The sequence below is a fragment of the Eublepharis macularius genome, chromosome 9 (genome assembly GCF_028583425.1).
Source record: "Eublepharis macularius isolate TG4126 chromosome 9, MPM_Emac_v1.0, whole genome shotgun sequence".
NCBI lineage: Eukaryota > Metazoa > Chordata > Lepidosauria > Squamata > Eublepharidae > Eublepharis > Eublepharis macularius.
This window is the reverse complement of record NC_072798.1, coordinates 19,069,099-19,606,447: the sequence shown is the minus strand read 5'-3', so window position 1 is coordinate 19,606,447 and position 537,349 is coordinate 19,069,099. Positions and strand designations below refer to the sequence as shown.

At 44.2% G+C, this 537,349-nt stretch overlaps 7 protein-coding genes across 21 annotated transcripts; 4 read left to right on the top strand and 3 right to left on the bottom strand.

Moving 5' to 3' along the window:
- Nucleotides 1-3,990: 3,990 nt before the first annotated feature.
- On the top strand, nucleotides 3,991-18,522 carry LOC129335708 (aldo-keto reductase family 1 member B1-like). Its single transcript, XM_054988499.1, has 10 exons — nucleotides 3,991-4,076; nucleotides 6,339-6,506; nucleotides 7,438-7,554; nucleotides 9,427-9,504; nucleotides 10,422-10,544; nucleotides 11,783-11,889; nucleotides 13,569-13,650; nucleotides 14,849-14,932; nucleotides 17,252-17,334; nucleotides 18,368-18,522. The coding sequence occupies exons 1-10, from the start codon at nucleotides 4,011-4,013 to the stop codon at nucleotides 18,408-18,410; spliced, it is 951 nt and encodes a 316-aa protein (XP_054844474.1). The 5' UTR covers nucleotides 3,991-4,010; the 3' UTR covers nucleotides 18,411-18,522.
- Nucleotides 18,523-25,886: 7,364 nt separating this feature from the next.
- Nucleotides 25,887-52,337, bottom strand: LOC129335706 (aldo-keto reductase family 1 member B1-like). Its single transcript, XM_054988494.1, has 10 exons — nucleotides 52,185-52,337; nucleotides 45,352-45,519; nucleotides 40,960-41,076; nucleotides 38,770-38,847; nucleotides 37,309-37,431; nucleotides 30,255-30,361; nucleotides 29,256-29,337; nucleotides 28,227-28,310; nucleotides 27,748-27,830; nucleotides 25,887-26,614 (listed from the first exon to the last, which is right to left on the bottom strand). Exons 1-10 carry the CDS (start codon nucleotides 52,248-52,250, stop codon nucleotides 26,572-26,574), a joined length of 951 nt encoding a protein of 316 aa, XP_054844469.1. The 5' UTR covers nucleotides 52,251-52,337; the 3' UTR covers nucleotides 25,887-26,571.
- A 9,959-nt stretch (nucleotides 52,338-62,296) lies between these two features.
- Nucleotides 62,297-84,481, top strand: BPGM (bisphosphoglycerate mutase). 4 transcript variants are annotated; one of them, XM_054988497.1, is made up of 4 exons: nucleotides 62,297-62,360; nucleotides 73,862-73,918; nucleotides 75,422-76,078; nucleotides 83,916-84,481. In XM_054988497.1, exons 3-4 carry the CDS (start codon nucleotides 75,478-75,480, stop codon nucleotides 84,092-84,094), a joined length of 780 nt encoding a protein of 259 aa, XP_054844472.1. In that variant the 5' UTR covers nucleotides 62,297-62,360; nucleotides 73,862-73,918; nucleotides 75,422-75,477; the 3' UTR covers nucleotides 84,095-84,481. The 4 variants fall into 4 exon arrangements, with proteins under 4 accessions (XP_054844472.1, XP_054844471.1, XP_054844470.1 ...); XM_054988496.1 differs by lacking the exon at nucleotides 62,297-62,360 and adding an exon at nucleotides 64,182-64,247; XM_054988495.1 differs by lacking the exons at nucleotides 62,297-62,360; nucleotides 73,862-73,918 and adding an exon at nucleotides 64,197-64,247.
- A 77,858-nt stretch (nucleotides 84,482-162,339) lies between these two features.
- CALD1 (caldesmon 1) lies at nucleotides 162,340-393,780 on the top strand. 12 transcript variants are annotated; one of them, XM_054988476.1, is made up of 15 exons: nucleotides 162,340-162,491; nucleotides 293,904-294,015; nucleotides 359,737-359,877; nucleotides 362,382-363,627; nucleotides 364,295-364,366; nucleotides 373,502-373,662; nucleotides 374,724-374,985; nucleotides 376,530-376,670; nucleotides 383,907-383,950; nucleotides 384,042-384,120; nucleotides 385,471-385,608; nucleotides 386,809-386,904; nucleotides 389,550-389,630; nucleotides 390,159-390,192; nucleotides 391,296-393,780. In XM_054988476.1, the coding sequence occupies exons 2-15, from the start codon at nucleotides 293,945-293,947 to the stop codon at nucleotides 391,325-391,327; spliced, it is 2,598 nt and encodes an 865-aa protein (XP_054844451.1). In that variant the 5' UTR covers nucleotides 162,340-162,491; nucleotides 293,904-293,944; the 3' UTR covers nucleotides 391,328-393,780. The 12 variants fall into 12 exon arrangements, with proteins under 12 accessions (XP_054844451.1, XP_054844452.1, XP_054844461.1 ...); XM_054988477.1 differs by lacking the exon at nucleotides 162,340-162,491 and adding an exon at nucleotides 252,545-252,593; XM_054988486.1 differs by lacking the exon at nucleotides 162,340-162,491 and adding an exon at nucleotides 292,947-293,127 and having other exon boundaries at nucleotides 373,505-373,662; nucleotides 391,299-393,780.
- A 2-nt stretch (nucleotides 393,781-393,782) lies between these two features.
- On the bottom strand, nucleotides 393,783-442,056 carry LOC129335809 (uncharacterized). The gene is made up of 20 exons (XM_054988608.1): nucleotides 441,918-442,056; nucleotides 437,476-437,643; nucleotides 435,505-435,621; nucleotides 433,745-433,822; nucleotides 431,550-431,672; nucleotides 429,361-429,467; nucleotides 428,560-428,650; nucleotides 427,336-427,419; nucleotides 424,704-424,786; nucleotides 423,808-423,838; nucleotides 417,955-418,215; nucleotides 411,925-412,092; nucleotides 410,688-410,804; nucleotides 408,535-408,612; nucleotides 407,421-407,543; nucleotides 405,399-405,496; nucleotides 404,103-404,184; nucleotides 402,084-402,167; nucleotides 396,226-396,308; nucleotides 393,783-395,355 (listed from the first exon to the last, which is right to left on the bottom strand). Exons 1-20 carry the CDS (start codon nucleotides 441,981-441,983, stop codon nucleotides 395,313-395,315), a joined length of 2,085 nt encoding a protein of 694 aa, XP_054844583.1. The 5' UTR covers nucleotides 441,984-442,056; the 3' UTR covers nucleotides 393,783-395,312.
- Nucleotides 442,057-459,775: 17,719 nt separating this feature from the next.
- Nucleotides 459,776-471,358, bottom strand: LOC129335808 (perilipin-3-like). Its single transcript, XM_054988607.1, has 7 exons — nucleotides 471,304-471,358; nucleotides 471,121-471,203; nucleotides 468,947-469,142; nucleotides 464,963-465,045; nucleotides 462,129-462,393; nucleotides 461,714-461,910; nucleotides 459,776-460,090 (listed from the first exon to the last, which is right to left on the bottom strand). Exons 1-7 carry the CDS (start codon nucleotides 471,356-471,358, stop codon nucleotides 459,776-459,778), a joined length of 1,194 nt encoding a protein of 397 aa, XP_054844582.1.
- A 25,616-nt stretch (nucleotides 471,359-496,974) lies between these two features.
- LOC129335807 (perilipin-3-like) lies at nucleotides 496,975-507,298 on the top strand. The gene is made up of 7 exons (XM_054988605.1): nucleotides 496,975-497,040; nucleotides 498,948-499,143; nucleotides 500,682-500,764; nucleotides 502,113-502,311; nucleotides 505,238-505,425; nucleotides 506,742-506,795; nucleotides 506,897-507,298. Exons 1-7 carry the CDS (start codon nucleotides 496,975-496,977, stop codon nucleotides 507,296-507,298), a joined length of 1,188 nt encoding a protein of 395 aa, XP_054844580.1.
- Nucleotides 507,299-537,349: the final 30,051 nt, after the last annotated feature.

Below are 537,349 nucleotides of genomic sequence, written 5' to 3'. Positions count from 1 at the left end.
GTGAGGACTCCTCAGGAGAAGAGGAGCCTTGTATAACCAGCCAAGCCAGCCCTGATGCAGCTGAAGCCGGCAATTAGGAGGAACAGCTGCTGGCAGATCAGAGTCCACGGCCAGCAGCTGAGCCAGAAGCCCCAACACCACTGGTGAAGCCCAGCCAGCAGTTACCCAAAGCCCTCAGTCAGCAGCTGAGGCAGCGGCACCAATGCCTTCCAGTTCCAACACCGCTGGTGAAACACTGTCAAGGACGCCCAAACCTCCAGCTACACCCAGAGAGTGCTGTAGACAAAAGCAATGGGTGGAGCTGCAGGAGAGGCGGCAAAGTGCACGCCTCCTGGCTAGACGTCAGCTGCTTGTTGAGAGCGATGAGGAAGTAAGCACAGGATAGCTCCCAAGCAGCTGGCTGACAGCCCAGCCTATTTATAAAACCCTGCCACAAATAACCAGGGAGCATGGAAGCAACATGTTGGAATCCTGTTCCTGCTGCGACCACGCCACTGAACCTTGCCTTATCCTTGTGACATTTGGTCCATTCCTTGACTCTGTCTTTGCCTAGCCCTCACAACTTGCTGGTAATGGTAACTGATCTTTAGACTGCCTGACCTCACTATCTGGACTCTGACCACGGTACTGGACCAGCCCACAACAAATATATTGGAAGCATACTGGATTGCTGACTTAACATTGTTTTCACATGGTGAATGACAGATTAAAGATGCAAATATGGTTTAACTGATTTTTTAAAACTACCTTAGTAAAGCAATGCAGATACTTGTCTGATCAAGAAACGTTGCCTAAGCAAAGCCCTTAGTGGACTAAGATTTAATATACTGGAAGCAAAACAGACTGTGCATTGATGTGGTTTGGAAACTTGTATGCACCCAAATGGCAGGTTCACACATTGCAGAGTACCTCTATGTGGATTTGTATTAAAATATTCTGGCCTGGAACTTAATTGCTGATTCAAATCAGAACTGCAGCACTCAGGAAGCAAAGGTTTCAACCTTCTCCCCATGCCCTTTTCACCACCTGAAATGTTTCAAGTGAGCCACTCTTGCCCACTGAGGAAAATTACGTGTACTGATGGCTACATGAAGTTTCCCAGCAGAGCAAACTGCGACTCTCTGTGGTAATTTCAGATTCAAGAAATGGCATAGGGAGAGAAGGCCAAAGTCCCTTCTTGAGAATTGAATTCACAGCGCTTAAAAGTCTATTTTATTGTGTAGGGTTTTTGGCATTTGCAAAAATTTGAGGATTATAAGATACTGCTTCAGATATAAATATCCCAAATTGATTCACTGGCCTAAGTTTGCCCAGGAAAGCTGAATATTCTAAATGCAAGTAGAGAAAATGAGTATGAGCAGAGATGATAAGAATTAGGTTCTCGTGTTTCAAGGGACTATTTAATTCTTTTCCCAAGTGCCTTGGGATCTACCAGCTTTATCTTTTAAAAGCTTATACCCTGAATGACAGGAATTGAGTCCAGTGGCACCTTAGAGATCAACAAGATTTTCAGAATGTAAGCTTTCGAGAGTCAGAGCTCCCTTCTTGGTGTTTGGTACCTGAAGAAGGGAGCTCTGACTCTTGAAAGCTGACATAGCAAATCTTGTTGGTCTCTAAGGTGCCACTGGACTCAAATCCTGCCATTCTACTACAGACCAACATGGCTACCCACTTAAACAGTCACAAAATGGTGACTTGGTGGGTTGAGTCAGTCACAAAATGGCAGCTTGTACAAAATTTACAAACAACCGGAGCCTCCCAGTTCAACAAGAACTACCGTAAGCAACCAACTGGGCGGAAACTACATACACAAATTCAAACTGTATTTTTCGTGCAAAGTGCTTTGTGCAATAAATAGCAATACAGTAGAAAAATTCATACAACAATAATTAATACAAGCTTCGTGATCTGTATCAATACTAATACATATACAAAAACCTTCACACTCAAATGAGTTTATGATAAATACATTAAACAGCAGGATAGCGCGGCAGTTAAAAATTTAGAAAGACCACCAGTCCAATCCCATATAGGGAGTAGTAAAGCCAATTAGCATAATTGCTGACAGGATGCTGTGAAGCAACTTTCTCCAATACCCGTTTCGTGTGTCTTCCTCTTGGGCAATCGTCTGGTGAACTAAAGGAGTACATACATCAATATTCACCTTACACACACTCATCATCATATGGCTCTGAATTATACAATAATGTAAATACTCATACTAGAAAACGCCTGCGCTTACACAGCCATGCAGTCAATGAATGAAGATCAAGATACAGATACTGACCAGCCAATAACTACCCTTTATAACCCTACCCTTTTTATACAGACGAAAACAGCGAAAAGTGCCAAGTTGTCTAGTTACTGTTGTTATAGTAAAACCTGCTGAAAAGAATAAATGTTGTAGCTCTTAAGTATATGCACCTCCCAGCTCTAGGACTGGATCCCTTAACAGACGAGAACAGAAAGGAATGATGTCACACATACCATCTAAATAAACGTGCCTGTTTTTTTCTATAAGACTCCTGTGTTATATTCAACCCAGAGTTCCCACTTTGCTCACTGTATGATCTGAGAAGGCATCTTGAAGTTACAGTCAATGTGAATTGTGATACAAGATTAATTAATCTTGTGTAAATGTCAACACAGACACACTAAATAAAAACAAATCCACTGTGAACCTAGTATTAATGAATCCAGGAAAGGTGTAGGTGGTGGGTGGTGTGCAACTCTCTCCAGCCTGAGTGATAGGCTAGTGGGGAAAAACAGGTATAAAATACCATAACAAGAGAAGAGCCTGGATCAGGAGTTTTGACAGGGCCAGTGAGAGAAAAGTGGGGCTGGAGGAGGCAGAAATGATGTTGCGTGATGCGCCAATTTCATTTCTAGATGAAATCCTGGAAGTGATATTAGCATGTCAGGCAACGCTCTAGAATTCACACAAAACTCTATGGTAATACTGTTTCTGTCCTTTGCATTGGCTCCAAAGCTTCATGTGATGATAGGCAATAGCCTGGAAACCCTAGGGGCATGTGTAGAGGAGGAGGAGGAGAGGTGAATGGGAAAGAGTGCTGGTGCTATCATTCTTCCACCTTTGCACAAAAAACAAAATGGAGAGAAATCACTGCAGCAGGACATTGTCTCCTGCCCATTAGGAAGCAATATCTTTAAAGTACAGCTACACACCATTTACATTTTTCTTTCTGTAAATAGAAATAAACATAACACAACCTTAAAATTCTACTGATTTTTCCCATTGCAGAAAAATTCCACCCCCAGTTGCATTTCTCTGGCAGAATGCACAGCAGTGGCAACTTTTTACAACTTTGCCCTTTCAGGGCCCATACCTCAGTTATTTACTTAATTTACTGTCCCCTTTTCTTGCTGAGACTCGGGAAAGATTTAAAAATGAATAACATTGCCTTGAAAATAGTATAATACGGACAACAAACCGTGCAATAAACTGGATGATAAAATTAGAAAACAATGCAATAAAAACAAAATCAAACGTACAATGAAGAGCGCAATAAATTTACCTAAAATTTTTCAGACTTTAGTAAACAACATTGTCCCCAAAGTATAGCCAATTAACACTTACAGGTTTCCTTCTGTATACAAAAAAGTTCCTGAGACAGAAGACAAGCCCGTTCTCATTAAAATAATATGCAGTAAAATGATATCATTAATGATTTCATGGTATCATTTTAATATCATTAATGATACCATTAAAATGATTTCATTGATGATACGCATTTCACAGAGTTGCTGTAGGTTTTTAAAAATTCTGTAGAGATTATAAATGTACCTGCTGTCCATGAAAGAAAACCTGAAGAGGGAAAGGAGGGACAAAGAGAAGCTGTGACTTTCAAGCACTTCCCCTTCTTAGCTTTTTTGTCACTGGCAGCCAATCATCAGATAGTTTGGATGGGAGGCTATTTAATACAAGTCACATGGGTGGGGACCGCTTTCAGTCTTGGTTTTCTCTGCAAAGCGTATACATCAGATGCAACATGCAGACTTACCTGAAGCTAATCAACAAGGCAAAGATGCCTATCCTAGGATTAGGCACATGGCAGGTAACTGGCAGGGTTTCTGGCATTGCACATGAACTTGTATTGGAGTGGAATGTTCACTGGATAGAACATTGCGGGAAGAACAGTTTAGCTCAATGCGGTTTCTCTTCCTTTTTATGCAACTTCCAGATGTTACAGAGGGGGTACCACCTAGATATTGCTCCTTTTAATTTCTTGACAGAGCTTTGCAACAGTTGACAAGTTAAAGTTTGGTTTAGGGTGTGGGGAAAAGTTTCTGGTCTTGGTAAAACCCCTGTATTTGCTTCTTCTGCTAGTTTCATTCTGTTTCTTACTCTGGTGCAGTAATTTGAGACACACACACCATAGATGTGGGGAAAGACAGGAACTTCTGGTATTATGGCAGAAAACTAGCGCCCATTGCAAAGAAGGGGAAAACTGTTGTGTGACCCACTGAGATCTATAATGAGACGTTTAAGCACATAGTGCAATTCTATGCAGAATTATTGCAGACTAAACTATGAGTTCAACTGCATAGGATTGCACTATTCGGTACCTATGTATAATTCTTGTATTTGCGTTGCGGTGCTGGTATTTTATGACTGTATGCTTAGGGATTATTCAGTTAAAGTTATAGCCATAAGAATACTTCCTTTACCTGCCTGGCATATATGCATGACAAAAGGAGTTTTCATCACCTGGTTCTCAACAATTTGGAACACTTGAGTAGAGAATAAGGTGTAATTCAATGCCAAGGATTATTTCTTTTTGAGCCAATGTTGCGTAATAACTGTTCACTGCAGTCCCCTCCCATATAGCCTTCTCTCAACAGCAGTGCAAAGAAACCTTTCCACATGAATGGAAAGAAGTGCAAAGAAACGTAGTCCACATGAGTTCTACAGTAAAACAGTCATCATTAGAAAAGTCTTTTCCTCGCCTCTGTTTTAGGAACAGAACAGATAAGAGATGCACTTAGACTGCAGAGTCTTTGAAAGATTTTGTCAGAGGAGCTAAATAGACATGGATATTATGATCGGGCAGAATCAGGAATCAGAAGCTGTGGGGAAGGAGCAAGCCAGGTGCAGGGGCTGGGTAAGACCTGTTCAGATGGAATCAAGAATCAAGAAAAACAAGGGAAAGTCAAACAGAGCAAGGCAAGGAACAGCAGACAGCACTGCTAGGGAGTCTAACCGGAGCTATTGACTAAGAGCCTTGCTACAAGTGACATTTTACACGTGAAGGATAAAGAATCATTTTCGCAAGTCTTTCTGGGAACTGAAGTTCCTCTCCCCTACCTCTTTTCCTTCTGTTCCTTCCCCTCGCTGCCTGAAGAGACAGAGAAAGCCTGCGGCAACAGCAACTTTTGCAAATCGTTCCTCCAGTCACAAGCCTGCTCTCAATGATCTTTGGGGCAGGCAGCTACAACTTTCTCAGCTTTCTCCGGAGCATTCCCCCCCCACCCCAGCAAGACGATTTGCAAACGCTGATGTTGACGTAGGCTCTCTCTGTCTCTTCAGGCAGCGAGGGGAAGGAACAAAAGGAAAAGGGGTCGGGGAGAGGAACTTCAGTTCCCAGAAAGACTTGCGAAAATGATCCTTTATCCTTCACGTGTAAAATGTCACTTGTAGCAAGGCTCTAACTGGCCAGAAGCATCTTCCTGCTTTCTTGTATAAGGAATTCAACTGTCTCTCCTCTTTCTACACGATTTAGTATAAAGTTGCCAAGCAGCTTTCTGTTTTGTGGCTGTTGGTAATCCCTCCAAGAATGTAAAGAGGAACCATAATTATAGCCACCAGGAGCTTGGCTGAGAAAAGAAGTGTCAATAGGACTCTGGTTGATATGGTACCCTCCTCTCTGGCAGCTTTTTAGGAGCCCTGCTCAAGAAAAACAAGAATTTCAAGTGTTGGCAAACCACGTGGTTCATGTAAACAAATGAACCTGCCTTATGCGAAGACCTTTGATTTGCTGAGATCAAATATGTCTACTCTGAATTGCAGGGTCTCTCACATCACCTACTGCCTATTCTTATAACTGGAGATGTCAGGGATTCAATCAGGGACCTTCACAGCCCCACCCAGCTTATTCCTAGCTCATTTCTGTGGGCCACATTTGACATCACAGAGGCAGCCAGATGGTGGGGGTTTTCTTTTTGTGAAAAAAGGGCAAATCAGTAGAACTCTCTTAAGACATATTTGGTTTAGGGACTGTACAACCTTGTGGAACGGTCATGCTTCTTCTTTTGTCCAGTATTAGTGGAAAATTGAAAAGATGTTTGAAATCCTGGCATTAATTTATCTTTCCTCTCAGTCTCCTTTAGGGAAAGTGAGAGATGCAATCAAGCTTGCAATTGACATTGGGTACCGGCATTTTGACTGTGCCTATGTGTACCAGAATGAAGGGGAGATTGGAGATGCGATCCAAGAGAAGATAAAAGAACAGGCGGTGACCCGAGAGGATCTGTTTGTTGTCAGTAAGGTAGAGCTACATCAAAGTACATTACTGAGCAAATTGAAATGGGATGAGGAAAAGCTTTAAGCATTGCGCTCTGAATACTATTCTCCAATGCGTGTTTGGAGTTCCCCTTTCACCAGGGCCGTTTCCAGACGGCTTACCTGCCTCCGGAATGTTTTGCCATCTTGCAGGGAAAATGCAACATCGTGCAAAACTCATGCGAGAAAACGCGATATTTCGCGTTTTCCCCGCAAGATGGCGCAACGTTCTGGAGGCAGGTAAGCCATCTGGAAACGGCCCAGGTATGCTCCGTAATTTCAGCAGGAAACACTTGTCTGTGCAAATTCTTTTGCACGTGAAGACCTGCTGCCTCTATGCAAAATGATTGGCTGTAATTCTGAGCATGCCTCAGAGAATGTGTTTGCCTGTGACTGCCTGCGCATTTTTTTAAGATAGAAAAGTTCTTTTAAAAAGTGGAAGTGGAAAGTAAAAACAGACACGATGCAGGAGGTCTGTCACTAGATCTCTTGATGCCTGTGCATCAAACTGAATCAGGGTAGTGACTCTGGGGAAGGAGTACTTTACAATTTACCACTGTGTTTTTTCTCCCGTTAAAATCGCCTCTTAAAATTACTGCTTTGCCTAAGCGGGAAAATATAATTATCTTTTTCCTCAGTGCGGCAAATAGTTTTGGGGAGGAGACATTGGAAGAAAGCTCTAATTGTCTCTTCCCACAACATCATTTCCACTTCCATTTACTTTGAAGTAAAGCAGAAGATAATCCAGTCATGGATTTTCTGCATTGCATCTGTTTAGGCCCTAAATTTCTCAAGAATAGTCAGAACCAGGCAGCTGGTGTTATGCAAAATTCCACACATGTGGAGTTTGATAGGATGACCCCCACCCCAAGTCGTTCTGAGGCACTTATTGGAGCGATATGCTGGTCATTTTGCAGCTGTGGAATACGTTTCATGAGAAATCCACGGTGAAGGAAGCATGTGAAAAAACGCTTGCTTCTCTAAAACTGGATTATGTGGACCTCTACCTCATGCACTGGCCCATGGGATTCAAGGTACTTCACTTTCTTTTCATTGTATGGCCTGGATTCTTCCTCTTAAAGTTCTATCGCCTTTCCTGATCCCCAGAACATGAGTGAAAACTTCAGCCACTTAGAGCCAAACTACAAGTGACGTCTTACACAGGTTGGACACTAGTCGGCTTCCCTCAAGTTTTGAGGGGAAATGTAGGCGCCCAGGTTTTACAGCTTGGCTCTCCATTACAGCTGCAAGACCAGGATGCCTACATTTCCCATCAAAACTTGAGGGAAGCCGACTAGTGTCCAACCTGTGTAAGACGTCACTTGTAGTTTGGCTCTTAGAGGCTCTGCTCAGCTTGTTGTGGGCTTCTATAGACAAGTAGATTCTGGAGACAAGTAGACTTCTTTTTCTTTGCTTTTGAAGTCAACGAGTTCGGTAATATCATTTGTGGTTGTTCTTAACAGCATTACTTCAGAAACGCTATAACAGATGTTCTATGGGACCAAATTCTTTGGTTCCATAAGGCCCTGGCCCATGAGTGGCCGTTGGCAGCATGCCTGTAATCATAATTAGGTTTTATGTGACTCTGTGGAATTTTATTGATGGTGCTAGGAGGACGTGGGCCCATATGGGAGGTTATGACACAATTTGCAATTCAGGATTAGCCATGCTGTAGCATAATGGTTAAGTGGTAGGGTTGTGAATGAGCACTCTGCTGGTTCAAATCCCACTATTGCCATGGGTTTAGCGGATGGCCTTTGGTACACCACTCCTCTCATGTCCAACTCCCCAGCTGTATTATGGGGATAATAACAACATGGACTTTGTTCACCACTCTGAGCAGGGGGAACTAAACTCTCTAGAAGAGCTTTATATAAGTGCAGTTATTGTTTATAATCTGGAAGTGACGCCATCTTGAACTAGAAGTGAGTGTGAGGTACAGCAACAGCAGAGAACTGTAGAAGCAGCATGTGCTGAATAGAGCTGGCCACGTGGAATAGTTCTGGGGAATAAAAGATATGAGGGAGATTCTGGAGAGGAAGAGTGCTGTTTTGCACTGACAATGAGAGGCATGCCCTCTGCATCCAGGTGGGGAAGTGGCCATCAATGGAGTTCAAGTGTGTGATCTACCAGCTGCCATTGCAGTCCTTGTTGTAGGGTATAAACAGGAGGAAGGACCAAAATACCTTGACCAGAATGTTGTCAATATTGACTGCAATATGGGAGCAATCCTAAATAGGTTTACTCAAAAGTAAGTCCAATGTTATTCGGTAGGGTTCAACGTTAGGGTTAGGCCAGGTACCTAATGAGGGCAAGGGAACTTCCATCGCTGTCCTCTATTGCATGCCCTCCTTCATTCTGGTGAGCAATGGGAGGAAAATTGGGGTGGAGGAGACAATGTTGCAGCTGATGTTGGCTCTTCTAGATATCCTTGGAACATCTGCAGTGCTTTCCCCTCCTAGGCCCCCCCAATCTCCCTTGGAACATGGGTGTGGCCCTAGCATCAATAGCTTACTCAAAGAAAAAGAAAAAAACACAATCAAGAGTTCAAATACTAAAGCAGCAGTCAGCAAAAAAGCACCAGGTGCCCTAGTTACGAAAAGCCTGGATCAATAAACGGGTCTTTAAGCCCTCTGAAGTCAAGACCCTGCTTTTAACAAATCACAGCAGGGAATAGTTTCTAAAAATTGGGGCTGGTGCCGAAAATTCCAAAAGATCCATTCCTGCAGTGGCCGCTGGGCATTAAGAAGGAGGGCCAGTTGTGGTTTCTTGCTTACATGTTGCTGTGAAAAAAGAGAAAACTGCCCTGGGGAAACTTTTTGAGAAACAGCAGTCCCTTTCCCAAAATGTCTGGGAAGTGGTAGGTTAAAGGATGCATTGTTAACCTCTCTTGCTTCTCATGACAGGCTGGAGGAGAATTATTTCCTACAGATAAAAATGGTATGATATTGCCTAGTGATACAGATTTTCTGGACACATGGGAGGTAAGTCTGGGGATTCCCTTCAGCTTCCCTGCTTTACTTTGTCATTTGTGATTATAGTCTGGAAATTTACATTAATCTTGATAGCAAATACTCTGAGGAACTTCCAAATGCTTGGAAGCCAGCATAGAGATGAGCTTTAAAAAAGAGTAGATACAAGGGTGGTTTGGGGTGGAAGGAGGGTTTGTTTTGGAGGGGGGAGGTTGATGGTTGTTGCTGTGAGGTAAATTCTGCTCCAATAAATATAAAACCTCTGGATCCAATACCTCTCCCATCCTTCAACTATACTGTGTCCTGCTTTCCCCCCCTCCTAAGCACCATGCAAGTTTATTTGCTTAATGTTTACTGGAGTCAGCCATTAAAAAAAAAATTTACCCTTTTAAAAACCATCCTGGGAAATGGGGTGATTAGCTTTGTAACTGACACAAATTCTGGCGAGTGAGCACTGTGCAAATCCAGCATGCACTGAAAGCTAGAGCAGCAGGCTTCCACTAAGCTTGATCAGCAGAAAATGGTATGCATGCCCAAAATACGATGTGTGCATATCCAGAGAGCAGGCACATTGCTAATATTATGTATCTCTGTTGTATGCACCCTCAGTTTGGATGGCACATTCAGTGAGGAACATCTCTTTGCACTGCCTTAAAATTTTAGGAATTTGTGCAAGAACATAATTTATTATATATATATATATATATATATATATATATATATATATATATATATATATATATATATATTGCATTTCTTTCAGTGAGTTGTATTCAGGAGGACACACTCCAGCAGATTGTGCCAGACAATTGTCGTGCCCCTTATTTTGCAGAATGGAAACGAAATTGTTGCAAGTTTGATGTATTTGTTTTGCATTCTGCTCTAAATGTTTGCCTGCCCTGGTTTGTCTATGCCTCTTGTCCCCATAGGCTATGGAGGATGTGATGGATGCGGGTTTGGTGAAATCCATTGGAATTTCTAACTTCAACTGTGAACAGATACAGAGGCTGTTGAACAAACCGGGGTTAAAATACAAGCCAGTAAATAACCAGGTAGGCTACTTAGCCATAATACCACTGTCCAAAGACCTTGTTTTACTGAGTATCTGCATTGGCAGGGGGTGTTTTGATAGCAGTATATTGACTATCCCTGCTTCAAATATACTTTAACTCCACTCTTCCTGAAAACAGAGCCAGTGTTAGAGAGTATTAAGGATTTCTTGGAATGGTTTGTGTGAACCTGGCCAAAAAGTGTGGAGGGAACATACATTTCTGTTTGTTCCAGTGGATATTATCAGGCTAAAGAACACATAGCCCCTTCCCACTCTACAAAGCTACATAGAAAAGAACTCTAAGAAAGTAGGGGCTTCACTCCTCTACATAAAATGCCAGATGTAGAGCTAGAGGTTCACAAAACAAAGAAACAAAGATACAAACAAAATACTGCACACAGTTGGTATTGCATAAGAAAAACATGTAAGGATACAGATGTCAATTTGCATCTGTATTGAGAGACAGTTTTGACCTGTGTTAAACTGTCCATGGCCACATTACACAGATTACATACGCATTATAATACTCAAATAGTTATGGTCCTACAGATATGCTTCCTTATTCATACAAGGCTGGCTTTGTTCCCTATGAAGCAGCAGCAGCCAGTATATGACACTGGGTATGTCTTTGTTTACCCTGCAGTGGGCTCCGTGATAGTGTTTTTAATGACAAAGTATAAAAACTATGCGCACACAGAGTAAACGGAACCTTCTTTTTCTCAGGAACAGGCGATTGGTTGTGACACTTTTGCAAAGTTTTTTTTCTGATAAAATCTCTCATGTATATGTTGATTTGGATGCTAGTTATAACCTAATTCAGACCGAAGAAAAGTGCTATTCACCACCTGGTCCATTTATGGATCATTTTGACCTAGTCACTGTGAGATGGTGACAGGATCTTGGGATCTGTGAAGGCCACCATTTGTGTTCTAGATCCTGTTCCATCTTGGTTGCTGAAATCATGTAAGGACCACATTATTAAGTCCTTGATATCTGTCATGTACCCAGGATGCCTTTCCTCAGCTACTCAAAGAGGCAGGTATCAAGATGGTTGTTGTAAGCAAAGACAACCATCGTTCTCCGGCCGTGAAAGCCTTCGACAATACAGGTATCAAGATGTTATTCAACAAAGCTGGTTCCATTCAAATACTGGATACTGTTGCAGTTGTTGGGAATGGGTGTTTTACAACATTGCCCCCCCCCCATATATTCTTGCGAACAGGGCCTTTGTGTTTGTAGATTGAGAGTCACCCATACCTGCCTCAGGAAGAACTGGTGAATTTCTGCAAATCCAAAGAGATTTCTGTCACTGCATACTGTCCTCTTGGAGCTCCCAACTGGATATGGTAAGGTATGGTTAGGGGACGAATTGTGGCTCAGTCAAAAAGCCTCTGCTTTGCATGCAGAAAGTCCCAGGTTCAATCCCCAGCATCAGTTAAAAGGACCAGGCAGTAGGCGATGTGAAAGACCTCTGCCTAACATCCTGGAGAGTTGCTGGCAGTCAGAGCAGGCAGTACTGACCTTGATGGGCCAGTGGTCTACTTAGGAGAAGACAACTTCGTATGTGTGGATGCTTTGTAAATAAATATTATTTTAAAGTAGTGTTTCTATTTATTACGGATGCACATTTGGAACAAATGGGAAAAAGGAACTTGGGAAATTTTGGTCACTCCTAACAGTCTACAGTCTGGTTTAGAGGTCAAGGAGTGGAAGTCAGAAGAGAATCTTCAAGAGATTCTGAGATAATGGAATCTATATGCTTTGCAGCTAGGTATCTTGTACTCTGAAACCAAAAGCCAGAAAACAAATGCCTGTAACAATATATATAGCAACAATAAACGAGACCCTAGTTGTATGTGTACGGGGAATGGCTACTGCCAGGGATCAGGGAAAATGTATCGACAGCTGCAGCAGCAAATAGGACACTACACTAACCAGTCCCCATGTGGAAAACACCTCAGAATGTACAAGTTACAAGACTAGGTTTACCAATTCCAGCTTGGAAAATTCCCAGAGATTTCAGGAGTAGGTGCCTGGGGAGGGTGGATTATGGAGATGGAAGGTAGCTTAGTAGGGAAGAGATGCCATAGAGACAACCTTCCAAAGCCGTAATTTCCTCCATGGGAGCTAATCTCTGATGTTTGGAGATCAGTTCAAATACCCAGGGAAAACAGGGTTTTACATAACTGTAGGTATTGTTCACCGAGTTCTTCTCTGCAGGCACATAGTGGGGGACTGTCATTCAGAAGATTCTTTACAGCTTCTTAAAGCTGTATTTGAGGTCGTGTCTCCAGAGTCACATAGAAACTCATTTTCCCATCTAAATGGGCACATGACTATACAAGAGGAGCAACCCCCCCCCCGTTCCCTCAGTTCTCATTGCCCCCAATGGGGGACTGCACAGAAGAACAATGATGGACTGCAGGCCCCACCCGGAGGCTGGTAACCCTACTCTTGTTTTTTCTTTCTTGAAGATGAGTAGATCGAAGCTGTTGCACTGGATATTCAAGAGCTCTTGGTGTGTTCGTTATATTGATCACATGAATAGGTGACGAATAGGGGTGGTAAAAAAAAGCTAACCCAACAGTAATACTTGTATAAACCCATAGTCGCCCGTTTTAATCTAATAAACGTCAAGTATACAAAAGAAGAAACTCCTGTGGGGGAGAGGGGAGACAAATAGGAGAACTAGTCAGAGAGGGTGCTGCATTTATTTATGCTCTGCTAAATGTTGTCACCTTGTTTGCCCTCAGAATGCAACACTCAGACTCACTTCCATCCACTGACTCTTTGCTTTCTGTCAGTCATGTAGCCAGAAACTTAAACCTCTTTATCTAATGATGTATCCTCCAAAATAAATTGTTCTTTTTAACTGGCCACATTTTCCAGTGTGGTTCTTACAGAACAAAAACTCAAAATAAGCAAGAAATAGACTTCGTAAGTATTTCAAAGTGACCCCCCCCCCCACACACACAGGAGAATTAAACAGCAGCTAAAAATGAAAATCCGTATTCTGCTTTTGTAGGGATAAGCCGAAGGGTCCTCCCCTCCTGGAAGATCTGAAGGTCAAAGAAATTGGAGCCAAATACAATAAAACCTCTGCTCAGGTAGCTTCTTTTAATGTGATTTTTAAAATTGATAGGCATTTCCTTGTACCAGCATTGTAAGATGCCTTTTGTCTACACGGTATCATGGTTAAGAGAATGTCAGTGACTGGAGCTTTGAATATGTAATTTAAGCCAATTTTCTTGGCTGCCTTTGATCTTAAAATTATGCATTTACAGAATCTCAATATGATGTGTACTTTGGCTTTCTTGATAAAAAAATTGCTTGAATCAGAGCAAAATTCTTGATCTTCCCCTTACACAAGATTTGCAAGTGAGGAGATATCAACTGTGCCTATCCTGTCTAGGATTGCCAGTGTGTTTGTGTGAGACCGGCATAGTGCTAAACAGTCGGAATGATAGTGTCTTCCTGGCACATTTTATGACGTCATCACGCCACGATGCCGTTCTCATGGCGCGATGACGTCAGAAAAAGCGCCAGGAAGACGCTAACATTCTGACTGTTTAGCGCTATGCTGGTACATGTGGATTCAGCCAGCATTACTCAGTGATGTGCTAGGATTTCCCCTAATCTCTGTGGCAAAAACCATAGAGACACAGGGCAATTCCTAGAGCGTCACTAAGGAGGCCATGTTTCTATCATTCTTGGGGGGCCCATTCTTCAATTTATTGAAGTCAGGGGATTGAGGATGAGAGTTGGGATTTACTGTCTTCTGTCAAGAAAAGGGCAAGCCTAATTCCACCTTCCAGAGCACAAGACCTCCATTGTGGGCATAAGACTTCAATAGGGTGTTCACATGTAAAATTCCAACAGATGTAGGTCCAAACCGCTTGCTCAGTTCTGAGACTATATCTGAGGTAGATTGATTCCTTTTTCAGGCCCACATTATTTCCTCACTGTCTTGTATTTAATTACAAATATATTCTAACTAGAGTCGACAATAGAGCCATATATAAAGATCAGTGAAAGGGGGTACCTTTGCCTCTCAATGTATCCTTTAATCTGGATTGGTTCAAGTTATTTTTGTTACCCCAGGCAGTAGTTCATAGGCTCACCTCAGAACTGCCTGGGAGATGTTAATAGGCATACAAAGCTATGCCTGTCACTGCCATCCATGCTAGTGGTGCAGATCAAACAGACCTGGTGCTGCATCAGCATATTCTTCATTGTGCTTCCCCAAGCAGCCATTTGGGTGAAGAACTAGTTCTACCTTTAACCGTAGTGATCGGTTTCCCTCAGGTTTTGCTCCGCTTCCAGATTCAAAGGAACTTGGCCGTAATTCCCAAGTCAATTACTCCACATCGCCTTAAAGAGAATTTTGAGGTAAGAGTGCTAATAAAACACCATCTTTGGTCACTTTGGGTGGAAATTATTTTAGCTTATAAATACTACAAGTGCATTTAGAGTGCCTCTCCCCTATTAGCTTTATATTTAATCCTTGTTGGGTTTTAAAAGACTTTTGGATGCAAGCCTCCTTTTTATTTAAAAAAAAATTATGCTATCACTCCAGAATTCTACTTGAGGTGCCAAGGCACCTGACAAAATGAACTATTTATATTTCAAGTAAGTAAAATAATATTTCTTGTACTGAAGTTATTCCAACATATAATCTTTTACTTATTACATTGCAACAGTACCTTAATGTTAGAGTTTCGTATAATTCAGCTTTAACTGCAGAAGGGGGTATTCACAAGACACATTTACTGAAACCATTGATTTCTTCAATTTTTTCAACCAGTAACCTTGAAGTCCAAAGATATTCTAAATTTTCTCTTTGGATACTACCAACCATCAGGGCTTTTTTCTGGGAAAAGAGGTGGTGGAACTCAGTGGGTTGCCCTCTCAGAAAATGGTCACATGGCTGGTGGCCCCGCCCCCTGATCTCCAGACAGAGGGGAGTTTAGATTGCCCTCCGTGCCACTGGGCAATCTAAACTCCCCTCTGGCTGGAGATCAGGGGGCAGAGCCTCCAGCCATGTGACCATTTTCAAGAGGTTCCGGAACTCTGTTCCCCCACATTCCTGCTGAAAAAAAGCCCTGCCAACCATATTTTTTTCTAGTTGAACGAATCCACTTTTTAAAGCCTTCAGTTATTCTTATGCTTTTTAATCATCAGAAGTAACATTGCTGTAATCTTACTGTGAGAAACTGAAATAAACCCTTTCAGCTGGGGCGGATTACCCATTAAGGCCACCATGAAGACTCCTCATGGGCCAAGGCATGTGGGGTTGTCCTCCCACTTGGGCCACCCACCCACACTAGAACTATCCCAGACTCAAAGAGACAGATAGGCAGAAGCTGGAGGCGCAGAGAAGGAGAGCTCACTGAGGTGAGGGACATGCCCTCCTGGCACAGTCTCACTGCAACAAGCAACGGGATGCAACCACGCTGGCCTCACCTTAACTAGCAAGAGAGGGACCAGCTAGCCACCCAGCTTGGCCTGGCACACTCTGCTTAGGGCTGGATGAGAGCAGGACTCCAATCCATTCCTGCCCTTGAGTCAAACAATACTTGCCTCTTCGGTTCAGACCGTATTATTGAAACAGTCAATTATGATTTTAAATATTACTTGATTTTACACTACAGGACATAATTACCATAGTTAGCAAAAGTTAGTGAAAACATTTCAGAGCACCGCACTGTTTGGAAGAAGGGTCCTTTTTACATGGGTGATTTTTGCCACTTTTGGCCCCATACCTCTTCAGGTTTTCTCTCTAATTCCAGACGATTGACTTCCCCTTCAGATTTCAATGCGATGTTTCAAGGGTTCTCTTCCAAGTTTTCTGCCTGTGTTAAAATGACGCATTGAAATCTGAAGGGGGGGTTAATTATCCAGAACTCGGAAGAAAATCTGAAGAGGTATGGGGCCAAAAGTGGCAAAAATCACCTGTGCAAAAAAGGCCTAGCCAGATTGACATACTTACTAAAGCTATCCCTCCAAGATTGGATAGTACTTTGTGGAATGCAGTGGAACAGAGTTCCGGAACCTCTTGAAAATGGTCACATGGCTAGTGGCCCCGCCCCCTGATCTCCAGACAGAGGGGAGTTTAGATTGCCCTCCGCACCACTGAGCGGTGCAGGGGGTGGGGCCACCAGCCATGTGACCATTTTCTCCGAGGGCAACCCACTGAGTTCCACCACCTCTTTTCCCAGAAAAAAAGCCCTGTAAAAAGTCATAAGGGATCCACCACACATCCCAATCATGACCAGGCAAACTTTATAGTAAAGTGCTCAAGTTGACTCTGGAGCAACAGCAGAAACCTTATTAACCCAGTATTAACCCAATATTAACCCAGTAACTATGAGCAAATCACAGTCTGTTCCTCCGTCATCATTTGATTTTGGCCAAATGAGTGTCTTATTGAAATTATCCCATTGTTAAAAACAATTTGAAAATAAACTTTATACTGGAACTTAGAAGTAAGTAATTACCTTTCACTGGGACATTTTCCCCTTGCCCCAAGCTGTTATTTACTTCTATGACTCCAGTTACATTCTTGAAAGAGTTGCTTGCATTCTTCCTTTAATTCAAAAACAGGAATGTATTCCAGGATAGAACAATACCTAACTGACAATCTGAGTGGAGACACACTTGCCGTTACCGCTTCGCTGTGGGCCACATCTTTCTCCTTGAACTTTTCAGGTATTTGACTTTGAACTAAGCCAAAAAGAAATGGAAACTCTACTCAGCTTCAACAGGAGAAACAGGATCTGTGCACTAAATGAGTAAGTGCCTCCTTGGCTATCTAGGCACTTCCAAAAAAAATCGAGAATCTGTTGTAAAATCAAATCAGGTTGGAATATTTTTTGAATGATTGCTGTTACGACCTCTTTTCTGTCATGTAGTTAGATTTTCCCTTAAACTCTCTTACACCCTCTGGGTAGATTGCTGCCACTAGGAATTATATTCCAAACTAGTTAATTTCAATTTCCTCTTGAATTACATGCCCAAGTGTCAGGTTTCTTTGTGGGACTACGTGGCCCTGAGGATAGGAATGGGATATAGGAATAACATATACTCTGGGATGAACAAAAAAAAACCCTTTTATTTTTACAAGAAGCATATTGGTTTCATACTATTACTTAACTGATCAATTACTTATTGATGGTTTCAAAGATAGTTATCAATTCTTAGAGTTTCCTTACATAGGCTCAGTTCCACAGATATATATATCTTTCTCTCTAAGCCGCATACACCTGCTTCAGATAGATCAATCTCTCACTCAAATATTACATAGACTTTCTCTATCAGGAGAAGTTTGCCAGCTTTAGATAGAATGTTTTCTCTCAGAGCTAAACTACAAGAGACAAATTACATGAGGCGTGTGAAGGGAGTCGCAGTGTTAGCCGGGAAACTAAGTTTTAAAAGACAGATCTGAAGGCTTTGTCAATTTCCCCTCTCTACAGAGCCAGAAAAGTTGGCTCCTCAGAGTGTTTGCTAATTTCCTCTTTGCCTCTGGAAGGTTCTGTCAGGTTCACTTCCCCTTCTAGGAGGTGAAGAGGAAATAAACAAATCCTCTGAGAAGGATCTTTGCTGGCTCTGTAGAGAGGGGAAATTGACAAAGCCTTCCGATCTGTCTTTTAAAACTCAGCTTCCTGGCTAACATTATGACTCCCTTCACATGCGTGTCCTTGTGTAATTCGTCTCTTGTACTTAAGCTCTCAGACACACAGGCTTCCACACAGGTTGCATTTCTCTCTGTCTTGACTACTTAGCACAAATATAAATGGATAAAGCCAAGTTCTTCTTTTCTTGCAGGTGCCGAAATCATAAAGATTATCCTTTCAAGGAAGGTTACTGAAAGGGACACTTGGCCCAGGAAGATGATCTATTGTGGCTGCTCATCTCTGCAATCATTCCTGCCATTACATAATTACTACCAGGGCTTTTTTTCTGGGGAAAGAGGTAGTGGAACTCAGTGGGTTGCCCTCAGAGAAAATGGTCACATGGCTGGTGGCCCCGCCCCCTGATCTTCAGACAGAGGGGAGTTTAGATTGCCCTCCGCACTGCTGGAGCGGCGCGGAGGGCAATCTAAACTCCCCTCTGTCTGGAGATCAGGGGGCGGGGCCACCAGCCATGTGACCATTTTCAAGAGGTTCCGGAACTCTGTTCCCCTGTGTTCCCCCTGAAAAAAAGCCCTGGCTACTACCCATATACTTGCCACCAGCACACTCAACAGTTAGTCCTGGCCAGACATGTGCTCAGCAGTACAAATGGATAGCTCCGCTGCAGCTGGTAGCAGCTAAAAACTCTGCCTATTTGTAGTTACACTAAGAACTTTGATGGAGGTCTTCCCCAAGACTTTTTGAGCCCAATAATGGCTGCTTGTATTAGTATAATAGTAATAATACATAGCATATTAGTATAATATGCATTTACATATGTAAGTATTAAGTTTAGCACTAATGAAAAATACAGAAATGCAATCTGATATAATGGTTATTGTGTCCAAGTTAAATTTCTTAATACTCTTCATAAATCCCTATAAAATAGGGTTAGAGTGGATGATCTTTACATAACTGTATTACAATAAGAGGATGTTAAGTGGGACAGATGAAAGAAAAAATTTTTCCCAGGAGTAAAGTTAACAGTTAAGAACCCCCTTACTATGTAAGAATCCCATGGTGGTGAATTCACACTGGCACGGTCCCTGCCCTTTGGGGATGTTATGCTGGATGCTGGGAGAATGACCTTGTAAGGAACTGCTAGCCAGAGCGAGGGTTTTGGTAAAAATGGCTGGACTTAGGTATAGAATTATACGTGTGCACACTACAGAGAGTCCGAAGTCATTCTCTGAACCGGTCAATATGAACAGGTGATTCCAGGAGGTTGAAATCCAGTGGAAACTCTGACCGTGGGCAATCTTTTGGTTGTGACAGGCACAGACATAACTTGTTTCCCATGCTCACATGCTCTCTCCTTCCTCCTGTATGTGAAGTGCGATCGGAAACTTCCTGGTTTGGGAAGGCTAGACTCAGGCATCGTTTTGCTGTTCATGCAGGTACCTGGGCAAACTAGAGTTTGTTTTCTACCCACCAACCAGGTTTTTAAACCACAATTTCATCCCAGTTTCAAATTTTGATTCCCGGAGGGGAAGAAACAAGTGCCTACACGACTCAAGGCTTCCCAAACCAGGAAGTTCTCAGTCAAGCACCACCTGCAAGGGGAGGAGGGAGGAAGACAACACTCTGTATTTGTGCCTGTCATGCTCAAGACGGGTTTGCTGTCATGTCTGAATGCATCCTGTCCCGCATCATTCACAGGTCACTGCATTTGTCTGTAGAACTCAACTCCACCCCACAGGAAATGAGGACCTGCAACTCTTTATATGTTCATATTTTTTGGATGCCAGATGAATCACAAGTAACTGCTGACCTTGCCGGTAGGTTTTTTTTTTTTAAAGAGTCTCTGGAATACAGCATAGTCCACTGAGGTAAATCATGCTATTTTGTAGGCATCTGTCTACAATATTATTTACAACAATGATATTATTTACCCTGAATGGATGGATGTACATCTTGTCCGGAATGTATTTTTATCCCCTTTGTGATATTGTGACATACTGTTAGTGTTGGGCCCAGCATTTATAGGTTTCATATATTTATTTCACATTTTCCACTTTGCCAATGTCAGACTTCTTCCCTGGGTCAAAGTCTGGGGCTGGGGTGCCTTCCAGCATCCCCTTAGTTCGGCTGTGGATGTACCTCAGAATCTGGAAAGGAAGAGGATTCTTGCATCATGCAAGCACCCACCCTGTCCTAAAGATTCTTGGGAATAGTCTGGCCCTTCTTACTTGACCCTCCCTGAGCTTGCCTATTAAAGGATTGTTGGAGGTGGGTGGACTGGCCCTGGAGGTCTCCAATGCCCTCTCTTCCGGGGCAGGCCCAAGGTGAGTGAAGGGAACCTGGGCCAATGACCTCCTTGGTTAGGCCCTCCCTTCTCCTGCTCCGCCCTCAAGAGGTTTTAAGAGGCTGTTCCACCTGCCTGCCCGCCTGGGCCTCAGGAGCCCCCAGGTGCTGCTTGCCTAATCCTCTGGCCTGTTCCCATCTGCAGCCTGAGCCCTGTCTCCCTTCAGAGGTGTGTGCTGGGCCCCCAAGGCTTTGAAGCTGCTGCTGCTGCACCTGTGGGCATAGCCTACCCCCTTCTCTCCCCACAGCCCCTGGTGGAGTTGCCTGCCCTCTGTGGGCTTGGGCCAGGCTTAGGGTTGCCAGCCTCCAGGTGTTAAGGATATGAGAGTATCACGAGTGTGGTTCTATTATATGAAATATTAAATGGCATTAGCACTTTAGCATGTCATATGAATGGTATACGTGACCTTAAGGTTACCTTAAGCTCATGTATAATTAGATGGTTATGCAGTGAAATGGAGGGTGGACTCTACGGCATTATATCCTGCTGAGGTCCGTCTCCTCCCCAAACCCTGCCCTCTCCAGATTCCTCTCCCCAAATCTCCAGGAATTTCCCTACCTGGAGCTGGCAACCATAGCTAGGCTGCTCCCTTCCAAAGCCTCCTCTAAAGTAGGTGAGCACAAACGTGGAGGCACCAGCCCTGGATAGTTAGTGTGGGTTGACTGCTCTCCCTTTTAGGGCTTCCAATGGTTATTTGTCATAGGATGGCCACTTTCAAATGTATTGAGCTGCATTCCCATGGCAAAGATTCTCAATTTTCCTCCATCAATAGCCATTTCCTTGAATTTTTCTCAGCTGGAGAGCTGGAGTATAATTAGAAGGTTTTTAAAAAATTAAGGAATTGCTACAGCCCTACAGCAATTACCAATTTTTTTAAAAAGCCCCCTGGTAGGACGACAGGGAAAACAGTGGTTGTTGGGTTGATGGAAAGAAAATGGTGCAATGTGGATGGGACCTCCAAAAAATACACACTTCGCATCCACATGGCATATGAATTTGGACAGAATTGTTTCAGAAAAGATAGTCGTAACCCAGGTTTGAAAAATAGCATGCTGAGGATGGGGAAAACCTGGAAAATTAACATTTAGGAAACAATGTCATGTGGTTGATCCACTGCCCTAACAATCACTCCACTTTGGAAGCAAAGGCAGAAGAAAACATCTGTAAGCAGCAGCAGCCCAAGGCATGTATTACCTCATTGTAAGATGAGGTACCTTCACATACTCCTGAAACGGAGAAAACATGGAAGATATAGTATTCATTTTATCATAAGTCATGGAGGCGAAGAGGTTATGGAAGATGATCGTCATGTAATAAGAGCTGCTGTGTGATAGATTTTAAAGCTGTCATAGAATTGTCCTTGTATTAACAATGGAGAGTAAATGTAGTGCGTTCAGGTCCCCCTATTGTTGATTTTGAGAATTGCGTCTCATAAATTAGAATATTCTCCACAATTTTAGCCCTTTTCAGACATTAAAGTGAGAGAATGCCTGTGTGTGTGTGTGTGTGTGTGTGTGTGTGTGAGAGAGAGAGAGAGAGAGAGAGAGAGAGAGAGAGAGAAACAGGATTGCAAAGTTCTTGACTCCATGAGAAGAACCATACATATGGTCTATTTTTCATGTGTAGGTTCATAGGTTCCAATGAATACACATTAACAAGTGTGTGCTGTGATAAACATTCTTCAACCTACGAAAGTCTATAAATGGTTTTTATTTGCAAGGTACCCATGTCTTTCACACACCCAGGCTGAGTGGAGAACTCCTCTAGAAATGGACAGTACGCCTCTCTGTGTGGCATGGAAAGTTTCAGTTGCAGCCAGCAAGCTTTCAGAAAGCCAAGGGCAAACAAAGACAGTTGCTATATACAGAGCTTCATACTGCTTTGGAGCAATAGTGCTCTAACTGGCTTTGGAGGAAAACATCGTGTAACAATGCAATGCTTCTTAATAGGTAAGCGCTGAAAGGCTGTTTTTCATTGGTGACTACGCAGATCTTGCAGTTAGCACTAATCTTACACACACAGCATTGCCGGTTTAAACACAGGTCGTCTTTATTTTACAGTAACGTTATAACCTAGATCAGCCAATAAATCATAGTTTAAACTGAGTAAGGGTAAAAGGCCAAAATCTCCAGGGCTACTTCTACATGGATGTTTTCCCTTGGTCTTTGGTTCCATCCAAACTGCAGCACTTTTTTGGACTGTCATTAAGAAATTGCTCAGAAAGATGTCTTGCTAGGGATGGGGACTAAACACTATGCTATTGGGTACTGTCTGCTGATGTACATGCAAGCCTACTCGCAAGTTACCATGCTGCTAAACATGCCAGAGAAATTGGTTATGATGGTTGTTGTGGGTTTTCCGGGCTGTATTGCCGTGGTCTTGGCATTGTAGTTCCTGACGTTTCGCCAGCAGCTGTGGCTGGCATCTTCAGAGGTGTAGCACCAAAAGACAGAGATCTCTCAGTGTCACAGTCAAATTGGTTATGCTTCGTTTCAGATAGATTTCATCTTTGTGTTTGGCTTTATTCTTGTTTAAAATTTATCTGCTACCATTCCCTATTGTATCCGTTTCCCTGAATGTCTTAACTGTTGTTCTTTATTGAACTTTGCTCAGCGAATGTCCTAGCTGTCGATTATAGTTTTCACTTGCACTGTTATAATCCACCTTGGATCTGAGTGGAAAAGACAGACTATAAATAAATAAAAAATAACAGATGGATTTGTTTGGAATAGTTGCTGCTTTCCTGTGCCCCATCTCATTAAAAACAAGGACTTGGGCTAGGGAAGATATATGTTATTGTTCACTATATGGTTTTATGCAGTCAGCTCACAGGTGACATTGCTTAGATCTAGTGGTGAGGTCAGCAGAGGTGAAGGATTGGAGGAAACAGATATCAAGACTGGAGGGGTAGGCTATATCTCGCCTGGATAACCCAGTCTCATCAGATCTTGGAAGATAAGCAGGGTCAGCCCTAGGTAGTACTTGGATGTGAGACCACCAACGAAGTATAGGGCAGAGGCAGGCAATGGCAAGCCCACAGGGTTGCCATAAATTAGCTGTGACTTGATGGGGAAAACTCCCTGCCCTGTCTGCTGGTCAAGCACAGATGAGAACGATCTTTGGAAGAGACAGCATGGAAGACTACCATGAAGAATGGCTGCCATGCTAGGACTATTCTCTTGTGATTTTATCTTTTTGTGTGTTTTGTCATTGTAACATGTTCTGAACAATAAAACTGTTATTCTTCTTGGTGGTGCCAACTTTGTTATAGAGCTTACCATTCCCTGAGGAAGACACACAGGACTAGAGCCTGGCACATTGGCAGAAAAGAAATACCTCCCCCCGCCCCAGCCACCAAGAATGCTGAAGTCGCCCATTGCTAGGACAGATTAACATCAACTGTTTAAAAACTGTATGTTGACATTTAAAGTTAGATAATAAAAGACCATGCACGTCTCTTCTTTAAAACAACCTGATGAAATTTAAACCTGAATATTAGAGAGTTAAACTGAACCAATGGCCCTCTTTCAGACACAGGGAGTTAAAGGCTGCATGGATGTCAGTAACAATAAATTTGGACCTATGAGAAATCAGTTGCGGGGGGGGGGGGTTCCATCCCCCCCAAACTCCCTATACAGAATTCTGTAAGAGGGGAAGATTTAAACCCTCCCATTTGGGTTTGTCCACCATCTGCTTCAAATTAGATAATATTAACTGCTACCATCTGTTGCTGGTTATACTGTACGAAATGCTGAACGTTCCCTGAATTTTAAACATTTTATTGATTTTATGGAACGTGATATTTATAATAATATGATTTATATACCACCCTTCAGGACAACTTAATGCCCACTCAGAGTGGTTTACAAGGTATGTTATTATTACCCCACAACAATCACCTTGTGAGGTAGGTGGGGCTGAGAGAGCTCCAGAAAGCTGTGACTCGCCCAAGGTCACCCAGCTGGCTTCAAGTGGAGGAGTGGGAAATCAAACCCGGCTCTCCAGATTAGAGTCCCACACTCTTAACCACTACACCAAACTGGCTCTCATTATGGTTTTAAATGTTGTGATCTGACCTGAGCCTGCTCCCAGGGAGGGCAGAATAAAAGTCCTAAATAAATAAATAAATAAATAAATAAATAAAATAAGCTTCCCCTCCTCCTCCCTTTTTCGGAAGTTTTCCACTGTTCTCACCATTCCATGCCTCTTGAGCACAGCCAATGCTCAGCAGGGCATTTTGGGGGTTTTCCCCCTTAGATGGATTTGCAAAGTCATATTTTGCTGTATAAATTGGAATCCCCTTGGCACATAAAAAACCCCTGTAGTTTTGCTGCCTTCATGATTGCAAGAGGAAGTATCCAGTTTACTATTAGAACGAAAGTCAGGACATGAATCATATTCTTAGTATGGACCTGATAGTGGCAGCCAGAGACCGGTAAGTCATCACCACATCACGATCCACACCTAGATAGCTGCAGGAGCTGCCTTCTGATGTATCACTTGGAAGGACGTCGACTGTGGTGCCAAGGGGAATACCTAGTTTTAATGCTCTTTATTTACCCTGAGTTCTATCATTTGCTTAGCTCCAAAATTATGAAAATATTTACTTACTAAGGGGGACATTCTGGCTTGGATCCAGCAATGCACAAGCAGAAATGTAAACAGACTCTGCACAGCTCTGCTTATATAAAATACTGTGCAACATCTACTGCTATCCTCCCTATATATTATAGCACCCAGAAATTGGTTGCACAAGATCTTGCAGAAACATGTGCCCGGGGGGAGGGGGGGGGAGAATACACTAAGCTTGACTTATTGCTAGCAGCCCCCAGTCTCTCTCTTGCATTTTTGTTTGCGACACAGCCTTAGTGCAAATGGAAATTTTGTGCTGGATCCAATCCTCTATTTTCTTCAAGTGATCCACTCAGAAACTATAGGTTGTTCTGAAATGCATAATAAATAACACCCACTATTAAATAAACAGTGTAACATATAACAGTCTCTAAGTAAAGTAACATGTTTCAGTACTTAAACAAGCACCAAACATACTGTTTTGAAAATACCTGATTTAAATTGGCCTCTCGTTCTCTCTCTGTAGTGATTTGAATAGCCTAGGTTTAAATCTAGTCATCCCTGATTTACAGGAAAAATGACTGTCTTAGTACTTGGCATCCAAGAACCTTGGCTTGATAAACGATTGAGTGAGCGCAAGTTCTACATTAACCCTGTCTAGAGAGAGGCTGTGAGCAAAGTAAGCTTTCTGAATTTGAATATACACCGGAAATTGAATTTTTGGCTAGATAGAGATTTATGGAATAACATAGAGCTACAGCGCCTTTCATTAGCAGGAAAACAAACAAACAACTGCTAACTAGAGAGATTTTATTAGAAGCAATACTGTCATACATTTCAAAATCCTTGGGGAGAGCAAACCATGAGCCAATTGAGCACAAAATAACACAACTACAAAAATTCCCAATCTGAACACAGAGGAGAGTCTAGAAACACCGAGTTATATCCTGCAACCACTCTGCTGACGGATGAGGAACTTTTCCATCATTCTTCCTGTGATGTATAAAAATACACATCCTCCCCGGGGGAGGATGTTTATGAACAAAAAGCTTTCTGGGTTGGATAGCAGCAGCGAGGAAGAGAACTGGAGAAGATCATCCCTCTTCTATTAGCAGAAAAGCGGTAGCATGCCATCCAGTAATTTTAACGCAAAAGCACTGAACTTTGATTTCTACGAGACATGAAGCATGCCTCTTTTTTTAGAAACGAGCCTCTTTTTTAGGCTGAATCAAAAGTAGTGATGACAAAAAGCTTAAAAAGTTACTGTTCACCTCTGTAGCAGTCCAGCTGTGAATTCTGGGAAAGATGTTTGTGTTTAATGAGGAGGACAATACAATTCACACTCCCCCATTGTTACTCAAAACATACTGAACCTATGCTGGAAAAGCAGAGGTTTCCAGATGCGGTGAAAAGAGAACAGACGAACAATACAAGAGGGTTCAGGTGGACATCCCGTTGTCTGTGACTTGCAGAATGGGGCTTTAATATTCAGCTTTGAAAGGATATTCTTTGAGATTGATACACCTAAGGAAAGAGTCAAGCAGAAGCTTGAATCAAAAACTTTACAGTTGCTAAAATATTATGCTTATACATACAGTAGTTTACTAGTGCTAAAGCTTTACAAACTTTACTTATTCTTTATGCCAAAGAAAAAAAGAACGAATTGCACAGCAGTATCTTAAAACAGCCTTGCAAATCTGGGGCCCCATCAAACCCAACGCAGCTTTCTAGATGTGAGTGCCAGATTATAAGGGGCACGACGAACTTCTGGCTTTTGTTGCCTTCCTTCTCAGCAAAGACGGGGCTTCTCATGCCCCTGGTAAAAGACAGCTTGGCAGGCCACAAGTTGTGCGGGTCCGATTAAACATAACGTGGACTTTCAGGACACAGCATGAAAGTATTTAGCATTTTGATGAAGGTATTCACTATACAGTACAAATCTCCAGAGTAGTTTTCTGATTGTATTGAAGGGTCTGATCTTGACATTTATTCATAAGTATAAAACCTAAAACCCATCATTAGGTTTACCTAATCTAGATATTGGATTATGTTTTTCAAAGGCTTTCACAGTTAATGGAATCCAGAATTATGTTGTAGTGATACAAAATATTTACCTTTGTTAAAACTACAGCTTTGCAAATACTATTAATTAAAATATTTTTATTAGGGTTGTCCCTCAGTTAAAGAAAGGCAATTTTACTAAAGTCTTACTAGGAAGAAAACCAACATGGGGTTGGTATTACTTCTATTCAAACTCTACTATCTTGGTATCTAGAATGTAGCTTAATTAAAATCTGGATATGTTAAAACTACTTCCAAAGTGTGTGTGTGTGTAGGGGGGGGGGAACACAATTTGTTTCTAGAGGATACACGGGTCCACGCAGGAAGGGTAGGGAAATTTTTTAAAACTAAAATAAACTGTCCCAGGAAAGACATTCCTATCTGAGGGTGGAGGGAAAATTCCTCTTCAGGTGTGCTTTTATCAGTAAAGCATTAAAGAATGTTATCCAACTTAATCGATCAAAAAGGGTTTTTTGAGATTAATCTCACCAATTAATTGACTAGTTATTGTGGCCCATTTCTCCGTCAATCCAGATCTCAGAATCTGAGAGCTGAAGTGTTGCCCTGCTAAACATTTTTCAAGCACAGCTACTTACGAGCTCAGGGCACATGCTCTCCAGTTCCTGTTAAAGCCAAGAATGGTTTCCATCTCCTGCTTGGACAACTCAAAGTCAAACACCTGCCAAGAAGAATATCTAATTTATTCCAAATACTCCATAACAATCATGGAAAACAAATTTGTTTACAGCATTTCTCTCTTATGCTCTCTTTAAACTTAGCACAGGTTCCAAAGTATGTTTTAAAGAGCAGTGCTTGTGTGTGTGGGTGTGGGTTTTAATATTAGGAAAAATTCAATTGACGGGACTATTACTTTTCCTTCCCTCTGTTTTCACAAAACTGGCAAAGCGAGCCAGGAGAATGTGCACAAACAGTCTTGAAGATGTAACAGACGTTAACAGTTCTGCTCACTAAATACTAGACTAGGATGACAAACACAATCTTCTATTTCTCCATGGAGAAGACAACAAACATATATGCACGTCTCAACTGATCCAGTCAGGGCTTCCATTCTTACCTTAAAGTTTTCTTCAATACGCCCTGGGGTGACAGATTTCGGAATCACAATTACGTTTCTTTGAATATGAAATCTGATCAGGACCTATTAAGCAGAAACAGAACATGCCTTCCTGTTTGAGCTACAAAAAGTACAAATAGGCAAGGAAAAATACACAAGACGACCGATTAACAAAACAGTAGCCCTTCTACACAGTCTGGTGTGCAGGGGTCATTTCGTAGAAAAAGAGCTGGAGGAACTCATTAGCATAACTCATTAGCATATGCCACACCTCTTGCCATTGCCAGAAGTGTGGCATTAGTATAACTGATTTGCATATGCCACACCCCCTGACATCACCTATTCTGGCTGTTTTGGACCCAATCCTGGCCATTCAGGGCCGAAATTGGGCCCAAAATGGCAAAAGGGGCTGAAAATGGCTGAAAAGGGGCCCAAAATGGTCAGGATCGGGCTACTGATGAGTGGAAGAGTGATCCGCCACCTGTCAGAGGCCCGATTCAGGCCGTTTCTGCCCCAATCCAGGCTGAAACGGGCCCAAAATGGCCGAGTCAGGTGGGCGGGGCCACCTGACATGTGACCTCTTTGGGGAACTGCCGGAACTGCGTTCCTGTGCGTTCCCCCTCGAAATGAGCCCTGCTGGTGTGATCTCTTATTTTTTAATGTCCCAGCTGCCACCTCCTGACCAGAGATTGTTTCCTGGGTCCCATAGTAGATCCTCCATTTTCCTGCTAAGCATCTGCAGTTACATAAACAAGGTTGCACCTCTGAAATCCATTTTTTCTAATCCAAAATACTACCACCACCACCTACTACACTGGCCCTGAATTCCCCTCTCCTCCCAGTCTGAAATGGCACTGCATTTGGTGGTCTGTATTATCATGAGACAAAGCCATCTGGGATAAAGAAAGCCCCTCGCCCACAAGGACTACAGACCTTTTCCTCCCACCTGTCTTCAGCCCTCCCTCCCCACGTGAAACCATCTTCCATCTTCCTTGCTTGTGTACACAGGCACACTCCAAAGAAACACACCTGAGCTGCAGTTTTATTGTGCTTAGCAGCAATCTCTTTGATTTTGGGATCATCCAGGAGGTTTGGGTCCTCTGGCTTGGCCCTAAAAAAAAAATAAAGTCAGCAGCTAATTAAAAGTAAGAAATTTGGTGGGGGAAGGGCGGCCTTATTTTTATTAGGAATGGAATACCTAACAGGGAACAGAGAGAAGAGCAAGATTAGAGGCACCTTAGAGGCCAGCTAGATTTCTGGGGTATGTGCTTCTGAGAGTCAAAGCTCCCTTCGTCAGTACTGGAGCAAGACAGTCATCCCCGACATGGTGTCAGTAAGTACTACAATGCCCGCTGATGTGCTTTCCTGCAGCCCGCTTCCTTCCTCCCAGAAGCATCCCTTCCCTAAAGCTGAGAGCCAACCAAGGCTTTCTGCCATGTCCCTGGAGCAGCAATTGCCTCAAGAGTCCAGTAGGTGTCACTGCCTGTGTGGAAACAGTGGCCTCCAGAATAAGAGGACGCTCAGGGGGAAAAGCCTGCGACGTTTTGTGACTAGCCCCAGCTCCCACAACAGCTATTTTATGGCTGGTCCCAAACCCACCCACTCATAATTAGTAGTCAATTTATGGTGGCACCCATTCCCTGTTCTCAACATCCAAAAACACCTATAGGCTTAACAAGGTGGGGGAATATATAAATCACTGCAGTGATATGACTCCCCTCCTTCTGGTGTGGGAAAAGCTGCCCTTGCTGAAATTCCTTCTTGTATCTAGTTATTCAAAGTACAGACACCCTGTCCTATTGTGCATCAATTCACCCAACTGAGACCAGCTTAACTCTCTCCTGTCATCACAACTTACAGAGACAACCTTGCCTTTACTTATGCAGGTAAGTGACCCCTTCACTTGTTTTTGTTGTCCGTTTATCTACTTTGCAGCGATGGGTAAGGATCAGCAAATCAAAACAAGGGAGTCCCAACCTCAAGGTAGGTTTTGCCAAATGTTCAAAGAAGCCTTCTAAACATTCTCACCACGGCCTGTCAGGAGAGCCGAGGGGGCTGTACGCTGTGACGGAAATCCCTTTGGACTGGCAGTAATTGATCAGCTTTTCTTGGGTGAGATAAGGGTGGCACTCAATCTGCAAGCACAAAGAAGAAGATGGGATTCAGGTGAACAACGTGCCATGCCTCCAACAGCAAGTTCTAATAAAAGCAAGACAGCACGTCATCCAAGAGACAAGCCACTTTCTAGACCAAGTATGGCTTTGCCTCTTCATGAGTATAAATGACTATACGGGAAAAATTCCCCCGAATCCTCCGGCTGCTCATAGTTCTCCCCTTCGGCACAGGTGTCCATGGTGGCTAGAACAGCATTTTTCCATCTTTGCCAAGTCCAAGAACTTTCCCCGTATCTCTTGCATCCAACCTTGCCACACTGATACATGTGATGGTCACCTCTTGTTTAGACTACTGCAACTTGCTCTACATAGGGCTATCCTTGAAGACACTCTGGAGACTTCAGGTGGTGCAGAATGCAGTCACTAAGTTGCTGACCAAATCAACACGGTCAGCTCCTATAACACCGATCCTGAAGCAGCTGCACTGGTTACCAATTAGCCTCCAGATACAAATCAAGTGTTGGTCCTCACCTTTAAAGCCCTTCATGGTCTGGGACGTTCATATCTTTGGGTCCGTCTCTCCCATTATGATCCCCCCCGCCCCACCTGCTTCATTTAACTTTTCAGGGCTTGCTGGTGGTTCCTGCCTCCAGGGTAGCTTGACTTTCTTCCAGCAAGAAGAGGCCCTTACAACTGTGGCACCCTCCCCTTGGAATGCACTGTCGGAACGCACGTGTGCTCAGCAGGACCTGTTGATGTTTCGGAAACTCTGTAAGGCAGAACTATTCTGGTGTGCCTTTGCTATCTAATATTCTTTTGTGAGGCAAAGCAAATTGTGTGCATTTTTATCTACCTCCAATTTTTACGTTATTTGCAGGGTTTTATAGGCTGGGGTTGAGCCTAAAGTAGGCTGTTTTATTGTGATTTTATTGAATATTATATTTTTGTATTGTTTTAACCATTATAATTGTGAATCACTTCAAGATCTTAACTGAAGAGAAGCAGTATAAAACTTGAATAAATAAAATTAAGAACCAGTGTTGCGTAGCAGTTAGTGTCAGACTAGGCTGTGCAAGACCTAGGTGTGAATCCTTGTTCTGCCATGGAAGCTTGCTGGGTGACCTTGGGCAAATCATACACTCTCAGCCTAACCTACCTCAAAGGGTTGTAATGAAGATAAAATGGAGGAGAGGAGAATATAGCCACTTTGGGTTCCCTTTGGGGAGAAAGGTGGGGTATAAATGAATAAATAAATTAAGCTTTGCTAGCTCACAGCCAGCATCTAAACAAGATTTTCAGACTGTAATCTGCTCTTGTTCAATAAAGACCATCATCCAATTGTTTCTTTATTAATGATAATTCATCTGGCAGTACAAATGTAACCTTTTCACCACCCCCTGAGGCTTCTATCCGGCCCACGGTCACCCACAGCTTCATTTTTAGCAGGTTTCAAATGTGCAGCTTTCACATCCCATCCCTAACATAGTATCCAGAGTTCTTAAGCACTTGTTCCAGCTGTTGGGCTTAGTCCTCTGGGACCAACCTGGCAAATGTTCTCTGGGCATTTTTACACATTGAGAAGCACCTCCTGGTGTGCTAGTGTAGAAACGTGAATGTGGGACAGAAACCTGAAGAGAGCTATTTTAAAATTCAACATACATTCCCAGCTAACTTGGTTTTATAACATCCACAGAGACGTATAAATGAATACTGCCAGTTAGGTGCTGGGGTCACACCCAGAGGCTGGTGCCGGAAACAGATGCCAGCTGGTACTTTGAGCACATATAAACCCTAACAACAACAACAACAACATTCGATTTATATACCGCCCTTCAGGACAACTTAATGCCCACTCAGAGCAGTTTACAAAGTAAAGTATGCCCTATTCATCATACGTTGGAATCCATCTCTTTGTGTAACAGACTTTATCTGCAGCCTAAGAGAAGGGCTATTATTCTGAGAGTTTAGCATTACACTGGGTTCCCAGACCAAGCAGCTGCCATTTGTTCTTGTAATCGGAGTAGCCTCATAAAAAATTCAAACTTTCCTGCAGCCATTTTGGTATGGAACAGACCATCAGACATGAATTGTCTGCCCATGACAGCGTATTCACTGTTCCTAATCTTAACACTTCAAATAAATTCTGTTTTTAAAAATGATCCCCAATGTGGCACTTGTTATGGCTATGGCGCCTTTTGCCCAAGTGTTCCCTGAAGCCCACTTCCTAAACCCTTCCTTGTCACATTCCCCTTTTCTCTTTGTCCTTCCCGCTGTTCTTACTCTGTCCTTTCCTACTCCTTCATCCCGCGCCTTCCTTCCCTTGCCTGCCCCTCCCCTGTGGCACTTCTCCAGCCATCTCTGAGAAGTGCTAAAGGCGGGAAAATGGAGAGGTTGTGGCAGTGCTGACAGGATCAGCAGTGGAGGGGTGATCTGCGCTCCAGCTGTCTCCTACAATGTTGGGGTTACAGCTGTAGTTGAAAGGGTAACAGGTACCTGAGTGTATAGTTCAGCTCCTGTAGTTTTCTTTGAGGGGGTGTGCTTGCTTGTGGATACTTTGCCACAATAACAGCTCCACCACCAGCAAAAAGGAAGACGGGGTGAGCAGAGGAACCCTCATTAAAAAAAAGTGAATGAAAATATAAGAGCCAGAAAAAGATGAGGAAAGAGGTAAAGGAGGAGAACGGAGAATAGACTTTCTGCCAGTTGATGCCTACCCCACCCTTCCATCACCAGACTACCTTCTTGTTCACACCCCAAATGAAATCCACTGGACACAGATTTATGAACACCAAAGAACTCGATTCCCCTACCAGAGTCCCTGATCCCGCAGAGACTTCTAGATGGCAAACCAAGGCCACCCTCTATAATTTACTCATGACATCATTACTTGAAAATGTTCTTGATTACATTTGGAAATGGAAATCTTCCATTTTCCCTCCCCCGAATGTTTCAAACTTAAAAAAAAATATTCAGGGGGAGCCTGGGTGAAAACCAACACCCACTCTCCCCCACTGAGAGTCAGTTTGGTGTAATGGCTAAGAGCAGCAGGACTCAGTTCTGGAGAACTGGGTTTGATTCCCCGCTCCTCTGCTTGAAGCCAGCTGGGCGGCCTTGGGTCAGTAACAGATCTTCCAGAGCTCTCTCACCCCACCTACCTCACAGGGTGATTGTTGTGAGGATAATAACAACACACTTTGTAAACCGCTCTGAGTGTGGTATTAAGTTGTCCTGAAGGGTGGTATGTAAATGGAATGTTGTTATTATTATTATTATATCTGTGCTCAAATATACTTTAAAATATTTCACCTACCCCAAGAGAAACTAAAAGTCTTAACTGCCCCCCATCCCAGCAGTTATTTTGAGATAGCATTTACTACTAGCCTTTCTCGTAATTCCAAAACTGCCCACAGGCTCACCAAGGTTGGGGACTCCTGTGGCTAAGGGCTTAAGGACAGAAAGAAACAGTGTCTGAGGTTGCATCCGTACATGCGCTGTGAGGCACTGCTTTTCTACAATCAGCTGGAAGAGGAATTAAAATTCTAGACAGCACTTAAAATAGGCCCACATTCCCTACTAAAAAAACTGTAATGCCCACACCCACAGGTTCTACATCTCCTCAGGAGTAAGCATTGTACATTTCATTATAGTCTCCCTTATGGCTGACAGAGAAACGGCCTGTCTCAATGGTGGCCCAAAATATACCATGAAAGGAATCTGGGGATTCTTACACTGAAGATCATAGACTCTGACCGACACACAAACATTTTGCCTCACTGCCACCTCTTGCAGTGGCATCCTCATACTTAGAAGGATGTGCAAATTCCAGGGGCAATAATACCCTTTTTGTTCTTCCGTCAATACTCTGGAAAAAACTAGCACCATTCTCTGGCTTTACTCAGCTTCTATCTGGTCTGGCTAACGAGCAAGCAAGGAGGCCGAACTGTACTGGATAGAGTTACACAGTTGCTGGAGTTTATTTCTAGGCCTCAGTGTGGGGCTCACTGAGAGGGCTTTATGGCTGCTTCCCAGAACTCCCACATACACATTTTGAAAATTAAGTCACCAGTTCATGGCCAGGCATGACTGAACTAATTCAGTAGGATACTTTGCTTCAGCAGCACTGAGAAAGTCAGTTTCTTGGGCAAAAAACCCAAATAAACTGGGTTAGGTAGAGCGGCATCCGTACACAGATGTGAATCTTGGTCTCACAAGCTATATTTAGGTTGTAACATTATTCTTGGAACATCCTCAGTGTCTCTCTCACTTCATACTTTAATTTCAGTATGAGGCACAGAAGGGATTGCTTAAAGCATGTTACCTTCCCATTCATACATTTCAACCACCCCTGTTGATCACATATTTAGACTGATTTCAGGCGCCAGGTTTTACACATTACTGTTATTTTTATAGCCCCTTTATCATTCAAAGCTCATGAAATTACACTGCCTGAAAGGATCCCATTTGTGTTTAAGGGTGAAGGCAGAGATAATATTTTTACTACAGTGGATCCAGTTTCAAAGTGGAGCCAACAACACGTTCCAAAGCAATTCCTTAGTGCTTTGTGGCTTACAGACTCTTGGAAAGTAGAAACCACAATGCTCAGATAATATGGGTTGATGTGAGAAACAGCACCCTGCACTGGACATAGGAAGGCTCAAAAATTTTGATCATGGGCTACACAGAAAATCTCTTAAGCCTAGTTGCGTATATGAGGAAATGAAATTTCTATGCACAGGTATATGTGTAAACAAACCTTTGCCAGGTAAATGTTTAATTTGCTTTGAGATCAACAGAAAGCCACCTTCTCAAGAAAAAAAAAAGGTCACAAATCAAGGTTGTTTTTTTTTTACCATAGCCTTTGGTCTGCTAGGCTAACAGGAAGCCAATTCATATGTTAATATGGGGTAGCCAACAGAACAAAAGAACTTTTAATGTGGCACTAGGACTCATAGGTAATTATGTCAGTCTCAAGGAACTGCCTAGGCCCTAGAGCCTAGTAATTTTCCATCAAATAGGATGGGAAGGAGTCTGATGGAATTTAATAGAAGTTCTCAGTGTTTTGTTTGGAAGAACCTGGAGTTGATAGTGGCTGAACAAGTGCTTTTGGAATGGGAAAGCTTCATAAACAAAGGAGACTGGAGGAATGGTTGGAAAAGAGAGATAGGGCCCAAACTGGAAATTTGTTCATTTAAAGATTATTCTGTCTGCCTGATCACACAGCCTGAAGACTCAGGGAAAGGACTATGCTTACTGCTTGTTTTGTTTTCCTTTGCTTGGTAATTGTTACATTCTTTTGTGCGCCGCTATTTTTTTCGTCCTTTTTGTAAAGAATGACTGCAAAAACAAGTAATGTTTTCCTTTTATGAGACTGGTGTAATGGTGGTCTGTGGGCCTAATGTGGCCCACACTTTCCGAAGTATAAAGGGAAGACGTGGAGATTCCTGCCTGGATCTGAATTACTCTAACAAGCAACATTTCCAAGGCTTCTCCCTATGTCCAGGACAATTTGGAGTGGGAGGATAAGAAAAGTCTGGGGTTCTTAATATGAAGATGAATCCTTTAAGAAACAGAGAAACAAAAAAGAGTCAAGACTCTATAAACTATGCAGGTAATTCCTTAATTCCTATTCTGGCGGTAGCAGCAATAAAAGGAACCATAGATGTGTGTAATAAAGCTGGAGAGATTAACTCCTCATTAAGGTCTAGTGAATTGAGAAGTGGGCTATCTGGTTATATTTTATGACTCCCATCGAAGAACACTGTTTTGCCTCAGTACAAATCTTTCCACCGGTATTTGTCTATGATAAATTAGAAAAGACATTATAGTTTGTAGAAGCAGTGGACACAGATCCACCTGCTGATGCAACTAAGCACTCTCTTCTCCATCGACTCAGCATCGCTAGCCACAGAAAGACTACCTGGATTTGCTAGCTGCAACTAGCAACGTGCTTTTCCATGGGAATTGCAAATCTCAGAGTCTCTCTACACAAGGTATCTGACACATGAAGAACACATGGTGGGATATGCAATGTTAGCTAGGAAGAGTAGTTTAAAAAGACAGAGCTGGCAGCAGGGCAAAGGCTTTGCTATACACTGAAGCTGTGTGAAGGAGCTGTGAAATGCCAGAAAAGCAACTTCAGCCTGTTATAATGTCTCCAGGTCTGAGCCTGGCTTTGGAAGGAAGCTCCAGCCCAGTTCCATTCCTCGCTGCCCTCTAGTTGCGATCCTACACAGTTTTAGACTGGAGAGGTGAAATTGTCAGAGCTTCAGGGGGGCAAAGCTGAAATTGACAAACCCGCTGAGGAGTGATCTCCACCGGCTGTCTTCTTAAACTACGCTTCCCAGTTAACACTGCGTCTCTCTACACTTGATGAACACGTGCTGAGGCGTCTCATGTAGAGAGACTCTCAGTTCAGCTATGAAAAGTCACCAAGCAGTGACTTTTATAGGGAGAGGCCATGGCTCAGCAGTAGAGCATCTGCTTTGGGTGCAGAAAGTCCCAGTTCAACCTCTGGCATCTCCAGTTGAAAGGATCAGGTGATGTGAAAGGTCTCAACCTGAGACCCTGAAGAGCTGCTGACCATCCAAGTAGACAATATTGATGGCCTGATTCAATATAAGGCAGCTTCACAAGTTCATGTGCTCTTGTGTAAGTCAGTCTAGACAACTTCACAGAGTGCTGAGTATAAGAAATGTAAAGCCCTTTCTATGCTGAAAACTATTATAGAAACGATGAAGAACGGTTCTAAATAAGCACTGTAGGCGTGCATCTTCAGATCTTCCCTACGGGCATTGGTATCCATCCAATTAACAGGAAATTTAAGTTTGATCTATCCTTTATGATGCTCAAAGTATACCTGAAGTGTAACATTAACAATGCATTTCAAAGCAGAGTTACACCCTTCTAAGTCTTGTATTGACTTCATTGAATACACCTAAGTATTTAGGTCTGCGCTGTATCCCCCTTACCTGGTTATTTGCTGGTTTGTACTTTAATCCAGGCTTGTTCAAGATTCTCTCAATCTGTTCATGATTGAAATTGGAAACGCCGATGGCTTTCACTAACCCAGCGTCCACCAGCTCCTCCATGGCCTAAGGGCACACCAAAGATCAAATATTACATACAGAAGATGCACAGCTAAAATCAGCATGCTATCTGCATTTGCGTCCACTCTGGCTGGCCTAGGCAAGTCTTGGCACTTTAAAAGTCACCTGTGCTCTCTACTAACAAGATGCATCCCAGAGAAAAGCTACGTGCTCAAACATATCATGCAGTACAGCCTTTTGGGGACTGTAAGATTTCTGAAGCAGGGAAACATACGCTTGAAAATTCTCCACCAGACACACACACAAAAACTAGCTCGTTGGGGAGAAGGCTAGTCTACAACTTCTGTGACATGCTAGATTTCTAACTGCAGGAAGGGTGTTCTTTTAATGCAGAATCATGGGAGCGCTGCATAATCTTTAACACCTGGTGAGATCGCAGCTCCTGTCCTTCCAACTCACTCCACACTTCAATATGACTACTGGACTAATAATACAGACTATTATTGATGCTGGACTAGATGGACCACCGGTCTGATAGAGCAGGGCTCTTCTTGAGTTTTTTTCCATAAGGGACATAGAGCGTATAGGTCTATGCACCTCAACGGCTCATGCACACACAAAATAGGCCTGGGGGAGGAAAATAGGGAAAAGAAACAGAATTTTATTACAGAAAACAAGCTCTTTCACAAACAGAGAATGATTACTTTCTCTGAACATACGACGAAGAAATAGGAAAAGCGGAAACACTTAACTGTTCCAGGAGCATGCGATGATGCAGGCATGAAAGGGCATCTTCAGCTGCCTCCTTGGTTGTTTCCACACTGACTTTTAGCCCCACATCCCTTCCTGTCCCCAACTGCAGCAAGGATTTTTTTTTTGCACTTCCACACAAATTCCTTGTGCAACCGAGGATGGATTTCCTCCATCTTCAGTGTGATCCCCCCAAAAAAACTTTCTTTCCCAATCTTTCCAGAAAAACTGTCCTCAGTCATTATGATGGTGGAAGGAATGGGTATAAGGGGATACTACGAAGAACTCACCTGCACGGCGCCAGTGACAGCACAATGGGGAACCATCCCCATGTGGAAGTGATTCATCTCACAGGGTAGCTAGCCGTTCATGGCCAGTGTGCAGAATGAATATGAATAAGAGAATTTCTTTCCATATATGTAGTTCTAGATACGCCAGAGAGGATACTCTGCTCCCCAGCTTAATTCTTAAGTTTGACTTACTGGGAAGCGAAAAACTTCAGGGTTGGCTGGTTGCTAAAGCAGAGTACATAGCACAACTGTATTATTTGCAATGAACCGTTGCAAGCTACACCAAAAACTGGCATGCAAACAGTGACACAAAGAAGAAACTTTTGATTGAAGGTGAACATACCTCCCAGGTGTCTAGAATGTTGGTGTTGCTGGGTATAGTCATGCCTTTTTCATCAGCAGGAAACAGATTGTCACCAGCCTGTCAGTGCAAAGCAAAAACGGAAGTGTATTTTTACCATTAAAACAGGACTCTGTCCTTGTGCCTGCTTTGCAAGGTCCATCGACCAAAGATGCAACGGACTAATCCTGCACGCTTATGCTATGGCCCTTACAGAGGGAGACAGATCTGCCTGACATCTTCCAGACACAGAAAAAGAACTAGTGACCACTCGTCAACCAACCAGCCATTTTAACCTTTTGGCTGAAAATCCAGAAGGCAACTGATATGGGCACCAGACTACCAATCTTCAGTGGTAAGCATTCATGAATGTGAGCTAGACAACAACAGTAATACTTTGCACAAGCCATGAAGTTTAATGCTAAACTGTCAGCCATGTGGTAGCCCTAACAGCAATTGGAAGTTGTGTCAAGTGGTTGGACTGTGAATCAGCACTCTGCTGGTTCTTATCCCACTACTGCCATGAGCACAGCAGGTGGCCTTGGACAAGCCCCAGCTGTATCATGGGGATAATAACAACAGTGACTTTGTTCACTTCTCTGAGTGGGCACTAATCTATCTATAAGAGTGGTATATAAGCACAATGTTATTGCTATTGTTATTATTGGCCAACAGAAGAGTCGACCAGATGCCCTCATTTTTACCACTTGAGCAGAAAGAATTACCCAGTGGTTTTCCAGCCTTTCCCTGATAGAAAAAAATCTAGCCTCCGACTCCACTGAGTCTCCATCATGTTGAGGAATAAGCCCTATTGCTTGATGTGTGGTTTAAATACAACTGGGAATTTTTTGAAATTAAAAGGATCCTTCCCTTTCAGACTGTTTAGCAGATGGAATGCTCTCTTAACTCATTTCTTGATGCTCTTCTCCATCGCGGAGATTTTTACAGATATGGCAGTAGGCAGACTCGTTATAACCTAAGGGGGTAAACTGGCTCCTCAAATACATACAACTTCGTTGCTGGATCAGAACAAATCTGGCGCTCTGGTTCAGAGAGTGGTCAGCCACATCCCCCCAGGTCATCTTTTGTTATCAGTTTCCATTATCTGATAATCAGCCATAATGCTTGCGAACATGGAAGCTCCATTTTTAGCTTTGACTTCCAGTGGCGATTTATAGGTTTATCCTCCATTAATCCTGTTCAGACAAGTAAGGCCTTGTAGAGCGTTCATGCCATTATCCAATTTATAGATGTGCTCCACAAGGCCACCAAACTACAGGCTTGACACTTAAATACACTATTCCAAGAGGTGAACTTTATGGGATCCTTACATAGCCCTTTTCAAATGTTACAGTCTATGCACATTGCAAGGATGACAAGAGTAAGGATCCTCCTGATATGTGCAGTTGCCACATTGCTCAGAAGGGAAAATATGTGGATTTTTGGCTTTGGTACACAAAAACGTGAACTCTGAAAGATCAGGGGGTTTTGTGGCATGTACAGAAACGTTAATGAGCAAAATCCACACATTTGTGGGTAGTGTGCACTCTCGATACACACAACTGTATTGTTTGAAAAGAGCTAGCATGATCTATGAGATCTCTCCTATCTGAATAACCAATGTGAGCTCTTTGGAGGAAAGCCAGGTTAAAATACTAGACAGGTAGATAGATTGTGGCAATACATGGCTTTTGTTCTCCGCTTTGGATCAACGCAGATGCTGGCAACCTCAGTCTGTTTTCTCCCTCTCAGCATTACAGTAATGTTATCAGTGCCCAGTGGGGTCCAGGAAAACTGTGGTCCACAAAGCTCTCCTTAGGGCAACTCCACCTGCCAACTATGGGCTTGGGCAAATCCTAGAATTGGGGGAAGAGACCTGTGAGATGAAAAGGGTGGGCATCGCTCAGCTCCAGAGAAGCTTACAGTATAGACAAGACTCTGCCTGAGTCTAGGGAGACCCAGTGCCCCTAGCCAGTCCAAACTGCGGGTGCCATCAGGGCCCACTGAAATCTGTGCTCTGCAGCTTCCCGGGCTAAAAGTAAACTCAGTCATCAACTTTGGGGTACTGATGGAAGGAGTCCCAGGAGAAAAGGCAAGGAATGTTCCAATGCAGCCTCCCCTGGAGTGATGGTCAGCCTGCCAGCTGCTATGAGGGACAAGGGCTATGTGGGGAAGGGAAGCCATTCACTCTACCTTGAATCCCACAGGCCAGTGAATAAGGTAAAGGTCCAGGTAATCCAATTTCAGGGCTGTCAGGGTTGCCTTGCATGCACCCTTCACCAGGTGTTTCTCATGGAATGTGCACCAAAGCTGCAGAGGAAGAAGAGACATCACCATTCACGCCAAAGATAACAAGTCTATTTCACAGTATTTTCCTGAGTGAAAGGTCTAGCATATGAACAGGTTACTGGAGTGCATTGCCTTATTCACACAACACTTCTGCCTATGGCTTAGGACCTTATGAGCCAGTTTGGTATAGCGGTTAAGAGCGGCAGGATTCTAATCTGGAGAGCCAGGTTTGATTCCCCACTCCTCCACTTGAAGCCAGCTGGGTGACCTTGGGTCAGCTGCAGCTCTCTCAGAGCTCTCTCAGCCCTACCTACCTCACAGGGAGTCTGTTTGTGGTGATAATTACATCGACTTTGTAAGCCACTCTGAGTGTGCTTGGATTAAGTTGTCCAGAAGAGCACAAGGTTGTTGTTGTTGTTGTCATGAGAATTACAAAGCCTCGGTTGCTGGGAGGCAAGCCCCTACACGGCTTCTTTCTTCTGGAAAGGCCTGCTGCTAGTGTGCGTATGGCAAGACCAAGGGCACCATAACCTCTGCCTCTTTCTGCATGCACACCAAGAAAAGCAGTACACAGCAAGGCAAGTTCACCTGACAGTGGAGAAGATTCCTTTTTAGCACAGGCAGCTTCAGAGACTCTGGCTCCTCTTCTTCCTGTCACATGACTGTGATGTCATGCAAGTTCCTGATGTGTGCTAGCAATTCAGTGGACCCCATGCTGCCATTTGAGATTAAAGGTGGGTCCCAGGTCTAGAAAGGTTGACGACCTTCTCCAGAGCGTAACAAGAAGGTCTGATAGCTGATTCATAATGGACAACTCAGAGAAACCTTCAGAAAAGTCACAGGTATAGCAAATGCCCCAGTTTGTGAAGCAGCAATGACCACATACTAGCCTTGCTAACAGTCACAATATATTTACTAATACAATACATAAACTCAATACACAGTAAAATGCATGTACAATGAACAATTATCAATACAATTAACAATGCAATTAATTCTACCCTTCACATGTGGAAAACCATTCATACAATTGCTAAAATACAGGTACCTCAAGATAATAAAGTGCTGGTGCTACCAATTGCTACATAAATTCATTGCTATCCAGGACCTGTGGAATAGAAATATGCTGGGTTGTTACTAGGCACTTGCACTTTAATAGTTATATGTGCAATGAATTTATGTAGCAATTGGTAGCACCAGCACTTTATTATCTTGAGGTACCTGATTGTATGAATGGTTTTCCACATGTGAAGTGTAGAATTAATTGTATTGTTAATTGTATTGATAATTGTTCATTGTACATGCATTTTACTGTGTACTGAGTTTATGTATTGTATTAGTAAATACATTGTGACTGTTAGCAAGGCTAGTATGTGGTCATTGCTGCTATACCTACTTTGTCAAGACCACTCTTTGCTCTCTCTCTTTTTTGCCCATTTGTGAAGCAGCTGCCCTTTTCAGTGATCTTTCAGGCGAGTGTCAACCTGGATTTTATTTTATTGACTTTCTTTATACCCCCCATTTCTCCCCAATGGGGACTCAAAGTAGCTTACCATCCTCCTCTCCTCCATTTTATCCTCACAACACACCTGTGAAGTAGACTAGGCTGAGAATGTGTGACTGGCCTAAGGTCACCCAGCATGCTTGCAGAGCAGAGAGGGGAGTCAAACTTGGGTCTAACTACTACACCACGCTGGCTCTCACATTTTATTTTCTGTAGTAGACACTTGCAATGAGCCAAATATTTGCTTCCCCTTTGCTTTGTTGTAGGAATTAATTCTCTTCTTTGACAGCAACAGACACCTTAAAGGGATCCCTCCCATGCACTCCCTAATTTTAGGGTTAAAGTGAAGCACCATACTGCTGCAATGAAAAGGACAGTCCTTACATTACAAACCAGGGCCTGATAACGTTTATCACAGCTGCTTTCCTTCCTCCAGAGCTACACTTTAGAGAAACCCTGGACATCCATGTGCCCATGCACACATACCCACCCAAAAGCAGCAACATCACTGGTTGTCATTCCTAGGAGGGCTTTCCTCTTTTTTCAGCAACAAGATTGATCAGGTCTGCTTTGGACATTTTTAGATGTCTAAGTAGAAGTTCACTTTCCCACCACACCTTCTGTTGTCTTCAAGTTTGTTGATTTTAAAAACGCTGCTGCTGTTTCCAAACACATCGACTTTTAAGCATTGTATATTATTGCAAGTCACTTTGAGTTTGTTCCAGAGAAGATTTTGTGTCTGACATCCTTTCTGCTGCAAGGGCTTTTCCTGTTTAGGTATTTTGCTCATTTGGCTATGATACAGACAGTTTTTATCTTTACTGATTTTTAAAATTTTATTATGATAGTTTTTATCTTGCATTGTGCTTTTTGACCTTTGTGAGCTGCCCTGAAGATCTTGTTTTTGAAAGATGGGATAAATGCATTTAACGGTGCAATCCAAACCAGAGTCACATCCTTCATATCATTCTATGTTTGAGGGACTTGGTGGTGCTGGAAAGTGCTGTCAAGTCATAGCTAACGTATGGCAATCCCTGCTGGGGTTTTCAAGGCAAAAGGCTAACAGAGGTGGTTTGCCATTGCCTGCCTCTGCATAGTGACCTTGGGCTTCTTTAGAGATGGAAAGAATCCCATCTCTATCCAGGTCAGGGCAATGCAGGGAACAATACACACAAATGTATCACCAAATCATGAGATAAAGAAAAATATGCTCATCCATGTCCCAAGAACACAGCGCCCAAAGACTCCCCACCCAAACACTCATAGCGGCTCTGAAATGCCTCTGTGCATACAGATGCCACACCTGCTTTCAACACCATTGGTGCTCACTTCTGGATGCCAAAGTTTTTCTCTCCAAGACAGCAGAAGCAGACAGACACCAACCACACACACTTCATGTTTCAGTACCTACACTGCTTTCCAAAAGCACTTTTAGATCAGAATCTGCAAAATGGTTTACTGAGCACATATAACATGCTGTATGACAAACACAAGCATTGTGGATGTAAACATGTTAGAAAGCTCTGGTAGGCTGCAGCTGCCTAGTGAACACATCCTCAGTGCACACATGCTCCCCACACAGTACATTCACACCGTGAAACTCAAACACCTTTGCAAAGATGACTTATCTTGAGCTGACTCATTCTTTGCATTAGAACAAGCACACACAGATATGCTGTACAAAGATATGCTACACATAAACATACACACATCCCTGTATGCAAACACTGGTGCACACACAAATAACAATCCTGCGCTCCTAAGCATACCAGAGAGGGTGCTGCTAGCTTCACATGAATACATGAAGTTGCCTTATACTGGACCAGAGCATTGTCTTACCAAGTCAGTATTGTCCACTCAGTCTGGCAGCACCTCTCCAGGGTCTCAGGGAAGGGTCCTTCACATCACCTATTAACTAATCCAGTTTGGTGTAGTGGTTAAGAGCGGCGGGACTTGAATCTGGAGAGCCGGGTTTGATTTCCGACTCCTCTGCTTGAAGCCAGCTGAGTGACTTTGGGTCAGTCACGGCTCTTTCAGAGCTCTCTCAGCCCCACCCACCTCACAGAGTGATTGTCGTGAGGGTAATAACAACACGCTTTGTAAACCACTCTGAGTGGGCGTTAAGTTGTTCAGAAGGGTGGTATATAAATCAAATGTTATTATAATGTTAATGTCATTAATTGTTTTAACTGGAAATATCTAGGATTGAACCTGGGATCTTCTGCATGCAAGGAGATGATCTACCACTGAACCAGTCCTATTTGCACACCCACACACTTCCAGAGTGTTCTCCATTTTATCAGACCATCACCCAGATCCACAACTCACATCCAAATGTAGCAAACCATACATATCATGCATATCGACACAGAACCTGCACCTTGTGCACACCAACATGTGAATAGAGACACATGAGCACCCACAGGGACTTGGCAATGCCCACAGGCTCCAACACAGACCACGAGTGGGTGCACATGTGGCAGAGGATGTACATGTGGCAGGGGTGGGTGGGGCCAGGTATAGGGTCAGGGTGCCCGTGTCCCCATTTCCTACCTCTGTAGGGGAGATGTGGGAGTGGGAGGTGTACCCCTGGACACTCTCAATGTGGGACAAGTTCTTCTCCGCCATGTGGATTAGATCTTTACCTGGTTGGGGAGGTAAGTGGGACTGTAGATCAGCGAGGGCTGTCTTCATCGCGGTAATGATATTTCTGCATAACTCTGATTAGGACTGCACTGTAAGTAAACTAGAATAGTGAAGGGGCACAGATTCAAATAATATCAAATAAATACCTTGCTGACAACAAACAAGTCCTCACGCTTCACTACTCCTGCCTTGATTTTCTCTTGGATTCCATTGCCAACCTCGTCTTCATTCTGGTACACGTAGGCGCAGTCAAAGTGGCGATATCCCACATCGATGCCCTTCTTCACTGCGTCCGCTACTTTCCCTGGTGGAGACTGAACAATCGAAAGAAAATGCAGTTCAAACATCTCATTTGGTTATCTTGTCAAACATCTTTCTTTCCCTCCAAATCTTTTATAACGGTCCTGGCCCAGGCATAGTACCTTGAAGGGGCCAGGGTTTAGAGGCAGAGCATCTGCTTTGCGTGCCGAAGTTCCCAGGTTCAATCCCAGCAAGGCTCAGGTAACAGGTGATGTGAAAGCCTTCCACCTGAGACCCTGGATAACACTAACTCTGATAGACCAATTGTCGGACTCCCTATATGGCAGCTTTATGAAAGTGTAGTAAAGTCAAAACCAATTTTGTTAACTATTTGCATTACATATACAAGAAGAAACTTGGGCAGATGTCTGTAACTCCTGTACAGAAGCCGTCTTTTTAAAAGAATGTCTTTATCGTGCCTTGGTGTACATCTTTCTTCCTGTATAACCTTGAAACAATCTGGGCATCGAATCACAGGTTTCTGAAGTAAATAGAGAAATGGTCCTAAAAATATGGGGCCAAGAATAGTGAATTACAATAAAGAATGTGTAACTTGGGCCAAATGAGACGTGACAGAAGCCACAAGTCCGACCTGTAGACACCGCTGCCATTTTAAAGTGATTTTAAAATGGTGTGAGGGCATGGGGGGGGGGGAGGTGCTCACCTCCCCGTACAAATGCCAAACTAGCACTTTTAAGCATTGTATACAGTTCAAGTCACTTTGAGTTTATTCCAGAGAGGATTGGGCGGGGGGGATAAAAACTCACAGCATTTTGAAATCACTTTAAAATGGTGTCTACATATTGCTGTTACATCCAGTTTGGCCTTTACTCAAGATTTAGCATGAGAAAACCTGGTGTCAACATTGGAGGCTGAACTAAAAAAGAAATGAAAATCTTCATACTAAAACACTTGATCAACGAACGGCTTTCCACACACAGTACTCATATTTGCAGAATTCAGAAGATGCAACAAAATCTCTTCAGTATTTCCATCAGGCAGTGTTGCAGGTTCCACTGGTATCTTGGAGACGAAGTGAAGGCATTTGTTTGGAAGAAAATGTCCACTGAGTTCCTCTAGCCACCCAAAATCTGCTGGGCCCTCATAGGAACAGCTTAAAGGCATTGCAAATCAATGTGACCTCAGCTGTCTTTGCTTTGGCATTCCTGAGCCTCAGAAAACAAATTCACTGAAGAACCAGACATTTCTTTAACCTTTCTGGTTCTTAATTCAATTCTCTCCCTTTCTTTGTCCTTTTTTAGAAAACAAATTCACACCAATTCTCAGCAAGCAGCCTCTCCAGTATGGTATAGGAACAAATCTCAGGTTCATGCACTGTCCCACTCCAAATGTATCATTACTGTTGTTTATAAAGCATCGTCAATCCATATGGCATTTTGTAACAGTACAAAAAGGTAGGCCCCTGCCCTGAAGAGGTTACAATTTAAAATCTGTCTGTGACCCAACGACGAGAGGAAACGAGAAGGGTGAAGGCTAGGATAAACATGCTGGAAATTACCCCTATCGATTCTAGTGGCCTGTTCTTAAGCTCAGCTTTAGGAGGGGAGAGGGGCTAAGCAGAATGTGCCAAAGACGTCAAGGAAAAAGGTGTATTTAAGGAGAGATTTAAAAGAAGCGGGTGTGGTAGCATCTGAAAGGGCATTCCAATGTATGGAAAATAAAAATGTGTAGCCCAGGGAACAGGTCGTAAACCTGCCTCAAGGCTGGAATGATGATGAATATCACCTTTTCATTTTCTATCCAAGGACTCAGAAAAAGCTGCGGTTATTTCTTCTAAGTAAGCTCAAGACGTAGAGTGCTTGCTGGAACCTGGCTAAGCAACAAAATGCAATTACTTTGCAGGTTCATCCAACAAAGGATATCTAGCCCCAACTTTAAAAGGTGAAGGCTGCAGTGTTTTCATATGACAGAGGAACCAGAAGCAGACGCTGACTGGGACAGATGGTCCCTACAGCCAGAGACCCGGTATAGCCAATTCGATTAGCTAGCTGTCACTGATAATCACTGACAGTTATTTGCCTCAAAGGTTGATTTGTGACTCTAATGTATTGAAAGGAACAAATGACAAAGATTACAGGTTGCTGGAGGGAATAATTTTCAGGCTGAAACACAGGCCACTTGTCCACTGTGCAGCTTGCATGGAAACCAGTTTGCCTATCAGGAAGGAAATGATAAGAAAGGATCCAGGAACAGATTTGTTCTATATGCTGTTTTCAAACCATGCTTGTAACTTTCCAGGGAAACCCAGAGCTTTTAAGCAGAGGTTCTTTAGAAAGTCAGACAGGTTTCTCTGACGGTTTGTGCACCTTCATAAATCTTCCTTGTGGAAAGCCATTCAGTTCATTCAGGGAAAAGGCCTTTAGGCCAAACCTATTTATGGCTCTTAGCAGTGACTGCCCTTTCCATCCAGCAGCCAATACAAATAGTCCCTTCCTTCTTCCTCATATTTGGCTCTTTTCTTCCATGATCTCACTCTTCTGTCCATTCTTCAGTCTCCATTGGTTCAATTATTATATCTCGGGGTTGAATCCAGTCAGCTTTTTCACTACATTTTTTATTTGTTTTACTTCATTTATACCTCCTCCTTTCTTCCCAATGGGGACCAAAGCGGCTTACATTATTCTCCACTCCTTCATTTTTTCCTCACAACAAATTCTGTCAAGTAGGTCACACTGAGAGGCTGTGACTGGCTCAAGGTCACCCAATGAGCTTCCATCGCAGAGTGAGGAATCAAACCTGGGTCGCACAGATCCTAATCCATCACTCTAGCCACTACACAACACCGCTTCACCCCCAGTTCCCCTCCTTATCACAGCCACCATCCCCCATTACTATTCTGGACCAACAATCCCTTCAAGGGGGTGGTCAAAGGGAAGCCCCTCCTGCCTTTTATCTCCTGTAGAAAAGCTGGCTGGATCTCTTATGTATTTATTTAGAACATTTATGTTTCACTTTTTTCTGTCAGATGACTTCCCAAAACAGCATACATCAATAAAGAGCTAGGCAGACTATTTAAAAAAGGCAAGACATACAAGGAAAGGAAAGTGAAAGAAGAAAGGAAGAGGAACGGAGGTCAGACAGACATTTAGAATTTATATTCAACTGAGCCAGGCTGCCCATGGCTGGATGGAAGCGGCGTGTCTATCCTGCAACTAGTGACAGAGGTCGACCTCTCTTTTCCCCTTTTTTCTCCAGCTCCAGGGCAAACGACAGGTGAAGCAGGGATCCTTCCAGCAGTGAACGGGAAGCGAGCTTCCAGCCTGCTGCTTCTGTAGTTGAAAGCTGGGCCAGGCCTGTCTTCTCTTTGCTGTGATGCTCTTAGAGGAAGTGCCAGAGTAAAACCTCCAGGGTCCTGTTTCTCTGGCCGGTGACAGAGGCCAAGACAGTATCTTGGAAGCCACCTGTGGCTACTCTGCGCACTCTTCCCCACTGTGTTGCCTGTTCCATGCTCTAAGAAAGTAGGGCTTGTAGCTGGCAAGTGGTTCCACCTTGAAACAATGGAGGATGGGCTAGTTGCAAGCCTCCCTGAGTTGCAGGTTCTTGCGTCAGGGATGGAGTAAAGAGCTCCTCCCCTCCAACATCCCCCCTCCCCGTCTCTGCACCCTCCACACTCCCATCTCAGCACCTGGAAACTGGCCAGAGGAGAGAAAGTTGGCCACAGAGAAGAGAGGGTAAAACCATCACCTCTGCAGCCACCCAGAAAAAGAGCAAGCTATCCACGGTGTAGTGATTATGATTTTACCCCCCCCCCCCTTTCTCCACAGCCAGCTTGCTCTCCTCTTGGTGCCTCGACCATCTTTCTCTCTTGCCTGAACTGCTGTGCCTCATCTTGAGAAAAGAGCGGAACGGGGGAGAGAGGCTGGCTAATGTTCAACAGCAGTGGGGAGACAACTTGATACGCTCAAAAGTAATCTGGTAATTTAAAAGGCTCTTGTTATATATTTAATATTAATAGCTATATAGTAAATTATTGCATGTGTGTTTTGTGAGGTGGTGCACATAGACTTACCAGGTCTTCTGCTGGTGGCAGGAGACCTCCTGCCCTCTACCTCCTTCGTTGAAACTTGGCAGGGTGATGGTGGAAAAAGGGGAGCAGGAGGTGTTATTGCACCATCCTATCCAGACCAAACCCAGAAATGTCATTGTAATGCTCTAGCATCACTCACAAAATCTATGGTAAAATGGCACACAGATGTAGTGATGTCACTTCCAATTTGCACCAGAAGTGATGGCACACCGATGCTGTAGTATCATTCCCTCTGTCCCTTCCCTCTCTTGCCAATGGCTGGCAACCTTAGGTGCACATGGCATACAGTAATCATGTGGCTGTTTGGATTAATGATGAATGTGACTCTCTGTGAACCTTGAAGTACCACTGGGCCAAAGGGTCCCCTCCCTTCTCTTCTCCAGGCCTCTCTACACATTTGGCAAAGCCATAACAGTTGTTGCCACAATAAATTCCTGTTTTTATGGTGCTACTTCTGGGCAGTTTATACCCTCTGACACAGTTTCACCAGCATGTTATTTTAGTATGATCTCTTCCTTCATAAAACTTCTCAAAACCTACTGTTCTCTTTGGCTTCCACACTCTAACAGAACCTTTTATACTGGCCATCAGTAAGATCTTTTCTATTTATATTTACAATGCTTTATTTTTTATTATTTCTTTCCTTTTCCTATTCCCTATCTGCATCATGTCTTACAGTGTTAGATTATAACCCATTTGCAAAAGCTTAGTTTTCTTTGGAAGTTGTATGACTGCACTACCTTTTTCATAATCAAAATTCAAATGTGGTTTAAAATAGTTATTATCCAATGCTGGTGTGTGTGTTTTTTTACCAGTATGGTGGGAATACGCCAGCATCAGACTTCTGGGGATAAAATTATAAACACCACTGCACACATAATGCAGTTTTGCCTCTAAATCTGAAAATAGCTCTTCTAGAATTTCTGCAAGAGTTTATACCAAACTAATTTCATGGAATGGTTTCAGATTTGCTAACTGCAGTCAAAATATTAATAACAAAAAAATTGGCAGCAGTCATCCACCAATCCAGAAAGACTGGTTTGGAAAGATTTGCCTAAGTGTGAAAGTTATCCAAGTATTTCTGGATAAAAGAACAGACTCAAGAGAATGCAAGTGAAAAAAACAGAGATTTTTAAAAAATATTAAGATTTGTTAGTAAAAATATAGTAGGCGTTTTTTCATCCCCCACCCTTTTTTTGAAGCTCTCCTATCACATTTGGCCAGATGAGGCCTGCACAAAAAGCGGATGTGTGCACATGACCTTCAATTGGAATAAGATGAAAGGCATCCCAAGAATATTAATGTAAACACAATGAACTTTCTAGATATTTTATCTCGTTACTCTTGCTGCTCCTTGAGCACATACAAATCCCAAGTGTTCCACATTTAATTATTTAAAAAAGAGTATTTGTAATATCGCTATCGAATGAGAAACAGGAACAAGAGCTACCTTAAAACCAACGCAGACTCTAGAAATGACATTAGCAATACTTCAAGGATAAAGTCTCTTCGTTTTCTTCTTGAATGCAGCACAACCAAGTCAAATGCAAACTGAACTGTTAATATATTTTTCTTTCAAATAAATGTGCATAGAATCAGGCTGCACACAGTTACCAAATTTTCCTCCGAGCAGGGCTCCTGGGCCATTATTCACTTGCTGAATTTCTGATACTGCACAGTGGCCAACCAAGAAAAAAGACTGGCTACTATGAAACCCAATCCTACATTGCTTCTGAGTTAATTTGGGATTACTGTCAAATGAAATATGTGCAGCAGTGATGCCTACAAGTGCAACTACACCAAAACTAGGTTTTTTACAAAGATTTTATAACTATACCTATGCATGTTTATTTAGATGGAATTTTCACCAAGTTCGGCGGGGAATTGCCCCTCAAGGAGTCAAGTTGAAAGCATCTTTCTAAATAGGTTTTAAAAAAACACCTTCGAGAGTACCGATCTGAACCAAGATTTCAAATTCTATTATGTCCTGTCCTACAAAAGCGCACAAGACCAGATGAAGCAATACACGAAATATCGTTTCTGCAACTGCCTACTTCCATCCACCGTGTAGTGAGTGTCAAGCCAGAAATCCTATGCAGAGTTCGCCAGTCTAAGCCGCATTGATTTGAATGGGCTTAGGCTGGAGCAACTCTACAAAGGATTGCACAGACAAATGATGAAAAGCAGGATTCGGCTGTTGAAGCAAGTATACCGTGACAGAGTATTTCTAAAATTCCTCCCAGATCATCTCTGCCGCCCCTTTATAACTTGAAAACACGGAAATCACCCCCCCTTTTTACATAAACGCACACAGCAAACGGCAAATAGTACCCCCCCCGCGAAAGCAAAAGTGCCAATCGCATGCAAAACGAACTCACACCAGCCTCGTAACGGCTCGCCTTGCTTTCGTAAGCAGAAAGCCACATGGCACGAAGAAAGCGACGCAGCTGCTATTTGGGCTTTTTTTGTTGTCGATCCCGTCGAAAGCTTTGTGTCGGGGAAACGGAGCAAGGGGCCAGCAAATGCAATCGGGAGGGAGGAGGAAAGATGCAAAAAAGATCCCCCCAAAAGATGAAACGGCAGCTGCAATGCAAGGCACGCGTCCTGCCGGCCCTGCTTGCGCACACCCACCTTCCAGGTGCCCAGTCCCAGGATGGGCATCTTGGCCTTGGTGCACAACTCCACGTACTTGGCCATGGCGCCCCACGTCCGATGGGCAGCACCGCTAGACCGCGCAATCCCGCACCAGTCGGAGCGGCCGCCAACGAACCCCCCTCCCCCGGCCTATTTTATTCCATCTGGCCCCGCCCCGGGAGGCGCTAGGCTGGAGCGGGGGGAGGAGAAAGAAGGCGCCTCTGCGCAGCTAACTGGCAGTGCAGTCCTAAACAGAGTTAGGCCAGTCCACGCCCGTTGAAATCAGTGTTGTTAGACTGGAGTAACGCTGCCTAGGATTGCACTGTAGACGCTGGACTTTCAGGCTCATTTGGGACGGTCCCTTCGTGCTGAAAAGCCCCTGGAGCTTGCGGGATGTTTGGGGCGCTCTTATGCGTGCTTACTCGGGCGCTAACCACCCAGGGCTTCAGGACCAAGTTAATTTGCAAAGTGTGTAATGGCCTCGTTGGTTTCTTTTCCCCACTCACTTCAATTTTTTTCTTAGTTTTGTTTGTTTGAATATCCTTCACTCAAAATAACATTTTGTTGGACGGAATGCATGATGTCTCTTGGGTGAGGCTTGAATATAATAACACTTTTTTGCATTAGTGAGTCAGACTTCCAGTTCTGGAGATTTTCTTCAAATGTCATGGAATTTTACTCTGCACAGCGCAACAGAGCATGAATATGCACACGCCAGGGAAAAGCACAGGTGCTTCGCAGAAGCCAAGAATGATCAGACTTCAGAAGAAGCAGGAATGAGGAGGGGATTTCCATAACAGTCCTGACCCCCCCCACTCCCCAAATGCCAAATAATCGCCACCTTCACCCCTCTGTCCTCATCTACTTCTTTTTATAACTGCAGTTGGCAATTTGCTTTTAAAAGGGGGAGGAGGGGACTTGGACACCAAAGAAAAAAGTGGAGATAGGAATACAGAAACATACAATAGCGATCCAGAAAAAGAAATTCCCCTTCCCTACTTCGACGCAGGTGGCAACTAGAGGTTCTTTCAGGGGATGCTCACCTGCAGAACATCCTCCCCCCTCAGGCTTGCCTGATGCCTACCATACTGTCCTTTAGATGCCAGGCCAAAACGTTTCTTTTGACCCAAGTTTTCAACTGCAGAGCCAGTTTGGTGTCGTGGTTAAGAGCGCTGGACTCTGGTTTGATTTCCCCACTCCTCTGCTTGAAGTAGGATTGCCAGCCTCCAGGGAGTGGCTGGAGATCTCCTGGAATTACAACTGGACTCCAGGCCACAGAGATCAGTTCACCTGGAGAAAATGGCTACTTTGGGGGGTAGACTCTATGGAATTATGCCATGCCAAGGTCCTTTCCCTCCCCAAACCCCATTTTCTCCAGGTTTCTCCAGGTTTCACCCCCCAGATATCCAGGAATTTTCCAACTTGGAGTTGGCAACCCTAGCTTGAAGCTAGCTGGGTGACCTTGGGTCAGTCACAGCTCTCTCAGAGCTCTCTCGGCACCACCCACCTCACAGGGAATAATAGTAACATACTTTGTAAACAGTTCTGAGTGGATGTTAAGTTTCCCTGAAGAGCAGTATATAAATTGAATGTTGTTGTTGTTGTTAATATAGAATTACATCTTGTTAAGCTGTCTTTATGGTCTGCTTCTAGCCTAAGGACTGTTTTATGGATAACATTTTAGGATACTGAATACTGCTTTTATGCCCCTGGCTAGTTTTTATGGTTTTTAATGGCTTGTGTCAATTTCTTATGCTATGGCTTTAAGAATTAAATCGTATTTTTTTTACTTTGTGAGGCACCTCAAGCAGGTTTCTGGAGGCACAGCATATACATTTGCTAACCCATAAATAAATAAAACATGCAAGCTCATGTAATATACTCTTCTCCCCTTTTTCATTCCTGCCTTCAGTTCCCTCCCCTACTTTTGTTGTCTCCCTTAAAGTCAAATTTTAGATTGTAAGTCTCTGTAGAGCACCATGTGCCATGATGGTCCTATACAAGTAAATAAATATCGCTGAGGATTCCCAGAGGTCAAAAAGCAGCAGTGCAAGTGAATGCCCAGTTACTTGCCCAGTTTATTCTTTGCTGTGTGGGTCCTTTGTATTTTGCTGGTTGCAAATACTGGCATTCCAGAGATAGGCATGTGATACAAGAAGTAATAATAATAGCATATTAGATGGCACTGTCTGATGTATACATTATCCTATCAATCCATACAAGAACCCTGTAAGGTAGATCAGTTTTACTACTCAAAGATTGTAGATGGGGCTGAGGGATAGTGCATTCACTTAAGGCCAATTAGTGAGGTGAGATTTGAACTGGGGAGTTGTGGCTCACACATATTTACTCAGAAGTAAATCTCAGCAAGTGGGGTGATGAAAGATGAAAATGTCACACAGAAGGGATGATCTGGCTAGGATAAAAATGAAGAGGGTTGGGGAATACGAGACAGGAACAATGAAGGCAGAGGCAGGAAGAGCCAGGCAAGAAATTCTCTCCACGTGTCAATGTGGCTCCATCCATAGAGAGCCCTCTATATGGTACCTTGTGCTCAGGACAGCCGTTTATGGACAGCAGACAGCTCTGTTGTTCCATCGCTGTATTTTAGGCCAACATGTGATGATTCTTCAGAAGCATAGTTTTCTTTCAGGTTATAAAAATCAGCCACAACCAATATTCTTAAAATACATAGCTTTTTTTTGCAGGCTAGCATAAACATGGAGAATACCCTATGAGATGCTCCGTTGCCTCTATGAATGCCTCTGACTTCCTCATCCTCTCTATGGAAAAGTGAAATAGTATTTTTTTTAAAATAAAAGGGTATTATATCAGTGCCCTGACCTGGATAGCCCAGATGAGCCTGATATTGTCAGATCTCAGAAGCTAAGCCAGATCTGGCCTTGGTTAGTAATTAGATAGGAGACCTCCAACGAAGACCAGGGTTGCAGAGGCAGGCAATGGCAAACCACCTCTGTTAATATCTTGCCATGAAAGCCCCAGCAGGGGTCAGTCAGTTATGACTTGAGGGCCCTCTCCATTTCACTATATCAGTAAATACACCCAGAATCTCTATTCTAAAACCCGTATAGATTTGACATTTAAAATGTGGATAAAGTATTATTAATGCTCATTTGCTTTGGAATGTAGCTTCCTGAGCTAGCTTTCTTCCCCTTGCACAATAAACAGAATAATCACAGGGAATAATGATGGCCATTCACATCTGCAGGCCGTGCGTGCATAGTTTTACTCACAACTGAGATTTGTATTTCAAGAGATTGTTAAATTATTAGCAACCACAAAAGCCCTTCTAATCTACCACATAATGCAGCCATTGAGTGCAGAGGGTGTTTTGGGAATTGTGAAATAAGATGTGAAAAACATAATTTTTGTTTTCTTTAATGCAATAACCCTTTTCAGGTCAATAACATAGCATTAAATTGCAGAAACTCTCATATTTTTATGCTGTTCCAATTCTATAGGCATTTATCCCCACACTTCCTCCAAGGAACTCAAGGCTATATACATGGCTCTCCTTTACTTTATCCTTCCAGTTTATTTACATAGTTTATATCCCACTTTTCTCCCCCAAGTGGTTTACGGCATTTCCCCCTTCTTCATTTTATCCTCACAACAACACTATGACCTAGGTTAGGCTAAGAATATGTGACAGGGATGACAGAGTTCATCCATGGCAGACTGGGGATTCAAACCCGGGTCTGCCGTATCCTAGTTCAACAGTGTTACCACTACAACACACTAGTTCCATAAACCCTTAGTCCAAGGTCGCTCAGTGAGCTTCAGCAGATGAGCAGTGATTAGGGTTGCCAGGTCCAGGTTGGGAATTTCCTAGAGATTTTGGGGGCGGAGCCTGAAGAGGGTAGGATTTGGGAAGGGGAGGAGCCTCAGTGGGATATAATTCCATAGAGTTCACCTTTCAAAGCAGCCATTTTCTCCAGGGGAACTGATCTCTATTACCTGGAAATAGTTGTAATTCTGGGAGATCTCCAGCTATCCCCTGGAGGCTGGCAAGCCTAGCAGTGATTGAACCTTTTTTCCTCAGGCCTAGCCCAACACAGCCAGTATTTACTACTGTTTATTTTTATTTGGGATGGGTGCGCTTAATTTTTCTCACTTGTAGCCACTTTAATTATATTAAGAGTTAAAATAAAGTACTTACAATCTATTCAAGTTGGAATCTTTAACCATCCCTATAGAGGCTGCCCCTTATTGCATATGCAGCTTCCCCATTGGTCAGATCCCACTTTTGGTCTAGAAATACCACCAGTCTGGTGGACATACATATTAGCCAAAGTAACCAGTGGGCTATAATAGTGACTAAGTCCTTTATTGATACATTTTGAGGTTAAACTCAAGGAACATGAATGCTTAAAACATACACCAAGGCATCCTGGAATCTGTTTGGGCCTAACACTCAAACAAGACTAGACTCTCATCTTTGAGCAGGGATTAAAAATGAAGTACACAAAACATGTTTATCTCACAAGGAGGTCCCTCACACTCAGACCTTTGAGGCACCATTCCCAGGGAAACTATGGCTTTGACACAGGCCGTTTTCATACTCTTCAACATTGCACGAAACTCACAGAACAAGGGCAACTTCATGGCATGATTTCTGATGTCACCCTGTCATGATTCTGTTTTTGCGGAGCGATGACGTCAGAAATCTTGCCATGAAGACGCCCTTGTTCCGTGTGTTTTACACAATATTAAAGAGCGTGAAAACAGCCATAGTCCTTTGGCTTTGGCATAAGGGCAACAAGGGTTGCAATGTTAGAGGCATGACAGTATTTCTTGCCTTCTGTGCAATTGTCCAGCTTCAGCAACAAGCTAGGCATAGGCAATATGGTGATTCTTTCTTTTAACAGAAGAGATCCCCTTTAATATCATCCTGGGCATACCAGACAAACTACAGTGAGGGTGTTTACTTCCCTTAAGAACGATAGACTTCTCTGTGGCTTGCTTCAGGCTGCATCTCTGGCTCATGTGCTGGTTGGAGGGGTGTTTTCTAGAGACTTTTTCTTGCAGATCCTAACCATGTACCCTTGCTTCAGGGTGAGACTCTGAGGCAGCTACCCTTCCACTCTCTCTGCTGGAGCTTAAGTGGTTCTCTCTTCCCCCTCCTGTCCTAGTCTGGCCCACCAAGCCATGTACAAAGCGTTCAGGGCTTATTTATAACTGGGCTCTTCAAAATGGCAGCCTTGAACATGTTAAGTGGCCTGATAGTGAATTCCTTTCCATGTGTACACTTACAGGAAGTGCTTCCTGTTATCACCATTATAACGGAGGTTCCTGCTTCTCCAAGTACAGCAAGAAAACCTTTACTTTGGTGGGAAGAAAAAAAGGAGTTGTGAAAGAAGTGAGGAGACCTGTCTGTCTGTTTCTCTGGCAACAGTCCCCTCCCAATTGTCTTGCCTTGCCTTGTATTATACCCTACCCTATGAGATGGCCATAAGGGTGGGGGGGGGGGTAGCAGTCTCCACACTGTCTTTCTTTCCTTCATCCTGGAGTTTTTTGTGTGTGTTCTAGTTAACTTCTGTACCCCAATTTATTGTACGTTGAATTTTATGCTGCTGTTTTATTGATTTAGGATAATATATATCTGTTGGTAGCCTGTTTTGTTGGGTTTCCGCCTGTTATCTCTGTTCTTATTCTTTGTGTTTTATATTTTGTAGTTATGATTTTCAATTTGAAATTGAGAAATGGGATATAGTTTTTTTTTTTTAAATAAAGCTTATGGGTGAAGATTGGCATAACATTCCAAGAGTTTAATCTTAAACAGGCTTGCATGCTTCTAAACCAATGGGTTTAGATGGGGGTAGGGGTAGCCCCATGGCGCAGAGTGGTAAGCTGCAGTACTGCAGCCCAAGCTCTGCTCACGACCTGAGTTCGATCCTGTCGGAAGCTGGGTTCAGGTGGCCAGCTCAAGGTTGACTCAGCCTTCCATCCTTCCGAGGTCAGTAAAATGAGTACCTAGTTTCCTGGAGGTAAAGTGTAGATGACTGGGGAAGGCAATGGCAAACCACCCTCTAAAAAGTCTGCCAAGAAAATGTCGTGATGCGACATCCCCCCCATGGGTCAGTAATGACTCAGTGCTTGCACAGAATACCTTTACCTTTTTAACTCAGTTTAGGATTGCACTGTAAATGGGGTGAAATTGAACACACAATTTGCTACCCTGAAATGAAATGCCCAGGAATTAAGCTAACGTACAAAGTAATTTTTTTCTTCACTTTTTCATAAACTGCTGTTTTTCAGTTCTAGCTTCCCTATTATAAGCTTGCTCTATCTTTTTAGAATGCCTTTGTAACTAAGGTCTGTGGAAACTTTGTTCTTCTGTAGCTTTTTGTACTATGGAAATGATCTTCTTTTCCCATTCCCTCGGCGTCCTGTCAGCAAACCGTCTCCTAGCAAGGTTAACTGATAGGGTTTATTGTGTAAGCAACTGTGCCTTGGAAAAAGGAAGACAAATTGATGTTTTTATTCAGCAAGTCAAAATATTTCAGATATGAGTAGGCTAAGAAAACAATTACAATTAAAGTGACTATCATCACTCCCTGTATAGTGAAGTGAGTGTCCGGCAAACAGACACCAATGTTGTCATCGTTGGCCGCAGAGAATGCACCCCACAGCGCCCTCCCTCCTTCAAAGGACCACAAGCTTGGGCAAAAAAATGGCCTTGGAGAAAGCACATCCTCCGATGTAAAAATCTTCCTCTCCAACCATGACTTTTTTTTCCTCTACAGGCCCTAGCTTGTTCATGAATAATGTCAAGGTTCTTCTGCATTTTAGGCAAGGCAGTTAAAGAACAGTAACCTCAGAGTTGCTGATCGCAATTAATTTTACCTCGTGGGGAAATTCTGCCCTGCCAAATAGCTTCCCAGAGGACTTGGATGTATTTTATTATGTAGCAGAAACTCAGTGCTAAAACTATACACTAATAAGTATTCCTGGTATTTGGTAGTTGCTAGGCCATGGGAATTGTATCAGGATTTATAGATCATTCACAACTATCGTCCCATTCTCACTGCAATCAGAAAATGGAAAAAGAGCAGAAGTCTTACTTGGCAGGCATCTGCAGGTGGAATTGCTGCTGTTGAACAAGTGAATGTTTTCGTGTATTCATTCCACCTATCTGAGCAGTACTTTTCTTGATTAAAGCCTGTGTTACACTTACTTACTTCCCTCATTCTTTCTAGAACAGCCTCTGATTTCTGGTCAAGGCTACATCTCCTAATTACAGCCACAATCCAGTCTCTACCTTGTATACTGTAGTTTCCTATAATTATACATTGGTGGCACCTTCATTTTGGAGTATAGTATGCTCAGATAAGTTCATGACTTTCAGATCTGCCACAGTTTCCCCCAAATTAGCTTGACCCATGCACAGTGATACATGACCTTGAAAATGACCTCAAAGTTACTTTTGAGAGGCATCCAATCACATCTTCTCATTACCCTATGTATAGTTGATCTGGCATGGGTGCCTCCTTCTAATCACTAGTATATGATTAAAAAACGTATGGCTAACCTGCTACAAAGCATGGTTCATTGTAGATTGAAAGGCTTGCAGGTTCCAGAACAAGCTTTGCCTCCAATTTACCTGCAAAACAAAAGCATCCCCGCCAACATTTCACAGATGAAAATTGGGATATCCTTGTTATTCCGAGGACATTCCTTTTCTCTACCAAGGATCTTAGCCTGAGTACATATTGACAAATGTTATTTTCTTTCTACTTCAACAGTTCTCAGACTTTTTTTTTAAATGAGACCCACTTCTAAATATACTGTACATTTTGGAACATACTTGCAAAGCAACTCCTTGCTCCTTTGCAGAAATCTCACGATTTTATTTTTTCATCTTTAATATTTCTAAGTATATAGCTACGTTGCATGGCCTTTCTGCACGATGCAAAAGCAAGACACAAATTCGCCACTGAGACAGCTGGAGTCTCCACTCCCACTAAACAAATTCCTCCTCCTTTCTCGTCTCATAAACCATTTTTAGATTCTAATCCAGTGTTTTAGACCACTGGCCTACTGTATACTGTATGTTCATTGATGCAGTAGAAGCCATCATACACTGCTTTAAAAACCAAGGAAAGCTGTTTTGATTAAAGATGTAACAGGAAATCATAATTACACTGTAACTATGTGAGTTAATTGAACACCACCTGCTGTGCACAAATTGGCAGGCTCCGATGTATGCTTTCTGGTGTCATAGCATTCATGCATATGTGTTTATATAACACAATGTGCTAGAATCAAAGGGACAGCTTCCCCCACCCCCATGTAACTGCTAGAAACGTTTGGAAAGACAACATCCAGAGCAGGAACTCAAGTGGACAGGTGTATTAATAATATTTTTAAAGGGTAGTGGATTGTGCTACAGTGCCCAAACTAACAAGCTATATTAATAAAAGACCCAAAGTTTCAAGAAAGAGGGAAAAGTATGCAAATTTTATTAAGATAAGCTGCAGAAGAAATTTAGAATACAGTAAATGTTGTATAACTTAATGTAAGTGGAGCAATAATGAGACTTTAATTAATTGAAATTTTTGTTTAGTGTCAGTTTCAGTTTATTACATTTTTATCCCATTCTCCATTGCAAGCAGGCTCAAGGTGGTTCACAACGGACATTAAATACAAAAGTTAAAACATACAATTAAAACATATAAAATCAGACAGTATTTATTTACTAGCTTGAGACCTGTGCTTCGCTATGGTATTTAACTACTTTAAATCCAGTTATAATACTTACAGAAATGTAACATTTTTTGGTTTTTGTTTTTACTTTAGTTGGTTTTGTAGTATAATAGCATAGTACCCAAGCTTCACAAAGGTTTTTGAATAAAGCGAAGTGTGTTGATGCCAAAACCAATGAAGTGAATTTTGAAATGGAATGTAATGTAGGGCTGTTCCACGTGGGTGAGGTGGTAAGCCACATCATAGTTGACCATGTCAAACGCTGCCGCAAGTTCCAACAATATCAGCAGTGCCTACCTGCCCCAATCCAGGTGCTAACACAAGGGTATCTTCATGGCACGATTTCTGATGTCACCCCATCATGATTCCGTTTTCGCAGCGCGATGTCAGAAATCTCGCCATCATCTGTGAGGGCAACCATCACTGGACTGAAATGGATCCAAGACAGGAGATCTAAAGTATTGATTGAATTTTGAGAGCTATAGAATTAGGATTGTGAAATATCTCTTTCTAGTTTTTTTAGCTGTATATTTTTCTTTTATCTGTTTATATTTTTTGTAATTTGCAATATATGCTTTTTTGTTATATTTTATATTGTTTCAATAATAAAATTATTCTACAAGAAAAAAATATTTTTAAAGGGCATTAGTAAATCTTCCCCAAAGGGAAAATATGAGACAGGACTGGACCATGATTTACAAGAGGCAGAGAACAAAAAATAAGGACTTGTACCTGAAGACAGGAGACAATTGGCGTATATAGGGGCAGTTATCTTGTCAGGATTTAACAAAATATTTTCTGCTAGTAAACACTGACCTCTACTGGTAACATGGTATTATATGATGGCTGGCTTGTTCAACACTCTGAGCCACTAAGCCCAACATGCCAATTCTTTCCATGGTCATCAGCTGTGACCCAGAAAATCTGCCCCCCAAGCCCACCCCAGACTTCATGAGGTTCTATTCCCTGACCAGTCAAAAACTTCCATGGCTCTGCGTACTGACCCAGGTATCTTTAAAGTTGCAGGTTGTTAAATATTTGTTGTTGCTAATTTATACCTGGAGGTAAATATTTGGGAAAGTGAATTATTTCACTGCTTTTGGTACCCCACTCCACAAAATACAGTAGGTTTGACTGAACAACCTTTTTTCTGGATGTTCCCAATATAAAAATATTTTGATATAATAGCACAGAAGCACCAACTTGGACTTTTAAAAAACCACTGATCTATATGAATTTCTGCTCTGATGAAGTCCTTGGGCCCGGAAGCAGGAGCCATGTTCTGTTGCCATAGCAACTGGCCGGTTCTAAGTAAAGCCTGCGGTCAAACAGTGCGGTGGAAGCTGCTTGCGTCAGAAATGCCTGGCGCTTGGAAAGGCCCTGCATGATATGGCAGTGGCTTCCCTAATCAAAATTTCCAATTCTGAATGAAAGAATACATGGCAGGTAAGTAAAGAAAAAAACGAACCCTGAAATTGTGAGGAACAGGCACCATTTATGCTCTGCATTTAATGAGGTTAGGGGATTGGAAACAGAGCTAGGCATGTGCACAAGTTAATTGAACAACAGTTTATGGCCTCAGATTATGAGGGCTCTCTAAATTATTATAATTATTTTTAATTATATTTTTTTAAACTAAAAGTGACTAAATTATCATGTTGAGGGTAATGCTCTTGGGATGCTTAATCCTGACATAGTTTAGAACCTCATTACCGTCTAATATGGCCCTGCTTAAAACTGCTACAGACACAAGATCACACTCTTTTCCTAGATAAATGTATCTGGAATGGTGGTTTGAACAGTCTGTACCAGTATGGATTCTAATAATCCCAGTGTTTGCAATGCATAAATTCAACATTTATTCAAGGCTTCGACCAGCAGAAATATGCAGGGTTTGCGTTCCCCATGTACCTCATAAAACTGACGCAGAACAAATATATTTATTCAAAATACTAACATCTAACTTGATCTACATAAATATATACAAGGTAGCTTGCAAATAAGGAAAACAATAAAAGAAAAAGCAACCAGGCCAGCAGACTGTGTGGATTCTCAAGGTGAACATGAAAAAAAAATCCTGCAGAAAAGAGTGGACAATGAGTTCAAGGGGGACACAGCAATGCCTGCGTTCCAGGAAACAAGTTGAACTGTTCTGCAACTTCTGTAAGGCTCATAAGCCTTACCAGAGAAAAATGTTGGTAATACTACCAGAAAATCGTGTATTATCTTTAAATTGCCATATGCACATAACGCTAGTTATTTTTGTTCCACTGCGAGAGGAAGCCTACATTAAAAAACTTTCTTAAAAAGCACCCAAGGGCAGGTTTTGCTTTCCACAAATTTTAACAGACCCAGATGTTAAAAAAGAAGATAGGTAAAAAGCATGAATCCTGCCCAAGTGAAGTACAGCTGATTTTCAATAAAACCTGAAATTCTTCTAAAGCCCGTGGTGGGGACATCCATTCCATGCATGCTGATCAGGATCAATATGGCTTACTCCTAATGTTGTCAGCTCCAGGTTGGAGAATTCCGGGAGATTTTGGGGGTGGAGACTGGAGAGGAAGGGGTTTGAGGAGGCGGGATGGACCACAGTGGGTTATAATGCCGTCCACCTTCCAAAGCAGCCATTTTCTCCAGGGGAACTGAACTCGGTTGGTTGGAGATCAGTTGTAATTCAAGGAAGTCTCCAGCCACCACTTGGAGGCTGGCAACAGAAGTCATTTCTCCTGGAGAAAATTACTTCTTTGGGGGGTGGAGTTTATGACATTATACCCCTCTGAGGTCTATCCCCAGGCTGCACCCCCAAATTCCCAGGAATTTCCTACCTGGATTCGGCAACCCTAGCAACTCCTGAGTAAGCGTGCGCAGGATCTGATAAAGATCTTCAGCTGCAGGTGGAGAACATCCAGTCCCCCCCCCCCCTTCTTTGTGGCCGCAACCTTTAACTCGCTTCTACTTCCGAGTACACATGCACGTGGGAAAGCACGAGCAAAAATGGAGGAAAGAACTCCTCAGCAGCTCCGCGCAACAGCCCCGGCCCTGCATCACGCTGATCTCCATTTAGCCCATGCAACCCCGCCTTCCTCCGAGAAGCCTCACAGGAGGCTGGTGCAAAGGGATACTTATTAGGTCATCTAGTCCATCCCCCTGGGCCCTGGCAGGATTTTTCCTGATAGGAAGCAGAGCTGCTGCTTGCAAGTGAGTGGCAGGCCAACACTCCAATCACAGGGCGTACCCTCTAGCAGCCTCCAATTGCCTCTCCACCATTAGCAGTCAGCACTAAGCTGTTTCAACTGTGAATGCTGCTGGGTCAGGCAGCTCGGCAGTTTCGAGGTAAGCGGTCGTGTTTGGGTTTGCATTTATTCGGATGCGGGTTTCAGTTAGCCGAAGGCTTAGAATGGAAGAGTTAGTTAAGCAGGAATTAATTCTTGGATTCAGTTTAAAAGTATTTTTAGGGGGAGGAGGTGGTTCGCCTTTTCTGGCTTTCTCTTTCTTGTGCTAGGCTATTCTAGAATGCTGAAAAAGCAATGTTGATGTGTGCTAGACTCAGGCTGACGAGATAACCAGCCTTTTATAGCAGGATTGGAGTCCAGTGGCACTTGGAAGACCAACAAGATTTTTAAGGGTACTTGCCTACCTGAAACTATCAGCCTTTTATGGGGGGTGGGGGGTGCTAGTGGAGTAATCTCATAGGTCGCTTTTCCTTGTGACTTGAGTCAGGATTTGATCTCAAGTACCTAGAGATCGATTAGCTACACATGCCATGCCATTTTTGGTGAGCCCTAAAGGTTAATTGATAAAAATATTCTGGGTAAAATTGTAAGAATGATTTTTGCAAAGTAGCATATTCATAGTAGTTTCCCCTTGTGGATGGATGTTCAAAGCGCTTACGGCTTTCTGAATTTGAGTTTTCTATTTTTTTTACCAGTCTCTGCTCCTGATCTTTTAACAAGATCTGATGCCCCATAATGAATTAACGAGGCTTTTTAAATGAAGGGATATCCATGTTATGGTATACTGAGATATAACTGGTAATTTGAGAGCTTGTTGTTTGGAAAACAGTATTTAGTATTGATTCACACAATTTCTGAATGGTGGATGAATGATTTTGCAAACCAACATATTAATAATAGTTTTCATTTGTGAGTATTCGAAGTGCTTACAACTCTGTGATATATTTAACTGGTCTCTGCTCCTGTTCTTTTAACAGGACCAAATGCCACATGAGAGAGATGGCTGCATGGTGTAGCCCAATCTCGTCAGATCTCAGAAGCTAAGCAGGGTCAGTACTTGGATGGTTGACCACCAAAGACTCTGCAGAGGAAGGCACTGGCAAACCACCTCTGCTTCTCACTTGCCTTGACAGCCCCTTGCTGGGCTTGCCATGTCAGTTGCGATTTGACTGCACATATACAATGTGATGCCACATAATGAATTAATGAGGTTTTGTTATGAAGAGATATCCATGCTATGGTATACCAAGATGTAACAGAGTCCACTAGCGCCTTAAAGACCTAGATTTCCAAAGTATGAGCTTTCAAGAGAGTCAAAGCTCCCTCAAAAGTTCATACCTTGGAAATCTAGTTGGTCTTTAAGATGCTGTTGGACCCAGATCTTGCTCTTCAACTGCAGACCAACACGGCTACCCTCCTGAGGTGTAACTTGTAATCTGAGGGCCTGTTGTTTGGAAAACAGAAGTTAGCATTGATTCACACAAGTTCAGCAAAAAGCAATACAAAACAGGAGTTTGGTGACACTTTATAGACTAACAGAATTTATTCCAGCAGACTTTTTGTGTGTGTGTCAGAGCTCACTTCAACAGATGCATGGAGATGCTAATTTGATCCGAGCGCTTGATAAAGCGAGCTTTGGCTTGCTAAAGTTTATGCTGAAATAGGCTTTACGGTGTCACTGGACTCCTGTTTTGTTTTTCTGCCACAGACAAAACAGGGCTACCCATCTGGAATTAGCAGGAAAGCAAATATTTCCTCAGTGATAAGAAAAACACATAGTACTGAACTTGGGCTTTCATTAAAATAAACGTATGCTGGGAGGATTGTTGACTAGTACATATGCATTACATGTGTTCACATGTTTATGGCATTAAGGGGTAAGTGGTAGTTTAGCCTTAAAATCTCATAAATGGTCCAGCAGTCTTCACTGTGCTTCTCATGTAATAAGCAGGCTGCAGAAAGCGTATTCTTGAGGTAGCTGGATATGTCCCAAATTGGGACATTTTAAAAAAATGTACCAAGGTGGCCTTCATGTGTTTCTCTAAAGGTGCACCTTTCTGAGACCTTTCCATGGTACTGCTGCAGTTCATTAGTTCAGAAGAGCACACCTACATATCTGTTGCCTGTGATTCAAGTTTGGTGGGGTAGTTTACAGCTGGAAACGCAACATTAAATGTATTACATTATTTATGTATGTATGTACATTAAAGTTTTAAATTCTGTGAATGTGTAGCTAGGAAGTAGGATATAAATCTTAAAGCATAATTGTTAGTAGAGGAGGACTTAACACTGACCCTTTCCTCAGGTTTCAGTGGGGGAGAAACCAGAGAGTTAGAAAGATAGGGAGGTCACAGGGCATCTATTTACTTCTTGCTGACCAGAAATATCTTTTGATGTGTAGATTGCTAATTTCAGGGCTTCCTCCTCTTCCTGGCTTTGTCATACTTTTTTTCTTTTCTCTCCTTGCATCATGGATACAGGACTTGTCCTGCCATCCATGTCCATCCTTAGACTAGATATGGTATCTATCTCTCCTCCTTTCCTGTCAGAGTATGGAGTTTCTATAACAATGAATTCTTACTACTTTTCTAAACGTAAGTCAAGTGTAAGTTTGTTGTTTTCACTCTCATGCTCACACCAGCCAGCACACAAGCTCCAACCACCCATCATGTTTTCTTTGCAATCAATATTACTCTGCTAAGGCCCAGCTATGGATTCCTTTTAATAGGTTTCTGGAGTCAGTTTATGCTCCTTTAATAAAAATAAAGGGCATTTTCCAGTTTACGTTTGCCTGGCTATTTTAGATGGTAACCTTCTGTGCAGACTTTCTAATTCTGGTATTGAGTGACTTGGGGGAAACTCTATCGTGATTTCTGCCTTTCACACAGCTGTTTTTTTTTTAAAGACCTGCCAGAAAACAGGGTGACTACTTCTAGTACTTTTTGAAAACTGAACCCACACAATAAGATGGTTATCTATTAATGTATTTGGTTTCTTTGCCTTTGCCATTCTTTTCACAAAGCTAGGAAAAGCTTTACCTATTGAGACTTACAGCTACTGCTTAGAAAAACTTTTTTTTGATGTCTCAAAGCATAGGAGCAGGGTTGGTCTTAAACAAGTGACAACCAAAATGTGACATTTCCGGGATTTGCATTTGTAATTTATATACTGGAAACTTTTATCTGAAAGGGCCTGCATAGTCCACCTTGATTTGAAACTGATAGGAAATGCTGACACTTCAGATTTTGAAAATGGAAACTTTAGAAACTTGGTGTGCTAAATACTAATTTGACAAATATAGCTTGAACTAATTTCACTCTGAGGTAATATTTCCATTATTTCTTGGTCAGCTGTGGAAATATGGGTCAAATCCACATTCACCCATTACCCACATGTTTATCGGATATCTTCCGTTTGCCTCCAATCCGTGATTTTTCCTCTTTGTTCACATTCCTGCTTCCAATCCGTCTTTCTTGCACGTCCCTCCGGTCACACGGCCGCTCGAAAACCGCTTTTTTGGGCGGGACCTTTTTTTCCCGGCCATTTTTTAAAAATTTTTTGAGCGCACTTTTCGTTATTTCGATCTTGCCTTATAAAGAAACATCATTGAAGATAATGATGCCTCTCTTTCCCCCACTGACAGCACTGATGGCTCTCTCCCATTTCTTTTTTGGAAATTTGGAAGCATGTGGGAAGCTTTCGTGGGCATTTCCTATGCAGGACAGTTCAGTGCCTGAATTTTACTGAAGTTTCACTTCCTTGGAGTGTCATTATTTCGATATTTCGTAATTTCGATATTACAGTAATATAAAATAAAAAAAATAAAAAGTTAAAAAGGAAGTTTCGCGAGTCCGTTCTGAGGATGGATTCACCCCAAAATGATTTTTCAAACTACCAGATTTGATTCAGAAACAGCATAATCAATAAATCCAATGCTATGAAGTCAAAAACAGTCTTTGCAGACTACGGAGCACTTGCAAGTTGAATCAGCCAATAGGAACTCTTGGAACGGCCAGAGAGACAGGAAGGGGGATGGTTTTTAAAAAAACCGCGTAAATTGCGCATTGGCCCGTTCACGGCCACCGTGAAACTCCCGTTGAAAACCTGTGACCACATATTCGGGAGAAGTGTGAATGAAATGCGTCTGTTTAATGAGGTAATGTGACCGGCACTCGGGATTGCATGGGGAATGCAGGGAACATGCGACTTAGAATGAGTAATGTGGATTTGCCCATGGCCTCCCCCTTGGAATTGTGGCCAGAGATCTTTGTTGTCCTGACTTGTTAGAATTTTGCTTCTCTACTGATTTTTAGCTTCACTGTTACTAGTTTTGATGCTCAGATAAGTGGGCATTGCACTAATTATCTAATTCTAATGCTAATTCTGGACCCACTGTTATAAGCAGTATTTGTTCAAGAAAATAACTCCATACAGAGGATAGAGGGACAGGAGACCAAGGAGGTACAGAATGGATAGAGACTGATTCTTTTTTAAAAATCTGCATGTAATATGGAGTAAAATTTTCTTTTACCTTTTTGATGATACAGATGTCTGAGCTATTGGGTGGTGTAATAACTTGGCTGTCTGCATTGGCTCCAAGTCTGGAGAGGAAGTACAGATCAATATTGGGAAGAATACCATCTGGGTGTTATCATTTGATTCCTTGGCGCAGTGCTGCTGTCCCACATGAAATGGGATCAACTCTAGATTGCTGCATGTAACTTGTGTTGCAATCCCAAGCAGAGTTACCCACTTCTGAGCCAACTGACTTCAGTAGGCTTTGAAAGGTGCAACTCTGTTTAGGATTACAACTCTGTTTTAGGATTTAGAGACATCTCCTGTATGTGTATCATGCAGTGCATTCCCATAGGCATTCCTTTGGCTGTCCACTCTTCCCTGGATGGTAGTCAAGCTCAAAAACAAGCTGATGCTTGCACCAGATTTATAAACAACGCATCTGTAGAAATGCCTGACAATATGTTCACCAGTCCTTTTAAAATTGACCTACAGAGTTCACAATCTGGAATACTGTGGTGTTTAAACTGGGAAGGAATGGAATGAATCCTTGAAGGCTCTTCTATAATACACAAGGGATGTTATCTCTAAGGATAGCTGCTTTCCTTTAATGCAACTGTAATGGTCTGTCCTAACATAATTATTCTTGGACAGTGAAGAGGGTTGATTGTTCCAGGGCCTGGGGGAATTCTGGGATCCAATAGCTTGATTCCCTTTAGAAAATGGAATAATTTTTGCAGACAACTGATCTAGGATTGGCCTGGGAGGGAGAACGAATTTGTAAGCACTGTATGATTTCCCCAGTACGACAAGTGGAACTAGAACAGTAAACCAAATTAGGCTTTAAGCGATTTTTATGGACCCCAGAGCTCAACTTGCGCACACAGATTTCCTTTTATATGGTGCCAAATAGCACAGCTATTCACTCTTCCCCTTCCTCTTCTTTGTAGGCAGCAGCACTGATTGTACTGGACTTGAGGTTTAAAGCCTCCTCTGAATCTCTGTGGGTGCAATGATATCCTTGATTGGGCTGTTTTGTTAAAAGGCAGTGCTTTCTGCTAATGCAGTAGCTGGTGGGAGAGTCTCTTGCATCATTGAAAGTCTGCATGCCCTGAGGGAAGAAAATTACTGTTAGCCAAACAGGCCTTATGAGATCCATACTAATGTTGTTGTGGGGGAGTTGTGGGGAATGACTTCTAGAGCTTGCGGGTGGTGATTTGGGTATCACTGTATATTAGTAGTTGACCTTCGCTTGTTTTTCACATCTAATAAGGTAGGTGGGATGTTTTGTGCCAATGTACCATTGAATATGGGTGACTGATGTTCTAAAGCATAAAGTCTGCCCGTTACTGTTTCTGGGGAGACAGTAACCAGCTCTGGACTGATGGATGCTTCCACGCAGATTTCTTCTATCTTTTCTGCAACAATGGTATTGTAAAACAACTAAATAATATCCAGGTTTGAGGTAAACGTGGATCCAAAACCAAACTACTTTTGATGACTCAAAAGTACCATCATGTCTTGGTCACCTGCTAGATATTAGTCATAGGTCTCTGGAGAAGATTTTGTTTGTTTCTGCTCGCCCGTGCCAGTTCTTTCCCACAGCCCACCTGTCTGCTTTCGTTCCTCCTTTTTCTCCCACAGCTGTTTTCCTGGTGACTTTTAGATTCCTCCCCTCCATACTTCTTGCTCACCCTCCCATTCAGCAAACTTTCAGCAATAGATTGTTACGTAAGCCCCTTGGCCTACTGGCAGGTCTTCTGACACAGGGGTTGCTTTCACATAGGGATCCCCTCTCCCCCGAATGCAGGAAACCTCCCAAATTCAATGGGAGCTTCCATAGGACATGGCTTCCTGGGGCTTTCCCCTTTGAACTGGATCAAAGGAAGGTGTCCTTGAATCTGACTCATAGAAGGAACTGAAGGGTGGCTGGTGGTAGAAGTGGAATGTATGTAGTAGAAGTGGAGCATGTAGATGCTCCAACGCAGCTGCTGCGGGGATGGGTGTGGGGCTAAGTATTGCACTCTCCCCAAGCTTGGCCTTTTAAAGACCATTTTTCCTCTAGCTGAGCCCACTGTTACTCTCCGAGTTGTCCGGCATGCTTGTGGGATTTAAGGGAGAAGCAGGCTTAGCCTCTCACTTAGGGCAGGGCTTTAGACTGAGGTAGAAACAATGTGAACTTCTCTCATTGCCTCTCTTTCTCTTGCCTTGCCCTCAGGTATTGGGGAGTTTGGAAGCAGCAAGGGCCTCTCTTGTTTCTGGATTTCTCAAAAACTTGGTGCAGACAGAGAGGCAAGATTTTGCTCTTTCTATGGCAAAAGACTTTGATTTGGGGTGGGGGGTTCTTAATGGCTGGTGAAGATAATGATCCTAGCTGAAATGTGTGCTTCTCTTCTCTGAGACAAGGCGGGTGAAAATATGTGGCCCCCTGCCACTGGGGTTCTGCAGATACATGGTAGTGTGTGGGGTAGGTTGTGTGCTCAGTGTCCTTTTGGGTTCAGGTTGACGGTGGAGCCCATTGGCATGAAGGTCATCCTTTATCAAGGAACTGCTGTGCAAATCAAGATTGCTGTGGGTGTTGCATTCTAGTACAGCAGATGCACTCGGCTTACATAATCAGCTGACCTACTTTCCCCCCTTGCCTACAACAGCGAATATGTATATGATTGACATGTTGCTTCTAGATCCCTCCCCATTTTTTAGAATGTTTTAGGGAGCAAGAGATCACTAACGCAGGAGGATCCTGCCCCCCCTGCAGGATAATAGAAAGCCTGCCCTGCTTCCTCCACTGACGTATCTGACTCGCTTGCTGCTTCCAATGTGATACTCTGACCAAGGGCAGCTTTTCTGTGTGTTGCGGTTGCCACAAGTCCCTGCTAGGCGTCTAATTGGGATGCTCATGATTGCTTCAGACATTATTACATGGAAGAGAAATCGTTTACTTGTTCCTCTCCTGTAATGTCTGAAGGCTTGACTGGTGTCTCTCCCACCCACCCAAAATAAGGGTGTTCTGCACTCATTTGGATCTTGTGCTCAGTGCAAGAATGATGTGCAAATTCCTGTCATGTGTTTCAGTGAAACTGTAGAAAATCCACGTGCAAATGTTTTGCTCTGAGGATTCTCATTTTTTTCCCCTGTAGTGTCTGAAGCAGCCTTTCTGACTCCCTGCTGCTTGAGTTGTTAGCACGGCTCCAGATGGGCTACTGCTCTGTCATTGCCAAGGCCAGTGGGTGCATGTGAGGGAGAAGGAATAGGAGGGGAAACTCCGATGAAATTCACTGCCAGCGCAAGATGCACTAATTTGAGAGAGTTTTTTTACAAATTCATGGCATTTCGGTCTATTAATGGCTGTGGCACCTAAATGGAACCTCCATGCCATGTCTGCATCCATGTCATTGTCTTAAGTGTTGCACCCTTGCTAATACTGTGCCTTTATTTCAGGTTACAAATGTTTTAATCATCACTTTCATTTCTCTCCCTGGACCACCATCCCAGGAGAGAGAAATGAAAGTGATGATTAAAAAACATTGTAACCTGAAATAAAAGGCACAGTATTAGCAATGGTGCAACACTTAAGACAATGACATGGATACAGACCCAGGGCTTTTTTTCAGCTGGAACGTGGTGGAACGGAGTTCTGGAACCTCTTGAAAATGGTCACATGGCTGGTGGCCTTGCCTCCTGATCTCCAGACAGAGGGGAGTTTAGATTGCCATCTGGCTCGGATGGCAATCTAAACTCCCCTCTGTCTGGAGATCAGGGGGTGGGGCCACCAGCCATGTGACCATTTTCTCTGAAGGCCTCCACCACCTCTTTTCGCAGAAAAAGCCCTGTGCAGAACTGTATTTAGAACTGTATTTTCCTCAAGTCTCTATTCCTATCAAGGAAGCATGGACTGCTTGGATGCTTCTTTCCTCTGAGTAAATCTATGGGCATATACACGGAAAGAACTGGATTTCTGAATAAAACCATTTAACCAAGAACCTGTGTCTTGCTGCAATGGTCCAGGGATCTGTCTACCGTATCCTGTCACCCATAGCCTGACACTCCATATACAGAGGCAGTATATCTCTGAATATACTTTCTGAATTAGTTTATGAACGAGTCAAAGGCTGTACTTCTCATCTCTCTGTGCTTCCAGAAATATATCTGTTCAGAAAAGTTTTCCCCAGTCTTTCTCCAGCAACCTTAGGGTGGTATAAATGGGTTTTACTTCCCCCCCATTTTATTCTCTTAACATCAGGCAGACTAGGCTGAGATACTGTGTGTGGCTGATTAAGGGCCAGTGTAAGGATCTGCCAGGCAACTCTCAAAAGACTTCACTGTATTGATATGCTACCAGTTTCAGGATCTTATGCCATCCTTGCCAGGAATGGTGTTTCTCTACAAGCACAGGCCATATATAGGATTCTAAGCATGGGTGAATTCCCAAATCCCCACTCTCTTAAAGTAACGGTTAATTAAGTTCAAGAGGAAGCCTCTAGGCGGGAAAAGCAGAGCTGATGTAGAAAAAGTCTCTGGGTCGTGAGTGTCCGTGCAAGCACATCTTCCCAAGCTAAGGAGAGAGGAGTATAGGAGAACATACAGACAACAGCAGAGACAGCCCCTCCCTTGCATACTTTCGCATCGCAGTCAAGAAATAGCTTCAGCCTTTAGTTACACCCATAACATCAGAGTACAAACATTACACAGGGTCTTGTTGGACAGGTGATGCCAACACCTGACAGCCAGTGAAGTTCATGGTAAAACAGGGCTATAAATTTGGATCTCCAAGATCTTAGTTCATCCCTCTGTTCAGTATAGCACACTGGTTGTATAGAGCTAACATGCAAAGCTTCTGAGGAAGAAGGGCTGGCAACACAGGTGTAGATCAGATTCAGGTATACCACCAAGTTTGGGCTGTACCACCTAACACTACAGGCGGGGGCTCATATTCAGAAAATATCTCCCGTCCGTCAACAGTGTTGGGGAGAAGACTGCGCTGGAACCGTTTCCCCACCAACATCTAATTTTCTACGTTCAGGGAGTTTTCTGGAGGAGGGACCATACAATCCTGTGAATCCCTGCTTGTAGTCTGAAGCGCTACAGTCCAGACCTCAACTTTCCTCCTTGGTGAAAAAATTAGCCTTAGAGAAATGGTCAGATTCTGTACAAATCTAATTGCTGTAGGTTTCACTGCCTTTTCTTACTTCCTTTTAGGTAGGCTGCACAATTGCCTGAAACTTGCATAGGATGAATACGTTTGCAATGGTTACGGTGCGTACAACAGATGTTACGTGATGTTTTTGAAGTGACACATTGCCTGAAGTGTTGAATACATAAGGGATCCTTTGACTAGTTTGCCGACTGTCTTTTTTCCCACTGTGCCCAGATTTCCACCTCCCTTCTGCTTTCAGTGCTGACTGTGATGCAGAGTTACATCTGCACCAACACTGGCACTAGAAACAGGTAGCTCAGACCATCAGTCGCCTGCCCACTTCTTATCAAGTGGTTTGGAAAGAAGACCCGTTCACTTCATTGGAGCTTATGTACAAGTAAACACGCTTAAAGAGTGCATCCTTTGACACTGAACGGTTGTCTCATTATCAGAAGTAACTGATCCCATTACCAGAAGCTACTGATTGCATCTACTCCCCTCTCCCTTCTCCACCTATATATCTGACCATTTTCTTCTTACCCTCCATGCATCTGAAGAAGAGAACTGTGATTCACGAAAGTTTATGCTACAGTAAAGTTGGTTATTCTTAAAGGTGCTACTGGACTCTTTTCTATTTTTGCTACTACAGAGTAACACGGCTAACTCCTCTGCATCCTTTGACATTTGTTCTCTGTCGAGTGGGAGAGAGGGATTTGGTAAATTCAGAAGCCCGTGAATGTGGAAGCAAAATTACTGGGATTGTTTGATTACTGTTATGGGGGAAAGAGAGGGTTAAATGAGATGCATAGGGGCGGGGCGGGACGTGGGAACTGGAGGTCTGATAACCACCTGCTTGATAAGTTCTTAATATGCAGGTCATCAAGATCAGAGCTGAGTAGCAATTACAGGGAGGGAGGGGAAATTGATTAGTAAGGAGATAAGGTGGTCGGTTTCTGTTGGGAAATAGGAAGGGGGAACTCTGAAAGATTAAATATGTAAGATGCAGATGGCCTGTTTCAGTGCATAGCTCTCTGCCCATGCCAACCGGAGGTGTGTGGTGGGCCCACAAGAAATTGTGCTTGCATCATCAGGGGTCCAACAGTAAATAAGTGAGGAAGCAATTCTAATAGATTCTTTACCGTACTTTCTGGTGTACAAATCGTGCTTGGATTCTCACACTCTGAGCACCATTGGCCTTGGCCTCTGAAGTACTAATGCTGTACATTCTCCATTTGGTGACATCTTTTTCTTTTCGTGGTCCATATCATCATCATTTGTTTTACCTTCAGGGAAACCATTGCTTCTTGTCTGGCGAGGAACCCATGCAGGTCTGCCACGGAACACTAGCATGTTGGCAGAGGATTCTGGGGCCATGTTCTAGTTCATGGATTGCAAGAGCTGATTGTATCTGGGCTTGCCTTGCCCCATTTGAATGGAGAATGTGACCCAGAGCACACCTGCATTTGGCAACAGCAGCATGTTGCCAGGAAAGGTTGATAGTGGTAGGCCAGCTATCTTTCAGGAAAGCTCACCTGCCATTTCTGTCTCATCAGGGCTGCCCAAGACACAACTTGAAAACCACCAGCCCAAAGCATTTGATCTATCTGTTTGTTTCTGTACAGATGGCTTATCATTAGACACTACACTCATCCCCCTTCCTGAGAGGGTCCTACTTGAAATGGCCAAGTACAAGCTAGTCCTGCTGAGGCACGGTGAAGGGGCCTGGAACAAAGAGAACCGCTTCTGCAGCTGGGTGGACCAGAAACTGAGCAGCGATGGGGTGAAGGAGGCCCAGTCCTGTGGGAGGCATCTCAAAAACCTGGGTTTTGAGTTTGACCTCGTGTTCACGTCTCTCCTCAGCCGCTCTATTCAGACTGCGTGGTTTGTGCTTGAGGAGATGGGGCAGGAATGGGTTCCCACCGAAGCTTCCTGGAGGCTGAATGAGAGGCACTACGGCGCGCTGATCGGCCTCAACCGGGCAGAAATGGCTCTGAACCATGGGGAAGAGCAGGTGAAAAGGTGGCGGAGGAGCTACGACGTCACCCCGCCTCCCATCACAGAGTCCCATCCTTATTATCACGAAATCTACAGCGATCGCAGGTATAAGCATTGCGATGTACCCTTGGAAAAACTCCCAAAGGCTGAGAGTTTAAAGGAAGTCCTTGACAGACTCCTTCCTTACTGGAATGAGAGGATAGCGCCAGAGGTAAAGAGGGGCAAAACCATTCTGATTTCTGCTCATGGGAACAGCACGCGGGCTCTGCTGAAACATTTGGAAGGTAATTTGTTTCCATTTAAAGCATAGTAAATACAGTGTAGATCTTAATGGTGATGATATGTTTCCTTTTGGCTGGATGGGTGTGTGTGTTATCTTTTAGGTTATATCGACTGTGGGGGTTATATTTGTGGGGGCTGTGGGCAGCATAAGTGACAAGTTTTGTAGCCTGTGTGGATGTGAACCGTAGGCTCTTTAAACCTAACTATGGCATAAAGTCATACCCTACCTTCTTGCCTACCTCTCTGGCACTGTGTTATTGCCGACTTCTCTACAGCAGAGGGGAGGCTGGAATGGTAGCATTATCATTATTGTAGTGTATAAACTAGAAGTGCACTGTCTCATACATGGGCTTTGTCTTCTGGCCTTCTTGCCCCAAAAGAGTTGATTGCCTGCCATTGTGTGTATGCGAGAGAGAGAATGCTGTGTTCCGTTTTGGGTAGAACTCTTATTGTCCTGAGTAGTTGATCCATAGCTCATAGCAGACTGTGTCACCCTGAACTTAGAAATTGCTTATTAACTTGCACCCGTGTTGCTGCAATATTTCCCAGTAGCAGACCTACCTGTCAGTCACCCTGCAAATCAGCTGCGCTCAGGCCCTGCTTGGGATAGCCAGTTTCCCTGCAGGATGAAGGTGACCTTAATAACCCTTTTAATCCATTGCCAAATTTGAGGCAGACTTTAAAAAAAAAAATACAGAGCAGACTTAAAGTCTAAAGCATCTATAAATTAGCTTGGCGTGTCTCTGGTTATTACCTCACTTCTTGCCCAAGAAAGAAGATCTAACAACTTGTTCTCTTGTTCGACAGAAGTGTGGAAACAAGGGTGTGGGTTTGTAAAGTAGCAATTTAAGTTAACTTTGGTTTGTTCTGCTTTTTTGTTTGGTTACCTAAGAGAAGTTTATATTGGGGCAATTGGGTGGCAGTCGGGAAGGAGAGGCCAAATGGCATAAAACCATCCCTGGGGATCTTGATTTGTTTCAAATGCTGGCAACCTGGATGTTGTTCTGTTCTTGCCCTGAAAATGCTTTGCCAGATCGGGCCGCTTGTCCAGCAGATGTTTCCTGAAATCTCACAATCCGGGTGTAAAAATAGAGGTTTCCCCCCAGTCATGGCAGCCTGTATTTAGCATTCATCCACTCAGCCATCTGGCCTGACTATGAATAAACCACTGTTCCGTAGATGTGTCTAATTCTTTTTTGAAAAGACACCCATTTATTATTTAGAAGTTTAAACTCTGTCGCCCCCCTCCCCTGGGAGGACTCAAAGCAGTTTACTACGTTCTTCTTCCTACCTTTGTTTTATTGTGGCAACAACGTTCCTGTGAGGTAGATTCAGCTGAGAGCCGGACCACACGTTACTAAATACACGAGACCGAGCGAGTGTCCATTTTCGTGCCTCACCCCAAGTTCCCGTGCCTAGATGAGTACGTGTCCTTGTCCGGCCATGCGTTCAGATAGTGGCGAGTGTACGCTGTCTTGATCATCAAGTCGGCAATGTAGAGTTTCCGTCTCCATTTTCTTCCGCTTCCCACCCTCGGCACAGTCACCCGTTCTCTCAATATCGCAGATAGATGGCGCTCACGTCAATGTGAGGGAACGTCAAGAATTTATTTTGGATGTCAGTCGCGCAACTAATTTTTTTGCCTGCCATTGCCCATTTCTACCCGAACTACTCTCTCATCACAGTAGGGTTTTTTCCCACCATTTGACTGCTGCTTATATTCCCCCCCCCCAAGCAATACCAAAGGAGAGACTGGCTGCTCTAACGGCATGCTTCATTTCAAACCCACTTTGAAGCCTTGGTGCAGTTTTGGGCTTTCGGGGCCATGCAATTCACATCACACTTTTAAAAAAAAAATTGAGCATGCATAGTAACGTTGCAGTGTTGGAACCCTTCCCCCCTTTTTGCTGATTGGGCTGTCCCCTGCCCACTGGAGAGGCAATTGGTGGCAGAGTTCTGGGGGGAAACATGTACCACTCTCATTTTTTTTAATCAAGCCAGGAAAGGGTTAAAATGCTGCTGATTCATCCCCTCCCAGGAAGCAGAGGCTTGTTTCTGAATGGCTGTGCAAAATGCTTGGGTTTCTTCCCCCCCCCCTCTTTGGCAAAGTCTGAAACATGCCTGGGAGGGAGGGAAAAGCAGTCATTTAATCCTTTCCTGGCTTTTAATGCTAGGGAAAAAGTGCAGTAACATTACAACGTTGCAACCCATTTTTGTCTTTAAAAAAAACAAAAACGTGTGTACATACCCTAAGGGAGGAAGGAGAAAGCAGCTATTTAACACTTTCCTTGCTTTTAAAGCTAGCCGGGAATTAGCAGCAAGCTTAGGAATCATTCCTGGCTTTTGAAAAAAAAAATTACAGCTGACCACAAAGCAATTAATAAGCAAACATAATGACAAACATAAAATTCATCATTACTCCCCCTGTTGACCACTTGAGGAACAATTCCTAACACTGATTCAATTTATGAGGAAATGGAACAGATGCATGATGGGATACTGTTCGCCTGTCTCGGAGGAATGCCAAGAGAACCCGTGCAAAGGCAGACACGAGTTTGATTACGGTGCTGAAAGACTGGCGAGTGTACAGGGGAGACCCGTGAAAGTTGGTTTGCGTGTCATTCGCGTGTATTTAGTAACATGTGGTCCGGCTGTGAGAGAGAACTACTGGCCCAGCTTAATCTTGTGGGCTTTGTGGCAGAGTAGGAATCTGAACCCGGGTTTCTCCAGTTGTAGTCCAACACTCTTCCTGCTATTCCACACTGGCACTTTCATATGAGGGGCCATATTTGTTCCTGCTCTCAGCTTCAGCAGATGGGTAGCTTGTAAATTTTCTGTCTTTTTTCTGTGCTGACCTGTCTGCTGAGTAACTCGTACATTTGCAGAGGACCCTGGGGCATATTTCACAGTCGACATCTGGTTCATGCAGGGTGCAACCTGTTTGGCCTCAGTTTTATTGATTTATTTAAGAGGTTTCTATGGTGCCTCATCAGTTTGTTAAGGTTACTTAACAATTAAAATAAATGAACAACATCATTACAACAAGCCCAGAGACACAGACAGCATAAAACAGACCTTGGACCAGAAGCAAACCATAAAACGGTTAAAAAGGCTGGTTGAAAATAAATGTTTTTGGCTTGAAGCTTAAAGGATGTTGTGGTAGAAGCCAGCCGTATCTCAAGGGGGAAGGAAATCCAAAGGCACAAAAATGCCCTATCTCTAGTTGCCACCTGCCTTATCTCTGAAGGTGGGTGCACAGAAAACAGGGCCTGGGAGGCAGATCAACTGTCAGGCTGGACAATATGGGTATGGAAGTTTAATCATATTTTAATTGAACATGCATGCTAGAACATACCATAGTTCCCCTGTGATTGCGTAAGTTTGGTCATACAAGCAAGCTGTCTTTCAGTGAAGGTGGTCCACCCCTACCAGCGTTCTAATTGAAAACCTTTGTAAGCTTCTGAGAGGCCCCTCACATTTCTCTGGAACATATTTTGAAACTCAGTAATGTTGGTCCATCTGTAGGGATACTGGCCTTTGGGGGACCTTGCTTAAGATCAGTGGAGGTGTCAGCTGAAAGATGGGTTAAAATATGTTTTAAATAAATACGTAAAAGGTCTGGACAGTTTCCTGACATAGGTCTCCTGGAACGGTTGGAGACAAACCAGTTGTGTGGCAGACCGCACAAAATACTAGATTGCCGTGTGCTTGTGGCCATACATGAATGTTTTCATGGTAATTGCACATACCAGTGTAACCATCTCTGCCGCGAGTCTCCAATTTGCTTTATTGACAGAGCTGGAATCTCCCTGGATCCAAGATGAGATCGATGGGACGCATGTTAGAGCCAATCAAAATAATTTCTCAAGCTGAATCTGTACTCATTAGCTCACAAAGCAGGAACGTACGGGGACTGCCTCAGCCATCTATGAACAGTGCACGGTCCTTACCATGCATGAAATCTGCAGGTTCTTGGTGTTACAGATTCTAGGTGCCTCCCCTAAAAATGCTGCAAATCTGTGACTGCTTTTGATTCTTGACAATTGTTTTGAAGTTAAACTATCTGAGCATGATTAAATCAGAGTGGTTTGGGATCTAATTAGGTACTTGATTACTAGATTTCACTTCCTTGCATTTGGATATTTAAAAAAAAGTTATTCTCAGACTAAAGAATTTGGTCCATTCTCTTATCTGACTCATCCAAAATGCTGGCTCTTCTAACAGAAGGCTAAAAAGTCCTTCTACGTTCTCATTTATTGGGGGGAAAAGAGATGGCGGTTTTCTGCCCACATAAAAGCGTTCCTTAAACAGCAGGCTAAAAGGCCGGACAAGGATTTCATTGTGCTAGTTAAGCAGCAGGGATGACGTGAGCAGGATATGTTAAAATGCCTAGATCAGTGGTACTTGCCGCCATGTCTGGAGAGCCACATGTGGCTCCCACCTGCCACCACTGACTCTTCTTCTAATTTCAGTTTCTGGAGCTTTATTCCAGAAACCACCAATGACGTGCTTAGAAGTAAAATGCACGTAACAAATAAGGTACTGGGATTTTAGTTTTGTTGCACTGAAAATTAATTTGTAGTTCTATAGAAACGGAAAGTGAAAGGCAGTAGGAAAAGAGGGAAGACCCCCGCATGAGATGGATTGACGCAGTAATGGAAGCAGCAGCTTTTGCAGTGTCTGATAGGACATTTTGGAGGTTTCTTCATTCATAGGATTGACATAAATCAGAGGTGACTTGACAGCACATATTTCACACACATCGTTATATGATATTGTATTATTGTATGTGTGTGTTTGTTGGGGTGGCAGAGCATACAGTAGTCATGTAGTTTTTTTGGTTGCAAATGTGGCTGTTGTCATAGATAATTGTCCTGTGATTTCCAGGTTGGAGAGTGGGGTGCCGTCAATCTTAGCAGTTCGGTTGAAAGTATATTTATTTTCTGTTCTCTGAATCTTGTCATTGAAATTTTGACAATTTTGTAAATGGCCCTGCAGGGAGTGAATCTCTACCAAATTATCTTTGAATTATTCTGCAGATTTATTTATTTGTTTACTTACTTTATTTATACCTCGCCTTTTCCCCAATGGGGATGCAAAGTGGCTTACATCATTCTCCTCTTCTCCACATTATCCTTACAACAGCCCTGTGAGGTAGATCAGGCTGAGAGAGAAGCTTCCATGGCAGAGGGGATTCGAACCCGGGTCCCCTAGATCCTAGTTCAGCACTCTAACTGCTACCTTGTGCTGGCAGATGTCAAGCCTCTAGGAAAGAATTGCACCCAACTGCATCTCAGCTGGCAATTTACTCTAACTACAAGTGTGATCTCATCTTTCTAAGCTGACTTCCCTGAAAGTAAAGATTAGCAGTGTGTTTTATTTTATCTGGAGCGTTCATAAAAAGACATAAAAGAGGAACAGAGGGGGGAGAGAGCTTACAGCGGTTGGCTGGGAGTGAAGTGTGTGATTCATCTTCCCGCCACAAGTTACTGGGTCTGCAATCCTGGGCAGCCATTGTATGGCCAATGATGACGCATGCAGATAACCAGAAAAGCCAATTTTAAATGGGAAGGTGGCCTGCCCGTCCCTCTGGGTGACCAGCTGTAGTCAAAACTTTCAAAATGCATCTGGCCATGTGCATGTTTCTCCCCTGCTAGAGGTATGGCTGTCTAGGATTATGGGTGCATGTAGCTGGGTGGACAACTGTGAGTGCAGTTGGAGGCACTGAACCCCTGAAAGTCTTGGGGCCAAATTAGACGGGGTGAAGATGCTGGAGGAAACCTAACCCTAACCCCATAGAAGGTAGCTATGTTTATTGGTTTGCTCCTTTTGCTGGTCATATGAATGACTCTCCTTTTGAAATTGGGAGTGCAAAATATTCCTTCACTCTCTAACAAATGGGGATTATCGATAGGGAAATTATGGTGGTTAAACAGGGTTTAGCTTAGGTACTTAGGTGTTGTAAGGAATTGAAAGTAGCTTAGTTTGATGAACTGAGTCTACGGCGCAACCAGATACAGATGCAGAAATGCGAAGAAAGGTCAAGCGGTTTGTGTTACGAAACCTCTGAAGTAACCAGACACTAGCCTTAGATGACATTCACACTGTGTGCCAACATTTCATCAGTTTGTAGAAGTTGACTCCCCGTTGGCTTAATTTGAGGAGATGAGAGAGGTTGGGAAGAGTCCTAGGTCATCCCTGGAATTTTTTTCTTTTGTCGAGATTTCCCCAATGTCTTAAAGCGGATCTGATTCTTGTTATCTCAGCTTGAGAAATCCCAGGAGCTGTACCATTTATTCAGTACTGTATTTTCAATGAGGGGTGATGGTTTTGATTGGTAGGGACATGTGTATTTAATAGGCTTCTCTGTTCCGTGTTCTGAATATAGGAACTAAACTGACTCAGCAAAAGTCATTATAAAAGTATCCTTTAAAAAAAAAAAACACTGTCTTGATTTTCATTGAACAGCCCTAGCGGACCCCTTTGCATGGATGCTTGATCCTATTAGGGGGATGAATGGACCCTGATTTTTTTTTTAAAAAAATTCTTAAGCAGTTCTTGGCCTTTAAGGAATAATGGAAAGGGATTGGTTACTTCGCCCATTGATCTATTAACATATCACAGATTTGGCTAGCGTAGGTGTATGTGGGCAGGTGAGCTAGTAAAATGTGTGTGGATTTGTTTGCAAAGCTTTTAAAAAGTGTTATCTGAAAGATTTGCAGTCAGTAGAGAGCTTTAAGCTAGGGTGGAGGGTGTGTATGAAAGCGCCTGCCAGCATGAGTTAAAGCCGTGCAATCAATAAAGAGCTCTAAATAGTTATATTACAAGCCATCAGTGCGAAAGAAAGTCATTATTTTTTGCTCCTGTCCGATGCCTGCTAATTCAGAACCAAGTCCTGCTGCTTTCAGTGGGCCAAGCGTGAAGAGGCTTTCAGTTTTACTGAAGTCTTGAGCTTCTTCCCCCACTTTTACCCCTTTTCCCGGTGTGAACTGGGTGACGGGTGCACCCCTTTTGCTCTGAGAAGGACGTGTCTTTGCTCAGCTGCCAGCATGTTTCAGTGGGTAGATGGAAAGCTGTTTCAAAACTTATTGTGGTCTTTCTGTTATCAGTAGTAAAGGACTGTTGATAACATTCTGGACCAGTTCTATCACATTCAGCTGGAGGTGATGATGCATGGGTTTTTTTTTTTTTGTGATGGATGTAGCTCTTCCTTTCACCTCCTCCCTCCTCCCTTTCTTCCTTTGACTAATACACTACTGCCGTTGTTTATGTCGACTCATTGAAAGGCTGTCCTCAGGCGCTCGAACAAATATCAGCCTGTTCTCCATGAAGCCAAATGAGGCAAAATGTGAAGAAAGGGAAGTTCATGCAGGGTAACTGATATGCATCACTTGGGAGGTGGGGAAGGTATTCCGGAAAGCGTACCACATACCTTGATGGCCACAAGTGGGGTTGGGTGGGGAGGGATTTTCGCTTCCTTCGCGATCCTCAGCTTGTGTGTGTGTGTGTGTATAATCTTTTTGAGCATAAGAGAAATCTGTGCTCAATTTTGATCCGCTCACAGACAAAGGCTGATTCTGCTCACGTTGGATAATGCACTTTCAATGCACTTTATCAATCGTTTGAAGTGGATTTTTTGTTCCGCACACAAATAAATCCGTTCCAAATGATCTATAAAGAGGATTGGAAGTGCATTATCCAACGTGTGCAGAATCACTCAAAATGTGTGTCACAGGTACTGAAAAGTCTGGAAAACATCCTTGTTGGGAGATGTGTCACGGCAGCTTTATCCCAGCCACCTACCCAGATCTGAGCGTAATTTTTTATTCTTCCCTTCAGGCATTTCTGACGAGGCCATTGTCAATGTCACCCTTCCCACCGGCATTCCGGTTCTTCTAGAGCTCGATGAGGATTTACGTCCGCTTGGCCAGCACCGGTTTCTGGGTGACCAAGAAGTAATCCAAGCTGCCATCAAGAAAGTGGAGGATCAAGGGAAAGCCAAGCCTGGGGAGAAATAAAGACCACTTTTTCCAATGGGCTTGCTCATCTGTTATCATATGCGGAGAAAGATAATGCTTGGTGATTGCACTGTACCCACTTTGTTTAATTTTAAATATTCAGTAATTGGTAGATAATGGTGGCTAAGTGTTAGCTCTTCACCTTTGGAGCCTTGAGGTAAAATCCTAGTCCAATAGAAAGTAAATTCACTAGATCTCAGCTCGAGCAACTGAAGACTGTTGCATAATCTTCCCGAATCCTACGTGCATTGGTGGGATTAAATGTTGTGTGCAATTCCACGGTGTTCTTGTTTACTGTTTGAATTGTGAAGCTGGCTTTGTGTGGTGGGAAAGAGCTTCTTCACTATTTCATGCTTTTTGGTTAATAAACTCTTCCCCACGCACGCACCTTTTGTCCTAATACCTTTTCCTTTGTAGAGTAAAAAGCAGACGGGGGATGGACATTTTCAGTGGACAAAATCAATTTCCATATTGGCTGCCACTTCATAGAAAGAAAAACATCCCACAGCAATCTCAAAGAAATGCCCAAAGCGAATAGAGAGATATGATGCTTCAGGTTCAAATGGTAACAACCATGGTCTGGAAAGAAAACGTTTTCTATTTAACACTGGTGTCAAGGGAGGATTACAGATTCTTGGTACACAGTGCTAAACCTAAAACCGCAGTCCATAAAGGACTAACTTAAGTGGTTTGTGAGATATCCACGACTGGATTCCCTAATGCTTTCTTTTTGAAGAAATGCAGTTGGCAGGGGTTGCCCTTTGATCAGAGCATGGCGCTAGCAGGGAGTTACCCTTTGACCATTCCCCCCAGTCAAAATCCCTCACCCACTGCTGTTTGTTTTGTGGGGGAGAGTGTTCAGTTGCTTCCCTCCCCTCCCTAGGGGTGGGGCAAATAGTCACTGAGAGATCTCTGTCTTGTGGTGCTACACCTCTGAAGATGCCAGCCACAGCTGCTGGCGAAACGTCAGGAACTACAATGCCAAGACCACGGCAATACAGCCCGGAAAACCCACAACAACCATCATTCTCCGGCCGTGAAAGCCTTCGACAATACATCAGGGATGGATTTTGATTGGGAAAACAGCATGGTGGGAAGAGTTAAATGTGTTCTCCTCCCCTAATTCTCAGGTGAACGCCCCCCCCCAAAGCTGCCCTTCCTTTAACAAAAGAAACATGGTGAGATCCAGTCTTTGTTCTCCCAGATGCTGCGTAGTTTCAGTACTTCGACTTGACCCTTCCTCAAGATTGAAGAAAGTGAATGTTGATGATATTGCTTCAACTCGCCAGCACCAAATCTAAAACATTTGTATAATTACACACTTTGAATTGCTTGTACAGCTCTTAGGAACACAGGATATAAACTTTGCTTTAGAGTAGTGCAGACAGCAGCGGAGGCTTTTCTTTCCATTGGCAAATCAGGGGCTCCCCTGCACTACATCCTGCTCTAGGTACTTCCATGTTCCCCGGTCCTTCGCAGCACAGTAAGCGCTTGAACACGCACCTGATAGTATGCAACCCCTCTGCTCCTCCCCCATGTCCTCTTTGCATGCAGGGCGTTAAGTTATATCTTTTGCCGATGCAGTGCTTTGTAACTGATGGGGAGGTCAGCTTGGACATCTGTGGCTTTCCCTCCTCCCTCTTCCCGTATGAGAGTGGGTGGAAAACCCAAACTAGACATGGCTCACCATTGAAAAAAATGATGCATACAAGCGCAGGTTCCAATCCAGGATGGTGTGCATGGGTGAATAAAGGGAAAAAGCTAACCAATTATTTTCTCAATTATTGAGAAAAAAACCAACCAATCAGCAGTTTAGTGGGAGGGGCCCTAACCTGCCGCATCACTCCTCCTCCTCCGGAACAACCAATTGGTGTGATTTCAAGATTTTAAAAATGTTTACATAGAAACCTACTTCCATGTGTGCTCAGCCCCTAGCTTGAGCCATGCAAAGGAGTTTTCCCAGTGCTGTCCTTGTGACGGCACAAACATGATGCCTTTTTATTTTTTTTAAAAAGGGCTTTTGGAACAAAGGATCACATTTTAGTTGCTGCCTATTACTTCCCTGTGAAAGAGGTAAAGATACTCTGCAGCTTGTAGGGAACTTATTCCATGTGTATTCCTTTTGCATTTACTCTCTGTGCCTGTCTTTCCCTCAGCACACACTGGACAGGCCAGGGTTAGGGGCTTTCCACACATCTGGAACTGCCTTGAGATTGCCAAGAAGTCATCTACCCCTGACACACCAGTCTGGATCTTTGGCAGTTCTCTGGCATGAGGTCACCACTTGAGTGGCCAAAGCCTTGAAAACCTTGTGAACTTTTCTGTCTGAAATCGGCTCACCAACATCTCTGTGTTAAAGTCTCTTGTGTTCCCTTCTGTCCTCTTGAGGCCAGGTTTGCAGATTCCATTTTTATGATGAAGCCCGAGGATGGACTTTGCAACCATTTTTTCTGTCCCTGTCCCCCTTCAGTTGAGACTGGAGGTCTACTTCCATCAGCAACAATGATTTAAAACTGAAGTTATATCCAAGAGGATTTCACCATGTGAGGGTGTTGCTCATTGAAGAAAAATGACAATACAAAGCTATTCTTTGATTTCTGACATGAAAAGTGAACGGGCAAATCTGGGTCGAATGTTTGCATGACGTTTTTTCTAAGGGCAGTCGCTTAGATCCAATATGATGGACCTCTTTCTTTATATCCTTGCCTTCCTGCCTGGAGTTCCAAGGGCGTCTCAGGTTTTTGACACTGAACGTGCTGTCCATTCGCGCTCCCTTTGCTGCTGAAATACACACTCAGTGTAACGTTGTGTTCTGATGAAGTGTTTTTGATTTGGGCTTATTGTGCTGGTGAAGCACGGCTTGACCTCTTGATGAGGAACTCTTGTTTTTAAATGTGTGAATAGCACTGGGGGACTTTTTGAAAAGACTGCTTTTGGCCTATTCTGATTTGGGTGAGTTTCATTCACTGTGGAGTTCAGGGAAAGGGGGGGTGGGATCCATTCAATTAAAAATGAAAACAAGAATAATTTGATTTTAGTATGCATTGTTATAAATAATACTTATAAATATACTTATAAATGATTGCACACTGACAATGCAAATCCTGTGCAGAGTTACTCTAGTCCAAGATCTTGGGCTTAGACTGGAGTAACTTTGCACGGGATTGCATTCTGAGTGCAAACCTCTATGCAATTGCCCTGTCCTTGGGATACTGCTAGGTAGCCTTACAAGGCCATGGTTGTCTTTTACATGATGTCTTATACACGATGTCATTGTACATGTTGTCTCAGTTGTAGATGATCTTCCCTGTAGTATCATCTGGTATAGTTTAATTCAGTGAATGTTCACTTCCTGCTGTCGGAGGGAGGAATTGCATCAGACCTGCACAACTAGTGACATATCAGGCTAAAGGCATCCCAGCAGCCATGCACAGGAATCCCAATAGAACTGTTTTCTGTTCCTGCCTGCCACTGTTAAATGCATATAAGATTGGCATGTTGTTTACAGCTGGGGGGGGCGTGCCAGTTTTGCAGGCCTGAATTATATTATGAAAGTGATTCCATCGGCTGAGGTCTTGATCAGGTTGGCAATTAGCATTCTCAACAGGGCTCCAAAAGAGCCAGTCCAACGATGAGGCTTATGGAAGTGCAACGGATGAGTATGAATTTTGTAACTGCCACAAATGCTACATTCTCCCTACAGCACCGATACGTAGCAGATTGGGAAAGGTCGAAGGAGGAAAGAATGCTTCAACTTCTAAATCTCACAAGAGACTTTACAAAATTACAAGGGGTTCCACCATTCAATGGGGAGATATTTCTGGATACAGATAAATTCTTTTCAGACATTTTGAAGACATCACAGTAAGTTGTATCTGGGGAGGGAAAAAATGGAAATTGTGGGGAAAGTTTGAAATGCGTGCACTACTTTGCTTTCCTGAACTAAACTGCTTCTGCATCTGTACCAAGTGACAAATATAATTCAGTTTGCACATGCAAAATTCTGTGTTGGTATCTTTATGAAATGAGGGGAAACATTCTTTGACTGAAATGGTAATGACGCATTAGATTTTTATGCTGCTTTTTTGGCTTGCAAAGCAGTCCACTGGAAGGCAATGGAGCTGGAGGTGCATGGTAAGGAATGTCTGGGGCCTTTTATGTGAGGAAGCAGCTCCCCAAATGTCCCACCTATATCCTTCGGACGGCTATAAGGAAAAGACTCGGTACAATGTTAAGGGCAACGTGACAGCAGTAGCCAGTAAACTTTTTGCGCTCTTCCCTGTTTTCATGCTTGAAAACAAGAGTTCCCAACAGCAAGTCTGGCTTTTCTCCAGAATTTGATCTTTACTTACCATTTGGCATCTTTCTCATACACAATGCCTGAGTCAGGGATTTCCAGCAACCTGTGGTGGCCCTATAGAGTAAGGGAGGGGGTGGTGAAAGGTAGAATTTAATTTGTTGTTGGAACCAAAAAAGAATGCCATGTAAGCATCTCTGATCCTGCTGTGGGGAGATGCTGTGATGCCTTTTATTCGAACTACAAACAGGATCCAAAATACTGCAGTGGGGAAAGTCAGCATCGTTCTTGTGGGGCTTGGGACAAATCTGGTTTGGGCGGGGAGATGTTGTGTTCGCTGGAAAGAAAAACATTGTAAAATACCCGGAGCCTTTGTTCCAAAACCATCCCTCTCTGCTGAGATTCGCTACTGAATTCTGAATATATGAATGAACAGCAGGGGGAGCCAGAGTGTTAAAAAGAATACCAAACTCCTAATTTCTCCTTTGCGGGTAGGAAAGGGCGGTGGAAGGAAGGAAGATAAACCCTTGTTTATGTCCCTAGTTTTATATTCTACATTTTGGGAACATCAGGGCAGTAAGTACCATTGAATAAAGTAGGCCTGGGTTCTGAGTAAAGCAAAAGATGACACTGTAGGTGGCCTTTTCCTCTGCCTTGATTTCACCCTTCTGTAGTACAGGGTCAATACTGAGCCCACCTTAGATGGCATTTATGAGGATTGATAGGTTACTATGTGCTTGCAGCCTGGCATGCCTCTCTTTGGCAGGAATGAGGGGGTCAAAGGACCTCAAAGGCCTTAGAGCCATTGCTATGATCAAATACATTAGGTAGTTTTTATAAGTTGCATAGACACAGAGCTGCTCCAGTGCTCACGGACTCCTCCCCTCTGCTTGTGCTAGGGTTACCAGCCTCCAGGTGGCAGCTGGAGATCTCCCGGAATTGCAACTGATCTCCAGGCCATAGAGATCAATTCCCCTGGAGAAAAATGGCTGTTTTGGAAGAAGGTGGACTCTGGCATTATAGCTTGCTGAGGTCCCTCCACTCCCCAAACCTCTCCCTCTCCAGGCTACACCCCCAAATCTCCCAGAATTTCCCAACCTGGAGCTTGTGCTTCCTTTCCTACCTGGCTGTATGTACTCCTGGCCAGTCCTCTCCTGCCTGTAAGCTCAGATGGTGCGGTGAAGTGTACGTAGCTAGAAGCGTTGCCCCTGTGGCTGCCAGAAGTGCTCCCACACTGCATGCCGCTTGCATGTCCTTCCCTGGTGGATCTAGGCAGCATGTTCAGCAGGGAACATAGGTGACGCTGGCAGCGTGCTTCTGAGGGGAAGGGTGGGTGGGTGGCAGGGGAGGAACGTGGTTGGGGGTCAGTGGTTACGAGACCTGCCAAACATCCTGGGTCCCAGCAACTGCCCCACCTCAGGCTGTGCTCACGCCAGCCCTAGCATGGAGGTTCCAGAGCTCCCTTCAGGGCACAGGCCACGCTGAATCCTGCTGTACAGTAATAGCGTCAGGTATGTGTAATTTACTCTCAGGACTTTTGAGGAGCTGTTTGAATGTGCGAGGCTGGAAATTAACGCTTAAAAAAAAAACATTCTAAAGGCAAAATTGATATATAATCTAAACAAATAATACTTGATTTCAGGATGATTTTCAAAGATTGGCTCTTTAAGATTTCCACAAGGCTAGCAGTGCCATTCCAAGCAGAGTTCCGCCATTTGAAAGAGAGCATGGCGCAACAGTCATGTGCGATCCTAAAAACGCTTTCCTTGGTTTAAGGCCCATTGAATAGACCTGAGTAGAATTCTTGGACAACTGGCTTAGGGCTGCTCAGTTTGTCTGCTTCAACACCCCCCTCAAGAATCCAAGCATTAAGGGCTGTTCTTTTGCTTTGGGGTTCTCTTTCATTGGAGGCCGGTCGGGAGCACTTTCTGATGGCAAAGTGTTATTTATTCAAGCAAAACTTTCCCAGTCAGGATGTGGGGAATTTGCAAGTGCTTTCATTCCAATCATGAAAGAGTTAAACTGTTTGTGTTACCTGCTGAATTAGTAAAGTTACTTTGCATGTAACCATTAGGACTTTGAGTAAAGATTCCCGCTGTAGAAGGGGGAGTCTCTAAGCATAATGAAGTAGAATTAGGATTTTCTATTAGGCAACTTGTTTATTGGGGGGGGGGCAATTAAGTCACGCTATATACTGAAGTTTTATTGCTCTTTGTTCAGTCTTCTATCAGTTAACCTGTTCAGTCTTCTCTATCTACCTAAACTAACAAGATGTAGCCTATTAGCAATTTATTATTTTCTTCCAAAGTAACCCTATTTTTATCCTCTTAGTAAAGTAATTTTACAGAGCTACACTGGAGTCTGTGTCAATTCCCATTACTTCCAGTGTGCAGTCACTGCAGTTACTCTGCTAATTTCTCACACAGGAACAGAGGATTTCCCCAGCAGCACACTCAGTTGGCCAAATTTATATTCTAAAATCTGGGACGTCTCCCTGACCCTAAGCGATAAAGTGGTCAACAGATTAGATTTAATTATACATATCTGTGTATATAAAAAAAATAAACTCAGTGGTGTGTGGATGTTATATTTGGACAATTCCCAAGCTCCTACATGGTTGAGGGTTCTATGGAAAGCAGGGAATGAGCAATTTTACTGAAAAATAATAATTAGGGGCGGGGAGGAAATAGCTTTTAAATGTGGAAAAACGCAACAGTACATGGCTGTTCCCAGTGGCCTAGTGTGGCTCACGCACACTGGAAGGGTTTTCCTGCATTCTTGATTCCTGCACGCAAAAACTTCATGGGGGGCCTGAAGCTAGCAGGGATCTTTATTTCTGGGCACCTCCTCCCTTTATGGGGAGGAAAACGTGTGAGATGGAAGAGCTCTAGAGGTTCTCTAATATTTCGCAGTACAAATCCAGGTAATTCCACGGCCAGATCAGTGCCCCTGAAAGCTCTGCCTTAAGCCAATACTATCCCAATACAATCTTTTAGGCTTTGGAGAAGGGCACCAGTGCTCCCCTTCTGACCTAGCAGTCTTCAGCGGATAGGCAAGTACAGAAGCAAGCAGTGAGCTCTCCTTACTGCTTGGAAGGGACACCCGGGAGGGTAGACCAGGCGGCCCCTCTGTTTTCTTCCTACATAGAAACCCTTCTGAGGACCAGACTAGAGGTGGCATTTTTAAATGTGCCAGGTCCAGCTCCTTGGACCCCACTTGCTTTTGCCACAGCCACACAGAAGTTGCGGGGAACTCATTTTGAAAGAACCTGATTTGGATTGGGACCATGGGGGGAAGGGCTTCTGCCCAGCCCTACCATTTCTCCAAGCTGAAACAGCCCTGGGAGCATTTGCTATCCCATTTTAGAACTCTCTGTGCGGTATTCTGTAATGGAACCCGGACCCAACTTGTTTAAAGGCGTCACATCTCGTTTGGCCCTGAATCAAACCAGCTTCCCTTTCTCACAGGGGACAACCAGATGCTCTGGAAAGCCCACAAGCAAAGGCTCAGTGGCCAAAGCCCCCCCCCATTTTCCCAGCAACTGGCATTCACTGCTGTATTGCCTCCTGAAGTTCTGTTCAGCTTTCATGACTGCTATTGATGGGCCCATCCTCCATTAATTTGTCCAATTCCTTTCTAAAGCCCTCTGAGATACCAATTGTCTTTACATCTTGAGGCAGTGAATCCCATAGACATGTCTTGTGTGAAGCAATTCTTTTGTATGTTCTGAAACGATTGCCCATAAACTTCATTGGGTGCCTCCAAGCTGTGATAGTACGGAGAGAATGTTCAGTATCCACTTTTTCCATATCCAGAACTTTAACAACTTCCACAAGAACCTCCTTAATTAACCTTTTCACTAAACTTAGCCTTTCCTTATAGGGAACTTGTTGTAACCTCTTGATTATTTTGGCACCTTTGGCACCTTTCCCAGATCTGTGGTATCTCTCTTGAGGTACAGGGACCAGACCAATACACAGTATCCCAAATGGGGCCACACCGTAGCTCTACATAAGGACATGTTGGCCCTTTTATTTCCAATCCCTTTTCTAGTAATCACCAACATGGAGTTCTTCATCACTGCCGTACACTGAATCAACAGTCTCGTCTAGCTGTCTGTTAGGACCCCAGATCTTTTCCCATCTCAGTCTCAGCCACTTGAGATCCCATCAATGGCTGGTTTTAACATGAAACCAGGCCCGACCCTTACCGTTTCCCTGAATGCACCCCTTTATTTCAAATAAATGTAGTCTGTTCAGGAGGAAAGTAATGCATTGTTCTTGCAGATGTTGATGTGAGAGTCCCACCTTTGGCACTGGATGGCCAGCCCTCATTGGCACTGTGCAGGTGATGTGCACCCATGCTCAGACTATGCTGTGGGACACTGGGAGCTTTGCAGCATACGAGCACTTCTTCACATACATCCCGCCCATCATAATGAGATTTCTGCTAGTTTTGTATTATTTTTATGGGCACACTGACAACCCCTGTGGTATAGTGGTCAGAGTGTCAGATTAGGATCTGAGAGATCTAGGTTTAAATCCCCTCTCTGCCATGGAAGCTTGCGAGAGGACCATGGGCCAGTCACACATACTCTGCCTAGCCTACCTCATAGGGTGGTTGCTGTGAGGATAAAATGGAGGGGAGGGGAACGATGTAAGCTGCTTTGGGTCTATTGGTGAGAAAGGCGGGGTATAAATGGAGTAACCAAATAAAATCAAAGGTCCATAGCTATAGGGTTGCTTATAGAGGCCCACCCCACCCAAGCATTCCTTGGGCCACCCCAATAAATCTTGTCATCTCTCCCCCCCCCACTATGATGACCCCTTCAAATTGTTCTCAGGAACCCCCAGCTCAAACTATCTAGGTATGGAATAGACCTAGGGTTGACAGGTCCCCTTACCCTCCCGGGGGGAGGGGGGACCTGGCACTTACCTTTTCACCACTCCCATTATGCTTTTTGCACGTGTGCCCCTGTGTGATGACATAACTTCCAGGAAGTGACGTCAACCTGCTACCAAGTGCTCTCAAGGAAGTGCGATGACATCACTCCTGGGAAGTGATGTTATTGCACTGCCCTGGGAATGCGCCTGGGAGGCCCATTCCTGCATCTTTCCTCTCTGCCAGCCAGGTAAGTGATGGTGGAGGGCAGAGGATGAAAGTGGGGAATCTCCTGCCCCCACTGGGGGAATCGGATCCCTAAATGGATCTGATATTTTTGACAGAAATTGCCTGCAGAGTAGCTGGTCGGGATGTAGCTTTTGGAGAGAGGGACACCCCATTAGCCTGCTGTGACCTGGATCAGATCTACAGTCCCATTTGAGATTTGTATTTATGGTCCTCTGGCATTGATTGCCCATGTTGTATGATTTGCAGGGAATTTCCATATGTCTTGGCTAAGATACAGGAAAGTAGCCATGGGTGTGTTCGTGGTTGATGTACTTCATGGGAAATTATAGTAAAGATGGATCAGCCTGGTAATATAGACACCCATTCACTTACCATAACAATGTTCTCCAGCTGCTCCCATTCAATGCAATGGAGTTTCTGGAGGAACATCTCCCAGTAGGCCTTTATATTATCCAGAACCTCTGTAAGACATTGTTATTACTGCTGATTTTAAATTGCCAGCGTTGAGAAGGAATGAGGTATTTTTTTCACTCAGGGATTGTATTTTAATAGCTCTTTCACTGGCTTTAGTACTTTTTTTGTTTTGATTGGTTTTACTGGATTGTACCTGATATGTTTTGTTCGGCCTCCCCCCCACCCCCGCCCGAAGCATCTATGGAAAGAATTAAAATAAAAGTAAAATGTCCTATGTCTGTTAGTTATAAGCAGGGCTTTTTTTTCTGGGAAAAGAGGTGGTGGAACTCAGGACCGCACAATGATGTCACTTTGGGCCAGCTGGAACAAGGGAGGAGTTTTTTAAAGTTTAAATCGCCCTCAGAGAAAATGGTCACATGGCTGGTGGCCCCGCCCCCTGATCTCCAGACAGAGGGGAGTTTAGATTGCCCTCCGCACCGCTCCATGGCCACCAGCCATGTGACCATTTTCAAGAGGTGCCGGAACTCCGTTCCACCGTGTTCCAGCTGAAAAAAGCCCTGGTTATAGGGGAATGGCAAGGAAGGAGCCAGAGACCAAAAATAACCCATCAGAGTTTATGTTCACACTTGACCATAAAATAAATCACATTTACCCACTGTATCTTCTGCCTTCCACAGTTCAGCCCCAGGGCATTCCAGAATAGCAGCAGACAGAAATGCAGGGGAGGGGCTCTTTAGGGAACCTTTGCTAAAAAAAAACAAACCCAGGTTAGGGAAAGACTTTATTGGGATTCTCTGCCAATGTAGACAAAACTGCATTGTATCACTTCAGACTGCCGCAAGGAATGGTATACTCGAGTGCTCCCCCACATTAAAAACCACATAGAGAAAGTAGCACTTCAGGAAGAAATATAGCCTAGGTCCCTTTCTCATGCTGCTTTTTCTGCATGCAAAGGGAGGTAAGGGCTGCTAACAATTTAAACCAGTCTCTGTTCCTGTATTTTTGGAAGCATCTTGATCTCCAGACGTGGTAACATTGTTTATCTGTACTTTGTAAAAAGGTTTGCTTGCTGATTTCTTCAGTTCAAATGTCTGTTATCACACAGACTAGGCCAATTTTTTGGTCAGCTGTCAATCCTACGGTGGTGTTGGCCTTTTTCGGCACCAGGAAAAGGCTGTACCACATCAGTCTCACTCTTCCCTTGCCTAGCTCTACAGTTGAGGCAAGATGACCTTCCTTGCCACTTTCTCTGCTGGTTTCTCAAACTTTTACCACCTTCCTCCCTTTGTAGTAGGGTTACCAGCCTCCAGGGGATCTCCTGGAATTACAACCGATCTCTTGGGGTTTCCCTCCCCAAATCCTGTCTTCTCCAGGCTTCACCCTCCAAAATCCCCAGGAATTTCCCAACTTGGAGGCGGCAACCCTACTTTGTAGAGTTGCCAGCTTTTAAACTGGTCCCCCTCGCTATTCCTTTAATATCAGTTTGGTCTGCTTGGCAGCAGTTATCAGATGGTGTTATGTAGCTCCATGGCATGAGAAGCAGCATTTTCCTCCGCCCTCAAAGAGCTAGAACATTTCTTTTCCTGGCCAGTTAGCAACCTTATTCCCTTACTGCTCCTCTTTAGCAGCAGTTGCTTTCCCTTGAGCTAATGAGTGGGTTCTTTTTTATCTGACAATGGCAAGTATGTGGGAGGGGGAAGGAAAGAAACATCTCACAAGGAACTGGGAAGAGGAGTCCACCCATATGCTCAGGGGAAAGCAGCTGTGAAAGAGAAGGGAATGAAGCCCATGTGCTGTGACTAAGCATCAGTCCTCACAGCTGCAAAGCTCTCACAGCCAAGACTGTTGGGCTTATTGGCCTACAGCAAGAAATGGTGTGGCCAGGGACCTTAAGGGCACACCAGAGCAAGGGAATGTAGGCCGACAGCAGAACTAAATACTGGTAACTTAATATAGTTACAGATTAATTAATAAAATGTTATTTGATAAGTAACTGACTGGTGCTTGCCAGTTATCCCAGTACCTTTTGCATCCATTAGCTAGGACAGGGGTCTCCAACATGGTGGCAGACAAGCTAGCAAGCCAGCCTGCCTGCCTGCCATACATGAAGTTATCTAGCTATTGGGGGTTGGGGTTGGGGGTGGGGAATCGAAGTAGAGTAGAATAGCTGCTTCACTATTTCCTTCTCTGAGTGTCTGCTACTATCTTAGCTGAACTGTGTTATCAGCGCAGGTGGGAGTGAGCATCTGGGAACCGGCCGTGGGAACTCCACTCTCCATCTCCTAGCATCTACGCTCTGACTTCAACTGGCTTTCATTCAACTTCGGGGGGAGGAGACTGGGGGTATAACTTTTCTGAAAGTGTTTCACTTCGGCATTCTAGGCAATTACTCTGTACAGTGTTCTACTAGTGGAAATCTTAAAGACCTTTAACTAGGATTGCCAGGTGCCTCTATACTCCTGGTGGGAGGATTGGGACCTAGCACTTACCTTTCCCCTGCTCCATGGTGACCTTCTGCATGCGCGCCCCCCGCACGCGCTCCCAGAGCTGGCATGATGGCGTCACTTCTGGAAGTGACATCATCATGCTGGCTGCACAGCGCTGTTACTTCTGGAAGTGGCAGCGACCACGGCAGTTGCACAGGTAAAAACCCCGCGCTCCCTAGGGGTTATATTGCCCGCTGCGGGGCCTGATTCTACTCGAAATGGGCCCTCTGCGGGGCATGATTTGGGGCATGGGGGCCGCCCAGGGGTGCGCTGCGCTGCCCAGGGAGAACACCCCCCCACCAGTCAAGTAAGTGGGCGTGGGGGGAAATGTGGGAGCTGGGGCTCCCCCACGCTGGGCGGGGGAATGGTACCCCTACCTTTAACTCATGTAGCTGTGTCTGATGAAGTGGAGCGTCTGAGAGAGTCCTCTAGCCAGGCCTAACACATGGTGCCTATGGGGTACCACCAAGTGTTTTTGGTAAGTGGGCAGGGCTGGATGGTGCTTTTGCCCAGGAGGGCTTCTGACTGGCCATTGGAGAGATGATTAGCTAAGGAAATTTTTTTTTTAAATGCTGCTTTTACTGTAGATGCCAGCACAGCACAGCACAAGCATCTTCACTGAGTGGCTGAAGGTAAAGCTGTGTGTATATAGGCATGAAAATATTTTAAAACAATGTGTTTATTTAAAAAGGCATCCTGCTAAACAAAGTTGCTGCCTGAAATGTTGAAGAGTTACTATTAGAGTCATATATGACCTCACTCCCTGACATTTTGTGGCTGGCTCTGCCTCTTGTGGTGGCCATTTTGTGATTGGCTCTGCCTCTTGCGGTGGCCATTTTGTGATTGGCTCTTCCTTTGGTGGTGGCCATTTTGTGATTGGCTCTGCCTCTTGCGGTGGCCATTTTGTGGTTGGTGCTGCCTCTTGCGGTGGCCATTTTTCGGCTGCATCCACTGCCCTGTGTCAGAATTCTAAAGGTGCCTGCAGGCTCAGAAAGATTGTGGGCCTCTGGGTGAGAAGATGAAAACAGAATTTCTTCTTACTCTGTAGTGGGGTAGTAGAATACCACATGCGTAGTTTTCTTTCCATTTCCACAGACAAAAGGACTGGACTCATACTTCACTTTCAAACAAAGAACTAGAAATCCAGGAAAGGGAGCTGGAAAACCTGGTCAAGGGGACCAGGCTACCTTGGCTATGGTTAAGTCAGAAAAGAGGCAGAAATTGATTAACCATATTTTACAGCGCTGTTGCCCAACATATAGGGTGCTAGAGAAGGAATCTTGCTTCCTTAATTGTAAGCCTCTCAACCCAGACTCTAAAGAGGCATAGAAATCTCCTAAATAAAAATAAATAGACTAATGCGGATAGCTGGGAAGGAGTAAACAAATATGGTATTTTTCAATACTATGGGCTACATAGTACAATAGGACAACCCAATACAATAGTATGGGTTATATCTTTTTGCCTACCTTTGTACCAAAGTTGCCAACTGTGTGGAGAAAAATGTCCTGCCCCTTTAATAGAGATTTAATGGAATGTTATTTACCTCCATGGCATGAAAAGCTTCAGCTGATCCTTTGTTTTTTTTAATATTTTATTTTATTTATAACTTATAACACAAAGTATCACGCAACATAAGACTACGTAACATTATCAGATTTTAACCAATTCTTAATACAGAGTTACTATCGTCTGTACAAATAGTTGTTAACTTAAATTTTGATCATTTAAACAGGTAGCACATATTTGTAACAATAACAATTTCAATATAAATTTCTATTAAAGATGTTCACCATAGTCCCCATGTTTCCATATCCATAACTTTTGTATATGGTGGTTTTGTTAATAAAAGGTCATTTTTAGATAGAACGTCTAGAAAGGGTTCCCATTTGGCATAAAAGTTTGTGGTACTTGCAGGATTATCTTGAAGGTATAATTTTTCAGTAATTTTCTCCATCAATAGGAAATCCCAAACCTTGTTAAACCATGTATTGATAGTAGGTACAGCTGATCCTTTGTTAAAGGGAGAAGAAGCTCGGTGCCCCTGGATCCACTCTTGTCTTATTTCTACGTTTTCGATCCAGCCCTACCCTGCATTCCATCCAGTCAAGACTTACCTTCGGCACCTGATCCTGCAACTGTTTCCAACTTAGCCTAAATTTTTGAATAAGACTAGCGTACTTCCTTCCAGTCACCTACCAGTCTGTTCCTATGCTTATAAAAAGCCACACCGAGTTACACAGGACTTACTTCCAAAGAAGTGTGCGTAAGATTTGCAGCCTAAGCCTGACAGCTGGCTCAACTCTTTCTTTTATATCTTTTAAATAATCTGTTACATGTGTTTTAATTGTGTACAGGCAGACAGGGGCCTCTAGGCACTTGGCAGGTACGTTTTGTTAGAAGTCTTAATAATAATATGGTAATAATTTCAGACTGTGGTCTGCCCTACGGAAACATTTGGGACAATTGCGTATTCAAATGTACAATAAAAACATTTGTTTTTCAGGAAATTAAAACCAAGTGGTTAGATCTATGACTGATATCCATGAAGAATCCTTTAGACCAGTGTCTAGATTTCAACTGCATCATCCCAGCTCCAAATAACCACCAAAACCGTCTGTTCTTCTTCCTCTTTTATGCTTATATATCCTAAACACAAAGTAATTTTAAGTTAGTAAAACAGGGAGTGGAAGAAATGGATCCTCTCATAGCTTTTATTTGTTTAAATATTTTTCTCCCAGTGGGGAGCCAGAACAGCTTACAACAGCATCCTCCCAATCTCCATTTTATCTTTACAACCGCCACCCTGTGAGGTATCTGACAAAGGAAGTTTTGACTCTCAAAAGCTCATACCCTGGAAATCTAGTTGGTTTTTAAGATGCTGCTGGACCCAAATCTTGCTCATGTGAAGTAGGTTAGGGTGAGAGGGTGTGACTGGGCCAAGATCAGCCAGCAAGCTTCGATGGCAGCAGGGCCAGTGCCACCATTGAGGCGGTGAGGTGGGTGCTGCAGGTGCTGAGGCGCCGGAGGGGGCACCAGGGGCGGAGGTGCATGCCATGGAGCTGGCGTGCCTGGCCTGCAGCTGCTGCAGCGGGCCAGCCCCGTGCCGCTACCGCCACCCCCTCCAGCTGGGCGCAGCAGCCACGCGCCAGGCACGGCAGGTGTCCGGGGCGGCATGCGGAACCTCCCCAGCCACCTGCCACGCCCGACTGGGAGTGCAGGCAGCCTCCATGCGCCGTCTTAGCCACCCGCTGGCCAATGGGGCCAGCTTGCTGATGATGTCATCATGCAGTGACATCATCATGCAGTGACATCATCACGCAGTCTGGGGCGCACGTGTGCGCACTATGTGCGCACACACGTAGGGACAGCTGTGGGCACCAAAAACCCTGGCGCTGCCCCTGAATGGCAGAGTGGAGATTCAAGTTCAAACCTCAGTCCTGCAGATCCTAGTCTGACTCTCTAACTAACAAAAGCAGAGAAAATCCCGTGTTGACTTACTAATAAGAATTAATATATCAATCAAGGTACAAATATATATTTAATTGTAATCCACAACAATTTAAGTCCACATTGGAGCTTCTTAATACACAACAATAACCTTATAAGAACTCAGACCCACAGTTGGAGTAATAATTCATAAAGTGCTAGCACTTTATATTTATATTTTAAGGTATGTAATAGTGTAGCAGTTTATATTTATATTTTAAGGTCTGTAATAGTGTAGCACTCGTATGAATTATTACTCCAACTGTGGGTCTGAGTTTTTATAAGGTTATTGTTGTGTATTAAGACGCTCTGCTGTGGACTTAAGTTGTTGTGGATTATGATTAAATATCATATATTTGTACCTTGATTGATATATTAATTCTTATTAGTAAGTCAACACGGGATTTTCTCTGCTTTTGTAAGTTTTTTACCGTGTTACTCTCTGTATTGTGATATGACTCTCTAACTAAGCTGGCTCTTAGTTTGTCATTAAGTATGCACTTATTTTAGCCATTTCTATCTTGCTATCCTGTTAAACAGATAAAAAGAGAAGCCCTGTTTCAAGACAACCACACATTTCTTTTCCCTTTGAAATCAAGCTCATTAAGTACAGCTGATAAAACTCCAGCAAAGGACTACGCAGTGTTTGTAGGGTTGCCCACAAGCCTATCGAACAATGCCCTGTTCCTATGATCATAGAATCATAGAGTTGGAAGGGGCCATACAGACCATCTAGTCCAACCCCCTGCCCAGTGCAGGATCAGTGCAGGATGATAGAGGCTTAAGGTGTAGAAATGGACAGCTGAAATGTTTCATGGTATAGAGGTAAATAACATCCCTTTAACCCTCTGTTAAAAGGACAGGACACTTCTCTCTAGGCCTGTTAGCAACCTCAAGTGTTTGCAAGAGTGGCCCATAACAAAGTGCCCACTGTCCCTCGCTCACTTGATGAGCAAGATACAGCTGCGGTGGCTGCTGAATAAGCTCCAGCGGGCAGGCAGCGAGCACGGCGGCTCCGCACACAGATTTGCCACGATGTCCAACCTGAACTGGTGCAAGGAAGGTAAGGAGGCAACTTGTTCCTTTAATTTAATCTCAATGTAGAGTTAGACAAACCGGTAGCAGTAATTAGGGATGCCACCTTTCTTCCTGAGTGTGCTCCTATGCCTTTAATTGGTGCCTAATAGGTAGATGTTCAACAGATATACCTTTCTACCATCAATGCATCTCCATTTCATGCTGAATTTCTGGTTCTGAAGGCACAGGACATCTGCCAGAGAAGGAGACAGCCACTCTGAAAAAATGGCTCCCCCTAGGATGGCCTGTTTCAAGCCATGTGATCTACACATAAATCCCATGGCGGGAAGGAAGGATCTACAGATGCTAGATGGGGGTCCTCTGGCAAACCATTGGCCAGTATCTACTGGACCACATGAGGCATGAAGGGGGTTCAGGGGACCCTGGGAGCCAGGCAAGGTGAAACCAAAGTGCACTTATAAATTTAGTGCCTCCTACATTGATGGCAAGAGAAAGGGAAGGCATGCTTTTGAAAAGTCACTTTCTCACTTCCTCTGCCTAGCCTACTTTGCAGGGCTGTTGAGAGGATACAACTGGCAGGGGACATACACATTGTCCTGAGCTCCTTGGAAGAAGAGTGTGATATAAATGCAACATGTAGAGTGGGCCCTTTTTTACAGTGCAATCCTAAGCAGAGTTACTCCAGTCTAAGCCCATTGGAATCAGTGGGCTTAGACTGGAGTAACTCTGCTTAGGATTGCACTATTAGTCTAGCCATGCTAATGACAAGTGATGTGATTTGCTTTAATTAGATATTAGATTTGGGTCCTGGGAGAGTGGATCCAAAGCAAGTCTTGATCTAGGGCCTCAAGGTGGCTCTCAATAGACCTGGATGCTTGGCTTGCTGAGAAGCGTATTAGACTAGGTAGAGCTTAGTCCCTGCAAGATGCTTCATGGGGTTTTAAAAAAATGCATATTAGGGATCACTTAATACAGATTTGTTAACTGTTCACAATGGCTAAATATGCATGCATACCGTGGAAATTCTGGTAAAAACAACGATTGCGCAAGATGTGGACAGAGCTCTTGGAAATGTATTGTTTCAAACTGCAGGACAGTCTCAAGTTCCCCCTTCAAAATCTCCCAGCGTATATAAATCTAGCATGCCAGGGAGAGAGCTATGATTGAATCCTCTCCCTGGAATAATAGTTTTGCTTGAGCAGTGAGATTTTGTTATGGGGGATAGGTGGGCACAGGCAAAACTATGATTCTTCCTCCAGCAATTTATGCCCTTTGATGAGATGCTAGATAAGAGACAATTAACCAACTGTAGAATTTGTCGAAGCCAACGGGTTGCCAACTGGCAAGGCAAAAAATGTCCTGCTCCTTGAATAGAAGCTTACAGTATGGAAATGGACAGGTAAAACTTTTCATGATGTGGAGGACACTAACATGGTCAGGTATTTGCTGCAGATCAAACTGATATTAAAGAGGCATCTAGAGGGATCGGCTTAAAATTTAATGAGCTCCTTTGAGTTGCCAGCTGAAAAACATGGGACACACAGCTGGATTTCTTCGGTGTTATAAGCATTATTCAATTAATTTATTTTATAACAAGACAGTCAGTGGTCTGGAAGTCTTTCAGGCTTCTCCTTAGTCACCAACCACAAGGAAGTTCTCTTAATGAGCTCCATTCAAACGTATGGGAGTTCTCCCATTCATTTCAGTAGGGCTTAAATGCGAGAATTTCTCACAGGACTAGAGACTTTGTCTCCAGCTTTGTTTAGCTATTGCACCATTTTAAAAATCTATAATTTCTAGACTAAACTCCAGAAATGGGAACGGATAGGATCTCTATTTTTTTTAAATAAATCCACAAAGTTGGAAGCTTATCCTCCGTTCTGAGAATTATTTAATACTTTTGTTGACACATCATCCCCCCCGCCCTTTTTTTCTTGGAGAGAGAATCCCGATTCCCCATCCGGTGCTCCTAAGTAAATCATTGCTCATCTTGACGAAGTCTTGGCCTTACAGCAGCAGTAGATTTATGAAGCTGACTGGGAATTGCCCCAAATGTTTAATGGATTTCCAAAGCAAGACAGACTCCCTAACAGAGGGCTGCGCATGGGGCACTGAGTGAAAGATTCAGGGGTTCGGGTTTAAGTCCCTCTACAGTCCGTTAATAATTTTGTTCATATTTTTGAAACTCTCTCTGTAGCTTGTAGAAAACTTTAGGTGATGGTTGTCTGTATTTTTAATAAAGGCCAAATGGTTTGCGCAATGAAACCTCAATCAGCGCTGCCTTGGGTTTCAAAATATATGTTGGGGCGGGTGGTGGACACCACGAAGAAGCCAAGAGCAACAGCAATAGCTTTTCTTAATTTTTTTTTTAAACTAATGTGTTGTTTTGTAAAAATATGCATAACAGGGTTATTTAGTTTGTCTTCTCCACCATGGAGACTGAAATTGCTAAGAGGGAGGCTATAATTACAAATATTTATTTACTTAACGGCAGTGCATGCTTCAGAAGGGGCCAGGATTAGGGCCCTAGTCCCCAACCTCTTGCAATGGGTTACTATAGCATCTGGTGTAGAAAACTCCCTGATTTGGTCCTTGCCTGCACCTCCATTTAAAGGCACCCCCTGGTACCTTGCCTGGATCTGTCCACCCTGTCATCCTATACTGGCCAGATCCAGGTTTTGGGGAAGCCCTGGGGCAGAGAGTATTCAGGACCCCCCTATACCTATTACTATGCTCCCCTTCTTGCCCTCCCACCCACATGCCCCCCAGTGGCCTGTGTGTTCTTCCATTGCCCAATCACAAGCTCTCCGATCACCTGAAGTCACAGCTGCCCTCACTACCTGATGGTGCTTTTCCCTGATGGCGCTGGGTGGTGGGTGCAGCTAGGAGTGCCACAGCCATGGCCACCTGGAATTCCAACACTTTGCGCATGTTCTCCAGCAGCACTGGGCAGCTTATGCGGCCGGGAGCAGAAGTGACAAAGCACTTAGAGGCAGACAGTGGAAGGGTGTGAGCACAGGCGTCAGAGGGGATGCAAGAGCTGGAAGTCAGCAGCAGTGGCCCCTGGCAGCTGCCCCACTTCAACATGTGCTGACACATGCCCTGGTAGGGCTACCAGTCCCCTGGTGGGGTAGGGGATCCCCTGTTCCCAGCCTCTGCCCCCTGCCCCCTCTGAACGTCTCTTGCCTTGAAAGCCTTATGGAGTTGCCATAAGTTTTCTGTCATTTGACAGCACTTTACACACAGAGATAATCAGGGCTTTTTTTCAGCAGGAACGCGGGGGAACGGAGTTCTGGAACCTCTTGAAAATGGTCACATGGCTGGTGGCCCCGCCCCCTGATTTCCAGACAGAGGGGAGCTTAGATTGCCCTCCGCGCCGCTGTGTGGAGGGCAATCTAAGAGCCAAAACACACGAGAAGAAATACCCAGGTTCAGCACGTGTTCTCTTACCTCAAGGTTTGCTGGGATCTGTAGGCGTCCTGGAAGCTTAAAGTTTAGCATTTACAGAGCAGCAGGAAGGGAAATACAGGTGCCTGTATTTCCCTTCCCCTTCCTGCTGCTCTGTAAATGCTAAACTTGTTCTCTTACCTCAAGGTTTATTGGGAAGTGTAGGTGTCTTGGCAGCTTAAAGTTCAGAAAGATCTTAGCCCCCTGAAGAGAATCCAGAAATAAAAAAGAAACTTAAAAAAATTATTTGCAGCCTAAGTTTCCCTCTGGATCTTTCAGTTTATAAATAAATAATTCTTAGGTACAGAAAATTATTTTTCTCGTGTTTTTCTCACAATGCTACAGGGAAAAGTGGAGTGTAAAATTGTCCTGAGGTAGAAATGACTAGTTACAGCACCTCTGGACACTAGAGTTCGACAGGAAAAAAATGAACTCTAGGTTGACTGGACAACAATGGCTCACTCCTACCGCCTCCAAGTCACATTATAGGTGTGAGGAGTCAGGTTCTTGCGAGCCCAGAGAGATCATATTGGGTTTTAGTTAAGCCATGTTACCTAAGCAAACTACACGCAGAAAACTCTTATCCAAGTAAGAGAACCAATAACTCTTTGTTTATCTAAAGAAATATATTTACGTAAGTTTAGTGGAGAGATAGAACAAGTAACTGATCTAACTAGCTAGGATGGCTTTAGATTGTAAGTAGGCCCTCTCTCTCAGGAGGAGACACCATGCTACCTCTCCTGATGCATGCAGGGGAGAAGAGTGAGGGAAGAGAAGGAAGGAGACTGTTAGCAGCCTATCTGTCTTACTGACTCTATGGTTGTTGCCTTCCTTTGACTCGGCTTGCAGTCCTGAAGGTCCGAGCAAGATACATCATCAGGCCTTTCTTCCAACAGATCGCTGGTAACTTGTACCCAGGTAGTAAGTTCCAGGCTCAGCAGAGCATTTGCTCTTGATGTCAGGGCTTAGTGTGGGAATATATGAGGTAAGAATAGAGGACAGTGCCCCTAACAAGTGTTGAGTATTTATCTCCCATTGAGTGCCTAGAGAATCTTTATAGATGAGGGATTCTGGGTAAAGAATTTTACATCTGAGAACATGGTTGCTGGAGTTCCTCTTTGAGAAACAAAACAGTTGTTTCCCTGCTCTTCTTTCAGCCCCAATGCCTCTCCCTCCCTGAAGTTGGATTTCAATTTGCATTCAGGCTGACAGCATCTCGGCTTCTGGGAAGCGCTTCCTTTCGCGTACTGATTCTCCAGGCTTGGCTTTCTAGTGCCTGCCTCCTGCCCAGCAGCTGCAGCCATACATGAAGAGTTTTGGTGAAGCACAGCAGAGCTGTTCACGCCGTCTGGGTATGCATGTGGTTTATGGCAGAGTGACAAGGTGGTGAGCATATTTAAGCCAGATGTGATGGCTATGAAATGTGAGAGCAACAGTGTCCCTTTTTTGAGGAGGGGTGAGAATGGGGGTGGAAGGCCCAATTCCTCATTTCATTTGGGAGCACCAGTTATTCCTTCTGAGGACAGAAAGGCTCATTTTCAGTGCGCTCGCCTCTTTCTACATTTGGGGAAAGGTTCTTTCAGCCCAGCAAATGTGTGAATGACTGACACTTTTATTTTGCAACAAAGTTGTCGCACTCAAATGGGTTGAGGGCCAAACTCCTCACCTGGACAGCAGGGGCAAAAATATTTACTGCCACTCAGGGGCAGAGGGGTTGTGTCTAATAAGCAGTTAACTTCTAAAGACAATCTCTCACCAGACAAACGGAAGTGCCTCAGATCTGTACCTTTATCCCACCACTGTACCCAGTTGATAGAAACCATCAGGGCCCAGTTCCCCATTATGTACAGGCTCTTACTTGCCCTTTTAAATCTGGCAAGTTTTGCCCATCTCTGATCCAGGGGCATGTCCAAATTCACTGGGCTGGACGAAAGTGGCAATTTCTACCTACTCCTCCTTTCTATGCAGACCCCCCCCCCCATGACGTTTCGGAGGGTCCCATATCCTCCAAGAGCAGCATTTTGTGGAGATCTGCAGCCTTGCAGGAGGCAGAAAAGTTCTATTCTGCTGATGGAAAATTTAGTCTGGATTCAACCTTTGTTTTCCCCTCTAGTTGAAATCCAATGGGCTCTTTCCCACTGAGTTCTTATAGGAGAGATAAATAGGGTTGCCAACTCCCACCTTGGGAAATTCCTGGAGATTTGGGAGTGGTGCCTGGGTGGGGAAGGTGGAGTTTGGAAAGGGGAGGGAGCTCAGATGTGATTTTATTGTGTGCTTTTAATTTGTTAACTACTTTGGTAGCCTGTATGAAGGCATACATTTTGTAAAATAAATAAAATGCCATAGAGTCTACCCTCTGAAGCTGCTGTTTTCTCCAGGGGGATTGATCTTTGTAGTCTGGAGATCAGGTGTAATTCTGGGAGAACACCAGGGCAGACTCCACCTCAAGGTCCAGATACTCCTCTTGAGCCTATTTATCACAGCCCACTGTGGCCTTAAGCAGCCCACAAGCATTACCTGTTTAATTTCCTCTCAGGTGCTGAGGGAAACCAGACGTGACATCACACCCATAGGAAACCATAGAGTTTCCAGCAATTCCTAGATTGAAATGACATCACTTCCAGAGTTTCCTCTGAACTGATGTCATGCTGTGCACAACACCAGCATTTTTTTAAAAAAATATTCTTTCCTGCTGCTATTTCAATTGGTGGAAGACAGCAATGGTTGTTGGTGGGAGATCTTCCACCATAGCTGGAGGTCTGGCAACCTTACCCTGGGAAGAGGGGACCCCAAGGAACATCCTGAGAGCAGAATTAGGGGAAGAAGCAGCCAACATTGTCCTCTTCCCTTCCTGTGAAATTCTTCTGTGGGCTCTAAGCCTATAGGCCTTAACAACATTGCCTGAAACATCTTCCTTCCACACCTCTTTTTTTTTAAAAGCATGCAGCCTGATTAAGAGTTCTGGAGAACTTGAAAGCTTGCACACCATTTTGTGATATTTTGGTTGGTCCTAAGAAAAGATATTACATTATTCTTTCTGGATTTTTCTCTAGACCAGGCTAGCATCTCAGCCCTGAGAGCCAGTTTGGTGTAGTGGTTAAGAGCGTTAAGACTCTAATCTGGAGAGCCGGGTTTGATTCCCCACTCCTCCACTTGAAGCCAGCTGGGTGACCTTGGGCTAGTCACGGCTCTCTGGAGCTCTCTCAGCCCCACCCACCTCACAGGGTGTTTTGTTGTGGGGATAATAATAACATACTTTGTAAACCGCTCTGAGTGGGCATTAAGTTGTCCTGAAGGGCAGTATATAAATCGAATGTTGTTGTTATTGTAATTATAATTATTATTATACAGGTTTACTACCTCAGTGAGAAGTTGGCCCAAGAGTGAGTGGTGGTGTGTATGACAGAACCATGAGCAGAACCAATGAGGTGGTGCTCAGATTATATTTTTGACACAAAGAAAAGAGGTGGGGTGGATGAATGGTTGCAATGTGGTAGAAAATGAAGCTGAACAGTAGACAAAACGCCCTGTTACTTGAGTCTGCTGTATAATCTAGAGGGTTGGTGGGAACTCATATGAACAATGGATTCATTATTTATGGCTGTTTTCGTGTGGTTAGAGTTTTAATCCTTGCTTTGGGGCACAGACAGGGGTCATAGATGCCATAATTTTATTAAATGAAATAGGAGGAGGGGAGGAGGGGGAACAATAGGTCTGGAGGAGCAAGTTACTTCTGAATGACTGAAAACCATCCCAAAAACATTTGGCATGGAGTCCATCCATTTGCCTAGTAAAGATAACCAGACATTTCCTGCTTAGAACACAACCAGTCCAGAACCTTTCAGAAATGCTTGGGAAAGTCTGGGTCAGCTGAAGAAACTCAACAAACTTATGGTCAGGAGTAAGAAGATAATTTCCAAGGAAGGGATGAAGGAAAGCAATTGAGACTTACAAGGCAAATGCAAAGTGATTTCCAAAAATGTAAGCTACTCAAGGATATGGGATTTTTTAACAAAAAGGTGGACTAGTAATTATCCTGTCATTTTAAAATGTGCAATAATTTAGTGAGTTTAAATGGACTGCGTGTTCAGTGCTTTTTCAAAAAAAAGATCATGATTAATTACCCCTTAGAGTACATTTATGTCTCCTACTCTTCCTTATGAGGTTTCCTAGTGAGATAGCTGTCATTCCTGTTGAAAACCCTAACAGTTTCACTGCAAAAGTTTGGAAGAACAGAAAGTTTTATTACCAATTACACCCTGCCCTTCCTGTAAGGAACTCAAAAGTAAAACACAACAAGAGTTATTCTGCTTGATCCTCACAATGATACTGGAAGGAAGGCTTGGCTGAAAGAAAGTACGGTTCATGGCTGAGGGGGGATTGGATCCCAGATTCAAATCCAAATACTGTATCCTCTGTCGCTAAGGATGACCAGTTTAATAAATCTTGGGTTAGGTGTGCCTTAGAAGAGCCCCGTGGTGCAGAGTGGCAAGCTGCAGTACTGCAGCCCAAGCTCTGCACATGACCTGAGTTCAATCCTGGCGGAAGCCGGGTTCAGGTAGCCGGCTCAAGGTTGACTCAGCCTTCTATTCTTCTGAGTTCGGTAAAATGAGTACCCAGTTTCCTGGGGGTAAAGTGTAGATGACTGGGGAAGGCAATGGCAAACCACCCCATAACAAAAAGTTTGCCAAGAAAACGTCGTGATGCAACGTCCTCCCATGGGTCAGTAATGACTCGGTGCTTGCACAGGGGACTACCTTTGCCTTTTTAGGTGTGCCTTAGCACCTGGCTGTGGGAGGCAGTCGGTTTGCAAGTTTTGCAAGGCCGTATTGCAAGACTCAAGAGCGCGGAGATCACTTACTGTGCCTCCTAAAATAAATCACCAGATTTTCTTAATACAAGGATGAGCAGGGAACTTTGCATTCGGATTAAAGCCAGATGCCGAACTGACTAACTGCTGATTTTTCTGTTTTCAAAGGGAGAGTGGCCATCCTCTAATTTTCTCCTGAGTCTTCGTCCTTGTACCAAGCACAGCCTAACCTAGTTAAGTCCCTGTAACACTTCCAGCATTGTTCTGTCTCGGAAAGATTACAACCTGCAGGATTGTGCTTTTTGGTATAGGATCCCCTCTTCCTTCTGTAGTTTTTGCTCATGAACTCGAAAGCAGGCTCACTGGTCTGTGATTGTTTAGCAGGTCCTAATAAAGATATTGCTCAACTGCCACTTTCAGAATTCTTTGAATGAATCAAAGGTTTCATTTGTGCATCACTGTATAAGCGGCTAATATCATTCTGCTCCCCTCCACTTTATCCTCCTAACACCCCTGTGAGGCAGGTTAAGCTGAGAGTGGGTGACTTGCCCAAGGTCACCCAGTGAGATTCCATGGCAGGATGGGGCATTGAACGTGGGTCTCCCAAATTGAAATCCAAGGGAAATTACAAAATTAAAAATAATTCAGTCAGGCAACAAAAGACATCCAATGAACGGGACTAGGATGGCAAAATTGGAAAACAATGAAAACGCAATCATATGACATGCCATAAACAATGTAGAAAGTGGACTGTGAAAGTAGAAAAGAGAAAGATTATATTATTCAAAACTGGATTTTCCTGTGTGGACAAGACAATACTGTTGCTGTAGCATAACAATAGTGCAATATCCAGTCATATGTGGATGCCACTAAAAACCATCAGCTACCTGCAATTTTTGTTGAACGATAATATATGTGCAATGCACAAGAGTTCCCAGCAGGTGGCAGTAGCTCCTGTCCTTTTTATCTTGATGGGACGCAGATAACCATTCTCAATTCTCTAAAGCTTATGCTACAATAAAGTTGGTTAGTCTTAAAGGTGCTACTGGACTCTTTTTGATTTTGCTACTACAGACTAACACGGCTAACTCCTCTGCAGATAGCCATTCTATCTTCAACTGCTCATGAAAGCTCTGTTAGTTGGGCTATTCATTGTCAGAGAATATATCCTTGGATTGGTTTCACCTTCCGGTCTCTGAAATCTTATCCCTTCTACTCAGCCGTGCCTTGGATTTCAACTGTTTCTAGCCTAGGAAAAGGAGAGGCCTGCTTGCTATTTCCTTTGCAAATACTGGATTTAGGAATTCATAAAAACAGAGCTGAAAAACTCTCCTTATGGACAAGGCTGCTGGGTGGTGCAAAACAGGTGTCATATTTGGGGTAATGAATATTTCTCTTAAATATCTATTTCTTTGGTGAGAATGAAATTAATACAAATGAATTTGCAGCCATGCTTGGAGAGTTTATATTATTAGAGCCAAATAAAATTTTAAAACGGGGTTGTCTTTTTGGTCATTTGCCATTCCAGTTCCTCTGATGTTTTCCTCATCCATTTCCCCCCATTGTGGCTTGGTTTAAACGTCATGCAAAACCATTGTTTAAACCAGGGATTTTTTTCTGGGAAAAGAGGTAGTGGAACTCAGTGGGTTGCCCTCAGAGAAAATGGTCACATGGCTGGTGGCCCCGCCCCCTGATCTCCAGACAGAGGGGAGTTTAGATTGCCCTCTGCCACTGCCGAGTAGTGCGGAGGGCAATCTAAACTCCCCTCTGTCTGGAGATCAGGGGGCGGGGCCACCAGCCATGTGACCATTTTCAAGAGGTTCCGGAACTCCATTCCACCGCGTTCCAAAGCCCTGGTTTAAACTAACTCAATACTCCTGAGATTGTACCACTACAAGAAGCAAATAAAGGATTGCATTATTGAATGCTCTTCCATGTAAAGACCAGTAAGTCCCAAACATGACAAATATCTGAGATAAAATCCAGAAATCAACTATGCAATATGACCCTATGTACATTCAATTTTATGGGCATACACTGTGTTAAAATGTTAGCCTTACCTGGGGAGGTCTGATTGTTTCAGACTCATGTCAGGCGTGTTGGGAGATTGAGGAGAGAAAGTGCAATTTATTCCTTTTAAACATTTATCTCCTGCCTCTCAAGGTGGGTAACAAGGCCAAGAACACCAAATTATGAGTTAATCAACAAGATAAAAAACACACACACAAGGTAAAAACAAAATTTTAAACTCACCATAAATTATGAAAAACAACTGCACAGATTAAAAATAACCATGCAGATTAAAATCAAAGCCAAATCTGCCTAAGCAGTTTAGCCTCCACCAAATGCCCTCTGAAATAAAACCATCTTACAGCCTTCCCCTGGCAACTAATGTAGATTCCTTCTATCCACACTCTGGTAGGCTATTCCAGAGGACAGGGCCAACCACAGAGAAAGCCTATAATCTAGTCACTGCTGAACAGATAATCCTAAAAGAGGGCACCACAAAGTGTAGGATATCTGAAGAGCGTAACTGGCACAAGGGAGTATACCAGGAGATGTGGTTCGATAGGTATTCTCACTCTCCTAGAGGCTAAAATGATGACACTGAAGTTATTGTACTTTGGTCACATCATGAGAAGACAGACTCACTGGAAAAGACAATAATGCTAGGAAAAAGTTGTAGGTAGTAGGAAAAGAAGACCCAGCATGAGTTGGATTGACTCAGTAAAGGAAGCTACGGCCTTCAGTTTGCAAGACCTGAGCAAGACTGTCAATGGCAGGATGTCTTGGAGGTCATTAATTCATAAGGTCGCCGTAAGATGGAAGTGGCTTGATGGCATATAACATGCACACACACCTGCATATAGGTAAGAAACTGGAGAACAGTATTATCCAAAGCATGCCAGTGTGTCAGATGAATTAGAGGAAGTTTTTTTGTATAAATGTGATACCAGGTATGAGTTTGTTAATTTAGAAACATCAAAAGCATAGTAGCAGTAAAGGTAGTCCCCTGTGCAAGCACCAAGTCATTACTGACCCATGGGGGGATGTCGTATCACGACGTTTTCTTGGCAGACTTTTTACGGGGTGGTTTGCCATTGCCTTCCCCAGTCATCTACACTTTACCCCAAGGAAACTGGGTATTCATTTTGCCGAGCTTGGAAGGCTGGAAGGCTGAGTCAACCTTGAGTCGGCTACCTGAACCCGGCTTCTGCCAGGATCAAACTCAGGTCATGAGCAGAGCTTGGGCTGCAGTACTGCAGCTTACCACTCTGCACCACAGGGCTTAATTTAAAAATTAATGTATCTAAAAAAAAAAAGGATCAAGAAAGATTCCACTGCATGAAAAAGAATATGAAGGACCATGCTCTCAGAGGATGTATAAAGAGGGTTAGAGTAACTGAGGAAGCAATTAGATTTTATAAACTATGCACAAATAGAAAAGTTGTTGACATTTTTGAAGCAAAGGTTATTTGAGAAAGACAATAAACCAGACAGATTGTTACCATATATGTTAAATAAGAAGCAAACATCTCAACTAACTACTTCAGTTAAAGAAAACAATGATTTTGTCAGAACACTGAGTGTCAAAACACAGGATTTTATTTGTAGAATAATATTATTCGGAAAGACCCAGAAGCTCCATTTAACAGGTTGATGAATGGAGGGGGCGGAGCAACGCTTGGAAATGGTGGCTGCTCCTTTCTAGAGCTCTGGGCCCGGCCTGCTTCCAGCCTCAAAACAAAGCCATAAAAGCATCCTGATATGATGGGAAAGACAGGGGCAGGTAAGCCAAAGCCTCCCCACGCGCAGTCAGCCACAGTTAAAGCTTTTTTTGCCCCTGAAGAAGCCAAAAACTGCAATAAATCTTCAGCAGAAAACGGAGCTAAAATGGCCGACGGGGAAAGCAGTGTGGTGGGGTTAACAAAACAAGAGTTCTCAAAAGCTATCCAAATATTGGAAAGCAATATTATTGCCACCATTTCTGAAAAAATAGATGAAAAGATAAACAGCAGCCTAGAGCCCATTACAAAGCAACTCAAGGACATTAGTGAAACTATAGCTGCTGTTACTCAAACAGCTGAAAAAGCCCTTGAACTAGGGATTAATCTGCAAAAAGATTTAAATCAAACCCAGCAAATAGAAGAAGCACTATCAGTGAAAATAATCGACTTGGAGATGAAAATTAAAGCTAGAAATCTGAAGATGAGGGGTCTCCCTGAAAATGAGGAAGAACATACAGAGCTTCCCATTTTTATAATGTCCTGGCTTGCAGAAGTACTCCAACTGGAAGAAGGGGTTGCTCCCAACATTGAAGCTGCTTTTAGATTGGGATCTAGGGCAGCAAATAAATCACGCCTGCCAAGAGATATTTTGGTAATCTTTGGAGACCTACGATCAAAAGAAAAGATTCTAAGAGAGGCGCGCAGACGTGGATATTTGCTCTACAAGAACAAAGAAATTCAAGTGTTCCCTGATCTGCCATCAGAAATATTAAAAATGCGCAGAGACCTAAAGCCAATTACCAATGCACTTGCAAAAGCTAACTTGAAATACAGGTGGATTGGATCGACTTCCAAGCTCTCAGTGCTTCATGATGGAAATCTGATTGTTGCTAAGGATTTGGAAGAAGGACATGCTCTATTAAATACTTTGAACCTCACTGCTGAGCATAACCCACCTTTGAAAGATCTACAGGAAGAATCCAAGATACCAAGAAAGACTGAGAGTTGGAAGAGAGTCAGCTCTGCTTTGCAAGACAAACGTTGAAAACTAATCGCATGCAGTCAGCAGACCCAGGGTGCCTTTGTTACAAGACAAACTTTATGATCACAAAGAGGTTGGAGTGGAGGCCGGGATTCAGAGTCTAGGCAGTCTCCCCCCTATTTTCCTTTTTTGTCTCCTGGTTTAGGGCTGTAAAGCTCTTTTGTTTTCACCTTGTTGTAAGGTGGAAATCAGGGTGGCATATGTTATTTCAGTCAGCCGTTGCTGACTTTTCTTTTTTCTTTTGTCTTATCTTTTTCATTTTCAATCTAGTAAAAATTGTTGCTGTAAAGGATAGAAAAGGGGAGAGAGGGGGGGAATTAACAGAGGGAGGGAATGGAATTAGGGAGGGGGTGGAAGGAATTGGAAAATTGTCCTGGGGATTTGAGGTTTTGACTTGGTTGGGATGTATTGGTGTGTTAATGGATTTGATTTATGAAATCATAGTTCAAAACTGGCCACTGAACATACAAGTGGTGTTCTCTTTGTTTAGACTAACAAAAGCACAGGGAGATCTGATGGCAGATTTAGCTACATTTTTTGCTATGCACTATAAGATGATGGGGCCAAAATTAAGAGGGTCTAAAAGAACTTTGTTATATTTTCACCCTAGCCAAAATAATATTGATCTATCGCTAGACTTCTTACATAGATAATGGGTGACCAGAAATATAAAATTATTTCGGTAAATTGTAGGGGTCTAAACAATAAAATCAAACTTAAAAGAATATCAACTGCCCTTACAAGACAGAAACCTTCAATATTATTTCTTCAAGAAACACATCTGAAAACCTCTAACCTGCCAGTTTTTAAGACTTGCTGGTTTAACCAGCAGTTTCAATCCCCTGGGTCATCAAAATCCAGAGGGGTGGCTATACTATTCTCAAAAGAAACTAATTTTTCTTTAAAGGAATCAAAAATAGATCCACAAGGCAGATTTTTATTTTTAAAGGGCAGTTTAGATCATATGCTGCTAACATTGGCTGTAATTTATGCACCAAATCAAGACCAAATAAGCTTTATAGACAACACCCTAACACTTTTAAACTCTTTTGCAGAAGGAGAAATAGTTCTTGCTGGGGACTTCAACTTTATTATGAATTATGATTTGGACAAAACCCGAAAACACCACTGCCATCAAGTTAGGAGGACAGGTATCTCTGAACTATCAGGTATAATAAATAAGGCAGGCTTACAAGACATTTGGCGTATCCAACACCCAAGCACAAGGGATTATACTTACTACTCATCTGTTCATAACGTATATACACGAATAGATTATATTTTTTTGACACCTAAACTCTGTGATCTAGTTTGTTCAACTGATATAGGTGAGAAACTATGGTCTGATCATGCTTGGACGGAATGTGTTTTCAGTTTAGGGTGTAAAATGCAAAGGAAAACAAATTGGAAATTAAATACTTCACTTTTATTCAACAAACAAATCTATTCAAAAATATCCTCAGATATAAAGCAATATTTTGAACTAAATGCAGCTTGCGGTGTCTCCCAAGAACTGGTGTGGGACGCTATGAAAGCTGTTCTTCGGGGGCAAATTATATCAGCAGCCTCCTATCACAAAAAACAAAGAGAGAAAACTAGAAACGAGATAGTTGCCAAAATTAAAAGCTTGGAGCAGGAACATAAGAAATCTTGTAGCAAACTGATTTATAAACAGTTAACCTTAGAAAGGAAAGCCCTAGAAAGCTTAGAAACTGCTCAGATTCGGAAAAAATTACTTTATGTTAAGCAAAAATATTGGGTCAGGTCACCTAAATCCACTAAACTCCTTATTAAAAAAGTTAAAGAGAAAACCATGACATACGCCATAAAGGCTATCAAAGATAAAGCAGGACAAATGCATTCAAAATCTGAAGAAATAGTAAATATTTTTGCAGATTTTTATCAGACTTTATATACCTCAGACTCGCCAGAGCCTGCTAGGTTAATAGATTATATATCTAATAGAAACCTAGTTAGTAGCATTTCAGATGAACACAAATCAATCATGGAACAACCAATATCAGAATCAGAAGTTAAATTGGCAATTAAATCGCTCAAAAATAACAAAGCCCCTGGAAGGGACGGTTACCCTCCAGAATTCTACAAAAAATATATAGATCTGATTCTAACCCCATTGACAGATACTTGCAACTTTGTACTGAAGTCAGGCAAGATCCCCCCATCCTGGAAGGAGGCAGAAATTACTGTGATACCTAAAAAAGGCAAGGACACTACTGACCCCAAATCATATAGGCCAATTTCCCTTTTAAACCAAGACCAAAAAATTTTCACTTCTATACTAGCAAAAAGACTAACCTCCTTTATCACTAATTATATACATCTGGATCAGGCCGGCTTTATGCCCACGAGAAATCTCTTTGACAATATAAGAAAAACCATAGATTTAATTAACCATTGCACCCTAAAAAAGCTACCAGCTTTTCTACTATCGTTGGACGTGGAGAAAGCGTTTGATAGGGTGGAGGTCCCTTACTTATTAGGCTTACTTGAGCACATGGGATTTGGCAGATATTTTTTACAAGCTATCAGAGCACTTTACGACTCTCCTAAAGCCATAGTAAGAGCCAATGGTACTTATTCACCAGAATTTCAAATTAGAAGAGGTACCAGACAAGGTTGCCCCCTTTCCCCTATTTTATTTGCCTTAGCCATAGAACCCTTAGCAACATCAATAAGATTACACCCCAACATAAAAGGAATCACGATTGGAAAACAAACCTATAAGACTAGCCTCTTTGCAGACGATCTAGTGTTGTATTTAACAGACCCTAGTAGCTCATTACCAGCTGTGGAAAAATGCTTAACAGACTTCAAATTGGTCTCCGGTTTGGCCATTAATCACCTAAAGTCTGAACTATACCCCATGAATTTACAGCAAGACACTACCCAGTTCATTAAAACAAACTACAAATATAAGTGGATTAAATCCAATTGGTCCTATCTTGGTGTAAAAATACCATTAAATTTGAATGAAATATGGGACTTGAATTTCAATGAGCTCTATATTTCTTTATCTAGAACATTAAGTAGCTGGAAAAGGCTACAACTAACTTGGCTAGAAAAAATCAACTTAATAAAAACTTTAATACTCCCACAGATACTATTTTATTTTCGAGCACTACCCATCTTTATTAAACCACACACCTTAGAAAGATGGCAGAAACTGCTGAATAAATTTATTTGGGCAGGAAAAAAGCCTAGGATTAGTTTTGTTACCCTGAGAAGTCACACCAAACAGGGTGGGTTAGGAATGCCTGATATTAGACTGTATTATGAGGCTACCCAACTTACTTACCTGGTCCTTATGTTGCAGTCTGACTTTAAGGCTGACTGGAAAGCTATTGAACAGCACTACACACTACCCAAAACAATGCAGGAAACTATTTGGAACTCAGCACCTGAACGTCCCAAGGCAATTAAAAACCACTTACTTTTAGCTCCGGCACTAGGGATTTGGGACAAAAATAGGGCTTCAGTAGCACCGTCCTTTTCTCCTTTTTCATGTTTTACAGGACAAAAGTGGTTTATACCTGCCCTCAGTAAAGACTCCTTTGCAGAATGGAAATCTAAACAGCTTACAACGTTTGTCGATATAACCTCAAGAGGGCAGCTCTTATCTAAACAACTGATTGAAGCACGGTTGCAAGCCAAGATTTCTTGGCTCCAATACCTGCAGGTTCAACACCTTATAGCTGCTCCTGAGATACAAAGCTCCCTAAAGCGTGAGATAACTGAATTTGAAGAAATACTGAAATCAGGTGGCAGTGGAAGTAAGGGTCTTCTATCAAAGATTTACAAAATAATGTTGAAAGCCCAAAAAAGCAAGCCTTATTCATACCAACTGGCTTGGGAAACATACTGCGGTATTAAATTTTCTGAGGCACAGTGGTCAAGCATTTGGAACTCCCCAATATTTAAGACTAATTTAATTTCTGTAAAGTCACAATCTCAAAAACTTTTGACACGTTGGTATATCACTCCTCAGAAGCTTAACTATGCCAATAAAATAATATCGCCCAAATGTTGGAAAGGATGTGGTGAGGTGGGGTCCTTTATTCACTGTTGGTGGACATGTCCTTTGATAAGCAAATTTTGGTCCGATGTAACAACTGTTATCAAACAAATGTTGGGTATTATAGTTCCTTTTAAACCTGAAACAATTTTACTTAACTTATGGTCAAGCTATGATATACCCACTATTATAAGGAAAAGGGTGGCTATGCTTTTAGCTGCAGCTAAAACAGCCATCGCTTTGAGGTGGAAGGACCCTAGACCCCCTACACTACCCCTGTGGTTTAACAAAGTTTGGGACCAGTATTACATGGAGAAGGTAACATATCAAATCTGTTGTTCTGAATCGCCAATGATACAATCAGACTTTTGGGAAGACTGGCTTCCAGTACTAGATCATTTGATTACAGAAGACATTGGTCCCAGCAAAAAATATCCAATAGACCCTTTCTTATTGTAACCTTAATAGTGTGAAACTTTTGGCTCTCCAAATATGTACGTTTTATTGTAGGCTACATGTAGGCACTTCAAATCTCTCTCTCTCTCTCTCTCTCTGTTTTTGTTTTACCAATTTACCTGTACTGTTAAAACTTGTTTACTTTTGTTTACTGTTGATAAATTTGTTAAATCAAAAAATTGTTGAAAAATAAAAAATGTTGTAACAGGTTGATGAATAAACTTCGTATACCATAGTGTAATAAAAAAGATAATAATTACTAACAAACTTACTAACAACAGAGAAGGCAAAAAAGGATAGTTCTGAGGTTGAAAAATAATAAATTACTCAGAGTAGACACCTCTTTGATTAACTTTTTGAATGCATTTATGTAATGGTATAAATTACCTGAAACTTGGAAAAAGCCCCCCCCCCACATAAACTAAATAAACAAGGTAAAGTTGCTTAAGCTGATAGCAATATTAAATAAGAATTTCAAGGCATGAAGCAGTATGGTACTAAAAATTGAACTATGTGATTTGTAAATATATTGATGAACACATGAGTTGCATCAAAGGCAGTAAATTATCAGTGCTTACATGCAGATTAATACATATAATACATTCATTTCAGGTCTGAAAGGTACCATGAAGTGGTTATTTTTATTGGCCAAGAAGGAATTTAACTGGATTGAGAGGGGATGTCTTGGTTTATTACAGGCACAACAGATACCGTGTTTTCTGAGTTGCTGCACAGACTGAAACTAGTTAGACCCTCAAGTCTGGCTGGTGTCTTGTTCCAGGCCACCTTTAAGAAAATAAAGATCCTACTCATTTTCTTCCTGAATATACAGTGCAATCCTAAGGAGAGTTACTCCAGACTAAGCCCATTGAAATAATTGGGCTTGAACAGCAGTAACTCTGTTTAGGACTGCAATAATAGTCTTCAAAGTATAAGACTGGGAAGTAGCAAGGAAGTGTCAGGCTCAGACTGAGAGACTGTATTTCTTTGTCTCCAGGGTTACTGGTCAAGGTAGAGTTGCCAGGTCTCTATAACCTCCCAGTGGGAGGGAGGGACCTGGCACTTACCATGTGCTTCCCAGAGGCTTCTTTTCACACACATGCACACACTTATGCACGTGCACTCCCAGCACTTGTGCAATGACCTCACATCCGGGAAGTGATGTCATCATGTTGGCCACAGGTATACTCCTGCGCTTCGCTGGGGTCAATTCTGACCCCCAATGGGCTGAATTTGCCCTGCTCGAAGCGTGGGAGCATGCCTGTGGCTGGCGTGATGATGTCACTTCAGGAAGTGATGTTGTCACGCCTCTCTGGGAGAGTTCCTGGTGCACACTTTCCTGGATTGCCTGCCAGTGGCGGGTGATCACCTGGGGTGTTTTTTTGCCACCTCCCACCGTTTGCCAGCAATTGGCGGGCAACAGGGTAAACCCCTGGGAGATTGCCTGCCTTTGGCAGGCAACTACAAAGCCCAAGTTAAGGGCAGAGAGTGGGACTTCAGGCCATTCTAACGGGGACCACACACAGTAGCCCAGGATCCTCATGTTTGGGGAATCAGCCGAGACCAGAGCGCCAGTCCAGTGCTAGCGGCTGATATAACACTCCCAGATCTGTTGATATTTTGAATATCAGAGTCCAAGACTGTCACATGGACAGAGGAAGGGGCGAGGAAAGAGAAGTGGCAATCAGAAAGAACCAGTTTGTTCTAGTTTGTTAGAAGAAATGTTCCGTTTCTTCTTCTGCCCAGAAAGAGCCCTCCCTCCAAAGAGTGAATGATACTTGTTACTGTTTTCTTGTTGCTGAAGTATAAGAGAACATGTATTCCTTAACTCTGAGCTCTTCACGTGACAGTTTTGTAGGGGGCAGGTGCTGTTTGTGGAAACACCACAGCTGTGTTAATGAACTTTTAATTTCTTTGGCACTATCCATTGTTATTATTTTACTTTGCCGCAGCACTTCCTTGGTTTGTGTTGCCTGATGAACAATCCCAGCTGCCTACTTGTTCAATATGCTTGACCAGGCAGGCAGGCAGGCAGGCAAGCTTGATCGATCGATCTTGGAGTCATTATTTTTATGGCTAGTTCTATGGATCCGCCCAGAGCCCCTGGGATGGGCGGTATATAAATTGAATAAATAATAATAATAATAATAAGTCGGTAGAATTTCTATTTCTAGAAATATGGTTCCTCTATGAGTGCATGTTTTGTTAAGTGCATATCTTTCCTGTATTCTTTTTCCTTCCTACATTCAAGTAATATTTTATTTTTTAAGGTTTCATTTTACAGGTGGCATCTTAATTGGTGACCTATCCACCTATCCATTTTTCTAGTTCTACATGACCTCCTGTCTTAAGCATGAGGATTCTCTCGCATCAAAAGAAGAGGTCATTTTGGACCTAACTACCATCCCTGAAGAATATCTTTCTTATACGCCCCATAATGCAAAAATGTTGCACTTAGCAGCAGCTAGGGCAGTCTGTTATTTGAAGTGCATCCGTGAGTGATGCACATTACCCCCCCAAAAAACCCTAAAAAAAAGTACTGGCAACAAAGAACCAGCTTATCATTTGCAACTCTTAAGAAGCAGCCTGCAGCTATACAAATCTGGAAATAATATAAACGCAAGCCGCAGGACTGTTGCTTTGGTTTTGGAGACGCTTACTTTAAAGCTGGTATGTAGGCTTGCTGAGAGACTGAGAGGTTGGCAAAGATGTGAGCGATTTATGGAATGTGTCTTTGGAGAGGATTAAAAGCAAAACATGCATGCGCATATATATATATAGAGAGAGAGAGAGAGAGAGAGAGAGAGAGAGAGGAATATCGCTTAAAAGGATGAATGGGAGCATTTAGTATATAAAGATTTTAAGGCTTAAAAACTTTTCAAAGTTTCTTCTCCTGCCACCACCATCAACACTTGTATTCCATAGGATTAAACAGTCCCAGCTAGACAGATTACAAAAAGCAATTCTCATGTGAAGTCCAGGAAAAACAATCCAGCAGTTAAAGAACATCGGCTACTTGTAAACTAGTTGCGAGCTAGTTACGAATATGTGCAGGCCCTTTTTGTGATTCACCCAAGATAATTTCAGATCTGAAAGGTCTCCAAAGGGACTGAATGTTCCCATGTTATTTTTCTTAAATCCTTGAACATTTTAGCTGGATCCCACAAGCCATAATTGGAAGATGCTGACAGTCATGGATCTATTCATCGTTACCTTCCACCCCAGCAAAGTTAACTCCCAGGCCGTCGTCACACGGGCATCTCTTCCGTTAAATTTACAGCATAAAGCGTCCTACCTGTTATCGGCACAGTAACATTTCTTTGGGTCACCTAACGGCTCTTCGCGCCACCTGCTGTCCACACCGAAGCACTCTGTTCTGTTCTCTCTAACCGCGCAGAAGCAGCTCCTCCCTCCTTTTTTAAAAATTATTCTGGCGTTTAATTCTGCTATAACGGAATAACAGCATATAAACATTCCGTTAGAGCAAAACATTACGACCCTTTTGTTTTTTCCAACTTTGAAATTATATAAATAGCCCTTTGCCCGCAGAAAACTCCCTGTCTGACGTGATCCCCATTGCTGAAGACTCTGCCATGGCGATTGAGTCATTTTTACTTCAGCAGAAAGTTTGCATTGTGTTATGTCGTTATGTCGTTATAAGGACATCATAAAATAAAAAAGGGGCGTCGCAGGAAGAAATGGATTCTGGGATTGAAGGGAGGGCATAGGACGTTGCAAGGCGAAATACATCGATGTGAGGCATTCACACTGAGGCACAAAATAGCGCGACTATCAAGCACAAAGCAGAAGAGAGATAATCGCTACAGTGTTGGAATAAGGTGGGTGTTTGCCGGAAAATAGCGCCATTTTAGCGCTAAATAAAAGCCCGTGTGACGACGGCCCCAGTGTTGCAGGAGAATTGGTCAGAGGGCTGTAAAGTGGGCAAGGTTGGGAATAAAACCACCTGCCTCTTTAGTTCAGGACACTGATGGAAGAGGCAAGAACAGCAATTTCGTCCTCTTCCACCTCCGTGCAAGCCCAGGCTATTCTGGGCTATTCTGGCTATTCATCTGGCTATTCATCAATTAACATCTAGAAACCCCAGAAATCAACTTTCCCAAGACCGTAAAGGACTACAAGAAAGAGGGAAATGTGGGAAAGATCCATAAACCTTGCACCCATGAATTGTTGGATCCAACCCTTTCTTTCCTCAACTGTAGGCTGTGATCAGGATGAACGGAAACAGGGAACAGCTGTTCATAACCTTCTTGGGAATTCCAGTTCCAATAGTTATCCTTTTCATTAGGACAGATCAAAACATCGCACAATAGTTCTGGGTAACCTTTCAGGTTACTTAGAACTATTTAGCAGGCTCGATGTCTGGTGACCCCGTATGATGGTTTGCATCGTGCCTCTGGTTTGCAGTGGATAGAGATTTAAAATGGAACACAGGATTGCACTGGGACTTAATTGCATTTGGTGGTTCGTGCAAAACAGGTTTCAAGATGCAGCAAAGGTTGCAGCAAAACTCGCGCGATGCAGCAAAACTCGCGCGAGAAAACGTGATATTTCGCGTTTTCTGCGCAACGACGCGCGACGACGCGCGACGTTTCGCGAGGCGGGGGGCCGTCTGGAAACGGCCCTGGACAATGACTGTTCTCCCTTTGGGAATATACTGTATAAAAGTTAATAAGATGCCTCCCAGCACTGATCAGAAAATGGGTCTCTTCTAAGGCAGAAAGCAGGAGGCAGGAGCAGACTGGGGAGTGAAAAGGGCCCTGGAGGAAGTTAAGCCACGCTGCCTCTGCTGTGTGACAAGCCAGCACTGCAGAGCCACTCAGTCCAGTAGGGCTGGCAATAGCATTAGCTCGCCCAGCGCATCAGTGATATTAAAGGTATTACTGACCAGGGTTTCCACCCTGTTACTTCGTTCTAGTTCTGCTCTGGAAGGGAATCTTCTCAGCAGTTCAGTCTAGATGTTCTCTCAGGAGGTCCCAGAGTGACGGCAGCTGGTTTCCAAGGTGCTGTCCAGGGAACCCGTGGTCTAAGAGAAGCTTCTCTGCAGGGAAAGCCACCTTCCCCCTCTTTCTACCCCAACAACAGGGATGCGGCATCATTCCCCAAACTGGAAGCTGTGCAGGAGGAGACACCAACTGCCATTGTTGAGGAGCAGCCCCTCAGAGTCGCTGTGGATTAGCTGGGCTTGCTCCTGGCCACCAGTAGCCCACCCGGAAATTTCCCTGTAAGTTACAATGGCCTGTCTGCTGCATTGGTACATGCAGAAGACTATTGTGGACTCGAGGAGTCAGGTTTGGAGTGCCCCAGTTCCTCTCTCTTGTGCTTAGAGCACTTTGCAGACCAGGCCTGACCATTCTGTTTTGGCAATGTAAGATTTTTCTCTCTCTCTCAAACACACGTTTTCCATCTTATCTGATCTCAATGTCCTGTCATTGCATTGGGGAGTGGAATGTTTATGAGTTAGCCCAGGCACTTGGTACGAGGGTCTTTTGGGGAGAATAGTAAGCACTCTTCAGATTGGACACTCCCCCCCCCCCCCCCGCCATTGCTTATCTGTTGGCCTTGAATACATCACTGCTCTCTAAGGCCAAATAAGGGGAAATAAGTTCATAGGTGCAGCTGTATAAATTTTATATAGGTCTCAAAGAACCCCTCCACAGCAAAAGCTCAGATCAGGCTAGGGTTGCCAGTTCCCCACTGGGGGCAGGGGAAGGGGATCCCCTGCTCCCACATGCCACCCCCCATCTCCACTTCCTGGCTGGCAGGGGAAAAGGCAGGGGAACATGCCTCCCAGGGAGCACTCCTGGGTCCCGGCTAGCACAGCACACTCCCGTGCACCACAGTGGGCCAATTTGGGCCCCAAACGGGCTGGATTGGGCCTGTTTGGGGCCTAAATTGACCTGCTGTAAAGCACAGGAGCTCCACAAGCAGCACTCCCATGCTCCACAGTGGGCTGGATTGGGCCCATTTGGGGCCAAAATTGGCCTGCTGCAAAGCACAGGAGCACTCCAGGGCCCATCATGCTGCTCCAGCAGCACTCCCATGCTCTGCAGTGGGCCGATTTTGGCCCCAAACAGGCCCAATTTGGCCCCAAACAGGCCAAAATTGGCTTGCTGTGGAGTGCAGGAGTACTTTCAGGGGCAGCATGTGGCCTACACGGTGACATCACTTCCTGTAAGTGATATCATCATGTGGTTCAGGAGTGCACACGTGCCTCTAAAACGGTGAGTGCCAGGTCTCCTGCCTCCTGCCCGAAAGGTAAGGGGACCTGGCAACCGTAGGCTGAAGTGCAGCAGCAGTGCCATGACGGTGACCAGAACCAAGGGTCTACCCGTTGTTGTTTCTTGGAGTTTCCAGTTGCAGTATAGGGGCATATACATATTCTCTGTTCTCTGCTTGTTCCTTTCTGTAACTTGTCAGAGGGATTTAATAAATCTCTTTTCCTTCAACACTTGTGTATTTATTGTCATCAGATCCAAAAGAACCATTGCTCTTTGGCAATACATCCATCTCTGGCAGGAAGAAAAGGTGAGAGAACTGTTATTGTTGGAATCTGTGGGCCAACGTGGCTACCTACAATCCTTGCCTATTTTGGAGATATTAGGCGTTTGCCCATTTGTTGAGAAAGAGAGAGACAGAGACAGAGAGAGCGTGTGCACGTCTACACTTCCACAGTGACTTCATAGCTTAGTCAGACTGTTATCTCAGCATCAGAAATGCTTACTATCCAGCTTTCTAATTTCCGAGCCTGCAAGATAATTAATTTAATTGACTACAGAGTTTTTTAAAATGTTGGTTTGGCTTTTTGTTGAGTCTATCTTTTAGGACTGACAATTGATTAAAGGCTTTTCCAGTGCCACTCCACATTTGATTAGTTAGATAGAACTGATTCGGTTATCTAATGTTCATCTTTCTTTTTAAAAAATGTGAACCCTAAGTAATCCCATTATACCATAAGGGGAGATCCATCTACCTTATAGTTTTAAAGAAAAGTTTTATTGCCTCTTGTTAGAGAGGTATATTACTTTGGAAAGAATGAAGCCACCTTATTCAGAATTTAAGAACATTTCTCCCCCCCCCTTTTTGTGTTTAAACCCTTCTTTATTTGCTTTCAGGTTGAATTTTTTTAATAATACTTTTATTAACAAACAACAAAACAACATATCAATGAAAGTACAGGCCGTTTGGAACTAATTGGTTACAATAACAATACTCATCACCAGAAATGTACATAGTAAACAACACGATACTCCAACTAGGTTTTGAGCATTTCAAGACAATCTAAAATAATGATTATATGGTGAAACAACCGGAGTAGAATTTAAGAACATTTCTGAAACGTGCAAGAATCACAACAGCTTTGCAATTTTCAATTTCCTACCTAAATCTTCCCTTAGTGGCCTAATCGACGTGGTACTGCTATCTCATGCATGAGTAATACCTATGAGGAGCAAGTCCTTTTTAATTGTGGGCCCCTGGTTGTAGAATTCCCATTTAAGGAGATCTATTTGGACTGTGACTTCTGTGGTGTGGAGACTTAACAAGCAGCCTTGGTCTGCAGTAGAAGCGCAAGATTAGAGTCCAGTAGCACCTTAAACGCCAATCAGATCGCCGGGGTATAAGCTTTTGAAGAAGAGTATAAGCTTCTCTGGTGAAGGGAGCTTGACTCTGGAAAGCTTATTCTCTGGAAATCTTGTTGTCATTAAGGTGCTACTGGACTCAAATCTTTTCCTAATCATATTACTGATTTTCGACTCAAAAAACCATTGTTGCTTTTCTCTCATACAAATTGAACCGGTTTCAGTTTCTTTGTGCCAATTTTTTTTCCTCTTAAAGTATGCTTTGGTTATTTTTATGTCTATTTTGTGTAAATGGAGTGTGAAATATAAATGGTCTAAAAATGTTAAAAATGCTGTAAAAGGAGGAAATGAATCACTGGCAAATGAAAATGTGTAAAATTAAAAGGCAACATCAGAAAACAAAGAGAAGTGAAAAAGGACCAGTTTGCAGTACCACTTTTTGGCTTGTTTTTTTTTTTGGGCTTATGGGAGCCTTTAATTGTTTAATTGATTTTTCTTGGTCCACTAGCAGTTGTCTCATGGCAGCCACCCTTTGGGAAATGATTGCTGTATTATTGAGATAATCCATGTAATGTGAAAGAGTTCTTATACAGGACTGGAGGATCTTTATCTCTGATCATCTCTCATGAATGGTGAAAGCATCTGTCAAGTATTACAAATGAAGGTTAAAAAAAAATCTTCCACACAGGAAATGTTGGGTGGGTTGGGAGGAAAAGAGAGGTTGAAGGGTTGAGCCAGGTGGGGCAATTATCCTGAGGAAATGGAGTGCCCGTCCATGGTGAGGCATACATAGCCTGGGTGGAGAGACAGGAAAGAGACGTTTTCAGTTCAGGACAGATGTGTTTTTGGGGTGGTAGTGACCTTGATGAGCAGAATTGACACAGCTGTGGCTGTTGGCTGAGGTAAATGTTTTAAAAACTGAGAGAGGCCCTCAGAATAGCTGTGCCTTTTTTTGTGGTAACATGTCTCCTATAGGGCGGGGAAATCCATAATAACTAGGGAGACAATATGGGACGGCATCCCATTTCCTGAACAGGCTGAACAATTTGATATCAAAGAAAGACCAGTTAACCTGCTCCAAAGGGCAAGAGGTGTTGAGGGTGAACAGTGTTTGGCTGTGTTATGATGACCTTAATCAACACGCCCTCTAAGAAAACAGAATGGACATCATGGACAAAAATAGCATTGGAGTTCTCGTACCGGCCAATGTCTTTGGATTTGCTGCTGTTGGATGGATCTGGAATTTAGCAAAGATTGAGGGTTTTTTATTAGCCCGATGACCATTCAAAAGAATGTGCTGCAACCTCAAGAAACAACGTTAGCTTATGATCAGTGTAAGCTTCTGGGTGCCACAATACTCTTCTGCACACAAAGAGGTCTCATCTAGAATATTTTCTATTGAAAAGTCTTCTGGAGATGTGATTCCTTCCCCCCTCAAATCTTCATACGACAATTGGCCACAATGAGATTGTAAGCCTGCCTTTGGCCTGGTCCACTTACTATTGGTCTTTGGTGTTTGGGCTATGTTTCTTTAGGCGCCTTACTGTATTTATCTGAGCACTTTTTACCCCACTTGTCTCCCCAATGGGTGCCCAATGCAGCTTAGAAAGAAATACAATATAAACAGGAAAAAGTATAACAAACTGAAATTGAGAGTACAAAAAAGATAATACAAACTACAATGACAAAAAAGGATCCTGGGCTGATCCTGGATCCACAGGGCTGGCTCAGTCAGGTCCACAGGCTGTGAGCCATGGGCTAACAGCTAAGGGCCACCATGAGTCCTTTGGCTCTTGCCTTTCAGCTTGTGCCAAACGGCTCGTGCCAAAAGGGTTACGTTACACGCAGAGCAAACAGACAAGGAAAGTAGAAGCTCAGCCCCGATTTTGCAGTCATGCCTTAAACAGTATTTTGTTTGCAGTGTTTTCTAATTATGTAATTCTAGTCCTATTGCATTATTTATGCTGTGTGATTGCATTTTTTAAAAAAATAATAAATTTATGATTCCCCTTGAATCTCAGTGAGAAAGGTGGGCTATAAAGGAAGGAAATAAATCTTACTAGTTTGCAGAGATGCTCTCCAAAATCCCCCTCCTTTTGCTCAAAAAGTCTCTTTCTGTGCTTGGTCCTAGTTCAGCCAATCAGCATACAAAGGTCTTTTATACTGAGTCAGGCTGCTGCGCCATCCAGCTCAATATTGTCCAAGGTCAGAGGCAGAAAGAAGTAAATGCTCATACTTGCAGTCTGGGATCTCATAAGATTGCAGTTGCTAGGGATGAAACATGGGTCCTTCCGCATGCAACACATATGAGATGTGGCCTCCAAACTGTGTATCATGAGAGACCAGCTAGTGGATGGGGAGAAATCACTGAGTAGTGTGATGAACAAAGTTCGACCACAATAGCACCTTAAAGACCAACAAGATTTCCAGGTATAAGCGTTTGAGAGTCAAGTTCTCTTCATCAGATACAAGTGGGAATAGAGATCTTGGAGCTCTTATATCCCAATCAGAAGGTGGGAGGGGAGTGCACCAAGTCAGATGTAAAGGTAGGGTTGCTGTTCCCCTGGTGGGAATGAGGGAGCCCCTGCTCCCACCCTCTGCCCCCTGCCACCACTCACCTGGCTGGCAGGGAGCGGGAAGGTGGGAGAAAAGCCTCCAGGGCCACACAACAACATCAGTCCTGGGAGTGATGCCATCATGCTGCACCGGGAGTGCTCCTGCACTTCAAATGGGGCTGCGTGCTTGCAAAGTATGCATGCAAATATGAAGATTAAGGTGAGTGCTGGGTCCCGCCCCTCCTGCTGAGAGGGTAAGGGGACCTGGCATGCCCATGTAAAAGTACAATGCAAAATGTAATAAGCTTGATTAGAGCAGGGGAGAAATGCTTAGGGTGTAGTAGGAAATGCAAAAAATTAGCATCTGTAGTATGAAAAGAATCCTATAACGGGCTGTTTCCACACTGCTTACTGGAGATGGAACATCGCACCAAGCTCCCAGAACGACAGCGTCTTCCTGGCATGATTCCGTGCAAGAGGTCTCGGCGAAATCGCGCCAAGAAGACGCTGTCATTCCGGGAGCTTGGCGCGATGTTCCATGCCCAGTAAGCAGTGCGAAAACGGCCATGTTCAGCCCTGAGGGTCCTTTGTTCAGAAGCTCAGTTATGTGATGAAAATCTCCCGTGAGGGTTGCTGTGCGGATAAAATGGAGGACAGGAGAATGATTTAAGCTGCTTTGGGTATAAATGAAGTAAACCAACAAACAAACAAATTGGTGCTTGTCTAAAATACTGTGGGCCTAGGCCTGAAGAAAAAAAAATGTAAGTCTACCTCAAATTCGCTCTTTCTGACTTGAAATGACCTTGAAAAGTCATTGAGGGACATTTTATACACTCAGCTATGTGCTTAGTTTTATTCCAAGGGCGCAATTTGCATTTTTTGGTCACAGAAAGTTTTAACGCTAAGTGCAGAAGTCTAGAACTTCAGTCGTAGGCTGGAGACAATCTGCATTCAAATAAAACTCTGAGAGGCCATGTAATTTATCAAGGCTGGGCTTCAGCTGTCTTACTTTACTATTTGTTGGCTTCTTCCTATGACCTTCAGTGAACTGCATAAAAAAAGACTGAAGTTAAAACGATCAGTTCAGAGATATCCGTTAAATAGGAAATTGAATTGCTCTAAAAGCTTCGCTCTGTATTCTCATAACAAAGATTTGGCGCCAGCCACAAAAGAGCAGCTCTTTTTTTGTTCAACTGAATTGTGTTCATGAGAAACAATGGCTTTGGGATAATTCTGAATCTATTTAAATAAAGAGGTGTTCAGATTCAGAGAAGACCATGGTCGTGTTGAAACCTAAGAGATAAGCTTCCCACCAGCAGTGGAAAAGATCTCTGCACATGGAGGCCGAGGCCTGTACAGAGAAGAGGGTGCCAATTCTGGGTTGAGAAATTCCAGCCATTGGGCTGTTAAGTGCTCGTATGTGTGTGCGCTGCGCATTAGGCTCTTACTAGATGTTAAATGGAACCGAGAGGCTTGTCAACAGAAAAGGTTGCTATTTCAAGCAACAGTCACGTGCTCACCAAAAGTGCTTTGTTTGATATGTGATTTGCAAAAATATGTAAGTCAACATTAGCCATGTGAAACAAGTTGCTGTGCCAGAGTGTCCCAAACTTGTTCAGCCAATGGGCACTTTAGGGTTGCCAACTGCTTGGGAGAACAAAAATGTCCTGTTCCTTTCATAGAAATGTAATGGAAAGTTATTTAATAGGTGATGGTCTTTACCTCCATGCCATGAAGAGCATCAGCTCAGCTGCCCATTTCCACGCATTGCTCCTATTAAAAGGATGGAGCGTCCCCACCCCACCCCAGGTCTACTTGAAACCCTAGAATTTTGAAAAAGGGAAGTGCATGCCAATGACAGATGCAAGGGCTTGGGACAATCATAAAATGTTCCCAGCAAAGCATCCTCCTTTGATGGAGGGAGGGGGGGACCTGTTTCCAAATGGGTGCTCCCTGCAGACACAATTATTTGTTCTGGACTTTTCTGAAGCCCCTCCTTCTCCAATGAAGTCGGGGGAAAGCCAGGACTCTTTGTGGTCCGGAAGAAGCAAGTGGGTGCCAGGAGACAAATCAGCAAGGGACTTTGGCATCCCTGGCTGCCACAATGGAGACCATGGTGATAGGAACAAAGCGTTTTCTCATACTCTGTCCTATGTTTTAAATTGTGCCAGCATTCTAATGTGAACACATCACTTATCTTGCTGGTGTGTAGTATTTAAACTGGGGATGAAAGTACAGGGCCAGTATGAAGTGCCATTCATGAATATTGAAATATCCATGTGGTAAAGAGGAAATCGGAATGGAACTGTGTTTGTGGGAATGAGGATACCATGTCACTGGAATGAGGGAAATGTTCTCTTTATGTAGGACGGATTGATTCATTTTGGCAGGGGAGGAGGTGCCAAAGATGACTGCCACAGCTCAGAACAGCTTCTCTATGACATAAAAGAAAATGCCTGGATTGCGGAGGGTGACAATAGAGGCACTCACCCCAAGCTGCTGTGCAGATGTATCTTTAGTGTCCAGCGTTTTAATGGGCTAAGCAATGCTGTATTAATCAGCTGTCTTTCCCTTGTATAGCCCAGGAAAGGAACGATTGCTGCAAAACAGAGCATTAAATCAACGTTTTAAAATACTCCTTTAGGACCTCTGGGCACGTGTACATCTTCAAAAGGAGGTTTGGTGACAACATCCGTTCACCTACTTTCAATTAAGCCTACAAGAAAACTTGACTAAAAATGAACAGCCTCCAGTTGTTATCTGATGGGACTCTCTCGTTTGTTATCCTTAATGACATCAATATGTTGTCAGCATTTCAGAGACTTTTTAGGACCACTGAAGTGGTTACTGCACAGATGTTGGAGCAAGAGGTTTTGGGGAGGAAATGGAGCTCCGAGAATCCGATGGTTTTGCTGAGAATGATTTGGGAGGCAGAAAACTGGGATTAAAGGCCACAGTTCTCCCAGAGGGAACTGCAAGTGGTCACCAGGGAAGGCCCAAACTCAGCCCTGACTAAATTCCTGCTAGGGGAAGATCTTTGTTGGCAACAGGGGTCATTTTGTAGAAAAAGAGCTGGAGGAATCATTAGCATAACTCATTAGCATATGCCACACCCCTTGCCATTACCAGAAGTGTGTCATTAGCATAACTGATTTGCATATGCCACGTCCTCTGACATCACCTATCCTGGCTGTTTTGGACCCAATCCTGGCCATTCAGGGCCGAAATTGGGCCCAAAATGGCAAAAAGGGGCTAAAAATGGCTGAAAGGGGGCCCCAAATGGTCAGGATTGGGCCGCTGCTGAGTGGGAGAGTGATCCACCACCTGTCAGAGGCCCGATCTTGGCCGTTTTGGCCCCAATCCAGGCTGAAACGGGCCCAAAATGGCTGAGAATCAGGTGGGCGGGGCCACCTGACATGTGACCTCTGGGGAACTGCCAGAACTGTGTTCCTGTGCGTTCCCCCTTGAAATGAGCCCTGGTTGGCAAAGAAAATAGCCTCTGTGTTTACCTCTAACCAGCCTGTGCCAGATTGCTGAGTGATAGGTAGAACTGAGACAATCTGTGAGAGAATCACTATCGTAATGAGCAGAATTAATAACAGATCTGTTTGGCAGAGACTGAGTTAATGGCATAGCTGAAGACATAGTACTACAAGCAGAAAGAAATAAAATATATTGGAACTGGAATTTTTAGATGTACAAAGTTTGAGGGGATAGCATTCTTGTCCCCCCCCTTCTTCTAGTAGCTACTTGTGACCCCCATATAATCTAAAAAGGCAAAGGAATCGTACAGACAAAACACCTGCAGTACAGAGTGGGTATATTGAGCAAATTCACTCCCTCTTTCTCTTTCTGCCAGTTGAGGGATTTTGTTTCTTGAAACAGAAGATTTGTACAAGCCATGTGGAGATGAATGAGAGAAATGCAAGAGCACTGCAGTTCACTCCCTCACCTCCCCCCCCCACCCAAGATGTTTATGCAGATAAAATAGCACTAGGAATGCCAACTCTGGTTTTGGGAATTCTTGAAGATTTGTAGGTAGAGCCTGGGGAAGGCTTCCTTCCAAGTGGCTGTTTTCTCCAGCCTCCACCTGGAGGTTAGCAATAGCAACCCAAATCTACATACTCTTGGGATGTTCTTGATAGGCATGGATGTTACATCTGAAAAGGTTTTGTGTCAGTTCAGGAAAGCAATGAAGAGTAAGGGTCAACCCCATCTGCCGTCCAAATCGGACCCAGCATGGCTGCTATTTACAAAGTACAAATGCTTGGGAGCTTTGAACGCAGAAGCATTTCACCAAGCATTTGGCCTTCTTTCAGCTGACTGGTCCTTTGCCAAATATCAGTCTTCTCTCAAGCTTTCTGGGAGAAACTCAACTTTCACGAGAAATCAAAAGAAAATAAATAAAGCTCTTTATATGGAAGAAATACCTGGCGTCTGGCAGGTATCCTTGAGGAAATGATGGGAGTTAAATGAGAAAAAGAGAAAACAAACACAAAAAGAGAAATGGCACTCCTACAGCTGTTCCCACCTCGTAAACTGCCATTACTGAAGGTTTTCAGGGATCTGCCTCGCATAATGATGGCGATTACAGTAGCTGCAGAAGAATGTGCTGTACTTTTAATCAGCGCTCTTGGAGCTTTAGTATAAATAATTCTAATTTTTGAATGACAGTAAAGAGTTTGCAAAGACGCGTGAAAGAAGTCTTTATGCAAATCCATAAATCACTGAGCATGAAACTCAACCGGCTTGTGTCATTATATCCTTTAATGTGGAACCACTAAATCATATTTTGGTTTTAATTGCATGGAACACCCCTGTTGATCCTAATTAAGACACTTTTGAGCAAGAGGTTACCTCATGCCTACAGAAAACACAAAACACCCAGACTAGAGTCAAGGTGCTGTCTTCATCTTGCTGCTTGACCTGAAGTGCCCACGTTACCTGCAGTTGTGCAAACAATGCATGTGACTCTGCCCTGCCACACAGTGAGCAAGCATCTGCACCTCTCTGTCTGCTTGTGCCATGCACCCTATTGCAGAATATCATGCGCCAGGCAATTGCTCTGATACCAGCGTGCATCTTACAAATCCGTCTGGACTGGCCACTGGCATGGAGATCAACACTGTTCTCATGAAGACTACAGTTTTCCAGGTCATTCAGAAAAACACATTGGAGAGAATGCCTCCTACATTGACCCCAGGAGCTTAGGCTGAGTAATGAGACCCTGTGTAGGTACAACTCTCAAGAGAGGCAAAAGAAAAGGGGTCTGGACAAATTCACAGAGTAACTGGCCTATCAATGGGTATTAGCCACAGAAGCTAATTAAACTGCTGTGCAAAGAGTCTGGCACTGAAACCAGTTGCTGGGATAGGGGAGGCACCTGCATTCCACCAAGGCCTTTGCGTGAAACAGGATAATGGAGCTGGGAGCCATTGGTCTGATCCAGTGGGGCTTTGCTTATGTTCTTACATAAATTTGTCATTTACAAGAAGTAAAGCTTTCTCTGTGAAGTTTTGCATCTTAGGGAGTTCCCTCCCACGGGAGACCTGCCGGATCTGCATTCTTTGTCTCTGAAGATTTAAAAAAAATGTTCAGACCTTCAGATGATTGTGGTCCCTTTCAAACCCTCTCTTCTATTGCTTTTTACACTGTTGATTTTATTATTGGATAGCTGGGTGGGCAGGCTTTTTTATTGTGTTAGTTTAACGTAAGCCGCTTGGGAACTGAATAGTCAACATGCAGCATGTGGAAATAAAAAATAAACATGTCATTTGGAAAAGTGTTCTTACACACACCCAACTGTGCTGGCAGTTTGCTTAGATTATGAAAAAAAAGGTGGTATGCATATGAATGGGGTTGTCAAAACACCCGGAATGCCACAATATGTGTTATAAGCTATGTTGACTGTGATGAGACAGACTGAATTCATACCTAAAAGCGTTTTTGAGTCTCTCTCCTATTTTTTAAAAGGTTGATTCACACATGCAGGGGAAGGAGGTGGTAGCATGCAGAGGGCTGCCACTTCAGACTGCAGGCAGGGATCATGAAGGATCACATTTTGTAATATTCCCCTATATTAATAAAACCTCCCAGCAGCTAGAAAACCAGCACAGCAAGCAACAAGGGTGGCTCGAATTTTTCTCCTCATTGATGTGAGAATGTCCATGCGAGAATTCACCACCAACAATATGAAATGGTGCAGTCTTATCTACCACTTCATGGCTCTGCTACCTTGTTCACTTTCACATGGGCACTGCTGAGAATATTACTTAATACAGAGTAGCACAGTCAGGAAAGCGTGGAATCTCATGCGGTAAAACACTCTCCTAGCCAGTATATTGCAACAGATAACACTTCCTTTTATTACAGCTGATTCACATTCACTTGCATTCTTGTAATGGCAGAAGAAAAAATAGAAAGCTAATCAAAATAACACTATTCCCTATAACAAGTAGCAAGTGGATCTGGCTGCAGATGAGAGGGTGTGTGTGAGAATGTCAGCTTGCACAGGAGAGCTCTGCAGAACCATCTTCTTGCAAGACCAGCAGGAGAGAGAGAACAAAGGCACAGAAAGAGAAGGAGTCATATAGAAGCTTCTAGCACAGAGAGGCATCAGACATATAGAATCTGAATCTAGAGAAAAAGAAAAATTAGCTTCCCCCTCCCCACAAGAGTCCAGGCATGCTGAGTCACCTCACCTGTACTCCAACATGTACCAGCCCTTAGTGTGCAGTGAGCTGAAAGATAGGAATGTCATTTTAAACATGTTTGTTTCTGGCTTCTGAATTGATGGATGACCATATAGAAAGGTGGATTTACAATCACATTTCAGCTTCCCTGCCTTTTATGTGTCACTTGTGAATGGGAGTTTCTATCTGATGTCCATCTGCTATTTTTTCCCATGCTTGATGCAGACTTTCAAACAAGTAATTTTTTCTTAATCAAAGAACCAGTATCTAGGGTAAGTAAATCGGGAAGTGTCTAGGGCCAGTATCTAGGGCCAGTATCTAGGGTAAGTAAATTGGGAAGTGTCTTTACCCACATTAGGTCAGGAGGGGAAGTTTTGTCTCTTGTGAATGATGCTAATGCATGCTATCATCAAAGTACTTTTGCCAGGTGCTGATTGAGATCTTGAGAAGCTTTACAATACATTTGTGGATTGTGGCCATCAGTTGTACTGCCCACTCTACCAATTAAAACTGGTATTTTAAAAATTTTATTTACATTGTTTACAGTCCACCTTTCTCACTGCGACTCAAGGTGGATTACTAGGGTTACCAGCGAATTCCTGGAGATTTGGGGGGAAGATGGAGGTTGGAGAGGGTGGAGTTTGGGGAGGGAAAGGACCTCAGAGGGGTACAGTATCATAGAGACCCACCTCCAAAGCAGCCATTTTCTCCAGAGGAACTGATCTCTATGGCCTGGAAATCAGCTGTAATTCTGGGAGATATCCGGCCACTACTTGGAGGTTGACAGCCCTGTGAATTATACACAGTAAGTCAATACAGACAGCAAGATGGGGCATTCAGAGTTAATTGCAATAGAATTTGAACTTTGGACTCATTGATAGAGGTGGAGAGAGAGGAAAAGGAGGGACTGACAACCGTTCTGATTTTCAGCGCAATATGGCAGAACACAATTTGCTGCTCTCTCATTAAAGAAGATGATTTTAAGAGCCTCAATTGCGGATTAAGGAGGAAATGGAGGTTTTGCATTGCTTGCATCAGATATGTGGGCTTCCATGGGTACCCCTCCCAATAAAATAAACACAGGAGTGTTCAGCTTGTTGGGGGGAAATGCTGAGAACAAGAGTTTGCATTATGGAAGGCTATGATGATAAATGTCTCCAGTGGCATAATTTCTAACTCTTACCATCTGTGATTCCCCTATCTCCATAGCAACTTAAAGCAAATATTTTAAAAAATAGTCTAAAACCAGGAAAAGCGCAGCTGGGAATATCTGTACTGAAAGAAAACAAGCCCTCTATGGGACCAACCCACAGTAAAAGGCTGATACATTTTGGAGACTCCGTTTAATCACAGTGGATCAATATGGCATCCATTCACATGCCAACGACACACTTAATATATGTAAATGTTTTAAAGGGGATAACATTGCTTAGAAGTCTGAATGTTTATTCTTGATTTATGGTCAGATTTGTGTCAATAGATGTCACCGCAGAGTCAAATAAAAGCCACGGAGTTTGTAAAGGGTTACAAAATAGTTACATGGATATCATTTATTAGTCCAGTTTAGGCTGTCATAGGAATATGCAGACTTTGTGTTTGCAGAATCTCCTTCCTTGCTAGCGACTATAGCTGGCCAAAAATGTTTCCAGGGCTCACAGTGAACTGGATGCAGCGCTCACAATATTTGCATTGCGTTAATTATGAGTGACTTTAAGTTAGTTGCAAGACTGAAAATGCATGCATTTCATTGCAACAATTGGTTTTAGAAAATGAGCAGTTACTTCTGCTGAGTAGGTCAAGGCAGGATGGGAGACCTCTTGAGAATCCTGCATGCACGGCCTACATGTGCTTCCATGACAGAAGAAAAGCAGGATATCATTCTAATCAGTAAGCTAACAATCTTCTACCAAATGAGTTAGGGCTACAACGTGGAACCATTCATTTTCATATAATATGGAGTTCCTGAAGGACTGGTTCACACAATTATGGAGAACTCCAGTTAGGTCCAGGGTCCTTTGTAAAAGTGGCACATGAGTTGTGGGTTTTTCTCAGTTGTTCTACAGTGGGTGATTCCGATTGTAGCGTACATGGACAAAGGACTTTAGCCTCCCATCCCTTCTGCACCACTTTCCAGAATTAAAATGGTTCTAGGGTCTACTCTAGGCTATGGTCTACTGGGGAAAGCCACTGTCCACTTGTGTCTGAGCAGGCTAAATTGCACACCACTGCAGGAAAATGTGGTGGGGGGAGGGGGGCTGGTATCCCTTCTCCACAGGCACTACAAAATTGGATACTGCATAGCGAGGAGGTTCTGACAAGGCACAAAGTGGAGACTCTGGACCCAGCCTGTGTTCTTTATAATGTATCAATCAACTGTATCATGCAACTTCCCTGTATATGTGCACAATTTAATCCTACTGTTTTGCAATGAAGGGAGCCTCTTTGTGCTTGTGCTGGGCTTCTTATGATGCCCAGTTCATAAGAGCCTGATGGCATCTATGCGAACTTCAAGGGTGACATTTCGGTTGTTCACATCATATATCTGATTTGCAAGTGGTCCCTGCATGCGGATGCTTAAATCCGTGGATCAGGACCACTCACATGGGAGAAAGGGTTTTTTTGAGCAAACTTGGGCCATGTCCCAGTTTTGCAGAAAAATCAAAAACCTTTGAAAAGCTATACGTGTAAGATTCCCCAGACCCAGCTCAGGTTCCCTGCAGCCACACAGGAGCTGTGGGGAAAGGCTGTTAAAAAATAAAGGAGAGCCCAAATGGCCTCAGAATGCCTTCGTGGGGGGGGACTCCCCCTCCCCTCTCAAGCTGTTTCCCTGTGTCAAAATAGGGAGGAGGGAGGTTTCCTCCCCTGTTTTTTCTGTTCCATATGGAATATTCTGTGCACACGGAACAGTAGAAACAGCGGGAAACCCCTGTGCCATTTTGACACAGGGAACAGCTTGAGGGAGGAGGGAGGGACCCCTCCTCCCCCCATGGTGGCATTCTGAGGCCATTTGGGCTCACCTTTTTTTTTAAATAGCCATTCCCCACAGCTCCTGTGTGGCTGCAGGAATCCTAAGTTGGGTCTGGTCAGACCCAACTCTTAAAAAACCTATAGCTTGACTCTCAGGCCTAGGGCTTCACACATACCGCCCCAAGCCACCAGACACTACTAAACTTGCACGCTCTAATTATTGCACTCCTGTGCTTGAGCCAGTCACTTTGAAACAGCCTGATTTATTTATTCATTTAGTACAATTTTTCCTACCTTTCCTCTAAGGAGACTGTGGTGTCGTATTCTGTCATATTACTTTGATGTCACCTCTGATATCATATGTTTGCAACTCAATGGGTCTCTGCCATCACCTGAGAGTTAATGGTTGAAGACCACGTTAGACAACACATTAAACATACAGCTGCCACCACAACAATGCGTTTGGCTCTCCCTCCCTCTTCATAATGTCAAGTAGAACTTACATCATATTGGTGTGACTTCATAATGTTCTGTATTTTCTTTTGTCTGCTCCACATAATTGGTTGCTACTAGCAGGGATAGGAGACGACGTGGAATGTTGTGGCATCATGGCCCTGGTAAATTCTACTAGAGGTTTCAGAGGATGAGGGAGCAGCTAAACACGTGGCTGCCATTTTCAATGGCAGCCGCACATTAAGTGTAACCAGTAGATTGGCTCTGGTATCGACTTCCTTCCCTTTCAGCCTTCTGTGTTATTCCTTTGAGCAGCATTTGCTTGGTAATTCTTGACTACGGGGAATAATATTTGTCTTTCAGTGTAAGAAATATTGGTTTTTAGAATAAAAGATTGAGGCTTAACATTTCCAAAAGTGATTTATAGGGTGTTAATATGCTCTTAAGTGAATGTGTTACTTTTTGGATGCGAGCAACACATAGTACTAATATTTAGGTTAAGCATTTACACAAAGTTCCATAAAAAGTTTCCATCTTTTCTTTTTCTTTTTTTAAAGAAACCCACACCTGAATATAAATGTTGCTATTACCATGCTGGATATTAATAGTTATCAAAGAATAACCATGAAAAATTATGTAGCTTAAATAATTTAAAAATAAATAAATCTTAAAAGCAACCAAAGCAAGGTTACGCAAATGTCTAACATTTGTAAGTATCTAAGAACCTGACTATATATGAACAGGGTGATAAATGTTTCCTTGTCAGAGGGCCTAGTCATACAGTATGCTATAATACAGAAAAAACACACATTGAAGGAATGAGATTCTATAATGTGGGCAGGTTTTTCCTCCATGGAAAACTTGACAAAATATTAAGGATTTGCAGTACCATTAAAATCAGAAATCACCTGGTTTTCCATCCACAAATATATTTACCATCCAGTCAAACTGAAGCATTGAACTTTGAGCACAGAAGAAAGACCAGGATAGAACCACACTACAGACTGACCTATCTGTTTTTTGCCACTTTAACTGTCATGGCTCCCCCTGCAGAGTCCTGGGAATTGTAGTTTGAAAAGAATGCTGAGAATTCTCTATTAGAAATCCCTGGGGAGAAGAAAACCAAGAGTTTAGTGTACTGTGTAGTTCTGTGGAAAAATTCTGAAAGCAAAAGTGATGTTATATATAAACAGAGAGTAAGTTTTCTAGTTCCCCAGAATTCTCCATCAGGCTGGAGGTTCAATAGAAACAAAATGGTGTGGGGGTAAGGTTGCCAACTTAGGGTTGGGAAATTCCTGGAGAGTTAGGTATGAAGCCTAGAGAGGGTGGGGTTAGGGGAGGGACCTCAGCAGGGTATAATGACATAGGCTCCACCCTCCAAAGTAGCCATTTTCTCCAGGGGACCTGATCTCTATAGTCTAGAAATCAGTTGTAATTCAGGGTGCTCTCCAGAGTCCACCTGGAGGCTGGCACCCCTAGCTGATCAGGAAGATCTTACCTGTGCAGTATTGCACAAGTCTAACATTTCATAAACCAGGAGGTGTTACCTGAACAAGTACTATTATTATGCTGCTGGTCTACGAATATTGCACACTTAAGGAGCAATCCTAAGCAGGTCTACTCAGAAGTAAGCCCCATGTTATTCAGCAGAGCTTAGTTCTAGGAAAATGCCCTCAGGGTTGCAGCCAAAATGTCTGAGAGCCTGGCTGATGCATAGGATTGCCAGCTCCAGGTTGGCAAATTCCTGGAGATTTTGGGAGTGGAGCCTGCAGAAGGCGGAGTTTAGAGAGGGGAGGGAGCTCAGGGGGGTATAATACCATAGAGTCCACTCTCCAAAGCATCCATTTTCTCCAGGGTTGTATTGTCGAAGGCTTTCACGGCCGGAGAACGATGGTTGTTGTGGGTTTTCCGGGCTGTATTGCCGTGGTCTTGGCCAAGACCACGGCAATACAGCCCGGAAAACCCACAACAACCATCGTTCTCCAGGGTTGTTAGTCTCTGTTGCCTGTAGATCAATTGTTATTCTGGGAGATATCCAGCCACCACCTGGAGGTTGGCAACTCTAGGGGATGCAGGATATGTGCAAATTGCACCAAACTCTTTCTTGCTGTATGCTTAAAGAGGACATTAGTAAGAAACTATGGCATGTGGGCCTCCTATTCAAAGGCTACCACTTTAAAACATTTCTCATTGCAAGAGCCCCTAGTGAGTTCTGATGATTGGAAATTATATATTAGAAAGTACACCATACTACTCAATAAATGCATTTATATATTTGTGTAATATATTACTGATTCCATGAAGAAGACTATTTGGTGAAATACATAGGGAATTGTTTAACTGACTAATATTTTTTTCCTTTTCTTAATCTGTTGTAACAGCAGCCTTTTCCAATTATTATGTCTGGGTGCTCACCTCATACACCAAGAGATTCTACCCACTCCTGTGTTGCCATTGTGGGTGAATGGGGAAAAGCGCAAAGTGAACACAAAGCAGAAGTGCCCCAATCGAAAAGAGCTGGCATCCAGGGGCAACTTGTATGTTGAGAAATCAAGCAGCAGAGGCTGGAATTTCACATCACCTCATGCTTCCCTCAGGGAATTATCCCTCTGGGGGCTGAATGTTCCAGGGTCATTTTAACAGCCCAGTTCACTTAGAGCCAAGCTACAAGTGATGCCTGACACGGGTTGGACACTTGTCAGCATCCCTCAAGTTTTGATGGGAAATGTAGGCATCCTGGTCTTGCAGCTGTAATGGAGAGCCAAGCTATAAAACCAGGATGCCTACATTTCCCATCAAAACTTGAGGTAAGCTGACAAGCGTCCAACCTGTGTCAGGCGTCACTTGTAGCTTGGCTCTCACACTCCGGCCATCCACTTTTCCCACCTAACATGATTTTTGCCTTTACCTTCCTTAAATTATCCTTTAATTATCAATGTGGTATAGCCACCCATGATACCAGGTTGATACTTCCATTGTGATCCAACCTAGCTCTTGTTAGGTACACAAGCTTGCGGGGAGAGTGGGCTATAAATTAAATAAATAAATAAAAATAAAATAAATAAAAGCAGCCTTATTTCTTGTGCTCCTGACAACAGAAAAGACAGCTACCTCCAGACGCTCCCTAACATTGTTCTTTGAGAGACAGATCCTGAGGGAACGCAGGCACCCCCAGCTTGGTGTTTTTGCATGGCTGAGATTGTGCAGTAAGCGGCACGTGGACACAAACTGATAAAACACACGTTAAATACACACACAACCCAAACCCACAGCCCCATCTTATTTTCTGAGGAATTCAGGGCAATAAATGTATAAAGCAGTTTTCATTAGATCATTCTGAACCATCTATTGCAGGCAGCGTTCTGTGGTTACAAAGAAAAACATTCTCTCCATTCCCCTGCTGTATATATTCCTGGAAGAAATGTATTGATTTAATACATTTACAGGCACACTCCACCATCATGTCAAAGAACATGGCCGTCAGGGAAGTCATACCTTTAAAAGGAAAGAGGGAGAGGGGAGAGGGATGGTTTGTGATTTCCGGGTTTGAAGTTTACGAGTGAAGGCCTGGTTCGAAGCAGAGCAACTCTTAACCATGTCATTTTAGTTAAAACAGATCGATCATATTTTTGTACTTTTGAAATCAACCAACCCAAATCTATGGGATTGAAACAAAAAAATTGTGCCTCAAAATTCTGCAGTCTGAATTGATTACACGAATACAGCATATTTACATAATTTCTGTATCTTGCCAGGCCCCTTTACCCTCCTGGTGGGAGGAGGGGGGCACTCACCTTGTCTTCACTCTTTGTGCCTGATCCCGTGGCTGTGCGATGACGTCACTTCAGTCACGCTTCACAGCAGGCTGATTTGGGTCCCAAATAGGCCCAATTCCTGGGTCCTGATTCTATTTGGGGCCCAAATCAGCCTGCTGCACTGCCTTAGGTGTGTGCCTGGGAGGCCCATTCCCGCACCTGGGAGGCCTATTCTCATGCATTTTCCCCCTGCTGGGTAGGTGAGTAGTGGTGGGGGGCGGAGGGTGGGAGCAGGGGATCTCCTGCCCTCACCAGGGGACTTGGCATCCCTATTCTTGGCTCCTGTTTCTTTGCTTTGGAGCAGCTGACCAGGACAGTCTTGCCCACCCTGACCACTGGAAATCTGACTTTGCACGCAAGCCCTGTTCAGATCTCACCAGACATTGCCTGCACACTCGCAAGCGTATCTTTGCAAACGTGGCAACTAGAAACCTGCTTTTTAAAAATGGAGATTAGCATTTACGATTGTGGCTAATTTTTATTGCTGCGTTTGTGCTGTATTTGCAAGTAGTAGGCCTACTGTACTGCCCAAGTGTCTCCGTATGAATATGGTGGTTTTTAATGTTCTCCAAATGAATAATTCCCATACAGTGAAATGTCCCTTTCTCATAGCCCTTTCAACAGCCACGTAGGGTTGCCAACCTCCAGGTGGGGGCAAGGAGTTCTGAAATTACAAATAATCTTCAGACTAGCTAGAGGAAATGGCATCTCTAGGAATGCCCCTCTTCTACAAACACCACTTCCACAGGCTCTGCCCCCAAATCTCCAGAAATTCCCTAAGCTGGAGTTGGCAACATCACCCACACTAGGATTCCATGAAAGCCCTTTTCTAAGTAATTGAAACAGCAAGGCACTCTTCAAAGCCTGGATGATAGTTTAAAGATTTTGAGATCCTCCTTGAGGCTGGTATGGACCAAACGGTGGGATACAAATAAATTAAATACATGCTTCCTTGAGTAAATAATTCCTGAGCTGAAATCTAAATATAGGCCTGCAGCCAATTTCTTCATCCATTGGGCTATTGAAGTTGCCAACTACCCCCCCCCCCTCAAAATCTGGCCTAGCCTGCCTCTGTGCCTTTGATGTGCAGAAATCATCAGGTCAAGATGTTTATGGCAATGGAGCTCATGATTGTCACTGGCAGGGCTTTTTTTCAGCTGGAACGCGGTGGAACGGAGTTCCGGAACCTCTTGAAAATGGTCACATGGCTGGTGGCCCCGCCCCCTGATCTCCAGACAGAGGGGAGTTGAGATTGCCCTCCGCGCCGCTGAGTGGCGCCGAGGCCGATCTAAGCTCCCCTCTGTCGGGAGATCAGGGGGCGGGGCCACCAGCCATGTGACCATTTTCTCCGAGGGCAGCCCACTGAGTTCCACCACCTCTTTTCCTAGAAAAAAAGCCCTGCTTGCTGGTAATGTCTGCCAATCAAACTGAGATTAAGGGCACAGGACAGGAGTAGGAGTTGATAAAAAAGCTGCAATCTTATGGGCCATACCAACACATTGCAGTTTCTGGGCAACTTAGAAGGTTGCTTGCTACGCCTAGAAATTCCACTGTTGATGTTTTCAACTTTCCTGAAGTAGGTTCTGATTGCCAATAATAATACCCATCTCCCGTGCCAAGTAATACATTTTGTATGTCGTTTTCTTAGTCATGGTTCCCCTTCTGCCTTTTCCTTCCTTGTGAAGATCTCAGACTCACACTTATGGCAAAGGTTACCTCACTGCTTCAGGAAGCCATATCGCCAAAAAAGTAGGGAGGTAAAAGGTAGTGGGGCGGGGGGAAGCCTCTAGTAGCTTATAAAACATATTGCTGGGAATTTGACATACTGTCTGGAAAATATGTCTGGAAAACCCTGGGTTTCCTATTTAATTCTGCCTTCGTATGCATTCGAATGGATATGCTTTTGTGCATTGCCAGCAAGTAATTTAAACCATTTGTAGAAGATACTCCTGATTCCCCCACCCATTAAGCCAGCTTTTCTCTCTGTTATAATATTTACTGTCAGTGGCAATTTAATTTTTAATGTGATAAAATTTGCTCTCCAGAAAATATTCGCCTCTGGTACTTCAGACTTTATTAGAAGAACACTTCACCAATAGACTTCTAATTGTTTCTGCTTTGCGATGTGATCAGCTGTTAATACCTATGGTAGTGAAGGGCTGGCAGGGATAACCGAGGGTTTTTATTATACTTCTGGGACAAACTAAGGGAAGCTGTAGTTTTCCCATAGCCAAGTCCTTCATTTCCAGGGGCAACCTTCAGCGAATGATCTACAGAGCACACATTCAGTACATGGGATTTCATCATCAATTGCTTTGTCATGGCGTCCACCAAAGCATCTTGGGAACTGTGGTTTGGTGAAGATGCTGAAAATTCTCTGTAAAAGGTTAATTCTCAACACAGGACTAAAGTTCTTTATTCCCCTTCTTTCACTTTGAAATATGTGAATGAGGATTCTGAAGTATCTAGGCCATTGGCATAACATAGCCCTAGAGAGCGATCCTGTCCAGGTCTACGCAGATTTCTACCCAAGTGAACTCCCAGAAAATATTTTTTAGGATTGCATTGTAAATTACCTTGTAAAATTAGTCTTATGCTTTGTTTATTATTAAGGCTACAGTTATATTAATACACAGTATGTCAAATTTCATGTTCTCTTTTTTTCTTATGTGTGCTTTGTTTTTCTTATTTTTTCCCTGTCCTTTTAGGGGGGAAAAACCTTTGAAAAGAAAGAAGGGCCAGCCCCAATCAGGGACCCCCCTGCAGAATGAATTCCTGAAGACTGGCTACTTCAGTCACAAATTACTCAAACCTATCTCTTGCTTTTAATACTTACCAGTGGTTTGTTCAGTAACTGGCTTTGGCCAGTTCTTAACCAGAACTTAGCAAACCTTCTCAACCTGTAGATGTGAGATGCCACAATCAAGCAAGAACGTGCTGAGGGTCATTTAAAATAAAAGAAGCGAGATCATAAGTCTTGCTCCTTCTCTTTTGGTCATCATGAGGCTGCAATGTCACACGATACCCTGTTGCATCCTTCCATCTTAGGATTGTACATGGATTCCACGTCTGGAAAGTCTGAAGGTGTGGGATGCATCCAACACTACGGAATAAGCACATTTACTAGGGAAAATCAGCATGTATAGAAGGGGTAGGGCTGTCAGCTGCCCACGGGGGGTGGGAGACTTTCTGCGCCTAACTGCATCTGCCTGTTGCCACTCAGCTGGGCAGCAGGAGGAAGATGGCAGGAATAAGGTTTGCCTAACACAATGACACCATTTCCAGCGTGACAGAGAAGTGACACCATCATGTCAGTTGATACTGTAGCATTCATCCAGAATTTATGGTTAAACCATATGGTTTAGGTCAAATGCTAGGGAGACACCACTGCTGTGATGACATCATTTCCATGTTGCACTGGAAGTGATGCCATCACATCGGGGGATGCTGATTATGCCAACTCTCAGCACTGTAAGTCTCTGCCTCTCCCATCTCCCACCAGTTGACAAGTTGTGCCTGGCAACCCTAAGAAGGGGACAAGATACTTCTGGGACAGTTTAGCCACTGTTACTAATTCTCATTGATAAGTTCTCAAGAAACCCCAGGATTTCCCAAGGGCATAGTTTTTGTTTTATTAAAATATTTATATACCTCTTTTCCTTGTGGCTCAAGAGCTAAAAAGGAGATTTAAAAACCAGAAGACATGGTAGAACTTTGAATTAAGGCTTTCTTAACCCAGTGCTCTGCATCCTAAAGTTGATTCTGTGCCATGGCTAAATTCATATTTAAGCACTGCTCATATTTAAGCACTGCTCAATATTTTCTATGCCAGAGGTTCACCTCACAAGGTTCCTGAGCATTATGCAGTATTTTTTTTAATATGTGTGAGCAGGGCTTTTTTTCTGGGGAAAGAGGTGGTGGAACTCAGTGGGTTGCCCTCGGAGAAAATGGTCACATGGCTGGTGGCCCCACCCCCTGATCTCCAGACAGAGGGGAGTTGAGATTGGCCTCCGCGCCGCTCAGGGGGCGGGGTCACCAGCCATGTGACCATTTTCAAGTGGTTCTGGAACTCTGTTCTACCGCGTTCCCGCTGAAAAAAAGCCCTGTGTGTGAGCATTCAAAGGTTTAATCCTCAATAATCTTGTTTGATTATCATTAAATAAAAAGGAATGGGGGAACTTCTGTTATGATTTCATGCCACATTACTGTCACATAGAAGGGGGGGAAGCATTCTGATATTTGATGGATGCTCAATACTGTTTGACAAGACAGAAACACCTCCTGGCTTTTGTATAAGCAGCAGAAAGCATGAGTAATAGTTGTAAGTCAGAAACAAAGAAAGAATGTCTGATCAGCTGCACAGCTAAGTACCAAAACACCAACATTTGGCAAACCTCTTTGGCACATCTGGTTTGTATTTTATATGAGCTACAGATTTTTAAAAAGCTTAAAGGCTTTGATGTTCTGCAGTTCATCTGAAATCCAAAATGAATCTATAAGAAATAGGTTCTCTCGTCTAAGTTCTTATGATTACATGCTTTTGTGCTGTCTCTCTACTTCTGTGGATTATGCACAAGACGATGGAATGTGTGAAGCTGAAAAGATTCAGAAGTGTTCAGCTAGAATCTATAAATGGGTCTATAGGTATCGAGGGGATTGTAATGGGATTCAGGAGAGAGAAGCATTCAGAACTGAGCAGCAAAAACATGTGCACTCATTCGGTGCAAATTCCTGATTTTTGGAGAAGTGGGGGAAAGCACCCACAGTGCTCAATAACACGGACTTCTTTTCACATTGCAAAGTTCTTGGGTGTATTAGGTGAGAACACAAGGACTTTGAAGCAAACGTTTGGTGGGAGTTTTGTGCCTTCCAGACTTATGTGTCCTAGTCTGCTGATCATGAGCAGAACTTGTCGGGAGAAGCAACTTCAGCCTTCCCCTCTCCACTGTTTTCTTTTCCTTAAGCCACCCAGTGGATCGACTATATTGGCTCTGTTGCAAAACTCACAGGCAGATGTGTAAGTAGGGTTGCCAGCGCCAGGTCAGGAAATTCTTGGAGATTTGGGGAATGAAGCCTAGAGAGGGCTGGGCTTGAGGAGGGAAGGGGGCTCAGCCACCCTCCAAAGCAGCCATTTTCTCCAGGGGAACTGATCTCTGTGGCCTGGAGATCAGATGTAATTTCAGGTAGGATTGCCAGGTCCCATTACCCTCCGGGTGGGAGGCAAGAAACCTGGCACTCACCTTTCTTGATATCTTTGTGCGCACTCCTGGGCTGCACAATGACATCTCTTCTGGGAAGTGATGTCATCACACAGGCCTCGTGCTGCCCCTGAGAGCGCTCCCGTGGGCTGATTTTGACTCATTTGCAGCCAAAATTGGCCCGCTGGGAGCATAGGAGTACTGCCAGGGCAGCACGACAGGCCCTGGAATGCTCCTGTGCTTTGCAGCAGGCCAATTTTGCCCCCAAACGGGCCCAATTCAGCCCACTGCGGAGTGCAGGAGTGCTGCTGGGAGGGCCCCGGTGAGCTCCTGCACTTCACAGTGCTCCAATTTAGGCCCCAAATGGACCGGATTCGGCCCATTTGGGGCCCAAATAGACCACTGCGGAGCACGAGAGCATGCCTGTTGGGAGGCATGTTCCCCTGCTGGTCAGGTAAGTGGGGGCAGGGAATGGAGGGTGAGGGTGGAGGATCCCCTGCCCCCAGCACAGGACTGGCAACCCTAATTCCAGGAGATCTCCAGCCACCTCCTGGAGGATGGCAACCCTGCATGTAAGTAATGCGACTTCACAAATGGAGCCAATAGCAGCTCCACAGAGCCCCATTCTTAGCCCAAAAAATGTGGACCTAGCCCTGTCCTTTACTCCCTTTTCTCTCTTGCCTGTTGTCAGTTGTATCCCCCTTTTTGTTCAGCCTCTTCAAAACATCCTTTAAAAGGTCCTCTGAAACAAAATACAGCTCTTTGACCACTCTTTTTCTCTTGACATTCATTGCCTTTCAGACAGCCTCTCTGGACCAGCTGACATCTATGGAGCCTATCTGGAGGGTCGGGGCTGAATCTAGCAAAAGCAAAAGGTAGGATAGTCCTCAGAAAACCCCATCAATAGCTTAATGCAGCTGGAGCTGCAGCTGGATGATATACCTGGAAAGCGCTTTGCTCAGCTGTGGAGAGCCGCAAGGGGGAGGAGGGGCTTCCGTTTTCCCTCCCATCCCGTTTTTGCCAGCAGAAAATAAATCCTGTCCAGCTCAGTAGAATTTGCTTCCAAGGTAACAGGATCCGGATCAGGCTGGAATCCATTCCATAGATTACAGCCAACATGTGTGTGGACCACACACCACAGGGGTGCAATTGCCAACAAACATAGATATGGACAATGAACAGAGCTCTACAGTAAATTTACCCCCTCTTCTGTGGGTAATGCAGGCCTTTGCATTGTGAGATCTTCTTTCCTAGGATATGAACTTCTGCCCTACATGTTCTCATCCTTTACTAGCTGTATAAAAAAGGATATTTGGGCAGGCCCGGCTGTGTCATGGAGGGGATAGATAAATTGAAATTCTACTACCTCATTACAAAAGGCACAGGAATTCTTGTCTTCTTATTTATTCGCTCTGCCCTATAATAGCATCATATTTATTTTAAGTTGGCCAATTATATTATGCTCTGGATACAAGGAAAGCAGCTGATTGGCTAATAAAAGAAAAACTCAAATCTTTATCCGAACCCATATACATCCTAACTTGGGGTGGAGAATAACCATTTCTTATGATCTATTCTCCAGTGTTGACATCCCATAATTCCTTAACCACAGTTCTCTTAGACATACTTTGGCTTCTAAAACTTTTTACCATTAAGAGAACCTGCAGTCTTTGCATTTATCTTTAACACATTTTTTGTATCTCCACCCCATTCCGCAGACGGTTCACTCTGTTCTTTTGCTATGCTGGAGAATTGCCTGCTCAGGCCTGTTGTCCTCCAGTTGGCATTTACATCACCATTGGCTGTGGCACAGCCTTGCAACGTTTGCCACTATCCAGTAGCTGGTTTGCAAGTTTAACAGCTCTTCCTTTCCAGCATTTAATTTTTTTCCCCTTTCCCAGGAGACAGCGATCTGTTCCAAAATATCAAATATTTACCAAAAAAAATTCTTCATTTCTTGGATAACTAACCTGGAATCTTAAATTAGAAGTTTCAACCAAAACCAAGAATGCTGGAAGAGAATCTGCATGCAAGAGAGCTAACACGGAACCCTTTGCTCAGTTTTCCTGGATCTTGTTACACTGCCGCTTCCCCTACCAACTCTGCAAAAGCACTTGAAACGACAGCACCCAAACTTCTTTAAAGAGCTGTATTTATTATGATATTGGGTGCCAGGTGGTTTCCAGTGGTCTTTGATCTGGAAAGTGAAGTTGGCTGCTGGAGCAGAGGTAGCTGGATGCCTTCCAAGGCCTACAGGCCAACCAAGGGCCCACCCCAACCTGAGATGCTGGGTTGATCTCCAAATGAGAAAGCGCCTAACAGCAATAGAGGAATCACAGAACCACGTGCGCCATTGAATTCTCCAAGCATGGGCTATAGGAGATCACCTCTGAGTCCCCTTACAGTTTTTCAAGGGCATCTAGGGCACTCTCATTTCCTTCTGGGAGAAGTATTGGGGGGAATTTTGATCTGACTTTCATTTTTTAAAGACTTTCTAGCGCAGATAGAGTTGCCAGCTGTCCTGTTTTCACCCAGACCATCCAGTATTTTGGGGGTCCAGGGAAAACATTCCTCAAATACCGGACATCTGGCTCCTCCCTTCCCCTCCCCTGTTCCATCACGCAGCTTGGCTGCCCAGCCTCCTGTGGCTGCATGGTACCGCTACCGGGCTGGGGAAGTGGTCAGTCAGCCTGGGCACCCAGCTGGCCTCCTGTGGCTGATTAGCACCAGTGGTAGTGGCTTGCCAGCCTGGCAGCTAGAAATGGGTTGGTGGAGGATGTCACTTCTGGTAGAGAAGTCATCGTGCCAAATGGAAATGCACACACAGTGCATGCACAGATATATATTTTTAAAAGGTTGGTTTCACTTGAAACGACAGCACCCAAACAACAGCACCCAAATGACAGCACTTGAAATGACAGCACCCAAACTTCTTCAAAAAACTGTATTTATTATGATATTGGGTGCCAGGTGGTTTCCAGTGGTCTTTGATCCGGAAAGCGAAGTTGGCTGCTGGGGCAGAGGTAGCTGGATGCCCCCTCCTCGTGATCTGGTATAATTCCGCACCCCATCTGGCATCCCTAAGCACAGATATGCTAAAAGGATTATACTAACAATGCTCTGCTTTAACATAACTGCCGCATTGGGGAGAAGAGAGCTATAATTATTACCCTTTCACAGCACTAAGTATCTGTTGGATGGGTGGAAATCCCAGTTTCTGACATGGATCCTCCCTGCCTCAAAGTGTGCTTATATACCGTTCTTCTAGACAGATTAGTGCCCCACTCAGAGCAGTGAACAAAGTCAGTGTTATTATTATCCCTACAATACAGCTGAGGAGCTGGGGCTGAGAGGAGCAGCTTATCTAAGGCCACCTGCTGAGCTCATGGAAACGATGGGATTTGAACCAGCAGAGTGCTGATTCGTAGCTGAACCATTTAACCACTGTGCTACAGCAGTTGTCTTTTCTACTGACCATGCTAATAACTTTTGGTAGAATTACTTACCTTTGTGTTTGTTTGGGTGTGTGGATGCGTGTGAATTGCATAAAATTGGCATGTGTAATAATATTTCCTGGGCTGAGCTAGAACTTGAGATGAGACTCTTTAGAAAATGACCAAGATGAGTTGGGGACCATTCTGAGTGAAGATCTGGAGGTTCAGGGGACACTCAACACCACAGGACCCCCTTCAGATGCAGAGCCCCCTCCAGACCTGGATCTCATGGCCCCAATGGCAGGAGCTGCCCCAAAGGCTCGCCTCCAGGAGAAGATGTCGTTGGGCCAAACTCCAGTGTTAGCAGTCAGACCCCTTCACTACATTGTAAGGGCAGTTTATGAATATGGATATCACAAACCCGTTCCTCCTTATGCCATAAGGAAAAAGAATTCTGCCTGGATACACAGACGGATGCCAGCCTCCTGCCTGGAGACTGGAAAGGTTACCAGAATGGGAGTCACAAATGGGCTGATTGACTGACTACCCCTACACCCTGGAGCACAGGAGATAGCAGGGCTTCCTGAGACACTTCCCTGCCTAATCCCATCAACACCTCCCTCTACCATTTACCTAATCTAGAGCTATCCAGCATATCTAGTAACTTCCTGCCCAACACTCACCAAGTCATCAAGTAATATTTTTACCTTTAGTTCAGTCCAGATAATCATATCAGACTTCCCCAGTATATTGTTTCACCTCTGGAGACAGCCATTAAGCCATTGTTTTGGGACAGAGATGTCAGTTTCGCCCCAGGATACATTTTGCAGTATAATTGAGCTTTCAGCCATGTGCTCATTGTGTGCCCTTCAGATCCACATGTGCACATCCTCAGACTGCATGTCTGAGCCCCCCCCTCTTCTATCCTTGAAGTGCTGGATGCTGAGGCTGTTCCCCTTCTGGACTGGTAACTATGAGTGGAACCACAAGTGACAAAAGGCACAGGTTGGACACTTGTCAGCTTCCCTCAAGTTTTGATGGGAAATGTAGGCAGCTTGGCGGATTGTTGGACAAGTGACAGGTGAAAAGTCCATTGGACAGCAGACAGAGAGCCAAGCTGCAAGACAAGGATGCCTACATTTCCCATCAAAACTTGAGGGAAGCTGACAAGTGTCCAATCTGTGCCTTTTGTCACTTGTAGTTCCGCTATAACCCCCCAAACCCTGAAACTCTACCAACCTCTTCCCTGCTTTTCCTAGGAAACTCTGTATGTGTGTATATATATGTTCTTGTATGAGTGCTTTTGATACACGTTTAATAAAAATCATTCTTTAAACACCCACTCGGTCATTTCGAGAGTCCTCTGAGGGAAGGGAACTGGTAAAAATTGGTGGAGGATCTCGCAGTTACCCGCTCTCACTGCCTTTCCTCGTGTGGTAATTCCCCCAACTTGCAAGGAGGACCACCATTTAGGGTAACACCGGGGCAGCCATACCCCTGCCTTGTAGGGCTGGATCCTGGACCACCATTCCCCGGTCTCTCCCCACACCTGGCGGGAGCAGCAGAAATGGCAGTCCTGTGAGGAAACTGCTCAGCCACAATACGTGCCAGCAAAAGGGGGCATATCTAGATATCCCTAACATACACAACAAACAGCATACTATGAAGGGCCCAGAAAAGGATTTGTGGCAATTACAAGGACAGAGTCTACTCAAGCGGATTTAACACACTGCCCTCAGTTCACACTCTGCATCCAAAGCTGCTTCCTGATGTCTTTCCTGTTTACAGCCAATATGCAGGACTTGGAGTGCTTGCTAGCCAGCCCTGCATTTCCACGTCCATTTCAGTGACTTCCATTTGATTTAGTATGAAGTCAGGGAATTTCCAGAGATCACTACATAAAACTTTTTCATTTCTTTAAGGGGAGCAGATCCATTTCAGTTCTCGTTACATTTAACGATGTTTTTGTCACTAATTTAAATGGAGTCAGGATTAGGCACCAGACTGTACATGTCTCACTGGAGGAGCACGCATAGAAAATATGGAATAAATTGGACGTGACCCCTTCAGGCAAAGCTGCAGGGCTCTTAACTTTCACGTTTCCTGTCTTTGAACCAAATAAGACTTAACCACACAAACATGAACAGTGCATTCATGTTGATTTGTGTTTTTTTTACAAGAGATTCTTTCCCTCCCCCCCCCCTTCTGTTTCGTTTGAAAAACAAAGGGGTTCTGCTCAGGATTTGGCAGAAGTAAAAAGGCTCTCTGGATTCTCAGCACATACTGTAATCTAGCCCCAGGTATTTGGTTAGCTACTGGCTGAACGCACAGCATGGATCCTACATCGCATAGGCCATGGTTGTTAGAAAGCAGTTTGCAGACTGGTTTTTGGGGGTTAAATAAATACACATGAGCCCTATTCTTGTGCATAGGTAAAGCCTGGGCAAAACTCTTGCCTCTCAGGAGCTAACTGGCTCTGGCAAATCTAACCATCTGAATGGATGAACATATGAAGATGTCATATGTATTTGTCTATCAAAATCTGTACTGTCAACTCTGATCCACTCTGAGCTTGCATTGCTGGGAAAGGAGACAATGAATGAATGAATGAACGAACGAACGAACGAACGAACGAATGAATGAACGAATGAATGAATGAACATGCAAACAAACAAACTCTGCCTGGCAGCAACTCAGCCATTCACACCACCAGGTATCTGATTCTTTTAACTGGAGATACCGGGGCTTGAACTTGAGACCTTCTGCAAGCCGATGCTCTCCCACTGAGCTACAGCTACCCATCATTGTGCCATTGTCTGTGACACAATGCTACGCTTGCTTGTTCTGTTGACTGATATTACTATCAGTCAAATCCAGCTATGGGCAGCAGCGACACCAGGGTTTTCGGTGCCTGCGGCCGGCTGGTGGGCCGGGTACCTGCGTGCACGTGCACGCACGCACCGGCCTGCATGATGACATCACATGTGACTTTATCATGGGCGTGCGTGCGTCCGCTGCCAGCCCAATTGCTGTGGTGGGTGGCTGGGATGGTGCGCGAGTGGCCTCCAAGCTCTCCCGCTTGGTTTTTCTGTGCCGCCGCAGACGCCTACCCATGGCTGCTGAGCCTGGCCAGGTGTGTGTGCTGGTGGCGGTGGCGGTGTGGGGCGGGAGGGCTAGGAGGCTGCAGCTCCATGGCGCGTGCTCCCACCCCCCCGTGCCTCCTCCGGCACCCCCCTTCCGGCACCCCCGTGCCCTGAGGCTACTACCTACCTGGCCTCAATGGGCACGCTGGCCCTGGCTACGGGGCAAAGGCAGTCAATTGCAGGAAAAAGGGAGTAGGAATGTCCCTAGATCATTCAGACCCACGTGAAAGCCTGACTTGAGCCCCGTACATAAGAATAAGCACATACAAGACACAACAAATAGTAAAAAGGAATGATGGAGTGCACTGGCTCCTCTCTCTGCCTGTGCACATAGGCACTGTAGATGTGCAGACTCTGTTTGTGCCTACATTGTAGGTGAGGGACAAGTCCAATATACTTAGAGTAAGGCCAGCATTAGACTTACCATATGCCCACCTGTGGTGGGAAAACTTCCACCACTGCTCCCTTCTTCAATTGCCCATGCTAATTCAATTGATCAGTGGGAGAAAATGGGAGGGGGCATCACAAACACTGTGACATCAACCCAGAAGCGACATCACAGCATCCATGATGATCTAGGAATTTTACTCTCCATGGTCTTTATCATAAAGATTGAGGAGATTCCTAGAGTGTTGCAGGAACTAGCATATGCCTTTAAAGCTGTCCAGGTGGATACAGAAGAAGGAGAAAAGGACTGAGAGCTGGGAGAATGGCAGTGGCTTTGTAACTAGCCTTCCCTAAATTGTAATAAAGTTCTTAGAAACAGCCACCATTTTGTGCCTATTTGTACAACCAAGAACCAGTATGGACAGGTGTCGTCTGTTGCCCATCTTGCTCACCGTGGCGCTCCGCAATGATATCCGCTTCGATTACCACAATGCTCCAACCCACTGGGACTTCACCTTTGCAGCTGTTTTTAAGATATTTCTCTGTGTTGTAAAGTTAAGGGCAAGCTTATACTTGTCAAATCCAGTCATCTGTGGCAGCCCTGCATCAGGTGTCTCTGCCATCTGAGGCTACACCATAGGGTTGCCAGCTGCAGGTTGGGAAATTCCTGGAGATTTTGTGGGTTGTGCCTGGAGAGGGCAGGGTTTGAGGAGGGGAGGGATTGCAGCAGGATATAATGCCATACAGTCTGCCCTCCAAAGCAGCCATTTTCTCCAGAGGAACTGATCTCTATGGCCTGTAGATCAGTTATAATTCCAGGCGATCTCCAGCCACCACCTGGAGGATGGCAACCCTGGGCTAGAGAGGTAACACAACTTGAGAAAAGGCCTTCTCAATTGTGGTGCTGAAACTTTGGTAGTCCCTCCTCAGTAATATTTGTCCATCTCCCTCCATTGTGGTCTTCCATCATCAGATGAAGATTTTTTTTGCTTTGGTTTGGTGTTCCCCCGCTAACTGTAATTGGCCTCCCTCCCTGATTGTGTTGTTATTTGTGTGTTTGTGTGTTTATATATTTTATCGAATTTAGAAATATATTTTATATACACTTTCTTTTAAATACGGTTTTAATGTCCTAATGTTTTAATGTTGAAGTGTTTTGATGTTCGTTGCCTTGGGAACTCTATTTGAGTGGAAAGGTGGCATAGAAATGTTTAAAATAAATAAATGGGGCAACTTAATATTCTTTCTTTAAGGCGGACAGTCCTTCTGAAACATAAGGGGAAGGATATGACAGAAGGGGGGGCTACATGAGTGTTTGGTATGAACGCACGCAAGGCAAGCTCTGAAGCTGGATTCAGGCCTCATGTGAAGAACCTGCTGTGACTAGGATGTGCAGAGGGGCTGGGGCGCGAGTGCTAGCCCGCTGTAGTTTTTTTATAAAAGGGTTTAGATGAAAGTTTTATGTACTTTGAGGGGGTTAGCCGTGATGACAGCAGGAATGACGGCAAGTAATAAAATGTCATACTAAAATTATTTATGTGTGCGGATTAACTTCATGTTTATCAAGGGAAGGCTGGGGGCTGAAAAAACGTAGTTATGCTTCTCAAGGGTTTTTTTTTAAAAAATTGCACTTACACACATAATGTACACACACACATACTGTATTTGTTAGTGTGATGGCAAATCCCACTGGCAAATTTCATAGCTAGGCTCACTTTACTCATACCTCAGTTTGCATGATTTATTCCTATATGTCATTTCATTGGTCTTTGTGTATGGATGAGAAGTAGGCCAATAGCTTGGGGAGGTAGAAGCGCCCACTAGTTGAGGGAGAGGGGCCACCCTCTCTGTAAAAATCTTTGGCTTTAGAAAGGCAGTCAGTGTGGTACAGCGATTAGAGAGTGTATTTATTTGTGTCCTTCATTTATCTCCTGCCTTCCCCCCACCAGTGGGAACTCAAGTGACATAGTTGTCTCCTATAGTTTATCTTCACGTCGACAACCATATGAAGTTGGTTGGACTGAGAGCAAGTGACTGGCCCAAGGTCACCCAGCAAGCTTCCATGGCAGAGTGAGGATTTGAATCTGTGCCTCCCAGATCCTAGTCCATCACTCTAGCCCCCCAAAGCCTCACTGGCTGTCAGTATCAATTTAGGAGTGGAGAGATGCGGGCACTAAGCTGTAATGCTCGGTGAATGACCTTAGGCCATCATTCTTTCTCACAGCCTAATCTACTTTACAGGGTTGTTGTGAAGATAAAGCAGTGGACGGGAGAAGCGTGTGTGCTTCCCTGAACTCCTGAGAAGAAAGGTTGGATGAAGATTGTGTGTGTGAAGTGCCATCAAGTCACAGCCAACTTATGGTGACCCCCCTCCCAATACGGTTTTCAGGGTAAGAGATGCACAGAGGTTATTTGCCATTGCCTGCCTCTGCGGACAACCCTGGACTTCCTTGGTGGTCTCCCATCCAGATACTAACCAGGGCTAACCTTGCTTAGTTTCCAAGATCTGATGCGATCTTGCCCCTAACAACCAGCGTATAAGGCCCTTCTATGACTTATCTGTGATGTTAATTCTTTTTCTGCCCCAACGACCTTTCAGTTTCTCTGAGAACACACCTGTAGAAGAGCTTGTTCACCTATATCTGCACTGGTTCCAAGTTAAACAAAATTATGTGTCAAGTGCGCGTGTGTGCTTTAAACAACTAAAGATGAAGGAACTAGCCATGCTGTTAACACTCAGGTACCGCAGTATAATGCTGGCAAGTGTCTGTGAACAGAGTCTGTTCCAACATTATGGTCACCTCTCTGAAAAGCTTTTAACCACAATGAAATTTTTACTTGAGTGACTCAGGAGTGGCAAGCTCTGGGAAGGGTCACAACTGTGTGATGCCAGCCTTTCATTTAATCAATGAACACAACAGATACGACACCCCAAGGCCTTTGGATATTATGGCACTCACGAACCACTCAGTCCTGCTTGTGACGTAGCAGACTGGCTGGGATATTGCATGGCAAATGTGCCAAGAGAGCCTGGCATCTTTTTTTTACTCTAAAAGTTCAGTCCTCATATATTGTAGAAAGAAACTGTGCCAATGCCACCTTAAGAAGAATTGTATCTTTGTCCACTGAAATCAATGGGTTTAGACAGGCATAACTCTGCTTAGGGTGGTGATACAGTATGGTGGAATCTCAATGGTTAGGACCTCTCAGCATTCAAAATTGTTTATGACCGGGTCTCTCTCTCTCTCTACTTGGGCTTTGTTGCTACTATGATGAATTTCAAACTTCTAGTCCACAGAAGGGTTGCCAACTCTGGGTTGGAAAATTCTCAAAGATTTAGGTGAGGATGGTGAGGATGGAATTTGAAGATGGGAGTGGCATCTGAGGGGGGGGGCATAATGCCATAGAATCCACCCTCCAAACCAGCCATTTTCTCCAGGAGATCAATTGGGATTCTGGAAAACCTCCAGCCTGGAGGCTGGCAACCATAGTCCGCAGTTAAAGCTCTTTATCTTGCTTACATTTCCTCCATCCCTTCTCTTACGTGCTTCTCAGCTCTTCCTTTTGACTTAGCCACATTTGCTCTGGGATCCAGTGGTTTCCTTCTTCCACTCCTGCTGTCTTTCACTGCCGGCTTTTAGTTCTGTTTTCCTGTAGCTGCCCTATTCGTTGGGCCAATTCCCTCTTATCATCCAAGGCCTGCTTCTTTAGGCAAAGTATTTCTTGAACAAAAATTTTAAAAAATAAAAACACCGCCTAGCTTCATACCATATTTGGGTGGAAAGGAAGTGCTGCAGAATCATGTCTGATTAAGAGTGGCCTGAGTGGGAACGGATCACTGGTAGATACTGTGGCTTTTGAAATTGGAGGAGGCTTGTGGTTTAGATGCTAATTCTTTGCATTGCTAGAGTTGCAGGTTAGAGGATGGAAATTCAGGCAATTAAGGGACTTGGGGAAGTGTAACTCCATTCAGGATTATAGTGTTAACCTGGGACACTAGCACAACTACCCAAAATTCTCCTGGACCTGGAAATCAGGTGATCTGAGAGAGCCAATCGCATGTCACTACAGGGTTGCCATCCCCCTCCCGGGGCGGGGGATCCCCCGATCCCACCCTTTCCCCCTCACGCCCACTTACCTGGCTGGTAGGGGGCACACTCCCTGGGGCACCCCCTCCCCGGGCGGCATGGCGCACCCCCGTGCCACATGAGTGGGTGGCGGCAGCGGCGGCAGCGGCAGAGAGAGAGCAGGTGGCGGTGGCAAGAGCAGGCCGCTCTCACCATCACCACTGTGGCCTGCTCTCTCGCCGCCGCTGCCGCCGCCCCTGTGCAGCCTGCGCCGGCAGGGACAAGGGTTGCGGTGGTGGCGGCAGCAGCGGCAGCAAGTGAGTGAGTTGCAGTGGCCATGGCCCGCTCTCTTGCTGCTCTCTCGCTGCAGCCGCCGCTGCCCCTGTGTAGCCCGTGCCGGCAGTGACAAGGGGCATGGTGGCCACGGTGAGAGAGAGCTGCCCGCGCTCTCTGCCCCTTCCCGGCATGCGTGACATCATCACGCGGGGCTCCCTTTGACCTTGCGTGATGACATCACTCCCAGAAGTGACATCATCACGCACTCCAGGAGCGAGCGCAAGCATTGTGTGCGCGCAGTCAAAACATCAAGAGCGGCGACAGGGTAAGAGCTAGCGTCCCAGTCTTCTGCTGGGAGACTTGAGGGACCTGGCAACCCGATGTCACTACCAGCTATAAAACTCCAGGATCTGCTCTAATATCTCTGTGGGCAATGCTGCTAATTGAGATTATCTCTTTTGTTTCATAAATCCATTCCAGGAGCTTTTCAGCCGTTGGATCCGGATATCTGATAGTTGGCTTCTCCTCTGGCACCATGATGAGTCATATCAAGTTATGAATTCTGTAATACGCCTTTGCACCGCACTCTCTCTCTGGGCTGAGGAGCCATGTCTCAGAGATAATGCAGACCCCTTGCACACAGATGGTCTCAGATCTCATACCTGGCACCTCTAGGCCCTAAGCAGCAAAGGGAAGTTGAGGGGATCCCTTTGACAGCTGCATACCATCTAGCAGAGTTCGTGTTTCCTTCCTGTCTGCAGTTATAAAAGCCGGGGGCGGGTGGGAGTGGGGCACGGGGACAAGCCTTTTGGCATGGACTGAAGAGTAAGAGCCGAAGGGATTGGGGCCCTTGGTCCATGGATCTCAGCCTGTGGCCATTGTGTGAACTGCTCTATGGGATTCATGACCTGCTCAGGATGTGGCCTTGCTGTTTTCGTTGTCTTCCTTTGTGCAAACTGTATTTTGTCTGTTTAAAAGTTTGTTTATTTAAATTGTAGTTGCCGGCTTTTTGTTTCTTTGAGTCCCTGTTGGAAAGAAAAGTGGAGCAGAAAATAAATAAATAAATAAATAAATAAATAAATAAATAAATAAATAAATAAAAGAGCAGAAATGAAACCCGAATAGGGATTTTGGGGTTGAAAACGGCAACCATAAGACTTTTGAAGCAATCCTTAGCTAACAATATAGGTATCTCCCAAGGACAGACGTCATAGAAAAACTGCACTGTACATAGTAGAATATTTAAACATTCTAATGCACATGTTCCTGACGTTCTGCTAGAGATGCTCCCATTTCACTAGTTTCATAACTATGAGCAATGCTACGTGTGAATGCAGCTTTTTCTAGGAAGGAATCAGAATTCTCATGGGGTGGGGGAGAGAACTGTTAATCTGATGCCTGTCCCATGCAAGGTGAAGTTGACTCTAGGAGGTGAAGGAAAGGCATGGATCCCTGCGTGTATGCTTTCTACGTGAGTACAGGCTGGGCCACCCACTAGCATAGACCGTTGGCAGATTTCCCTTTGCTACAGTGCTCCCTCAAATGCAACACAGGTCCCATGGGATCGTTAGAAAGCAGATGGTATAGTACGAAACAGATGAAACACAGCAGGTCTGTAATTCTTCAGTGTATTGATCAGAGACCTCCTATAGGACTCCTCTGAGTTCCATGATGAAAGGTGCAATAGTAAATTAATAAATAAATGTGGTAGGAATGAATAGCCATTCACTTGTAGAGGAGAAAGCAAAGTTCAATTTATCAGGGATACCAGAGCAGTGGGCAGGGCCGGTGTGCCCATTGAGGCCAGGTAGGTGGTTGCTGGGCATGGGGTGCCGGAGGAGGTGCTGGGGGAGGGAGCACATGCCACGGAGCTGCAGCCTCCCAGCCCTCCCAGCCCATGCTGCCGCAACCGCCATCACATGCTCCCGGCCGGGCACAGCAGCTGCGGGCAGGCGTCTGGGGCAGTGCAGGGCAACCGAACGGGAGAGCTGGGAGGCCACCCATGTGCTGCCCCAGCCGCCTGCTGCAGCAATCAGGCCGGCTCGTGCGCATGCCCGTGGTGATGTCACACGTGACGTCATCACACAGGTTGGTGTGTGCGCACGTGTGTGTGTGTGTGTGCCCGGCCGGCCGGCCAGTTGACCATGGGCGCCAGAAACCCTGGCACCACTCCTGGCAGTGGGGACCATGGGTGTCTTGGGGGGGGGGGTTAAAACAGCCTAGCCAGGCAAGCAGCATCTTTTGCCTTGTCCGAGTGGCTGAAGTCCAAATCAAAAACATGTGGCTCTTGTTCCTGGCCACCAATGGCCTTCCAGGGCAGAACCTCACTAGGAACTTCTCATCTGCCCCTGATTGGGATTAAAGATGTCCTCAGCCTCTAGTGATCCTGGCCATTAGGAATCAAGTCTGCTCCTATCTGCATAGTCCCTCCCCCTCATCTGCATAGCCCCATTCCAGAGTCTTGTTTTTTGGTCATCCTCTTGCGTGATGGAATGTGGGGGCGGGATTTTTTTTCTAGAGCTGGAGGGAAGTCCTAGCCAGATCTTCAGGAAGACGAACGAACCTGTTTTCAAAGCACTCTCAGTACCTTTGAGAAGCAACCGAGAGTTTTAGTTATGTTTTGTTTTACAGAAAACCTCGAAAAGTTTGCACGTATGCAAATGAAAGCACCGATTTCCTGCAGGAGCATAGGAAATCCCACGCTTTCAAACTCTGCTAACTCATCTTTTCTGCTCCGCCGTCCGCTTTCCTTTCCCAGTAGATTCAAAATGATAAAGGAAATAGTTGTAAAACATCTGGTATCCATTCCCCCAATACAGTGTTGCTGTATTTTGTTTGCAGCAAATGCCTTGCAATGAATCCCCTCCTCTGCCCCTTCCCTCCAACAAATGTGGACTAGTTCTTCCCCCAACTCCAGTTTTCCAGTATATTTCCATTTTTTAAAAAGTGTTCAGCAAGAGAGCCTCTTTCTCCAAGATTAACATTTCTTATGATTGTTCCTGACAGAGGATTTACTTTCAGAGGCCCTGCTAAGGATAGCCAAAAAAGGGCATGGAGCAGGACACTTTTGGCAGCTTGCACGAATTTTCGGAGGCTTTTCGGTCTTGGTTTTCTTACGAGTGGCTTCCTGAGCGTGCCTAGAGAATGACAGGCATCCCTTCAGGCTGGCTGACCCCACCTTTGGCTGCAGCCTCACCATTGGCTGCTTATTAGAATAAATTGAGGACAATGCATACCAGTGGCTGCCAATTTTAAACATAAGGGATATGTATCCACTTAGCTTTAACTTTTGGGAGGGGCCAAGGGAAGTCTGAACTAGTTCTGTGGACTAGGCTGGTGGGTTTAGACTGCCGGGGAGGGAGACACTTCTTCTGCGCTCCCGCTTAAAACAGCCAGCGCCTTCTCGTTACCTACCTGCTTGAAAACTCTTTCAGCTGCTGAGGTAAGGGCTTAATAAACAGCAATGAATGATTTCTCTTAAAAGCAGGGCAGTGATGTGGCTTTTGCATTTGCACAATACATAGTTTGCACAGGGCTTTTTTAACAGGTGAAGAGTGCTGGCCACCACCTAGGGCAGGCATTCTTCACCTGTTCAAAGGCACTCTTTGCCTTTTTCCTATTTTGAACGGACAGGAAAGGTCTTAGGAATCTAGCTGTTGTTCCCTGAAGATGAGGTCTGATTGCACGTGCCTCTGTACAGTGTATATACTGGGACAGAAGGAAGCTCGCATGGGCAGGGTACGCTATCTGCCTGACTCTGTCCACCCACCCATCTTCCTATAAGGCCTGGCAGTTGTTGGACTTCCATTGGCACATAGAGTCTTTTCTATGGAACAGTTAATCTGTTTATATTTTATTTGTTATGGGGGCATTCTGCAATTTTTTTTAAAGTGTTCTCCCCCCTCCCCTTTCTCTTTTTTGCAATCTAAGACCTGGTCTGCAAAAACTTAGCACAGTAATGAAAAGGCACCTCAGACAGATTTGGCAAAGTTCTGGTGAATGTTATGGATTTGATACATTGCTGAAACAGATGTCCTTTCTTGGCTCTCTTTCATAAAAAATGGAAACAAAAAAAAACAAGCTTTGTTGACAGCGAACGCCATCCGTTTCGAGTTTTTAGCTTTCTGCATATGATACTGCCTATTGCCGGGATGTTTCTTATTGAGGGAGCCTTTCCGGTTAATAGGAAAAAGAAATGTTCATGGGTGGGACTGGCGGATAATAAAGTTTGTATGTGGAAGACGGATTGCCGTTCCAGAAAGAGAGGAAGCAAACTTTTTTTTTTGCCCCTGCGGCACTTCTGACATGCACAGATGGCTTTGTAAGAGTCACCCAGTAAGCTTCCATGGCAGAGTGAAGATTCGAACTTGGGTCTCCCAGATCAGTCTAACACTCTAACCACTGCACTATATTCAGGGAGCCAAAAGAAAGACTAGAAGCAGCAAAGCTTAAAGTGGAAGAGGGGAGAGAAAAGAGAAGATTTCATACTCAGATCCAAGGACCAATGCAGGAAAAATAGTTTTAGAAGCAATGCCATCCGATCCCCGGGACATTCTCTTGCACGTGCTCCATTTGAGATGCAGGGACTGGATTTCACACCAAGTATTTTCATCTTGGGGGCCAGTTCACATATGGCATTTTTTGGTGTGCTCCTTGAAGTCAGTGATGTATAAACAAGATAAATATATCCATGGTCAGGTCCACACATCTGAAAAAGGGAACTTTACTCTAGAAAACTTACATCCTGGAAATCATAAGGTGCTACTGGGCTCAAATCTAGCACTGCCATAGAAAGTTTTAGTATATTTTTAGAGTGTCTTTGAATCCAGAGGCCCTGAAAACTGTACACCCATCAGGGAGCTAGGATAGATTGTTGCTCCCTCTCAGGTGTACGGTTGGAAAGACCTTTGGATTTCATTTATTTTGCATGAATACAACAAGCATATGAATCATTGCAGGTACACTTGTTGGGAGACTTATGACTGGCTAGAGTTCGCTGGAGATTATACACTCAGTGGTATGCCAGAGTTTTCCTCTGCATAATATGCATAAATGTTCCTATTAGGAAAGATGTAACAGATGCAATCCTGAGATCAGAAAAATGTTTTTTTAAATAGATATTTCAGGTAGAATCCCAGTAATATAATCTGTCATAGGATCCATTAAATGTTGCTTCTCTCAAAAGTGCCATTTATTTCAATACGGTTTATAAGAGGGCTGTGCTTAGTAAATGTCGCCCATTTATACCAAAGGGCCTTTTAGTCTAAAAACCCGGTCTTCGTCAGGATGCTTCACAGGATGCTTATTTTCCTACCTCCAGCTCAAATCTGCCACTGGGTGATCCTGCCCAGTCATCCATTCCGAATGTCTGGCAGTCAGGTGGACTGGAACACATTAACTGGGGTTTTGTCCGTGCATGCCTAAGTGATCCTGTGCATGCCGAGCTGTATAAAGGATGCAGAAGTAAACAAGGGATTTTGGAACTTGAAGCAGCATACTTTGATATCCTTCACTATTTTGCACTGATAAAGTTTGCAAGGGAAGGTGAATATCAGTTTGGTGCAGCATCAATATAACTGAAAAGAAAAAAAAACCCGACGAGTTAGACTTCTCTTCTTATTGTTGTGATTTCAAAAATCGGGCAATGGGATGGGAGTGAATGCGAGATTTGCTGGCACTTTGGCAGCAGAAATGGTGTATCAGGGAGGTCTCGATGCCATTGGTGTTGCAGTCTCCACAAACCCTGTTGGTACAAATGTACCAGTCCCTGCAGCTTCTAGTCCCCCATCTTGTTTGCGTAACTGCAGGTTTGGGCTTTGCTGTCTTATTCTCATTCTGGTGTTCTCCCCACCCACCACCTGAAGTCCAAGATACACATAAAACATATTTTTAAAGAAATGATTCTTTGAGGCTTTGACAGCATCCTTTTTTTTATTTCTAGAACTGAACTGAAACGGAAGTCACTTTGCCTGGACTATGTGTGTATTTTGTAAATTTATTACCAGTGTAAAGAATATTATCAGAGCTTTAGGAATTCATATATTTTGCTATATCTGAGGTCTGATTGAGATATAGCAAGGGGAGGGGCTTTGGCTCCGTGGAAGAGCCTTTGCTTGGTATGCAGAAGGCTACAGGTTCAATCCCTGGCATCTCCAATTAAAAAGATCGGGCAGTGGGTGATGTGAAAGACCTGTGCCCCAGATCCTGGAGAGCTGCTGCCAGTCTAAGTCAATAATACTAACCTTGGTGGACCAGTGGTTTGACACAGTATAAGGCAGCTAAATGTGCTCAGGTGCTGGCTGAGGCAAAAGAACTCACCTGTAGGACTTTTACACTCACAAAGCATCTAGTTTAAACTGGGCTGTACAAAGCAATGGTGTGTTTAAATGAATTTGAATGAGCCTCTGCATGAGTACAAAGTCCTACATGTGAGTACTTTCAGGGGCATCTCCTCCCACTCAAAGAGCAACAACAACCAAAGGGAAGATAGCACAAATAAATACTATACTATTCAATGACAAGCAACGTCCTCTATATTGTTATTAATTTAAGGTGCAAAGTGCATGACTTACAGTCATAAATACAGCAATCATAAGTACATCATACAGATACATCGAATAATATCATTGGACCATATAAATTCCAAGCAATAAGTATCAAGCACAAATAATCTAACTGGTACAGTCTTCAATACACAAGTTGTTATTTTCATGCGTAGACCATCCTCCAAGTAGAAGGGAACTGCATATAGTCATTCAAAGGCAGCCTACGGGTCTACACCAGCAAAATGTCCATCCTCGTTTCACGAGCAACGCTTCTTCACGGGCATATATCTGAGGCTTGGTTTCCCTTCTACTTGGAGGATGGTCTACACATGAAAATAACAACTTGTGTATTGACTGTACCAGTTGGATTATTTGTGCTTGATATTTATCGCTTGGAATTTATATGGTCCAATGATATTATTCGATGTATCTGTATGATGTACTTATGACTGCTGTATTTATGACTGTAAATCATGCACTTTGCACCTTAAATTAATAACAATATAGAGGAAGTTGCTTGTCATTGAATTGTATAGTATTTATTTGTGCTATCTTCCCTTTGGTTGTTGTTGCTCTGTGAGTACTTTCAAGTGTCACATTTAAAGCAGACCTCATGTGTTCAAGGAAATCTGAATGCGACTGGGAGAAGCTGGAGGAGAGGGGGTAGTGATGTGAATGGTAATGGATATATCTGCGGTTTGTGCTTCAGCTGCATTCTGCAGTTATTTCTGTCCTCAGAGTCATCCCCAGAGAGAATATGCGCATTTTGCACATTCCACTTTTAAAAAAAAAAAACTCAACTATCTGTGGGGGGCGGGGAGAGAGAAATAATGTGTTTGGTATTTTTGTTTGCCCAATATAACCCTGCAACAAGGTTGGAGTTCAGGATCAGGTTGTTAATCTGAAAGAAATGATACAAGCCATTTTTTAAAAAGCACTTTTACTAGATATTGATTCCCTCCTTTGCTTGAAATACTTCAGGACTTCGCAGTTCAATAGTCAATGATGTGGCCTCTGCGACCCCAGAGTTCCAGCCGGAAAGGTCATATCTAATCTGATCTCCAAAGGCCTTCTTTGAGTCAAATTTCAGCATTGGCTGTGGCAAACCGCTTTCTTTGAGGCATGTGATGACTACAGTCTCTCTCAAGAACTCCTCTGGTTTGGCTTGAGGGCGTATTGACCAAAATTGTTCTCAAAGCATTCTGAAGCTATGCAAAAACAGAGCTCTCCTCTCTCCTGCAAGTCCAGGAGAACGAAGGGTCGACAACTCTGTACAATCTCTAGTTCTTATAGGAAGAGGTGACGATGGATCTGAAACCCTCAGAGGTTCTTTGTTTGATTCTTTTGAGGTAAATGCCGAAAGAGAAAGTGACTGACCCAGAGTCACCCAGTGAGCTTCATGCCTTGAGGTGGTATTTGAACCTCGGCCCCTCCAGTCCACTCACTGCACCACACTCTCCTTTTTTGTGTTTAACACGCTTCATTTTTTGTCAGCCCCCTCAACCCACTGTTCTCTGGTCTGGTTCAGTGCCCCAGCCACGAGGGATAGAAACTTGGCTATGACTAAAACAATAAAAGTGGAGATTCTTGGCTATGACTAAAACAATAAAAGTGAATTCTGTATCCAGTAACAAATCCTACCCTTGTGTGGAATGCATGCAGCCATCATGAAGCCCATTAGTTTCAATATGACTTAAAAGCAAATCTAACTTTGTCTAGACTGTGTTGTATCCCATCTCAGCCCACCCTCAGTATGGGGAGCGGGGGGAGGGAGGGTTTACTCTAGGCCTAGAGAGAGGCTGCAGTAGGATTGGTGCATCTACCCCAGCAGTGAGAGGCTATTGAGAAAGCGGCCTTTCCCAAGATGTAAGGTTGCACCCACACGTGCACCATGCTAGCACGGGCCCTTACTAGAGGAGAGAGAGGTTGAAAAACTGACATGGTTGTATCAGAACTTCAGAAGCCAAGAGTACAGTCAGTCCATTATTCCCAAGGATTCTGTCCTGAGTGTATAATTTCAATACAGGTTCATATTTATGTGTGTATCAGTTAAGACAATAACACGAATATACAATGCTTGAGACAGAAATATTGCAACAGCAATGCTGTGGTTACAACAACTGACGGTGCTGGTAATGAATGAGTTCCATACATCCAAAGCTTATACATTAAGTCCCCAAACATAAACATAACGAGTTTTCTGGATTTTTTTTTTCTCGTTTCATATATCTTCGTCAGATAGGACTTTTCATGATAAACCACAACAGGAGAGATGGTGCCAGTACTGTGATGAATCAGAAGACCGCAGTCTGTTATACAGTTGTTGAACTGGGGGTTCCTTTCAGTTAATATATTTATAGTACTTCTGTTCCTGTTGTGGTTTATCATGAAAAGTCCTATCTGATGAAGATACACAAAACGAGAAAAAAAACATCCGGAAAACTCGTTATGTTTATGTTTTGGGACTCGGTGTATAAGCTTTGGATGTATGGAACTCATTAATTACTGGCACCATTGGTAGTTGTAATCACAGCGGTGTTGCAACAGTATTTTTGTCCTGAGCCTTGTAACAATATTTTTGTCTTGAGCATTGTACATTAGTATTATTGTCCTAATTGATACACACATAAATATGAACCTGTATTGAAATTATACACAGTGGTACTATAGTGTCTGCATTGTTAAAGGTTTATTACTGTGTTCCTATAGTCTAGTATTGTTCTGATACAAAGGAGAGCTTGGGCAGAAGGAAGCAAAGGGAACTGCATGATTAAGTTTTCACTGGTCCGAATCGGGCTTGGCAATATAGGGATAAGTTTGCTAAGAAACTACAGCTATCCGTCAATGTTGACCACCTACATAGATGATTTTTTTAAAAGAAGAAGCAAGCATACTCACATACACCAACTCTAGCAGTGGCCTCCAGTTTGGAAAATGGATCATGCTTTGGAAAAGAAATTGCAGAACCTTTTCTCACCCTTGGGGTGAAGGTATCGACAAGTGTATTTGTGACCGTGGGAGCTGGAGATAAGACAGACCGCAATGGGAAAGTACCCTACTTGGAGAGGATTGTGCTTAGTGGAAACTTTTAAAAACATATTTCTGTGCTCTGCTCATACAGCTAATAAATAAAGGGTCCTCAGAGAGATGTGGCAGAGGGTGTGAAAACAATGAGAAACTTGCCCATTCACACATTGACTGGTTGGATGTCCTTAAATAGGAAAAAAAAAGTCCTATTGGAAATTAGCTTGTACTAACTGGGGAACTTCATTCTCTAGCCATAAACACTTTTTTGCTTGGATCTATCTAGAGAAGGGGAAAATACTTTGGTTTAGCTTTTGTTTTTTTAAAAAAAGGTTGGCAAATCACAACAAAAATCCCCAAACAATGCTGGGAATATTGTCTTGATGCATTTAACAATCTCATAACTCAAACATGTCAAGAACTTAGATTTTTTAAAAAATACACTAAAAACCATGAAGAAAGAAACAACAGATTTATGATGCAAAACTTTTTAGCAAGAACTAATCTGCGGAGAGAAATGAGAGCACCGCCATAAAAGGTGTAGTAAACAGCAATGCCGCCTTTTCCCCTGGGTGGTGGAGGGGGCTTGAAAAGACACCCTCTCTCTTGGTTCATTTCCATGTGCTCCAGCATTTTATTTCCAAGGGTGGTCGTTTCTGGCTGCTGTGGAGAAATAGTACAAGAGCACAGAGTAGAGCATGAAATACAAGAGTTCAGGAAAAAGTCAGCCTTTGAAGGAGGCTTTTGATGGACCAGAATCAACACCACAGAATACCTTTTCGAGATATTCAGATGGGCATCTTCCGCACAACCTTAATGTTCCAGTTTTGGTTCCCTTCGTTACTTTTTTAAAAAAAACTTACCTCATAGCTTTGTTGCGTAGCCCTTGCTGGCTTTTCTCCATTTCCCCCTCTGCTCTTTCTGAAACTTGTTTTCTTCTAATCTTTTCTTCAGAAACACCTTGATTGAGGATTTTCCCATCAGTAATGCCTGTCTTGTTTCATATTGCTGTGACCACCTAGCCATTTTGTTTTGGTGCATGCTAGGAATATATTGAAACAGGGATATGCCGTGCCTCTGCTAAACAAACCAGCAATGGCCAATTAGAATGTCAAAAACAAACATCCAATCCTCTTCTTGCTGCCTCCGGGAACATTCCTTCTAAGAGCACACCTGAGCATCATGCCTTGGTGCCATTTTGAAACTTTGTGTGCAGTGTGTTAGGTTCCATTCCAAGTAGAAAGGCAAATCTGTGGGGGTACGTGACAGGGTTGCCAGCCACTTTGGAGCATGGACTCCATGGCATTAAACCCCACTGAGTTCCCTCCCCAAGCTCCATGCCAAAATTGCCAGGAATTTCCCAACATGCAGTTGGCAACTCTGGTATGTGGGGCTCCTGGAGAGAAAGGGAAACCACTGACTTGTTATGGATCTGAGGTGAGGAGAAGGTTCAGGGTTCTTCTCATCACCCAAGCCCCCTGTCCTGCCTCCAGAAGAATGCCCAACATGCCCTCTACAGCAACCGCAGAAACCATTGAAAGGAACAGCTGCCAGCAACAACCCAGCACAGTAACCGATCTATTCAGAAGTCCACGATTAGCGATTTACAAATCAGAATGCAGCTACAAAAGCATTTCTTGGCACGAATGAGTATGCACTGGTGGTCAGGTGATTCCAAAGCAGAATTTGCCTAAATATTAATCATTTCCCCCTGAAACACACTGTAATGATTTTAAGTAAATGCATGTATGTGTCTTTAAATGCTTGGTGTGGTATAGATGAAGAGTAGGGGTGAAAGAGAGGGATGAGTGAGTGATATGATTGGTTGATGACTGAGAGGGTGGGCGGAGTGAAGGCAGTTTTAGACTCAGGGCCAAGCTACACGTGACGAATGACACTTGAATGGCAAGTGTATTTCTCCCTGTTCACTTGCCCTCCACTCAATCCACTTGCCATTCAAGTGTCATTCGTCATGTGTAGCTTGGCCCTGAGAGTGGAGAGAAAAGATTCAGGCAGGGCAAGAGAGGCAAGCTGTGCGTAGCTTGAGTATTTTTAAAGCAGTTCTGAGAGAAATATAACCTATGTGGAAACCTGAACTGTGTGTTTGTGAAAGAACATTCAGTCAGGGAAAAGCAGGCAAACTGTGTGTGTGCCTGAGAAAAAGTCTTGTAATTGAGAGAGAAATTAATATCAAAAGCAGGCAAGCTGTGTGTGAAACCTGAGAGAAGATCTGTGTGACTGGGTTTAAGTAAAGTAACTTTAAGAATTGAGAACCACTCTTTTGAAACGATCAAGTTTTAGAAATAACATGAAACTGATACGCTTCTTATAAAAATAAAAGTTTACTTTGTTTTTTTTTTAATCCCAGAGTTATTCCTATATCCCATTCCTATCCTCAGGGCCACATAGTACCACGAAAAAGCCTGACTCTTGGGCACATTATTAAAGGGGAAATTTAAATAAAATATCTTGGAATATAATATTCCTGGTGGCAGCAAACTACCCAGAGAGTGTAAGAGAAAGATTAAGGGCAAAATCTACCCAAGAGAAAGAAAGGGTCGTAACACACACATTCACACATTTTCTGTAAAAAAAAATTGTGCACCATAATAATAAATTGGATCTTAATGTAAGGAGTACAAACATAAGGATAACAATTCTTCAATGATGAGACAACAAAACAGTGCAAGGGTGGTTTGAAGAATCTCAACAATAACCTTCCAAAGCAACATCGCCTTAGTCCTGTGGTCTGGCATGATCATAGCTATGCTGAATTCTTTAGCTTAAAAAAGGGAAGGAAGGACAGCACAGCCAATGAAAACAACCAGTCCAATGCAGGAAAGCAGCTAACCAATGAAAGTCCAGACACATATGCAAGGTACGACTCGCCAGTGGGCTTTGAGGTTACTGAACTAATTAAGCAATACAGTGCATGTGCATATAGGTTGTATTTGATACAGTGTATCATCACGTCATTGCAACAGTGCATGTGCACACACAAAAAAAGCCATAGACTGAATAGTTTGTAAAAGAAGGTAGGAACCACACACGGGGAAGATAAAAATCTGCAAGGTGGAACAACTGCCCCAGAGGCTAGGAAAACGCTGACTGACGCTGGTGTCTGGAAGATACCATGGTTGAGCATCTCACAGTTGCACCAGTTGCCCCTGCTTTTAGCCTCCATACATTCAGCTCAAGTTCTCTGCATATAGTCTGAAACCTTCACACAGGCATAGTAGTTACAGTGTAGGACTGTGATGATTTGGTTTGAAATCGCTGGTCAGCCCTGAAGCTTACTGGGTGACTGTGGGCCACCTGTTCTTTCTCAACCTAAACTACCTCACATGGGATGAAGATAAAACGCAGGAAGCAGAGCTACTTAGGCCATCCTAAACGTTTTTGAGGAAACCGAGGATAAAAATGAAACAGATCAATCTGAATTCCTCCCAGTATGTGTTTATCTGGATGTTTGAATAGCCTAATAATCATGGGGGAGGAATTGCAGCATAGGAGACAGGAAGGAGGATTATACCAGATTCATTTAAAAGAGAAAGAGACTGGAGGATCAAAAGTCATAGGTAGGGTTGCGATAGGAAAGAAGGGCACAGATAAAATGAAGAGGAAGGCTGTAGAATAAACAGACTAAGAGTTTGGCCATGATTGGGGGAGGAAGCCAATGCAGGGATGTGAGGACGGATTCCACTTGGTGTAATCAATGAAAGGCCTGGTTGGATGTGTTTCTTTTCAATGGAACAACCTCTCAGGTAATGTATATTGAAAATATTAACCTGACTTGCAGGGCTTTTTTTCTGGGAAAAGAGGTGGTGGAACTCAGTGGGTTGCCCTCGGAGAAAATGGTCACATGGCTGGTGGCCCCGCCCCCTGATCTCCAGACAGAGGGGAGTTTAGATTGCCCTCCGCACCGCTGAGCGGTGCGGAGGGCAATCTAAACTCCCCTCTGTCTGGAGATCAGGGGGCGGGGCCACCAGCCATGTGACCATTTTCAAGAGGTTCCGGAACTCCGTTCCCCCGCGTTCCCCCTGAAAAAAAGCCCTGCTGACTTGGACTTTTTATTTCTTTGTTGCATATTTTCTTGGAAAATGCTTACCGTTCACTGGTGAAGCTCAATACCCCCAGGTGATTTACAGCTTTCTCTGTGTTGTTGAGTAGTACACCTGTTTTGGAACGGAGCCCCCCACCCCCCAATATGAACCAGCTGCCAGTTTCATCTGGCCTACCAGGCACAAGATGCTAACATTGAGCTATTCATAATCTGTCCTGGCAGGACTCCAGTCAACCTGCAGGTGCTTTCATATTCGATTGCTGGAATATTCTTTGAGATAATAGTTGGCATTGCTTGTGGTTTTAGTTTAAGAGAAGAAACAGTAAAACTGTTTTTGGTTAGTTCATGTCACCAGCTGCCTCCTGAAGGTTCAATTAACAAGAAGTTCCTGAATCTCTCCCAAAGAACACATTCAGAAATATCATGTGGTACAGCCCTCCCAGACTGTACTGCTCTAATACAACTGATAGATTCTATGTTTGAATATTCTCCTGCACTGGGATAGAAAGTCTCTCTGCACATAGAAAACCAGGTCTTTCTGCGAAAAGTTTAAGACGGAACTCCGCCGCCCCGTCCTTCCGAAATACATTCTTTCTGTTTGTAGGCAAAGTTTAATCCTGAGTTTGATATGTGTATGATGAGTTTGATATGAGAAAGCATTCAAATATGAATACAGCATTATAATCCTAGGACTGTACCATATATTCTGTATCCTTATATTATATTCTGTATCCTGAAGCATTATAGTCCTAGGACTGTACCATATGATATTTCTCAAAGCATAATTTGACTCTATGTGCACAACAGTTTGTTTTTTAAATTCAGGATTATTAAAACAAACATATAATCCACCACATACATAAAACACACACAGTTATTTTCACATCCTTAAAAGGGCCTTAGCTCAATAGAACAAACCCTGCTTTGTATGGAAAAGTCTCAGGTTCAATCCTCCGGCAGCCAGGCTGGGGAAACACTGAGGGAGAAATTCTAAGGGTCTATACAGAAGTAAGTCTCATGTTATTCAATGGGGCTTACTCACAAGAGAGAGCTCTTAGGATTGCCACTAGAGCTGCTCCAGGATACCTGGAGTTTCCCTCTATCCCAGCAACCCTGCCTCTCTGGTGATGATGGAAACAGCATGCTAAACTGTTTGCAATAACTAAGCCCATCGCTAAGGGCCAAGCTAGAAGTGACAAATTACACTTGAATGGCAAGTAGAGATGGGCACGAACCGAAATACGAACCAAAATTAAGCATGAACCAAGCCGGTTTGCGGTTCACGAACCAGCGGTTCATCAGATTCCATTTCTGACAAACCGCCATGAACTTTAGGCTGGTTCATTTGGTTCGTTTTTAGTTCGTCACTGCAAACAGCCTGGTGCCAATCAGTTTCCTAGGCAACAGGGGATGGACTTCCTGCAGATCTTCTGCTGACCCGGAAGTGACCTTCTGCTGGCCCAGAAGTGACCTTCTGCTGGCCCGGAAGTGATGATTTTCTGACCTGGATGTGACGTTTTCACAAACCAAATGAACCGGTTTACGAACCAGGGGCAGGTTCGTGAAAGTTTGTGGTTCATGGTTTGTGAATTCTTTTTTTTTAATGGTTTGTGAAATTTGACGAACCACGAACCACATGGTTAATTTTTTTTTCTGGTTCATGCCCATCTCTAATGGCAAGCAAACAGACTCACATGTATTCCTCCCTGTTCACTTACAGGGAGGGGTGTGGAATTAATCCTAACAAGTGATGGATAATCAGAATTTGTGGAATCGATTTACGAGCAGGGGGAATTGTGGAACAACCTCTAAGAGCTGGCCTGTGCAATCACCAGCAATGCATTGTGGTCTGCCAGGACCTCTGGTATTTGCAGTCTGAGGAAAGCAACAAAACCAAGTTTACTGGACTGGGCCATCATTTCATATGTTTGGCTTGGTAGATTATAAGGTTAATCCACACTCAGAGGCCCAAAGTAATTTCCCCCCTAATTCCACACACCCCTTTGGTTGTCAGGTTTAGTGGCCCTATATAAATTACTTTTTTATAAGAATGCCTAAACTGGCAGGCCTGGTCAATAACTTATTAGCTGCTTTGGGCCACTGTGGCGTAATAGTTATAGTGTTAGAACCGCCATTCTGCCCTGGAAGCTCACTGAGTGACTTTGAGCCTGTTACTCTTTCTCAGCCTCACCTACCTCGCAAGATTGTTGTGAGGATAAATGGAAGAGAGGAGAATGATGTTGTGAACCATTCTGGATCTGCATGAGGGAGAAAAGCCGGATATAAATATCTAAAGAAATAAAGTGAAAGTTCAGGGCAAGATTGCTTTGCAAAACTGTCAGAAACCCATGGGGCTCCATTCTCAACAGCTCTCCAGGCATGAATCTTGTAAATGTCATAGAGTATCATAGAGTATGCAGAACATTTTTTTTAAGTCCAAAGTGTATTATTAAAATAGACACACTACACATGCAAACAAAACACACAAAAATATTTCCAAACTGAAATTCCTAAAGTCATCAACATTCATCCTAATCCATGTAGGACTACCGCTGCAAGATTCCCCGATTCAAAATGTTTTCTTGTCAGTTCAACAAAATTCCAAAAGTTTCATCCAATTATGAAAAGTGTTCAATGTCCGTCACTATTTCTATTACTCTTGTCCTACTGAAGAAAACACAATCTAACGATTTCTAGTACCTCTAACTTTTTCCCAATTCTCGATATCCTATGTTTAAAATAGGAGTTTAAACCTCCCTATTTATTGTACAGTTCTTGCTTTCCAATAATATAAGTAACAGAATATTTTTTCCCTTCCAAAATTGATGCTGAATAAGAGGGCCTCACCCTTTTATCCAGTATGAAACAAACAAACAAACAAACAAACAAACAAACAAACAAACAAACAAACAAACAAACAAACAAACAAACAAACAAACAAACAAACAAACAAACAGTGGAAAAATAGTTTTATTTCAATATTCTGCCCCTATACAATATTCTGCCCAGAGAAACTGTTGCTGTAGAAAGCAGAGAGTACCCTCAAGTCATAATTTACTTATGGCAACCCCTGGCAGGGTTTTAATGGCAAAATACTAACAGAGGTGGTTTGCCATTGCCTGCCTCTGCAACTCTGGTATTCTTTTAGGTCTCCCATCCAATTACTAATCAAGGCCAGCCCTGCTTAGCTTCTGAGATCTGATGGCTCACCTAGGCTATCCAGGTCAGGCACCTGAAATTATAATGCAGACACACACACACACACACACATGCCGAAGAAGAACCAATGAAACACGTAGGGGCAGTATATTGGAATAAAAATACTTGTTCCCACTGCACCTTATTGTTTTGTTTCTTGCTTTCAGAATTGAGCAATTATTTGCACAGCTATTTGCAAGAGAAATATTAGTTTTTTGTCAAACGTATAGAAATGGTCCTACCCAGCACAAGTGCTTTAGTATCAACTGCAGTAAAGCAATTCTTGATATTTCTGCTAGTTTGCCTAATAGTTGATATAAGGCCAGTTCTACCAAGCATGTATCAAATCAGGTCTTGAGGTGTTACATTGCTAACAATTAAACAGAACATTCCTATAATTTTTTTTAAATCTTCAGGGTGTCATTACCATCTAAAAATGTTCTTATAGTAATTTTTGATTAAATTGACATATGGGGAAATTTTTATTGCCAGTCCTTTTATGTATCTCCTTGTATAATCCTGTTTTTCTTGTTCAAGAGCCCTGTCCCATATTTGGCAATATCTGTTAAAATTAGGACTCTGTGTTTTAATTAAAATTTTATACTGTTTTGACAACTTCACCTTTCCTGTACTGCTAATTATTTCTTCAAATTTCTCATGAAAGCATTTGCCTTTGTCGAGAATAAGGAAACATGGTCTTCAGCTATTTCTTCTTTGCACTGGTTCTCATCTCATGAAAACATCCTGCTAAATTCTCAACTCTCATGAGAACAAAAGAACAGTCTCGTGGCATCTTAAAGACAGGGTTGCCAACAGTCCTGGAGAAAAATGTTCTTAATTGAAGCTTAATGTGTGGAAATGGGCAAATGAAGCTTTTTATGGCATGGAGGTAAATAACACCATATGGTAAATAACATCCTATTAAGGGACAGGGCTAGGGGTCCCATTCCTCTGTTGGGGGCAGGGGACCCCCCACTCCCAGCCTCCACCCTCCCACCACCTCTCACCTGGCCCTCAGGGGGAAGAAGAGGCACTGGGAATGGTCCCAGGAGCCCTGCAGTGCACTCACATGTGCTCCGGAGCACTTCCTTGTCGTGCTGGAAATGAAGTCATTCCTGGAACGACAAGGAAGTGAAGGCCCCTATGCAGGTCTGATTTGATAAAAATCAGCCCCCAACACTAGATTGGGAGTCTTCTCTTCCTTGTCATGCTGGGAACGACATCATTCCCTGCAAGGATGCCATGCATATGCACAAGGTAAGTTCTCCCAATGCACGCCCCCCCCCCCCACAATTCCCCATCCCCTGGTTTGGGCTCCAGGGACCTGGCAACCCTAGACAGGGCATTTCTTCTTCAGGCAGCTGGTGACTGGGGGCATGGAGAAACAGCAGAGCAATGTTAGAAAAATGCTACAGCAAAGTGTGTTCTCTTCCTTGGCAATTTGCACAAAGTGCAACCTGGGTCTCCCAGATCCTAGTCCGAGACTCTAGCCTGATGTGATGGGTCAATAAGATCTAACGTTTGCTGGGTATTTGGCTTTTTTTAATATCAAAGTTTAGCATTTGACCACATGCCTGACATTTGCTCATTATATTTATGTAGAGTTGTCTGCTCTAGGTTGAGAAATTCCTAAAAATTTCAGGGTAGAGCCTGGGGAGGGTGGGATTTGGGGAGGGGAGGGACCTCAGCCTGGAGAACAGTTGTGATTCTGGTAGATCTCCTGTTCCGATCTGGAGGTTGGCAAAAAAGGATTGCCAGGTCCCTCCGAAGTCCAAACCAGGGGCCTGGGGGTTGCGGGTGGAACAGGTACTTGTCTGTACACTGAGCATGTGTCCCCAGCGAGGATGTCATTTCTGATGTGACCTGGAAGGGACAGGTTGAGCCAGCATGATCCATCAGTTCTGGGCCACACCAGTAATGATGTCATCACCAGGGACTCAGTCAGGGATGCATGAATGCTTTGCCTTTGTGCCTGCTAGCTTGCTTCCCTCCCTTTCTGGATGCCTTTCCCCGCACAGACCAAGTGAGCAGTAGCAGGAGGGGTGACTGCTGGTGGGAGCTGGGTGATCTGCTGCTATTAGGGTTGCCAGATCCAGGCTTGGAAATTCCTGGAGATTTGGGGGGTAGGGTCTGGAGAGGGCAGGGTTTGAGGCAGGTAGGGGCCTCAGAATGGAATAATGCCATAGAGTCCACCTCCAAAGCAGCCATTTTTCTAGGTGAACTGATCTCTGTCACCTGGAGATCAGTTGTAATTCCAGGAGATCTCCAGCCACCACCTAGAGGCTGGCAACCCTAGCTGCTATAATGGGGGGGCCTGAGAGTCCTGTTGGCAACCCTATATTCACCACTTCATTTGTTACCCCTATTAAGTGCTGTCTCATCTTCATGAACTTTATGAAATCGAGTGGTTAAGCTATTTCTGACTTCTTTAGTATTTTGTCCGTGACCTTTCTAATTTCTTAAGTATCTTCTTGGTATCTGTCCTCCTCACTGACTTCTATAAAGTGGATTTAATTAGTAATATTTCTAATTTGCTTTTTTTAAAAAAGATTTACTTCAAGAATATAATTCTGCAAGCTTTTGTTCCAATTTAAATCCTTTTGTTTGGATAGGTGGAATCCATGTTTTCCCTTAGGTTGTTTTATTCACTGTGCCAAGAACTTCCTAAGTTTGTTTCCAGATTTAAAATACTTATTTTCTTTTTCTCAGAAGCCAAAGGATTACATAGTTTAAAAATCTCCAATAAATTCAGCTGCACTGTGTCTATATATTAAAAAAATATAAAGATGTACTCCCCACCCCTTATATTTTGTGAAAGGTTTCATCTTTTGATATATGACATTTTAAAATTCATTTTTCTTTCCATTCTTGCAAGCGACAATATATATGAAGAACACTCTCAAAAGCTTTAATGCTTCCCATATCACAAAATTAGACGTCACATTAACTTGCAAATGCTTGATTTCTTCCCTCACTTCCTTTTCTTAACAATTTCCTAATCTGATAATAATAAATTATTCACTCTTGAAATCCTAATCTCTTTACTAAGCCCTATAAATTTCACAGTATGCAGTCATTAGAAGAATCTAACTGGGATGAATGATTATGAAAGTGTATTTGAATTGGGGTGTCCACACAGAATTCCAGAACACTTTAATTCTGTCTAGATAGTACATTTTTATTCAGCATTCCACCAAGAAATTCAGAGCAGCATACTTCCTTTCTGCCATTATGTCTTCCCAACAACCTTGTGAGGTATACTAGGCTGAGAGACAGTGACTTGTGAAGGTCCCCCAACGAGTATCATGGCTTTAGGGGAGTTGAACTCGGGTTTTTCCACCTTGACACTCAACCGCACTCAAGACACCACACTGGGTCTATTTTAAATATGATTTTAATATATGGCTATTGTTTATATTATAACAACAACAACATCCAATTTATATACCACCTTTCAGGAGAATTTAATGTCACACTCAGAGCAGTTTACAAAGTATGTTATTATTATCCTCACAACATTCACCTTGTGAGGTGGGTGGGGCTGAGAGAGCTCTGAAAAAGCTGTGACTGACCCAAGTTTACCCAGCTGGCTTCAAGCAGAAGAGTGGGGAATCAAACCTGGCTCTCCAGATTAGAGTCCTGCTGCTCTTAAGCACTACACCTGCACTACTCTTAAGCAAACTGGCTCTCCTACACCAAACTCGTGTACATTTTAATTGTATATAAGAAGTGCCTCTAGCAGGGCCGTATTATTCATAAGTCTGACTAGGCTGACGCCTAGGGGCTCTGCGGGGACTAGGAGCCTGCCAATTTTTTTTGCTGAGGCACACCCTTACATAAATTACAATTAATTGATTCTCTTATATAACCTCTATTAATAAAATAATTAACTGCTTCCTTATTGAAGAGAAACAAAGTGTCTCTTATATTAAAACAATTATCCATACAGTATATATTTTTTGTAAATAATTAAAAAACTATTCATTTCAAAATATTACAGTATTGAACAATTATACCCCCAAAATGTGCTTTCCTGAAGAGTTCTACTTGCACAGTAAAAATATTTTTAAAATTGTGAATAGAATTCTTCAGGAAACCCTCAAAATAGATATAGGGCTATGTACTGCGGTCTAGTACCTACTGTAACAGGGTCAGGCTGTCAGCTGTAGTGGGGCGAAAGATTGAAGTGCCAGAGGGGCCCCCAAAAACCTGAAAGCCTAGGGGCCCGGCCATGGGTTAATACGGCCCTGGCCTCTGGGACAGAATTATTACAAATCAATTTAAAAATAAATTGCATCTTGGAGGTGTGGTTTCTGGTCCAGTAACCCTATTTTTGGTAGGGTTCCAACTCTGGTTGAGGAAATTCCTGGAATTATTGGGTATCCAGGGTTTTGGTAGGGTTGGGCCCTCAATGGGATAAAATGCCATAGATTCCATCTTCCAAAGCAGCCATTTTATCCAGGGGAACTGATCTCCAGAGTGTGGGAGAACAGTTATAATTCTGGGACATCTCCAAGGCCCAACTGCCAGTTGGCAATCCTAAAATTCAGCTGGTCTGCCTTCTTCCAATGTAACCTTGAATTGATCTGACCTCCTGTTTTTTCTACTTTCTATAGAATCTGGACTTTAATTTAATTTAATTTAATTTAATTTAATTTATTATATTTATATTCCGCCCTCCCTGCTTTCGCAGGCTTTGAAAGGAATGCTTGGACAATCTGACTACAGGAAGAAATCAGGGCTGAGTGAAATATAAAGAAGGATGAAGGTTACATGTTTAGCTTAGTGATAGGGTGGTGGGCCACCACTGGTGGGTCACTTTTATGACCTTTCCTGATTTATTGTCCACATTGCAATAAGTCAGTCGGTGTGTGTGGGGGGGGGAACCCTGGTTGGGAGATCTTTCCAGAACTAAATTGCCACTTGCCTTCTCTTTCAAATCATTCCAAAAGTAGGTGCTGAGACCAGGCCCGGCTTCTGGGTGTCTGTAATTGAATCCAGACTTGCAGTGTTTCCTCCAGGTCTTTGAGGTCGAGTTACAGGAGCTGAAACTGGAGAGCTTGAACCAGAGCTGGGGTTTGTGCTGAGATCTGGGCCAAGGCTGTAGCCTTGAACCTGAAGGCAGAAATCCTGTTCTGTGTACAGGCTGCATACTTCCGAGGGCTGATGTTGAATACCAACATTTCCTATATCTTAGCTAGCCTGATCACATACAGTCCCTGTTAGCTCACTGCACTGGGCCCTGAAGTCATTAAGGTTTGTGGGGTAAGGCTGCAACCTCATTGACACATTGACACTTGGGAAACATTTGGAAACAAACTCATGGCCAGTTTGACATGTAATGGTCATAATTCCCATGAGAAAGGGCTGCGAATTGGCCCTGAGAGGGCACTGGGAAGGATTAAGCCCCCCTTAAGGGGGTAACCAGCACTTCCTTGCAAACAGGAAGTGCCCACTTTCTGTAAAAGAAGATGTTGACATGCCAGTTGCCATCAAACATGAGAAGCAACTGTGAGGGGCTGTCTTTTTCGGAGAATCTCATCAGAACTGGTCTCAACGAATGATTTATTTAGTTACTTCATTTATACTTCACCTTTGTCCCCAGTGACATTCCCAGTGGCTTACATCCTTTTCCTCTCCTCCATTTTATCCTCACAACAACCCTGTGAAGAAGGTTAGGCTGAGAGCGTGTGCTGATCCAAGGTCACCCAGCAAGCTTCCATGGCAGTGTGGGGATTCAAACCTGGGTCTTCTAGATCCTCACCTGATACTCTAACCACTACTCTACTCTGCTGGGAGGAGAAGAAAAACATTGATCAATCAGGGACTCTCTCAGATGGGAAAATTTAGCCACAAGAAAAACAACATTCGATTTATATACCACCCTTGAGGACAACGTAACGGCCCACTCAGAGTGGTTAACAACATGTATTATTGTTTCCCCCCAAGTCAGAAGGAGGCAGCAATTTTCTTTTAAAAAGAGGGGAAACCTGGAGAGTGGAATGCACATAGGTGTGTGTCTCACAATGGACAGCAGCAAGAAGAGAGAAGCTTCTGTGAGGGCGAAAAAAATCTCCTCCTCCAGCTTTCCACCGGCCTCTGAGAAGAATGGTTATGGAAGGTAACTTCCGCGATAACTCAGTGGCTGAGTATAATAGGTGCTGGATAGGTACCCTCTGAATATGCCCAAAGAAAACCGAAATGTTTTCGAGCTGTGGTCCTACATTCACTTGCTTAAAGAGTCAATCTTGTTGAAGTCACAACATGTATCTTACTACATAATTCAGTATGCGTATTTGAGACGACTCACCAGGATTCCACTGCGCAGGTGTGGTCTCGCGCCCCTAGCGGGGGATAAGAGGTGAGTCAAGGCCACAGCAGGAGCGTGCTGGGCTGCTTTCTCCCCTCCCCACCCCACCCCCACTACAACCCTGAACCCCGCAGGCAGCTGACAGGCATGGGCCCTGCTGCTTTTTCCCGCCCACCCCAGCCACAACCCTGTGCCCCGTTGCTTTCTCCCTGCCTTCTCCCCACTCCCACTACAACCTCATGCCCCATGCCTGTCAGCTGCACTATTTAGCATGAACAGCCACATGCCAGCCTACCTCCTCCTCTTCCTTGGTTGGTCCAGTAGACCTGGCCTCTGCACCCAGGAGCCCTACTATGGGTCTGCTGAGTGGGTAAACCTGGCTTCCATACTCCTGGAGGCCAGGTCTACTGCACATAGCCTTGCCAGGCTGGTAGACCTGGCCTTTGGACCCACAGAAGCCAGGTCTACCAACTATTTTTTTTGTTGGGCCAGTACACCTGGCCTCCATATTCTTGGAGGCCAGATCTACCTCCCAATCCTTTTCTGGCCAGGTAGACTTGGCTTTTGTATTCCTGGACACCAGGTCTACTTCTCATTCCTTTACAGGGCGGTAGACCTGGCCTCCAGAACAGGCCACAGCGGGGCTCAGGAGCTCAGTAAGATACCTGATGCCACCCCTGCCAAAGTAATGCTCCCTGCCTGCAGTGGCCCAGGCAGCAGCCTGTTCTGACCCCAACAGGACCGGAACAGGCCACTGTCGGGAGCAGGAGCCCACCAGGTTGCCCACTGCTGCCCCCCTGGTGGCACTCCTCGCCTGCAGCGGCCTGATCTGGTGCCAATGGGGCCAGGACAGGTCACTGTTGGGCACAGGTGCCCCACTAGGGCACATGCTTCTGCCCCCCCCCAGCAGCGCTCCCCATCTGCAGCGGCCTGGGCAGCAGGCCATTCTGACCCCAACGATGCCAGAATGGGCTGCTGGGGCCAGAACGGGCTGCTGCTGGAAGCAGGAACCTGCCAGGATGCCTGGCACCACCTGCGGCACTTCTTGCCTGCAGCAGCCCGATCCAGCACCAACAGGGCCAGAATGGACTGCTGCTGGGCACAGGAGCCCTCTAGGACAACTGTTGCTGCCTCCCCGGTGGCACTCCCTGCCTGCAGTAGCCCAGTCCATCCCCAGTGGCATTGGGACAGGCCGCTGCTGGATGCAGGTGCCTGCCTCGATGCCTGCCCCCCATCATGGCACTGGGGAGGAGGCAATGCCGGGCCCGGCCACCTTGCCCTCCCCTCGACCAAATCGGGGTGTGGCAGAGGTGGCAATGCCTGGCCCGCCTACCCTGCCCTTTCTAGAGCCCATTGTATCCCCCCCACACACACAATGGGCTTTGTTACTAGTAGAAAATAAAAGGCATGAGGACAAGCTAAGAAACTGGGTCACTTAGACTGAAAGAAAGAGGGAAATATTTTGAGAGTTTTCAGATATGACCAAAAAGAGAAAGTATCGTCCATTTATCTGTGAGGTACAGAACAAGTAATTCTTTAAAATGTGAGTGTGTGTGGGGAGCATCTTCAGGTTAAGTCTTTGGAAGGCCACTGTAGCTATAAAATCAGCTGCGGAACGGCATATGAAGCCACCTAAGAAAATTATGGAATCCCTCCCCACTTCCTTGAAGGCCTGTTAGGAAATCGTTACATACTTCATGTATCGCATTGGCCTTGCCAAAGGCAGGTGGCTGAGGCAAAACGCACATCATTGTACAGTAAGGCTGCAGAAAGGCGTATTCCCTGTGAGGCATAAAGAGTCCCTCTCTCGAGCATGCAATTTATGTGCCAGATGTGACTATGCTATTCTGCAGGTGTGACCGGCTTGAGCTGAAGGGCCGTTCTGGAAAGAGACAGATTACCTCATTATGCAATCAATGTAAATTATTGCTTGACTTTTTACATGTGTATAGTATAAAGCCAACACGCACCGCTTGCACAAGCCATTTCCGACTGTGCACGAAAGAGAACCTGCGCTCGTCAGGCTTCCAGGAAAAGCATATGGCCATAATGCACCAATTCAGCATTCATGAAAATATATGAGACCTCTGCTAAAGATGAGGTCCAGGAGGTAATTCAGAATTCCACAAAGATGAAGTCACAGATTATTGCAGAGAGAAAATTACGTTAATGTGCTTGTTCGCCTTTGTTATTGTGAATATTAATTAAAGGAATGGCATTACTTGCATTTTGCATGCCATGATTTTAGCATGCTCTGGCAGTGCTACGCTATAGTCCTGTGCCATAAGAAAAGGCCTGCCAAAATATGACTGTGTAAATCTAGGCTGTTTTCACACTGCTTACCAGCCACGGAATTTTGCACCAAGCTCCCAGAACGACAGCGTCTTCGTGACACGATTTCATGCGAGAACTGCAGTTCTCATGCGAAATCACACCACGAAGATGCTGTCATTCTGGGAGCTTGGCACGATGTTCCGTGGCCGGTAAGAAGTGTGAAAATGGCCCTAAACTATGCTAAACAGAAGTTTCTAAGGCAACTACAGTGGCCTGCCAATTTGGTGTGAACCTCCTTAGAAGGCAAGGGCTTTTTTTTTAAAAGGAGCTATAAAAATCTAGCACCTCATTCCATCTACGGCCTTCATGTACAACAGCCACCTGCCTGAATAATACTACTTTCTCTCCACACAGGCTTACTGTAGTCTTTAAGAGAAATTAGAATGGTTTTAGGAGGGATATCACTTTGCATATATTTATTTTATTCCCCCTTTGCCTCTGGCCAAACAGGCGTTGCAGGTTTTTGAAATTAAAACAAAGCCCTGCAAAATCTGTTTGACTGAAGACAAAAGTGGGATGAGTAGACAACCATGAGTATTGACCTCTTTTCCTAATTGGCTTCAGTTGTTTAAAACAAAGTCTGTCTCCAACTTCAGAATGACCCTTAGGCACATGGTCTGTCCAGATATACCCAGACATCAAGAGTTTATTTGAACTCTGGAAATAACATTGTGCTCTGGATTTAATGTGTAACCCACGCACACACGCTCTCTTTTGGTATGACTTCTGGAGTGTGCTTGGATTTTCTTCACTCTCAGAATGCTTGAAAGTATGTTGTGAAAAACTGATATGGCTACACTGATCCTTTGTACGGATTTGGTATTTATAGTGTGCCTGTAGATTACTAGGTGCTTTACATAGATTAAAACCAAATAAGTCCCTGACCATACACTTAAAATTTAAGCATCTAATATTGTGCGCATAGTTATTTGTCACGCAGTGAAATCCTAAACATATTTTCTCAAAAGTCTCACTGAAGCCCTTTTAAAGTGAAGGATTTTTTCACTCCTGCCTTGCATACCCGCAAAGAGTGCTATGCATGAGTCTTTTGATATGCGCACACACCATTTTTGTATGCACACATATTTTCCAAGCTTCAGTAAGCACAAATGCATACTCTCAATAAAATGTTGGTTTCCTAGTGCAGGTAACAAAGCTGGAAAATATGTTTGTATTAAAATACTAAATGGCAACAGTGCATATCAAGCTGCACAAGGTAGGGATGCCAAACTCACTGAAAAGGGCTTGAATTAATTGTTTATAATCTCAGGCATAGTTGTAATGCTAGGAAAAGTGGAAGACAGTAGGAAAAGGGGAAGACCTAAAACGAGATGGGTTGACTCAATAAAAGAAGCCACATCCTTCAGTTTGCAAGATCTGAGCAAGTCTGTTAATGATGGGACGTTTCGGAGATTCATAGAGTCGCCATAGGTCAGAGGCGACTTGATGTCACATGACACACCTATGTGCATATGATTGCAGCTCTAATTTTCCTCTGTCCTTCCTCGTGTCCTCTTCTCCCTCTGTTTCTGCTGAGATGCTAACCCGTGACCACGCTCTCTGGGAGCAGGTGGGAAGTTGACAGTTGCGTGCGGGTGCATCCATGAGTAGAACGTGGTGGTCAATATCACCAGGTGGTACTGGGCTGCTTATGGCTGCCTGTGTGCTCCACTCCCATGCATTTGTATTGAAAATTATGTGGAGTAAAATGATCGAAAGCAGACAGGAGGAATTTGGTGGAAATCAAATGTTCTTTAAACACGAATGTATTTTGCCACAGGCTTGGATTAGTGTAATGGTGAAAAGATAGGGAGGGGTTGAGTGGTTCACAGATGCATTTCCATAAGGAGCAACCCACTTAAAAGTTCTTTTTGCAATATCCTGGCTGTGTGGATGGAACATGAGTTTGTTAGAGAACGGTTCTGTAACATCTAGGTTCTTTAATGTATGTGTTAGGATCTGGGGATTTGTGGAGAGAGAGACAGCAGCTGATTCCGCACACGTTGTATAATGCACTTCTAATCCTCTTTAGAGATAATTTGGAACTGAATTTTTCGTGTGTGAAACAAAAAATCCACTTCCAAACGATTGCTAAAGTGCATTGAAAGTGCATTATCCAACGTGTGCGGAATCAGCCAGCATATCTGCAGGGGTTTCACAAATGCCAAGACTCAGCAAGTGACCCATTTCATCTGTCTGGGCCTATCAGGTATTGACCTACTACCATGTAAAATAGTCAGGGTGACCTGGTGAAAGAAAAGAAGGCGGAGAGCATCCCCTCTCAAAAGAGCCTTGATATTTATGCTGATCCATAGGTTCTTATGCTCCGCAGTTGGGGGCATACAGTTGCAGCAGAGAATCTCCATCCCTTTACCCCATGAGTCCCAGAGGGTCTGGGGAATGCAGACTGCATTTAAAGAAAGATAAATTTGAGAAACATTGCTTAACTGCCCCAATGGGAGCTGCTGTGGCAAAACCATATTGCGTTTGTTTGTTTGGAAAATAGCTAATCTGCCTTTCCAATCAAAGAACGTTAAAGGCAGCCAACAGAGTAAAAACAAAATTGTTAACACAATTAAAAACAGTGTCAGCCTAGTCAGATCAGAAGCAGTGAAATCAGGGAAGTTCTAACGTGGCGAACCCTGAAAGGGCAGATTCTCTGGCTTGAACTACAGTTATGTGGGAACTTTGTGGTTAGACTTTGTCACCTATTCTTTACCTCAAAAAACAGCCAAGGGAGACCACTTTGAATTGGAGCAATGGTGAAAGGGTGGGTAACCCCTTCTCCTTATTTAATTATTTACTTTATTTATATCCTGCCTTTCTCTCCACACAAAGTGGCTCCCACCATTCTCATCTCCATTTTATCCTCACAACAACCTGTGAAGTAGGTTAGGCTGAGAGCGGGACCACAAGTGACGCCTGACACAGGTTGGACACTAGTCAGCTTCCCTCAGGTTTTGAAGGGAAATGTAGGCGTCCTGGTCTTGCAGCTTCGCTCTCTGACTGCTGTCCAATGGACTTTTCAACTGTCACTTGTCCAACATTCCGCCAACATTTCCCATCAAAACTTGAGGGAAGCTGGCAAGTGTCCAACCTGTGTCAGGCATCACTTGTGGTCCCGCTCTGAGTGTGTGTCGCTCACCCAGGTCACCCAGTGAGCTTCCGTGGCAAAGGGGGGATTCGAACCTGGAGTCTCACAGGTCCTAGTGCAGCACTCTTAACAGCTATGCTACGCTTACACTCTTTCTCCATAAAAATCACTCCCTTCAACTGTTGTTAACCCCACTAGGGAAAAAAGTGAGACATCAGTATTACTCCCACTGTAGCTATAAAAGGTTCGTGGGGGACTGAGCACACTGTCCTAATCTAATCGCTCCTCTCTATAGTTGCTTTTTAATGTTAAAAATATATGTTGTGAGACACAATCATATATTTCCCCCCTCCCCGAGCCATGCCTCTATCATTCTCAGGCAATTATTGATTAACTACATTTTTTTAAACTACATGTTTTTTAATGTTTAAACTACATGTTTTTTAATGTTTTTAATCTTTATGTAAAAATCGTATGTTGTTACACTGCCCTGAGCCTGTCTGACGGGGAGGGTGGTCTAGAAGTGTAATTAATTAAATAAATAAATAAATAGTTTTTTAAAATCTGACCCTTCCACCTGCTATTTATCCTCACAACATCTCTGAAGGTTTGGCTCATGTTCACTCAATGAATTTCATCACTCGGACACCGAGGCTCTTAAAAAGCTCTCAGGTGAAGTTGCCTAAAATCCCCCTTAAAAATCTGGATACATGAATTTCATCGAGGGGAAAAAAATCAGAAAAAAACAAATCACACACCTGGTTCAAATCATCATTCACGGACCAGCCTTTTGTTTTTGTATTTTTAAAATCAATATTTTTCATCAACATCCAGCATTAAACTGTTCCTAATCCTGAGACTCCAAAGATGTACGTGCCTACTCCAACTGTGGAGTTTGCCAATTCTAGTGAGAAGAACCACTTTATAGACTTTCTGCCTACAGAGCGCCTCGGTAGTGTTGATATGTCTTTGGAAAGCCCCCAGAATTCTCTCGCGCTGAAGAAAATATATGATCTTTATCTAGGGTGTTTCTGCTTTGCTCCATTCTGTCTGCTGTGCAGTCCACATTCCTTTTAGTAAGAGTGCTGAAAAGCAAAGACATTAAAGAGTTTTATGCAAGTGCCTTTATGAAAATCATAGCACATATAAGGTTAGAAACCAGTAGTATAACTATGGTGGGATAAGAGGCGTGCGTGACCTGAGCACAACCTGCAAAGGAGAGCCAAATGGGGAAAGTTCATAGAATATATTAATCGCTCTTAATTTCACATTGCTGTAATGTTTTCTTTTCTGCAGGGTATAATTAAGTATGTTTTCAAGATGGTAAATGAAAAACATGGTACCAGTTTCCAGAGAGGGCAGCAGGCCAAGTAAAGCGTGGGTTCTTTTGCTGTGAAGAGAACTCTTGCTTCTCAGTGCTCCTTGCTCACTTCTCTGCCACCACACATACCTGGTTCATCATCCAAGCACCCCTCCCCGGACTTTCTTTCTATGCCTTAGCAGACATTTGACTTTTAGAGCTTTTTAAATGTCACCTAATATGTTTAAATGTTTGCTTAGTGCCTTTTAGACACACTGGTTTTTAAAACTGGCAGTGCAGTCCTAAGAAGAGTTAGTATTAATTACTCTGAGCAAGCAGGGGGTGCGGCTTGTACTATTCAGCACCACCAACCTCTGTAAACAGGAAGTATGAGTTTGATTTAGACTCGAATTTTTGTATGTGTCTTCATTAAGCACAGCAGCCCAAATAGCTAGCTTAGCCTGAGCACAGGATGGTTTGGGAGCTAAGCAGGGTTGGCCAGCGGCCATGGTCAATACTTGGATGGGAGATCAAGGGAGCTTTGACTCTTGAATGTTTATACCCTGAAAATCTTTTTGGTCTTTGAGGTGCTACTGGACTCAAATTTAGCTTTTTTTACCGTGTGTTATTTCTGAACCACACAAAACCCCAATTTTGGCACATTCTTAGGCTCCAAGAGAAGACAAAAAGGAAGTCCTTGATAAAGTATAAGAAGAAAAAGAATTTTTGAGGGGCAGGAAAGAAGAAAGGGAGTCTGGTGAGTGGATGGAGCTCTGGCATTGGACCAGGGAGATGTGGCTTTAAATCCCACCCTGCAATTACCCTTGGGCCAGTTGTCATCTCTGAGCCTAAAATTCACAGGAATGATCACGCAAGGAAAAAATATGTATGTCACCTAGTGCTTCTTGGAGGATGAGCTGATAAGAAATGCAATGCATTTTTCTTGCCAAAAAAGAACCCTCCACACAAACTTTGTTCCAATGGATCAGGAACAGAAATGTTGGAATATATCCTTGTAAACCTACAGCTCAGGATATGCAGATGACGAGACTTCTTTGCACCATTCTTCTCTTTTAAAACCACTTACTGAAATTATTGGTGCAAAGCAGTCAGTTTCAATAACTTCCTGATTGTTTAAAAAAAATTGTTTTCATATTTCTTCTCCTGGCAAATACTTCTATGAATAATTCTTGCTCTCCAGAGCTGTGTGTCTCGTCTTTCACCCCTACCTGCACTGATATGTGCCTTCTCAAAGTACAGTTTATAGCAAGGGTGAAGCATGGACAAAGGCAGGAAAAACAGGGAGCTGAAATGTAATCAGAAAAATATTTTTGTTTTGTTTTGAGGCCCACCTCCCACCCTGTCCTGTGGCTAGTGCCAGCTCCCCTGAGGATTCTCAGACATTGGCACTGATACATGGCCACACCTCAAGGATACGGCACTGATATTCATCGGAGGGAAAAAGGAGATACTGGGCTTTTGTAAAAGGAGGTCAACTGGGTTTTTAAATTCGGAGCTGTGCCAAAGTCATGCAGGAAGACAGAATAGTGGACTTTTTGCTGCAGGATTATAAAAATATAGATGTGGTTATAGGGATACTAAATTGCTGTTGGGTTGGATGGAGGATTGCTTTCCTTGATAATGGGTTTTAAGCACTGGGTGTTGTCTTCTCTTAGAACTGAGTGGTGCACTGCGCTGGCAGAAATGGAAGCCTCAGAACTCTGGGACACGAGCAAAGCCAAACCTAAACTAATGTAGTCTACTGAACCAAATGTAACAGTTTAACAAACATCTGCCAGCTGTTTAGGCTTCATGCTACCATACCTGTTACAAGGACCTAATTAATGGAAGAAGACTTGCTTGGCAAAAACGGTAGCATACAGATGCTTTTAAATATTTAGAGTAGATTACTGCTCAGTGCAAATACTAGGATTGTGGCAAGGGATATAACCTACCTTGGTGTTACTTTTCTACGAATGCATTTTGATTTAGAAAAGTAAATTAATGATCACCACATTTAAAAACTGAATGAGCCCTCATTGATAGGTACTATGTAAAGTCAGTACTCCAGTACTCTATGTAAAGTCAGTACTCCAGTACTTCATATCTTCAACCAGGAATCTTAGAGCTTGATGTTGAGGCTTGGGGCCAAGCTAGACATGCAGGTTTTTAAAGGGCTGGGTTAGGGTTCCCGCAACCCAGTTCAAGTTCCCTGCAGCTACATAGCAGCTTTGAGGAATAGCTGTGAAAAAATAACCTTGGAATGCCTCTTTGGGGGGAGGAGGGGCTCCTCCTTCTCCCCTCAAGACATTTCCCCTGTCAAAATAGCCGGAGAGGGAGGTTTCCCCCGTTTTTTCTGCTCCATGTGGAGTATTCTGTACACATGGGGCAGTAAAAACAGAGGGGGGGGGAACCCTTGTGCTATTTTGACATGGAGAAATGGCTTGAGGGGAAGGGAGGAGCCCCTCCCCCGCCACAGAGCTATTCTGAGGCTGTTATTTTTAAACATCCATTTACTTTTTCACTGCTGTATGGCTGTAGAAACCCGAGTTAGGTCTGGGGAATCCAGACCCAACTCTTTATAAACCTGCACATCTAGTTTGGCCCGTGCCTCATGAATCGCCATAGTTTGCGTGATCTCAAAGCCCTTCCCAGCCACATGTGATCAACTGGAGTGCAAGTGGAACACAAGTGAACAGGGAGGAATACATGTGAGTCTGTTCACTTGCCGTTCAAGTGCCATTTGTCACTTGTGCAGCTTGGCCCATAGTGCTAGACACATCACATCATATGGAATTTTTTTTATTATTTACGTCATTTATATTCTGCCTTTCTTACTGAGACTCAAGGCGAATTACATAGTGTGAGTCAGTACAATCAATGTCACAACATTTCAGTATAGAGGACATGGGTATACATGCAATCTGCAAGATTTAAAGAGAAAGAGTTAAAATAAAGATTTAACGATTCAGACCTAATGACAAAACAGATTGTAGTTATGGGAATGAGCCTTGGAAGTCCTTGAGCTTCTGCTCTCCTCCCTTCTTTCTTCCCATACAGCTGGGATATTGAAGACTTCTTGATTTCTGACAAACCACAGTTTAATCATGAGCCCTGAGCCAAGGCAAAAAGATACACTGGTGTCTATTCTCTTGCCAAAGTGTGATTACATTGTGGTTTGGAATCCTAGTTTCTAGGGCAAGAGGATAAACAAATTTGTTGTTTGATTTGATTCAAGAATCATGAAGAAACTGTGGTTTGTCGGAACCGTGGAAATCTTCAGTCTCCGAGCTGCATACAAAGGGAAGTGGAAGGGCATGCAGCGAACCAGAAATTTTCCAAAAAGCTTCCATAACGACAAACCACAGCTTGACATCATGTCTGAATGCAGTCTCTGTCTCTACCCTTGCTTTCTGTGATGCAGGGACAACCTCAGACCACAAGGTTCCTGGATCTTTTGATCCCGTCAAGGATATGGACTTGGTTATCTGTGGCATTTAGTTTTGTACCACAGAGGCCAATTGTACATGGGATGTGCCTTGATGTACAGGGGGATGCAACTGTCTCTTCACATACAAGGAAGAAAATACAATAGATCATTGTTGAAAAGATCAGAGAAAAGAAATGGTGCCCCCACCGAAAAGGACACCATGACTCTTCTTTTGACAGATGAATTTGTTCTCTGGAGATTTTTTTGGCTGAGTCAGGGGTGGTGAAAGGATTCTGAGAATATAAAAGCTGTTGTAGCCTCCACCTATGGTTTCACCCCCGCACTCAGAATCTGGCAGTAAAACCCAGACTACAACCCCCACTTTTTATTTTTAATATGCTGGATAAACATTGTTCTGTGGTGACCGTGGCGTCAGTCCAGCAGACCTTATTAAGTCAAAACTCCCCTTGGAGTTTTTAGGGGGTATAGAACTCCAAGGCTCTGACAGAACAGCATCTTTTTTAAAATGGAAAAAAAACACCTTTATATTCACAACCGAGACCTGATTTAAATGTGACACTGATTGAGACTGAGGCTGTGGTCCAAAGAACATTTTCCTGGGAGTAAGACTTCTGAGTAGACCTGAGCTGCTTCCACACCAGAGTAATATTTTGTGGTAGCCTGGTTGCTGATGCAACTCTGCGAAATCGCCCTTGCAGTGGAGATTCCAGACAGCCCAGGGTAATCTGTTTTCTCTTCACTATTAGTTGCAGTTTCCCTTTCACATCTGATGTGCATGAAGGCCTACCCGTTCTGTGTTTTCATGTGACCCTCAGGATTCTTTGCCTACCCTGTTTTAATTTTTTTTTAAATGTTGAGGAACATGGGTAATGCAACACCTTCATTTTTTTTAAAAGAAAAATCTCCATGTATTTGCAGACACCTCTAATAATCCCCTGCCCTCCAAAGGCAGGCTGAGCTGTGGGTGACTCTCTTCTTTAAAAAAAAAACGAGCAGGAATAACACTAGATAGACTGCTTGTGCCCATAGCATCTTGCCCAGGAAACATCGGATTTTTAAGAGGTTTAAAATAAAGCAGGTTTTTGTGTGTGGAAGGAACAGGTTGTTAATGGTCTGTGGACAAATGGAGGATGATGTCATGAGGAAACATGAAAAAATGCACCAGTTGGGTGGTCGAAATATGAGAAATCCTTGGTGTGGAAGTAGCTCTGCTTAGGATTGCTCTGTAAAAGTCCCTTTTACTTTTGGTATCAAGTTTCAGCTGAACAGTGCTGTGTCGCCATTTTACATGGGCATTAGCTTGGTTTGAGCAAGATGCCCTGTGAATACACACACACAAAAAACCCCACAGGCAAGTCACAGAGAGCATCAAATTTAAACCAAGCTTGAGAGCTATGGTAGAGGTGCAGAACTGCGCAAAGAACGTTGAAATAATGGCTTCTCAGTCAGTCTGCAGGAAATATTTAGAAGTTCAAACTCCTTCAAAATATGTAAAGTAATTTTGGCTGCCTTGCCTCAGTAGAGTGTAAGCTGATAAAATACTCAGCAGAGATTGTATGTTGTCCACACATATATTTTATCTTGACAGGTTATAGGCTATGGAGAGCCATAACAGAGTCTGGAAGCCAAGTTGGAAGAAAATTGTGTTTTTTTTACAAGATGGTGTTAGAGGAGGACTCTGGGGTTCTCTGTGAGAATGCCCAGATCTGGGATCTTCTTTTCTTCTGGCCCAGGCTTTCTAGTGACGTCAGTTGTCATAGCATTACAGCCGTCAGTGGAATGAACTTCAATACAGCCTCATCGAAAACAAATTCTTATAGAAAGAATGTTTGTGGAGTAGTAAGTTTTGATCTTCTGCTGATTCCCTTTCCCGCTCCTCTCAGTTCTTTCTGGGAATGTTGTGTTATGTGGATTTATCAAAGGTGAAGTCTGGATTGCAGAACTGTTTAGGTTCCAGTTACTCTGCTTTTTCTCCGTAGTTCAAAAAACATACATTCTATGCCTGCAGTGGGGAACAGAATTGCACCCACTAGCCCTGGTCCAAATATCTGTACCTGTCAGATATCTGCCTCAAGTCCTATGCATACTATGGAATGCTACCAAAAGCAGAGTTCTCCGATGGTGCAAACAAAAACCTACATGTATACAGTTGTACATGCACAGGGCTCAGCGCAGGCATTTGAAATGTGGCTCGGTGGCTTGTGCAGGAGATGCTTTCTTCCTGATGCTGTCTGTGCTGCTGCTTGACAGGGGAGACTATTCCAGCAAAGGCTGAGTATGGCCATTTCCATACGTCCTTAAAGGGGTGGCCCACTCACCAAACACTGGCAGCTTTCCCCCTTGACTCCAGTCTCCGTTTCCAAAACGGTTGCAGGCTGTTTGGCTTCCATTTTTTCGGTGCCTTTTCAGGAGGTGCTGAAAAAACAGAAGCCAAACAGCCTGCAACCGTTTTGAAAAAGGACATGTCTGGAGTAAAGGAGAAAAGCTGCCAGCGTTCGATGAGTGGACTGTCCTTTTAAGGACGTGTGGAAATGGCCTTTGTTCACTTGTTCAGACTCACTTCCAGGCTGCTTTTCTTGTTTTATTCTTGTATTGTCATTTTTTAATTGTTGCTCTTTGGGGGGGGGTCTTACTTTGGAGGAGGAATGCAGGATATATTTACATAAATAAATTTGTCTATACGTGCAGATGTTCAGAGGGGTGCTAATTGGATCAATCCCACTCCCCTCTATATGCTTTTGAATGACCAAACAGAGCGGTAGTAACAAAGTCTTCTGCTATTCTGCTATTGCTCACAGTACAAGTACCACGTTCTCTTAAAAACCTGTAATTGCCTCAGGGTGGAAATACATGTTACGAAGTACCTTGGGATGCTCAAGTGAACCTCACTTCATGTCTTCCCCCTCCAACTTCCCATGCACTTGCTCGCACAGTCACACTTCAATTTGCTCCACATGAATACATTCACACGTTTGATAGCAGTTCCTCCTCAGCTGCTAAAAGTATCCCAGGCTCTTTACAACTGCCGAATTCCCAGTTTTCCTCACCTCCCACATCCACTCATTGAAATGCAGATCTTGATGCTTTCTGAAGAAAATGATATCTGAAGAAGTGAGTGAAAGCTACCACAAATTTTATTTGTCTTATATGCGCTACTGGACTCTTGCTCTTTTCTACTAACACTTTCTCACACCTTAAAGAAATGCAAATTGGCAAATCAGAGGAGCCTAAAGTACTTGCTCTGCAGTGTCCATCCCTGAGAGTTCTCACTGCGAAAACAGAGCTGAATTGGAGCTCTGACCTCCTGAGTTAGCGGTACTCACTAGAGATGGGCACGAACTGAAATACGAACCAAAGTTCATCACAAACCAGGCTGGTTCATGGTTCGTGAACCAGCGGTTCATCAGAGCCCATTTGTGATGAACCGCCATGAACTTTAGGGCAGTGTGTTTGGTTCATTTTTGGTTCGTTACTTCAGACAGCCTGATGCCAATCAATCAGTTTCCTAGGCAATGGGGGTTGGGCTTTCTGTAGAACTTATGCTGACCCAGAAGTGACCTTCTGCTGACCCGGAAGTGGTGATTTGCTGGCCCAGAAGTGATGTTTTCATGAACCAAAATGAACTGGTTCGTAAACCGGGGCAGGTTTGTGAAAGTTCATGGTTCGTGAAACGTGACGAACCACGAACTGCATCGTTCATTTTTTTATGGTTCATGCCCATCTCTAGTACTCACGTGCAAATGCAATCACACAAAGGGGATTCCCTGAAAGTGGCGTACACATATGCCAAGCAAGAGACAGCTTGCACGTGAATTGAGGACCGCACACAAATCCTGCACTTGAACATCCCCAGGTAATTCGCAGAGTGTATGTCCACTCTCAGAGGAGAAAGAAGAGCTTAATTTCTTTTGCTCCTGTGATGGGAAGAATTTGAAGTTTATTGTATTGGTTAAAGAAAACCTTAGGTACTGCTGTCCCACCTCCCTCTTCCTGGTTGGGGCAAATGCTCTGTGCTGTGATTTGCGGAGAGGAATATTCCGTCATGGTAGAAAGAAGTGCCTGTAAGTGACTCACAGTGGGACATGTTTTCTTGTTTGTGGGGAAGTGAGATCATTTTGACCTCCCCTATTTTCCTAGAGAAGTAGTGGGTCTATACACTATAAACTATTTAAACTATAGTTTATAGTTTTAAACTATAGTTTATATAGTTTATATAGTTTTAAACTATAGTTTATAGTTTAAATAAAGAAAAATTTTAAAACCAAGAAGTAGTGGGTCTGTACCATGAATAGAGACCTTCCCTATTCTGTCCTTTCCAAGTGGAGAATTAGAGTTAGCTAATTATCCATTATTGCGGTAGGTGAGAAGGTGGCAGAAGTGAAAAGAAGTCAACCACTCTTTTGTGTGGGGAAGGCTCAGTGTGATCTTAGCACAGAGACACATCATACCCTCCGTGGGGGTCTTCCTGGTAGAGGCTAACTCTTTATTTCTGCAACTGGGGAGGGACTTGACCCAGTGTAATGGTAACCTTGAGTATGACACTTTAATTTTCCCTCAAGAAGTGAATGACAGAAGGTGACTTATATGCAAGAAAGTTAAGATGGTGCTCAGGCATAACTAGGTTTGCTAGCTTTTAAACGGGTCCCTCTAGCTGTCCTTTAATATCCATGGGATCTGCAAAAATTATCATGTGATTTCATTTAACTTCATGCTATGAAAACCTTCAGCTGCTCAGTTCTGCTCTATTAAAGAGATAAGACATTTTTTTTCCTGCCCAGTTGGTGACCTTACGTGAAATTACATGTTATCAATATGAATTATTGAGGAAAAGAAAACTTTCAGCCTTTTGGAGGTGAGGGTTCAGCTGGACTTAACAAGCCTCTCTGACATAACAAGCCATGCAGAATTTTCCTTGTAAATCTTAGCCCTTGTGGCTGCATTGTATAAAGTTTAAAAAATGTCTCTCAGATGTGGTTGAACTGAAGTTTATTCTATTGTCCGCTTTTACACAGTGGCCGTTTACATCATCAGAAAGTTTACGTCAGAAGAACAGATGATTTCAGAACTTGGTATTCTCAAGGAGACTCTCCCACCCACCCCATAGTCCCCCTCAAACACATGACTGTAAGAAAAACATGCATTTGACCCTCAGGTGTTCAATTGGATTGGAAGCGAATGCTGTCTCTGTCCTTGTTTTGCGGAGATGGGAAGGGGAGCAAGCAAGCTTTCTATTTCCTCTTCCAATCCTTTGATCATCCCTAGCTATTCTGCTCATTTACAGACTGTCTCATGGACTCAGTGGCATTTGGTAACCGTGAAGTAGGCAAAGTTGTTCAACTACATCAGCCCACGTGACACCCAAAACCAAGAACGAAATCCACGTAATACTTTTTATGAGGACTGGCCAAACGGACATAAAACATGGTGCAAGTTTTCAACCTCACCAAAACTTCATAAGGCTGGAAGTTACATGGGGATGCTCTTCAACAAGATTTCAGTCTTGTTTTTGGATTTGGTAACCATATCCATTTCTATGTGCATAGCTCCACCCAGGGTTCTGGTCACTCTAGAATGTGACTGACAGAATGTTGCTAATTACTATATACATATATATATATACCATACTATATATATATAGTAATTAGCAACATTCTGTCAGTCACTTTCTAGAATATATATATATATATATATATATATATATATATATATATATATATATATATATATATATATATATATATATATATAATAGAAAATATAGGACACAGTATCCTATTTATTATTCTTGGATACCTATAATATTGTGCTTTGCAGAAGGAGCGTCTACTGTTGTCAGCAAAAATAGCATTTTTTTGTGTGTGATGGGAAAAATCTGTCTACCAAAGTGATTTTGTGTTTGAGCTGTCAGTATCAATACAGGCTGGATCTGATATTCTGTTATCATCTCCAACAGAACTGGCTCTAATTTATAAAAGGTTCAATAAAAACAACTTTGAAATCTACTTTAAAAAAAAAGATTCTGTTTTCAAATATCTCAACACTGGATTCCTCCAGCCCCTCTTCTGACAGATGAGGAAGAATGCCAGAAAAAGTAGATCTGTTTCTAACTGTTAAAAAATATACCTTGGAATAGGATGTATGCACAAATACCCAGTCAGCAAACAGGCAACACATTTATACATTTAAGAAATTCCATTAGGAGTTTCCAGTCAGCACTGGGAATATTCCCATTTTCTTAGGTTTGCAGTTTCAGTCCTGTGAGTTGAAACACTTTAGGGAAAAATATAATCAAAATATTTGTATTTATTCCCCCCTTTTGGTTCAAATTCTTTAAAGGAGTATTTCATCAAGGTTCTTTTGCTTGTAGCAGTTGCCAAGATTGTGTAGCCTCTTACTCTGAGGTATCATTTCCTATTTTTTATTTGCTAAATTTGGTTTTCCAAGAGAATTTACTAGTAGGAGTCCATCTGCACTACAAATTTATATCTGGTTTCCAAGCATGTTAAATCTCATCTGGGAAGTGGGATTTTGTGAGGGCTCTGAATTTTTTAGTTCGAACTACAGTCCCCAGAATTCCTTGTATGGGGCTCACAGTTCAAATTTAAAACTAGTCCAGAATTGTAGTGAGGAAGTTCCTGGCGGGCACCTGGGAACTCTACCCTACTGGTGTGGGGGGGCGGGGGCGGGAGCTGGCACTTATGCTGTGCCTTCCGTGTGTGTGTCTCCTGGCACTTGTGTGATGATGTCACTTCTATAAGTGACCTTGATTTTTTTGAGAATCGGCTTGTTTGAGGGCAAAACCAGTGCCAAATGAAACGTGAGAGCACTCCTGTGGCTGGCACGACGATGTCACTTCTGGAAGTGATGTCGTTGCACCCCACTGGGAGCCTGTGTACTGTGCATGTTCCTGGGATGCCTGCCAGTGGTGGGCAATCTCCAGGCAGACCAAAACCACAAGGAGGCAAACTGGTGGGCACTTGGAATCCCTACACTAACCACTACATCGCATTGTCTGTTATTTCCCAGTGTAGCATTGATTTTTGATGGGAACTGGGTAAACACAAACGACTGATGCTGCATTCTTATCCCAACTTGCTCCAGAAGGCTTTTGCAATAAGAATACAGGGAAAATTATAACTAAGATTGTCAATTCCATCTTGGGATAGATCTAGGAGCAATGCCAAGGGAAGGAGCTCAGTGGGAATCTGATGACATGCCCTATGATGTCCTGTCCAGGTCAAAGGTCAGCTCCTCTGAGTCCTTCCTGTGAGGTCACTTCATCCCACCAAAATCAAATTTTAAATTTCCCACTTGATATCATTGCCCCCTGCATTTCCCCCCTACCTTAAATAACTTGTAGGCTTCTGTGTTCATGTGTTCTGTATGTGATACTAAACTTTTGATCCTAAATATTTGTGCTGGTATAACTGAGGGCTACAGTTTCGTCTGGTCTCTTTAGTATATCATAGAGTCTGTCATTTCCTCCGAAGCTGCCATTTCCTCCAGGGGAACTGATGTTTGTAATCTGGAGATCAGTTCATTCTGGGAGATCTCCAGGCCCCACCTACAGGCTGGTTACCCTAACTGGCCTTCTGTATTATACTGTTTTGAGCACACCTCCTTTGCCTCTAAATCACAGCCCCCCTACCTTTTTGAGCCTGCAGACGCATTTGGAATTCTGACACAGTGTGGTGGGCACAGCAAAGGGACTGCATTTCTCGGTGGGGGCGGGGAATCCTCTGCTTTCACCCTCCACCCTCCTCACACACCACTCACCTGGCTGGCAGGGGAGAAGGGCATGGGAACGAGTCTCCCAGGTGTGCTCCCGGGGGTGGCGTGTGCTTTGCAGCAGGCCGATTTGGACCCCAAACGGGCCAAATTGGGCCCATTTGAGGCCCAAATTGGCCCATTGCACAGTGTGCGCATGCTCCAGCACCTAAGTGATGATGTCACCCGGAAGTGGAAGGCTGATTCCACACTACCTAGTTTTAGCGCTAGTTTTTCGCTGCCGCCACGCTACACATTCCTCTGTTCACACGTTTTTTTAAAAAAGAAATCGTAATGGTACCACTACGGCGTCGCAGCAGACCACCGTGATTTCATCGCGCTATTAGCTCATTAAATCGTCCATCCCCTAAAGCATCACCCAATCAATCCGCACCCCTCATCTCCGCGGCCCCGCCCCCGCACTTAAAGGAAAAAAAGGAAGGGCAATTCATCGGTATGCCGACACCGCTACTCAGTCAACCACCATGTACCTACCCAGAATAAGAACGGACCGCATCGTAACATTTTTCTGTGCCAGCTGTCATCTCAGCTTTCGACTCGACTGCTCCGTCATGTTGCAAGAGTGGATCTCCAGATGAAAGCTGGGGAGAATGATGCATAGGACGTACTAGGATGTTGATTGCCCATCGCGGAACCCGTGTCATGTAGTGGGGCAACAGGGGTCCGCAGTGGGTGACGCCTCCCTGATCACAGGTGATCACCCTCCTTAATCAAATGGTTTCACAAGGAGCCATGATGAGCAATCCAAAAATCCACCTACTACCAACAGAGATAAAAACTCCACGGACCCAGCATTAAAAAACATTTCAAAATTGCCCGCCCAAACAGGGGGCCAATCACTGCAGACTATCGATGGTGGTAGTAATAAGAGCCAATCAGCACCAATTAACAGGGTGTGGTTTCGACAGGACAGGATAGTATCGTGTCGGTATACCGACCGCTTGATTTTAAAAAAAAAGGCACAAGACTTTTCACAGCAAAACCACGCCCCCCGCACGTTCATTGCGGGTTTTATTGAGGGGATGTGATCGTGGCGTCGCGCAAGAAAGACGGAAGTAGGAAGGTGATGTGAACACGCGGGTGATTATTGCGCCCTCGCACATGACGCAATAATATCGGAAAAAATGCGGGAGGTAAGGTGGTGTGGAATCAGCCGAAGTGAAGTCATTGAGTGGGTATGGGGCTGCACATGGAGCATGCTGCGGCTGCAACAAAGGTAAGCCCCAGGTCACCAGCATCCTGCTGGGACACTAAGGGGTCCTGGCAACTCTATTGCAGCAACAAAATGTCTGCCACAAAATGGCAGCTGTAGGAGATGGAGCCAGCCACAAAATGGCTGCTACAGCTTACTTTCAGTTATACAGTGAAGATCCTTGTTCTGTGGAAGCAGTTTCTGCCAAAGTAATGTTTTTAAAAATCTGCCCAGCCAATGAATACTCCAGTGGACAATCAGAAGCCACGCTTTGCATAAAGCCCCTCATGGACTCACTCACTTTTTAAAAACACTTGGTGGGCAACAGGAGAGGTGTTGGCGGTTGGTATGGTGCCCATGGGCACCATGTTGGGGACCCCTGCTCTATATCTTTTCCAACTTTACTTAGAACTGGGTGCCTTTTTGGAGCAACACTTCACAAGGTATCCTGAGAGGAAAATGAAATCCATATAAATCCTAGGCCTAAAGTTGTCAGGTTCAGCTTGGGAAATTCCTGGAGATCTGGGGAAGGGAGGGACTTCAGCTGGGTATAATGCCATAGAGTCCACCTCTGTGGAAATGCCTCCCGTGTCTGTGTCTGTGATGCTTCAGACTAGTTGGAGGCTCACATGATTGCAGGTTCCTCCATAAAAAAACAAAATGTACAAACCCTAAATGAGGAAAATGAAATGTCAGGGAGAAGGGCTCTAGCCTAACTTGCTGGGATATGCTGGTTTTCTAAGTGTGGGGATTCTTTTGTGTATGGAGGAGCATCCAATTATATGAGCTTCTTGCTACAGCTGCCAGGTATTAGCTGGAGATCACCCGAAATTACAATTGATCTCCAGGCGACAGAGCTCAGTTTCCCCTGGAGAAAATGGCTGCTTTGGTGGGCGGACTCTATGGCATTATACCGTGCTGACCTCTAGCCCCTCCCAAACTCTGCCTTCTCCAGGCTTCATTCCCAAACTCTCCAGGAATTTCCGAACACAGAACTGGCAACCCTACTTCCCACTGATCTGAAGTGGTACAGTCCGGGCACAGGTTTTGCCCCTTTATTGTTGGCTGTAGGGATCCCAGATCCTCCTGTGGGGGATCCCCCGCTCCCACTCTCGACCTCTCGCCACCACTCACCTGGCTGGCAGGGAGGGGAAAGGCAGGGGAATAGGCCTCCTGGGCACACTCCCGGGTCAGCATGATGACATCACTCCTGGGAGTGATGTCATCGCACTGCCCCAGGATGGATTTGGGGTAGTTGGATTTGGAGCCCTGTGCGATGATGTCAGTTCCTGGAAGTGACATCATTGCACCACCCCAGGAGTGTATCATGTGCAAAGACCAGGGCTCATTTCGAGGGGGAATGCACAGGAACACAGTTCTGGCAGTTCCCCAAAGAAGTCACATGTCAGGTGGCCCCACCCACCTGACGGCCATTTCGGGCCCTTTTCGGCCTGGATTGGAGCTGAAACAGCCCAGATCAGGCCTCTGACGGGTGGTGGATCACTCTCCCACTCAGCAGTGGCCTGATCCTGACCATTTTGGGCCCCCTTTCAACATTTTCAGCCCCTTTTTGCCATTTTGGGCCCCATTTTGACCCTGAATGGCCAGGATTGGATCCAAAACAGCCAGAATAGGTGATGTCAGGGGGTGTGGCATAAGCAAATCAGTTACACTAATGACACACTCCCAGTGATGGCAAGAGGCATGGCATATGCTAATGAGCTATGCTAATGAGCTATGCTAATGAGTTCCTCTAGCTCATTTTCTACGAAATGACCCCTGGCAAAGGCACCCCAAAAAGGTGATTCCTCCTGAGTCCCGTCCCTCCCACCAGCAGGACAAGGGAACTTGGTAACCCTAACTGGCTGCCTGTGAGCACTAGGCCAATGGCAAACAAGAGCAGGATATGAACCACATGGTCTCTCCTTGCTCTCAGAGATCTTACTGGGTTGGTTCTGTAGTGCTTAAAGAGGCTAAGTCAAGGCTCAGTGTTGGAGCATGTGCTTTGGGCACAGAAGGCCACTCCCAGTTTCAATCCCTGCAATCGCCAATTAGAAGGGTTTCCAGTAACAGGTACTGGAAAAAACCTTTCTCATTGCAGACCCTGGAGATCTGCTGCCAGTCAGTGTGGACTATACTAAGCTAGTTGGGTTAACAATCTGCCTTGGTATGAAGCAGCTTCATATGAGTCTTATTTATGCTATGGAAACTGTTATTAGTACTAACCTGTATGCACAACTTCTTAACTCTAACCCCAGACTGGCCTCCCAATATTACAGTTTGGTGCATCATTTAAATCCCAGATTCAATTTGTAGTGTGAGAACTTTAAAAAAAGTTTCCTTTAGAGTTCAATTAGTTTAATTTGCAGCTTTATCTCTGTGTTAGTTGAAAGTTTGAAACTGGCCTATAAATTGGTTAGTCTTTTGCACTTGTTAACGGGAAAATAGTAGAATTGAGGCATCCATGATGGATTCTAGCCAGATCATTCTCACACCATTCCACTTTAGAAAAGTTGGTACTTGATTATTCTTTAACAGATGCCAAGAATCAGGTTCAAACCATTATCTAGTTTAGGGCTTTTTTTCTGGGAAAAGAGGTGGTGGAACTCAGTGGGTTGCCTTTGGAGAAAATGGTCACATGGCTGGTGGCCCCGCCCCCTGATCTCACGTGTGGAGGGCAATCTAAACTCCCCTCTGTCTGGAGATCAGGGGGCGGGGCCACCAGCCATGTGACCACTTTCAAGAGGTTCCGGAACTCTGTTCCACTGCGTTCCAGCTGAAAAAAAGCCCTGATCTAGTTTAATGTTTTGGGTTTTTTTTTTTAAACGTCTTGATGCTAGGGGTTGATAACCCGAAAGAAAAATTCCTGCCAAATACCTGATTTTCCACAGAATGATTTTTAGTTGAAGAAAGACCTTTTACTTGCATTCTGCAAAGTTCATGGACCTCTGCAGTTTATTTTAAGAGATCGGTATTTGTTTGGCCTAGTTTTATGTCAATTATCTAATCAGAAGCAGCCTTGCAGCATCTTGGGCTGTGAAAGATACAGAGGAATGTATGACGGACTTCAAAGGAGCAAGAGCGTTCCATATCCATCTTAACCACAAGACTACATAAAATCCTCCACCCCCCCTTCGTCACGTAATTAGGTTTTGATATCTATTCAGCAACTATATTTCTTTTTCACCGACTGATTTAGAGTTGAATTTCAGCACTGTAATCTTCTCTTAAAGGAGCAGAAATGACAGGATCGTATTCACTTGCGCGGGTTCTTGATGGAAGATTGGCTATGAAAAGACCTGTGAGATACGTTAGGCTGAGAAGCAGTGACTGAGGGCCAAACTACAAGTGACGAATGACACCGGTTGGACACTTGTTTGCTTCCCTCAAGTTTTGATGGGAAATGTAGGCAGCTTGGCGGAATGTTGGACAAGTGAGAGTTGAAAAGTCCATTGGACAGCAGTCGGAGAGCCAAGCTGCAAGACCAGGATGCCTACATTTCCCATCAAAACTTGAGGGAAGCTGACAAGTGTCCAACCTGTGTCATTCGTCACTTGTAGCTTGGCCCATAGTCAACATCCTTAAAAGTTTTTAGAAGGTGCTGTAAGACTGTTTTATTTGCTAGGGCTTTTAATTGAGTTTGAACTGCAGGAGGGTTGGGGGGAGTTAATGGGATTTTATTGTATTATGTATGGTTTAAATTCAGAATTGTAAGCTGCCTTATGCCATAGAGGAAACATGGGGTATAAATATTTAACAGGGTCGCCATGCAGAGGCAGGCAATGTCAAACCACCTCTGTTAGTCTCTTGCCTTGAAAATTCCAGCAGGGGTTGCCATAAGTCAGCAATGACTTGATGGCATTCTCCACTACCAAAAGCATGCTCATAGTTACCTATCCAAGGATCCAGGAAGGTTGAAGAGACAAGACTCATGCAGGCTTGTGGCCTCTCAACAATTAGGCTCCTTAGAACTAGGAGGAAGGGAGAGCAAGGCCAGGTTAGGTGTTTGGAGGTCTCAAGGCATTCAGATCCTAAAAAGAAGATCACTGCCTTCAGCCCGCCTGCCTCCTGGACTTTTTATACATTTCTCTTGGTCAGGGGGAGTACCATAGTGGCACTCCTTGGAGGTGGGGAAAGAAGTGTGGGCTTAATTTTTCCCTCATTCATTGTTTGCTATTGTTATAAAAATCTGTTTGGACAAGCTGCCCCTGTAAAGAAATTTTTTATTTTGATATTAAAGTATACCTTCCAAGTGTTTACAGCTACTTGCTGGGAGATGTTCCGCATGGAATGTGAAGCAGTGATCCAATGCTGAATCACTGCAGTCTCAGCAAAACAGTTTCAGAAGGTGAGCTACACAGAGCCATTGTCTGAAATCCGTTTTGTTCAAAGAGGGAGGGTTTAACTGGGCCAGTCAAGGTCCAAAAGATATAATGGACTAATAATTGCAAGGTAAATTTCATTGGAAGAGCTTGAGATATTCTCTTGGAACAAGAGAGTTTTCCTTCCTCAGTGGCAGAAGAAGCATTTGTGATCTTGGACTGCATTTCTTTCTTTCGGAGGGTGATCTCAAAAAGCAGCAGGATGGGATTGCAGTAGCGTTACAAAAGAAGGAAAATCAGACAAGTTGTCATGGCACCTTGGAAGATGGAAAATTCCAAGCATAGTTTGGCTTCCCTGTTGATGAAGAGGGTTGCTTTTGGCCAGAAAATGAGTCTCAATAAACCAAGGAATTGTCCACGTCTCCCCTTTCAAGACACAGAGTAGACTGCAATTGTCTTTTTTTTTTATTGGACCAAATGGTGAGTAAGAATTCAGTTAGATTTCTGATAAAACCCAGTATTTCAGGCTAATGTGAGACAGATTTTTTTTCTACTCCATTTCCAGGCCACCTTTCATTATAGAATGAACCCAGAGAAGATTTCACAACCCACAAAAAAGAAAAATAGTGAAGGGAGGGGAGAGAGGAAGGAAGCTCCGTTGTGCTAGGTGTGGAATTCATTAGCATTTCACAGAAAACCCCACAGAAGAGATATTCCTTTCAGGAAAAGTTTAGGGCCAATGTAAGTAGAAACAGTGGTCAATACTAGAGAGTGGAGCTGTCTACTGCAGTTAATAGGCCCCAAGTGTACCTTTGGTCTGAATCCCTGTTCCCAAAATAATTTCAAATGTCTGTGTTTCTGGCCAGTAGCTCAGTGGTACAGCCGGTACTTTGCAAATCAAAGGACCAAGGTTCAGTCCCCACCATCTCTAGCTGAAGACACTTAGGGACAAATTACCCGGTGTGTTCCCACATTGGTGTCCTGATGGCTCCATTTCTCAGAGCAGTGCAATTTTGTGAGGAGGTGATTTCAAATATAGAAATAGCAGAGGACAGTTCGTAAGTTCGTAACCCGTTTCCATCCTGCTGATTATCTGCAAGAACTCCCTTCTCCTCCCCCCCAGTACATCACTTTTCCCTTTGAGGACTGGCAGGTGCATGCTGAAGAAGGGGAAATGTTAGGATTGCTGGTTCCCTGGTGGGGGAAAGGGCGTGGGAACCTCTTGGGGGTGTGCTTCTGACACAGCACAGCAAAGTCACTCCTAGGAGTAGATCCAGAGAAGTTAGCTGTGTTAGTCTGTAGTAGCAAAATAGTGAAGAGTCCAGTAGCACTTTTAAGACTAACCAACTTTATTGTAGCATAAGCTTTCGAGAGCCACGACTCTCTTCATCAGATGCACCTCTGATGAAGAGAGCTGTGACTCTCGAAAGCTTATGCTACAATGAAGTTGGTTACTCTTAAAGGTGCTACTGGACTCTTTACTATAGTCCTAGGAGTGATGTCATTGCACTGCGCTGGGACGGTGTGCACAAAGGACGTGGCAACCTTAGGAAATGTGGATCTCCAGCCCTTTTGGATGAAAAGTGCTTGAGGAGAATATTGGGGGGAAAGTGGTGGGTGGTAGAAGGATTGAATACACGCACATTTCTCTGCTAGAAATCACTCTTTCCCCCAAATATGCTGTACTCCAATACAGAAGTGGCTATTGCTGTTTAAATATACATGTTTGTATGTTTCCACCAGGAGGGGCTGAGGCCTATTTCACACATGCTGGAGATTGAGGTGGTAGGGTGCCGAAAAGGCAGAAATGCAACACTTCAGTTCCAGCTTTGTGTGTTCTTCCTTTTAAAAATCTCTCTGCAAATACAGAAAACTGGAACAGCAGAGAGAAAGGTTCTACGCCAACTCTTTATTTGCTATACTGGTTTTCCTTTTGCAGGATTTTTTTAAATATAGAAGAGTATTCCTCAACGTGATCCAATGTGCCCTGTTTGGGGCTGCCAGCTCCAAGTTGGGAAATTCTTGGAGTTTTGGAGGCTGTAGCCTGGAGGAGGCGAGATTTGGGGAGGGGAGGGACCTCAGTATAATGCCATAGCATCCACTTTCCAAAGCAGCCATTTTCTGCAGGGGAGTGCATACCTGTCGTCTGAAAATCAATAATAATTCCAGGAGATCTCTAGCCACAACTTGAATGCTGGCAATCGTAGCCCTGTTGCCTGAAGCGCTGCAGTCTCTTCCAGCCACCTTAGCATCCTATCTCCTCTTTCATTTGCATATATGAACCATGCCTGAGAAAGGCCTCTGCTTAGGGCTGCCAGATGGGGTCTGGAAGAATACCGGACACTGGGGAGCGGGGGTGGGCATGGGACTTACTTTATTAATGAAATCTCGGCACACGCTCCCAGCCTGGCACAATGATGTCACCCCTGGAAGTGATGTCGTTACGCCTCCCCACGTTCACATGGGCGGGCTGGCCACTCCCATGTGCCATGCAGAAAACCAGCAGGCTGGCTGGCTTCTCTCCCCAGGTGGTGCCACACTGGAGGCAGGGTGGGCTGGCTGGCTACTCTCCCCAGGTGGTGCCACGCAGGAGTCGATGCGGCTGGGCAGGTTGACAAGTACAGAGGTGCCTAGAAGCAGGGGTGGGGGAGGGGCCATGTGTTGTGTATTTGAGGAACATTTCCCCTAGACAGTCTCCCAAAACACCAGACTGTCCAGGTGAATACCAGACACCTGGCAACGTTACATCTGCTTGTCTCATTGGCCTCTTTACACATTACACAAATTTGAGTTGGGTTGAGGGGAAACTCCAACCCACTTTGTGTTTAATGTGTGACTGGAAGCTTACCTTTAAAACAGTGTGTGGGGGCTGCAGATTGTCTCCCATACACTTGCTGAGGGAGGAAGAGGGTCTTCATTCCCTCCTTTCCATCCTGCTGCACTTTAACTAGCAGAGAAAGACTGTGAGGGGAGGGCTATTTGCCTTACTTCTGTTCCGTGCATCTTCCCAGGCATGACGAGATGACACAGGAAGATAAGGGCCGTTTCCGCATGTCCTTATAGGGACGGCCCACTCATGGAATCCTGACATCTCTGTTTGCAAAATGATTGCTGGCTGTTTGGCTTCCGTTTTTTGGTGCCTTTTTGGGGACTGTGGAAAGTGCTTTCCCCCAGAAAAGGTGCTGAAAGTCAGTGTTGTTATTATCCCCCACAATCCAGCTGGGGAGCTGGGGTTGAGAGGAGTGGCTTACCCAAGGCCACCTGCTGAGTTCATGGCAGTAGTAGGAGTTGAACATGCAGAAGGATTTTTGCAATGATGAAGACAGCATGTTCAATACTTCTTTCTGTCACCACTGGCTTCCCCAATAAGTTTGCCAGCTCCGACTTGTGAAATTCTTGCAGATTTTGAGGGTGGAGCCTGGGAAGGGCGGGGTTTGGGGGCCAGATGAACCTTAGTATAGTATAATGCCATAGAGTCCACCCTCCAAAGCAGCCATTTTCTCCAGGGGAACTGATCTCTGTTGTTTGGAGATCAGTTATGATTCTGGGAGGTCTCCAGCCACCACCTGGAAGCTGGCAAGTCTGTTCCCCAAACTGGCTTCCATCTTTCAGAATGGGGAGAGAGGGGGTTTTCCCTTCCAGATGATATGATATTCAGGCAAACTTAACCCTCTGACCTGTCCTATTTTAGAATACAGATATGCCATACCAGCGCGACAAATAATTGCCTGTTGCTGATTTATTCAACTTTCTCATCTACCAGAATCGCACCTCAGTGGAGCATAACTGTTTCTTGGCTTGAGGTTTATAAATTTCATTTCATTCTCTGTGCCAAAACTTTAAAAATCTCATATTCTAAAGTGGAACAAACTCTTATTTTTTTTTATGAAGTGCAAGCACATATTTTACATTTATTTTCATAACTTCCACTTTAAAACAATCCTTTGGGGGGCTGTAGCTGGGTTAATAAAGCTGCACACTTAAGAGTGGGGAAAGAGCCTTCGAGCCGTGTGCTGGACACCCAGACAAAGCTGGCTGCATGACAGAAATTTAAGATACAAGGACACGGTTTGGCAACGTTTCTTCAAAGCAAGTTCTACTCCACGGGCTTCATCCCAAACGCACAGAAGTTGGAGAAATGACTCCTGTAGAGTTTTCTTAGCTGTTTCCTTAACCTTAGCACAGTTTTTTTTTTAACCCACACCATCAAGGGTGGCAAAAAATTAAGAATTTCTCAAACTTTTCCAGAGTGTTTCGTGTGCTGGAATAATGTATGTGACCCAGGCTATACATTATAGTAAATGAATATATGCTAGAAAATGGCAACTATGCTTTCAGTTCTCTCTGCACTCAGTAGTTAAGGAAAATGCATGGATTCTCAGGATGTGTCCCATTCAGGCATTGACCTGACTCAGACCTGCTTAGCTTCAGCAAGATTTATTTACTTAATTCAAAGATGGTGTGTTTTCAAACCATGGTCGTTTCCATATGTCCTGGCATAGCGCCAAACTCACACAACAAGGGCATCTTCTTGGTGCAATGACATCAGACATCTCACCAGGAATCATTGTGTGAGTTTAGCGCCATGTCGGGACGTGGGGAAATGACCCATATCCCAGGGTCCAGTGATGTCATAATATTATGTGTTTCTCCCCCTCAAGTACAGCAGTGGCTGATAATAGAGTGGAGTAACATTGAAACTGAAAGCATGGGGATATAAAAAAAAATCAACAAGTATATTATTAACCAGAAGCTATGGCAAGACAAGGAAGAACTAAGGTGTAAGGCTGCCATTTCAGCAGTTAAAGTAATGTCTAGCCTGCTCTACAGCACTAATAGACCGACTATTCTTGGTAGTTTCATTTTTATTTTTGCTTGTGGCCTTGTGAGATCCAAGTACATTTGCAAAGCAAGAGTGCCTGTCTCTTATCAGGCAGGCATAACTAAGCTCTGCTAAGTGATCATGAGCATATACTTACTTTAAAAAGTAAGATATGCCTTGGTAGATTGCAACAAGGTCTGTCTAGTTGAGCGTTCTTTGTAAGTAGGCTTACAAATCGCCCTCCAGGGGCAGGCAATCTCCCGGGTTGGCCTGGTTGACTGCAAATCGTTGGCAATCGGCAGGAGGTGGCAAACCCCCTGGCAATTGCCTGCCACCAGCAGACAACTTGGGAGAGCGCACATTGGGCACGCTCCTGGCAGGATGCAACAATGTCACTTCCTAAAGTAGTAGAAAAGAGCAAGAGTCCAGTAGCACCTCTAAGACTAACAACATTTGTGGTAAAGTATGAGCTTTCATGAGGCACAGCTCACTTCTTCAGATACAACTAGAATGTGAGTCCATCTGTCCTTATATCTTGGAGAGTGGCGTGATTACAGATGCCAAATGACAATAGCAGGCGTGATTGGATAGGGTGGGGTATGTAGAGGGGCAGTGGGTGTGGAGAAATCAGCCCTGGTAATGAGCCAGGAAGCCTAGGTCTCTATTCAGTCCAGGTGGATGCATAGTCTTGAGCTTCGTTATCAGTTGCAATTCAGCAGTTTCTCTTTTTAGAAAGGGGTGGAATTTGCACAGTGATTGCATTATTTATCTCTACATCATCTTTTGTACGTGAAACCCGTTGCACTTCTTACTTGTTTCCTCACAGGTGTCTTGTGAAAGAGGTCTATGACTGCTGCATAAAACAAGCAGAAGACGCACACTCCTTGAGCTGAAATATACTGGCAATTTTAAAAGTGAAATTAGAGATGAATATGGAGGTTGTTGGGCAAAACTTCTGAGGAGTTTTGAGGACAAGCAAAGGTTCTTGGTGTGGGGTTGCAAATTCCTGCGCGGCATTCCCTCCGCTATTGAACTGAGTGGGCAAAGGACCAGCCTGGGATAATGAAGTTCCCATAACACATATCTAAGCTGGAGTGGTTGTCTTTTTGTGCATCAGTAACATAAATTTCGCTCCCACATGTTCTACCCTGGGGCATCAAGCAATTACTAGCATGTGAGAATTGTACATTGCAGATCAAATACAGATAGCAGAAATCTAATTTTCACATCACTTCAAACACAATACAGGACTTTTCAATTAAGGGAGTCCACATGTTTAGCTATGATTTATCAAGAGGTAGATCATCAAATGGCGTAGAGGGTCTTTCAGCACGAACTGTGCAAATCTGGCTCTCCCTTAAGCTCAATTCAGGCAAGAAGATTGTGTGTGCATCTAATCACTGCTTGAAGCTGTGTATGTCTGGATGCAGCTTCCCCCCCCCCCCCCGAAAGAACTCAAATGTGAACTTGTGGATCTCCTGACAAAGATATGTAACCTTTCATTAACATCTGCCTCCATTCCCGAGGACTGGAAGGTAGCTAATGTCACCCCCGTCTTTAAAAAGGGTTCCAGAGGAGATCTGGGAAATTACAGGCCAGTCAGTCTAATGTCAATACCGGGTAAGTTGGTGGAAAACGTTATTAAAGAAAGAATTAGTAGGCACATTGATGAACTAAAGCTATTGAGGAAGACTCAGCATGGGTTCTGTAATGGAAGTTCTTGTCTCACGAACCTTTTAGAGTTCTTTGAGGGAGTGAACAAACATGTGGACAAGGGGGAACCAATAGATGTTGTCTACCTGGACTTCCAGAAAGCTTTTGATAAAGTCCCTCATCAAAGGCTGATAAGTAAGCTCAATAGTCATGGGGTAAAAGGACAAGTCCTCTCTTGGATCAAAACTGGTAATGAATAGGAAACAGAGAGTGAGTATAAATGGGCAATATTCACAGTGGAGGGTGGTAAGCAGTGGGGTACCGCAGGGCTCAGTATTGGGTCCAGTGCTTTTTAACTTGTTCATTAATGATTTGGAGTTGGGAGTAAGCTGTGAAGTGGCTAAATTTGCTGATGACACTAAATTGTTCAAGGTGGTGAGAACCAGGGAGGACTGTGAGGCACTCCAAAGGGATCTGTCGAGGCTGGGCAAGTGGGCGTCAATGTGGCAAATGAGGTTCAGCGTGGCCAAGTGCAAAGTAATGCACATTGGGGCCCAAAATCCCAAATATAAATACACAATGATGGGGTCCAAACTGGCGGAGACTGACCAAGAGAGAGATCTTGATCGTGGTGGATAACTCACTGAAAATGTCAATACAGTGTGTGACGGCAATAAAAAAAGGCTAACGCTATGCTTGGGATTATTAGGAAGGAAATTGAAAACAAATCAGCTGGTATCATAATGCCCCTGTATAAATCAATGGTATGGCCTCATTTGGAATACTGAGTACAATTCTGGTCACCACATCTCAAAAAAGATATTATAGCACTGGGAAAAGTGCAGAAAAGGGCAACTAGAATGATTAAAGGGAGGGAACACTTCCCCTATGAAGAAAGGTTAAAGCGCTTGGGGCTCTTTAGCTTGGAGAAAGTACGACTGAGGGGTGACATGATAGAGGTTTACAAGATTATGCATGGGATAAAGAAGGTAGAGAAAGAAGTATTTTTCTCCCTTTCTCACAATATAAGAACTTGTGGGCACTCAATGAAATTGCTGAGCAGTCAGGTTAGAATGGATAAAAGGAAGTACTTCTTCACCCAAAGGGTGATTAACACATGGAATTCACTGCCTCAGGAGGTGGTGGCAGCTTCAAGCATTGACAGCTTCAAGAGGGGATTGGATAAACATATGGAGCAGAGGTCCATCAGTGGCTATTAGCCATAAGGTATAGATAGAACTCTCTGTCTAGGGCAGTGATACTCTGTATTCTTGGTGTTTGGGGGGGGCAATCAGTGGGAGGGCTTCTAGTGTCCCTTCCCCACTGGCAGACCTCCTGAGGACACCTGGTTTTTGGCCAGTGTGTGACACAGAGTGTTAGACTGGATAGGCCATTGGCCTGATCCAACATGGCTTCTCTTATGTTCTTATGTTTAGGAGTGAGCAGTAGATATAGAGACATTATTAGAGTAGAGGCTTAACTTGTACATTGTGAGCCCTTGTGCAGTATGTGGGGGAGGTGGGGAAAGCAGGTTAGCCTCCCCACAGTTAAAGTTAAGGATTAAAGCATCTCCCATATAACTCAGTAGAAGCCACTGGATACTAAACCAGCTCCTACCAGCATAGTTCCATCCTGTGTTATTTTCTTGGTTATTGTCTTGATTATGGGACAAATGATAACCTTTTTATAATATCTGTCTTCTAGCGTCCCTTACCTTGGGTCCTTTATCATTCATTCCTCCCTCCCCAGCTTTTCCCTCCCTCTTGTTTTTAACTAAGTGGAATTTCATTATGAGCCATTAGTGATGTAGTAACAACAGCAACAACAACACTTTTATGGAACATCAGGGATGTTTTTGGAAAAGCAGCAGAACAAAGCAGCATTTTATCAAACCAGCGAGACACAACAATGTGGCTATTCCGTCCCCCTATATGATTCATTTTGTATTCCCCCCAATGTTTTGGTTGGTAAATCTCAAAACAAACATGGCAAGATTGCCAGCCTTTGATGGCTTGGCTTCTAATTACTGTCATTCCCCCACCTCATGACCTGAAATTCTTATTTAAATCCTTTCCAACTTTCTGTTGATTCATACACCAGCTGTATGATTCACACACATCAGCTGGCATAAATCTGTTAAATAATGGAGCCAGACTTACTTGGAATAGGTCATATGAACAAAGGAAGCCATGATATATGGATATCGGTCAGTCTAGGCCCAGGGCTTTTTTTCATCTGGAACGTGGTGGAACGGAGTTCCAGAACCTCTTGAAAATGCACACACGGCTGGTGGCCCCACCTCCTGATCTCCAGACAGAGGGGAGTTTAGATTGCCCTCCACGCCACTCCAGCGGCATAGAGGGCAATCTAAACTCCCCTCTATCTGGAGATCAGGGGGTGGGGCAACCATGTCCATTTTCACCAAGCATGATTTAAACTTTTAAAAACTCCCCCCTTGTTCCAGCTGACTCAAAGTGACATCATTGGTCCTGGGAGCATGCACGCACTTTGCGCACGCACATGGGGTACCAGGGGCACCACCTCCCGTCAAGAGTTGCCCTTTGTGCTGGCAACCCACTGAGTTCCACCACCTCTTTTCCCAGAAAAAAAGCCCTGTCTAGGCCAGTATTGTCAACTTGGACTAGCGTCACCTCTCCTGGATCAGCTGCTTGAGTTCCTTTTACTGGAGATGCTGAGGGTCGAACCCGAGGTATGTGAAGCATATGTGCTTAACAGTGAACAATGGCTCTTTGCCCAATATAGTGTGTATCTAATTGTGATGACTGTTGACTTTGCTCTACAGTCAACATCTTTAAAATGAGATATTGGCAAGTGACAAATTCTTTTAGGCAAAGGTGGGTGTCTTGGAAAGGAACGGCAAAGAGACAATGGAGTTATGTAGTGGGATTTAGTCCAATGGCGTCTTAGAGACCAACAGATTTTCAGAGTGAAAGATTTTGACAGTCAGAACTCCCTTCTTCAGATGGAGTGGGGTAGAGTAGAGATGGGCACGGACAGCAGTAAGAACAAAAAGAAAGCCACGAACAGCCCAATCTGCTGTTCGCGAACAAGCTGTTCGTGAGGCCCCATTCTAAATGAACAGGTGGTTGTTGCAAGCCTCGTTCATTGCTGTTTGTCAAGCCAGACAGTCTGGAACCTGCCATCAATTCCCTTGGCAACTTAGGCAGGGATTGTCTGAACTCTGTCTGAACTCCTGCTGTTGCCCTGGAAACCCCAATCTAAGCCCAATTTAGCTTGATAGGCAGGTCTTCCTTTCAAGTGTGGAGTTCTAAATTTGTTACAACAAGGGAGCAAAGACCAGGGGGGAGGGGGGCTCCCAGCTCCGACTTTGCAGACAGTGGAGAGACAGTTGCTGTTTTGATAGAGAGAGTGCATTGGAGCTTGAATTTTCTTTGTGTGTGGTGGGATAGGGATCTACCCTTTCAGGTTTCAGGGCTACTGCCAGGCTCTGGGGCCAAGCTATTATTTATTATTGGTACCTTTCCTGCTGCCTGCTCAGGTAAGGTTTCTGGGAGTGGTGCAGTAGGGATCTACCCCTTCAAGTTCCAGGGCTGCTGCCAGGCTCTGGGGCCAAGCTATTATTTATTATTGGTACCTTTCCTGGTGCCTGCTCAAGTCAGGTTTCTGAGAGTGGTGCAGAAGGGATCTTGACTTGGATGATGGCTGGAGGAGAGCCTGCTGGCCCCCACGAACAGCCAACCACGAACATGTTCGCAAACAGGGCCATGTTTGTGAGTCCCTGTTCATGGATGGCAACGAACAACGAACATCATGTTTGTTTGTTTTTCTGTTCGTGCCCATCTCTAGTGTAGAGTCAGCTACTGTTGATCCTGCCATTGCAGCTGTGCAAACCCCAAAATGTGTATAGATTACAGCACACTGTACATAGATTGTAGTTTACATCCTTGACTTGAAGCTGTAGCTTGCTGTAGATCCAATAATGCAAACGCCATGATTTTAAACACATAGTTGGGTGTGCATGTTTGTGAGAGGGGATATTAAATCCAAGAGAAGAGCTTTGTGATTGTGAGGGCAACTGCTCAGGGAAATACCCTTCTTTGGCGACATACAAGGAAAGATTGGACAGACATCTCTCAAAGATGTTTCTGGTATGGGGTCTGCAGCACTTGGACAAGGTACAGGGACAAATGATCTCTAGCCAACGTTGAAGAAGTAACATTAATCAGGACACGATAAGTCAGAAGTAGGCAGTAGAATTACACACTCCTTTCTCTACCTTCCCCTTCTTCTACATGCAGTTCCTCTATACTTCTCTTCCTGTGTTCACTATTGTATATGATAGTTGCTACCAATACATCCACACTGGGTTTGCAATTCTTTTTTTTTTTTTAATTAATGCATCACATATTATTACATTTCAATACAGTCACAGTTCTCCTATGATACATCTTTTACCCCTTTTGCAACCCTCCCCCCCCCTGCAAGGTGGCCATCCTATAACTACAAATTAAATTTTTAGCCACGAGCACATTTTTTTCAATTTTTCAACTATAGTAGTATTGGCTTCTCCATTATATACCCATTGAAAATATACAGACCATTTCTCTTTTATCTCCTCCATTTTTCCATCCCATGCCTTATCTTTTTTTAAACATTCCAACATATCCGATTGAATATATTCATACAAGTAATCATTCCATCTTTCTAAGGTCCATTTTAACTTCTCCTTCCAACCGTATGCAATCACTGCATGTGCAGCTAGTAACATTGCTTTGAAAATATCCGGATTTTGTTTCTCAATTCTAGTGTTTCCCAATACACCCATGAATAATAGATCTACATCTATATTAAGGTTGACCTTATATACCAATGCTATTTTTCCCTGTACCTTTTCCCAAAAATCTATGACCTTTGGACACTCCCACCATAAGTGGGAGTACCACCCTTCTTTTGCATTGCAATGCCAGCAGTTAGGTTTCATCCCTTTAAACATGTATGCCAATTGGCCAGGAGTTCTATACAACTTCATGATTATCTTTCTTTCAAGTTCTCTATACTTTTCTAGCTTAATTGCCTTCAAATTCACCATTAACTTATTAACCTCCTCAGAAGTTATTTGTTTTTCTTTATTCCATTTATTTTTTAGAGTTCTAAACATAAACTCCTTATCCCTCACCAATTCAAGGTAGATTTTCCCTGCCAGCCCTTTCTTTATTTCATCCACATATAATGCGTGTTCTATATTATTGTCTTCCCTTTTAATAGCTTCTTTATATTTATCTTGTTTAATTAAATGGTGTAACCCCATTAAATTTAACCAATATCTTTCCCACAATTTTTGATTCAATTCCTGAAGTGGTAACAAATCCCCTTGACCATTATACATATCCTTCACTCTAGTTATACCTTCCGCCTTAAGATCTTCCCAAAATTTCGGGTTCATCTCCTTCTCCCAGATATACTTAAGTGGAGTCCATTTTGAGTTCTATGGCATCATAGCCGTTTTCCACCTCTTTCAAGCAATCAAGGCTATTTTTCTTGGGCCCTTTGCTTGTCTTATCTCCTTTTGCACATCTCTAGTATAAATTCCATAACTACCTGCTCCCTTATTGATTGCAGATTCAAATCTTACCCACTTATCCCCTTTCCTCCATTCTAGCTCCATCAATGCTTTCAACTGAAATGCATCATAATAAGCTTGCAAATGGGGGAGTCCCTATCCTAAATCATCTTGGGGCATATATATCAATTTTTTTGAGATTCTTGCTTTTTTCCGGCCTGGGTTTGCAATTCTAATTGGCGTGTGTGTGGGTTTTGCTGCTGAATTTTGAGAAAAGTCCTTCCTTTTGTTTAATCTTACTTGTTTATGCTTATCAAAATCAGTGGGATCACACATGTAATTTTTTACGATTGGTGCTTCTTTAGTCTTTGCAAATTATGCCAACTGGTTTCAGATTTACTTCGGTCTCAGCTGATGACCTTTCACACTTGGTTCAAATCTGTGGCTGGCTTGTCTTTCCCAATCTCTTCATGGATGTCCAATTCGCACTTATGAAAACACCAAGCTTTGATCTCTCTAAGCCCCAGCTGTCCCAGCACTATCTCTGTAGAAATATACACCATCTTCTCTTTAATTTTGCTTTTACCTATTAAAAAAAAATTGTGTGAACCTTTCATGAACCTGGACTGAAGTTTAAGATTGCTATGCAACTTGGACCCAGGAGATTTTCACAGTTTGGATTTTATTCTGAATGTTTTTGAGCTGTTTCTGGGCTGTCAGTCTCCAAAGCGTTAAACGAAGAAAACCCAACACCGATTAAGAACTAGTATTTTCAACTATAATATTTTAACAGGCAGCTGAAAGGCAGAGCTAATCCTGCTGGGACTTGTAGGTATGCGTAGAAGAGGAGTTATTCAAACTAGAGTGCCCCAGAAATTGCTGTGCCATGGAGATTAAACAGATGATGTGTAGGGGGAAAGAGCGAGCTCTTACACTTTACTAGCTGGTGGGGTTGGGGGTGGTGATGGCACCACACCAGTAAGCTCTGGAACTGCTGCATTGTCAACACATCTTCCATGCTGGGAATGGCCAAAGGTCCAGGCCCTTCCATGCCTTTTTAGGCCTCAGATATGGAGTTGGCAGGGGTGGGATGAAGCTATCTGGGGACTCCTCTTCATGCTGGGATGCTCCCTGACCTCTCTATTCCCTCTGAGGCGGTCTGGCAGAGAGAAGTCCCAACCACCTCCTCCTTGGCCAGGAGTTTCTAGGGCTTCTATAGCCCAGGCCAGTCTTCTTTGGCTCCACCCCCCCCCCAGTTCTCTCGAGGATTCCAGACTTCACGGGTCCTTCCCTGGGATTGGGGCCAGAGCTCCCTTGTGGCCTGAAGAGCTACTGCCTTTGGAAGGCCTGGGGAGACTGCCCAATGGCTAGTGTATCGCGGCTCTCCAGTCAGCTGATCAGCACAGCCAATCTCTTTGGTCCTGGTCTTGCCCCTGGTTTTTCCAGGGTCAGCTCACCATGGGGGAGGGACTGGTTGGTTGGCTGGCCCCTTGTTGGTGTGCATCCACAGGGTGGGGCACCCTCTGAAGGGTGAGAGTTGTGGGTGACCTGGAGGCTGGAGATGGGGCAGGGTGACAGTCCTGGCTTAGAGACATTGCGCTTCTTTCTTAGCACAAGATGTAGGAACTTCTGCATCCCTCAAGCAAAACATGAACATTCTGAAGTGTAAGAAAGGGTAGTCGGAGAGAGAGGGTAGCTGGGGAAGTAACGGCGGGCATAGAGAAAACTAGGTGAGCAGGAAAAGACCAGAGAAAGGTGTAGGCTCCCTGGTAGCATGTCTGCTTTGTATATACAAGCCCCCCCGGTTCAGTCGCTGACATCTCGAGTTAAAGAAGTCCCATAGTAAGTGATGGGTAAGACCAAGAGAGCTACTGCCAGTCAGAGTAGATAGTACTGTTCTTGATAGACCAATGGACTGATTCAGGATAAGGCTGCTTCACGTGTTCGGTGGAAGAGCTCCCCTTTTAGATCAGAGAGTTCTAGGATCAATCCATGGCACCTCCAGTTAATGGGTCTCATCAGTAAATGCTGAGAAAGCTTTTTTTCTGCCAGTCAGGGTAGACAACCCCGAGCGAGATGGATCCATGGTCCAACCTCACATAAGGTGGCTTTATGTTTTCATTCACTCCATAAACCATTTCCAAGGCTTGTCTGATTCATGCTCTGAAACTCAGTGCAAGTCGGCTTTGTAGGTTCATGACTGAAGCCCGTCCTAGCTGTAGCAGGAGGGGAGAAGGAAGTCCATGGAAGGCTTCTAGTCTCTGGAGCCAGTGGATGAAACAAGATTTGCCAGCTGTAATATCTGAAACTTCCCGGAAGGCATCAGCTTCATTTGGACATTGGAGGAGAAAATATCAAGCAGCAGCAGACCATTCTCATTTTGCTTCCCTCCCCGTCTTCGCTTCTGCCTCACCCAGGAATCCATTGCTTACTTCACCATTTTTCATCTTTTTTCCTCTATGAACAGCATGTCTTGCAGGGCTTTTTTCCTGGGAGCTCTGTGGTGGAACTCAAGACTGCACAATGACATCACTTTGGGTCAGCTGGAACAAGGGGGGAGTTTTTTAAAGTTTAAATTGCCCTCTGCGAAAATGGTCACATGGCCGGTGGCCCCGCCCCCTGATCTCCAGACAGAGGAGAGTTTAGATTGTCCTCTGCACTGCTTGGTGGTGCTGAGGGCAATCTATACCCTCCTCTGTCTGGAGATCAGGGGGCGGGGCCACCGGCCATGTGACCATTTTTAAGAGGTGCCGGAACTCTGTTCCACTGCGTTCCCGCTGGAAAAAAGCCCTGATGTCTTGTATAACTTAAATGAACATAGAAGAATTGGACGGAGGTCCTGGGCAAAGGACATTCTAAGCGGAGTGTTATTTTCAGCAAATGTACGGACGTATTTGTCAGGAAGGGTCTTGCAGATTCCTGAATCAATTCTGTCACCAAATTCTTTTGTTCTCAAAGCTATACATTGACTGCTGATGTTGGCTCGTGGTCTAGATTTTTTCCTCAGGCTGTCGTCCCACAAAAATGTACAGAACTAAGCCAACCAACCAAAAAAAAAAAGTAAAAATACTCCTAATGTTTTAAATAGCTCCTAAAGAGTTTTCCCCTTAAAACATTCCAGGTTTTGATGTCATTCCAATTAAGGTTGAAGTCCTGTATGCAAGTACTTGGAAGTAAGTGCCATGCAATTCAGTGGTATTTACTTTCCAATAACTATTCATAGGATTAAGTTGTTGAGAAAGACAGAATGGATCATGCCTAGTTTGAGAAGTCCAAATTCAAATTCAGCTCTTTGTGAAAGTGTTTGTAACATTCTGGGATAAAATCTCTCCCATTTAGGACAAACAAAAGCCGTCAGACCTTGCAGGATAAGATGCCCAGGAACCAGCTTTGATACTGAGGTAAAGATAGTAAAAGAGGAGGAAGGAGAGAGATTGTAAGGGAATAAAAGGATAAAATGAGGAGTGAGTGTATCAGGTGGGTAGCTGTGCTGGTCTCCTGAAGAACATCAGGATTCGAGTCCTGTAGTACCTTGAAGACTAACAAGCTTTTCAAGGTCTAAGCTTTTGAGAGTCAAAACTCCCTTAGTCAGATACCAGATACTAATGTGGAGTGAGGTTGCCTATCTATGATTCTCCATGTTCTTGGCAGTTAGCTTTCGATCCCTGGGGGCACATTCTTTCTTGCCCCAAAAAGAGAGGTTTCACTATATATTTAAATATTTATGTCCCATCTTTCAGCTTTATAAGCACCCATACCAGTCAATCATTATAAGCCATGTAGAGAAAGTAGTTTTATTTTGGAGGTTTGGACTGTTCCAGAATCTTCAAACCTGTAGTTTTAAAAAGGATTTTCTTCCTCTTAGCTGACAGGAAGTAGGGGGGGGGACCAAATGCTTTCCAAACCGCATCCTGCCTAAGGCTTTAAACATGTAGATGCCTTGCCTGGTGGCAGACAAAGGAATGGCTCCTTCATGCTTCAGAACACCCCGGCGTCATACATGATTCCCAGTGCTATGGTGTTCAGCAGTGCACATGTATGCACATGACAGGTGAATTCCTCCTTGGCATAACTCCTCCCGTGACCCACCCGTTGCCCACTTTCACCCCCAGGGGACCTGACAACCCTAGGTTAAAACCAGCACTGTGAACTGGCTTCAGAAACAAACCGGTAGACAACACAAATCTTATAAGATGGGATGCCGTCCTATCAGCAGGTCCCAGTTAAAAACTTTGCACAACTGTCCTGAAAAGTTTTAATTTCTGGATAGCTTTTAAAGGCAGCTCCCCAAAAAGAGTGTTAGTGTAAGGCAGCTTGGATCTCACAAAACTTGAGATGCTGCTGCTAGGTCATAGGAAATACACTCTAAAGTGGCCACAATGTGCACATCCAGATGAAGTGGGAACCAAAGTTGGCCCAAGCTGTGAATGTAAGGCCATTTCCACACGGCTTACCTTGTTCCGGAAAACAGCAAAATCTCCTGTGAAATCTCATGTGAAGACGCTGTTATCGCACGAGAAGACATGATAACAGCGTCTTCTCGCAAGATTTCACACGAGATTTTGCCATTTTCCAGAACAAGGTAAGCTGTGTGGAAACAGCCTAAGTCTTAAGGGAGAGTGTAACATGCTGTACAGTTGTCCCTGAACCAGACATACTCCCAGACAACAGCACTTCTATCCTCCTCTAATTAAAGTACACTTCATTAACCTTCATCTAGTCCATCGCAGACCTCCGGCACTAGTGCCTCCCTTCCATGTGTATTGTCAAAGCCCTACCACTCCATAATCCTCTGGGTTGGAATGGCCTTGAAGCTGCTGAAACTGAAGATGAGCCAGTGCAACACCCAAGTTAGCAATATGAAACTCCACAAACCTACAAGGATAGTCTGAGTGTGCCCTCCAAGTGAAGACAGTTTGGCTGCTTTCTTAGGCATCCTGGTCTTGCAGCTGTAATGGAGAGCTGCAAGCTGTAAAACCAGGACGCCTACATTTCCCATCAAAACTTGAGGTAAGCTGACAAATGTCCAACCAGTGTAAGGCGTCACTTGTAGCTTGGCTCTTAGAGTCTCTATAGACAAGACATCTTACACGAGGATGCTTGCGTGAAGAGAGATGCAATGTTAGCCGGGGAACGTAGGAGACAGAGCAGAAGGCTTCATCACTTTCACCGTTCTACAAAGAGCTGGGAGATCTGCTCCTCAGAGGGTTTGTTTATTTTTTCTTTGCCTCTCCCAACTGGGAGGTGAAATTAACGTAACCTTCAGGGAGGAGGAAGGGGAAGGGGAAATTAACAAACCCTCTGAGGAGCGATCTCTGGGCTCTTTGTAGAAAGGTGAAAGTGATGAAGCCTTCTGCTCTGTCTCCTACGTTCCCCGGCTAACATTGTGTCTCTCTTCACTCGTGCATCCTTGTGGAAGACGTCTCATCTATGGAGACTCTTAGTGAAGCAAATCTCGCTCCTTACTTCTGAACTTGCTACCACCAAGGAAGAGGTCCTTATGGGCTTGGAAGCTGACTGTTTGTTTATTTAAGATACTCGTCTCCTGCTTTCTTAATAAAATATTATTGAGGCAGTTTATAACGTTCGGATAAAACTATTAAAAGAGTTTTTAAAAAATTCAAGCAGCATTAAAATGCACTAGAGTAAGAGTAAAAAAACCAATAAAATTAATTGATCGAGTGGATAAAAACCTCCTGAAATAGGGTTGCCAGGTCCCCGTACCCTCCTGGTGGGAGGGGGAGAAGCTGGCACTCACCTTATTGATTCACTCACGTGTGCACAAAGCATGCGCACACTTCTGGTGTGGCACGATGATGTCGCTTCCAGGAGTGATGTCATGATGCAGGCCCCAAGAGCACTCCCGCGCTTCACACCAGGCTGCAAACGGGAGTGACATCGTTGCTCTGCACTGGGAGCATTCCCTGGGGGGGGGGCTGTTCCATCACCTGTGCCCCCACCTGTCAGGTGAGCGGTGGCTGGGGTGGAGGGTGGGAGCAGGAGATTCCTTGCCCCCACCAAGGGACCTGGCAGCCCTAGCCTAAAATCATAAAAAGCAACAGCACCCAGTTTAGAACCATCAGCAAACACTAAAATAGCAAACTAGCAGATATAGAAGGCTGAGTGGAAACAATTATCCAAAGGCCCAGGAGAAATTGGCCCCAAACATAGGATTTTTGCTATGTTTGAGGCTGACTTGGCCCCCTGAGACCCCATTGCTTCCGGTTTTGAACTGGAAATGACATTCTTAGGGCCTCTGGAGCACAGACGTGCCAATTTCCTGCGTGGCTCCTGGCCAGCCTCCTCCTCCTTTCCCCCAGCTAGGCCTGCATCCTTAGGAGGAGGTGATCCTTCAGGTATACCCCAGTCCCAGATTCTCTATTCACTGATTCCCTATCTGGTCCCAGAAGAACTTTTTATTTGCCACTGGTGAGAGGCTCCTAGGGAAGCATGGACTTTGGAGCAATGTACACAGTGTGCTTTTACTTAAACGTGCTAAAAAAAAAACTTCACTGAATTTTTATATGAAAAAATTAAACTAATTCCTCAGGATCTACAAAGCGTAATGCACTCAGGAGACAGTTTGGTGAATAGTGATGGAATGAGAAAGCTTTATTAACTGTGCAAATGCTCAGTGTAGACAGACGACCTGCAGTAGATGAAGTAATCTGTTTGCACGGAAGAGTTTATGTGGCATAGCAGTTTATTGCGCGTTTGCAGCAAGCGTTGGCCTCCACTGGGACTGGTCCACAAGCTGGATTCGATTCTTTTTCATGCACATGAGCATCGTCTTGGCTTTTCTAACCGGAGGAGGCTTGCAAAAGAGAAATGACCATTGTATCTAGTAAGAAGGAAGTTATTTTGTTGTTCCTTGGAGACAGTTTATGGTAAGATTTGTATCCTGTCTTGTGTTCGTTGGTGGCCAGCCTGTGATAGCAGTCCCACAAGGGGCACAGGCAGTGGGAATTTGCAGCGCGCCGGAACAGAATGATCAGGGCTCACAGATACGACTGTGGCATAAAGCCAAGCCTCTGCTCCTGTTCGCCTTCCCTGTGCTGCACTGCTGCCTCCTGCTTGGCTTAAAAGGCTACAGGCAAAACTGCACCAAGACATGCACCCTACAGCGTGGCGGGATTGCATGCGTTGGATCAGGATTTGTGGCATGGTTGCCACTGGAAGGCAATACACCCATTCATGTGCTTCGTATGCAGAAATCCTCAGATTTAAGCGACGGTGTGTCTAGTCAGAGGATCTCAGATGTCAGCGGTCAGGAGACGCTTTTCTCCACCTGAGACCCTGGACAGCCTCTGCCGGTCTGAGTAGGTAACAGTGATCTAGATGAACCAGGGGTCTGAGATTCACGGTTTGCGAGTTGCTGGGATAAGCAGGAAGAATGGCACAATGCATTATGTCCTCTTGCCACCTTGCTCCATGGGCTGCTGGCTGCTGCTGGCATAACGGCATACCCAGGAGCAAAACAAAGACATTCCATCATTTGTACATGGAAAAAAACATGTCCTTGGATCAATTAAACTGGAAATTAACCAAGCTGCAGACAGACAGCTGTGTTTCCAAGGCCACTCAGACGGGATCAAACGTTTTTTAAAAGGTTCAAAAGGAACCCTCCGCCCCTTTCTTTGTTTTCAGCCTGCACAATAAGAAGCAAAATGATCACTTTCAGAAAAACGATCAAGCCATAATGCATTAGAATGACATTTTTGAGACATTCCTTGCCTTTAATGGGACTTGACCGCTATGGCATGCATGCTGAGCGCTGTGGCTTATTCTGGCACGCAACGGAAAGCTTTGTTTTAAAAGGGGTGTGGCCATTGTCTCTCATCTGTGTTGTTTCTTGGCATCAGAAAGAATATGGCTGAAAAGTTAAAACAATGTTTTCTGTGACTGCAAAATTGGGCAAACTTGAAATACTTGGAGCTAATTGTGCATTTGTGGAAATCCTCTTCCCTGGAAGCTTTAGGGGAGTTGGAGAAGCACTATAAATGAATGTTTACATAGGTCTAATTCAGAGATGAGTAAGATTACAGACTCTAGGCTGCATGCAGCCTGTAGAAGTTCTTTTATGTGGCCCTGCAAGCTCAGAGTTAGACTCCTGAGAATTCTTGCTCTCGTTTTCTTTTTAATTGAACTAAAACATCGGCCTGCCCTCCCTCTCTTGAAGAGATCTGCTCTGTTGTCGAAGTGGCCTTGGGCAGGCAATGGAGTCAGCTGCCACTGGTTTACCTGCTCTGATGCCCCACAAGGACCGGGCATCCTTTATTCATGAAGCCGAATGCCAAGAGAACACTACAGAGGTTGGGTTGGGTGGGTACCGGTTTCAAATAGAGGAAAGGATTCCGCTCCCCATAGCAATGGCCTTGTTTTGATAGATACTGCATATTTGTTTACCAGAATTTTTAAAAAAATGTCTATCTGTCTGGAAGATTCGAGGCAAAATGACAAACTCGTGTCACAAAACGAAACACTCGCTGTATTCCTGCTACCCTGGTCTTTGGCCTTTACATGGAAAACACCAGCGTTATTTCAAAAAGCAGAGTGTGACTTGTATCTGACCCACAAAAGCCGTTCTAGCAACCTTTCCCTCAAATGAGGTAAGGGGGAAAGTTGTAGGGTTTACTGTGTGCCTTCGGGGATGTGGGACAGGAGCCCCTTAAAGGATGCCATTATTATTAAATACTTCATATATGCTCTTCCTTTCTCCCCAATGAGGACCCAAAGTGGCTTACATACAGGGCTTTTTTTCAGCTGGAATGCGGTGGAATGGAGTTCTGGAACCTCTTGAAAATGGTCACATGGTTGGTGGCCCCGCCCCCTGATCTCCAGACAGAGGGGAGTTGAGATTGCCCGTGGCACGAAGGGCAATCTAAACTCCCCTCGGTCTGGAGATCAGGGGGCGGGGCTACCAACCATGTGACCATTTTTGCCGAGGGCGATTTAAACTTTTAAAAACTCCCCCCTTGTTCCAACTGATCCAAAGTGATGTCATTGGCCCAGAAGCATGCATGCACTTTGCGCGCACACATGTGGTACCAGGGGCACCACCTCCCGCCAAGAGTTGCCCCCTGTGCTGGCAACCCACTGAGTTCCACCACCTCTTTTCCCAGAAAAAAAAACCTTGCTTACATCATTCTCCTCTTTTCCATTTTATCCACACAACACCCCTGTAATGTAGGCGAAGATGAACGTGTGGCTGGCCCAAGCTCACCCAGCTAACTTCCATGGGAGAGCAGGGATTCAAACCGGGGTCTCTCAGATCCTAGTCCAACATTCTAATCACTACACTAAGCTGGACTAGAACCTCTTGAAGGATGCCGTATCTTTTACCCATAGATCTTGTGGAAGGAGGAAAAGGATGTGGTACACCTCCCTGGAGAGCTAAGAAGGCTTAGTAAGGAAGAACCTGAACCATAGACACTCTTGACAGCTCAGGACTCGTAGCCAGGGTGGCTCTACTCATACAATATGGGATGTGCAGAGAGAGGAGGTTAAATTCTTCTGCCTTCCATCCATTGTCCTGACTGCGACTAGGGCCGAATCCACATTACCTCCGCGCATCCCGGTGTTGCACTAAATGTCCGCGAAACACCCGGAAGTATAGCGTCTTTCAAGCGCGATTTCTGAATCGCGCTTGAAAGACGCTATACTTCCGGGTGTTTCGCGGACATTTCGTGCAACACCGGGACGCGCGGAGGTAATGTGGATTCGGCCTAGGTTTGGAATGCGTTAGTCTGGGATCCTGCAGATCTGTCAACAATGTAAAATTAAATATAGTTGGCCCTTTTATCATCCCATCCAACACTCTTGGCTTTCCTTATTCCATGTCCACTTGCAAACTGCACTGTAATCTGCCATAAAACCTGTTGCTGAAAACTGCAGATTAGCACAGCATCTCTGTTCAGACACTGCAAGGAAACCATGGGTTAATTAAACTAGCTATGGCTAGCATGACTGTCTGAATGCAGGCCAGTCACTCTATGTGGCTAGCTCAATTTCATAGAGCCTGGCTCTGAATGTGGTTTTATTAGTTTAAACTTGTGGTCATCCATCATGTCTGAATGCAGCCTTCCAGGTCTGATTGTTCACTCATGATTCCCTCCCGGGCTACAGGGAGGAGAATGAAACCAGGATGTGAATGACTTTTTGTGAGCTGAACCCTGGTGTCACATGGTTTCACGTATGTCTAGGCTGAGCCAATAGGTATGCGCTGTCCATGTTTAACACTGTCATTGCATATGTATGAGCCACATCTGAAAAATGAGTATCTCCCTTTAGGCTTAGCACCTTTTTGTTTACTTAACTGGATATGCTCTGGTTCCTTAAACTGTAGCCTGAAACACGGGAAGCTAGTTGGAGCGGGAGAGACAAAACTCTTTGTGTTACTTCACCTCCATGCCAGAAAAAAGAGTACCCGTTAAAAGCCTCCGTTTATAGGCACAGGAGCCAGGCCAGTTAAAATGGGGCAACCCTCTCCCCTTCCTGAGATATTTCTCTTTCTTTGGCTCTGGTCCTTATGTGCTTTGGCTGCAATTCTTCTTCCTTGCCCCCCCCCTCCAGCCCCTTTTTGACCTCCTCTAGTTACACACAGGCAAGCGAGCACGGAGGCAGTAATTATAGCTCAATAGCCACCATTGTTTCTCAGTGGAAAGTTATGACTAGGAAAGTTGTTGCCACAGACCATTATAATAATGATATTGTTGGGCATGTTGCGAAGCCAGCAATTCTCAGCTTTCTAGGCCCTCCGGCAAGCCTGAGTTGGCTGTGGAGACGGGAATGGATCCTTTCCAAAGTGGCTCTCCGCTGCCAGGTGGAAGAGGTTGCTACAGCAGGGGAGTCTTCCAGCACGTAGGTTGGAGTGTCAGCAGTCCATGCAAATCTTTCTTGCACTCTGAAATCGCTACTAGGGTTTCCCCCTCACCGCCTTTCCATTTCATAATTGCCCTTTGGCAGCAGTCTTTTAGGATTAGGGAAGGCCATAATTATGCATACCTGCTTGGGAGACAGGTTGCAGGTCGGATTTGCATTGCTGCAGCTGTTCAGGAAGGGGGCCAGCAAGAATGCACCCAGGGCTGCTGCTCCACGACAAGGTAGGAGGCATTTGTCCTGCAGGACAGATACCGGGGGTCAGGGGTCTGCACTTCACTTCCAGGGAACTATCTGTTTCTCTGGACTAGGGAGAGTGAAAGTATGCTGTGCTCCCATCTGTTTTGAAGTCAACCCCAAACTGTCTGAGGAACCTATATTGTGGCTGTCATCAAGTGCTTCCTTCTTTATTCCTTCAGTCCTGGAACATGCAATACAGACAATAGCTTCTGGGTGCGTGTAGAATAGCAGGAGTTAAGCCCAGTGGCACCTTAGAGACCAACAAGATTTTCAAGGTATAAGCTTTCGAGAGTCAGGGCTCCCTTCTTCATATGCAGGAAGGAGTGGAGATCCCTGAGCCTTTATAATAATAATAATAATCAGGGCTTTTTTTCAGGGGGAACGCGGCAACAGTGCTTGAAAATATTATTTCAAAGAAATCCGTGTGTTTCTTCCTCTTTTCCCTCTTGAGAGTTCCGCCACCTCTTTTCCCAGAAAAAAAAACCCTGATAATAATAATAACATTTGATTTATATACTGCCCTTAACCACTACACCAAACTGGCTCTCCCACACCAAACTGGCTCTCAGTCAGGAATTGGATGGGGTGATACAAAGCAGGACAACTTAATGCCCACTCAGAGTGGTTTATAAAGTATGTTATTATTATCCGCACAACAATCACCCTGTGAGGTGGGTGGGGCTGAGAGAGCTCCGAGAAGCTGTGACTGACCCAAGGTCACCCAGTTGGCTTCAAGTGGAGGAGTGGGGAATCAAACCCAGTTCTCCTGATTAGAATCCCGTGCTGTTAACCACTATACCAAGCTGGCTCTCCCACACCAAACTGGCTCTTGGTCAGGAGGTGGGTGGGGTGATGCAAAGTAGATTAGAGCAGCTAGATTGGGGCAAAAATTAGCATCTGTAGAGAGATAAGACTCCTATGTCTCTTTCAGCCCCAGGTGTTTCCATTGTTCTGAACTCAAATTCAGCAATCTCATGTCAAAATCTGCCCTCAAAGCTTCTTTGTTCAAGGACAGCCACTTTTAGGTCAGCAATGGAATGTCCTGGAAGACTGAAATGTTCTCCCACTGGTTTTAGAGTGTCGTGATTTCTAATGTCAGATTTATCTCCATTTATTCTTTTGTGTAGGGACTGACCTGTGTGCCCAGGGTAGAGATTGGAAGGACATTGCTGACACTTGATAGCATGTATAACTTTGGAAGATTGTTCTGCTGCAGACCAACATGGCAGCCCACCTGAAACTTATCTTCCTGGGTACATGTAGAATCTCTTTCTCTCTGTGCCCACGAAGTAATCCACCCTTCAGACATTAGGAACTAGGGGTCAAATGTTCAAAACAGAAGGCATGGTTTCCAGCTAGTCTGATGCTGCTGTACTCCTCACAATTGCTAGGCATGCGGGAGAGGACACATTAATATGCATGAAGGTGCCTTATACTGAGTCAGGCAGGTCAGTGCCTGGAAGCAGCTTACCTGTAAGTGAAGTGCAGACCCCTGCCCAGAGGTCTTTCGCATCAGCTACTGCCCGTTCCTTTTCACTGGGGATGCTGGGATTGAACCTTGGCCTTTTGCATACAAAGCAGACATTCTATCACTGAGCCACGGCCCCACACCCAAGGAAAGGATGCAGACCCAGAATCCAGTTGAAGACTTTCCAGGGCTGAGCAGATGACTCAGCTGAGAATGTAGCACTTTGAAAATAAAGCAAGAGTTTTCAACCCGAAATTCCACATGAAAGCCTCAAATTTACCATCACTGTTTGGATTACGCTGTGCAGAGAAATTTTTTAAGTGGCTTTTCTGTTTATAGCACTCCATACTGTGGGCTTAAAGCAAAGCACGGCAAACAGTTGTTTGTGAACAACGGCAAAGGTTGCCGGGGCGCAGTCCACTGGAAGTTCTTTTGTGTGAAAGAGGGTGTGCGGTAGCAATCTCAGACATCTTCCATACATTTCAGTGGGGCTTGCACAAGCAAACTTTGCCATTGGTCTATTTTTTAATATATATATATATAAAGATTGGTGTGTGCGCGCTTCTTTTGAGGGTGCAAAAAGGAAATGGTGACATGCATTTCCCCCCTTTTGGGCTGGCATAACCTGAACTTGTAGAACGTCCTGAGCTAAAAGCTTTTAAGAAACAACTTGGAAATCATGGCAACAAAAACAACCTCTGTGCTAGGCCAGAGAGAGTTTTTTTTAAAGACACTTTAAATTCCCAGGGACCAGAGAGCATTCCAGCTGTTTTAGAATGTCATTTCTTAAGCTTGTTAATGTAAAGCAGTGGGCAGCTGACCAAAGGTCTTCCCATGGAGCAGATAAGAAGAGAAATATTCTAAATGTCAAAGCCATTGCAGGGTCTGCAATTTTCCTGGGACTGTCAAGATAGCTAGTGATTTCCTCCAGTGTAATGTATGAAGGGAAATTCCCAGCCTTAAAATCTCAGATACTTTGTGGCATATTTGATAGTACTATTTATGGTGTAAGCAATGTAATAGGTAAGCAATGTAATAGGATTAAAATTGAGGTGGAACAAAGTTGAGACAAACCATAAGCATAATACATGACATATTAAATGATGCAGAAATTACATAATAGAATAATATATACAGTAACAGATAGTATGTACAGTACAGAGTAGTATAGTACACAGTCCATTTCTTTTTATTAAAGCATCTTTCTGAACCACTCCATTATAGTAAAGCCATATTATCTTTGTAAACATACCCTTCTGAATGATAGTTTTTCATAGTTTGCAGAACGCCAGGAGAGTTGGAGTCTGCCTGACCTCATCAGGCAGGCCATTTCAAAAGGTGGAGGCCACAAGAAAGAATGTAGGCGAATCGGTAGATGGCCTGAATCGGGCTGCTGCAGAGGGCAAGAGTGCTCCTGTGCTTTGCAGTGGCGTGATCCAAGCTGAATCGGTCCAAATCCATCCCGATTCAGGCCTGATACGGCCCGATGCAGGCTGAATTGGGTGCAATTCTCCCCCCCCGCAAGTGTGGGAGTGTTCTTGGGGTGGCCGTGGCCCACACGATGACATCACTTCCCAGAAGTGACATCATCACATGGACCTGGGAGCATGCATGCATAAAGTGCGCACAAGAAACAGAAGGTAAGGTAGGTGCTGGGTCCCCACCTCCCGCTGGAGGACAGGGGGACCTGGCAACCCTACTATGTAAACTTTTACTATGTAAAGTGTGTTACAGTAGTCTAGTCTGGATGTTACTGCGGCATGGATCCAAGTGGCCAGATCAGCTGTGTCAAGTTAGGAGGCAGGGCTGGATTGACGTGGGGCAGGGGGGGTAGTCTGCGACAGGGGGCAGGGGGGGGTAGTCTGCCCCCGGTGCCGCCAAAGAGGGGGTGCCAGGCGCAGCTGCCAGCCTCTGGGAGCGCGTGGGCAGCAGCATGGGGGGCTGGGAGGCTGCCTGCACCATTCTCCTGCCCTGCAGGACAGAGGGGGGCCGGCTTGCCGTGCGCACGCTGTCCTGCGGGGCAGGCGAATAGCACGGGCTGCTTCCCAGCCACCAGTGCTGCCTCCGCCAACTCCGTGGCACACCAGGGCAGCCGGTAAGCCACATGGGCGGCACGCTCCTCCTTGCATGATGACATCATGGAAGTGATGTCATCACGTAGCACCAGGAGTGCGCACACGCTGCGTGCATGCACACAAGGAGTCAGACTTGGGTTGCCCTGGGCGCCAGCAACCCAAGATCTGGCCTTGATAGGAGGCCATCTTCTGGGCTAAACTAAGTTGGTAGAAAGTATTTTTTTAACTTGCTTCTCCTGCATTTATGTTGGTTCCAGTATAACCCCTAAGATCTTGCGTTTAGGTTGATAATATCTATGCTGATCTGCCATAGAACAGCAGGATCTGAGTCCAGTGGCACCTTAGAGACCAACCAGATTTTCAGGCTGTAAGCTTTTGACAGTCAGAGCTCCCTTCTTCAGACACGTAGGAATGGAGATCCCTGAACCTTTGTATCTCAGGCAAAAGATGGGAGGGTGTTACAAGGGAGGGCCTCAGGATGTAAAGGTACAATGCAGCTTGATTAGATGAGGAGTGTATCAAAGAAAGATGTCAGGAGGATGTAAAGGTATAATGGTATAATACAGCTTGATTAGAGCAGATATTAGTATCTGTAGTGAGATAAGAATCCTAAGTCTCTATTTAGCCCCGGAGTGGGGTGGGGTGGGGGGTGTCCACTGTTCTAAATTTGTGAATGAAGTAACTCCATTTCAGCAATCTCCCCTTGAAATTTCTGTTTGAAGACAGTCTCATGAAATGTCCTGGAAGACCAGTGCGAGAACATTTTAATCTTCCAGGATTTAATCTTCCCTCACAGCAACCTTCTGGGGTAGGTTAGGAGTAATTTAGTACAAGGCAAACTTCACGAGTGACCAGGGATTGCGGGGTGGGGGGTGGGAATCCAGTGCTCTAACCATTACACAATATTTATTCTGTGTTGTCTGCTTTGTGGGCCAAAAATGTATTAACTCCACAAATTAGACCTCACATGGAGGGGGAGGGTTCTAGAATCAAGTCGGCACGATGCCGTCCAGCTGGGTGAGTTGCAGAGACCACGTGTGCTCAGGCATTGCATGCAAGTTGTAAAGACAGCCATAACTTTAACATGTGGAGTGCCTCTTGCAGCTTTTTCATGAGCAATACAGGGGGCAAAACCTTTGACTGCACTTTGATTAATGTGGGTTGAACAGGGGCAAGAGGAGACTCTCTTGCGGAGCCAGAAGTGGCCCACGGAACAGCTGATCTTGGATATATCCAAGATCTCTGTGTGTGTATCTCTTATTCCTCTCCTCCCCCCGCCCTTTCTCTTTCAGCCTTTGCCTCCATATTCCTTGTATGGTAACTGATGATTAAATTATTAGTCTTCAATGACAGCACAGAGAGAATCAAGCTCTCTGCTTATTAACAGCGTAGAACTGTAGCTGTGTTATCTGCTCTGAATTATAATTTCCCTGAGCCTAAACAGAGGGCTGTGTGGCATTCTACTTAGTTGTACGCTTGGTTTCAGCCTAACATTTTGCTAACCATATTAGGCAACATGGAAACCAGCCAACGAGCAAAAGAGCTTGTTGATTTACTTCTTGTTTGTAGATACATTTTACATAGCTGCTGCTCGCTCTGTTTCCTTAATCACGTCCAGGAGTTTCTGCATAACAAGAGGAAGACCTCCTTTATTCTGATTTACTGTTACACTCAACAATTTAGAAGGAAAAAAAGAAGGTATAAACAGTAGCTAATTTTTCAGATGACTGGCCGTCGCTAACTTGGAAACCTTCTGCTTCTAATCCCAGATGTTTGGATTCCGGTTACAATCGTTTAGTAGTAAGGGGAGGAAAGCATTTTGCACATGTTCAGAGGCAAGTTGATGTTACTTCATGTATTTCTTGGAGGCTGAAAGAGATTCTAGGGCATCCCTGACTGACATTAAGCCTAGAAGTTCACTTCAGCAATATTCAAAAATCTGGTTTTCTTTACTTTGGGAGTTGTCTCATTAAGCAAGCATTCCTTAATCAGTACCATTCACTGGTTATTGCCTGTCAACCTTCATCTTGGAGTACTAATATACATTGCAAAACTGACCCCCCTATCAATCTGGGTAGAGATCCTCAGGAACAAATTTTGTAGCTTATGGCTTTGGTGGATGAGATGGTCAGATCACGACAAGCAGGGCTTTTTTTCTGGGAAAAGAGGTGGTGGAACTCAGTGGGTTGCTCTCAGAGAAAATGGTCACATGGCTGGTGGCCCCGCCCCCTGATCTCCAGACAGAGGGGAGTTTAGAGCGCCGTGGCACGGAGGGCAATCTAAACTCCCCTCTGTCTGGAGATCAGGGGGCGGGGGCACCAGCCATGTGACCATTTTCAAGAGGTTCCGGAACTCCGTTCCACCGTGTTCCAGCTGAAAAAAAAGACAAGTTACATTCCTCCAGATGTTTGCAGAACGGACATCCATTTCTGCCACTTGCTCATTTTCTTCAACAAGTTCCTTGTTTCAGTACTAGGAATTTTCCATAGGTTAGTAAGACTTCAGGTGCTTCTCACATGCATTGTGAATCTTTTCTCAGTTCTTACCCTGGCAGTGGTATACTAAGCAGCAGGCTTAAAAGGGTGTGTCTTTGCTTAGATGGCACTGTCTATCTTGGTGTTGGCTACCATTTTAAGACAAAGGTACTGCTCCCATCGTGTGCTTCAGTTCATATTTTTATTATCAATAACATTGGCTCTTCCCATTAGTCCCCCCCCCCAAAGATATATATTATGAATATGAGTTTTAAAAAATTCATCAGACTTTGCTAACTTTGGATCAGAGAGTGGTCCGTTGTTGAACACTGCCCGAAGAATAAATATCTCCTACATTCTGAGCCGTAGAGAAGTGGGAAGAAGTTTGCCGGTGCAGGCTGAGGAAACTTCAGTCAATTAAACCACTGCAAAAACTGAAGTTTGGCTGGGGACATAGGCCGTTTCCAGACGGCTTACCTGGCTCCGGAACGTTGCGCCATCTTGCGGGGAAAACGCGAAATATCGCGTTATCTCGCGCGAGTTTTGCGCGACGTCATGTGATGTCGCGCAAAACTCACGTGAGAAAACGCGATATTTCGCGTTTTCCCCGCAAGATGGCGCAACGTTCCGGAGCCAGGTAAGCTGTCTGGAAACGGCCATACTCTATAGAGTACAAGCCAGGGGTGAAGCCAACCCTAAAAAAATGCAAACAAATACATGGAAACTAGGCTTAATTTTCTTTTGTACAAACAGTTTAGAATTGTTTTAGCTTTTCTGTGCATGACCTGTGTGTAAATACCACGTTATTTCTGGAATGCAAAACACTTTTTAACATTGCACTTAAGCGAATGCATTCAAATCCTGAAAAGCGCTGCAAGTTAATCAATCAAGAGAGGCTTACTAGAAGTTCTTAAGGTAGCTTACAATGAAATGACCTAAAAAAAAACCCCTTGGGGGCCACCGTACCAAGCTCAGACCTAGAAATGGTAGCAAATTGTCAATTATTTAGATTGTTCCTTTGCCTTTACTCTTCAAGATGGGGATTTGAACATGCTGCAATATATTTGGGGCCATCCTTTGGCAAAAACATTATGCTCGGGCAAGAACTCATCTTGGTGTAGATGGATTTCCACATCTCAAAATCCATGCATCTGGGAATGCGCCTGTGATTTATGTGTTTTTCTCTCAAACAAAATTCTCCTTGGGAGTGAGTGGTTACAGCTTCTCAAAGATAAGTTTGACTGAAGAAAGGAATTTTCCTATAGGATGCTTTGCAAGTTTGCTGTGTGCTGTCATTGGTATGGTGTTCCTGAGAGATTATATGGGCATCAGGAGCGGGAGGGGATTTGGGGGTGGATGGGAGTTAACATGAAGCTGGTGCTCAAGATGGAGGGATTTGTGTTGAGTGATGAATGTGTGATGGGAAGAATGCCGAGAAGCAGGCAAATGGGTCAAGAGGGATGAAGGAGATCACATACAGTCCTCGACACTTTCCAGAAACAAGCCGTGGCTTTAGTCAAACTATCCACGCACCCATGTGACTCAAGGTGGCCATTTTCCACCTTTCCCCCACACGTTGGTCCATCTTGGCCAGTGTTTTCTATGCAAATTGGCAGCAGCTGTCCTTGATTTGATTCAGGATTGTTTCCACTAAGCTTCTAAGACCCTTCGAATTGGATTGAATCAGGTGATCTTTTTCATGTCATCCCTGCCATTAAACTATGGCCCAGCACAGTAAACAGGTCAACTGATGGGCTTGCCGTTTTCACAATACGGGAGAAGAGGGCTGCACCAAAGAAGGAGCCAAAGAACAAAAAGAACAATGGTGTAGTGAGAAACAAAAATTATTCCATTATCTGCTGCACCTAGGGTTGCCAGCTCCAAGTTGGGAAATTCCTGGAGATCTGGAGGGTGATACCTGGAGAAAGTGGGGTTTGGGGAAGACCTTGGCATGGCTTAATTCCATAGAGTCCACCCCCCAAAGTAGCCATTTTCTCCAGGGAAACTGATCTCTGTGGCCTGGAGACCCGTAATAATCCCGGGAGATCTCCAGCCACTACCCGGAGGCTGGCAACCCTAGCTGCACTATTGCCTTTCCCCACTGTATCGTTTTTGAGGTCATTTTCACACCCACCTTGTACCCTGTAGTCAATGGAGCTGGGAAAACTGAGGAGCTGCAGAGGAGGGTAATTTCTTGTCTGGTTGTTTACTTAGGAAGGGCATTGGATGTGCGGAACCAACGTTCTCATACAAAAGTCTGTTCGGTGTAACGGGGCTACAGCTCGGCTCGTTGGCCTTTCCAGGGTTATCAGTCTTCATCCCAGCGCTTCCTTTTATACTGGTACACTCTTCCTATTCCTCCGCTATCAGCCACAGTCAGTGCAGGCCTTCTACCACTGTTTCCTCCTCTGTAACCTTTTCCAGCGCACCCCTTTGCCCTACATGCTGTTGGGACCTCTCTCCCTCGTCTGTAGAAACACACACTTCGTTTTTTGTACTTTCTCCCCACTTCACACTCCCGTGTACTTTTTGTACACAGCCAGCTTTGAGGAAGACTGTATGGTGTTATACAAAAGGGAAAGTTCCTAGTTGTGACAGGTAGGCAGGAGCTTTTGCCACCACGTGAAAAAATCAGACACCACAACAAGAGCAATTGTATGCCCTGGCTCATAGTGAAGCAGGGGAACATCAGACTTCTCTGGCCTGAATTCTTACTTTCTTCCTCATATTCTCAGTTACTACTTAAGACTTATAGGTCAGAAGAGGAAAGAAAGAAAGAAAGAAAGAAAGAAAGAAAGAAAGAAAGAAAGAAAGAAAGAAAGAAAGAAAGAAAGAAAGAAAGAAAGAAAGAAAGAAAGAAAGAAAGAAAACCATTCAGATCCGCAGGCTAAAGGGTACACTGTAACCATTCCAATGTGCAGGATAAAAATAGCATCAGAACTATTTGGATTTTCACGATAAAAGTTGCCTCAAAACACTTCAGTGCACTTCTCTGTCAAAACAATTCCTATGTTCTTTCCCTAATGTCAAAAGTAAAAATGTCACGTTGTGCCAGTTACCATTTTAAAAAAGATCTGGCCAGTTTATATCTTCAGAGCATCTTGATGTACCATGTAAATCGCTCTGCTGTCCAAAGTCACTACCCGACTCACCCATGGTGGAGAGCAAAATGTATTCTTTGAACTGTTGTGTTTAATACCGTTCCAGCCTCTTAAGCAAATCAAATTCTTGGCAAAGGCACTTAGATAATGTGGGCACAGTGGAAGATTTGATTTTACCGTTATTAATGGAGTGTGTAGCTACTTGTGGGAAGATAATGATGATCAAATATCATGCTCTAAAGAACAGGCAGGTTTTCTATGACTTACAGAGTCTTTCAAATAACCCATCTTTTGGATTGTGTTTGTGAGATGAAGACAAAACTGTTGGAAGAGGGGGATTTAACGCTGTCCCTTTCCTCAGGTTTCAGAGGGGGACAAACCAAAGAGTTAGAAAGATAGAGAGGTCAGGGCACTCGCTTTACTGTTTACCGCTCTGACTGCCCTTTGATACGTAGATTGCTATTCTCAGGATTTCCTCCTCCTGACTTCCTCCCTCTCATTTCTTCTCTTCCTGGCTTTGTTCCAGGCAACACCTCTCTCCTTCTCCTCCCTCCGTCCTGGCAGCCTTGCCCTGCCATCCTGTCCATCCTTAGACTAGATAGGTAGTTAGGATCTGTCTCTCCTCCTTTCCTATCAGAATATGGAGTTCCTACAATAAACTACTCTCATTTCTTTTCTAAATATAAACCAAGTGTATGCTTTTATTGTTTTCTCTCCTGCACACACATGAGCCAGCAGAACAAACTCACAACCACCTATAATCACACTTCCTATGCCACATGATTGACTCTGCTAATGGCCCAAACATGGAATCCTTTAATTATGTTTTTATGAGCTACATAACAATTTATTTATCAAAAACTGCAGCAAAAACCTAGGCAGTGATATGTTTTAATTGGTATGTGGTTTAATTGCAGGGTTGCAGGGTATGCATGGATAAAATTCTTGGGGTCCTGGTCACCCTTGGAGGCTGTAGAGCTAGGAAAGCCATGTATTATACTTTCAAATATTGTTTGAGTTGGATCCGAGTGGAGTAGAAGGGGTCCACCCTGACCTGGATAGGCCAGGTGAGTCTGATCTTGTCAGATCTCAGAAGCTAAGCAGGGTTAGTCTGGGTTAGTAATTGGATAGCAGACCTGGGTTGCAGAGGAAGGCAATGGCAAACCACCTCTCTTAGTCTGTTGCCATGAAAGCCCCACTAGGAGTTGCCATAAGTCAGCTATGACTTGAGGTCACTCTCTACCACCAAGGAAGGGTCCAGGCCGAATCTTATTCTGATATCCATGGTGACTCTCAGCTGCTGTGGGTGATTTTTTAATGGAGAGTATGGGATATAAATACTTTGTGCATAAAGTTTTAACACAGCTAGCTTATGGTGACCCCATATGGTGTTCAAGGATAAAGATGTTCAGAGTTGGTTTACCATTGCTTGCCTCTGCGTAGCAACCTTGGACTGCCTTGCTGATCTCCCATCCACGTACTAACCAGGTCCAACCCTCCTTAGCATCTGAGATCAGACAAGATTGGGGTAGCCTAAGCCGTCCAGGTCAGTAGGTAGTGTCGCCAGGTCCCCATACCCTCCCAGTGAGCTCCCAGTGAACACAATGATTTCACTTCTGGATCTCACTTTGCATGGGGATGCTCCCTTGCTTCGTGTGCTGCTGATTCTTTCAGAATCAGCCAGTTGGGGGCCAAAATCACCCCTGCGAAGCACGAGAGCACTCCCACAGCTGGGGCAATGACATCACTTCAGGAAGTGACATCATTGCATGCTGCCAGAACTGCATCCGCTGCACACTGGGCAGTTTTCCTCCTTCCACCAATCACCAGGGATCAGCAGGCAATAGGACAAACAACTGGGAGTTTGCCCGCCACTGACGGGCAACTGGGAACCCTATTAGTAAGGCATGCATAAATTTTTAGACAGATGATTATGGAGAGTCAAACTTGTCCAAGCTTCATCCTTACAGGTTAAATCTAGTGCAGGAGTTCCCAACTTTGGGGTCTTTTAAAACTGAATTAAAATGTATTGTATTTTATATATTAAATATAACAATGTTTAGTAACATTTTAAGTCTTTTGAGCTCTTAGCCCTCCTAATCTTTTGATGGCTCAGATGTTGTCTCTTTCAAAGCCACTGTTTGCTATAGACCATCCTAATCTACGATAGGATCAGCTGAAATCTAACCATTAAAAATCCTGCAGAACTTTACGATGCTGGAAGCCTTGGGAAATCCTTTTAAAGGGAACTTTCTGTACCTCTTCTGGTAGACCATTTCACATGGTGAGGGGCCCCAGCAGAGAAGGAACTGTCCCTATTACTTGCTTTATGGACCAGACAATTGGAAACATTCGCTGCTGTTATGTCTATGGGGAAGCTATGAATATTGTGTGCACACAGAGACCAAGTCACGAATCTTCATTTTGTATACTAACAAATATTTAATGACTCGGGAATACAAATCTTAGAAGTACTCCATATCCAAAATTACAGGGAACTTTCATCTTGGAAAACCAAATGGAAAAATCTGGTACATCTCTCATCTCTTACATACACAAAGACAAAATAAAATAACCAGAGACCTTCTACATCCATTCTTTCTATGGCCACATTTTCCACCTGTGCTTTCATTTTGCTCATGATTTTGAAAATGTCTTCAGATTTATAGCTGAAGTACATGGCTTGTAGAAGGTACTACAAATGTTCAGTAGTTAATTGCGAGGAAAGGCCTTGCCCAACTAGGCTCGGAGTTTCTAAATATAAAACGATAAACTTCCATATGTGGTGGACTCTGCTGGGTAAGCTTGAATCATTCCGAAGTTATGTCCCAATGAGGCAATCCTTTGGCTGTTTTCTTGGGCACTGTTGAAGTCCGTAGCGACATGGAACCATTTTTGTGGACTGGCTCATAAGCCAGGTAATTCTCAAGAGAGAGACATGGGTTGGACTGCGTAGCAAGTTTCATAGGACAAAATAGCAGTATGTCCCTTGTTATTTATGGGTACGGAATAAAGTGTAGGTTACCACTAATTGCAGATTATAAAAAAATTAATACTTGCAAAAAAGAGACACCTGTGATTTATGCAGAAATGTTTTATGGTGTTTCCACATGTCTGCTGCTCATTATTTTCTAATGGTTGTCACAAGCAATTAATACGTTTGGCTTGTTGCAAAGTAAGCTCTGGGTTTTGCTTTTTTTTTTTAAAAGCAGAGCTTAAGTGATGTGCTAAACTTGAGGTCTTAATATGATCATAGCTTAGCACTTTTCCTTCAAAGTCAGTCCCTGCGTCCAAGGAGAGAAGCAGGATAAACCAGGACATGGAGTGGGGAATGGGACAAAAGACTCCAACTAATTAATTTAGCAATTTTGTTGCTTGCGAGCTTTGGTGAACACAATGTTCCCCCGCTCATAAGCTTTTCCCCATTCATGTCAATGGAGAATAAGCACCACCATTTTGCATAGTCCTTTACATAGGCGGAGCTTCCCTCTCTTGTAAGTAAAGCCTCACTTGTGTAGGAGTTCCATGTGTGTACAAAGCACAATTAGGCTTATGGATCTGAGTAGATGAGTAGTGACATATTCCAGAAGCCTAAGGGCCAAAACTGGAATATACAGAGGTAGATTCTGGCAAGAATCAGCTCAACGGGAAATGAGCTGATAGCCTTTGGATGGCTGAAGGCACCAAAACAGGTGATATTAGAAATCCATGATCATTTTTCTGACATTTGGGGGTGGGACTGCTAATTTGAATGGAGAACCTGTGAGGGAGGAAGGCGTGTTTAACTCTGTTCTGCCCGACTGTTTCCCTGATCTAAATACAGGTACTATATAGATAAACTTATATATTTTCCCCAAGGACGGCTATTAGCAGGTTCACTGGGAGCAATTTAGATTTTCAAAATCTTCAAAGAAATCAGTGCTGAATAGTTAGTGTTTAGTTATCGATGTTTGAAATTCTGTATTTGATCACTGGATTCTGCTCTTTTTGACAGACTAAACGATAGGCAAAAGTGTACCGGCTTTCAATCAACCTCTCTAATTCTTCTAGTATATGCAGAATTTGGGCAATTCAAAGATATGGCATGGGGTATACCTACTCTTCCTAATCCTGATTGCTCACGATTGATTAACGATAGGGATTTTGCCTGCTCTGAAAGTAACCCAAGTAAATATGATGGATAAAGCTTCTTTATAATGGACAGCAAACTTATAGGCAGGGCTTTTTTTCAGCAGGGATGCAGTGGAACGGAGTTCCAGCTCCCCTGGAAAATGGTCGCATGGCCGGTGGCCCCGCCCCCTAATCTCCAGACAGAGGGGAGTTTAGATTGCCCTCTGTGCTACTGGACTCTTTTTGATTTCGCTACTACAGACTAACACGGCTAACTCCTCTGGATCTAATCCTCTTTAGAGATAATTTGGAACTGAATTTTTCGAGTGTGAAACAAAAAATCCACTTCCAAATGATAGCTAAAGTGCATTGAAAGTGCATTATCCAACGTGTGCAGAATCAGCCATAGGCTGATAAAAAATAATCTGTCTTGATAGCCTGTTCCTATGTCATCCTGAGATGCAAGTAGAACTTTGCTTTTAAGAATGCCTATATTGACTACAAATCTTGAACCCCCGGCATCTTGGGGTAATTCAGCAAGGCAGTGTGCTATTTTCTGTTTCTTTTACATTCCTCAATATATGTTCTATTTTCCCAAATAAATCTTTTTTTTTTAATCTCACTTTGTTTTGCCATGGGAAATCAGAAAGTTTTGCATAAAGCATAAACAGATTCTCTTGATTTAATGAAGTTGGCGCTAGCCTGTCATCTGGCTAGGCTGGTCTTATTGGCACATGTCCAAATTCAACCCAAAAAGGTTTCTGAAAGTGACATCATTTTGGTCTCTTAATATGGCCTCGGGAAGGTCCCAAAATATAGTCCCCCTCCCCCCACAAACAGTGATTTTCTTTAATCCTGTGTCGCCTGCTTTCTCAGTAGGATCAAGGGTTACTATGAGGAGTAAGAAGCTGTAGCTGTTGTTTGCATCTTTCCCATTTAGTGTTTGTCCTTGGAATGCATTTGTTATTTTTGGCATATTGAGTGGTATTACTGGGAATTTGCTAAGCCTCTTCAAGGTCTCCTTGGTTCTTTGGCCCTTTTCTTGTTCTATGTTCCATTTTCTGCACTGATATGTTTTGTAACAACAACAAAAATTGTTTGTGAGGGCTTCAATCTTGATAAATTGTAAGAACTGTTGACATGTGTGTCTACTTGGGACCAATTTCCATGGTAACCAAGCGGATGGGGACGGGTTGCAGATTGCTATGGAGAGAGCCTCAAGGGAAGACTCCACCATGGGCCAGTTACTGCAAAACTTCCAAAACTAACAGTGAACCCTAAGCAATGTTACTCCAGTCTAACCTCATCGAGTAACTCTGCAACAGCAAACCCAACGAATGGACCACCTTTCTGGTATGGTGCTGCCTCAAGGTAACCCAGAAGACTTTGTTAGCTGCGTCCCTCCAACCCTAACATCTGTATAAAGAGCCAGCAACATCATGATTTTGGGTGTTCTGTGGAATGGATTCCTAGAAGAGATTTTAAACCTCACCTTAGGAGTTACCTTTGAAAGATGTTCAATGATTTGCAGTGCAATCCTAAATCCGTTGACTTCAGCGAACACATGAAGCTGCCGTATACTGAATCAGACCATTGATCCATCTAGGTCAGTATTTTCTACTTATCCTGTTAGCAACCCTTCAAGCTTTGAAGCAGAGGTCTTTCACTTCACCGACTACCTGATGTTTTAACCGAAGATGTTGGGGATTGAACCTAGGACCTTCTGCGTGCCAAGCAGATGCTCTGCTACGAAGGGTGAAACTCTTTAGGTCTGCTGGTGTTGCAACTTGTATATATAGGTAGTTTTGGTATGAAGGATTATTGAACTGTGATACTCCCATTTCGTATCTAAAATGCTGCAGTCCAGGAACAGAAATGAGTAGGCCCCAGGCAGTCCAAAGGCGAGGCGTCACCACTAAAAAAGCCCTGTCTTTAGTTAATGCCTGTCCAACCTCTGCAGACAAAGTTACAGAGAGGAGGCCTTAAGAGGCAGAACTTAACTGGTAACTTGGACAATATGGAAGGAGTAGCAAAATTTTCATTTTGAAGCAGCAGTATTGAGATTGTTAGATGCTTCCAGCTGGTTTTCGAGTTGGAGGAAAAAGTAAAACAGTGAAGGCATCAGGGTGGTCTGAGAAGCCCCACGTGAGTTAATATTGGCCATCATTACAGATATTCCTGTATAGTTTATGCCTTGGTACTCTCAACAATAATCCTTGACACAGTTTCATATTTCCCGATTGCATTTGGACTTGTCAAATATGTCTCGTTGTTGTTTTTAAACTCCGGCTTAATTGGGATCTATTTGACCCCAATATCAGATTGCGAAAGAACTTTTTACAAGTATTATGAGCAAGAGAGAGGTATGAGATTGAAACACTGCTAAATGTAGCCTGGGAAATGAGATGAGGAAGCTGGTGGTCCCGGTGTGATTAATGCATCTGTACCCCGCTGCCTCCAAAAGAATTGCGCCGTTATGAAAGAGATGCACTCTCTGATTTATTTTGCTTGTAGTTTCAAGTTGTATTGCTGTAAAAATGATGAATGAATCTCCTTTCAAGGTTCATGGCTATGACCTGTGTCAGATGTGCAAGACTCTCAGGCTTCCCTAATGGCAGTAGAAAGTTTTTTAGATTTGCTCATCCAAAAATGGAACAAACGCAGTGTGCCAAAAAAGCAAAGATACTGGAAAAGCTCCAGCCAAAATAGCTTTGTTCCAGTGAAAACAGGAATCAGATGTACAGTCCCTATGATAGACTAATAGCATGGTGGTATTTGCCATATGTTAATTGCAGCGACATCAGACCCACATTTTCTGATGTGAAATTGCCTTAATTGTTACCATCAGCAACCTACCCTGTCAGGCAGGAATACGACGTCACTTCGAGAATGGCTATTGCAGAAGACATTTTAGTTTGGTCTGGGTATTCCTGAAGGTTATGTTTGCATCTGTAAAGTCAAATGTAGCTCTGATATTTTATGTAATTTTATAGTGACTTGCTTGCTGTCTTAGATCTTTGTATGCCATTAAAGGTATTTGAATTGAATTTGTCAAATGTACCTTCTTCTGTGCCTCTACAATGATGTTGTATAAAATTGTATAAAAGCTCTCATGTGTGCGTGCACGTGTGCATGTGTGTGTATTGGGGGGAGGCATTTGCTCCGGATGCATAAAGAAAGGTCTTTCCTTTTAAAATGTTTGCTTGGCACATACCCCTCTGTGGGTATGTATCCACGCTAGAGTCTTAATTTGTTTTAGCGATGATTTACTTTCCCTTGGGAACCCTGGGAGTTGTAGTACTGCAAGAGGAGCATAGAGATTTCTCAGGACCCGCACCAAACTATGATTCCCAGAATTCACTAGGGGAAAGCCATGACTGTTTGATGGGTATGTGTGTGGAATGTGGCTAAATCCTGTGACTTAGGACTAAAGGGAAGACTCCTCAGTGATATGAAAGAATTTTTGGAAGTCTAATCCAAGTTCTTTTAAGCTTCCGAAGGCTTGCCTGCCAAAGGACTCTCAAAATGAAAGTGAAATTGAATAGGAAGCCTACAGGGAGATGGAAGTGGACCAGTCAAGCAGGCGATGTGTCCCAGCATTCACGGGCACCAGTGCATTGGAAGGACAAGCCACGCAGTGCTTAGGAGGGATATGAGAAGAGGGCCAGTCAGGTCATCAGGATCAATGCAGGGTGAGGGGAGAGGCCGAGTTGGAAGGGAAGACTTGGAAACATTTGTGCTAAGTTTAAAAGGCATCTGGCCCAGTGAGGGCAAGAGGTCAGTTGCCTTCCAAGGACTGGCTACAAGGCAGAACCACAGATATCAGACACCCATCCCTCCCCTCCCCAAATAATTTCCCCCTTCATCCCAAACTCTGCTTTCCCCTCTGCCCTCAGAAAGAACTGGGACCAGACAGGGAAGTTACAATGAAATTGATGATTAAAAAAGACAAAAGATTGAAAGTGAAACCAGGAGGGGAAGGAAGAGAAGGAGTGGCATGCCTGTGATGAACAGCCGGTCATCAGAAAGCAGGGTGGAGGTGGGCAGGACAAACAAAACCGAAAGAAACAGTCTGCAGAAGGAACAAATCAGAATGGGCTTTTAAAAAAGATCAGGGTAAAAGTGATCTCAAAAGAACTGGTTAAAAAACAGGAAGGGCAGGACCCAAAGTGAAAACTAAAGGCAAAAAAATGTGTGCAGAAATCAGGGAATAAATCGAAGTTTTATAGGGCCAGAACCAATAAGAAAAACCTGTGCGGAAAAGCCGAATTGTTGGATTAGAAAGTTGCAGTACCTCTTTCTGGCCACAGCTGCATCTGTGGCACCCAAGAGCAGCTCCCTCTTCTAGCAAAGCAGTGTCAGAATTCCTGACTGTTAAGAGTCCCTCGAAATGAATCGCACATGGTCAGATTGCATCTTTATATTTATTTCTGAGCTTAGCCCCGGAGCTTAGATCAAAAATTATTTCATTATTTGATTTGATTTATAATCCGCTCTCCCTGAAAGGAGGCTCAGAGCACAAGGGACCAGGACTGATGGGTGGAAGATATTTCCAGAAAATCTGTACAATGGGGGCAGGGAATAGGTTGCTTTAAAAGATGCACACATCCCAAACTGGAGAACATGCTGGCCAGGAGCTTGCAAGATCACAGTTGGAGTGGTGTGGTTGCCTAGCAGCTGAGTCATTGAGGCAAATGACACCTGATCGTCACCTGAGCAGAGAAAAAAGTGGTGGCAGACACTGGGGCAGTGAAGCAAGTGTCAGTGGGTAGAAAACGAGTGATGTTAAGCATGCGATGGCATTTACATCCCCCCAGAGTGTTTACCAGGTGCAGTGCATCATCTCAGATTTCTGCTCCTGAATTACCATCTTAAATAGACGGGGAATTGAAGTGGGGATGAGCCGTAGCTTGGTGATAAAGCATCTGGTTTGTAAAGAAAAGGCCCCGGGTCTAATTGCCAGTATCTCCAGTTCAGTAATCAGGTAGGAGCTGTAGAAAAGGCTCTCTGCCCAAGAGCCTGGAAAGTTACTGCCCAAATAGACAGTGTTGTGCTGGTGAGGCCAACAGTCTGTCCCAGGACAGGTCAACTTCATGGCATTAGCCACTCTTCCCATTGCCTGTTTGCGTGACTGAAAGGCCACCTGATTCCAAACAAGTCACTTTTGTGCAATGAGTACGTGAGTATATTCATTATTGCTGTTTTCAGTAAATGAAAACTTGTCTGAAGTTGCCAATTAAGCACCAGCCTTCATTTCAAGCCTCAGAAACATGTAATTGGAGATCCAGTTGTGGTTAAGGCACAGTTAATAGCGAGAAAAAGAAGCAAAGAATTTCCTTTTGTCTTCACTGTCTCCTCCGCCAGGCGAGTGGATGTGACACATTGTCACATACAGACATCATTTCTGTAGTTCACAGTAAGAATGTCAAGCATTTTGCCCCGCTATTGAAGTGGATGGGAAAAAAAAAACTTGAGGGAGAGGGAGAAACTGTTTGGAAACTTTCAGTCAGGCATTCCAAATTCTTGCGAAGGCATCCCAGAGCGATCGTTATTCTGAAGAAACTTCTGCTGAGCAGCGCTTGCGAGGCAGAAAGGGAGAAATATGAGAGAGCGGACAGCGGAGCTTGATTGTTTGCAGGAAAATCAGTTGGGAATTTTCATTCAGTGGGAAGTGGGAGAGGAGTGTGTGCGCGCGCATGAAATACATGCTGCACAGGGCCGGGCCTCTGAATCCCAGCTATTGGGGCTGCCTCTTCTTGCAAGTTTTAAAATGACAGAAGTTCCTCTACAATTCATTGCCACAAGTTTCAAATACAGGGTCAGGGATGCTGGAGACAAGCAGAATTCGCGGGGATAGGGGCTAAGCGTGCGCTAAGGAGGTACAGTGTGTTTGAGTCTGTGCATCAATGCAGAACTGCAGAAAACCTGCATATGTGTCAACTGATCTGTTTAAGATGATAGCATATATTTTATAATCTCAACAATATAACCTTGCATGTTGTTAAATTTTTAAAATAATAAACAGCCCAAGCGCTGTTTATCATTGACTAAAGATTAAAGACAGAAAAAGGTCATTTTCTTACTGAGCATTTAGACCGGCATGATTCGAATCTGGTAACACCTTAAAGATGAACAAGATTTTCTTGGGTATAAGCTTTCAAATGTCATGCTCCCTTCATCAGATTCAACTAGGAATAGAGTTCCTTGAGCCCTTATATCCCATTCAGGAGGTGGAAGGGATGTTGCAAAGAAGGGAGTCAGGATATAAAGGTACAATACAAAATAATCAGCTTGAATAGACCTACATGTTTCCCCTTATATTACCATAAGGACAAGAGATGCATTTGTTTTTAAAATGACTGGCATATCCCTGAAGAGGGGAGGACCCTGCAATTCCACTCCCCACTCCAGCTCATGATTATAATCATTTCTAATCCTGGTTTGGCAAGAATACTCCTGTGATACAGGGGAACTTCTCTGAGCAGCTCCATCTAAAACTGAATTATCTGTGGAGACAGATCAAGATGGGTAGCCATGTTAGTCTATCTGTAGCAGTGGAAAAGAGCAAGAGTCCAGTAGCACCTATAAGACTAACAAAATTAGTGGTAGGGTATGAGCTTTCGTGAGCCACAGCTCACTTCTTCAGCCACAGCTCACTCCTTCAGAAGTAAGCTGTGGAACAAAATAGATGGGTTAAGCAACAACCTAAAAATATATTAGAAAATATTTATTATAAATGTGCACAAATGTAGATTAAAAACAAGTTTAAAACATAAGGCCTGAATGGCAGGCTACATGTATATGCTAAAACTTGCTAAAACATCTCAAGGTACAGATGATGGTACAGAGCAATGACCAACACAAATAAAGCAAGGTACAGTAAAAAAACAGACGCGTTTCGGCCCTAAGGCCTTCCTCAGTGGTCAATTGTGAACAATTTATGATCAAACACACCAATCGTGAAATGTTCCCGGTATTTTATCTAGAGCTGTAACAAAAGAAGAAGGGGGGAGGAGAAAATGTCTTAATATAATATAGTCTATTATTAAGTGCTAGAATGATTTTAGGTAAAATACTGAATCAAAATTTACCTCTAGTCTTGTGTGATAAAATACAGTTATTGCAGTAGACCCAGGACTGCATCCACACAATGCTCTTCATTTATTGTTGTACTCTATAGAAAAAAATGTACCAAATTAGATAATTATTCCATAACAAGATCTTAAGCTGTGGCTCACAAAAGCTCATACCCTACCACTAATTTTGTTAGTCTTATAGGTGCTACTGGACTCTTGCTCTTTTCCACTGAACTATCTAAACTTTCCACATTACCTTGTAGACCAAGGGGCCCCTTTGTGCCTGCCAAGCAGCTCCTATGTGTTGCATCCTGCTCTGGGAGTAGTAAAAGTGCACAGTCATTTCACATGGAACGCTAACTAACTAGCCTGGCTGAGTGTCACTGTCACAACATGCATTCTAGAACACCCCCCTGTGGTGGCACAGTGCAGGGGGAAGTGACTAGGGTTGGGCAAGTGGTGTGTTCATCGAGGGACTTCAGAGATCTTTGAGAAACAGTCTGAAAAATGATGGTCATAGTCAGTGGCTGTAGATGACCATCAACATGCGTATCCTGCTCTGTAGACTTATCACAGTGCAGAGACAGCTACCTGATGCTGCCCTGCACAGAGTCAGACCGTTGGTCTATCATGGCCAGTGTTATCTGCTCCGGCTAGTGGAAGGTCTCTGTGGCCTCTGGTGGAGGTCCTTTTCCGTCACCTCATCCTTTTAACTGGAGATGCCAGGGATTGAACCCGAGACCTTGTGCCTGCAAAGCGGATGCTGTGCTATTCCTCTCCTCCCTGGCTTGCTTTCTGTGGCATGTGTATGTGTGTGTCTGGGGGCAGGGGAGGGAGGGTCTCGTGACCCATCCTGCTGTCCCACGGGCAGAGCCTCAAGCTTCCATACACAACTTTAAGCTTGAAGTTTCCCATGGAGCCACATGTTTATGACAATAGCTCCAAAATTATGCCTTGGAATTTAAGAGCGAGATTTCTTTGCCAGATAAGTCTTGTTGCCTTACAAGATCAGGGCAAAGGTCCATCTAGACCGGCACTGTGCCTCTGACATTGGCCAAGATGTCCCCTGGAGTTTCCAAGCTGAGCATTCTGGAGAAAGCAACTCCCTGTTGCACATCTCCAACAGGCGGAGGAGGTCTACTTCCTCTCAAGAGGAATGTGCTGTCCTTAGATACTCAAGCTAACATTCAGTCAGTCTCTTCATTAATTAAACACTTTTTGGGCAGTGCATACCATCCTTTCCTCCTCCATTTTATCACAGTAATCCTGTGAGAGAGGCTAGGCTGAGGGTGTGTGGCCCAAGGTTACTCAGCCAGCTTCATGGCGGAGTGGGCACTTGAACCTGGGCCTCCCAGACCATAGTCTTAGATCCAGAGGAATTAGCCGTGTTGGTCTATAGTCGCAAAATGGTAAAGAGTCTAGTAGCACCTTTAAGACTAACCAACTTTATTGTAGCATAAGCTTTCGAGAACCACAGTTCTCTTTGTCAGATGCATGGAGGGTGTGAAGAAACTGGCCAGAGATATATAGGTGGTGAGGAGAGGGGGAGCAGATCTGTTGCAAAAGTCATGAAAGAGGTGGAGTGCACAATTCAGGCTGGGTGTGACCCCTCCCCTCCATAGATGAATCTGAATGGAATGCCTGAACGGCAGTTACTTCTGATAATGAGAGAACCATCCAGAGTCTCTATTCAATCCAAGTCTGACTGAGTCAAATTTACATATGCATTCCAATTCAGCCGCTGCCTATTAGATTTTGCTTTTGAAGTGTTTCTGTTGAAGTATAGCGACTTTTAAGTCCTAGATAGAGTGTCCTGGTAGATTGAAGTGTTCTCCTACTGGTTTCTGGATATTGTCATTTTTGATGTCAGATTTGTGTCCATTTATTCTTTTGCACAGAGGTTGACTGGTTTGTCCTATGTACAGAGCAGAGGGGCATTGTTGGCATATAAGGGCATATATCACATTGGAGGATAAGCAGCTGTAAAATCCAGAGATTGTGTAGTTGACAACATTGGGTCCTGTAATTGTATTTTCTGGATAGATATGTGGGCAGAGTTGGCATCTGGGTCTGTTGCAGGGTCTGATCTTACATTCTAACCACCATCTGGTTCTAATAATATCACTTACTGGAGAAATCTGTCTCATCTTTTCGAAACTTGGTCATCTATGCTAGTAGCTATCCCATATCTTCTGGGAATGAATTCTATAAGATGCTTATACATGGCATACAGTTTGATGTGGAAGAACTGAAAGAATATGATGCCGTTTCTGAAGGAATCCAGGTGATACAGAGACTAGGTTAATTTCCTTGATTTGTTCAGAGTTCAGCAACAGCAATGTAACAAAATACACTATCCACAGGTAAAGGTAAAGGTAGTCCCCTGTGCAAACACCGAGTCATTACTGACCCATGGGGGGATGTGGCATCACGATGTTTTCTTGGCAGACTTTTACGGAGTGGTTTGCCATTGCCTTCCCCGGTCATCTACACTTTACCCCCAGGAAACTGAGGGCCAAACTACAAGTGACGCCTGATACAGGTTGGACACTTGTCAGCTTCCCTCAAGTTTTGATGGGAAATGTAGGCAGCTTGGCGGAATGTTGGACAAGTGACAGTTGAAAAGTCCGTTGGACAGCAGTCGGAGAGCGAAGCTGCGAGACCAGGACGCCTACATTTCCCATCAAAACTTGAGGGAAGCTGACAAGTGTCCAACCTGTGTCATTCGTCACTTGTATCTTGGCCCTGAGTTGAGTACTCATTTTACCGACCTCAGAAGGATGGAAGGCTGAGTCAACCTTGAGCCAGCTACCTGAACCCAGCTTACGCCAGGATCGAACTCAGGTCGTAAGCAGAGCTTGGGCTCCAGTACTGCAGCTTACCACTCTGCACCACGGGGCTATGAAATATGCTTAAACCCCATGGGACTTAAAAACATGTAACAATGTCCTGGATTTGGACTGCTGCTGATCATTAATAACCAAAATACATGACCTATCAAAACAGTAAAAAGGATCTGTCTTCCTGAGCTTATGATGCAGCATTAGCAGCGTAGAGATGGCTGAGCCTGCCGCCCCCCCTTCCTTCTTCTCCTTTTTATTTTATTTTTTGCTTTTATTCAGGAAACATTGGAAAGACATGCTGGTAGATGGCACCAGGGCGTGGGGTTAACACAGTGGTGTGGAGTCGTGACAGCAGTAAGAACTGTTAATAGTTTGCATTGAGCAGTTTCCCATGAGAAGCACAAAAATACTGGAATGCCATAAATAGCTTATGGTATTTGTGTTTCCTGCCGACAAAGAGGGGGGAAATTGGCTGGTTTTTAACCATCTGTATGTCACACTCACAGTCAGGCATCTGGCCATGGCTTCAGTGGGTGTGTCTCATTTGTTCAGCAGCGCCCTGGGATAGAAAGACTCAAGAGGAACTATCCCTGCTCGTTGGTCAGAAGAAAAGCAGTCTCCCAGCTACTGCATGCTTGTAGGTATGCTTGATCAATTTCTACCCTGAGAAATTACTTGCAAGGAAACTATTGATCTGCTGAGTCCAGTATCCATGCCGTTTTGCTGTGGCCAGTGGCATTTATCCTACCTTAGAATAAGGTCGAATTAAGCAGAAGAGCTGCTTAAATTGGAGGAAGATTCTCTAGGTTGGAAGAAGGCTTCAAACTTTGCTTGGAGAAGTGGTAGGATCAGTGCCAGAGCCTTTTGTTTTCTCTGTATCCTTTGTCAATTTCTGTAGCATGTTTCTTCCTGTAGCCTTACTAGTTGGAACTGTTGTCCAAAGCTGCATTTGATTAATGTGGGGTGAGGACATCAATTCCACCTTCAGGAGGAGCTGCCATTGTTAGTTCTTTGAAAGCACACAGTTGCTGATTGGCTAGTCATACCTTGTGGGCTTAGGGTGGCCAGGTTGCCTGCTATGGAAGGTAGCCTCCTGCCCTGGATCTCCATCCCTCACTCAATAGGGCAGCAGGGATGGGTATAGGAGGGAATGGCCTGCCACAATGCTTAAATGTAACTTTCAGCCGTGCCCCCAGAAGTGCTGTCATGCAATACGCTAGGAATTTTCCAGATCACTATGGTTTTTACCATAGAGTTTCAGAGAAATCCTAGAGCTTCACTCAACAGTGATGTCACTTCCAGATATGCAGCTGTAAGTGACATTGCAGTGGCATACAACACTGTTTCACAAGGTTTCTGCCTGGGTTGTCAGTGGGCTGGCAACCTTGTGTGGACTTGGGCTGCATATATTGGTGAGAGTGGGTGGGGAAGTGACCCTGCAGTTCTCCGATGCTAACAGCACTCCAATGGATGAAGTGACAATTGCATGCCTTGTTCTGTCCAGAAAATGCCAGTTACAGTCTCAGCAAGCCTCCATTTGCCTTGGAAGCAAGTTGGGACAAAAGAGGGGGTTAGTCCTTCAAGCTGCACACAATTTCACTGTTTGAATCCTGCTCTCCCACTCTGCTGTCAGCACTTTAAAGGGCAAAATGTGTGTAAAGCAACTGCTTTGCCCCTGGTTCAGTCTATTAGAATACGCAACTTCTACTGTAGAAGAAAAGAAGTACCTAAAAGGTGCAACACATGGGAAAGCCAGTCAGACAGGGATGTTTGCTAAACGTCCTTACCTTGTTGTCTCCAGAATGCAACTTTTTCCTGTTCCCTATCTGGTCTGGTCTCTTTTCTTACCACCACCACCCCCGCCACCTATGTAGCTAGTGACTTACCTGTCTCTCTCTCGCTCTCTATGCTGCAATGTTAGTTCCTAAACAAACTTTGGTTTGTTCTCTGCTCAGTAAGTACCCACTCTGCTGACCCAGTGCTGACATCTGCAACTGAAAGATCTCAGGGTGCTGGGGGAAAGATCTTGCTCTGCCTGAAACCCTGGAAAGTTGTGGACAGCCAGAGGAAACAGTTCTGAGTGAGATGGGCCAATGGTCTGGGTCAGTACAGGGCAGATCTGTATCTTCTAGGCAATGAGAACTTGTTCCTGGTGGTGGAAAGTATCATCAAGCTGTAGCCAACTTATTTGACCCCTGCTGAGGTTTTCAAGATAAGCAACTAACAGAGATGGTTTGCCATTGCCTCCCTCTGCTACCCTGGTCTTCTTTGGAGGTCTCCCGTCCAATTACAAACCAAGGCTGACCTTGCTTGGTTTCTGAGACCAAGTTTGCCTGGGCTATGTAGGTGTACTAGTCCTTATGAGGGTAAATTTTTGCTTTTGGATGTCTGTGCCAAGTGTATGAGGGTTTTTGTTTTGTTTCTGCTGCAGCAGCGTAAGTGGTTAAGTGGCTGAGTTGTGAACCAGCACTCTGCTGGTTCAAATCCCACTACTGCCATGAGCTGAGCAGGCGGCCTTGGGTAAGCCACTCCTCTCAGCCCCAGATGGATTGTGGGGATAATAATAACACTGATTTTGTTCACCACTCTGAGGGGGGCACTCAGAGTGGTATATAAGCAGTATATAAGCACATTGTTGTTGTTATTGTTGTTATTATAAGGTAGCTTATACATTTAAACATATAAACACATTGAACAGGAGGAGAAACTCTGGATTGCTTTGCACAGTAGGCACAGAAGCCACAAGGCACAGCCCATTAGAAGCCCCTTGAGGCATATATCCATGCCCAAAGCCTCATGGCTTTTGTGGGTACCGTGCCAAGCACCCCTGGGTTTATTTCCCCTCCTTGTTCAGTCTGTCTCCATCAGCGTGAGGTCTGCAACTCGTCTCCCATGAAGGTGAAGACCTTCCCACAGCCATGCATGTCCTCCCCACCCCCCTACATGATAAGTGTCCTCACCTCACTGTCTGCCTGAGAATACAAAAATAAAGGGCATCGGCAAGTGTCTGGCAGGACATAACCCATGGGTTCTGGGCTGTGTTTGGTTTACTTGTGGTGTGGGCCTGTTTCACGTCCAACCTCAGTCCACAGCTGCCTCATTAAAATAAACAGGAAAAATCTGAAGTCCATCCTTTCCTATGCGTCCTGTCTCAGCTCCTTAACAGAAGCACTCCCCACTCCCTTTCCCAACAGAACACGAGTTTTAAAAGTGTACTGCTTGAGACCAGAAACTGGAGCCATCAGTAAATTCCTCCAGCTCTTTGTCGTGAGACAGGGAAGCCTATATCTGAAGCTTGTTTGATTCGTTACTGTTAGGGATGCTGTGAATTTCAGAAGTGCTCGATAGGGATGGAATCCTCCAGGTGGTGGCTGGAGATCTGGAATTACAACTGATCCCCAGGCAACAGAGATCCGTTCCCCTGTAGAAAATGGCTGCTTTGAAGAGTGGACTCTATGACATTATACCCTGCTGATTCCATCTCCTCTCCTCCCCAAACCCTGCCCTCCCCAGACTTCACCCCCAAATTTACCTGAATTTTCAACCCTATGCTTGCCAGTCCATGTTTCTGTTTTACTGTGACTCTGAGAGCCAAGCTACGAGAGATGAATTACATGAGGAGCACGTGAAAGGAGTCGCAATGTTAGCTGGGAAGCTGAGTTCTAAAAGAGATTGGAAGGCTTTGTTAATTTCCCCTCTCTACAAAGCAGCAAAGATGGTTCCTCAGAGGGTTTGTTAATTTCACCTTTGCCTCAGAAGGCTCTGTCAGTTTCACTTCCCCTTTTAAGAGGCAAAGAAGAAATAAACAAACCTTCTGAGGAGCTATCTCCCTGGCTCTGTCCAGAGGGGAAATTGACAAAGCCTTCTGATCTCTTTTAAAACTCAGCTTCCCAGCTAACATTGTGACACCCTTCACGTACTCCTCCTCGAGTAATTCGTCTTTTGTAGCTTAGCTCTGAGACATGCTGATCACCTGTTTCTCTTTGGCTCAGCAACAAATGACTTGGATACCCGCTGAAAAGGTTTGTGTTGGATTTTTGCACACCTGCATGAGCGCAAAAATTCTGCAAATCCAAATCGCTTGGCAGTTGTAACAGATTGCACGTTTTACAAAGCCTGGAAGTGCGGTACACAAACCGTTATAGGACCAGCAGCGTAGTATGCCTGTAAGGTACCCGGGGCAAAGACGTGGCCACCCTGTCCGCCGCAGCCGCCTGTGCCCTTTGGGAGGCAGGTTTTGCTGCTTGCAGCTGACAGGGCCACCAGCTCGCTAGGTGCTCACTGGGTGCCAACAGCTGGTTGCCCCATCAGCCACAAGCGGTGAAAGTGGCCTTCCCAAGGGTGCAGTGGCGCGGTTGAGTGGAGATTGCTCCATGCCCTTGGGGAGGCCACCCAAGCTGCCCGTGCGCTCATGGGGTGGCCGGCTTGCAGGGCCCTGAGCCAGCTTTCCTGCAGTGGGCCGAGCTCGCTGCGGTGGTGCGGGCAGCTGCTGCATAGGGGGGTAGCCGCGTCCTGCACAGCCCGCTGCAGGAAGGCCGGCTCAGTGCCCAGTGAGCCGGCCACCCCATCAGCCTGCAGGGGGGGGGGGTTACGGGCAGCATCCCCAAGGGCGCGATGCAGTCTCTTGCACTCCCCCCTGCAAATTTTGCGCCCGGGGCAACCGCCCCTTAAGAGTTAATCCCTCACAGAATCAGAGAGCTTTGAGTGGCAGTCTACTGCAAGGGATCTGATTGGGTAGCATGAGCTGGAAAGAGGAGGGTCTGTTTTCAGCCCTAGCGGAGAGGATTTGAGTGTGAAGCATTGGTAGACAAGTCCTAATGGAGAGCAGTTTTAACACTGGCAGGAGAACTGTGGAAAGATTTAGGAAGTAGGTGCAGACTTCCAAACAGGGCCCAAGAAAGGGGATAGATTTTCTAAGTCTGTGTGCGAGTGTGCATGTGCAAGAAGCCAGTTGTGCTGTAGTGCGCCATTAAGAAGGAATATATTGAAGCAACCGGCTGAACAGCAGCAAACGGGTCAATGAACAGTCTGTCAAAAATTTGGTTGATCGTGCCTGGCAAACAGAATGTGAGCTGAACTGGTTGGTGTTTCATCATGCCAGAAGTTGCAGGAAAAGAGTCAGGAGGGTTGGCAAGGGGGAGAAAATAGTGGCAAGGGGGTGACATTGCCCCAAGCTTTGCCTCTGGAAGAGCAAGGAGCAGCAATTCTTGTCCTTCCTCACTCCACACCACCCCCAATCCGCATGGTTGTTCCTCCAGGCTCTCGTGACCTCATTACAGATCACTGCAAAGGTCAGAAATAGCAGCAGCAATGGGGAGGAAAGCTGGGAACGTACCATTTTCTGCACATGGAGTGGTTGGATACTGCCCAGTATCTGATCCATAGAGGAAGAATATACAAACATCCAATTTTCTCCCTCTAATGCCTTGCGCAAAAGTGGGTTGTTCTGTGACATTGCATGCTTGCCTGGTGTTATGGTGACAAGGTGCACAACTTTTGATAAGATTAGAATGAAAGAAAACATCGCCCCCTCCTCTCCGCGCAATACTACGTATGGAATGCTAACCAATCCCCTGATGGCAAACGCCGTGTTTATTTTTAATGAAAGAATAACATTGCTGAGTTGACCTCCGTTTCCCCAGCTGCTGTTCTTCCATCATAATGGTACACTGGACCGTTTCCAATTGCTGGCTTTCTTTCTTCATTTGGATTGGGAGTTTGTATATGTTAACTTAAACATCTGCATTAACATGGCCTGTCATACAGCTGGCCATCCAAACAAGTAGCCAGAAGCAGTCTCTTCTGAAACAGATCATAAATGCTTATGGCCACGTTCCAGTGGTAGTCACTAGTGGCCCTGGATGGGGACGGACATCTCTAGGTCCAGCAACAGATGCATCCATCAAACTCAATGGGACCCAGATGAGCAGCTCAACCACATCTGGATTAGCTGTATGCTCAGATCTCCCTTCTGGAATGAGGCGGAGATACGGAGAAGATCAAGAGGGATTAAGCAGCTGCAAGGGTGGTGGGGAAGGACAGTTGCATAGGAAAAGACAGCGGCCTTTAATCCAGATACATTTGGAGGTATTCTATTTCAATGCGTCAATGATATTCACTGCTAAAGTAAGGATGAGGGAATTTCCCCTATTCTGTTCCTCAGTATTTCAGAATGTCCCTCTTCCCTGAACTACTCTCCTCCATAATTCTAATATAACCAGGAGAATTTCAGAATTCTCTGAAATTACACATTTCAGAATGTGTAGCCTGATGAACCTTGCCCTCCCTTCAATTCATTTGAATTCTCCCTGCCAATAGTGCTCTCCAGGGCTTTTTTTCTGGGGAAAGAGGTGGTGGAACTCAGTGGGTTGCCAGCACAGGGGGCAACTCTTGGAGGGAGGTGGTGCCCCTGGTACCACATGCGCGCGCGCAAAGTGCATGCATGCTCCCAGGGCCAATGATGTCACTTTGGGTCAGCTGGAACAGTGGGGGGGGGAGTTTTTAAAAGTTTAAATTACCCTCTGCGAAAATGGTCACATGGCTGGTGGCCCTGCCCCCCGATCTCCAGACAGATTGCCCAGCGGCGCAGAGGGCAATCTAAACTCCCCTCTGTCTGGAGATCAGGGGATGGGGCCACCAGCCATGTGACCATTTTCAAGAAGTTCCGGAATTCCGTTCCACCACGTTCCAGCTGAAAAAAAGCCCTGGTGCTCTGTCACTTGTGATTTGGGTTGGGAAATCATGCATGTGTTTGTGTGTCATCTTAAAATTTTCTTCCCGTCATGCCATGATCTCAGCCTCAGTTGGACCTTCGCATGCTTGGTAAGTGCATTTTAAAAACTGCGGGCAGCTCTGTCCATGGGACTCCCAGCATGATGTATAGTTGCGCCCCCACCCTGTGCACTCATGTACTTGGAGAAAGGAGTGGGGTTGCTTTCTCTTCTCAAGTGACACATGACGCTTGTGCATCAAATTCTGATGGCCTTTTCCTCTTCACCCTCCCCCCATGCTATCAGGTGGATATATTATTTATCTAGTCCTACAAGTTTGTTTGGTGCGTTGTTGTTGTTTTTGTATTTTATACAGAGTTTTTCTTTATGCTTTGAAAAATACTATGAGAAGGGAGCTTTGTGACCGACACCAGGGATGGCCAGTCGGTGCTGCTTAAGTCCATCTTTTGCGGAAAACCAAAAGAACCGTGGCATCTGTCTGAAATGTTACAAATGTGTAGTCACAGCAGGCCCACTATTGAAATTATCTGACTTTATACAAATCCTTCAAACTCCTTTTGTTCTTTGCGTTGCCAGAGGAGGGAGTGACTGCCCTGTTCTCTGCTGCTCTGCAGCGCCACCGATGCAGCTGTCTGGAAGATGGTATTGCAGCTATCAGCGGCCAGTGTTCTCTCTGGCCTGGCTCCTCACTTTGACCAACTTGGGAACTTCATAGATCTCCTTGCTTCCTTACCAGACTCCCGCTCTGAGAGTCACAACTCTCCGCTTTAATGTAAGCTCCCCCCGCAATCTTCAATAGAACAGTGAAGCAGAAAGCTGTTCAGATCGCACAATATGTTTGGCCTGAAAGGGCAATAAAATGATATGTACATTTGCATACAAACACGAGCACACAGTTTTGCGGCTTTATCACAGTACGTATAAATATTACAGCTCTTTCATTCCAAATATCCAACCCTTTCTGCCGTCCCTCGTGTCCAGAATGTTTTTAATGGTCTTGCTAAAGAGATCCATCTTCATTTTCAGTGACTCGTTGTCTTTGGATCATTACTGCCTCCTCATTATAAGAGAGTTCTGTTTTCTGCCAATCTGGACAATGCTAACTGCTGCCCAAATGGTGCTTTGAGTCAGTTTCCATTCACCATCCGTTCCAATGGCGATTTCCTGTTTCATTATGGTACAAATTCTGGAGATTAAAACTTGGAAGGGAAAACCAGGGAGGGGAGGGGGAAATATTTTTTCAGCTTGGCTGGAAACAAGAGCAGCAAACTCCACAGCCTGCCATCACTTGGTAGCAGAGTCAGCCTAGAGGTTGTGATGTTGGACGTTAATGTCTGGGGAAATCAAGTTAAGTGAGTAATTTTTTATTAATAGCAGTGAACAGATGGCTCTGGTAGGATATTCTGTTGGGCAAACACCTGTCTCAAACTGCCTGTGCTATTTGAGATGTTGAGATTTGTAAGGAGTTGTGCTGGATGTTTTGGCTAAAGGGTTGTTCTCATGCAAAATCACAGGAATCATAGAATCATAGGGTTGGAAGAGACCTCTAGGGTCATTTAGTCCAACCCCCTGCACAGTGCAGGAAATTCACAACTACTTCCCCTCCCACACTCCCAGTGATCCCTGCTCCATGCCCAGAAGATGGCAAAACACCGGTAGGATCCCTAGCCAAACTGGCCTGGGGAAAATTGCTCCCTGATCCCAAAGTGGTGATCGGCCTTACCCTGGACGTGTAAGAAGGGACCATGAGAACTAAGCACTGATGTTTCCCTTCCTGCCCTCCCCCTCATGATCTGCCCAGGTTCACAGAATCAGCACTGTTGTCAGATGGCCATCTAGCTTCTGCTTAAAAATCTCCAAAGGAGAGCCCACCACCTCCTGAGGAAGACTGTTTCGCTGAGGGACCACTCTAATGGTCAGGAAATTCTTCCTAATGTTTAGCCAAAAAGTCTTTTGATTTAATTTCAACCCATTGGTTCTGATCCAACCTTCTGGGGCCATGGAAAACAACTCCATGCCATCCTCTATATGACAGCCTTTCAAGTACTTGAAGATGGTTATCATATCATGTCTCAGTTGTCTCCTCTAAAGGCTAAACATACCAAGCTCCTTCAACCTTTCCTCATGGGACTTGGTCTCCAAACCCCTCACCATCTTTGGAAACAGTTTGACATGGCAACTGCTGCCCTGTGGAAACTAGCATCGTACATACCTGCTGGTCTTCACAGGTTTGCCTCCAAGGCAGTCTGAAAAGTTGCCACATTTTTTGTTAAATGTACCCTGGTCCTGTATGCTGGTCCTGAATACGCAAGAATGAAGCAGGTTCCTGTAATTTATCCTCATGACAGAGAAAGCTTGACCTATTACATCTGGAGAGAATTTTTTTTCTCATTTCCTATAATGCTTCAGAACATGGGGTTATGCTGTGAACCTGAGGTACACTGAATTCAAGATGGAGCTAAAGCAAATACTTCATATAACAACAACAGTGTGCTTATATACCACCCTTCTGGACAGATTAGTGTCCGTTCAGAGTAGTGAGCAAAGTCAGTGTTATTATTATCCCCACAATACAGCTGGGGAACTGGGGTTGAGGAGGAGTGGCTTACCCAAGGCCACCTGCTGAGCTCATAGCAGGAGTGGGACTCGAACCAACAGAGTGCTAATTCACAGCCCAACTACTTAACCATTATGCTACAGTAGCATACCCATGGAAGTAGTGGGATTCAAACCAGCAGAGTGCTGATTTGCATCCCAGCCACTTAATCACTAAGCGTTTCATACAGTGAGTAGTTGACCTGTGGAACGCATTGCCACCATATGTCCTTGGGTGGATTTAAAAGTGGATTGCAGAGATTTATGGAAGCCATGTCCATCCTTGGCTTTTAACTGTGATAGCTGAATAGGACCTCTAGTACAAAGAATGATTTCAGGGTTGCCGTATGCCTACTAGCGCTCCTGTTGCCAGCAGGAGAAAGAATAAAAGGGGGGAAATGCTGTTGGCGATGGCGTGACATCACTTTTGGGTTTCCCTAGAAGTGATGCCACACCTCTCTAGGAATCACAGAGCTGTCTTGGCTACTTTTATGTTCTGTGTATCAAGCTGGTGTTAAATCAAAAAGAGTCCAGTAGCACCTTTAAGACTAACCAACTTTATTGTAGCATAAGCTTTTGAGAATCACAGTTCTCTTCGTCAGATGCACTCTCGCTGCTGGGAAGTTATGTGGTAGAGTGCAGCAGGAGTTGACCCTCAGCATGCACAGCTGCATTGACCAAGGACAAAACTGTTAATGTGACCATAGGCTCATAAGATCACATTAAAAGTTGGCCTTTCTTGCAAGAACTGTCTTCTTATTTGCAGGTGATAGATCATATGAGCAGGGTCCGCACTCTCGGGCATTTAAACTTGTACGGTTCAACTCACATGAAGATTCTCTAGAGATCCAGTGTGGCGTAGTGGTTAGAGTATTGGTCTGGATCTGGGAGATCCAGGTTTGAATCCCCACTCTGCCATGGAAGTTTGCTGGGTGATCTTGGGCCAGCAACATGCGGCCAGCCGAACTACCTCATAGGGTTGTCGTGATGATAAAATGGAGGGGAGAAGAATAATGTAAGCCATCTTGGATCTCCACTGGGGAGAAAGGCAGGGTATAAAAGAAGTAAGTGAATAAATACGTGAGGGGGAAGAGAGGCAAACCTGAGTCACGCCAAGCTGTTTATGAATCATTTCCCAGAAACCTCATTTACAAGCTGCAGACTGGGAGGTGGGGAGGAGGTGTTAGATGTCTGCATGAGCCTGCAGGGAAAAATTCCTTGCATATAAAAAGCTAGTCTGTCAGGGAAGAAGCTTCTGACAAGTCTTCTCCCTGATATGCCATTTTTCTTTGTGCAGGGAGAATTCTGAGGTGTGTGCGCGCATGCAGAATGTTCAAACATACAGCTGCCTTCCCGCCTGCAACCTGAAATAGTCTATTCCAGTAAAAGATTAAACCACTTGGTTCAGTTGAATAGCACTGGGTTGTATCTTGTCTTTATCTATAGATTTTATTATGGTGAACGATATCTTGTAATTGTCTAATGCTATGATTCTTCTTGAGTGGCAGAACAGCATCCTACAAACAGAAAAACAAGTGTATGAAATAGATCCCCCACACTCTCGCTGACCTCTGTGTACCACTTGAAATGGTTCCTCCCGGTTAGAGCTTTTTACCATTTGGATTCTACCAAAAACATATAATAATTTAAAATAATGCAAATGGTAAATATAAATAGCCGTAACATGATAGTGAAACAAGGCAGATAAAATAAAGATATGCATAAAAGAAGAGGGCAGTGAGAAAAATAATCAGCAAAAACACGGGATAAACAAGAGCGCACGGTGTAGCACATACTCCATGCCCAGAAGATGATGGTCTTACGTAGCATGTAGCACGTATGCGAAAAGAGGCCATTCAGAGCTCTCAGAAGACAGCATCCCACATCGGGTGGCAACCAGGAGGGTTGAGGATTTACCAGGTGGCTGGAGGGCTAGCTCATGACATCAGCCCATCACCAGGGGCTGTTGGGGACACTCTGGTATTTGGGCAAAGCTCTATGGTAACCATAGAGTTTCGCTCAAATGCCAGAGCACCCCTGGCTTCTCCTGGTGAATCACTGACATCACTTCTGGGCACATGGGGAGTGATGTCAGCTCATTGTGACGCTGCTAACGTTGCTCCCCATTTCCTACCATTTTTTCCCCACCAGCCGAGTGGTGGCAGGAAGCTCCTGCTGGCAATGGGGGAATTTGGTGTTGTCAGTGGGGGAATGGTAAACCTAATCCCACCACATCTTTGTTTGCTACAAGAAAGAACTGCTTCTCATGGAGGCTAACCTAAGCTCCCTACAAGATACAACTTGTCTCAGCTTCGCTTTCAGCTAGGTTTGCCAGCTCTGCCTTGGCAAATGCTGGGAGATGTTGAGGGTGGTGCCTGGGGAGGGTGGAGTTTGGGGAGGATGTGATGTCATGTCAGGGTGACACGCTAGGAATTTCCCCTAATCTCTAGGATAAAGACCATAGAGACATGGGGGGATTTCTAGAGCATCACTCTGGAGGTGTTTTCCAGCTATTTTTTTCCTTCAGTCCTCAATTTCCTGAGGGTAGGGGATTGAGATCAGTGCCTGGGGGTTTATCTGCTGCAGGTGAAAAAATGACAGGCCTTGTTGGAGCAACCATTACAGCGCATTAAAATGGCTCTTGCAGCTTAGGTCACCTGTTTGGGTAATTGAGATAAATTTAGTTGTTTGTCTGCTCCTTTGTTGTTGCCAGCTTGGCTCCTATTGGCCAGAACTTCATAATAAAAGCCTTCCTTTGTAGGAAAAGGCATTAAACGTTTTAATGATATCTTGGAAACAACGGCCTAGTGAAATCCTCTCTTGGTAATTCTTCCCATGTAAACAAACTATGCAGCAAATTCAGCCGTAAAACCAAAAGCAAGAAGAAGATGGGAAACAGCAAGGGCAGAATTATCAAAGAAATGCCTTAGCTAGATCAAGTTATTTAAAGGCAGGGCTCTGTTTCCCACCCATGAAAGAAAGTGAAGGACGGCGTGGACCAGCATTGGCAGTACTTAAAAACCAGAAGCGTAGGAGGAAAGCTGCCCGCTTTTAATTGGAGTGAGATCCCAAGACGGATGCCACAATTCAGTTAATTTTTAAAAATTACCCATGACCATAAACAGTCCCCCCCCTTCTTTTTCTGTTGAGAGGAATGGCAAAATCTGTAACAAAAGAAATATGGACTGAAGAATGCCATGAGGAAAATCTCTCCAAAGTAGCAGCTGTATTTTGTTGGCCAGTACAGGCTGTGAGAAGATGAAAGGGGGGATTCTAGGCTGACCTCGGACGGAGCCTAGGCGGTCTGGTGATTTATCCGGGAAGGAAAATACTTTCTCCCTGCGAGGTAAGGCGCCCAAATCTGATAGGTGGCAACTCCAGTGGCCTCCTTGCGTCTTTGGAAACTTCCAGATGCGGGGCTGAGCTCCTTCAGAGCCAATAGGAAATGGAGGCTGGGCAAGAGAGTTGCCTTGTGTACATATGAAACTGCCTTATACTAGCCCTGTTCACAAGTTATAGTGAACGCATGAACAATCCGTGTACAGCTTGTGTGTGTGTTGAGCAATTCTCCGCTCTGTGATCCTTATTCTGCCTTGAAGCTTGCTGTGTGACCTTGGGCCAGTTACACACTCTCAGCCTAGCCTACCTCATAAGGTTCTTGTGAAGTTAAAATGGAGGAGGAGAGAGGGATCTGAGCCACTCTGGGTTGCCACTGGGAAAAAGGTGGGATATAAATGAAGTAAATAAATACTTAAATTACATTCAACACATGTACAACACATGTACATTTATCCAAGTACCGGTCCCTAGTTTCTTTTGTTAAGTGGACATATGTTGGCTGTTCCTTACAAACAGAAATACGTGCATATATGCGAGAAGTATGCTTGTGAACAGGTTATGAATGAGACCATTAGGCTATGAAAGTCAGGGTCGTCTACTCTGACTGGCAATGGCTGTCCAGGGTCTCTGGGTCTTTTGCGTCACCTACTACCTGATCCTTTCAACTGGAGATGAGCTGTAAAGAGCAGGGTGTGATGGAATGCACTTTAAAGAAGGTTTCCTAGGTGCAGCAATCAGAGAGCTGGAAGGGAACGAGTTAACAATTGCCTGGAATTAGAGCTTGATTGACAAGTGGCTCTCTCCTCTCTGACTGACCAGTCGGAACCAGCATTCAGGGTGATGGTTGCTGACAGGATTTCCTTTAGAAGAGTTTGTGAGTCTGTCAGGAAAGATCAGACAGGTTCCCCTCTGGAGTGAGGAAGAGAAATACTTTGCCTTAACTGTAACCTCACTTTCCTGAAAAAGAATTCTAGTTAAGAATTCTTCGTATAAGTGTCAGCAAAAGCTGAATCCTGCTTGACACAGACACCACAGAACGTGTGTGTGTGTGTTTTTGGCAAGAGTGATTGGGTAATAAGTGGATACTCCCTTTCAAGCTAAGTGAAGAAGGGTTATATCTAGGTGTGTGCGCTTCGGGTATCTGATTCGGATAAAATACCTGAATCGGGCCCGATTCGGAAAGCTTCAGCATTTCTGAATCATATCCTTCTGGAAGCTTCAGGGCCTCGGGGGTTACGTTTAAAGGGCCCTTTAAACTTTCCCATTCCCTAATCCCTACCTTTACCCCCAACCCCCACTTACCAGGTGCGTGCTGGAGGAGGCGGCCTCTCGCCTCCAAGCTGGCCTCCAGTGGCGGCAGCGGCAGCCCTCTCTGCTGGCCAGCTGGCTGTGGCTGCGCAATGGCAGGGAAGGCCCTCTCTGCCGGTCAGCTGGCTGCGGCTGCACGACAGCAGGGAAGGCCCTCTCTGCCAGTCACCTGGCCAATGCAGCGTCAGCTCCAGCCTTCTGCTTGGCCAGGTAAGTGGGGTGGGGATGAGATTTGAGGGTAGGGGTAGGAGTTTAAGGGTGGGGGTGGGCCTCCCCCCTCCCCCAATACTTCAGTATGCTCTGAATCTTTATGGAGCATACTGAAGCGACTTAGAAACCCGGATCCTTGGCTAGCTGTGACTTTGCTAGCCCAGAACTCCCTGCATGTATGCATGTGCTGGAAGGTCCCTGTAGTGACCATAAGAGTTTTGTCCCATATCAGCCCTTAGTACCTCCAACAGAGTACTTTGAACAGAAACAATCTTTTTTCTTTTGCTTTGACCATGTTGGCTAGAAATGTAATGTTATATATGAAACTTGAGATTCTTCCGGGGGTGGGGGGAACTGCCATAGAAACAGAGCCCATACAATTAAGGCAGTCTTATAAATTTTTCAGATACTTGGTCTCACTTCCTGGAATATAATTGTAAACAGTGGGTGTGATCCAAAGTCCAGCATATGTTAGGGCTTCACCCATGTGAAGGGAAATGCCTCTAGCACAGAACAGGAAAGCCCCATGCCCATAAAGCTCTCCATGCGTACTGGCAGCACCACATATGTTTTAGAGTGGTGTGGGGGACATTGTCTGCTCTGAACAGGGAACAGCGATGCTCGTTAAGAAATGTTGCACTTGCTTTCATGCATTTTGTTGGGACTGCCACCACACCGAAACGTTCTGATTGTTCACTTCGTCTCTTGAATTCCGTGTTCTCTGCAGTGATTGGCTACAGGGTGCCGACCGCCGTTCTAAATTAATTGCAGCCCCAAGTCACTGCATAAGATTTTGCAAATAACGCTCTTTGTAAACCACTCTGTGTGTGGCATTAAGTTGTCCTGAAGGTCAGTTATAAATCTATTATTGTTGTTGTTGTTGTTGCCTATGACTTGACGGCACTTTCCACCACCACCTCTGAGCCACATAGGGCTGTAGATCTATAGGTTGCAGACCCCATCTTGGAGGTTTGCTGAGTTACTAATGGAACGCGCTCCTCTCCTGTACATTTGGCTAAGTAGTCTTAGGTTTGGATCTGGAGCTCAGCAGTGTATTGGGCTCTCGGCATAGGCAATCCCCTACACCTTTTCTCTTTGCACAGCAACCCTCCTGATCTGCATGACATCTCCCGAGGCAAACATTCTTACAGTACATTCTTTTCCGCCACGCCAGGTACTTAGAGGCCCTTATTACAAGCTCTATTTGCTTGTCAGACTCCTCCAGAAAAGTCAGCACTATCATGAGAAAGAACATCAAACCTTTTTTGCTCTGCAAATTATATATTATTACAATTCTTATGTTTTTACTATATGAGAGAGTTCTCAAATAATTTAATCTCCCCTGACTCCAAGTATCACTTTGGGGTTGAGGAGCTGTTTCGTAGGGATTGGATTAGCCATCTCAGGCCATGTCACCCAGCATTAGGCCCGGCTTTGAAAGTCTGATTAAAAGCAAGCCTAATTCTTAAGAAGGACGTGATAGAAATGAAGTGTGACTTTTTGATACCACCTGCTCCGCTTTTAGGGCAAAAAGGCACATAACTTGAATAGCCTCTTTTGTCAAAGGCAGCCTTCCATTTCCAAAAAGTTTGAGCCTTAGGCAAAAATTGTAGACCCACATAGCAGTGTGAAATGTGTACTCTGGGGCATAGTTTTGGGGTCTGGAATGTAAGTCTTATTCGCAGAAGAGGTCAAGGATGTGAAAAAACACTCTCTAATTTCAGAGATGCGTCTGCGCCTTCCTGCATGTTGGGATACCATGTGTGGAACACTTAGCTACAAAAATGTGGGTTGACAACTTGGGTCCAAATACTCGTTGAACATCACAAGCCTCTTGAGTCTTTAGACTTAATTGTGCATTAGACTTAATTGTGCATCTTGGGTTGGGTCGAGACCATTAATTTTTCCATCAGCAGAACGGAATGTCCTTGCCTTCCCCTCCCTCCCTCCACTGTAGCCCACTGATCTCCACGAAATGCTGCTCCTGGGGGAAAGGGAACTGTGAGCAATGACATATAGGGTGGTCAGCAGTGGGAAGGGGAATCGGTGGCAGACTGGACCCAGTCTGGATCCAGATTGTCTGGATCCAATCCCTTGTTTACTGATGGTGCTGAAATTTGGCATTGGGGATGATGAAATACTCCAGTTCAGAAAGCACCAAGCCCTTAGGAGCTGAGTCCAAGCCCTCCTCCAAAGTTTAGGCCCATCTCATAATAAGCTTGTTCCAGGGCAGGCATCTCTGCTGTCTTGCCTTTTTTTATACTTGTGAAGAAAGGGGAGGAAAATGCTGCAAGGAAATCAAGCAACAACTGAACAGGAATGTCACGTATAAGGTCTGGATTCTGGAGAGCATGGGGTGCCTGGGGGGGGGGGGTTCCAATGCCTCTCTATCATTAGATTGAGCTAAGAAGCGCAAAGGATATCCCCCAGGCAGTAACAAAGGATGCTCTACAGCAGCATCCAGACTTTCAATAGCAGACTTCTGCAGTTTTAAACCCATCCACTCACCCCTCTCTGCTTCTGATCTCCCTCACAAGGGTACGTTTTGGGGGAAACTGTTGGGAAAACCCTGGTTTTTCCAGAGAGAGCTTCAAAAATGCTTGGGAAAACTGAACTAAGTGCAATGCAAACTGGGAGATAGCTTGTCCATTATTAGTCATATGTCCCATTCAGAAGCACAGACATGTTATTAGGCAAGAAAATGCCGATCTGAATTCACAATGGACTTAATAGCATTTCAGCCACTCCTTTTTTGATGGATCTCTGGAAAACGTCCATAAATTTGTTGCAGGTTCAGGGAACTTATCTGTGACATTGGAATGCATCTGAAGAAGAAAACAGTAGCTATTCATGCTATTTCTAGTTTTGGTGCACCAGAGATTATTCCATGCAAGCAAGGGCTGTCAGGAAATGTATCGTGTGTGTAATGGGCCTCATGTGGTGCACCAGCACATACTGAAGCACTCTCTGGTGGCCTCTGCACAATAGTCAATGGTCTAACTGTGTTGGATTATGCTTAGTGGGTCTAACATTTCAGCCGGTTTTTAGCCTTCATAGAATAATGAAAATGGTGCTGGCCTTTCATTTAAATTTAGAAGCAAAAAGGGATAAATGTGGAGGGTTCACAACGGAAGGAAGTAAACCGAGGATGTCTCTAAGGTTTACATTTGAAGCTTCGCTGCTTACTGATCATCACCATCAATGAGCCAGAGTTAGGAGTAAAGCATTTGCAGATGGAATCTGATGGTTTCCAAAGATGGTAAAAGTCCAATCCAGTTGCAAAGAGCTTCAGAAAGATTACTTGAAATCATGTGAACAACATGAAAATGTTCAAAACAGCCCCTCCACCTTGCTTTCTTCAACATATGTACAGCCTGATCCAAAGGATGCATAGGACTGCAGCTGAAATTAAGGAATTCCTTGCACTACGGTATTGTGATGCCCCCTCCCCAGCATAGTGGCTTTGAAAGGATATATCCCTCAATGGCGATCAGCCGTGGTGGTTAATTGGGCCTCCATGTTTGCAGGCAGTAACCCCTTGAATAACCAGTTGCTGGTGGGGGGCAGCAGTAGGGGCAGCCTGGGCCACTGAGCAGCTGCTTTTAGGCTTTCTTGGGCATCTGGTCATCCTCTGTGGGCTAGATGGTCCTTTGGTCTGATCAGGGCTTTTTTTCTGGGACAAGAGGTGGTGGAACTCAGTGGGTTGACCTCAGAGAAAATGGTCATATGGCTGGTGGCCCCGCCCCCTGATCTCCAGACAGAGGGGAGTTTAGATTGCCCTCCATGCTGCTAAGGCGCGGAGGGCAATCTAAACTCCCCTCTGTCTGGAGATCAGGGGGAGGGGCCACCAGCCATGTGACCATTTTCAAGAGGTTCCGGAACTCCATTCTCCCGCGTTCCCCCTGAAAAAAAGTCCTGGGTCTGATCCAGCAAGACTCTTCTTAAGTTCTTATACTGGTCTATATTGATTTACTGTTATTTTTATTTATTTATTTAGGTTTATGTCTCGTCCTCTCCGTGAACGGGCTCAGTGCAGCTAATGTCAACAAAACATCAATAAATACAGTCTTAAAAACGCATAAAACTATAAAAGTTATCACCAATCACAGTAATTCAATTTCGGGTGTCATTAAAATACATAGGCCACTATAAAAAACTTAACGCTTAAATTATGCAGGGATGGTACCAGAGCAGGCTGGAAAACGGCATGGCAGTCAGGAAAAATGGTGGGAAAGGGACGGATGCTGGTCCTCAACCAAAGGCCTGGTGGAACATCACCGTCTTACAGGCCCTGCGGAACTGCAACAAATCCCGCAGGGCCGCCTTGAATCTCCAACAGGAGTGTGTTCCACCAGATCGGAGCCAAAGCCAAGAAGGCCCTGGCTTTGGTCGTGGATAGGCAAACGTCCCTTGGACCGGGGACCGCCAGTAATTACTTATATCCGCAGAGCGCAAGGACTTGCAGGGGACATAATGGGAGAGACTACAGATGACAGCCAATTATAAAATTAAGAAAGCCAAGCCCCACTTAAATGGAGAGTGTGACTTTAAACAAACCCGAACTCTCTGCCCCTGTGTATTACAGGGAAAGGTTGGTTGTTTCATGTGATATTGTTTCTTAGGCATAGCTGTACCTTTAAAAAAGAGAGCTGAAAATGCGGATTGCTGGGCAATGTAGTAGGATTAAATAGGAAGCAGAAAGGATGTGATTTGGCCTGGGTGAGAGTGATTTACTCAATGCTGCAGCATTTGTTGTTCATGTTCTTGATTTATGGAAAAAATCAATTGGGTTTCACTTGTGACTAAGAGCAGAACCACAAGTGACAAAAGGCACAGATTGGACACTTGTCTGCTTCCCTCAAGTTTTGATGGGAAATGTAGGCAGCTTGGCGGAATGTTGGACAAGTGACAGTTGAAAAGTCCATTGGACAGCATTCGGACAGCCAAGCTGCAAGACCAGGATGCCTACATTTCCCATCAAAACTTGAGGGAAGCAGACAAGTGTCCAATCTGTGCCTTTTGTCACTTGTGGTTCTGCTCTCAACAGATAGACAAGCCCCATTACAGATCTTATCACTGAGGAACCCCTGGTAAGTTTCCTTGCAAGACATTGTGAAAACCACTTTTTAATATATTTTATACTTATTTGTTATTATTGTTCAGAATGAGCAGATTATGCATCTAAAGTAATTATCTGGAAATAGCCTCAAATCTGGAATGTCTTACAGTGTGTTCCTAAATCCATTGAGCTAAGAAGGGAGCTAAGCGGGCTAAGAAGGGAGTAACTCTGTTTAGGACTGTGCTCGCAATCGTTTCAGCCCAGCTTCTTCTTTGGGATGTAGCAATTCTCATGTAAAATCCTGAAATGTTTTATGGTTCTGCTTTACAACCAAGGAATCTGAAGCCCTGGGGAGGTGAAATACATGCATGAGAGGAGTCTAGAATTCCTATGCCCCAAGGCCAAACCAAGAGCAGCAGCAGTTTAAATACAGGCCTGCCCTAATCACCCAGAAAGAGAGGGCTGGGGCTCCGGTCATAACAGCAAAAGCGGTGCAGGATTGAAGAGCACTGACTCCTCCCTTGGCAGCCATTTGTATCCTCACAGCCCTTCTCCCTGATTGCACCAAGCCATAGTCCCTTCCAGTGCTGAACAGGGTTGCTGGTGTCCCCCTGGCAACCAGTGTGTGGGGGCTGCAGGTACTTAGCCTTTTGGGTGTGCCCGTGGCCCATACTGATGACATATAATAATAATAATATAACATTTGATTTATATACTGCCCTTCAGGATGACTTAACACCCACTCAGAGTGGTTTACGAAGTATGTTATCCTTATCCCCACAACAGAACACCCTGTGAGGTGGGTGGGGCTGAGAGAGCTCCTAGAAGCTCTGACTGACCCAAAGTCACCCAGCTGGCTTCACGTGGAGGAGTGGGGAATCAAACCTGGTTCTTCAGATTAGAGTCTTGCGCTCTTAACCACTACACCAAACTGGCATGATGCTGTTGCTTCTGGCGGAAATGATGTCGTTGGTAGGGAGTGGGACCACTGCTATTTGCCATATGCCTCCTCTGGCGTGGGCCCATCTTCTTGGCCTGCTTCCTCTTGTTGATCAGCTGACAATTGGGCAGCAAGGGCTGGGCTCGTTATTATCTCCACAATGATCACCCTGTGAGGTGGGTGGGGCTGAGAGAGCTCCTAGAAGCTGTGACTGACCCAAGGTCACCCAGCCGACTTCAAGTGGAGGAGTGGGGAATCTGCAGTTTAGAGTCCCACACTCTTAACCACTACACCAAACTGAATCTTGGCTGTTATTCAGGCTGAAGAATTGCCTTACAGACAATGGGTTCAATCCAGATGAAATTTTCCAGTGGTAGAACAGAACTTTTCCTGCCTCCCCCTTTCCATTGCAGCCCCCCGTTTCCCTGTTCCTGGGGAATAAGGGGACGCTGAGGAAGGGCATGGGTGGGTCTGCAGTGGAAAAGGGGACCGATACATCAAAATTAAAACAAATTACCTTGGCCTTTTGCAAATCAAGCAAATAATGCCATTTCAGGATGGTTAAAAGACTAGTGGAATAAAGGGAGTTGGTTCATGCTGGATGTCAGGCTTAGCAAGGCTTAATCGATATGACTTGCTCTGGCATAGGCCCATGGGGGAAAAAAGATCTGCCTGATCTTTCAGTCTGGAGTGTTTTCGGCCTGAAGCTTATTATCGGTGCTGGCAATGTGCAGCTGCAATAGTCTGTGAACTTGCCTTTTCTTGCTTTCAGGGCTGGGTCAGGTCAGTCTAGGCTGTGTGTCTGCTGCAGCTCCGACGTCCCAGGGGTCAGTTGTTGGAGCCAGAAGCTTGAGCTTTGATGGGTAGCAGGTTTGGCTCTTTTGACCTGGCCAAGATGCTGGAATTCTCAGGTGGTGGGTGGAAGTCTTCCGGAAGGACAGCTGATTTCCAGGGAGAAAACAGCTGCTATGGAGGGTAAAGTCTATGGTATTATGCCCTGCTGAGGCCTCTTCCCTCCCCAAACCCCACCCTTTCCAGGCTTCACTCACAAATCTCCAGGAATTTCCCATTGGAGCTGGCATTCCTAGCGTAGTATAGTGGCTTAAGAGGGTCAGACCTGGATCTGGGAGGCGCAGGTTTGAATCTGCGATCTGTCATGGAAGCTCAGTGGGTGGTCTTGGGTGACTTACTCTCAAGTTGGTGGTTGTGAGGATAAAACAGAGGAGAGAATGGTTTTGTAAGCCGCTTTGAGTCCCTGCTGGAGGAAAAGCATGGTATAAATAACATGTATTTGTAGTAGGGTTAGAAGTAGGTTTTCCAGCTCCGGGTTGGGAAATTCCTGGAGATTTGGGGGGTGGAATTTGAGAGGGCAGGGTTTCGGGAGGGGAGCGACCTCAGCAGGGTATAATGTCATAGAATCCACGTTTCAAAGTAGCCATTTCCTCCAGGGGAACTGATCTCTGTTTCCTGGAGATCAGTTATAATTTTGGGAAATTACCAGCCCTGAGGGTTGCCATTCCCCTGGTAGGGATCGGGGGATCCCCCACTCCCACCCTCTCACTCCCCTGGCTGGTGAGGGGGAAGCAGCGGGGGGGACATGCCTCCAGGCTGTGTTCCTGGAGCAGTGCGACATCACTCCTGGGAGTGATGTCATTGTGCCACACAGGGAGCGCTCCTGTGCTTTGCACAAAACCAATTTTGGGCCCCAAACAATGTGAAGCGCGCACATGCTCCCAGGCCTGTGTGATGACATAACTTCCTGAAGTGACATCATCGCACAGCCCCAGGAGCTAACATGCAAAGAAGAATGAGTGGTGGGCCCCTCCTCCTGCCAGGAGGGTAAGGGGACTTGGAAACCCTACCAGCCACCACCTGGATGTTGGAAATCCTATTTAGAAGTTTCAGGTTTGTTGGTCTCAGGAGCTGATACTGTAAATCACAGGATTCCCTCCATCACCACAAAAAGGCACCAGGGCCTGAGCCCAGTTTCAGTGGAGCTCATTTGGTCAGGTCTGAGCTGGAAACTTTCTGATTCAAACTTCAGAATCCGACAAGTCATCTGTGTGATAATGCCTGTTTTAAATATTTTTTTCTCCTGCTTTTGATTATCTTTGTGCCCCACATCTGCAGTTCTTGGATCCCTTCTGTCCCACCCGGACTGTCATTGTGATACTATTTCTTTACTGCTCAATCCCCCCTCCTCAAGTAAAACCCCAAGACTCTACTTTATAACCCTATCTCCTTTCCTAGCTGCACAGTTGGATGGAAAAATGGATGCTGCAGAAAATGCTGGCAATAGCCATCTTTTTATATACTCATGTCTGAATGCTCCATTGTCTGCATGCAGAAAGCCAGCTGCAGCCAAATTAACCTATGCTATGCTGAACTGTATATCTCTCCTGACATGCTAAACTGTGCTCAAAGGCTTTTCAATGTGAGTCATGCAAGTCCCAACTTGCATTCTGAAATGGTACAGCCCAATGAGGGCTATACTGTGTGCCCTTGCTGAATATTGGATGATCTGAGACTTTATTTGGATGTCAAGTCTGTGCCTACTTATTCTTTTACGTAGTGTCTGATATGTTTGTCCTCGGCAGAGAGCAGAAGAGCATTTTTGACACCTCACCTGTTACAGATGTTAACAGTCTTCACATAATAAGTGAAAGGTCTCTGTATTTTTCTTCATTATGTTATCTTAATCCTGACAAGTCAGAGGCAGTCTAGTTTAGTAGAAAGGACAAGCCCACAGGGAATACAATGAAACAATGCTTCACCAAGTGTTAAATTTTTAAAGTGCCAATGCTATATAATTCATACATTCATACATATTTGTGCAACTCTTTCAGGAACAAGAATAAATCCATCATACAAAAAGTACATTCATGAATATTGCAACATGTCCGGGTGTAATAAAGTCAGTACAAATTCAAATCCTTGCATTGGTCTCTCTCCTTCTTTCTTGTGACCTTTCCATGCACAGAGCAAACGCAGAGGTGGGATGGATGTAGAATAGGGCCCTGGAATAGACGGCCGCCCAATCCGGTTGATGTAATGTGAAAAATCTCCAAGCATATGGAACCAGAGGCAGTGCTCCCGTAGAAGAGGACACGAAATCTGTGGTTTCTAAGCCGGCCCCAGATCGGGCCTGAGGAGGATTTCTACATCCATCCCACCTCTGCGTTTGCTCTGTGCATGGAAAGGTCACAAGAAAGAAGGAGAGAGACCAATGCAAGGATTTGAATTTGTACTGACTTTATTACACCCGGACATGTTGCAATATTCATGAATGTACTTTTTGTATGATGGATTTATTCTTGTTCCTGAAAGAGTTGCACAAATATGTATGAATGTATGAATTATATAGCACTGGCACTTTAAAAATTTAACACTTTGTGAAGCATTTTTTCATTGTATTCCCCGTGGGCTTGTCCTTTCTTACATACCAGATTATAACGGGGTTTGCCATCCCTCCCCTTTTCAGTTTAGGTTAGTAGAAAGGCAGACCAGGGATGTGAGATCTCTCCTGTCTTGGATGGGATCAGGGCTCATTTTGAGGGGGAATGCACGGGAACGCAGTTCCGGCAGTTCCCCAAAGAGGTCACGTCAGGTGGCTCCGCCCACCTGACTCTTGGCCATTTTGGGTCCGTTTCAGCCTGGATTGGGGCCAAAACGGCCCAGATCAGGCCTCTGACAGGTGGTGGATCACTCTCCCACTCAGCAGTGGCCCAATCCTGACCATTTGGGCCCCTTTCTGGCCATTTTCAGCCCCTTTTTGCCATTTTGGGCCCAATTTTGGCCCTGAATGGCCAGGATTGGGTCTAAAACAGCCAGGATAGGTGATGTTAGGGGGTGTGGCATATGCAAATCAGTTATGCTAATGACACACTTCCGGCGATGTCAAGGGATGTGGCATATGCTAATGAGTTATGCTAATGAGTTCCTCCAGCTCTTTTTCTACAAAATGACCCCTGGATGGGATTATACTTTCCTTGAAAAGACACGTAGCGCTGATTGGCACAGCAGCCGCTCTTGCAAACCAGGTGACTGTGGTGGTTCGAGGAGCTTTCATTCAACTTTGGTTGATGCTTCAGCTGCACCTATTCCTGGTTCAGTCAGATCTAGCTGCAGTGATTCATGCTTTATTTACATCTTGACTGGTCTAATTGCAGTGTGCTCTACTTGGGGCTACTCTTGAAGAGTATTTGGAAGCTGCAACTAGTGCAGAATACTGTGGCTCGATTGGTGGTCGGCTATCGGGAGCGTGTGACACCGATATTACAGCAACGGCACTGGCTACGCGTCCGCTCCAGGCCCAATTCAAGGTGTTGGCTTCGGCCTTTAAAACCCTGCATGGCTTGGGACCGGGGGATCTGAGGGTCTGTCTTCTCCCATATGTTCCTGTCCAGGAGTTAAGATCACAGGGAGAGGCCCACCTGACTGTCCCATTGACCAAAGATGTTCACCTGGTGGGTACATGAGAGGGGGCCTTTTTGGTGGCACCCCATCATTATGGAACAACCTCCTCAGGGAACAGCACTTGGACCCATCAGTGCTGATCTTCAGGAGATAGCTGGAATTATTTGGGACTTATTTTAATTAACTCAGTTTTCTCTAGCTACTGGTAGCCTTAAATTGTGTTTTTAAATTCTGGGTTATTTTAAAGTGTATTTTTATTATTTATATTTTATCTTGCAACCCTCCTTGAATTCCTGCATGGTAGAAAGGCAGCTAATAAATAATTTTAATTTTACATAATTCTGTTTCACTCTCTAGTTCCTGCATTTCATAGCTCCTTGACCCTGCTGTCCCCTCCTCCTCCCATATCCCTACATAAAAAGGGAGTTTAGCAAGAATCTATTCCTTCAATCGGAAGTGTGCTCTTATCCACAAAGAAATTATGCTGGGATAAAAATATAGTTAGCCTTTAAGATACCACAAGACTCGTTTATTTTCTATGGTATAAAAGCAGGGCTCATTTCGAGGGGGAACGCACAGGAATGCAGTTCCGGCAGTTCCCCAAAGAGGTCATATGTCAGGCGGCCCCGCCCACCTGACTCTCGGCCATTGGCCTAGATTGGGGCCAAAACAGCCTGGATCAGGCCTCTGATGGGTGGTAGATCACTCTCCCGCTCATCAGTGGCCCAATCCTGACCATTTTGGGCCCCCTTTCAGCCATTTTCAGCCCCTTTTTGCCATTTTGGGTCCAATTTCGGCCTTGAATGGCTAGGATTGGGTCCAAAGCAGCCAGAATAGGTGATATCAGAGGGTGTGGCATATGCAAATGAGTTATACTAATGACACACTTCTGGTGATGGCGAGAGGCATGGCATATGCTAATGAGTTATGCTAATGAGTTCCTCCAGCTCTTTTTCTACTAAATGACCCCTGTATAAAAGTATCTACTATATCATGAAAGCAGCATAACTAGGCCAGACAAGGGAGGGGTCTCTTTGTAACTGGTGGACTCACCCGATATGCAGAAAAATTTGACTTTGTAAATCGTATCAGAGAAAAAGGAAAGACAAAAATGGAACTGATGAGGCCCAAATATGCTCCTGGAGACCAAGGAATGTTGAGAGCAGCCATGAGTAAGTTATACGAAAAGAAAGGGGGAGAGGAAATCAACCTGCCTTTGAGAGCTTTAAGAATGTTTGACGGGTGGGTGTGGTTTTGGGGGGGGGTAGTTTCTAAATTGTACCCCCCATAATCTCTTGCAGACACTCATCTTATTGTCTGTATTGGCTTTTGGATTCCAATCCTTAGTGAATACGCAGGGCCTTTAATTTTTTTTCTCCAGTTGAGATTTTGGATCATAAATACAGAAGTAAATCCCCAAATATAACGAGGCTTGCAATAAAACCACACAGGTTGGCCGAGGGAATGATGTAAGAAGCAGAAGAGAGTTTATTTATTGAGACAGTCGGGCACTGGTTGATGTTAGCTTTCCTTGCTGCTTGAAGGTCTGCTAAGCAAAGAGCTGTGAAGAGGCTACAAGAAAGCTCACCCAAGTCAAACCACAGCCAGTAGCACATGACTCGTTATTTTTCAGGATTTCTCTCCTCCCACTTTCCAGTTGGTTTCACGCCCAAATTTAGTTCCCTGTTATGCCCCAAATTTAATTCTCTCACGATGGCTCAGGGCCCATATAAAAAGAGACTGAATCAGATCTTCTGAGAAGCAGGAACTGAGGGCTGCTTCGTGCAAAATCACACCATGCTTCTACACAGAGATACTCCTGTTCAAGAATTTGTGGTAAAGAAAGTGTAAAGATGAGAGTTGTGCCTATGGGTCTTCTGTGATTAGTTGTGCACCTAAACTCTTTTCAGACATTCTATGGTAAGAAAAGGAGGGTATGTACTTAGGATGGTGCTTGCTCTACAATCACTCACACACCCATTCGTTCTCTTACCTTAGAAAAGAGAAGCAGGAAGAAGAACCCATATTCAGGATTGTAATAAATCATCATCGACGTGGGTTTCCTAAAGTAGTGGATACCTAAGAGTGTTCCATGCAGGTATTTAGTAATGTGTGAAACAGATGCCAATGGGAAGGTACTCAAAATATTGGGTGGCTCATCCCCTTATGCTTCAGAAACCCTCCCTTGAGACTGCCAGTTCTGGCAGTGGCTATTACCTGCTTCGAGTCGCAGTGTTTAACTTTGCAGCTAGAGTAGGTGAGATGGTACAAGTGCAATCAGACTGCACATGGAGGACTGCCAAATTTATTTGTTCCTTCCTCTGTAAAAAAAAAAGAAAGAAAAGAAAGAAAAACACCCTATATGCAAATAAAAACCTAAGTGTCACAAAGCCTAGCCTTTGTATGCTAGTTTTCTGTGCATGAGGCATTTTTCTTTTTCAAAGAAAGCATTCAGCTGAGTGCTTACTGCTTGCAGTGTACAGTCCAGTACTTCACTGCCTCATCTATTTATTTATTTAAATATTTTACCACCATTTTCCTGCTACACGGAGGACTCAAGGCACCTTTCATAATAAAATGTGCCCCCTCCCCAAATATAGTTTAAGCAAAGATGTGCAACTTAACAGGCATTTATACACTACTAAAGCAGGTGATAAGTCATGTGGCTGAGAAATGCCTGAGAGCCAAGGACCCTTTGGTTTATGCCAAAACCAACCAGGCTTGAAACACCTGCAAGGGGAAGGGCTGATGTTCAGCTGCTGGGCTTATTCAGCTAACTCAGATGTTCCCAGTCTTCTCAGCATTTTGTGTGATCCTCTGGGCCATTTTTCTGTAAAACCGTGTTTTCCCTTTCTGTAAACCGATTATGGCTGTGACCTGGCCCATATTCTAGGTCTACTTTCAAAGTAATTTTTAAGACGGAACTGATGCCATTCTCAAATGCTCTTTTCCAGAATGTGGAAGCCCTCTGCTGCCATAGGTCTTGGAGCAATGGAAATAAATTCCGTGGCCCGTGGTAAGGAGACCAAAGGCATCTGTCTCTCTCAGTGCTTCCCTCTGCTACTGAGACTAGACAATAGCTGGCTATATGGAAGCAAAAGCATAGAGAAAGGAAAGCAGGGAAGCCCGTCTTTTTCTGTGAAGTCTCATTTTGTTTTAATAGATTATCTAATCAGCCAGCTGGCTCAGCCTTTCTCTCTCTCTATATATATATTATGGAGACCTCGGGAGTTCTTGGAACCAAAGCTGATATTAAACAGTTAGAAACTTTAAATATTCGTAAGTTGGCTGGGCTACCCTTTTTTTCCTTAATAGTGAGTGACCCACAACGTGCACTGCTTAGTCATCTTAACAGTCACTTCTGCCTGTGTTCGAGTTTGGTTGTATGTAAAGCAAGAACCATATGTCCCTACGAGCAGTAAGATGGATGGCCTCCACTAGAGCTTCTCTGAGTAAGCCTGTGTTTGATAGATATGTGTGTCCGCTCTAATTGGCAACAACCATTTCAGATTGTTTTCTGATTAGGTGTTCCCTGTAAAAGAGTTAAGTTTTGGAACTCTCTTTCCCTTAGGTGAAAAAAGTATTCCATGAGTTATTTACGAAGCTCTAGAGAGCTATTTAATTTTAAAACAGACAGGATCCTAAGTTGTTGAGATGATATTTTAAAAAAAGATGGGGCTGGCTGTCTTCACAGAGGACAGTGTCACATTTTCCAGTTGCATAGATTTCACATAGGAAAAAAATTATTATAAATTTTTAAATAGCGTGTAAGGATGATTCTGAATTTCTAATCCCTCCTCTTTCAACCTTGAAATGGCAGTTTTGATTTTACTTTTCCTTCATGCAAATCCAATCCATTGTCTTCGATTCTTGTGCCTTTTTTCTGTATCCATGCTCCAAAATTTCCCTGTAAAGCTTACGTTAATAAAAATGTACATAATATAAAAAGAAACAAAAATATTCTCTTGTCTGTAATGGAGAGGGTAAATAGGAAATGTTGCAAACTGTTCCACATAACACTTAAACTCATGGGCCTAATCCACACACATGTTGATCACTGAACAAGGGCATCCTCAAGTGATGACATGTGTGTGAGAATGAACCATCACAGATACAATGTCAGAGACAAATTTTTTTCTGTCAGTTCCTCAAACCCAGCACTTTTCAGAGGAACCAATTCTCAGGTTCGACATCCATCCAAAAGGAACGGCAGGGTAAACATTTTTTAATAAAAAATAAATAAGCATCGAAAAAATCAAATAATATAAGTACATGTGAGAACCAGGCCATTATCACCCAGTAAAATGATTGCTTATTTCTTCATATAGTATGCACAATTAATATATGGGATTAAGTTATCACGACATGTGGAGATTCCATTAGCTGAGACATTTAAAAAACAATTCAGACAAATTAATTAATGGAAGATCAATTGCTATTAGCCATAACCAGCTGAATGGAACCTCCATAATAAGCAGCAGGGCTTTTTTTCAGGGGGCACACGGGGGAATGGAGTTCCGGAACCTCTTGAAAATGGTCACATGGCTGGTGGCCCCGCCCCCTGATCTCCAGACAGAAGGGAGTTGAGATTGCCCTTGTGGAGGGCGATCTAAACTCCCCTCTGTCTGGAGATAAGGGGGCGGGGCCACCAGCCATGTGACCATTTTCTCTGAGGGCAACCCACTGAGTTCCACCACCTCTTTTCCCAGAAAAAAAGCCCTGATAAGCAGCAATCTAAGTTTGGATGCCAAGAGGCAAACAACAGGCCATGTTTATTATGTTGTGGTGTGCAAGGAAGCTAGCTGTGTGGGATTAATCATGGTTGGTGACAGAACGCTTGGCCTAAATCAGCACTTGTTCGCTGGCCAAGCCACCCTGATGACTGCTTGGGGTGGAATAAAGAGGAGGGTGACAATTCTCCACGGGTCATCAGCTCAGCCTCAGTACCATGAACTGACTCTGTGTTGAAGCAACATTTATGTTCTGATGTACCTCTGAGGTTCTCTTGCCATTGGGAGACTTATAAAAGCACACAATAACATACTATGAAGGAAACATTCTGAGGTGTGCGTTGTGAAGAAATGAGAGCTTTTCCATAAGCTTCAGTTAAGTCAGTTTCGTGACAGGAACACTCCTTGTGTGAAATTCATTGCTTCTAGTTTTGGGTGCCTGAAGCCTTCTTGGCAGCCTGAAGGCGTTTACAAACTGTCATGAGGGCCGGTTGTAAAACGATCAACCAGAAAGCAACCCAGAGCCACCTCCACGTGTCAGCGCATTCAGCATTAATTAAGATTGACTGTTGTTTTCCTAAGAGGGAAAGCTTGTTTAAAACTAGATAAATGAAGCTTTGTGGGTCTTCTCAGGTAATACTTCTTAGGGGGTGGTTTACAGATTTACATTGTGGCTGCTTATTTCACTTAATTGACTCACAGTAGTATCACAAGTTCATTTTGGTGTGGCAGCTATTAATTTCCACTGGGTATTTATTTTGCATTCCTGCCACACAGAGAGGGATACCAGTGTGTGAATTCCTATAAAATGAACTATCCTTTCTCCATGGGTGAATTGGGTATACAGCCATTGAAAACCAGTGCGGTGTACTGGTTTCAGTGACAGATTAGGACCTGGGAGAGCTAAATTTTAATCCCCACTCAACTTTGAAGTACACTGAGTGACCTTGAGCCAATCACTCTGTCCCCATCTATCTCACAGGGATACTGTGAGATAGATGGGGAGAACTGAGCCTGTCCTGATCTTCCTTGGAGGATAGGTGGGATAAAAATGTATAGACAGAAGGTGCAGAGAAAGAGGCTTGCTTGTTAAGGTGATCATGCAAACAGATGATTTGGGAGTGCTTTTTCTTCCTCTTACATAATAATAATAACAATATTCAATTTATATACCACCCTTCAAGACAACTTAACACCCACTCAGAGTGGTTTACAAAGTATGTTATTATTATCTCCACAACAATCATCCTGTGAGGTGGGTGAGGCTGTGAGAGCTCTGAGAGAGCTGTGATTGACCCAAAAGTCACCCAGCTGGCTTCAAGCGGAGGAGTGGGGAATCCAGCCAAGTTCTCCAAATAAGAGTCCCACCACTCTTAACCACTACACCAAACTGACTCTGTACATCTACATATGAGAGAGAGCTATGGCTCTTGAAAGCTTATGCTACAGTAAAGTTGGTCTACCAAGTGATGCTATTTAGCTTCATACCATGAAGATCTTCAGTGGCATATTTGCAGTCATTAAGCCTCTTGTAAAGGGACAGGACATTTCCCCCCTAGTCATTTGGTAATGATAACAACTAAGAAGTAAATCCCATAACATTCAATGATATTTACTCCCAGGTAAGTGCACATAGGATGTCACCCTTAGCATCTGTGCCACTGCCCGCCACATCCAATACAGGAATAATATAGCCCTATCTTACAGGTTTGTTGTAAAGATGACAGAGATAATAGATTTGAAGAGCTTTGAAGACGTAAAAGTTCTATATAAATGCTAGGTATTATGAGAAGCTATATCCCCTATTGTTCGTAATCATGCTAATTCAGAATTTCTGACTTCAGAACATTTTTTAAACAGATCATTATTTTTCAGGTACCTCTAGCTCCTTTGCACATAAATATTATTTCCTGGCTGAATGTGTAATTTGAAAGATGTGTTCCAGAAAGCACGCAGACTTTTCAGCATGTTTCCTGATGGAATTTTACCTATTGCATTTTCTGGCTTTTGTGGGGGTGGGGGTGGGGTATTTTTCTAGTACATGACCTTAATGTTTTGTTTAGCTTGGGGTTTTGTAAGACAGAGGTGAAGAGAGAGAGAGAGACGGAGGGTGTGAGCTGAGTGATAAAAGCATTCATAAAATCAACTCATTCGCAGGTGATTAAGGCTTGTATATAGCATTTTAATTAAAAACCCAGGAGCAGGTTTAGCACTGGCAGTGGGAGAGGAGCATTCAGCAAGATGGCAAGCGCGTTATGTAGTACACACAGAGGTAGTTGGCTGGTTTACTGCCAGTGTCTCAGTAGGGGTGTGCAGGAGGGGGTTGATTCGGGTTTCGGAAAAAATTTCGGAAATACCTTAATTAAGGTACTTTACTCGCTTCAGTATGCTCTGTAAATATTCGGAGCATACTGAAGCGAGGAGGGCAACTCCCCCACCCCTACCCCCCAACCCCCCCTGGGGCAACCCTTCCACCCCCCCTGGGGAACCCCTCCACTCCCCATCCACTTACCTTATCTGGCAGGAGGGTCAGCTGTGCTGTGGGCTGCTGCTGTGGCAGTGGCAGCAGCACGAGGCTGTAATGGCTTGGAGGCTCCAGGCCGTCGCAGCAGCCTCGTGCTGCCACTGCCACCTGAACCTCTGAGGCATTGGGGAAGGCCGGAGCTGCCTCCTCTGGCCCTTCCTGCCCCTTAAATGGCTGCTTGCAAGCAGCAGTGGGGTCCTTTAAACTCAGCTCCGAAGCTTTCCAAAGCTTTCCAAAAGCTTTGATTCGGGATTTCCGAATCGGGGCCAGCATGCTGGCCCCAATTTGGATATCCAGAATCTTTTCGGATTGGCTCTGCTTCGAGTATTTTTACCCAAAGCGAATACTGAATCACACAACCCTAAGTGTTATTGTTTGGCAATGGGGATGGGGCGGAGCAGAGCTTACTATAAGCTCCACCTACTTGGCCTGCAATGCTCAGGCAGAGGGTGTAGCTTGCCTAAATTCATCATGGCAGATTCAAAGCTGGGCACCAGTCATTGGACAAAAGTGATTGGTAATTATAATTAATTAAACTGAGCTGAATTGTGTGAGAGACTAAGGGTGGGGGATAAATTAGAATTCATTCATAAATGAATTCATAAATTCATTACTGTCTAAACTATAACAAAGTGATCATAAGGGTAAAAGTTAGCTTGGTTATGGGGAAATCTTGCTGCTGCTTTCTCTATTTTAAATTGTATGTTAGACCCAGATTCAGTTTGGGGTTATGGTATAGAGGGAGGGAAGTTTAACCTTTTCCCCTTCCACTGTTTACACAGCCAGAATTGCCAACTCGAGCAGCTAATTGAGGATGTGTGTGTGATATAGCACCCACATGGCACCTGCATTCTCCCCCCTCCATGCTCCCACAAATAGCAGATTGGGAGGGCAATGAAACCAAGAACATGGTAGGAAGAAAACATGGTAGAGAGAGAAAAGTTAAATTCTACCTCCCCTCTTCCCCAGTTGCAGTCTAAATTGGTACCCTTTGAGGCTGCGATTTAAAGTTTTAAAAACTGCAGGCGATTCATTTGTTATTAACAAGGAAATCGTGCATGGATTTTTGATGTGGTTTCACTAGCCCTGGGCAAAGTGTACAGGTCTGAGTGAGAGGCAGATGATACCCACCACACCATCTGACCTCTCACACTAATGGGCTCCTGCCTGAGCCCACTGATTTTAATAGAGACCGGAGAACTTGCACAGGATTTTTCTGCAAGAGGGGAACTGTAGCCCCCACCCAAAAAAATTCACTATGCTTTCTGATCCCTTAAAATTCCTTTAGTGTTTTGCCCAACGAGGGATTTCCTTACCTGTCTGTCATATTTTGAAATAAAAGCATTTAAGACTGTTTCCAAAAAGCAAAGAAGGTATTCTAAAATATTAAGTACTGTTATTAAAATAAATACATTACAAAACAAAAGGGAATAAAAGCAGCTGATTAGCCTCCAAAATCAAAGGATTTTAAATACCAGTAAAAGCATGAAAGAACAGGATGGCTTCAGCTGAGAGCAGGGTTGCTAACTACAGGTTGGGAAATTCTTGGAGATTTGGGGATGGAGCCCAGGGAGGGTGGAATTTGGGGAAAGGAGAGAGCTCAGTAGGGTTGGGATGCCGTAGAGTCCACCCTCAGAAGCAGCTGTTTTCTCTAGGGGAACTGACCTCTGTTGTCTGGAGATCAGTTGTAATTCCAGGAGAACTCCAGGCTCCTCCTGGAGATTGGCAACCCTGACATGTAAATATTTCTGTGATGGTGCTGTACAAACATACCAAGAGAAAGGGTCCAGAGCTTGAGTACTGCCACAGAAAATGTCTTCTTCCTGGTAGCTTTAGATGATATTCACTTTAATAGTTGTTTCCCTGTGGTAATCTGGATCTAGGCCATTTACAGCTTTCCAGATCAACAACGTTCACCTTGAACTGTGCCCAGAAATGAATCAGTGCAGGGTTTTCTAGACAGGTGTGACTTGCTTCATCCAGTTTATTCTCTCTAGCAAAGGGGCCGCCTGTTTGGAACTAGCCAAAGTTTCTGAACGGTCTTCAAAGGCAGCCCCATGTCGAGCTCCTTGGAGCTGAATGGTCTACGTATTTATAGTTTTCCCAGTGCTGTCCATGGCCTTGAAAGACTTTCAAGGCACTCGGTTAGATGAATGAAAGGAATGGACTAATTAAAACAAAACTGCATGTTCACATGACCTAATGTGTTTGTTTTGCCTGGGGTCTGTTCCGTTTGAGAAGAAGCGAGCTGCTTGATACATATCCTTGAAAGAAAAGTTCAGTATCTGCAGTGAACCTGGAAACATCGCCAAGATTATAGAAAGGACGGCAGATGTGGTTACATGAAAGGAACATGGAAGAAAAGGTCACAGAGACATGAGCAACCCTGAAATGGAGGGTTTGGGGAAAAGGGTGTGAGGGGGATACATGCCACATTTTAATTTACATGGCGTTTACACGGGAGCATCTCATCAGGTACAATCCTAAGAAGAGTTACACCCATCTATGCCCATTGACTTCAGTGAATTTGGAAGAGTGTAATATGCTTAGAATTCCACTGAACAGGTATACGTCTTTCCTCAACAACTATTGTGCATGAGTAGATGCTTTTGCCCTTCTGTGTTACAGACACACAAGTAGCTTTTTGTGTTTCTTGTGTATATTGGAACATTTAATAAAATTATTAATAGGAAATAAACAGGGAGATTCAGTTATGGGAAAACATTTCCTATGGATGGCTATCTGTAGTATTTAGGGCGCAAAGACTCTGCCTATTCAATAGATGTACAAACAGGATTAATTGTAATTTTTTTCCCTCCTGGAGTTTCTAGTTCTTCAGTCATGGGTGGGATAGCGATCTCTACCAGAAACTGTCAACACTCTTCTGAAACTACAGTCTCAGGGGTTCCTTGAAGGAATCTATTACAGTTAAAACTGGTATAAGCTTGATATCAGCTTGTAGTGTAGCTAGGACTCCTTTTACACAGCGGGGGGCTCTATGTGTGCGGCCAATGCAGCAGGAGCAGCAAACGGGATGGGAATGGCTTCTACCCTCCACCCACAGCTACCCCGTGGTTTCCTTTAACCCGGCTCACCAGAGGACTGTTCACATGACCTAATGTGTTTGTTTTGCCTGGGGTGGAAAGGCAGCATATAAATGTTTTAAACAAATATATGAAACAAATAAAATACAGGAGTCCCACGATTTGTTCCTGGATTGGGCACAATATCATGTGGCTTCTTCCCACTGTGCAGAGGGTAAAATCCCCATGTGGAAGCACCCTGGGTTGCAAAACTGGCTACCATTGTGTAAAAAGGTGCATTCTAACGTTATCAGGTTTTTAATTTGTGTCCTAAAGGGACAGCACTCCTGTTTGAATGAATATCCTCTTTGCACTGTCACAGTGGACTGCCTTGGTGTCTTTGATGATGCCAATAGTATTGATATTCAAGGCAACATCTTCATAGTGGCCGTTTTCACACATCTTTACCCTTGCGCACAACTCACGGAACGACGGCGTCTTCATGGTGCGATTTCTGACGTCACCCTGTCATGATTCCATTTTGTGGCACAATGTTGAGCCATGAAGATGCCGTTGTTCCGTGAGTTGCGTGATTTTGTGCGAGGGTAAAGAAACTGTGAAAATGGCCACTGTTGCTACACTAAAAAGTGGTGAGTGGGTTTCCTCTGGTCTCAGATTAGCATTTGAAAAGTTCCCCAAGTGCTCTCCTTCCTTCCCCCAAGCAGTAAGGGGCAAATCAATCTTTTCAATGTAGATGACCACAATAGGACACCCAATGCCTTCCAGCAGTTAGCATTACCAAAGGCTCCAAGTATTGCATTTTTCTGAAGCACCACGATGCAAATGCATGTTTTTTTTAAGGTGAAACATTGTGTTATTATTCCTCAGGAGTGCTGTGCATGCACCAATTCTTTTTTTGTGGCTGGAGCATCATGACAGCAGCATGACAACAGTGCGTGGCGGGGTGGCGGAGGATGTTGCTAGCTGCATCTAGTGTGAAAGGGAAACCACGGCTAACAAGGGTGAAAAAATGGATTACCCTGTGTTGTGTGGAATTTGTTGCAAGTGCAAATTGAGCAACAATTGCATTGGCCATATGGACCATTACCGAACCTGCTCCGCCCCCAACAAGTGGAATCAGCCCTTTAGTGAAAATGAGAGTTTGCGTCATGTGCGGTAGTGGAGTAAGTGCAGGATAGCCATCTGTTCTTAGCTCCTCCTGAGCTCTTGCAAGACTTGCATAAAGCAAGTCTAAAAACTACAGCCAATATCTCTTCAGGAGAAAGTTTCATTTCCAAACATTTCTGAACAGATTTTGATAGAAAACAGATTTGTTTTCCTTTATGACAGACTAAGAATCTCTAATTCTTCTAGATATTGCAGGAGAATGCTTGACATAGTTGTAGATTGAGGGTGCCAGTTTAAACAACGTGTGTTCGAGTAAGGATTGCTGCTAGTTCGTTCCACTTTTCAATAGCCGAGAGAGAGAGAGAAATTGGAAACGCTCTTCTTTCTTCCCTGGGGTTGCTTGCTTGTGGTCTAGCAGATGCCATAACATACACGCAACTGAAGCTAAGCATTCTATATTCACAAAGGGAAGTGTGTGCTATGCTACTTGGAATGAAACATTCCATTTTCTAGATGAAGCCTATGTATAAAAACACAGCAAAGCATCAGTCTTAGCCCAGTTTCATGTCTCCAGCAGTCAGGCCTGACTATGTCATTAGGCAACCTTCACGTGGTGCCTGCAGCAACCTCTATTGTAATCCATAATGTCTTCATTCCAAATATGTTTTTTTGTGGTCTCTGTACAAGCAGATGCTGTTTGAAGCTTCGTGCATTGTACTCTGTTTACATCTGTACGTTATCCAAATTCTTCTTGTAGCTAGGGTTGCCATCCTCCAGGTGAGGCCTGGAGATCTCCCAGAATTACAACTCATCTCCAAACTACAGGTATCAGTTCTCCTGGAGAAAAATGGCAGCTTTGGAGGGAGGATTCTATGGCATTATACCCCATTGAGGGCACCTTCCCAGACCCCACCCCCCAAAGATTTTCCCAAAATGAAGTTGTCCACCTTTTTAAAAATATTTTATTTTAAATTTCCAAATCCAATAAAGTTAACAAACAACTGCAAATGAACAAAAAACCATATTCATATATATATAGATATACACTTGTCATTTCTAAGTGGTCCACCTTTCTCGTAGCAAATAAGTAATTCTTAAACTTTATTTTATTTATTTAGGGAATTTATAGGCCACCTTGCCAGAGACTTGCTTAAGGGGGTTTACCAGAAAAAACAACACCATAAAACCATAAAAAGCATAAATCATCAGTATTAAAAACAAGCCATTACAACAACTTTCCCTCCAGGGCTGGATTAAGACAATATGAGACCCTAAACTATGTCACGTTTAAGAGGCCTCATAGCATTACCCCCTAGAATGGCAATTTATTCATTTTTAGTAATTTATATGTATTTAGAGGCCCCTCATAATCTGAGGCTCTAATCTGTAGTTTATTTAGCATGTGCATAAATCCAGCTCGGTTTCCCCAGATCTCCTGTTAAAGCTTTAATCCAGCAACATAGTAATTACTGTGCTTTGCATGGTATGAGTGGCACAGAAGCCGGATAAACTTCTCTGAAATGTCAGTCCCAAATGACAATTTGTGCTCTCATGTATAATCAAAGATCAAGGTGGAAATCTGGATATTCAACAATGGATATATCATTTGTGTATTCTTGCCACCCACACAATACATACTAATAGCATAGGAAGGAGGGGAAATGTTGATAAAAGATGGGCATTGTTTAGAATGTTTTTTTAAAACTTTGAATGAAATTGTCCATCCTTCAATGGGGTAATAACATTATCTTACAGTAATACAATTTTGGGAATGTTACTTTCTCTTAGCCTACTATATCTCACCAGATTGTTGTGAATAGAGTAGAGAAGAAGTATTTTTCTTTGGCTTTGTGAATAAGGAACTAGGAACTGCGAATAAGGAACTGGGAACCAACTTCAGCTTCCGGGAGGAAGACAGCTATGTTTGCCACCACAACTTCTTAGGAGGAAGGCCACGATGAAAATGTAATAAATAAATAAGCTTAATAATATTTTATCTAACAGTATTCAGACCCACCAGAAAAACAGAACAGATGCTACGATCAGCAAAAGACAGTAGAGACCCCCTCACCGCTGCAGAAGTATACCACATACCCTACAGCTGTGGACAAGTTTACATCAGGACCACACAGCAAAGCACCCAGACAAGAATAAAAGAAAATGAAAGACACTGCAGACTTGGCCAACCTGAAAAATCAGCAGTGGCTGAACATAGCCTAACTCAAACAGGACACAGTATCTTATTCCAGGACATTAAAATACTGGACAACACCACATCCAATTACTTTGTCAGATTGCACAGGGAAGCTATTGAAATTCATAAGCATAAGCACAATTTCAACAGGAAAGAAGAGAGTTTAAGAATGAATAGGGTATGGTTTCCAGTCCTGAAAAACACCAGGCTAACAAAATATTCTACATCCTACAATAGCCCTGCAGAGAAGATTAGCATATCAAGCACCAATCCATATGCAAAAGAACCTCCTCAGGATACAGTGAAGCTTCCCGCCATTAGCATTCCACACCCTGGGAAACTCTGACTCAGCCCAAACCCACCTTCCTGAGTAGATATAAATTACCTGCTAACATCTTCTCCACACATTGACACTGAGAGATCTCTGTCTTTCGGTGCTACACCTCTGAAGATGCCAGTCACAGCTGCTGGCAAAACGTCAGGAACTACAATGCCAAGACCACGGCCATACAGCCCGGAAAATCTACAACAACTAACTTAATAATATCATTGCACAAAATGATACACAAATATTAATTGTAGTCCAAGGACTGCATCTGCATTTTCAGCCAGGTATAATGCTGGCTATATCCAATTGACCCCTGCAGCAATACAGAAAAAAACTAAGTGGTAGCTCCTGGGAGAAGCCAGGAAGTAAACAAGTGTACTTTATCTCTCTCCTCTGTTCTGGCCTGAGCAGATAGACAGAAGGCCAAGACTTGAGAGATCTGTAAATAAGTTCTAAAGATTAAAATTTGTTCAAAGAACAAGTTTGTTTACTATAATGATAGAGCCAATAAGATCCCAACTTGGGTGGCAATCTATGGATAACCAAAAAGAGGCCATTGCCCTTGGAAAAAGAAGGCAAAAATGTGCACAAAACTCATATATGCTAGTTTACACTTGTAGATTCAAATGTACACACAATTACTATAATTTCAAAAGAAGTATAATGCAGGAGAGGGCCAGCTCTGTCTGTTATCTGGTTGCTAACTGTTGATGTGGAACTTTTCCAGGCCCTGGCTGCTTTCCCTTTGTTCTTTGGGCTCATCCTCTTCCATTCACCCCAAACAAACAGCCTGCTTAGCTGGGGTAGCCCTTCTTCCCTCTGGAGCCGGGCTGAGTTGGGCAAGGCCCAGCCCTGCAAAATGCAGTGTTTCGGATACATGATACAATATTCAGTTTCTTTTCCTGAAGATCAGTCCTTGTGCCACTGCAAAGCAGTTCTATAAACTACTCCTACATGAAGATCACGGGAGAGATTTTAGAGAGACTAATAGAGGAAAGATGGGAGAAAGAGCTTCCTTGAAGGTCATGTGTAATAGAGAGAAACTGATAGGGGTAAGGTTGCCAGCTCCAGGTTGGGAAATTCCTGGAGATGTGGGGGGGGGGAGCCTGGAGAAGGAGGAGGTTTGGGTAGAGCAGGAGCAAGGTATAATGCCAGTTCCAAGTTGGGAAATTCCTGGAGATTCGAGGGATACAGCATGGAGAGGACAGGATTTGGGGAAAGGAGGGATCACAGCAGGGTATAATGTCATGGAGTCCACCCTCCAAAGCAGCCATTTTCTCCAGGGAAACTGATCTCTATGGCCTGGAGACGAGTTGTAATTCCGGGAGATCTCCAGCCACCACCTGGAGGCTGGCAACCCTAGATAGGGGTGAACCCAAGTGTGCAACTGAGAGCTAGTTCGGATGTTGTTTTTCAGGGCTTCTCTGCACCCTTACCTGCTTGTGTGAGCTCAAGGGAGTATAGGAGCTGCTGGCTTCTTGCCCTTTATGCACGTATGAAGCTGTCTTATACCTACGGTCGCCAACTCCGGAAAGCTTCCTTCATCAGAAGGGACTCTCGAAAGCTCATACCCTAGAAATCTTGATGGTCTTTAAGGTGCTATTGGACCCGAATCTTGCTCTTCCACTACAGACCAACGCAGCTACCCACCTGAAACTCGAGATTGGGAAATTCCTGGGAAGCCTGAGGAGGGTGGGGCTTGGGGAGGGGAGGGACCTCAGTGGGGCACAATGCAATAGAGTCTACACTCCAAAACAGCCGTTTTCTCCAGGTGAACTGGTCTCTCTACTCTGGAGATCAGTTGTAACTCCAGGCGATCTCCAGGCTCCAGCTGAAGGCTGGTCACCGTGCTACTGAGTCTGGTTTATCAGCTCAGTGTTGTTTACTCTGACTGGGAGACGCTGTCCAGGATGTTAGGCAGAGAAGAGTCTTTCCCAGGCGCCCTGCTAGACTCTAGTTAACTCCTCTGTAATAAGAAAATATTTGAGGGAATGATCAGACACTAATGTTTTCTCCCCTCCTCTCTGCTAGAGGCCACCCCTTGGCTGCGTTCAAATATTAAGGCACACCAAGGGAGGTGTCCCCCCTCCCCCCCCTTCATCCCAATTGACTCATAAACGGTGCCAACAAACCCTATTAAAAATTAGTCTTAAAAACCAGACCATTCAGACCAAGTCACGCACACAGACCAAGTTTGCATGTGCCTCTTTTTAAAAGCGCGAAAGAGTAATCGGTTCAGAAAAATATGCCTTTTCCTCACTGTAAGCGCCTGCACTTGAACTAAGGAGCTGGAAATTTTTGAAGGAGGAGGGAGAAGAAATAAAAGCACCCCGAGTGCAGCAGCGTCTAGGCTAGAATTCCAGAGGAAGTTGAGGCCTCCAGCTCTGCACAGGAAGCAATCTTGGAGCAGGCCTTAAATGCCAGATTCCAGGCAGAGTTTAACTAACCACTGACAGCTCTGTAAACAAAGCAGGGACAAAAAGAGAACGGCTTTCCCTTTTCTGGTAGTCATTTTTAGTTTGGGGGCCTGCAGGAATATTCTCCTATATTTGTCTCGATGGGATATAAACCAAAGGCTGAAAGAGGTTTGCATATGAAGGAACTATAAAAGGGGAGCAAATATTTTATGGAGTAAGTCATCGAGAAGAAGGTAGGTGCATGATTAAATTGCAGATATTAAAGCTACCAGCCTCCCCCCCCCCCACAAAGACCCCTTGGCTTGGCTTTGTGAAACCAGATTTATAACAAAACTCCCTTTTGTTAAATGATATTTTAAAACCCCCAAGTTTTTCTCTCTCTCTCCTCCCTCCTCTCCAATCCACCTTTAGTCTTTTCAAAATGTCTCTTTTTATCTTTATTGTTAGTGAGGTAAAATATCTTTTCAGTTCTAGTAGCATTTTGCCTGGAGAAGAGTTGCATTCAAAAAGAAAAATACGAATCCTGTTAATTTTTTCTAAGTCTGCGAAAGACCTGTGATGAAATGAATTTATATCCAAGTTCTTGTAAGCAACATATATGTCCTATGCATATTCCTTACAACCGGACTGTGATGAATGAATATGTACACATTGTTTTGTTAATAATAATGCAATGTTAGTGGAAATACAATAATAGCTTTTTAAAAAACCCAAATATGCATCTAGCTGACAATATGGTACAATAAAATATTTGTCTTCACTTTAGCCTAAGGAGCTGAAGTCCAAAATGGGCTATATTTTCAATACTAGGCATTTAATGAATCTTGTTTATTTTAGCAACTTTGGGGGATCAAGTATATTATAAAGGGGGTAGAAGGGTGAGAAGGAGAATACAACCTGGAGTTGAATTTACAAGTCAAATGGAAAATTAATTTTGGCCCAGTTAATTAAAAGCATCCTCCATGTTTCTCTCTAAACTGTTTCCTTCTCCCCTTTTTCTCATTTAAAGTTCTGCCTTTGGGAATTTTTATCAGAGCTTGAATATAAGCCATGGATGACTTTGAACGTCGCAGAGAGCTCAGGAGGCAGAAACGAGAGGAGATGCGCCTGGAAGCAGAGAGGTGAGTAATTTTATTTGGAAATTCTGTCTGCGGTTTGATTTTTTTTTTAATTAGCATTGTCTTTGAGACTTCCTCTGGTTAAATATATGGAGAAGAATGGCAGTTCAACAGAGCTTGCTGCCCACATGTTTGCAAAAACAGTAATAGGTAACGCTGTGACATATAATGAACTCTACCCCGGCATGACCACTAGTCCTTTCTGTAAACTGCAGTTGCCACCAATTACGTCTTGGGGAGGCAGGGGGTGAGTATTACTGAACTAAAGGGGAAGACAGTTATGAGCCCTTTTGGAGAGTTTATATGCCTTATTAGAAGGAAACAGGAGAAGCTGGTAATAGCCATGTTTGAAAATGTCTAATTACTGTCATGTAGGAGCAATTGTGTTTGGGACTCGAAGATGAAATTACAGGGTGTTTGAGCTGAATCTGGTTGGGAACGTTTTTAATGTGTTCTAACAGTATATTATGGAACAGTAAATACCAGTACTTATTATTAATGGATAGAATTTCTAATTTCAGTGCAGCCTTTCAGACTCAGTCCAAAGGAACTAATTTCTGCTCGTTTGCTTTCTATGACATCAGTGGAAAGGAAAGCAAAATTTGATTCTATAATATTTACACTGGGGATAGGCAACTGGGGGCCTTGGGGGCCAGGTTTCCCCCCATCTGGCTCTAGCAAAGCCTGTAATCGCAGTGATGACTGGTGGACTCTTACTTTCCTCTGAGCCGACATACAGGCCAGGAGCTCTTTAAATCTTTCTCTCCAGAAAAGTTTTGCTGGATTTCCATACCTCTAATGTCTGAGGCCCAAATTAGATGTCACATCTGGCATGAGCCAAGTTCACCTGACTTGACTCTGATGTTTGTACAGCCAAATGTGATGAACCAAAGTTCCCAAGTGCCCCGGAGCCTGATTCTGCTCGAGTTTGTGGCATGGGGGCGGACGGTCCTCAGCCGTTTCCCCGGCAGCACCACAAACCTCTTTCTTGTGCATAGAAGACCATGTTCTTATTTTCAGGACATATTCTGGTTCCCGGTGCCAATTCCCCCCCCCCCCCCATATAGTGTATAGGTTTTCCAGCATGATTTATGCATCGATTGTGTTGAAAGGGCGTCAAAGAAACGAAGGATTCTAGAATGCCAGTAATGGAAAAGGGTGGAATGAAAAAGGCTCTTAATGACAATAAACAAACAGAAAAGAAATAAATGAGAAAGGTCATGTTTGTACATCCCTTCTTCTGCCACTGAATGTTGCTCGATAGATAAGGCCCACTTTGACGAACCACAGACAATGGTATACTATCTTCACTCGAAACCAAGATTCCAATTAGAGATTCAAAGTAGGGTTTGGATGGTGTAACTGCCTTTGGTTTTCTGTACATAAGAGGAGATGGAAGGGGGAAGGAGTGCAGGAGCCAAAGGATCCCTGTCTAAACCATTATACTCATCGGAACTGTTCTGCTTTCTCTCCTTCCTGCAGTGTGTCCGTAGAACCCCGTAAAGCAGGTTAGGTTAAGAAAGAGTGCCTGCTGCTTCAAGGCCACCCAGTGTGGATTAGGGCTGAAGGTCAGATATGATGCAGAGGATCAGAACTTTGCAGCATTTTAAAACGATAATAGCTACCAAATAGGGCTCAGATTTGGACCGAAATCTCGCCTCTGTTCTGCTCCTGCATAGTTTCAGTAATCAAAATCAATTTCTCTGTACTCTCTGTATAACACATTGGCTCTTGATGGTATCTGGTCTCCGGTCAAATAATGGTGCAGGTTTTTATGATTCTTTAAAACATATCTGACTAGAAATATACATTACGAAAAAAGATGCTTTTATCATATCCACCAGTTCTCTTGACAAATTGCCTCTAGCCTTTTCATTTGTTTGTTATGAGAAGTAAGAATTCAAGAATATGGTTCACTTTGTATTACTCATATCCTTTGTGGAAGGAGAGGCTGCCTCTCCCTTTTGTTCGCTTCGGCCAGTGAAAGATCTCTGGGTTGTTTTCATTTTCACTCTTAAATCCTCCCCTCTTCCCAGTTCTCATCATGAGCCCTTTACTGGGTGGTACCATTTTCTCTTTGCTAGGGCTTGATCACTGTCCCACATCCACATTGGAAAACTGCATGCTTCTTGAGCAAAGGAGTGCAGGACTCATGTGCTTTTGACAAATTCATCATGGCTGGAAATTCAGCAACTGGTTCTGGCATGGATATGTGACGATGACCACATTTGGATCGCTCATTTCGGCAGCTTTTTATGTTGCCTCCAATCCAAGCCTGGCATGATGAACCAAGAGTTCTTCGGGTCAGATTGTAATCCAAACCAGAGTTCTGTTCCCCCCTCTCCCCGCAACAAATTTATTTACTTGGCTGCTACAGCTGTAGTTGCTGATGTGCTGATGGTGGCAGGAACACTTGGGAATATAATCTCGGAAGCTAAGCAGGGTTGGCCTTGGTTAGTAATTGGATGAGAGACCTCCAAGGAACACCAGGGTCACTATGCAGAGGCGGGCAATGGCAAACCACTTCCATTCGTCTCTTGCCTTGAAAACTTCAGCAGTGGTCACCGTAAGTTAGCTATGACTTGAGGGCACTCTCCACCCCCAGGGTGTCTGACATCACATCGAGGCAGCGTTCAGCATCCTGGAAAGTCACCTTTCTCCTTGCTGCCACAGCAGTGCAGCCACTACATCCAAAGACATCCCAGAGGAGGGGCGGTGGCGCTATGATACCTGCATGGCGGGTAGAGCATCTGCCCGCCATGCAGAAGGTCCCAGGTTCCATCCCCAGTGATGGACCAACCATCTGATTCAGTACAAGGCAGTCTTGTGTGTTCATGGTGGGGAGATCTAAGAGTGCAACAGGATTTTTTGAATTTGGGGATTGTATTTGGGTAGTGGGTGGGGAAACATGATTCCTTTCCATAACATTCCACAGATGCACAAGCCCAATTCTGAATCCAGCAGGGGGATTGTTTGCCAGCCGCTAGCAATGATCTCATGTCACTGTTGTGATACCCTGGACCTTATCAGTAAGAGGAGGGGGAGCAGGTGTCATGGAGCAACAGTAGTTGCATGTCTCTTGTAACCTTTAGTTCTACCTTTAAAGACATAATCAATGGGTAACCCACAAAGCATCATGGAAGGGGAAATTTTTTAAAAAACTGAGAAATTATCCCTGTTACCACAATAACATGACATTGCTGATCGCCTATCCCTGAAACTCAGCAGTGTAGTGCTATAGTGCAGTAGTTATTACTGCAAGCTGGAAACTGTTCGTTCATCTGTCTTTAAACTTGTGTTTTATAATGAAGGATGGGGATATATTGTTTCTCCGTTCCCATGCTGTATGGAGGCAGTGTAGGAAATTTGGGAGCAGAGAATGCGCTCATCATGTGATGCAATCCTCCAGCCCTATTCCCCTCCTCCCTTTTTTTTGCACCTTTCACCCTTCCTGGGGAGGGAGCTTAATTCACTGTGATCTTAATTCACTGTGATTTTAATTAATTCAGCAGAATTCCTAGCTTTAAAGTGTTCAGAAATCCTAAAATGTCTTCCATTGGGAAGGGGGATAAGAATTACGGAATGCATACCTCACAGTTTATCCCCTCCACACCCTGGAACTGTTAAAGGCTTAATCAGATCAATCTTTCTTTACCCATCTTTTTTTCATTTTTCTCTTTTTAATGATGTTCACTGCCCTTAACATTTTCCGTAGCTTCTAGAGAACGATGAGAATTTAAAAAAAAATGTATAAACTAATATTTTTTTCTGCACCTCTGGCAAGTACCTGAAGTAATTCCCCCTACCTTATTTGTAGATAACTACTTTCTGCTGCCCTAAAGACTGGTATGGGATTATCACACTTGCTATTAGGAGGGAGATACCCTCCCTCTGCCAAATAACTCTAGTGATAGCCATACCCAGGCCTCAGTTCCCCAGCTGTTCTAGCTTAGAGGCTTAAAAGCGCGTCGCGTATCCTCAACTCTAGGACTTTGCTCACCCTTCCTTGAATACATTGATGAAGAAGCCAAGCGTGAAGGCTGAGGCCTGAAACCGCATATTTGGGGAAATGCATACGTTCTAGCCGTCAACTGATTAAAGATTGATTAGTTGTGGTATTGCAACTAATTAAGCAATGGTATAAAAACCCACAGTATTTCCACATTTTAATACACACTAGGGATTTTCAGAAATTCTGCACTGTTCGTGTCTGGCTTGAATTATGCCAGTTCAGCAGAAATGGGTGCCGTGATTACCAACGTTTTAAATTCTTCAGCACGTTTGTAACCAACATCCAGGATGGCTGCAATTGTAAATGCTCTTTGGCGTTTTTGATTCGGTACTGGCTGTGACAATTTTACTCTGGCTTTGTCAGCTCACAATGTTAATATCATTTCTAAGTGGAGTTTAATGCATCCTTGTTAGTTATCACAGTAATATTTCTGGTACTTCCACCAATAAGACTACTAGACCAAAGAATGGCTTAAAGCCACTTTAATAGGAAGAAGCAGGGCTTTTTTTCAGGGGGAACGCGGGGGAACGGAGTTCCGGAACCTCTTGAAAATGGTCACATGGCTGGTGGCCCCGCCCCCTGATCTCCAGATAGAGGGGAGTTTAGATTGATCTCCGCGCCAATCTAAACTCCTCTCTGTCTGGAGATCAGGGGGCGGGGCCACCAGCCATGTGACCGTTTTCTCTGAGGACAACCCACTGAGTTCCACCACCTCTTTTCCCAGAAAAAAAGCCCTGGGAAGAAGGACTAAAGCATCTTGTACAACAGTCTTTTAGCCTTCTTCTAGCTCTAGCTAAAGTCATCATTGGGCAAGCCCTCAAACTACCAGTTCCCTAGCATTCATAAATATCAGGGAATGTCTCTAGATTATAAATTCTATTGCTGAAGCCCTCATTTTGAAGAGGGTATGAATTTTGATTTTTTTTCTCAGAAATTTTCAGAAGTACAAATAAACATTGTAGGTAGACATCTTGGTTCTTTAGACTAACATGTCTACCTCCCATTTTTGGCAAGGAGTCTTGGAGGATACCTCTCAGACTGGTACAGTCACTTAGGGCAGAAAAATGCCTTGCTCAGCCCTGCATGGATCTACTTGCTCAGCCATGGGCTTTAGTTAGCCTTTGCTTAGAGCAAATGTGTGGTTCTGGTTTCCGTTCTACATCTGAATGTGTGAAGCTGCTGTCTACCAAGTCAGACCATTGGTCCAGCAAGGTCAATATGGTCTTTTCTGATTGGCAACAGCACTCCAAGTTCTCAAGTAGAGGTTTTTTGCATCATCTACTGTGATCCCTTTTTCTGGAGATTTCAAGGATTGAACCTTGGAGCTTTTGCTGTGCAAAGCATGTGCTCTGCCACTGAGCAGTGGCTTTTCCCGTCTATAAAATGCGGGCAACTATGGCCATGTGCCTTGCCGTGTTAATAAGGTGATAAGAATCAAGGCTAAAGACAGCAAAGCGCTGTCTACTGTAAAGAAGCCACAGAAATCCTGAGACTAATTCTGTGCTAAGTTATCAGTTTGGAGGGAGATCAAAACAAGAGAGCAACTTGGAATGAAATGTCTTTTGAGAGTCCCCCGCCCCGCCCCCGGGCATATGTAAACCACAGAACTGTGCAGCTAAAATATTTATTTTCCGTTCTATCACTGAAGACTCCCAATGTTGCTGTTATAGCTGAAAAGGCATTTTCATTAAAAGACCTGGCTGTTTATGAGTTTAATTCTCATCTACTGATTTACAACAGTAATGTGAAGAGACCCAGTCAGTGTAAGTAGTGCGGCAATTTAGGAAAATATTTGCTCTCACTTAAAAATCTGCCTGTTAAAACTCTTTCTTCTGGACTATTTGGTGACTTGAATCCTATTTTCTAATAAAAAACATTCACCCAAGTTCCATTGTCTTGAACTGTCAGGGTATCACACAGTACCTTGAAACTGATTTGTTTAAAAAATGGAGTAATAATAATAACAACAACATTCGATTTATATACCGCCCTTCAGGACAACTTAATGCCCACTCAGAGAAGTTTACAAGTATGTTACTATTATCCCCACAACAAACACCCTGTGAGGTGGGTGGGGCTGAGAGAGCTCCAGAGAGCTGTGACTAGCCCAAGGTTACCCAGCTAGCTTCAAGTGGAGGAGTGGGGAATCAAACCTGGCTCTCCAGATTAGAGTCCTGTGCTCTTAACCACTACACCAAACTGGCTAGTCTAAATAGTATTTAGACTATTACAGACAAAATTGGGATTTAAGCCCATCCGCCCCAATTGCTGCTTCTCTGGCTGTTTGGGATGTCTTGCTGTTACAATGTGGAAAGTGAAACAGCTTGATTAACAATTCCTCTGATGTATAGAAAGATCAAGTGAAATGTGTGTGAACAAGAACAGCCTAGTGACTTGAATCCAATGGGCTTTTCTGCTAGTAAAAAAAGGGAGGAGGGGGTTACCTTTGACCGCCAAAAGGGCTATATGGGGGATCATGGGCCCTGCATGGACAAAAGCTATGCGTGATGAGAGCTGGAATAAGGAGAGGAATTGAGAAGATTGTGTAAAAACTAGTTGAATCCAACCTACTTTTTGCAGTTTAAAGACTACAGAATCCATGGTGCAGTACCACTCTAAATGAAAAATGAACATATACTACCATTCTAGTCCTATACAAACTGAGAGCAGTGAATCAGAATGCACCTGGAAATAAGCAGAGTTGAGTAAATTCGCTACAGAACTGTTTAAACTTGCAAAAACAAAATTTGAATTCCTCATGTGAATTGCACTTCTCTAGTTTTGTGTTCTTTGTTCTTTGAAACAGAGGGAAACTAAGTGCTTAGTTAACTTTCTCTGGATTTGGCTTGATATTCTTTGCATCTAAATCAATTTGCTGGACTCTGAAAATACTAGACAATAGAATAATTGTTGCCAAATGACGTTATTCCAAAATATCCCATTTTTAAATTAAGTTTATGAAGTTTTTAATTTGTGGTGCAAAAATTATTTTTATATTTTCCAAACACAAAACATGCAATAGATTAACTTAATATCAAAGCTTGTTGCTCCATATGTTTTAATATCTAAATTATCTCATGATGAATTTGTGATCCAATATTTTTTTTAAAAAAAGATACAAAGCTAAGGCTAGATCTTTAAATAAACTTCTGAAGTAGAGGGTAGATAACAAGTAGAAGGAAGTATAGTTGGCAAGTGGCTGCACGCCTGAGTTAAGTTATGGTTTTGATCCGGCAAGAAAAAATAAGCTTGCTTATCTGTTAATGAAGCTCCCAGCTGAATCTACTTGCTGAAGGATCTCATTTACTTATTTAGCTTTCATGAGTTTTTGAATATGATCCCTTAAAAGAGGAGTAATGATTGAAGACAAGTAAGGCAATAGGATGCCCTCGTCATAATCCTCTTTCTTTGTTGGTTCTGTCTGCTTTTTTCTGTATGTCTGTGCCATCAAGTCTTAGCTGATTCATGGCGTCTGCGAGGGAAGAGTAAACGGTACCTTCTCTAGTGGTGCAGCCGCAATCCATAATCACCTCATGTCTGTTTTTCCAGGCCAAATTCTGGAGTTCCAGTCATGGAATTTCATTGTCACATGCAGTTTGGCCCTCCATTAGGACTCCTGTCTTTGATGATGAAATGTGCCCCAAATGACATTATAAGTTATGTATTCGTTAATTTGGTAAACAAGCATCTGCAAAGACATTAAGTTTTCATTCTTGACTGTTAGGAGCTGGTAGGCTGTGGTTCAGAGTTACAGTCCAAGCCTCAGCCTGCTTATTCAAGATAAAAGCCTCATCAATTTCAGGTAAATGTTCTCAGACTCGGTATGAGACTCTCAGTGGCTACATTACTAAAAAATGGTGAATATTTTTGTACTGCAGCCATGTACTGTGGCTGCCTGTGTGACGGTGGGTGGAGCTTGTGTGGGGTATACAAAGGGAGGCTTCCTGCGCATTTGCTCAGTTGGGGATCAGGGCGTTTCCCTGAGCTTGGCCTAGAGTGTCAGTTTCCCTTACCCTCCTGGCAGAAGGAGGGAGGAACCCAATGCTTATCTTCTCACTGCTTGTGGACTCTCCTCGCACTGGTGCAATGATGTCACTTCTGGGAACTGATGTCATTGCTCAAGTCTGTGGAGTGCGTGTGTGCTTTGGCCCATTTGGGGCCCAAACCGGCCTACAGTGAAGCACGGGAGCGCTCTTGGGATGGCGCAGTGATGTCAGTGATGTCATCTCGCCAGCCTTGGGAGTGCGCCCGGAAAGCCTATTCTATGCCTTTTGCCCCACCGGCCAGGTAAGTGGTGTGTGTGTGGGGGTGAAGTTTGGGAGAGGGGGATCCCTAGCTTGGCCCTTGTGGACTGTCTCAGGGTCTGTATGGATCCTTAGAGCCTTATGAAGCAGTTCTGGAAGGTGGGGGCTTCTGTACAAACTCCATGTAAGCACTGCTTTATGTCCTGGATTTGGGGAAATTGTGGGAAATGTCTGTTGATGCATAACTTGCATTCCTTTTCAGTGGGGGAAAAATTCTCACATCAAATGTAAACTGAAACCCACCAATATATGGAAAGGCACTGCCATTTCACGAGGCCCGCAGATCTGCCACTTGGGTTGGTAGGGCCAAGCCTGCGCTAGGTAAATTCTCATCTGATTTGGCTGGTTTTTTTCCTGACATCTGTTTTCAAGATAGACTCTGTTTTCTGTTCTGTCATGCTTTAAGTATAAACATTATGACCGTAGCCTCTACTCTTGGTTTTATCTGTGCAACCTCAGAGAAAGCAGGGCTGTTATGTGCATGCAGCTGAAGGCTGGATTTGGCATGTAGTCCTTTAAGGTGAAATATGGTATGGGTTTTGTGGCATTCTAAATATCCATACAGATGGTCCATTTGCAAACATAGGTGCAAGTGGCTTCAGAGGCAATGATGTGCCAAATCAAAACGTTCCTAAAGGAATCGCTGTTTCTGTAAGCAAAGATGTTATTCTATAAACAAGGTTAGCTTTGTTATCTCAGCTGCTTCTTAAATCCTAGTGACTAGCAAAATGGAGCCTTTGGGCCAGTTCTGATTGTTTGAACGCTGATATCTACAATGGAGCCCTGGGTAAAATGTTTTCCAGTGCTGAGTACAGTATCTTGTTCATGCATGCTTATGACCTTCTCTTGGAGGAAGGAGTGGGGTGCAACTCCATCACATTCTTTTAAGCAAATGGGAGATCACCCCAAGGCCCTCTTTGACATTGCAGTTGCCTCCTGAACCATCTCCCATTCTTGAAAAGAATCTGTGGACCAAGAATCTCTGGTTAGTGCTGGGTGCTCTGCCAAACCATGGGTCTTGGGATTGGCCTAACCATGCCAATCCTCAATGCCAGCACTAGCTGGGATTCCAGTTTGGGGGGAAGAGGGCTTTGTTGAAACTGTTCCACCCCTCTGAACTGCGGATCAATCATTGCTTAGATTAGGTGATATTGGGAACAATTAAGGTCACCCACTTCCAAGTGAGGCCTGGAGATCTCCTAGAATTAAAACTTATCTCTAGACTACCGAGATTAGTTCCCCTAAAGAAAATGGCTGCTTTGGGCGGTAGAGTCTATGGCCTTATACCCTGCTGAGGTCCCTTCCCTCCTAGGATTGCCAGATAGGGTCTGGCCTAATACCGGACCCTGGGAAGAGATGGGGGGAACTTACCTTTTGTGGCATGAAGACGTCACTGTAGGAAATGACATCATCATGACAAAAAAACCCCTTCACGTTGGAGTGCCACCCCTGGGCAGCAGTGGACAGCTGCTGGAAGCTGCCTGGGTGCCTGAGCTAGCAGGCCATTTTCCTGGTCTGGCAGCAGTGCCATGCAGCCACAGGAGGCTGGGCGCTAGACAGGGAAACCGATAGGGGAGGGGCCGGTCCAGGTGTCTGGCATTTGAGGGATGTTTTTCCTGGACAGTTTCCCCAAATACCAGACTGTCCGGGCCAAAACTGGACACCTATCCACTCGCCAGAGCCTGTCTTTCCCAGGCTCTACCCGCTCCAGGAATTTCATAGAAGCAATGCATATTTTTTGTTGCAGGTCCCTTGAGAGGGTTAGACCAAGAATCTTTGGAACGGAATAGAGATTGGAAAGTACCTGGTATCTGTGCGGGAAGGGCAGAAGCTGCTGGAGTGGTTTCTAGGAGACAATGATGGTCGAGAGCATTCAGTTTTGAATCATTGCTTTGCCCTGAATTTACTAGGAGATCGTTGGCTGTTGGCTGTTCCTTGGCTTAGCTTTCTCGTTGGGGACCAGGCAGAAGATTCCTTTTGAATTTGTGAGGTATTTGAGCCCAGGGGGCATGTATGTGTGTGAGCCCGCCACGGGCCATAGAAATGACTAATTGCAGCGCTGTCTCTCTCCGTCCCTTTTGGCCTCTTCACACTCTTTATGGCACCGTTCTTCTGGATGCCTTTGAAAGCCCTGCATGAATCCTCTTGCCCAGCAAATTCCTTTCCTGAAGATTTCTTTTCCTTTCCTGTCGCTGCCTCTCTTATGTACTGACCGATCCCCTGCCCCTCCCTCCATTCTGATTATGGCTTGTAAAGTCTTTACAGGCCATCACAACCTCGACCTGTTTGCTTGCAGGGCATGGGAACTGGATATTGGACAAGGCCATCGTCTTCAAATAGTTTTCAATTCCCAGACCTGCCTGTAATGCTAGCTGTTAAAATGGGACTGATGTTCATCGCTTTTTCATGCATAATCAAGAACACCCTTTTCACCCCTCCTATTTTCTTTGACAAATTTCCATTTGCATTTGTTTCTCTTAGGGCATTTTAAACGCCATTTTTACAGTATAAACCACTTATTCACAGTTGATGCAACAACAGGCATAAATTTTAACACCATTGTTTCTGTTGGATTTTGTTGATACGGTTGGGAAGAAGGAAGATAACCATTTTGTTCCAAGGGAAGAGAAAGCACAAAAGAAACTTGACCTTCTGGATTAAACGAGAGTTGTCACAAAATGCTGTAATGCCCTAGATGCATTTGTAGTATAATCACCTCCATGTGATGTCTTAGAGCCAAACTACAAGCGATAGCAAGCACAGGTCCATGCCATGTCTGCTGATAATATTTTAGAAGCATTTGTAGTTCTTTTAAAATTGCTACAAGGCCTTAATCTGGGGCTCACACACAGCTCAGAGGCCCCAGAGGTCTTCTCCTTAAGGTTGCCAGTCTCCAGGTGGTAGCTGGAGCTCTCCAGGAATTACAACTGATCTCCAGGTCACACAGATCAGTTCTCCTGGAGGAAATGGCTGCTTTGGAGGGTAGACTCTATGGCATTATATTGCTCTGAGGCCCCTCCCCTTCCCAAACTCCACTTTTTCCAGACTCCACCCCCCAAATCTTCAGGAATTTCCCAACTTGGACCTGGCAACCCTACTTCTCTCTCTTGCCCCTTTGATGTTTTGGCACCTGAAAAGGTGCTGGGGCGGGGGTGGGGGAACAAGAGCTCCTGGGTCTGCTGCACCTCATTTACTCCTCGGATCAGGGCCTCACATAGGGATCCCATTCCCCCGGTGGGGGCAGGGGATACCCTGCTTTCACTCTTTGCCCCCTGCATTTACCTGGCCAGCGACGGGGAGTAGGCATGGGAATGGGCCTCTCAAGCACATTCCTGGGGCGGCACAATGACATCACTTCCTGGGTGTGATGTTATCACGCTGCCCCGAGAGCACTCCTGTGCTTCGCAGTGGGTTGATTTGGGCCCCAAACGGGCTGAATTGGGCTGCTGCAAAGCGTGCATATAAGGAGCATGATGGGAGCAGCAAAATAAGTGTTGGGTCCCCCCCCTCCCACTGAGAGGGTAAGGGGACCTGGTCACCCTAGCCTCACAGCAATTTTAAAAGACCTTCTAATGCTTCTAAAATGGCATTAGGGTTGCCGGTCCCCTGAGTGGGGGTGGGGGATTCCCTGCTCCCAGCCTCCGCCCTATGCCACCACTCCCCTGGCCAGTGGGGAAGAAGGCAGGGGAACAGGCCTGTTCTCGATTTCATCGTACATACCGCAGGAGTGCTCCTGTGCTTCATGATGGGCTGGTTTGGGCCCCAAATGAGCCCATTCTTTAAGAATCGGCCCAGTGCGAACTGTTGGAGTGCTTCTGGGGCCTACGCAATGAGGTAACTCCTGGAAGATTCAGAAGGTAAGTGCTGGGTTCCTCCCACTCCCGCCAGAAAGATGAGGGGACCTGGTAACCCTAATATGGCATCAGTGGCCACAGGAAGACCTTGTGGCTGCTATCACTTGTAGTGTGGCTCTCAGTGCTAACACTGAGGTATGATGACAAATTCATGCATGCCAACAACGAGAATGGACCAATTCGGATTTTTGTTCTGGTTTTACATGTTTAATTTTTGCCACAGCCCAAGAGGATGAAACCTTGGCTGGACCAGTAAAATTCTGTCTATGTGGCAGCCTTACTGTGGTCCATATTTGTAGAAAGCCACTAAAATATCTGTTGCAAAATGCTGGTTTTTGCACACCAATCCCTGCTAGTAAATTAATGGGCAGGAGGCTTGCCTTCCTCTCTGAAATGTTCATTTGTAGGCTGTGTGACATGACAGCTTCTTCTGGTCTCTGTTAGTTGGAGCATTCCAAGGATTCTCCTGCTGGACTGTTACTTCAATGTCTTAATAAGGCAACAGTGTGTAGCCGTAAAATGCACAAGTGTTGCCTTTTCCAAACATTGGGTGTGCATGGATTCCATTTATGGTGAGCCTTGCTAACTTGGTATTCCATTGAAGGTCAGCAACACCGATAATGGAGCAGCTCTCACTGTAGCATGGAGTCCTTTCAGTTGGCTGATGCCACATAGAGAGACTGCTTGGATTTCCTTATGGTAGAGGAATAGGGGAAGGGGGAAAGAGACTAGTGAGGTGCAGTGCAAATTGAGAGGCTGCTACTTCAGATTGCTAGAGCAGATGTTGCAGACTGTCTGTTGCTTTGGATCTTTTTAGGAGAAGGCTGGTGGTGTTTGGCTTCTCTGGTAACATAGATGATTTCAGTGGTGCAGCCATTTTGCACAGAGTAGCTGGTTTGCTCTTTCACGCTTCTGTTGATTGCACACGATCACTTGATTGTGGGATAGGCGGTCAGAGGTCTGGCATGGGTGTCGCAAAATCTGTGGTTTGCAAATAGGAAGCCAGACCTGACAGTGTGCACTTCCTACTCCCCATCCCTCTGTGACACAAATTCCTATCACCTTAACTTCACATTCTAGTTAAAAGGGGGGCCCTGGTTAACGTTAACCATGATTAGCGTTGGTGCATGAGCAAGATTGGTAGTGGAAAGGAGTGGGAATACACTCTGGAGCGGGAAGAATGATAGGGGAGGGAGTGTATGTCTCTGAGGCTGTTCTCTTATTTGAGAATAACAGCTTTCTGGGAGCCAGTTAGGGCTGGGCCAGAGGAGGCAGTGGTGTCTGGGTGGAATTTAGCAAAATATCCTGTCCATCTCTAAAATTCTAGCTAAAAGAAACCAGGGCAAAGGCCCAAATAACCCCTCAAATTTGCCCACTGGAGTTTTGGAGTTGCAGTTCCCATAAAATGCATGTATGGTATTGTTGAAACATTGGTAGGTTGCAAGATAGCATGAAAATGTGCAAAATCTCATTACTCCTATGCAACGCAGTTCTTTGGGTACTGTCCTGAGCCCTATAAGGTCCTTTGTTTTTTGGAAAGTTGCTCTACTAATGATCCTGCTTGCACTGCTGTTAGAGAGCCAGTTTGTTGTAGTCGATAAGAGTGCGGGACTCTAATCAGGAGAACTGGGTTTGAATCCTGACTCCTCCACTTGAAGCCAGCTGGGTGACCTTGGGTCAGTAACAGCTCTCCAGAGTAGAGATGGGCACGAACCGGAAAAAAAACAAATCATGCGGTTTGTGGTTCGTCTCATTTCACGAACCACAAACTTTCATGAACCTGCCCTGGTTCACGAACCGGTTTGTTTGGTTTATGAAAACATCACATCCGGGTCAGCAAATCATAACTTCTGGGTCAGCAGAAGGTCACTTCCAGGCCAGCAGAAGGCCACTTCCAGGTCAGCAGAAGGTCTGCAGAAAGTCCATCCCCGTTACCCAGGAAACTGATTGATCAGTGCCAGGCTGTCTGCAGTGATTAACCAAAAAACCGAACCAAACAAACCAGCGTAAAGTTCATGGCGGTTCGTCAGAAATGGGCTCTGACAAACCGCCAGTTCATGCTGTGTTTTGATTCATATTTTGGTTCGTGCTCATCTCTCCTCCAGGGTTCTTTCAGCCCCATCCACCTCACAGGGTGATTATTGTGGGGATAATAACGACATACTTTGTAAACCACTCTGAGTGGGCGTTAAATTGTCCTGAAGGGCGGTATATAAATTGAACATTATTATTATTAAAATTTATTGTAACTAGTGGGTATAGCTTAGAGCATGGGATCTATAACAGGCGACATCCTTGAATCACTATTCACTAGTTTAGTTGCATCTGACGAAGAGAGCTGTGGTTCTCAAAAGCTTATTCTACAAATAAGGTTGGTTAGTCTTAAAAGTGCTACTGGACTCTTTACTATTTCACTAGTTTAGAGCACAGGTTACAACCAACAGGTTTCCTCTGTTCTCTGTTAGCTATACTGTAGAATGGTCACAGAACAATTGGGCAGGCTGGGGGGCCAAGCAGCTGGGTGGGTGCTAAGAATTTGAATCCAAGATATTTTAGCAAATTATGATCAGTCGAATCGGGCCATCTGTGGCAGTTTGCCACATGCTTTCAAATGACATCTCATTGCAGGTTTTGGAGTGTTTTACTTGAAATGAATATACAAAGCTGCTTATTTACAGAGGAATAATAACATGTAGGTTTCTGTGCCAAATTCCCTTACAGAGCCTATACATGTCTTCTTTCTCTCTCTTTCTCTCTCTCTCTTGCACACATGTATATATGCACACAAGCACACAATGCACTTTTGTCTTTGCTCCCAGATGTTGTGGGTTAGTGCTTCCCAAATCAAGTTAATCAGCACTAAGAGCAAATCTATCCACTGGAGATACATAAGAGGCAATATCTCCTCTGAGATGAATTAGTTCTATTTATTTATGTAAGGTTTACAGCTAGCCTGTTTCCTTACCCCGTTCATCCTCAGTCCTGTGAACTAGGTCACCGGGCTTCTCTTTTTAGTAAGGGGGAACTGGGATCCAGAGGTGCAGAATTGTAGGAAACCACCCAGCAAGCCTGTAGCTGGGCTGAACTTTCTCTTTTGGGTAGAAGAATAGAGTTGATCCAGTACTTCTGCATTTATTGTTGCATTGATCATGTGGATATTGGCAAAACCTCCCCCCACTCCAAGGAAAAAGGGGGGAAAGGGCCGTATTGCCATCATTATTTTCAAGGCATATGAAAATTCTCTGAGTGTCTGTCCAAAATTAGCTGGATCATTGTGGAGAGCGGGGGGGGGGGGGTGCCACGGGGACGTGGCAATTAAGGCTTCAGTCTTATTCATGTTTACTTGGGAGTAAGTCCCATTGAACTTATTGTGACTGTGGAGCAAACACGCATTTGATGGTTCTGCAAGTTTCCATGGTCAGAGGAACACAGAGTCAGATGGTCAACTCTCTGCTTGGCTTCTATTCTGCTCTCAAGCCAGATTCAGTGTCCATTTTATAGTAGCAGTTTCGGTAGGAAGACGAGAAGATCTCAGGCCTATTATTGGCATTTTCTTAGTGTTCTTCAGCATCCTGGAGTACTTCCAGATATCATTCTCAACAACAGCAGTACTGCCGTACTGGAAGGGAGGAGAAAAAATACCCCCTGGAAGGAAGCAGTACGTAGCGCATAGATTTAGAGATACCACTGCTGTTTAGGTGTAATGGTTACTGTGCCTTATGCCCTGATCATTCTTGCATCAGAATGCCACTATATTATCAGATGTAGTGGCAAAATAAGCTGCCAACCGTTTTGACGATCCCTTTGTACAACAGAATAGGCAGAAAAAATCTACAAGAATGAACGGAAGTCTGGCAAGTATAACCCTACTGAGAAACATTTCAGATACTCTGATTGACTTACTGTAGTTTAAGAGAAGGATAAAGTAGTCCTGCCAACTGGATGACTTAAAACTAACCCCAGACTTACCTTCATTTATTAGATTTCTGGAGCATGTCATGGTCACATTTGTGCTCGAGTTCTGGATTGCCTACTTTTGGAAGACACATTCTTTTCCTCACTCCTCGTTACAACTGAGAATTTTTTGTATTCCATACCCAGTTTCTGAGCCCAGGTTTGAAGCTGAAGATCTCCCAGAACAGACTACAGAGATCTGTAGATCTGGCTGCTTTGGAGAGTGGCCTCTATGGCATTATACCCCTTTGAGAGTTCTCCCCTCCTGAAAGCTCGCCTTACCCACCCACCCTTGGCAAATCTCCAAGAATTACTCAACCTGGAGTTGGCAACCCTGCTTTGGGGTAGTACAGAGATGTCCCTTTGCCACAATATCCTATTTGTCTGCTGGAATGTGTTGGGTTATAGGTCTGTTATAGACATGCCCAGTTGAAACCTAGGGGCGCAGCTGAGATTCCACTTGGAGTAGAGTTTCGACCTATTTCTAGGTAAAGACTTTTTCTGGCACGAAGGTAAATCAACAACATTGCCTTTTCTGTCTGAAGAGGGCTGGAACTTGGGTGGTTCGGATGAAGCCTGGAGGAGTAGATCTTGAGGAGATGCTTTGAAGAGAAGCAAGTGGGTTCTCAAATGGAGAAATGGAGGCTGTCTCAAGTGCTTTGAGAACCGGTGCTTATGCTGCTGTTCAACCAATGAGCTAGTGTGGAGTATTGGATTGGAATCTGGGAGAGCTTGGCTCAGTCCCCCACACTGTCATGAAACTGGGTGGCCTTGGGTCAGTCATGTTCCGTCAGCTTTCCATACCGGGTTGTTGCAAGGAGAAAATCGGGAGGACAGAACCACGTATGCCACCCTGAGCATCTTGGAAGAAGGCTGGGATCAAAATGTACGGCATGAATTGGACCAATGGATAGATTTTAAGGAGGAGGCAGTTACATAAGAATCCTGTTGCAGTAAAATCTTTGGCATAGGCAACCCAGCAGCTATAAATAGTATATATTCAGGCACAGAGTAAATTTCAAATATTTTTAACCACACATTGTTTTAGAATCGGAAATTCTTCCAGTCCCCTGCTTTCCATCTTCATACAGTGTTGTTGACTTTCCCCCCACCCATTCCCTTTCACTCTCTCCCATGTAAGAGTCAAAATAATGGCTGATTTGCTCCAGAGACCTTCTTGAATTTATATCTGTGATTATTTCAAACTTGCTAATTTTGGCCTTTTGCAACCCTGTGGGAATTCTGCACATTTTAGGGGGGCTATCAGAATATCAACAAGATGGCATGCAAACGCCGTCAGCATGAGTTGGATAATGAATGAATTCTTTAGTTCTACAGCGCCCCTTGGAATAACAGTGGCCGACCTATTTTATACTCCCACAGAAAGCATTCTGCATTTTTTTTTCTTTTGGCAACTTAGTGCAAACTGCTGCTTGTGCTAAATATTTTGCAATAACACCATCCGATTGGAATGTGGTTGCACATTAAAGCAAATGGCTTCAGTGACAGCTGATCCTGCCCCCCCCCCCCGCCCAAATCAATAAGGGCTCCAGTAGTGCTTGTCTGACCTGTTGAGTTCTGCGAACCCAAAATTTCCCCTGAATTTCTACACTCGTCCTAATGGTGCTTAAGTTATCCTGAAAATAATCCTCCTTTAGCTACTATGAATGTGATCTTGGCTCAAGATGCCTAAACGGGCTGAAGTGGAAGTTATTTATTTAAAGAAAGTTTTCCTTGGTTATAACTTAGTGAAAATAAAAGCCACTGAACTTTAAAAAGATAACTGTTATTTAAAAGAACGAAGTTTATAAATAAATATTAATGGCTCCCTTCTGGAATTGTTCTTATTTAAATGCTGACAATTCATAGACACTAAATAAAAACACAACACTTGTGCTTGGTTGGCAGGGTTATAAAAATTCCTGTTGGTTATAAGCAGGGCTGTTTTTCTAAGAAAAATGATGTGCTGGTATTCATGATGTTTGCCACTTTAGTGGCCCAAGCCTGCAGGCTGAAAGAGGTGCTGGTACTGCAGAAGGAGGTGCCTGGTACTGTCTGGATTGGGCAAGCCAGGTCTACGTTCTAGGAGCCTGGTCTGCTGCTTTCGCTTGGGCAACAGAACAGTACCTGCTGCATTTGGGATCCAGCTTTTCCACTTCAGTCTTCCCCAGTCTGTGACCTCAGAGACCGTGAACTACAACCATCAGATCTCGTTTCAGGCCTCACTGCCTACAACACTAGCCTGGCACTGACACAACTGAACTTTGTCTACTTACACAGGGGTTCCCAACCCGGTTGAGTGTGGTCAGAATTTTAGAATTTGGATCGATTGGAACCCAGACCCAGAACTTAGAGCCAGTTCTGGCCCAAGAAGCAACTTCCGAAAGCTCTCACTTTGGTTCATGGATGCCTATTCTCTGTGAGAGCTGGCAGAAGTCTGCAGCAGCCCCCTTTTGACACAAACCAGGCAGGGGCCATAAAAGGACATCAAATTGAGGAAGGGTATTCAGCCTTGGCACATAAGACTGACAGAAAGAAGCCCAAGCCATGATATAAGGGCTAAAGTTCCCCTTTAACCTAGTTGGCCAGTCATAGCAGGACATTTTTTCAGGCTTCATGAGGTATGCTAAGTTATGCTCACTCTTCAGAAAGAGCATCTATACAGTGAAAGTCACATGGGCAGAGACTGGTTCAAAGACAAGTGGGAGCTTCTGGCATTTTGAAAACATCGAGTGGACCACCAATCACAACTGGCTGCCATGGGGGGGGGGCTGCAACGGGCAGTGTTCTGTATCAGCCCCTCCACCTGTCACAACCCCCAAAGGCTAGCGGAGGGGTAGTGCACGATCAGTGTGTGTTAGTGAACAGTCAATAAAACTAAGTTAAGAAGTCTGGATAATTTGCTGAAGTTACTGTGTGGACCTATGGATGGCAGGCCAGGTTTTAGGGGATGATTTATATTTTCTCCGTCTCCCCTTTTTTGGCTTGCGGAGACCCCTTATTTTAGCAGCACAACAGAGAGTTTTATTGTCTCTTCTGTAGAACAGTTAAGCACCTTATTTTGGTTAATGAGTAAAACATTGCAAAAGTGTTATGTTTCACTAGGGTTGCCAACTCCAGGTTGGGAAATTCCTGGATATTGGGGGGGGGGCTTGGGGGGAGGGGGTTAAGGAAGGGGAGGGACCTCAGCAGCTTATATAATGCCATAGGGTCCACCTTCCAAAGAGCCATTTTCTCTAAGGGAACTGATCTCTATTGTCTGGAGATCAGTTGCAATTCTGGGAGATCTCCAGAGTACAGACCCACCGGGAAGTTTCTCCTGGTGAGAGAGATGGAGTGGTTTTATTTGGGAAAGGCTCACTAAACACTGGGATCTCTGGTCCTTCACTACCACCTTCAGCAGGCTGATAGAGATCCTGGGACCTTATGGGTTTAGTCCCTGCACCTCCCCAGTCTGGTCACCCGTTGACTCAGTCCCTGAATATAGGGTTAGCTGGTGTCTCAGGATTTTCCCTTGATTCTCTGACCCATCCTTAACCTGCTGCCTCCTTAAAACAGACTAACCTGCCTAACAGGATATCTAATCCTATCTCTACTTCTCTATATATCTGGCTGAGCCCTAATTGGACAGCTTGACTTGGTTCCTCAACTTCTAACCGCGCCCCCTACAGAGCATTCACAGCCTCCCAGGGGCTAAAAACTAGGAATTTAGGGCCAAACTACAAGTGATGAATGACACAGGTTGGACACTTGTCAGCTTCCCTCAAGTTTTGATGGGAAATGTGGGCAGCTTGGCAGAATGTTGGACAAGTGACAGTTGAAAAGTCCATTGGACAACAGTTGGAGAGCCAAGCCGCAAGACCAGGACGCCTACATTTCCCATCAAAACTTGAGGGAAGCTGACAAGTGTCCAACCTGCGTTATTTGTCACTTGTAACTTGGTCCTTAAATACACCTGAAGGAATCAGGGACTGGCTGTGTGACACCTAGAGGGCAGAACTGGAAGCAGTCCATCTCAAGGGTACAGCCAGCCACAAAATGTCCACCTGGGGCTAGTCACAAAATATTGGGAAGTTCTAACCGTTCTACTATGATGGCGGCAGCTGTTTTAAAATGGGCACTCCCTGTGTTGTTCTGAAGCAGTCTCTGTTCCAGTGAAGTTGAGAAAAGAAAATAATGGCGCTTTGGTGTAGGAGGAGAAAGCCAAGGGTGCTGGAAAACACATTAGTGAGCCCATGGGCACCACACTGAGATAGCATGACTGCCAGTTTAGACCAGCCATTTCCTTCCTAAATTTCCTCCCGTCAGGTTTGACATGGTATTTCCTTTCAAATCTTACCACATTACTTTGGGAAGCCTCTGTTCTAAGGAGAAAGCAACCGAGTTGCTGGTGTCATCATGTACTCTTCCATTCCCTTCCAGTTCTCCTAACTATGGATGTTTCTCTCCTTTGTCTCCCATGAGGTGATATACAATCCATTAGTTGATTCAGTTTCAACATCCTTACATCCAGAGCCTCAGGATATCTTTCCCCAGTGAACCCTGAATACTGTAGGCCTATCAGGGAGTTTTGAAAGACAGAGAATTCTCTGTATCTTTACCAAACTGCAATTCCCACAATTCTTTGTGAGGGAAACCATGACTTGGAAATTAATACAAAGCCAGCAGAGGTTTGCAGTGTGGATTTTCTCCTCATTGATCATCAAATGTTCTTTCTGGGGAAAAAATGCCGTTGTTCATTTATGTCTCTTATGATTATTTTATGCATTTGCTTTACATTACTGTCTGTCATTTGGGGCAGCGATTTCCTCTGGAAACACAGCTGGCAAAATTTTTATATAAGGGAACAATCTGGGCCACTGTCGAGCACATTTTTAATTCCCATTTGATTTCATTAGGAGAAATTTAAACATGTGTAATCAATGGGGCTTAAGAGTGCTTTATTGGGATGGCATTGTGCCCAAAATAAATAAATTATTGAAACCAGATCCCATACCTAGCTTACTTAACGATTCCGAAGCTACTGCTACAGACTTCTCCTGTCCCAAATGGCAGCTAAAAAAGGGAAGGAAATGGGTAAAATTTAAATTGTGCTACTAGTTCTCATGATCTGAGTGGCTTGTGAGAGACACAGAGCAGAACCACAAGTGACAAAAGGCACAGATTGGACACTTATCTGCTTCCCTCAAGTTTTGATGGGAAATATAGGCAGCTTGGCAGAATGTTGGACAAGTGACAGTTGAAAAGTCCATTGGACAGCAGTCAGAGAGCGAAGCTGCGAGACCAGGATGCCTACATTTCCCATCAAAACTTGAGGGAAGCTGACAAGTGTCCAATCTGTGCCTTTTGTCACTTGTGGTTCTGCTCACAAAGGCTAGGCAACTCTCTCAACTCATTACCTGCCCCCTTTCTGTCAGAGTCCCTCTTGGTGAGACGACTAGTTGTCGGTCAAGGTTGCAATTAAAGCTGTAGAGCAAAAATTCTGCATTTCCCCCCATAATGGTTTGCGTATGTGACCTGTTCTCCCCCCAATATCTGCTTTGCCCACTTAAATAAAAAAATCCCCCTATGGCTGGGCCTAGTAGTTCTTCTTCATTCTTTTAAATTAATTTTTATGTCCTCCCCAGGGGGAATTCAAAGCAGCTTATAACATGTTTCTCCCCTTCTGCTGACTTTCTGAATTACGCAAGGTCTGCCTATGGCTCTAGAGAAGCCATAGTTTGGCCACTCCTATTATACAGGTTTCAACATGTATTTTAGAGAACTCTTCCAATGGCTCTTGATTGGGAGATCTAAAGCCTCAGTCTCACCATTCCCGATCCCAGCAATTCATATCTGTAGGTTAGTTCATTCCACATCAGCTTTTCTGCTGATGAGAACAAGAAGGGCAGCACAGCTTTTGCCATCAGCATTGCTTGTGGATATTTTCTAACCTCCTTGGTGCACATTTTACAGCTGAACGTCAGAAAACCATGTTCTGGAGAGCTCAGATCCTCATCCTTAGGCCCAGTTTAAATACAGCCCCTGGGTAGCACAAATAGGGATCCCAGACCCTTTACCTAACCAGCACAGGGGGTGTCACAGGCCAGGCTAGCCCAAGCAGGGTGGTTCAAGTCCAAACCTTAAGGCCAAAGTCAAAGGGGAGTTCCAAGAGCAAAAGCCAAGTCAAACCGGTGGTCAGAGCACAAGATAAAGCCAGGAGTGAGTCCAGAGTCCAAGAGCAAGGTCAGGCACAGTCCAAGGTCAGTCACCGGTAGTGTCAGGTCCAACAGCAGGCACAAGCAAGGTTCACAGACCACAGAGCAGTTGCAAGCAATAGACACATTGCTTCCACACCCAGCAGTTCCTCCAGACTGGCTCTTATAGCCAGGCATGGTTTTCAGCCAGCTGCTGGGGCTTCATCCTGACACTACTCATCGTCACTCTCCAGCAGCTGGCGTTGGCTCAAGAGGCGAGCACTGCGCCGTCTCTCCTGCAGTTCCAGTCTCTCGCGCTGCCTGCGGCGTTCCTTGGGCATGGGTGAACCTGGGGGGGGGGGGTGGAGGCTCTTGGCTGCGCTGCACCTGTAGAAGTCCCTGGCTGAGCTTCCCCTGTGGTATTGGAGCTAGAGGGTGCTGGTGCCTCAGCTGCTGGCTGTAAGCTCTGATCAGCCAGCAGCTGTTGCTCCTGATTGCTGGCTTCTGCTGAATCAGGGCTAGGGCTGGCTACACAGGGCTCCTCTTCTCCTGAGGAGTCCTGGCTGCTACACGAGGCTCCTTTCCTCCAGAGGAGACCTCACTCTCAGACTGGGCCATGACAAGGGGGGCACCTTCCCTGCGGGTTCCCCTGCGGCGCTGCATGCTCCTGTGCACAGCAGCCACCGGAATCTAGCCCGTTTTGGCCTGGATCGGGGCTGCTGCGGAGCACAGGAGTGCTCCGGTGCTCCACAGTGCCTGAAAATGGGCCCAATCTGTGGCAGAATTGGCTCGTTTTCGGGCGCTGCGGAGCACAGGAGAGATCCTGTGCTTCACAGAGCCCCAAAACAGGCCCGTTTCAGCACAAATCTGGCCCATTTTGAGGCACTGCGGAGCGCAAGAGCGCAGGAGCACAAAGCAGCCAACTTCATGTTTAAATCTGGCCCTTGGCTGCTATGCATGTAGCAATAGGATGCTGGAGCTTACAAAGGTATGTGTGAAGTGATAAAGCTGCATTATACAGACCATTTCCCCATCTTACAGCTCCCCGGGGTCTTGAGATTTTAAGGACCTTTTCTGCTAACGTGCTACTTGAGATCTTGCAGTTGGAGATGCCAAGGACTGAACCTGGCACTTTCTGTCTGCCAAGCAAGTGTTCTGCCACTGAGCCACAGCATGTTGTGGTCATCAGGCCATAGATCTTTGGTGTGCTAATACTACTTATGTAGCCACTGAGCGCTTGAATTAACTGTGAGGCCAGCTAAGCAGAATGCTGCATGGATAAGCAATTTTAGCTCCCTCTGTGTCACATTTACATTTAATCTGACAGTTGCTCCCCATTCTCTCTGGTGTTCTGAACTCAAACATTGTTTATTTGCTGATAGGAAAAGTAAAACCTGCTCTTGGTCTCAAAGTGTCTTTAACATTACAAAGGGTTGGCTATAGAGCTAGTCGTATCAGAAGACTGAAATCACAAGAGCCTTCCATGGAGACACTACGCATAGCTGCCATTGCAGTGAACTTTAGCATTCCTGGCAGGAGACTGCAAAAATTGTTATGAGGGGTATATAAAGACAGCCTAAAAATTGTGCCAATGGGAGTTAGCTTCTAAGGAAGCATTAATTTCCTCTTCCTGTTTTTCAAGAACTTTAAGTGTGTAAGGCAAAGTTGTTCTTTTGCATACAGTTTTTGCAGAGACCACAGTTGGAACTTTAAATTCAATTGTTTTGTCAACCCTTAAAGGATCTTCACTGAGCTTTCACTTCCTTTCTTCGACTCTTATTAGAAGAATCTGTATTTAGACCGGGGCCAAAATCATTATAGTTGAAGGATACACTCAGAAAGATTATGGAATAATCTTCCCTTTCCCATTCAACACATGTGCACCATATGCCACTGTGCACTCTTCCAACAGCAAGCAGTATTCCTGAATACTTCTAGTCATGGAAAACACATTACAGAGTTCTTTTCCATTGTCAGCTGAGTTTACCATTGCATAATCTTTGGTCTGAATCCTAAACTCGTTTGTGAACTATTCTTTTCAGAGTCAGCTGTATAGAGTGCTCTTCCAAGAAAGAAATCTTGTGTGTGTATATTCTCCAGTCCAGGACTCTTATATATGTGATTTGCATCTACCACTATGGGAGACCTCCGGATGGTAGCCCTGACACCTGCCATTGCTTGGTAGGGCAGTAAGGGGGGGAAAGACTCCAAAAATCACCATCAGAGTGATGGCATAACATCACTTCTGGGGCGAACCCAGAAGTGACATCACAGCATCGAAGTGATACTCTAGGATTCACTCTATGCTTACCATAGAGTTTCCAATGAATCCTAGAGCATCACATGATCACAATGATGTTACTTCCAGGTTCGCCCCGAAAGTGACTTCACACTCACTTTGACGATACCTCCGATGTCCCTCCCTCTCACTCTCCTATTGTGTGCCAGCTGCTAGCTAGCAGCACTATTTGCATCTGATTTCATTGGAAGATCACAGTTGTGCTTTACTCTCTTTATGAGACCTGTATTATGCTGCATCCCTTAGTGTTCCCGAAAGATTTTTGCTGTCACAAAAGGCTCTCGTCTTATATCTCTCAGTTTAACATGCAGTATAGGAAGGCTTAGTAATGTTTGTTAGAATGAGAGAACATCTGGTGCAGGGCTGGGGTGGTGGCTGTGAGGTAAAAAGTGTTCCTTTATACTAGATAAAACAGCTGTTTTACTTAAACATAAATAAAGTTTATTTAGAAGTATATATGCATAATGGTCTCAAGGTGGTTCAGAAGCATAATGGTTTCCTTAAGACTACTCCTTTCAAATTGCAAGATGGATACAGACTTGCGTTATTTTCCCTTAGCCAGACTAATACCATTCACAAAAAAGAACACAGGCTTCTCTCAGCCTACAGCATTTCATGACTTCTGCTGCTGCTACTCTCTCAGAACAACTCTCTCTAAAACTGCAGAGTTCACTCCGCCCCCTAGGGTACAGCTACCATCCAATCACAACACATTTTGCTCACTTGTCCAGCCCCTCTCTTTCTTCCCTTAGAGGTCTGCATTTTAAATCACAGCAAACATATGTTCAACCCCACCCTAAAGAGCAGAAATAAATCACACAACAATCTTTACATAACAAAACGATACAGGCATTTTCAAGAAGTGATGTATGGTGGTCAACTACACCATTCCCCTTGGTGGACTGTGGCTCTGTGATCCACCACAACCACGAGGCACTCAATAACTTATCTTGCTTTTGTACTGGCAACTTTCTGTTTGGTTGATACTTTGCAGGGGGCCAGATTTAGCCCCAGGACTTTCAGTTGCTGAACCCTATAAATGGAGCAGATCTTTATACACAAAAGAACAAAGTTGTTCTTGATGGTAGAGGAGCTCCGTGTGTTTACAAGAGCTTCAGTACCTATAGGGACACACTGGTTGTGCATGGTGGTGTGCATGGATTTTTTTTTTCATGTGCTGTACCTTCTAAAGCTAACAGCCAATCCAATGTTTATATTCAGTGGGGTTTAGAAAGTGGTTTGGTGGTAGAAACCACTGTGCTAAAACACACACTCAATTTGAAGATGTGCTGGCATGTGCACTCTCTGGTTTGGGGGAATTTTGAAAAGAAATTATTTTTTCAAATTGTCGATTGGCTTTTGAAAAGGAAAGAAAATATCATCTGCTGTCTTCAATTAACTCTGTTAATGATTACCAGAGCCTTACAGTATGTGTGGCATTCTTTAATTAAATCAGAGGAGACATGATTTGAACAAGACTTTAGTTTCACTTTGAAAGTTATTAAATAAACTGATATGGTTTTGTTCCATGGAGGATCCTGGGAGCATCCGGTCAAATTTTAATCATGTGCAGCTAGTCAAATAGTGGTGATTCCAAAAAAACCTGCGGATAATAACTAGATATGAAAAAGATGGTATGTAAGATCGTATCTGGAGGCTCAAAACCTAGCACATATTTGAACAAAGACTACAGCTTTTCACAGGCTGAAAGAACTAAAGCACCAACGCAAACAATGTTGGACCATTGGGGTGAATTTTGTTTGTAGCACGAGATAACCATTCATTGTCCAAAATGGTGTTTGGACAGTTGGTACAGCCCATGATGGCAGAATGTTGTGGAATTATCATTTGATTGTATCACACAATAAGTTTCCAAATAACATGCACTCGAAGAACCTTTTCTACACTTTATTCGCTGTGAAACCCCTTGTGCATTGCCAAAAATTCTGGATGCGTTCTAACGGTAATTGTTAGCATCTTAGAATGCTCAGAGCATTTGGTGGGGTGCCGCACAATGCAAACTGTGGTCATGTGGTTCTTTTTACTTGATGGTAATAGTGAATGTGGCTCTCTGCAAACTCTGGATTGAGTACCACTGGGCTATGGCCATCAGTGGACGGGCCCAGAAATCAAATAAACCGAAATATTGTCCTGCTTTGGTTAGACTGAGAGGAGGACAGGTGCTCAGTTCCTGAGTCAATCTGCAACAGTCCCATTCTAACAGACAGATTAAGTGAAAAAAATGTGTCTGGGGTATACCATATCAAGACTGCAGAGACAAGGACAGATATGTACAACTGGATGTTCTGTTATACAAAGAAATTTTCTGCATGTAGAAATTTTGATGCCAAAGAAGGGTTCAGAGCCAGTTTGGTGTAGTGGTTAAGAGTGCGGGACTCTAATCTGGAGAGCCGGGTTTGATTCCCCACTCCTCCACTTGAAGCCAGCTGGGTGACCTTGGGTTAGTCACAGCTTCTAGGAACTCTCTCAGCCCCACCCACTCTGCGTGGGTGTTAAGTTGCCCTGAAGGGCGGTATATAAATCAAATATTATTATTATTCCTAGACATGCTATATGTAGGAATCTTTCAGGGGCTATGGGGGAGCAGACCATAATACAAGACCCTCCCTTACAATCTAAAGGCACAGGTTTGCCATTTCACATGCATTTTGTGAGAACTAGGCATAGAAGGTCTTTAAATTAATGCTTCAGTTAGGCTGGGGAGTGAACTATTAGTCTTTCCCCTCCCACTTTAAGGTAGGATCTGTACTTGATATGCACTCCGCAGTGGGGACCAAAGTGACTTATAGCATTCTGTCCTCCTCCATTTTGTCCGCACGACAACCCTGTGAGGTAGGTTAGACTGAGTGCGCAAGGCTCACTCATGCCAGCAAGCTTCCATGATAGAATAACTATTAAAACTTGAGTCTCCGGATCCTAGTCCAATGCTCTAACCACTGCTATACCATATTAGTTATGGAACAGAATGGTGTTGGGTGGGTGGAAAAGGTTCGTGTCCCCATTCCCACATCATAGAAATCCCAGCCTACTTTGTCATCTGCTGTGGGTGCTAAAGTTACTATTATACAATGAAAAACCCTATAATATGATACAGCACTGCCATTTACCACCTCATCCCAGTTGCCCAGTTGAGTGTTTTGTTCTGACAAAACCAAAACCAGAGATTGGCTTAACCTATTTTGCGTGATGAAGGGCTAACCTAAATGCCAAAGTGAGAAGGTGCCTAAGAGACAAAACAAACAAACCTTGGCAAATTTTACAAAGGATACAAAATCTACTTGGCCATTCAATCAGAGCAGACTTTGGCTTGGCCAGGTTAAAAGGACTATTCTTTTTATTTCTGTACAGTCCTTATCTGTTTTAAATTCAGGACTTCTTCATAGAAACGACACGTTGTTAGAAACAGAAGGCTTTTTTATGTGTTCAGCTGAATCCTGGACACTGAAATCCTCTTCTCTGTGTGATATCGATGTAAAACGAGTATATTTTTGCTTTGTGGGAACTTCTTAAGAAAAACAGACGAACATATCCACCCAAACAGACTGTGGTATTTATGCTGGAGCTCTCCTTGTAGATCCGTTTCATATGTTCTTAGGCTGGCAGAATAGCTACCTGACCTGGTCAAAAAGGCTGGAACTAGATGTTATGGCAGACATGCTCCTTCTGCCAAAAACAGCAGCCTCGTGTCTCCCTTTCTTCCTATTAATACTGAATGATACAAAACACGGGATGTGACATGAGTGCATAGCAAATTTTCCCATCCCTGCAAATGGCAGCCAACGAAATGGAGAAGGGGTAGAGAAAATTACAGGACAGTGGGGTCATAACTCATATTTTGAACCATGAAAGATATTAGAAGAGGGAAACACGGAGCTGCAGTTTTCAGCAGCATTCATGTGTCTACCATAACATCTGGCCTGCATTCAGTGTCATTTTTTTTAATGTATTCAGTGTAGAATCACTGAGGACTTGGAATATATGCAGTGCCATCTTAAGAATGTATACTGAGAAGTAAAGTCAATGAGATTTATTCCCTAGTAAGTGTGCTTAGAATCGCAGCCCTTGTTTCAGATCTATACTCAACCATGAAGCTTGCTGGGCGGCCTTGGGCCAGTTAGTTCTTTCTCAGCCTAACCTACCTAAAAAGGTTGTTGTAATGATAAAATAGAAGAGCTGAGACTCCAGAGCATTGTAAACATAGATTATAATGAAAATATATGATACAATAAATGTTCATTCCATAAAACAGAGTAAAAATTAAACCAAAGGAAAATTCCCAATAAAAACAGAAGCTTCAAGACATTTCTGAACAGGTTGCCAATCTCCAGGTGGAAGCTGGAGATCTGCCAGAATTACAACTGATCTCTAGCTAATAGAGATCAGTTCCCCTGGAGAAAATGGCTGCTTTGGAGCATGGAATTTAGCATTATGCCCCACTGACTGAGGTCCCTCCTCTTCTCAAATGCCACCCTCTCCAGGCGGCACCCTCAATTCTCCAGTTATTTCCTAAGCATAAGTTGGCAACCCTATCTGCCCTGGGTTCAATGCTGTTGGGAAGCATGGGTTTTTCCTGCTTCACCCCCAAATCATGGTACATTCGTGTACCTTCTGGGGTTTCCCCAGCTTCTCTCCAATCCTCCTCAAACCTGCTTTGCTCTGAAGTTTTGGGAAAGATTGCGGTAAAGCCTGGGTGGCTTCTGTATGGGTGGGAAAATTCAGATTTTCCCACCCACATAGCAGTCATTTTCTCTGCCTCAGCTCCCGTGGCAACCATTTTCTCCCTCCACTGTGTTTTTAATTTTTTTAAAGAAAATAGGCATTAACATATTGTTATATTGATATACCATTGTAGCAATACATGGAATGGATTCTCTTAATTCTCAGCATTCATTTAAGTAAAAAAAAGTAAGCCTCTAGCCCTTTCTCTTGCAAAGATATAAGGGAAAGTGCATATCTTCATAATAGAAGGAGCTAGAGACTTTTTAAAAAATTGAAAGCTTGGAATTCACAAAATTTGTTACACCTATTATTACAATGATATATCAATATAACAATATTCTAGTAATGATTTTTTAAATTGCAAAAGCCCTGGGGGACAGGGGAAGGGGGTGGCCACTGCTTGAAGACTGGGACAGGGAAACTGGGAGGGAACCTGCCTTGTGGAAGCCCCATTACCACTACACTTTATCTGTAGTCACACAAGCAATGGGGAAACCATACAAGTCCCTCTCTGTGTGAAAAACCCTTAAGTTTAAGTCAGTCTAGTATATTCGCCCGTCCTCTATTGAGTTCAGGGCAACATTCTACCTGCTTCCTTTTACCCTCACAACAGCTCTGTGAGGTAGGCCAGGCAAAGAAAGAGAGAGAAATTGTTCCAGTGTCACCAAGTGATTTTTAATGGCTGGACAGGGATTTGAACCCAGGTCTTTCTGCTTTTAGTTTGACACTTGAACCACTACTTTGCCACTCCATTGATTTCAGTGGGAGAATTACATACACGCTGAAGCATGGGGGCCAACCAGCACCATGAAAGAGGATAATTGGAATGTTTCCGATGTAAGGCAGTTTTCCCACATGGAAACTGGACATTTCAGCTGTGGAGATTTCATACCAGAGGCAGTCATAAACGCTGCGTATTTGACATGAGTTTTATCTGATGGTTTCATCTTAACAGCCCTAAAAGCAGTGCCTTGTCTGTTTTGATTCATCTCCAGTACAAGAGTAGGAGCGCACACTACAGATAACATTTCACTTGTTCAAAGTCCCAGAAGATTAATGGCAGCCCAGAAGTTAAAAGGAGATAATTGATCTAGGTTTTGTGTATATTCCCACCCCCCTTTTAAAAACAGTTAAAAGGGAAAGCTCCAGTAGAAAAGGCCTTCATGTGATAAAATATTATGTTGCTTTGTGGCTGGATTTCACATAATTACATGTATTACCAAGTCTATTTTGGGAAATATGGTTCTCTAATCCAGGTAGGGTTGCCAGCTCTGGGTTGGAACATTTCTAGAGATTTTTGGGGGGTGTAGCCTGGCGACTGGAGCAGGGAGGGACCTCAGCATGGTGTAATGCCTTACCGCCCAGAACTGGCTTCTGTAGTCTGGAGATCAGTTGTAATTCTGGAAAATCTCCAGGCCTCACCTAAATACTGGCAAACCTAGTTGGAGGTGCACGCTATCCTTTTCATCCCTGCAGTGATGTCATTAATAGCCTGGGCCCATCAGGGCATATGGATTGTACATAGGGTTGCCAGCTCCAGGTTGTGAAATTCCTGGAGATTTGGGGGGGTGGAGCCTGGAGAGGGCAGGGTTTGGGGACAGGAGGGACCTCCGCAGGGTAATAATGCCGTAGAGATCACGCCCCCCCCAATGCCATTTTCTCCAGGGGAACTGACCACTGTTGTCTGGAGATCCGTTGCAATTCCTGGAGATCTCCAGCTACCACCTGGAGGCTGGCAACAAGTTGTATAGTAAGGCTGCAGTTCCATCTAGGCATAGACCAAGCTGAGATCTGTTTTGCCTTAACAATGGAGCAGCTTCCCAGAAGGCTTTCCCAATTGCTTAAGTGGAACCGAGCCAAAGCAGCTCAGCAGCCTAGCACAAGATTTGCATGCAGAAGGTCCTTGGCCGAGTCCCGGGTTTCTCTAGTTAAGGGGATCTTGTGTTGCCTGGCTGGGGGGAAATCTCTGCCTAGAATCTTGGAGGGCACTGCCGTCAATGCAGACAGTCAGGACTGATGGTATGACATTATAAGGCAGCTTCTTACATATTCCATAAGGATATCTATAAATGCCTGTCTCTGAATTTTTCTTTTCAGTGAAATGCAGCCACAGAAGGCTACTAACTTGATCGGAATAGTGGTGCTTTTAATTCTTTGCCTCCTATCATATGTCTGATCAAGCCCCCACCCCACCCCAAGCTACTGTGGGATTCACAGTGCGAAAGTACATCTGCCTCTGTTATTTTCCATTGCAAAGCAAACAGAGCTGGGAGGGGGGAGATTGGAAAAACAGTGTGAGGAAGAGACTAAACTTCTTCCCAAGGTCACTCAATAGACATCCTGGGTGAGTGGAGATTTGCACCCAGATTTCCCCAACTTTAGCCGGCTGTCTTGATGGCTCATAATAAAATCATCCTGGTACTGAACCTCAAATTGCTGTGAGTCCAGTGGTACCTTCAAGGTGCTTTCCCTTCTACCCAAGCCCTGCCCTCAGGGCAGCTTAAAAAAAACAACAACTACAGACAACTTTTGAATGAATCACGCATAATCTGTTCCCCCTAATGATACCCAAAATCAAAGACTATAATACTGATTTAAAAATAGCATTTAAATAGGACTCTGTTTCTAGCAGCATAGCAACCATAATTAGGAGAAGCTCCTATTTCCCCCCCAAAGAAATACAAGCCATTTGTGACATTCTTTGCTTTCCTGGATAGTGAAGAGTTAATAATATTCTTTAAACAATGAGCAGATGTTAATGCCATTATACTGGATTTCTAACAACAAACACATTTCTTTTTCCTGTGTAATGCCAATAGCTCTTTAAAGCTTTTGACAAATAAGTGCAATTTTCTGAGAAGTGGTACACAGTGGAAAAAATATGGCAGCCAGTATCTCTGAAATAAGGTCATATATTGATAAATTCCTTCCCTCCCATTGCCAGAGTAAAATTGCTTATGGCTGGAAGTCAAAGATTGAGTTTCTAGTTTATCAGAAGGATAAACTAATGAAACAAAACTGTAGAAACCCCTTTAAATAATAAACCACAGGTTTCTTGACCTGTCACTTAAAATCTCACACTACTTTGTATTTAGACCTTATCACAGGGGTTGAGATGGTTGTAGATCTTGAAATGCAGACATATCCTAAGCCTATATTCCCTTCTGCTATCTCAGAATTCTGGGAAAAGATTGTGCAACCATACAAAAAAAGTTCCAACACAACCAAAAATTAATTAATAACAAACAAATAAAAGCCTCGTTTCAACTAAACAGTCACTCAGTTTTATAACTCTGAAAAAACAATATTGAATATGATAATATCCTAACATCTTGAGTGCATAGATCAGCAGTTCCCCATTATGGTACCCATGGGTGCCATAGATTCCATCAGTGTGTTTCTTGGTTCCCACTTACTTCCTCCATAAAGCATCTCTTCCCTAAAGTAAACAGCCAATCCTGGCTTTCCTCCACCATATAGGAGTAGGAAGTACTTTGTTATCTTTGTCTGCAGAGAACCTCCAAGAGAGGGGGAGTGCCCATTTAGGGGCAGCTGGGCTCCATCAAAGGAGGATGCTTAGCTTGGAACCACCTTCTATTTCGTGGAATATTTTAGTGTTTTATGATTAGACCTAGTTGCCATAGCAACCATTTCAAAAAAAAATTATTTTTGAATTTCATTTATGCCTCACCATACTCCCCAGTGGAGCGCCTCCCATGGTGGCTTACATAATTCTCCTCTCCTCTATTTTATCCCCACAACAACCTTGCGAGGTAGGTTAGGATGAGATTGTGTGACTGGCCAAAGTCACCATGGGTGGAGATTTGAACCTGGGCTTCCCAGATCTTAGTCCAGCACTGTGAACACCACAGCAGACTGGCTCTTTAATTCCCTCTCATGTGGACAATCACTACTGTGTTTTCTGTGTGTCACTGTGTGTGTCGTTGCTGAGTTTTTGATATTACTGTTCAATGTCTTTGTACATTGCTCATCCTTTGTTGCTCGTCTCAGTCATTTTCTCTGTATAGCATCTTGCTTTATGCACATTTGTAGTGATTATCAATTGCTTTATAAATATTTATAACCTCTGGTACTCTGCACATTATTTTCTATCATTCATGACTTGGTGATTTTCTGATCTGGCTATTGCAGCACACTATAGCTGGGGCTGCTTGAAAACTGTACTTGGTTTAAAATGGTGCCATCTGGCTTTAGCTCCCTATATCAGTGTCCCAGTGATTACTTTAGGTGCTGGTATGTTTCTGGGTCTAGGAGGCTGATTCTGGTCCAGAGTTATTGCGAGAAGCGCGTGATCCCATGTGAACCTTCCCAGTCTTTAAGATCTGCCAGTGAGGCTACTACTGTAGAAGAACGCAAGACTGGGCATCTATCTGGAGCAGGGCCTTCTTAGAAGTGACCCCGCTGTTGTAGAACAAGCTTCTATTTGGAAGTAATTGAAGACATTTTTATCCCACTTGGCCTTTGATAATAGAATTTACAGTACTGCTCATGAGCTACTTTAGATAACATTTTAGAGCTTTTACGCTTGTTATGGGTTACTTTTAGATTATTCTAGTTAGGGTTTTATTAGATTCTTTAATTTTTAAAATACTATTTTTATTTTTAGAAAAACAAATAAGGGGTACAGAAAAGAAAAAAGGGAAAAGTGAACAAGGCTTAAATTTACAGACCATTAAGGATACACACTACAAGGGCTATCAAAATATAATAACCAAATAACATTTTCAGATATACAACATAAACAAATTCAAGAGTATTTCTTCTCTCCTTCCTGATAGATTCTTTAAACTACTTTCTGAATCTCTTTTTGTTTTTTGGATTGAATGACAGTACAGATTTTTTTTAATTTATGTCTTTCTTCTCTCCTCTAGTTTATCTTCACAACAACCCTGTGAGGCAGGTTAGGCTGAGATAAGCACAAGGTTGCCCAGCAAACTTCCATGGCATATAAGTGAGGCGTTGAACCTGGCTTTCTCAGATCTTAGTCCCACATTCTAACCACTGCACCACACAGGTTCTCAATAACTATATATTAATATTCTATTATTTTCAGGAGATATCTGCCCATTTTTCTGCCAGCAAATGAAGTATATATATATATATGTATCTCAAGAGTGAAGCGTGCTTCTGATTTTAATTGAAAAAAATAACTACCAAACAGCAATCTATGTTCTGAGTTAGCAAAAGTGATGAGAAAACTGGTTTTAGAAGCAAGCCACGTGTTTGTTGTTATCAGTTATATAAACTGCAGTGATATATGCGGGTTCAGACAGCCTTCCGACCTGAACAGTTGGTTCAGATGAGGTTCCTCAACTGCCACTCCCACATTCCAGTGTACCTGGCATGTGGCTCTTGTTGCAAACAGGGAATGGGAAGTAAACGTATACCTTTGCATTGTATTTCACAACCCAGAGCAGACCAAAAAAAAAGTCACTTGTGAAAACTCTCTGTACAGCATGGGTATCTGCTTACCTGTTGCATCACAACCGGGCAGCTGAGAGAAAGCTGTAGGAATTTCCCCACTTTTCCATAGAATGGGCCTGTACATTGCAAAGGGGCTCTATTAGAGAGAATACAGTAAAGCGGGGAGAGATCTTGGATCATATGATCATAGTGCAGAGGGACTAAGTGGGTGGAGGATTCAGGAGAGAGAAATGCGGTGGCCCAGAGGATTCTCCGGAGCCGCTGTATAACACAAAGGATCTGGCCAGAAGAGTTATCTGGTGGATACAGGAAAAGAAGGCGTTATCTGCCCTGCTTTCTGGAGGCAAACAGGGAGATTTGTTGTTCCTTCTTTCCACGCCTTGCTCATTCTCCCTGCTGCCGCTTCTGTCAACTGGCAGTTACCATCCTCCTAACGTCTACTTTACCGGCATGATCAGCGGAGCGTGTTGTAGGTCAAACCTATCAGGTCTTTCCAAGTGAGTTTCTGGCTTATTTTGGTGATTGGGGAGGGGGCTTCTCACTTGGATATCTTTTGGACTTCTTGTTGAAGTGGGGAGGAAAAGCAACCCTTGGCTCTGATGGGGGAAAGGAAAATACGACAGATTTAAAATTGCAGCATGTCCAAGATCTGTGCGCTAATGCTGCAAATGGATCTGCCCTCCTTTCAAATCCTGCTTTGTTATCAAGCGGCCGCATCTCTGCTTGGATACAGACATGCTCTGGTCTGATATAAAAGTTAGAATGAAAACAACCCCCCTACTGGCTGCTCCTTTGATATAGATGCTGTTTTTCAGAAGTTACTTTCCTTTGAGTGAAACTTGTTTCATCTCTGAGTAAATACTAGATCTTGTGTGCATGATTAACCAAAGGTGAGGGAAAGTGGAGAGGATTAATTGGTGATATAATATTGATAAACTCTTTGTGCATGCTGTATTTGTCTCCTTTTAAAAGTCTAGCAGTGAAATCTGAAGCAGAGTTACTCCAGTCTAAGCCCATTGGGCTTAGACTGGAGTAACTCTGCTTAGGATTTCACTGTAAAGCTAGGAATTGAGTCTCCACAAGAAAAAACGGGTGCAGTTGACTCAACAGCTGCAGGAATTGCATATATGTGTTTGATGAGAATACTGAACAGGGTTGCCAAGTCTTGTAATGTTAGAGTTGCTTAACTCTTTAATATTATAACTGGTGATGAATTAAAAACTTGTGTGTCCATTTAAAAACAACAACAAAAAATAAATGTGTCGTCTTACAGACTGCAGAGAGGAGCCCACCAGCACTGATTGTGCTTTAAGCATTCACAGAATAATTGTCTATTCCAAAAAAAAGATCCAAAGGTATTAACATATCAAATCATGTTTTAAAATAAGCCAAACTCTGGATTTGACATCACGATTTATAATGTGAGACTCCCCAAAGGTGTTAACACTGTGTGCAGGCCAGACATTTCCCTAAACTAAGGAAATGTTCCTAAAGTCACATGCATTGAAGCTGAATGAATTATTCTACAATAAATATTATCCCGTGGTCATCTCGATAAATGGCCACCACGTTGGGCCAGCTGGGGCTCATATAGTGGCTCATATTAGTCGTCAACTCAATTTGACCTTGCCACATCATAATCTGATCCTTGTGTTTCTTTCATCTGCCTGTTTCCAACTAGCAACTCTCTACATCTTTGCCCATCCCACTTTTGGACAATCCTATCATCTGTTCAACTTGTGTTTGTTGGAAAGTAGTACTTTCTCACAGTCTGGTGGTTTCTAGACTGTTCAACTTGAGTGTGTTGGAAGGTAGAATGTTCTCATGATCTAGCGTTCTTAGACTGTCTGACATGGAATATCTCAGGATTGATCCCTAAGGAGAAGTCACGTTCTCGCAGGTAGAGAGTTGAAATAGTACAGAAACTTGGTTTGCTGATTCCGAAGACTCATCATTCATTCTCCAAGAGTAAATATTAGCTATCTCTTCCAGGCTCACAAGTTCCATGATATCACAAAAGCATACAGATCCATTTCTCAACCTTTTGATTAATAGATAACGTCTCTTGCAACAGTCCCGGGCAGACCCCATGATGCCAGGTTCCTAAAGGAGACAGAGCAAGATTTGCATCCAGTAGCACCTTAAAGACCAACAAGATCTCCAGGGTAAAAGCTCTGAGAGTCAAAGCTCCCTTGAAAGCTTATTCCCTGGGGATCTTGTTGGGTTTTAAAGTGCTCTCGGGCTGAAGTCCAGCGTGGTGAGGCCCAGCATGAGAATTAGCATGATTTAGTGGTTAGAGTGTCCGACTACGATTTGGAAGAGCCAAGTTCGAATCCCCAGTCTGCTGTGGAAGCTTGCTGGCTGGCCTTGGGGCAGTCATGCACTCTCAGCCTAATCTACCTCACAGGATTGTTGTGATGATAAAATGGAGGAGAGGGAAATTATCTAAGCCACCCTGGGTCCCCACTGGGGAAAAAAGTCTATTTTGCTACTACAGGCTAACACGGCTAACTCCTCTGGCTTTTACTGAGTTCACGTGCTTCTCATATCAGTAGATCTTACAGAAAGTCAGTCCCATTGTCCCCATATTGGAGAGGCCATCGTAGTTGAATTTATGGCAGAAACGTGAAGCCTCTTGACTAGGAGTGCATACCGTATGGTCCAGGAGCAGCAGGCAGCCTGCCAAAGCAGGTAGTCCATCTCGTGGCTTGCTCTGCCTGGCTAGCAGCTGGACTCCGTGTCCCCGATGGGCTGTAATTCCAAGCCGGGGACAGCTCAGTGGATGCCAATGTAGGCAGAAGTGCCCGGGGGAACTGGCACCCGAGATGATCACAAAGGAAAATTCTCTGATCCCAGATTCTCACAAGAGCTGCATTTCTCACGAGAGCTCAAAGGAACTCTGAATAGGCTGCGAGAACACGTTCTGCCTCCTGCTGTGAGAGCCGGTCCAAAGAAGGTGTCAGTGGAACCTAATAATTTATGTGGAAAGAAGGTTTAGTAAGCAGGCTACCCGTGGGATAAGTGTACTGTCCGTTCCACTGTTGCACACGCCCCATCTGGAACCTAATAACGGATGTGGGGGAAAAAATCTAGCAAGCAGGCTACCATGGGATATGTGTACAGCCTGTGCCACCACACAGTGAGGATTCCTTATTGGTGTTCCCCCTCCCGCTCCCTCTGCAATTTGGCTCCATTTAGTAGTAAAAGTATGTGGCGATTGGACAGTGCATGCTGATTACTACATAGACAAACTTCTTCAAATAAAAATGCTATTTGTGTTATTTTCCACCAGTTTAAAAAATATTTTGCGTTTCCTTTCCTTTTGGCCATGCTGTTCGTCTTGGAAAGTTTCCTCATCCCTCGTCTCTTTCTGTTCTGTTTTGAAATTTCAAGCACAGGGCAAAGTTAAAAGAAGAGACAGGGATTTTAGGTAGTCCTTTGATAATGAGTTTGTATTAAGGCCCATTCTCCAGCCCGCAAATCTCTTGAGTCGCAAAGGGCCACAAGCCAGAGAAGCAGTTATGTGTGCAGAAGTTGGCTACAGGCACAGGGAGGAATCAAAGACCATGCACTCTGTTCGGAATGGGCGTGGGCCCAGGGATCTGCAAAAATACATCCTTTTATGGGGAAGAATATACTAGTGAGGTATCTGCCTTTTTTGACAGCCTAATGCAAAATTGTGCAATGGGTGTGTGTGCTTATCTTTTTTGCAATGTACATGGAATGTGTACTCTGCCCTTTTATTTTTTTAAAAAATCCAGAGTTCTGCACCCAAAGTCCTGTAACCTTCCGTAGCTTGTGCAAATTGAGCATACTCATCTAATATTTTTTGGCATGATTTATACTGCTTTTGTTAGTCCTGGGAGAGGCAGTGAGCTAATGCAGTACACTGAAGCTCCTTCCCTGACACCAGAAATCCTGCTTAGATCTCTCTCTTGCTTCTGCGATTCCACCAGATATTGCCATGTTCCTAATTCTGGCTTTGTGTCCATGATCCGGCATGGTGCAGTGGTTAGAGTATTGGACTAATACTAGGGAGACCTGAGTTCAAATCCCCATTTAGCCATGAAATTCTCTCGGTTTCATAAGGTAAACTATGTTGACCTGAGCTCCTTGAAGGAAGACTGGATAAACATATAATTGGAAGGGCTAGAAATTTCATTAACTGCATTTATGTACAGTACCATCCCACTTACATTGACCTCAAGGTGGAATACACAGGGTTCCACAGGTCTCCCATTCAAGCATGGCCAGACCAGAATCTGCTTAACTTCAGTGAGGTTGGTTTCTCAATTGCCTTCTAACCATACTAGTCCTTTACAGTCAATACATCTGTGAATCCTGGAATCCTGGCAACAACATATATTGAGAGTGGGCTTAACGCATGAGGCTCCTAATAGGCATGATGGGTATGTGGTGTGAACAGGGACAAAGCACGTCTTTTGCATTGCACATACAGCTTCCAGATCAAGGTTAGTCTGCCATGTTAGTCTGTCTTAGTAGAAAAGAGCAAGAGTCCAGTAGCACCTATAAGACGAACAAAATTTGTGGTAGGGTATGAGCTTTCATGCCCTGACCTGGATAGCCCAGGTGAGCCTGATCTCATCAGATCTCAGAAGCTAAGCAGGGTCGGCCTTGATTAGTAATTGGATGGGAGACCTCCAATGATGACCAGGGTTGCAGAGGCAGGCAATTGTTAATCGCTTGCCGTGAAAACCCCACCAGAGGGGTCACCATAAGTCAGCTATGACCTGAGGGCACTTTCCCCCACCTGAGCTTTCATGAATTACAGCTCTCGTCTTCAGATTCTTGCTTTGTTCTACTATGTACGCTTCCTGTATGTGTGAATGAGAACCATGAAAAAATCCAGTGGTTAGTTCACACATATATTTGTGTATATGTGTTAGTTCACATATATTTGGGTTTCCTCTGTTCACACAACAGGATGACTGTGTATGTTGGGTAAGGTTATGCACATTTGGTGGGCTCTTGGGGCGCATGGATGTGCGGTCTAAAAAGGCTGTTGTGGGACTTAAATGCTTCCTTTTTAAACAATGAAAGTGGAGATTGTCTGAATGCTGGATGCTGCATACGTGCAAACCTGGGATTTCCCCTACCCCTAGTTGTCCTGTGTTTGGGTGTCTTACACCGCCAGCAGCGTACCAAATGCTGTTGGTACAATTAAGTGATAGCAGGCTTTGTGCCAAAGATCTACCATTTATAGTGGGAAGAATAGGGCTGGGATAGAGAGGGTAGAGCCTAGGGTTGCCAGCCTCCAGGTAGTGGCTGGAGATCTCCCAGAATTACAACTGGTCTCCAGGCCACAGAGATCATTTCACCTGGAGAAAATGGCAACGTTGGGGGGTGGACTGTATGGAATTATGCCATGCCAAGGTCCCCAGACCCCACTTTCTCCAGGTTTCTCCAGGTTTCACCCCCCCAGATCTCTAGGAATTTCCCAACTTGAAGCTGGCAACCCTCGTAGAGCCTGGTGTAGTCAGCATGTGATAAGGGAGAATCAAGGAATAATCCCTTTGTCTGGAGTTATTATAGAAATATAATGTGTGAATATTATAGTCGTGGGGATCTAACACATAGAATGCTTGACTCAGACTTCAGGGTTTCGGTTTCAAATCCCAGTACAGCCATATCGTCTCTAGAGGCCTTGGACAAAATACCATGTTGACTGCATCAGTTTATAAGACACTGCAGGCAAGGGTGATCATTCTTGTTCACACAAGTAAAGTTGCTGTTTGGACAGCTAGTCATCCGCCCGTGTAAATATTTGCAGCGACAGCCAATGCTTAATTTGGAAGGTGAGCGCTGCTGAAAGTCTGCCTATCAGTTCTGAAAATTCTACCACAGCGACTATTCAGTAGTTGAAGGGGAAATGCACTCTGCATACGCTCAGAGGCACTATGTTCTTATCTCACACATTGCAGGTGGTATAGATATTTGCAGGAACAACCAATACTTGGCTGTTCTCAGACACTGAAAACAGGAATGAAGCCCTAATTCCGACTGACAAGAAAATGTCTTAAGTCCTAAGAACATTTTCCTGTGAGTAAATCTCGTTGAATAACATGGGGCTTACCTCTAAGCAGACTTGCTTAGGATTGCTCCCAATTGCATGCGAACTCTGCCTCCTCTCTACTTCTGTTTAATTGGACACCAGTTTAACTGGCCTGTTGGAAATCCAAGCTAAGATTATCCCTCTTCTCTTAGGTTTTTAAAACCCTTCCCTCTCCTTTTTATTTCCAGTACTTGCTTTGTTTTATTTTTTGCTGATGTACGGTATATATTAGCAAAGCAGATTTTAGAGCCAGAAGCTGATACCGAGATTGTCCTTATTAGGGCAAATAAAAAATGGCCCGCTTTTATTGGTGAGGTCAAGGAAATGAGGCAGTGGATAATTTCCCCCCTCCTCTCTGATTGAGAAGGATATGGTGTGGTTTGGCTTGCATTGTGATGGTTTGGCTAGCCGATGATGGGACAATGTGTTCTACTATTGGAATCCCTTGCGGAGCACACTGTCAGGGCAGTGTAGCCTTCCTTCCTTCCTTCTCTCTCTCTCTCTCTCTCTCTCTCTCTTTCTCTGCAGCTTTTTATTAAGTCACACATTGGATGTGGCAAGAAAAGTTGAAGAAGGCCAGTGTCTTGCTTTTGAAGAAAAATTAATGTAGCCACACAGGTATATGTTTTTCAGCCCCCTATTTCATGCGGTTTTTGGAAACTCAAGTCAGACCAGAACAAGGTTGGGGGTGGGTGGGTGAGGCGAGGATGGTCATTGTCCACACAAGTAGATCTATGCAGACAACGACTCATTTTTATAGACATTTTAAGGAACAGCTTATTTTGGAAAGTAAGGGCTGCTTGAAGTATAGAACAAAGCATGTTGCAATGTAATGTAGGTGCCAGTGAGTGATCTACTGTAAAAAAGAATACTATTTATTGTATTTAGCAATACAAACAATGCAACATTGGATTTAAGCATAGACTAACTCGTCCACCATGAAAATTGATCTACTCCCCCTCCTGAAGATGAGAGTAATCCTGAATGGAATGAATGAATGAACAAATGAATACGCCTGCTGGCATCTTAGTTTGGCCTTTTCATTTTAAGATTCCAAGGACCTTGGCTGTTTTCCTTCATTGCTCTGTGAAGTGCCATGTGTATTGATTAACTTAACAGTCTCTAAGACACTGCTCTCTCCCCGATATCTTACTATGGTTGCCAACAGGCCTGGAGAAAAATGCCTTATTCCTTTAAGAGAGACAGCAAGGGAAAAAAGGGGGGGATTTCAACCCAGAGAAAACTGGGTTAGTAGAATGAAAAGAAAAAAAAAATTATGAGTGCCAAGATCATTGCAAAAAAGCAAAAAAAAAATTAATAAAATCTCAAAACGATAAAACTGTGTAGTTAAAAAAATGCCAGTCTGGTTCCTCATATAAATACATTCTGAAAAAAAAATATTGAACAAACGTATCCATACACATAGGGATGTCTTACAGTACATACAGCTTACAAATGACGAGGTACTATTATACACATCACAAGATACATGCCACCAAATAGTTTTTGGCTGTGAGGCCTTCCTCAATGGTCTTAACTTGCTTATTTCACACCATATAATATATTCCTAAACTGCAGAATGCCTGACCAAGCACAGAATAAACACAAAAAGGATGCAAATGATCATACAGTAGGTAGATACCAATTCACCTTTCCAAGAGAATAGACTCTCCAAGGCGGGATTATGACTGAACGCCTCTAAGTCAGAATCCCCCCTAAGCGTAACGATAGTTGTTGCCATAGTAATCCTGCTCAGTACGAGAGGAACCGCAGGTTCAGACATTTGGGGACTATCCAAGGTGCACTGGTATACAGGATGATCTTTCAGTTGTCCAGGTTGTCCTATAAGCCAGTTTGGGGCAATTCATAGCAAAAATGGTGTGTATAGCCACAGCAAGAGCACTCCATTCCTACACATTTTCTAGTATCTCTAGTCATTGAGGCCTAACACAGTCTTGGTCGCCTGAACAGCGTGCGTGCAGCAGAAGCTGCTCCCAGATCCTCGGCCGTGCACAGATGCACAGGTTGGGAGCACAGGATTCATGGTGGAAAGGCTGTCTTGAAATGCAGAACATTTGAAAAACACTGGACTCGTTAAATTTTCTAAGTGATAAATCTTATATCTCATCTTTTGGAAACTGAGTCAGAAGAAGCAAAAATGAGGGAAATGACAGGTAAAGGTAGCATTGTATGGGTTAGGATTTTTTTTTTAGTGTTTCAGACATGACTATAAGAATGAGTTAAGGACTTACCTCACTGGGGGGCCCTTGCTGGCAGTGTGCTGACATCACTGGCTACATGCTGATGTCATTCCCCATTCACCTGGAAGTGACGTCAATACCTTGTTGGGGATGACACTCTATAGTTAAACCACAGAGTTTTGCCCAAATGCTAGAGTGTCCCAGGCAACATGCTGACATCACTTCCAGGCACACGGGGAGTGACAACAGCATTTTGGAATGCTGATGATGTCCCCTTAGTTTCCTGCTATTTTCCCCCTCCACTGGTCAATTGAGTGGTGGTGGGAACTCTGACTGGCACTGGGGGATCGTCCTCCACCAGCGAGTGCTTGGCAAGCTTATCTCCAAGGAAACTTATCTCTGTCATCTGGAGATCAGTGGTAATTCTGGAAGAACTCCACCTGGTTGCTATTCATAATAGCCACCCTATTATGCATCTATTAAGCTACCATATAACAAATCAGACCATTGGTCCATCTAACTTAGTATTGTCTGCTGTGACTACCAGTGAGCAGGGCTCATTTTGAGGGGGAACGCTCAGGAACGCAGTTCCAGCAGTTCCCCAAAGAGGTCACATGACAGGTGGCCCCGCCCATCTGATTAAGCCATTTTGGGCCTGTTTTGGCCTGGATTGGGGCCGAAACGGCCCGGATTGGGCCTCTGACAGGTGGTGTATCACTCTCTCGCTCAGCAGCGGCCAGATCCTGACTGTTTTGGGCCCCTTTTCAGCCATTTTCAGCCCCTTTTTGCCATTTTGGGCCCAATTTCGGCCCTGAATAGCCAGGATTGGGTCCAAAACAGCCAGGATAGGTGATGTCAGAGGGTGTGTCATATGCAAATCAGTGATGTTAATGACACATTTCAGGTGATGTCAAGGGGCGTGGTATATGCGAATGAGTTATGCTAATAGATTCCTCCAGCTCTTTTTCTATGAAATGACCCCTGCCAGTGAGTCTACAAAATAGGAGACGTCATGCTTTTGAAAAGGCTGTAAACAATAGGTCTGGGACCTCTGGCTGTGCTTTTCTATAGACCATTATAAAGCTGGGCAAAGTTGGTCCGGGGCTCTTCCCAAAATCCTGTTCTGCTGATCCTCGCCAGCAGCAGGCCTTCCAGCGAGCAACCTCCGCCCTTTCCCTCGGTGCTTCCTACTGAAGCGAGCTGGAACGCAAGGGAAGGTTTCCAGATGGATGTCACAGCGGAAAGGGAACGAAGTGCAAAACCTTAAAGAGGGGTGGAGAGAAACACACAGAGATTCTGCTTATTCTTGGTGTTCAGAAAGGGCCATCAGTAGCACAGGAAGAAGGAGGGAGCGTTTCATCACCGAATGCTTTGCAGAACGCCAAGTGCTTTTACCGCCAAGCGGAACAAAACAGATCTTTCCATGGAAGTGCATGTGGTTTGTCTCTTTTTTTCAGCGCTAGCAGCTAATATTGTTGCTGTGTGGCTTAAATCCTAGCCGGTCAGAGCCCTTTTTTGCCATTTGGAAGGATTGAAAAGGACCCATAAAAATGGGGTTCTTCTGCTTAGTTTCCAAGATGTTGCAGGAGCTAGAAACTGAGCACAAATTTTAAACGTTTAATGCCTATGATATTGTGTGTGTGTGTGTGTGTGTGTGTGTGTGTGTTGGGAGGGGGTATTCATAAGACTAGCTAAAAAGGACAGAATTAGGCCTTCCATGAGGAACCAACTGGTCTTTCTATTCAGAACAGGGAGGTTGCCAGTTTCCTGTCTGTGGCAGGCAACCTGCTGCCCCCAGTCTCAGGCAATGAAGCAGCAGGAGAAAATGTGGACATTGTAGACATGGTGATGCCACTTATGGTTGCTGCATTCATAAAACTCTAGGAGTTCCCCCTCTATGATATTACTTGAACTCTATGATCTTTACTCGAAAATGACATCACCACATTAACGATACTCCCCCTCCCCACACTCCATCTCCCAAAAACTTGAAGAGGTTGCTGGTTAGGGCTGACAACCCTATGAACGAAATCTTCCCCAGAGTTCCAGAACTCCTTTGATGTGGTTTGATCCCTTCCCCGACTCTGGTCGTATATTGTCCGACTTTAAGACCAGTTAGAACGAGGCTTCTCTGACGATGTGTTCTTTCAAGACCTTGGAGCTTTGCTATGTAGCAACACTTTCAGCTTGCTAAACAGGGGAGGGCTTGTGAAGATGCAAGATACGTCATCTCAGGGTCTAAGAGGCTTTGAGAAGAGCTAACCCAGTGAAAAGCAATCTGTTTGCAATCTGTTTTGCAGAGTGCATTTTGCATTGTTTTTGCAACATGGCCTCAGATCATTTCCAAACATATTAGGAGGACAACGCTTTGCAAAGCATTTGTTAGCTTTCAACAGATCTCATCTATTCCCGAAAGCATTCTTCATCTTCATTCATCCTAGTTGAGAGGCAACTGTAATTGCTGTTAGCATTTAGGACGTTTCATTGAAGCTGGAAGTGGTTGAACACAGAGAGGAAGAGTTGCAAGATCAGAATTCAAAGTGAGAGATGGATTTCAGCCTGAAAATCACTTTTAAGGTAGATAGCCATGTTGGTCTGTAGTAGACAAGCAAGATTGGTGTCCAGTGGCAACTTAGAGACCAACAAGATTTTCAGGGTGTAAGCTTTCAGAGATACTTGAAGAAGGGAGCTTTGACTCTCGAAAACGTATACCATGAAAATCATGTTGGTCTCTAAAGTGCTATTGGACTCAAAGCATTAAAATCAGGTATCTCCAGCTCAAAACAGAAAAGATGCTATATGTAATGACCGCAGCACATGGATGTACACCACTTCACAATGCCACTCTCACATATCCTCTGGATGCTGCTGCCATCATGACCGAGGTCTAATATGTACAGATGTATATACATCTGTAATCCACAGCACACATTCATGTGTTAGCATGCTTGCTTGCCCACGCCAAGAACTGCTGCTTGTTTGGTGTGAATTTATTTATGTTATTTATACCTGCCCCCCTCTAGTAAGGAAGGATCCAAAGTTGTGTTCTCCCCTTTTCCATTTTATCCTCATAACAACCCTGTGAGGTAGGATAAGCTGAAAGGGTGTGACTGGCCCAAGGTCTACCAGCAAGCTTCCATGGCAGAGTGGGGATTCAAACCTGGGTCTCCCAGATCCTAAAACCTCTGAAGCAAATCAAATTCTGTGGGATATTCATCAATGTGATTTCATCCAGAGGTTTCATCAACTTCATCCACTAATGAGCTACCTTTAGTTCAGGTTCCCAAAAATTCCACAAGAATTCTACAACATATATCTACTATTAGGAAACAAACTACTGTAAACATTTCCCCCACTTGAAGCCAGTTGGGTGACCTTGGATTAGTTACAGCTCTTTCAGAGCCCCACCCACCTCACAGGGTGATTGTTGTGGGGATAATAATGACAAACTTTGTAAACCTCTCTGAACGGGCGTTAAATTGTCCTGAAGGGCAGTATATAAACGAACGTTGTTGTTGTTGTTATTATTATTATTTTAGAATTTAAAACATTAAGTTGGATGATACCAAAGTCAACCAAAACTGGAACCCTTTGAAAGATGAAAAAATGTACACAATCTGTACTGGGGATGAGTGAACACCACTGAAATAAAAATTGTGTATACCGAGGTGGACGTTATGACCCAAGTGTTTCCCTCTAGTACACTGTAACAGAACTTGCTTCTACAGAGTGTTTAGTAATTGGTGAAACGGAAAGCTGTTTGAATGACACCAAGACATGTTAAGTTTAGCACCAACATAAGGTAAATATTCTTCTGCTTGTCTTTGGCACAGTTGTTTGGCATCCTTCCGGTGTTTTTTTGAGTTAACTAGAGGCAAAGATGAGTTGAAAAAAAATTGCCGAAGAGGGCTGTGGTGTAATTTCCAGTCAAATTTGATGGAGCCACAGATTACATTTTGTGCTGACGGCAGACTCTGAACTCTGCCCTTTTTCTGCACCTAATTCCTTGACTATCTGGGAAAAAAATCTAAATGTGAAAAAGAATATATTCAAGGTAGGGCTGCTGAAATAATTGTGCTTGTAAACGCAGAATTTAGAACTTTGGCTTTTGCTGGACTCACTGTAGCCAAATTGCCTATAGGTTTTTTAAACCATAAAATCTATTACTTGTGCTGTATATTCAGGTGTGTGAAGTATCTTCTGTGCAATTACAAAAGAGCCTTGCATCACCAGAAAGGTTACATATCTTGGCAGGAAACTTCTCTTTTTGTGAGACGTTTCCCAAGGGCAGATCCACACATAAAACATACTCTGCACCAGCGATTAGTCTGTGATTCTCCGCCCTCCCTTAAGACCTCTCCCTTTCTGACACCAACCTGAACCTCTACCCTTCTGTTTTTCATCTTCCTTCTCCTTATGTACTCCCATCCTTGATAGATTCACAGGGCAATCTTTAATATGAGTTAAACCCTTCTACGTCCATTGAAGTCAGTGGGCTCAGAAGACGGTGAATCTACTTAAGACTGCACTGCAAGTTTCTGTGTGGCCGTTGGTTGGATATCAAAGGAGGGAGTAAGTAGTTACTGAGCATTCCTGAGACACACTCCTGTCTTGAAGTAGGGTTGCCAGGCCCCCTCTCCCTCTGGGCGGGTGGTGGGAGGCCCGGCACTCACCTTTTTAGATGTCTTCCGGGAAGTGACATCGCGCAGGGCCTCGTGCTGCCTCCAGGAGCGCTCCTGTACTCTGCAGTGGGCCAATTTCAGCCCATTTGGAGATGAATTGGTCCATTTGGGGCCTAAATTGGCCTGCTGTGAAGCACAGGAGCTCTCCAGGGACCTCCCGGCAGCGCTCCCACACTTTGCAGCAGGCCAAATCGGGCCTGTTTGGGGCCAAGGTCGGCATGCTGCAGAGAGCGGGATTGTTGTCAGGGTGGTGTGACAGGCCCTGGAGTGCTCCTGCACTTAACATTGGGCCAATTTAGGCCCCAAACAGGCCTGTTTGGGGCCCAAAGTGGCCCACTGCGGAGTGTGGGTATGCACCGCACCGCCCTATAACATGCCCCGGGAAGTGCATTCCCCCACCTTTCCCCCTGCTGGCCAGGTAAGTGGCGGTGGGGTATGGAGGGTGGGAGAGGGGGGTTTCCTGCCCCCAGTGGGGGACTGGCAACCCTACTTTGAAGTGAGGGTCCAAGCAGAATAGCCATGTTGTCTCAGAACTGAAACTCTAGGGTCAAAGTGTGGAACAAAAGGGGCAGTGCCTCATGGATCAGGGTCTGTATACTAGCCAGATACGCTGGAAGATGATAAAGAAGTAGACAGAGTCCATATCAGAAGCTCTCGGGCCCGCCCAAAATAGTGTTTTTGCTTGGGTTTGGCCACTTATCCTTTTAGTCTTTCCTCTAGAGGCCTTCCCCTAATGCTGCCCCCCCAGCACTTGTATTCAGAGGTTTGCCGCCTCATTCCCTTCAGTCACCACAGCTAGTTCATGAACTTTTCCTCCATTAATTTGTCCAGACCCCATTTAATACCATTTATGCTCATGGCCACCACTATGTCCACGGGCAGTTAATTCCATACTTTACTCGTTCGGTAAAGAAGTATTTCATTTTCTCTGTTCCGAATCTATTTCATAACAACTTCATTTGGTGCCCCCTAGTTCTATTGTTATTTGGGAAAAAAAACTGTATTCAAGTTTTCTATCCCGTGCATTATTTTATAAACCTCTGTCTTGTCTTCATGTGGCCTTTCTACACTGAGTCATGTGCCTAACCTCTGTATTCACAGCTCTCCACCTGAAACAGCTTCCATATTCAGAGGCAGTAGATCTCTGAAACCCAGTGCCAGGAGATAACATCTGGGGGAAGTCCTTGGACTGTTTGCTCTGTTGTTGGCCCCCCCATGGCAACTGGTTGGCTGCTGTGTGAGACAGGATGCGGGACTTGGACCACCGGTCGGATCCAACAGGGGTCTTCTAGTATTCTTATTACTATCGAGAAAGAAGTTGAAATTATAACCAAAGACTTTTTCAGTTGGTTTGATGAACGGGCCATACCATAGCTCCCCCAAACAAATATTGCATTAATAAATTGGGAGGTTTGAGATTTTTTTTTACCACATTTTAGCACTTCTTTTATTTCAGCTAACACAGTTTTTATCCTCCAAGGAGCTCGGAGTAGTATACCTGGCTTTCCTCTTCTAGTTTAATCTAACAACTCTGTTCAGGAATGTTAGGCAGAGAAAGAGAGAGAGAGACCCAAGGTCAAACAGTGAGCTTCAAGGAGTTATGGGGATTTTAACCCAGGTCTCTCATTACGCTTAACTACCAAAGTAAGAGACAACCTTTAATTAATGAAAGGAATGATGGCCTGTATATCTCCAAGGAGATATATTTTGTTGCATTCCAGTTAAGTACTGGGCAGGGAGGTGTCTCTCTTAGCCTTATCAATGCCATCTCATTGCTTCCAAGCAACAGTGCCTCCTCTAGCAGGAAAAAGGTTAGTGGAGAACTTCCCCTGTACTCTTCCCTTTTTCTTGCCAAAACAGACACGAGTGTAGTGCTCTTTTCTGAAAGACTGAGTTTAGAGTTGTTTTTTTCTCTGCCAAACCGCAGGGAAGGCAAAGGTATACCTAGTTTTCTCTTCCGTGGAAATACTGTAGTGAGACTTGGTCTACACAAAGCTTTGCAGATGAGTAAGTAGCCCGCCAACTAGAAGAGAATCATTGCATAAGCTCAATTTTCCTTAGCATATCGTTTGAACGGCATGTCAGAACTGTAGGCATTATTTCCCGATTAAGCTGCCTTTCAGTAACGCATTTCTGCCTGCTAATGTGCAAAGAACAGATGAATTTGGCTGCCTTCTGGTGCTAGAGTGTGCATGCTCTGAAGGCACAGGCTGAAGGCACGCAATGCAGTTGCTTCCCTGAAAATGACGTACGTGGTTGGTACCTGGACGTATCCTGCCTTGCATTTGGAGGAAGGCCAGTGGGATATTATAAATGTGATAAAAGAGCCACTTTCTCTGAGAGATCTACGTCCCAGGGAATTTTCAAGTTTTCTGAGTTCCTCCATGAGCAGGTCAGTAACAGCAAAAGCTTCCCTGGAAGGCTGCCCAGCATGATCAGTCTTCACAGAAGTAGGCAGAGTTTAGGTAGCCAATTTGGTGTAATGGTGAGAATGTTGGATTAGGATCTAGGAGACCGAGGTTCAAATCCCCATTCTGTCATGAAAGCTTGCTGGGAGACCTTGGGCCAGTCACAGACTCTTAGCCTAGCCTACATCACAGGGTTGTTGTAAGGATAAAAGAGAAGAGAATGATGTAAGCCTCTTTGAGTCCCCATTGGGGAGAAAGGCAGGGTATAAGTCAAGTCAAGTAAATATTATTTGGTATGTTTTCAGTTCATAGAGGATAACAGTGAGGACCAGTCTTTCTGGCCAGTGCCATAGGTGAACTGAACAAGCCTCCGAGAGTCTAAAACAGCATCCTTTGAAACACATGTGTGGCAGACATCTAGGATATTTTCTTGCAAATAAGTCAACATAGAAAAGGTTTCCATGAGATAGAAAGTCTGAAAGCCACTAATCTGATGTTGAGAGAGGGTCTTTGGGTTGTGCTGAGACGAGCTCTTCCCTTGGGCTTTTTGCAGCATCTGGGTGGGTGAAAGAAGGACATAAATGTTCACTAAAGATACTGTATCTGACGAAGTGAGCTTTGAATCACAAAAAAAATTGTTGGTCTTTAATGTGCTGAGTGTGTTATGTGCCATCAAGTTGCTTCTAAGCTATGGTGACCAGGGCTCATTTCGAGGTTCCGGCAGTTCCCCAAAGAGGTCATGTCAGGTGGCCCTGCCCACCTGACTCCCAGCCATTTTGGGCCCGTTTCGTCCTGGATTGGGTCTGAAATGGCCCAGATCGGGTCTCTGACAGGTGGTGGATCACTCTCCTGCTCAGCAGCAGCCTGATCCTGACCATTTGGAGCCTCTTTTTGGCCATTTTCAGCCCCTTTTTGCCATTTTGGGCCCAATTTTGGCCCTGAATGGCCAAGATTGCGTCCAAAACAGCCAGGTGATGTCAGGGGGTGTGGTATATGCAAATAAGTTGTGCTAATGACACATTTTTGGTGCTGTCAAGGGGCGTGACATACGCTAATGAGTTATGCTAATGAGTTATACTAATGAGTTCCTCCAGCTCTTTTTCTACGAAATGACCCCTGATGGTGACCCTAGGAATTAACAACCTCCAAAATGTCCCATCATTGACAGCCTTGCTCAAGAAATGCAAACTGAAGGCTGTGACTTCCTTTATCGAATCAATCCATCTCATGTTGGATCTTCCTCTTTTCCTACTACCTTTAACTTTTCCTAGCATTATGTCTCATCTTCTCATGATGTAACCAGTTTATGATTTTAGATTCATGGGAGAATTTGAGCTTGATTTGATCTAGAAAGCACTTATTTGTCCTTTTGGTGGTGGTCTATGGAATCCATAAAACTCTCCTCCAGTACTACATTTCAAATGAATCTGGACTTGATTTATATGGGAAGCACGGTGCCCGTATGAAATTTGTAACAACCTCGACAGCTGATTTATAGAATATTTCCCCCCGGGCCTGACACAACACATTTTATATTGCTTGTTCAGTCCCACAACCGTATTGTAAGGTAGGTCAGGTTTCTCTTTCGTTTTTGTGGATGGGAAAAAGTCTGAGAGACTGTGACTGCTGAGTTTGAGCATCCATTTTTGTTTGCATTGATATGGAGAACTGGTAGGACACTTGCCTTTTTTTTTTTAAAGGTTTAAGATTAGCATTCAGAGTATCATATAGAACATTTTTGTCTTTAATCCTGTTCGCAAGTAGCAGGAGGGCCTATGATTTCAATTCCTTGGCTTTCTCAAAGGGAAAAAATGCTGTCAGGCGATGTGCGTTGTTACGAAAAACTTTGGAGCTATCTAGAATTTGCATTTGGCCATCTCCACGCTGAACAAAGATCACTGCATGTGCTGTCCATTCATCTAGCATGTCTGCTGGTGAGGCAAGAATGTGGGAGATCTGATTCTGGTTAATTCTGCTCCACATATACTGCATGTTGTAACATTTGAACATACTGCCAAATCTTCCCTCCTCTCTTCCCTCAAATCAACACGGCTTACTTCAATTAATATGAAATGTCACGGTTGGCTCAGGGTCCTTCAGTGACACTTCCTTATGTATCAGTTTCTTTCTAGTTGTGTTAGTAATGTTTTAGTCTGCTCTGCTGCAGTGTGATAAATCATGTGCAAATGAGGGTTGTGCTAGTAACATGACAGTTTGACAAATGCTCATTTTTTTCCAGATCCAGTATCAAAAGATGACACTCATACAACAGACTTCGTATCTATTGGGGCAGTGGTGTATCAGGACTTCCTTTTAATATGTGGGCATTTTGTGTGTGCATAGACCTCTTATGCCACACCCCAGATAACACCCCCCCCCCTCCCCTGCTTCCAGCCACTTCTGGCTGCTAGTGTAATTTACCTGCTGGTCCGAAGAGAGGTGGGGAACGGAAACATTTTGCAGGTGCTTTATCAAACAACAGATGCTGGCAAACCATCTCCTGGTTGGCCTGGAAACAGTTAGTTGCCAAGCAACTTCCAAGGGAAAAGCTGTTTTTGCTGCTGCCAGTATATTTTTGTAAGAGTAATTTAACCAGGGCCTGTCGTAGTCCTTCAGAACTATTCAGTAATATGATCAATGGATGAAATTTTGGACCAGTCATTTGAAATCTACCCCTTAGCACTTCTACTAATTTTTAATATGGTCTCTCCCCCCCCCCCCACACCATTATGAAAACAAACATGTTTGTTTCCAGCTCTTAAACCTATGCATATTGTAGATCTTAGCCTTTCCAGTGTCAGATACCAAAGGTAAAATAAATGGTATTTTAACAGTGCAATTCTAAGCAGCGTTGTACCTTTCTAAGCCCGTTGACTTCAGTGGATTTAGAAGGGTATAATCCTGTTCGCTGTAAGTGTCTTCCAGTTTTATACACATTAAAAAGGACAACATAGCTCTTCTGGTCCATGTGTCCATTTCATAAATTATACTGTGCACAGAAAACTTCAAAGTAGGAAGCAGCAAAAGTGCTGTTGAAAGGGTCAGGGTTGGGTTTCTTAGTTGGAAAGACACAATTGCATTTCTCTTTATCAACTTTTAGCATTTCCTGTATGTAACATCTTTCCTGTTGTATGTCAACTATGGGATTTATCAATTAAAAACAACAACAACAAAACTCAAATTCTTTGCTACAGCTGCTGCTTCCCATCTCTTCTAATAAGGATAAGAAGAAGCCTCCTAGTTGTCATTGTGTAATCAAAAGGAAGGGGAAGCAAAAGAGAAGGATCAAGGCAATAGCCTTGAAATATTTGGTCAGTTGTTGGGACTTTGAAATTGCCTGGAGGAAGAAGGGGGTGTCCTTAAAACAATACTAGCTCTAAGCAAAGCTGCTTCTCCCTTGAAACGGCATTGGTGTCTGCAGTAGCTACCCAAAGGTCACTCACTGCAGAGTTTCCAACAATAGAAGCATGGCGGTGGTGTGCCCTTAAACATGCACACGGGAGCTGTGGCAGTTCCAGGCCGCTTGGTTCCAGCCCCCAAGCATTTAGGAAGGCTGGTTTGCATGTTACAGGATGACCGTTGTAATGGTAAGATTAGAACTGTTAGATCAAACTGTTAAAAATTCCATGAAATAAATATTGCTTTATTTACTATGTTTCTAGGCTGCCTTGCACTTGGCTGCCCTTCAAGGCAAATTTACCAAGAGAGGGGGAAGAAAAAAACACATTTTAGCAAGACTCATGAAAGTTCAGATCTTAGAACATAAAATATGAGCTTTCCCCCTGCTCGCAAGTTTCCCAGTTGCCCGCCGGTGGTGGGCAATTTCCCATGGGTTTGCCCTGTTACCAACCAGGAGGTGGCAAACCCCCAGTGATTGCCTGCCACCAGCAGGCAACTCGGGAAAGTGCACACCAGGCGCACTCCCGGTGGGGAGCAACCACATTGCTTCCTGAAGTGACATTGTAGCGCCAGCCACAGGTGCGCTCCCGTGCTTCGCTGGCCTATGACCAGCATGAGGACGTCACTGCTACATGTTCACACAGGATGGCCTGGTTGGCAGAAACTATGCAAAGATGGTTGTTGTGGATTTTCTGGGCTGTATAACCGTGGTCTTGGCGTTGTAGTTCCTGACGTTTCGCCAGCAGCTGTGGCTGGCATCTTCAGAGGTGTAGCACCAAAAGACAGAGATCTCTCAGTGTCACAGTGTGGAAAAGAAGTTGGCAGGTAATTTATATCTACTCAGGAAGGTAGGGTTGGGCTGAGTCATCCTGTAAGAGTTTCCCAGGGTGTGGAATGCTAATGGAGGGAGGCTTCACTGTATCCTGAGGAGGTTCTTTGCATATGGATTGGTGCTTGATATGCTAATCTTTTATGCAGGGCTATTGTCGGGTATAGAGTATTTTGTTAGCCTGGTGTTTTTCAGGACTGGAAACCATGCTCTATTCATTCTTAAGGTCTCTTTCCTGTTGAAATTGTGCTTATGCTTATGAATTTCAATGGCTTTCCTGTGCAATCTGACGAAGTAGTTGGATGTGTTGTCCAGCATTTTAGTGTCCTGGAATAGGATACTGTGTCCTGTTTGAGTTAGGCTATTTTCAGCCACTGCTGATTTTTCAGGATGGCCAAGTCTGCAGTGTCTTTCATGTTCTTTTATTCTTGTCTTGTCTATTATATTCTTTTATTCTTGTTCTTTTATTCTTGTCTTGTCTATTATATCAGAGTCCATATTTGGGCGGAGGGGTAGTTGAACAATTAACAATGTGAAACATTAATAATAATAATTTATTTATTTAGTTACGTTATTTATAGCCCCCCCCTCACTGAGACTCACAACAAATTACATAGTGTAAGTCGATATGATCAACAGGATGGGGCATCCGATAAACAGTGCGATATGGTTTGGATTGCCGAAATCCGAAAAGAAGCAAAAGTCAGAAACAGAACTGAAACTAAGCATAAACATTTCAACATGACATTTTAAATTATGTAGGAATCACACAGTTGAAACATACTTACCACATCAGACCACTTACCACATCATACTACTAGTATAGTAGTATAGTCCAGTACAGTATAGAGTAGCATAGTACAGTATAGTCCACAGTCCCTTTACCAAAGCATCTTTCTGAACCATTTCATTCCAGTAGAGCCCTGTTCCTTGTGCAAAAAAGCCCTCCTGAATAATTCAGTTTTGCATAGTTTGGAGAAAGCCAGGAGAGCGAGAGCATTCCTGACCTCTTCAGGCAGGCCATTCTGTGACGTGAGAGCCACCACAGAGACTGCATATGTGCAGGCAGTTACTGTTTTTGCCCATTTGCAAGTGGCATCTGCAGAAGGTCCTGTTCATAGGAGCAAAGCATAGGCTGAGAGGCAGTCCTGCAGATATGAGGAATCGAGGCCATGAACAGCTTTGTCTCTGATAACCAATACCTTGCATTGAGCCTGGTTACTGATGAGTAGCCCATGGAGTGACTACAGAATAGGAGCAATAAGCATGCTCTGCCTAGCTCCTAATAATAACTGAGCTGCGAAGTTCTGCACCAACTGAAGTCTCTGAGTTGACATTGAGGGAGACCTATGTGGAATGTATCGCAGCAATCTAGTCTCAATGTTGTCTTGACGAGGATGCAAGTGGCCAGATCAGCTGGGTCAGGTTGGGTGGCCATCTTGCAGGCTAGGCTGAATTAGAAGAAAGTCTTCTTTGCATTCACTTAATTATTTTATTTAATTTGCATTAATTCTTGTGCAAGTGTAGCAGCTAGGCTTAACAGAGGGCCACTTGGGTGAGGAGGATGGGGGGGGGCAGTCCAGGGCCCCTCTTTACTCTGAAGTGTGCTATTGGCAACACATGTTTCTGCCAAGCATCATTCAAGTTCCACAGGTACACCCTCCCCGTCACAATGATACAGTAAAGGAGGCGATGGCACTGTGATATATGGATGCCCTTCAGAGCTCTGAAAGCCCAGTTTAAAGGACGGCCATCTTGGGTTGCTTCCTCCTTCCTGCTTCTTGTCTCTTTATGGCAGAAGCTGGGATGAAGAGCCGCAGACAAGTTGACGCTTTGTCAAAAAGGAGCCACGGGAAGGGAAGCACCCTTTCTTAACGGCCTTCTGATCAGAAGCAGCGCGATGACTGTTCTGTCCTGTTCTATTTTCTGCACATGGCTTAAAATAGATTTGTTTAAAGTATATTCTTCGCTCGTTTGTCAGCTTGCTACCTCTTTGGGAGGTCTTATGTGTGATTTCAATAGGTGCAGTCTTTCTCGGACATGCAGTGATGAGGAATTCATCAGTTGTATTGGTGAAGCTGTTAATAGGCAGAGCCAGTTTGCTAGAGAAACAGGGCGTTGCGCGAATAGCTATTGTACTTCTGTATGTGTTTTTTCTGGGTGTGGCAGCCATAGTTTTCCCTTTGTTGATAACCTGATGATGCTTTGCTGGTGGTTATAGATGAAAGAGTAATGGATGCTTAAGTATGATATCCCACACTGGACAGACATCCACTTGTGTGTGGTAGTGCAGGGCTTTTCAGCCACACCAGACCCAGGGTGGGACCCACTGCATTACAAACACATGTGCAGGGCTTTTTTCTGGGAAAAGAGGTGGTAGAACTCAGTGGGTTGCCCTCGGAGAAAATGGTCACATGGCTGGTGGCCTCGCCCCCAGATCTCCAGATAGAGGGGAGTTTAGATTGCCTTCACGCCGCTCCAGCGGCACGGAGGGCAATCTAAACTCCCCTCTGTCTGGAGATCAGGGGGTGAGGCCACGAGCCATGTGACCATTTTCAAGAGGTTCTGGAACTCCATTCCACCGCGTTCCAGCTGAAAAAAAGCCCTGCATATGTGACAGGAAGTAACTTGAAATCAGAGTCACGTGATAACAGAATTATATGACAGAGGAAGAGCTGTGCATTTGGATAAATTGCTTGCTTTCACTGCGAGATACAAGTCCTTTTATCTGTTCGTTAGAAATAAATTCCATATTATTTCATTAGTGGAAGGTTTGTTTTTAATCTCTTTACAGGCAGTCCTGCCTGAAATTTATCCTGAGATATCCTCAAGAGCAATGTCTAGTTAACTTGAAGTGCAAGTAGGGGCATTTGCTTGTACTTCATGCTATGAAACAGTTGAGAAGTTTTCCTACCATAAAAGGGAGGAGATACGTATATGGATTTCTCTGCCTTGGCACATAACACAGACTCTGAATTTGCAGCTCTGAGACTAAAGGTGACTGAGACTGTGTGAATAGCCTGCTAATTTTCCTCTTAGAGATGCTACCAAGTGGGGTTTTTTTTCTTCACCTTTTGGTTTAATACTCATTCCCTCTGTCCTACAAAGAAACTTGTCATTCCATGAGATTTCTCTCTACCTGAAAATTCTCAACCCCCTTTCCTAGCTGTAGTTCCCACATTTTTTCATGGGAAATCACGTTTAGTATACTTGTGAACAGCAGATATGCCCCCCCCCCCGATCCCGTTTCTTTGGAATGGGGAAAGATTTTCCCCGAAATGCGATTGGCCAGATACTCTGCCAGATACTCTGGGTCTGTGGGCCTATAGTCCATTCACATGATGCATCACAGGCCCCATGCACATATGCCCAATATGTGTGAGCTTTACTCGCTGATTTTAAGGAATAGATATTGCTTGCTTCCACGTGGGAATTTTTTCCAATTTGGTATCCAACCCGGATTGGGGGGGGGGGCGGTTATTATCCACATGATATCATCCCCTTATTGTCCACTTTCTGGGTTTTCCCTGCTTTGATACATTTTTGATTCAATGCTATCCTTTTGGAAATATTGCAGCCAAAGAGGCTCTGAATGTTGCATGATTGGAAAGGTGCACATTTTTAAAGGTCTGTTCCACACTGGTGCGATTTTCCTTACCCTGGTGCTGATGGCTGCGGTTTTCCCTGTGCTAATTGAAGCCTTTTATTTTTATTTATTTATTTTTATTTTATCGTATTTATATTCCGCCCTCCCCGCAAGCAGGCTCAGGGGACTTATTGTAAAGACTGACAATTGCTAGATTACAATAGCCCAATAATTTTTTATAAGGATCTGTTGCCATAATCTCCTAACTCCACTGAATTCCCAGCTATCATTTAAAAAGAAAGTTACTAGCCAGTGTAGTGTAGTAGTAGGACTAGGAACTTGGAGACCCAAGTTTGAATTCCCATTTTGCAGTGGAAGCTTGCTGGGTGCCCCTGGCCAGTCATACATGTTCAGCCTAACCTACTTCATGCAGTTGTTGGAAGGATAAAATGGAGAAGAGGGGAACAATATAGACTGCTTAGGGAGAAAGGCAGGCTGTAAATGACACAAATTTTTTAAATAAAGAAATGCAATAAAATTTTCATTGTGGAAATAAAGGAATGCACCTTTCCCCTTATATGACTTTAACAAAAAGGACTAAAGACTTGCTTTTTGAAAAAAATGAAAGCTGGGAATTCAGAACAGCTAGTAGATTGCAGCCCTGATCTGGGTGGCCCAGGCTAGCCTGATCTCATCAAATCTCAAAAGCTAAGCAGAGTTGGCCCTGGTTAGTATTTGGATGGGAGGTCACCAAGGAAGTCCAGAGTCACTACACAGAGGCAGGCAATGGCAAACCACCTCTGTTAGTCTCTTCCTTTGAAAACCGTACAGGGTTGCCATAAGTCGGCTGCAACTTGATAGCACTTCACACACAGGTGCTTGTGACAATATATCATTATAACACAAAAAAAGCCCTCCATGGGCACAGTTTGGATGGTAGATGTGGGTTGCTGGGTCAAGGAAAATGCAGGGGAAACTGCCATAGGTATGCTCTCTTGCCACTGTAAACACCTCTGCATTTGCTGCAGCAGCAAGCTGCACAGAGCATAGTCACCATGTGGATGTAGCCATTGTGCACCATAAGGAATGTGAATGTAGGAGTCTGTGGCTGCACATACCAAGCACCCAACATGAACATGTGTCATTACATGTTACATGAGGGGAAACTCAGAGAAAAGCATTGTGTGGAATCCTGCTGCCTTGGCTTCACCTCCAGTTATGAGAATATATATCCTCCGTTTTGTTGCATTTACTTTTTGCATATTGCAGGGACATGTAGCTCCGCTGGTTGTCATAAGTGTGCATTCCTTAGCACTCAGATCTGCTCCCTACTTTGTTCGAATGACCATTTGGAAATGCCCCATGCCTCTGGTGTCTCTCTCTCAGGTTTGTCTTATCAGATGGCCAGTGAATTTCCTGAGTCTCAAAGCAGAGGTCTTTCTCAGACTGTTAGAGACTCTTTGGCTAGAAATGATGCGGAGTGAACATTGGACCTTATGCATCGAAAGCATCTGTTCTGACACTGAACTGTGTTCCTCCTCCTTACTGGAGAGGATGCAATATGTGCAATAAAATTTCTCTGTGTGTGCATCTGAACCTATGCAGGTCTTTGAAGTGTAAATGTGTGGCCATGTAATAAGGTCCAGCCCAGAACCTTTATAGATGATTTACATTCCATAACCCAGCCCTACTTTCAGGCACATACCAAACTCTGCATATCTGCTACCTGGCAAAGTGATGTCTCCTCCAGGAGAGATTTCTGGATTATATCTTCACCAAGGTATATTGTGAGATAGAAGATGGCACAGTTTTATACCATATATGTAAACGACCTGTTCTACATCCAATTAATCCACTAAATTGCACATTTTTTCCTTTTTAAAAAGGATTTTATGAGGTCCATGATATTTACATGTAAAAATTGCTGGAACCAAGTCTGCATTTTCTTCATTCAAGACCTACTGCAGAGATCTAGATCAAAAGTTTCCATAATACAAATAAATGTTAATAAGTGTAATCAGGGCTTTTTTTCAGCTGGAACGTGGTGGAATGGAGTTCCGGAACCTCTTGAAAATGGTCACATGGCTGGTGGCCCCGCCCCCTGATCTCCAGACAGAGGGGAGTTGAGATTGCCCTCCGCGCCACGAGCGGCACAGAAGGCAATCTCAACTCCCCTCTGCCTGGAGATCAGGGGGCGGGGCCACCGGCCATGTGACCATTTTCTCCGAGGGCAACCCTCTGAGTTCCACCACCTCATTTCCCAGAAAAAAAGCCCTGAGTGTAATATAACCAATAAGATTAGATGTTTAAAATGTGACAGAAGAAGAAGAAGAAACAGTTTGCAGGTCCTTTGATGGGTGCTTGGAGCCATGTCATAGGGACTAAGTGGAAATAGTGGAGAAAATTGGTATCAAGCAGCCCAAAACATAATCCTTTTTAAGGGAGGTAGCCAAATGTTGGCAATGTTTTCTCTCTCTTATTTTTAGCTGTATTTAAATGCAAATATTAAGTGGGGCTAAGAACCTCAAACCACTTCCGTGGCCAGGAACAGCCTTATTATTCAGCAAGCCTAGCTCTTTTGCTGTAGCCACAGTAGATAGAGAGGCCTCCTCCTTCCCACTGCCGCTTGTGGCGGTGCATTTTATGACTTGCTCTGTCATTAAGAAGTAAAGCATTAAGAAGCGTTTTACGGCATCAGACCAAGGGTTCATTTAATTCAGCTTTCTGCTTTCAACAGTGGCTATCAGGGCACAAAGGCAAGAAGCCATTCCCTGTTGAATGTTCCTATTGTCTGGTATGCAGAGGTGGTGGCTGCAATGAGGAGGGGATGTGAGGGAGAGAATCATAGAATCATAGCTTTGGAAGGTACCTCCAGGGTCATCTAGTCCAACCCCATGCACAATTCAGGAAATTCATATCTACCTCCCCCCCCCACACCCCCAATGACCCCTTGCTCCATGCCCAGAAGATGGCAAAACACTGTCAGGATCTGTATCCAAACTGGCCTGGGAAAAATTTCTACCTGACTCCAAGGTGGTGATTGGCATTAACCTGGGCATGTAAGAAAGGGCCACGAGAACTAAACACTGATGTGACCCTTCCTGCCCTCCCTCTCATGATCTGCCTAGTTCACAGAATCAGCAGTGCTGTCAGATGGCCATCTAACTTCTGCTTTAAAAACTCCAAAGAAGGAGAGCCCACCAGAAAGAGAGATAGGGGAGACTTCTGACGTAAATGACACGTTTGTGGGAATGGTAATATTAGAATGACCTTTACATAGAGGATATTGTTCTAAAAAAATGGGACCCCACCGTTATATAAGAGAGTCGGCTCTTGAAATCAAACAACACCTTGAAAACTCAGGCATATTAATTAGATGTATGGTGTCTGTGCCAAATTCTGTATTGGAGCATGTGATTTGGACAGGGTTGAACTTGGCTCAGAGGTGGTAATGCACAGCCCATTCATGCTAAGCATTGTAGTTTTGGCCACCATGAAAGTCATCCCGTAACCACTACACCACACACTGACTGTCCCTGCATATTGGAGACAAGAAGTGGTCTCAAACCACCAGGTGAATACATGGCTCAAGTGACATTAGAACTGGGACTTGGTGGGATGTTGGAAACACAGCCCTTTGCCTCTTCCCCACTTGTGGAGTAACTTGTGCATTCTGGTCTGTGTTGGTCAAGCATGCAGATGATCTTACGTACGACACAGAGAGGGGTTTGACTAGAACAGGTTAGTAGATAGCCACCTCTCTAATCACCGTTGGTGAGTGAAGACTCCAGAGAACCTTTTCTAAGCTGGAAGCACATTTGGTCCGAATTTCTTTCAGGCTATATGTGTGCTACAAATGACTAACTTGTGTACTTGTGGAAAAGTAGGCAGGCTGGTAACTTCTACGGGTTTATGTATAAGGTTTTGGAAGCCTTTAAAGTCTCTTCTGGCTCTAAGTCTACAGTCCACAGTAGAGTCCTGTGCTGTGTGATGAATATGCTTGGAACAGGTTGAGAGAAAGGGAGAAGGCTGCTCCCACTAATGCCATCTTCCTTTCAGCTGAATATTTAATAGGACATATCAAGTGCCAGATACCAAAGAGGAGCCTGTAGTGACGAAGCATTCCCCCCCCCCCCGCCCCAACAGTTGCCAAACCATTCGGAGGACAGACCCTTAAAGGGAGAAAGGCTCTTTAATTCGGGGCATTGGGTTTAAGTCAATATTTCAGAGTTCTAATCCTGATACATTAGAATATGTTCTGACTTTGGAGCAACTGGTACTGTTTGTTTGGAATTGACTGTAGTCTGCTGGGTTTTGTGATTTTATTTCAACAGTTTTTATTACTGTGGCTTTATAACCAGTCTCACAGTAGGCTGAATTTTTTGTGTGCGTAAAACTTTTGTAAGCAGTCATATTTCAGAACAAAGGAGATGTAGAAATCTTTATTTGAAAGATTTCTTCAGTTATTCCTTTTTCAAAGGTAAAGCCTCTCTAGATACATACAGCACATGCATAAATGATCTCAGATTGGCTGGTAATGTGTCTGCCTTGCAGCTTGCACGTTTTGTGTGTTTTACTGTGGTATTCACCAGTGTAAACTGGTGAATGCAACTGCCATATAAACTGTAAGATACCTCTCATTATAGTAAACAAGTGGCTGTTTATGAAAAGGGCAGCTACATGTCGACATCCCACTGTCCCCTCCGTAGTGTTTAGTTCAGCTTATTTTAAAATTTAATTTTAGAAATCTCTGTGCCTGTGGGAAGGGCTGTGGTAAGTACCTGCTTTACCTGTAAGTACCTGCTTTACCTATAAAAGGTCCCAGGTTCAATCCCTGACAAATTCCATTTTAAAAGTTTGGGGGGAGTCACTTAGAGTAGACAGTTCTGATTGCGATAGAACTAGGGTTGCCAGCCTCCAGGTAGTGGCTGGAGATCTCCTGGAATTACAACTGGTCTCCAGGCCACAGAGATCAGTTCCCCTGGAGAAAATGACTACTTTTGGGGTAGACTTTATGGAAGTATACCATGCCAAGGTCCTTTCCCTCCCCAAACCCCGCTTTCTCCAGGTTTCACCCCTCCAGATCTCCAGGAATTTCCCAACTTGGAGCTGGCAACCCTAGATAGAACAATGGTGTGACTCAGTAAAAGGAAGCATCATGTGTTCATGTGTGTATGCCACCTTTCTTTTAAAATCAAACCTAATGTGGCTAACAACAAGATAAAAACAGATAAAGCAATAAAATAAAAACGATGGAAACAGTAAAACAGCAGCAGCAGTAAAACCAATAATAATAAAACAGCAGCACACCAGACCAATAGAATGGCAAGATATAAAACTGTAAAAGCATAAACCAGCCAGCTTATCAGAAATAAAATCAAGGCAGAGTTTAAAAACAAATCAATTGGTTAAGGAATAAGATAGACTTCCTGTGCCATCCTAAATAGAGTTATACTGTTCACTGGGCTTGAAGTCAATGAGGGTATAACCCTATTTAGGACGGCACTGTTAATCTGTGTGTGGAAGGCCAAAATTGAGGTGTGGGGGATAAGGCAAACCTCCTTCCTGGGTTCAAGTTTTTTGCAGTGTGGAGGCCAGCACCGGAAATTCCCTGTTCCATGTGCTCACCATGTGCACTCTGACATCAGTGGAGCACAGACCAGGGCATCAGATAATGATCTGTATTGGTATCACAGTGACCCTATAGGAGAGGGATGGCTGAACTAGAAGAAAAAGCTCCACTTTGGGCAGCAGATGTGTGTTTGTCACAACATCAAGTTCTTGCAGTTTTTTTTCTCTCTCTCTCTCACAGCAGTCCTTGTACCCTTTCCTTTCTCTGCTTTGAACTTGGCTGTCAGCACGGGCTGCCCTACTGACAACACCCCCCCCCCTTTTTAATGGCAAGAACTAACCAGCAAGCATAAAAGCTACATAAAATAGTTGTGGTAAAAGAAGTTGGGGGGAACGACCACAACAAAAGCTTAAGCAGCACCAAAGCCAAGAAATGCGGCATGGAAGCAGCAAAGCTCTCACTCCGGCATGTTAGCAGAGTCTTACCTAACGGCTCCATCAGTTTTTAACTTTCTTTTGGATCTCATAAAGCCCAAGTATGAACTCCCTGCGGCATCAGCTTTTCTTCTTTCCTTACTCCTCCCCCCTCCTTTTCCTTCTTCTAAGGGTTGCTACCAACATATTACATTTCCCATTTGTGGTTTGAAAATAGGGTTGCCAGCCTCCAGGAGATCTCCAGGAGATCTCCAGGAATTACAACTGATCTCCAGGCCAAAGAGATCAGTTCCCCTGGAGAAAATGGCTGTTCTGAAGGGTGAACTCCATGGCATTATATCCCACTGATATCCCACTGAGCCCCTCCCCTCCCCAAACCCTGCCTTCTCCAGGCTCCACCCCCCAAATCTCCAGGAATTTCCCAACTTGGACCTGGCAACCCTATTTGAAAATACATTTTTAAAGGAGGAAAATGATTGCAGAGCCTTAGGTGCCCCTTTTCCCTCAGTCTTCCCTTCAGAATATCTCCATGATGCTACTTCATGCTCTGTCTCTTCCCTCAAATTCCTCCACAAGGTCCTATCTCTGCATGTGAATGGCTTTGGCTTGACCCCCCCCCCTTCCCCCCAACCAAACTGAAGCTTGTAACTGCCTGCGGTTGCTGCCTTCTGTCATTTCCTAGCCCTTCCTCCTACTGTTTATTTTATTTATTCATACAGTTTTTACCCCATCTTTCAGTTTGAGAACTTCCCACAGAAAACAGCAAAACTACATAATGATAAAAACCATCAAAACCATACAACACCTGTAAACGAAGCAGTAAAACAGCAATGGTAGCAAGGATTATCATTCATTAAAAAAAGCTTGCTGCCGAAAATGCAGTAGAGTAGGTGCTAGGTGAACATCTGTGGGAAGAGTAACCATGAAAAAGGCCCTGTTCCCAGACACCATGTGCCTGCCTCCCAGAAGGTAAGGGCTATAGGCGCAGAGCCTCAGAAGATGACCTCAGGCAGCAGTCATTTTCATATGGGAGTGTGCAGACCTTCTGACCGCCTTGGTTTCAAACTATTTAGAAGTTTGTTGATCAAAAACGGCACTTTGAAATTGTGCCAGTAAACAGACTGGAAGCCAGTGAAGATCTTTGAACAGTTGGGGCGATGTGTTCGGATCCACAAGCCCCAGTCAGCACTGGCTGCTATATTCTGAACCAGTAGAGGTTTCTGAGAAGTCTTCAAAGGCAGCGGTTTGTATGAAGTGAAATCCTGCCCTCAAGTCATAGTTCACTCATGGTGACCCCTGGTGGGGTTTTCATGGCAAGAGACTAACAGAGGTGGTCTGCCATTCCTACCTCTGCAACCCTAGTCTTCATTGGAGGTCTCCCATCCAATTACTAACCAGGGCCAACCCTGCTTAACTTCTGAAATCTGACAAGATCAGGCTCTCTTGGGCTATCCAGGTCAGGGCCTGTTTGTATTAAAAAACAGTAATTTAACCTGGATTTTACCAGCGCATGAATAACTGGCAAGGCAATCTGTCTGTTGTTATCCCCCCCCTGTCAAAATCTAAACCGTACACTCCGTAGGTACAAAGACCTGTCAGTGTTGCTTTTCCGTAGAAAGACATGGTGTTTAATGTTGCTATTCAATTGTAACCTCAAAACATGAATGCCTGCTGCATGCATGACGGCAAAGACATTTTGTTGCAGCACCCCAAATAAAGGCCTCGCTTTTAATCTCTTTAAAATGGCATTTTGCAGGTTAGCCTATCAAAGAAATGACGATGATGAGGAAGAAGCTGCCCGAGAGCGCCGCAGGCGAGCCAGACAGGAAAGGCTGCGGCAAAGGGAAGAGGATGACTTACCAGGGATAGAGAAGCCTGAAGTCAATGCTCAAAACAAGTAAGGTCCTACTGCAGGGATATTAATTCCTGGTGTCCCCCCCCCCCGATCAGTTAGAGCCCTGGAATGAAGTAGGACAGAATAGTTGAACCACTTATCGCTAGCACTGTTTGCCACAATTCTATACTCCCCATTTTCCTAAGGGGTCGTATGGTCGATGGACAACTTTATGTTATCATTTTTCATGTTAGAAGAAAGTACCTGAGGGTTGTGCTGTTTGTGCGATAATATTTAATAGCGTTTAAATGCAAATGTACAGGTTGAGCAGATGGGAAGTATGCAGGCAGATATTCAAGCTGTCATAGTTCCCGCGTCACTGCAGTGTGAAGCTCCCCAATACCACAGGAACTGCTTTTGACAGCCAGAAACTTCTGAGCATGTTTTCCCCACCAAGCTCTTAACTTACGCATAGATGTACATAATTTGAGTGATGAGTTTTCTTTGTATCTCTCCTTTCTGTCTGTCTCCTTCATTTTTACCCCACCTTTCCTCCTAGGAACTCAAGGTGATTGTCTCCTTCATTTTAACCTCACAACAACCCTGTAAGGTAGGATAGGCTAAAAGAGAGAGAGAGTGGCCCAAGGCCACCCAAGTGAGCTTTATGGCCAAGTAGAGATTTGAAACTCTCATCCTAACTTAACACTCTAGCCCTCATACTGCATTCTCTCTGTTTGGTTTAGTGGTTAAGAGTTGCAGGACTCTAATCTGGAGAACTGGGTTTGATTCTCAACTCCCCCTCTTGAAGTCAGCTCAGTGACCTTGGGTCAGTCACGGCTCTCTCAGAGCTCTCTCAGCCCCACCTACCTCACAGGGTGTTTGCTGTGGGGAGAAGAAGGGAAAGTGATTGTAAGCTGCTCCGAGACTCCTTCAGGTAGTGAAGGGCAGGGTATGAAACCAACTCCTCCTTCTTCTCTCTCATTCTCATTCTCTGCCTTTTGTGTACACATTTTGGTTTGCAACTGCAGCTGGATTTGCACAATTCTAGTTAGCTGGACCCTTTGTCAATCTTGAAGGCACCTCTTCCCCCGAGAGCAGTTTTTCAAAACACTCCCCCAAATCCAGTATCTTTTTAAAAATAATGTGCCAAAAATATTAAATAGTTGAACTTGCTAGGTAGTGTGCTTGATGGGGGAGTGGGAACACAGCAAAGGGACAGTCCGTGTGAAACATAGGGGAAGGGGCAAAGAGGAAAAGGCAGCCAGCCTTTGGTTTAGAGGCTGTATGGCTGGCATTAAAGGCGCCGAGGCTGGAGGAAGGAGAGCTCTGCTGTAGCAGATGCTTTTGTTTGCACTGTGTCCATATGCAGCATTAGTCTCTGTTTTCCTTCTCCTTAGTCAAATCTGAAACCACCTTTGTGATACTGATCCATCCTGGAAAGCAGGTGTGACTTGTATCCCCGAATGGCTTTTTAGACTAGAGGCAGCAATAATCCATTTTTTTTCATAATGAAATGCAATGTAAGAAGAGCTGGTCTGTGCCGATGCATTAAGTGACAGTAGTGGATTAGGCCCTGTAGTGGATTAATCCAGTAGTGGATTAGAAATAGAAACCTTGATGAAGATGAATCTGTCAAGGAGAGAGCCATTTTGGTTAAGAGTGGCAGGACTCTAATCTGGAGAACCAGGTTTGATTCACCACTCCTCCGCTTGAAGCCAGCTGGGTGACTTTGGGTCAGTCACAGCTCTCTCAGAGCTCTCGCATCCCCACCCACCTCACAGGGTGATTGTTGTGGGGATAATAATAACATACTTTGTAAACCACTCTGAGTGGGAGTTAAGTTGTCCTGAAGGGTGGTATGTAAATCAAATATTATTATTATTATTCATTTATTCATTCAAGGAGGACTATAGAAGCTGCCTATAGAGATGGGCACAAAATGGGGGGAAAAACGAAGACTGAGTTTCGTGGTTCATCGCGTTCCACAAACTTTCATTAAATTGTCCCGTTTCACGAAACGATTCATTAGGTTCGTGATTCGTCAGATCCCAGGGCCCTACAATGGCCCCCTTCATACCCAAAGATGCCAACCTCGCAGGGAGACTTCAGCAGGCTCTCCTCCAGCCACCCTCCAAGTAGCTCTCTTCAGGCTCTCTTTGCTGACTTTTCCCTCCCGTCCTCCTGGCCTCTTGCTTTCTGTTGCTGCTGGAAGAAAAGTCAGGCAGAGTGGATCTGCTTGGGTTTTCCTCTCTTCAGGTTCTCTTTGCTGACTTTTCCTTCCCATCCTCCCGTCCTCCTGCTGCTCTGACATGCCCTCCACCCCACCTCCAAGTTCTCGAAGGAAAAGCTGAGCAGAGCGGAACAGTAGCTCCCCCCCCTCCATCTGCTTCCAGTGCTGTTTAGAAGCTTGGTGTTTTCAGAGGGAGGGATTAGAAGGATAGAGCCAGCTCTTTTCAGGTCACCTCGAGGTAGCCTATTGGTTCAGCAAGTATCTGATACTTTCATTTAACTTTTTACTGTTCATTGCTGAAAAAAATGGTAGATGGCAATTTTCATGTCTTTTATAGCATTGCAGACGAAGACAGCAAAAGTTCTACCATAACCGTTACCACCGTTATGAACACCCAGGGGGATGGTGAAGGTGATGAGGCTGTGTTCTTGGAGAGGATGGCAAGGAGAGAAGAACGGCGCCAGAAACGTCTTCAAGAGGCCTTGGAACGCCAGAAGGAATTTGACCCGACAATCACTGACGAGAGCCTGTCGTTCACAAGCAGGAGTGAAGTGAATAATGTGGAAGAAAATGAAACCCCCAGAAAAGAGGACAAAATCGAAACCCACAGAGGACGATACGAGATTGAGGAAACCGAAACCATCACCACATCATATCAGAGGAATAATCTGAGGCAAGATGAGGAAGATGAGAAGAAAGGAGAGGAAGACAAGGAGGAGGCACAAGAGGAGAAGCCAAAGCAAAGAACCATAGAAGAGAATCAGGTAGAAGTAACAATAGAAAAGAAAACGATAGACAAAGAAGAGGAAGTGGTGGTGGTAGATGTAAAACTCCCTGAGGTAAATGCAGATGAGCAAAAAGTAGCTAATGACACGAGTGCCATTGTAATAGCACAAGAACAAATAGAGAGTGAGGAGGCTATAAGCTTAACGGTAGCTCTAGATGGAAAGGAAGATGAAGAGGATGAGGCTGAAAAGAAAAGATTAGAAGAGAAGGAGAGGCTGGAGAGGGAGGAAAGAGAGAGAGCAAAAGCAGAGGAGGAAAGGAGAGCAGAGGAAGAGAGGGAAAAAAGAGCTGCTGAGGAGAAAGCGAGACTAGAACAAGAGGAACGGGACAGACTCGAAGCGGAGGAACAAAGAAAAGCTGAGGAGGAGAGGAAAAGGGTTGAAGCGGAGGAGAAAAGGGCAGCTGAGGAGAAAAAGAGGCTAGAAGCAGAAGAACGAAGGAAAGCTGAGGAGGAGAGGAAAAGGGTTGAAGCAGAGGAGAAAAGGGCAGCTGAGGAGAAAAAGAGGCAGGAAGCTGAGGAGAGGGAAAGGATTAAGGCTGAGGAGAAGAAAGCAGCTGAAGAAAGGGAGAAGGCCAAGGAGAAAGAGAAGAGGGCAGCGGAAGCTAAGAGGGCAGCCGAGGAAAAGGCCAAGCTAGAAGAAGAGAAGTTAAAGGCAAAGCAAAAGGCAGAGGAGAAAAGGGTAGATGAAAAACAGGGGAAAGGGAAGAAAATAGAAGAGAAGAAAATAGAAGAGAAGCAGGTAAAAGAGAAGAAAGTACAAGAGGAAAAAACCCCAGCCGCTTCCCTAAGAAAACAGGTACAGTAAACATTTGCACCCAACTTCTTATGCCTGTGTTTTGTATGAAATGTAATGCATTTATTCAAAAAATGGATTGGAATTCACTCACTGTTGTGTCTCTGCACCTTTGACTACTAACTCTTGCTAGATTTTTATTCCTTTCGGACTTAAAGCTTCCTGCTTCCACTTTTCTGTCACATGGTCAATGCATGGTGCATAGTTAAGTTGCTCCATTCTTGGCTCCCAGACCTTTGTATGTAACTTAGTGCATGCTTTGAAAACTTCACAGTTTCCCCACTTTCTCTTTCTGCGGCTGTGAAATTGGCCAAGGACAATATTCAAGTGCGTATGTGAGGTACAGAGGCACCGCATGGCCCACAGCAGAGTGCTCGACAAACATTTGTGGTGGGACTGCCGAACAAGCATCCATGATTGTTAGAACTAAGCACCGCCAGAGCTCTGCTGGGATATGCGAGAACACTGGCACGCCAAGGTGGAAGAAAAAGCATTAATGCGCAGGAGGAATGTGGAAGGCCACTGTGCCACCTGGAGGGAGTTGTGTGCACGGCAAACAGCAGCACTGGACAAAGGGGGTATGTGAGCACAGCTTTGTTTGAAGCACCAGAAACGCGAGAGGGGTTTGTCTCAGAACTGATGATTTCATCTTACAACAATATTGTAAAAGGGGGAAGATAAAGAGGCTAAAAAGGAAAAAGTACAAGATGAGAAACTCCGACCGGCCTTCAAAAAAGAGGAGGTAACTCTTGAATTGGGGACAGGTGGGTGTGTAGAGGGTAGGAAGAAAATGCTCACATTTTCAAAAAAATTTCAAGCATTCTCAGAGGAATTGCTGAGCAGAATTCAAAGAAGCACATGTAACTTCAAAGATAGGAGACACCTGATAGCTAAGAATATGATGAGACAATCAGATACAATTTTGCCATGTAGCTCATTCCAATAAAGCTCAACTTGGTTCACAGCACAGGTTGTGAGAATTGGCCACAACTTGACTCTTTAAGAGGTCAATTTGGTGTTGTGTTGGATTTCTGTACTGGAACCAAGTGATCGTTCTTTCCTTATTTCTTTCTCCACTCCCTTTCTTCCCGAGACTGATGATTTCTTCTGATTGTCGTGACATCTTTAGCCTCTTGATCTGAACCTAACTACCGATTTTCCTTTTCAATAATACAAAGTGAGCGGAGTTCATAGTCTTTCTCAGTTGAGCATTTTTTTTCCAAAACATAATGCATTGCATTTCTACTGTGAACACAGGAACTGGTGCTACGGTGTTTTACTGTAAGGTAAGTATGGGGTGTGAGGCTAAAGCATCCCCTTGGGGTTTTAACCTTGGGGGCTGGTTCACTCGGCGTTGCACAGGCACCAAGATGGCAGTTGAGTTTGAGCCACTTGGCAGTGGTTTGCAGGGGAAGATTAGCTACTAGGAAATGTCGTGGTGGGCTACAGCCCTGGAATGTAGGTGGTGGCCAGGAGCAAGCCAGACCCCAGCAGTGATGGTGGGGGCTGCTCAATTCACACACGGGGAGTGGCGATGAGCAAGGCTACGCTTGCCATCATTACTGCCAGCCAGGGGTGCTTGGCTCAGCTTTTTCCTGGGCTGTTTTAACATCCTAGTCCATCCTTGATTGGGGGCATGGTGAAGAGCAGGTCTGCGTGCTTCACAGCTTGCCCTCTTCTTCGTCTAGGCACCCATTTCATTGTGGATAAAACTGAGCAAGACTGCCATCTGCCTCCTGAGCACGTTTATATTTTTACCCATAAATCCACATCAACCTAAGACCCTGTTAATGCCTTCTGGCCCCAGTTAATCTAATTTGCTTTAGGATGGGTTTGAACTCCTCACGTTGCTCTCAGGCTAGTCCAGAAACGGGGACCACTGACAAATTAACTGAAACTTCACAAGGTACACTGCATTTCCACCACCACTTCACAGTAGCCCTCTGTAGATGATTTCATCGCACATAGGTGGGCATGGACACAAGCATACTTTCCCTTGCCACACATGATTGCCAGCTTATGAGCATGGAGTTCGCACGTCTAGGAGGCTCTGTCCCCATGACTGGGAAAGGTAGAAAAAGTAGCATTCTCAGTCGTGGACAATGGTGCCTATTCACGTACACATCCTGTGTATGTAGATGCCATGGTCACAAGCTGTGGTGGTCACATGTAGCAGGCTGGGGCCGGTCTGCTTGTGCCAGTGTCCCCCCCCCCCGTATGCACAGTGATTTCAGTGTGCGTAATGTCCTCTGTAGAGAGTCCGAGTCTCTGTGCTACACAGTCAGGAATGGTGTGGGATATTTGAACCGGTGGCAATCCACATGCCGTGTCCAGTTTGCACCAGGGAGGACTGAGTTCAGTTTCTGCTTCTGCTCCACACGTCCTGTACGTTTTTAGCAAGTTGCTCTATCTCCATCTCAGTTCCCATCAATGAAATAGGAAGACCTTGTGCTACAAGCAAAGATAAACCACAGATGCCTCTGAGTTCCAGAAGTAGCTGAAATCTGGCAACAGGTTTATAGTGTAGCAAGTTGTGGAAATACTCTAACAAGGGCTTCCTAGAAACTAGCAAGATTCTACCGTGTTTTGGGAGGCTTCGTTCATGTTACAGGCTGTACTGCCCATGTGCAGAGGCCTTCTGAGATGACATCACCACACCGTGTTGGCTAATCTGGCTTCAGCCCATGGTTGTGGTATAAAGGGTGCCATGCAAGTGTTCTTCAGTTTTAAAAAAACTCCTCCACTATTTTTCTGCTTAGGACATCAGTTTCCTTCTTTCTCTGGTTTTGTAAGGCTATTACTATTTTTATCCATTCATTGTCACAACAAAAGGAGCATTTGAGCTGCGCAGGGCGCAGAGGAATAATAGGCTAATTTTCTTGAGTCTGCCATGAGTATCTAGGTAAATTGTTAAATGTCACAGTGATCATGATAATATAATATCCCTCTTTATCCTACTTTTCAAAACAATTCTTGAGATGCCAAGCATTCTTTGCTGTAACACAAGTACTCCCGTAACCTTTCAAAAATGTAGGAAAAACCAGTAGGGTCCCCTCCAATCCCAGCAGCAATGCTTGCTGTTTTTTAAAGCTTTTGCATTTCAAAACGGATGTTGTTTAAAGTCGTCTTCATTCCCTTCTCCAACACTACTGCTCGCATCTATCAGATGTTTTTAAAAAACTGTGACGCAAAAGTATGCCCCCCTCCCATCACTTCTGTGGGAACAGCCTGTCTTGTTGGTGGCTATAGGATAATTTGCACGAATACCATTCCAAGGGGGAAATCATGAGTTTTTTTTTTTTTTAATGGTCCAGGATGTCCATAGGACAGCCCTGGGAAGTAGTTGGACTGAGAGAGAATGACTTGCCCGAGGCCACCTATTGAGCTTCATGGCTCAGTAGGGATATTTAACCTGGGCCTCCCACATGCTAACCCAAATCCTGGCTGTATAACTTGGCTGTTCCTCCCCCTTCCCCCTGAGTTAAGTTTGGGGGAGCAGTGGGTCTTTCTGAGACACAGAGGGTCCCTTAAGAGGAGGGACCTGTCAAAGGTATGTTTATGAGCATGTAATGAAAGTAATTTAGGGAACGGCTGTATTCTATTCTGTGAAAAACAGAGGAAATACAGCCCCAGGGCTGACGGCCAAAGCATGACCTCGGAGCGTTCCTCTGACTTCAGATCAGTTTCAGAACTTCTTAACCCTGATGAGATGTCAGTGAATGTGAATCTGGCTCTCGTAGTTCTGTTTTCCGTTTAGTTTATATCCTAGAATCTATTTGGTTCTCTGGACCACCTTAACATTCTGGGTGTGCAGCGCTGGCCTGCTCAGAGCAAGCTTTCTCATGACATGATATTTGTGGTATTTCCTGCTTCCACTTTGGCTAGACATACTGCGTGAGCAACTTTTTTCTTTTCTCTCTCTCTTTTTTTTTGCGGAGTAGGCCCCCCCCCTTCCTTTTAAAATGCAGTTTATGTTTACAAGAAGATAAGCTCTCAGTCGAAACCCTGCTCCTAAAAATGTCACAACCTTTGGAGCGTTTTAACGTTTAAATATACAGCCAGGAGTTCGATTACCCAAAGGAAGTGTTAAAAGATCTGAATTAAAATCTCACATGTAAAATATCCCTTGTAAGTAGGGCTGCCAAGTGTTTTAAAAGGAGATGATGAACCATTCAGATTTCAACCAATAACCAATTCGTTAAAACTAAAATGAGTTTGCAGATTTTTTAGAACCTTACGTGTAAGCCTCCCCCCCCCCCGGACTTATTAAAGGAATTATGAGGTAACAGCTAATGTCAACTAGGGGATGGGGTGGAGTTGGGCTACCAGTGGGGGCAGAAAAGGCCAAAGGGCTGACTGCTTTCTGGTGGGTTCTGGGAGGTGGAAGGAAGCCTCCAGTGCAGAGAAGGGGAAGGTTTCAGTCTTGACCAGCTTTGCCATTCAGCTTTTAGTGAACTGATTGAGAATTGATGCTACAGTGTAATTTTATAACCATGTCCTGGTTTTACCTACCAGTCAGTCAAGTCAAACTTAAATCAGTGGACCTACCTGTCAATTAAACAGGCTAAAGGTGGCAGTGCAACTTTTAAGTTCTGTTAAGTCTCAAGCTGCACATTATGTGGAATTCTGTGGCTCTTTCCTCCACAAAGCCACCTGGTGTAATCTCATCTGAGGGGAAGAAAGGGAGGAGAAGCAATACTGCTTAAAACTTCCTTTTTGGTCATTTTCAGTCAAGATTTCCTCCCTCTCACTGCTTTTTCACCCAGAGCAGGAAAGCTGGGGATGCAACAGAGACCCTGTGTTTGCCCCCAACAATAATAACATTAGATTTATATATCACCCTGCAGGATGACTTAACACCCACTCAGAGTGGTTTACAAAGTATGTTATTATTATCCCCACAACAAAACACCCTGTGAGGTGGGTGGGGCTGAGACAGCTCTGAGAAGCTGTGACTGACCCAAAGTCACCCAGCTGGCTTCAAGTGGAGGAGAGGGGAATCAAACCCGGCTCTCCAGATTAGAGTCCTGTACTCTTAACCACTATACCAAACTGGCTCTCAGTTGGAAAAAAGTGAGGTGGGGAGGGTAATTTGTAATGTAAAAAAATATATATATTGAGGGGAAGGGATAAGCAGCATTTCTCCAGAAGATGAAGCCTTCTCCCCCTTACTCAGCTTTAGGAAGATGAATTCCACACAACGTAATTTGATCTTAAAGACCAAAGTAGACACTATTATGGGAGATCCATGATTAGGATCTCTGAGATTGTCTTGTAAGCCTAAAACCAATTGGGGGAGGGGGATTCACATAGGGGCCGTGGTGCTTAGTGGATGAGGGTTAATCCCATTGTTTTCCTGAGGCAAATCACCCCCCAGTACCTCAGTCTCCAGTGAGGTGGTGCTCAAGGTCAAGAAGAGGGCTCAGGAAAATGAGTCTGCCTTCCCCTTTGCCAGGCATTTTGTCACCAATCCAAAGCAGCCTTCTCCCCAGCAATGTTTACACTTTTTAAAAGCCTGATCACAGACCTCAAGGTAATATCTAGCAGTGCAATCCTGTGCAGATTTACTCCGTCTTAAGCTTTAGAATGGAGTAACTCTCCATTGGATGGAGCTGCGAGAGTCCTCAAAATTCTTGCATGCAGGCTTACACAGAAGTAAGCCCTCCTGAGTTCAGTGGAATTTATTCCCTGATCCGTGAGCGAAGGATTGTAGCTGTGACACTTCAAAAACTGGGATTCCAGATGATTTGTTGTTCGGGTTTGCGCTCCTTTTTTGTTGTTTTTGTTTTTTAATGTTTTCTTATGACCATCTGGTGGGGAAATGGATATTTCTATCCCTGTGCTAATCAGCGGGCAGTCTGGGAATGAGCATTAGTCACACCCAGGACATTGAATTTCATGGGGGGGCGTATTTTTCCTTTTTGAAATTGCCCATAAATGGGAATGAGGGCAAGGAGCCAATTGGAAGTTTCAAGACCCAAATAGGGCCGATTCCAGACGGCCCTCTGCGTGCCTAAACGTCGCGCGTTGTCACGCGGAAGACGCGAAATATTGCGTTTTCTCATGCGAGTTTTGTGCGAGGTCACGCAAAACTCGCGCGAGAAAACGCGATATTTCGGCATGCAGAGGGCCGTCTGGAATCGGCCTAGGTGTGAAAATGAAGATTCATACTAACAATGGTTTGCATTGCTTAAAAGTGATGCAGATGTCTTATTGTTAAAATTGTGGCTGCAGGGCAGCTTTAGGAAGGGTTAAGATGTGCAACTTGATCCTATGTATATTTGCCTCATTGAGTTCAGTGAGATTTACTCCAAATTAAGTGCTCATAGGATAGAAGATAAAAGTCCAGTGACATCTTAAAGAATAACGACATTTATTCCCAGTGGGTCACTGCATTGATCTACAAATGTAGCACCTTAAAGACCAACAAGACCCTGGAAACTCTTGTCCATCATTAAGGTGCTGCTGGACTCGGACCTTTAACATTTATTCCAGTATGAGCTTTTGTGAATCACAGCTAACTTCTTCAGAAAAGTGATACGGATATCATACTGGGAATTCGTCTTTTTAAAGGGCGGAGGAGTTGATGGAGAAAAGTTAGGTGTAAATCCAATCAGAAATCAACATGGCCCTTATTTGTTTGTGTTGTTTATAGTCTGCCTTTCTTGAGGCAGATTACATAGTGTAAGTCAATATGATCAATAGCTGGGACGTTCAATAAGCAAAACAATAGTAGGGTGTGCATAGCAGAAATTGGAAAAGAAGCATACATTTGAATACAGAGATGAAAGATTGCTGAAAAAACCAAGTAATTTGCGACCTATTAAACAATGCAGAAACTACCCAGTAGGAGCATATCTACACCAACAGACAGTAGCCAGTATATAGTCTATAGTTCCTGTCCCTGTACCAAAGCATTTCTCTAAACCATTTCTTTACAGCACAGCCTAGAGCCTAAGTAAAAAAAATCTCTCCTGAATATTCAGCTTTGCATAGTTTGTGGAAAGCCAAGGGAGTGGGAGCTTTCCTGACCTCTCTGGGCCATTCCATAAAGTGGGGACATCCACAGAGAATGTGTACATTTGGGCAGCTGTTGATTTTGCCCATTTGCAGGGTGGTATCTATAGAAGGTCCTGTTCAGATGAGCAAAGCTGCCGTGACAGAGCATATGGCAAAAGGCCATGAAGGGGCTTTTGTGTGATGCCCAAAACCTTGAATTAAGCCCAGTAACTGATGGGTAGTCAATGGAGTGACTGCAGAATGGGAGTGATATGCGTACTCCACCTAGCTCCTGATAATAATCAAGCTATGGCATTCTGCACCAACTGGAGTCTCTGAATTGACTATGAGGGGAGACTTGTGTAGAATGCATCACAGTAGTCTAGCCTCGATTTCACTGTGGCTTGAATCGAGGTGGCCAGATTGGCTCTGTCAAGGTAGGGTGCCATTTTCCTGGCTAGTCAGGGCAAAGGCTTTTTTTTTTTGTTTTGTAACTGCATTTACTTGCTGCACTAGCAGCAGTGCTGGATCCAGTAGCTTTACCAAGTCTGCAAGGGTCAACTGAACCCTATCAAAGTTGGAAGCACAATATCCTTCAAGATCTCCGTCTTCCCAACCAGCATCACTTCCATATTGTCTGGGTTCAGTTTCAGTTTGTTTGCTTTCAGCCATTGGACCACAGCTGTCAGGCAGCAACTCAGGATCTCTCTTTCATCCCTGGAGGATTTGGATAGTTAGATATAGAGCTGGGTATTGATGCATAGTGATGGCATCCGCTTCCATCTATGAATTCTTTCTTCTATAGGCTTTCTATAGAGGTTGAATAACACGGGAGATAAAATTGTGCCTTGTGGAACCCCGCAAAATAATTCTTACACTCAAGAATACTATTATGGGACCTAATAACATCCATTATACCATCCTGGGCTTATCCACTTGCACATTATCTAATTTAATAGATGTCATCATATGCCAACAATGCTCTTCTACTATCTACATTGGACAAACATGTCGTTCTCTACAGGAGAGACTCAGTGACCACAAATCAGACATAAGAAATCACAACATACAGAAACCAGTCGGGGAACATTTTCATCTCTCTGGACGTACAGACCTGAAAATCACTGTTCTAGCACAAAAACAAACTTCAAAGAGAATATGTGAAAGAACTCATCAAGAAAATAAACACTACATGTCATCCTGGCTTAACCAGAGACGAAATATCACAAGGTCAGACTATACAGGGGAAGAGAGAAATTCGGTGCATATTTTGCTTTGAAACTAGAGCCTGGGCAATATTCCCAGTAACAAAGTTGTACAAAACATACGTAGGTAGCATTGGGGGAAAGACTACTGCCAGCAATATGACCCTGGACCCTCGTCACTTAAAATGGCGGTAACCATTCTGCAGCACAGATGGGACACCTTGACGAGATGGAGCCCTATGTACCTGGTTAGGGAATAGTCAGGACGACATTATCGCTTGCTTCTCCAGTGTGGATGACTAGAGGAAGCCCCACCCAACAGACCCACCAGTCTTGATGGGTGGAGTGCCTGCATATGTTCCATACTTCCTACTTGACTTGATTTATGGCACGCTTGCCCCCCCCAAAAATTGGCCACCACTGCAGTAAGAGGACGAGTCTTATTCTTTTAACCTAGCACTGTGGTCTTCAGTCTTTTCAGATCCCTGGACGCACTAAGCTGGCCACACTCGCTCTCAGAATCATGAGATAGGAAGAAGGAAGCCAGAGTTAGGGCTTTACTGGTGTTGAGGCTAGGACCATGGACAGCACCCTTAAGAGACTTAAGGGACAGAAAACCCAAGCTGAGCATCAGGAGGTGGGCTGGAGTGAGGAACAAACCGAGAATCAGAGCTACGGAGGAATCCTCTCCACTACTGATTGACCTTGACTCACAGTCCTGTTGCTTCTTGCAGTGTGCATACACAGAGAGACCGGAGGTGTGGAAACCTAGTTCTGTACACATAAAGCAAGACTTTACAACAGGCAACCCCGCCCCCCAAACATGGGCGGTGGGGGGCCCTATGGGGCCTCCATGGCTCAGCATGTGGGGCACCATGATTTATTTAAAGGTCCTAATCTATGGGTTGAAGATCATTGGTCTAGTGAATTTGGGGAGTTAGCAGATTTCCCCCTATTTTAAGCTTGAGTTTTACTATGCACTGCATTGCACTCTTTAATTCGGGCATAACTAGAAACATTTCTCCAAGTTTACTGTAGCCCTTAATTCCATAGCTTTCCCTCCTCTCTGTTAGCAGTGTGTGTGTGGGCACATTGATAAAACGCTGCATTAAAGCAATCTTGATGGTGATGTACAAGTGAAGCTGCTTTATGCAGAGCCAGCCCGTTGGTCCTGGTAGCTCAGCATTGTCTTCTCTGACTGGCAGATGCCCTCCTAGGTTGCCTGACATTCTCCAACACATAAGATCGTGTCAAGATTCTTTTTGTGTGATGTTTTACTGACATACAGATATCTGTAACAAATGGCACATGTAAAGCACTTGGTATAAAAGAAGTTATTAAAAACCAGGACTGCGAAAGGTTCCTAATTCATCAGATCCATGTCAGAACAAGCTTAGGTAGCTCTGAAACTGAAAAACGTGGGGAGAGTTTTGGATGAGAAGAAATTGGGAAGCATCCCTGCTGAGCCTATATAGGACCCTGCAGCCCTCAATGCGTTTGTGCCGCATGAAAGATAAGCGAGAGCAGAAAGGGCTGCTGTTACCGCTGCAGCCTGAAAACCATTCTGAAGATGAATCTCTCGTCATCTACCTGCTGACAGCCAGAGATGGGCACCCCTCATTGCTCCTTTATAGAGACGTGGGCCTAACTTGTTCATTTTGTTACTGCCCTAGCAGATAAAAGACAGCAAGGTGAGCAAAGACAAGGCGCCCAAAGATGAGGCCAAGCCTGCGTGGGATCGCAAGAAGGGAATTCCGGAGCCAAAGCCGCAGAACGGGGAGCGTTTCCCAGAACTCCCCATTCACAAACTTAAGCATACAGAGAATGTGTTTAGGTGAGTTGCAGACTTGCGCTGTGGGGCTGACGCTTGGGCTTAATGTTGCCTTCTATGGTTCTCCTGTTGCCATGGGACGGACTGTATCAAGGTGATGCTACTTATGAGGCTTGAAGCATCTCGCATTCAGTCTGCAAAGGGAACTTACGTTGGTCAGAATGCCCATTTGCATTACAAATGTCTGCTCAGCTCACTGGGCACAATTCCAGTCTTGGGTGTGAAACCAGGTTCCGTTTATCCACAGCATGAGTTACTAAGGCCAGATCTTGCTTTTCCAGGAAGGGGACTGCAAAACATCTGCAGCTGTCTGCAAACCTGTACCACGTTAAATGGCAATGTAGCCATGGAAAGAATAGCCCAGTGCAGCTTCCTGATGCTTATGAGAGACAGTCTCTATATGATACGAAATAAGATGGCTGTCTGTGATAGGAGTCTGCTCTATACCACTTCAGACTGCAGTAGGGCGTGCACAAGTTTTAATGCTAAGCTCCTTGCCTGTATTAAGCTAGCACATCAGCATGAAGGATAGTTAATTTATTATATGCTGGACATTTTTAAAAAAAATGTAGGATGGCATTCAACAGCGGGGGTGCCTCAAATGGTACAGTCTGGAATGCTGCAGCTTACATTCGCATAATGGGTAGATCAGGGAAGCCCCATTCTCATTGAGTCTGCAGGTACTTTTGGAATTTTGAGGAAGAGGAGTGAGTCCCACCACAGGATGGCTGCCATGGGGTGGTGGAGCAGATCCCAAAGTCTTGGGAGACGCAAGCCAAACATTCTCATTGTTTCTGAATGGGTGCTCCCTGCAGGCACAAGGAAGATGTCTCCTAGGCTCTTCTGAAGAACCTCCTGCTTCCAGTTAGAAAAGCCCAAACTGGTTATTTGCTTCAGGGGAGAGATGCTTTGTTGAAGAAGCCAATGGGGCATCAAGAAACCTATTGATGGGTGCCATGTCACCCATGGACACCACATTGGGGGCCCATCATCCTTCATGGTGCTGGCTTGAACTAGCAAAGGAAAAACCCTTCTCATTGTACACTCATTTCTTCCTTTCCCAGCCGCTCCAGCCTTAAAACCACCCCGAACGCTGAGGATGCCAAGCCAGTACCCAATGTGGAAGCTGGCAAGCGGGTAGAGGAACTGCGCCGGCGCCGTGGTGAGAACGAGAATGAAGAGTTTGAGAAGATGAAACAGAAACAACAAGAGGCCGTTGTGGAACTGGAGGAGCTGAAGAAGAAGCGGGAAGAGCGTCGGAAGATTCTAGAAGAAGAGGAGCAGAGGAGGAAGAAAGATGAGATGGACAGAAAAGCTCGGGAGGAGGTAAGAGCCTTCCAAAACGGCCCTCAGTATCCAAACATGATTTTGCTCACCTTCATGCAGTTGTATAGTTGTATAGGAAACTCTCACATGTGAGGTAGCTTACACGCGCCTTTCTGGTTTCTCAAGCCATTAAGGCTCGTCTTTTTGGGATGTTTTCAAGCAACCGTTTTTGACAGGCTGAATTCAATTTGAATTGGAAAGGAGTCCAGTAGCACCTTTAAGACTAACCAACTTTACTGTAGCATAAGCTTTCAAGAATCACAGTTCTCTTCTTCAGATGCATGGAGGGCAAGAAGAAACTGGTCAGATGTATAGGTGGAGAGGGGAGGGAGGAGCAGATGCAATCAGTAGCTTCTGATAATGGGATCAGTTACTTCTGATAATGAGATAAGCATTCATAGTCTATAGAGACTATACTCCCCCCTCCCCTCTCCACCTATATACCTGACCAGTTTCTTCTTACCATCCATGCATCTGAAGAAGAGAACTGTGGTTCTTGAAAGCTTATGCTACAGTAAAGTTGGTTAGTCTTAAAGGTGCTACTGGACTCTTTTTGATTTTGCTACTACAGACTAACACGGCTAACTCCTCTGGATCTAATTTGAATTGGCTTTGCCTGTGGAATTGTGTCTGTTGAACCCCAATTCCTTCTCCATCACTTTTCTTCTCCTGTGTTATGTACATCTGTATGAATCCTTCACCAGCTAGCTGGGCACAAATGAGATGAGCAGCAGGAATTCATGTCCTTCCATTTCAAAAAGAAACGGAGAGGTGTGTGTCTTTTTTTGTCTTTTTTTTTTAACAAAAAAAGACACTTAAGTGAGAAGAGCCTCTGTGGCATCTCTCTGTATCCAGCGGTTTCCTCTTCGCCTGCTTTGCTCTTGGAAAAGAAGAGTATGTGGATAAATACTCATGAGTAACTAACCTCCTAGATTTCATTGGTTTGTTTTATACATCAGTTTTTTACATGCGATCGGATTTCATGACTGAACCAGGGTCCGTGCTCCCTCAGAATGCTCATCCAATCAAATTCGACTCCGTTGAGTCGTCCAACCAGTTTTGAATCGGAGGCTCAGAGCTGGCATTCAGAGAAAGTTCACCCAACAACCATAATTGCTTCTCAGAGCCCAACAGGGCTCAAGAAACAACAGCTGCACTTTCAAAACCATCTTTACAGTGCAATCCTAGGCAGAGTTACTCCAGTCTAAGCCCGTTGATTTCATTGGGCTTAGATTGGAGAAACTCTGCTTAGGGTTGCGCTGTTAATGTGGCAAGATTACATTTCCCTGCTTAGATGTGGGTAAAAAACGGAATAGAGGGGATGCACGGACCCATGCCTTTTCTAACCTTGGGTGTTCTCCTTTGAAGTTTGTTTGACTTTGACAGATCTTTGAACTGAATCTCCAGACAGGGAGAGGTATCAACCCGCAAGTGGAACAGATTTGCAGAAATCCACCCTGCTGCTTACCTGTCCTGAATGCTAAGGCAGGATTATGAATCTAAAGTCTTTTAAGTGGCTTGCTTCATGTTATTACTTTTGGTAGGAAGAGAAGAGGCGGTTGAAGGAAGAGATTGAAAGGAGAAGGGCAGAAGCTGCAGAGAAACGGCAGAAGATGCCAGAGGAAGGCTTGTCTGAAGACAAGAAGCCTTTTAAATGTTTCACCCCTAAGGGCTCCTCTCTCAAGGTAATGCTTCTATGTGGCCAGCAGGCTATATCTGGCTAACTGAGAGCAATTTCCCATGTAAAGAGGTTGTGTGGGAGAGAGTCACCATGTTAGTGCTGTGTGTTTGGGTTTCGTATGTAAAGCTCTGGCCATGCCTTGAACCTGAACAGTGTTCCTTGCTAGGGGTCCCCTACTTGAGTCTCACCCCCCCCCCAGACTAGAGTTCTTGTGTGTCCAACACTTTTAATAACTGCATGACAAAGAAGATAATTTACCATGCAGTTCTTAAATACACAAGAGCCATGTTAGAAAAACAAGTGACAGCCTTATCCATGAAGCGACTGGGTTGTGTAGCAAATCATGTATGCTCAGGTCACTGAAACCAAAGAAGTTGCATTTTGACTATCTGGCAGCTAGCTGGCTCTTCAAAGGTGGTTGCCGTGAGACAATGCCAGGTAAACCCACCTTGCTTTGTAGAGGAGTTCCTTCGGGAACCAGGGATATGCCATAAACAGTATCAGTGCCATTTGTGATAACCTTGCCAGTGGACTGAAAATCTGGCCCTACCCAGCTTGCAACAGGGTAGTGCATGGAAAGGGGTGTTGGACCAAGCATGCTGGACCATTCCCACCTGTGTACACTTAGTCCCTTGCATCCATATACGTGCACCAGCATTGGCACAACACTTAGATTCACGCACACACCATACACATGCAGGCTCCGTACTTGTGACCTCGACGATCTGGAAGCCAGTGTTCCAGATTTTGGGGCCAGAGCCTGGGTATACCATTTGTGTGCATGGAGGTGCTGCACTCACATGAGATTAAAGGCAGGGTCCATGTAGATTGACCTTGCACATGCCATGTTTACTTTTGGCTTTCTCAGGAATACAGAGTTGTCTACATCTGTTACCTGACCTGCATTCCAGGCTAGCCTGATCTTGGAAATTAAGCAGGGTCAGCCCATGTTAGTACTTGGTTAAGAGACCACCAGGGAAGTCCAAGGTTACTGTGCAGAGGCAGGCAATGGCAAACCACCTCTGAACGTCTCTTGCCTTGAAAACTCTACGAGATTGCCGTAAGTTGTCTGCGACTTGATGGCACTTTCTGCAACCATACATCTGTCGGATAGGATTTTTTTTTTGCACAGTTCAGTGCTTGGACTGCCTCAGGGTGCACCATGTTTGCAAACAGAGTCCATCTCTCGGTGCCGCTGTCCAGAACCATTAACAACAGTGGGAATTTTAACATTGATTTTAATAGACTGTGCATCCAACAATGTGATGCTAAATACAGTATAACCTTTTATAAAAAGAACTCAGAATGGCTTTTGTTTGGATGTACACACTTTAGGGATGTGTATAAGACCTTCTCTTGTTGGTCTTAACCAACGTGCTTTTAATCTTGTCTTACAGATCTATTTTGTCATTCTATTTACCGTATGTGCCTCAGTCTTTCTGGGAGTGAGCATGCCGTTGCTTGGTTTGTGCTGTGACGCCTTTCCAAGTCTTATGCGTAGATAGATCTGTGCGTTGTTTGACCTGCATTTCAGAACTTTGCTTTTTACTGATTTCTGAGGGGAAAAAGTGACTGTCAGAGAGCCATTTTCATGTGAACTGATAATAAATTCTCAGTGATTTTATACAAACATATTTGATGGTGGAGGGTTGGGTACCAGAGATATCTGTGCCCAGAGGTTATTAAACTTGAGACTGAAAAAAATGAGTAACCAGACATTTGGTAACCATAAAGAAGAGGATCAATGTTAAAGCATCCCCTTTCAGGGATTTCTTAATTTCCACCAGGCCTTGTGGCTTCTTAACCTCAAGTTGTCCCTTATTCGACCCCACACTCCCAGTCTTCCCTTTCCTGTCTGTGCCTCTCTCATAGCTGAATCGCATGACCTTCATATTCATGGCAAATACTTCTGTCCACAATCTGTGGCAGTCCATTACCGCTCTCGGATTTTTAGCCTGCTCTTCTTCCAAGATGTCAGGATGTTGTGCATGCCCTCCACCCCCACCACCCATTTTTTCCCCCCGTAGCAAATTTGTGAGGTAGGATGAGACATTAACACACACATCCAAGGTGCTCTGATATCCATGGCCTGTAGCCGGCAGAAGCTTTGAAATGAAAGCCCCATTGGGCCTTTTCTTGAATGTTTTGTGCCACATGCTTCTCTGTCCTCTTCCTCCGTGCCACCAGCCCGCCTTTCCTCTTAGCAGCTCTCTCTTCTTTGCTGCCAGTCCTCATCTCTTGCTTCTCCAGGCTTGTTTAAATAAAAAGCACGGCAGGCCATATAAACCCCATAAGCAGGGCTCATTTCGAGGGGGAATGTGCAGGAACGCAGTTCCAGCAGTTCCCCAAAGAGGTCACATGTCAGGTGGCCCCGCCCACCTGACTCTCGGCCATTTTGGGCCCGTTTCGGCCTGGATTGGGGCTGAAACAGCCCAGATCTGGCCTCTGATGGGTGGTGGGCCACTCTCCCACTCAGCAGCAGCCTGATCCTGACCATTTTGGGGCCCTTTTCTGCCATTTTCAGCCCCTTTTGCCATTTTGGGCCCAATTTCGGCCCTGAATGGCCAGGATTGGGTCCAAAACAGCCAAGATAGGTGACACCAGGGGGTGTGGCATATGCAAATCAGTTATGCTAATGACAATTCTGGTGCTGTCAAGGGGCATGGCATATGCTAATAAGTTATGCTAATGAGTTCCGCTCTTTTTCTACGAAATGACCCCTGCCCATAAGGCTTCCTTCAGTCTTGCAAGAGTTATTTCTCTCATGGCAGCTTGGCTGCGTGTCAAGAGAGTTTGGGAAGCCCTGTGGAGAATACTTGGCTTGTTGGGGGAGTGAGGAGGGCGGGGGGGGGGAGACTGGCAGCAGCAGCCCAGGGGCTGCCCACCGAAGGTCAAAGCTCAGAAGGATTAAGGGATGAGCCGACAGAAGATGCTGCCTTCATTTGAGAGGCCCAGCTATCCCATGTTTTCACATTCCCTCAAGCTTTTAACTCCTGTATGGTAACAGGTCAACTCAGACACAGCTACCACAATTGAGATGGTTATCGAAAGCAGAGTTCAGGAGCCAACTGAAGCAGATGAGGGCCCCACAGTTTACACATGGGTAAAGCAGAAAACCTGAAGCGTATTATTAAGGTATTAAGTATTTAGATCACATTATGGGAAACAGTTCCCCCATTTTACAGATGGGAAACAGGGAGGCCGAGATTTTTTGGGCTGAAAGATACTTGGCTAGTCCAGGCCAGAGAAGAGAGAATGAGAAAAAACATGGGTAGTGCAAGGGGGCGGGAAAGCATGCATATTGTATAGATCATTCTATATGAATACTACATCCATCTGCATTTATTTCTCGGCAGCTGGCTTTGGTTTTGTAATCCATGCAACATAACATAATGAGGTTCTGATGTGACTGTCACACCCGATGATCGACATGCAGCCTGCATGCTTTTTGTTCATGAAAGTGTTATGTGTAGGAAGTATCTATTGTCTTTTTGTAAATTGACCCAAGAGAAGGAAAGAAGTGATTTCTAGGGCATTATCTTGACTACTTTCTCCACCTTCTGTCTGTAACATGCTGCCATCTTGTGGCAATGGGAAGCAATGCAATGCAATTGCTGTCATGAAGGCAAACAAGCTAAAAGCCTTGGAAATTCTGCAGTCCCAGTATTTTGAATTGTGCAACCATTTGCATGCCCCTTTTTGCAATATGATTGAATGAAATGAGGCAGCCATTTGTGTTACTTCATGCCATGACGTTTTGGGAGGGAATGGACTTTTTTTTTTATGTGATAGGGCAAGGCATTTGGAGAGCCAGTTTGGTGTAGTGGTTAAGAGTGCGGGACTCTAATCTGGAAAACTGGGTTTGATTCTCCACTCCTCCACTTGAAGCCAGCTGGGTGACCTTGGGTCAGTCACAGCTCTCTCAGAACTCTCTCAGCCCCACCAACTTCTCAAGATGCTAGTTGTGGTTATGATAATAACATACCTTGTAAACTGCTCTGAGTGGGTGTTAAGTTGTCCTGAAGGGCGGTATATAAATTGAATGTTGTTGTTGTTATTGTTGTTATTTGATTTGGGGCTTGGAAGCTCCTGGCAGAAGAATCATGCAATGGAGGAATTGGGATGGGAATGCTGGTGCAAAGCAGAATCCTTAGTTTTGAGATAGTTTCAGCTCTTGGAAGCCTATGGGATAAAGGCTTATCTGATACCAGGGCAATAAGCTCTGTTCACTGCAGCTGGGCTTGTTTGTGAGCTAACTTGCACAGCATCTGGCTCTAAACAACTTCTCTTGGGTTGCCCCACTACCATGGGTCACACTGTCAGCAACTACCAGATATCCGTGGCTGAAAGGGTGCACACTCCATAGGGAATTTCTCTCGTGCAAAAATCTCATTAAGGTGAATGGGGCATGCATAAAGTGAGCTTTTGCAGATTAATAGGCCCAGTCACATGCTGTATATGTCATGTGACTGTACCTGCACAGCCTCTTCTGTTCCAGGTCACATCAGTAACATAATGCTGTCTTATATGATATGGGTAGCCCAGCTCCCAAGAAAGGTAACTACAGAAGCTAAACAATAATTTTAAAACTATGAGAACAATAAAAGCAATAATTAGCCTTTAAGACTGTAAGCAAAACCATAAAAAGCAAACAAGCATTGATCATATATTAAAAATCTAGAGCCTGAAAACCATCAAAAGTGTCAACTGAATCTCTTTGGGGAGACCCAGACTCAAATCCAGTAGCAGCTTAAAGACCAACAAGATTACCAGTTTTTGAGAGTCATGCTCCCTAAGAATCTTCTTTGTTGGTCTTTATGGTGCTACTGGATTCTAATCTTGCTCTTCTACGGCAGACCAACATGGCTTCCTATCTCAAATTATGTCTGGGAAGAGTATTCCACATGTGAGGCACCTCCTTCAAGAAGTCCATGGCCCCAGTTGGCACATGCTTAACCTCTAAACCTGGAGCAGGTTTCAGGTAGGTAATTGCAGGGCTTTTTTTCAGCTGGAACATGGTGGAACGGAGTTCCGGAACCTCTTGAAAATGGTCACATGGCTGGTGGCCCCGCCCCCTGAACTGCAGACAGAGGGGAGTTGAGATGGCCCTCCGCGCCGCCAAGCAGTGTGGAAGGCAATCTAAACTCCCCTCTGTCTAGAGATCAGGGGGCGGGGCCACCAGCCATGTGACCGTTTTCTCCAAGGGCAACCCACTGAGTTCCACCACCTCTTTTCCCAGAAAAAAAGCCCTGGGTAGCTGTGTTGGTCAGCAGTAGAACAGCAGGATTTGAGTCCAGTGGCACCTTAAAGTCCGACAAGATTTCCAGGATATACGTTTTAGAGAGTCAAGCTCCCTCGTCAAATATGAAGGGAACTTGACTCTTGAAAGCTTCTATCCTGGAAATCTTCAAAGTGACTCTTGACTCTAATCTTGCCTTTTAATTGTAGAATTTCTACTGCCGACCAACAAGGCTACTCATCTGAAAATATCTACTATAAAAAAACATTGTTTTGATAGCTACGTTGATGGTGAAAACAAACTGAAATGAGAAAAGGGTAGGTTGAATGGAAATAAAAGGTTTCTCATTTGAACTGTGGGTCACCTTGGCCCAAATGTGAAGGGGTTATAGTTACCCAAGTTCCTGAACTCGTTACTTTCCAGGCAAAATTACACTGTGATTTTTTATGTGATGTATTGGAATCCCCTGACCTGACATTGGAGCAGTCAGTCACAAGTCATATTTTTGAGTGTTCAGAGCCCCAGTCTGGATCAGGGCCATGATACGGGGGGAAAAGAGGCTCCAGCCTCCCCCACCCCATGCCATTTTCCTGACCCGAAACTACCCTGGGGAGTGCTATTTGCCTCGTTCGATGGCTGTATCTGTGGCCCATCAGTACACGTGCGGCCTTCCAGTGGGGAAAATAGTGCCCCCTAGAGCTGTTTTGGACTGGGGAAATGGTGTCTTGTGTGGGGAGACTGAACTTATTTCTAATAATAATAACAACAGTCGATTTATATACTTCCCTTCAGGATAACTTAATGCCACTCTCAGAGCGGTTTTCAAAGTGTGTTATTATTACCCTCACGACAATCACTCTGTGAGGTGGGTGAGGCTGAGAGAGCTCTGAGAGAGCTGTGACTGACCCAAGGTCACCCAGCTGGCTTCGAGCGGAGGAGTGGGGAATCAAACCCGGCTCTCCAGATTAGAGTCCTGCTGCTCTTAACCATTACACCAAACTCAATTTCGAATAGCATGACATATGAGTCCTTCAAAGTCCGATCAGGGAACCTTGACAGAACACATAAACATTTTAAAGCATAGTTCATCTCACAGAGAGGCGGCATCATCATCAGAGAGGAGTTCCAAGGAATAGCTCTTTGATTGAATCCCTTCTTGCCCTCCTTCGAGGACCAATGAAAGCACAGAATTGTTGCTATCACCAGTAATAGGAAATAACTTGTCTGGTACATGAATTTAGGCAGCTTGTAATACTGAGCTGTATTTTGGAGGCAAGCTCCCGTGATCCCGAAAACATGTTTTTATTTGTAATTTATATGAAGAATATCAAGCAGTCATGTTGCGGTTCTGGCCCTTCCTCAGAAAGAAGGGCAGCTGCTGTATCGGCACGCCTTCCTTGACTGCTGAAATTGACTTAGAAGTTTTTTAGCTGGCTCCGGAGTCATGACAACCAGTCACTGTGTCCAGGAATTTCACACATACCTTTGAAGAGAATGATGTGTCCTCTAAATGTGATCTTTGAATAATCACATTATAAGTCCAGCATCCAGCACAGCAACCTGTGGACCGTGAGCGTTTCTGCCACCAAGAATGTCACAAGGCTATTAGAAGAACAAGATCTGGGTCCAGTAGCACCTTAAAGACCAACTAGATTTCCTGGGTATGAGCTTTTGAGAGCCAGAGATCCCTTCCTCAGATACAAGACTCTTAGCTCTTTTTGCTACAATGGATGACCACAGCTACCCTCTTCAATTTCATTCCAGCACCAAAGAATTTTTGCTAAAAACTCCGTTGTCACAGAATTGCAGCATCCCTAGCGAGTCTTGCCTTAAGTGAATTTGTTGCAGTGAAATGTAATCTCTTTCTCTCTTTGTTTTGGTGTTGTGTGTTTTGTTCCATTTCTCTTTCTTGCATTTTTACAAACCAATTCAGGGCCGTCCTGCCTCGGCAATCGGAACATTTTTTTTTTCTTACTTCTCTCTCTCTTATCATTTTCCTAGATAGAAGAACGTGCAGAATTCTTGAACAAATCTGCCCAAAAGAGGTAAAAAGGTCTTGCCCTATGAAGCATTGTAAGAATCCTGGGTTGGGTGTTGAGGCTCTAACCAGTCTTGTGTCATTGTGTTTTCACACAGCAGTATGAAACCTGCTCAAGCAGCAGCCATTGTCTCTAAGATTGACAGCAGGCTTGAACAATACACTAGTGCAATTGAGGTGAGTGGACGGCAGCTTCCGAACTTTTCTGATTTCGGCCAAGGAAGGACCCATGAACGGTTCTTGGGGGCCCAGGCTCAAGCAATTCGTGTGCATACATTTGTTAATTGAATGTGTTTGCATCTAAATAACAATGATATGAGAGTATATCTGAACATTTTTACAAACACAGTTTAATAAAACAAATCCACACACTGATAGCATATGCACTTTTCAAGAAAACCGCAAGTGAGTAGGTTTGATATTCGTTTAGATTTGTATCCAGCTCTTAGAGCTTGAGGTTTCAGTCAGGGAGCGGCGAGGGAGTAGAAGTGTGGAGGATCTGCATGCACAAAACTCCAGGGCCAATTCTACCATTCAACATGCTGGACTCGACCTTTAAAGCCATAAATGGCTTGAAACCAGGTTATCTTTAAGGTTTCTTCCTGCTGTATCTATTCCCTTGTACTTCAGACTTTTTTAATGGAGGCTGATTGCTACAAAAACCAGGAGCCATTTCACTGGTTGTGCCTTTTCTGTGGAGTTCATCCCCCAAAGCGGTTCACCAGTCTTGTCCTCCGTTAACACATTAGAAAACGTGGTGTGGATTTGGTGCTTGAAGCTGAGTTGGTTGCTGTGGGTTGGTGGTGGCAATGTCGCGCCTCCTTCCTCACCCTTCTTTCTGAAGCTAATGCTTGTGTTGGCTGGCAAGGTTCAGGTCTAGAGCTGTCAGTCTTCCCTGCATGAGCAGGGAAGACAAGGATCTGCAGCAGGGAGACGTCTGAGAGTCTCTCCATACAAGACATATGACATGTGAAGAACATGTGTCGGCAGATGCAGCGGTAGCTGGGAAGGGTAGTTTAAAAAGACAGAGCCGGCAGCAGGGCAAAGGCTTTGCTATACGCTGGAGCTGTGTGAAGGGGTTGTGAAGTGCCAGAAGGAAAACCAGCCTATTATAACCTCTCCGGGTCCAAGCTTGGCTCAAGAAGGCAGCTGCAGCCCATTTCCATTCCTTGCTGCCCTCTGGTTACAATCCCACAGTTTTAGACTGGAGAGGTGAAATTGACAGAGCCTTTGGGGAGGCGAAGATGAAATTGACAAGCCCTCTGAAGAGTGATCTCCACCGGCTCTCTTTTTAAACTATGCTTCCCAGCTAACATTGCATTTCCCTACACTGAACAAACATGCACCGAGGCATCTCGTGTAGAGTGACTCTGAGAGGGCATAGGGAGTAGGGAAAGGGTGAAGGGAGAGGGAAGGTAGAACATATGGGTGGGAAGGCCTTGCTTCCCCTCCCTCCCATGACATTTCGCAGGCTGTAATACTGCTCTCTATACACCTGCAGTGTGACTGCCCAGCTATTTCTTCCAGGGCACAAAGGCAGCCAGGCCCGCCAAGCCAGCACCCTCCGACCTCCCGGTTCCTGCTGAGGGAGTTCGTAACATTAAGAGCATGTGGGAGAGAGGCAATGTGTTCTCCTCGCCCTCTGGCACAGGGACGCCCAATAAGGTACGTATTCTCCCTTCTGATCTGGCACTCTGGGAGTTGCATGTTATGACATCTTGTGTGTGTTATGTGCCATCAAGTCGCCTCCAACCTACGGCGGCAGCCCTATGAATGAAACACCTCCCAAACATCCTATCACTAACAAACTTGCTCAGATCTTGCGAACTGAAGGACGTCACCTGTTTTATTCAGTCAAGCCATCTTGTTTTAGGTCTTCCTCTTTTCCTACTGCCTTCCACTTTTCCGAGCATGATTGACTTTTCCAGAGAATCTTGTCTTCTCATGATGCGACCAAAGTACAATAGCCTTAATTTTGTCATTTTAGCTTCTAGGGAGAATTCAGGCTTGATTTGGTCTAGTATCCACCAGAGATGACATCTTACCCTTATTCAAAACAGTAGTTGGTAGAAATGCTGGTGGAAAACTGAGCTGCACTTTTTGGGGTGGGGTGGGGGAACTTGAAATGTGGCCGAAAGAGTTGGGTTCTGCATGCTGGTGAAAGTGGGAGAACCCCTTAATGCTGCCTTTCAGACTAGAACTTTGGATCTGCTGCTTTGAGGGTGCAGAGCTCAAAGCCTGCCACTTTGGGGGAGCTGTTGGAGTCACCCCTTCGTCTCCATCCCCATCAAAACAAAGACTAAGTCCCCTCAGATACATGTGCACGCCTTCGTTCCTTTTTATCTCTGTCTCTTCTGCCTGTTGGCTTTCTCCCTCTCACCCTCTATTGGGCAGGGTTTGGTCTCTTGTTGATTTGATTTTTAAAGACCTTGCTGTTTGTTTTTCCTTATAGCAAGGAGTTTCTTTTTCTTTTTTTAATGTATGGTCCTTTGTGTGGCTTTATGGAAAAGCGGTTTATGTTTTTTTAAGAAGGAACAGATATAACTGCATTTGCTTGTATTCACTTTTCCTGTCTCTCATGGTGTTATCCTTTCCTTTCTCTCCCCTCGCAACTTAGTTTTTAAGCTCCAGGAGGCAAAGATTTGTCTCTGCCCCATGCACACACTTGCTAATCTTTAAAATACTGTGTACGGTGATGTTGCCGTATAAGTAAAGATTTAAAAACAACAAAGAAACTCAAGAAAAAACTCCCATAATGGGGAGGGTATTAACATGGACTACTGGAACCTGAAGCTGGATGGTTCCGGTCCATTAGCAATGCTTTTAATAGTCATACTGCTAAGACACCTCCAACCCATTCCACAGGAAACTGCTGGGCTAAAGGTCGGAGTCTCCAGTCGTATCAACGAGTGGTTAACTAAGACCCCAGAAAACAACAAATCACCTGCTCCGAAACCTTCAGTAAGTATTTACTTTTAGTGTTCGACAGTTTTTATTTTTTGGACATCGAGTGGCCCTTTTGGGAATAGAAAGATTAAAAGAGTAGCATACAAATAGCACTGCACATAAGGGAAGAGGAAGAGAATGGATACCATTCCAAAGGCTTGGGTGAGACCCAGTGGGCCCACCTTTGGTGCGCCTCCATCACTGCTGCTTCCTGCAATGGGACCAGCTCCTCTTGTGCTTCCTCCCTTCTGACTATCTCCACTGGCACTGCCTGCTCACTCCCTCTGGGTGACTGTGGGAATGAGGCTTCAGCTGGTGGGTGAGCGCATGACAACAGCTGCTAGCAGCGGCAAAGGGTTCTGGGGTATGGTGGTCCTCTGTGCAGTCCACCTTCAATCTCAGCAAGGGAGGCAGCCTATATAAACAAAATTAATGAAATGGAACATTGGCGACGAAGGATGCCGGCCCCTGGTGCAGGGTGATTCATAAAAATGGCTTTTCTGGTTACGCAGTTTTGAACTTGTTCAAAGTTTTCCAGTTTGCTGCTGTGCCGTCAGCAGGATGAGAATCCTCAGATGAAGTTCAGGATTCAGGCTTAACCCAAAATAAAATTAATGTTTTCTCTCTGACTTCCTGCATTCCACTGAGCATCAAAGTTTGCCAAGTAGCAACAAGATTTATTGTCTGGAAAGGTGGCTCTGAATTCACTTATGTCTGAGGAAGAACATGTTGTCTGAAGGCTTGTAATCTTCTTGTGGGACTAATTTGGCTGTGTATATGCTATTTAAGAAAAAGCAAAATTCTGCGTAAAGGCAGCCTGAATTTTGTGCCAAGAAAGGTGAAATTCTGAAATGGATGAACAAGTTTGCACATACATATTTGACGTAATTTACTTTACTAGTCGTAAGAAATAAAAAGTTTCTGAGATTTTTCCAAGTTTTAACCACATACTTCCAAGTTCCCAAAGCCATATGGACTAGAAACCTGATTTTTTTTAAGTTAAGATTTTCAAGATGCTGAGTTTTGTACCAGTTCCTTATAGTTGCATGGCACAATTACAGAACTGCAGATTCAAGCAGTCTTGCTGAAAACCTTTCAGAGATTTTTCAAATCAAAGGGAACTTTAATCCTACAGAAAATATTCTATTTATGTCATTTATAGTCTGCCTTTCTCACCGAGACTCAAAGCAGATAGATATGAAACACTTCAAAAATGCATTACAATGAAGCTGTTCTGTCAGTTTCTAATCTTTGTGTTATCTTTTAATGCTTTATACAAATGATTGTTTTGTTGGGAGCATTTCTCACTTAGAGCCCAGGGAGGAAGAAGTACCAAACCACGTTTCTGCATACTGTGGCCTAACTGACTACTTGAAGTTTATGGGGCATGCCAAAATGTCAAGTTCTGGTTGTCCAAGATTGACGGTCCTATATTCAGCTGGAAAGGGGTGGTGGTGTCGGGACCTAGTGGCCATGCTAATTCATGGAGTATAGGTTTTATAAATGGTTATTACAACAGTTAAGGACATGTGCATGTTTTCTGGATGTTATTTTGTTAGGTTAGAATTTAGTTTTAGCAGAGAAGAGCATTGCACAGCAGATAGAGAATCACAGACCCGTGTGTGTTCAGCTTCTAAAATAATGTTTACTACATATAGGGTAAAATAATAAAGGTTACATTGGTGATAAAATAAAGAGCTTAGTTCCTACATCCTTACATCCTGGAGATAACAGTCTAACTAACTGGAGAGCAATGGCGTCCCGAGTAAAGGAAATAATGTTAATTGCCCCCCCCCAATAAACCTGGCCAACCCTAGATCTGTTCATTAAGCATGCAACTCCCCTTTGCCCTGGCGGGAAGACCAACTCGACATCTAACTGGCCTCATGCTAAACTAGCTGTGCCTAACAAAACACAAACAGATTAACTCTTTCATGACAGAAGAGACACTTGTAAAATCCCAACATAATTAGCATGTCAGTAAATCAGCATTGTATGTTTAATGTATTAAAAGCCGTGCTGCTTGTATCTACAATGTAAGCTCATCTACAAGAAGCAGACCTGGCTAGCCACTGCTGGAGACAAGAGTAGCTAGACAGACCTTTGGTCTGATAGAGCAAAGCTGTTCGTATGCTCTTAGCCATCTGCATTCAAAAATTGTCGTCTAGGTGTGTTGAAGTGGTCGCCTGAAAAATGTGTTTTCCTGCCCTCTAGTTGCCCATTGGGAGTAACCAGCCTGGAGAGTAGCTCAGCCAAGTGACTTGATTCTAACCTGTCTTCTCCCTCAATTCCTTTTCTTTCTTTCTCAGTCATTTGCTTCCTTTCTCTCTCCTCTCTTTCACGATGATCTCCACAACTGGAATACTGTAAAGATACCTGCTGTTCTGTTCTTCTCTTGGATCGGCTGTTTTCTGTTAAACTAGTCAGGTAAATCTCTTTACAAGCTAACTTGCTGAGCTACAAAAAACTTTGACCCTACACTCCCAATCAGATCCAGGTTTCCATGTTCATTAAAGTCTGGTTGGCTAAAAGGGGACTGTATTGAAGTGTCACATTGCTGTATACCAAGTGGCATAGCTAAATTATAACGGTCTTTGCTGAATTGCTTTTCTTCTCCCCCCTCCCCCCAATTCCTTGGTTTGTTTTACAACTTGGAATAGGACTTAAAACCTGGAGATGTATCTGGCAAACGCAACCTCTGGGAGAAGCAGTCTGTGGAAAAGGCCTCGTCTCCCACAAAGGTACCTTTCTGCGTTTAGCGTTGGGAGGAAAGAGCAGCTCAGTGATGGAGCTCTGCAAGGGGCACGTGCCTTGTATGGAGACGGTCTCAGGGTCAGTCCCTAGCATCTCTTCCTAAGAGACTCCTGCCTGAATCCCTAGAAAGTTGCTCCCACGGGGTCATTCAGAGCCAGTTTGGTGTATCAGTTAAGAGCGGTGAGACTCTAATCTGGAGAACCAGGCTTGATTCCCCACTCCTCCACTTGAAGCCAGTTGGGTGTCCTTGGATCAGTCACAGCTCTGCCAGAGCTCTCTCAGCCCCACCCTCCTTACAGGGTGATCGTTGCGGGGATAATGATGACATACTTTGTAAACTGCTCTGAGTGGGTGCTAAGTTGTCCTGAAGGGCAATATATAAATCGAATGTTGTTGTTGTTACTATTCTAACACATGATTCCATGCCATGATTCCATGCCACTCTCTTGGGGTTAAATAGTGTTGCAGACGTATATAGCTGATCTTTCAACTTGTGCAACTTTCTTAATATACAGGTATCAGCAGCAGGGAAAAAGTCAGAGACCAATGGTAAGTGAAAGGGGCATTTTGGTCTTCATGGTCAGGTAGCCTGAGTCCTGCAGGACCCCCTAATTTCAGCCACTGACGTTGCTATGAGCAAGGGAATGTTTACGGCAGTACAGCTTTAGAATCAAAGCAGGTTTTTGTGTTAAACCAGGAGCCCCTCCCCCACAAGATCCCTTCTCATGGATGGAAATGCAGAGCCACAATTTTTAAAAACTCAGGCCTAACAGCACAACTTTTTCTTTCCTACTAAAGCTAGTGCTTTAGAGAAATTGACATTTATTAATTTAGGAGGTTTTTATGCCACCTCTACTGAGGTCTTGCTCGAGGTGACTTACCATTAAATTTTTTAAAAATCAATAAAAAAACAAAAAAGCCCAAGGATATAAAAACAGCATGAACCTATCTACCCTCAGACCAGAAGCAGAGCATAAAACTGCTGAAAAGATAAAACCTCTTCCTAAGTGCAAAGATTCATGACATCTCCTGAACGTTCTGCGCAGGGTCTTAAGGCAGTAATGCTGATAGCTCAGAATAAAACCTTCATAGCCTTAAGCACACCGAGTGGCTTCTATTCTTGCAGGTGCTCCCTGTTCACCCTCACTAACTCTGCCCCCTACTCTCTACCTAGAGATTCCCGTTGCTGTCCGTTCTCTCCTGTGCCTCAGTAGTTCCTCCCTAACTCTTGATAGTTTCGGTGGGTTCCTGCCAATCCTAAACACCCCACTGCCTCTGGCTTTTTTTTCTGGCATCCCTCAGTTGTGGTTTGTTGGGCAAGGGCTTTTAAAAAAAAAACCTTTGAAATTTTTATAACTTATGCTGGAGGCACCAGCCCAGTGCGTTGCTTTTTGATAATTAAAAAGCAGGTAAATAATCTGAGGGCTTTTACTTGGGATATTTAGAGATGGGTGGAGTTCAGGATTCCCTGAAAAGCCCTTGGTGATCTGCAATGGCTAGCAAAGAGGCCTTGGCAGTAAACTCTGGGACACCTCACCTGGAAACCCACACTAATTGCTGATTCCACAGTCCAGACTTGAATTGTGCCTGTAAGCCAGAGAGCTGGCATTTAATGCAATCCCAAGCAACTTCTTACCTTCTCTTTCTTTCAGCAGGTTTGAGACAATATGAAAAGGAACCCTAAGGAAGCCACTTACGATGCTGGACCAACTCAGTTTTAAAATGGAAGTGCTAAATTTGTCTTTCTTTTTATATATATTTATGGTTGTTTACCAAAAGGCCTTTTTGTTGGGGTTTTTTTTTTGCATTATTCCAGTTAAAAACCATGTATATTAAGCACTGTATTTAATACTCCGCCTTAAATGTTCATCCTAGTAGTGCCTTTACATAAGAGCCTTATTCCTAAAAGAAACCCATGCTGTGAAATAGACCCTTCTACTGTTTAGCTCTGTGTCCGAACAAGCCAAGTTCAACCCGCTGAAAAGGAGCACCGTCCGCCACTTACAGCTCCTATCCATCCATATCCCACTACAATGAATTGGGGTATTAAGGTCTGGGCTCACTCGAACTAAAAACAACCCACAATACAGCCAATAAATGGTTTTTATGAGAGTGGTACAGACAAACCTCTTTGGAACTACCTTTTTAACAAACAGAGAATGGTTTGGCACAACCCTTAATGGGATTTTATTATGCAAGCCAACTGTAACGTTCAGGAACACAGCCCACGTCATACAATATCCCTGGCTGGCATTCTGCTTTCTGCAAAGGAAAAGCCGGGCATGCCTCTTCCATCCAAACTGAAGTGGGCACCTCCATAACGATGCTCTGCTGCAAGGGCACCCAGGGCATGTGTTGTCTCCCCTCCTTCCTTATTTTAAGGGGGAAAGAATTCATGCAAGTTGGGTGTGAAGTGCCAGCTTCATATGTTCACAGTGGAAGTGAAAGGGCCGTTCACACCTCCAGGAGGAGGTAACAAAAGACACACGGCATTGTGTAAATCCTGCACCAGTGCCATTCATTGACGTGAGACCCACCTGTATGAAGGATGCTCCATTGAAACGGCCACACCCATCCATTCTTTCTGCACTTTAAATTGAGGCAGGGAAGAAAGACTTTTAGTTGACGATATTCTTTTCTATGCATTGTCCCTATCAAATCTTCATCAGTAACAAGTTGGGAACATATTTTTGTAGTTTTTATTTTGTTGTCCTATTTAGTTTTAACTTAATATCCTAAATTTGGATGACTGCGGTTGACAGCGGTACTGAAACTTTACTTTTTTTTGGTTAGTTGCAATTTTAGAGTATATACAATATAGCTTTACATGCTTTAGCTGTAAGGCACTACTAACTGTAGAAGGCTTTTAATACCTGCTAGATACTATATTTAGTTATAAACTTACATGACTAGCCAACATCACAACATTTTTTTATAAAAAAGACACACTTTTTATATTAAGATTTCATAACTGCCATTGGGCTTTTGGAAAGAGAAGTACTTAGATTTTTTTAAAAAAAATATCAGATGCCTGTTGATGGTTAATTAAATTTATAGTTTTAAAAGAGGGAGAAAAGGGTATTAAGCATCAAACATAGGTCACTTGTATAAAAACAATGTAGCTAATTTATATAAAACTTCCATGATTAACACACACACAAGACACATATGCACACATTATGCTGGTGACACATTTGTCTACGTTACTGCACAAATTTCTCTTTATCAAGGCTATCCGCATCTCATAGTCTGTCTTTAAAAAGGAAAAAAAAATCACAAAAAATGGGCACAATCCATCCACCACCTCCCAGCAGCCCCATGTGCAGGAGGGGATCAGCGCTGGGCTGCACGGATCCGTTCTCCCTCCTCCGTTGACCTTTGGCAACATGAGTGCTATAAGTGCACCAGCCAGTATTTTAAAGGGGAAGCCCACTATGTTTCCCCTCTATATGGCTGACCATCCATCCTGCTCTGCCCCATGGTCTCTGTGCACAAGTGATGTACGCTCCAGAATACCTATGGGATGGAGAGCGAGCTGTGTTGGGGGAGGAAGGAACCAGGACTCCACTGAAACTTAAATGCTCCTCTGAACACAGCTGCACCTATGCGCAGGAGGGAAAGGGGTCCGCTCCCAATCCCCACCCCAAGTTTTTATTTACAGCCACGTTGTTTGATTTGTATATAGTATCCACAATGCTAAGGAAAAATGTTAGGTTGGTTTGAAGTCACGTGTCACAATGTTCAGCATTTACATCATAAAGAACAGGGGTAGGGTAGAACGGGCAACTCAGTTTTGATTTTATAGCCCACCCTCAAATGCAGTTACAGCTTGAGAAAGGTTACTTTTTCTCGTTATGCATTTCTGGTGCATCTATCTTGCCCCGTTTTTTAAAAAGGGACAATGATGAAATCATTATTCCAAGGACTGTTGTGCTGCTTCCCTAAACCCTCCTGTTGACACAATGAAATTCACCTTAGCTTTCATAATGGAGTTGAAGTCATGCAAAAAGTAACTTTGGAGCTGTCTTGTTTGGTTTTTTTTTTAAATGACACTTTTGGATTCTTTACCTGTGAGTAACTGCAATAAATCAATATGCTGAATCTGCACTTCACAATAAATGGAGTATGTCTATCGGATAGTTGAGCTGGTGTCTTATTTTTGAAGAATACACGACTCGATCCAGTTGGGCCTTGCGCATACGGCTGCCTCCATCCATTGGAAATGCTGCCTGCTTGGGTGGGAGGGGTCATCATCAGCCAACTCCTGTGCTTGCAGCGGAGAGCATAAGAGCGTAGCAGATAGGATCCAAAAACCGACGTAGCTGGGTTGGGACCTCATAGCAGTGGAGCTTGGAGAATGTGGCTTGTTGGTGTCTGGACACTGCCTTTCCATGCACCTTAAAAACCCTCTGTGCCACTCTTCCCGCATTGAGAAAAATACACGAGGGACAACCATGCTTTAGAAAGCTGGTGGGAGATTTCATGGTGGAATGGCACCCCCAGGGTCACAAACTCCTTGCTGGTGGAAAGCTCCCATATCAGGGTGTTTTTGATGCAGTGCAAAAAGTCACACACGTTCTCCACCTGCGTTCTACAGAGATACAGGCCTACCTCCTCCCCCTCTCCTTTCCAAACCATACCCTTTCCTTGGAAGGGTGGGAGAATGCAATAGGCAGGTAGGCTGATCCATGCCTGGAGTCAACGATGGTGGTGGTGGGGACTATGGCTTGGGGTTCTGGCCCTCCAGACTTTCCCCCCCTTCTCTGCAGCAGTTTTGGCATGTCTCTACCGTTGGGGTGAAACTGCCCATTACACACAGATGTATGCAGAGATAGCCAAAAAGCAGCTTCCGGAGATGCAATTTTGAGTGGGGAAGGGGAGGGGGTGTGCTTCACCCTTTCTCCTCCAAATCATACTTTTGTGTACATGTATCCAGCTGCATCTCCCACCACTGGGAGCCACAGCCATGTTTGTGAGCCTCCTTGGATTCCACAGTTGGTGAAATGAACCACAGCACTCCCCCTCCCAAATTTTTAATTAATAAAACAGCTTATTTTTATTAACAACGTCTCTTGGGGCGTCATTGCCCCTCATTTGCGCGAAATACGTTGTCTGCCCCTTGTTTTGGGGACATGGAGTACACAAAGCCATGTAGGAGGTGGCGGTTCTTACAAATCCTAGAGACACACTTCTTTGTCCACTAGGATCACACTCCTCAAACCTGATTTCTGTTCCTCCTTCTGCCCAAGGCGCTTAAATCCCTTTGTGCAGCTCAGCTGTGCCATCCCAGGGGACCAGGAGCTGCAGACTTTGCACAGTTCTTATTTCCTTCAAACCAGTCCTGAGAGAGGCTGTGCCTGGGCAGCCCTTTACAGGCATCAGCTATTACACACTGGAGTATACGCAGATGAATCTACTGAGGACAGCCATGATACTAAGTTATTTAATTCCTATTAAGTTAAATTATACATTAAAAGTTTTCAAAAACAATCCTAAGCGACAGGGCTGAGTGACGGGTTGTTGGTCCACAAACATGTTTTAGCTGCTTGAACTCCACCCCCTGCCCCTACAACACACGTATACACAAGACAGGATCAGCTAACCCAACTGTACAGTGAGAGAATTCCTCCGCCTTTCCCGTAGCTGAAGTTTCTGGGGCCAGTGCAGTCCTAATAATCGGCATGGAAGGGGTAGTCTTTGTGATTGACACAGCTGCGGGAACAGGACAGAGAGAAGAGTCTGAGTAAAAGGTAAATCCTGCGTCCATTGCTAGTGCAGGCTGAGTGAGGGAGGAGATGTCACACAAATTGAGTGTGCAGGTGGCCCATAGGCGAGGGAGCAGCCCTGACCCCCCACTTGCCCCGCATACTGCTGTCTGCACTGCTCCTGGATTGGTTCAGTGCAGAGACAAGCAGAAGCATCAGTCATCGGAGAGGGAGGAGGGCAGTTCTTGTGCAGAGGCTATCAAGCCCTGGGGCAGTGGGCTGGGTACAGCTTGCTGGGTCCCAAATAACAGGCCAGCCCCAGTGAAAACATTCATTTGCCAAGTACAAGGCAGATTTAGGGGGTGTCTTCCCCCAGTTTGTTTAATGTTCATATTGATAAGCTTCCTCTGCATTCAGGCGTCACAAGCAAATTGGAGTTCATCTGACATGGGTGCAAACCTGGCTTATAGATGGGCCCACACACTCCCTCTTCCCTCTCCCTCTCATGCAGGCCGTGGAGGCTGAATTCTTTCCCAGGAACTGGCAAAGTTTGGGGAAAGAAAGAAACTTCATTTTGTTAACGTGCCCACCTTAGAACATCACAACAAACTGGGAGATGGCTGAATTTCTTTGATCTCAACACAGCGCGCATGGGGAAGGTGCATGCCAAGTCTGGCAACCATGCTCTCTCTTGTTATGAAATAAAATTCATTTTGTTTGTGACATCTGGATAGAACGTTTCAGGAGGCTCCCATCCCATCCAAGGGACTGATTAAGTCCATGACGGTTTAGCGCCAACCATGCCAGGGATGAAGCCAACACCAACCGGTAGACAACTGTTGTAGCAGAAGAAAACAATATGAAATTCTACACTTACTAGAACATCGTGCAGTCCCGCCAGTTCTTGTTCATGCCAAGGAGGGTCTCCATCTCCTCTTTTGTCAATTCAAAGTCAAAGACCTGAAAGGAAAAGAACCAAGTGAGACGGCTTCCACCAGAAATGGAGGACAGAAGAAAAGCCACCACTTTTAGGACTTTGTAAGCACAACATTCTACCACCGTTCACTGGTGTGGCCCAAAGTGCTTTTCTCAGCTGCCCCTCTGCAGGTCCCTGCTGGAAACAAGTGACTCTCAGTGCTGCTCAGTTCTGTCTAAATGAGTGTGCATTCAACACAGCAAAAAGTTAATGTGGTGGAGAAGGCGATGGAGAATCAGACATGCAACAGACAGATATGAGGACGATGAGGGGCAGAATGGCTATTGCGGAGAGCAAGTATATGGAAAAGCAGCTAAGGTTTCGCGGTTTGCCGGAGATGGAGGGAAAGACAGCTCAAGAGCAAGTTGCTGAAGTGTTAGCTGGATACCTGGGGAAGGAAGAAGAAGAAATCGTGGCTATCCTAGATGTGGTGTATCGTATAAACTCAAGACTTGCGACCCAGAGGAAGTTACCAAGAGACGTGATTGTGCAATTTACAACCAGAAATATGAAAGAAATGATTGTGAGCAAGCAATTCCAAGACCCATTGGAGGTTGATGGCAAGACGGTGATTATTATGAAGGAGTTACCTAGATCGGTGTTGCTTGATCGGAAAAAATATAAAGCCTTAGTCCAAATTTTGAAGGACATGAAAATAAGGTATAGATGGGAATTACCGGAAGGACTGGCATTTGAGTTTGGAGGAGTGAAAAAGCGCATCAGATCTGAATCTGAAATGGAAAAGTTTATGAGGGACAATGAAAAGGACTTACCAGCAACTAGGCTATGAATATGGAATGTAAGGTTATATCTTGGAATGTAAATGGACTTAATTCACCCAATAAGAGAAAAAGTACTTTTCACTGGCTATTAAAACAGAAATGTGACATTGTTTGTTTACAAGAGACTCATATTAGAAAACAGGATGTAAAATATCTAAAACTGAGCAAATTGGGCACTCATTTTGCAGCGGCCATAAAAAAGAAAAAAAGGGGAGTGGTCTTGTATATTAGAGAGGAGCTGCAGCCAAAGTTAGTGTTTAAGGACCCAGAAGCCAGATTTTTAGCGGTGGAATGTACATGGAATTTAAAGAAAGTGCTGGTGATTGGAATCTATGCACCTAATGGAGCAAAAGAAAGCTTCTTCGAGGATTTGAGGAAGCAATTAGATGAACTTTCTTACGACCAGATAATTCTTGCAGGAGACTTCAATGGAGTTACAAATTTGGAGCAGGACAAGAAATCAGCAACTGCACAAAAGAAAAGAGGACTACTACCCAAAACTTTTTTTGCATTAATGCAGCAGGAAACTTTGGAAGATGTATGGAGAATACAGAATCCCAAGGGCAGACAATTCACATTTTTCTCCGCAAGACACTCTACTTTATCACGAATCGACATGATCTGGGCCTCAAAGGACTTAGTGTTATGGACTAAAGAGGTGGAAATAATGCCTATGGTAGGCTCAGATCACAATCCAATTATATGGAAGTTTGGGAAAAGAACTAAGAGGAAAGGATGGAGAACAAATGAGGACTTGTTGCAAGAGGGAGAAAACTTGGAGATGTTGAGAAGGGAAACTAAGTTCTTCATACAATACAACATGAATCGAGAAGTACCAACCAACAAGGTATGGGATACCTATAAGGCAGTAATTAGAGGCATACTAATGGACTTAAACGGAAGAGTCAGGAAAAAACAAGAGGAGAAGAGACAGGAGATTACAGAGAAAATAAAAGCCAAAGAAATACTACTAAAGAAAAGACCAGGGAAGAAGAAAGTTTACCAAGACATTAAAATTTTACAAGAACAGTTGACAGCAATGAATAATAAAGAACTGGAATGGAATCTGAAGAGAATGAATCAAAAGTCGTTTGAAGGAGCAAATAAACCTGGGAAATATTTGGCATGGCAATTGAAGAAGAGAAAGGAGAAGAAGACAATAAATAAAATATGTGAGGATAATAAAGTATATCTGGAACAGACTGCCATTAGTAGAGCCTTCTACAAATTTTACGCTAAATTGTATAATAAAAAAGAGGTGAATAAAGATTCAATAGCGACATATCTGGGGAAAATGAGGCTCCCAGTGATCTCGGAAGATTGGAGAAATAAATTGAATAGTGAAGTGACAGAGGAAGAGATAAGGAAGGCAATACAGTCAACAAATCTGGGTAAGGCGCCAGGGCCTGATGGACTCACAGCTAAATTTTATAAGGTAATGGTCAATGAACTGGTGTCATTCCTAAAAGAAGTGATCAATGGTGTTATGAGAGACCAAAGAATTCCAGATACTTGGAGTGAAGCTAATATATCATTGATCCCTAAAGAAGGACAGGACTTGACTAACGTCAAAAATTACAGACCTATTTCCTTACTTAACAATGACTATAAGATCTTTGCGAAGATCTTAGCTGAAAGAGTAAAGGGATGGCTATCCGAAGTTATTGGGGAAGAACAAGCTGTTTTTTTACCGAATAGACAAATCAGAGACAATTTAAGGACAGTTATAAATGCTATTGAATATTATGATAGGCGTTGTGATAAGGAGGTTGGGTTCTTCTTTGTGGACGCTGAAAAAGCATTTGACAATTTGAACTGGGATTTTATGTTCGCCACTATGGAACAGCTACAGTTGGGAGAAAGATTTATCAGAGCAGTAAAAGAAATCTACAGAGACCAGAGTGCAGCAATTGTGGTGAAGGACGAGGTGACTAAGAAATTGACTATAGGCAAAGGTACAAGACAAGGTTGCCCGTTGTCTCCACTGTTGTTTATAATGGTTTTGGAAATTTTGATGATACAGATCCGAGAAGATAATGCAATCCGTGGAATAAAGATAAAAGACTTTTCCTATAAGGTCAGAGCATTTGCAGACGATATAATGTTAATTGTGGAAGATCCAATTGAAAACATGCCAAGGGTAATAGAAAAAATCACAGAATTTGGAGATTTGGCAGGTTTTTTTGTAAACAAAGTCAAAGATACTGTGTAAAAATATGACTAAACAAAAACAACAGCAACTTATGGAAATAACAGATTGTGAAGTAACAAATAAGGTGAAATATTTGGGAATTGAACTGACTGCAAAGAATATAGATCTATTCAAGAACAATTATGAGAAATTGTGGCCTCAAATAGAGCGAGACTTGATTAAATGGAATAGATTGAATTTGTCATGGTTGGGAAGAATTGCAGCAGTCAAGATGAATGTGCTGCCAAGAGTGATGTTTTTGTTACAGACAATACCAGTTATTCGGGATTCCAAGCAGTTTGAGAAATGGCAGAGAAAGATATCGGACTTTGTTTGGGCAGGCAAAAAGCCTCGAGTGAAAATGAAAGTGTTACAGGACGCGAAAGAGAGAGGCGGAATGCAACTGCCCAACCTAAGACTTTATTATGAGGCAATCTGCTTGGTTTGGCTGAAGGACTGGATGATGCTTAAAAATCGCAAATTGCTGGCCTTAGAGGGATACAAAAAAATATTTGGATGGCATGCAAACTTATGGTATGATAAAGTAAAAGCGGATTCTATGTTTTTACACCATTACATTCGGAGAAGCCTCTTCACAATATGGAAAAAGTACAGAGATTACCTACAAGAAGGAATTCCCTCCTGGGTGGTTCCTTATGAAGCGATAGATCCGAGAACTGTTGATAATGAACAACAGTGTTTAACGTATAAGGAGATAACACAAATAGAATTTTCTAAATTAAGAATAAAGACGCAAGAAGAGTTGTCTCCAAACTATGACTGGTTTCAATATAGACAGCTCAGAGATCTTTATAAATCGGATTGTGCCAAGGGAGGGATAAGAATGGAGAACTCGGACTTGGAGGAAGTAATTTTACAAGAAGACAAAAAGGAAATTTCAAAGGTCTATAAAGTGTTGTTAAAATGGTATACTGAAGAAGAGGTAGTTAAGGTGCAAATGGTGAAGTGGGCTATAAATTTTAATAAAGAAATAACAATGGAGGCGTGGGAATATTTGTGGAAAAATACTTTGAAGATTACGACATGCACTAACATTAAAGAGAATGTCTATAAAATGATCTATCGTTGGTACCTGACACCAAAGAAAATTGCGCTAGGGAATGTGAACACATCTAATAAATGCTGGAAATGTAAAAAGCATGAAGGATCTTTGTATCATATGTGGTGGACTTGTGAGGTAGTCAGGCAGTACTGGGGGGAAATAATAAGAGTAATAAGTGAGATTTTACAGTTTCAAGTTAATAAGAACCCAGAACTCCTGCTACTGAACTTGGGAATGGAAGATATTCCAGCACAACATAGGACATTGCTTTTTTACATGACAGCAGCGGCTAGACTTTTGTATGCGCAAAAGTGGAAAGTACAAGAAGTGCCAACTATCAAGGACTGGATTCACAAATTGCTGTACATGGCGGAGATGGATAAACTGACAAGAAAACTAAGAGACCTTGATCCAGGACAGTTTAACACAGATTGGGAGAAGCTGAAACAATATTTGGTGAAAAAATGGGAGGTGGGAGGAGAACTGTGGCAGTTTGAAAATTATTGAAGAAAAACAAAAGAAAAGAGAAGTGACTATACCGGGGGGAGGAGAGTTAAAGAAGAATTACTAAGCAATTATTCTATTTGATTATTCTATACAGTATTAAGTAATAGTTATTATGTGATATATAAGAATAGAAATTAATTAACTAATTATGTTGCTGGCAGATAGGGGTGTAATTGAGAATTAACAGAATTAAAATTCATGAATACAAGAAGGGGGGGAATGAGAAGTAGCATATAGAATATAGGTTAAATTGATTGACTTATGCTGAAGGTATTTTTGGTTATAGCGACATTCAGAAATGTGCAGAACATGGGTCAAATTGATTGACTTATGTCGAACGTATATTGTGTTTATAGGTATATTTAGAAATGTGTAGAATATGAGTCAAATTGATTGACTTTATGTTATAAAGATAAGAGATATAAGAGATATAAGAGGAAGTAAAGAGTAACATATAGAGTATAAGTTAAATTGGTTGACTTATAAATGTATTCATCACTTATGAGTACTCAAGTTATGTATAGGGAGGGATAAATTGTTTGTCCCATATTGATGACATTAGAATGAATAAGTTAGAGTACAGGATATTGAGAATATTACCAGTATTATTACTATTGAATAACATGCCAGGAATGTATTAGTTAGTTGATAAGTGAAGGGAAATTGACTTAGCACTGTGTTATAATAGACTAGCTTAGAAGAGTGTGAAAGTATATGTTTAACTGACAAAATAAGTTGAAATGAGTAGGGGAAGAATAGACAAAGGGTTGGAAAACTGTTGGAAGTCAACAAACGGGGGGGGGAAGGGAGGGGGTTAGAACTGGAATATTAAAGTAATCTGATTGTTATAAATGACAAAATATTTCTAATTCCAATAAAAATTTAATAATAAAAAAATAAATGAGTGTGCATTCCTCTACCTCTGATTCAGCCAGAAAAGTGTGCGTGTGCCACATGATAGCAGTCTTACATACAAGTACTGAGGTGTATAGGATGGAGGGCAATACCCCTCTGTGCTCTTGGCCACGGCACAGTCCAGTCTCGGTCCAGGAGTGGTATGAGCTTAGGTAGTTAGCAACAAGAAGACTGGGCAATGTAGTGCATTTGCCACTCAGTTCCTCACTCGGGAACAACGGGCCATTCAGTCAAGCAGCTAATCCGCAGGGCTGTATTAACATGCAAGTGGGGAAACTGTACGGAAGAAAGAAATATCTACCTTGAAATTCTCCTCCAGCCGGTGCGGTTTGTCTGATTTGGGAATGACAGCTACATTCCTCTGGATGTGAAACCTGATGAGAACCTGGAAAAGATACGAACGAGGGCTGCTGCTGACCCAGGCAGCACATTTCACAAACCAAGCTGGAGAGGTTTAATGCATGGCTAAGTCAAATTTACTTTCTCTGTTTTCACGAAAAAGTGCTTCCCATTTGCAAAGATTTCAACTCTTCAATAAATTTTGATACTTATGGAATTTTTTTTTTGCTTTGGTTGTTTTTCTTTCGCCCTCACTGCTCTTGCTGTCTTTTGCCCTCACTGCTGTCTAATCTGATTGGCTGTGGTGGATGGGATACCCACATGATTTTGTCAATTGCATCATGCTGCCATATCTGATGTAACAAACACATGGATGTCTGGAAACAAAATCAAGTAGGTTTCAACTGTCAATCATATTAGAAAGCAGTGAGTGCAAATAAGGGTGAGGGCAATGAGGGCAAAGAAGAGAAACGAGGAGCAGCAGCTTGTGGAATAGGACGGAGCTGGGCAACACTTAAGCAACATAAATACCCATTTCATCAAACTTTTTAATGATCAGTTCAGCCACCTTGAATTTGCTAATTTTTGAGCCAGTACCATTAGTCAGTGAATATACAGTGTGACCACAATTAGAGTATGTCTTAGACTTCATCATCCAAGCCTCCCAGAATCCAGATATGAATGTCCAAATCCTTAAAATGTAAGAGAGGTAAGAACGTAAGAAGAGCCCTGCAGGATCAGACCAGCGGTCCACCTAGTCCAGCATTCTGCCTCGCACAGTGGCCAACCAGTTACACTGGAGGATCAACTACAGAGCACAGAAGCCTGATGTTGCTTTCCCTGATGTTGCTTCAGAGGTTTACTGCCTCCGAATGTGGACACTGCCTTTAGTCACCAATGGCTGCTAACCTGTGATAGAACCAGCCTCCATGAATCTGCTTAGTCCCCCTTTAAAGCTGTCTATGCCTGTGGCCATCACTACATCTGCTGGCAGCAAATGCCACGTTTTAATTTACTTCTCAAGTAAAGAAGTATTTCATTTTGTCTCTCCTGAATCTACTGCCTTTCATTGGATGGCCCCGAGTTCTAGCCGTTCTGGATGAATGTGTAAAGCCAAGCTTGCCCTAGCAATTCTGAGGTTGTCCAGGCTCGCTGATCCAAAGGAACTGGGAAAACATATACAGGGGAGCTCCACCACTGGTAAGAGGGTACAAAAGGTTGCCATCTTCTTTGAGGACGTTGCTTTTGTGCCTTCAATGGCTGTGTGACCAGTGGAAACTCAGCGGCTTTTCTCATCATTGCTGCTCCATCCTGGCAGACCTTCGACCCGCATGGCCACTAAGTAGGCTGGCCAGTTGCTCTGTGCCCATCACCATTTGAAGGCCCTACTGCACCACCCCGCAAACCCATCTTCCTAGAGCTCCGCCTGCATTGCAGTAGCCAAAAAGATGGGTTAAAAGTACAGATGTGAGCCAATGGCAGAGTCTGGCAGGAGGAAGGACAGATCACTTGCTCAAGAGAGGATGGCTCTCTTGTTCAGGGTCTCACGAATGTTTGGAGTGGCACCAGATTTGCTGAATTTTTGCCCATTATGCATCTGCTAAAAGCACAGGAAACGGGTCAGAAAGAAAAAATGGCAACTTTATCAGGGTCTTTAATGCACACCCCAAAGTGTGCAAAGAGGCACCGTGTTACACTGTCATGTGCAGATATTCCTTCTCCATTTCTGGTTCCCCGCACAGACTTCACTAATGCCCCAAGCTCCTGTACCAATCCACGGATGTCAGAACTGCCACAACTGTCCTGCAACTGGCATGTCTCAGAGAAGCACCAACTGCAAGGACCTAAAGCACCTCAACAGAAATGCCAGTGGCTCAGTTTTCCCACAGAGCCATTTGCTTGACACACAGGGAGACATCTCACTTCACAGTCTCCCCCTCCCCACATACCCCCCCCTCCAGTCATACTCATGAGTCGTCACCTGAGCTGGGCTCTTGTTGTGCCTCGCAGCGATCTCTCTAACCTTGGGATCCTCCAAAAGGATCGGGTCCCCAGGATTAAGGCTACAAAAGAAAGCAGAGGTATTAAGCAGCCTTCTGCTTAAGGGCAAAACTACTGGAGTTGTTTTTTAACAAGTTGAGTCCGGGCAGACACACAGCGGATGCTGAGAATGTCCCTTTAAAACTCGGGGGGGGGGGGTCGATTTGGCATGGGACTGCAGGGCTCCTGCCTTCCCTTCCCTTCCAGTACTTTTTCCTAAGCTGAAACCACCCAATCACAGGGTTGGGTTACTTACCCCACTTTGGACCTGCACATGCAGCATTTCACTTCATGTAATTTGGCCCTCACTGAAAAGTTGTTCTCTTTACTTTCCGAAATCCAGAAACCTTCCATATACAAATCAAAACTTTTTGGTAACCCAAGCTAAGTAGGGTTGGCCACAGGCAGTACTTGGACGGAAGGCCACCAAGGCTGACCCTTTTCAGTACCCTGCACCCTTCTGCACTCTTAGCCCTCTGGAGTGCTCCTGGCAGGAAAATATAAGGGAAACCATATATTGTAGCCTCCAGCAGGCCAATTTACTTGGGGCAAGCAGAACTACGGCACTCGTCTCTCTTCCACTAATGAAAGAGGGACGTGGGGAGATTTCATCCCCTTGCCCCTCCACACTGAAGCTCCCTTCCAATTAACAGCATACGCTTCTCAGACGTCTCTGGAGGCTACTGATGAAAGGGGAGGTGGGGAAGACCCGCATCAGCAAGCACCTTCTTCATTCAGCGCTGCTGCCCATGAGCCTGCAATATTCTTAAATCTGGAAGCTTTTAAAGCTGCTTCCCATGCTGTAGCTTTGACAGGGCAGCCCATAAACACCAAGCAAGTTCTGCAATACAAAGGAATTTTGCAAAGGCCCCCTCTGCGCTAGCATCAGCCTGTGGACTAGTGTTCCGTTTGTCACATCTGCTGGCCAGTTTCCCCTTACGACTTACACCCATGCTTTTGTTTGTTATGTCACTGCTTGATATTTGGCCTGGGGGGAATTTGCATTCTTTTGGAATCTTGGCAATTAATAAAAATGGACTATTCAAGACAATCTCCTCTCCAGTAATGTGCATGTGTTGGGGGCAGGGGGCTGCCTAGCACAGAAGAAGGGAACAAAAATTTAGGCGGGGGAGATCTGGTACTTGTGCAATCTCTATATGTACTAATTACACCTATACACACACAAATGTATATTTGCAAATAGAATTCCTTCAAGAGAGATTCAAATTGGTCTTACGTGTGAGCGCCAAAAGGACGGTAGGCAGTCACAGAGATCCCTTTGGACTGGCAATAGTGGATCAGCTTCTCCTGGGTAAGGTACGGGTGGCACTCAATCTGCAAGCCCGAGAAAATCCTGGATTACTCAATACGGTCCTTTTCAGAGAGAGAGATAACTTTCTGATTCATGCACACACACACCCTAATAAATTAGAATTTGCAATAGCCCTTTTCGACATCCTCCTATAATTTGGGCGAAATTAGAGTTGTTGTGATAAACCTTCCCCACACTTCTTCCCCAAAGTGAAAAAATGGTTATGTGTCTAAAAGCCTTAGTTGGAATGGCTGTGTGATATAGGGTTTGTGTAATTTTATTTGAATTCATAGCAGGACACTGAGACCTCTGAGGCATGAGTAAAAGAGAAAAATAAAACCAAGAGTTGTTTAAATACTTCAACAGGCACAGGCTTAGAACCTGGTTGAGCCACTTATGCTTTAGTTACAGCTTTAGTACGTTTTGAACCACACATTAATTTATTAGGATGATAGAGACTTTCAGCTCTGGAGAGCTTCTGAATGATATTTCCTCAGCCTGTTATCACGAGGGCCCTTTCCTTAGAAACGGGTATTTTCCTGTCAGGTTTCCTCAGCCTAAACAGGAGATGAGGCCCTCTTATGCAAGGGGTTCTAATTTGAAAGATTTCAGCTCTCCCTGGACTGCTCACTCCTAGGGCCAGGCCTCAACCGTCACTCCACCCTCCTCCTGAGGCAGAACTAGCACTCCCTTATTGGCTCTCTTCCTGAGGCAGACCTGAAACTGTCAGTTGCTGCATTCTCTCCACATGCAAATCCCCTCTAAAAGCTGACTGGAGGATCTCACGGCTGATTGGCTGTTCCACATTGATGGGCCGGACATCATTGAAGCATTCTGAAATCTCTTTGGGTTTTGCTCAAAATGAGCTCTTTGCCCCCACAGCTGTTCAGTTTTAAGGGTCAAGTCAGACATTGCAAGAGAGACTGAGCCACTGTTGCTGCTGTTTCTCTCTCTTCCATATAACGTCTAACACCAGTAATGTGTGGTGGGACATGACTGCGCTGGGCATCTCATCCACCCACCAATGAGAGGAGGCAGTCAGCACAAGTACATCACATGGTACCCAAGCACGGTCTAAAGGCACATGATACAGCCCTCTTGTGCTGAAGGGCTAGAACTGGTTGCGGCCTGGCCAGGAGGCCCCTTAAGAACCCCACTGGCACAGCCTTGAGCTCCCTCATGGAAGAGGGGCAGCGTACAAATGTAATAAAAGAAGTAGGATGTTACAAGAAAGAAACAGCACTAAGTTAACCTTTCGCATGCAGTCCAGTTTGGCCTCAACTCTATTCCAAAATCTCATTCCTCAAATAATTAAGGACTCCCTCACCCAACCATCTTCTGAGATCTATACATGAACACGAAAAGGGAAAGGAGTCAGGAAAAGTACCTCAGTGCTCTTCTACAGCACAGAATTTCCTCACATGTACATACTTGTAAGTGTGTGTGTGTTAAGTCTGCATAAAGAAGGGATGTACAAGCTCTTGAACTGGTGTCTAAAAACTATCCCGCTGCAGATGGTGTTAATGGGGGCCGGCCGAAGAGCCAGGCCAACAGGACCATTCAAGCTGCTCCTCAAGAAGGTTTGGTGCAGTCTTCCACTCAGGGAACCAGACCATGGGGGGATGCCAGACCCAAGAATTCCCTTGGTGGAACCTTCTGGGAAATTCCTCAGGGAAGTTCTGCCAACCTCTAAAAGACTTAGGAAATGACTACAGTGAAGAGGCAGAGCACAGGCCAATTCAGGGATACTAGCACAAGAGGAGACCCAGCCAAAGAGTTTCAGACATAAGTGGTTAGCCAAGCCACGGGCTGTGAGGGGAGCAGGGGAGCCAACCTCTGTCAGGGAAGCTTCTGTTTGCAGGCAGAGTGAGGCAGAGATGGAGCCGTTCCAGATACTGCAATGAGGAGGAGAAGCACAGCGACGCACCTGGAAGCTGACCATCTTACCTGGTGATTCACAGGCTTGAACTTTAAGTTGGGCTTCCTCAACAGCCTCTCAATCTGGTCATGGTTGAAGTTGGAGATCCCAATGGCTTTCACCAGCCCACAGTCCACCAGCTCCTCCATTGCCTAATGGGAAAAGGCCAAGTTAGGGATCACTTGTAGAGCTGAGTGGATTCCCTCCATTCCTCTCTCATTATTTGGTGGTTCTGTTATGATATATGCCTTGGTTCTCTTCTAGAAAGAGAGGAAAACGAGGGGAAGTTCATCATAGATTTCACCCAAGAAAGAAATGTCTTTCTTTGAGGATTACCCTACTATATAAAAGGCAAGCTGTGTTGCCGATGACTCACTTTTTATCCTGATGCGCCTGTGGGTTTGCCTGCACAGGTGCACAGGATAAAAATTGAGTCACCAGCAACTGTGATCCTCTGGAGGTCTTGGTAGGGCCTTCCCACAGCTGCGTCGGGCCTCTGCGGGGTCTTGGGAGGGCCTTCCTGCCTCCACACTGGGCCTTCTCACTGCTGCGCCGGGCCTCTGCAGGACTCGTGGCAGCCAGCACAGCACTCCCTGTGGGGCCTTGGGAGGGGTGTGGGGCCGCAACAGACTTCTCGGGAGGGCCGCAGGATATTGGAAGGGCTGCACCACCAGGCCCTGCAGCAGGGCAGTGTGGCCCTCACAAGACCTCACTAGAGTCCATTGTATTTTCCTACACAGGCTTTGTTGGTAGTGAATATATATTTTAAGATTAAATAAATGTCCTCATACAATGAAAATATTATGTCCTGACAGAGGCACAACAGACCAACAATTTTCCTGGGCACCACAAAAACGAACCTTCTTCAAAGAGAAACTTTCAAAATTAGGAACGCCACCAAATTTTGGAACACATAACACAGGATCCCAACAATAATTTCAACTAATAGAAGGTAACTCCATTAGCTGACAGGAATCCCCCCGCCACTACAGCCCACTGATTTCCCTAAAACACTGTTCTTGAGGGACAGGGGACCACAAGGAACAGTACGGCTTAAAGGTTTCTCACATTCCTAATTTTTGCACTCAACCACAACCAACATTCAGAGCCAGGTATCAGAAAACCAAGTGAAGTCGAACCTACCTCCCAGGTGTCCAGGAAGTCCGTGTTACTGGGGATTACCATACCCTTCTCGTCCTTAGGCATGAAATCCTCTCCAGCCTGCCAGAAGAAAGAACAATCACTGAAGCTCTCCCAGCAAGTTGGTTACTATTGCAAAACGTACAGTGAATCTGGATGACAGATTTGGGTCATTTTTCAAACTGTGTACATTCAGGATTGGTAAATGTCCGTTATAAGGAAAACATGGGAGTCGTTGTCCCATGTTGTCTTCATAAGACGAATACAGGGGACAGATGGGAGGAATCTGAAACCAATGGGCTTAGACTGGAGTCATTGTGCTTTGGATTTCACTGTTAGATTGGGAAACTCTACCCTCATAAGTATTTGCCTGTCACCCTCTGGATGCAAAGCAGAGAAGTGCCCTACTTACAATCAAGTGCACTGGCTTTGCACCCTCCCGAACGTAGGCACAGCGCCAGTCCGTAGTAGGCTGCCTCCACGTATTAGTACTGTGCCAATTGAATGTTCAGGGTCTGACCTGCTGAGCTTCAGCTGCTAAATTAAAACATTTCTGTTCAACCAGGCTTTGAGTCCATTTGATTACTCTGTTGTGCGTATGTCTGAGCTGATTTGCAATTTGGTGTTTGGGTTGCAAGGTCACCCCCTCGCCCAACACACGCAAATGCTCTCACTTGCCCTTGTATTGCTGTCCTCTTTGTGAACAAGCATTTCCCAAGGTCATGGATCATTTCACCCTCCAAAAGCTCTCCAGCTGACTAAAGCTCCCTTTGTCTAGGCTTAACTTTACTTACAGGATGGCCGTCAGACTAACTCCGTGTATGTAAGCATGTTTGTAAGCACCTCGGCAACACAGCAGAATTCAAAAGAGATCTCTCATTACAAAACAGCCAGTCCCGGACATTACTATGATCTCTAGCAAGATCAAGAAGCAGAGCTGAGGGTCAGGCTCTACAAATGGGAGCAGGCTGGAGTATTAACGGAGGGTCTCCTGGGACAGGGGAGAGAAGGTGGCAGGGTACAGCCTGCTCTCATTAGATCTTGGGCGCTAAACAGGGTCGGTGCTTGGATGAAACTCCTATTAGTTCTGCACCCCATAAGGGGTGTGTGGGTTACATTCAGACTGAATTTTCTGTGTTTCTCACACATTAGCCAATTGTGTAAGAAACTGAGTGGTATTTCCAAATCTGTTTATATTAAGGAAGCAGAGGGGTTATGTCAAAGAAAATATTATAAAACCACCAGATGAACATTATTAGATTTCAATCCCATCTTTTCTCTGAGAAGCTCAAGACAGTGAACGTGGTTATCTACCATGCCTATGCCCAGCCGCCCGAGGCTGAGCCACAGCATTGGCCCTACTAGTTCAGGAATGTCGACTCTGACCAGCAGTGGCTCTCCAGGCTCCCTGGCAGAGAAAAGTGCACCTCAGGGCTAGATGCCGGAGATCCTGTACCTGGAGATGCCATGAATGGAGCCTGGTCATCCAGCGTGTAAAGAGGAGCCCTTCCACTAAAGCAGCTCTCTGCATCCTACCCGCTGTCAGGATTGTTGCCCACTGTCCCTCCATATTGTTACCCAGCTTGTAGTATGTTGCAATAGCCTCGTGCACCTGTTCCCTTGCTGCTTTCCAGATTCCAGGACGGGCGAGCCCTTATCTCGGATGGCTCGCCGCAGCGGCCTTGGGATGACTCTTTCCCGTTCCGCTACTGATTGTGTTCGGCTGGGAGAACTGGAGGGGTGGGGGACAAGGGGAAGGGTTGATATAGTGTATCGTGTATTCAATGAGTCATTCTTAACAAGAGACCTGTGTACAGCCAGACGCCTTTAATTGCTTCTGTGTAACCTATGGACATATGTATGGCGAAGCCTATGATATCTCAATAAAGACCCATTTACTCAAGAGAGCTTGGATTTCTTGCTGCAAGGGCTGGGAGTCAACTTCAACGTATCCTGTCTTCCATAGACTGACACCTGCTGTTGGTAAGTAGATATTGTCCACTCCTAGCTTAGAGTCCTGTTTCAAAATGAGTTTGGTCATCTTTGTTAGAAAAGAGGGTCCTCCGACAAGATTCAAGGCTCCTCTCAAAGGGGAGAAATAAGCACCGTGACTCTCACTGGGAAGCACGTGAAGTAGAACGAAACTGCACGAATACCTTGAATCCCATGGGGAAGTGGATGAGGTAGAGGTCCAAATAGCTTAGCTTCAGATGAGCCAGGGAGGTCTGGCATGCTTTCTTCACCAGGGATTTCTCATGGGCATTACACCACAGCTAGATGGGAAAAGAAGAAAGCCACAAATGATGTTCCACTTTCTGACTACGCATGTCGGAGAGGTGCTTTCACGCACACCAGGTTTGGATCTTCTCTCCTTTTTACAGCTGGCACTGTACTCTAGCAAAACTTGATCAACAACCCAGGTCAGTAGAGTTCCAACACTCACAGATCCATTTCAACCCTTCCCATAGGCCCTCTGATGCCTCCAAGTTCTGGAAACTTTGTCCTACTTTCCACAAGCAGCTGAGGACAGCAGGAAGAGCTCCACAGCCCAGGAAGTGGCCCACGGTCTGATATTCTGGACACAGCTGCGCACAGCCTCATGAGCAGTGCATCTATGGATGCCAGGAACTACTGGGGTGGTGGCAGGCTGCATTCACACATAGGAAACCAATGCGGTGTAGTGGCTGTTGGGCCAGGATTTAGGAGAACCAGGTTGAATTCTCACTCTGCCACAAAAGCCAGCTGGGTGATCTTGGCCCTGTCATACAATCTCAGCCTAACCTACCTCACAAGATTGTTGTGAGGATAAAACGGAGAAGGGGAGAATGCTGTAAGTCACTTTGGGCCCCCAACTGGGAGGAAAAGTGGGGTATGGATGAAGTAAATAAATAAAATTCACGTCTCAGGGACAAAGCCAAGCCCTGATATGCTATTTTTCTACTTGCAGCACGATTGTCTTTTCCTAAGTGGAACTATGCTGCAAGTTTACCCGGGGACTTCTCTCTCTGCTGCCCTCAAGTGGCTCCGCTGTGTTGCAGATACAGCGGATTAGAGATGGGGGCTACAAGCCCTCATTTCTAATCATTTTGCTTATTTCTTTAGAAAATGTACGTGTTGCCTCTCCAGAGACTTGCTCAAAGCAGCTTCTAAATCATAAAGCAAACCATTAAAATACAAGCATTAAAAAACCAGCCAACGCCATCAAAGAATAATCAATTTTCTAAAAAAAGGCCAACACCTATAAAACAAGGAAGGGCATAAAAAAGATCCCTGACTGTGTGTGTACAGAAAGCAAGAGATAAGAAAGTCTTGGATGTAAAGGAGGCAAGGCAAAGCAACATCTGGTCTGCCAACCTGTTCCAGGGTCCCAGATGCCGTTTTCTCCAACGTTACCTTGCTAACAATGAAAAGGTCCTCCCGCGTCACAACTCCTTCCTTGATTTTCTGCTGGACAGCATTCCCAATTCCTTCCTCGTTCTGGTACAAGTGGGCACAGTCTATGTGGCGGTATCCGAGGTCAATGGCATGTTTCACAGCCTCTTCTACTCTTTCAGGAGGAGCCTGAGACATAAAATTTGCCTTTTAAATGTCGAATGCAAAAGCAAATTTGAGAGTGGGAAGGCACAGCATAAATATTTTAAATAAAATCTTAAAATCTCAATGAATTTTTTTGAGCTTTTCTCAAATATTTACCAAACACAATAAACAAACCAATACCATGTACAAGCTAAAAAGGAACTTCAAAGGACAATGACATGATTGCCTTATTCAAACATTTTGCAAAGCCCTACCTTCAACAATTAAGAAATGAAAAATACACACTTTGGGATTTCAGTAGGCATGTACACATTATATCATTACAATCTGAATTGGAAAAATGCAGGGTCAACCTGAAACTGGCAACAGAAATTGCAGATTTAAGGGAAAAAATTAAGACATCAGTACTCTTTTCAGTCTTAAAAGGACATGGTGAGTGGTCACAGAGTTGTGGGTGCCCCTTTCAAAACTTGAACTGCTGCTTAACCAAGCACAGGTGGGAATAAACGAAAGGCTTAGAAACATTAGGTTAGGGATTATTAGCTGGGGATTATTAGGAAAGGGACTGAAAATAAAACAGCCACTATTATGTCCCTGTATGGTGCATCCTCATTTGGAATACTTTGTAGAGTTCTGGTCACCATATCTCAGAAAGGATATTGCAGAGCTGGAAAAAGTACAGAAGAGAGCAACCAAGATGATTAAGAGTACAAAAAGCTGAAGACTCTGGGACTTTTCAGTTTAGAAAAGAGATGACTAAGACATTGACAGAGGTTTGTAAAATTATGCACGGGGTAGAGAGAGTGGACAGATCTTTTTTTTCCATCTCCCAAAATATTAGGGCCTGGGGAGAGCCAAACGAAGTTAATAAACAGTAGATTCAGGATGGACAAAAGGAAATACTTTGCTCAGTGAGTAATTAAAATGTGGAATTTTCTGCCAGAAGAGAACAAAAGAAGAACCCTGCTGGATAAGACCTGTGGTCCATCTAGTCCAGCATTGTGTCCCACACACTGGCCAATCATAGCTCGTAGCCACTGACAGACCTGTCCTCCATCAATCTGCCTAAGCCTCTTTTAAAGCTGTCTATGCCTTTGGCCATTGCTACATCCTCTGGAAGTGAATTCCACATATTAATCACTTTTTGCATCAAGAAGAATTTTCCTTTTGATCTGGGGTCTACTGCCCAGCAGCTTCATTGGATGCCCTTGGGTTCTAGTGTTTTGGGAAAGGGAGAAAAAGTTCTCTGTACTCTGTGAATAATTTTATAAACCCCTATCATGTCCCCCCTTGGTTGCCTCTTTTCTAAACTGAAAAGTCCCAGATTCTTCAACCTTTCCTCACAGGAAGGGTGCTCCAGTCCTAACCCCTAATCATCAGTTGCACTCTTTTTGCCTTCAGTCATATTCTCCAACTTAGGACCTGCTAGTTAGAGCCACAAGTGAAGGCCTATTTCCGTTCAGTCTTGTCTCAGCTGTCTGTCGGACTGCCCTTTTTCCTGGCTGACCAGGTAAAGAATGGGGAATGGGGCAGCAAATTACATGACCTTGATAACTTAATTGTTCTGGTTTGGATTGTTTAAGATCTGCAAAAGATCGGGTTAAAGATGGTGCGTGAATGTCTTTGGGCCTGGGTCAGAAGAAAGGACTTTACAATACATTACAGTTCTTTGGGCTGTTTATTCAGGAGTAGGTATCTACCATCAACCCAAAAGCCAGTGTGATGTACTGGTTTGTGCTGGATTAAGACCTGGGAAGTGTAGAATCAAATCCTTGCTTGGCCATGAAATTGTCAGTTGACCCTGAGCTAGTTGTTCTCCATCCGCCTAACTTACCTCACAGGTTTGTTGTGAGGACAGAAGGGGAGAAGAACTGTATTTGGCTCCCTCAGGCCCTTTGAGGAAGGGCAAGATAACAGTGTATGGATTAAGACTTCTTCATCTCAGGCTCTATTCAAGGTACCACCTAGTCTGAAGCAGGAGGGTACAGGGCTTCTTCAGTGGAGCCACCTCACCTATGGAATAATTTCCCCACAAAGGTTCATCTGGTGCCCACCTTGCTGTCGTTGGGGGCATCTGTTGAATTACTGATGGGCAGCAGTAGTTTATTGCAGTTTCCCCTGGGATGCTTAAAAGGAAAAGTATGAAAGTTTCAAACTTTCACAGTTTGAACACAGCTCCTTTGGTCTCCCAGGAAGAGAGGTGGGCAGCGTCTCTTGGAAAATCAGATTTCTCCATCTTTCCTTCACTCCTTACTATAAGGAACTATAAGGCACTCATTGTTTTTTTTCTTAGCTAAGGACAAGGATCCCATAAAGTGGTAGTACAGGCAGACTTACAGTACAGTATTGTGTGGCTTTGCATCTCATAGTACAGTTGGGTCTGTGGGAATTTTGACAGTTTCTCTCTTTACAGAGCTATCCCCGTCTACAGAGTGACTTCCCTTGACTTCAGCAGGGCCTCAAAGACTTTATTCAGGATTGTACTGTTGGAGGCCCAAAGCCCAGATGAAAGACATTTAGTACCTGACTGCACATATTCTAATTAATACATGTTTGTCTCTGACTGAACTTTAAAAGTCTTATCAGAGAGAATGATTTTCAATAATACCTTGACTCTGAGATGGGTAAACAAGAGAGGGACAATTTCAAATCACTTCTTATTTTAATCACATACAAGTCATGCTTTTTGCAGGCTCAACAACACAGAACATTATGTTCAATCTTCAAAGCCTGTGTCAACGTATACCCCCAAACTTGTTTCTTTAGAAGAAGAGGAAATCAAGGTTTGTTATGATATGATTATGGTTATGAGACAGTTTAAATGGCGTTAAACTAGGAAATGCAAAGCTCAGCAATCTACACTTTCAAAAGGCTATCATAGTAACAGAAACTCTGTGATGCAACATAAAGGAATTAGAAGTGTCGAAGCCTCAGTAGCATAAACAATTCAATTGGAAGCCACTTGCAAGATCCACCAGTTTTGAAGTATACGACTTCTATTACTCCTCCCACTGGCAAGCAGTTTAACTGAATAACTATTTACATATTGATGTACTGTCGAAGGCTTTCACGGCCGGTTGTTGTGGGTTTTCTGGGCTGTATTGCCGTGGTCTTGGCATTGTAGTTCCTGACGTTTTGCCAGCAGCTGTGGCTGGCATCTTCAGAGGTGTAGCACCAAAAGACAGGGATCTCTCAGTGTCACACTGTGGAAAAGATGTTGGCAGGAACTGCTGGCGAAAAGTCAGGAACTACAATGCCAAGACCACGGCAATACAGCCCGGAAAACCCACAACAACCATATTTACATATTTCTTGTAATAGTTAGCAAATGTCTGTCCACTTTTTGGGGGCGTCAGTCCTTACATGCTGCAATGCAAAGGGCTAACATGCTGATCTGGTGATTTTCCCAGCTACTTTGTGACCCCCCCCATCCCCCCATTTTTGTTTTTTAGTGTCTCAAGCAATCACCTCACAGGGGGGTTGTTATTATGGGGATAATGATAACATATTGTCGAAGGCTTTCACGGCCGGAGAACGATGGTTGTTGTGGGTTTTCCGGGCTGTATTGCCGTGGTCTTGGCATTGTAGTTCCTGACGTTTCTCCAGCAGCTTTGGCTGGCATCTTCAGAGGTGTAGCACCAAAAGAGACTTTTGGTGCTAAACCTCTGAAGATGCCAGCCACAGCTGCTGGTGAAACGTCAGGAACTACAATGCCAAGACCACGGCAATACAGCCCGGAAAACCCACAACAACCAATGATAACATACTTTGTTATCCTCTGAGTGGGTGTTAAGTCATCCTGAAGGCCGGTATATAAATTGAATGTTTGTTGTTGTTGTTGCTGTTGTTGCTGTTGTTGTTATATTTTAGGTAAATTCAGGGGATGCATCATGCACAATCTTGGCTGAATAATACCATCACTGCATGGTTGGAAACAGTTCAATCCACTTCCAAAAGAAGTGGACCAGCCGCTCCAAGATGAGACCATCAGCTGAATCAGGCAATGCAATCCTAAAACCACTTTCCTGGAAGTAAACTCCATTGAATAGACCTGACTGGGATTCTAAGTAGACCTGCTTAGGATTGTTCCCTAAATCTTTTACAGTAGACTGAACTAATGTCACCCAATTTTCTGAATTATGCACACTTTCATTTTCAGAGGCAACTATGTTTACGATTATGTTTACTCTGCTGACCACCCCACTCCTTCAGATGTGATAAAAGATCAGTAGCCAGAACCGGATTCATCAGTTCTATATTCACAGCAAAATTCACAAGACTAACTGACCTCAAGACTGAACTTGAACCAAGGATTCTTTCTTTCCTCCCCAACTTTATCGCTGAGTAATGAACCTATTAATTAGACTTTCTTCTGTTGTGAAAGGAATTTAGCAATTTTATTGGTCCTTTCAACATTCTCCTGATAAGACTGAAAGCTGATGCAGCAAGAGAGATGGGAAATCAATTTCAGGAGGTTTTTCCTCCCAACATTCAGAAACAGTTGATAGTACGGTCGCACTATTGAACTTCTCCCTGTCAGGTGATAAAAGTTGAAGAGGCCTTCTGGCAACACAAACAGGCAGTCTTAGATGAGAAGAAAGCCCAGAAATCAGCTTGTTAGATCTCTCCTAAGGCCATTTCACACATTAATTTTTCTTTAAAATGCAAACTTAGAATTGTAACGTATAAATGTTTCAACATGCCGTTACTATTTATTTATTATTTATTTTATTTATTAGATTTTTATACCGCCTCTCCCATGAACGACGCCCAAAGAGGTTTACAACAGTAAAACAATTTAAAACAACAATTAGTATTAAATATCATTATACAATATTATACATCCATGTATAATGTTTAATATTAATACATGGGTAAGTCTATCATACACACACAGACATGCATCAGGGAACCAAAACTGCAGCAGCGTAATGACAAATTGTCTACATGTGAAAGGGCCTCTGGAAGAACAGTTTTTTGCTGTAATAGTAGGTGATGATGCCCAGTAGATACTATTATATACATTTGTTATGAATACTGCATACATTCTAAGAACACTGCCCAAACTCTTAAGTATCCTTTCCTTTCTCCCATCGAAGCTCTATGAGCACCAGAAATAATTAAGAATTAAAGGATGAAAGGACTGGGGGGAAAAACCCCGACTACTGGCAAAGTAATTTCAGGAGCTTTGTCACAGAGTGAAAAGGGCAGAGCATCTGACCCAGGAAATTCAAAGTGACAAGCTAGGAGAGGAATAATAACAAGGGCTCAAAAACAGACACTCAACAATATTCTCAGTGAAACTTTGCTGCTATAATGAAACTGGTTTAATGTGTGTTTTGAAAGAAAGAAAGAAAGAAAGAAAGAAAGAAAGAAAGAAAGAAAGAAAGAAAGAAAGAAAGAAAAAGAAGATGCATTCATTGGTAGGACTGGCTTAGACTAGTTATATAATCAGCTAAAACGCCATGAGGCCGTGTGAGGGCTCAGGAAATGCAAAAACCAAGGTCGTGCCTGACCAAGCTGATCCGATCCTTTTCTCCCAAGGGCTATGGGTGCCTCTTTACACCCTCCAGGTGGGGGTTGGAGATCTCCCGGAATTACAACAGAGATCAGTTCCCCTGGGGAAAAATGGCTGCTTTGGAGGGTGGACTGACTGTGGCATTATACCCCACTGAGGTCCCTCTCCCCGCCCCCCGGGTCCACTCCCAAATCTCCAGGAATTTCCCAACCTGGAGATAGCAACCCTAAGAAAACCCCGCAACAATGCAATCAAATGCCAAAGAAGAGGCCGACCCTCGGTGGGGGGGGCTTTCCGGAGAAGGGCCCGATTTGCGACGCGCTCCGCCTCCAGGCTCTTGCCCAGCGCTCCCAGTCCTTCCCCAGTACCTGCCAAGTGCCCAGCCCGAAGATAGGCATTTTCGCCCGGGTGCTCAGCTCCACGTACGCGGCCATGCTCCGGCCGGGCCCCGCAAGAGCAAGCCCGGCCGGCGTCTCCGGGGCCTGGCTCCTCCCCGGCCAGCCGCTCCTCTGGTTGGCTGCGGGCAAAGGGAAAGCGGCCGGCTTGGCCTGCGGGCTCCCTTGCGCGTTGGCCGGGCCTGGTGGGGTTAGAAGAAGGCCGCTTTCACACGAGCGCCGCAGCCGGTTTCCCTCAGCGGGTCCGCGGGTGTGAGAGAGAATACAGTCGTGTGAAAGCAAAACACACAGAATCAAACTTCCTGGCCCAGGAAAGTTTAAAGTCTCTCAAGCGCCACAAGAGCCTTGTTTGTTTGTTTGTTTATTTAATTTATAGTCTGCCTTTCTCACTGAGACTCAAGGCGGATTACGACGTATGAGATCAGTATCGCCATGCTTCTGACGAAAACTGTTCTGGAAAGCTGATGCTACAGTAAAGTTGGTTAGTCTTAAAGGTGCTGCTGGACTCTTTTCTATTATGAGATGAGTACAATCCGTATCAAGTACATTTCCATACAGTGTCAAGGACATTTCCATAAACGATGCCAAAGGGTAAATAGATGCAAGATTAAAAAGACATAGCGTTAGCAGGAATCCAGTACAAAGTAGAAGAAAATAATGGAACAGAACATAATCACTTCTAGGATTGACATTCGACCACTTAAAGCACAGGTAGTATATAGGAGTACATATTTAAAGCAACAGAGAATATGTAAGGCAACATAGTGGTGAAGTCTATGGTCCCTAACTCATTACCGAAGCATCTGAGACCCCATCCCTACAGTTCAGCCCTCCCATCTGAGTAAGAAGCCTTTTTGAATAATTCAGTTTTGCATCCTTTGCGGAAAGTCAGGAGAGGGGGGGGCTCTCTGACCTCCTCAGGCAGGCTGTTCCACAGGGTAGGGGCCACCACAGAGAAAGGCCATGTACAGGCTGCTGTTGATTTCGCCCATGTGCAGCCTGGCACCTGCAGGAGACCCTGTTCAGATGAGCAAAGCTGCCATATAGGAACAGGGAGGGAGGCGGTCCCGCAGGTATGCCAGACCAAGGCCATGAAGAGCTTTGTATGTATACCTTGAACTGAGCACGGTAACTGATGGGTAGCCAGTGGAGCGACTGTAGGATGGGAGTGATGTTCAAGCTCCTGCTCGCTCCTGATAACAGTCGAACTGCAGCATTTTGCACCAATTGGAGCCTCCTAGTTAGCTTAGACGGGAGACCTACATATAATGCATGACAATAGTAAAGCCTTGATGTTACCATAGCACGGATCCAGGTGGCCAGGTCGGCCGTGTGGAGATAAGAAGCCATCTTCCAGGCAAGAGTGAGGTTGTAGAAAGCTACTTAGAGCTCCTCAAAGTCCCCATTGCACTCTGTGGCCTGGTAAAGGCAGAAATTGGCTTACGCTACAGAGAGCCCCTTGTTTAATTCTCCCGCAGTGGATTTGCTGGTTCATAAACAGACTTTATTTTGTTGTTACTTTACTTCATTGATACCCTAACTTTCTCCCCAATGGGAACTAGGGTTGTCAGCTCCAGGTTAGAAAATTCTTGGAGATTTGGGGTATGGAGCCTGGAGAAAGCAGGGGTTGGGGAAGGAGGGACCTCAGCAGGATATAATGCCCTACAAAGCAACCATTTTCTCCAGGGAAACTGATCTTTGTAGTCTGGAGATCAGTTGTAATTTGGGTAGATCTCCAGGTCCTACATGGAGGTGGGCAACCCTAAATGTCAGCCAAGGACATCCCAGCTCACCCCTTTAGCTGTTACCATTATATGGGATTCCCAAAGTGGATTACATCATTCTCCACTTTATCCTCACAACAGCCCTGTGAGGTAGGTTAGGCTGGGCGAGTGTGACTGGCCCAAGGTTACCCAGCTGGTTTCCATGGCAGAGCGGGGAATAGAACCTGGGTTGCCCAGAATCTAGTATGTCACTTTAGGCGTTGCACCACAGTTCATTTGATGCTTATCTCGCCCTTCCTTCCTCGAAGGAGATCAGGGGCTACTACAACAACATTTTGGAGTAGGCCAGGTCTGAGAGAATAAAGTCTTGTAGCTCACACACAAAATCAAACTTCCCATGGTCTCTTTTCTGAGAAAGTAGGCCCTCGCGATGAGAGTTTAAAGTTATGAGGTGCCATGAGAGTCCTGATTATTTTTGCTGGAACATACAACAACCCTTCTGAGAAACTTGAGTGCCTCAAAGTCCCCCATGAGCTCCAAGGCCTACAGCAGCAATCGAAGTTGGTTTACGCTACAGAGAGCCCCTTTAGCAACTCTCTCAAAGTGGATTCTCTGGTGCATGAACAGGCTTTATTTTATTTATTTTTATTTTCCTTCATTTATACCCTGCCTTTCTTCCCAAACGAGATCCAAAGTGGCTCACATCATTCTCCTCCTCCATTTTGTCCTCACAACAACCCTGTAAGGTAGGTTAGACAGGGTTGCCAAGTCCAGGTTCAGAAATACCTAGAGATTTTGGCGGTGGAACCTGGACAGGTGGGGTTTCAGGGAGGAGAAGAACCTCAGCAGGGCATAATTCCTTGGAGTCCACCCTCCAAAGCAGCCATTCTCTGCAGGGGAACTGATCTCCGTCACCTGGAGATCAGTTTTAATTCCAGGAGATCTTCAGCCATCACCTGGAGGCTGGCAAACCTGATTTAGGCCGAGAGTGTGTGACTGGCCCAAGGTCACCCAGCGAGTTTCCATGGCAGAGCACGGAATCGAACCTGGGTCGCCCAGAGCCTAGTCTGTTGGTCTAGCCACTACACCACATTTTATTAGACTCTTATCTTACCCATCCTTTCTCGAAGGAGATCAGGGGTTGCCACAGCAACTTTGGGGGGTTTGGCAGAATAAAATTTTGTAACACACACATACACAAAATAAAATTTCCCATGGACTCTCAGGCCCTAGCCCATGAAGATTTAAAGTCCTAAAGTACAAGACCCTCTACCCTCTAACAGACTAACACAACTACTCTTCTAAGAGACCTGATTGCCTCAAGGTGCCCATGAGCTCTTAAGGCTGAGTGGGGATTTGAACCTGGATCTCCCTGTAGTCTAAAGCAACAGCCTAGCCCCTGTCTCAGGCTTCAAATGCTTCACTGTCCGGAGTTCCTCCAGACATGCTTTTTCTGTGCTGCAGAAAATGTGCAGCTAAACCCTTACTCAGAAGTAAAGCAAATTCAGTAGCACTTACTTTCAAGTAGGTGTACATAAGATTGCACTCAAGTCTTTTGAAAAAGCATTTTTATAACATCCTTCAAGGAGATTTTACCCCCTCCACTGTATCCTCACAACAACCTTGCAAGGTAGGCAGAGAGAATGACTGGCCAAAGATCACCCAGTAACAACTTCATGGATTGGAACCTACTCTGACCTTCTAACTACTTCTCCTTCTTCTTCCCTCTACTCCAGTCGGATATTTTTACTTTCTGCTGTTGTGTATATTACCACAAACATCTTCCTGGCTTTAGCTGTGAGGATTGTAAAAGGATGTTTTGGAAAAAAGCGCACTGCAGTCCAGGCTACATTAACTCATGCAGCCAAATCTGAGGAATGTCTTCTGGAGAGAAAAATCTCCTGGGCCCATGGCAGCAACCCTTGTCCAACCCATGGAGAGCAATGAATGATGATCGTTGATCTGGCAATAAGCTACAGCAAATCTTTATTAAGTATATAGTACATACAGTGAGAAACAGAAGCCACATTAATACATTATAGACCTGTTTAATTCCTCTAGCAGAGCTGGGTGAAGTACAAAGATTTCAACATTCTTCACCAGGATAACTCAGACTTTGCTACAAAAAAAAACACTCAACAGCACAACTGGTACTAAGAGTTTCTGCCAAGTTACTTTTCTTTTTCTAGCCTTAAAAAGTGCCATGCAGCACTGAAATCAGGAGGAACCAGGAAAACCTGCCCAGAGTTAACTGGAGTTATTGCCACATACCTTCAAACCTGTTGTTGCAACCCTCTGGACTAGAAACCTGGGGGCACAATCCACAAAACCTCCCTCCTTCCTGGTACATCATCTATGGCTCAACAGAGGCTCTTTTCCTTCTCTCTACAAGCCCTGCGGCACCTATAGAAAGCAGCACATCAGCTGTTTTTTAAAAATCAGAAACAATATAAGAGACTTGTCTTTTAAAAGGCTAACTCATTTATTGTACAGTAAGCTACTTTTCTTTTCTTTGCATCTGACAAATGGGAACTTGCCTATGAAAGCTTATGTTCCAAATAAAATTGCGAGCCTTTAAAGTACCAGAAGACTGCTCTGTTTTTTTTTGGAGATTTAACACAGTTACCCCACTGGTATTTAAAAGGAGAGACTGGTCCAGGCAAATAATTTGCAGGCTGGGCCCAAGGGATGACAGGATCATCTGTACTCAGGAGGTGTGCTCCAATCACCCATGGTGAATGATGGCTGGCACACTGTCTTGCGTGCATGCCCAGGTCCAGACTATAGACAAGAGTTCCCACTCAGGCTTCTGAAGGAATCTCCACCCTTGTATACAGCTGCCCTGGCTGGAGCATCGATTATATACTACGAACAAACTGGGAGGAACGGAATGTATAACCACTTAACTTCAGCCACACACACTGTACTAGTATCTTAACTAAGCAAGGTAACTTCCCAGAGCATTGTTTTTTCAATGGTACACCATATAACGCTGTAAAAAGTGACCAAACAACCACCAAAGGAATGTACAATTCCCAGAATATTCTGACAAGGGGCAGTCAGTTCAATTTCTGTGGGACTACTGTACCTTTGTAAAATTTATACACATACCCTTCTCCTCTACCCTGCTTTTGGGTATGTGTGTGAACTAACAAATGTCATGGCTGCCATACGTCTGGCACACCACCACCAGCTGTTTCTCTCCCCAGGGGCAACAGAGAAGGGCTTAGATTCATGTCCTCCTTTTGGGCTTCCTGGACATCTCTAGATAGGTAGCTGTGTTAGTCTGTCTGAGTCCAGTAGCACCTATAAGACTAGCAAAATTTGTGATAGGCTATGAGCTTTTGTGAGCCACAACTCTTCTAAGAAGTGAGCTGTGATTCACAACAGTTCATTTTGTTAGTCTTATAGGTGCTACTGGACTCTAGCTCTTTTCTACAGGACATATCTAGTTGGCTACTTAGTGGTCCATCAAGTTTCTTCTTATGTATTTGTGATAATAGCTCACTGTTGCCACAGGCAATATCGGCCATGATAAAATTGTCCTCCTCCTGGTGGATTTATTAACAAGATTTTACCCCACCTTTCTGCCATCACAGAGCCACCATGGTGGATAACAAATTAAAACATACAAATTAAAATCTCATCTCAAAAGCCATTAAAACCAACAGTCTGAATATAAAGACGTCTGGCAAACAGTGCTTCAACTGAGTGCTTCAACAGATGTATCCGTGTGGATGTCGGATGTACATGCATTCATTGTAACGTGAACAGGGCTCTATTTTCTTGTCAGGATATTCTCCCATTTTCTGTCTTGGGGTTACCCTTTAGCCAATGGTAAACAGGTAAAGGGCAAGGCTGACAGTCAGAAAGTTATATACCTCAGCTTTAGTGCTAGCTGCTGGGTAATATTATATTCGAAAGAGTATAACTAAAATGTATATGGCGGGCAAGAGTGGTTAAATGATCCCCCCCCCATCCTCAAACACAACTCTAACTGCTGACATTTCTCTTCAGAAGACTGCTTGTTGCAACATCTGATCTAAGTTTCAGAAATCTTCGTATTTTAGATGTGAAAGGAACAAGGCCTTTAGTATTCCACGTGGAAGGGATAATCCTTGTGTTCAGTACACCTGCAAAAGAATACAGAGGGTTTTTTAAAGTGTTGAATTGTTCACCATTGGGCAGAGCTAGATGTTAACAGAAGTCATCATGCAGAGACTTTCTTCATTGCTGCTAGTGGCAGTCAAGAAAGTAAAGTTAGATGGGGCTGCCATTTTTGTTGGCAGCTCTGTGTCTCCCATAACACTTCTTTAAAGGGCTAAAAATTCATTACATTTTGATTAATCACAATTTCAGACCATTAATCATGATTCAGTCAATTCTCAAGGAGGAATATATGGTTCCTTTTCCTCTGCCGCTGACTGCCCTGCCCCATAACAACCAACATTTGGGGGATGGATTAAGCTGACAGAACCAAGGTCAAGCACCATGCTTGGTGGCCAAGCAGAAATCTGGACCGAGGTCTCCTTCGGCTTAGTCCAATACTAAACAATACCCTTCTCTAGATCTCCAGTTTTAGCCATAACAATTGACTGAATCCATACAAGTGATGGGCCTTGCACTGAAACAAGGTCCAAGGTTTAGAATCATGCATGTAGCAAGTGTCTTTTAATTCAAGGTGGACCTCTCAAAATGTCAAACTTTGTGATATTTGATTTCACATACACAAAGTCATACACACAATCCTATGAGTAGGCTAACAACCACTAGAAAGCAGTTCTATGAACTGCTCATGTGCTTTAAGATATTGTACTATGTTGCCTTGCACAGAGTTCAGACCATTGGACCATCAAGGTCAGCACTGTCTACTCTGACTGCGAGCAGCTCTCCGGGGTCTCAGGCAGAGGTTTTTATATCACCTGCAACTTGACCATTTAACTGGAGATGCTGGGGATTGAACCTGGGACCTTCTAGATAAAAAGGAGACTGACTTACGCAGGCATTGAATAGACTCTCAACTGCTTGTTCAAAGATAAGAGTGTTTTCATGTCTTCATCACTCAGTTTGAAGTCAAACACCTGAAAAAAACAGAGAAACCAAAATTATAATCTGTTTAATATATGTGACTGCAGTGCAGGATCCAGGCAAAGATGGGCACTTTTAAAATTCAATTTTAATGGAAGACCAATGCCCATACTGAATTAGGCCTGGACTATGCCCTTAGTTCTAATGAGGTGTACACATAACAATAAGTCCTGTAAAATGTCAACAGTCAAATCAAAATGCTGTTAGCTGGGAATCCCAGATGAATTTGTGTGTGCAGGCACACACAAATAGATACATTCTTCCTGCCACTCACACTTTTTGAACATAGACAAGCCAGGCTTTGACAACTTTTCTTTGGATCCAGGAGTGTCATGGACTTTGAGGTTAATCATGTATGTTGCTTAGAACATTTAGTGTTAAGTAGGTCTGAGAATTTGCTCTTTACTTTCCTTTTGTGAAATAGCAAGCAGGCATTTTTCTTGGCTTTGGGCAAACTACTCACAGACTAGTTAGAATTAGATTTGCTGTTTCTTGTTAGAGACTGTTGTTTAATGTTACTTTGAATTAATAGTTGATTTATGCCCAAAAAAATCTCAAGAAGGACGGAACACCCTTCGCTACATGCATGCATTTGGAAAAATGTCATTGTATGTTCAGAGGAACATCACATTGTGCCTTTAGAAAGTACAATATTAGATGGTTTAATAAAGTCATGTGTTGGCCCACATACTTGTGTCTATGAAAGACAGCCAATCATAAAACCCCTAAATTTCTCATATTTGGAATTCTGTAAGACCAGGGCTTTTTTTCTGGGAAAAGAGGTGGTGGAACTCCGTGGTGGAACTCAAGACCGCCCAATGATGTCACTTTGGATCAGCTGGAACAAGGGGGGAGTTTTTTAAAGTTTAAATTGTGGCACGGAGGGCAATCTAAACTCCCCTCTGTCTGGAGATCAGGGAGATGGGGCCACCGGCCATGTGACCATTTTTAAGAGGTGCCGGAACACCGTTACACTGCGTTCCCACTGAAGAAAAGCCCTGTGTAAGACTATCTTATCTTTTCTACAAGGACTCTGATAGGAATCTTTGAAATTTCAATTCATTTTAAATTCTATTTAGATAGAAAAGGAAATAATATGTATGCTTATTGACCTATATTAGTGTTTTCTGTACTCTTGTTTTCCTTGCTTACTTGACCATATGAAGACTATTTATGTCAATTTTAAATAATTTTTAAAATTAAAACAGTGATTTGGGACAGGGGGATATGAGACTTTCATCCTGATTCTAAATAAACTTCTGATTTCCTCAGTCAGAAGGCTGGGATCTGTTAAAAGTGTCAACATTCGAGAGAACAACCATAGCACCGTGAATAAGCCAAAGAAGCAGCCAAAGAAACTTCTAGTTTCCATGTGGCTCCCTTGAAATAATGTTCTCTCATAAATGGCTTTATTAACTGTTACAGGAGCCAGACCAAACATTTAGCAGCCAGATTTATTTTTCAACCTTCACAATTCTGTATTTTAAATGACAACTTTTTTAAAAAAAATATTGCCACCACAAAGCCTAATCCAAACCTCTTTTCACTGTTTCTCATAATTTTATAATACTATGATAAAAGTATCATTGTATATAGAGTAATTTCATTATGGCTTTTTTGAATATTGGAGCCAGTTAAGAAATGAATTCATCCACCACCAGTGAGTGGCATAAATTTCAGTTCATAAATAAGGAACAATTACAAGAATTTCATGCACATTTTTTGTCACACATCAAAATATATTCTGATGCAAACTGATATATAAGCTTTGTACTTCCTCTGAGAGTACAATAAAATCACTGTTGAAAATACTTGGTACCATGGTGATCTGGCATTTGGGATTTGTCAAGCCCTGACACAAGCAAATGGTGTTAATTGCAGTCAGGTGACTGTCAGCATTCAGGAGTTTATTAGAGTTTTTGAACATTCAAAAAATTTGTCTGGAACTGTCAATATTCACGAAATTTCAAACATTCACTGTAACAGAAACATTAAGAGATGACAGAAGAGACTCCATTGGAGTACAGATGCTTTGGATTGAGCCGTCTAGATGATTTATATCATTTTTAAATAAACGTTTAAATTTTCTAGAATGATCTGATTTTTTAAAATGTAAACAGAAACACGGAACTTTACAGAGTCTAGAACCTCTTGTTCCAGCTTCCTGTTACCAAATTCAGTATTTGGTTCTCCTTGAAATTCAGGTTTCTCCATGAAATCTAGCCCACGAAAGCTCTTGTATGTTATAACAAACCTCTTAAGCTTGAATCCAATAAAGCAAGTTCCGCAGGGGTGGACAGCCTCTACAGTGCCCAGGGAGAAGTGTGTGCAGACCAAAGTATAGGATCCAAGTCTTCGTTTTTAAGGTGTCACATAACTTGTTTTTATTTGATCCCCAAATCATCATTTGACCTGACTCCCAAACGACATCCGGTAAGAGGGGTATGGACTTATGGGTATGTAGAAACCATCTTCCCCCTCTTACTTGTGTCTACTGTAAGCTCTTCTCCAAAAATTTACCAAGTCAAATATTGTTGCTCACCTGAAGGTTCTCCTTGAGGTGGTGTGGTTTATCCGTCTTTGGAATCACAGGCACGTTTCTCTCGATGTGGAATCGAAGCAGGACCTGCATAGCCACATATCAACAGTGAATCTTTCTCAAACAAATTGGTCAAGTTACTTTCTGCGGATAAAGAACTAACATGGGCAGAGGGGTCTTACCCTATCTATGAGCCAAGCTACAAGTGACGCCTGACACAGGTTGGACACTTGTCAGCTTCCCTCAAGTTTTGATGGGAAATGTAGGCATCCTGGACTTGCAGCTTGGCTCTCCGACTGCTGTCCAATGGACTTTTCAACTGTCACTTGTCCAACATTCCACCAAGCTGCCTACATTTCCCATCAAAACTTGAGGGAAGCTGACAAGTGTCCGACCTGTTTCAGGCGTCACTTGTAGTTTGGCTCTGAGTATGATCCAGTTTCCTGTGGTGGCTCCCTCACAGGTGGGGTAACATTTAAATGGCCAAACCACATGGGCAGGTAGCTGTTTTTCATATCACATAGACCTTCACCATTCAAACACACTATCTAAAACAGGTGCCAGGGGAAAGAAGGTGATTTGGTTGCTAGATCATTATTTCGCCAGGAGTGCACAAGCCTTCTTGCAGTAACCAGTCATTGGGTAGGGGGAAATGTGGGCACTGGGTAGAGCCTTTAACCAGCAGCACAGAATGGAAGCTTGCAGTGCTGGCCCTCTTGGCAGGAATTTCTGAAACTGACTCGCTAGTAGCAGTGTACTGAAGGAGAAGTACAAGAAACCCCCTTCGAGAGTTCAGTGGACTCGAGAGAGCGGCATGTTACCAGGTAGAAACTCGGGATGACCACTGAGTTCCTAGATGCCACAGAGGGCCAAAATAGGGTCAGTGGGGCTGTTCTGCAATGAGCCTCCAAGAGCAAAAAGAACAGATACCCATTTTGTGCCTGTTTCCCACCCCACCATTTCTGATAAGGAAAATGGCATGGGAGACGTAGCTAACTACCCCCTTCCCTGATCTATGTTGCCCTCCCTGTCAGTGCTTTGTGCAGCACAGTTACACAACTGGAGACCCAAACCCAGATCCCCAGGGTCATGTGAGGTTTGGCCCCTAAGAGAGAGAAAGTGGGTGGAGGGACAGCAGCCTATTTCTGCATTTCTTTGTGCCTTACGTAGGAGGCTGTAAGCAGACATCTTTGTTCCACATGAGGTTTTCAGACATATTTCAGTTACCTGGGCAGGTGTTTTGTTGTGCTTGTCTGCAATTTTCTTCACTGTAGGGTCATTAAGAAGAGAAGTATAGCCTGTTTTCCCAAGGGTACTCCTGTGAGCAGAAAAAAATGTTAATCAGCAGCCTTTAGGCATCAAGCGGTTTGGTGCACACTGGAGATGCCTTCTGTGGTGGTTTGGGAGAAACAGAATTGTGGGTGAGACTTTGGACATTGAGTGGCTACCACATTCCCAGCGGTTGTCCCAACTAGTCAGTAGGCGGGTGAATATAAACAGCCTTTATGTAGGCACATCTAGGCACAAAGTTAGGCTTAGCTTGAGGTTGTAAACCCATGTGTGGGCTGTACCAATACAGGCGGGGACTAATATGATTGCATGCCCCACCATACAAAAAAAAAAATTCCCTCCACACAGAAACTTGAAGGTTTTAGCCCAGCCTTCTCCTTGATACATAAGTTTTCTATATACAGAGATTTTTTAAAAAAATTAGCTTGATACAGGTTTTTCATGTCCTCAATGAGAACTAGCCCTTAAGGCCTGTCCAAACCTTGCTAATCAGTTGAACTTAGGTTAGCCATGACTTGTTTGCTAATCGATTTTAAAAGGACTTGGGGTTGGATCCTATAAATCCATTCTGCTAATGTGAAACTGGTGGAACACACTTCTCCCATTACAGCCAGGCTCCTCATTTCAGATCTCACAAATGGACCCAGTCCAACCCAAATATTGTATACTTTGGGGCATGACTTTCTCTGGAATGGGGCGAAGGACTTGGAAAGTAGAAAAGAGGGAAAGCGCTCTTACAGGGGGTTTCCTGGTGAGCCGAAGGGGCTGTGAGCACACACGGTGATCCCTTTGGAAAGGCAGAAACTAATCAGAGTTTCCTGGGTAAGGTACGGGTGACATTCAATCTACAAACATAAAAGAACAATATATTTATCTTGCAGTATATTACTCAGAAGATCAGAAGGAACAGTCTTGAGCTACTGAGGCAGTTTCTAATTTTTCATCCTTGGCAACCGCAGAACTTCAGTTTTGTTTCTTTTACCAAACTGAACCCATGAGTCTTAATTTTTGCACCATTTTCTTTTTCTTCACACTGCATTTTCCCTGTAAAAACATATGCAATTTCCAACAGTCAGTAAACGAGCCCTTTAAGTGACATGTGCATTGCCCATATAACTACTGTACAAATCCTGGGAGAAAAATTGTACAATGTGCCTAAAAGATACAAACTAACTTACAAAAGTGACAGCAATTAGTGGAGAACCGAAACTGCTTTTTGATAGCAGCAACCAGTGGAGAACTGAAACTGTTTTTTTGATAGATACAAATATAAAAAGATGCCAAGTGGGAAACAAGATGGAGTAGATCTGGCTCCTGGGACACCAGGTCTACTGCCTGGTGGAATTCAGGGGAGTAAACCTGACTCTTGAGACATCAGGCTTTGAATACAGTAGTACCTTAGAGACCAACGAGATTTCCAGAGTATAAGATTTCAAGAGTCAAAGCTCCCTTCTTCTACAGCAGACCAACAGGGCTACCTACCTAAGACGTCAGACAGCCATCATACCAGACACAATATCACCCACAATAAAAATACCTCATTTAGAAGGTGACTGGCCTTAAGGGAGAGATAAAGAAGGCCATATCTACACCGAACATTTAATTTTTTAACTTCATTTATACCCTACCTTTCTCCTCAGTGGGGACCCAGAGTGGCTTACATAATTCTCCTCCATTTTTTCCTCACAACAACTCTGTGAGGTAGGTTCGCTGAAAAGTGTGTGACAAGCCTAAGGTCACCCAGTGAGCTTCTGTGGCAGAGCAGGGAATCAAACCTGGGTTGCCCAAATCCTAGTCTGACATTCTAACCACTACACCACACCAGCTCTCTAACAGAGATTGAAAGTGGTTTAACAGTTATGCCTTCTCCTCAGGCAGTACTGTTAACAGTGGCCTGGATCCTCAGCTTTTCCAGCTGCGGAGGATGGGAGGCAGATTTTTGCTCATCCCCCCCCACTGAAACTTCAGGTGTATTGACCAACAGGAATACAATGTGGGGAGGGGGCCAAAATATGGCTGCAGTGGAAGGGGGAAGGGAGGGCAGTCGCCTTCCTCTAGTCCAACCATGTGCATTGTTTAGGATCTAAGCCTGTAGTTCCGTGATAGATCTTAAACAAAATTGCAGCATCCGTATCAACCTACAGATGCTTCCATGATACTTTGGAAGAGCCAAAGTTATACCGTTTTAACTGGTATGAATGGTTTAATTGATATAATAAGATGTTTATATGAAATAATATATCCATGGCTTTTTTTCAGCGGGAACACAGTGGAACGGAGTTCCAGCACCTCTTAAAAATGGTCACATGGCCGGTGGCCCCGCCCCCTGATCTCCAGACAGAGGGGAGTTTAGATTGCCCTCCACGCCGCCAAGCAGCGCGGAGGGCAATCTAAACTCTCCTCTCTCTGGAGATTGGGGGTGGGGCCACCGGCCATGTGACCATTTTCGCCGAGGGCAATTCAAACTTTTAAAAACTCCCCCCTTGTTCCAGCTGACCCAAAGTGACATCATTGTGTGGTCTTGAGTTCCACCACCTCTTTTCCCAGAAAAAAAGCCCTGAATATATCATATATATATCTGTATGCGACATCATGATGCGATGTCCCCCCATGGGTCAGTAATGACTCGGTGCTTGCACAGGGAACTACCTTTACCTTTTACCTTACATCTGTATATTATCTGAATATTATTATATATATATATATACATATATACATCTATATATTATTATATACATACATATAATAATATATAAAACAGATAAGCCCTCAGTTTCATTTTCTTGATTTTCTCATTCGAAAGTGTTAGTACCGAAGCCCTAACTCCTCAACACCCCTTTCCAATTCCCACGCATTACAAATTAGACCTTGTTGGAAAGCCATAGTTATCCGATGAAGTTAGGGAACCAATGAAGTTAATATCTCACCTGGTTATTTGCAGGTATGTACCTTAACCCAGGCTTGTTCAAGAGTCTTTCTATCTGCTCGCAGTTAAAGTTAGAGATCCCAACTGCTTTCGCCAGGCCTGCATCCACCAGGTCTTCCATTCCCTGAAATTACAAAGAAAGTTAATTCATAAAGGGGCAGTTCTTGGAGACATGTCACTCCCTTTATTCTTACACAAAAAAAGAATGAAGAACTCAGGTGGAAGATTTTCTTGCTTGTCGGCTGGGGGTGGGTGGGAAGGAATCAGAGAAACAAAACTGGATGGAAACATCCGCTAATTCTACTGCTTGGCCACAGGGAGGTGTGATGCAGCGCTGTGGTGGATTGAATGGACTCTCACGTGGCCCAGCCAGGTAGCCAGTTGATTCACAGCATCCTTGTGTGATTCAGGACCAAACTACAAGTGATGAATGCACAGGTTGGACACTTGTCAGCTTCCCTCAAGTTTTGATGGGAAATGTAGGCAGCTTGGCGGAATGTTGGACAAGTAACAGTTGAAAAGTCCATTGGACAGCAGTTGGAGAGCCAAGCTGCAAGACCAGGATGCCTACATTTCCCATCAAAACTTGAGGGAAGCTGACAAGTGTCCAACCTGTGTCATTCATCACTTATAGCTTGGCCCTTAGTCACGTGGCCTACAGAAGGATCAAGGGTATGATCAGAGTGCAGGATTAAGTGAGGGGCATTTGGTGATGAAAGCAGCCTTGGACCAATGAGGAGTGCCCCACTTGGCTGCTGTCCTTAAGCAGTCAGATTGAAGAGGCCAGAGATCCAGCAAGCTAATTTGGTTTCTTTTTTGAAGCCCTCCTCAGCAGGCCACGAAGGATGGAGGGGTGGTTTCCATCACAGCAATAGAAAAGTCCAAACACATCCCTCTCTAGCTTCTTTCAGAACTCAATTACCATATTCATTTCTGATGTGGGATATTCACCATTAAGCAACTTTATTACACCTTGATGCACCCCAGTGTGGTGAAATCTGACTTAGTTGTTGGTGGTATAAAATGCTGTCAAGTTGTAGCTGACTTATGGCGATCCCTGCTGTGCTTTTCAAGGCAAGCAACTAACAGAGGTGGTTTGCCATTGCCTGCCTCTGAATAGTGACCTTGATCATCTTTGGAGGTCTCCCGTCCAAGTATTAACCCAGGCAGATCCTGCTTAGCTTCTGAGATCTGATGAGATCAGGCTTTCCTGGGCTATCCAGATTTTAATAAATCTCAGTTTGGCCACATGGGGGAGTGTTCAAGAGAATCCCTCAACAGGGAACAGTAAAAAGAGCTCTTTTATCATTTCCCCTGGCAATCTGTTCTCCGCAACCATCCAGTATTGCTAATGACCTGTTTATATTTGTGCAGAATGAATGATGAATACACTCTCCTAAGTATCAAGATAAATCCGCTACAAAAACCCTTTTGGCTCTAATATGCTGTTTTTAATTGATTATTCACTAACAAATACAGACAGTGCTTCAGCATGTGGGCCCTGTTTGGGGAGAAGCATGGAAAATAACATCAGTCTAGTGTGTCCTCCATCTGGCGCGCATATTGTACGTGGAGTTCATAGAACCTGATCCTCTATATGTTTTCCTAGGAGTTCAATTGGAGTTCCTCTCAAGCAGTGCTGGCTTGCAAGTTTTTAAGAGTTGTTGGCAAGACATTTTCAGTGAGTCACTTTAACCAGAAGTGGTGCTTGAAATTAAGTATTCTTTTCTGCTGCCTCTAGTAGCGCTCAATGTTCAGTGAAAAGATAGGGCTTTCCAGATTTGGGGCCAGTTCTCTGTCTGGGGACATCCTTGCTACTTTTAAACAATAACCCTGATTCCAAACAAGCAACCAATTGTGAGTTTGTAGCTTTAGATAAATTAAACTTCCATCTGTGCATTAACTGGCACATTAAAGTTATCGATGCAAGGCATACCACAGCGCAGCAGCATAGAAAATTTAACTTGCCCTTTGCAAGCCTGTTTTAAATGTAACATATGCATCTTTTCAATTTTTTTATACTTAGGCTGGGTACTGGAAGGGTTTTGCCTACTTGGGTCTTATTGGGTACATTGTACTATTTCACACATCCTAAATGCCATCAACTGCTCCTTGACACTAATCTAAAGCATTTGAATCTCAACGGATTCACTGTCAAACCTGTAAACATAATGAACCTGATATTAATTCCCCTACCTCCCAGGTGTCCCGAAAGTCAGTGTTACTGGGAATAACCTTGCCGTGTTCATCTAGAGGATACAGGTCATCTCCAGCCTATCAGCAGAGGGGAAAAAAGAGACCAATGACAGTTATGAAGCAAAAAAGAAATCCCTACAAGTATTTCACCAGACGGAACACATGGAGCTGACTTACTGGGAATCTAGCCATCTAGCCTAGTGCTGACTGAGAGCGGAACTACAAGTGACAAAAGGCACAGATTGGACACTTGTCAGCTTCTCTCAAGTTTTGATGGGAAATGTAGGCATCCTAGTCTTTCAGCTGGGCTCTCTTACTGCTGTCCAATGGACTTTTCAACTGTCACTTGTCCAGCATTCCGCCAAGCTGCCTGCATTTCCCATCAAAACTTGAGGGAAGCTGACAAGTGTCCAATCTGTGCCTTTTGTCACTTGTGGTTCTGCTCTATGAGCAAGTGACAAAAGGCACAGATTGGACACTTGTCAGATTCCCTCAAGTTCTGATGGGAAATGTAGGCAGCTTGGCGGAATGTTGGACAAGTGACAGTTGAAAAGTCCATTGGACAGCAGTCAGAGAGCGAAGCTGCGAGACCAGGATGCCTACATTTCCCATCAAAACTTGAGGGAATCTGACAAGTGTCCAATCTGTGCCTTTTGTCACTTGTGGTTCTGTTCTGAGGCTGTCCAACATCTCAGGGGGAGATTTTTGCCAGCCTCGAGATCTTTCAAAGTGGAGATGCCAGTGACTGGACCCAGGATCTCCACATGCAAAGCACATGCTCTCCAACTGAACTGTGGCTCTCAGAAACTGAATAAATTGAATCAATGAGAGGGAAAGTCAGGAGCTTCTAATGGTAGGAATAAACTTAGATCACCAAAGAATTTCCAGGTGAAAGAAGTTAAGGCTAGAATCAAGATAGTCATTCATTCATTCATTCATTCATTCTTCTTATTGTTATTGTTGTTGTTGTTGTTGTTGTTATTGTATTTATTATTATTTCATATTTATATCCCACCCTCCTCGCAGAATATTCATTCATTCATTCATTCATTCATGTCATTTATAGTCTGCCTTTCTCACGGAGACTCAAGGCAGATTACATAGTGTGAGACTAGTACAATCAATATCAAGGACATTTCTGTAAATATATGCAAGTTGACAAAGACATAGCATTAGCAAAAATCCAATCCAGAGTTGAAGAAATGCTGAAACAGAGTGAAGACTGACATTAGACAACACAGAGCTACCCAGCAGGATCATACTTAAAGCACAGGTAGTACATAGGAGCCCACAAGGCAACAGATAGTACATACGGCAACATAATGGTGAAGTCTGTGGTCCTTAACTTATTATGGCCTGCAGTTCAGACCAATGTAGTAATTTTAGCCTATCAGATTACTTGAGTAACGGTTCAGTGGCAGAGTATCTGCTTTGCACGCAGAAGGTTCAGTCCCTAGCATCTCCAGTGAAAGGAAGAGGGAGTAGGTGATGTGAAAAGACCTTTGCCTGTGAGTCTAGAGAGCTGCTGCCAGTCAGAGCAGACAATACTGACCTTCAGACAGATCAGTGGTCTAACTCAGTATGAAGGCAGCTTCATGTGTGAAGGCAAGAGTCAAGCACATGCTTATCTTTCCACTGAAAGCAACCATTGGGTTGGAGCGCACCTCATATTCCCAAGTATCTGCCTTCACTTCCTGCAAATGGCTCTAAATGGGAATTCTAGAATAGGCAGAATTGCCCCCAGATCAGGGCCACAGTACCTTGAAACCCATGGGAAAGTGAATGATGTAGAGATCCAGGTAATCCAACTTCAAAGCAGCGAGGGTTTTCTGGCATGCTACCTTCACCTGGGATTTTTCATGGAATGTGCACCATAGCTGGAGGGGTGAAGGAAAGAGAAGGGTTTGCCTAGGCTGATCCAATTTTTTAAAAGGCAATCACTATGACCGCTCTAAAGCTCCACTTCCCAGTATGTCTAAATGCAAAACACTCATTTCCCACTGTGCCTTCCTCTGAAAAATCCATTTATCTTCTGTCCAACAAATGCACCCCACCCTCCCTGTCTCTAGCTTAGAAGAGGAACCAGCAAAGGAGGTGCAGAGGGCAACTGCTCTCCACTTATCCCTGTAGCCAGGACTGCTAAGAACCACCACGGATCCCAGTCAAAGACTGCCCCTGTCTTCCGCACTCCAGATTTAAAGAAGCAATATATTCAGAAGGCAGGGGAAAGGGTGTGTGAACACTGAGAAAAGTGTATATATGAATCAGTGTTACTGAATGGAAGGCAGGAACTAATCTGTGCTTAATGGGGAGAAGCCTCTCTAGGAATTCAGATTCACTCACTAAGAGCTAAACTACAAGAGATGAATTACATGAGGATGCTCATGTGAAGGGATTTGCAATGTTAGCCGTGAAGCTGAGTTTTAAAAGAGATCAGAAGGCTCTGTCAATTTCCCCTCTCTACAGAGCCCGCAAAGACGCTCCTCAGAGGGTTTGTTTATTTCCTTTCCGCCTCCTAGAAGTGGAAGTGAAACTGACAGAGCCTTCGGGAGGCAAAGAGGATATTAGCAAAGGCAAGCTACAAGTGACGCCTGACACAGGTTGGACACTTGTCAGCTTCCCTCAAGTTTTGATGGGAAATGTAGGCATCCTGGTCTTGCGGCTGTAATGGAGAGCCAAGCTGTAAAACCAGGATGCCTACATTTCCCATCAAAACTTGAGGGAAGCTGACAAGTGTCCGACCTGTGTAATGCGTCACTTGTAGCTTGGCTCTGAGGAGCGAGAGGGAGCTGAGCGTGCCAGTGGTGGCAAGAAGAAGCCAAGCAGACTAGACGAGACGCCTAGAGAAAGAACCTCTGCTAGGGAGAAAAGGGATTCTCTCCCTCTTTCCCCTGGCAAAGGTTCTTTCTTACTACACTTCCCAAGGAAACTTACAGAAAACCAACACATGTCCTCCATGTGTCAGGCATCTCGTCTAGTTCGGCTTTCAGCTGGCAATCCCCAGGAGCATTGGGGGTGGGGAAGACTTTTTGGAAGTCACTTCCTGTGTTGAAACAGAAAGAGACGTCATGATGCCCCAGGAATTTGCAAGTTCTCTATGGTTTTATCACAGAGGTTTCTGACATCACTAGAACATGTGATTATCACTTCCTGTTCTGAAACAGGAAGTGACGTCCAAGTGCTGTCCCCCCCCCATTTCCCCCCACTACTCCATTCAGCAAGGCCAGGGGACAAAGAGCATCACGAGGCAGTCTCCTGTCTTTACCAGGTAAGTAGCCTTCTACCTGGCCTGCACCACTGTCCCCCCTCCTCCATCTTCTCACACACAGGCAAGCAGGAGTGAATATTGAAGTGTGTGGTTTACCTGATTTTTGCCTGTTTTTAATTATTGCCCTTAAGATGGAAGTTTTGGGCACCCTACTATCCTGTTACAAAACGTTGCTGCCAGAATCTTCAGTTTCAAAGGAAGGAAACACGAGGTACAGGAATTGGAGCCAATCTGACTGTGGAGATAACATTCCATTTTACTTGGGGTGGGGGGATACACGATACAATGTTCTTGCACATCAAAAGCTCCAAGCACATGCAAAATTATCATGATAAAGTTGTAGTCTAGCCTTCTCCCTGCTGTTCAAGATATTTCTACCCAAGGAGGGTTCTCACTCCCCCCTCTTAAGTTGGGAGCACCTTCAGATATACAGCCCCTCACCTGCTCCCCACTAGAGGTGTACCTTGCTGACAATGAAGAGGTCTTCTCGTTTCACTGCCCCTTCTTTGATTTTCTGCTGAATAGCATTGCCGATTTCATTTTCATTCCTGTACAGGTATGCACAGTCAATATGGCGGTACCCAAGATCGATGGCAAGCTTAATGGCTTCTTCCACTTTTCCAGGCGGTGCCTAGGAACAATAAGATTGTTCTGAGTTCCAATCGCTCACTTACACACAGACCAGCAATTACATTCATGCAGAAGTTCAGTGAACGACCGCTAACCCAACACAGTATCTCTCAATACTAATACAAATCAGTCGCTGATCATTTTTGATTTATGTCACATTTATGGAGGAGTGGTTGCTTCTATGGAGACAAAAGAAGTGAGCTGTTACTCATGAAAGCTCATACCCTACCACAAATGTTGTTAATCTTACAGGTGCTACTGGACTCTTGCTCTTTTCAGTTGCTTCTACAGTAAAGATACTTGAAAGGAGCAGCTGCTGCTCGGGGGGAAGGATCTAGGTGGCTACTCAAAAACCGTGCAAGCAACTTAGATTTAATGTAAAAACCGTGTCTAAATGGGATAAATAAACAGACATATACTTTGACATTTTTCTTGTGTGTGTGTGACTTGTGGCACCCCCTGGCAGGGTTTTCGTGCTAAGAGAGGTGGTTTGCCATTGCCTGCCTCTGCAACCCAGGTCTTCATTGGAGGTCTCCCATCCAATTACTAACCAAGGTTGACCCTGCTTAGCTTCTGAGATCTGATGAGATCAGGCTCACTTGGACTATCCAGGTCAGGGTAACATTTTTCTTAGAGTATGTAAAAAAGCTGCCTATTGACATTTTAAATAAGAGAGAGACTGGCTATAATTATGGAGCTTCTCAAGGGTTTGTTTTAAACCACAATGCAGCAATACACAATCTTAGACACTGATACTGCTCTCCAGGGCTTTTTTTCTGGGAAAAGAGGTGGTGGAACTCAGTGGGTTGCCCTTAGAGAAAATGGTCACATGGCTGGTGGCCCCGCCCCCTGATCTCCAGACAGAGGGGAGTTGAGATTGCCCTCCGCACCGCTGGAGCGGTGCGGAGGGCAATCTAAACTCCCCTCTGTCTGAAGATCAGGGGGCGGGGCCACCAGCCATGTGGCTGTTTTCAAGAGGTTCTGGAACTCCGTTCCACCACGTTCCAGCTGAAAAAAAGCCCTGCTGCTCTGTCTCAGGCATTGGGAGGCAAATCTTTTTTTGCTCCCAACCTTAAAGCAACTCTTCACTCACAACAATGTACTTCCCAACATTGACACGAATTCTGGGACCACGGCCTGCAATAAACCAAGATGCCAGCTCTGTCCCCATATCCTCTCCAACAACGCAATCACTGGACCTAATAGTACCAGCGATACCATCTCAGGCTCATTCATTGTTCATCTTCCAATGTTATACATGCCATCAAGTGTCAGCAATGCCCTTCAACTCTCTGCATTGGAGAAACAGATCAGTTCCTTTGCAAAAGAATAAATGGACATAAATCCGATATCAAAACCCACAATGTTCAAAAACCAGTGGGAGAACATTTTAATCTGCCTGGACATTCTATTGCTGACCTAAGAGGGGCAGCTCTCAAGCAGAGAAACTTCAAAGGAAAATTACAATGCAAGATCGCTGAAACGGAGTTTATTTGCAAATTTGGAGCAATGGAGCCCTCAGGGTTGAATTTTTATCGCATTACAAATGCAAATTTTTTGCACTTTGCACCCCTGCTCTATCAAGCTAATTACAACCTGTATTATTTATAACTAGCTTCTTGACACGCTAATTTACAATACCCTTCCCACCCTCTGCCTGGATTATAAGGACTCTTTCCTTTTTCTATTCCTTGTATCTGACAAAGGGAGTTCTGACTCTCCAAAGCTCATACCCTGGAAATCTAGTTGGCCTTTAAGGTGCTACTGAATCTGAATAATGCAGCAGTAAGTTTCTGGTGCATCAACGTAAGCAGTCACAAAAATGAAGCCGGCGTATACTGAATCAGACCAGATGCTGGGGACTGAATGTAGGACTATACGCAAAGTGGAGGCTCTTCCACTGAACCACGGTCCTTGCCCTTATGAAGATACTTTCAAATGCAAAAAAACTTAGCGCATCTGGGAGAAAGGCTTCTTTCAGACAAGCCCTGGCTCTGCCTGTGCTAGCATTCTGATTTTAATGTGCCTGTTTATTATTTTGCATTTTAAAATGTGCTCTTTCCACCCGCAGTATGAATTCATGCCACTCTGCTGCTTCAGAAGTCTGCTACATGCATTCTGTTGCACAGATTTTCACTGCGAAATAATTCCTAAATCAGTTTTAGATTTTTTCATTAGCTGAAATTTCAGTGGCAGCTATACTGGGAAGGTGCTGTGCATATATGCATTCCCTAACAAGTCCTTAGATAAAAAGGGATTTAATTGAGCTCTACTTTATTGGAATCCTATGCACAGTAAAAACAGAATTTCATTGAGAATTCAGAATCTTGCTCTGCCGTCAAAGCAGAGAGGACTGGTTAAGTTTCCTCTAATGCCAGAGGCAGAACTTGGAAACAGTTTCCTTGTACAGTTCTTGGTTCTGAACACAAGAGGCCACTGAGCTAGCTTTGCTATTGGTTTTTTCTTAGGTTCCAGCCAATTATATGTACTGCCAGATGTATACAAAGAGTGAACTTTTCACCCAAATATGAAAATTCAATCCACAACGTGTCTAGCTTGAACTTCAGTACATTGCAACATTATTTGGATCTCAGAGTGAAAAGTATTTCATCTCGTCTGACTCGAACCCCTCTTTGCTCTGGGATGTGCCTTTGATGGATTCATTCCCTGCTGGCTCTCAGAAGCATTGCAAGAGGGGAGAAGGGGCTACTAAAAATCCTGCATGCTCACTTTTATTTATTTAACCCTTCGCCTTTCCTCCATGGGTTCCCAAAGCAGCTGACATCGTTCTCGCCTTCATTTTATTTGCACAACAACCCTATAAGGTACATGCAAGTGAAGCAAATAAATAACGAATACAGCAGAAAACGGGAAAGCAGATTAAAATGTAGCTTGGCAGGTGGGTGGGAAGGAGAGAAGGAAGCAGGAAAAGCAGAGAGGCTTCGGGGAAAGGGAAATAGTGAGCGGGGAGAGGTGGGTTGCCAACCTCCAGGTGGTGGCTGGAGATCTCCTGGAATCACAACGCATTTCCAGGTAACCGAGATCAGTCCCCCTGGAGAAAATGGATGCTTTGGAAGGCAGACGCGATGACTGTACGCCCAGCTGAGGTTCCTTCCTAACGCCCAACCTTCCCAACCCTCCCCGCAAACCTCCAGGTGTTTCCCAGACGGGAGCTGGCAACCCGGCTTCGGCTTGCAGGCGGCCCCCTTTCCCGCGCCTGGCAGCCGAACTTTTGGCTCGCCCGGACCCTTCCTTTTCCTGCGCCTTGGAGGTCGCGGCTGGAACTCGCGCGGGCTGATTAGGAGGAGAGGGCCGAGCCGCCTGCTACCGGGCGGGGATCTCCGGGCTCGCCCAAAGGCAGCCTCGTCCTTCCCTTCACGACCACGGGGCTGACGGGCTGCCCCTCGGACGCACCTCGGTTGCCAACCTCCAGGTGAGACCTGGAAATCTCCCGGAATTATATTCATCTCCAGGCGACAGGGAGCAGTTCCCCTGAGGAAAATGGATGCTTTGGTACCTCTTCCTTCCCCGATCTCCACCCTTCCCAGGCTAAGTCCCCAAATCTCCATGAATGTCCCAATCTAGAGCGGGCAACACTAGGCGGCTGGGGCTGCAGGGATGCTCAACTAGCCCGGGAAAGAAAGCGGCCCTATCGCTCTCAGGGGCTGGAGGGAGCCAGAAAACCAAGCACGTTTTTACCTCTTCATCCCCCCAACATGAGATTAAGTGCTGAGAAGCTGGGAGGTGGGCAAGCGGCTGATTTTGGTACACTGGAGTATTTCCCCACTCCGCACTGGCTTCTGCTAGTGTGGCACATCTCTCAGCTTGCACATATCTGCTGCCCCCACCCCTGGCATTAAGGCATGCTGCCCTACTAGGGAGTAAGTCCTGCAGTGGGGCTTATCCCCCTGTAAGCATGCACATCATAGCAACGATTTCAGTGTTTTTTTTTTAAAAAAATAGGGTTGTGCCTCGGCATGCACGCACACACCCAGATCGGTATCTGAAGAAGTGAGCTGTGGCTCACGAAAGCTCATCCCCTACCACACATTTTGTTAGTCTTATAGGTGCTGCTGGACTCCTGCTCTTTTCTACTGCCCATCTTGATCTGACACCTAAATGCACTTGCATGCAAGTACCAATTTTCACAACTCTCCTCCGTGGAAGGAAAGTTGTGACTGTATTTGGAAAAAGAAGCCAAACCAAACCAACACGTGGCTCCCTCACTGCGCCCCAATTTCCACTCTCTGGATCCTGTTCATCAGTTATCATTACCTGCCAGGTCCCCAGCCCCAAGATCGGCATCCTCCCCTTGGTGTTCATTTCCACATAGGCCTCCATGGTTGTTGCTCCTGGATGCTTTGCACCGTGTTCAGAAGGGTTCCCTTCATATGTGCTGAGCACCTCCTCTTGTTGCTGCGGACCCTCCCTCCTTCCTCTCCACTCCCTCTGTTAAAAGAGCCCAGAGTCCAGCTGGAATGCAAACATCTGAGCAGAGCCAGAAAAACCTCCTTATGCTTCTTCTAGGGCCCCATTTGGCAAAAACTCCAGAACTGTGCAAAATCAGTGGTCCCTGGTGCCCTGTGCATGCTGAACATAGACCTAGGACATGGAAGCAAATTGGATTTATTGGAATGGAAATCTACTATACTTAACAGTGCTTTTCTAAGCAGCAGATCCAGAGGAGTTAACCGTGTTAGTCTGTAGTTGCAAAACAATCAAAAGTTCAGTAGTGCCTTTAAGACTAACCAACTTTATTGAGATACAAGCTTTCGAGATCCACAGCTCTCTTTGTCAGATACATCTGACAAAGAGAGTTGTGGTTCTGCAAAACTTCTGCCTCAATAAAGTTGGTTAGTCTTAAAGGTGCTACTGGACTTTTTACTATTTTCTAAGCAGTGTCACCCTTTATAAGCCAGTTTCAGGAGGTTAGCTGTGTTGGTCTGTAGTAGAAGAGCAAGATTCTGGACTAGTAGCACTGTAAAGACCAACTTGATTTCCAGGAGATGAGCTTTTGAGAGTCAAGCTCCCTTCTTGAAAGCTCATATGTTGGAAATCTAGGTGACGTTCTAAACCAGTTAATTTAGAAGGTGGTGGATTGCATTGTAATCTGCTTCTTTTTGGGGTGGTGATCCTAGGGCTAGTTTCTACCAGAGAACTGCAACCATTTCTTCGTACTGTGTCCAGGCCAAATGTACTGGGTACAAAAAGAAAGTGGTATTTCAGGGTGCACTAGATCAAAATGTAAGATGCATGGCGTTTAAGAGAGGATGGTAAGGGCAACAAAAAGGGGGAGAAAAACAATAACCCTGCAAAGCAAGGGTAACCAAGGAGGCTGGAACAACAGGGAAAAAATTGTGGAAAATAACTAAAAATATGAATTAAATTCACTGGTATAAAGTTTAATTAGAAATACATAAGTTAGATTAAAAACATCATATGGTTCTACATATACATACTAAAACCTTGTTTATAAATATAACAAAATCACTAATATATATGCATAATAGTACAACTTATTGCCATATGCACAGAACCAATAAAAACAGACACATTTTGGTCCAAAGGCACTCCTCCTATTTAAGAATGGAATTTCTAAAGATTTGTGTAACAACAACAACATTCGATTTATATACCGCTCTTCAGGACAACTTAATGCCCACTCAGAGTGGTTTACAAAGTATGTTATTATTATCCCCCACAACAATTACTCTGTGAGATGGGTGGAGCTAAGAGAGCTCTGAGAGAGCTGTGACTTGCCCAAGGTCACCCAGCTGGCTTCAAGCGGGGAGTGGGGAATCAAACCCGGTTCCGCAGATTAGAATCCTACTGCTCTTAACCACTACACCAAACTAGCTGGGCAGTCACTTGTGGACCAGTTCTACACTTGTAGAACCACCAGTTCTACAACCACAAGTTGTTGCATTTAGGCTGAATTTAACCTTGAAATGGAATTATCATAGCATGTGGCTTAAGGCCACAATAGTCCTTCATTGGCTCAGGAGCCACAAGTGGTTCTTCTGTGCACTGTTCCCACTGTGACACCTGCCCCATGTCCTAGGAAAGTGAGCAAGATTGTTGCCCTGGACGGCTTGTGGCTGGTAGATGGTCTCACCTTGAAATGCTGTAGGATGGGTAAGTTGCAAGCCTCCCTGAGTTGTGGGTTCTTGTGCCAGGGATGGAGTAAAGGACCCCTCCCGTCCCCTCCCTCCAAATATATGCAGACTGGCTTATGTTCAACAGCAGTAGGGAGAGAGAGACAGCCCAATGCACTCACAGGTACTCTTGTAATTTAAAAGGTTTTGCTTTTAAGATACAATTACTCGTATTAAATATATATTATGAGATGTGTGTGCTGCCTCTGTTAGTCTCTTGCCTTGCAAACCCCAGTAGGGGGTCACCATAAGCCAGCTATGACTTGATGGCACTTTCCACCATGTGCATGATGGGGGAATGGTGCGTGATTCCACACAGTGGTCATGTTGCTCTTTTGGTTGATGGTCAATGTGAATGTGGGGATCTCTGCAAGCTGTGGGGTGAGTACTGCTGGCTAAGATGATCCAGCATGGAATATCACCATTATCTAGTAGTCAGAGCAGAATGAAAGAAGGTAGTAGGGTTTATACCATCGAAGCTGTTTTTTATTGCAGCATGCTTATTGCATTCATTAAGATGGATTGGGGGTGGGGGTGGAGACATTTCTCTGGAGATTGACAAAGCAAGGAAACAATAGACACAATGCACAACAAACACACAACAAACACCATACACAATAAGAAAACTGATACCCACTGAAAACAGATATCCCACAGTAGGTGTTACCTTCTAAAATGTATGCTTAAATCGTCCTTCATTTACTAGCTGTGGACAGCAGGGAATATTTATCTTTCTTCCGCTCCCCCCTTGAAATATTACTATAGCAGTATTCCAGGCATTAGGGACTAGGCTCCCTGAGAAAACTGCATTTCCTGACGCTTGGCATACGGCCACAATAAGTACCAGGGAAGCGAACAAAAGAAGAGACTCTCCCCTCCCTGCTGCTGATAATTTCCCAGTAAGGAAGGGGGGCCGGCAGCAGATGTGGAGTCTCACAAGGGTTTTGTAGAGAGCGATTCAGTTTCCATAGGTTTGCCAACTCTGGCTTGGGAAATTCCTTGAAATGTGGGGGTGGTGCCTGGAGAGGACGGAAGCTGGGTAAGGGAGGGGGCTCAGCAGGGAGGTAATACCCTGTATAGGGACCACCATCCAAAGCTGCCCCTTCCTTCAGGGGATCTAATCTTTGTAGCCTGGAGATCAGTTGTCATTCCCAGAGGACTCTGGGTCTCCTCTGCAGGTGGGCAACTCTAGTTGTGCTTCCGCTCTTGAAATCAAGCGTGCAGGAGGGTCTGGATTGGGCTCAGAATGATCCGATCTGCTTTCTGATTGCTTTGGGTCACAAAGCCAAATTGTGGATCGAATGGGAGGAGAGGTTGCCCATTCATTGATTTTTATTTATTTCAGATTGATGGTAACTAGTCAAGGCCAGCCCAAGGCTCTGTCCCCCTGGTCAAGGATGCCATTCTCTGGAAAGCATTGCAATCCTCAAAGGTTCTGCAAGAAGGAAATCTCAAAAGCCAGGGGCTCAAGAACCAAGTTCGAACTAGGCTAAGGAATTCAAGGTTCAGAGGCCGCAGCTGATGGAAAGCTTCCTGCTGTCATGGAGGACTGCAGACAGACAGGACGAAGCCTTAAGGCAAGAGATAAGGATGGCATTTGCTCTTTGTGGGGAAACTGATCTCTAAGCTGGTCTCTGTGCACATACATGGTCTGGGAATGGGGAAGGGTCTTTGCCAAGATCAATTATTAGATTAAATGCTTGAGAGGAACTGCTTGCTTGAAGCAACATGCAAGACTTGCCAGGAGGAAGTCGGACCAGGAGTTGCTTGCTATTGCAAAATATCACTCCAGACCATTCTTCATTCTTTCATGAGAGAGATCCCCTCTTGAGATGTGACCACTTGGTGTACAGAAGAGTTTGTTTCCAGATATTGATGCAATTAACTTTGACGTTCTCTGCGAAAGCATGAAACGTTTTCCTTTGAAGTTCTTCTCTGCACATAAAAGTCCCTTAATGTCACCTGAGAATTCATAGTGTCAAAAGATTCATCCCAGATACAATGAAGTCAATGTGAAATTATCAGCAACAGTGGGAAGGAAATACAGAGATAGACACTGATAACAGGGATTAAACTGGCAACAGTTTTATTAAAGGCCGAGTGTGTAACATTTTGCTTTAAATTTGGCCCATAGATGGAGAGTCCAAATTCTCCAGAGGAAGACTCTTTAACAATCTAACAGTCAGGAAGTTTTTCCTAATGTTTAGCTCCAAATTCTTTTGGTTTAATTTAAACCTATTAGTTCTGGTCTGACCAGCTGGGGCAACAGAAAACAACTCTACCCCATCCTTTATATGACAGCCCTTCAAATATTCGAAGATGGCTATCATATCACCTCTTAGTGGTCTCCTCTCCAAGCTAAACATACCCATCTCCTTCAACCTTTCCACATAGGACTTGATCTCCAGACCCCTCACTACCTTTGTTGCCCTCCTTTGGACACATTCCAGCTTGTCAACATCCTTCTTAAACTGCAGCACCCAAAACAGAAGACAATACTCCAAATGAGTAAAGTGGTGCCATCACATCGCATGATCTGGACACCGTATTTCTTTTGATGTAGCCCAAAATAACATCTGCCTTTTTAGCTGCCACATCACATTGCTGATTCATGTTCAGTCTATGGTCTACTACGACCCCTAGATCCTTTTCACATGTACTACTTCCAGGACAAGTCTCACCAATCCTATATGTATGCATTTGATTTTTTTCTACTTACATGCAGACATTTACATTTGTCTCTGTTGAAATTCATTTTCTTAGTTTTAGCCCAATTTTCTAGCCTATCAAGATCATCCTGAATCTTGATTCTATCTTCTACTGTTTAACTACCCTTCCCAATTTAGTATCGTCTGCACATTTAATGAGCATCCCCTCTATTCCTTCAGCCAAGCCATTTATAAAGATGTTGAACAACACAGGGCTCAGGACAGATCTCTGAGGCATTCCACCTGTCATTCCTCTCCAACAGTATAAGGAACCATTTACAAGCACTCTTGGGGTACAATCTATCAACCAAGTACAAATCCACCTAACAGTAGTAGGATTCAAACCACACTTTACCAACTCGTTGACAAGAATATCATGTAAAATCTTATCAAAAGCCTTAATAAAATCAAAGATATCCACAGCATCCCCCTGATTGGCCAAAGTAATAACTGTCAAAACAGGAGATAAGGGTAATCTGGTAAGACTTATTCTTCAGGAATCCTTGCTGGCTCTTAGTAAACACAGCTTTCTTTTCTAAAAGCTCAGGGACTGACTGATGATTTGTTTTAAAACCTCTCCATGTATGGACATTAAACTGACAGGTAAGGGATTACTTGGATCCTCCTTTCTTCCCTTCTTGGACATGGGCACAACCTTTGTCTACCTCAAACCTTCTGGCACCTCACCTGTTCTCCAAGAATTCTCAAAGACTATAGACAAAGGATCCACAATTACACCAGCAAGTGCCTTTACTATCCTGGCATGCAATTCATCTGGCCCCAAGAGTTTGATTTCATTTAAAGAAGCTTGGTGTTCATGTACCACCCCTATACCTATCTGAGGCGGCAACTCCCTTCTTTGTTGTGTATTCTTTTTGCCAAATAGAGTACAGTTTCTCTTGCGAAAGAAGACTGAAGCAAAGTAGGAGTTGAGCAGTTCTGCCTTCTATCGCCTGTTAAAAGTCCACTTTCCTCTTCTTGCAGTAGGGCTATCACTTGTTCTCTTTCTTGCTCCGAACATAACCAGAGAACTCTCAGTAGTCTACGCTCATACTAACGTTTAGCCTTTCTAACAGTCTCCCTACAACTTTGGCTGATTATATTCATCCTCGGTTGTATGCCTCTTCTTCCATTTCATAAATGTGTCCTTTTAAATTCTCAGCTCATTAGAAAGCTGTTTAGGGAGCCATCCTGGTTTCTTTAGGTGCCTCTCATTTTCCTTTTCAGGAGTATAATTTGCAATTGCGCTTCAATAGCTCACTTTTAAAAAACGTCCACCTATGTTGAACTCCTTTCCATAAGATTTTAAATCCCAAAATGGCATAGTCACAAGTGCTATCTTCACCTGGTCGATCAGTTCTTCTCTATTGGTCAGAATCAGGTCCAAGATCTCAGCCCTCCCTTGTTTCCTCCTCCACCTTCTGAAAGATGAAATTGTCAGCAAGGCAAGTCAGGAATTGTCATTCCTTTTTTGCAGAGTTCAACTTCCAGCAGATATCAGGGTAATTGACTTCTCCCATGACCACTATGGCCTGCCCCTTTGAAAGTTTCTTAATCGGGTCTAGGAATGTAGCATCCAAGTTTTCTGCCTGGCTTGGTGGTCTATAGCAGACCCCACAATAATATCACTATTATTCCTTGTTTTATTTTTACTCAGAGGCACCCAGCTGGCCTTCCACACTCGTGTATTTTCTCATAAATATATACATCCTTGACATATAATGCTACTCCCTTCCTTTTTTGGTCTATTCCTTTTAAACAAGTTACACCCTTCAACCCCAGTATTTCAATTGTAAGTATTATGTCTTGAGCCTGGTGCTCAGAATAATTGCAGCCCAGAGTGATTTCAGCCAAAACAAGGTTCTTTATTGCCAACCAGAACAGACAGACAACAGCAGACACTACTCACTAGAAGACAACTCACAAGCTGAACAGAAGCCCTCAATATATACACAGAAACCCCGCCCCAAGAATAGCCAGTAACCAGTAGGAACATGTACTTTACGATACCATCATTTGCATGAACTATATACAATGTATAAGATAGGCAGGCCAGTGATTGGTCTTTATTCCTCAGGACCGATTGGCTGCTGCCTACAGAAAGTAACCAATGAAGTGCAGGCAAACGTAACCAATGAGAATGCAGGCATTAGGAAACTTGACATAACCTGAAGCTAAGCACAGTGCACAACATTCAATACAGTAAATACTTCAGAGGCTTTGCTTGGCTTAACTGAACCCAATACACAACAGTGAGTCTCGTCAATTGCGAGAGCAGCCCCATCCACATCAAGGCGACTCTTTAATCCCTGATCAGCCTCATGATTGACCAATAGCATCTCAGTCTTGCTGGACTGACCTTCAGCTGTTATCCCTGCCTCCATACATTTGTTCAGAACACCTGACAACTCACATGACTCTGTCAATGAGCAGAAGGAGAGCTGGGCATCATTTGCATGCTGGTGGCATCACATATTCCAAATCTCTGGACAAGCTCTCCCAGGAGCTTGATGCAGATATTGAACTGCACAAAGAACTGAATGGGACCGTATGAAACTTTGTAGAATAAATAGCATGGAGCACAGCACCTATTCCCCAAGTACCACCCTTTGGACCCAATCAGTGTGATAGGACAGGAACCACTGGAGTGTTATGTCCCCCAACATCCATTTCGGCAAACTGGTCCAGGAGAATACCATGCCTGATGGTACTGAAAGACCTCCAGAGGTCCAGGAAAAGCAATAGGGTCACATTTCCCCTCTCTGTTTCCCAATGAAGATCATCCTCTGTATGACCAAAGCAGTTTCTATCCCCAAGCCAGGTAGGAATTCAGCCTGAAATGGGTCTACATAATATCAACTAAGAAGGCACAGCAACCACCCGCTACAGCACCTTGCTCCAAAAAGAAATACGTTCTGCAGGGGGAAAAGGGTTCTTTAAAAGGAGTTCTGTGATCTGCTTCTTCAAGACGGTTGGCACTACCCAGTCCTTCAGCAGAGCCACTCATCATCATCACCATCATCTTTATTGCATTGGCTCACAGCCTTAGCAATTAACACCAACAGAGTCCCAACAACATCAGAATTACAACAGAGCCATTCATTACGTCTGTGATTCTGCCGGGGACCTCCCCCAGCTCCTTTACTAAGAGGTCACAACCCAAGACGGGCAAAGGTTGAGCTCAGATTTGGCAGTTGCAAACCTCCCCCATCCTTGGCTTTAAGAACTGCAACTCATCCAAACAACTCGTAAAATCCTGGGCTCTGATAATATGCTGAGATTGGGCTGACAAACTGCTGGCCTCCAGGTCCTTAAAAAGGATACGAGCTATCTTATCAAAAAAAATAACCTTAGCAAACAAGTCACAGCCTTGGTTCGAGCGATTCGATCTGCAAAACAACAAGCCCCACATTGTCAGAGCTTATCTCGCAAGAGGCCTGATGTAAGAACTCTCTCGTGTCTTGGGAAACAGATCCCAAGGTGACCTCCGGTGCTTGGCTGCCGTTGTAGCCACAGACCAGGCATGAAAAGACACTCTAACTGTATTTGTGTTTGTTTTGAGTTTTTCTCCACTTGTTCTCAGTCTGCCTTCCTTCCCACTTTGTCGCTCAGTAAACCAGAGGGCAAAATAGTATTTGCAAATTGCAAGACTGAAGAGGACATCTTGGAGCAAGGCTAGTCTTAGACCAGGGGTCCCCTACGTGGCGCCCATGGGCACCGTGGCACCTGCCAACACATTTCTTTGGGTCTGCAAAGTGGTTTTAGAAAGTGGGTGGAGCCAAGTGGGGATTTTGCCAAGCATTGCCTCTGAGGGGCAACTGGAGATTTGATTTGCAGTGCAGATTTTTAAAAACATGGCATGGGCAGAAGCTATTTCTACAGCACAAGGACCTTCACTGTGTGACTGAAGGTAAGCTGTAGCAGCCATTTTGTTGCAACCGTTTTGTGGCTGCACCCGCCACGCTGTGTTGGGGTGTTGGGCAGCCTAATCTGAGACCTTGTTTCAGCTGTGCGCAGAAAGAAAGAAGTCATTCCAATTTGGTGCCGCTTCTGTCCTTCTTGCCTAGGGAGCCCTAGGCAGGTATCCTCACCCCCTGCTTAACTCGATCCCTGCAGTATTAAAAGCAGAAACCTCATAAGATACTGGTATCTTCCAACGGTCTGGCTGCAGTCTTATTTTTGATGCTTTGCATGGCATGAAAGTAAATAGCATCAGATGTTCTGCTCTGTCTCTGGAGCTAAGCAGGGTCAGCCTTGGTTAGCAATTGGATGGGAAACCTCCAAAGAAGACTAGGGTTGCAGAGGTAGGTAATGGCAGAGGTAGGTAATGTTAGTCTCTTGCCTTGAAAACCCCAGTAGGAGTCGCCATAAGTCAGCTATGACTTGATGACACTTTCCACCCCTGCTCTGCTAAGGCCAGCTTCCCCCTCTTTTTCAGAGCCTGTTCTCACTCCAATGTCTTGCAGTGTACCCATCCCCAGTGTACCCACCTTCTGTTGGCTGCTTTTTAACGTCCTGGCATCTTTTCTCCAGCTCCATCTGAAATATCTGCTCCCCCCTCTAGAAAGCAGTAGCAGGAGGCATGCCATCGGATGGATTCGATGGGGCCACCCCAAGAGAATACCTTACAGATAGAATGGCAGAGAGCCCAGGACAAAATCCCCAAGGGACCTCAGCAAAGAGAGGGAAGAAAAGAGACACAAAAAAAAACGTTGACCGTGAATGCTGCATTTTTTAGACCAAATGATGGCAGCCCTGATGAGGGCTGGCCCGTTTAGCTGTTTTTGATGAGGTTATTGTATGTGAGTTGATGTTCTTGGCTCAATTGCTAGCGCTGCAAATGCTTTAGCCCTTCTGGCCTTGAGACTTGTGTGGGTGTGTTATATTTTGGCTGAGTTCCTATAGCTGAAGAATGTATAGAATAATTTACCAATGAGCAAGTCAAAAACCAATCTAATAATTTAGTAAGATGTTCAACTGGGCGCAAAAAGGTGACAACCCAAAGAGAAATGGATGTTTAGCTCCCGTAAATCAGGATGGTAGAGGGAGGGGAGACAGTAGGGTTGCCAACTGGTCTGGAGCCAAAGCCACACTCTTAAGGGGATGCTGTTTACTAGCTGATGTTATTTACTTCTGTGCTATGCACAGCATCAACTGGACACTTCCACATGTTAAGTCTCTATTAAAAGGACAGGGCCTATTTCCCCTGGCCAGCTGGCAACTCCAGGCAAAGGCAAACGTAAGGAGCAACTTCTCAATTTTTTGTAGGGGTGGGTAGAGGAACTTTTTAAACACTTGGGGATAAGAAAAACACTTTGAGTGGGGTAGAGAAGAGCACTTTTTAACACTTCGAGCAGACAAAAATACTTCTAGGTAGAGAGAAATACTTTAGCACCTGCAGGGAGAAGGAAATGCTTTGGAAAATAAGATTTTTGTAAAAAATTGTTCACGCTTCAGAGGGAAAAACTGGATGCTGTCATTGCCATTTGGAATCTTTGGAGCATGTTGAGAATTGTAATTCTCTGCGGTCTATAGACCTGAGAGCTGAGGGGTGTTGACTGGTACTTTCTTCCTAGCTCTCCTGAAACTTTGTTGTATGGAAATCAGGGCATTTTAGTACCCCCACAAGCCAGCAGGGAACCCAGAAAGAGATTTCTGAGATGAATCTTACCAAGAAAATAGTAGCTAGTAGCTAGTTTCCAGGCCTCCAACCCACCCCCCAGGCCCAGAATCTGTTCTTTCAAGGAAGTCGGAGGCTAGCTGCTCCTGACCTGAACATAGAATGCTCTTTCACTGGGGTCATTTTGTAGAAAACGTGCTGGAGGACCTCATTAGCATAACTCATTAGCATATGCCATGCCTCTTGCCATCACCAGAAGTGTGTCATTAGTATAACTGATTTGCATGTGCCACACCCCCTGACATCACCTATCCTGGCTGTTTTGGACCCAATCCTGGCCATTCAGGGCTGTAATTGGGCCCAAAATGGCAAAAAGGGGCTGAAAATGGCTGAAAAGGGGCCCAAAATGGTCAGGATCGGGCCACTGCTGAGTGGGAGAGTGATCCACCACCCGTCAGAGGCCCGATCCAGGCCGTTTCGGCTCCAATCCAGGCTGAAACGGGCCCAAAATGGCCAAGAGTGAGGTGGGTGGGGCCACCTGACATGTGACCTCTTTGGGGAACTGCCGGAACTGTGTTCCGGCGTGTTCCCCCTCGAAATGAGCCCTGCTCTTTCATCTGTGTAGTCTAACATAGCTTCTGTTTGACTCCAGTAAATCTCTCAAAATTTGGAAGCCTCACAGAGACAAAAGAAAAAAATGTATAAAAGATCTCCTACAGTTTGGTTTCAATTTTCTCCTCACGGGGCTGTAATTGAGTTTTAAACAATGCTGGATAGAGCTGCTCACGAACGATCTCCCAGCACCTTGTCTATGACCCCAGGTGCTTTTAAAAAAAATCTGTCCTTCAATTACTCTTCTAATTAATGAAGCAGACATCGCTTTTTACAATCCCCAGACAACAGAGTCTGTCTCAAGTGTGACCTGCTATGGAGCCAATTTAGTAGCTCTCCTTAATCATCGGGGAGGGAGGGGGTTCATTTCTTTCACAGAAGCTCCACAACAAGAGAATGTGTTCACTAACTGATATCTAATTCTTGCAGCTAGAGATCATTAGCTTAGAAAATAAAGACAAAATTGATAAGTAGTGATTGAATTTAACATATAGAGACATTCCCTTATATTTAACAATGTTAAGAAAGTGGTAATTTGTGGACTTGCCCCAAGATCACTGTGGTCTTATTTTGTCGCACACCTTGACTGTTGTAGGATATGTTTTAGTTGTTTTTGATATTAAAGTTACTTTATGCTGCTTCTGAGTCTGGTCTTTTATCAACAGACTGATAAATATCACACACACACCATATTAAACCAGGGTGGGAGCAATCTGGTTTTTGGCTACTTGGTGCCCATGAGGGAAAAATGGTGCCAAAGTGGGTGGGACCCTTTAAAGTACATTGTATCTTCCACACAGTGTGCTCACATGCTTGAATGTGTTCTGACAGAAAGGAATGCAGAAAGCACAAGGAAATTATAGGAAGAGAACAAACCGAGGCTGATGCTGCGTAGAAGGTCCAACAAAAACAACTGGCAGTTCCAACTCCCAAACCACAGCAAAGTCTCTCTGTAGAAGGCAGCCTTTGTCTCACTCCCCTCCCCTTTAAGTCATCCATTTATGTTAAGGCCTGAATACTAAATGCATGGTCAAATGAATCCTTCTCCAATCACATTTGTGCCCTTTATGCAGAGTATATTCTGGAACTTTATATTGCCCGCCTTGCTTCTCCAGTGACAGATTACTAGTTCCAAGCTGTGGTTCATTTTTTCTCAGAGCGGAACTACAAGTGACAAAAGGCACAGATTGGACACTTGTCAGCTTCCCTCAAGTTTTGATGGGAAATGTAGGCAGCTTGGCGGAATGTTGGACAAGTGACAGTTGAAAAGTCTATTGGACAGCAGTCAGAGAGCGAAGCTGCGAGACCAGGATGCCTACATTTCCCATCAAAACTTGAGGGAAGCTGACAAGTGTCCAACCTGTGCCTTTTGTCACTTGTAGTACCGCTCTCAGACTAAGGGCAATTTTCCTCATACGGACAGTGGATAGATACCAGAAAACTTGTAAAAACCTCTAAATTGTTATAAGCACCAGGCTGAAGTTTAGTGGGTCCCTGCTCATTGAATTTATTAATGTACAAAACCGCAGACTGCGCTTATTATCTGTTCCCTATGTGCATGGTATAATCTTGATTGGAAATGGGAAGGTATGGATGATTTAAACTAAACACCCTCCACCATACATTCCTTGGGCATTCTGTTCTGTGTTTCCCCATCCCCACCACTTAATGAGTAATGAGCAATCTCACATGACAGGGCATTCTAAGAAGTGACACAACCATTGTGAAACTCAACCTCTGCAATAAGAAGATCATTAGCTGGTCTTCAGATGCCAGGAAAAAGCTGTTTCATTCTAGATGCCTATCTGATTTATCTCTTAGTGGTAATTTTCAGTTAAGTGTAAGTAAGTAAGCCAGTAAGGATCCCAAGAGGAAGAAAGGCAAGTTAATTTTTAAAAATGAATAAATAAATGATGTTTGCTGTGTCTTGCTGCTGAACGTTGATGATGTATGTTTGTTCGGTTAGGTTGATTTTAAAGTTTGTTTTGTATCCTAGATTGTATTAGATTGTTAGCCACCTTTGAGATATCTTTTTGAAGGATGGGACTTAAATATTTTAGTCAGTCAAATAATGCTGTTATTAAAAATGAGGACAGAGAATCCTCTACATTTATATTGTGTTGAGTACCACACAAATAACAATGTCTTGACCTATACATTCTAATTTTTTCTTTTCCTTCAGTTCATGTGTGTATATTTCAGCATGGATTCCATATATGTTTGACATTTCTGTATGTTTAGATATAACGCTTTACAAACCTGCAACCACGTTTAGTCCGGCTGGGCCGCGGCACCCCATATTGCCCAACCGCCTCAAGGCTCTCTCGCACTGAAGAGCCCCATTCAGAAAAGAGCAGTTCCCGGAATCTTCAGTTAAGGGCTCTAAGGTAGTATAATTGGGAAAGAACTTTATCTGTTGAAGTTCTTGAGAGCCACTTCCAGTCAGAGGAGACGGCACTCGATGGGCCAATGGTCTGACTTGTTATAAGGCAGCTTAATAGGTTTAATTCCTCACAGGGCAATTAACAGCCCCCAGGGTCACTTTGGGATGGGGAAATAGTGCCGAGGGAGGGGGGAGGCTGAAGGTCCTCATCTTGAACTGTGGTCTCAAATCAGAGCTGGGCCCCTGAGGCACTTAGGAACCCAGTTCCCAGCAGCTGTTGGCTTACTAAAGGGAATGAGAGTCAGATTGGGGGAACACAACTTGTTCAAAAGTGTGATGTAGAGCTAAGCTACAAGAGATGAATTACACAAGGACGTGCACACGAAGGGAGTTGCAATGTTAGCTGGGAAACTGAGTTTTAAGAGATGGGAAGGCTCTGTCAATTTCCCCTCTCTACAGGGCCAGCAAAGATCACTCCTCAGAGGGTTTGTTAATTTCCTCTTTGCCTCCCAGAAGGGGAGGTGAAACTGCCTGAGCCTTAGGGAGGCAAAGAGGAAATTAACAAACCCCCTGAGGAGTCATCTTTGCTGGCTCTGTAGAGAGGGGAAATTGACAAAGCCTTCAGATCTCTTTTAAAACTCAGCTTCCCGGCTAACATTGTGACTCCCTTCACATGCACGTCCTCGTGTAATTTGTCTCTTGTAGCTTAGCTCTAAGAGCCAACATGTTGTGAACCAGTACATCCTAAATGTTAAAGGCTCTTTTGCCTGCAAAAAAAAAGAAAAGAAAAAAAAGGTGTCTGACTGATCTAAAATGCCAATGCTAGTATTATTTGAAAATCAGTATAGACAGATATTGTCGAAGGCTTTCACGGCCGGAGAACGGTGGTTGTTGTGGATTTTCCGGGCTGTATAGCCATGGTCTTCGCATTGTAGTTCCTGATGTTTTGCCAGCAGCTGTGGCTGGCATCTTCAGAGGTGTAGCACCAAAAGACAGAGATCTCTCAGTGTCAGTGTCAGGACACTGAGAGATCTCTGTCTTTTGGTGCTACACCTCTGAAGATGCCAGCCACAGCTGCTGGAGAAATGTCAGGAACTACAATGCCAAGACCACGGCAATACAGCCCGGAAAATCGACAACAACCACAGTATAGACAGAGATTGTATTTGCATATGGAAAAGACTGTGATCTCTGGGATTTACTGATGCATACATAATAAGTTAGCTCTTTCACACACTAGAATGTTTCCATCCCCTGCACTTCTTCTAATGCTCTCCTGTGCTTCAGACCTAACATCAGCATAGACGATGCATTCACATGATATTTCCAAAAACCAGAGCTGTGCAGCAGTCCCTGGTTCTAAGCTAGGTTATCTTAGGTCATTTCCACATGCTCTTAAAGGGCCGGCCCACTCACCGAATGCTGGCAGCTTTCCCCCAGGAATCCACATGGCTCTGTTTGGCTTCCATTTGGCTTCCATGTTTTGGCACCTTTTTTGGGAGTGCGGAAAGTACGTTCCAAGAAAAGGCACTGAAAACATGGAAGCCAAATGAAAGCCAAACAGCCCACAGCTGGTTTGCAAATGGAGCCGTGTGGATTCTTGGGGAAAAGCCACCAGCGTTCGATGAGAGGGTCGTCCCTTTAAGAGTGTGTGGAAATGGCTTTTGAGTTGAATCCATTTAAAGATCTGGTTTCTCCTGAGTAGACGGGCCAGGTGCCTCACTACACTCCCAGTATTGGCCGCTCATTCCCCATCTCTGCTTCATGGCACAACAGACAAGAGAAGGATCTATAAGCAAGTTAACACTTATTTAGACCCTCAGATGTTAATATTTACCTTTTTAAAGGTTTGTTATGCAGTGCTTTCTGCTATATTTATGTGGGTTCATTTTATTCTATCTAGTCAACACTTGGTAAGAGAATGGTTTTGCATTTGTAGCTCAGCTGGTTCTTCAGTTCTTCCTGTTCCTGGTTTCAGATAGTGCAGTACAAGAAGGGAAAAGAGAAAGAGTGGCCTCTTGTTGCGTTCACTTCCAAGAGCAAAACAAAGATGGATTAGCTGCTCATGTTGTTGACACCATCCTTCTTGTTCTAATTATACTTCTCCTTGGCTTGTCCTACTACTGTATGGCTGATTCCGCACACGTTGGATAATGCACTTTCAATGCACATTATCAATCGTTTGAGGTGGATTTTTTGTTCCGCACACAAAAAAATCCGTTCCAAATGATCTATAAAGAGGATTGGAAGTGCATTATCCAACGTGTGCGGAATCACTCTATGTCTACTGCATGAACATGTATTCTACTGCATGAACATCTTGTTCTTTCAAATATTCCATTTCTTTCTGTGCATACGTGTCTTGAGGCGAAACTTGCCAAAGGTCTTTAGAATTGTGCTATGGAACAAGTGGATGCTATCATAAACCCAGCCATCTATAGATGGCTACTCTCAAGCTATGATCTGAGAGGGAACCTCTGATGTCTTCTCCTAAGATGTTGCTGTTTTTGAAGCCTGAATGATTTAGTCAATGTTTGTTATGGATACCCCAGGAAAGGAGAGGAGGCCAATGGAGAAAGCAGATTGGATTTCCAGTTTAATCCGTCTCTTGGCAGGTGGTTCACACAGGCAGAAGAGTAAAGTGAGGATGATATGGTAGAATGAACTGTATGGTTCAAATTTCAGGTGGAAAATCATGGAATAACAAAAAAAACCCTCTTTGCAAACAGAAAACCAATACAGAAAGCAAAGGGAAGGTATAACCTTCTCTTGCCAGTTGAAATTTTCTTGCTGGGCTAGTTTCCTATTTGCACGGGTGGGGGAAGCTGCAGTGAGTTCCAGGGGAGGAGGAATCCCCTCCCCCCTCCCCTGCTGGCCCTGTGTTCTGTGTTGGGGGCTGCCATCCAATGACTTGGGAACAAAAACATGTCGAGAGCACTTTAAATCCCAAACTACTACTGAAGACCTTGCTGGGACCTTTTGGATTGGAACACTGGGCTTTCCCCCAGTGATGTCTGCACATGTAGACATTTCTATTCCATTTTTTAGAAACCTATCTGGGTTTTTCTAGAAGTTTTAGGATACTTGGGTATCCTAAACTTTGCAGAAAACTTGGCCTTGGGTGCCTCCCTTGCAAAATTTTTGATGGGCTTCCCATCACAATTAGATACACGATCTGAGTTTTTTGAGCAAGGGGGCATTCAGAACCCTTAAAGTCTCACGCATGCAACAGAGTGATGTGTTAGAGTGATAAGCCCAGAAGGTAAAGAATGGACTACACCCGTTGAATGGGATACAACGAATTTCTATGATGCTGAGAATTATTTATGTGAGTTCTTCTCTGTTAGTGGAAAGTGTTGTCAAGTTGTAGATGAGTTATGCTGCTCCTGTAGAGTTTTCTAGGCAAGAGACATTCAGAGTGGTTTGCCATTGCCTGGCTCTGTGTGGAGGGCCTGGACTTTCTTGGTGGTCTCCCATCCAGGTACCGACCAGGGACAATCCTGCTTAGCTTCTGAGATCTGACAAGATTGGGCTATTCTGGGCCATCGAGGTCAGGGCATTCAGCTCTTACTCTGCATCATATGAAAAACTACGGAAACTGCTTTTTCTCAAGTCTGTGTTACCCTTCCTGGAAACAGGAACAATGATAGTGCCACAAAGGGCTACGGCCTGAACTCTTCCTGTTTCCTGTTTATCAGAGAAAGAAATAAGTAAATGCTCACATTTTGTTTCTTTATATATTCTTTTATCACTTGTTTTTCCGTTTTTCTCTACTAGCTTTGCAGATTGTGGTTTTAAACCACAAACTTCACTTTTCTGTTCACTTTTCTGTATGGAATGTATATATTTGCATTATAATATACATCAGTTAGACTTTTAGTGCTGATTTATTGATGTACAAGTGGAACTGAAAAATGTATACATTTTATGGGGAATATTTAGTGTTAGATAATGGAAAATGGTTTGAATAGAAAGACATATGGGTTTGATCCACCTGAAGGAGAAGTGTAGCTGAAGCGGGTCGAAACTGCATGGATGAGAAATTGAAAATCACCCCTTAAATCAGCATAAAATTGGAGGAGTACACTTTGCAGCTATTTCTATACCCCAAAGATAAAGTTAGAAGAGGACTTTGGCTGATGCTGGGTATTGAATCTGAGATCTTCTATGTATGCAAGTCATGTATTCAGTCACTGAACTTTCTCCTAAATGGAGAGGAATGGAACACAGTTGAAACACATTTTTAATCTTAAAGTGTAAACAAGAATTGGGATCCTAGAGCATGGAGTGGGCCATGCTAACTGCTGCCTAGGGCTACTAATCAGCTTTTAATTAGGATGAGATTAATCATGTCTAGTTTGCCTCTTGGATTTCAGAAGCTCCAGTGGGATTTTTGGGGAAGGAAAGAAGAACAAAAGAAACACACAGAAGGTCTTGATTCATTGGTTTACAGCAAGATGGCTGTTGCCATTGTATCTAATTTAAGAACCAAGCCCTTAAATACCCCACTCTTTCACACGACATACTAGGCAAACAAGTCCCATCCAAGTCCCCATCATGAAGGACCTTCCAGATCCTTTCAGTCCAATAAGATCTTCGTTGGACACCTCCACCCTTCATACCGCCTTTAACATCCACCGTTGTAAAGTCCGGTTTTAGGTCTTGCATTTGCAGTGGTTTGGAAGGAAACAAAAAGGTACAGTATTCCTTATGTAGTCCAGAAGAGCATTTAGGTTTTCGTCCTCCAACATTTGCACAAAGACTCGGATAAAGATTCTTCTGCAGAGATTCTGGAGACATTCAAGAGTGGCGAGGGCCATCTCGAGATCTTCAAGGATGTAAGACATTTGGGGCATGTTCTCTTGGATCCTGGTTGACAATTCCTCAATAGTAAAAAGTATGATGAGATAAATGGTCCTCAGAGGTAGAGTTATGGTGTAATACAGAGCCACCAGCCAAGACTTCCATTCCTGAAATGCAAGCATATGTTAGGAAGTAGAAGAGATCATAACGTTGCAGTTGTGACGTATTCTGGGACAGAGATACCAGCTTTTGACCTGGCCTGTGTGACTTTAGCAGTAGCTTAACATTGATCAGGTTTTTAGTCATCATTAAATATAACTGATTAAGTGCAACCCTAAGAATGCTTTCCTGGGAGTAAGCCCCACTGAATAGACCTGAGTAGGTTTCTCAGTAGACTTGCTTGGGGTTGCTCACTGGATGGTGCTTCAACTATATAGACACTGAATGGACATAAGGGTGCCAGGTGGTTGCGCTCACCCCCACCATTTTTCATTTCCCACTGCCTCCCCATAGCTCCCTTCCCCCACAGAAGCTCCACTGGGCACAGTGAAGGCAAGATAGTTGTGGTGACACTGGAACAAGGCAAATCACAATGTAAGGATTGCTTGCAAGCATGCTGCTATATGTGCCCCCTGCTATTTGCTCTGTTCCAGGCTTTGCCCACATTCTGAACTTTTTAAAAAATTGGTAACTCTAGCCATGATGACCAGAATAATTTATACAAAACTAGCAAATCTCACTTGAGTATAACAGATACAATTTAAGGATATTAAACCACTAAGGGTTTCTTTACGAAATTAGGCCTTCCTGCCATGCACACCAGTCAATTGATGCTTCTTTGCCCTATCCATTTCAGACCCTTTGGTTTCTATTCTTGTCTACATCAGCATCAAAACTAAAGGCAGGGTTGATGTGACAGCCCTCCTCTCTTTGGGCAGCTTTCCCCTTGGACAAATGAGTCAACCTGTTGGCCTCTGTGGATACCACAAACAAAGGCCAAACAGAGGTTCGAGAAAAGATGCATAAGGAAGGCTGAAGCTCCTATATGTGTAATGTAGCCCTGTTCCTAAACTGGCACTGTATGTATGGGAATGTGTGATTGTGTTACATCTGACATAGTGTGGGGACCCCACACCTTGTTGGAATAGAAGCGGCTCAGCATGGGACTCTGGGGAGCTCCCATTTTTCCCTTTCCATTAGAAGCAGATTGTGTATTTGTGCCATGCCTGTCTTTGTTTGGAAGTTTCTGACACCTCCTCTTTCTGTGCCCTTTGTTCTCTCTCTCTTCCTGGCCTTTCAAGAAGAAAGGTGGTTCTGCAGAGCAATCCTGTGCAAGCTCGCAAGAGGCACAGCCATCCTTGCACTCAGGTGCAGCTGGATTGGCTGGCTATTTGTAATAGGGAATAGTGATAATAATAGGGAATAGATAAGGCTTCTGTTTTTAATTATGCTACTACAAAAATGTAAGTGAATGTGGATTAGCTTCAATAAAAGCAAGCTTTTTCTGTTGCAATATTGTGGCTTGGAAAATATTTACCACACATGATTCCACGCTTTCTTGATGGTGCAACTCTGCGTTAACTAATATCCTCAATATGCCCTACCTGTGTACTCTGTAATATGTGCAGAGGTGATGCCTTGGATGAAGCCTGAGTCCTTCTACAAGCACAACACCTGCTCTTCTACTGCTGCATCTCCCCCTCCCACCAGCTTAATATCTATTCTGTAGGAGGCATTCTTCCATCCCAAGGCAAACAGAAAGAGACAAAGAAGGCCAATGGTATCCTTACCAGGTATTGGTTTTCAAGGACTCTTTGCAGACTTTGGCTTGCATGCCTCACATGCCACTGAGACTGCTGGGAAACATAGGTGTGGAGTTTTTTCAGCAAGGAAATCAAGCACGCCAAATAGCCTTGGCAAGCTATTTGGGTCTGCTCTTGCTGTATAGGATCCATCTCTTCACCTTTACGACATGGTTGAAGTTCACCTTAAACAAGAAATGCAACATAAGGTAATTGAAAGGGTATTTCCAGGATCTCTGACTCTTATGGGCAAGGTGTAGGGATGCCAACCTCTTGGTGGAGCCTTCTCCTAGAATTACATGGGATCTCCAGACCACAGAGATCAATTCCCTAGGAGGCAATGGTAGCTTCAGGGGGCATCTCAACAGCGTGTGTGTGAGCATGTCTTCTACAGAGTTCTTACCCATATCATCATCTGTGACAAGGAGATAGTGATCCACAAATGCATGAGACCTTCCTAGCATTGCGTCCATGCTGTTCTTGGCCATCTGGCCCATTTTTGTTCCCATCACCACACTCATGCTACTGGTAACCAAGGACGAGGTAGTTTTCACACTACCCTGTACAGCATCCTTGGTCACGTTGACCATCCCTGATAATCTGCAGGTCACCGCATTCTTGGCACCTGTGACTTTAGAAGACACCAACTCCTTTGCATCAAAGACAACCTGTAGAAGTCAGAGGAAAAGTTGCTGTGGATAAGAAACCAGGAGCTGGTAGTGAACGGTTTGCAAGTGAGGTGGACAAATACTAGTTTTAAATTTCAGGGCATTAAAACAGTGATCTACACAGCAATCCTAAACAGAGTTACAACCAGGGCTTTTTTTCAGCTGGAACGCAGTGGAACGGAGTTCCGGCACCTCTTGAAAATGGTCATATGGCTGGTGGCCCCACCCCCTAATCTCCAGGCAGAGGGGAGTTTAGATTGCCCTCCATGCTGCTGGAGCAGTGCAGAGGGCAATCTAAACTCCCCTCTGTCTGGAGATCAAGGGGGTGGGGCCACCGGCCATGTGACCATTTTCGCCTAGGGCGATTTAAACTTTAAAAAACTCCCCCTTTTTTTCCTGATGACCCAAAGTGACATCATTGTGCGGTCCTGTGTTGGCAACCCACTGAGTTCCACCACATCTCTTCCCAGAAAAAAGTCCTGGTTACAACCTTCTAAATCAATTGATTTTAAGACTGCACTGTTAGTAAACTTAATAGAGGTTATTGTATGTGATACACGCATACCTTCTGTGAAGGGGCAGAGGAATCCAAATAGCTTCCCTCAAGGGAGATCTGTCCTGGGGGAACTACAGTTTTTAGCATTGGAAGCACAATAGTTGCCTTCCTGAAAGTGAAGCTAAGGAGGGGCTTCCAACAGCAGTGATCCACAATCCTGTCCCTTTCTATATAGTTGTGTACCAAACCACATGTGGCCTTATTAAGACCTTGATCCATCCACTAGAAAAATCCACTGATCTGATTCTATTCAGATACCATGCAGAACATTTGGTCTTACTATAGATGTAGCTGCTTGAGGAGGTCAATAATTTATCCTGGCAAAAAATGTGATTCTTATTGTGCCCCCCCACCCAAGGTAGAATGGCTTTTGTGATAGTTTGGGCAGCCTCGAGTTCCACAGTGGCCATTTCCACACGGCTTACCTTTTGCAGGGATGCAGTGTGATCTTGTGCGAAACCATGCGATAACAGCATGGAAATCGCGTGAAATCGCATGATAACTGCGTCTTCCTGGCGCGATTTCACGCGAGAACACGCTGCATCACAGCAAAAGGTAAGCCATGTGGAAACGGCCGGTTATTGAAATGGTTCATGACGCCCCAGGTGTTGAACAATACAACTCTTCTCCCAAATGACCCTTTGATTTTGTGACCATTTAAAGAACTCTAACTATGCAGTCCTAAGCAGAGTTACACCCTTTCAAGCTCACTGACTTTGATGGACTTAGAAAAGTGTAATACTGCTTAGGATTGCACTGCCACTTGGAAGAAGGCAGGGCTGTGTTTTTGCTGGAGTGAACCTGGAATAACTCCACCCCAAAACCAAGTAGGAAAATAGGCTGTTGCCATCCAAAATGACTAATAATGCTTCATAGTTGCACAAGGATGTGTCCATCAGCCCCTTGTAACTGTATTTGCGGTTTATAACAGCACTGCCTCCTGGTGTTGCTCCATTATTAAGGAATCTGCCTCAAAATTGATCAAGGTGAGCTTGCCTAAGTAAACAGTTCAGCGGGTGGTTTGATTAAGATTTCTCTGTCCCGGAAATTCACTTTCCTAGAATTAAGGAAAAAGGAGAAAGCAGGGATGTGTAGGCTTGCATTACCATTAAAGAAAATCGACCCAGGGGCTTTAGGGTTGCCAGTTCTCTGGGAAATCACTGCAGATTTGGGGGATGGAGCCTGGGGGGGGGCAGGGTTTTTTTGGGGGGGGGGGGACACAGACCTCAGCAGATTATAATGCTATAGAGTCTACTTTCCGAAACAGCCATTTTCTCCAGGGGAACTGATTGCTGCCATCTGGATATCAGTTGTAATGCCAGGTTGATCTCCAGGTCCCACCTGGAGGCTGGCAACCCTACTAGGGAAACAAAACTTCTAGAGGGCACCAGGGGCATCAGAGACGACGGCAGTAGGGCTGTCCGCAAGAGAGTTTGCAATGAGCGTGGCCTGAAGTCTTAGGCACTCCAGTGCTACCATGACAGCAGGCTGAAGGGCTCGTTGCAGCTTAGCAGAGATCAGGTGAAGGTTATAGAGTGGCCTCACGTAACTCCCAACTCTGGCCTGTTGCTTCAACAGGATCAGCTGATCATAGATTTCTGGAAACTTTGATTGACTCGCTAGTGAGCCTCTGACTTTCTACGTACAAAATATCTGGGGATGTTTTAACAGCCTATACTACTGTACAACAGACAAAATCTTGGCTAGGGCTGGCATACAAGGCATTTGGCCTTCCTCAGAAAATTGACCACTCCCCGTTACAGTTGGTGTAGTGGTTAAGAGCGCGGGACTCTAATCTGGAGAACCGGGTTTGATTCCCCACTCCTCCACTTGAAGCCAGCTGGGTGATTTTGGGTCAGTCACAGCTCTCTCAGAGCTCTCTCAGCCTTATAGGGTGATTGCTGTGAGGATAATAACAACATACTTTGTAAACCGCCCTGAGTGGGCATTAAGTTGTCCTGAAGGGCAGTATATAAATCAAATGTTGTTGTTGTTGTTAGATTCAGTAACTACCTGATCAGCCGTTTGTTGTAGGATAGGCAGTTTTTCCTCCATTGCATTTAGACTCTTACAGGCATATTTGTTTGCTGCTGCAACTAAAGAGAGAGAACATTTTGCCAGGAGTCACTTGCAGTCTCATTAAGATTATGGAATTGTCTCTTGTGATAATAAGTAGTACCACCAAAACTAAGAAGCCTCACAGAGAAGCCTTGCGGGGCTTCCATAATGCCTGCAGGACAAGGCACAGGGATATTTGAAATGCTAATTGGTTTTACCAGGTTGGAGTCACAATTGAATAGGCCCCGCCCTGTGTCAAAACCATTCATGATGTCTGAAATGGAAAGGGCTGTGAGCAAAGCACTGACTAAATTGTGGGAAAGAACCTCTCTGGCCAGACTTCAAAGGTAAGCCTTCAACAGAGAAATTACCAAAGTCAGTGGGAACAAAGGATGATTTCCAATTTCCCATCCCTCCTGTTTCAGCCTGAAAACCCCCATTTTAGAGAGCAATCCTATGTAGGTTTACTCAGAATCCTGCTCCGATCTATTCAGTGGGGCTTACTCCCAGGAAACTTAGGGGTGCTCTGTTGGTTTTGCATCTCCCTTGTATGACTTGAACCCTGATTCTTTATTTCGATGCCATCTTGTTTCTTCACACCAAATTTTCCCTGCAAAATGTTCACAAGTTTCAGCTTTATCTGTGCAACAACAATAGTCTACATATGTATTGTCGAAGGCATTAACAAAATCCATTGGCAAAAATATCAACAACTATAAAAAGACATATGAAGTATTCAATTTCAACAGGAAAGAAGAGACCTTAAGAATGAATAGAGCATGGTTTCCAGTCCTGAAAAACACCAGGCTAACAAAATACTCTATACTCGACAATAGCCCTGCAGAGAAGATTAGCATATCAAGCACCAATCCATATGCAAAAGAACCTCCTCAGGATACAGTGAAGCTTCCCTCCATTAGCATTCCACACCCTGGGAAACTCTTACAGGATGACTCAGCCCAACCCGACCTTCCTGAGTAGATATAAATTACCTGCCAACTTCTTTTCCACACTGTGACACTGAGAGATCTCTGTCTTTTGGTGCTACACCTCTGAAGATGCCAGCCACAGCTGCTGGCGAAACGTCAGGAACTACAACGCCAAGACCACGGCTATACAGCTCGGAAAATCCACAACAACCAATAGTCTACATACACTATACGTAAATGGTGTACACTGTTGATATAAATACCATATAAACTGCTTGTGAAAGCTGTGCAATGTGCATACATAATATCGAGGGAACACGCAGTGAAAAGCAGAGAAGCAAATCTGTTATGTATTGGTCAAGCTTCTAGCTCAAACAAGGGTACTGAAGCCTGCGCTGTCATTGGTTGTGTTTTGCAGGTAGCAGCCAATCAGGGCAGCACGATAAAGACCAATCACTGAGCTGTAAATAAGTTATAATGTATATCGTTGATGCAACTGAAGGGTTCCTGTTCTGCGTATTCTCATTGGATGTTAAGATAGTTGGGGCGTGGTTTGGGAATGAAAGTTGTGTATATATGTGCAGCTTGCCGCCTAGGTTTTCAGTGATGTTCTGATGGAATAAAGAGGTTGTTGAATCACTCAGTGTCTGAACCCACTATTTAACAAAATCCATTGGCAAAAATATCAACAAATATAAAAAGACATATGAAGTATTCAACCATCCCTAGTTAATTCCCTGGAAAGTACTGGATTCTGGTTGGCTCCACAAATTTGCGGGACAGCCTAACCTACCAGATCTGCCACCCCAACAAAAGTAAACAGGGCTGGGATTTGGGCATTCAGAAAGTAATCGCCTGTACCCTCGAGAACCAGGCACTGGTTTTCCAGCCAAAGCAGAGTGCAACGTGCAGCGTGGTATTATTTGGGATAGAATAATAAGCTTTAGCCACTTTCTTTGTTATTTTAATTAAAAATGCCCCCCCTAATTAAATGGCAAACATTTTAAATTAATTACTAATATTCTGGTTTTAATATAAGTTTTTATAAAAACTGTGGATGGTTGATGCAGACACCATTTTAGAAGTGATATTCCTCCTGTCCTGTGTGAGGAGGGAATGCCTCTTCTAAGAGCAGAACCACAAGTGACAAAAGGCACAGGTTGGACACTTGTCAGCTTCCCTCAAGTTTTGATGGGAAATGTAGGCAGCTTGGCGGAATGTTGGACAAGTGACAGTTGAAAAGTCCATTGGACAGCAGTCAGAGAGCGAAGCTGCGAGACCAGGATGCCTACATTTCCCATCAAAACTTGAGGGAAGCTGACAAGTGTCCAATCTGTGCCTTTTGTCACTTGTGGTTCTGCTCTAAGATGGAGTCTGCTCTGACATATACATGCATCATCTAAAAACAATTTTTTTTCTTTAAAACAGTTTCTGAGGTGGCATCCCAGTGGATTCAACAGCATGAGTGGAAGGAAACATTGCCAGGTTGGAAGTGATGCAGCACTATGGGTCGTAGATCGGAGACTGCTCCCCTTGTTCTCATCATCTGTAAAAGGAACATGGTACAGCCAGGTGGAGGGGGAAAACCTAGTTCCTCCACTGAGCATAGCAGCTTGATTTTTGCTGGGTGACCTTGGGTCTCTCAGAATAACCTACCTCGCAGGGTTGTTGTGAGTATAAACTGGGGGAAGAACCATATACACCACCCAGATCTTCTTAGAGGAAGGGTAGGATAAAGTGTGATAGCTAACTAGAAAGGATCTGTTTTTTCTGTGAATTACTTGTCACAGTCATTTTCAACGTGACTTCCTGTTAGACTTGCAGGGAACTCCTTTTTTTTTAAGGTCCCGAATTCAATCACAAAGTTGAAAAATTACAGTCCCCATCAAACCCCACAATCTAGAAAGTTCTGAGCCTGCCCCAAATGGCTGGGAAACTGTCTAGACAGTGAGGAATGCCACCAAGTGTGTAGAGGTGAAATAGTTTTTAAAAGTACAAACAAATCCATAATCTGAGAGAATGGGATGCTTGTAGACAGTGAAAATTGGCATTCTAAGTGAGATAAATTCAATAGTTGAATATGTTAATTGTAAGAATTGCAGCATGAATACTTTTAAAAAACATTTAACTTTTTTATTTTTAAAATAAAATAAAGTAAATATTTTATTTATTTTATTATTTTATTTATTTATTTATTTTAAAATAAATAAAAATAATAAATTATTTTTAAAATAATTGTCTTTAACCTTAGAAATTTGGAAGAGTGGGAAAATCATTCTGTAAAGATAGTTTCTGGTGGGTAGTCATATTAGTTTGTAGTAGACTAGCAAGATTCGGGTCCAGTAGCACCTTAAAGACTAGCAAGATTTCCCGGGTACGAGCTTTCAAGTCAAAGAAAACTCAGACCGGGGAAATCCTGCGCTTCTTTCTGTGAGGCTCCAGGAAAAGATAAACTACACCCTCTAGAGGAATTACAGAGAAGAGCTCTAGAGGAACCCTTTGTATCTGTATTTATTAATTTTTTTTACTTTGTTTATAGCTTGCCTTTCTTCTCGTTGAAACACAAGGATTACAGAATATATGCGAGTGCCACATTTTATGGGAAATTTTAAAAAATTCTTCTTCAGAAAACTCACAGCTTTAAAAGGTCTTATTATAAATGGATTCAGTACCAGAGGCATTTTGTAATATTGATAAGTAGGGAAATCCTTCCCTCTTATGCTATGTTCAGGGAATGAGAGCTGTCTCTCTGACTATCATTCACATGTTTATCTTGCCACTCCTTCAAAAACCTCAGGGCAATGTATATAGTTCTCCTTTTTCAACTTATTCTCACAACAACCTGTCAAAATGGCAGGGCTTCCAATTTTGGAAGCCTCTGCGATGGGGAGAGACCTGGCAAAGCTTGTAGGTTGGCTGGATAAGAGGTGTTCATCTTTATCTGTTCCACATAGTTTCAGCATGCACTTAGTATACTCTGAGGCCAGCACTCTTTCTTCGTTTTACTCACTCTGAGGTTCAAACGTCATCAAAATTGGCTGCACACGACTGACTGCAGCTCCAGTGAGCGACTTCACACTTTTCTCTGCCCCGTTACAAACCGTCTGAAGGTAGGAGCTTTTTCTTTTGATGGAGGTATAGTTTGCAGAAACCAAATCACAAACAGAGGTCACCAAAGGAAGGCTACCGACTCTTTTTAAGATATTCTGATCAAGAAAGCCAGAAAAGAACTTCATCAGCCATATATTTTGGGTAATTCACAACATTGACACTGGAATGGAAATACTCAGGGCTTTTTTTCAGCTGGAACATGGTGGAACAGAGTTCCAGAACCTCTTGAAAATGGTCACATGGCTGGTGGCCCTGCCCCCTGATCTCCAGACAGAGGGGAGTTTAGATTGCCCTCCGCACCGCTCCAGTGGCGCGGAGAGCAATCTAAACTCCCCTCTGTCTGGAGATCAGGGGGCAGGGCCACCAGCCATATGACCATTTTCTCCGAGTGCAACCCACTGAGTCCACCACCTCTTTTCCCAGAAAAAAAGCCCTGGAAATACTTGTTCTGCCTAGCTTTCCTAGCCCACTTATATGCAATGGGGGAAATGCTACCTTTAAAGACCTTAATGTCCCAATACCTGAAGGACCATCTTCCTTTGTATGAATAAATGCATACACCAACTAAGATCTGAGCAGCACATCCTACATCCTGTGCCAAGTAAGGACACCGGGATCCAGAAGCAGGACATGCTACGGCTCATAACCTGTGGAATCATCTTCCAGAAAATGTTCAGAACTTGACACCACTTTTGGATTTCCAGAAAGGATGCAACATGTCTCTTATTCAGGGGAACATTTAAAGAACTCAGTTTCTGTCTAGGCTATATTCTGGGAATATTTCCAAATTAGTTCCTTCGGATATCTTTTATCTTTCTTACTGAACTGCTTTCAGATTGCTGAAAAGGAGCATAGAAATAGCCTAAAATTAAAACAATCCATATAGGTTTATGGTTTCAGATGTACACCATGGAAGTGATTCAGACATAACGCAAAACCAGAGTTTAGTTGTAACTATGATTCATTTGTGACCTTTTGATTCATTTGTGAGTGATCAGTTCAATCTTGGTTTGCTTTGATAGACCCTGGCTTCATCACCTTTGCCCTGATGTCTCTGTACCCAGGGAGTGCAAGAGGTGTAACTAGGGAACAATCGAGGCTTCCCACATTCATATATCATCTTCAACTATCGTTCACTAACTGTGGCTAAGTCAACATCAAACAGTGGTTTCAGATCCTGTTTTGATGGACCTTAACTCAGCATACTTACAGTGAAATCCTAAACAGAGTTACTCCAGGCTAAGCCCATTGAAATCAATGGGCTTAGACTGGCCTAACTCTGCTTAGGATTTCACTGTTAATGGAGCGTCCTGCATTTGGACAGACACTAACTGTGGTTGGTTCTTGGCCTGCTTGGCCTCTGACTAAATTTTTACTAACTGCCTCACAACATTTCCCTTTCCCGAAAGACGTTCGTAAGGATTTTTATGCCTGTAATAATAATACAAATTCACCCAGTACATTTCATGGGATAGCTCTTCTTGAACTTTGCAACTAGTTATGTGATGCTGATGAAGACAGAGAGCCTAGCTTGGGCAGAATCGAAAAGAGTCCAGTAGCATCTTTAAGACTAACCAACTTTACTGTAGCATAAGCTTTCGAGAATCACATATGCAAAAGAACCTCCTCAGGATACAGTGAAGCCTCCCGCCATTAGCATTCCACACCCTGGGAAACTCTTACAGGATGACTCAGCTCAACCCCACCCCTCCTGAGTAGATACAAATGACCTACATCTTTTCCACACTGTGACACTAAGAGATCTCTGTCTTTTGGTGCTACACCTCTGAAGATGCCAGCCACAGCTGCTGGCAAAACGTCAGGAACTACAATGCCAAGACCACGGCAATACAGCCCGGAAAACCCACAACAACAATCACAGTTCTCTTTGTCAGATGCGTGGATCTGACTCTTTTCGATTTTGCTACTACAGACTAACACGGCTAACTCCTCTGGATCTACAGCTTGGGCAGGGGTGTCAGGTTGCTTTTGGCCATTAAAGGCCTGCCAGCAAAAACAGCAAAGCCAATAATCTCCCAGGGAGAAACATAACATACAAAGAATCTTCCATACCTCATCTTGAAGGCTTTCTTCAGAGGTCTCCGAGGATGTGGTGTTTGGTTCTGGCGTGTCAGTCATGGTGGCTTTGCTGGTCACTGGAAGGGAAGAAAGAGCATGATTATGTCAGAGAAAGATGATGGCCAGGCTTAATGACCACAAATGGGCCCTGTGGTTCCTAGTTCAGCCCTACCCTACAGGGATTCTCTCCTTCCATGGCAAAAGAGTCTTCAAAATCCTTGCTTGGTTGCATCCGGGTTCTTCTTTTTTAATTCTTTATTTTTTAAAGATTTTTACACTGTGATTTTCAACCATGAAAAACAAAGAACCAAAAGCCAATTTGTTAATCAGGGGGAAAAGAACAATAGAAAGAAAGGGCCAAAAAGTGTGTGTGTTTTTGAATATCTGTGCTGGAAAAAATCTTGGTCTAAGAACAAGCCATTTGACATTCTTCACTGCTCATAAACATCACATAAAGGAACATTTAATTGGCTTATTGGAGAGGCCTTCTTCTGAAAAATGTGTGCAAAGGTGACCATTGTACAAAACAAGTCTCAGAAGAGAGGCCTACATTATTGTGTAATTGGGCAAACACAATGTCTCTAGCACTACTGCGGTATATATGTTCTTCCTTTCTTCCCTCTGAATGATGAAAGTTGAAGCCCGGGAATGAAAGGCAGTGGGGTGTCTCTGGGCATCATTTCCCAAAGAATCTATAAAGGAGACTCCCAAGTAATTGCTGTTTGTTCTGTTCTTGACTATCACTGGGGGAGCAAAGAGCATTGAATCCCATTATTCATCAGACCAGCAACACGGTATTGTAGATTGCTAGGGAATCTATTCACTTAGCTGATGAGTTTATGTTTTTATTCCCCCTTTGCCTTGGTGGATTGTCTGACTCCTTTTGGACTTCGTTTCATCTGAACTTTTTACAAGCCTGACTCTCTTCATCTTTCTCCTTTTTGTATCCAAATAAATGTTTTTTAAACTTGAGGCTAGTTTTCTTTTTGACCTCTCAACACAGGCTCAGAGAATCTCTTGGTGCAGCTACCACAGGGAAGTGAGAAACCTTTCACTCTAGGTTGTGTTTATTCTTTTTCTTCTCTGCCTGCTCAAGAGAGGCTGCTGTCCAGGGTCCTGACTGAACCTAAAAGGTGGCTGGGGCATCCGTTCTTTTAAAAATACTTTCCCAGTTGGTATCATGGTCAGGTGAAACAGCACCACCCCTGTTGTTTTGGTTATTCCCAGCTCCATTTATGCTACTCCCTGACCAAGGGCAAGCCCCTTCCTTAGGTCACCACAGCATCTGATCATAGTACCTTTGGTAGGGTAGCACCAAGCTTGGAATTTAAGGAGATTATTTGAATAAATCCATTCCTCTTACTCGTCACACTGACGACTTGCTATGTTAACATTCTGGATATTCTATATTAGCAGAGGACTACATCGGCTCTTTGGGAAATCCTTCCAGACACTGGAACGTTTCAAAATTTCCTCCCCTGGGTGTTGAAGGATGAGTTTAGGCAAGATACATCTCTTTCATTATTGGCTACAACACTCCTGGGAAAATGACCCAGTGGCAAAGGGTGCTTCCATTGTGTCTTCAGCTGGTAAACAATGAGGTAGGAACCAATGTCAGCCAATCCCACCGCGTATGTAAATTTGGTTTCATTATGACTCCTTGCCCAACTTCTTCAAAGACTGCAAATCTTCACATGCTTGCTTGGCTGTAAGTCCCATTGAATTTAAATGGGGGTTACTTCTGAGTAAGCGTGTACAGGATCATAGGCTATAAGCAATAAAACCTTTTCCTGTTGTAGCAGAAAAATTTAGTAGTCTTTTTTCAACATTTAGCTTCTCTCTCTCTAGCTTACTTTTATGTAAGAGGCTTTAAGGCAGCTGTTGGAATTTAAAAAATTCTAGAATTTGAGAAAACATAAGAAAAGCCCTGCTGGATCAGACCTGTGGTCCATCTAGGCAAGCGTGCTGTCTCATAGGGGCCAAGAAACAGGGTCAAGAAACAGGGCAGAGAAGTCGTCCCCTAATGCTGCCTCCTATCACTGAAATGAAGAGGTTTGGTGCCTTTGTGTATCCTGGTGTAGTGGTTAGAGCATTGCACAAAGATGTGGGAGACCCAGGTTCAAATCTTGACTCTGCCATGGAAGCTTGGGCCATTTGGTCTCTGATAGCCAAACCTAACTCACAAGGTGTTGTGAGGATAAAATGGAGGAGGGGCGAATAATGTTGTAAGCCCCTCCAACAGAAAAGTGGTGTATCGATATAAACAACAGTATTTTTCATGTGATGTCTGGCAACCATCATTACACAGGTGATCTGTAATGACTGTGTTACACATGCAAACTGTCACAAATGGGACTTTTCTTTTTGGTGGCAATCTGAAGAAGGAATCGATCCCCTGAAGAAGATAGCTTTACAATCTTTGTGGAGACACACACTTGTCTTTCTTGGTGAAATTGCAGTATTCACAAATAAAATATTTGAATACTGAACATACATGATTGTGTTGCCTGTTTCCTCTCATTAAGTGCCCCATACAACCCTACTGGTGGTTTATTCACAATTTAAACCAAGCAGTACTTTGACTATATGTCCAGTTGGTGCCACTCAGTATCATATCTGCTAGACAACTTTGTTGGTACATGCTCAATGCTTACTAGGGCTCAGTGCTTATCAGGGTTGAGGGAAACTGGGGTCTTCTCTGCTTTGCATGATTCAGACCTCCCCTCTTAGTGGAATTCAAACTGCTCACTTCAGCATCCTGTATGAATGCTTTCCCCCAACGAGCCAATGGGGAGGTGACAGATATGCTTTCTGGGAAAGTGCACTTTGGTAGTTTGGTTGCTTATCCTGGCATCTGTGTCCCCCTTGTCTTGCAAAATGCTGCTTCTTGGAGAATTCTTTCCCCTTGTCTGGGAGAGAGGTCACATTCTTTCTGGGTGCATTTTCTTTCCCAAGCAAACTGTGGAGATGTCCAGGTGATAAGCTTGGAACTCCCTTGCTTCCTTCTCTCTGTGTCACCTGGTTGAAAGGGAATGAGAGGATTTGAACCCCCATCTATGCAACTCCTAAGAGTGTGGTAAGCACAGGGATGTTTCCTTTATTCCTCTTTGGTGTAGTGGTTAAGAGCAGCAGGACTCTAATCTGGACAACTGGGTTTGATTCCCCAGTCCTCCACTTGAAGCCAGCTGGGTGATCTTGGATCAGTCACAGCTCTTTTAGAGCTCTCTCAGCCCCACCCACTTCACAGGGTGATTGTCATGAGGATAATAACAACAACATATTTTGTAAATCACTCTAAGTGGGTGTTAAGCTGTCCTAAAGGACGGTATATAAATCGAATGTTATTATTTTATTATTCTTGTTGCATTCTGCATGTGGGGGTGATGGTAGTGTGGTGTCAAGGAGGTCTCCTGACAACACCATGTATTAGTTAGCTGCTTCCATAGATGTATGATGCAAGGGTATTGTTAGTATGCTGCTCCAAACAGGGATGCCATATTCCCACTTATAGTGGGCAATTTCCCATCCTCTGCTACCATTGACCACTGCCAGTCAGCTGGGCAATGGAAGGAAATTGATGGGCGAAATGGGGTGCATGATTGGAGTCCACAATGTGATGATGCAATTTCCAGTGCAACCCAGAAATGATGTCATCATGTCAGGTGATACTCTAGTATTTGCCCCAAACCCTATGGTTAAACCATAGACATTTGGGTGAATGTTAGAGAGTCACTCCTGGAGTGATGATGTCACTTCCAGATCACCCCAGAAATGATGTTATTGCAGCCAGAACACTGATTGCCCTCCTACACCTACCTATATGTGCCTGACCACCGCATCTCATGCCTTACAACCCTAGTTCCAAGACTGATAGGACTCAAACACTTGCTATAATCTCCAGTCCCCATCTGCCTGACGTTGGACGATACAGGCACATTTCATTCTTTCCCCTCACAAGAAGCATAGCAGATTGGATTTTTTTTTAAAGAGGAGATTTATTGTCAGGACTTTAATAAAGGTCACAAGCAATGCCTCATGCCTAATTACATTATTTTGGGTGAGTCACCTATTTACAAGAGAGTGGAAGGGAGGGAGTTAGTTAATATTCTCCTCAGACACACCACTACAACCACGACTGTGTTAAGGAGAGGCCTATATATGCACTCACCTGTGGAGATGTGTGTCTACACATTTGTCTTCATTACTGGATCCAACAACACTTTCCTTGTGCCTCTGAGACTTTGCTACACTTTGTCCAAAATCTTATTTATATAATATATGATAGTTTATATAAAGTCACCGGAGGGGGCAAAGAGCATTGTTTGATTAACAAACAAAACAGGTTACATTCATGAGGATCAGCAAGCAGTGGATGTTAACTGGGCACTTCTATTGCAGTCTCTTATGGGATTCAGGGAAAAACATTTCTGTGAAGAGAATGTTCTTAATCAGTAGATTAATTTTGATATTTCTTCTGACATGATGAGAGCCTAAGGCAAAGATTACAGTTTGGCAGATCTAGTTATTTACTGTTCTCTGCGTGTGTGCAATCTAAATACCACAGCTATTCAAGAACTGCCATTGGGCTAGAAATCGTTTCTAGAATTTCTCAAGGACTGCTAAAAGAGGAGGGGGAATTATGGGAAGATGGCTGTCAGTTTTTAAAATCCAGTCTGTTGGTCTCCTTTCTGTTGCTGTTATTAAAACCTGGGCATGGCTGGGGGAATGAGCCAAAGGGGACTTGACCTGTGGCTCTTAGCTAGGGAAGCCAACTGATGTTTGGGAAATTCCTGGAGATTTGGGGGTGGATCCTGGAGAGGGCTAGGTTTGGGGAGCGGAGGGATATCAGTGGGGTGTAATGCCATGGAGTCTAAGCAGCCATTTAAAGCAGCCATTCTCTCCAGGAGAATTGAACTCTGTTGGCTGGAGATCAGTTGTAATTCTGGGAGATCTCCAGCCACCACCTGGAGGTTGGCGACCCTACTCTTACCCCATTAATCTTAGCCCAAGGCCTTGATGGACTAATCTGATGGAAACAACCCACCATTTGTGTGCTTTTGGGGTTTCATTTATTCTTTACACTGTTTTGTTCATTTACATATATTTCAATTGTAGTGTTTTTGTAAGCCACTTCTCTCTCTCTTCTATACTAGAACTCAGGGGTACTCACTAAACTTAATCGGCAGTGGACCTAGAACAGTCAAAAGAAAGTAGGCATTTTTAATACAATTTGCAACTGACAGCCATTGTTGGACCTCTCTGCCTTGAGAGACCATTTTTTCCTGGCACCTGTTCCTGGTAAGCCAATGATGCTATTTTGCCATAGGGTGTGCTTGATAAAAGTGTTAATGTGTATGGCTAGAATCTCACCCTGCCCACCTGCCCAGCTTGGCCGTGTACATCCCGGTTCCTTCACTGCCAGCTATCTTGAAATGAAATGCTTGAGAGAGCACAACAACAATCTTATTGCCTACCTGGTGGAGAGCCACTGAAAAGAACAGAGCCCCGGGGTGAGATCAACGCAGCAAGAACTTGGCGTAGTTTCTGTAGCTTCGTTTCTAGGTTTAAAGAGTGGAACAGGAATACATTGGCTGTTCAGGTGCTGAATATTTTGAGTAGATAACTTTGCAAATCATTGACATGTCTACAGAGCTCCCAAAGTAAACTGAGCGTCTATGTTCCATACTTTCTTTCTTATCTTCATCTTGTCATTAGTAAGCCACTGGGATTCTAAAACACAGGGATTTGGAGTGGGAGGAAGTGATACAAGATTATTTAATAAAGTTTGGTGTAGTGGTTAAGAGCGCGGGACTCTAATTGGGAGAGCCGAGTTTGATTCCCCACTCCTCCACTTGAAGCCAGCTGGGTGACCTTGAGCTAGTCACAGTTCTCTGGAGCTCTCTCAGCCCCACCCACCTCACAGGGTGTTTGTTGTGGGGATAATAATAATAACATACTTTGTAAACCTCTCTGAGTGGGCATTAAGTTGTCCTGAAGGGCGGTATAAATCGAATGTTGTTGTTGTTGTTGTTGTTGTTGTTGTTGTTATAGTTGCCATTTTCTGCATTTATACATCTGGCAGGGAGGTAAATATGTGTTACACAGTCCTGGCTAGGGATGCTTGAACACCTGCCAGTTAGGCTCGCATCCTGTTCACTACTTGCAAACACAGATCTAATTTTTTGAAGATTGGTTTGATAATTTGTTGATCTGTTCTAAACTGAGTCCAGTAGCACCTTAAAAACTGTCCGGATTTCCAGGGTATGAGCTTTTTGAAAGTCAAAGCTCCCTTAGATGCATGGAGTGGAAAAAGGAAGAAGTCTTTATAATCCAGGCAGAGCTCCTCCCACTCTCTGCCCAGATTATAAAGACTTCTTCCTTTTCCCACTCCATATATCTGACAAAGGGAGCTTTGACTCTTGAAAGCTCATACTCTGGAAATCTAAGCAGTCTTTAAGGAGCTACTGGACCTTAATCTTGCTCTTCTATTACAGACCAACATGACTCCCCACCTGAAACTGAGTTGATGGAAGACTTCTTAGACTAGAGAAAGACAGCAAACACAAAACAAAAAGAAAGATGGAGTACAGGGCAAGAATAAGCCCCCATTATGGCATGTCAAGTGGTGGATTGGGATAAATCTTAGGATGTAGCCTATAGCCATTTTTCAGACCCCAATACTAGTTGCTTTTGGCTAAGAACAAGTGCTGTTTCATAAAATAATCATCTCATCTCCTATCATACTGGTTAGCTGGTAACCGTAGATATGCCTTACACAATAAATGCGATGTTTAGTGGACAGATTAACACATCAGTAATAGTAAATGTTACAATATCACTTAGATATATAGTTTATTTAGGATAGATACCCTTTGAAATTTGGTCTCACTTTTTTTCCAGGGCTTCTGCAACTTCTGCGTGATGCTTCTGTCCTTTTGCCTCCCGAGGAGTGGCATTTCCCTTATAGTGACTGGGGGAAGCACTTTTTCTCCATAGAAGTCGGAATTCTCTCCCTCCCCTCCCACCCCCACAGCAGAACGCATCAACAATCCAGTGTTCTGGTGTATTAGACTTCTGAGGTCCTTAGGAAGCAGACATTCTGTTGACTGCACTCAAAACTCTCAGATGGGAGGGTTGCCCTCTTTGTTTCCACTGAGTTAATGTAAAGTGATGATTTCATTATCTCCCTGATATGTTTCTAGGCAATTATAACATTATGAAAGACTGAGAAAGATCATGACAACAGTGACAATGAGGTCCTGAACCCGATATAGTGCTGTCTTTTACTTCTCCAATGCAGCTTGGGATGCAAATCCATCCCAAATAGCCCTGAAGGAAGGCCTGTATTGGCATATACATATTATTTTTTTCTGTGAGTATGAATGAATCGCTATAGCACTAGTAGATATGAATCTTCAAAGGTCCATCTAGTTAAACATCCTTTTATAGATGCACCAGAAAGCTCAAAATGAGGGACACATAAGCTAATATCTCCTCTTCTGTTGTTGCTACCTAGCAACTGGTATTCAGCAGGACACTCTTTTCATAGATTAAAAATTGGTTAAAAATCAGTCTTCTTATTTAGTAGCTATCCTGGTTGAGCAGATGTGTAAGAATGCTTCTTATAGATGAAAATTCACTGGTGACAGCATATACTGTCAAGTTCTGCACGGCAGCCTGCAACATTAAACTGGCTGTTTAAGTTTTATCTGTATATTTTGTAGAATTTTAATAACTTTATCTTCTATTCTATTAATAGGTATCCTTGAATTTTATATGTGACAATCAATTTTAACTTAATTTGTTGTGGTGGTTGGGAATTCCCACAAGACCTGTGCTGGTCTATGATCGTATTAATATAATTTGATTTGAATTTGGTTAAAAATCAGGAAGAAGAGAGTACAAGCATGAACATGCACCCGAAACTGTCTTGTACTGAAAGTTCACCAAGGACCTTACATCACTGGTCCTTATATTGACTCCTTTGACTGGCAGTGGCTCTCCAGAGCCTTGGGTTGTGGTCTTTCACTACCTGATTTTTTAAACTGGAGATGGCAGGGATTGAACCTGGGACCTTCTGCATGCCAAGCAGATGCTGTACTGCTGAGCCATGGTGCTTCCCTTACAGGAAAGGAATAAATAGGTAATGAATAGATAGACAGTTCTCACAACAGAAGGAAGAAAGAAGTAGGGTTCCAGACTGAGAGCTTGTTCATAAATCATCTGGAACTGGGGTAAACAATGTAGTGGCTAAGTTTGCAGATGATACCAAATTGTTCACAGGGCAGATTGTGAAGAACTCAATGAGGTTATCTCTAAACGGGGTGAGTGGACAACAACATAGCAAATGAAGTTCACTCTAGATAAATGTTAAGGTGGTGCCAATTGGTTAAAAAAATACCCGGACTTTTTTCTATATACACTAATGGGTCTGAACTGGTAGAGATTGAGGGAAAGAGATCTTGGGGTTGTAGTAGAAAGCTAGATGAAAATGTCAATTCAGTGTGTTGCAGCAGTGAAAAAGGCAACTTCCATGCTGGGGATTATTAGGAAAGAAACTGAAAATGAAGAGGCCAGTATTGTCGTGCCCCTGTGTAGAACTATGGCTTTGTTGGGAATACCATTTCACAAAAGGAAATTGCAGAGCTGAAAAAAAGTGCAGAAGAGGGCAATGAAGATGATTAAGGGGTTGGAACACCTTTCCTAAGAAGAAAGGTCGAAGAGTCTGGGACATCTCCGTTTAGAAAAAACTACAACAAACTTATAAAATTATAACTGGGATGGAGATGATGGAACAGAACAAACTTTTCCCTCCCTGTCCCATAATAACTAGAATTCAGGACTTTTTTTTTTTATAATAATTTTTTATTTTAACATCTAGAACAATAAACTACAAAAAACTACAATAGTACAAGGGGAGGGAAAGAAGGGAGAGAAAAAAAAAGAGGGGGAAGGGGGGGTGGAAAAATGGGGAAGGCAACTCACAAACACTAAACACTACACTTCAATGCTTTCCCTTCATACTGCCATAATTAAAGAAAATAGCTTAATAAAGTAATGATGGAATGGTTGATCTTACAAAATACAAATTACAGTTCAAATTAAATCTCCCCCCCCCCCGGGCCTCGGACGCAGTTCTCTCTGAGCAGCTACAGCCGCAGCGCTCGTTGCCTCCCCCCTCCCTTCAGGCTTCAAATCTTCTTCTTTTTGCTTGGTGTCTGGCCCAAATTCTGGATTTTTGTCCACAAAATCCCTTAGCTGATCTTCCGAATTAATCTTGTAAGCTTGATCTTTATAACTAAACCCGATTCCTTCCGGAAGTAGCCATTTGTACTTTATGTCACGTTCCCTCAAAAGAGCTGCCAGCTTTTTATACTTAAACCTTCTCTTCCGGACTAAAAATGGAACGTCTTTCAGTATCTTGACTTTATTTCCCAGAAAGTCCAACTCCGCATTATATGAGTTATATAGGATATTGTCCCGGACCCTCCTGGATGAGAACTCAATAACGATCTCGCGAGTCAGCTGCCGCTTCATTGCATATTTTGAAGATGCCCGACGGACTCCCCAAATGGCGCTTTTAACTTCTTCTTTAGTTGCCCTCGCGGGTGTCACTAAAAGTTCCAAGGCAAGATCCCATAAATCCTCGTTTTCCTCCTCTTTAACATTCTGGAGACGCAAAATGGTCTGTGTTCGCTCCACTTGCAGCCCAATCAGCTGGTTTTCCACCAACTTTAGCTCCTTGTTCGTTGCTCTCATAAGTGACGCATTTTCCTGAGCAGACTTCTCTGCCCCCCCCGCTACTTCCTTGATGGCTTTCACATCGCTCTCAATTAAGCCCACCCTTTGATCTGTTTCATTCAGCTTGTCAACAAAGGGTTTTATGGCTTCGATAACCGATCTTTTCACCAGTTCCTCAAGCGACTCGCCTCTTCCCTGCAGGGCAGCCGAAACTGACTTGCCTAAAGCAGGACTCTGCTTTTTTGCTGCCATTTTAGGGGGGGGACCGCCAATCTTCCGAGACTCTGCGAGGGGGGAAAAAATCCGAATCTTCTAAACTTCAGATCCGACCACTCCTTCACATGTGCTTGTAGTAACAGAAGGGATTCGCTTACTTACAGGCTTCTGCCTAATCCTGTTCTTTGCCGTTTTCCATGGCCCAGCAGCACACAAGGTGCCGCGCACGTCTGCCGGCCTCCATAGGGACAAACGGGCAATTTACCCCCTGCCTCGATCTGCCAGAGGGCTCTTCCCGTCGCGTCCCGGACCCAGACTCCCTCCCTGGGAGCCCTGGGGGCTAACCTTTGCAGATCAGCCGCCTGGTCAGGCTGCTCGGCCGCTTCTTCTCGGACCTGCCGAGAGGAGCGTCTGACATGGCCACGAAAACGAAACCGAATCCTCTAGAATTCAGGACTAAGGGCCAAGCAACAAGTGACGAATGACACTTGAATGGCAAGTGGACCGAGTGGAGTGCATGTGGAGGGCAAGTGAACAGGGAGAAATATGTCATTCGTCACTTGTAGCTTGGCCCTTAGTCAATGAAGAAGCTGTTCAGGGACTGTAGACTCAGACTGATCCAGAGGGGATTGCATTCCCCCTGAAGGAGAAAGTTTGTAGCTTGGGGGTGGAACTGGATCCTGGCCTACAGTTGGAGGCTCAGTTCTCCTCCATGGCATGTAGCACCGTTATCAACTCCAGCTTGTTCACCGGCACCGTTGTGAAATGCACACAGTGCATCCGTGCTCTGTCCGTATCCAAGATAGTTTACTGTAATGCATTCTTTGTGGGGCTGTGTAAAGAGTGGGCAAACCCTCTGGGCCTGGTTCTGGTGCTGATAACAGCCACACAGTACCCCAGAAGCTCTCCCAGAGTAGTATGCCCCACCTGTTTATACCAGACTCACAGGTTTCAGGGTTCTTAGCTGGAAGCCCTTGTGCACAGCAGGCAGACACTCAAGACACAGGAAGGATAATTATTTATTAGCTCAAGAGAACAGTCAAATTAACAATACTCACTCTTGAGGCAAAGCAATGGCAATAAAAAAAAGAGCTTGACCTAATCTTAGCTAAAACAAAGCCCACTAGACAAATAGGTACCCAACCTCCATGCTCCTGTGATTCAGCCTCTTCCTCCTTCTTTTCGATCCACCCCGCCTTTTCTTAAGCCTGGGGAGGAGCCGCCTAATCAAGGACAACCACCAGGTGCACTTAATTAGCCACTTCCACTGTTCTAGACAGGCTGCCTTTGAAAACAGTTTGAAAACTTGAATTGGTCCAAATTGTTAGGTGTTGGTTACGGGGACTGAATCACCCTGGAGTGGAAAGATCTGCACTGGTGACCCACCTGTTTCTGCCTCTCAAGCCCTACTTTCTGTGCCCCTGCCTTTGATAGCAAGACAAACAGAGTATTTCCTGTGGTGGCACCTCACCCCTGCAATGCCCTCCCACTTGAGGCTTGCCTGGCACCTACTTTCCTTTCTTTTAGGTGCCAGCCCCAAACACATCTTTAAACCCAGGCTTTTAATTAGAGGTTTTATCTTCAGGTTTTTAATGGTCTGCTTCTGTTTTATGGATCATTTTTGTGCTGCTTATGTCCAACTGCTTGTTTTTTAATGGCTTGGTTTTTAAAAAAAATATTGTAGTTTTTAATCGTAAGCTGCCTCAAGCAGGACTCTGATGAGGCAGCATAGAAATATTCTAAATCAATCAATAAATCAATAAATCTGGGGGCATCCAATGAAGTTAATGGACAAAAGATTTAGGACAGATACTTCTTCAATCAATAAGTAATTAAATTGTGGAAGTCACTGCCGGTGGATATAGTGACGGCCGCAAGCATGATGCCTTTAGAGGGTGAGCTTATGGGAGCGAAAGGGTCTTAAGCGTTGTCCCACCCTGACAGTGGAGTCACCAGCTCTGGAATGGGAAATTCCTGGAAATCTGGGAGTGCAGCCTGGGGAACACCAAGTTTGCAGAGGGGGAGGACCTTAGAAGGGCACAATGCCATAAAGTCTGTCCTCCAAAGCAGCCGTTTTCTCCAGGGGAACTGATTTTTGCAGTCGGAAGAGCTGCTGTAATTCTGGGAGCTCTCCAGGCCCCACCTGGAGGTTGGCAACCCAACTTGATGGCAATATAGGGACTAGAGTTGCCACATTTCCCTTATTTGCCAGGGACACGGAATAAGGAATAAGGGTTATTTACCAGAATCAATCCTAAAGAATAAGGGTTGATTGAATTCTGGTAAATAAGGCATGTTGGAGGCTGTGCGCTGTGTGGTTTCTCTCTCCCCTACTCCTCATACATAAACAATAACAACTACTCAGCTAGGTCTCAAGCATGATTTAAAATAGCACATGGTGATTCAGAAATCCTATCTCTGCTGGGTCAAAAATGCTTGAGACCTGACTGTGGAGTCTGTGATGTTCAGAAGCACTCTCCTCTCCAAATGCAAAAAGTACTCCAGATCTCCTCCAAATACATGTGTCTGTCTGGCCTCGTTCCTGTTGGAGGGCCATTCTTCCTTCTCCAGAAGATTCTTCATCATCTTCCTTCTTTTCTGTGGCCTACTAACTCCCCTCTCCATCATCTGAACACCTCCCAACCAGGCAACCCCACTGCTAGCCCAGGCACCTGGGCAGCCTCCTGTGGCGGGATTAGTCCAGAGCCCACCTGGCAACCCTAAATGGGCCATTATCGTCCTGACTAACTCCACAAGATGATGTTTAAAAAGTTAGATTTGAGTCCAGTGGCACCTTAGAGACCAACAAGCAGGGCTTTTTTTTCAGCAGGAACGCGGTGGAACGGAGTTCCGGAACCTCTTGAAAATGGTCACATGGCTGGTGGCCCCGCCCCCTGATCTCCAGACAGAGGGGAGTTGAGATGGCCCTCCACGCCGCCAAGCAGTGTGGAAGGCAATCTAAACTCCCCTCTGTCTGGAGATCAGGGGGCGGGGCCACCAGCCATGTGACCATTTTCTCCGAGGGCAACCCACTGAGTTCCACCACCTCTTTTCCCAGAAAAAAAGCCCTGCCAACAAGATTTTTAGAGTATAAGCTTTTGAGTGAAAGAGGCAGCTCTGACCCTCCAAAGCTTACACTCTGAAAGTCTTGTTGGTCTCTTAAGGATCCCACTGGACTCAAATCCTGCGGTTCTACTGCAGACCAACACGGCTACCCACCTAAACTATCCTCATTTTAAAAGTTCTATGCTTTAAAAACAATTCATCCCTTTCACAGCTAATATTATGTTCAAGGAATTTTTTCTTTCTCTAAGGAAACATGTAAGATTGCTCCAGTCAATACATGGAAATGACACATTGGAAGTGTACCAAGTTTTTTTTTTTAAAAAAAAAATCACTTCTGTCTTTCCAGACAGCTATATCCCCTTTTGGCCACAGGATGGAGTTCAGTTACAGAAATAGGTTTTATTACAGAACAGTCTCAATAGTAAAACCTGAAATGTGGATGAAATGTACTTTTTAAAAACTGAATTTTGACGTTCAGGGGCAGCACAAGGCATTTTGTTTGTGCAAGAGACCTCCTTGTGCTCCCCCCCCACCCCCCAGACCCATCCTGCACACAAACAGATGCATTACCATATCCAAGCTGGGCAGCAGAGCATGTGAGAGTGCGGGGTCACACACCTTGTCCCAGGCTGCCTGATTTGGCACCCCGAGTCATCGCTTGCTTTGCTCAGGTGTTGAAACCGATCAGTTCCTGTTTGAACTTGAACATACAACCATATAAAGAAAAAGCCACTTAAGTTGGAAGAAGCCTCCCTCCACCAGGAATTCAAATTATCCACTGATATGATTTATGGGTGTCTTTTTACATAATAGTAGAGTCCAGTAGCACCTTTGAGACTAACCAACTTTATTGTAGCATAAGCTTTTGAGAGCCACAGCTCTCTTCGTCAGATGCGTAACATAATGTTTACCTCCCCATCAGCGTATTTCTTTTGACATCAGTTCCTGTGAGAGCTGGGCAAAGAAAAGCATTCAGTTAGTGGTTGGTTGTGCATTTTGGAAAATGTCAGGTGCCAGTTCCTTCGGAGACCACAACTTGGGTTAAGAGGCTGATATTCTAGTAAGTTTAACCACTCCCAGCACAGAAGACCTTAGAAGAACCAGTACACTCTTATGCTTCTCTGTTGCTGTGTGATCTACCAGTTGACACAGAACGTCTGGGAGCTCAGTATGAACACATATAACTCAGCTCTACCCTAGATTTGAATATTTGGTTATCTATAGACAGAAAGCAATCATATTTCTCCCTCTGTCTTCTTGACCTCTTTTCTCCAGCCTACAGTTCCTGTGCCTGGTTTTGACCTGTCATGGAGTTGCCACTTCTGTGCAGTAGCCTAGTTTCTTCTGACTGATGGCTAAATTCCATAGAACAGTGGTAGTAAAGCGAAGGAGAAATCGGCATCCTGAGATTGCCACGTCTCTTCCAGTTTTGGACTCAGAAGTGACATCAGGGTATCATGAAAGCTCTAGGAATTTTCCAAATCTCTCTGGTAAACCCCCCCCCCCCAAAGATTTAGGAAATTCCAAGAGTGTCTGCGATGCTGTGATGTCACGTCTGGTTCCAAATCCCAGAAGTGAGGTAAAGGCTTCCTGTGATGTCAGTTTTTGAAGTCTCCATCCCCTCATTGCTTCTGGGGTTGCTAGTTGGGGGTTGGCAACTCTACCCTATTAGAAATCAGTCCAGCAGCTAAAGTTGTGTAAACTCCATTTCACCCATGCTCTGCAGTTTTTTGCAGTGAAAGCAGGTCACTCACCCTGAGTTGGAATGCTGATGTAAGAGGGGAGGGATTCAGTGGTTGTCCCCCCTCCTAGAAAAGGCCTCATTTCCCAAGACTAGAAATGATCCTAAAGGATCAGGGTCTGATTTTGCTCTGGGCCCATGATCTCCCACATGGTATCTATGGGTACCTTGGGGCTCACTAATGTTTTTCCTGGTGTCCACTGACTTCTCTATTAACGAAAAGATCAAATCCTGGCTTTCCTCTTGCTCATTGGAGCAGGAGATGCTTCAGAAGACATCACTTTTATGTCTTTAAGGAACATCAGTTCAGAAACTGCTGCCTCCGTTATACGACAACGCTTGGCTTGGAACCTCCTGACACTTCGTGATAGTCCCAGCTTCCATGGCTGCCATTCTGTGGGTGGCTATGTTCCACCATGGCAGCCATTTTGTGATGGTATCCAATACTTATTCTCAAAATTCCAAAAATACCCACAGTCTTAACAAGATTGGGGACCCCTGGACGATACTGATTCCAAAGTGAGTGTGAAACGTTGTCTCCAAACCTTTTGAGCAGTCCATGCCTACAGCTTAGGGACTGATGTCCCCAACAGTGTGTCTGGGGTTGAGCGCCCCAAGCACCCCGGAATTGCCACAGACCCCTTACCTGAAGGCCGATGGAACCCCAACTGCAGGCACAGGAAGCCCCAGGGAGGAGGTTCAGCTCCAGACAGCAGCAAGGGGAGGGAAAAAGGAGCCAGGGGGAGAAACCAGCCAGGTGTGCACTGCCCTACCCCGCCCCAAAGGGCAAGAGGCACACAAGCCTGCCAGAGACGCCAACACTGGAATGGAGGTACTGGAAGCCCCTGCACAAGCCCTAGGAGGAGCCAGCAGCAACAGCCACCTAGGAGAGCTGGCTGGAGCCCAGGAGACCGGCGCAGCACCTTGTGAGCAGAGACAAAGGAGGCTGTGCTGCATCACCTGGAAGGGCCCTGCCAGCCCTGTCTTGCAGGAAAGAATAAGAGAGAAAGGAAGAGAGAAAGGAGGCACACCTGAGGAAAGCCCCAGCTGAGATACATCCAGTCCTGCCCTGCAAGAGAAGAGATGAATGCAAGGAGAAACTAGGAGGAGGGAAGAGACCCCTGAGGGCATGCACAGCTGGACAGCATCAGGAGTGGGAAGGAGCCTGGGAGGAAGGGTGGGGAAAGTTGGAGGAAACCCTATAAAGCCTGGCTTAGGAGACAGATCTGGGTGGGTTGTGTAGGAGTTGTTGGATGGCAAGGAGAAGTATGAGCGAGCAAGGAGGGAAAGGAAGGTTGGTGAAGGAGTGGAAGGAGGGAGCAGGGAGCAGGGAGCAGGGAGCAGGGAGCAGGGAGCAGGGAGCAGGGAGCAGCAGGGAGCAGGAGTGGGGTCAGGTTGAGTGTGCCTGTGAGTGGACTGAGAAGGAGTAAGGGTGAGGTATACCTCCCCTCCTTCCACAAAGCAGGATCCAGCAGTATCCCTGACAGCACCCCAGAGTCAGAGTCAGGCACCCCAGTGTCTGGCACAGCAAAGCCCGGGACGAAGCCTGACACTGTGCATCAGATGGCACTTGAGGTGAATGGACCCAATCCTGCCCCCTCCTCCACACATTGATTATCTCCAGTTTTTAGCTATCTGCACAGGGCTTTGGTGTTCCCAGAACTATTTTCCTCCACACTCCTGGAATACTTTGATTCCTGTTATTATATAACTTTATATTATATTATTTCACACGTTCCAAAACAGCCTGGCTTTTTGAAACTAGAGCTTGGGTTGAATTCTGACACAAATCAAGTTTTGACAAAGCGGCTACACTGCCCCCAATAAAGCCAGCCCCCCCCCAGCAAATCCAGAACATTCTCTAGCCCTGCAAATGATCAATTGATGTCCAGATCAGCAGGATTTATCAGCTTTCTTGTGCTTCACGGTTCATTCTGCAGCCCACACGGAGGTCTCTGAGTCATCCACTTAAATTAAAGACAAAAGCAAGCAAGAAAATAACCTTGCAGCAGGCATCGAAATGGAATTGCGGAGAATCTAGTTCTCTTGGGGGGTATAAAAATAATCAAAGCAATCAGATATGATTGCAAATGCCAAGCTCAAAATATTTTCTCCTTTTCACCCATAACGTTTATGTAATTGTGTGCTGCAGAGTAGCTTTAAATTACAAGCAATTCTTCTAAACAGTCTACTAGAATTCCGTTTGTCTTCAGGATTATGATGCTACTATTTGAGGGGAAGGGGGTTGAATTTGAAATTGTTCCCATCCATCTATTCTTTCTCGGCTTTTGGTTATCCGTTTTGAGTGATATTACTTTTCTCACAGTCGGGAGGATTTATTTATTCTGGGATTCATATTCTTTCTAACACATAGATCCATAGAGTCCCTGACAGCCAGTTTGTAACACAAACAGACCAGGGCTTTAATGTTTTGCTTTTCCATTTGTGTGTGCCTTCAAAGTGACCTTTGCAAGAATGTACATATAAAAATAGATAACATAACACTAGACAATGGTGAGGCTTAGGGGCATTCCACCTATTAGGTTGCTGCAAACTGGTGTTGGCTGTTCTGTATACTTTTGTCAGGGACTGATAGCTAATCCTGTCTCACTGATGTGTGTACTGCCAGGGTTCCAATATTCAGAATGTATAGATTTAGATGTATGCTTGAAACATCTCAAGTGTATTGTTAGAAAATATCATGTAGGAAGGCAGAACTACATATTATCAGAAACACAGGGCTTCCACCCAAAAACTGGCAGCACTGTGTTAAGCTCCTCTCCTCCTTGTTAGCGTGCAGCATATTTTGCCCTGTGTCTAAGGTTGTGCTAGTAACATTCTGCATGTTGAACTCAATCAATGTAGAGGGGCAGCGGGCACGAGTGATCGATTTTTTTCACCCATGTACACACTGCTGCCACCATTTGAGCATGGAGGAAGCATGTGCGCATGGACTTCCTCAGATGATGGGGAACGTGGCTTTTTAAAACACTCCTAATCCTGGAGGGGGAGTCTATGCATGTGTAGCTTCTGCACACATGAAATAGGGATCATGCATGGGTAGGGACATGGCCAATGCGCATGCGCCTGTCTGTTGCTCGGATCCTCCAGGGGAAGGAACTAAATCTCAAGACCGTGAGCTGGACGCAAGAAGGAAAACCATTTCCTACAGGGATCTTTTCTGCAACACTTTCCTGGTATCTTCTTACAGTTTAAGTAGAATTCTCTCTTGGGGCAGGGGAGGGGGTGAAGCAGAGGCCAATTCAAGTGTGATATACATATTAACAACAGATAGGAAACAGGGAAATAAACCTGCAGGGGAGATCCATTAGAACAAAGAAGGCGAGACTTGAGGTCAGGGGTGCCTTGGTCCTTTAACTTACTGTCTGATGGGTGGGCCTATGCTGGTCATCATAGTTGGTGGCTGGGCTTGCTATTGTGCTGCTTTGATGGCCAAATCCACCTCTGCTCAAGATTCCATTTCCCATTTCTTAAATCCTCATGTAATGCCACATTCCCTGTTTGAGTTCTCAGACTCTATATCTGATATCTCTTGGCTCTACCCAGGGGTTAATCCGTAGAAAAAGAGCTGGAGGAACTCATTAGCACAACTCATTAGCATAACTCATTAGCATATGCCACACCCCTTGACAGCACCAGAAGTGTGTCATTAGCATAACTAATTTGCATATGCCACACACCCTGACATCACCTATCCTGGCTGTTTTGGACCCAATCCTGGCCATTCAGGGCCGAAATTGGGCCCAAAATGGCAAAAAGGGGCTGAAAATGGCTGAAAAGGGGCCCAAAATGGTCAGGATCAGACCACTGCTGAGCGGGAGAGTGATCCACCGCCCGTCAGAGGCCTGATCTGGGCTGTTTCGGCCCCAATCCAGGCTGAAATGGGCCTAAAATGGCTGAGAGTCAGGTGGGTGGGCCACCTGTCATGTGACCTCTTTGGGGAACTGCTGGAACTGTGTTCCTGCGTGTCCCCCCTCGAAATGAGCCGTGGCTCTACCTCAACATAGTCCTACTAGCAGATATTGCTTATGGATAAGCAAAACCATTGCAAGGACATTTTTAAAAGGCCTCTTTCCTCCTTGAAGCCTCGAGCAGCTTTTGCTCGATTATGGTTCATAACAAGACTATGCAAATGAACTTGGCCAGCATGCTCATTTGCATTACAAATGCCTCTCCTTCTGCTTTCTCTTCTGTGTCCGCAATGACGGTGGGTTCAAAGAAATAACTGGCAGAGAGGCATTGGAAGTTCCATGTGAAAATGCTCACTGAACTGCATTTTGCTCATGGAAAAGTCGAAACAAGGATGCGCTCATTCTTCGTTAATAGGGACGCAGCAGTGCTGGACTTTGGGGGACTTTTTACATTAAACAGTTGAGATCTTAGAGATTTCTTTCTGTGCTGCCGAGGGAGACTCCTTCATTTCCCTACAGAGCTCTTGATTCCTTTCTGCTTTGACAATGCATAATAATGAAGGGCTTTCTGATGAAACAATTTGCGTGATCCCACCCAGAGTTAATTTTGATAACAAGTGGAATGCTGGGCTGGGCTCTGTTTTCCCACAGGAATTAAGGCACATTATGACTTCTGCATGACACTTTGGTATAGTGATGAGTATATTTTAAAACAGCCTTCAGGTGATACAGGTGCAACCAGTTTGGTGTAGTGGTTAAGAGTGCAAGACTCTAATCTGGAGAACCGGGTTTGATTCCTCACTCCTCCACTTGAAGCCAGCCGGGTGACCTTGGGTCAGTCACAGCTTCAAGCTCTCTCAGCCCCACCCACCTCACAGGGTGTTTTGTTGTGGGGATAAAAATAATATACTTTGTAAACTCTGAGTGGGTGTTAAGTCATCCTGAAGGGCGGTATATAAATTGTATGTTATTATTATTATCTAGCTTTCTTAGTCCTGCCACATCCCTAAAAAGTCTAAGTTAGTTCTGGGCTCCTCTCCAGATCCACCTTCTTCATGTTTGGCTTTGTCTTCTAGAGAAAATAGAGTTGTTCAAACACTTTGCCCCCCTCATTTGATTTTTTTTAAAAAAGTTATGAATAGATCCAGGCATATGTTGCTATATTTATTTGTACACTGCGGCTGATTCCGCACACATTGGATAATGCACGTTCAATGCACTTTATCAATCGTTTGAGGTAGATTTTTTGTTCTGCACACAAAAAATCCATTCCAAATGATCTATAAAGGGGATTGGAAGTGTATTATCCAATGTGTGCGGAATCACCCTGCTTCTCTCCCCAATAGGCACCCAAAGCAGCTTACAATATTGTTCTCCTGATCCTCAGTTTTATCCTTATAACAACCCTGTGAGGTAGGTTAGACTGAGAGAGAACAGCTGTCTCAAAGTCACCCAACAAGCAAAGTGAGGGTTTTGAATCCTACTCTTCCGAATCCTAGCTTAACACTCTAACCACTACATCATACTATATCTGGACTAGAGAGGAAGTGTTCCAGCTGGGGCATCGTGGTTCCCCCACATCATTTGGATGCCCACCTAAGTGGCAGAAATCCATCATATATAACGGAGGGCATTTCAGTAGTTGCAGTGTGCAGAGCTGAGAATAGCTTCACCTACCAAAGTCCCCCAATATGCAAACTATGAAAGTTTACTGGGGGCTTTTCCTCTTGTGTCTGAGCACCCCAATAAACTCCTACACACTTCACTGAAAACTTTGGCATCTGACCCACTCAGACAAAGATTCAAATAAAATAAATAAGGCCTTACTAAACCATTTTTTCATGCCTCCTTATAATTTCATGATCCAGAGGAAAAAAAAGAAAATGCCAACGACTTTTGTATGGAGCAAATGCTAAACCTTTTTCAAAGCTTCTTTTCCTATACACTTTAGACTGGGATTTCTGAGCCTGCTTTTCAGTTTGGAAGATTTCAGCTTTTGGCTTGCATTTATTTTAACAGAATCAAAGATATGGGAAATCATTTCCCTTTGTTCAGCTGCTAATGATCTTGACATTTGCCGAAAGCAGCTTATGTGGATTCGAGAACTTTAGTGTCTTTAAAAAACCAGTTATATAAGTGATCCCTGTTTTTGCATTTGAGCAGGGCATCTGATATACAAACTGGGCTTATTTGTTCAGCATAATTGTGTGTTTATAAAGTGCCATCAAGTCACAACTGACTTTTGGCAACCCCTGCTGGGGCTTTCAAGGCAAGTGAGAAGCAGAGGTGGTTTGCCAGTGCCTTCCTCTGCAGAGTCTTCCTTGGTGGTCTCCTACCGAATGAAGTACTGGCCCTGCTTAGCTTAGATCTGATGAGATCAGGCTATACCATACCGCCTTCCATCCCCCATCAACATAATTAGACCCTATAAAACAAAACAGAGAGAAATAAGAAGAAGAATTAGCTTGGATACAGCTGTGAGGTTTCCAATGATGTTGGCTATTTGAGGGAGATCTTGAAATCCACAGTTGCCAACTTTTTAACTTGCTGTGCTACTGTGCCTTTGAACCTCAGCCCAATGCTCTGAAATCTAGCAGTTTTCCTTTCAGTGATGAAGAAAGCACAAAACATGAAATGAGCTCTCAACTTTTAAGATGGCCTTTGCAGTTTGTACTTTAAGCAGCAAGTGCAACCTGTTGTGCAGACTTAAGCGTAAGTTTTTCTCTATTCTGGAAGATACAGGAGCAGGCAAGAGTATTTTTCCCCTAGTCAGCTGGACAGCTCTCCTGATTCCTGAGAACAATCACTGCCGGCAATTAGCCATAGAAACTTTTGCAGGCATGTTTGTTTGTAACTGACGTATGTCAAGTATTTACAGGATCGGGCCCCAAATTAATTACCCATGGCAGAGTTCATCAAGTTATCTCCCACCAGCCATGGCTAATTAACAAAGCTAGGAAAAAAATGTGGCTTCTAGCCGCAGGTTGCTAACAAAGCAAGAATGGCTCACTTGCATTTCCTGTGAAAGTTACACTCTCTACAGGAAGCCCTGTTCTGATTGGTTAGAACATGCTCTGTTCTCTTTGGTTCTCTCCAGTGCCAAAGTGATAATTTTCAGCTGCAAGGGAAGCAGCTGGTATATAAATAAATTGGTGCAGAGCAATTGAAGCTGTTTTTCTGGTTGGCAAGTAGATCTGTTGTGGGGGGGGTAAAGAACTGTGAGTGTGGTGCAAGCGAAGGTTGCAGCAGTTTTCTTCTTTGGTTTGCTTCTGTACTGTCACTAAAGGTAAAGGTACATATGTATCAGAAATCAAATATGAAGTAGAGAGCGGAGTTCTTTAAAGCTCGTAGGGTGTCCTGAGGTGTATGAAATTTTCAAGGTTAAGGACAACCTTACTGAATTTGGCTTGTGTGGTGGAGAGGGTGTCCTCAAGTCAGAGTTGACTTATGGTAACCCCTGGTGGGGTTTTCATGGTGGTGGTTTGCTATTGCTTGTCTCTACAGCCCTGGTCTTTGATGGAGGTCTTGTATCCGATTACTAACCAAGGCAGATATGACGAGATCAGATTCACCTGGGCTATCCAGATCAGGGCACTTAATTCAGTTTGCTCTCATCTTCCCCCCTTTGCTTTGGGAGGTCTACTCTGTAGTCTAGGAGATGTTCTTCTGGCTTCTTAAAGCTAGAGTGAACCCTTGTGATTATGTGGACATACAATCCCTGCGGTCAAAGCAAAGGTATATTTAGCCCACTCTCTGCTTCTCAAAGTAGCCAGCCAGCTGCCCTGGAAGGTCTGGAAATAAGGTATGTCGATTAGTTAGTTCCCTGCAGGTCTTTCCCCTGAGCAGTTGAGGTTTAAAGCCGCAATGCCTGACTGTGAATGTTTCTTGTAGCCCTAATGCTTGCCTTGGGTAGCTTTGTTCTCCATGAACTTTTCTAATTCCCTCTAAATCCACCCAAATTAGTGACCTTTACTACAACTTGTGGTGGTGACTGCTATAAATTAGTTCTATATCTTGTGAAGTACTATTTCACTGTAGCTATCTTAAATCTGCTGTTTGCCAACCTTATTTATGGTCCTAGAGTTCTGGTTTTATGAGAGAGGAAGGAAATGCTTTTTTCTGAACAACGTACAATCCTTTGTAATGCTATTTGATTGTCTTTCTACCCTCAATTTAAAAGCCCCCAAATCCTTTAGCTGTTCCTCTGATGGCAGGTTCTTCAACCCCTTGATTGCTCTGCTTGTTCTTTTTCTGTGCCTTTCCCAGCTTTTACAGTCTTTCTTGATCTCTTGCGTTTCCGTTTCTCAAGGGATGAGTTAGTGGCTAAAGGAGATTCATCAGCCTCTAGCGAGCCTGGAAGCTTTTGACTTGCCTATCTTGCCAGAAGGTTATCCGGCTAGGTAAATGACAAAGCAAGGAGAGATTGACAGCTATTGATCTCCAGACCGCAGAGTTCCATTCCTCTGGAGAAAATGGCAGCTTTAGTGGGCAGACGATGGTATTATCGCCTGTGAAGGTCCTTGCTTTTCCCCAGGTTCCATCCTGAAATCTCCAGGAATTTCCCAACCAGGTGTTGCCGACCCTGCCCATTGATAATAAGACTTGTCTGAGACAATTTGAAAATAGTTCTTTCTGTAGAAGGGAGCATGATAGTAGTGGATATAGAAGAAGGAAAAAGACAAAAGTGGACCCCCCACCCCAACCTGGGAATCAAGTCAGGAACCCAAAGGTTAAGCAACAAGAAAATAAAATGCAACTATTTATTACACAGTGTGTAATCTTAGGATTAAAAACACCGTATATAAGGTACCATTAAAAACTCAGATCATAATATACAGTAACAAGATGAAGGCACTCATCCAATAACAAAGAATCATGATAACGGTACATTAACCAATATCAGTTCACCGTTGGCATTGTAGCTTCTGCAGTTTAATGTGTGTATCCTAGAGACCTGAACTGGTTTCGTAGTTATCTCTTGCTGCCCCCCCCCCAACATGCATATAGCCCTGAGAATTGTAGAGTTGCCAGGTTCTAGGGATCTGGGGGCAGGGGGAGGTGGGATTCTCAATAGGCTTTCTTTTATCTACATTTTCCAGGATTCTTTGAGGGAAGGCTTGATAGCCAAGACTGACCTTCTCTCAAGATAGAGTTATAGATAACAATCCTACTGCTAAGACTCAGCCTGGGATCTTCTATCTGGTGACATCTAATGTGTCCATATTTGGGTGTAAATCATATGTTTGCATCCAAGTAATAGAGTTGCAAGCATGTAGCATTGGTGAAATGAGATACTAGAGTGCTCTTGATAATTTGCTTTAGCTGAGGGACAAAATAGACTGGAATGGACTGTCTACCCCATTAGGATAAATGTACAAGTTGTTGGATGTTTCCCATTGTTGCAAACAAGCACCTCTGCAGTGCTGTTTCGTTTTGGGGAAATAATGCAGTGCAGATGGAAGTCTTAACCCTATCCTGCTCTGCAATGCCACTCAGATGGCACCCTACATGCCAGCTGTTTAAAACAAGGAGAAACATCTGGCACTCGTGCATGGAAACCCCCGCATCCTATCTGTGTTGGCCTGAGTCCCCTCAGCTGACCTTTGCATTGGGGTTTGGAAGATAACCGTTGTATCCTCAACTAGAGTGAAAGCCCTAGCACTGCTTTTCTGGCTATGACTAGTAACCGGAAATCAGTAGCCGTTCTGGCTATCTAGGAAGAGATGCAGCTAGCTACCGCAACCGTAGGCCCAGGAAATCTTACTTTAACTAGCACAATCTTTCACCATCTGCTCAAAGTGCATTTGTGTTGTAGAAATGTCACTGCATGTGGGGTGTTGCTTGGACCGTAAGGGTACCAAATGCTGCGTTGTGCCTTTCTTGTGGGCTACATCCTCCATTATGTCCCCTGCAGGGTGTTGCGCTCTGCGGACAAGCAACTCCTGATGGTCCCTGACCCGAAGGACATCTGTCTGGCCTCAACCAGGGCCAGGGCTTTTTCTGCCCTGGCCCCGCCCTGGTGGAATGCTCTCCCGCTGGAGATCCGGGCCCTGCAGGACCTGTTACAGTTTCGCAGGGCCTGTAAAATGGAGATGTTCCACCGGGCCTGCGGCTGAGTGCCAGTGGGTGTCCTCCTTCTTCCATCTAAGACCACCACTTTTTCTGGGGCTGCCCTCGGCCATCTGCTATGCATGTATACGGACTCCCAATATTTGTTTAGATAGCCTGCTCCTGGACTATTTTAATGACTTTTAAAAAATTATTGATTTTATGTTTTTGTGATTTTAATGTATTTTTTAATGTTGTTAGCTGCCCTGAGCCCATCTGTGGGGAGGGCGGGGTATAAATCGAATAAAATAAATAAGGGCTGCAGTTATTGCATAAATGCAGCATGAAGACGGCATCTTCCCCTTCTATCTGTGGCACTGCTTATTATGTAGCTGTTCACAGCAGTCCCAACCGAGAGAGAACCATCTATGGTGCAGAACAATCCTGCGTGGAACTGCCTCCCTTCTCAGGACTGCATTGTTGGGGATTGCCAGAAACTTGCTCTGGTTCTGGGATTTGCCTGGGGCTGAAATAGTTGATTTTACTTGCTTCACTTGTGCCCTGACCTGGACAGCCCAGACAAGCCTGATCTTATCAGATGAGGGTCGGCCTTGGTTAGAAATTGGATGGGAGACCTCTGCAGAGGCAGGCAATGGCCCCTCTGTGAGTCTCTTGCCATAAAAACCCTGCCAGGGGTCGCCACAAGTCAGTTATGACTTGAGAGCACTCTCCATCACCACCACTTCACTTATACCCCACCTTTCTCCCCATTGGGGACCCAAACTGGCTTACATTATTCTCATCTCTTCTATTTTATCCTCACGACAATCCTGTGAGGGAGGTTAGGCTGAGAGCGTCACTGGCTCAAGGCCACCCAGTGAGCTGCCATGGCAGAGTGGGGATTCGAATCTGGGTCTTCCAGATCCTAGCATGATGCTGTAACCACTACAGAACATTGCCTGTATGCATTCCTATGTAGGGAGCCGCAGGATATTAAGCTTGACACAAGGCAATTGCACAAGCAAGCATGAGGTTCTACTACTGTCTTATGTGACATAAATGTGACTCTGTTTATTCTTATGCCCTTCTAGCTTGGTCAAAGCAATGACTTCCAAAGGGCAGGAAGAACCCGTTCCCTCCTCTGAGAGTAGAGAAGAGGTACAGCCACAGGTATGTCTCTTCTATCTAAATATGGCTTGGGCTACCAGTAATACAAGTAGAAGCCTGCAGATGAGTATCTGTGGGGGGCTGACGATGACTTGCTGAGCTGGATCGAAAAGAGTCCAGTAGCACCTTTAAGACTAACCAACTTTACTGTAGCATAAGCTTTTGAGAATCGCAGCTCTTCGTCAGATGCGTGATGCATCTGAGAACTGTGATTCTCGAAAGCTTATGCTTTATAAAGTTGGTTAGTCTTAAAGGTGCTACTGGATTCTTTTCGATTTTGCTACTACAGACTAACACGGCTAAGTCCTCTGGACTGCTGAACTGGAAGACTCCTTTCTTGGAGGAGTAAATCTCCCTGGTGAAAAGTTCCTCCCGCTCAGGAAACAGAAGGAGACATTTGGCAGCTGCTAGTGATGTCTGAGCAGGGCAACAAGCAGAATCCCAACTCCATCTTCTTACATGCCCAGGGTAAGGCCGATCGCCACCTTGGGGTCAGGTAGCAATTTTTCCCAGGCCAGTTGGCTAGGGATCCTGACAGTGTTTTGCCATCTTTTGGGCATGGAGTAAGGATCACTGTGTGTGTGTGTGTGTGTGTAAGGGGGGGGAGCTATTTGTGAATTTCCTGCATTGTGCGGAGGGTTGGACTAGATGACCCTAGAGATCCCTTCCAACTCTATGATTCAATCCTGGCTCAAGCTTCAAATACGTGATGCATTCTGTGACTGGGAGGATTTTCTCAACAACTTGGGAAAGTACATGCAGAGTCTATGATGGAGTCCATTTGGAAAGAGGTGGGTTTTTGCAAGTATTTTTGTTCTCTCCGATTCTGCCCCTAAGCTCTGCATGGTGGCTGTTCATATGTGGATATAACCACTTCTAATCTTGTGAGTAATAGGACAAGACCTGCAAGTTCAGCCAACAGGTACAATATATTTTATGGGGAGTAATCTGGAGGCTGGTTGCCTTGTTCTTCCGTGGTCCTGGAGTAGCAATAGTTAACTATACTCATAGGAAGGAAAAGTGCTGGTCGTCCCTGTGTGCTGTAGAACTAAGTTGGCCAGAGTCATTTGTGTGGGCTGAGATGTCCTTAAAGGCATGTAGGGCCAGATAATAGAAATGCCAAGGCCTACAAATATCAGCATTTCCTATTCTCCAAATGCAAGTAAATGTTTCCCCGAAGCAAAATGCCCCCAGATTCTTAGAGGAAAAGCTGGAGTGGCTATATAACCCTCTTGCCTACAGAATTTGTTAATGGAGATGGGTGGATTAAGACCATGAAGGACCTCCTACCCATTCCAGTCTTGGTTATCTTGGCCTGAACTGGCTTGGTGTCTCAAGGAAATTCTCAGCTTTGCAACAGTAATGTGCAGATACCGACTGATGCTGCAGGGCTATTGAATGCCTCCTTGAGAAAGTATGTGAAATCAATGGGCTGAGCACTGCAACTGCACAAATACAGATCTGTAGAGCAAATGCTGTAATATGGGGCACTACCCCAATATCTGTCCTTTCTATATTGCAGCTTGAGGGTTGCAGCTTCTATATTGCAGCTTGAGAGCAACAAGAGGGTTGAAGTAAATTGTGAGGCTATTATACATGTCAAAAAGTATTTATACCCTGCTCATTCTCGTCAATGGATCATTGAGTGATCTGGTCTGGTGTACTTTCTGTGGCTGACAGCAGCTCTTCAGTAGCTTGGATGGGAGTAGGTCTCTGATTGATGCCCTTAATGGGAAATAGCAACAATGCCCATATAAGTGATCATATTTAAAGGGGTTTCTAGTTACTCTTGAGAATAAGACCACGACCTCCTCCTTCTTTCCCCCAACAAGAGCTTCTAAGTAGTGTCTTGGTAGATAGAAGCCATGGTGGTGTGCTCCTAATTTTCCACTTATTTTGTCCTTCTAAAGAGTGTGATCTCGAGAGTGACCAACCTGCCTTTGGTGAGCTCTACCTATGACATGGCCGTCTCTGCATATGCCTCGACCAAAGAGAACTACCCCTCTGTCAAAGCAGTCCTGGATTTGGCTGAGAAAGGAATGAAGCAAATCTCTGATGTGGCTGCTACTAGAGCTCAGCCTCTTTTGATGAATTTTGAACCTCAGGGTGAGTGAGTTGCAGAGAAAGTGCTTGCTGTAGGATGCTGCAGTTATTCAGGCATATGCTGGGCGTTGTCTTGACTGAGCCAAGTTTAACTTTGTTCAGGGCAAAGAAAGGAACCCAATGTTTACCAGAGTCCTTCACAGCACTCTGTCCTAGCCAGATTTTCCAGAGTTATCTACAAACTGCTCTAGTTTCTGGTGCCCTAGAACTAATGCAAAACATGAAACAGACTTTGAACTGTTGTACTTGCCTCGATCTACCTGGTGAAGGCTCTAGCATTTTATAAAAGTGTAGTAGCTCATCTGACTTCAGTGCCTGTAAGCAAAGCATTGTCATGCTCTCTCTGACTAGTATAACTAGTTCCTGTACTTTGGTGGGCAAACCGTTTTGTGCCCCGGGGGCTGAATTTTCAGTTAGCCAATTAGCTTGTGAATTCTACAATAATTATAACTTTGTGAACTGGATGCTAAAGCAATGACCTGAGCAGGAAAACGTAACACCTGGACAGACACTGAACTATACTAGCTTCTCTTCTCCCCTGATCTTAGCCAGAATTGCTTTAGGCTGGAGCTACACTTCATGCTTCGCATGTGGCTCAAGCTGAAACTGCATGGACTGTAGCAAACAAAGGGACATCGTGTATAATGACAACGTTGCAACATACTAATGACATTTTATCCTGTGGCACTGAGTTATCGTATCCAGCAGCAGCGACTTTCTTATAATGTCTGAGACAGGAAATTCGTCAGTTTTTCACTTTGCATTCATCTAATGAAGAAGCCTTTGAAACAAGAGGAATGCCAGATTCCTGTTGTGGATGTGATAATAGCTGTGATATTAAGGTGGAGGTGGAGATAGATGTGAAAACGGTACATGCGATGTACTTGTAGAACATGTTTGTGCAAATGTCATTTGGAACTTGCACATTATGTCATTTGAATTCTTTTATTTTGATATGTATAACACATTCTGAACAATTTACGTACACTGTGGTGCTCACTAGCATTTTGCATATTTGTACATACGGACTATGTCATAATCCCATGTCCATATGTCCACCGTTTCTTTATGCTACTAGCTGTCCCTGGCAGGAATGGGGAAAGATACAGGGAAATCTGCTTCAATATAAGAGCCGTTGCAGGGGGGTAGCGGTGGGGGGGCAGAACTTGATGGAAGGCTGAGATTTTCAGTGGTTAACATGACAGTGCTTTATAACAAGCATGGAAGACACAGCTGCAACGAAACCTGGTGACCCAACAATGTATCAACTAGCGGTGCAAGAATAAAAAGTTTCCTGGGATTCCAGTAGGAATGTCCCAAAAGAACCAGGCTAACTGTAAGATGATTTACTCCAAAAACACCAGACCAAAAATTGCAGCATAGGTAGTCTAAAACGTAATGCATAAGCTGACTTGCATGGGGATCAGATCTTGGGAGGCGTTTAGCTCTAAGCTGATGTGCTCTAGAGATACTTGAGCTTCTGAAGGGCCAGACTGATTCATGCAATATAGCGCCTGCAGGCTAAAAGAACTGTTTTCTAGTTTCAGCGGCAGGTCAATACGCTTCAATGGGCCTGGACAAGTTGGAGGAGAAGCTGCCAATTCTTCATCAGACAGCCAACCAGGTAATTTACACTTACTCATTACATTTTTCCTCACTCTATCACTTAATTGGCAAATTCTTGTGGCCTAGTGTAAAATGGTGATATCAGTTAACCGGCTTTTAAATGACTCTTCAAGGACAAATGTCCCTAACCATGGCTGGCAAAGAACTCTTGCCTGGTGCAGAGGCCTCCAGGGCTGTTTGCTTAGAGCTTGAGTGTGCATGGTGAAAGGTGGGCAACCAAGTCTACCCAAGGCCTCTTGCTTTCAAGTAAGAAATGAAAGTCCTTTCTGCTTAAGGAACTGCGTAGTCAGATAGGAAAGGTAGAATGGCAATTCTAGCTGTCCAGGCTTGAATGGAGAAAGATTGCTGAGAGCACGCCTTACCCTCATGGTGGTTAGATGGAAGAGGAGGAAGAGGAGGTTAGCAATTAGAGTAACAATCGGAGTAAACCAAGAGACATCAGCAGAGCCGATAGATGACTTCCCTCTGTATCCTTCATCTTATATAGCTCAGTAGCTCTGTAACCCTCTGGAGTTACAACAATGAGTTTTTGAGGCAAGAGGCCAACCAAGGTGGTTTACCATTGCCTACATCTGTGTAGCACCGTGGAGTTCCTTGGTGGTCTCCCATCCAAGTACTGACCAAGGCTGCCCCTGCTTAGCTTCTGAAGTTTGATGAGATCAGGCTAGCCTGAGCTATCCAGGTCATTGCTGTGTACAAAGAGACATTTCTCAACCCTTCACTTGTAGCGCAGAAGACCGAGATGCTTAACGTCAGTGTTCTTAGAGGACTGGTCCTCCTCCAAATGTATATCGCTGTCTGAACTGTGCTTGGGTAAAACGGAGTCTTTTGTTTGCAGCATGCATGGTCAGGGAAACTGCCATGGTATTGCATACTGGATTAAAATGCTAGAGTACACAATCTCTCATAATTTAAAGCTCTTTCTAAATACATCTGTACCCTAGATTTATGCAAGGATATCACAACCCTATCCTTTTTGTCTTGTCTTTATTAATAAACCTCTAGCAGAGGACTTGCTTTTCACTGCTGCTGCACATTGCATTCACACTTCCACTAAGTGATCTCCCTCCTGGTCAACTGCTGCTACTTGACAACCTAACAAAGGATTTAAAGTTGTGGTAGATAGCTCTCAAGGACAATGGAAAGAGCTAAAGCAACAGTTGTTGCTTATCTAGGGAACTGATTTATCTACTGATGAGTAAAGAGCAAGGGCTGGTTTTAGTGCTTGTTAAACAAGGGACTCTGCGAAAAGTGGAGTCAACCTAAAAGGCAGAGACTATTGCTTGGCAGTATGCTTGGCTGCTGTTGCCTGGCTTGGTAATGGTTAGACAGGTGCCTTTTTTTAGGTTATTGCTGATACTCAAGAAGTGGTGTTGTCGAAAGTAGCTGGTGCCAAAGAAGCTGTAACCAAGGCTGTCCAGAGTGGTAAGGAAATGGTGTTAGAAACAAGAATGGGCAAGATGGCCTTGAGTGGAGCAGAAGTGATGCTGGAAAAGTCGGAAGAGTTGCTGGACCACTTTCTCCCAATGATGAGTGAAGAGCTAGGTGAGCAAGTACCAATATGTGTCTAATAGCCTTTTGTGGATAAAATAACAACAACAACAACAGCGCTTATACACCGCTCTTCTAGACAGATTAGTTCCTCACCCAGAGCAGTGAACAAGTTAGTGTTATTATTATCCCCACAATGTAGCTGGGGCTGAGAAGAGTAGCTTACCCAAGGCCATCTACTGAGCTCAGGGCAGTAGTGGGATTCAAACCAGTAGAATGCTGATTTGCAGCCCAGCCACTTAACCACTGTGCTGCAGCAGCAGATGAACTGTAGATCTCTACAAACTTAGGGGAAAGGCCAAGTTTATGGGGGGGGCGGTCCTAAAAAGTGGGCCGAACCCAGAAAAGAGCAGTGTCTATGCATAGGCATTGTACAAAAGGAATCCCAATCCAATTTTTTAAAAAGAAATTGTATTTAAAAAGAAAAAAAATATGAAAATAGAAAGTGCATAATAAAAGATTATACAAACACTACATTAGAAATGGAGTTGAGGCTCTTATATACATACATTTGGAATTGGTTTGAGACTCATATAAGCACTGCATTTACAATTACATTGAACTAATAAAAGAATACATTCAAAATTTGCCATAACTAAACGTAATTGATTAATAGCTCTCTTTGGTTACTTATACAAACTATAATATCAGCTTTCCCCTCCCTTTAACTCCCTGTGTTTTATTTTCTTGTCTCTATACTAATTAACCTTAATGTTAATTTCTACCTAAGTGGTCAAAGAAATCCTTCCATTTCCCCCCAAATTCGGCTATCGGTCTATTATATAGATAAGTAGTTAATTTATCCATTGATGCATATTCATAAAACTTATCCTTCCATTCTAACACATCAGGACAAATACAGCCTGGAAAATCCACAACAACCACAGGACAAATATCTGTTTTCCATTTTGCTGTATATAATACTCTTGCTGCTGTCACCATGTAATGGAAAAGATCTCCCTGTTCTTTTCTAACATTAGTTGGTAGGAAGTTTAAGAGCCTATTTTCCGGATTTAACTCAAATCTAAGTTTGAGAATCTTCTGTATCTCTTCATATATCTTTATCCAATATTTTAGCATTCTCTTACAGGTCCACCACATATGGTAAAATGTTGCGTCCATGCTTTGACATTTCCAACAGTGTCCTCTGTAACCCTTACTAATTCTCGCAATGTCTTTGGGGGTAGTGTACCATCTAAAGAATGTTTTATACTAGTTCTCTTTCAGTAACTGGCAGTCTGTAAATTTTATCTCCTTAGTCCATAAATTTTCCCATAAGTTCATCGAAATAGTTTCTCCAAAGTTTACCATCCATTTTATCATACAGGTTTTCACTTGCTCCATTTGTGTGGTATTGCAGTAAGATTTTGTAGATCTTCCACAAGAGATGCTTCAGATCTCCAGAAATTAATAGTTCAAATCGCGTTTTTCTCTCAACCTATCGCCTTCTTTAAGAGTTTGTTCGTTTAGTATTGATACTGTTTGATATATCAGCCATGGATATTTTTACCTTGAGCTTGGATTTCTTGCCAAGTTTTTATATTCCCTTTCTTATCAATCATTGATTCATAGCTGAGCAGATTAATTCTATTTCTCGTGGCTGCGTCATAGTGAGCATTAATTGGCAACATCAATGGGGAGATTAGTGGACTCAAATCTATCTCTGCATTGAAACCATATTTTAAGCAGTCCATCCCTTAATATGTGGGTCCCATCCTGTATGTAAATGGGCTTCCATGATTTCTTGATCCATTAGTATTTATGGATGCCTTCTTTGGTGTCCACTGTCTCCAATTTGATATGTCTATTACTTGGATTTATAATCCAATCTGTTATCCAAACTAACGCCGCCGCTTGATGATACAATTTGATGTTCAGTACTGGCAGTCCTCCTCGTTCTGTAGTACTTTGAATCTTATCCTTGGCTTCTTCCCTTTCCATATGGAGTCATTTATTACTTTCTGCCACTTGTTGAGAATCTTTAGTTCTATATTAATTGGAATCATTTGAAATAAAAAATTCAATTTGGGTAAGAGATTCATTTTGACAGCTGAGATTCTTCCTAGCCATGAAATATTTAATTTTTCCCATCTCTGCAAATCTTCAGTAACTGTTATCCACACTTTTTGATAATTATCTTTATAGAGATTCTCATTTCGTGGTGATACATTTATCCCTAGATATTTTATCGGCTTTGTAATGATGGCACAGTCTGTTATCTTTCTAATCTTTTCTCATTCCCTGTCATTATCAAAAGTAACAGTATCTTTGTTTTCTTTTTAATCAACTTGTATCCAGAGTACTATCCAAATATTGATATTTGTTTGATTACATAAGTCAGGGAAGTGTGTGGATTTGTCACTGATATTACCACATCATCTGCGTAGCTTTTCATTTTATATGTCTCTTCCCCCTCCTTTATTCTGGCAATTCTGCTGTCTTGTCTGATTCTCACTGCCAAAGTTTCCAACACAATAAACAATAATGGTGATATTGGACATTCCTGATACGTTGAAAAGAACCCAAATCTCATGAAATAGCTGTTGCTGCCTTAAGTTGCCAAGGCAACACCTCACAATGGCAAGGTCTCTGCCATGCATTTTTCAAGTGGAATCTGCTATACGGTGCTATCTTCTGTCAAGCACTGGGCACCAAGTGGCTTATCAGAGGGCAGTAAAACCTATAGCTGATTCTACAGAACAACATGAGGTGGAGGCCTTGTAACTGAAGGGTTGCCTTGGCAACTCAAAATGCTGTTGCAGCAGCAGCATCCTTCAGTTGGGGTAGGGGAGCAGGGAGAGGCAATTTCTCCTCCCTAAATCCTCATGGGTCCACCTTAAGTTTGGGAGTCCTATTGAAACTGGGCACTTATGTCTCTGTTCTAAGTATGAGAGTGATCACAATGTGCTTATTTTTATAGCTGAGCTTGCAGATTCTGCACCAGTAGGGATGGACACAGCTTCTGAGAATCAGGGCTACTTTGTGCGTCTTGGCTCCCTGTCAAGTAAGCTCCGTCACCGTGCCTACCAGCATGCTGTAGTTAAGGTGAAGATGGCTAGGGATAACATCAAAGACGCTTTCTCTCGGCTGCATCAGTATATTGGGCAGGTAGGATTGTTGGTTATTCTGCAGTGTTTGTTGCATCCCTCTCTACTATCTTTTCTGGCCAATAGCATGTAGAGTTGTTACTTTCTAAACATTGACTTAAGCTTGCAGTTTAACAGAAGTTGTTTCTTTCTACTGTAAGTTGCAAGAATCTAAATGATTGCCTACTTCTAACAAGACTGCAAAAAAGTCAGCAATGTGAAATCTATTTCACTAGCAAATTCATCTCATGAAACATCTGAGATTTCCCCACTACCTTGAATGCTTGGGCAATGTTAGTTTCTGGATATAAGTCTTTTGGAGCCACCTCTAGATGATAGTGCAAACTTCAAATGCAAAGCCAGAGTCTGCATTGTGAGACCCCATAAGAGTTGTGTCCCTGAACTTCTGTACTGAAATTTGGCCCTAATGGTACTGCTATCGAGGTCTCCAAAGACTTGCAGTCTGCAATGGCACTTAAAGACTGCATAAAGAATCTCACTGTGGTTCGTTGACTGTCTGATGGTAGATTCTTCCTCTGCAAAATGCCTTCACTGCTACCAACCTTGCTTGAAATATGCATGATTTTGAGATATTTTAGATGCAAAACTTTTTTAGCCTGGGGGCACCTTTGGAATTCTGATAGTGTGGTGAGCCCAACCACAGAATGGCTGCCACAAAATGGCTGCTGCAGCTTACTTTCAGTCACACAGTGAAAATCCTTGTGATGTGGTGGCAGCTTCTGCTAAAGCAATGTTTTTTTAAAAAATTTCACAGCCAATCAAAGCTCCAATGGCCAGCCAGAAGCCTTATAGGGTAAAAGCTTAACTTGGTCTTACTCACTTTCTTTAAAACACTTGCCGGAAGCTAGGAAAGGTGCTGGGCACTATGGTGCCCATGGACACCATGTTGGGGACCCTTGCTTTAGGTCCCTTACATGGTTCATATAGGACAGATGAAACCCAGCAGACACAGCCCCTTGCATAAATGGTATGGTTTAAAATTAATTTCCAACTTAACATCTGAGGACTTAAAATTGTGAGACTTGGGGAGTGTCTTGGGTAAACCAAAGATAAGAAGACCTCTTGGATTGTGGCTGGCGTGTTCTTGTTCACTTGTATGTACAAACACACAAAACCATAGTTGAAGGGTAAATGAAGTGGGTCTACAGCTAGATCTTGTGGTAAAAGACCAATTAAAAGGGACCTCAAAGGGGTAGGTTGGATGGAATCAGGGTGATGATCTAGTACGTATTGCCGTACCTGTTTGCAGACTTTTGTTTTGTTATAATAGCAAGCTTTGACAAAGTGCTCTAAAAGGCTGCTCTTGTTTATCTCTAGATAGAGCGTACAAAGGAAGATGTTCTCCAGGAAGGCCAGAAGAACCTGTCTCAGGTATGACTAGACTGCAGTCCAAGGAGAGGCCAAAAGAATTATTGGACATGGGAGTGCCTGAAGGGTGAGATGGACTAACTTGGCAACATTTATCGTTGCAGGTAGAAACTCAAATCTTGGACACGTCTTCCCGTATTGCCCAACAGCTGAAGAGGACATTCAAGAACCTTATTGCCAACATCGAAGGCCTGCCTAGCAACCTTCAACATAACATGCAGCAGGCATATTTCAATATGGAGGAGCTCCATGTGTCTTTTGCCAGTGCTCAGTGTTTCCATGACCTCTCAAGCAGCATTCTAAGTCAAAGCCAAGAGAATGCTCTCAAGGCCCAGGATTATGTGGAGGATGTTCTGGAATACGTGGTCAATAACACTCCATTGTCTTGGCTTGTAGGTCCACTTGCTCCTGGACTCAACCAATCAGGAGATGTTGCCAAGCCCACAAGATCCAATGATGGGCAAGAAAAGGCTCTAAAAGCATCTGAGCGAAAGGAGAATCTGTGATCTTGAGTTTCCAGTGTGTGTCCTTCTGGTCGGAATTTGGGAAGGGGGAAGTATCTTAAATGGGGTCTAAGTTATCTTAGTGGAAGCAAAAAAAAAATACCATAACTAAGCGAAGGCCCTGGAGCTTTCCTGTCTTCCATAATATGCATCTGGGGGTGGGAGATTCAATAATGATAGAAAATTAGCTACTAAGTCATTGATCTCTCCCCGGGGGCATCAGACCTGACAAGTAAAACGGCGGAACTGACTCATCTTGCAGATTGTAATTTCAGTTCTGTTAAAAATGTATAGCCCCAACTGGAGTTCAGCTGGTGTATCTTGAAAGCCTGACTTGGATTCAAAATAAATGTCATTCTAGTGCACTAAAGATGTTTTTTGTCTTGTCTAGCAAAGAAACAATTGGAGTGCTTTGCTATTCGATGCTACTGGGCTGAGAGAGACCCAAATTGACATGGTGGGAACCTTCATCCTGTACTCAGAATGACCTGGGAGTTAAGTCCTCTCCCAAACACCCCTGAATTCCACTGGAAACCAGAGCCAAATGTAGGTCAGAAGGAGAGGAAGGTGTGAGAGTAGAACATGGATGTTCTCTTCTCCATGCCCTGAACACTGGAATGTCTACATAAATGTGCAGTCTCCATTTCAGCCACGATAATAAGTGACAGAAATGTAGCTGTAATGATTACTGGCCCTGACTTTCAGTAAAGGAGACCTTTAAAAGCCTCTTGGCTCTAACCACTAGAAAATGAAAATATTTAAAATCTCTATACTTGCTAAAGATGGCGTAGATCTTAGAAGTCCTTAAAACAGCCAACACTGACCCAACTATTTAAGGGAAAGAATATGGTTTTGTATTAGAATAGAGTTTATGGTAGTTTGTGTTTTGCAGATGACCTTCTGGAAATGGCTCAGTTTCTCCTTGGAAAAGTAACGTAATAGATTAGCTGCATAGTAGAAAGAAACTTTTGGAGAGAAGAGCCATGGAGATGAGCTGCAATTGGCATGTGTCGAGCCAGAAACCTTAATCTCCTGCTGGGAAAAGAGTCCCTGTTCTGATTTATACTGAAAGGCTAAGCCTACTTTTTTGGCAGAAAGTCCTATGGCTTGGTGGGACTTTGCCTCTTAAGTCCAAAAACTTAACTCAATTGAATCCCAGGAGGTTTTGCTTGCTAGGAAATGTGCCTAAGAATCCTTGGGATGTATACAGATATCAACTGCACTCTGGAAATGTGCTCATCATGATATGACTGCCTGCTGTTACTCAGTAGGAGCAGATATGGGCTAGGGAGGGGGCTGAGAAGTAAGCTTGTAAGTAAGAAAGATCCCATCCATTTTCTGTTTAAAGCTCCCTCTCTCTGTGTTAAGTTCACCTCTGCGTGGGCAAGCAAGCTGGACATGTCACTGCTTGGTTAGCTGCTGCAGTCCCACCTTGCCCATTAGAGCAGTTATACAACACATGGATTTACTGCTTGAAAGATGTACAGTTCCTTCAGCCGGTCCCTTGGATACTCCACACAGCAGCATAACTGGATTTCAACAGCAGAGCTCTCTCAGAGATGAAACTGCTGTGCTATGTGCAGTCTGAGGGTTTGGCAAATAACTCGCAGACACCATCCCTCGGTTGGAATGGCCACAGCTTTATTGATTATAGCTGGATGGAGCGTTGGCCAGGCATATGGGCAATGGATCCCGACGGCATCGGCAGGCCCATGTGCTGTCTGATGCATCACTCACCAGCCCTCTTTGCTGGTCTGCCATGGCAAGTGCTGTTCCGCTGCTAGCCCTGCTGGTCAGTCCTTGCCTCCCAATACGCTAGGAAGAACTGGCCCCAATCCCGCTCACTCTTATTGGATTTGGCCCAATGCCTCAAAACCATCACAGGAGGAAGGCCGAAGGCCTGACTCCCACCAATGCTCCGACTGCTGTATAAAGTTAGAGCTCCCCGCCCATGTGGTTTCTGACATCAACGCCCAGAGGAAGGCGAAAAAAACCCGAGAGGCTAGGCCAATTTGGCTCCTGTGGGAAAAATTCCTTCCTGGCCCCCACAGGCGACCAGCACAATGGGCCCTGGGAATCTCTGTTACAACCACCTGGGGGCCCAACAGCGTCCCCTTCTTGCTTTCCACTCTTCTGCGGCATTGCCATGTGCACCGTGCCATGGGGGTTGCCGCCTGTAACTGGAATAAACAGTGTTAGAGTTGTCCTGGACACTGCCCAAGTGGCCTTAGACACCCGGCGCATCCCCTTCATCCTCTCCATTCTTGCTTCAGCGTCACCATGTGCCCTGCCCGGGGGTGGGGGGTGGGGAAGCACCTGTAACTGGAAGAAGCCACATTAGTGCTGTCCTGGACGCTGCGCAAATGGCCTTAGCTGCCCAGTGCGTCCCCACTCTTACTCTCTGCTCTGGCTTCGGTGTTGCCATGTGCATGCTGCCACCTGTAACAGACAAACAGCATTAGTACCATCCTGGACACCACCCACATGGCCCCAGATGCCCAGTATGTCCCCTCTCTTATTCTTTACTCTTGCTTCGGTGTTGCTCTCGTGCGCCATGCCTGGGGGATGCCGCCTGTAACTAAACAACAAACAGTGCCACTCTAGGCGCTGCCCGAGTGGCCTTGGGCACCCACCTGCCATTGGCCCGAATGCGATCAGCTGACTGCCCTGACTCTGTCAGTGTGGTGGCCATCCTGCCTCGGGTTGAGTGGGAGCCGCATTGCCTGCTGGGAGCCCTTCTGCCTGCAAACTCACCTGCTGCACTGGTGAGCAGCTTCCTATCAGCGAGCCGCAAAGGCTGGCCTGCCACTGGGGGGCAGGCCTCCATTATTCTCCCACAGCTCGGGCAGGGTGGAGGGCCCCCCTGCTGTGTGGCATTGGGCCGCTGCACTCTGCCCCACTGATCCGTATTGGGTCGCTGTGTATTGTTGACCTCCTTATGACTCCTGCCCCCGCGCCTAATTTCCCACTGCCAAGGCACCGCCTGGGGGTTGCCGGCTGCCACGACCAGGAGCTCTATCCCAGGGAAGGCCCCCATAAAATGCCAGGCCTGACTGTAATCGGATGCCAAAAGCCTGTACCATACTCGGCCTCAGACTCCCCTGTGCCACAGTTGCACCTTATGAGCGTGTTCTCAGGATTTTGAGTTCGTGTGTAAGGCAGGCCTTGGGCTGTGGCTTGGGGAAAGGCCAGGGTCAGGCATGCTAAGCCCTTGGCCTGTTGCAAGATAATAGAGGCCCTGTGGTACTCCTCCCATGAGGTTTGTATTCTTATAAAAGTTTGGCTACCCTCATGATTGGAGGTCCTGGACTAAGGCACACAGGGAATGGTCATTAATTAGCCGCTACTCAGTCGTGAACCAGCTGTTGCTGGGGAAACAACCCGGGGGGGGGGATGCTGCAGGGATGGAGGAAGAAAGATGAAACCCATCTCTCCCACCTACTGCAACCTTATTTCCCCCCCACTGGTGGGCCATCATCCCAACTCTCAATCCTGTGATCGCTGTATGGGGGGGGGTGGACATACGGCCTGCTTGAGAGCTCCAAGTGCCGAATGCTATTGTCATGACCACCTTAGGAGTGCAGGCATGTGGTACACCTTGCTGGAATGGCATCAGCTGTTGTGGCCAAAGGCCTGAAATATCTGAATAGCAATGGACATGCAGTCGTTGATGACAAAGGCTTCCGATGGGTCGCCCCCCATCCATTCCCATCACCCCTCTTACATGATCTGCAACCCAGCCTCCATCCGATGGACCATTGACAAGCATGGTAAGTCGTGAATTTCTACATGGCGCCGAGTGAATTCATATAGCCCAGCTCTGGAAAATGACTCAAACTTCCTGTTGCCAGTGACAGGAAGAACCACTCCTACCCTTTTCTCACGCCCCAGTGTCAACCATCAGAGGTGCTGAGACCTTAGTCAGTGTTAGCCTTTTGTCTGCACAGTTAATGGGCTCTCCAGCCTCAGGACATGATGTACCCTATAAAACCAGAGCTGTGCCCCACCCAAAATGTGTGTGCTTACCATAAGTCGAGTTGACTCCCCACACGGCTTACAGGAGGCTATCCATCCGGTCCCTCTGGTGTGCTCTTGCTGGATGCCCACTTCCGGACTCCTCGTCGAATGTGAAGGCTGCCCCTTCCCCCCCAGCCGCCCAGGTTTGCACCACCTGGTGTTGGTGGCTGTACAAGCACTGAGCTCCTCAGGGTGGGCTGCCATGGCCACTCCCAATCACTGTGGCCTGAGACCTAATTGATGAAGGTGCTATGGTTGTTGTGGGTTTTCCGGGCTGTATTGCCGTGGTCTTGGCATTGTAGTTCCTGACGTTTCGCCAGAAGCTGTGGCTGGCATCCTCAGAGGTGTAGCACCAAAAGACAGAGATCTCTCAGTGTCACAGTGTGGAAAAGATGTTGGCAGGTCATTTGTATCTACTCAGGAGGGGTGGGGTTGAGCTGAGTCATCCTGTAAGAGTTCCCCAGGGTGTGGAATGCTAATGGAGGGAGGCTTCACTGTATCCTGAGGAGGTTCTTTTGCATATGGATTGGTGCTTGATGTGCTAATCTTCTCTGCAGGGCTATTGTCGAGTATAGAGTGTTTTGCTAGCCTGGTGTTTTTCAGAACTGGAAACCATGCTCTGTTCATTCTTAAGGTTTCTTCTTTTCTGTTGAAGTTTTGCTTATGCTTGTGAATTTCAATGGCTTCCCTGTGCAGTCTGACAAAGTAGTTGGAAGTGTTGTCCAGTATTTTGGTGTCCTGGAATAAGATACTGTGCCCTGTTTGAGTTAGGCTATGTTCTGCCACTGCTGATTTTTCAGGTTGTCCAAGTCTGCAGTGTCTTTTATGTTCTTTTATTCTTGTCCGGATGCTACGCTTTGTGGTCCCGATGTAAACTTGTCCACAGCTGCAGGGTATACGGTATACTCCTGCAGAGGTGAGGGGGTCTCTACTGTCTTTTGCTGATCGTAGCATCTGTTGTATTTTTCGGGTGGGTCTGAATACTGCTTGAAGGTTATGCTTTTTCATAAGTTTTCCCATCTGATCAGTAATTCCTTTGATATATGGCAAAAACACTTTTCCTGTAGGAGACTGTTTTTCCTTGGTTGTTTGATTCATCCTGGGTTTGATTGCTCTTCGGATTTCATTTCTGGAGTAGCCGTTTGCCTGAAGTGCGTGGTTTAGATGATTAATTAGATGATGAAGGTGCGCTCGGCTGGGTGATCCTGCTCTGCCCTTTGCACCCCCCCGGTGCGGACACTTTCCCTGGCCGTCCCGCCCACCTCAGCAGCGTGGACCCACCCATGTGGTGGCCATTCGGAATGTGCTCCTTGACCTACCTGGGCTGCAGGTGCTTGGTCAGTGCCTCCCTGGGCCCCGCTGGTGGAAGTGGCTGTACTCTTGGGCTGGGGCCTCGATCGTCCCAGGCTTTGCGCGGTCCACCCGGCCCCCGTCTCCTGTGTCTGCGTCTCCGGGCCCAGTCCGCTGCACCTGGGGCATGGGTTGTCACCTGGAAGTTCTGCATGAGTATGAAATTCAGGTACAAGGTATATGATTGTAGGGCAGTGTGAGAAGTTTTGTTTCATATTAATGACAATACAACCTCATAGGCTTGAGATTATCCTCTGCAGTTACATCGGTTTGTTGATAGAGAGGTGCAGCTGGCCTGTGCAGCTAAAGGGGACAGAGAGAAATTGGGAGCCATGCCTTACTTAAATCAGTAAGGCTCTGGTTGGCTCTGACTTCTCACCTGGTGGAATGAATCTTTGTTAAAAGCAGCTCTTACTGTGTTTTTTTTTAAAATTGCTCTTCATGTGTCCCCAGCATGAGGTCTTATTACAACACTGTTACACTCACAAAACTCCTGCTCCCTGAACTGATTTCTCTACAACTTCTCTTGACGCAAATTACTGCAAATTGTGATCCCTGGGAGTTGGTTGTTGATGCAGGGCCAGTTCCGTGGATGAGCTGGGAGGCATGTGGGCCCTGCTCCCAGAAAGTGGCTTAGTGGGAACGCAAAGCAGGGCTGAAGAAATGCTGACCAGGACGTGTGTAACCCAGGGGTGGCCGCAGGACCTCCTGAAGCACAAGTGGCCCAAGCCAAGCACAAGCACTTCCGGGGCAACAGGTAGTGTGTGGAGGCAACACAGTGGCACAGCCTAGGGTTCTGACTCGTAAGTGGGATGTGCAAGGGCCCAGTGCAGAGCTGCCACATGGATATTATATGCCTGCACGTGTAGCAACATGAGTGCTAGCCTCGCCCATCCTTTGTTCATTAGCTAGCAAATGTGAAAAGCTGGGCCAAGGGCCACCCAGGACCCACATTGCTTGGCCTCGATAGGATGCATATCACAGATGCTGGGTGGGGGGTGACAATGAAGCGGTGCCTCGCTTTCCCCAGCATCCTGCACTTCCTTGAAGGGAGGATGTGCCTCTGTAGCCTCTAAGGAATGGTGGGACCATGAACCAGCTCAGAATAAATTTCGTGAGGCAACGTTCCTCCTGCCCTCAGCTTCTGCCCTATGTTATTTCACCTGCACATTTCAGGACATGATCACCCAATCTTTAATCAATGCCATGAAGCAAACTTCCTCCTGCGCCTCAGCCCTAATATGTTCGTCTATTATTGTCTGTCTTTCTTACTGAGACTCAAGGCGGATCACGTCAGGTGAGGTGAGTGTTGTCTGTATCAGGGCAGTACCATAAGGTGGCAATGACGGTTCCGCCACGTCAAGAACATTTCACAAACTAATGTCATGGATGTCTGGGAGCAGCATAGTGCGGCACGAGAGGCCAATAATAAGTTGGTGTGCTGAACAATATAACATATACTTTGCTCATCCACTCCTCTTGTCCCGTGAACTACGCATGTTCGCTCAGGAATGAGTCCCATTATCCTAATAAATGAATTATTACATATTTTCAGGGCTTTTTTTCAGCTGGAACGCGGGGGAACGGAGTTCCGGAAACTCTTGAAAATGGTCACGTGGCTGGTGGCCCTGCCCCCTGATCTCCAGACAGAGGGGAGTTGAGATTGCCCTCCGTGCCACGGCGCTCTAAACTCCCCTCTGTCTGGAGATCAGGGGGCGGGGCCACCAGCCATGTGACCATTTTCTCCAAGAGCAACCCCCTGAGTTCCACCATCTCTTTTCCCAGGAAAAAAGCCCTGCATATTTGGCTTCCTTGAGCCTAGATACATAACATTTCTCCTTCCCTCCCTCCCTCTAGGCTTCTATATCAATTAGTTTAGCCTAAATGATTAAATAAATCCTTCCATTATTTCCAAAAGTTGGTTACCAGTTATGTTGTAAGTAGGCAGTCAGTATTGCTTGTTTTATAAATGTACTGTTTATATATTTACTGGTTGTATAAGATTCTATAACTTTCAATTTAATGTTTAATTTAGAATCTTCATAATTTTAATAGTATGCACTTACTTTACTCTGTTTTCTTTATATAACTGATTTTTTAAAAAAGGAATGAGTCCCATGAATTTCAAAGCAATTCACTCTGAGGCAAAGGAGTGCGTGGACTGAGTGTGGGAGGAGGAGGAACCGGGGGGCAAGAGCCACTGCCCCCCCCACCGCTCCCTGTGTCCCGCCTCCAGTTGTGCTGCTGTTTTCGCAGTCTAATGGCAAATCCATACAAAGAATGCACATGTAGGATGAGAAGGCACATGGCCTCTCCAGTCCCACCACCTACAGTCCATTGAGGCTGTGAATGCCTGCTTGGGTGGGTGTGTGGATATAACAGCCTCTTCCCCCAGCTTAACCCACGTGGCAGGCCATGCACTGGGCCACTGTGCGTGACCCCTTCTTGCCGCTGGCCACCTACCTGGTGCGGGCAGTGCGCTGTGCCATGCCCCGGCTACCATGTGGATCCCTAAAGGAGGCCGCAGAACCCCCACCCGCTGCTTGCCTGCCCACCTGGAAGCAGTGGGCAAAGCGCAGCCCGGGCATGCAGCCCCGTTCCCACTGCCCAGCTGAGCCCCGTTCACACTGCCCGGGCATGCAGTCCCAGTCGCACTGCTCACGCCACACACAGTTCCCTGCCCACACACCCCCATCGTCCACCCACACACCAAGGCCAGCTCCTCATTCCTGGGGTGCCGAGGCTGGCAAGGCCCACTGCCTGCTGCCCCATTCCGGCATGGCCAGGCCAGTGGGGTGGGCAGGCTGTGCCGAGCGGCCTGGCCCCCGCCCACCCCCAGCGCGCCAGCGAGGTGCAGGCTGAAGTGCGTGGCCAGTTGCTCCATTGTTTCCATCTCTGATGAGATTACCAAGGGAGCGAATGATCATTATTAATTATATTTCCCTCATTATGCTAACCAATAGCATCCCCCCTCCCCGCAAGTTAGAACAAAATGTGCTTCCCTGTTGAAGTCTCTCAAAACAGTTGCGTGGCTGTTGGAGACAGTTAAGGCCTGGAAAAACACATGAAACTTGCCAGGCAGGTGTTCGGTCCTGGCCTAAATAAAATGGGTTTTGAGGTTGTGGACCATCTTTGGTGGTAAGTCCTTGCTGAGTTGCTCAAAAGAGCTTCCTGAAATGCTAAGAAGAGCTTGAATAGATATGTTCCTAGTTTTGGGGTTTGTGCTTCTACAGCCATCATAGTTTGTTTTAAGACCTGTTGGTGTCAGACAACTTCCTGTTTTTCCTGCTGAGAACTTTTATAGAGTGGCATATAATAATGATAATAATAATGGTAACAACAACAACATTCAATTTATATACCGCCCTTCAGGACAACTTAACGCCCACTCAGAGTGGTTTACAAAGTATGTTATTATTATCCCCACAATAGTCACCCTGTGAGGTAGGTGGGGCTGAGAGAGCTCTGAGAGAGCTGTGACTGACCCAAGGTCACCCAGCTGGCTTCAAGTGGAGGAGTGGGGAATCAAACCTGGTTCTCCAGATTAGAGTCCCGCACTCTTATCCACTACATCAAACTGGCTCCACAAGAACATAATTATTTTCTAATAAGTGGGTGGGGAAGTCAATATTTGTTAATGGGTAATAATGCCTTCTCCATTGTTGCAAGTCAATGTTAAGGAAGAACCTCTTGATAGCCGGCCTATATGATCTATGGAGCTATTTAGTGTTAATACAGATACAATTGACTTGGGGAGCCTGTAAAAATCTGTTGAGTTTAATGTGTAAACTTACAGTACTCAAATTTAAAAGCTGGAATTTAAGCAGGCTCATAGCCAAAACCATTTTTCAGAAGAGGAACCAAGTTCGCACACCACCGCTTGTACAGGGGAGAAGTTCCGATCAGCCTCAGTCATGCATTCATGTAGGCAAATTAAAATATTGGAAATAGCTAATCGAGAGTATTATATTTGTGCTTTTCAGCTGGAACGGAGTCTAGCAACAGATGCCAGTAGCTTTTCCTTCCCTGGGGTTTTGAGGGTAGTTGTGATGGGGGGCTATAACTGGAAGAGCATGATGTGATTGTACAGAAAATTGCATCCAGATTCTTTTTGGGCAGTGACTTGGTAATGTGCTCATGTTTACAGAATATCGAACACCGTCTGTACATAAAGAATCTGGATGCAATTATAGGCATGATTTTATTGAGGGTTTTTTTTGCAGTGCTAATACATGTGGATGCAGTGTTGAGAGTAGAGATGGGCATGAACAGAAAAAAAAGAACATGATGTTTGTTGTTGTTGCCATCCACGAACAGGGACTCACGAACAACCATGAACATGGCCCTGTTCACGAACATGTTCGTGGTTGGCTGTTCGTAGGGGCCAGCAGGCTCTCTTCCAGCCATCATCCAAGTCAAGATCCCTTCTGCACCACTCCCAGAAACCTGACCTGAGCAGGCACCAGGAAAGGTACCAATAATAAATAATAGCTTGGCCACAGAGCCTGGCAGCTGCCCTGGAACGTGAAGGGGAAGATCCCTACCTCACCACTCCCAGAAACCTTACCTGAGCAGGCAGCAGGAAAGGTACCAATAATAAATAATAGCTTGGCCCAGAGCCTGGCAGCAGCCCTGGAACTTGAAGGGTAGATCCCTATCCTACCACACACAAAGAAAATTCAAGCTCCAATGCACTCTCTCTAGCAAAATGCCAACAGCAACTGTCTCTCTCCCTCTCCACTGTCTGCAAAACCAGAGCCTCCCGTGTAACAAATTTGGAGCTCCACACTTGAAAGGAAGACCTGCCTATCAAGCTAAATTGGACTTAGATTGGGGTTTCCAGGGAAACAGCAGGAGTTTAAACAGAGTTCAGGCAGTCCCTGCCTCCAGTTGCCAAGGGAATTGATTGCAGGTGCCAGATTGTCTGGCTTTTTTTTTAAATTTTATTTTTAACTTTTTCAATAACAACGAAAGGGAAGATATTCAACAGCAAAATAAGATATTGTACAAAGATTTTTAGCATTACATTATCACAAGGATTCTACATCTAAAAGCGATTATAGTTAGAGCTATGAAAAATAATAATTTGGAAAATTTTACCAACATGCCTTAACATTTACGTAAACAGTTGTCTACCCTCCCTCGTGCTGAAATTGCCCACCCACTCCCTCCATCCTTAACAAACTTTCCCTCCCTAACCCTCCTACCCCTACAAAGATAGATACAAATTGCTAGATTCGCTAATCAAGTGTTATGCACTGAACAAAAAAAGAGAAGAATTACAGTTAAACTTAAATCACTTGATCTTGTTATTTAAACAGTTCTCTATACCTTGTGGGTATATACCCCACTCAGGTACTTGGTATTACTTACCAAGGTAGAAGAGCCATAATACTTCCTGGAGCTGAACCTGAAATAACATAATGCTTTAACTTTTCCCACCCCCGAACCTTAATTAGTAAACTAGAACATTGTATTTGTTAGAATATATACAGCTGCTTCTATGCAGAAAAGTTAGAATTATAAGCAGGCTACAATGAGGAAAATGACTATTAAGTATGTCTGATTGGAATTTTACTACCCTTTTGGGGGGTAGGAGGCTGAGATCTTTTCCTTTTAAGAGATTTAGTCTCTGGGTCTATGGGTATCTCCAGATCCATATTCTTCAGCAGGGTCAAACCTGATTTTTGGTCTTCTGCCAAATAAGTGTTCCCTTTGTGTGTGACTCGGAGCTTTGTAAAGCTTGACCATATGTATTCAATTCCTGCTTCTCTAAGAGTTCCTGTGATTAGTTTAAGTTCTCTTCTTTTGTTGAGGATTTCTTTTGGCAGATCAACAAAGACAGCAATATAAGACCCATTATAAGTAAGTAAGTTCTGTTGTCTGGCCATTTCTAAGATCTTTCTTCTTGAACTCCCGTCTGAAAAAGTTGCTAAAATATCCCTGGGACTTATCCTTCATGGATTATTTGGCAAACCAAGCCGATGTGCTGTGGTAATTAGAGGGGCAGTATGATCTCTGAGGTTTAGAATTTTTGTTAGCCATTTGTTCAGGAAAGCTGCAGGATCTTCATTTATTGCTTCATTTTCTTCAATCCCTCTAAATTTAAGATGAAGCTTGCGATTTGAAAGTTCTAGGGATTGAATTTTGCTTTTCATTAAGTCATTGTCCTTTTGCAAGGCTTGGATTTCGTTTTGCAATGAAGTACTCAGATCCATTGCACAATCGGCCTTATGAATGGCTCTAGTAATCCTGGGGGTGTGGGTGTGGGAGAGTGAGGGTGTGGGGTATAATGCCACAGAGTTATGGGTGCCAGGTCCTTAGGGAGCCAACCTGGAGATGAGGTGTGGGAAGGCTCCAGAGCTCCCCACAACATGGAAGTAATAGGTTGCACCACAGACCAATTGAGAGAAAATTGGCTCCCAATGCTAAATTTGGGGCCAATTTTCACTCAGTTGGCCCCTGGTGGAATCCATTACTTATGTGTTGTGCCAGGAATGTCATTTCTGGCAAGATATGGATACATGTGGGGGTGCGCTTCACCCTCAGTACCGAATCCCTGTACCTTTCTTCCCCTTGCCCACCAGGTGAATGGTCCACCCTCTGAAACAGCCATTGTCTCCAGGAGAACTGATCTTTATAGTCTAGAGATCAGTTGTAATTCTGGGAGATATCCAGGCCCCACCTGGTGGTTGGTAACCATATTGCTATTCTAGGGGCCTGTTGCCTGCAACAATTTTGCCCAATGGCCTGACAGATCAGGAAAGCTATTATGGGGATAAAATTCTAGAGGAAGGGATTAAGACATGTTTATAAATGTAGCCTTACTTCCCTAGCACCTTTCAAGGGACAGCCAGGAAGTGTTGCGGGGTGGGGGGGACCAGGAAGAAGAGATTTGGAGATAGTGCTGGGTGGGGGAGGTCAACAGGGTGTGATGCCATAGTAGGGTTACCACTCCCCCACTCAGGGCAGGGGATTCCCCACTTCCACCCTTTGCCTCCTGCTGCTGCTTACCTGGCCAGTGGCGGGGGGGGGGAGGTGGGGGACCGCACCTCCCAGGGCATGCTCTTGGGTGATGCGGCATGCTCCCATGCTCCACAGTGGGCCAATTTAGGCCCCTAATGGGCCTGATTTGGCCTGTTTGGGGCCTTAATCCGCTCACTGTGACGTGCTGAACCTCTTCAGTGTCCCTGTGGGAGCACTCCAGGGCCCTGTATGATGAGGTCGCAGTGCCCCGGCAGCACTCCCAAATTCCACAGCAAGCCGATTTGGCCCGCTGCGGAGTGTTGCTAGGAGGGCCCTGCAGAGCTCCTGCACTTCACAGTGGGCCAATTTAGGCCCCTAATGGGCTGGATTTGGCCCCAAAGAGGCCGAAATTGGCCTGCTGGATAGCTCTGGACGGCTCCCAGGGGTAGCATGATGCCTGCGTGCACTGGGTCTCCCCCATCCCACCAGGAGAGTCAGGGGACCTGGCAACCCTATGCCATATAGCCCACCCTTCAAATCTGCCGTTTCCTCCACGTGGGAATTGATCTTTGTAGTCTGGAGGTCCATTGTAATTGTAATCTAAGCCCCACTTGGAGGCTAGCAAGCCTCCTGTCCTGGGTGCTGTAGAGCTGATGGTGAAATGTAGAGGTGCTGCAAGGCTTCTCCTCACTGGCTTTGCTGGGCCCAGGCTGGCATGGTTAAGGAGGGTGGCTGCTGTGCCGGCGCTCCTCCTTGCTGATGTGATTCAGGCCCACTGTGGCTGAGATTTTTCCTAGTGAAATAAATGGCCATTCTTCTCCCATGTGCTGGTTTTCGGTTTGCCGCGAACTTTTTCCAGAGAGAGGAACATTTCAGAGCACAAATTTTCAGGGCCCTCCTACACCTGAGAAGAAAGTTCTACAAGCAAAGCAAAACAAATCTGGAATGCTCAGGCAGCAGTCGCCCGCTTGACAATTAGAGTCGATGAAGCAATCTTTTTTGGGAATAGGGGAAGGGGAAATTGAATATGCAGCAAAACAGGGACATAATCTGGAAGTGGTGTGTTTGCTTGATGTGCTCGAAGAGTAGGTGGCTGGGAGGTGTAGAGGAGAATTGGGTGCCTTACTGCTGGAGCAAACAATTCTGCCTCTGCTGCTGGTTCTTAGGCACAGAGTTCAGCATAGCTATGAATCTTGTGGGTCCAGCCACGGTTGCCAGCTCCAGGTTGGGAAATTCCTGGAGATTTTAAGGGTGGAGCCTAGGAAGGGCGGAGTTTAGGGAAGGACCTCAACAGGCTATAAGGCCATAACATCAACCCTCCACAGCAGCCCTGAAGGTCTCTAGCCACTACCTGGAGGTTAAACACTATTAAAAAGAGGCAATCTCCAGAAATCAACCTATTCACTACTATGATTATGAGCCTTTGAGGAAGTTGAATATGAAACAGGATTTATTAGGCTGGCAATGCCCGTTAGGCTCTTTCCAGTTCTTTCCAGTTACTCAGGAATAACAACATGATCTTCTGATTGCACTACCAGTACTTTGGAGAATCCATATTTCCAAGCAGGAATCCAACCCGGAGGATACAAGAATACAGATAGTCATACTGTGGCACTTACCAGTTGGACATTACCTGTTGGACATTTCCTTATCAGTTGGTTTTCTGGACAAGATGTTGAATATTTATTGTGGATTGTAAGTGTTATACTCAGGGCTTTTTTTCAGCAGGAACGCGGTGGAACGGAGTTCTGGAACCTCTTGAAAATGGTCACATGGCTGGTGGCCCCGCCCCCTGATCTCCAGTCAGAGGGGAGTTCAGATTGCCCTACATGCCGCTCAGCGGCACGGAGGGCAATCTAAACTCCCCTCTGTCTGGAGATCAGGGGGCGGGGCCACCAGCCATGTGACCATTTTCTCCGAGGGCAACCCACTGAGTTCCACCACCTCTTCTCCCAGAAAAAAGCCCTAGTTGTACTGAAGTGTGAATTTGCTCTTACCAGCCGACAGCACAAGGCAAGTTCAAGTTCCTCGTTATGTGCCTAAAATTGTGGCAGCCATGTCAGCAAAGGCCCTCAGGAGAGCAGGTCTGACATGTATATAATGGTTTCTATCCCTTTCTGGTAGAGGCCTAGCCTTGTGCCATTAGTGTCTCCTTGACTGGTGAGGTGCTGTGGCTGAGTGGGATAGTGACTGCTGGGCCTACTGAAGGTTCAGATCCTAGCAGAGCAGGTAATGTGAAAGATCTCTGCCTGAGACCCTGGAGAGCCACTGCCAATTGAGGTCCGTGTCCTTCGTAGGCCAAGAATCTTAGAGCCAAGCTACAAGTGACACCTGACACAGTTTGGACGCTTGCCAGCTTCCCTCAAGTTTTGATGGGAAATGTAGGCGTCCTGGTCTTGCAGCTGTAATGGAGAGCCAAGCTGTAAAACCAGGACGCCTACATTTCCCATCAAAACTTGAGGGAAGCTGACAAGTGTCCAACCTCAGGTGTCACTTGTAGCTTGGCTCTTAGTCAAGTTCAGGCAGCGTGCCAGCATCAGGCACGTGGGGCAGAAATTCCTCCACCATCTAGCATGGGGCTACAGTGATGAAGAAAGCTTCCCTGTTGAATTTCCACTTTTCAAATGCATAGAAGTTCTGTGAAGGGGGGGGGAGTGTCAAAATATTCGGAAGATTTTCTCTTTTTTTTGGCTGAAGTTCTTGGAAATCTTAAGTTTGTTTACTTCAGAATGTCTTTGATAGAGCAACCTTTCCAAGGGCTAGAGACCTAAATTGATCCGAAGAAAGTCAGCCCAGTTAAGCAGTGGGTTGCTGTTTATCTATTTGTCTAAAAAATTACATTCAGACTACATCTACTTCTTGATATTGCGTGGCAAAAAAAAAAGCTACCCTTCAAACTAATGTCAGTAAATGATGTCTTATTTTTAGGCTTTTATTGTGCTTATATCAGTAATTCTGAAACTGTGAGCTGTGGTGTGCTGTGAGAGAAATGTCAATATGACATGAAAAATTAAAGGCTCCCAGAAAACCTGAGGCATCCGCAGACTAAAAAGTCTGCCTGCAGCATTTCTGTGGCTCTGGCCTTTCTACCTTCCCGTCCCCCTCCACAGGGGGCACGAGAGAGATGCAGAATTCTTTCCCGCAGAGGAGGATGCCCGTTGTATCTCTTCGAGTCCCTCCTCTGGGGTTATCTCTGTATCAATTGTAAGGCAAGACTTAAATGTTGTCTCTTACAGAAAACATAAGAACTGTTTTTTATTGAGTGCAAATTCTTATTCTCTATAAAAAAATTTTCTTAATGTAACTATCAAAGTTGGAAAAAAGCAGCTTGAAGGGGCAGACAATTTGGGTGTGGAAATGACAGGAGGAGAGAGAGTTAAATAGATCTTCTTTCCTCCTACGTGCCTCCCCCCTTTAAAACACATCCCTAAAAGCTGCATTTGATTTGTTTTTTTTGAAAAAATGGTGTAGGATTGTACCCTCTTTGCAAGGCTATAATAAAGCTATTTAATACACTTGGGTCAGAAGAATACAGATGACTGTTTAACTGGTTCTGTGCATCTCAAGAGTGTGCTGGCCTTGAAGAGCACAGTGTTGTGTTCTAACTTTTCAACTTCTAGGGGAAAAAAGCTCCCTCCCTCCCCCAGCCCTGAGAGTGGTCATAAGCCTAGCCTCGATGAGGCTTCCAGAACTGTTTGGATCTTTGGTTGCACCTCTCTCCCGCTGTCTGTTTGCAAACTCTTAAGTCATTCTGATTCACAGAACAAAATCTCTTCTCCTCTGGCTTCCAATTACAATAAACTTTCTGCGAACGTTTTCCCCTTCCTTTTGGGGGAAGGACACTTGCAATTTCTGGTTGCTTTTGTAAATTCACCTCTACCTTTTCAGGAACTGCATTTGCTGATCTGCAGAAACTCATTGCTCTATCGAAGGGAAATGAATGACTCCTAGATGGAGTATAAGTTTAGCTGGTACCCTTTGCCAAAGATTTCAAACTGGCACCTTTCTGAAATAATAAACTGCTTAATATCAGATGGTTTGCTCATAAAGCATCTTTATTCTAAAAGAACCACAAACTGTTACCATATGTGTGGCTGTTGTTACAAAATCTTGCCAAAACAGTGCAATTGCTGAAAATGCAGTATATATTTATCCAACTGAATCTCCCAGCTTTTGCTCTTCTGTTTATTTATTTAGGTGTTTATACCTTGCTTTTCTTCCCAATGGTGAATCAAAAATGGCTTATAACATTGTTCCCCCTTTCTCCATTTTATCCTCTCAACAACCCTGTGAGGTCCAGACACTCTTGTCCAGACACTCTCGGCCTAACAGTGTGGATTTGAACCTACTCCAACATTAGGGTAGCCAATCTCCATGTGAGGCCTGCAGCTCTCCTGGAATTAAAACTGATTTCCAGATAACAGTGCCTGAATCCACACGGCTCAAGTTTGCCGTTATTTTCCCACCATTTATGCGCTTCTCAGAGGGCTGTTCACATACTGTTACCTCAATCCTGCCATTCTATCGTATCTGTTGCGCTGTGCCTCAGATGAGGTTGTCACGCTTTCAAACGCTTCTCTAGCGCAGTTCTCACCATGGATGTGAACAAATAGAAGCGGTTCCCAAAGAGACTGCCCCCTCTTAACCACCCCCACTTCTTTGTTTCTTGCCTTTCCGGAACACCGTCTCTCTTTGCTAAGCAATTCTTATGGTCCCAACTCTGTCCGAGGAATGCCCACACCCGTCCTGTTTTTGTTTTTGTTTTAAAAAGGGGGAGCGTTCCTAGCGCTATTGCACAATCCCGTTCATGAAGATTACCCACAAGTGGTTTGGGAAGTGGCGTTGTAAAAAGTCCATGGAGGCATCGGGGGGCGGGGGTTGCCATTTTTTTTACAGTAAATAATGTTTCACTGACAAAGGAGAGCCTAGGTAATTTCTGAAAAGCAGACTATGCCTGCAAAGGTTGACTCTTTCTGTTTTTTTTTTAAATTAAAATTATCGGTATAGCGAAAAATCACTATCCTATAATTATAGTTGAGCGGTAACATTAACCAATCACAGGCATCAATGGGGGTGTGGCCCCGCCATTGCAATTGAGCAGAAAATCAATATAGCGAAAATCTAGCATTAAAATTTTTAAAAAAAGGCTACGTGATGTCATCATTGGCGATGGTGGATCTAAACCCGCCCTGTATCGTGAGATTCTCCCAGGGATGTGAACGGAGTATAGCACGATGCTGGCACAGTAAAAGAGGGGATGTGAACACAGACATTGCGGGATAGAATCCAGCACAATTATTGCATATGAAAAGCAGAATGTAGGGAAGTGTGGATTCGGCCAGTGTTCCTTTGGACAAAATGGCTGCTTGGGAGGGTGGACTCTGTGGCATTATACTCAGCTGAGGTCCCTCCTCTAACACTACCTTCCCAAGGCTCCAACCCTAAATCTCCAGGAATTTCTCATTAGTAACACTATCCGACACTAACCACTGTCAAGGTTGCCCACAGTATAGCCACTTTTCTTGTTTGCATTCTTTACGAAACCTTGATATGGAGTTTGATCTTTAATCCAGGTTCCATCTTGTGGTAAAATGTACCACAAGACATTCTACCCTTCTTGTGGTGAAATGTACACAGAGACTCTTCATGTGCAAATTTCCTCATTCATGCAATAGAATCCCTGTACAACTGTATAGCTGCCCTCTATTCCCTATTCTTGAAGCAAGAACTTCTGGGGTCTAACCTAAGGAGCCACAACGCCCTTGGCATTAGAAGGGAAGATAGGTTTACAACAGTCACATCTGTGATTAGCAGGCAGTATAAAGCCATTGAATTGGCTAGGCTTGGTATAAATCCTTTGCTTAGACAACAGAACAATATTTCTACTGAGTGTACTTCAAACCACTACTCTCAAGATCTTTGGGATGGAACTCACGCCTCTCTCTTTGAATAGTGCGCTTGCCAGGTATGTAAAAGTGTAATGAGATTGAATCTTGCACAGTTGCGCCTCAACATTGATGGCTGGCTTCTACTCTGAAGAATAACTTTGGTCATTCCCACACAACCTTCATGGGACGGCCCACTAAAGGAATGGCCTGCTAAAGGAACTTTGGCGGGTTATTTCACTCATTACATACATCATCATTTCCCATGCCCGAGAAGGTCATGATGATCCCGGTTTTTAAGCATTTTTTGTGAAACTTGTTTTGTTCCATTTTCATTTTTGATGCTGCTTTTTTTGCACGATTATCTACCGTATCAATGCATCTGGAGGCTTTTTTTCACTTCAGAAGAGCCCTCTCACAAATCTCCAATCCCTCCTCTCACCATTATTTCTCCTACCCCCAGACGCTTGTGAGCGTCCGGCTCACATGCGCAATCATATAACCCCCTCTCCCTTTTAAACTTTTTAAAACAGTCCTTGTGCTATTACGATAAAGGGAATCATACTGCAGTGCTTGCTACATTAGATCACTTAGCAATCAGACTGTCAATTACAATCGGCCCTAGCAGCACTCCCCCCTGCGCCTCCTCCAGCGGCATCAGTCAAAGGGGGGGATCGGGGAAGAGATCAGGGGCTCCTCTTCCTCTGACCCTTCGGCCACCGCTTGGCTTGTGCACGGCCCTGCGGAGGTGGCGGGGAGCCCCATACCCCGGCTGCTGCAGGACCTTGGGAGGGCTTTGCTGTCGCGCTGAGCCTTTCTGTGTCTCTGGAAGCCTGAGGAGGCAGTGGGGAGGCAAACCATTTTGCCCCCGACTCGCTTCTTATCCCTGCGAACTATGCCTTCATGAGGATAAGGAGTAAGTGGTCAGTTACAGTTTGCCTTTTATATGGTAGGATATGGAATCGTGCGGCCAAGCTACTCTACTGTTTGCATATTTATGAAACACTTTTGCTTTTTGAGGAGCTCTTTTTCAGCAAAAAAGAGTTTGACTACCCAGCCCTTGTTGGATTTAATGGGCCATCTTTAAAATTACAGTGAATTCACTATGTGAGAAATTAAGTTGGTGTCTCAAGAACACGAATGCTCTTCAAGCAGCTCTGTGGCATTTAAGGAATAGAAGGGTTCAGAATTTGTTACTGGTCCTGCACAACTAGTTAGGCAATAAGTCTGAGAAAAACCTAATAAAAACAGGAACTGTCCCTGCCAACTAGGGACCGCTGAAGTATATTTGCTGGGCAGAGTCTCTGTTGATTCCAGATTCACAGCCTGCACTGAGTTTGAATTGAATTGGGTGTTGGTTCCCTTTCTTCAGCAGTGGTATTGCTATACCCAATGTTTGGAGGTTGGATACATTCCTAAATGACTACTGGTGTTTGGTGGTAATCACCTGTTAATCTTGGTTTTCAGAAGAGGTTGTGTTGCCGTACCATCTGCAAAGCAAGATTCTTAAGAATGGCCCCCAGGTAGGGTTGCCAACTCCAGGTTGGGAACTACCAGGAGGTTTCAGGGGTGGAGCCAGGGGAGGACAGGGTTTGGGAAGGGAGGTACCTCAGCAGAGTATAATGCCATACAACTCTCCAAAGCTGCAATTTTCTCCCGGGGAACTGATCTCTGGAGAGCAGTTGAAATTCTGGGAGATCTCCATGTGGAGGTTGGCAACCCTAGAGATTAGAAGCTGTATAGTCCTCTTTGAAAGGGTCAACAAATCAATATGAAAAAGGGAACAAGCTTGTACAAAATACCCTGGGTACAAGCCACACACAGAGGTTTGTCCTGCCAAGTCAAAGCATTGAAGCTGTGCCACAAAAATTTTTTTGGCCCATGAGAATTCCAAATACTTTCCAGATTCTCTCTTTATTGCAGATAGTCTAGTGCAGGAGGTGGCAGGGGAAAAAAGAATCACTTTAATATAAATGCAAAATGTTCTCCAGGAAGCACGCTGGATATCGGTTAATGTGTGCAGCTCCTGTAAATAATGTGAAGCAAAATATCACACACAAAATCAAATCAATGTGTTACATTTCAGCACCCGTTCAAGTCAATGCTAAAGCCGTTAAGTTTTTTTTAAAAAATCCATAAAGCATATCTCTTTTTTAAAAAAAGCATTTTGTAGCATGAAGAACCATGGAGTTTTTGTTTAAAATATGGGCAGCTGCTTGTTATAATGTCCAAATGATAGTGCACTTTTATCCCTGTGTCACATTCTCTCCCCCAAGAGACACCAGGCCCAATTCAACCAAAGTAAGGGTGTAACTACACAATATGCCTGACAAGTACCAGGCCATGAGTATTCATCCAGACTTGCTGCCATAGCTGACTTATTGCAACCCTGTTGGTGTTTTCAAGACAAGAGACTAACAGAGATAGTTTGCCATTGCCTGCCTTTGCAACCCTGGTCTTCCTTAGAGGTCTCCCATCCAATTGCAAACCAAGGTCAACTCTGCTTAGCTTCTGAGATCTGACAAGAACAGGCTTGCCTGGGCTAGCCAGATCAGGGAACTTAACATGTTCATTATTACAAAGATATAAGTTTCCTGTGCCCTGCCCTCCAGAGGAGGCTGCTCTGAACTCCCCATCATTTTGTAGAAAGAAGAGCATGGACGAATACTTTGGGACAATGAGTGATTAAAACGTGGAATTTGCTGCCAGAGGATGTAGTGATGGCCACAGGCATAGGTAGTTTTGAAAGGGGATTAGAGGAACTTCTGGAATGGCGCAGTGCCGTCTCAGCAGCTGAGTTATGAGCTCAGTGCCGTGATCTTCCCGACTCCTTGGGACTCAAAGATTTGGGCCCCCAAATCCCCCCATGGAGAGGGGGGGTAGGGCAGAGCAAGGTGGAAGAGCTCAAGGGGACTGGCAACCCCGTGTAGCCTCCTCACCAGCTCAAGGCAAGGACCGCAGAAGAAGCCCTATGGCTCTCAAACTGCAAACTCTGGGACTTTGAATAAGCGAAAATAAAGCAAAGATTCCTGATAAGATAAGACAACTGAAGGACCGAAAAAGAGTGATTCTACTTGACATCTCTCCAGTAAGAGAATTGTTTATGGCTTTATGAGGGCTATTCAGCTTGAGGAGGGGGGTTTCATTATCCTCCGGAGAAGCGGCCGTTTTATGACCCAGAGGAATGTTATCGAAGAGTGATTGCAAAAAGTGTTTTTCTGGGAGAGAGCTGGGTAGCAAAAATCTTCTGAATTATAAACAGCAAGAGCAAAGTAGCTTATCTGTTTCAAGAGATCTTTGGTGACTATCTGAAAGTGAGTGAATAAAATGGCGCTCCCTCAAGAAATATTTTCAAAGCTGCAGCAAATCTCTAAGCTGTTGGATGACGCATTAAGAAAAGCAGACGAGACACTTGAATTCAAATCAGATAAAGACAAAGCGATAGATGTCAAATTAGAAGAAAACCTTGATGGGACAGATTTATTTGAAAGAAAATTGGAGAAGAAACGACAACGAAAGCGAACAGAAAACCAGTCTCTTTCTGTGAAAGTACAAAAGCTGGAGAAGAAGGGGGAAGGGCGTGGACAGAAGGCTGTGAGGAATAGATCTAGTGTACCACCTCTGTACGAAGCAAAAAGCACACAACGCACTTCAACTAAGAAATACATCACAAAGAGGAAGAAAGACAATCAGAAACATAGTAATGTACCCATCGACATCTTGCAAAAATGCTTGGAAGGCAAGAAGAGCTGTTTATGGTTGATTATTGGAAAGAAAGAGTTGCAACATTATTTTAGAGGGAGAAGGAAGAAGAAAAAAGAAAAGATGGGATTTAAATCATGATCCTAGGGCTCTGACAACTGGATTAGAGGGAGTGGGATAGAAGGATTCTTAGAGGGAGGGTGAAGAGGAACAAAATGAAATTCAAAGTATGACCCAGTAAACGGGTCTTGGTGGTCTCTTATCTCCCCTCTTATTTCTTATGTTTTTTATTGAATTTTTTTATTTCTAGGAGATGGAATTTAAATTATGATCCTGGGGCTTTGATAATCGGATTACAGAGAGTGGGGCAGAGGGGATCTTGGAGTCCTCTGCCCCCCCCCCTCTTATTTTTCTTTTTAGTTTTCTTCCATTGGAGCTCTTTTCCTTAAATAAAAGTATTGTAGGAAAGGAGCCATAATACTGTTTTGGAGGGAGGGATAAGAGGAATAAAAATGAAATTCAAAGTATGACCCGGTAAATGGGTCTTGGGGGTCTCTTATTTCCCCTCTTATCTCTTATGTTTTTTGTTGGAAGTCTTTTTATTCCTTTAGATAAGGGGATGGGGATGATTTTGATATAAGATAGCTGGTAGGTTTAACAGGGGAAACACTAGGGAACTAGAGGGAACATTATAAGTGTGTTAATTTTTAAATTTAAATTATAGGTTAAGCTAAGTCTGCCTGTATATTTGCTTTGCTTTGCTTCTGCCTTTATATAATGAAAATACAAGTAGTAAATCTTAGATGGCTTGAGATTTGAGATTTGATCAAGGGTAGGCTGTTATAAAAACTTTATTGTATACTTCTCTCCTTTAAGAAAATATTTAGTTAATGACATACAAATAATGGGACTAATAATAGAATGTAATGATGTTCACTTCTACTTTCTGTTTTTTCTTTTCTCTTTTCTCCTCTCTGCTTTATTTCTGGATAGACTAAGGATTTAATACCCTGGGCTCAAGAATTAAAGGATTGAAATGCGCCTTAAAATGATGCTCACTTAAAATATAAATAATTGTTAAAAATGAGAAAGGAAATGGAATAGGTGGGTTAAAAAGCAAGAAAATTAAAAAGTGCTTGGAGAGATTTAAATGGACTGTGTACTATATAAAGAGAGAAAGAAGCGGGTGTGTGGTTATTCAGTTTCCTTTTCTATGGATTGATGTCTATATTGCAATTTCTTCTGAAATATTGATCATATAATAGATTGTCTTGTACATGAATCTGAGACAAAAAAGTTCTCTTGGGGTTTTTTTGTGTTTTTTTTCTGAAAAGTTAATAAAACTTATATTATAAAAAAAGAAAGGGGATTCGAAAGCTTCATGATTAAGTCTATCAGGGCCACCAGCTATGGTGACTAAAAGGAAACTCCACCTTCAGAGGCAGTGAATCTCTGAAGCCCAGTGCCAGGAGGCAACATCAGGGGAAGGCCTCGGCCTCCATGCCCTGTTCTTGGTCCTCCATAGCAACCAGGGTTGCCAGGTCCAGGTTGGGAAATTCTTGGAGATTTGGGGGGTGGAGCCTGGAGAGGGTGGGGTTTGGGGAGGGCAGAGGCCACAGTGGGGGATAATGCCATAGAGTTCACCCTTCATAGCACCCATTTTCTCCAGGGAAGCTCACCTCTGTGGCCTGGAGATCAGTTGTAATTACGGGAGATCTCCAGCCACCACCTGGAGACTGGCAATTCTATTAGTAACTGGTAGGCCACTGTCTGAGGCAGGATGCTGGACTAGATGGACCACTGGTCCGATCCAGCAAGGTTCCCCTCATGTTCTTAGAGCAGGCCACAGCAGTTTTGCACAAATGGGCCTTTTTGTATCAAAAGACTTTTCTTCTGACCATCCAGTACTCTTGTTTTATTAGAGTCCCCACAGGTAACTTAATTCAATAGGCAGCTTGTTGAAAGATATCAGAGACGTCGTTCATGCTGCTTAAGCTTCAGTGGATACCTTTGTATAAAGTTGTATCTGCTGCAAAATTGTTCGCCTCCATAATGCAACAGTCCCTTCAGTGCAATTTGAACGTTCTCCTACATCAAGAATCACAGCTGGCTTCTCACATCAGTGCTAATCACTGAGGAGGAGACAATCTTTCTTTCCACAGACAGATTCTACAGGCTTAGTTTCAACACCTCATGCAAAACTGAAAATGTGTTCCTAGACAACTGCTAGGAAAACAATATGATTTAAAAAAAACAGAGGCGAGGTTTTTTCCTCTGTCTCAATGGTCTTCAGCACACGGACTGGGAATCTTAGGTGGGTCATCAAGTCCGGCCTGCTGGCTAGTCCTTATAACACTGCCTTTGGGAAAGACCTGATCCGAAGTGTTCCCAGCCCTATGTCAGCATAGGCTGGGAGGCCTAGAGAGGGGGCAGTTCCAGGAGGAAAAGACATCACTTCTGGGTAGTGCTCTAGAAATTTCCCCTAATATTTATGGTAAAGAGCATAGAGATGAGGGGAAATTCCTAGAGAGTTGTGTCCCTAGAGATGCTGTCTCCCATATTTTCTCAAGTCATCAAGGATGGGGAATTTCCTGCTGCCAACAGGCAAATGGCAACCTGCTAGTGTGCGGTCCTGCCTCTTTGCACAAGTGCTGAGAGGAACAGTAGGATAGAGAAGCTTGGTCTTTCAACTGTAGGGAAGATTCCTCCATGGCTCTTACCATTTGTTTGTTCTTTGGCACTTCCTGCTGCTTGGTTTGTATTTCATATTTCAAGCTCTATAGCTCTTCTACCCATAGTCCTGATAGTGACACTGGTGAGGTCACAAGTCTGGTTCCCCCTCTTCCAGTCACATGATTCCAATATCTCACAACTTCCTGTCATGTGCTTGCAGCTCAGTAAGTCCCATGCTGCCACCTGGGGGTTAAAGGTAGGTCCTCCTCGATCTGGAAAGGTTGAAGAGCATGGCTGTATATCACTGCATTTTGCATGAGTGTTGTTTGTTAGCAATAAAATGGTAAAAAAATCCTCCCTTTCAGACTAAGTGTATGAAACATTGCCTTTCATGTGGCTTTGTTACACATCCTCAGATAGCTAAGTGTGACTGAGCTGTCTAGAAAAGATAAGCTTCCAGATTACAAACATTTCCCCCTCCCTGTAACCTTCCCTTTTGCCCTGAATATTTTATTCATGCCCTCCAGGTTCTGATACATCCTCTGCTTACCTACACAACCGTGCGAAGCAGAAAGTCAAGGGAGTTGCTCTGGAAACAAAAAAATGAGTAGGGAACCAAGTACTGCTAATCCTTAAGCAAAAGTAAAAGGTTAATCCAGTCTTAATGTATCTGTAATTCCTGGTCAAAAGCCCTCACTGCCTTAAGGATATCATACATCCACATTCAAATAACTTAAATAAATGCTCAGAGATCAGGGCTCATTTTGAGGGGGAACGCACAGGAACACAGTTCCGGCAGTTCTCCAAAGAGGTCACATGTCAGGTGGCCCCACCGACCTGATTTTTGGTCGTTTGGGGCCCGTTTCAACCAGGATCAGGGCCAAAACCACCAGGATTAGGTCGGTGCATGTCAGGGGATCCCTCCCCTGCCCGGCACCAATTCGATTTGGGCCATTTTGGGGCCGGTCCAGGCCAAAACAGGCCCAAAATGGCCATTTTGAGCCATTTTGGGCCCATTTCGGCCTGGATCAGGTGGTTTCCTCCCAAATTGGGTCTGTAACGGCCCTGATTGGGCCTCTGCCAAGTGAGGGAATGCTCCCCCATCTGGCAGCAGCTGAATTCTGGCCATTTCAGACCTGATCCTGACCGTTTTGGGCCCCTTTCAGTCGTTTTGGGCCCAATTTGGTCCCAGAATGACCAGGATTGGGCCCAAAACAGCCAGGATTGGGCCTCTGATGGCTGGTGGATCACTCTCCCTCTCAGCAGCCGCCGCCTGATCCTGACCATTTTGGGCCCCTTTTCAGCCATTTTCAGCCCCTTTTTGCCATTTTGGGCCCAATTTCGACCCTGAATGGCCAGGATTGGGTTTAAAACAGCCAGGATAGGTGATGTCAGGGGGTGTGGCACATGCAAATCAATTATGCTAATGACACACTTCCAGTGAAGTCAAGGGGCGTGGCATATGCTAACGAGTTTTGCTAATGAGTTCCGCAGCTCTTTTCCCACGAAATGACCCCTGTCAGAGATGTATGTCTTCTGACACATCATGGATAGCCTTCTTTAGCCAGGGCATTGCTAAGAACTCAGGGGGGCGGGGCGGAGTGAAGTAAGCTCACAATGCAAATGCTACTGGATCCAAGAACTAAGGATGAGCTGATTTACTTTCTTCTGCTCCCCTTTTGTTTTGGAATATACCTGTGCATTGAGTCCCACTTCTTAATTTTGGTTTACTTAACGAGGAGAATTTCTAAATAAAACTGGCATAGGCACACGCTGTTGCAGTTCTCAGTCCCTTCACTTCATATGCATTTCTTTTTTACATTAATAATAGTTCTGTGCTGTCAAGTCGCACACACCTCGTGCTGGCCCCAGGGCAATGGGGTTTCCAGGGAAAGAGATAAGCAGAAGTCATTTCCTCTGCATAGGCACCCTGGCCTACCCAACAGGGCTGACCCTACGTAACTTATGAGATCGAATGAGATCAGACTAGCCTGGTCCACCCAAGTAAGGAATAAAATATACAAATAACAACAAAATCAGCCTTCCTGTGTTGCTACTAACATTGTGAAGGGGGGAAAAGACACATCCTTTAAAAAATCATTTTTTTCCTTTTAATGTGCATGTAAAAACATGGAACCCAGTTTTGATTACTGGAATAGGGTTACTAGGCCCCTTTACCTTCCTGGTGGAAAGGAAGGACCTGGCACTTACCGGGTGAGTGTCTTCTTGCATGTGCACTTTGTGCACGCGTGCACCTAGCAGGAGTGATAATGTCACTTCCAGAAGTAAAATAGTAAATAGTCTAGTAGTACCTTTAAGACTAACCAACTTCATTGTAGCATAAGCATCTGATGAAGACAGCTGTGGCTCTCGAAAGCTTATGCTACAATAAAGTTTGTTAGTCTTAAAGGTGCTACTTAGGCTTGCCATTCCTCCACCAGGGGCGGGGGATCCCCAGATCCCACCCTTCCCCCCACCCCCATTTACCTGGCTCACAGGGGGGGCGCTCCCCCTGGGGCGCCCACTCCCTGGGTGGTGCGGTGCACCCCCAGGCAGGGGCGCGCTCTCGCGCTGCAAGATCAGGCAGCAGCAGCAGTAAAAGCACGCCACTCTTGTTGCCACCACCACCACGGCCCCTGTGTGCACTGTATGGGCTAGCGGAGAGGAGCAGATGGGCGAGCGAATGAGCGGGTGGCTGGCGGGCGAGCGAGCAAACAAGCAGGCAGGTGACCAGGTGGAGACAGCAGCAAGAGCATGCCGCTCTTGTCACTGCTGCCACCTCTCACCGCTGCAGCCCCCGTGTGGGTCGTGGGCAGGTGGGCGGTGGCGGCAGTGGCAACAACAAGGGCGCCTTTTGACCCTAATGGCTGCCCTTGCCCTTTGTGTTCCTGTGGTCCCTATGAGAACCAACTTCTCATCATTTAAGGTGCATAATTTAAGGCAAGGCTTTGACCTCTATTTTGGAAACTAAGACCTGACCCTGAAAACAGTATCTTCCATGCCATTCATTGGTTGTTGTTTTTTCTTCACTGCATATGCATATTGATTGATAAAGAATCAAAGATGGTTACTGGAATAAGTTTCTTAGAATCTTAGAAGGAGATTAGAGGGAGTAATAGAGAAAAAGATGGTGGTCAAAGTCAGGAGTGTAGCTCTCAGATGCAAAGGCACAGAATGCCACTTGTCTGGGGTTCATATTAAGGTAAAGGTAGTCCCCTGTGCTAGCACTGAGTCATTACTGACCCATGGGGGGACGTCGCATCACAATGTTTTCTTGGCATTCATTTTACAAGGTGGTTTGCCATTGCCTTCCCCAGTCATCTACACTTTACCCCCAGGAAACTGGGTACTCATTTTACCGACCTCGGAAGGCTGGAAGGCTGAGTCAACCTTGAGTCGGCTACCTGAACCCGGCTTCTGCCAAGATCGAACTCAGGTCGTGAGCAGAGCTTGGGTTGCAGTACTGCCACTTATCACTCTGCACCACGGGGCTCTTGGGGTTCATATTAGGACGTGATAGTTTCTCAAAAATCTGTGATTGGCCATTGTAGAAAATAGAATGCTGGACTTGAGGGGCACCAAGGACATTCTAGACATAGGATAAAAGAAAACCTTGGGCCAATCCTGGATGGATCACTGTATAAAGTACATTTGGATTTGTGGGTCACCATATCCAAAAGTGTGAGAACTTCTGGTCTAAAGTAGCTCCATGAGATCTTTCCAATACATTTCATCTCTAATGCACAGCCTGTAAAAAAATGGCAAAGTGCATGGTAATGTACCCAGCACATCTTCAGGAAGCTTGGTGCAAGGCCCATATGGAAGAGGGATAGATGTGTTCTTTTTGGTCTCCCCTCCAGCACTTTGGTCACTGCATGGAGAAAGGACTGGATTGCTCCCAACTTTAGCAATGTTTAATCATGTTTAGACTCCAGCTGAACTCCCCATATTCCAGTTTTCCCCCTTAAGCAATGGAATTGTTTGTTTGCTTTATAATTGTTTGTTGTGCTTTGTAATCAAATGTAGACTATAATGCAGGCAACATATTAAAACAAAACAAAAAAACCAATTCATATAGATGAAAAGTTTTTTTTTAATGGCAAAAAATGATAAACAACTTCATATGGGAAGGAAAGAAGCCAAGAATAAGATTTAAAATATTACAGGATGAAAAAAAGAGGTTTAGCTGTACCAAATATCAAATTATATTGCCAAGCAGCTGCACTAGTCCGTGTGTCAGATGGGCTTACAAATTCAAATCGAAAGAATGTTAAATTGTAGACAATGGATATTAAAGAAGGAATACACAATTATTTATAGATTAAGAAATCACCAAAAACAATTCAAATAAAAGATGGTAATCATATCTTGAGAGATAGTCTATTAAAAATATGGTTGCAATGTAGAAATAGAATAAGTCCGCCAACCTCACCATTGACTTCCAGTTGATATTTATTGTGACAATAGTACAAGAAAGAAATTTGACCATATGCCCGTATGATGGACAAACAAGGAAAAATGAAATCCTGGCAAGCAGTTCAAGATGAAGGAAAAATATTCTATGGTTGTTATATCATTGAATGGTATCTAAATTTAAAGGACAAATAGTTAAAGAAGCGGGACGGTTAAGAAAGAAAGCGGCTTTTGAACAATTAATCACTAGAGATTTAAGACACCTATTAGGAAAAATCTATAAAATGTTACTGCAATATGACACTGAAACAGAGCAAGTAAAAAGATGTATGATAAAATGCAGGGCTTTTTTTCAGCAGGGTCTCCCAGGATCTGAGATCTGGCACCTCTGAAAAAAGATCACGTGACTGGTGGTCCCAAAGACCCATGGGCCGTCTCCCTGGGTGGAGCTTCTCCTGGGCCACCTGCTTCTCCAGCCTCTTCCCCAGCCTTTCCCTCCCTCCTTTCCTCTTATTGGACTTCTATCCCACCCCATCCAAAAGGCAGGGTAGCTTGCAATACTTTAATTATCATTCTCGTTTATGTACCTGCAAAACTGCAGCACTGGAAAAGCAACCATAAGCAAAACCACTTAGCTTCCAAGATCTAAGACCAGGCTAGCCTTGCTATACTGCCCTAGTTAACTCTTATGCTAAAATAACTGTGAATAGATCTTCCATCCACACATTTCTCTTATCATTTTTAAAGTCCCTAATACCCTCTAGCAGTTGCCACTTCATGAACTCCATATATTACAGATGCACTCTTTAATATACAGAGGAGTTAGCTGTGTTATTCTGTAGTTGCAAAATAGTAAAGAGTCCAGTAGCACCTTTAAGACTAACCAACTGTATTGAGGCATAAGCTTTTGAGCTTATGCATGCATAAGTGGGTGTCATCAAAATATTGATGGCACCCAATACCAATGCCTCAGACAATCTAATTCAAAAGTCTTTTAATCAAATGGATTCTGGTTTTGGAAAAGGCGTGACCAAACTTGCAATTTTCT

Excerpts from the sequence above, each read along its gene's own strand:
- LOC129335807 (XM_054988605.1), top strand. The coding sequence starts at position 496,975 with ATGACTTCCAAAGGGCAGGAAGAACCCGTTCCCTCCTCTGAGAGTAGA. Across the intron at positions 502,312-505,237 it reads AATGATGAGTGAAGAGCTAG|CTGAGCTTGCAGATTCTGCA; the intron begins GTGAGCAAGTAC and ends TTATTTTTATAG. Across the intron at positions 506,796-506,896 it reads GCCAGAAGAACCTGTCTCAG|GTAGAAACTCAAATCTTGGA; the intron begins GTATGACTAGAC and ends TTATCGTTGCAG.
- LOC129335706 (XM_054988494.1), bottom strand. The coding sequence starts at position 52,250 with ATGGCCAAGTACGTGGAGTTGTGCACCAAGGCCAAGATGCCCATCCTG. Across the intron at positions 27,831-28,226 it reads GTATTGAAGAAAACTTTAAG|GTGTTTGACTTTGAGTTGTC; the intron begins GTAAGAATGGAA and ends TCTTCTTGGCAG. Across the intron at positions 26,615-27,747 it reads AGAGCATGTGCCCTGAGCTC|GTGTATCAATCTCAAAGAAT; the intron begins GTAAGTAGCTGT and ends CTCTTTCCTTAG.
- CALD1 (XM_054988476.1), top strand. The coding sequence starts at position 293,945 with ATGGATGACTTTGAACGTCGCAGAGAGCTCAGGAGGCAGAAACGAGAG. Across the intron at positions 364,367-373,501 it reads CGGCCTTCAAAAAAGAGGAG|CAGATAAAAGACAGCAAGGT; the intron begins GTAACTCTTGAA and ends TTACTGCCCTAG. Across the intron at positions 386,905-389,549 it reads CACCTGCTCCGAAACCTTCA|GACTTAAAACCTGGAGATGT; the intron begins GTAAGTATTTAC and ends AACTTGGAATAG.
- BPGM (XM_054988495.1), top strand. The coding sequence starts at position 64,214 with ATGCTGCTGGGTCAGGCAGCTCGGCAGTTTCGAG. Across the intron at positions 64,248-75,421 it reads GGCAGCTCGGCAGTTTCGAG|ATGGCTTATCATTAGACACT; the intron begins GTAAGCGGTCGT and ends GTTTCTGTACAG. Across the intron at positions 76,079-83,915 it reads TCTGCTGAAACATTTGGAAG|GCATTTCTGACGAGGCCATT; the intron begins GTAATTTGTTTC and ends TCTTCCCTTCAG.
- LOC129335809 (XM_054988608.1), bottom strand. The coding sequence starts at position 441,983 with ATGGAGGCCTATGTGGAAATGAACACCAAGGGGAGGATGCCGATCTTG. Across the intron at positions 429,468-431,549 it reads ACATACCTGCAAATAACCAG|ATTGAATGTCACCCGTACCT; the intron begins GTGAGATATTAA and ends TTATGTTTGTAG. Across the intron at positions 407,544-408,534 it reads ACTTCCTGGACACCTGGGAG|GCAATGGAGGAGCTGGTGGA; the intron begins GTAGGTTCGACT and ends TTTTCCCATTAG.
- LOC129335808 (XM_054988607.1), bottom strand. The coding sequence starts at position 471,358 with ATGCAACCAAGCAAGGATTTTGAAGACTCTTTTGCCATGGAAGGAGAG. Across the intron at positions 462,394-464,962 it reads TACAACAAACGGCTGATCAG|GTTGTCTTTGATGCAAAGGA; the intron begins GTAGTTACTGAA and ends TGACTTCTACAG. Across the intron at positions 461,911-462,128 it reads TGTCACAGATGATGATATGG|GTGAACTTCAACCATGTCGT; the intron begins GTAAGAACTCTG and ends TTCTTGTTTAAG.
- LOC129335708 (XM_054988499.1), top strand. The coding sequence starts at position 4,011 with ATGCAGACTTACCTGAAGCTAATCAACAAGGCAAAGATGCCTATCCTA. Across the intron at positions 6,507-7,437 it reads ATCTGTTTGTTGTCAGTAAG|CTGTGGAATACGTTTCATGA; the intron begins GTAGAGCTACAT and ends GTCATTTTGCAG. Across the intron at positions 14,933-17,251 it reads GCCTTAAAGAGAATTTTGAG|GTATTTGACTTTGAACTAAG; the intron begins GTAAGAGTGCTA and ends TGAACTTTTCAG.